Raw genomic sequence first — 576716 nt, 5'->3', positions numbered from 1 at the left:
ATGGGAACTACCCAGCTGACAAGCAACCTCTCTTCTGGTGTCAGCAGAAATTGAGGGTGGGAGAGAAGTTAGGATTGAAAATTGCTGGAACACTGAGTTGAGTAATAACCAAGGAATGATCCTTCTTAAAGTGGGAAAGAGCAAGATTAATGTGCATTTTACCAAGAGATAACACTTTCACAATTACTGTTAAATATCTAGAAGTCCCTAATTCAAAATAAGGATAATTTACTGTAAATCTTGCCACTGACTGCCATATTTTCAGTTTCTCTTGGCTGTCAATTTAATGGCTGCAGGAAAAATTTTGTTCAATGTATGTAGCATCACACCCTTCTCAAATCTTTTCTTCTTTATAACAGCCATTCTTTCAGGACTCAAAAGCACATTTCATTGGCTAGGAATCCCATCTGTATAATTTTGAATTATCCAAGATAAGCCCGGGCGATAAAATTAAAAGCCAGGTTTGATGAGGTTGGTTCTTAACTTCCTTGTCATTTGGCTATCTGGGACATTGATTCTTTTAGTGGCTTTATGTCTGACAGCCCATATTCCTAGTAAATTCAAAATTAGTGACTTTGTGTTAACAGAGCTCTCAAACTAATTTTTTTCAGAGACTTTTGAAAATGTAGGTTATACAAACTCATCTGTGGTTCAATAGCTTTGCTGTCTCCTCCTATAACTCACCTTTTCATTTTTACCCAGATCAATCTCCACTGCATTCCTCCCATTACAATATATTCTCCTTAGTTTGCAGTCAGGCACTGGCAGTGAATGGGAGGGAAGGTGAAAGCTTCATGCATCACAGAAGTAGCATAAGAAGGAATAAGTTGCTCAGATGTCAAAGCAGTATTAAGTCTAACCAAAAGGACAGTACAATTACCTAGGAACATTCAGGGAAATGCACTGAAAATGACAAGCTGAAGTTCTATGGGTATGAAGAAAAGTGAAGCTGCCTTGCAGTGGGGACAAAGGCAGTAATGAGTGAAGAGTGCAGCTATAATATTGCTTTAGGAATTATTTCGTGTTGTACTGTTAATTAAGGAGACAGCTGTCTACACTTTGGGGCTTCTTTCTTAAAGTTAGGAGTAGAATTTCTACTTCTCACAGGATTGTTCTCAGAAATGAGACCAGAAAGTCTTACTGGTATCTGCTGAGATTCCTACGTGTGAGCTTGAATCTTTGGACCTTGGAGAAGGAGTGCCCTGAAGAAAATTACACTGAGTCCTACTCACAAAAAGGTATCTCTGGAAAGGTCCACACTGACATTGTCATGGTGCTACAGAACATACACACACCTGAGTTGTGGAGCAGCTGACACCAGACAGAGACACACCACTCTCTGTGGGGTCAATGTGGCTTTGAGTTTGCGGTGAAGATGACTTTTAGTCTAGTTGCTGCAGTTCCAGTTTTGTCCTACTGAGGTTTAATTAGCTCACAGAAATGCAAGCAGTGAAACTGCAAGCCTGAGATGGTTGCTTGATAAACCTTTGGGATGCTGGCATTAGATAACTGGAATGACCCAGTGACATTACAGCAATTTTCTTTGTTAGAAAAACACAGCCATGGTATTCTCAACTTATAACACTGGGTTGCTCTTCAGAATGTGTCTCTAGTTAATAGTAAAGTGCAAAAGTGATGTTAACCAAGATAATAAGATAGCAAATACTGATGGAAATTTGATTGCAAATGAGCGATTTGCGTAGCAAATAAGAATTAGATACCCTAATGTGTTAACCAAATAAGAATCAGGAAACACTTGGGAAATTAATGTGTAAAGTAGACAAAATAAAGCATTCAAGGCATGCTGGTCCCTGGATATTCCATTTTCTTTCCCAGTTGTCAATCTATAGGATGAAGGTTACAAGTAAGGAAAGAGACAGCCCACTTCTTTTGCATCAACTTTGTTCACAGGAAACTGCTTTTGGTTTTAGGGCCTGAATTTCTAGAGCAAGTCTGTAGTTCTTCTAACCAGCTCAGAAAGATTCATTCAGGTATTAGCAAACATCAACCCCACAGCTGAAGCTGCTTCTGTAATGTTTCCAGCTGTGTTGCCCAATCTAGTTTAGAATACACTCTCTCATCTGAACACCTGAGACACTCTCCACAAACAGTGTTCTTGGTTAGAGATTTCATTACCTGAATATTTTCTTTGATAACTATCTTTTTTACTAGCTTTGTCCTGTGCTATGGCTATTTTGAACCTTCTGAAGTTTCTTTTCTCAGATTGCTATTTGCGTCTTCAAAAAGCAGAATCATGTCATCTTGGTAGCTAACCAAAACCAATGTCCTATTGCTGTAAGCACTGAATAAATGCTCAGAATGAGACTCTGACCCCCCTAAACAGACTGCAATTTGAAGGCACCAGGCAGAAAGAAAATTTTACCTTTGTTGAGCTGAATACAGGCTAAGTTGCACGGATACAGAGACTAACTGCCCTACTACAGATAGGAACCCTCTCTCGAGATGGACACCGCATGTAAACCTCCCAGCCCAATCCTTTCTACTCTCATTGTGCACCTCATGTTACCCTTTGTCAGGGGTCTTTGTTCCTTGACAAAAGCTGGGAGGAGTTTACTTGACAGAGAAAGCAAGTCATAAAGTTTGTAGTTTCTTATTCTTTATTCTATTCCCTTTTACTTAATAGTGTATAAAAATTGTTTTAGAGCCTCTTAATGAATCCTATACTTTATATAGTGCTCTAATTACTTTGATGCAAGTGTCTAAAACCACAGCCAATCTGTCTTTTACATGGTTTAAATGCAAGTGAAGCACTTATTTCTCCAGTAAATCTTCTGCTCCTCTAACAGAAACTGATTTTAAAATAGGGAAGGAAAGGAAAGGAAAAAAATAAGGTCATTGATATTCTTACAAGCTGTCTGCAAATCTTTAGTATAAAAATAATTGTATTTTCAGCTAATCAAAGATGTGTTTAGGAGTACTTGTGCTGCAGGAATTATACACGCAGAACTTAGATGGAGCTTTCGATAGCTGCATGTCTGAATCTCCCAAAGAGGTCAGGATATGCTATTCTGTACAACAGATCCTTATTTTCTGAGCATGCTTACACTGAGAGTTGCTTTCTCAGGTAACCCAGTGTCTTCCACACCCCTCAGCAGTGGTGCTCAGAGTGCCAGGGGAAGTCAGTGATGGAGAAATGTAATTTAATTAACTGGATAAAATTAATTGAATCCCATGTGATATCTGACAGATGTTGATCAGCAGGTACACAACCCAAGTTTCATAATGAATAACTCTTTCATTGGTTTGTTGTTTTTTTTCTTAATGTTTTTATGTTTAGCTCCCTCAACACTTGCACACCAGTATCAGGACTGTCCAACAAGAGAAGCTCTATGGTGTTTCCTGGACCCACCTAGTCTTCAGCAAAATGCTGCACAGGATTTTGCATGGCAGTAGCTCTGCAGTTACTTGCTCATTAATATTAATCAGAGATGAAAAAGTAATATATGCTGATCAGAAGTTCATTTCCCTGTTGTTTGCTCTCTGACAGTCTAACAGCAGTGATAATCCGAGCTTAACAGGCATTACAATGGAAATCCTCCGAACGAAACACAGAGATTAGTGACTTCTCAAGAGTACAGCCTTTTCCTGTGATTGTTAAAGTGACACTTCCTATAGAAAGGGGAGTATATATTAAGTTCAGTTCTGCCACTTGTTTCCCTCAAGAGTAGGCTTTGCTGGCAGTCTAAAATGTTAATGTAAATCTGTTTGGGAGATAAGATTTAATTTTATCTTTGTCGTCATCAACATCATCTTTAAATTGGCTTCTTTAAACAGGCTCCCAAGATTTGAGTTTTGCTTAAGGGCCGTGGCAGTGGTGTCCTTTGCCATGCTATTTGAGATTTTTTGCTATGCTGAGCAACTTCCAGTGTTTCAAAGAGCCAGCAATATCTAATAGCTGAATTGGAAAATCCCTTTCATGTGGTGTTAGAGTATGAAGCAGATTATTTTTCAGAGACAAGGTAGTTTAGCAGAATTACTGCTCTCTGGGCTGTTACCTCCTTCTAGTACAAGAGGATAACAGTCATATTTTGTCCTCTTTCATATGAGCCAAAGTATGAGAGCACTGAAAAATGGTGAACATTCCCTAGTGCTCTGCTCACAGTATTGTGAGAACTCTAGAAACTCTCCTTCTGGTTTTACAGAAACTATTGAGCCCATGGAGTACCTCCAAATGAGATTTGTGCCTTATGGAGCCACACTTTTTCACAACCAAACAAGCCTGAAAGGATGATCCTTCCTTCTCCTCTTCATGAATAAGGCAAAAGTTATCTCTGGAAGCAGAGAACTGAAAACTAAAGACATCAAGAAGTGTTAGGACAGTTTAACCAGTGCAGTGTCTCCAGTGTGCTGCTGGAATTGTGTGAGCAGGAAGGGACACAGAGGGCTCTGCTCTGTTCCATGTGCACTGCTGCTGCTCTGGCCCCTTGCTGCACTGCTCCCCTGTCCTGCTCCAGTTCGATGTTTAGTGGATTTGTTGGTCCACTGGAATGTGAAGCCATGGAGCCCAGGAAAGGAAATAGAAACAAGAAAAAAAAAATCAGGTAGTCATAGAGGAAATCAGCTGGAAACCTCTTCTTTAATATATAAGACCCTCCAGGTCTGGTTCTGGGGGGTTTTTGTTCTTTTTTGTTTGGTCAGTTGGGTTTTTGTTTTTTATCATACAGTTCCTTTTGTTGCAGAGGGGCATCAGAGCTCAAAGACCTGCTTCATGTCTCTAAGCTGAAGAAAGTACCTCCACAAGGGTAGATCTGTCTCCTCACTGGTTTTCAAGACAGTTTTCAAAGTTCAGTTCTCAGACTGGTTTTCAAAGTGGGTGGCAAGAAATCAGAAGATTGCCTATCCCAGCTTTAATCTTCCAGCTCATATCCCATGGAATGAAGCATTTTATAATGAATGGTCATGACTCGCCTTATTCACATTTTACTTGTACTTCCTTATAAAAATACAGGGCACATTTATTGCTAATTAATTAACAATGACTTTATTATATAGATTTATTTTAAAATTACTAGTAGCCCAAACATGTATCTTGCATGTAGTATTGTAGTAATTATTAGTAACTATTTTATTTAGTAAAACTTAACTAGAAATTAATTTCAAGTACTTTTACTGAGGGCGTTGGGGGGCAGAAATGGAAAGACACAGTGTTCTGTTTGAGTGTTCTGGTCTCAAGATTGCTTTTTCCTTCGTGGGGAATAGTAAAAAAGTTTAAACATATTGAAAAGCTATGTTCTCTTTTAATGTATGAACTGACCCACAGAGGCTTTATAAGGTTATAGCAGGAATGATGAATGATCTTTCTTTTTATTTCTATATAAACATTTTTTCTAAAAAAAATAGTTCATTTCCCTTTGTTACAAGTTGTCCAATATTTAGGGCTTGCAAGGCTTTTTCTCTTAAGTGGAAGCACTGATGATTTGAGTCAAACAGCCCTTAGATATTTCTTTTTTTAATTGACCTGAGTGCAGTATATGTGGAAAGAAACAGTGGTAGGCAATTTCTTTGAGCAGAGATCCCCACCTGTGTGACTCATGAGCTCTGTGCCAGATGAAGCATCCTTCCTTCTTCCTGTAATGTTCTTCCTCACAGCTACCTTCAAGAATTTACCTGATCTGCACATTTTTGTCCCTCTCCATAGACAGCCATTCATGCTTTGAGCAAAGATGTCCTCTTTGTCTGCAGATTTTTCTACTGAACACAGACTTTGAGCCTGAAAAGCAGAGCTTACTCAATTGTTTAATGAGATAATAGGAGTTTTGGTTCTTCAAATGCTATTTATTTGCATAGATGTAAAAGGCTCTTATTACTGGTTAAAAACCAGTTTTTGCATTCAGCAACTTCCACCACAACAAGCTTTTTTAATGTGTTGGCTATGCTACCTGTGTAAGGCAGGGCTATAGATCTGAAAGTTTTATTCTGATAAAATTGGATGTGAAAAGTTGGCTTGAAGGGTATGACAAATGTTTATGGGACAGTTTGGGAATTTTTAAATATTTGTGCTGACAAATACAACTGAATGAATAAATGAAACAGCAGTTCTTTTTGTAATATTTGTCTGGGATTTGAACCTCTTTGACCAAAGACTAATGGTAAACATTAAGGGATACTGCTGTGCTGGATGTAGGGCTGGTTTCCTATGGCTAAAGAATGTCTGTACTGATTTCTCCTTAAAAGTCTATTTGTTGGTGGTGCTGCTGGCTTTTTGTTCTTGTATATTACAGTTACTGCATCTCTAAATTTGCTGATTTGATATATAGTTTTGGAGCAAAGCTGCAAATTTACAGTTCTCACAGAAAGCAATACATTTCCTGGTGGGGAGAAAAATAGCACAGCACAGCTCTTATGACAAACCCAAAAATTTCAAAACCAAGAGAGCTTTCTTTGACCTGCATGTTCTTAGTGTTCTTAAGAGAACTTGGAAGCAAGATAAGAGGCCTTTTCTGAAAACTAAGTCCCTGATTTAGCTGAAATACCTTGAGTTCTGACATCCTGAAGTGGAGGTTCACTGCAATACTTTTCTCAAGCCTCAGTCAAAGGAACATCACAGCACACCACTCATTCTTCTCTGTTATCCAGTAAAAAAGAATGTGTCTTTTTATGAGTGGAAGAGATATTTTTAGATTTAAATTACCTGTCCCTCGTACCCCCTTCCTTGTATATGAATCAATAAGTAATTTGAAAACTAAAACACCAGATCTGGTAGAACAGTTTGTATACAACAGCTGTGACAAAAGACAGAGAGAATATGGCTTGAAAACAGTTTAGAGAATTGTAACAGCAGTTGCACCTAATTGATTTGGTTGGGTCTCTGTTTGATATAGTTTAGCACTAGGATGATCCCAGGAAATATTTCACCTTTCATAGCATGTATTTAACCTTATACACATGAGTAGGTTGCAAAAAGACAGGTTGATGAGCAGAGACTGAACAGCAGGACAACGAGGAGCTCCCTTCCACAGGCACAGTTCCATCCATTACCTGCTCCTCAATGCACATTGTATTTGTTCCTGGCAACCTGCAGGTCACAAGCCTCCTAAAAGGGGCAGGGATATGGATTAGTTCTGGGACTGCAGCTGTAACACTTTGGTATTGCAAATCACACAGCTTTCAGATGATGGAGGAGCCATAAAGTGGCTTAAAGATCATGAGTTTTAAAATTTAACATTGGATTTAAAGTCTCTTTTAATTTGTCTCTGCCTGGTACAAAGTGGATCAGCTGACACTGTTTCTTTTTAAGTTTTCCTACAGGTCAAGAAATCTCAGAACAATTCAGTGGATTATTTTTTTTTAAAGAGGACAAGGTTAATATATTTAAACACATACCTCAAAGAACTATTGCTTTGGGGGGAAAAAAAGCCACAACAGAAAACAAACTCTGTTTCACACAGGTAGTAAAAGGAGCTGATCACATTGTGGCCACTTCAGGCCAATTTGGCTCAGTCATATAATGCAAAAACTTTTGCAAATAACAAAGTAGGAAAGTACGTTGGACAGATTTCACTAACACAGAGGAGGAAAAAAGATAAGCTAAACAGAAGAGATTGCAGTGGTATGTGTGTGTTTAACCTGACAATTTTTCAGGGTATCACTGAAGTCTCCTGTACTAAAATTGATTTGAATTAGCATAATCCCATTTTATCCATGAGCTTACTATTCTTATTACAGTCTCTCAGCCTGTCATTCATTACTTCTGCTTAGGAAGAACTGAGTTTGGGACTCCTGATTCTGGATGGTATTGGATTATACCTCCTTTACTTATTTCGGTCTGTCCACGTTTTATGAAACAGATCCTGAGGATGTGTGATGACAGAAAAGGGCTGTGATCCCTGCATGGCCCCAAAGCTCTGCCAGAGAGGGGTGGTGGTCAGCCTTGCTTCAAAGGCAGGGTGTAGGTGTTCATGTTTGTGGATTGCCTTGAGAGGTTTTAGGTGAAAAGCTGAATAGAGGAAACCACATCCCATTTGTACCCTTTTTACTGGTCCTACAAGATCCTACAAGATTATGGGAATATACAATCCTGAGTGGAATCTACTGCCAATTTATCTATGAATGAAGTACTTCCACAGGGATACCTCACATGCAGAGCATACCTGTGCCCTGTAGCAGCAGTGAGCACTTTTTTTTTTTTCTAACCTTCTGTGGAATTCTTTGAGAGGTTTGTAGCTGGTTTTGGTTTTTATGTTGTTTTTTTTTTTTTTTAAATCAAAGTACAGCCTGAGCTGTATTAAAACATTGCCCAGAAGAGAATGGATGGATAGTGCAGGTTGTGGGCTGCTTTTGGGTCTCTCTGTTCTTTGTGGGGAATCCACAGGGTAACTTGCAGTATTTAGTACTGGAGCTTTAGCCATGCTTTGACCAAGAAGATAACAGTACACATAAGGTTGAAGAGCAAAGGAGTGAATGCACCAGCTTGATGTTGTTGATGTTGAAAAAAGGTCATCCATCATGAGAAAATGCAGCCTTGGTATTTATTAAATCGAGGCTGAATTTATGCAATAGGAAAGCACTGTCAGAGTCTGGAGATGGATATGTTGGTCTACAGGATCACCTTTCTTAGTTTTCCTATCTTCCTGAGAGCCTCTCCAGCTTTTTTCTTTCACACAGGAACATATTCCACTCTGAGGCTGACTCATGGGAAAAAGTGTTGGAGGTTACATTACAATGGCAATAAGCACACACATAATTTAGATATGCCCATCCCAAGTCAAATCCCATCTGTGGACCACAGTGGTCACTGCAGCAGAAAGAAGGACTATATTAGGATAGGGTGAATGGAACTGACAGGAGGGGGATATTTAGTTGGTGGCATTTGTCATCAGTGGCCTGTAGGACTGTGGGAGTTACATTCTCTGAAGAAAGCAGTAGATTCGTTTTGTCAGTGTGATGGATTCAAACAGCAAAGATAATTCAGAGATACTTCATTTTTCTCTGCTGTAAGAGTTTTTAAAGAGCCTCAATGCAACCTGGCATAATTTTTGATCTACATTATTCTAGGGAGAGATGCTTGATCTGACATTCTTTATCATGGGAAATACAGCGACTTTAATTCCAAAATGAGCAAAAAGTGGACTTAATGATGGTAAAAATAAATAATGTAGGTGGGCTGGTGTTACAGGTTTTGTCAGTCTCATTCCCATGTCATTTGCAAAAGGCTCACATTATGTTTATGTTTTGTTCTGCCTCTTCTGTACACTTTAACACACATTTGTCTTGGAGTCTGGTTCTGTAAAGATCTAGTGAATGATCATGAATGTAGAATTTCCCTTTTCATGGTTCAAATATTACAGTCCACAAGATCCATTTGCAAAAGATAACTCACAGCTGGGACACAACAGAATGCATTTAAAATAAATACGGGGTAAAACTCTTCTGTATTGAGAAGGAAAATAAATCATGTAATGACAGATTTCAAGTGTTATTAGAGTTCCCACTGACAGCATTTGTTTTTGTTTTCTTTTTCCCAATCAATATTTTCCTGTAAATCCAGGAAGCACTTAGAAGACAGACTTTCTGCAGCTAGAGACCACCTTCTGTTAAGTGCACCGGTGGCTACTCTTTGCTAACAGGGATGCTAATTAACAGTTTTACTTCTCCACAGAGAGTTTAATTCCTCTATTTATTTATTTTGTAAGTAAGTTGTATTTTAGTGACTTCATTATAAATCCAGGCCTGTTTGAACAATCCCTGCTGATTAAATAAAACACTGGGAAAACTATTAGCATAACTGGCATATATTAGTTTTGAGACTGCTTTGGCTTTAGGAACTTGGACAAGTCTTGTTTGAGGTGATCTGTTGTTCCAGTAGTTTAAATCTTTCCGCCTGTAAAGCTGCTGTCAGAAAAGATTAAACCTGTGCACAGACTAATGAGGTGGAAGTATTATGGTGAATCTTAACACCAGGTCAGAAATGAACCTCTGGCCTGCCTTAAAAATTCTCCTTACAGAGCAGTTGTAGAAGTGTGAAAATGTTCTTTATTACCTGTTATGTTGGATTTTGCTACCACCTATCACCACTAAGGGGTAGACACCTTTTTTTTCCAATTATGATTCCCTTACCACACTTATTCTTTACTAAGAAAACTTAGTGACTGGCATATATTCTTTATTTCCTCCCTTTCCTACTTTGCACATCCACCTGTATTCACTGTTTTGTCGAATTCAGCCCAACCATGAGTGAAAAATATTTGTCTTGGGAAAGGAGGGCTAACACTTCCCTCGAATCATCACTTAGATAGCTCTTTTTCACCCATCTTCTTCAAAGCCACAAAACTATGTCATTGTCAGGGCTTTTGAAAGCCAAACTGTCCTCCTGAGTAGGCTCTTTGAGAATGACTTGGCAACCATCAGTTTCCAGAGCTCACTGAATCTAACATTTCAAGGGTTTCTGGGATTCCTGCTGGGGTGGTGGAGGACAGACTTGGTCTCTGCAGACTCTTGCTTGAAGATATCAAGCTTGAGGATGAATGTTAACATTTTGCTTCCTAATGTTAAATCCTGTGTTTGCAAGAGGATGGAGTTCCACACCAGAAAGCACAACCCTCTGCCTCAGATTTGTTTGCAAGCTTGCAGCCTGGCAAAACAAATTTGGTTGGTGAGGAATCCACAGGCATTTCTCCAGCACAATTTATTTTTTAAAGCACTTCTCTCTCCTTAATGTCCATAACTCTTAACATATGTGGGCAGCTCATCTTCAGTTAGATGAAAATCACTGTCTAACTGAGGCCATTTTTTCTTTTCCTCCCTTCCTTTTTTTCCTTTTTATTTTTTGCTTCTTTCTTCCTTTCAGTGAATTACTAGCTGGCAGCCTGCCTGTGCTCCCTTGTGCTCTGGGTTGAAGTTCAAGAGTGCCCTAGAGCTGCTTAGCAGAATTGCTGAATTAATGACATCCAATATGACCTGTGAGTTTGAGGGTGAGAGAGAGAATTTTCCAAGATGATCTATACCAAGCAAGCTCTGTTCTTATGTAAGTGCCCCATTATTATCTAAATTAAATGGTTATAACATCCTGGCTTTGAGAAAAAGTACCCCATTACTGTAAGTTAAAGATTATTCCTTCTTTATATCTCTATTACTGGGAAATGCTCAAGAACTTCCCTATTGCTGACCTCAAAGACTCATAAAGTGCAGCTTCTCATGACTCAAGGGAAAAGGTGCAAGCCATGAGCCAAAGGAAGAAATGATTCTGTCCCATATTAACATATCCTTTTCCTCTGTGTGAGGTGATGGCTTTGTACATTTTCATTATGATGTAGGTTATGCACTGGAGAGGGGTGCCAGGTGTCAATCTTAGTGTTGTTCAGAAAAGACATACCTTTCAAATTTTAGGGACAAAATCAGTAAAGAGAGAGAGAGAGGGATAACTGATTGTTTTAAAATACATGACATGCAATGCAATGGCAGTAAATGATTAGGAAGTCAAGATTTCAATAGCAATCAAAGTCCCAGCTTTAGAAGAAATATAAATCTGTCATGGGAATGCTGATCTGGAGTATTTTCATAGATGTTAGTGAAGTATGATGGTCTTGCTGGGTGGCACGTTATTCCACCTCTATCGATAGCAGAGAATTGCAGCACCTACAACATCTACCTGCTTTCTTAAACAAATTCATGTATGAATCACCATGTCAGCATCAGATGAAGGATTTGTAAAGTTGCTAGCTTTGCGGTTTTGGAAGATGGGGGTCAGGGAGGTGTTGTTCTCAAATGTTAGGACTCTTTTTTTCTTTTATATTTTTATTTAATTGAGGCCCTTAGCACCATCTAAATTCTCCTTCTTATCCCATCTATGAATGAGAAATTTCTTTGTCCTCTGAAGAATGTGTATCACTTCCCTGTGGTTTGAGAGTGACGACAGAATGTCTTTGCAACCTGAAAAATTAATCCTACAAGTCTTGTTGTCACAGTGTGTTACAAATATTCTGCATGTATTTCATGAAGACCTTTGTGAAGATGTTTTTCTCTGACACTTCCTGGAAGACTTTTTTTTGGAAAGCCAACTGCAACTTACCCGTGGTTTTGATCTAAATCTGTAGAGATTCCAAGATCAACCAGTCACATTTTTCCATTTGGAAGAATGGTAATCCGCTTTTATCAGGTGTGAATAGAACACAAGAAACATAAAAACATACTCTGGGTTCAGGCAGGCAGGTGGCACTTTTACTCAGTTTAGCAGAGAAGCACTAGAATTTGCAGTTGGGGTAGGGAAGTTCTGTGAATTGCTGGCTTTTTCTATACAGTCAAGTGACACAAACTCCAATGATCAAAGGCAGTTCCTGCTGCTTGGAAATGCACTTTCACGTCCTGAGGAGGATGATGAGCTGGTAGCAAATCAGAGGAGTGGAGGAGGTACTAAAGTGCTGCATATTAGAATCAACCAAATTTAATGTCACTGTGACTTTTATCTCTTTTTTTAAATTGTGTGTGTGTGTGCATGAATAAATGTTAACAAATGATAGTAAAGTAAATTAGTGAAGGTTTAGTAGGTCACAGTTTTCCACCAGGCCTTGCAGATACTCAGTCTTCTACCATGACTTGTCATATTAACAAGTCTTTGTTATTTTAAGTGACAAAGCTTTGATTAGGTACACAAGGGCATTACATTATCTGCTCAATGTGAAAATAACATGGTGAAAAAGCAGCCACATGATTGAACACATTATCTCTCAGAACTGATGCAAATTTGATTCTTTCCTTTTGTAATATGTGTTCTGTATCCCTTTGTTTTAGTTATTTCAAAAAGATATTGAAGTACTTCTAGTGATCTGCCCATCTACATCTTCTGACTCTCATCCCAGCAATATTTGATAATAGGATCTGACTTAAAACTCCCTAATATTAAAAGACATCTTCCTCTTGACTCAGAGGCTTCCTGAACAGCTCCTTCAGCCAGCTGCAAGGACTGAAAAGACCCGATTCCTGTAAACAGAGCAGAGTCAGGGTCCAGAGATCCACCCAGAGTCCCACCAAAGCTCAGGCTCAATCAGGTTGTCACATTCCAGCTTGAGGAAAATTGTTAAAAACCATGAAGCTCTGCAGCTTTCAGGTGAGCTCCCTGTTTGTGTGACAATGAAGAGGTTTCCATATTTGCTGCTTTCCTATCCTTAGTGGATAAAAAGGAATTAAAAAAAATATACTTTATGAAATAAAATTGAAAAAAACTCCATCAGAAACTCCACTTTATATATCCAAACAAGCTTCACTGACCTGCCTCTACCCTCCCTTCTCCTTTTTAATCATACAGAGTAAACTGTTATGATGAAAATTAAATTCAACAGAATGCTTTCTTGATAGAGCCATCAAATTATTTAACGTCAAAACTGCTGAAGCAGGATGTCTTGAGATTGTTAGACTTTCCACCCCAACACACAGGGACACACACACACACACACAAACATACACACACATACTTATCCAAATACAGTTCAAGAAAAATCTAGCTGATTTTGCAACAGGATAATTCCTCTGAGGAAAGTGGGGTTTTTTGTGGATATTTTTTCTCCTCTTCTAAGTAGCTCTACTCAGACTGTGCAGGGTCTTTCCCTTGAGTAATTGAGCTTGTTTCATGAGATCAAGCCCAACGCTTATGAAAATCTAACATTTATCATCAGGTTCAGACTCAACATGGATCTGTGTGTGCCATTTCCTTAGAGGAACAAAGCGAAGGGAGGCCTGAGGGAACTCATGAGAAGTACAGGCCAAAGGCATTAACATCAAATGCATGAAAATCCTGACCTCAGAGGGGCATCTCCTTGCCAGGCAGCTGAGTGACATTCCTGCTTAGCCTCTGGGGCACAAGGGCTCCAAAATGAGCAGTAACATGTGAACTCCTCCACCTTCTACCACTGCAGCAAAGGTTCACTCCCTACAAATTTTCCTTGAAAGCCTCCAGTGTGCATGCTTTCCTCAGCTCCAGCAGGAGAGACTTATTTCCACCTGGCAGGGAGTAATGAGCAGCATTTCCCACCACCACACATATATCTAGCTGTGGTCTGTATCATCTTCTTGGATGCATCCAGGAACGATTATGCACCATGGCTTTCTTGCCAGATCCCTGGGTTGGGAGTAACAACAATAAAACCGTGACTAACAGGTGTTCCATTTTACAGCTTTTTGGTCTCAGTTGCATAATGGGGGGGACTATCTTTTTCTTCCTTTTGGAAATAAACTTGTATGTTTCCCTGGACTTAAACACTTTTATGTCTGAGGCACTGTGCATTTAATATATGCTGTTAAGTGCTCAATACAGAGGAGTGGCAGTGTGAGTCACTGGAAGGTTACGGTGTCATCTATGTGCCTGCTCCTTTTGCTCTCTATTTGTGTCTTGCAATTATTTATAATGTGTACAGAAAAGCTTGGGGAGCAATTAAGCTACTCCATTAAAGTAAATAACATAGATTGTGTTCGTGTATCTTATTTAAATCTTTGAAATATAAAATAAAGTGACAGCTTAATGGCTACAGTGTACTTTGAACACAAAGCTCAACTAATAAGACACCCCCCAATCACTAATTTTAAAGAGAATTAAACCTGGCTATTAATAAACTAAAATAGATTTTAACCTGACTTGATGTGGTAGAAATCTCATTTTGCTGGTAATCCAATACACACAGGTAATTTTTTCTTCTTTTCTTGGATTTATTTTGAGGGCGGCTGAAAGAATTTTCCTTCTTCTGGTCAGAACAGTCACATTAAACAAAGCAGCTTCCTGAAGCTCAGAATTTTGAATCTGCTTCCAAAAGAATTGATTTTTTCCAAACCAATGCATTCGGTGTGACTGTGAAATTGAAAGATCATTTTATTCTCACAGATCTAATTTGGGCTGCTGGTTGCTATTACGAAGGTATCTTATCACTAATCTTTTCTAAACTGCAGCTGATATGGTTGGCAGCTGTTACAAATGTCAAGAGCCTCCATACAAACACACAAAATAAGGGGTCCTGAAAGAAACCTTAGAAGGAAGCTCTGACTTTGCCTCATTCACTTTCATTTCACCTTAGAGAAGCTTCTAAGTGCATACTTCTCTGAAAATCAAGGGAGTCATAAGCACTTTTTTGATTAAAGATGGATTTATATACATGCAGTTGCTTTTCAATAGCATGACATTTTTGGGGTTCAAAAATTCCATTACCATTTCTGTTCTTTCAGAGGCCTTTTCATCTGCAAGCAAAATTACATCTCTCTCTCTTAGTGACGAAATAAATACGACTTAATTCACATATGCCTGAACTTTGAAGCATATTGAAAGATACTGTGAGCCTCCAAATATTATGGGTTAACACTTTTGAAATCTACAAAGGGTCAGAATATAAAAAAATCTACAAAGATTACTAAATTCTTTGCCAACTTTGATTTCTCCTGCCTGCCTCAATTAATCCTGGGGACAGGCAGAGCCTTTGCCTTTTAAAGACCTGAAGTGGCTGGTCAAGAATAATAAAGGTTAGAAATTAAGATACAGTCAAACTTCATGAGCGTTGTGCTGAGTTGTGCAGATCTCTTACATTAACAACCAGGACTGCTTTTCCACTCAGGTCTATCAGGTCTATCTTTCTTCCATAGCAAACCTGATATTAAAGCTTAAAAGAAAATCTGTTACAGAGAAAGGCTGAATAAATACCGCCTTTGCTTTCTGTGGATCTCAGTTTATGTCCAAGTGGAAGGAGAATGAGTTTAGCCATTTCTAGTATATTCCATGTTGTTTTTAAGTGCCTTTGCGACTACTCACGTTGCAAATACAATCTAGGCATTATTCCAGGCTGAAGTGTGTCCTGTTTAGCTAAGGCTTCTGTCCCCAGATTTGTCCCTGCCCCATCTCTTCAGAGAGGACACTTCTCTGATAATCCTTCTGCAGGTCTGGTGGGAGCGGGGCTGGGAGAGGGCCCTCCAGGGACAGGGACTGCGCACCCCTGCAGTAGCCACCAGTCTGAGTGTCCCTTCTGCAGAGGAGGAAGCAAGATCTAATAAGAACATAAGGGAACCCCAACTTTACATCTAGATGTGTTATATCACGAGGCAGCTGGAGCCAGCGGTCCCAGAGCACTGGGCAGTAGGAGTGGCCAAGTGTTTCCTGTGCCTAAGCCCAGAAGGGCTCAACAGGCTGGTCCTCCTGGGGAAGAGGTGAAGCAGAGAGGGCATACAGACAGACTTAAAAAAAACCCACCACTGCTTCAGACACTGTCTTGAGAGGAAATTTTAAAAGTTTGAGGCTATGTTTTCCTCCTCATGTTAAAATTCTCTGCATCCTTTCACAGAGCAGCATTTTCTCCGCTTGGCTGCATTGCTTCCCTTCTACTTGGGTGTTGGTGTATTTAAAAGTTAATGAGATGTTGGGTCGGAAAGAGAGGAGAGGGAAGAAGAAGGGAAATAGGGAAAAAAAATCCAGGGACAGATTTTGAAATCCAAATCCTATTCTCAGACAGATTTTTCTTTGTTTGCTCAGCTGCTTTTCACAGCCGCCTTACTGGCACAGACAAATATGACCAGCTTGCAGAACAAAATGACAGGAAGATGGAAGGATAATGTGTGTTTAAATATCATTGACCAGCCTCTTTCTTGGCACTCTCAGCATGGGGAAAGCTTGTTATATACTGCCTCCTTTAATCATCTGAGACAGGGCTTTTCCTCCTGCCTATCTATCAAGGGGAGAGAGGATCTTCCTCCAATTGTGAGCTGCAGTGAAGGACAGGTGAATTATTAATATTGTTTGCCACTGACTTTCCTTGTTATTCTTATTTGTTAAGTTCCCAGATGATATGACCCATGATTTTTTTAGTCTGCTGAAAGCCTGACCCACTCAATCACATGCAAACTGCATGTGATCACTGAATGGATTTGAATTTGAGAGGTTTTAAAAAAGCACAGCGAAAGGGAACAATTTTGGTACCTGGAGCCCGGTGAAACAGAGAAGAGAGGAGCTGGTGGAAGGCTGATAATACACAGCCTCCGGTTAATGAACTTGCTGCCAAGAAATTCATCATCTACTCTCTCCCTGGGACAGTGATGTGTGTCAAAACAAAAATCATACACCTTTGGTGCAAGCAGACCTTTGTTACAGCTAGCATCTGAAATGATTAAAATTTAAGCAGATCAAGGATGAAGATAAAGAGAAAAATGGCTCAGCTCTTCCCTTAATTGGACATTGTGTTTTTTCTTGGTTCCTGATGAAGGAGGTTGTTTATTTCCTCAGGCAGATTTTGCTCTGTGTTTCTCCTCTGTGTGTGTGTGTATATGTGTATAAATCCTACATGAAAATTTGGAGTGCCTGGCTGTAAATCAGGAATCACTAGTTGCACAGAGATGTATCATTTCTCTCCTTTCAGACCAACCTGAAGGTAGGGGTTTTCTTCTTATTTAGCATTGGAACAAGTTAAAATTATAAAGTGCTTCTTTCCATGTCACATTTCTGGAGTAAGACACATTGTAACCTCGAGTCTATCAAAAAGAAATTGAAACATGGGGAAATTGTTCACAATTTCATTCTTAAAATAAATGAGGCTACCAATTTTGAGTGCTCATGTATTCAGAGCTTGATGCAGCCTGCCTACCTGGAATTTGCATCTGAGGCCCTGGGCTGAGCTCTGAGGCTTTCTATTCATCAGGAAAGCATTCCAAGAGGATGACTGGCTTAGCCATAAAAAAAAAAAAAAAAAAATCATCCTCCATCTATCCCAAGGCAATTCCCAGATCCTCTGGGCAGGAAGTAGGGTAAATGTGCAAAAAATCCAAGTGGTTATTCCAGAAATTAGGGTCACCACAATTTCTTCCTTAAATGGCTGCCAAAATTACTGTACATTATTTTTTAATTGAAAGAGAGAGCAATTGTGTGTAAGTACATGTGTCTGTGAAGATGGAGGCATTCTTTCATAATCTTTTTTTTCATCAAATACTCCCTCAAAAAAATCAGTTTGATCTAGATTCCCAGCCTCAAATTTTAACCTAAAACATTAAAGCATCTGTACTGAGAAGGTCTTACCCCTGTCTACACTAAAGCAAACATTTTAGATAAAAGTATCAGCCTGCTTTAACAGCTATCTCTAGTTAGAAGCAGCACTTAGGAAGCCTAATGTTAAGTGTATGCTTATGTAACTTGCTGAATGGGGGACCATATGCTGTAAAAGGCATGTGGTACAGGGATGTAAAGTGGGTAATAACAATAATGAACATTTACATAGCCTTCTGCACTCTCAAAGGGATGTAGGAGCTGTAAGTATAGAGCATCAGTGACAGCAGGAGATACGAAAATGCAAGGTGGGTTTGCCTGGTTAAATCCTATCTTCAGTTACAACCTCGGAAAATGCAATAAAGCTGGATTTGCTAACTAGGCAGGAAGAATAATTCAGCCCAGGGTCTTTCATGTAGGCAAAGGGTTGTTTCAAAACTAAAAACCTTATCTCTCTTATTATTAGTGATTTCCATTTTCCTATTAACTTACTGCAGAAAATATTGCTTTACTGTGATGGGGTTCTGAGCTCTAAAATAGATCAATCAAATCAAACCAGCCAAAGATGGTATTCCTGGCCCTGGAGACTGATTTACACAAATCCACAGAGGAAAAAAATCTGGAAGTGAAGGAGGGGAAATAAAAAACAACAGAGATTTTTAAGGGTATAGATACATAAATTTGCTTCCTTCTGGACAAGTGACTGTATGCATCTAACCTTAGAATCAGCCTGTAATTAACCTCTTTAAAAAAACAAACCAAACCAAACAAAACCAACATTAATCCCACTGATGTGTGACAAACAGGCAAAGGAATGGGTGTGTGGCAGGATGCCAGGCAGCATCAGAAAAGCCTTAGGAAAACGAGCTTGAAATTAAAGGGAGAAGTTTGCATTAGAAAAGTACCTCATTCACGGGTTCTATTTCACGAGCGTCCTAAAGAGGAGCCTGGGAGTGGTTTCACAGAGCCAAGCCCTCAGAGGTTCCTAAACAGCTTGTCAGTCTAGCTGGATGCAGGGACTGACTTTCCTCATGGAAATGAAATGAGACAGCTCACAACAGCTGCTCTTGGCCATGGCTGTAGGTAGGATACTGCTTGGGCAGACCACTCAAGTTTTTGTGAAAGCCTGAAACAGAGGGACCAATCCATATGGCTCCTGTTAGAAGGAGAGGCTCCTCCTTGAGCCGATATCAGACTTGCCTCACTCCCTCATGGTTAAATGTTTAAAGTTTAAATTCCTTGTATACCTTTCTGGAGTAGTTTCAGTCCCTCTCTTCCCTTTCACTTGAATCTCATTTCCTAACCCACCTTCCAAAATATATGCTTGAAGTTCAGCAATAGCAAAATGGGCTAGTATTTGAATTTGAGGCATTAAAGTCTCAGTTTCACAGTGTAGCAAAAAAGAGTGAAAACCTTGCTGACAGCCCTCAGGTCTGCCCAGTATCCTTAAGGGTGATGAGGCTTTGGGAAGTGTTCCCCCATTCCTGGTTGAAGGAATAGAAGACAAAGTGTTGCACAGCTCCATACTGTGCTGGGCAAATGAATGAAAAATATGTATTCTGATTGTTATTAAGTACGTAGAGGCTGTGTCTGGCTCAAAAAGGCTCCAACCTTCCAATTGCTTGGAGATTGGAGATTATTTTGGGAAAGCACTCTGTATGCTTGCTCTTTTGCTCTTCTCCAGGTTCCTGGCCAGGGTCAGAGTCTGGAGAGCAACCTGCATGGATCACTTCCTTCTTCTAACCTTAGGGTCTGTCCCAAAATACTGCACTGAATTTATCAGACAAAATCTGTTTTGTTTTGTAAATAATAGGCTGTATGTGGTCTGAACATTAGCATGAGGAAATGTTCCCCTCCAAGTAAAAGGTCTTTTAGTAGAGACATCAAGTTCAGCAAAAGCGTGAGCTAAACCTACCCATCTGGACATGCCCTGGGAAGGAGAGAGGTGAACAAAGAGGAAAAATCTAGTGCTGCAGACTTTTAGCTCCCCGAAGTTGCTGTCAGTGAAGCTGTGAAACTCACAGCAGCTCAGCAATGCCAGGGAGCCCGTATCCCCAGAACAGGCCACTGACCCAGCCACTGCTGTGGCTTAGATGGAGCCACCACTAGCTGCATTTGACACACTGACAGTGCACTTGTGCCTGGCGAGCAGAGAACCTCTCTGCTGTGATTTGATCTTGTGTCAGCATGGAGGGAAATTTTCCAAAGGAGATAAATTAATTAATCAGGTTAACCCTGAGACGTCTCATGACAAGCATTATTGTGTTTAACCACCAGTGAATCTGGCAAATACTAAATAGCACTTGAGTTCTGTTTCTTTAATGACTGTTTTTAAAAAAGAAAACAGAAAACCAAAATTAAGGGGAGTTAATTATGTCAGGTTAACAACATTTAATTAAAATGGAGGGAAGGGGTAGCTGTAATTTGCAACCACCATAGAGAGGAACCAAATAGGAGACTACTGTGCAAACCTGTGACAGGCTGCAGCTTTTAATTAAAATTGCAGTTCTTTAAGATAGCCCTGTGTAACCAGAAGATGGCGTCTGGTTAATTGCTGTCACTCCTGCAATATTGCCAGCAGGATTCTTCAGTGGATTCATGTCTTTAATAGAAATCTGTGTGTCAAGGGACATCTTCATGTCAGGTTACATGCTGGATCTGTCATGTGAAGTCTCCATCCCTCTCTGAGGGTGATACTGCACATGAATAATGGTACTGTAGCTGTCTATCTCTTGGGAATGTACAAGCTCTAGATGGGATGAAAGTGATGCTACTAGACAAGCAAGTTCCATGTCCTTTCATTTAAGGACTGATATTTCAGTTATGAAGGCAAAAGACAGTTTGCACTTTGTTGTGACACTGATGCTCATAGATCTGTTGGAAAGGCTTTGGCAGTGATGGGTTGACCCATTGATTCACTGTCAGTTCTTGGTCATTTCTCTTAACTTATCCACATCCCTCTATTATCTGCTGGGAAATAACAATCCATACAGCCTTATGATGGTGCTTGAGATCTGCACACAAAACTTTCATATTGGTAAAACCACCACAGCTACAATGTCTTACTGGCATATATGCACACAAAATGTGAGGGAATCAGGTAAATTCACTGCAGAAACAAAAAGTTCATGAAGAACTTACAGTGACTGGAAAAGTCAGAGATGTCAAAGGTAGGGTTCAGAAATATATTCACAAAGCAGTAAAAAAGCACAACAAGGAGATGGCATCTGCTTAGTGCTGAGAAACAGAGAAATGACACTTGTTAAACTCACTGTCTGCACATATGCATGTACCTACTTGTGCTGATACATTGCTTTTGTTTCCTAAACTACAAACATACACAAGCACTCACAAGCAGATTTGGAAAAAGTTAATTGGAGGTTCAGAAAATACATACTCGATTTGTTAATATGATTGTGCTAATTCAAAGCACATCAGGCAAAATCTGAATTTTGGCTCATGGTGTCTTCCATTAGAGGTGGCAGCAGTCTATGTTGAGTTGTCACTAGCAGTTGGTGGCTTTTGACATAAATATCCTAGAAGTTTTAACTTCAATGGCCCAAAAATCCTGTTCTCCATCTCCTGTCTCTGTGTTCTCACACTTTTACCTCCTTGGTTTCCTGTTATTCACAAAGAAAAGAAAGTGGGGTTTTGTAGAGTTTTGTACTCTTCAAACTGTGATGGAACAAAGGAGTTTTCTTGTTGACAGAGGATCCATGAGAAGTATACTCAGTCGTTGTTCTACCAGACTTAATTATTTTATTTCCCTGTGAATCAGACCATGTCTGTGAAGCTCTGCTATTAGAGTTTTCCCCATGCTTTGTCTTCTGCCTTTCTAGGAGATAAAGTCCTATTATATACAAGAACGAGACTTACCTATTGTGGTGTTTATCTCAGTTCCCTGCTGCAAAGAAAGGGAGGGTTTCCTACTGGCTAACTAACACTTTTTGTTTAACAAACACCTGAGCAACAACAGCAAGGCTAATGAATATTATCTGTCAATTAAATTATGAGTGCATAAAGTGTGAAAAACACTTCAGCTGCAGAAAATTATTTTCAGGTATATTGTTTCATATGTTTTAAAAGCTTTTTTGTTTGGTTTTTTTTAGAGCAAATTTCTTTGAGGTAAAACTAGGCCTTTGTTGTTTATCATAAAGAAGCCAAAAAGCAAAAGTAGAGCTACATCTATCTAAATTTAATTTGCTTGTCCCTTTCTAACCAAAGATTTTATATATATATTTATTTAAATAATACATTTTCTAAGGAGCTAAAAATTCACACACTGTTCTGGGATAACTTCATTAGACTCAACTTTGAAATCCCTTGGTCAGATTCTGCTCTCACACACATGGCTGTAAACATGCTGTAAAACCACTGAAGTGCCTGTTCATTTAACTCAATCTCAGAAAGCTGGAACTGGCCACCAGATTATTTATTTATGGATATCACAACCCCATCGTCACTTAAAAGTAGATGTTTGTATTTCATGTTCTTGATTTTCTTGATTTTTAATCATTCATAGGGCGTCATCAAATATTGATGTTCCATCTATTAAAAATGCCATAAATAAATAAATTACGTACACAGGCCTGACCAGAAACAGCATGGTCCAAGATATTCCAGTTCTGTGTGCCAGAAACTGTCTTCTGTTTGATGATGTATTCAGCTGAGCCTGGAAGGTTGTGGGTAGACAGCAGACCTCTACCTTCTCGACTGCTGTACCATAAACATAAGATGACGTTTCTCTTGCTTCTTGGTTAAAATAACCCAGGCAATCTTTGAAAGGGGATGTGAATAACCATACCTGGGTTTCATCTCAAAACCAAAAAATAAAATGTACTAATGACCTTTTCTTACTGTCTTAGGTCTAAATGCTGCATTTTGACTCACATCTTTGGGAAAAAGGAAATCCAAGAGCCATTGGATTACTGAGGCTATTTGGATATCCAATTCTGATCTGTTACTACTTTTTGAAATTAAAAACAGAAAGAAAAAAACTTAGTTAAAAGCAACCTTCTTGCATACAGACTTTTTACATTAAATGATCCTTGTTTAAGAAGAAAGTTTATTTCAATTTCAAGTTCAGAAGTCACCTTTTAGAAAAAGCAAGGACTAATTATGCACTCAGCACAAACATTTAGGCTAATAAGGCTTTATTCCTTGAAGGGGTGTTAAGAAAATAGATCCACTCATAGTCCTGGTGTTTTATTGTTTAATTGAGTTTTTACCTCCTGCAAGCTTCCATAATCCAAAGGACCTGCCAGCCCCTACATGAGCTTCTCCCTAAGACGTGTTTTTAAGCACAGTTGGTTTCACATTTGTTAGAAGAGCTATAGGATAAGTGAGATGCTGTTGTGTCGAGCTTGTAGTCCTAGGCTAGGAAACATCTGCCTCTGCACAGGAGGTCTGGTATGGACTGCAGTTGTCACCTAAATGACTGTGAGACAGCTCTCAGTGTGCCTGCACCCGAGAGATAGGGGTTTGAGGTGAGGCAAGCCCATCCCTGTGGGCTCCCAATTACCTCAGGCACTGAGGCCGTCGCACCCCACTATTAATATGGGATCACCTGGGAGCCTAAATTGCTGGCTCTTCTGCTGCTTTGGTTTAGGTAAAGCACAGGCTGCTGGGGAACTTTGTGACTGCTGGGTCTCATTTGACCAAAAAGGGTCGAGGGAATCTGCTATTGCAGTGATTCATTTGACTTTTAGTGTTTTGTTCATGAAGTACTCGTCTGCCTTCAGTGGTGTGCCCAGGCTGATTCTGACAGTGCCTGTGGGAGGAAGGCACATGGGGACAGGTGATGGGCACAGCTGAAGAGAAAGCAGACTGGGAGCTCCATTTCCTAAAAGAGGATCAGGCAGTCACTCAGTGCTTGTGGCTAGGATTGTTTTGATATCTCTCTTGACTCTTCTTCCCTCCTGCCCTTCCTTTTTTATTAATGGAGCTGCTGGGCAGTGCCAACCATGCTTGACAAGTCTCAAAGAATCAATTTCTTTTAAGCTTAATGCAAATAGGCAGCTGGTCAAAGCAGGGAGCCCACAATGTGTCTTTCCATCTCAGTCCCCAAGGTGATCATAAACTGGGTCACCCCTGGAAGGGCACATCTGCTAACACACAGACACATGAAAGAGCAGTGCCACAGGCTTTGAGGTGCCCTCAGTTTCCCTCTCCATGGGCTGGCTCGACTCAAACAGTGGTGAGAGACTGTGGACACTGGGATTTTCTCTTTGGCAAGTTCTCTGCCTTCATGAGGTAACAAGTTAATAAATCCATGAAAATCTAGGCAGCTGGCTGTGTGGACCCTCTTTGTGTCCTTTGATCTATGCACCCATGGCTCTGTGGTGATGCTTACAGCTGCTGACAGGCGATTTGCTGGGGTCTCTGTTCTTTGTTGTGCTTGGTCTTGGCATGAAAATTTCACAGCAGTTAATGAGATCCATTGGCCACAGCAATCCATCCCCTGTGCATTGAGTGCTAATTAGTGTCAGGCTGTCACAATAGCAAGATGAGTTGCAAAATAAAACCATCAACTGCACTCTGATTCTGATTTATTACTTACTTTTCTGTCACTGTATCTGAACAATAATAAAAAATATAAAGTGTCAGTCTGGCCTCTTCTTTGGCTTCATGTGCGGTGGTGATGATTTCCCTGTAATTAATGAGGTGCATTATCTAACTCCCTCACCTTGCAGTAGGAAGAAAAGTCCCTTTTTCACTCTTTCGTAGTTTCCAAAGAGAGAGTCTCTGAAAGCCTTGGGAACACACAATCATTCAGAGTGAATGGCCTAAAAGGCAGGCTCCATTCATGGTTCTGCACACCCCAGGGTCCTTTTGTTCCTCAATTTAATTAGATTTACTGTGGACTGCCTACTCACACCAGTAAACACTGCATCGATGTTTCAGGTCGATGCAAAGCAAGTTGTTAGAGAGGTTCTTGGGACTTGATCCTTTTCCATGTGAGCCCCTTTCCACAGCTCTGTCCTTACAGCACTGAATTAACTGCTGCAGTTTTCTAAGGTGGCACAAATTTTGCCACATTAAAGTTAACTTCTAAATAAATTATGCATGCAGAAAAATCCTAGAGAATGGGTATTTATCACATTTCTACCTAGAAAAAGCTTGGTGACAGCAGTCTTGGTCTCTCAGCTTTGAGATGCTAAGGTTGGGACCAGTCTCACGTGGTCTGTGCATTACAGTGCCAGACAGTTTTTCTCCCAGGAAATTCATCCTTCTCCAGCAGTAAATTTTTGCAAATGGCTTGATTCATATTTATTGTATTTTGCAGACTCTGTCTAGAGAGTAGCAATTGTGATTAGAGTAAGTATCCTACTATTTATAATGAAGCGGCAAAATGAGGGTTGGCATAAAACTCATGTATGTCCATTTGTCTGAGTGTGACTTGAATTATCCAGTAGCAGTGGGAGAAATACTTTCTTTAGTGCCATCTCTTTCTTTTTCCCTTTTTTTTTTCTCTTTTTTTAGCAATATTTATGAGGTGATAAAGTTTTACAAATGTTGTGGGAGGGAATGATCTAGGTCAGGAGAAAACGGTGAATTACCTTTTAATACCACTCTCTAGTCTCTCAAGTTCTTTCCAGTGGTTTTATGCTTAGCACCATTGAATAATCCATGTTGTGGCTGACAATTATTCTTGCAATTAAAGACTGATTCTTATACAGGTCTGCCTATTTTCCACCACTAGCTTTTATACTCAGTAGGACAAGTCACCAGGGTACTTTCTCACACAACAGTTTAAAATGATCCTGAGTAACGGTGTTTCATCTGTAATACACTTAAAATAAAGCAATAATAAATATTCTATAGGACACCCTATTTCAAAGCAGATCTATTAGCCTATTTAGACCTATTTCAAAAGGAAGTTTTTCACTGCCCTGTGGCATTCCAAAATCAAAACTAATGCTACTATTTTTAATTTGTTTTTTACTTGTAATGATTTAATTTGGTGTGGAGACTTTTCACATGGATATAATCAGACATTTTGTTGGAGAGTTTGCCTTTTTCTGTTATCTCCATTGGGTCATTGGCTATGATTTAGAGCGGTAACAGAGAGACCATGACAGCTTCCCCAGCTGTTGCTTTTTTGCAGTTTACTGGTCTCTTCTTGCTTTGCAAATAGGTCAGTTCTCAGTCATGCACCAGCAGGTTGTCAGGAGTAGCAAAGGGTTCTGCTGAGCTTCTCAACTATGGAGAAAGCTGAGAACACCTCTCTGAAATGAATGAGAATATCAGAGTGGAAGACCCTCAAACTCCTCAAACTCTTTCCACCTTGCTCCCACTCCCCGCTTTGGTTCCTTCCAGCTATTTTATGGTTGCTTTGTGGGTTATTTTTTTTCTCTTCAGATCTGATCAAACATTGGATGCACTGGTTTTTGCTACTGATTATTTGGGGGTGCTGTTTGCTTGTTTGTTTGCTATTTATCTTTTCCCCACAGAGGGCAGATTTTGTCCTTTTCACGTAACAAGTCCATGACTGGAAGTGCCAGTGTGTCCACAAGCTTTTCTTTAATATGTTCTTTTTCTTCTACTTGCTGCTATGGTAGAACTAAAGCAGAGAAAGGTTTGGGAATCTGGAAGCTCTGTTGCTCACCTTTTTCTGTGTCTGCTTTCAGGGAGAGTTTTATTTATTTAAGGACCTAAAAGCCTTGTCCTGTTCCATGAGTTTTTCTTGGTGTAGACAAAGTCCTTCAGGGAAGTTTCCTGAAACTTCTTGTCACTGGCAGGAATTGGCCTGTGATGTGATGTCTTCTGTTTTCATTTATTAAATGTTTTGTACATAAATGGGAGAAATGGGCATAAAGTTGGACAGCGAAGTAATAGTAGATTAATTGTAGTAATTGGAGTAATTGTAGAAGAGGCAGAATGGAAGTTGAACATAGCTAGTGAGATCAGACAGTTTTTATAGAACCTGATGTAAATAAGGTTTCAATAGAGTTATAGTTTTTATTTATTTTTTTTAAATCTAGTTCCTGTTAGCCTTAGAAAAAATGACACAACCAAGGTCATACAGGATCCTGTAGCATGGTCAGGTCATGAACTAGGAGCTTTTGGGTCCCTCTCTGCTATTTGATCTACAGGTTCATGTACCTTCAGCTGAGTTTTGCTACTGTGGAACCTCTTGTGTTCCTGATTCTTAAGATCTCATTGGATAGTTAGCTGTTAATTTACGGTGATTCTTCTCCCTCAGGTGTTCCTCTGAATCACAGAATTGTTTAGGTTGGAAAAGATCTCCAAGCTCATCCAACCCAACCACCAGCCCAGCACTACCAAGTCTACTTACAAACCATGTCCCTAAGTTGTACACCTGCACAACGTCCAAGTACTTCCAGGTGTGGTGACCCAACCCTGTCCCTAGGCAGCCTCTCCCAACACCTGACAACCCTTTTAGTGAAGTAATCATGATGACAAAATGGGAAGTGAATGGCTAAAGGCCCATGCCTTTATTTTTGTCTGAACTGAAATACATTTTAAATGAAGGTCTGGTCACCCTGCAGGCTGCAAGTGCTAGTTATTTTGTATAATATTTCATATTCAGAGCTTCAGGGTATACGTCAGGTGTATGATAAGCAATCTTATAGAAGACATCTGTGCAAAAGCATGGCTTTGCTGAAATGGTACTAATTTTTTCCATAAGTAGGTCATAGGAAAGGGTAATCCAATATGAGAGTCTTTGTTCATTTAAATGTCTAAAATTCAATCTAACTAATTAAAAGAATGAAAGCATACAAGAAAGAAGCCCACATGACAGAATAAACAGCATTTGAAAGAAGGCAGTTTGTTTTCTAATATGTGCTTTACTTTTTATCAGTTATAGCCCCCAAAATTGTATCCCTTTGTGTTAGTTTAGTTTTTTAGGAACATAACTTGTTTTGTTAATTTGGCATGGACTTAGTCTGTTTACACAAAATACCCTAGCAAAAGAGATTGGCAGAGTTTCCCTTGTAAATACAGAGTTCTTTTCAGTTAATTATATGCAAATCAGCTTTGTTAACAAGCACCTAAATAACTCTGCCTTGTCTTCATTAGCCTGGGAGATACAGTACATTTCTCAAGGAACTAGACAAGGAATATTAATCAAAGCAGCTTGTAAGTTTTAATGAGCTTATTAATTGTTGACCTCTGTATTTCCAAGAAGTGGTATTAAAACTGAAAGATAACTGAGATATTTTTGTGCAGCAATATTATGCAGATATATATGGGAAAAGCATTCACGGCCAAATTTGGCTCATATAAAATAAAACCTTAATCTAGCTGCTAGCATATTGATAACTCATGTTTTTCTAAAAAAATATATGACAGCTGATGAGAGTTTAATGGGAGAAACATTCTTCTTGCACAAAAAGAGCATTCAGTGCTGTAGAGGAAGATGAGAAAAAGTGGGATCAAGTTCAGTTTTGTTGTTTCCTAGAGCAGGGTTTTTAACTTTCCAAACCAGTAGTGATGAGTTCTGGATTTGCTTCCAAAATGGACCTCCTGAATGTTAGGTGATGCTAGCTCTTACTTTAGGGTTTGAACAATTTCTTAAGGTAAAAACAATGAAAAATGTAAACTGAAAATGAACATGGAGGCAAGGCTGGGAAAGGTCTCCGTCCTCCATGGGCAGCTGACCCGGTCACACCCTGCACATCAGCCCCATTAACGATAATTGGAAGATGAAACCCCGCCTGAGGAGTCTGGTGGTGAAGTTCATCGATGCCTGCCCTGAGGGCAGCCTTCAAGTCTGACCCTCACCAGTGATCAACTCTCACTGCCAGCCCTGCTAAACAGAGGAATGTTCTGCTTCACATGGCTAATCCCAGAAATGTGATGAAACCTGAAACCCAGCTCTGTGTGCAGGAGCAGACTTTGGTGTAATTAATCCTCTAATTAATTTCTAATAGCTTCCTAGACATGTGTCAATAAACAAGGGGGATACATGACAATAAAAACATCTGTCAGAGTCAGTAATATGCAGTGCTGCTTCAGAGAGAGACAGAAGAGAAGGGAGGCAAAACGAATAGAAAAAGAAATAAAGCAAGGCAAACCATGAACTGGGATTAAGTGGAGTCTAAGCAGGAGAGACAGATTCTGAGCTGCCACTTGATCTGTCCTAATTTGATTTGGCTGTTTCCAATTCTGAAGGACAAATGAGTTACCAGGGTGGGAGGATGGATAGCTGATGACTGGCTTTTGGTACTTGAGTCACTCTGATCTCCAGCTCCGACTCTTCCATGGCAACAACAGATGATGGTGTCTACTCAACTTGTGCCACTGCTGTCCACATGAAGCCATTGTAAACCCTTATAGATTTACACATCCCAGAGACTGTACCTGTGTAGTGAGTGACAAAGCTGGCAAACAAAAGTACTAGAAACCAGTCTGTTCCTCATTTGGTGCAGCAGAAACAAGAATTAAACTTGAGAAAATACTCTATCTGCCTGTAATCTGTACCAGAGCTTTTTTCAGCAAAAATTTTAGGAGGTTGGGAAGAAATTAAGATTATACAGTTCTTATGATTACCTTTCATTTTTGATGAGAGATAGCTGAGTAAGAAATATTTTTATGAGTTCTACTGGGCTCATTACAGATGAAAATTTAAAAAAAAGGGTTGAAGAGAATTTTTTCTGAGATATTTCTAATTCCTGGAACATTAGAGATCCAGGAAAGCTCAAATGGCTATCTGTCCAGTGATCACATGGTTTAGGGAGAAGAGAGCTGCAACACAGCCCCTATTCTTAATCAGTCTTTGTCTTGTGTATTCCATTTCTCTCATGTTTTCGATATCTCCTTGAATTTTGAGCCATCCCAGTTTCAAATCTGCAAAATGTTGGTGGCAGTAATTCTGAGTGACATAAAGCAGAGCAGTTGCATGTGGTGGTGGCAGCTTTGGGGAGAGTTTTGTTTTGCTTTGCTTTGCCTTACTTTGTTTCATTTTGTTTTGCTTTGCTTTGCTTTGTTTGGGTTTTTCCCCTGTGAAAAAACATTCTGCTCTGAACCAGGCACAGACTCTCTGGAAACTTTAAAAGGGTAATTCAGTCTCCTCTTTTCCATTTTAAATCTCTTCAATCAGTTCTTTCTTCCTACCATCATTGCTGACATTGACTTATTTCAATTAAGATTCCTGTGTTCAAGTACCATAATTAGTCCCTGTCACTACTAATTCTCTTCCCCTTGGATTATATACATAGAACTAAAATCCATGTGGACTAGTTCAGAGGCATTTGCTCACCTGCAAACTGGAAGAGAAAGAGCTCCAGATTCTCTGGTGAGGCAGGGACCAGGAAAATGTTTCAATGCCTGTCTCACTGAATCTATGGATCTGTGTGTTTTTAATGGGTTCATGTACTTTCTTTTTGATGTTATTTTCTACAAATCTTTCTTTGACCTTCTTTAAAGGATGGAAATTTACCAGAAAATAGCTTTTTCCATGAGGCCCCAAAATGGTCTAATATAGATCCATCACTCAGAAGTGGCTGTAAGTTTCCAAAAATGCACTTTTAAATTGAGTTGTTAAACATGCTGTTATCCTTGGAAGAAAAGATTATGAATAATGGAAGTTACCTTGTGTAGTTGTTTGCTGCTCTAGGTCAGCTTGACCATTCTTCACTCCAGATCTTCAGAGGGGCTGTGAGATACCCATCACATGCCAGATTTCTCCTGGTGACAGTTTCCCTGCTTCCACTCCTTGCATTAGGGAATTGCAGTTTGATGCACCCATGGAGCTGCCCTAAGTCTCCTGAGAAAGGTGGCTCCTGCTCACTCATGAATTTTGCTGGAGCAGTGTTACTATGAACCACAGCAGACAAATCCAAAGAATGCAAGCAATTATGATGTGCATAGGGAACACACAAAAACTGAAGGAAAAAGATAGTAGGGATATGTCTGCATGTCTGCTTTTATTTCTTCTCTAGGATATTTTTAGAGCTCAATGTCCTGGTTCTACCAGTTTGTTTTTGTCCTTTTTTTTTTTTTTTTGCACACAAAAGACAAGAAATAACACCTAGAATGACATATTCAAATAAAGAGGCTGCGGATCAATGCCTTGCCCGGTGTGAAAGTCCACAGTGTTTGAGATGAGACATTTTCACAGTAGATATGAATACAGTGCCTCACCTGCTCTGTAAGAAAAAGCCATTAGAAGGCAGCTTGGGAAAATACGTACCTCAAACTCCTCATACTCAGACACACACAGAGTTTATTGTAAAATCTGAAGTAAATTGTTGTCAAGCTTTGTAAACATGGAATTCAGCACTGTTATATCTGAGTCTTGCATAAAATGCTTGCAAAAGGCTCCGGTAGCCTTCAGGGAGAAGGCTGCATACATTATAAATGGTTAATGCTTCATAGGATAGAAATTCAGTGAAGCAGGAAAAGGCTTGTTCAATTACTTTTTTGTAGGTTTTTTGTTTGGGATTCTTTTTTGCTTTTTTTTCCCTCTTTCTCTCTGCCTGTGAAGCTCTGGATGCCCACTCTTGCTGGGGACTGAGGAAACTGGAATTTGCTGAACCAGGACCTGTTTCAGACCTTAAACATTTATGTTCAGTGCTGCCAGGATTTAGGATGCCTTTTACTTTAGTTGAGCAGGTGGGATGAGTCTTGCACCTTAAGATCTTTTTCCAGACCAGTGACTCTGCTTAAAGAGATAAGAAGCCCTGTAATACTGATCAGGTTAAGAAAGAGTCAAATAGCCTTTCACCTCTATCTGATCAGCTTTCTCTATCAAAATATGAACATGAAAATAAGGGCATTAAACTCTGAGCCTTTCCCTCCACTCTCAGGAAAGCTTATATATACTAAAGAACATTCTGTATCACAGAAAAGCAGCTGTGTTTGAGGCCTGGGATTAAACATCATTTGGGAATATTTGAATCCAGGACAGATATTTTTTGCTTCTCTCAGTGTATAGAGATCTGATTTTCTGATTCAGCTGAGGAGAAAGACTCCAATTTTTCTCTAAACACAGCAATGTTTAAAGAAAAGTAGTGGAGAAAGCCTCTCTGATTTACATGTTTCAGTGTAGTTTTTCAAGGTGTGAGATAAGCTGAAATTAATTGGAAAATTTAGTCAGGCAAGAGAAGTCTAAGTGCCTATACTGCTTATATGCCAGCTCCATACTGAGGCCTCAAGTCTTTTATTAAAGTGAATAAATTCAAAGCATATGTATTACACATATAGAAAAAATATCTCACATTTTAAATTGAGAAGCTGTCCATTACACCGAGTCAACAGGCACAGGGTAGCCTGGGCCCTGAATCAACGGGAGCCCTTTTGGTTTGAGAGCAGTTCAGTGCTCAGCAGGGAAGAGCGTGGCATGTCCTTAGCCAAGTGGGGAAGAAAGAAGGGATTGAGATATTTTTCTGTGTAAATGGGCAAGTGTGCAAGGACACATGGGTTTAAAAGGTATTAGAATAGCCACAGGTGAGAAACCAGGAAGCCTTCTTCTATTCAGAAAGATGGAAATCAGTTCTGTTGGAGCCCAAAGTGCAGGGAATGTTTCTCTGCCTGTCCTGAAGGACCCATCCCCCCAAGAAAACACTGGTTTTAACCTTCGTCCATGGAGAAAGTTGCCAAGGCTTTGGGATGAATTAGAATCTACAAGAGTGAGTTAGGTGGTAGTATAATATATAGTTTGTTACAGGGTGAAAAATTTAGAGTTTTTAGGTTTATTAGTATGGTAAGTAGATGAAGGCAAGATGGAGGATCTCTGTGGTTTTTCAGGTCTCTTCCTTCTTCTTCACCTACTCCATTTTCTGCAGTGTTGGTAGCACAGAATGATTGGTTAGAAAATGCCACAGTACAGGCTGCGTGACTGGATAGTTCATTAGGCATTGGTAGAAAAGTAATAATAATATACATTCCTAATGACAACTGGGTAGTTTACCTTTAAAAGGGCCTTGAGTTTCCTGCATTTTGTCTTTTGGTACTTGCTCTGCTTCATGCTATGTTGGCGGCATGTAAATAAACAACCTGAAGACCAAGAAGATCCAAAAGACCCGTTCATCTCTTATTCCTGGCAAGGACTTTCTCCCCCCACCCAGAGAGGACATGTGGAGGTCTAGAACCTGCACAAGTTCCCCTGGAGGGCTGGAAATCACCATCATTACAAATGTTAAACTGCTTGTGTTGATAAATATAAAAGATGCATTACACAGAGTTCATTCTTGCTTGTTGAAGCTGGTTGGGTGAGGTAGTAATCCTGAGGTCTCTTTTGACTCTATTTTCTATATTTTTCAAAATTATGTTAAAAAAAAATGACTAATTTTCTGACAGCTTAATGTGAGTCCACATTAAGTCCACGTGCACAGGCAAACAGACATAAAGAGTGTGATCACAATGCCTGCAGTGCTAATTTTTAGAACTTAAGAATAGAAGAGAAAGTAAAGCATCCTTCAGATAATGATCAAGTTAGCCTGTCTCATCCAAAAAAGCAGCTTAGTGTCCTGCACTGACAAACTACTGATGGGAGGAAGTGTCAGTAAAGGAACAGGAACCTCAGAGCAATTCAAAGGAACAAAGCCTTGGATATTCCTACTTTCACTCTGTCTCTATTGAAAATGAATGCAGTGAAGGAAAGGGTAGAAAAAACTTTATCTGTCACATCTGTGGGCAGTTCCTCTCGAGTGAATGCCCAGAGCTGCAATTGTTGCTGTCCTTTGGGGTTGGGGTGGTTGGTGTATGAGAGGACATACCACATTCATATGCTCCTGGTCTCTTCCTTAGTTTTTCTCCATCAAACCTGGTGTAGCTGTGAAGCCCCTGATCACATCGCCCCCATTACTTCACCCCATGGCATCACCCCCGTTGCTTCACCCCCATCACATCACCCCTGTCTCATCACCACCATCACGTCACCCCCATTACAGCAGCCCCATCGCATCACCCCCATCTCAGCACCCCCAACACATCACCCCCCACCTCATCACCCACCCACAGCATCTCCCACCCCTCTCATCGCCTGCCCGTCCACGGTGCAGCACCTGCAGCCGTAGCTGCGTCTGCAGAGACCCCTCGTGGAGATGCAACAGAGAGCAGGGGAGGGAACTGCCTTTTTTTGTATCTTTATTTTAAGTGTTTATGTTTAGTGGCATTAATTCCTTCACGATCTTAGTGAAATGGAAAAGGCCTTTCTCCCTAGGGAGAGAGTATTCCCCCTGGAATTTTGCAATGGGACCCTGTGAGTGGGACATTGCTGAATTTTCTAGATTCATCATTAAAAACAGCTTTGCATAAATGTGTTGTGAAGGGAATTTAGAATCTGCTCTCTCTCCAAAATAATTTTTTTTTTTTGGTCTGGGGGATTTTTCTTTGTTGTTGTTGTTTTGGTTTGGTTTTTTTTTTGTTTCTGGTGACATTGAAGCCCCAAGGGGAGCATGACAAGGTACATGGTTCTGCATTTTGTAATACAGGCATAATTTCCAGCATTTCCCATCACTTCACCTTCTTCAGTATGGTAGCTTTAATCTTGCTGGTTTGGAAGTAGGACACAAAGAGCAAAGTTCTGCAATTCATGGAAGGTTTGATGCCTTCTTTGATCTTTTACCTGTTTGGAATCAGAAGGAGCTGCAGAAAGCTCAGCACTGACTCCAGAGTAATAAAGCATCCAAACCAGGACTTAAGGATCTCTCTCCGAACTCTTGCCCGAAGTATCGTAAGTTCTCCCTCTTTTTCTCCCTCAAAAATATCCTTTCCTGCTAAATTTTCTCTGCAGTGTAAGGTATAAGCAGATTCTAATACCGTCTCCTTTTTCTATTTAATCACTCTTGAAAGGAATATTTATCTGAATCTAAGGGAGAGGCAGGGAAGGCCTCTCTTTCCCACCTGAATCATGGGGTCTGAACCTAAAATGAAATCACATGATGTCAGCTCAGTGATGCCTTCTGCCAGCTATGGACCAGTGCTCTATGTGTGCTTTTCCCTCACTATAAGTTTTGTCCTATGCTGTCTCTGTATGAGTGTGTAGAACCCTGACTGTTACGAAATCTGCCTTTGCTGTAGACATTGCCCTGAATGTAGATGTTGCCTTTGCTGTAGGTGTTGGCCTTGAATCCATAGGCTTCCAAAAAAAAGGAAAAAATTTAAAAATCAGTTCAGTGCAGCAGTTCCCAGCCTGATGCAAGCAGGGCCAAGGTTCACATGTGAGAACTCCAGAGCACATCCCCTTTTTACATCCTTTGGTACAGCATCAGCTTCTTTCCAGCTAAAGAAACTGGACATGTTAGCACAGTATGTTTGTGCCTGTGCTTACCTTCCTGCTTGGACCAATTTTGATCAGATGATGAGAGAAGATGATAATATCTTAAATACATTGATTTTTTTACCTGTTAAGTAGTACAAGCAGCCACAGGAGATGCAGAAAATTCCTCTCAAGATGTGAGTACACAGACAATCCATCTGCAACCGTTTTGTCAAAGCATAGGAACTCATCTGTAAAACCTTTGGTATTACATTTGCTCTATGTTCCTTTGCATGAGGAAAATAGCCATTGCCATAACTACAGAGCCTTAATGGCAAAAGTCCAAGTAAACTCTCATTGCAAACTCTGTAGACATCATACTGTTTGCTCCACTCTCTTGGGACTTGAAATGTGTGCATACAGAGTTTCCAGAGGAAATTTCAGAAGGCTGATGCAGATGGACACCCGTATAGATATTCAGGTCTCTTGGAATATGAGTAACTGTCACTATCACACAGTAACATCATAAAACCTGTCAGAATGCTGTGAGAGAAAGCAAAAAATAGCTCTTTTAAATTTTTTCCCCCCTAATCTTTGTCTGAATTCCCTGTCTGGTTGCAGTGCAGCTAAAGACAATGGGAGCTGTGAAAGATGAGCAAATCTGCATTTTGGCCTTTATGCGTCTGGAAATAATAATCAAATAAAAAGTTAGTGTGAATGAGCGTGACATCCACAATTCCAGAATTGAAAGATAAATACCTCCTCTGAAAGACTTCTAGGCTGAAATTAATGTCAGATTCCCACTGTGAGTCCTTAGTAAAATGTAACATGAAAATCTGTGCTTCTGCCTCTTGTCTAGAGCTGCAATAGTGGCAGCTTTTAATTTCCTTCTTTTCTCCTCCCTCTTGGCTTGGAGCTCAAGAAGAAGGTCCTATATGGAATTTATTGGCAATTAAAAGAGGTTAATTTTTTTTTAATTAGCTATTAAAATGCATACTAATGTCAGAGCTTTAGAGAATGTGATCATATGATCTGTTAATTCAATTTTAATGTGGAAAATTAAGGGGGGGGCTTTATTAAAAAAAAGAGGATCCATGGAACATTGCCTAATGAGTTGGCTGGATCTGTTTGGTCATCCTATCATTTCACTTTCCACGTTCCCAAACCCTTTTCACAGGGTTGAATCTAAATGAGAGAAGGTGCAGGTGCATTGTCCTCAGCATGCCAAGGTCCTTACTCCCTGACTCCAGCCCTGTATATTGCTGGCCAGGTTACATGAGCTTCTGATCTAGGGTTTGCTCTCACCCAGGTGCCACTAAGTTTGTGATGAGGAAGAAGTGAAAAGATCAACCCAGATCTTGTCAGAGGTGTCAAGAACAGCCAGAGAAAGATGAAGATTGATGCAAACATTATCCCTTGCTTGAATGTTTCAGCCCACAGTGTGGATCTCTTCCCCCTGAGCTTTCTCTCTGATAATGATAATGATTTAAGTAACAGCAGAAGATACTTTGCATTTTCTTAACATCATCTAGCTCCACTACTAAGACTGGTTACTTCAGCTCTTCTTTTTTTCTTTTTTCTTTTTTTCTGTCTTACTGGGCTTTACAAATGATCCCAATAGAACAGCCAAGAAACTTTTGTTGTCTTCACACTCCAGTGAAGTTGAGACTCCCATACAGAGCACTGAGAGCCATAGGCAAAGTCTGTCCTTAGGTGAACCTACCCTGGTTGCCACAAGCAGTTCTTTCCATGTGAAAGTAGCTCTTTGGAAGAAACAACATTCCTTCAAGATTTGGGTCCAGCAAGTCACAAACAAATAACATAACTTTGATTGTTGTTTAATGTTACCTAAGGAGAATGATTGGGTGGATTTACAGCACAGATTATGTTTGATTAGGTTTGTATCCTTTAATGGTATTTAAAATTTCTTTACACATAAGTGTTGCAAGAAAAAAACTCTAAAATATTTCAGTGCATGAAAAACAAAGCAGAATGGACAGAGGTTACAACAGAATGAAGCCTAGTGCTACAGAATTAGTGGTTTGATTATTAGATTTCCTTCATTTTTACTTGTGTCCCACTCCCCCTCCCAGCAATGCATCCATTGTTGAATGTCAATATTAATGTTGTTTCAGCTGAAGTGATACAGTTGTGCAAGAGTATTATGGCCTTGTCAATAGACCTGAAATTTGCACTCTCATTCACATGCATGAAGACCTCAGGGATTTAATGTTCAGATTACATGTGATTCTATCAATTGAAGCCTACAGGGGTCAAAGAGTGATCTCCAGTGTGCGTCTCCTGTGCCTGCATTAGGGGCCTGTGCACTGTAGAGAGGATAGTGGGGGTAAACAAATACAGCAGAAAATGCATGAGATTCTTCTCAGAGTTTCTTGTTTGGTTGGGTTTTTGTGTTGTTTCTTGTAGCTGGGAGATATTGATCATGTCCAGATAGGTAAGCTTTCTGTTTCCTTCAGAACCATAAGTGGTATGGTAACAAAACTACATATTTAGATTGGTCTTGTGTGAAGAATTATGTCAAGACAGAAAATTGTTTTCTTCCTCAACAAATGGCTAAGTTACCCTCAGAGCCTTGAAATCTTATCTTTGCTATAGCAAAGATGCAGACCATAAAAGTTTAGGTTCTGTAGCTCTAATTGCTCATGCTGTGTTCTCACCCCTTCTCACAGGTTTGAGTCAGGAAGAGTCTGTTCCTGGTAATGGAGGAACTGAAGGGAAAACTCAGTGATTCAGGGGTTTATCTTCTTACAAGCTGATTGCTGAACTAAGATATTAGCCTGCAGAACTGGAGGCCTCTGCAGGGAATGGTGTTTATCTGACAGAAGGATGTTACTGCACCCCTGCCTAACTCCAACTATGATAATGTCCCTGCACTGTCTCCTTCCCAAATTCGACTTTGCCATTTGGGGTAATGGCAGAACCTAATTTCTCTTTCACCTGGAGTTTCAGTGATACGTCTTCATTCCTGCTGCTCTTTACATGTACTTTGCTGCTTAGCTCCACCCCAGCAACAGCTGCATTTCTGCTTTGATTAGGGCTTTGCATTATGCTTTTTCCAGTAATAGTTGTGTATCTATCAGTATCCCAATGAATAATGTGACTCATTGCTTCTGAGTTGTGTTTTTTCAGCCTCCTACTTGGTTTATGCATTATTGTCTTGTTTTGATAGTGACTTGAAGGAAGAAGTTTTTTTCGTTTTTAAGTGAAAAATATCCATGTGACTCTCAATTTGTGTTAGAGAATGATAATGTGAGACAGAGAGAGTGAAACTGGAGAAGACAGGATTGTTTCCAGCAGTCTTCAGTTTCCGGTATAGTTCATTGACACAGCCTTGGTGCAGGACCTAGAATAATTAAGTTCTGTGCAATAACAACTTTTGCCCTTTTGAAAGAATCATTGCAGTGGAGGAAATGTTGCTGTAACTGTGGGTGTGAGACTCCTATCATCAGTATCTCTCTCGGTGTTAAAGCAATGGACTGAATTGTGACTTCAAAGGGTCAAAATACAGGAAGAGCCACCTGATTTTCCAGGTGCTGAGAAAAAGCCAAGTAGGAGAGAGATTTATTTGGAGTTGTGGTTACTGTGTCCCCAGTATGAGTCAAACTTGGCGCATCACAGCATAAACTAGGGCACGGCAGCAAATCCTCAGTAAATAAAAATATTTGTCTTTGCAGATTTCTTCTCTGGGAATAGGAGGTCTTAATGATTCAGGTATATTCCATGGATTTTGCTCTGGGAAAGGAGGAGGAAGGAATACTAGTCTTCCATGCGCCGGAGAAGACTGGAGCTGTAGGTCCTGTCAGATATAGACAGGGATATAGATGAGGTGGAAGGTTCTGTGGCAGCTTTCTTCCTGCTAAAATAGAGCCACAGGCTCATTTCAGCTTTGAGAAAATGCATCTTGTTTTATTTCTTGATTTTAAAGTTGTAGAGCTCTTGGAGTCAGTGGAGGTCCTGGCCCTTCTGTTCAACTTTGTTATTTCTTCTGGAGTAAGAAAGAATGGAAAGAAAAACCTGGGATCTTTGCTCCTTGCTTGTGCTGCCCAGCTCTTGGGACAGAGTGGATTGAGATGGCATTCCTGAGGCATGGGACTATTCTGTCTCCCCAGTATCAGAGAGAGCTGGTGCTAAGAAAGTGCTTGAACTCTTCTTTAGCAATAGATTCCTGTAGCTCACTGAGGAGATGCAAAGCGAATGCCCAGTCCCTGAAGAATATTTAACAAACTACATTCCAAGATGGGAAAATTAAAAAGATCTTTCCATATTTTTTCCTCCAGCCTTAGCCTTAACTTGGAAAGAAATAACCCCAGACCATATTTTTAGAAGGAGTTTCAATGTGGTTTTAACTTTTTTATATTCTGAGTCACAAGTTCACAAAAAAAAGTACTGTCATGTCATTCCAAGAGACTCTAGTAGCTTATCTTATTTAATGCTGCTCCATCAAGGTTGCCACATGAACATAATCTTGTAAATGAAGGAACCAGTGCAAACACGATCAGTGTCAGACTTTGACATACGTTATATGCTTTTCTGATCATCCTTACTTCATGGAGATCAAAGGCTGGAATATACTATCAGATTAGCAGGGACCATTAATATTTTATTCCTTTATTTATTTATTTACAGACATCAGGAGAAAATGAAAGATTGCTTAAAAAACGACTGTGAAAGTAATTTGAGTATACATTTTTGGTTGGTATTTAGAGTTTGGGTACTCCATTATGAAATGCTAATGCAGGAATCCCAAGACATGGGGAATGTCCAACACAAAGATACTTTTTCTCTTTGTCAAAACATTTTTCCTTACATGAAAGAGAGCCTTATCCATCCAGCCATTCCCCTGTAACCTGATATTATAGCTCCTGGCTTGCTGCAGGTTATGGAAGTTTGTTTGGGGCATTCACCCACATATTGGAAATTAATATACTTGAAATATTTGGCTATATCCACACTGGTAATTATAATAAATTTCTTACAATTATATATGTGAGAAAATTGCATATATATTGCCTGAGTAATGGCAAGAAAATCTTTTTATCAGTACAGCTCAGAGAAGTACTGTTAGCTGTTTCTGCAAAGGAACAGAACTGCTGACTTGTGCTGGCTTTCTCTTCTTGTTTTCTTTTCTAGGATAAATATCATCCATGCTGAGAGAGTTTTTTAGGATCACTTTCTCTGGAAAACTTTTAAATTCAGATAAGTCCTTAGAGATGCATCAAAACTAGATACTATGAAATGTACAGCTTTTCATGAAATCAAATTAATTCATTATAATACACACAATTTATACAATATCTGAGATGCTCAAAACTCTGTACAGACATTAACTCATTAAATGTGACAATAGTTGCAAGCTGCCACAGTTTTGATTTGTAGAACGTGAAGCCACACTCAGTTTAATTCTAAATAGACTAGAATTTCAATTTCCTTCCTTTGTGGAAAAGATTGTATGTGTGGTTGTGTGTGTGTGATACAAACAATATATTAATGTGTGTGAGAAATATGACCAAATTTTAGTGGATTATGAGAGGAAAATCTCTAAAAATAAAATTCATAGCTGTTTATTTCCACATTAGCACGTAATTGTTGGAAGGTCACAATATACAGAAGCACAGAAGTCTCTCTTGGCTCCCTTTCTGTGATTGTACCAGAGGAATAAGACAAAGCACCATGTTCCTGAGACATCCACAGCTGGTTTTGTGGGAAGGAGTTGATTTATAGTTTGCTTTTTAAGTTCAAGTGGTTGAAAAGTCTAAAAATCTAAAGTCCAAGTTATGACCCCAGGACCCGTTCTTAAAAAATGCATAATCTGGGAGTAAGCCTTGGATGAGCTGTCTCAGTTAATTGTATGTGTGATCACAGTACAGATATCTCCATCTGAACTAGTCTCCTCAGACCCACTGGCAGGCAATGAAATTAAATAAACCCTCCTCTGGAATCTTGCAGAGCTTCATCTGCTTCTTGGAAAAATTTGCAGGGTTTGGTTGTTTGTTTAGGTTTTTAAATTTTTAGGTTTTTTGTTTGCTTTGGGGTCTTTTTTGTCATATGCAATAATCATCACATATGAACCATTTTGTGAAGCACATCCCTAAAAACTTTCAGTTACAGTTAAATACACGTTAATTTATTTTTTCAACCTTTAATTCTTTCTTCTGTTTCTTCTCTTGATGTCTGTAGGCCCTCTGTGCACAGACACATGGATCCTGTGACAGTCTGATGAATTAAACATGCAATCATCCTAATGTCTGACAGGCTGATGGCTGTTCAGAAACAGAGCTGAGAGAGTCTCCAAATAAGCCTCTAATACAAATAAAGGGCAGACATTGACCCTTAAGGACACTGACAACACAGTTTGACCCCAGAGGCAGGAAGATATGGCAAACTGTCTTTGTCCTATAAGGACTTCTTTTCCTTGTCCTTTTGCTTTCCAGTCTCATATCTTCAGTTGAGAAATCTCATGAATATCTGATTTTTAAAGAGACTTGAATGTTCCTGTGGAGAGTAGCCTCTAACATCATCTTCCTTCAGCCGGTTAGGCAGCCTGAAGGGCATAAAAAAGTAAACCAGGCCTAAGAAGACTACTAGCAGCACACCACCTCACCAGAAGCTCCACACTGTATTTTGCTTAACAGGCAAAGCATTTACTGGCAAAGACAAGCACTGTTCCCTACTAGCAATACATGCTTTAGAAACAAAGTTTTCTCACCAAGCTGAATATGATAATTTCCCAATTCAAGAGCAGTTTCTCTAGTTTGTTAGTTTTGGTCCCTGTGGATGCAGCCTTAAACTGTGGGGTCTCTACTGTGCCTGCTGAACAGTCAGTGTGGCAGCACTGCTTGAAGGAGAGAAGAAAAAACAAAGTCTTTGTGTCTGTCCAAGGTTTACCACTAAAAGCATGTTTTTCTTTGGGTTTGTGTCCTGAAAAAATATCAGAATACCTGGTGATTACACCACGAGAAACAGGAAAATTGCAAAAATCAGTTACTGCTATTGTTCCTGTTGAAGAGGGCAGATGTGTATTTCAGCAACATCTGGGAAAACAGATGTGACTGATACAAACAAAATAGCTTTTTTCTTCTTGTGCTTAGCTCAGTCAGGGAGGACAGGACACCGTCTACCTGCTCATCTTGTCTGGAAATTGCTTTTGATTTTGCTTCTGCCTGCTTGGAGGATAAACTCCTTTAACTACCTTTGTTTTCTGAGTTGCTTTCAGCAGCTGATAAGTAGTTCCTTAATTTTGTATAATAAAAGCACTCTACACTGCCCATGAGCAATCTGATTCTTCTGAAGTTCTGTCTTCTCACGTGTGCCTCATATCTCAGCATCAGTGAAGGGGAAAGAGTTATCTTCACTATTCTCACACAGATGTCTTTAATGAAAATTTCTGGCTATAGGACACAACAGCTCAGACACCACAAGATACATCCATTTTTTTTGGGCTTGTTTTGCTTTGAAAGAATAGAGATTCATGATCATTTAAATCAGAATTATTTGTTCCTCACAGCTGCAGGAGAATGTAGCAGTGGGGAACACAAAGTGAGGTTCCCCTTTCCACAATAAATTGTTCAGGATCACTGCTATGGAGGAAGGATTTTTCCCTCATATTTACAGCAGATGTGGAAGGATGGTAAAGGAAGGTAATTTATTGTCTCCCCACTTGTGCTGATGGCCCAGAGTGTTAGTTTGGTAAGGTCCCATGCAGACTCTGTTCAGCAACTCAGTCCTGGCATCGCAGAGCGGCTGCACTCATCCCTTGTGACATCCTTTCAGCCTGCCAGAAATGCCCCAAATGGAGCAGAAGGGAAGAGATGGTGGTGCTTCTGGTCTGCCTCTTGCTAGAAGTGGGGAAAAAGCGTGAAGATGAGGAAAGGAAGTCTCAGATACATGGACAGGACTAGAGTCTCCCCCAATTACCCAAAATTATAAACTCTCCAGTTCAGTGAAGTGAAGCAAAACTGTAGTGTGTTTTTCTTGCCTGTGGGGTAAAAAGCACTGTAAAGTGAATTTGCAGATATTATTTTTTTGTCTCTTTTAGGTGATGATCACTGTCGAAAATTTCCTGTGTAGCGAGTTGCTTCAATAAAGTGACATGTGTTTTAAATTATCTGGCCTCAAGAGTGGGATATCATAGCATGGAAAACTGAACCTTGGGTTTTCAGAGGCCAGCCCTCTGTGCATATGTCCATTAATAGTTCATTTGATCTGTCTGTGTTCCTTCATTAGGTGTTTAACCACTGGCTATTGATCTGTGGTCCATTCTTAGTTGAAATTGAAATTAAAAAAAAAATAAAAGCAAAAAGAGAGTGTTGGGGGGGAGAAGGAAGGATACGCTTATACTGCTTTTGCTTAACATGCTGCAAACTTCTACTGCAGAGCTTCCACACCATTTGACCTAGTAATAGGGAACTGAGTTGGCTCTCTGCCCTAAAAATATTCACAAAAGGCTTTCCTCGTGTTTCAGGCTCCCTTACAATAATATCAAATATTAAAACATCAAAGCCAGACTATAGCAAAAAAGAGTTCTCACTCTCCTTGTTACGCTTTGTCAGACCCATTTATAAGCTTTCTCCTAAGCTCCCCTGACACCTTCAGGTGGCTTTCTGCAGCCACTGTGAGTTTGCAGGATAAAACAAAGCATATTCTCTCTCCGACATGGGTTAATATTTGAATATGGATGTGTGGATGTGTATGTGCCTCTCCAGGGTCCGGCAGCAAAACACAACCTTGAGTGTTTGCCAGCATTGCCTGCGCTGTGAGAACTGAGCATTCCCCCCACGTTCATTAAAATACATGTTCTGGGCTGAGGGCATCATTAAGAGCTCGGTGCTGCCGTGGCTCGGAGCGGAGCCGCTCGTGGGGGACGTCAGTGGGGATGGCACAAATGATCGGGAACAGCAGGGCAGGCTGGGCACTGCCAGGGATCCCACATATCCTGGCTGGGGCTTTGGGGAACACTTGCTTAAAATGGAAACACAGTTGCAGCAGGACTCCTTGCATTTTGATAAAAGTGTGCGTGTTTCTGGAACCTGTTTCATTGGTGTTTGCTTTCCTTTTGCTACACAATTTCGTGATTCATATCTATGAGCAGCATACTTTTCCTACTGTACCAATTGCATGAGAGCTCCTTACCTTAAAGTCCAACATTTTCTCAATATTTAAACTTCGAAGGAAAATGTGTCATGGTGTTCATTTACATAAGTTTTATACGAACTGCATTTCTTTGCTTCCAGTAGGTATGGGTAAATGATGGATAAAGCAAATGTGGATTTCCCTGTGGCTCCTATGAGGAGACCCAAAGATGAAAGCTAATATTTCCCTATGTCTTCAGATGTGTAGTATTCTGAAGTTGTTTGATATGTTAAATTATACATTACTTTCTGAAAGAAAATTTCAAATGCATTCACACGAGCACACACACACACTAACAGACACGTGTACAAAAAATGCACTTTTCTGGAGTTTTGTTTTTAATTTTTTTTATCAATCAGTTTTCAAAAATAATCTTGATTCTCTGCAGCAAATAGCTGGCAATTTCTCTGTATAACTGAAAAACTCATCAAATTCATGCCTGTCCATTGGAAACTGGACAATGAATTGCATGTGAGGCAAAGCTTCCCTGCTCTAGCCTTTCAGTCAGGCCAGAAAAAATCAGCTCCAGATTTTCCTCTCCTGTTCTCTCCATAATGTGAAAAGGTGAACAGGGAAATAACAAAACAAATGCCAATTTCCCCTAAGCTGTGTCAGCGTGGTTTGAATCCAAAGCCAAAATTTGTACCAGAGCTAGCTTCTGAGGTAATGCAAATCCAAATATCTTTAATGAGTTCTGTTTACAATCTGGCCTTCAGTTATTATTTAATCTGGAGGAGCCAGCTTGTCTTTACTAATTACACATTGCAAATACCTTGCCATGCTTTGTTCATTAAAGCAAAGTAAGAAATTCAATACATACAGGTTAATGTGTTTTGGATCTGTGCAGAAGCTCGTCCTACAAATGCTTTGAGGTCAATGGGAAGTTTCTCCAGGCAATCAAATTTCTTGAGCTTGGACTCTGTGAAGTAATAAACGGGCAATTAACAGATTATTTAAACTAGCAAAAAGGGGGTAGGTTCTGAATCTGTCCTTCTCTATCAGAGCAGGAATGATTTGGCAGAGGTTGGAGTCATCAGAAAATGGCTCCACTTTGTCATCCTCTGCTGACGCTTTGCCACGTCAGACCTGCCGAGCAGCAGGCTTGTAAACAAACATGTTTACACTGCCACCTTGTAAAACAAAATGCTACTGGCTTCAAATTAGATGCCATTAAATCTTCAGCTGGAGACTGCTGTGTGATGTTTTTGATTTTGCATGCATAATGTACTGTAACTCAATGACAATGCTGGCTCTCCCCATCATTCCTTAGCAAAACATCTCTCTTAGCCAGGAGAATGTAGATGACAGATGTTTCAGATCAATCACTGCAAAAAGATAACAGGACTGTCTTGGCTCATTACAGGACATGAATCTTTGAAAGTAATTATAGGTGGTAACAATTGGTATGACAACTGAGTCCCTCTAGCCTGTGTGTCACCTTAGGAAACAGCTACGTGGGATATTTCCCCATAGGAATAATACTGCTTACTGCCAAATCCTGGTGTTTTGATGTGAAGTCACATTGTGCATGCTAAAAAGGAGAAATGTTCTTAGCACAAGTTTCTTGTTAGCACAGCAGGTCTGATTGGAGTCTGAGGAACACGACCAAGCACGAGTGTCAATTTTCTCCCTTTGAAAATTAAAAAAATAAAAGTTCTTCTCTTTGTGTGCTATACTATCAAACTGTGATATTTATCACACCATATACCCATGGTGTATTTTATATAATCTTTCTTAACAGGGATATAATTTATATTTATTCTTTGAAGAGCTAAATTCTTGTTGACTTAATATGTCTATATTCAGCTGAAGCTGAATATAGACATATTAAACAATAAGGAAAAAGTTTAGTATCTGGTCTTTTCATTGAAAAACACAGAAAGATAATACTGGATTAAAATAGCTCTTCAGGTTTTAAACTCAGAAATCATTCTACTTCACTCTGATCTCTTCAGTTTGATTTAAATACTGTAGCTTTTCATGCATTTGCGCACCTTACTATAAATAATTTATAAATTCCGGTTTGAAAATTGAGATATCCTAAGTTAGTCTCTGATACTGTTAGTTAATAAATATCCTCCTTCTCTTTTCCTCTAGCTGAAGAATACTTTAGCTTAAGAAAAACTTTTTGCCTTTTCAAGCAGTCTGCATATTGTTGCAGCCCTCTTCTCTTGAAGCATGCCTGAGTAGCCTTTCTTCCATCTCTGCTTCATCAACTCTTCTTTCCTGTTTTTCCTCCTTTTTTTTTTTTCTAGCTTCCCTGGAAAGCTGTTCATTGCTTCTCTCATTACTCTTTTCTTTATTTCTCTCTTTCTTTTATTATGGTGCTTTCAAACAGTCTTATTTAACTACAAAACACAATAGATTTTTTTTCTTCATGGCAGGTAACGAGATAAAACTGTACTGCCCAGTGAACAGTCTATGTGGACCTGCTGGTGTGTCTCCCTTCTGCTCATATAAAACTTACACATGGGATATATCAGATTTTACTGAAGGAGCATCTTAGCTGAATTAGTAAAGCTACCAGTCTACTCACACGAGACAACCAGAATGGGAGAGAGAGAGAACAGTCTGGGGAGCCCTGTGCCTCAGAGAGAGGCAGAGAATGGGGGGCAACAGGAAAAGAAACATTCCTGAGAGAAGAGACTGGCAGAAAATACTTGAGTTTCAGGGAGAGGTATGCAGAACATACTGGGAATCTGGAGAAATCATAAACAGCAATAAAATATCTGAGGCCAGGCATAGCTGAAACTGCATCATAAAGAATGCTGAAATTATTTCATGATCTGTAAGACAGGGATAAGCTGGAAGTAGTGATTTGTTTACAATACAGTATATGCTGGCACAGGCTGTTTGAGGAAGGAAAATCCTGAACAGAATAGAAAGGGGAGGTGCTCACATGATGCAAATTGGCCTTGCTGTTTAGAGTGGGATCTATGGAGAAAGACCAGTTTCCTGGGAAATTCCCGTGTGTACAGATACATGGGTGGTTTTTCCAATTTCAACATTTCCTTGCATTCCTCCAGACTTGGATTCTTGTCTCAGAATGAATATATTTTAACCAATCTGCCTTGTTGAGATAAATTATACTTCAGTTATCAATGCCAAGATTTTAATGTAAATTAAAAAAAGAAAAAAAAAAAGTATTTAGGAGAAGTTCTGCAGTGGGCTTTATATAGGCAAATTTGCTAAAAGTCAGCTAGAAGGCTTTAAGAAATGTCTCTGGGCCTAAATTACTCAATTCTGCTCATTCACAGTGCATTCACACCATCAGGAGTGTGACAAGGGGCAGTTTTTTAAGTGGTTGAATAATGAAGTGTTTCAGCAAGTGGATAATAAGGAAATCAGAGCGTGCTGCCTCAGCCTGCACCAGCTGACATTTGGTGATGACATCTGCAGGAAGGTGCACTGATTTCAGGTCAGGGAAGAGAGTGAGTGTTTCTGGAATGATCTCTTTGCATTGACCTTCTCCTGGCTAGATGCTGTTTAACATTAACATGCAGGAGGAGTGAAGTATCCATGGTGCACTCAGCATGCTGAGAAAGACAAAGACCCTTCCCTTAATAAATAAGGAGATACTGTAAAATATTTTTGGGTGCTGGATAAACTCACTGTGGGGCTGGATTTAGTACCAATCTTCCTTGTCACAAAGGGCACTGTGTGTCAAGATAACACCAAGTATGATTACTATAGAGACGAAAAAAATTTTAATTAATGATTTGTAACCTCCGCCTTTCTTTCTGGTTTACTGGACAATCTCATGGCTCGACAAATATCTCAATCAGGTACTATTAATTTAATCTTCTATTCAGCCAATAACATCATCTAAGAACTTTTGTTCTGAATCTAACATCTCTCCTGGTAAAATGGTCCAACTTTTTCTCCCTGACTAGACTAAGGGTACTTTCAAAGTCCATATGAATGCTTGTGTTTTTCAGACAATTTTTTTTTCTTCTTGAGAGATTACTGCAAATTTAGCTTAAATGCTGTAAGATTTTTGCTGTAAACCCTTTACAAAACAACAAAAAACCAGCCAGCCAACAGAAAAAGCCCACAACCTTTTAATAATAATACAATATGGTTGAGTAAAATTAATGTAAATCATGTAAATATGGCCTATAGAACATAGGGTTCCTCCAGTGTTACACACACATATTTTAATGAAGTGTGAGTCAAACATGTTTAGCAAGTCAAGCACATATTCTACAAGATGGATTGTCTGTATTTCTGCCAATTATAGAGATTTTAGAGATTTGGAAAGAGCAAAAAGAACTGGTTTGAGAAACCAGCCTCCAAACACGTCATGGTGTTTGTACTGCTGTTTAAGTCCATTTCTTTTTACCGGGTGGACTGTCCTTGGAAATAAGAAAAGATGAAGGTGGATATGTCCTTATAGTTATATATATAATTGTGTTGGTGATTATCCAGTGGCCAGACAAATTGAAATAAATCTCTAAAACCTGGACATTCTCCTTGGCAAAATTAATTAAATAAAAAGAATGTTCTAAACCCAATCTGATTCTGCACCTGAAATGCAAGCAATTTATCGCAAAACTCAGTTTCTGATGCTTTACCAACACTCTGTACCAAATTTCCTCAGTCACAATATCCTTTCCTCGTTGCTACTCAAATAGATATATGTCACCTCAGGGTATATTGTAAAATAATGAACCAGCCTAAAGGAACAGTTTCCAAGAAAATACAGAAAGCTGATGATGGACAGCAAATCAAGCCTCTATTGGCAGCAGCCCCCTGAGGTGCTCTGGGATATAATTGTCCTGAGGGCTGAGCTCTAGAGAAAACTTTCTAAGCTATATGAGAAGTTTCCCTCTTAGATGATGTCTTAGAAAACACTTCCTGGAGTGTTATGACAAAGCTTGTAGGGCCACACTGACCACAGATCCTCAACTTCAAGCCTGTTTATGGCTGCCCTTGTGAGAGAGGTCTCCTGCGCTGCACTAAGTTAGGGATTTCCTTTTTTTTTTTGCTGATTTCCCATGACACACCAGGTACAGAATACATTAAAATAATTAGTTCCTTGCAGTTTGGCTCTAAAGCTCAGTGGATATTTTATTTTACCATTCAGCCAACATCAACTGAAGATCATTAATGAGCTTATTCAAAATGCAGGAGCCAGTAGGCAATGGAAGAGCAGTTCTCATCAACTTTCCCAGACTCTGGCTCAGACTACAGTGCTCACCCTTTAATTTGCTTCCTTGCTATCAGAATGAATCTTCCAATTGCCGTGCTCCTGGGTGAGCTTCTGTAGAATTATATTGCTCACAAATGTCCCTCCCTCTTCTCACACCCCAAAAAATACCACTCACGAGAGCAAGGGCAGCTGGTAGCTCAGCTGGCTGGATCAATGTCAGAGAGGAGCTCACTGTCCATTTCATTTCCCAGGAATTTGCAAACATTGGACCAGGAATGGAAGAAGTAGAAAAGTTGTCTCTGGAGATAAAATGAGTCAGAAGCTCTGAAAGAAGATGAGAAAAAGCTTTACTTGAAGTTGAGAGATGTTTCTGGTTAAGTTGTTGAGGGAACCAAGCTTCCTTTAAGTTGATAAACAATTTCCAAAGATTCCTATTATGGTGTCTTTGGAAAAGAAAGAAGGATGGGGGAAAAAATAGTGATTTTGAAAAAGTAAATTAATCCTAATTCAATCAGTTACTAACATAATTGACTTCATAAACATTGTCACTGTTTCTTGCCCATCCAACGCCCTGAGAGTGGTTGAGTTTATTGTTTTGGGACTAGCATCAGGTAAGGGTAGGTTTGTTTGAGGCTGGCAACACAGGCAGGTCAAACACAGGATTAGAAACAACTGGTCACTTCACAAAACAATTTTCAGTGTATTCTTGAACAATTCTGTAAAATGATTCTGAAAGCCCCAGGAGATTGATAATGAAAAGCAGTCTCAGCTTAAGTCATTAGAACTGTTTGAATACATTTTGTTTCTTTTGTTGTCTTTATTTGAATGCCTGTTTTCTGACAATACTGTTAGAAATAAGAAGTCATTATGAGACAAAAAAAAATCCCTTTTGTTCCAAACTTTTTCCTAAATGAAATTTCAGCTATGTAGTCACATCTAAGGAAAATTCTGATGCTGACGGTCAGTACTTTAAAAACCAAGCTAACAAAAAACCAAACAAAGCACAAATTGAATTTAAATAAAGGTAATTTTGACTACCTTAGAATTTAAATTTGTGTTGTAAATTCCATGCCCAACAGCTGTTTGGATGGATCGTGTGGCTATTGGTGGGTTAACTTCTTTTTCTTTTTGCTGAGCAGTTACAATTTCCTACTTTTATTAAGATCTAGTGTAATCTTCAAATGTGAAGATCAGTGCCAATAGGGATGTCAATTAGCTTCAGTTTAAGAAGTTCTATTGTATTTTGAAAGAAATTCCATGGCTCTGTTATTTATAATTAATTGTGCACTTTGTGCACTTCTTTATGGAATTGTTTTAGAATATCCTCACTCTGTGTTTGGTTTCAGAGCACTGTAGCTCACTGTGACATCATGTGTTTCTGACAGCTCCATGGATATGCCCTTTTTTGTTCTACCTAATTGAGAGATGTATGATTTACAGCCTCTAGGTCATCTGTGGCCTATAATGTTGTCTCACAGAGCCTGTGGCAGACCATAATTTTATTCTGGATAACACCAAGTTGCATATTTATAGAAGGCCTTTCAAAGGCATTTGAGAGGCCTGTCTGGATGAGGAAAAATGTCCTCATCCTAATCCAAAGTAGCATTCAAAGGGGTAATAATGACAGGAATATAAAAATCTTGTTTTGTGCATCACTGTGTTTAGATGTGGACCAGAAATTTCCAAGTAATATCTCCATAATATAGATCAGCTTTCTTTCTGCTATGGGATAGAAATGTGCCATTAAAGAGACTTTTGAGATGTCTTTGAAGCTACTGGCTGGTACCATGCTGATAAATGATAATGACTCTGATGGCTGTCAGGTTGTGTTGCCACCACTGTGTCTCTCAGAATGTTCCTCCCCTGGACTAAATCTGCTGTCACTACTACCTGGTTTAGCATAAATGCCACCCTCTCTTTTAATTTACACAGCACATGAATTTCCTGCAGATAGAGAAGGTGCCCAAAAATTCTCTGGTTTGGTTTGTCCCTGATGGGGTTAAAGGATAAAGAAAAGCCAGGTAGCTCCTGAAGTCAGTGCTGGCAGGGCAGAGCCATAAATACTGGTGTTTATCCCCATTAAAAGCATGGGCAGGGACAGTCAAACCCCAGCAGCACCACAAGAAACAGCAAAATGCTGCAACACTTCACCCCTGTTTCACACACCTCCAGAGCAGTATCACCTGTTCACTAAATTACCTGTCCTCTCATTTCTTGCCTTGTTTTCCCTCCCCTGTCCTCACACTCCTCCCTCCCAGCAGAGCCACCCAGGGGAAGCTGCTCCCTCTTCACAGGCTCCTGTGTGGGTTTCAGCTCACAGCAGAGCAGTAGGAAGGGCTCTCATGTCTGGCACACGACATCTTCCCCTATAATGACTTCATGAGGGGGTATTTTTGGAGCAAATCTTGTGATAAGGACTGGCAGCCTTTGGTTCAGTCCTCGCTGCTCTGAGAAGGAAAGGCTATTATTTTCCCCCCAGCAGTTTCTAGTAGTAGTAGCAGTTACAACTTCAACAGATGGTTTAGTGTTACAGTGTGGATACCTCTTCAGTTTAGCTCATAGGAAATCTCTGAAGAAAATAACGCAAATATCACAGGTTGTTGAAGGAAGTAACTGCCACTAGCAGAAGAACATTAGGGTAGATTCAATCATTTCTTTTCCCAGCACCCATCAAAGCACTTGTTTTGCCTATTGCAGCAGTTCTACAGATTTCTTAATCTCCTGCTTTAGCCATTTTCCTTTTCTGAAACTATTGGAAAGACTGTCACTTCCTTACCCTCCACTGGTCTTTTTTCTTCCACAGTGGTGCTGCACTCTCCATTTGTGGGTTGCAAAGCAGAGTGCTGTAACTATCTGTGCTCAAGGCCTGAAAACAGACAATTTGGTGCATTGCAAATCAGCTTCAAACCCCATTTCACTAGCAGCACCCTTGGACTGCAAGTTATAAATAATTCCAACAATTCTAAACATCGAGAATGCTATGAATTATGAGCTTTTCATCAGAATAATGTGTAGGATCAATAGAAACAGAAGGTGTCTAGATAAGCACATTTCATAATTACTGCTTAGAACTGCATAAATCAATTTACCAGCACACTTCAGGAAAAAAAAGTTCATTTTTTTAAAGATGTATTAAAATAATGGTAGCTTGATGGAAGGTTACATTCCATCTCCCTTTTAATAATACCTCTTAAGAAATTTAATTTCAGCTTCAAAGGGAGCTAAATTAAATATCAATCCTGTATAAATGGATCTGACACATTTATGTTTCATTATTTTATTTTACACCCTCCCCTCCCCCAAAGGAAATGAATCAATCATTTTGTTCCTCTTCAGTTCATCTTACTCTTTCTTGTGCAAAGCTATATGCCGGAAATAATCAGATTTCTTTGACAATCAGTTAATAAACAGACACTTAAATATTCTTTTCTTGCAGCCTAATAGGCAGGCAATGAGGTTGAAAGACATTGCATAGTGCACATCATACTTGCTCCTTTTCTCAGATTAATTCAATAAAACCTCAAGCTCTCTATTACTTTTAAGAAGATTTATTTCAACTGTCTAATCCATCAGTTAAAAACAAAATATGAAAATTTGGTCATTTTGATGCAAAATTTCTCGTGTTAGTATGTCTGATCATGTTTTCTTGGGATAAGTGTCATATAAAGGGCTTCGAAATGGGGAAAAATCACTATATCATTTCTCATGGGAGTGACCATGAATGAGAATAGTTTTTCTGACAAATTTTAATGTATAGAAAGTTATTTTCATTAGACTCCTGTGTTAGGAGGTGGTAGTGCAAGACTGAAGAACAAATACCACATTTTTAAGCAGTGAAATAGCACATATTTAAGAAGTGAAAAATGATGATGCAGGTCCATTTTTTTAGTCCTTTGTAGCCTTCAAATGTTTAAAACACTTTGGTAGAAAGACTAACTCCAGATGTCAAAGTAGCTGAAAAGTGGGATCAAATGAAATGAGGATTTTCCAGAGGTAGATCACAAAATAACTGCATTTGATAAGGGAATTTCCCTTACAGGAAAGGTAGATATTCTTGCCTTTAAAAAAAGCATTTTATAGGTTAAAAAATTGTGGAAAAAGATAGAGAAGGAAAAGTAAATTGGAGGACCGGAACGTAGTTATAGTGGAGGAGTAATAACTTATAAAATAAGGAATAAAAAAAGAAGATGATAGCAAGCAGTGTTGAAAGGAGGTATATGAAGCTTGAAAAGTGTAACTAATATAGTTCATAAAGGTCACATTTTGGAATTGATTGTACCTAATATTTTCCATAATAGCCTTGTATTAACACACTCCTGCTTCTTAGGCCAATAAGCTGATGAAATGAAGATGGAAAGCATTGTTAACACAGATGGCCAGGTTATCCTACAGAAAGATTCATCAGCTACAATCTTAATGTTGGGATGGAAATCAAGAATACAAAATATATTAAATATATATATATATATATATATATATATATACAAACATATGTGTTTAGAGACTAAGAATGATAAAAACAGTTGAGTTTGTCAGATGGAAACAACACAAGGAGAATACGCATGCATTCAAAAATCAAGTATGACTGTTCACCAAAGTGGTGCCACACATTAAAAAGTTAAATACAACCCTAGAAAGTATTGAGCTAAGTATCAGTGCTGTTATCCAGAGGTTGCTCTCTAGTCCAGGGAATAAGAGCAATTGACAAAGTTTTCCTTTTTTTTGCCAGTGTAATATAAAAGTAGACTGTGGGGCTTTTTTTCCCTTCTTTCCTTCTGTGATTCAACAAGTGAAATGTGCTGTCTCACTGAGGTTCTTTCACAACTGAGTTCACAACTGCTTACCCTGTGAGGGAAAAGGATTGTTAGAGGTTTTTGGTGTTAAACTAAACTTTATCACCTCGTACGATATATTTCACTCCTACAAGTGAGAAATCCTCAGAGGAGCAGAAAAAAGAAGGTCTCGGCTGCCATTTTTTTGTCCTCTGGCTATAATGCCCTGTTATTAAATCTCCCCACAGGTATCTGGCTATGGTTTACCACTAACATTTACAGGCACCTATAAAATGGGATTAAGAGTAATATTTCAGACTATTCTTCCTCAACAACATATTGTCCTGAGTCACCCTGACATCGCCTATGGCATTAAGAAACAATCAAGTTAAAATTGAGATTGGCAGGAAAAGCAATGTCCTACTGGCTGTGGGGTTATTTGTTCAGTATTATTATTCCAGTGAAGGCTGGAATGCAATTGGATTAGACCTATTTCCAGTCAACCAAAGTTAAAGTACAGTTTATGAATTGCAGGGCCCCAGTTCAGCTATGAGCTGTGGGCTTTTTTTAAAAGGCTTCTTGGGGAAACTGCAAGATAGAGATAGAAATAATTAAAACTTGTATCTAAGTCACTTAGAAGTATGCATAATGAGGTTGCTCCAAATCTTAAAAGATTATCTTTAAATTATCACTCAGAAACTTCCTTATCATACAGCAATAGCCTCTTCTCCCTTACTGCTTAGAAAGAGCTCTTGAAAAAATGCAACACTCTGGAGAATTACACTCTCCTTTCAAACAAAGAGACAAACTGTATGTGTGTGTGTATGTGTATAAATATATATATGTCCTCTGGGAGTGGACCTCAGCACCCTTAAAATGCATCTGTTTTCATAGGACCCTTTTGAGACAGACAGACAGACAGGAGTAACACATCCAAGCCATTGCTTCTGGGGCCTTGCTAGGGCTACTGTGCTCCAAGACCTGCCCCATTTTGACAGTCTGACATCTTTCTGACTTTCTTTTTTACTTTCTTTTTCACTCTGCACAGCCATGTTGACATTTCCTGATGAAAACTACCTCAGTGGAATAGAGAGCACCATTCTCTTCCCATGGACACCACCAGCTGTTCCCTCTTATATGTCCTGAAAGCATTTCATTTTTCCTGCCTGACCAAAACACATCTGCTGCCTTTCCTTTTCCAGCAGCAAGTAGACTGAGAACCACAGGGTACTTTGGGTACTGTCTTTGAAAAAGGTGATCAAACCCCTGTGCATGGTGAACATTTCAGGGAAGAGCACACGGGACTAAATCAAGGGTACCATAATTTGGCGATGTGAACGTCCCTAAAGCATCATAACCAGGACATTCCCAGTCTCTTAAGACCACGAATCACTTAGTAGAGCTAGTGCTTGTCCCACAAAATCAGGCTTCTGCTCAAACCATAGGACAGCTCTTCCTCTTCTGAGTCTGCTTTTATACAAAAATCATGTTTTTGTGGACTGGGTTTTATTTTACTCTCTTTTTACTTTGCAGTGGGCAGAAGTGGACCCCTGTTTTTCTCTGATTTGAGTGTAGAAAGGCCATTAATTTCCCCAAAGACTGTAGCTCAGTGCTACAAGCAGGAAACCTGATTTTCAAAGGCTTCATCACTAGTATTGGCTGCCTGCAAGCACCACTCAAAATCAGTGTTCTTTCTTGTCATCTGTATCATAAAAAAGGCACTACAGAGAAAATTGTAACTGTTCTCTGCAGGTGTGGAAATAATGAAACTGGGCACTACCCTTCCTAAAAGGGACATTTTTCCCTGTGGATTCAGCTCCCACAATGTTTGTCAAAGGGCAGTGTGTGATAATGATATTTCCTGTGGAAATTCTAAAGTCAGAGCAACCACAGAACAAAGAATTTAAGCTCACTCCATGTCAGACTTTGCTGGTGAATTTGTTTTGGTTTGTTGGGGCTTTTTTCCCCCTTGAGCTCGGAAGAATACATGAAGTTTTATTTGATTTCAGAGCAAATCAACAAATATTATGTGATGCCTTTACAAGAGGAGAGAAATGGTGCAGTTTCTAGTATGTATGTTTGTGGCTGGTGGTGTTATTTTCAGACAGAAGGGGAAGTTTGCATTCATGGAACGCTACTTTGCTTCTCTCCTCTCAACTAATTTTTGCCTCATTCCAGGTGGAAAATGACCTTTTCAAATAGCTCTTGCTGATGACTTTCATGAAAATCACACAAAACAGGGGAGGGGAGAAGTTAGTTGCAGCACAGGGAGGAATACATTTGGTTAAGGTTTGTTGACACTGGTGTATTTTGAAAATATTCCAGCTGGGCAGGTCTCAGTGTCCTGAAGACTTGATAGACAGAAGAAAAAAACTGAATTTTAGCTCTCAGACATTCTGATACCAGCAACTGGAGATGGCAGGAAGGCGAAGAAGAGAGAGTAGGGAAAATGAATAAAGTTGCAAGAGAAAAACCACTAGAGTGATGAGAGGAGAACTCGGCACTAATACACTGAACCAGAGAATCCTCAACCAAGAGAGAATTCTGCAAGCCAGCCAGTAAGTTCCTTCTCCAAAAGCCTGTTTATGTCAAACTAGCCCATTTTTCATCTGTTTTTCATCTACTACTACTGCAGGCATCTACTTGTCAGGAATGATTTAGCTATTCTGAAAGACATGCTGATGTTTGGGTCTCAGACTGCAACTATTGGCACACCAGGATGTGCCAGAACATGAAACTCTACAGCTGATGCTGATTTAATGTAGTATTTCCTGTGGTGATCAGAAAAAAAAAAAAAGAAATGCCAGGATGCACAAAACTGACAGCCAGGGAAGGTTGTTCAGCTACTGTGTGGAATGGCTATTCCCAAAGGAGTAGGGAGGCAGCCTGGACAATGTATGGTGAGGTCTCACTTGGAACTGCAGCCCATCTTGCATCAGGGGAGAGAGACTGCCCTGGGGGAGTGACCTCTCTGAACCATTTCATGGTTCATTGACCCAGGAGAAAGGCATAGTTCCTTGCCTATCTCTGCAGATTTGGATTAGTTGTGGTTCACCAGTTTCTCAAGTATCAAGCAAAAGTCAGGTGTATACATCTGTGCATGGTGGCTGTGAATCCATTTATGTGTGTATAGACCCATATATGTGTGTGGGTATATGGATATACACGTGTATTCCCATCTTTATTTACACTTCTAGGATAGAGACTGTTGCCTACTTTGAATAGTAATATTTTTAATACAGTGTTTTCCACAAGGTCCTTTGAAAGTCTGTGTGGCTTTTAATCCTCTTCCAGAAAACAAATGAATGTTTTGAGAAGGCTTCAGTAAAACTGGTGTTGAATATACTGTGTCAAGTAGAAACTAGTAGCAGTGGTGTCTAGACATGGCTCAGTGGGTAGAAAGAGGATTTGAGGCTCCAGCACTGTTTAGTTGGTACCTTTGATTGCAATTGCGAGAGTATCTGGGGAATTTGGAACTCCTGATTACCTGAATCTTAGCTTTGTCCAGGACTGTCGTCATCCAGATTTATAAGGATGAGGCAGGCAGCTGCTCAGCCCTAGGACTGAGGCCAGAGGCTGCCTGAATAGCTTTGTGAAAAAAACTACATCTATGCTTCCTGCCCATCCCAGGTCTGAGTGGGAATTTGTGCTGGCTGATCCCCATTTCATACAGTTGCTGCTCCCTGACAGAGGATCATGGCACTGCCATGATCTCTGCGGTGAGGGAAGGACTAATCTGCTGAGTTCAGTCCTGGGCTTCCCAGGACTGAGCAGTTTACAGAGACCAGAGCCCTGACAGGGCAAGCTAAACTTCTTTTAAGGTTAACACTGCTTTTAGCAGGTCATTCACTTCTTTGAGAGAAAACTTTAGACCTTGCCACTTCCCAGGATAAAAGTGCATTCTTCTGTCCTTACTCAGTGGGACCATGAAGGTTTCCTGGCTCCTGAGGACCAAGACCAGAGATCTGATTCTTGCCACAGCTGTGGAGTGCACATCCCTATGGACATCTCTGCCGGACCAGCATCCACCAGCATTCACAGGCATTTGAAAATAATTGGGCTTTCAGAGAGACACTAAGTCTGACAAGAGTATATTTATCTTTTTGACTTCTGCAGAAGACAAATTATTCCTGGTGTTGAAAAAAGCTGCTGTCTGTGGGCAGCTAAACCACAGTCAGCTTGATTCTGACGTGGGGGCTGTGATTACATAGATCATAGGACCCCTTTTAACCTAAGGGCATTGGTGTGCCTAGTTCAGGGCAACATTTTACCCTGAACACGAGGCCATAATCAGAACATATATGTAGTACTTACCAGCTGGGGGAATGAGTCCCTCTGAAATCACAGCAATGCTCCTGCAAATAAAGGTAAAATGGCTTATAATTTTGGTGCATCCTGTTGAGAAACCAACAATTTTTTATGATCAGACAATTTTTTTTAAATTCATCTGTACAGATAGCTACTTGACTATTACAGTTCTACAGCTTTTTCAAGGTGACATGTATAATATATTTTATGCAAGCACATGTGTAAAATCCTAAAATTTAGAGTGCATATCCAGTCTAATTTACCTTGAAAATTATAACCTTCTAAATTTACACTAAGGCAGCACTGCTACTGAGGGACAGGTCTGCAAGGAAAATGTGTTCAAATGAAGTACAAGTCTTTTCATCAGCAAACTTCAATCCAGATATTCATTCTGCCTGCCTCTTAATTTTTATTTTATTTATTTATTTTGTCCTTCAAATATTGAGGAGGGGTTGCCAAAAGCTTTGTTAATCACTGGAATGTGAGGAGATAACCTTATCAATCTATTCCTGTGTTCAAAAGAGATATCATATGCCTGAAGTAATGATGTGTTATAGAGTCCTTTTCCCTGGACTGAAATATGGTATGTAACCATGGAAGCAGATCAATAAAAGCATAATGATTTTGAAGAAAATGTCTTTTAAAAAAATAGATTATTGCTTTTCTAATAAATCAAATTTTAGCTAAAGCTTTTCTAGTTTCCATCAAAACCCTCACAACAATTCCTCTCCTTCCCTTCATCCCAAACCCAATCTTTATGTGAAAGAAAATGTCTTCCGAGATTGTTGATAATGAAAACTTCTTCGGAGATAATTTTAATAATGAAAAAATCGCAACAATTGCTCAAGCAATTCTAAGGAATTTCCTTTCTGCATCAATACCCACACTAGTGATGCAGGTAGTAAAGAGAAAGCAATCAGCTTAAAGTACAACTTGAATTTAAGCAGTTATTGACCTGAATTTACAAACTAGGCACCTTATATTTCAGCTACAAATTTATGATTTACATACAAATGCAAGCAATTTTTGGTAATTTAAATACCAAAGTGAAAAGTCTTATCAACAGTTTACAAGACAATACTTGACTGTATGTTAGGCTTTTTTTCCCGTTTAAAAAGAATATGAAATATAAAAGTGTTATAAAGTCCAACTAAACTGTTTGGTCTGAGCTTCAAGAAGAGATTAAGATATTATTTTTCAATTTCATGTCCAAAACTGTTTGGAAATAAAGGTAAAAGTTAGGCTAAAGGTAGTGACCTTGATAAGACATATTGCACCTGTAAAGCACCCAGGTAGCCTCCTGCATCACTTACTCTGCCTTTTAATACTGGAGCATTTCAGCTGTGTTACACTGTGTCCTTTAGAGTACACAAAGATGTAAATTGCCTGTGTTGCCTTTTGCAACAAACTGTGGCTCATCAAAATTCTGATTTTATAACCTGATTAGCAGAGGCAGAGGCAGGAGTTTGAAAGTCATCTCTCCCCTTCTGGTGAGCTATCACTAGCAAGAATGAGCCAGAGGCCTCCTTTATCTGCTCTGTAATCTATCTGGAAAGCTTGGGCCTGACCTCAGGCAGCCTGATGCTCTCTGATGAGCATGTTTCTGTTGACTCTGTTTTCTTTTGTCCATCACTGTAATGGAAATGATCAGGTTAACATGGAAGTTAAAAAAAAAAAAAACCAACCAAAACTAAGAAAATATGGGCGGGTTTTAGACTGACAGAACTGAGGATATTTATTGATCCAGATGATGCTGGATGTTTTTGAAAATATTTGTGTTATAGTCCTCTCTTTTCTGAAAACACTGAAATACAGGTTACATCCCCATTAAAGAATTTAACAGGTACCAGGAAGTCTATAACTTCTATTTTAATCCATCAATACTTTTAAACATCTATAAAACACTGTGTCAACAAGGTCCACAATTTAGTTATGGCTTACTGGGAATTGGTTTTTCTCTTCCAAGTTTTATATGCTCTGACACCCTATAATAATACTCTGTGTCTTCTGCTCCTAGACTGTGGAAAGCAGCAAATCATCATCTCTTTTTCACTCTCTTTACATAAACAGTGATTTCTGAGAATTGACTCTATACTTATGGTCCCTGTCATCTGTCTTGGAAGCCAAGAATTTTCAGTCTCTTTCCTGTCTCCTTGCACAGCTGTCATTCTAACTTTCCTGATTAAGCTGTCATTCTGTTTGGTGCCCATCTCAACGGGCCCCTTTTTGGCACAGAATGAGAAGAGCTCCTCTCAGGAGTCAGGACGATGATGCACCATAGCTGCACACAGTGGCTTGATAAGGGTTTCTCTTTAGTTTAGGGGAAGGTCCACACAGACTCCACAGTCTTTTTTGCTGAATTATGAACAATTTTCACCGCAGCAAATCTGTCTTGTTTCTCCCTGCATGACCCCCTTATAGGCTCTTTGATTCCTCCCTACTAGAAATTACCTCCTGCTGGTTTTGCCACCTTAATTATTCTTCTTTCTGTACCCTGACCCAGGTCTGTGGAATACTTGGAAGGTAAAGAACAAGTCACAAACCCTCTATCATTAAACAAGAAAAGAGGGGTTCTTTAGACTGACAGAAATGAGGAGGTGTATGTGTTGAGCTGGGGACAGGCTTAAGGCACTAAGATTTGCAATAGCCAAGGTAATTTGTCAGAAGTTTCCTGCTGGGCCAATCACCAAATAATACATTTTCCCCTAGCTGCATTATTTTCTGTTGGCTTTCACTGGATGTTTTGTTATCGTTATCAGGACATATTCTACAGCTCCTTGTGTTCTGCTCCAGTTTAGCTGCCTTAGTTTTGTCAGTCCTAATTTTGCATGGTCAGCAAACTGTGCCCCCACGTTACTCAATCAGTTTTCCAGATTACTTGTTAAACAGTGAAAGTCCCAGTATAGACTCTGATGAGAATCCCATGGCAACTTCTTCCCTCTCCTTCAAAAATTTGCATAATATTCATTCACTTGAATCTTCTTTTAATTAATACAAGAGAATTTAATAATTTGTAGAGGACTGAAGAGCTTAATTTAAGCCACCAGGGATATGACCTTCAGGGTGTTTCCTGTAGTCATAATGAAGAAAGAATATGTACTAGATAGGCTCAATGGATTGTGGACTTGATAATCTTTGTGGGGCTTTTCTGACTTGAGATATTCTATGATTCCAGCTGTAGCTAAGATAAAGAATTAATGTCCAAACTAGAATGTCTTTGATATTAAGAGTCTATCACCTAAATAGGAGTTCAAGATAAATGAAAGAGAAGAGGCATCACCGTTTTCTCTTTTGTAGAAATGGAAATAAAGAGAGTGATTTAAACTAATTCATCTAAGACACAACTGATAGCTCAAGCCTAATCTCTCTGTTTGCATGTCTCTACCCTTGCAGCATGTCCTAAAAGTACATCCTCAGCTGGTTCAGGTGAAGGTGTCTCCATTACCTTTATCTGTACATTGTCTAATGTGTGTTAGGTACACCTGCACTTGAGACTTATGCTTAGGTAACAGTAGAAACTAGTGGATCTCAGGGTGGGGAGTTTTACAGCCTCTTCCTGCAAATTTCAGATGCCTGGGCACCTTCTAGGCAGATTTCTGGAGAAATTATAAGGATTTGTTTTTAAGATCACCTTTCAAGAATTGCCTAGAAATAATGGATCATGGTCCGAAAGTTTTTCTAGAGAAGACCTGTAGGAAATGTCAAAGAGAGTGAATCATTACTGCTTCTTGGGTGCTGATACCTTGGGATGTCACACTTGACTATATTGCAGGACAAAATTTTATAACCTATGCACAGAATCTGAATAAGAGTCAATGGTGAAATACAGCAAGAGATGTAAAACTCCCATCAAAGCTCCAGGTCTTCAATATGACAGTTGTCAGAATCCCTAATTTTATTTAATTCTTTTTTTTAAATAAAAACTAGAAAAACACAGAGAAGACTAGCCATAAAGTCTGCCTGTAATTTTAGGCAGGACATTTATTTGTCTGTTTCTCAAGGCTTTTTTGACTCTTTTTTTCCTTTCAATATTATTTCAGAAATACAACAGAAATTAAGTTCCAAAGAGAGGAAATGTAATTAATGTACACAGATTTTCTAGTCCAAGTATAACTTCATTCTACTTCCATATGCAGATTTAAAATACTTAGATAGAGATGGATGATCAGATTAGACATAAATGACAGACAGACTAATAATTAGTAATGATGGTTGCAGTGTAGCAATGAACACTTTAGCCACCCACTGTGAGACAATTTTGCAGATTAAGTCCTGAACTTGCTTTAGAAAAGGAGTGTTGTTGTTCCCTCTCCCCACTTCTACCATTGCCCTCCACCTTAGAACCAGCGGGCATGAAAGGATGTTCCTGCCTGAAATGAAACCAGAGCAGCTTCATCCTTGAAGCTACTCAGAAGTAAACATTTAAGATTGAGACTATGCTTACCTTGAGAACTAGAAGTAGTTAACACAATTTAAAGACTTGAAATAGAAACCAAAATTAAATGTACTGCTTAAAGGATTAGACAATCATCTTCCTGTACAAACAGCATAAACAAGGAAATCATATTAGCACTTAATGTAATTAGTTGAACTCAACAGTCCATGGATAAAACCTCTCTATGCACTTCTCAAAAAAAAAAAAAAAATAAAAAAAACAAACCAGGGCAATCTTGGGAGGGCTTAGAACTTGACAGCTTGCATGAATTTCTAATGAGGCAAAATTCATTGAACTGATTAAATGAAATTCTTCCTGTTACCTAATCCTCATAACTGCTGCCCAGAAGAGATGAAAGCTTTACCTACTTCCACACTGAGAAAAAGCAGCAAAAAAAGAACAAAAAATTCATAACCACACTATGACCTCAATTTTTTTCCTCTTCTGCTAGGCTAATATCTGGAATTGAATTACTTTATTCTCATTCAGAGCAGCACAACCTTGGGAATATTTCAAGCTAGATAAACACACCAGGGACCCGATCCCAAGGCCATTCAAGACAACGAGAATTTCCAAATATTCCAATTAATTTGCATGAGAAACACATTTCTTGATATTTCCTTACTTGTAAGATAGCATCACTCACTAATTGGTATCAATAGATTCATTTGAAGAGGATGGTGTAGATTATGAAATCATAAATAGGCTGATAAAAATGTGATTTTTAAGTAAATATAGAATCACAGCTAGTCTATTTCAAAAATTGGATTTCTTCTTCCATATAAAATTCTAATATTTTGATTCATGTTTGATCCTAATTGGGTAGAAATGACAAAGCACAGAACTTCTTTCCTGGAATAAAGTGTTTTTGAACGTAATTCTATTTAAAAATGTTTACTTTTTATTTGAAGTGGGTCCAAAACTAAATTGTCTTAGATATAAAACCGCAGTGTGTGGGGAATTCTCAGCAGCAACAATTGTTCATGGGACAGGTAGCATGGCCATAAAATCAGTTGCATGAATCAGAATGTGAGAAGAATTTATGTGTAATGCAGTTTCCGTTAATTTAGGCATATTTACCCCAAATTAAAAAAATATTTTGCTTCCATTTGGCTTTTCTGCCCAAGGGGAAAATTGAAAATAGTTGTAACTAATAACATTGCCCAAAATTAAACACCAATTTTGCAAAATCCAGCATTCATAATGAACTAGTTGTTCCTATAAGCTGTAGGCCTAACAAGGTCTGATTTTCTAGGAGCTTTATATTTGATTGTTTCACACTGGATTTCCTCCTACCTCCTCTACAACTCCACATCCTCCCCAAGCCAGGAGCTTTATCTCCTTTAAGACTACTTGAATGCTTTTGTTTCCCTACTTGATATGAAAAAGCCTACCTGTACAAAACAGATCTGTAGAGATGTTCAGGGCCCACACAATTTTTCCTTGAGGGTATTCTTGACCCGCATCCTGCAGAAGGGCTGAGTGTAGGAGTCCTATATCTCATCAAATTAGGGTGAAGTCAGCCAGTTGAGCAAAACTTAGGTAGGAAGAGCAGAAGCAGGTGCTCTGTAATATAATCTTATTAATTCCATAAGCCTTATCAGGTTTGGGCAACTGAAATAAAAACAGATTTTGGGTGAAAAATTCCTAATCCAACAAGAGAGGATTATCTACTGTTATCCACTGTCTTGCAGAACATACACATTGCTCACCATGAAATACCAAAGTGAAGAGCAGCACTGTAAATCAAAATAAGGCTGAAACAAATATCATTGTCTGAGACAGGGTTCCTTCCTCAGCAAAACGGGCTGGGAACTGCATGAGCTGCAATTGCAGAGACTGATGGTCATTTTGTTTAACTAGACACTTGTTGAGCTACTACTGCCTAATGCATTGCATTCCTGAGGTGCTGGGAGTAGGAGTGAGACGAGGATCTCTCTTGTTTTACAGGGTTGCAGCTGTTTATTGTGTACAGGTACAAACATCATATTTCAGGGAGCCAACAGTAGCCTGGTGGTGTGTGAATATTTGTGTGAGGGAAGAAAAAGAGCGATGGAAGCAGATTTCGCTTTTAAAACTCAGTCTTGTGTATTCAACTGTAGACAGTCAACATGACATGAACAAAGTCATCCTGTGTCTTACTTCCCTTCATGACCTATGGTGGACTTGAATAAGCCTAAAGCATCTTCTGCATCTCTGCAAAAGCACAAAAACAGGAAAAAAAAAGTTGCTCTAACAGTGGTGAAGTGGTGCCAGGGGCTGCTGTTAGGTCTTGGGGTGAGAGGGGATATAGATGGTGGTGACTTAAGGCCAAAAAACCCAATCTACCCACCTAAGCTTCCTGCACTGGCCCAGACTGGGAGAATACCCATGGCAGCAGTGGAGGAAGGTGGGTTTGCTTCAGCTGGAAGGGGAATCTGCGAGCAGGGGAATCAGGGACCAGAAATTAAACCAGGAAGCCAACCATGGTGTCTGACACTAAACAGGGAGTCTGTGGCCATTGCCACAGGCAGAGCTGTGACCAGGGGGATTGCTTGGCATGGCAACAGCTACACAGCAACCCCTTCAGCCTGGAGACTGATGTAGCTGCCCCGCTCCATCACTACTGCTTGGGGTCTGTAAAACTCATTGATATGAGCCCAGAAACAAGGACTGAAAGCCCGGGAGAGCTCCTGCCATTGCCAGGTGTGCTGTCTGGCACGCATTTGACCCGAGCCAGTTAAACAACAGCCAGCAACTTGCTCAGATGCTATGCAGAGCTCAGATCCTCACTGAAGAGCGACGATGTGTTACACTCCACCTCTTCACAACAATTCAGTTCAGCCCATAAGATGGAGCTCTAAATAGACTTGACACTATTACTGCATGGAGGTGAGTACCTCTTTCTTATTAACCCTGTTGAATTTCCTGAACTTGATCTTAAAACTACCATGATAAGGAGCCTCTCGTTATGACTCATTGCAGATTGTGAGGCAATCCACAGACAGATTACAGAGCAATCCATAGAGTGCGGTCTGGAGCACTGGCTCTTGCCAAGCAGACTGAGGTAAAGCATTCTGTATGTCCTGGATACAAACCCATGGCTCATCACAGCCTCAAATTCAGCATGGTTGGAGACAGCTGCTTTTTCTTCCAGTGAAAATCAGCCTCATCAAGTGAAAGAACTATTAAGTTTCCATTCCAATGACTAATGACTAATTAAAAGCATTACGAGGATGTAACTCTAACTGCTAAACTTGCCGTTGAAGTAATTTTATGCTCTGTGGCAACTATTGTGTGAGAAAAGTAATTGTACATCTGAAGGAAATAAACACACATATTTTAGAAGGGCGGGAATCTTCCCCAGCTGAAATGGCACGGGCTTTTAATTATCATCACGAACTGGACTCCAACAGGAAGAACACAGAAAGGAAAAAAAAATAATAAAGACATCAAATTAAGTTCTTCGGTATAGATTTGTGTTAAATCACAAAAGATGCAGCAGCTGTCAGTTGTGATGGGCACATTTAACTATTTGCAAAAGTTTAGCTCTGAGAAAAAACAGAAAATAACATGCACAAGCACTCTTCTGTGTGTGGTTCACAAAATGTTCACCTGAGGAATTACATCAAATTTTCCATATTTACTTCTTTGGGGTCATTTCCTGCCTTTCTGCAGAAATACATTATAGATTAAATCAGATTTTAACAACAATGAAATCCTGTCACTGCATACCTCTGAAGAAAGATTCTGGGTCTTACAGGTAGCAGGAATCTCCTGTGTGATCCCCCTTCATAATACAAAGTAGCAAATTCCATCTGGCATTTTCTCCTCTCTCCCCCCCAACTGAAGCATAGTGCTGCCAACTTAATAAATACATCTCATTGAAAAAACACTCCATTTAAAATGTTCATGTGATGGAATATCTGCTTTGTTCCATGGAAAATTGTGCAAATGATTAGTTATTATGTCTGTTTAAAAAATCAAGGTCTGAGAGTGAATTAGTTTGGCTTTCATTGCCAGTTTCCAATTTTTGTTCTGCCTTTTCCAGGGTTAGAATTCTCTCAGGTATGAGAAATACAATCTCTGTATGTGGCCCAACTTCTGTGTGACCTAGCACTCAGAAGTACCAAAACCAGACAAACACTTAAGGGCGTTTAGCTTGTCTGCAGTCCAGATCAGTCTGAAGAGCAGACCTGTTTGGAACTAAACTTGGGATTTTATTAAGGGCATATAAATTCCTATGACATTATTCTTGAACTAACAACTATTTGTTTCCCAATTGAACTTGTTCTTGTGCTCGTATCTCTGCTATGGGATTTCTCTACTATTCCAGCTGAGAATATCAATTGTACCAGCTAAGAACATCAATTCTTTTCTCAACTCTTTTAAAAATCTTGAAAGAAAATTTTCAAAGTGTGGAGACTGAAGCAAGAATGAAGCATTAGGGTTTAGCTCTTCTCTCACTGGATGTCCCACAGATATAATCTATAACCTTGGACTGATCATCCAAGACCCTTTGTCTCCTCTGGTGTGTGAAGACAATAATTTTTCACTGCACCCTGAAGTTGAAACAAAAACTGTAATTTCTGTAATTAATCCAGAGCTATATATTAATGAGGCTCTTAAGAGAATCTAATGAGAGCTGCATTAATATTTCAGATTCAAATGAACAAATAGCTATTATTGTATACAACATTATGTACAAGCTCTTTAAGCTGCAGTTTGTTCATAGTCTTGATAATTCTGATGAAATTGGTGTAACTATTGGCTACATGTGCACTTTTACTGACAACTCTAGAAAGGGTGGTTTTCTCCTTGCAATGGATTATCTGTGGAAAGCAACTGGAGAGCTACTAATTAAAGTAGCTCAGATGCAGCCAGACAGGATATCTGAGGGCACCCTTAAGCCCAATATCTTGTCTGAACTAGGCTGAACTAGGCCATGAATTTGGATTTCCCGTATCCTGTCCTAAAATTCTCTCCCAAATCCCAGAAACTTGCATGTCCAAACTGAAATGAATAACCTTGCACTAAGTTTTAACTTCTGTGACTTTGCACACTCCAGCAGCTAGGAAAAATATTTCTAATGGAATTTTCCATGTAACCGTATCCATGGACATTCAACTCAGTTTTTGTTCAGAGCTTCCGTCTATCTAAGGGGATTTAAAAATTATACAAACCCAGGTCTTTACTCCTTTAAAGATAACTAAAGGGGAAAGGAGAAAACTCTACTTCTGAATGTTTTTTTAGCATTATTCACGTTTTGTCAAGCTCATACTGTATTGGAAGAGGATTCTCATGTTATCAGAATCAAATAATTCACATCCTTGTTCAGCACAAGCAGTGAAGAGTATTGTCTATAAATCCCTTTGGATTACCACATGGCTTTGAGCTTGCAATAAATCTTTTCCCCTACCCCATCACCTCCTAATCTGCTAAAAGTCTTCCAAAAGATCAGAACCATTAAGATGTCATTTTATAATGGAGGAATTATAGCCTAATTTAACAAACCTTGTCCTGAGCTCTGTAAACTAGAATTCAAAAGTGAGAAAGAAATCCTGTGCTGAATTCAATCACTGCTTGGGATTCGTTGCCATGAGAGCCCATTCACTGGCTGAGTAGCTGCCAGCCTTGCAAACTGGATGATTTTCCCTACCAGGTTTGAGCTGTTCTGCTCCAATAACTGTTGTTGCTTATCCTGTTCTATTTGTCTTTTGTTCCACCAGTGACCCAAAATGTGGAATACCCTTGCAAATTTATTATTATATTAAAACAATAATAATGACAATCATGATGATGATGATGATGATGATAATAATAGCAATAACAACAATAACAATAACAGTAATTATTCCCTGTGCAGATTAAATTTGTACTTTCTCTACCTGTTTCAATGTCCAAAACTTTTACACAAAGGTTTTAATTCTAAAAATGACTGGGAAACAGTCAGCAAGCAGCCTTCGAGCTTAGAAATTCATAAATCTGACTTTTCCTGTAGTGCTTTTTCACTTAAGAAAAGGAGGTACCTCAGTTCACCTAAATGTGTGTGTGTGTGGCATGCAGTGCTGGCTGAGCCCCAGATGCACTTGTGTGTGCAGCTCTCCTTACAGATAACAAACTGGGCTCCTGTATACTTCTGTACCCCACAATTTTTGTGCAGTCTTTACCTTGGTCCACTTCCTGTTGCCACTAGAGTTTGTTGGCTGGATGGGAGTGTAATTAGGATGAAGGTATTAGTGGCTGGTAAAGGGGCTAGCAAGCCCCTGGAGAGCTTAGGAAAACAGATTGCTGCAATATTCCTTTCTCATACACTACTTTCATGTACACTGGCAGGTACAGTCTGGCAGGTTTCCATGGAAATTATGGAAATTGGACCAGCAATAGCTGCTTATCAAGTCTGATTTCTTGTCACTTACAGGTGCCTTTGCCTAAAGTGGCAAAACAGTAAAGATTGGCCTTTTGGTCTCTCTCTCTGTGTCCTCCTGTTTGGCATCGCCCTCACCCTTTGAGCACCTGGAAGAAACGTGCATGTGTGAGAGGACTGTCTGCTTCAGGAAAATTAAACAGAAATGTTTGCTGGCTTCGTGAAGGGCTGGGTCATGTCCCTGGTACTGCTCAACAAGTGGAAGGGTGACACCACCCAGCCCCAAGCATCAGTAGCATGGAGGAGGCAGTTTCAAATGCTTTCTCTTTACAATGGTAGGTTTTTCTCCAAAGTATGAAAATTTATTGCTCATGGTCAAAGCCTGCATGACTATAAACAATGGTTAGGGTCATAGATTGTTAGCCCCCTCCCAGCTTGGAGCTGCTGTGTTCGACTAGCTGACTTCCTGTGAGACAACAGCCAATTATTACATGATCCAATGACAAATGGCACAGCAAGGCTCCCCTGTTAATCTTGTCTAAATTTCCTAGCCATTAATTCCACTGATTAACCTCTTTATTACAGTATAATCTCTCCTTAAATTTAGAATAAAAAATTCTAGGTGCAAAGGCAGAAAATGAAATCACAGCTTCAGCCTAAAAGTGGAGGTGTCTACATTCCTGCAATCTCATTTTTGTTCAGGTTTCTCTGGCCTGTTCATGGCCTGAATAAAGCCTTACAATAGCTGACATCCACTTTAAGGAGGAAACTAAAGAACACTACTTACAGAAATGGCTCAGGTGCTGAGGACCCTTGAAGTAATTCCTGTCTGTCCTACTGGTTTTTTGTGGTGCTGTGAAACGCCAAAACCTTTCATAAGACCATGGGCTAAATGAGTTCAGCCCCACACGTTCCTTTCCGAGATGCTTTCTCTCCACCTCAGCAATGCCAGACTGCTTGTGTCCTGGTGACTTGCCTCTCCTACAGTGCCTTGCCCTGAATCCCTCTGTCCTAGAGCACAGGTGACTGATATGTCCAGTACAGGCCATACAAAGGAAGAGCAAAGCATCACAGGACTTACTGTACACTCTCAAAGCAGGGCATGCGAACCACAACCAGGTTCTGAGCTCGGGAGCAATGGCATGCTTGGGTGTGTGAGTGGGCAGTGAGTAAAGAGAGGTATGATGTGTAATTCTGCCCTCACACACAGGACAAACTGCTAAAGCCACAGGAAGCTGGAGCAGAGCTGGAGCTCTGCTGCTTCTCTGGTCCATGGTAAAATAAACTGACTTTCCACAATATCTAAAAGAGGTTCAGCTTTGGTCTGAACCTGAGCTAGATGTGTTGGGTTAGTTATTACTGAGAGTGATCTGACTTATCCTGTGACAAATGATCACCTCACTGCTTCACTGGAAAGTCTTTGAAGTACTCTGGAAACCCTTTTGATTTCCTCTTGCTCAACAGATTACAGAAACAGTGCAGCATAAGATGTCAAGTGAACTCCAGGGTCCTGTAGCAAAAACAGCATCATAAGAGATGATGTTAATGCTAAACTCTCCCTTCAGATATGCGAAAAAGGGTTGGCAAAGACAATATTCCTCTCTCATTACACCTCACCAGGCCACACAGTGCTTGGCTTGCAGGCTCTTTCCCATAGCATCAAACCAGCACCACCTCAGAAACCTGAATTTGGATTGTGAGGAAATCTGGCATACTGTGACAGAGATAGGTAACCCAAGAGCTCTGGAGTCCCATGTTTCTGGGACACTTCTCTCCATGTTCCTTGCTCTTTTTCTGACTTTTGAAGCTTCATGATTGGTGGAATTTTGGTTTGCTTTTTTTTCTTTGGGTCAACAACTTTTGAGACATGAGAAAATTTACATTCTGACAGCATTTTCCTCCCCTTTTAGTAGCAGTGACTATAAGCAGAAATGAAAGCAAAGCTAATCATCCCTGTGAAGAGTTTTCAAATGAGGATATTACACAGCAGGAGCACCAGGAGGCTGGGCATGAAGAAATATTCAACAGCCAGATCTGGAACAAAACAAGTCTTCCAGGGGATGGAGCTCCTCTTGTGCTTTCTCACAGAACAGAGGGTGGGAGAGTCTGAGTTTGGCAAATAGTGGAGCTCAAGGGTTCATGGTATTCATGACTCAAGGTTCCCTCTAATCATCACCTCTTTCTAACATAAACTTTCTGTGTCCTGGGCCACTGGAGCAGGATTCATGGAAACTAAGACCAAGTGCTTTTGCAGAGAACAGCAGCCACTAAGCCCCTATGAACTGTCTTCCTGCATTCATTTGGACCTAAGGTCCAAAGAAAAGAGAAAAGACAAGAGCAATTTTTGCCAGCAAAAAGAGAAAGTAGAAGGATTGAGCCACTCCTAAAAATTAGTTCTCCATATGCAAAGTAATATTTTATAATTAGGACAGCCACAATTTTTCTCAGTGTGCAGTGACAATTCAAGGGAGGTGATATGCACATCACAGCTTACTGACAACCTTTAAATAAATGCATCTAAAAAATAAAGGCAAGAGCTTGTAATACACTTCTTAGCAGTGTGAAGAGTAGAGTCTGATCCTGTTTTCACAGCAGGAATTTGTTCAGGGTTCTGTTTAATTACTGTCAGGAGCTGCAGGGTTGTTCTCCCAGAGAATTCACAAAAGAAATGTCACAGCTGAGGAACCACATTGAGAGTTCGATTAGGCTCCTTTCACCACTCTAGTCCTGAAAAAGTAAATTTGCCATAATGAACAAAGAATGGCTGAGAACAGATTAGATGTCTAGAGGTAAGAAAACCGGATTTCCTTTTCCTATTGAAACAGCAGTAGATCTATAAGCTTACTTTTTATTAGCATTTGAGAAACATCCTAAAGTAAAGAGTATTAGCCTTTCCCTGTTTCCTACTATAATGAGGAATTCAGTGTTGTATTGGGTTTGTATGGCAAGGTTTTGGTGGGGGGGAGAGTTGCAGTCATGTGAATACCCCACTGCAAACCAGAGGAGAAGTTGCATTTTGTGGTAGATATATTTCAGATGGTGAAATCTCCCTCGGAAAGAATTTGATTTGAGACAGGACTATGACTCTTATGGAGCCTGGGGGTATTCTAGATTGCCTTTTCTTGATTGGAAACAGTACTTAATATGTCAGTACAGTTCAGCTAATCAAAATATTATCCTCCAAGAAGTCTGAAAATACATTAATTTTGTTTAGTAGATTAAGTTAAAAAAAATAAGCAAACAATTTTCAGTAGGAAATTGCTTACTCATACAACTTTTTCCATCAAAATTTATTGTGTCTCAAATTTTCCAACAAGTTCAATTGCTCAAGTTCATGATTTAAACTTTTACCTAAGCCTTGCTCAGCAGCTGTAAGGCTGCAAATCAACTGCAGGTTCTTGCTGGAGAAGCTCCCATTACTAGTTAGCCTCTGACACTACTTATTTAGGGAACATATTTTGAACCAATCCTGAATAAATCAGTGTAACTCCAGCTGGAATTCTGCTAATGAACCCATGTGTACCACATGAGCTTGGTCCTGCTGTCATATATGATACTTCTTGCTTTAAATTCTTTGCAGAAATTTGTTTTCACTTGTTTCTCTTTTGCAGAAACAATAGCATCAAGTAAGTGCCTTGACCAGAATATTTCAGCACATTTGTCCTAAATCCCTGGTCCCCTGATAGTACTACAGACGAAAGCAATGTGTTCACAGAGCATGAAGGCATTTGCTGGGATCCTCTCTCTTATCTCTTGTTGCTTGTATTTGAAGTCTGGAGTACCCTTGTCCCAGATGCCAAGGTTCTAAGCAGCTGGGATAATAGCATTGCAATGCTTGTGCTGAGTAAAAACACATTTCTCATTGCTACAGGACTGCTTCTTGTAGATCAAGATTTGATCATGGGGATGGACTAAATGTCCTCTCAGAGTCCTGTGAGTTGGGGTTTTTTTGGTAGTTCTAGTCCACTTTCTGTTTCCTTTTAACTTCATATATCTTTTTTTTTTCTTTCCTACCTTGCTTCTTTCATTTCTCAGTATTATTCTATATAAATTATATTAATTATAACAGAAATTTGAAGTCCCTGTGTGGTAAAAATACAAAAATAATTGTTATGAAACCCATTCCTGATCTCCCTCAAAGGTTAACAGACTGATACAAGGACTTCCTTGTGTGCCTTGTTCCACCCTAAGGCCCTTGTTTAAGAAAGAACAAATTTACCACTCTGTCTGGGGAGTACTGGTGTTTAACTTCTAGATGCAAATGGTTAGATGAAACTAATCCTCACCTAAACTGATGCTCTGCACTCTCTCTGTAGTTAATGGTGGGGATAAAGGAAGGGAATATATGTCAAATGACTTGGTTTTGAGTCCTAGAAGGGGAAGAATTGCCTTCTGCATGTGCTTCCCTCTTTTCAGGGCTTGTAGAATCCCAGGTCTCTGGTTCAGACTAGGTATTCTCAGTTTTGATGGCTGAAGAGAAATATAAAAACACACAACAAGCAAATTACAGTGCTTGTAATGGAACCAAAAAAATGTAACTTTAAATGGTTTTAGCTACCAGACCATTACTTACATTGTCTCACACCTTTTTCCAGCAATGCTGACTAAGGACAAGGGACACTTTGAGAGGTTGAGAGAGGTTGAAAAGTGGCCACTGAGGGCTTTGAGAAAAGAAATAAATCCTCTGGCTAAAAAACTGAGACTGACAACTGCCTTTAAAGGCCCCTCACCCCTTCATGGGACTCGATGTCTGGCTTTCCAGCCAGGCAGTGGCATTGCTGAGAATATCCCTGTTCCCCCATGGTAGATGGGAACACAGTGAGCAGATTCTCTCCAGAGCCCTGCAGGTCTCAGTGGCATAGAGCTGAAAATACTTTGTTTGTCTTCAGGGATTAATGGTTCCCTTACTCTTTAATGCTGGTGAACCCAGTTATTTCAGCTCTGTTTCTGCTACTTATTGTTCTCTAAAGTATTATTCATTCATTGCTTTCTACAGACCTATAATGGAGTCTCAGAAAACATTTCAGAGGATAGGGATTTGATTAGGGTGATGCATTCGAAATGTCAGAGGTCTCTCCACCTCATCTAGAAGAAATGGATAGAATTGACAGATGTGCTCTGTGATATAATGGGAACAGCACTATTCTTGCACCATTTTTATAAACTGCTTCTGTTTATTTTATGTCTCCCCCTCTCCGTTTATTTTTCTCTCTTCTGGAATAAACACTAGCAAAATACAGGGAAATAAATAAGGAAATAGACTTGACCTGGGTCACCTAACTTGGTTTTTTTATTTTTTTTTTTTTACATAATCTTTTCTCCAACCATTCCTCTGGTAGGACCACAGAAAAGTCTACACACATTTTCTGGAACATTTGTTGATCTGCATGTGTGAAATTCTAAATTCTTCATGCGATACTAACAGTTTTTCTTACTGTTCCTGTGAATAGCCAAAATCTGGATAGAAAGTAAAGTATCAGGTCAGAAAAATTGGAACCGTTCTAGAAAAGGATGAAGCCTGGAATTTCTGGGGAGACTATTTGGGATGACTGTAATCTCAGAGCTGAAAGACAATTGTTGTGAAAGTTTTATTGCCAAGGCAAAGGGAGGTTTCTGTGGCAAAAAAAGCTCTAAGAAGTTTCAGTTTTTATTTTCTCATTTGATTTTCCAAGGGAAATCCAGAGCCCATCTGATGGCTTTGAAACTTCCAGTATAACAATCTAATCTATAGGAGCAAAGCTGCACATATATTTAGACTCCTAATTCCCTCTGATTTTTAAATACCTCGATACCAGCAGGGACCTGGGTTTAATAGCCCAGCACTAATTCTCTTAGTATTTTATTAGGCTCATTTGTCTTTCATGTACCTGCCAGTGGCTCTAGGCTTCCTGCAATTCCTTGGCAAGTTTACATCTGGGCTTGGGAACCATGTTATAGTCTGCAACCCTGCAGAAAGGGCAATCAGAGGATACCAGTGACCTGGTGAAGGCTGAGACTTTTACCTTCTCTGTATTGACCAACATCATAATGTAACTTTGACAGCTTTTTACAAGAGAAAACATGGGAGCAGCTGGTCTGTCTTTATACCTTTTCTTCCTCCCCACACCAGGGAGCCCTGCCTAGCAACACAACCTTTTCACGTCATCTTGTGTTCTTAGGACAGCTCAGAGGAAAGAAACTTCACACAAGTTCCAATAATAGTGGAAGGAGTTGAGTAAATGTTGATTCATTTCCAACTTTTCATTGCTGCTGGAGCTGCTAGCCAATAGCCTATATTTAATGCTCAGAATTCCCCATAACCCTGTGACCTGCTTTTCTGAGCCATTTCTCTGGTACCATGGGGAATAAACTTTAATTATGGCCTGTTTCAATGAATTTAACACACCAACTCTTCCCTTGGAATCTGACCACAGTAAACCAACATTGCAAGATGTGGGTACAATCCTACCCAGACATTAAGTACTTTGCAGCTACATTAACCAGTTCCACAGGTGTGTGTTAGGAAAAACCATCACTAAGGCAGTGCACTTGCATTCCAGACTGATAACAGGGAGCCTCAGCCCTTAACTAAAAATTAAACGTGGCAAGTGTTTTAGGAAAGGACATTTAAGACTACCAGGTAAGCAATAAGGTGTTATGCAGTCCTCATTCTGGGCGGTGGTTTCTCATCTGTTACTATGGACTAGCCTGGATAAAAGCCTAATGTGCTGCAGCTGCAGACTGGTTGGAGTTTGTTTGATAATCAAACAGATATAGTCCTTCTTTCATCTCGCTCAGGAGGAGCTCCTAATAAAAATTTGCAAAACTGTGTTGTTAACCTTCTCCAGGCTCTTTCCTAATCCTTTCTTCTTGGTTTTTAAACAACAAGAGTATAAAAGATTTAGCTCCCAGATTTTCATAAGAAGCGTGTTTTAGTGTATCACAGAAACTCTTGATTTACAGATAGTGTTTGTTGCCAGAGCTGCACTAAAACACTTGAGCAATGATGGCACCATTTATTCCTCTCTACCTGCTCCTGTCTCTCTCCCTTTCATTAGCTTAGCTACAAGCACCTGTTGTGGAAGGGTTCTATAAAAAATAGGAAAAGGGGAACTGTTTTTCCTGATTTGTTTTGGTGCTTTCTGACTAAGCCCCTCTCATACTCCTGGTCCCTGTGAGACTGAGCCTTCCTCTAGCTACTCTGCTATATTTGATTTTGCGAGCTTGGGGGACTTGGCTTGTTGGTTGGTTTTTGTTTTGTTCAGATGAGGACTTCAATTGCTTTACCCAAACATGATGTTTGGGTGTGGCAAAAAAAGGTATGTTCTCATCTTCCATTTCTTGTATCTCTTTAAGGCTTCCCTTCTGGAAAATATTCCCTTTATTTGTGTCACTATTATAAATCTGTGAACTGGATTCTTCTAAGGTTTAATGTTTTAAATGCAATGCTTTTATTAAAACAATAAATGATAAGATTTCAAAGGCAGCACTCAGACAAAGTAAGCACATTACCTCTCTGGAGAGCAGGGTGATGATAGTTGTCTTTTATTCAGCTATTACAACACCAAGGCTCAGAAAAACCTATGCACATTTTCATTGTAACCTTTAAGTGAGCTTTACCTCTTTGTTGTCCTTGCTTTGACCATTTTTCCAGGCTATACTGTACTGTTACTTGAGATTTTCTGTTTTCTGATGAGACAGTCTTTTTCTTCTCAAGAGTATTTTCCTTCTCAAGATTTACTTAACTTAGCATAAAGTTTAGGTAAATATAAATATTCTAGGAGTCTGAACAGTAGTGTTATTGTAGCCAAGATCATGTGATGGTACAGGCAAACAAAGTCTGTCAGTAGAAGGAAGTAGCTACAAGACTACCTGGTATACTTGAAAAAAGAGACAAACTTTTGGGTGCACAGGCTTTTCTTTAGGCCATCTAGATATTCAGGTACTGATAATGATGAAGTGTTTCTTAATTCTTGTCCTGCATTCATTGCACAGGTTGTTTATGTTGGTTTGCCTTTGGGACAGATGCTTTCTGCTGGTGCTCCATCTCAGAAACTGCTCAGCACAGTGGTGTCCATGAAGCTCAGAGTAGAAAGGTAGGGGACGTAATAGCAGAAGCCTGGACTTTATGTTCCACTCTATTTCAAAGCTTATGCTTTCCCTGGATTTTCATCCATTTGTCATTGTTATGCAGATTGCTCCAGTTAGTAGGGGTTTCTATAGTTTGTTTAGGGGGAGTGTTACCTGATATTTTAAAAATCGAAGGTGGTTTTTAAACCAGAAGTCAAGCTGCCTGGATGGTCCAGAAAAATCTGCAAGGCTGGTCAGACAGAACATTTGCATTTCTCTATTCCACTAGAACATACAACGCTCCATTAGGTAACTGCAGCCCTGGGGCTTTCCCTCTGCCCCCTCTGCACATTAAGTGCATTTCAAGTGTGTGTGTTCCCCCTACTAGAGCACATAAAATTGGGCAACAGCGTGTAACATGCAATAAATGTCTAGCAGCCACTTCTGAAGTAGCTGCTGGCCAATTTAATAGATATTTAACAGGCAGGGAATTGGAGAACAGTACTACTTTCATATTTTAAAGGCAAATTTAGCTTTTATTATTGGTCTCTCATGCGAGAACTTTGTAATTATTTCTGTAGTGTGATCTTTGGGGAGTTTTGCTTTATATAGTGTTTGTTAATGGAAAACAAACAGAAAATGCAGCAGAGAGAGGTGACAGAGTGACAAATGAAGAATGTTTCCCTTGGGAAGCTTCTACTCCCTCTTTTGTCAAGTAACTCCTGATCAGGTTCCCCTGCAGCTGACTTTGGAAAAAGGGAATGTCTTCTTGTGATAGCATCCAGATCTTCATCCAACAGGGCTTAGGAGCAGACACCCCCCAGAATTTAATGACCATATGTTTGTAACTGTTTATCAATGGTATTCAAATCTGATTTTACTTCCAGAGCTGAGGTAAAAAGACAGCTAGATTGATTACTGTGGTCAAAAGATTTCTGTGGAGGGTGTTAGAAGGTTATCATAGTCTGGTACTGGTGCAGTCTCTGTGGGCATGATGAGTGGATTCTCCAAACTCCCTTAACTGTAAGGAGAGAAAGAAAGCTTAAAACCCTTTTTTTTTTTTTTTTTTTAATGTTGGTGACTTGACAAACATACTGGAGTAAGCCCTGTGGAACACACACAAAGAAAAGGATGGAACAGTTTAGAACAGCAAAAACCAGGTTATGGTGGAATCCACTGTTGAAATGAGCCTTTTTCTTGTTTTTTCTCCAGTGTTTATTCGACAGCCTGCGTTCATGCAAGTCATCAGACATTAAATTTAAGTGTGAGAAAAAGATGCAATGAATGTTAGATGAAAATCATAAATGAAAGCCTAATTAATATTGTCTGTTACTGGTCTCCCTGAAAGGGGTGATCTTTGATCAATGTACTTTAAAACTGAGCCAGCTTGTCTTTTTGGCCCCCAGACAGACACCACATACCAGGGCAGGCAGCCCATCCATTTCAATTAACTTCAAAGAGTGGGTCACCTGTTTGGGGTTTTTTTCCCAGCTACAAAAAAGGAAACAAAACTTACTCCACTTGGAATCCTCCTTCCCCCTGCCTCACCTTACGAAAGGAGTCAGATTGTTTTGAAACATGTATTATTCATCCAGCTATAGTAGAAATACAAATGGAAACCAAGCAACTGTCGGTTTTCCAGCAGAGCAAAAAACAAAATGTCACAGAACCCGCATCAAAATGGATAAATGCATTAGTTTGATTACATACTTTCCACTTGGATAATAGAAAATGATACTAGCATAACAGGAATGAAAATACTTTATTTCTGGTTCGAATTAAGATACAGCTGGGGATGCTAGAAAGTAATTCCAATTGGTGTCTCTTAAAAAAAAAAAAAAGGGGATTTTTATCATGCATATTTTTATTAAAAGTGTCTGTTTTCTATGATTTTTCATTTAAAAATCTGTGTGTCCAAAAGCTCTACTATTTCTTTGTATGTGCTTGCCTGGATACTGTTGTCAGCCTCCTAATTTGGAGCAATTCAGTGGCCCAGCTCTCACTGCTGCCCTGGGAGGGGTGGTGCAGCTGGAGGGGCAGTAAATGCTGGAGTGTCACTGCCCTGGCCAGAGTGATGGGGTCCAATATCCCGGGCTGTGAGAGCTGAGAGCTGGCTGGAGCTGCTGCAGTTTGTAGCAAGCTCCAGGACTGCAGGAGATTGTGACTAAATAAGAGTCCAGAATGCCATGTTCCTGTGTCTTGGAAAGACCAACAACACAGATGTGAGGAGGCAATAGCTTATTGTTCACCAGAAATACAGTGCTCACATCTGTTGGTGTGCTCTGTGATAAATATGTCTCTTTAAAGCTTGTAGACCTCTGTTCACAGCTGCCAACTGAGGATTTGCTGTTGGAAACCTCTGACAAACAGCATTTGGAAGCAGGAATATAAAATCTCCTGGACTTGAAGAATACTGGTGTTTGGATTTCTTCAGGCACTCTGGGGCCAGCAAACTTAATGTACCGTCTCTCACAGCTATAAAGCTGGATAGATTTATTCAGCTTCCTAAATGGCCCTTTAGGTAGGAGGAAAATCCTAATGATGTATGACAAGACTTTCATTACAAAATAATTTCATTTGCTTCATGTGCATTAAAGCACCTTATAGCTGCTTTCGAAACTTGAAAATGGGTTTTAAGCAGGTTTTAAATTAAAGGAGATGGGGGGTGGGTTATCTCAACAGTGAAACTTCTTTAAAGCCCTAATCCCAAGTGTCCTAATTTTTCCTTGAATTGATGGAATCCCGTATGCTAGGAGAGGAGAGAGCATTTGCATTAAGTACTGATTGGAGTTGTGTTTACGTGTAGTATATGGAAGGCACGTCTGAGCAGAAGTAGTGTGGAAAAATATCATACTTGGCTGTAGTACAGTTTCTTCAGAATGCTTCAAAATAGCCCACAGAGGAGGCAAGTGTAGCTGCTACACTCCTTAACTGAAGGAAAAGAGGAGATGCAGGGGTCTTCCAAGTTTGTTCTGGAGATTAGCAGCAGCATCAGAAACAGTACTTGGCTCTTGCTGCTGTAAAATGCCAGCTCCACTGCGTGTTGCACACCCTGCTTTGTGACGCTGCTACGTGCCAGGGAGGTGGGGGTGAGCACCATCACACAGCAACTACAGTTAAAATCCAATGCCTGGTACAAAGAGCTAAAATCAAGTAATCATGTAAGCAGTAAAGGCCACACGGTCTTGGATGAGTATTTTTTACATCAAAGTTTTCTTGGCTGCTTCAAAGGATGATAATGTCCTACACTGAGTAGGTTTTACACGGAAGAGAAACATTTTGAAAGGAGGATATTGGACCAAGAACAAGCATATCTAAATTAACTGTAGTGATAGAAATTTTTCTTTCCTAAACATTAGACCAAGGCTGTTCCAGAGTATATATCCCATAATGGGGGAAAACACACCTTTAATTTAAACGTGGAGTTGGTCCATAGGTTCTTTTTTGTTTCTATGACTAGAGGAACTAGGCTAGGTGTTCCATGAGGTGATATTTTCTCTGAACCTAAATGAAAAATTGCAGCCAACATATCCAGAGTATCCACGAGGGTGATGTGCCTCATTTCTATAACCACATGAGGAGTTCCTAAGATGTTAAATCCCCTGGTGCTGTTTGGGCATGTGAGACCCAGCTGCTGCTCCAAGGACGGCTTGGGAGGTTGGATTTTAGGCTGGCTGTTTCCTGTGAGGTGCTCCAGAGGGCATTTCTGGGGGCAGTCCTTGTAAGCCAGAGTGGATAAACCTGAAAGGAGCTGTACTGGTCCAGCATTTCAAGGCTGTGGGCTTTTCCAGCCAAATGCTTCAGAGGCAGGGGAATGATGACCTGGTGATGGTGTCATCTTGGCTAAGGACTCTTACAGACAGTTGAGAGTTTTTGTTCTGTGTCCAAGCTGTCTGTGCTGTACTGGAGCAGTACAGCAGGAACAAGCGAACCTCAGCTGAGGAGTGCCACAGTGGGGCACTCCATTATGCCCTAAAAATCATTGCAAAAGTCTATGGTGACAGTCCAGAAAACACCAGACCTGCACAGTCAGCTGAAGGTCCTGACTATGCTGCGACTTCTTGCACAAGCACTTTTGTGGATCAAAAGAGAATTGAATCCCAGTCTCCCTGGAAATGAGGGGGAATGATGCTGTTACACAGGTGCTTGAAGAGCAATCCAGGGCATAGGAATATGTTTTCAGTTATAATGAAGCTGGGAAGTAGCTGCATCATCAGTCCCATGATTGCTGGAGTGCTATGTTTGCCTAATTAAAAATAGCACTCAACAAGCAGCACTTATCTTCCAGTGAGCTGACACCAAGCTGCTCCAGCAATCCTAAATAGGTTTGTTTAAAGGGCGGCTCTGATGGCATCGCTCGCTCTGGTGGCTTCCTTGCAGCAGGAGCCATCTCATGGAGAAGTTAGTCCCCATGCCCAGAGGCCCTTCTGCAGGAGTCAGTGAACAAATTGCTCTGAGCCTGTAAAACACCACTTTGAATCCTTGCCAGAAATGCAGCAAAGGGTGGTCTAGTTGTGAAGCACTGCGAGGAAGACAGGGAAGGGGTCTCACATGGAATTTAGTTTTGGTGCTATATCAGGCCTGGGTCATCATCCTCATGGGGAGGAGTTGTTTAAAAGCATCAGCTTGAGATAATACGCTTTGGGAAAGAGAGAGATTTACAATGTGCTGTGAACATGCAAAGTGAAGGGGGCTCACCACAGCCCTTAATATCTCTGGAATGGGACGTTCCTTTTCTGGCTATAAACCCGGGTTGGTTTTTCTGGGCAAGAATATCACAAGGATTTGCATACGGAGTTGCAAGGGATGCTATTTAAATGCTCGATTTTATTCATTTACTTTCAGCATCAATCTTAAACCTTTATGCTTACGTGCACTTCTGTATTCTGCATTTCTTTTAATCCATCGTGTATTCATTTATGTTGCCATCACTCAACAATAACATAATTATGAATGTTATACTGTTAATGTAGTCAGGCTTCCAGGTATCTTATCAAAATGCTCACTGCTCTAACAATTTGGGAATGAGCCTATTTACACAGCAGTCTAACATAAAATTACATCTCTATAATCCTATTCCTCAAATAGTGTCAGGTTATACTCTGTTTCTTAATTAACAAAAAACTACATTACACTGTATGAGTAAAGCCAAACTGAAATCAGCTTACCCATAACTCATTTATTTATGTCACAGAGCTCTCCTGGAGGCCTAGTAAATGAAGAGGTTGTCTGTTGCTCTTCTGTTTGCTTTACAGTACTTGGTTTAATTTAAAAATTCTCAAATTTTATCTTAGTTATGATACATGTACTTTCAAGACCTTTTTTCTATGTATGGACACATATTCCATGGTAAAAATGGCAACAACATTGTCTAGGCTTTGGCAGTAGAGTCAAGTATGCTAAAAATTCATTAGAGAGCTGTTTTGATTTCTCTGACACCTCAGAGCAGTTCTGGTCATCAGCAAAGCACACACGGTAGAAAGTTTTCTGATCTCAGGTGAAAAACTCCAAGGAAGTGGCGTTCAGTGTAACTTGGAAGATACGTTTTGCAAATTTCAGATAATTTCTTCTGAAGTTCAAAAAAACCCCCAAACCCAGAAGTCACCAGAATTGGCTCTGGTTTTGCACTGGAGTCTGTGTTAGAGCAGAGGGTACAGTTTGGAGCTCTCAAGAGAAAAGTCATGAAAGGCTGGGGTTACAAGAAAATTCAAAATGGTACAGCTGTGTCTTGATTTGAGGAGAAACATTCACAGATGAGCTGTAATTTTGCCTGAGACCATTTCTCTCTTGGGTAGTGTAATTGGCAGAATGTCCCTCTTCTCTCAGTAAACAAAAATATTTTTCTTGTCAAATAAAATGAGTACATTTTTGAATCAGAGGACTATTTTTTTTGAAACATGCTCCATTCTAAAGAAAAAATAAAAATAAATGTTCCAAATTTGAAAGCTTAAAAGGGATAAAATAAAAAGCCCTATTTTTAAATTTCTGATTTTAAAAAATTATTAAATATTGTCCTAACATTGAAGCAGTTTTCTCTCTCCATTCAGACAGTGAGCCAGTCGCACCTTTTACTTCACTGTGTATAATGTTGGAACAATTTAATTTTCAGTTATTTTTCACTTTGCTTTGTATCTTGCAGTGGAGTGAGCTGGCCACTCATGACAGGAATTCGTAGCATATTTTCATGAACCTAAAAGTAGTTTCTTTTTTTTTTTTTTAACTAAAAAGAAAACTGCTTCGGCTATTAAGAAAAGGAATTCAACAAATGTGTAGTGGGAACTTCAAAGTTTCATGTATCTTAGCCACCTAGAGCTAAAAAGAGGAGAGTTTCTGCCAGAGCTCATGCAGATGCTGAAGTCCACCAATGTCATTGAAATAAATCAAATAAAGCCTTGAAAAGCTGGCAGGGAAAGTTGGACATCTTTTCAAGCCAAATGAAAGTCTGGCTCAAAAGAGACTCATGGAAATGAATGGTTCATATTCTGAAGGCAACATATATTTACAGAAAATGAAATCTTGGTTAAAACACTTTTTGAATCATGTTGAAGCGTTCATTGTAAACTCAAAAGGTCTTTCTTTATTTACTTGGCTCAATTTCTGAACTTTTTTTTCTTCTACTAATGGCAACCCATCAATCATTGGAGCTGAAATCAGATTTTGCAGAAGGCCATGGGCATCATTTTAAGTCATTTAAACTCTGCCAGCCTGTCCCCATTTCCTAGGAATCATGAGAATTAATGTCAAAGGATTTTTCCCCCTTAAAAAAAAATTTGCAAGTGTTGATTGCATCTTTCTTGTTACACCTGACCCACTTATCACCAAATAACATTTCACTGCTCAGCAGACAAATGGTTGCCTGAGAGAAACACTCACATCCAGTTCTAGCCTCATCTTCTACAAAATCATTTATAGGTCAGAACCTCAAATTTTTTTTCCATGTCTAAATGTGCTTTTGAAATTAATAGGTAATATTTGCCTAAAGTATGGATTGATAGCAGGCTTGGGTGTGGGTGAACTGAGTTCATAGCCAGAAGAAGTGTGATGTCCTGTGTAAAATCCACTCCCAACAATATTGGTGGCAGTTGTTGTGGCAGTGGTAAATTGCTGTCAGCTACCTTAGGTGTAACTTAAGTGCTTTGCTAACTCCTTTGTGTCATTTTAAACAAATCCCTCTCAAATTACAATCAGAGTCTTTGTTCACAAATCAGTATAACTTCATGCTACTATTCCTTCTAGATTTGCTGCAGAACCACAGTTAAAGCCACCACTGTTTGTTTTAATGCAATGCTTATGTTTTGCTCATGACAATGATGTTATCATCCCTTGTTAAAAATCAGAAACCACATAGTTGAAATAACAATGTCAGATGAGACTCTATCTCTCAAATGACTGATACCACAGTAGTTTGTACAAATGATGACAAGTGGGGAGTAGTATCTTCTGAATGTGATGGATTGTTTATTCAGGTAGCAGTGATGCAGGAAATAGGACAAAAATAAATGTATGAGGAAGTACTTTAAGTGGTGGCTGACTTTGATTTTTCTCTGAGCGTGAGAATATGCACCCAACATTGCTAAGATTTGATCACTGGTCTCTTCTGGCCAGTTTTGGAGGTTACATTTTTCCCAGTTTTATCTCTGGTTTGGGAAAGTGATGGCATGGAACTGAGTAATGATATTCCTCAGAAAAGAAAACCAAGAGGATATCTCAGTTTAATGAATAGAAAGTAGGAGGCAAAGTTATTATGCTGTATTCTCTGGCCATTGCCATTTTCATCTGTTTAAAGACCTCCCTCTTCCAGCCCTGGGTCAGCCTCTGGGGGAGTTATCCAATATCCTTTCTCCCAGGTGTCTAAAAGCATAAGCAATTTCTAGTCGGTTTTCTCCCATTCTGAAGAGGATACACCAAAGTTATTATGAAATAACTTTGATATGCCCTGCAAAAATGGGGACTTGCCAACTTTCCTTGTTTGTGGGCTGTTTCTGTTATAAAACAGTCTTCTGTAGAAGCAGAACAGCACAGGCCGGGACAATAAAGGCTTAGTTTCAGTATATTTTGCCAAATAATTTCCATTCAGTTCCTGATATATGGCTGTGTTTAAGTACTCTGAATAAAGATTCAATTCCCCCAGTCCTACAGGGACAATGAGTTTCTGCCCTCAAAGGTGGATCTTGTTTATATCTGGTTACCCAGAGAAAATGACAAGGTTTTTAAACTTCATTAATTAGCAAGAACATCCAAAAATCAATTATGTAATCCCACACATTTTTACCAGATTTTACTTTTCCAATAAGCGGTCTCCCCAGTCAAAAGCCACATATACTGTCGTTTTAAACCACACTGCAAATACACTGTTAAAATGATAACCTGAAATGCTTCTTTCCAACTGATGTGTCTTTAAAGAATTTAAATCAGATAGCCTTTGCACTAGTGGAATGAGAAAGTAAGGCAGTCAGCTAAAACATGTCTCTTTTTTTCTGCTTTTTCTTTTGTCAGTATGTGTAGAATTATGATTGCACAGGTAGAATATCAGCTGTATGTGTCAGGGCGATCGGTCACGCAATCAAATGCAGAATCATTCTTTACCATAAATGTATTAAAAGAAAATCAGTCACATAAATTTGGCTTTCAACAGAGCAGCAGGCTGTGTTCTATTCATAACAAATCAGCTCATGCTTTGGGGAAAGCTACAAATCACTCCCACAGCATTTTTCAGTGGTTTGTCCTCTGGATCCCTCCAAGGAATTCTTATGTATTCTCTCTGCTCTTAGGCTAATAGTGACAGTGGGGGAGGCAGAAAGAAGGAGCAACCTCCTTGGAAGGACAGCTTGAGTTCTTCTTTTGGGCAGTGGATGTGTGTTTTTAATATGCAGGTTTTCATATTTGCTTTTTGTGGCAGGCAAGCATTCTAATTGAATGCATGGTAGATTATCCAGGTCTAGATTTAATGAATTTCTTATGATTTAGCTGGAAATACCCACTTTCTATCAGTGTGAATCCATCATTAGTATTTCTAAGGCATAGATGGCGTTAACGGTTGTACATAAAGCTCCTTGCTGAGCTCAGAATCAGTTGTACCAAGCTCCAGATTGCACCATATAGAAAATAGTAATAAATATTCAGTAGAAAACTGAAATGGTCAGGTCTCAGTATATGCCTTAGGAGAGACAATCAAGAGAATTTCAAAATTCCCCCAAAAGCCATGGTTGCCTAGGAACATATATACCTCCATCCTGAACAAGCAAAAGGATTATATTAATTTACATCTTGTAACCAAGGGGGCTAAATTCTCTCTCTTCCTCTGCTTGCAATCTCAGCAGGGGAGTACTGATGCACCCAGGTCAAGTGCAGCCCCACACAGCTTAGAGGAACTGAGGAGGAAGATGAGGATTTTGGTAGCTGCACTCTTCTGGGCTCCTTCTGCCTCGGTTATCACTCTTGCAGTATTTTTCAGCTACTTCAAAGCTGGCTCCAGGGTGGCAATCCCTAAAAACATAGCACCAGGGACGCTGGTGGCTCAGCAGGCAGAGGCTTCAGAGGCATGAGCAGGGTGGGCTGTTGGGGAGGCTCCAGTTGAGGATCCAGTGCTGCAGCACGGCTCCAGAGGTGCCTCTGGGGCACGCAGACCTGTGCGTGTGCGGAGCCTGGCTTCTCACCACAGCAGGGGCTGGCATCACTTGTTAGCCCAGAAGGGTGACATTTGCTTTTGCTTCCACCACTCAGAAAACTTGAGCTGGCTATATGAATCCTGAACTGTCCATTGGAGGGATGGATGGCAGATTAGGGCACCTCGCCGGGTGGACCCTGAAGAGAATACATCAAGCTTTGAATTGCAGTGGCTCAGGGCTGGACACACCATTCGTTCTGCTGCCTCAGGAAACAGGATGATGAAGTCTGGTGGAAAGGCAGAGTGGGCAGCAGTTGGCACTTCTCTCTTGCATTGTTTCTGTGCCAACCTCCAGAAGTTGCAGTCTGAATTCAAATATGCATCAGATACTTTACAAAAGACTTTTGGTTACGCCATTGCATGGAATTTCTCTCACTGCTTTCTTAAACCATATGTCTCCTCTTTCTAGGTCTTCACCTCAGGTTTATGAAGTGGTCCTTGGGAGGCAGCCTGAAAACTCTTTTCAGCAAATCTGCTGGCTGAGAAGGCTCCTCTCAGACTACAATCTACAACACAGTTCTCAAAGACACCCGCTGTTGGGAGGAGAGGGTTAAAAGCTGAAGATTGGTGAGAAGGGGGTAGATTCCCTCAAGTGTCTTTTCAATTGGGAATACTGGAGAATATCAGTTTGGGAAACCCTATATTATGCCTGCTGCTCTTTATCCTCAGTCTCTTTTGAGAAGTAGAATTTCTGACAGTGCTGATGTTCCCACTTGTGTGTCTCTGCTGCCTGGGTGTTGTTTCAGGATCATCCTCTTTGCAAGAGTAAATAAATTTACTCTTTGCACTTCAGCCATAGTTTTGTGGTTGTTCTGGTCACCTGCCTGTGTCTATTCATGCACCCACCAAACAGGGTATTTGAATTAATTGCTGTTCTCTCAATAATCTGGGAAATAGTAGGAGGGAAATAAATATTTACTTTGTTGAGCGCATTTATCGTGAGCCCATCCTTTTCCAAGCAGTTCAAATAACTCCTAAAGTGAAGATCTTGCACTTTAGATTAATGACATGACTCAGACAGTAGATGAAACGAGTAAAGCAATAAGCATGTCATGCAAGAGAATCTGACCCATCAAATATGTGCCATCTGCACAGAGGATGAGGCTTCAACCTTATTTTCTCATTAACTCTCCTTACAGCAGCAATGAATATGAAGCTAGAGCAAAAACATTGTTGACTGACACAAGGAGGCTATGGGTTCAATTATTCAGCCATGCCCCCTATGAATTTCTGGAACCTGAACTTTATGGAAAACGACTGAAGGAGCTGGTAACATTAACATGTGGTATAAATCCATGCACAAGAAATGACTGTTGAGCATCAAAACACCTATTTTCTTCCAGATGGTTCCTGACTCAGCAGGAAAAATCGTGGCATCAGAAAACCAGGCTACCACTCCAAGTTGATGTAGTTTTGCAAAATAAGCTGCCAATTAAATGTCAAACTGTCTCAAAGGTTAATTGGTTGGAACGGCAAATTTAAATGACACATCTAGATTTGGGAATATCAGAAAGCCTAAATTTCTTTGGTAGATCTGTTCTGTCCTTTCCAAACACATCTTTTCTAAATATGCATTTATCAGCTTTGTACGTATTCTTCAGTTTTTGTACCCGCACATATATGCATACACTCAAATCAGAAAAGAAAGAAAAGCTTATTTCTACATGTTTCAAATATTAGAGGAAATGGTGATCGTTCAGAATGTTTTCCAGGAAAATTTCACTTTCTGCTTTAGCATAGCATTAGACCAGCATCTGGCCCTCCTCTGTGGAAGCAGCTGATAATTTCTGACAGAAGATCACCTCATTTTCCTCCCAACATTCACTGGCATAAAGACCAGAGGTGTCAAATTATTTTTTTGGTAAGGTCTTTCCATCAGACATTTAGAACTAAAAGCCACATGGAGTATATCAGACACTAATTTGTTCTAGCCCTTCATTTAGGCAAACAGATGAAACCCCGCCTGCTTGAGTCTATCCACATTTCCTACTGAACACTTTAAAAATGCCTCATGATACAAAAATACCCAGATAGCAGTGCAATAGAAATACTTGGGTAGATAATTTAATTTCAAATTGCTTCTGAATTTGATATTTTTTGATGATTTCCATGAAATATGTGGGAATCTTTAAATTTCTTTTCTCAGGATTTGAAATTCAATAGGTCACCTACTGTTTTAAAAGAACTAATATAATGTTGTGATTAATTAAAAATCTTTTACAGGAAAGAGTTGAAGCAGAAATAGATTGAAAGCATTCTGTCCTCTGTAGGAATTAATGCAAACTTGCTTCCCCTGTCTGTGATTCCTAATTGAATTCTGCATGAAGCAGGTTGTAACCTTTCTCCCAGCACCTGATGGAAATATTTTGTATCTTTTTCCTACCTTCAAGATCGACACCCACCTTCTGTGTCATGACTCAATAGTGAATAACAAAGGGAATGAGTTATGAAGCCAGAGTAGCTGGCTTGACTAATTAATTCTGTTGTTAAAGTGCTCCTTCCAATGTGGAAGGGAGCAGTGAGTGAGAGAGGGACACTGGAGGGAGAGGGAGAAAGGAAATGGGAGCAAAACAATGTTTTGCTTCATGAGGAATCAAAATGGTTTTATGGTCCATATGACTAACACATTTAAGCTACCTTGTGGGTACTAATATATTACTGCTTTGGAAATGAGGTAAGAGAAATCTTAGGAGGTCCTGAAGAGTCTGGTGGAGGGAAAGAGAAACGAGATGATCATACTCACTTCTGATATGAGTGGGAGAAAAAAATAATGTTCATAGGCAAAGAAACTCCAGCTGCTTAACCAGTTTAACTTTTTTAGGCCTGCGCATGGCTAATACTTGTCAGTAGGATGTCTTCTCCTATACATGAAGGTTTTATGAGCAGTGAAGAGTAATCTTTGTAACACTAAAAGTGAAGAGCACAATTTCCTCCTAAGTCTGCTGCCAGCCGTGATTCATGCATTTAAGCTCTGTTTCAGTAGCATACTCTGAGCTCCCAGGACAGTGTCTCTAACATGTTCAAATGCTTCTCAAAATGGTTTCAGCAAATCAGATCAATGCTTTTTAAGGCTACAAATAGAACAAAGTGGACCTTCATGAAATACCTGTCCAGCTTTGCCCACAGAACAGATAGGCTTCTTTGGCTTCCATCATAACACAAAGTGTCAACCTGTAGCAGTTCCCAAGTCAAAATGGATTTGCCTGATTCCTTTCTTCTTTTTGCCTCATAACCCAGGAGACAAAGCACTAGAGATGCATGGCCATCTTTTTCCTACCCCTTTCTCAGGAGTTTGTGTGGGTGAGGCTGCTCAAGTGCAGCACGTTTCAGTGTTAGTGAACAGCCTTGGTCCAAGTTTTGCATGAGTGCTACCCAAACAGCACTGGCTTTTTTTTTTTTGGTTGGTTGGGTTTTTTTTGGTTTTTTGGGTTTTTTTGTGGAGAAGGGTGTAAAAGAGGAACAGAACAATGGAAATCAAAGCAATTCAGAGGAGATTTTTCCAACTGCTTCTCAGAAACACATCAGGCACGTTCCTAATAGCAAAGTGTGCAGCAGGCTGAGATGCTTACCTTTCTCCTAAGTCTCATACATCATATGTGTTTAAATAAAAAAAACCAACCTGAAAAAAACCAACCTGAAAAAAAACCAAAATCCCCACAAAAATCTTGTTATTGAAGTTCATATCTTTCTAAGTACATTCATTATCCTACAGAAAGTGCTGAGGACATTTACTTGTGTGCTGAAATGTATAATCAATTTTTCATCCAATACACACAGCAACAAATCAAAGGAAAAATCAGCTCTGATAACCTTTAATTGAGGAGGGTTATTACTGAAACAAACAGAAAAGCATTTCTGATTTGGGTTGAACATAACATTTTGAAAGACACATCACTTTCTTATCCTATGCTTGTAGAGAAAGCTAAAGTAATTTTTTGGTGTATTAATAATCCATTGGAATTCTCTGACCTGGTAACCCAGTGGTTAGTACAGTCACATTGTAAACTCTATTCCTGGGTTTAATCCTTCCTGGCATTTCCCTACCTGGGAACATTATAGACAGGAGGTATCAAATCTGACAACATTTTATTTATCATAGACAAGCTGTTTCTGAGTCCTATCTGAAAACCCATGGCCAGGCAAAGACATCTCCCAAAATAAAATGGGAAGAGCTCACTGGTAAGAGGAAACTCATGTAGGTGGACTGAAAACCATATAATTAAATTGCTATGTCTTCTACATTCCTTACGTCTTTGCAACTTTACATTTCAAATTGTTATCAATAATCATCTTGTATATCTTAGCTTTTGAGCTAGACCTATACTTTGCAAGACCTTTTGTGGAACTAGAAAAGATCCCAGACATTCTTTTTGTCCGGGTAGGCATTGCACATCTCTTTCCCCTTTCCTTGTGGCTGCATGTGATATGGTGCTAAGCAGTCCTTCTCTTCATTTCCAGTGTATGTTTTTCATTTTCAAGTCTATTCCACTTCAAGAACAGTGAGTTTTTCAAAGCTGAGCCCCATAGCCAGGTATTCAGCATATCATAACTAATTCAACATATTATCTGTAATGTTTATCAATTGACAAATGTACACTCAGAAGTACTCAGAACTAATATTGTAACTGTGATTTGAAGCAGATTGAGGAAGATACTATGTACTGACTATGAAAAGAGTTTGGGCTTGTTTCATAATTTTACTATTCTTTTGTTGGTAAACATTTTTCAGTGTCAAATTTTGGACTTTTCCATCCTGTTGAATCAGGCCAACCATGTCTTCAAAATTACTGACAAAAGTTGCTGTCTGCAGTACATTTCCTACTAAATCCCTACTAATCCTCAAAATCTCTTGAGACTTTGTCCTTTTTACCTTCTCTCCCCAAAAATACCGCTGAAGCCAGTAGTTTGTTAATTGAGGATTTTCTTTCTTTTCAGAGGAGTGTTTTATTTTTGCCATCATAACAAATGAACTTTGCTGGTAAGCGCTGGAAACAAACTTCAGGCAGGTATTGACCAGGAAATTCTTTCAAATGTGCTTCACTGTGAGCTGGATCTTTGGCTGGTACAAATGGAAAGGCTTCCTGCAAAGCTTGCAGAGCTGTCACAGCTGCAAATCTGGAGCAGAACTAGCTCCTAGTGAATGAAGAATTGCTCTCCACCGTGTATTCTGCAATGTTTTAGCTGCAACTATTCTTCAATGTCCATTTTGTGCTAAGACTAGTTTGTTGGGTTTTTTTTTTCTCCAACTCCCCCATTGATCAGACAAAGTGCTGCTTGTAATTAAGTTTGGTATCTACTAGAGATATGTAGTAAGTGGAGCATTATTTGTTATTTCTCCTGATGAGGTGCGATGTATGGGATTTGGAGGCAGTCATAAGGAAAGCACAGAGATGTACTGACATGCTGCAGACAAAAGAAAGAGAGGAGATCAAGACAGAAATTCCTTTCCAGAGTTTATTGGCAAAAACATTTTCTTTTTGTGTTTACCTCCTCCTGAAAGCTAATGCTTGCATTCTTTCAATGTAACACCATTTTCAGATCTTAGGGCCCTAGGATTTTAGCAGTAGCTCATTCCCCCTTGCTCTGTTTTTAGGATGCTTTGGGGTTTGTTTGGGGACTTTATTTTCTTCTATGGTCTTTTGAGAAAACACTCCATTTTCTTTAGTGTGTTTTTGCCTGTGTGCAGGGCATCTGCTTTATAGCTGAATGTACATGGAGAGGCTGGGGTTTGTAGGTTTATTTTAAATTATGTGTGGACTTGCTAATTCAGTTTGTTTTCTCCTGTGCTTTTTTCCCATATAATTCCTCACTACAGGAGTCAGGTATTATCGTTCCCCTTTGTCCATTTTCCTCACAGCCGACAGGAGGTAAAGTTTCTGCTCAACGGGATTGTTCTCTCAACCATGTTTTGTTTGTCCATTCTAAACCTAGAGGATTCAGATGAGGGAGGCAGAGGAGACACAACATTCTTCCTGCTTTTCCTTGGCCAAGCTATATCCCTAACACAGACACTCCATGTGCAGGTGTCCTGCCAAGTCTCCTAGCCTCAACCACATGCAAGGGATGACAAAGACTTGTCTTCTCTATCGAGCCATTGCTTAGAGTATCTGCAGGGTGGGAGAGAAGGATTTCTTTGTAGCCAGCTATTTAAGTCTGTGGGAGTCTTAAGGTTTTCCATCTCCATTGAAAACACAAGCTTTTTAACAGGACTCAACTTTTCATGTCATGTGCCCCATTTGCAGTGATCACACTAAATGATTTTTTACTAGGACCATTTGTAAAAATCTAGTAGAATCATACATCAAAGAAGGCGTGGTTTCACAGCTCAAACCAGCTTCCTCAAAGGCTTCAGTAGGATCCCAGAATGATTTTGTTTTGTGTAGCAGCACTGAAATTCCTTTGTTCTTTGGTCCCTTTTATCTACCAGGAGTATGTGGGAGAGCCTCATAAATTTCTTATCTCAATTTGTATTTAGGGTCTTGAAATTCTTCTTCATTAAAAGCTGCATTGATCTTCTGGATGTGATTACATCTGTCTTCCTGTAATTATTAATTTCTTAATAGCTTTATGAAGGGCTCCTTATTCCATCTTAAGTGCCATTTGGATGCCCTTTTTCCTCTTGCACAGATTGAATCAGTAATAATAAAGCTTACAGAAATTCAGCAAGTGCTCTACAGATATTGCCTGCAGTGATGGTTTCACTCACCTGTGAAATGCAGCCATCTCTGGAGTGGAAACCACTGAATATTTTAACAAAATCTTTATGAAAGAACAGAATTAAGAAGTGTACATAACTAGCTCATTTTTGTATCAAACTTCTGGGTTTAAGAACTTGCTAGATTTTTATCATTTCCAACTTTGGAAATGTAACTTGAAGAGTCCTTCTCAAGAGAAGGATTTTCCTCATGATCTGATATCCCAACGATCTGTCTCATCTTGGAGACATTCAGCAGTTTCTGTGTCTTTGTAACTACAGTGACCAGGTCAACCAGTTGATTTTACCTTGTTCATTTAATACTTTTTTGACCGTGTGGCAAAATGAAAGCTGCTCATTCTCTGAATGGGAAAAGGGGAGTTGCTTGCGACTCAGACAGAGAGGAATGGCTTCTACTCTCTGCCTGTAATCCATTGGTGCTGTTTCTCTTATCAAATTGCCTGACACAGCTGCAATTTTTTAGCTCATAACTAATGGTTTTACCACTTGTCATAAAAGTTCTTTAGGGCTCCTGGAGGAATATAATAAGTGTTCAGAATAATTTGATAGAAACACACCTATGGATTGCTCAAGAAGGTTCCTTACTTGCCTTTTCTTCTTCAATTTATTTTTGGATTTTTGGGGTTTGGGTTTTTTGGTTGGTTGATTTTTATCTTCTCAAAATAATTCCTACTGATTTCCACTCTGCATGTTGCTGCCCAAGGGACGAAAGCAGTCAATGAATCTGTGAAATTTTCTTCCCCTGTGTGGGCACAATATGCTTCCAATCACTCAGAAAGGGTGAAGTTTTCTCAGGGGGTGAGTTCCCCCTTCATTTACCCTGCTATCAGCAGGAGGGTAATTCCAGGAGTCAGCAGGCATAACCACCACTGGCAAATACACTGTGCTTTGTGCCCAGCCCCTCAAATCCTTCCCTTGGCCAGCAATGAGGGGAGGAGCCTCAAACCCTGCAGTCCAGCTGGCTGCAAAAAGCACCTGTGGGTAAATCAAAGTGACATTGATCCTCTGCCATGATGCTCCCTTGCAGAACACTGTCCTTCAGCATCAGCCTGGCAGTGTGGATGGGCTGTCACAGGCATTGGGATACCTCGGGGAAGAAAGTAAAGCCTGGAACAGAGAAGGCAGTGATCAAGTCTGGGCTGCACTATATGCATGTGGTTTGAGGGAGACGATTAATGTTAGGATTTAGATGGTGGTGGGTGGTCCATCTGGCAATGGATGTGCTCACCATCTTGCTAAGAGCATATGTTTGCAGTCAGTGAGGGTTTAACAGGTAGTTCAGTCCCTGGTCTCACTGTTAAATCTTCACTTGTGGCGGCCCTTCCCAAGACACAGACTGCTCTCAAAATTCTCTTGTGCTAATAGCCCTACTCCACATTTTTCCATGAAAGGCACAGAAGGCAAGAAGATGAAAACAAACATCCATCATGCCTTCATAATTTATTACAGCCACCAGCTGGCTCTAATGCCATTCTGGCACTGAGTTTAGTGCCAGAAGTACAGAATCATAGAATGGTTTGGGTTGGAAGCAACCTGAAAAATCATCTGGTTCCAACTCCCAGCCACAGACCGGGACATCTTCCTCTAGATCAGGTTGCTCAAAGCCCCATCCAACTTGTCTTTGAACACTTCCAAGGATGGTGCATCCCTGTACAGACAGGTAAAATCAGTACAGTCATACTTATTTGAAATTGTTTAGGTCACAAAACACTACCAAACTGTTTGCAGGTGTGCAGGTCCCAGCAACATACCTGAGAAGCTGCACCTCCTGCCCCACCCCGAGATGCACAGTGTGACAGCCAAGTTGCTGTGTTGAACATGGAACTTGCAGCCCAGCATGGGGCTGGATAACTCTGCACTACAAAACCATCACTACTGCCCGAGCTGGCACTGAAAGGCAGCAACTGTGTCTGCTGCCCAACCCACTAACCTTTGGAAATGTATCTGATGTGCATCTGTGTTATAAATACTAGTTTTAGTGCTTTGAACCAGTTCAAAAATTTGGCAACAAAGAGTTCTTTGAAATTTTCTTTATTCTTCTTACTGCAGTAATTATACCAAGTTACACACACAGGAAAAGTATAAATACTCTTTTAAAATGTCTTGTGACAAATAGATTTCCTTTTTCATCCCTACAGCCTTTAAACAAACAGAAATATTGCCTGCCCTTTGTTTGGCTTCCCCTGCTGATATCACTGAGGTTTTCATCTGACTCGGCTTTAATTTCCAGTGAGATTCTTTCTCTTTAAACTTCAGGAAATGCAAAACTCTGGTAGTTTACTGATCCATGGTACAGTGCAAAGACAGGATTTTCTGCCAGTCCAATAGTTCCTACTCAGACAACTGGGGTTATGGCTGCTTCTAAGGATCCCTGCCTGTTTTGTTTGATTTTTTTCCTAGAGAGATGTTTTGTTCTTTGTCTATGCTCTAAATACCTAGAAAAGCCATGCAAATCAGCACCAGCTTAAGGGAAGTGGCACTCAGGTGAGCCTGAATAAGGTATCCTGAAGCCTTATTTCATGAAGCCTTGTTACCTTGAGCGCACAGCAACCCTTCAGCATCCAAGTTCAAGTGCACACAGGCAGAGCTTCTGTCTCAGGCAAAGAGCTTCTTGCCCTATTAGCTATTCCCAGCTGCATTCTGTCTCACTGACTGTCTTACTGATGGTCTTTTTGGCATGGATTCAGGTAGGAGCGCAGTCACCCTGGTGTTTCCTGGTGCTAAAGTGTCCAGGAGACCCGGCAGCAATTTTGATCCTGTCCTTGAAATGGTATTCCATTCCACCCCATTGACCATCTCTTAGCTCACTGAAATTTACTTTTGTTTCTCTTAGCTATTCTAATAAATTTGTGGTTATTTTTAGGGGTTTTTTTCATTGGTTTTTTTGAGAGGAGGGGGTGTTGTTAGTTTTTTTTAAATTTTTTTAATTACGAGACTATTAAGCAATTGCCATAAGTAATATGAGGCTGTTGTTGAATACTGAATTTTTGGATGCTTTAAAAATTTTTTTAATCTGGGAATACACATAATATTTTTAGTATTTTTAATGGGGGTTCAGGTGCTTTTAATAGCCAAGACTTACACTTGGGTTCACACTAAAAAACAGGTATTGCTCTGCTTTGCATCAGGTATATCAATGTAGTTCCATAAAAAATGGATGCTTTTTTTTGTTTGGATGCAGTGCAAGGCATTGTTTTCAATGTGTATTCAGATTAGGAGTGCGTCCCTGTGTGTTTGAAGACAAAAATGAGTCAATACCACTGGCTGTTTGATTTCTGGTCCTGCTTCTGCTGTTGACCCACAATGTGCACATGTAAGCCATCCTCACCCCCACCCTACCTCTGCCTAATCTTCCAGAGGGAAGGACTGAGTAGCACTGTTACAAACGTGTCAGGAAGTAGGGTTTTGAGGGAATTACATTTACTTTTCTTCTAATCAATACTAAAACCAGAAAACCCTGGGGACAAAGGAGGAAAATTGTGTTATGCTTGAATGGATTTAAAAATGGAAAGAAAAAATCACAAGTTATTTCAGTGTTCGATGTTACATTTAAAATTTGCAGAATATATACCTAGAAATCAGTTTGAAATGAAAAATCAAAGAAGCTTTGTCACACATTTCCATTACATATTACCAAATCTTCCCCAGGGAAATCTCAGCTGAGCAGGGCATGCGGTAATTCTGAGCAGATATAAATTCTATTCCTACAAAACTACATTTTGCAATTCCTACTTTATTTCATCTATAGTTTCTTGAGCAGAACCAATCTAATCACAACACTTAGATTGACAGGATCTACAAGTATTGTCATAGTAATAATAATAATAACTAAAAAGACTGCATCAAGTGTCTCTGCTTGTTTAGCCATACAATTCTTGTGGTATGTTTTAATCCTTTTGCTGCTCTCTCAATTCTTAACAATGCTAGAAAGCATCATCTGCAACTAAATATTTCTCAGTCCTAAAATCAACTTCATATAATGAAAGTAACCCTGGAGATAGCCACTGAGGTCATTCTTCAGTGTTTCATCACAAAGCTTTTTGTATTTACTCCCAATATTACTTTGCTTTATTGTGTTCTTGTCATTGCAGTTACATGCTTCACATATTTTCATTGGAATATAATCCTCTTCTATGTGGATTTGTACAAGCCAGCTTTTGCAAATGCAATTTATTTTTCAATTGTTTTATCAAAGAGCAGAGTCATCTACCTGGAATAGATGATCTCATTAGGAAATGAAAACTTTTAGCATTTAGAACATGGCTGATATTATTTTTAGTTAAGTCTTTCCCTTTTTTTTCATGCCAAACACATCATATAATATAATGAATTATGCACACAGATGATGAACTGGTACCAAGTCACCTTTCTTCTGTGTAACAGATAGTTTCACTTTGTGCATACAGTGGTCTGTCTTCCTGTTGATGTATCCTTGGATAGGGAAGAAATTTATGGCAGTCCTGCTGAAAAGGCTAATGGAAGTCACAAGCATTTTCCTGCTCTCTGGCAGGTTTCTTGGAACTAAGAATGAAATTGGAAAGTGCCCTGTGTTGTAATGATGCATTTAAAGTAAATCCCTAAGAATTTTCAGCCATTTCATCTCTGAAACTTTGACTGATTTCAGCTACTGCAGAAAAGTGATTCATATAAGGGAATTTTAACAAGAGTTAGGCAAGTGGAATTTTGGAATTAATTCATTAACAAGACTCATCTCATTTAGGAGTTTTGCATATTAATCAACTCAACATTTTAACTCCATTTTTTTCCTATCCACTTCCACTGTGGTATCAGTGTACTTTTGAAACTCTTCCTGACTCATTTTTATCTTGTTAAATTTCTTCAGCTCTAGAGAAAAAATATTGGCTCTTCAGCTGTAGTACTGCATTTTTAAACAAATGGTGCATATTTTTCTCCCAAAGCTTCTAGATGTTTTAACTCTCTTTTCCTTTTAATGAAACAAGCCAACTGTACACTTTTAAGTGGAGTTTGAGATACTTTGGCAATGTGATGAGTGAAACTGTTGTAATTTTACTTGGTGTGTTTTTCTGGACCAAGTTCAGACCTGACAGTCTGTGAACCTTGGTGATAGACCCAAAAGCTCAGATGTTAAGAGTGTTTTGTTTACCATAATCCTGGTAAACATGGCTATGTTAGATGCATTGTTATAGTGTCCTGCTCTGTATCAGGAAGTGTGAATTTAATTTTCACTTCATATCTCTTTGAAGAGGAAAACTCAGCTTCTTTTCCATGCATCTACTATTGGGATGACTGGGATCCCAAAACATCACGAAGCATTTTTCAGGATTATGACTGTTTGGCCTATATTTGCTAAAATAATTTGGTGCACTTACAAAATTGTACAAGTGTGTTAGGTTCCTTCCCATTACCAAAATCATTTTGGTACTAAAGGGCTAAATCATTTCATGAGCTTAGTCTTTTTTCTCCAGTCCTTCAGCTCCCTGCTTGGATTTTTTTTTTTTTTTTAATGAAGTTAGTAGCAGGTTTTATAGTCACAGAAGGGTTGTCAGTATAGATAGATACATTAGAGATTATGAGATGGTCTCAGTGAAGTGGTCCCTGCAAGTTTCTTCTCTGAGTGTAATTAATACATTCTGCAAGGCAACTGTGCTTATGCTCATTTTAACTTGTTTTGCAGTAGAAGAAGAATTAAATGTGTGCTTAATCTGAAGCTCATGTTCAAGTGCTTTGTTGAATCAGGCTCTGTAATAACATTACAGTCTCTTCTAAATAGTCTTTCCCTGTTCCTGTGTTCCTGACTAGATTGAGCAATGTACTGTTTAATTACATCAGAGCCACTGAATATTGGCATTCAGCTCAACCCCGGGTAGTCCTTCTGATTTCACTGTCCCCTTATCTAACAGATGTGACATCTTTACACTAGAGTACCTTACCCTCTAAGCAATAAGCCTCTGTTGTAATTAATTATACATAAAAAATCTAGAGAACACAGCTCAAAAAGGTATTTTTCCAATAAATCAGCCGTAAGAGCAGAACTACATTTTTAAATCAACCTGAAATTAGGCTCAGAATTAGGCAACTTCTCACTTATGGAGACACTTAATGGAAAATGGAATGAAATTTGTAAGAGCATAGCTCTTTTGAAGTTTCATTAAAATCAGTGCAAAACACAGGTGTTGAAACTAGGCTGACTTGGAGACCTGTCTTGAATTTGGACATCTTATTTTGCAGGTGAGCATGACTGCTGACCTGTCTTTGTGCAGTGAGTGGGAGCCAGATCAGAGAATAACCCCCATGAGCTGCAGGAGGCTTTCATTTGAGAGATGTCAGTAGAAGTATCACCCTTATCTGATAATCAGGGAGATGAGTAAGGACTGGGTCCCTTCCTCTAGCAAGGATTTCCTGAACTGTTCCTGAGTTGACAAAGGTTCAATGCAGAGGAGTAGGGAGGGAATTAGGAAGGATTTCATGAGATGCTGGTAGAAAAAATTACTGCCCTAAAGAACAGAGGGATATGGAGGACAAATGAAGGAGAAAAATGTCAGTTGAAAGAAGGGGCATGAATAAAAGTAACATGAACTTTTAAAGCTTAGTATAGAATTTCGATGCACAAGTATTTTTTTTGTGGGCTGAATATCTCAGGCTGTGTGCACAACTGGGAGATGGAACAGGCGTTAGGTCTCCTATCTGCTATAAAATGCCCCAAATTCCACCTTAATTCAGCTTTCAGACATATTAGGCAGACTTCTCTAGGGTTGTGAAAAGGTCAGTACTACAGCAGTGAGGTCAAAAACCTTGCCAACCTTCACCTTCACCAACTGAACAAGTTCTGAACACAGAGTAAGTGTTATTACTGTCTCATTCCCCTAAACATTTCAGAAAACATTAAAAAATAAAAAGGAAGGGCCTCATAACTGTGCCTTTAAAACTAAACAAAGAGAGTGGAGAGTATACTAAAGGCAATATGAAAATGGGGTTTGAGCCAGCAGCTTGACTCTAACCTGACTTTATCTGTTGATGAATGCAAATTGGCATTCTCCCTTTGATAAATTAAATCAAGCTTTGATGAAATACACAAATCAATCAATTTGTGTATTTCAGGTTTCTTGTATAAGCAATGTCAAACAAGATAATGTATCCAGACCCACTGTGCTCTTTATAAATTCTTTAGCATGTTCCTATTTGGAGTTATACATTTTATGAGAATTGATGATTCAGAATGGGTTCATCATTCATTTCACTACAAAAAAGAATGGGGAGGTAGATATGATAAATTGATAACCACAGGCATCAACATATTTTTAATGCTCTTGATCAATTGCTACCCTCAGACTTCTCCTGCAATGCAGAGTGGTTACGGTACTTCACAAGCCTTAATAATACAACAGTGTTTAAACAAACGATTGTGGGGTTTTCACACATTTTACTAAGTAGATATAGTACATTTTAAAATGCTACAGTATTCTTAAAAAGCTGATGAAGACTGCAATTAAGCTGAGACAAGACTGTGCTGTCAGATTTGCACAATGTTAAGTGTCTGACACACTGTTCAATCTTTCTGCCCCAAATCACTTAATAGTAATTTCTACTTTGAAAAAACTCTCCTGTAAATTAAGATGATCTGTGCCCAGCTTACAGCTGAGTGACAAGAAGTTACAGGTACACCACCAGACCTGCTGTTGAACTGTTTTCAGGTTTTTCATCATCTTACTACAATGAAATTCCATTTAATTCCAGAGGAATCCACTCCTCTGCCAGTCTCCTGGAGATGTTTTCAGAGATCTGCTTTCACATACATATCTTTATCCTAAAGGCTTACACTAATATTCACATACCTATTTACATCTATATTCCAAATGACTCTTATAAAAAGTGTATCCTTTTCTGTTTGGATCATTCCACTTCTTTTTCAGCTCTCCCACAGGTGGGTATCTGTTACTGTTATCAGGACACAAGGTTCATTGAAGTGAACAGACATTAAAAGACTTTGCATTAGCTGCTTCTCCCTTGAGATGACTTTTTCTTACCTGAATTAGGCCATGTACGCTCCAGGCAATGAGAGATGATCTAAGGGTAACAGTGGCACAGCAGATCATACAGTCTGGTTAGGAAAGTGGGACTAATTAGCCTTCTGCAGAAACAGAACAGAGTATTTCACGGACAGCATCATGCAAGTGACCCTGTGCTTCTCTGGGATGAGGTCTGTATCCCTGAGTGATGTTAGGCAGTTGTATGGTGGGAGTTATTTCCAGCTCTAACATTTGCACATCACATACCACTGCACATGTCCACGAGGTCTTCAGTGGTCCCTTCTACCAAAAGAGTCTGTTTAACTCTCTGGAGAAAGGCCAGCAAAGTACAGAAAGTGCTGAGTGTTCTAGGTCTTATTTCTGAAGTGGAACAGTTTGGAAGGTGCTAGGAAATGGCAAATGTTCTCTTGGGTAAATGGTCACCATTATAATTTTTGTTTGTCTCAGTTAACATTATCATTTCAGGAGAGAGGTAAGAAAGGGTACCAGGCCCACAGGTATGGCTCAGGTTGTCTCTGATCCCCAAAGCTAAAGTTTGCTTTGGAGCAGTTTCAGTCCTGCTACATCAGCCATATTACGCTGTGCCCCATTACTAGAGACGGGTCTTTTTTGAGGCCCCAATACTACACTCATCATTGTGACAGAAGGGTGTGTGTTGCTAAGAGATCTTGTGGAGTGGGTAGATACAGAGAAAAATATTTATGTCTTCAAGTGAGTTACCCTCAATTTCAGTGTTGTGAGGGTAAGAAAACGTTGCTCATGTTCATGACTTCTTAGAGAATGATTTGCAGTGTCCCTTCGGAAGAATTGAATGCATGACTTAGAAATAAGTGTTTTAAAGCTCCTCTGCCATTTACCTGTTACAGAGCATTGTATCACACATCTTTTGTCTGCCTAAATTACCCAGGTTTAAAAGGAGAATAGAGAGTTTTCCAAGAGGATAAGAATGAAATGCCTCTCTCTTTCCTTCATCACAAGATCAGCCTTTAATTCACAGAAACCCAGAATATGCTGAGTTGGAAGGGACCCACAAGGATCATTGAGTCCAACACCTGGCCCTGCACAGGACCATCCCCAAGAGTCACACCCTGTGCCTGGGAGCATTGTCCAAATTCTTCTTGAACTCTGTCAATCTTGGTGCTGTGACCACTTCCCTGGGGAGCCCGTTCCAGTGCCCAACCACCCTCTGGGTGAAGAACCTTTTTCTAATGTCCAACCTAAACCTCCCCTGGCACAGCTTCAGGCCATTCCTTTGGGTCCTGTCACTGTCACCACAGAGAAGAGATCATCACCCACTTCATCAGCACTGAAATGGAGATACTGGTAGTTATTCAACTTAAGGGTGTATCATGTGCAACATTACAGGATTCAGAGCCACTGAGAGGTGGCAGGTGGTGTCTGAGGACAGAGCAGCCCTGAAAATATTGGTTTTTACTTCAGCCTGTGATTCTACCCTATGCTGGTCACCTCTTCCCAGTTGCATGAACCAGTGTTCTCTACTCCTAAAGATCTCAGACAGCACTTTCCCAAGTGGCGAGATGTGGTGCAATGAGAATAGTACACAAAGAGCAAGCCTGGGAAGGAGGAAAAAGGCACAAGGAAGAAAATCTTGGGAAGTTTTTTTGAAAAGAGCTTGTGTCATATCCCACAGTCTGCAGAGACATCTTGCTCATTTCCATGCTTTCATCTACATAAATTAATTCAGCCTACATCTGGATCCCAGAATTTTAGGAACACATCTAGTATTCTGTGGTGCTAAATCCTTATTTTGTTTTGCTTTTATTTGCAGTGAAATTAAAACTCAGCAAAGTGTAGAAGCAATTCCTTGCACTCTTCAGTTGTGACATTTGCCTTTTTGGCTGACACAGGAGATTGAAATAGAGATGCTAAGGTTTGTGCTGAGGAACGTGGTGTTCACAGTAAAAAAACAGCTAAGGTCCTCTGGGGTTCAGTGTTGTGGAGACAGAATTTGTAATATGTCACTACTGGGTTTCACAGTCATTAGTGTTTGTTTGCATTGATATTATACTGCCCATTTTTTTTACCTTGTCAAGTGTTTCTCAAGTTTCAAGAAATTTTCTTTCATCAAAGCACAATAATTTTTCACCCCCTATAAATACTAGTTCAGTCTGTGATCTACAGAAGCACAGATTTTGAGTTTGTTCTTACTGGTCTCCTAAGTGGAACCTGATAATTCTTGCATAAAAGTTTACACCTGGCCTAGAAGAACACGTGTCAAGAATGTGTCACTGTGATGTAAAGATCTGAATTGCTGAGGAATCATAATATTTTCCCCAATATTCAGTTTCTGATCAAAAGTGATAATACTGAACATCTTAGATGCTTCATTTCACTTTAAAAATGTTATGGTTCATGCAACCTCCTTAACAATGCAATGTGTACTGTTAAGCACTGTGTAGTAAGGTGAGTGTTAAACATATCAGATTGGCATTAGATATTCTTCATACAATCCAGTAAAGTTTGAGGGTGATATAGCAGAGAGTGGAACTGGTAGAGGAACACCTAAAATGGTTATTAAGGGAATAAGTTTTTCAGGAGATTTTTAGACACTTTTTGAACTTTTAACGTGTGAGATTAGTCGGTAGATGACCAGAAGCATTGATCTGTGGGGCTGCTGTTCTTATGTCTGTGTCCTGGCCAGAAAAAATCGTTCACTGGTCAAAGGCATGAAAATTATTCCAACAAAAACATGAATGAACTACTCTGAGGCTCTATAATAGATGGTTTTCAAAAAAGGAGGAATAAGATTAGAATGTTTCTATGGCAAGTAACAGACCATTTCCTTACTATGCAAAGCATTTATTTTTATGCAAGCTGTGCTTGTGTGGTTTCTCTGGACAGGAATCCAAAGCAGCTGTGCTTTTCTATTTGAATTCCTCCGTAGGTTATAATGAAGCATGCTCCCAAACGACTGAACAGCATTTAAGGCTCTATTTTTAACCTTGCCATTCTTATCTTGTTCCAAACTGCCCAAGTTTTATGTCTCATGGATATTAAGTTGACAACAGAATTAATAAAAAGAAGGAAGGGAGGAAATATAGAACCTTGTTATTCCATAATGCAGACAAGCTCCCATTATTTTCCTCTAGTTTACTGCACACTGGAAGCAACTGCCCTTTCACTTTGCTCCAGTGTGAAGGGTATAAAAGTAGAAAAGGTCTCTCTAGAGTGAACAGCAATCAAAGAGGTAGAAAATGTCCAGAAGCCATATCCTGTGTGGGTAGAAAGGATATGTCCTAGATCCTATTGTGTGTTATTCCAGTGTGTTTGTAAAAGGCTGAAGTTGAGTGAAGAATGGAGTTGGTTCATTGCCAGACTGAAAAAATGCTACTATTAATGAAAAGACTCTGTTCTCAAAAAGAGACATTTTCTGGAATTAAGCATGACATTTTGAAAGAAAGGGTCTGAATGCTTCATTTAGAGAGCACTGGTGTGAGATGGTCTGGCTTTCCAAAACTAAACGTCTGGGTGTGAAAATAGATAAAGTATATGGGCTGGTTCTCAACACAAAATCATGCCTGAAAATTAAAAGTATCATTATCCTCCAGCTCCAGCAGGGCTGGGTGCAGACCCAATGCTGATGCAGAAGAGAGCTGGAGGAGTGGCTGTGCAGTATCCATCACCTTTCAGGGACTCTCCTAGTCCTGCCCAGTTTGCCTGGCCTGCCTCAGAGTGTCCTAGGACTTCTCAAAGCTCCACTTACCAAGAGCTCCAAACCAGGAATCTGCTGCTCTATGCTGTCCCACTTTTCTTCTCACTGTCAGTCAGATCTTGCAGGGAACTAGGAGGAAATTTCAGCTCTGTGGAAATCATTGCACCGTGTCAGGATAAGAACCTTGGGAGAGAGCAGCTAAGAACTTTCTGATGCAGAGGCACTGGGCTGCTCAGAACACTTCCAAGAGAGGTCTGTCCATCTCTGTTGTGGTACCCAGTGCTGCCTGTCTCCAGCACTGGCTCTCCTCCACTGACAGCAGAAGATTAGATCCTGCTGTAGTAGCAAGGTCTGCACTGCAAAGGATATAAATTAGCATTTCATCATGCTTACCTGCCATACCTGACCTCATAAAATCTCCATTTCTTCACAATGTTTCTCTTTATTTTATTGTCACTCTTCCCTTCAGCAGACACAGGTTTTACCATCACAATATTGCATCTTATTCCCTGGAGCATTTATAGAGTATGTGTCACAAGTTTAATGGACTGGGAACATCATTATTCTTATAATCTTAAAACTTTTACTGATGGCACTTGGCCATTTTTATTTTTTACTTTTTTTTTAACAATTAATTGGAATACGGAAAATATTTCAAAACCCACCACAACCAGGCAGGCCAGAATTCTCCTGTCAGCTACATCTCAAAATATCAAACGTTACTGACATTTTTGTTGAATTTCTTGCTGGGTGAGAAACGCCTGGGGGCAAACTGAAATCATTTTGTATCAGAAAGGGCTCGTTCTCTGCTGGGATTTGTACCTTTTTTAGGGTGTTAATCTAATTTGCTAGAAATAATCTAATGATTATTTTTCCATGTGAATGTAGAATTTACTTGGGTAGTGGGAGTGGAAGATTTCTAATATGTTTTTCACAAATATGAAACCAGACTTGACTGAAAGAGAACACATGGTGTTGATGTGGAAATTTTTATTATTGTTTTTCCGGAAAATATTTCTTTTTAAGTTACAGGTTTAGGCTGGTTGAACTGGTGGCACCAAGTGACGATGAGCAAAACCTTTCAGATAATAAGTGTAAAAAAAAACCCTGAAAAATAAAGCAATTTAGTCAAATATTTTCAAACAAATAAATACATTTTCAAAAAATGTTTGAAATAGATCCTCTGCAAATTGCCAGGAATCTAATTCAAAGAGGAGCAAGAAGTGGGTTAAAGATACACCCTCACAAAAGAGAGGAAAAAATCTATTTCTCTAGAGGTAATTATAGCTGTCATTGGACTGACATTTTTTCGTGTTCTTTCTCACTGCGTAAAATAATAATAATCGGGGATCGAATCCAAATATATAGTTGTTTGTAGGGTTTGAGCATCTGATATTTAGAACCAGTAATTTGCTGAGTTTGCTTGGGAGATCAGTGAATGCTCCAAGCCCTACAGTGTGGCTGTGACCATGACATATACCTTAACAAATGAAGTTAATAACTACACACTGGTATATTAAGATTTTTTTCCCAAACAGGCAGCCCCATGCTGTTTTCTATTTTCTGTATGTGTTGCCTGCATGATTGAGTGCTACGTTAGTCCTGAGATTTGCAGGCATGAATTCAAGTATAGATGATAAATGCTGCAGATAATGTATGGCCATGGGCAATACTTTACTGCCTGAAGGGTATCTACCAGCTAGAGAAGGGCCTCATAAGTTGAAGTAGAAACCCAGAGGAAACTGTCAAAATAATTTAAGAGGATTATGTGCATTCATCCATGTTGTCAGAAAACATTTATGTTTCCCCTGTGCCTGCTGTTATGGTTCAGGGACACAGTTCATTCTGGCTAACTAGGTGAGCCTGTCTCCAAGGAGGTGGGGACTGTTTATGAGTAGAAACTCCCTACACACCACCTTTCACCTCTGAAAAAGTCACTGGCAGTTCCCAGAGGAAGATGTACCTGGAATGTGGCAGCAGTAAGGAGAAATGGGAACAGGGCAGGATATGTTATCTTTTGATTGGAAATACTGATGTGAAATTAGAAGAAGAAATGCCAGATCCAACCGCTCACTGGTATCAAACGCAAATGGAGCTGATGGATTTTTTTATCAGGTATACAGGAACCTCTGACCTTCCCTATTTTCCTGGGGGGCAGTGACTAGGGATGTAGTGGATCACATTATACAAAACAAGCAGCTTTAATTCTGCTGGGATGGCTCAATGTATATTAACATTAATGAGCTTGAAAAGAAGGGAAAGAAGAGGAGAGAAAAAGAGGTGCCCTACCTCTTCCCATCTCAACATGATTTCCTTTTATGCCTTTTTCATCTCAACATCCTTACTTGTCTGTCTGAGGATGAACTGGGTCTCTACCAAACAATATCCCAGAAGGGAGTTGATGACAATATTTTTTATTTCCCATGGTGCTCGTTGCCTCACCAGTCGCCAGCTACTGAACAGAAAAGGATACTTCAGTGCTCACATCTCAGAAACTCCTGAAATGTAAGCATCTAGGCTGACTTTTGGGCATCTTTTAGTAATCAAACAGAACAATCCTTTTTCACTTTCCCTTTTGACTAAAACATTCAGACTGGGATTCATTTCTTCCCTTATCTGATTGAGAAACACCAGTTCTAGTCCTCTTCTAAGTGATCTTCAAAGGGTGTCTAAATTCCATGTGTAAGAGCCAGATGCAATAAGTCAAGGTATTCTGCTGAAAATTATGAAAGAGGAATATCCTCACATGGAGTTAGGGATGTGGAGCGTGGTCATTCACAACAAGCCAGCAAAAGATTCTGGCTAGCCTGCTCAACTAATATGTCTGTCACCTACTGCATAAACTATTTGGGACTAATTTTTTTTCCTTTTATCAAAGAAGACTGTCAAAATGTTTTTGTCCCATCCATTGCCTATGGCTTCTCATTTTCAGATTTCAGAATTTCATTTGTAAATAAGGTTTTTTCACTGCTGGAGCAGTTCTGCAGTCAGGTGGCAGTACCTGGACAACAATGTAACACATCTAATGAACACATCAGTATTTCTAGCTGCTACGCAGGATTTGGAACTCTTTCCTGCTTACCTAACATGCTCTTTGAAGAAATGTGTATCTAGCAAAAGCAAAAAGCAAGTGTCTTAAAGTTTTCCTGGACCTCTTCCCAGAAAATGGGCTCATCTTGAGGCTTCTAAGTGAGCTTTGTTTCCTCTGAACAGGCTGTTGAGGGGAGAACCAGGCTCCCCCTTGAGAAAAGAAGACTGCACCACTGTGATGATCATGCTTTAGCTGTCAGGCTGTAGAGGAGCAAGTCAGGGTTAAAACCATAAAATACTGCGCTTGGGTTTACAAGATGCTTCTGCAGCTGGCCTTAGGCTTGGGAAGCATTTTCTTCTGCTCCCCTTCCTTTCCATGAGCATGGTACATGGGGGCACAGCAGTCCTGCAGAATTCTCTTCCCTCTTACAGTTATCCACACATCCACAGTGCTCAGTCCTCAGAAAGAAAGAAAAAGAGGACTGGGTTAATAAAACTGCAGGAGGTGTCTAAAGAAACTCATGTGCCTAAATTATTGATAGGTGATCGCAGACATTTGTGTAAAGTAGACATACATACATTTCTAAGTTTAATGCCAGCAGTTAAATATTAATGATTCCTTTATTAAAAAAGCTTTTTATCAATTTAGCTCTGGTTATAGAATCCTGGAGGCAAGAAAAAGTCATTCGAAACCATTAGGATTTTCTGGGTGATTAGGGATGCTCTATGCACAAGAGACAGTAATCCCAGTCTCAAATTTCAGTCCTCAGAATAAGAGAAGAGGGACAAACTATTCCTTAGCAGCCATGGCATGCTGCCAGAACACCAAACAAAGAGGCCATGGAGTCCTTTACAGAGTATCTCCAGTGTTCTGCATACACAGATTAAAAACAAGGCAATCTACAAACAGCAGGCATTTCTAGAGGGGATGGAGGATTTACCTCTTGCTGTCCATCTCTATGCAATTGCTTCGTCTGTAGTTTTGGGCTAGCTCCATTCAGACAGTGACTGATCAGGGTCCTTGCCAGTCTAGAAATTGTCAGGAACCTGCAGCTCCAAACAACTTCCAGCTAACATGAAACTTCTCGAATGCTGTTCTAAAGTTTGCAGCAATAGCTCCAGAGGATTTTAGCCAGTAGGGCTTGGTTTTTTTCTAATGCAATTAACACCGCTATCCATTTGTCCCTGGAATGCTTTCCTGCATTGCACTATCCTGCCATGCTGGTGTTTTTACTGCAGTGTCTAGTTAATTAGCACTCAGTCTGTCTTCCTGATACTTTGGTTCCAGTCTCATTACATTATGTAAATCTGCATCTTGCTGAATCTGCCACGTTTTAGGCCACATGCTGAAATAATCAAAACCCTTCTGCATCCCATTGTTGTTGTCCTTTCTATTTCTGGGTTTTATTAATTTCTGTGCATGTGCGTGTGCATGTGCGCTTTCTAATTTAGAAGCAGTCGAAACCTTAATTTCAGTTCTCACATAAACTATAACATTGTCATTCTAAGTAGATGACATGAAATGACCAGGTTTCTTTTCCTAAATGTTTCTGCCTGAACCTCCTATTTTTGGATAAATATTTATCATTTTAATACTGAGTATCATCTTCCCTCATTCATTGGTGACAGGGGCTTTTTGTCCCAGGCAGAAATATCTGAAATGGGCTGCAGGTCTAATCTTGTGAACTGAAGTAAAAAAGAAAAAAAAACCCCAAAAAAACCCCCAAAAAACAACAAGCAAAAAACCCACATTATTTCAGCATCCAAGGATTAAATATTAAACTGAAAAATAAACTTGGAACTTGCGCTTTGCAATTTAAGCTTAAATAAACAACTCAGATAAAGCAAATAAATGAAAAATTTAAATAATATAATAATATAATTTAAAATAAATAAATAAGCATGTTAAATAATAAAAAAATAATAAAATTATTTACAGTCAGGTCTCCAGTGTGCTAGGAATGTTCAAAATACCTGAGAAAATGAATCTCTCATTCAAGGACTTTTTCAGTCAGAAATGTTTATAGACAGAGTGTTGCATACATACCCCCTGAAAGACTGAAATCTTGAGGAGGGCTTCACAACTGGGATTGGTTTTTTATCACGAAAAAGTTGAAACAAGTTTCTTGGCAGCCTAGTGAACTGTAGGAAATCCAATATTCCGCTGATTTTTGGTTGTCAATCACGTGCCATTACAAGATTGGTGGGATTAAGATCAGCAGGATAACTGGGACTGCAGCTAAACTTGCGTTTAATAGTGCCACAGTGCTTTGCTTTGTCAGTAATGATGACTGCACCTAGAAACCTTGAGCAGTGAAAAAACAGACAGCTTTAAAATATGGCTAATGCAGAAAATCACCTGTCCATCACAAATAGTTCCTGTTTTCTATAAGCAGATCTCTTAATTATCTGTCCTTTGACCCTTACAGAGTAGATGCTGGGTGAGAAGGTCTTGCCTCGTTCTGCAGTCCAAAAAGAGTGGTGTTGGAGGGTAGGGAAACAGGCAATGCAATTCACTTGCACATAGTGAGGAACAAGAACCACAGTCTTTTACCTTCTTTGCTGCGCCTGTTATCCAACAACATTCTCATATTCTCTGGACCTTGGCAGTATCAAAGTAGTACTTGTTTCTTTTTACTTCTGCTTTTGAGCTGCTATAAGAGAAGCAACATTTTGAAGGAAAAGATGAAACAAATTTCATTTCCTTATTTGTCTTACTAAAATCTCTCTCAACAAAATGGATCAAACTGCTCATTAAAAGCCAAGTTACACTCAGCAATTCAGAGATTAAAGAGAAATTATTACTGTAAGAGGAGACTTTTCATGCACCTCCTGTCCTGGAAAAGCTGGAGGGTATACCTAAATGAGTAAAATAGAGTGAAATGACATAGAACACGCTACATGTTGGAGACTTGCAGTGATCTTTGGTGATGAAAGCAACAAGAGCAGTGGCAGCCAGACAAAAATTATGATTTGCTAATTCTCTGAACTGGTCTGACAGTATTTGCAACTCCACAGCAGACAGTTCAGACATTTGAATGCAGAATGTACCTATGATCTCTCACATTGGGAGATCAGAAATTCGTCTCCAAGCAAGAGCTCATAAAGGCACTCTGAGTTGGTCAGGAGTACACTAAGACCAGATTTGATGAAAAGCACCTGCAAGAATTTTTTTGAGAAACACAAGTTCAGCTTCTATATTAAGTAGCTGTCTAGGAAAGCTGAAAGGTTTAATATTAAGACATATAAGAATCTTACTTATTGTCTCCACCATAACTCTATCACAGCTGATGTATAATGAAGGTTTAAGAGATAACATAAATCAATCAGTTTCTCAAAATGATGGTTAAAAGTTTTAAGGGAGGACAGTTCTTTGTTTTCTTTTGTGTTCAGACTTGGATGAAGAAAAGTTTTTTAAAACATGTACATTCTCCTTATTGGTATAAGGAAGACATAAGGAACACCTGGATTCTGATCCTGATATTTTCCTCACTTTAAAAAAAAATATTTTGTGTTTATCCTTTCACACAGTATTTGATCACTCTTGACGTTTCTGATGCATTAGGAAAATGAGTTAAAACTTGTAAGGCATTTGAGATCTCATTTGCAACTCTTCCAAGAAGTCTCTGAGAGTGTTTAAGCTAAACTGAATACCCTTGACTCCCTTGGAAGCCTCTCTCAAGGATCAGAATTGGAATCCACTTTCAAGCTTTGTCACTCTTTTGTTCTCACTGACCTTCTGCAGCTATGAGCTTTAGAGATCTGATTGTTGACATTGCAGCTGACAGTATGCACTTGCTGCCAGGGTCTGGGCAAGGCTCCTGTCCAGATGAACAGTTTCTCATCATGGGAGATGATAAAGAGGAGGGGGAAAGCAAAGAGAAAAATGAACCCTTGGCCAAGTTACTTATTGAGTGAAGCTGAGATTCTGACAGAAGTAGGTAATTAGGAAACAGTTTATTCACTGATTATCAGCACTGCCTGCCTAAAACCACAATGCAGCACTTGTATTGGAGCAAGCAGAGTGTAACTTTATAGTATACTTGTGTTGTCAATTACCTGCCTAATAGGCTTGTAATTGAAACAACTATTATCATGCAGTTTCCATAATAAGAAAAATCACTGTAAAATAATGCATGAAGCCCCACCAAGTCTGTGGAGAGCATGTATAAATCATGTAATCAACAGCAGCTTACTTTGTGAATCCCAAAAATTGATTTAAAATAATTATACTTCCCCAAGGAACTCTTCACAGAAGCATCTCTAAAATTCAGGAACTTTTGGATGAAATCTCAAGCCTATGAACTCAGTGGATAGTTTGTCTTCACTTCATAAACGTTTGGACCAGGCCTTTAAAAGTCAAAGCATGCCCAGGTCTTGTGCATTATGCCACATGCTGAACTTCACTGACACTAAAAGGAAAAAACAGGTCTGAAGCCAACTTCACTGGCTGCCTTCCCAATGACAAAGCAGTGTTCATCTGTCTGGTCTCACCTGCTCCATAACTTTTCCTTTCAAACTGCTTGGAATAAGGAGAGAAAAAGACTCAGGTGGCTGATATTTCTTTCACTCCATCTATTTCTAGTGAAGCAGTGGAGGTCAGGATGACCTGAGAAGTTTAAGGAATCACATTATCTTTGCATCCTTCCCACAGGCCACATAATTGAGTTGAGAAAGCAATCACAGGCCAGGTAAAACATGGAAGGGGTTAGGATGTAGAGAGATTTAGGTATCTTACTGGCTAGAGGACTACAGTTTTAACATAATCCTCACAAATTTGGCCACTAACCAGATTAACACACAGAATTCCTCAAAGGAAATAGTATTTCACACACTTCAGCTTCTTGTGATAAACACTTGAAATATATTGCAGATTTCTCTCCTGGCAGACACTAGTTCCTAACTGTGAAGATAAGAATTATCTGCACTTGTGAACCAATTGGTGAATCAAGCATGTATTCAGCTTATTGCTAATGTCACTAGGAGCATACATAGATATTACATTCTGAGAGCAGAGAAAAAGAAAACATACTTATTCCTCAGACAGAAATATTGACAAGAAATCCTGACCTTTCTTGGTTTATTTAAGTCATTTAATTAGCCTCTTCTCACACCATATAGCAGCTAAGTTAGCTCCAAGAGAAACTTTAGACAATTTTTCTCATGAAAAACCCAGTGATTTAAAGATGAACTACTTGAAAGTAATCCTGATGAAACAGCGTGACCTCTTTCACTTTCTCCCCTCTATTTTAATACCTTTATTTAAGTGAGAAGATTTGACTTTATAGAATATTCTGTGTTGCCCAAAAATAAAAGACTTCCACCCGCAAATCTTTATGATTAAACAGAATGCCTTATTCTGCCTTGGTCTAATTTGTATAATAAATTAGCCATTTCACTGTGGATTCCTAAATTATAGTTGAGCCAGTTAGCAAGTTCTACTTCTTACTGCAAAACTAATTCTTAACTTCAAATACCTTCTGGCTGTATACATTAGACTTTGATTTTTCCTGATTATCCTAATAAAATCTCCTACATACATCTCCTACCTATAAAATGACAACAGTTTTATTTTCTTTCTGTAGCATTTAGGTCAGTATTTCTGTTGTCACCACATACCTCCACTGAGGACATTCAGCTGAATGGAGGCTATTTTCAGGTCAGTTACATCCAATTAAATCCTCCGTGCCTTCATGTTTCTTCTGTGCTCTTGCAGATGACAGGACCATGCTCAGACCTCTCAGATGGGCTCTCCCTGGAGATGTGGCCTCCAGAGCCAGCCTTCCACTGCACCACACTTCTCTAGCTTCACCAGGTAGCTACTGGCTTCTCAAGCTTGTGTCTTCAGAGACACAGTGCACAACAAAGGAAATTAAGACAGAGAATAAGGCCTTAGCAGAGCTAAGAAATGCAGTATTGAGGACACCGAGGAGTGAAATCTTCCTTAAAGAGGCCAAGTGCTGTGAAATGCTTGATCATGTCCTTTTCCCACCTACTTAGGGGGATGTGGTTTCCTGTCTTTATGGCAGTTCTCCCTGTATGTCGTGCTCCCTGCACCAGAAGTATTACACTCTGGAAAATCAAGTTCTTCCTATGATCAACATGGAAATTTAGTTCCTATACCTACCTTCAACTCACAGATCCTTGCATCTGGCTGCAAAAAGTTTTTCTTCCTCAGATGTGCTGTAGAAACCAAGAGAGAGTCTCTGGGGCTAGGGCAGTAGCCTGCTGTGTGTCTTTGGTGGGGGCAGATTGCTTGCAGAAATACAACTTATAGCTTGGTCACGAGGAGTGCAGATCTTCTCAAAGTATCATGAAAAGCAAATGTTCTGCATAATCTGATACAAACATATTAAATGCTGTCACAAGATGTTTGCTTAAATGTTTGATATTTCAAAGCTTTCCACAGTACATATTTGAACAACCAAAGAATATTAGGACCTTCATCTTGGCTGGGTCTTGCATTATTCCATTATTAATCCTGTTTGTTGTAGCCCATTCGTTAAGTATCTTGTGCCAAGTTCTGATGTGAAAGTGGGAAGTGAAAATAGGATAGCTTTTTGAGCTCACCCACCTGTGGCGTTTGCTCTCCCAGCTGTGACAAGCAAAGAATGGACTGAACTGCTCCCAAAGGTCCAGTCCATGCAACTGGGCAGAGGCCACTAACTTCTGGCAGATGAGCTGGATCTTTGCTCTTCTGAGGGTAAATATTCTGCCCACAGACAAGGAGGAAGTTGCTAATGCAGCATTGTTGTGAGAAAACAGTTCCAGAAGGGTTTATCCTGAAGGAAAAGGAAGGATATCAGTGCAGCTGTAGCTACAGATGCAGATGCAGACTAGATGCAGATCAGGGATGCTCTGACCTTCCTTGGAAGCCTGTTCCACATCCCAATCCCCCTGGCAGCAGGCACTTTGCTCCCAGCTATGCTCCTGTTTGTCCCATGCTGCCCAGAGGAGCACAGTTGTCTTATTTGTCTAATTTAAACTTTCTCCAATTGCTACAGCATTTCTCTCTGAAAACCCCTTTGTCGATATCTCTTTTAGTGCCCTGGAATGAATATAACAGTCCAGGTGCAGCCATAGTCAAGCTGTAAAGAGGAAAATTATTGGCTTTTTTTTTTCTCCATAACGTAATGTCTCTCTGACCATAGCCTAAGATTGCATCCCCTTCCTTTTGCTGCTCTCACATTGCAAATTCATCTATGATTTCTCTATTGCTAGCCCTCAATCTCTGTCAACAGCACTGCTTCACTCCATCGAATATAGCATTAATTTGTGTTTATAGACCAGGGAGTGCTATTGTGTGAGAGATTGGACTAGATCACGTAGAGACAATATAATATCGATGGCAGCCAGACAAAGAGAGAATTGACAATTCAAAAATAGAAGGGAAGGGAGGAACAGAAGACAAAATCTGGTGAGTAATAGATCTTTTATTTCTGTGGTAGACCAATGATTTTAAAAATTGCTTACAGTTTAATGGCAAAAAACTTTTAAAAACACAAACACAAATTCTAAAAACCAATAAAATATTCATTTTAAACCTCACTGAGGTATTTTTTTAAACATGTAATTAATAGTTTTGAGATTTTTCCTTTTTCTTGACTTGTGTTCTTTTACTGTCACATAATAATTTAAAAATTCTTTTCAAAGGAAAATATTTCTTAGCTTTTAAACTGTTTGTTTACATTCTTTGACAAAAGAAAATTGCAGTTCAGAGACAAAATTTGTAACTATATTTTTATATATACTTCCAAAATTTCTTCTTTTCAGGTAACAGTATTAATCAAATTTGGTATTAGTAGCTAAGTTCCAGGCCAGTTTTTACTTTCTTCAACACCAGTTTTGGGAAAACTGCCTGTTAAATGACTGTCCACTTAAATAAATACATGATCAGAGACACAAAGAAACTGAACTGCTGAGTGTGCAATGAGCCAGAAAGGAAGAATCAAAGGGAAGGAATACTGCAAATAGACAAAGTGGGAGATGGAAATAAGTTAAAAGTAGAGAAAGAATTTGAGGATTCACAGGGAGAGGAATAGGGATAATATGCTAGAGAATGGGGATAATATGCTAGGGAATGGGAATAATGCAAAAACCATAGACTATCAGCTCATACCCAGGGGGAAAAAGAAAGAGTTTTTCAAGTCAGGTGCCTAGATGTCATGGACTTCCACTGCAAAAAACGGAGAAAAGAGCCTTGACAGGAGAAGCCACACCTGAGATCAAAATACCTCTTCAGATCAATGTGTGTTTCTTCACTGAAGACATGAGGTGCCAAAGGTGACCAGACTCCCTAATCAGACTTTCTGCTTAGGTGAGATGATGCCAGCCAAGACCTTTTAAAAAGTGCAGTTATGCTCTTTGGCCTCAGTCTTTTCTTCATAGGCTTGTGGTGTCTAAGCTTGGGGAAAGCCTGGTAAGCAGAGATGGCTCATTTATAGTGTTATATGGAGAGCTGCATCATAGGTCATGGAGTGCAAGGATAAATTCAATAAACCCCGCCATGGTTTCTTGATGAATTACACAAATTGCTGGCAGTAGCACTCAGGCTACTGGCATGGGTATGTGGGCCCTGCACCAAAGACAGTGGCTCAGATAATCATGCAAAGGAAAATTAGAAAATAGGCCTGAGTGCACTAGAGGATCAATTCCCCTTAGTTCTGCTGCCTTTTTAATCCTGTAAGAGTAGTATTATCCCATCTTTAGGGTTTTACAGTGGGACAGACAAGTCACCATTGGATCTGTCCATTTTTGTGGTGGATCTCAGTGCCCAGAGGAAGACATCAGACAATTACACCAGCTCTTTGTTTAGCTCTAGGCTGCAGTGGGGACCTGATTTGGCTTAACTGCCTTGGCAATCCCTGACTTGGTCCTTTCTGGTACAAAATCTTCTTGACTGAGCACTGAGTTGAAAGCAAAGACATTCCAAGGTCCAGGTCGTTTTTCCATATCCTCTCTTCATTAGCTTTGCCAAAGATATTGTAAGTACTATTCTCCCAGTTCAGTGCTTTGAAAACGTTCATCCTGTTGTTTACATTTTTTGGAAAAATTATGTGCCAGTGCCTCTGAAGCACAGTGCATTAACCCCACTGAACTGGCAACAGAAATAAATGATAGCTCTTGTAAGATTGCTTTGTTTGAGCCTTTTTCTGTTCATGTTAATATTCAATTTCAGCAATTTCAACACACTTCTCATTTCCAAAAGAAAGTTGGCTTCCAGAGTAACCCTTATGCATTATTCCAAGTAAAATCAGAGCCAGCAGGCTGCCGTAGAAGCTTAACATTCCCTGCTTTGAAACAGGACAAATATTTGGGTGGTAGGAAGTGTCCGGTTCTTTCTCTTTTGACTGCCACAAGATGAAATTCTTATGTTGCTTTCACAAGAGCTAATGAATGATAAATCCAGAGTCATTGCAATCCTGGCTGCCAACCAATGTCAGTGGCCCACCAGTTTTCTTAGTCAGGACCTGCTACACAAAAGCTGCAGACTCAGGCTCACAACTCTGGCTTGAAAAATTGCAGCCGCAAATTTCTGTAGGATCAGCCTGTGCTCATCCTCAGGGAACACTTGCCTGAACCTGCTCTTACCTGCAGGACTCTCTCATCTCTGCTGCTGAATCACACCATTCTTCACTCCCTGTGCAGTGACTTAATGTCCATGAAGAATATTTTCCTTTGACTGATGTCAGGTCTGAAACAAGTGTCCCTTGTGTTCGTTCTGCGAACCCGTTGGTCCATTGCCAAGAGGAGTATTTTTGCCAACAGGTATCAAACCAGCCGATCCTGAAGCTTTTGATTAAAATGAATTTAGAATCATCTCGCCATAATAACTAAATAGTTGTCTTGGTGGTTATTATGTATTTACCGTGAGACATCTCATCACAGAGGCAGATTGCATGAATCAAAGTAATTGTACGTTGTGGGCACTGGCAATGATGACTTTAGCTTCCCTCACTACACAAACTTCTCAGTTGTTGTGTAAAATATGGAGTGAGAGAACATCCCTCTTGTGGCTGAGGCACTCTGAGCAAAGAATATCTGTCTTTGCTCTTCCCAGGAGTTCTCTCCTCAGTGACTGTATCTATTGCTTCATTTGAAAAAATAGAATAAATTTTTTTTAAAAGGCTACAGAACATCAAAGTCTTACTTGGTGAAATGTTGAAAAATTAGAATAATGTCTAATCTAAGGCCTAATCTAAGTCTAAGGTCTTAGATACAAAAAAACCCCCCGTTAAATTTCTCCAATTATTATCATATTTTAGTCAATTCCCAGTTGCAGTGGAGTTCAAACCTTGCTTCTCAGAATGCAGATTACAGTCAGGACATGAAGTCTGCTTTGGGCTGAGGCTTTCAGCTCATCCAGACTCTTGGCTCTGTGGGCAGGACCTGGAAGCCCAGCAGGGCCCATTTGCAAGGCAATCTGAGGTTTGGCTGCCTCACTGGAGCCCAAATGAGAAGTGAGCATCCCCACACTTCACACAGCAGTTTGGCAAGAAACTAGGCAGGGAACAACAGGAAATTTATACAAACAGATCACATTACTTAAATAGTACTCAGTAATCTTGTTTTCTGATAACAATGTACCTATTTGATCATCCTTACAATGCCTTACCTCTGATTTTGCAAAGCTTATTTTAAAATGGTGCATCTGCAGAATTGCCATTCTTCTTTCCAAGCTACACTGTTTTGAAAGGATCTGGCACTGCAGAATTACAACCAGGATCACAACCCCATCCTGTGGTGATAATACCTTAACCTATAACAAGTCTGACTGTCCCTTCCCATCCTTATATTTTTCAGACTGTTGCAGCAATATATTAACATCCATCAGTGTCTATGACTTCTGGCACAGGTTGAAAAAAAAATTAAGAATATGAATAAATTCTTCTTATAGCCTTATATGATTGTGGATAACTATTTAGTGTCACAGGGACTCTTAGTATAGAGTGAGCCTGTAAAATTCAGCCGTTAATCTAGTCTAGAATCATCAACTAAAATAAGACTAGGAAAAAAGTACTAAAAATTCTCCTGAGTGATTCTTTCCTTCAATATATTCTAATATTTTTGGAAGCTGTTAAAGCTCCCGTTGAACTCTGGATCAAATACAGCATGAGCTGTACCTTTCTTTCTGGGTATTTCAGCTCTCTTTGTTAAATAATGGATCTGAGCAAACCAAACATATCTCATGTGAAATTAGATATGATCCCTTATGATTGATGTTCAGACAAACTTTAATGGCAGTATAAAGTTAATATTGGGATGAACTTAGAGGAGAGCATTTTAATCTATATATTTATGATTGAGCTGATTTCTTTTGCAGATAGAGAAGTTCTCCAGTGATGCTTTTCTTCCATTCTTAGCCTTTATATTCAAATGTCAATATGCGATGTTGCAAGATGGATGTTTATAATTACTCTGATTTCATTAGCTCAAAAGTCAGAATTAGATGGTAAAAATTAGATTTTAATGAACAATTTCAACATGAGGAAGTTATGAATTGGTGTCTTGAGGATATCATCATGACTTAGAAATGAAGCAAATTAGACAAGTCCAATAGGAAAAAAAATGGAAGGTTGAGAGGAGATTAAAACAATTTCAAACAGACCAGAGGGGTAGGAGCAGAGAAGAATGTGAAATTAGATTTAAAATCTTAATTCTTCTTTTATATTGCAAAATAATTCTGAACAGTGTTGGAATTGGGGAAAAGACTTGAACTGCAGGCACACACAAGGCTGGGGAGAATAAAGGTACCCAGCAAGATGTGCTGCTGCTCCACATATCATTGTTTTGAAAGAAGTACCCATGCAGACTGCCTACATCACAGCCACCTGGGCTTCAAAACAGACCCAGAGTGGCTTTGCACTTTTGGCTTGTCAATGTCTTGATGCTCTTCTGCAAGGGAGTCTGGCCTTAGGCCAGTGAGAGAAGAAGTATTCGAAGTTTACCATAGTTTTGATTATTGGGGATGAAAGGCAGCTGTTTGCAAGATGTGAGGGAAATGATTCTGGAACACCTCTCCTACAAAGACAGGCTGAGGTGCATTTTTCAGCCTGAAGAAAAGAAGTTTTCAGGGAGACCTTAGAGCACCTTATAGTACCTAAAGGAGCTACAAGAGATCTGGAGAGACGTTTCACAAAAGCACGTAACAATAGGACAAAGGGAAGTGGTCTTAAGCTAACAAGGGGTAGGTTTAGATCAGATGTTAGGAAGAAACTCTGTACTGTAAGGGTGATGAGGCCCTGGAACAGTTTGCCTAGAGAAATTGTGGATGCCTCATCCCTGAAAGTGCTCAAGGCCAGGTCGAATGGAGCGCTGAGCAACCTGGTGTCATGAAAGATGTCCCTGTCCATGGCAGGTTGGAATGAGATGATCTTTAAGGTTGTTTCCAACTCAGACCATTCTGTGATTCTGTATTAAAAATATATATACATATAAAGAAGTTTCTTTACCATATACTCTGTAGGTGTAAAGTGGATTACAACTGTACAGCTCTTAGATGAAGTTTTTATGAACTGGATGGCTGAGGTTGGGAAAGAAAGAGCAAGAAATCAGTGGAATCAAAAAGATATCTGGATGTTGAAAGGTCAAACACTTAGAAACAAATCTGAGATGTCCTGAATCCTGATGCAATATCATTCTCATTAAACTGTGTCGTGGCCTAAAGCAAATGCTCAGTATAACTGCATTTTTACTGCAGCCATTTTAAAATAATGGTTCTTGTGGCATAGGCATGTCTCATTTGTTATATACAGCCATGCAAGACACGCAGATGACTCTTAATGTTACCCTCTCTCCCCCTCAACTATTAAATAAACTCAGAAATTACAATGACATTAAAAACACTTCGAGCAATTTTATGTGATCATTAAGTCAGAATATTCCACTCTGGAGGCTTCTGCTATTCAGCAGCCTTGAAATTACTTAGATCAATTAAGTACATTATATTTTATATGGAATATAGGAATGTGGTTTTTTGCCATTGTAGGGAAATATAAATAATGAAACAAGAAGAGTCTCCAACATTCCCTTTGTAGTCCTGTGCTGCTTTTCTTGCATCTGACTATTTTCACTTGCTTGGGCTTGCTTTTTTCTTTCTTGGTGAAATACACTGATATATCTCTATAAGCCCAACATTTTAGCCTAAAAGCCTCTCTTACTATGCCATCCCTTTTTTCTTAGGTGACAGAGAAAAGGAGAGAAATAAGCAGGCATAAGTACAGATCTTTTAATGAACTTGAAGTACTTAACCAAGCCATCAAAACTGGGAGCCTCATTACTGTGTATCCTGGAGAAGAACTTCCAAAGGCTGCTTCATTCTGCTGTAGATTTGAGGCACTCCTTCAAATTGCTCCTTATATCCACTGACAGTACTGAGCCAATCTGAGTCAGCTCCATGGGGTGGGTTTCTGTGGGGGTGTTGGTGTCAGGAAACTGAGAAAAACCAAGAAAGAAGAGCAGTAGAGGGATCCAGCAGAGAAATGAGGGAGGTAGGTAGGTCACTGCCAGACCCAGGAGTATAAGCCAGGTCTTTTAATGGGCAATGCCCCTTTGGGGAAAATGATGTATGACAACATCACACTTCATCAGTAAGTGAGGTTGACACTATATTTGCTTATTTATCTATTTTTATTTAATTATTTATTCTATCAATGCTGTTAATTAGTGTAATATTATTTTTATTGTGATATGTTTATTTATATTTCATTCAGAAAGTGGGCTGTTTGCTGTAAATCATAATCTTTACTCCTGATCACCACTAATTTGAGAGAATGTTTATAAATGGGTGTCATCTAGGAATATGACCTTGCAGGCAAGGTCATTAGTCATTAGCTACTACCAGTAGCTAATTAGTGTCCAAGCAGAGTGAGTAGCTAGTCAAGTACAATGCCAGAGTAGCTTCAGAAAAAGCATTGCTTTCTGTGAAGTGAAAGAGCTAGAAGATAGTTCCCAGGCTTACAAGCAAGCTGATTGAAAGGCTGTGTAATTAAAGTCGTTGTGTGCTGTGCCCATCCTACAGAACATAATAGGACTTACCCAGAAAATGGATCTGATAACCTGGCAGCCAGTGCCATGCTAATTCTCACGCTGTTGTGCAGCCCAGCCACTAAATTACAGTTATGCAGGATTAATTAGTACCATTTTCTATAAAGCTAATACTCAATGTAAATGAGGGGGATTAGCAGGGAGTTGTGCAGTGACTTACGAGAAACGAAACACATTTTTAAACAGGGATCTTAGGGCATATAAATTAAACACCAAGGGATTTACTTTCAAATATCAATGGCCCACTGCATCAGGTATGGTTTTGCTTTGCCATGGCACTGAAATACGTCTCCAGAGATAGAGCTGTGCTCCACCAGCTGCAGCTAAACATCCTTAAGTATTTCAGGAGTCATCAGCTTCTATATTATAAAGCCCAGAAGGGACCTGCAGTGGACTTCTAAGGGATTAACTCATATAATGGGGATAATGCAGCTAGTTTGAACTACATTTTGTTTAAGTTTCTTTCTAAGTATTTCTGGGAAGAAAACAAAGGCAAGCAAAATCTATAAGCATTTGATGCTCATCTAAAATTGCTCAGTGATACTGTGAAAGTTCTTGTTTTGCTATTGTAATGATTAATATCTTCCTTATTAAGATATATGTATCTTATCACATGTTGTTTGTTCAACTTTGGCTTCTAATCCCTGGGTTTAGTTTAGCTTTATCAGCTTGAGTTTGAGTAATAAAATCATTCTCCCCACTGAAATCCATATGAAATGGAATGAAGCTACTCTACCTCTTTTAAAAACTATTAGATTTAATTCTTTAAATATTTGTCTTTGAGGCATGCTTTTTTAGTGATTCATTCGTTCCTCGTTCTAGGGCAATGGGTAATATCCTTCCTGAACTGCAAATGCCAGACCTGGACATAATATTCCTGCTGCAATTACACCGCTATGAAATGCCAAGTAAATCCAGCATCTTGATCTCTACTTAGAATTCTCTTGTTTATTCTGTAATACACATTTTTCCCTGGAGTCTTCTTTTGGCAGCATCATGTTCACTTGATTCAAAAATGCTTATCCTTGTTTCAAATTCGCTACACAAGAATTCTTCTCTTCCCCAGTTATGTAGGCTGTAGCTATGTCTAGCACTCTTCATTCCCCTTCTATCTCTGCTGGGATACACTGTTTACACACACATTAATTTCCTTAGGAGGTTAAGGTGCAAGGATCTTTACAGCAGGAACTAGACTCCTATGTAGTGTCTACATTGGGCACATTGGGTGATACTGCAAGTTTGGGAACACCTGGTACCCAAGTGGTGACTTCATTGAACAGAAAAGGGGTTTGCTATTCGTTCTCACTTCAGAAAGGTGAAGGATGGTACCACAGGTGGCTGAATGTTTATGTTGTTCCTTATACTCTTCTCTGAGAATCTGCAAATGGATACCATCTGAGATAGACAGACTTAGTCTGATCCAGTACAGCAATTCTCAGTTTGTTCAGGAGGGAAGGAAAGAAAGAAGAGGAAAGCTAATAGGAAGATGCAGTAAATTACTCTTCTGTCCCAGAAGAAACAAAAAAATTTACTACCGAGCAAGGTATTTTGCTCAAGACTAGGCTGGGCTTTGATTGCAGCCTTGCTCTCTCCAGCTGGCTGGGCCCTGCCCATGCACAGCCCTGTGTGTAACCCTGCCATGCTGGGCACTGCACCAGGGCTTAAACAAAGTCCTGTAAGGCTGGGCACTGGAGTCTGCCCCAAGACTGAATGTGGCAGCTACCAGAGACTGACCCTTTCTGTGGCAGTGGCAGAGAGGAGAGCATGGAAACTCCCACAGACCAACACTTGCACACTGCCAGCTTATTTATGCTCCCTGGTCCCAGCAGGCCACAGAGTTTTGAAGACATCATTCTTCACGTTGTGAAGAAGGATGGTAGAGAAATCAGAAAAAAAGACAGAGCCAATAACTGCAATCAGCTTATATTTATCTCCCCCTGTACCCTGCCCTTGCTTTTTTATGAACTGGTTCAGAGCAATCAGAGTCTCCAAAGATCTCTCTTTCCCCATGCCAGGGTGTATTGAGCATTTAAATTGCACAGGGTTAGTATATTTTTCTAATGAGAAGAGGTGCTATGAAAGCTTTTATGTTGTTTTCTTTTTTATTTGGTTAATACACTTAGTGAGTGTGAATGAGCATCTGTGTAATGTTTTGTTAATGTGACATTTATTGACCTCTCCTTCCAGCCCCTCCTCAAGCTTGTCTGCAAATCAGTCTGGTTTTGTGTTTAATGCAAGTTATCAGTCATCTTTTGATGAGCAAATGGTCTCATATTAAGTGGAAGGAAACATCCTAATGTATTCATTCTATTATTGTTTCTTGGAAAAGATCCAGGTTTGCAATAAACCAGTGATTGGAAATGCTCAAAGTATTTTAATATCCTAATTATTTTTATTTAACTTCCTCTAATAGTTTAAATTGATACTGAATTTATTTAGAAGCTCTTACAAAGGGATTCCCCTCACCCCCTGCCAAGTAGTTCAGAAACACATACTGAACTTAAGCTGAAGACAAAATACATTATCCCTATTCCAAACTGCCAATGACATGAGAAGGGGAAACTTTTGAATGAGAAAGCAAGGTGGAAGGAAATGAAAAAAAAAAAAACAAAACCAGAAGCAAAGAATGCTGCTATATATACACTCAATTATTGTTTTAAAATTCATCTGATTTAAAAAAAAATTGTTACAATGGCAAATTTTCTGTCTTCAGGAGATGATAATCAGGCTTCCTGACTTCCTACATTTCTGGCACTAAGACAGATTTGACTACGTGGAAAGACCTCCTCATAAATTGCAGGTCTCCCAGCCGACCTTTTTTTCTTTTTCCATGCTCTCTGCATTTTCAATTGTTACAGCCATGCTTTGCATTTTTCATATAAATTTTATTTCAGGTCTTCCCAGGAATGCTTTGCTCATGTCCAGTATTTCTAAGCATCCTTTCACTGCCTGGATGGACGGAGGTGACTTTAAGGTGATAATGCTCAGTCCTACAACAGACGTCTCAGAAACCTGAGGGACTGTAACGAGAGGGCTCATTGCTGCTATAAAGGTCCATGGGACAATTCTGTTGGGGAAGATGAAACAGGAAAGCCTTGTAAATGATTGCCTGACAAAAGATTTTGGGAATATGAAAACTACAGGCAACATCGAAATGAAAGCCACTTTTGAAATACCAAGTCTTAGTTACTGAACAACTAGAAAACAATGGTATGGCCAACTGAAGATAATCCCCTCTTGATAGAACAATACCCTCTGCTTGCAAACAGGTCCAAGGGTCAGAGCAGACCCTACCAGCTCAGCAGAAGGGGTCCAAAGAATAGTTTTTAGAAGTTAAGATGTAACACTCTATGGTAATATAAGAACTCTTATAGGCTGTATGTAAATGCTATAGGATTTGTATCTTGTATTAGATTGGTTAGTGACAATTAGAATATTCAGTACAGAAGATGATTTATTGTATTGTAACCAGGACTTCAGACACTTCCTTCCTTTCCTTACTTTCATTCCATTCCTTCCTCACTTCCACTTCTACTCTTGCTCTTACACTCTCTCTCTCTCTCTCTCACCCGTTTACTCTCTTGCTCTCTTGGGCCTGCTCGGAGCTGAGTCTAGCAGCTCTGAGCAGTGCCCCTATACCCACGCCTTTTACAATAAACCGACTGTGTCCCAAGACCTGCCTATAGAGATCTCTCCGTCACCGTCTCCGTCCCGACCGAACCCGCCCGTAACCTACACAATTCTTCTACTAAGAGCTTTGTAAGGACTTAATACAGGCATGAAAATGTTATTGCCAGGCTCTTCCTGAGCTGAATCCAGCCATGTAGATGGAAAGTGTGTCAGTTCTAGGGGCCCAAGTCTTTTCTAGGTATTTCATGGCATTAGAGACATCAGTAAAAGCTACAGGTAGGACCAGTGGCCCACACTGCTCCTGATGCTTCTGGGACAGTGGCTATCCATCCTTGCCTGGACAAGCTGATGGCTCCAGGCCTGGATGTCCAGAGGGACTTTGGACTACAACAAGCAAAGCTGCCATTTAGGGCAGTAGTGGATTGACTTATTCAAGAAATTCCTTTTCAAACTCCCTTCAGCTCCCTTCACATCGTTTTGACCCTAACAGAATCAATTCCATTACATTAGCATAAAATCAAAGATGTGGAAGACAGAAAAAAGGTGAATAGGATTTCTTATAATAAGTTAAGAATTTATGGCCCATGATAATTTCGAAAATAACTGTAGCTTGACAGTAGCTATGCCTGTAAACCAGCATCTAAGGGTACATTAGTTAGGAATTAAATTCATGATGATGACACAAAAATTTTTCAAACAATTTTGCAGACCCTTGCTCATTAAATTAATTTTGAAGTGCTGATTTGGCACAATTTTTTTAATGCACATTAATTCATTATATAAATCTTGACATGTTCAGATTTTTAAAAATAGAGTTTAAATGCCACTGGAATTTGTTTGAGAAATTTACTCTATTTTAATATAATATAATTCCAATCCCCATGTCTTACTTCTTTGTTTAGTTGCACATGAAGAGATGAGTGTTCCATGTCATGCTATATCACTCTAGGAGAGCATGTGAATGAAGTCCTTGAAACTATTTAATAGCATCATTTTAACTGTGGTACCTGGGCAATACTTATCATTCACCCATCCAGACCACAGACTGGGGTCAAACCACACCTAAAGCCACTTTAGATGGAGTATCTGCATTCTGGATTTTGTCATGCCTGTCCCTGTGCATGGGAACAAAGCATAAGCTGTTAACACTGTGAAGGACTGACGGTAGAAAGGTGTGATCACAGTGCAAAGGCATTTAGTCCAATGATAACTCAGGGTTTTCTGAATATTTGTCTAGGTATGTACCTGACAGATTAACCATGCTATGATTATCTGGATTTGCTTGAAATACTTAGCTATGATCTAAGTATTTATTGATGTAATAATCTTTTCCCAAGTCACCAAACATGTACCGAACCCCTCAAGATGTTTTAACTCAGTGTCTTAAGGCAAAGATTTCCTCCTTGAATTAATCAGGGAGTTGGAGTATGTCTTTGTTGCTCTGTTCAGTCCTTTATGTGATTAATTGCAGATTCTTCCTTTGACTATTGTAGCAATGCTTCACCCACTCCACTTTCTCTTTGATGTAATCTACCCTCACAAATGAGGTCATTTTGGTTTTTTTTAAGTCTATTGCCTGTCCAAAAATGCTCTGTCACATTTTCGTATACAAAAAAAAAGGTGGAAGCCACTGGAAGGTGTTTAGCCCCTACAATATATAGTGCTGAAGAGTATGCATAATTGAGACAAAATCAGTGTTTCAGTGTACAGGGAGGTTTCTTTTTTAATGCACTTTTGTAGGCAAACATGAACCTTGCAGTCCTCTCTAGCACACCACTTCTGAGCTCGAAGCAGTTCACCTCCTTGGAGAAGTTAAGCTGAAGATACTCACTGGAGCATCAGTTAGAGCATCCCACCTTCAAAGCAAATGTAAGTTCTCCAGATGGTAGCAGTTATCCTTGCCTGTGCAAATGGGATGTAGATTTATGGTCCTTGAACCACAGCAGATCACAGGAAATGTGTCTCACCCCTTAGTACTGTAGCTGTACAGCATGGACACCCTTGAAAGACTTCTGACTGGAGTTGGGGTTTAGCTCTTTTATACAGCAAACACATAATTTCTTTCCAAAAAGAGAAATGTGTGCCTAAAACAAATTTCCACATCCCTTCATCAGACTGTTCCACCCTCTCTCCTTTCTCTCTGCCCCTCCTTTCTCTTTAATAACAACAGAAACAATTTGCATGATAAACTAAACACAACTTAATTTCCTTGTACCTTATAGGAAGAAAATAATTTGCAAACTAAGTTAAGTAAATGAATAGTGTATGAACTGCTGCCATCTCTTGGTTATATTCATCACTCCAAGTATTTTGGGTGTATTCATCTAAATCAAGAAGATTAAAGCATTTCTTAGTGTTACTTCCCCTTTCCCTTCACATTCAGCCTTGCAAACAGAAAGCAAAACATCATTTTGTTTTTTCTGACACTGTTCCTGAAATTGCCAGTTGCAAGCATTAAGGTAATGTATAAAATTCTTCTTTCAATTTTTTTTTTTTTTGGTATGCTTAAGCTAAGTAATTTTTCTTATTTTTCTGGGGTTTAATTTTTGTTTTATTTTAATCTCTACCTTTGCCGATGTAGTGATTATTTTTCCAAGCATTCAGGTGTAATTTTTCTACTACAACAAAGCAAGTTAACTTTATTACATTAGCATTCTGCTAATGAAAGGCATGAGGACAAATGGAGGGAAGGGCAGTAGAAGTGAGGAATCACATCTGCCTAAGTGAAACAAAATACATCTCTGATATAATTATTTCCATGTTTGAAGACTAACATGCTAATTTTATGCCTTACACAGTTGTGTTCTCTGATTAGAACCCACTGAAGGTAATGGTATAACCCCAGTGCATTTCAATTGGATGATTTCAGCTGGACATTGTCAGGTTTCTAGTAAAGTTGTCAGTGGAATGACATTGGTTTCTCCCATCCAATACTGTTCACCACAATTTCTGCACGTTTAATCAGCTCCTGCTGATTTCAGTAGGACATCAATTGACCTTTTCTAGGTCAATTGCAATGTGTGGACAGCTAAAATACCCTTTCTGAGCAATCATTAGATGCTCTCTAAATGATAATACGGATGATGAATTGAAGCAAAATCCAGACAATTTCCCAGTGGCAGCCACAGAGGCAGGATTTTCACCTGTTCCTCACTTTTTGCCACTCCAGTTGATGTCTCACTTGCTCATGAACACATCTGCTTGCAGCCCTGCCTTGCCAGGTGCTGTGGCTGCACCACAGCCACTCACTCCAGACAGCAGCAGAGACTGACCAGCAATTTGTACTGAGAGCACAAACAGAAGGTCTGAGAGCAGCCTAATTAAAGCACTCCTGCGTTGTGCCAAAGGTTACTCTAACACCCAGGCTATAATTAGCAGATCCTCTCGCTTTGCTGAGAGAAGGCTCATCCACAGTCTGTCTGTTGGAGCAGAAGCAATTAGGAAATCCCATCACTCTGATAAGCAGTTGCTTGTCATGTCCTACTAAAAACACCTCGTGGAACTGAGGCCTTACAAAAAAGTTTCTTTATCTGGAAGACCAGAAATTGCATCGTCTTTCCCCAGCTGGCAAGAGACACCCGGTCATAGCTGAAGATCTCTCTCCCATAGGATGCACACAACCCTGCAATTCTGGGCCAAATGACTCTTTTATCTTTCTTTTTTTATGTCATGACTAAATTATGTAATTATATCCAAACTCAGCTAACCCCCCTGGCATTAAGTTTGAAAGGACTTATAGAAAGTAACAAAAGTCACCCCATATAGCAGGTTTTGCTTCACTGGTTTTTATTCATGAGTTCGTTACGTGACAATTTACTGAAGCTGATTTTCTTCCTCGCTGACATGATTGAAGCAATATCACCCCAGAGAGTTCCTGTTTGCCTGTACACATCACTGCAACCCTCTCAGCTTCCTCCAAAGCAAGGGCAGAGCCCCACTGTGCTGGAAATTTGGCAGGGTGATGTCTGTTCTCATTTCATAATGGAGCCATTTTTTCTGCTCTTCTTTTGTCTTGCTAAAATTTCTTCCTGATGACTTGATTAAAGGATTTAAAAAAAAAAAAAAAAAAGGCAAAAAAGCAGCATGGTAATTCTGATCTGGAAGAGCACAATAAATACCAGTAAAAGTGCTGTGAAGCAGTGCTTCACCCTCAGCGTGACTCAGAGATAGATAAATAAAGTGCTTTGGGCTGGGAGCTGAACTAGGCTGCTCTGATGAGCAGGTAATTGCCAGAGTGAGTATGACTGGAAGCATGAAAATGGGGTGAAAAGCCACTGTAGAAGTACAAGCAGGACCTTCAGTGCTAAGATCCGGTTACCTAAGCAGTGCTTTTCTCACACCACTTATTTACCACCTCCCAGAAGGAAGGATTTCTGCAGCTAATTTGTGGAACGACTTATCAGTAGGCTGTCTGCCTGAGGATGCAGAATTTGTAGTGATTATTGTAGCCTTTTCCTTCCCTGTGTCCTGCTCACAAGAGATTACATGGCATTGCTCAAAAAGCAGGGAAGTAGCCTTCATAAGCAACAAAACATTTTTTTTGGCTTATATCTTAAATTTTTGGTTTTTTTACAAAACCAGGATGTTTAAACAATGCCCAACGCCCAGATGGATTCAGACTGACAGATTCCTTCAGGGTGTGGGTACTTCCAAACTGCTCTTCCACTGATTTTTTTTTCCTAACCTATCATTAGATTAATTGGAGGAAAATGGTAGGCCACTACCATTTCAAACTCAGACACATCCTGGTGGTTTCCAAACCTGCTCCAAAGACTCATCTTTCCTGCATAGCTGCTTTATCAGGTTACTGAGTGGGGTTACTGTCATGAGAGACCTCCACAGAACCCTGTATGATACTTTTTATTTTCTGGTATAATTTGCTTTCCTCTGAATGTGAATCTTTACACCAAAAAGACATGAGTAGTTTAATTTAGAATAGATGCCTTTTCTAAGGAAATATCCCAGCTCATGTAAACGCCACCATGCTCAAAGCAATAACTGGACTGAAGTTTTTGTGTTTGTGGTTTTTTAGGGCTCAATGCAACCACTCCACACTCTCTGTGCTGAAATCAGGAGCAGGCTGGGAAAGGGCACAGCTTCGACAGCTCTTGCCTCACGTTCTGACTGCCTGGGAGGATAGACTGATGTAGAGATATGAACAGGGTTTAGTCCTTACAGTCAGTGGGCAAATGAAGGATTCTGGTTTCTGAGGTGGGCAAGGGCTGAATTCACTTAAAAAAAAAAAAAATCCAATTGAGAAAAATGTTTTATTTACTTTTTTTTTTTTAATAGCTGGGAAAAAACCATTTCCCTAGATGATATTATAGTAATATTCAAATGTGATTCCCTGAGAAATATCCCAGCCAACACACTTAATTTTAAATTAGTTGAGTGGTTTTTTGGCTGAAAGGGATTTTACAAACAAGATCTACTTATGAGTCTTCAGGCTAAGGAAACATTCTAGTGAAGTTAATTAAGAATGGGATTCTTTACTAACTGTGTCTGCTGGTTAATATGATAATCAGGACCATGTTTCCAGCCACTGAGACTCTAATCAAACAACAAAAAAAAGGTAATAATCATCCTCATGCTTCACAGGCTTTTTTTTCTTGGAGGAACCTTCTGGCTGAAATGACAAATATTATTTATAGTGATGGTATTACTTGTCTCAAGATCTACAAACTGTTAATATGCTGGTGTTTTATGATTGAACGAGATTCAGAAGGGGAGAAACTCCGTCAAACTTTATCAGTAGAATCTTCTGATACCGGGAAATGGGCTTTTATTTTTCCTCTTTGTTGTAAATGTCTTCTAAAAGGCTGTCATAGAAAAAAAATAAAATTTGAACTGTTGACTAAAAAGAAATACAGTTCTGTTTTCTTAATAAGATGGCATTATTTTTAGTAAGACAATGTAACAGGTTGTTTTGGGGTTTGTTTGGTTTTCTCCAATGTCACTTCATTCTTGGAAAAAAAAATCCGGTGTTACAAACAGCAGTGAGGAGTTTCCAATGTGTGTGGAGAGCGTGTTGTGTAACACTCCTCAGCATTGCTGTCTTAGCAATTAATCAGCAAAGGGTGTCACTAAATGAGGATCAGCTTGGAAAAACGGGGGAGGAATCTTCTTGGCAAGAGCCTTTGGGAACAGTATTTTGGAGGAGACTTTGTAGCAATGTGGAAATTATTGCCCCCATTTATTGGCTGATACGAGTTCCTGGTGATGCCATGATGATTTTTGGCCTTTTCTTTTATATACCTTTTATATAGCTCTTATGTATCCTCAGTGCTCTTAGCATGCATCCTTGTAATTCCTTAAGCCCGATAATTTAGCATAGTCCTAGTATTCTGTTAAGACAAGAGGCCAAACATCCTGGAGGCCTCACAGCTGGAGGCCGGAAAGCCCTACACTATCCTGAGAAGGATCCTCTCAGGACCTCAAGGTCCTCTCTAGAACACATCCTGTACACTAAGATTAGACCCATCCAGGCAGGAATTCCTCAGGATGGGAGGGCATCAAGCTAATCATTCAAGCCTCTCATTGGGGAATCTTTGTTAGATATGCTAATTGGCAAGGTCTATAAAATGGTATAAAATGGTATATGCAATCTATCGCGTGTGTGCATTTCGGCACATTCCACCTTGGCACAGTGGTGCACCATAAGGATCCTCATTAAACACCAGGGTAAAAACCCTTTCTCCCTTAGCCATGTCTGGCTCTTAATTCTTAAGATCAGGAAAAGGCACCACTGGCAGGTGAACATGGGGTGTTGAACTCCAGGCAGCACTTCCAGGGTTTGCTTTGTGGCAATGGCTACTTAAAACAGTAATTTGCACTTCATGCAAGTGAAAATGCTCACAGGGTAAACAATTCCATCTTTCAGATTGGATGCCAAATTCTGTTCAAGAATGGGCCTTGATAACTCTGATAGACTCTCAAAGCTGAGCTTGTAACAAATCTTTTAAACTCCTTTGTTCTTCAAGAAAAAGAAAGCATTTTTAGCTTTTTGAAAATTATGACCAGAATTCACACAAGGAGTCCTCTATGTGCTTATAAAGGTCTCCTTTTAACTGTACACTTTACAGTACTCTTCAAAAAAACACTCATATATTCAAAGATGCCAAAATCAAAGGCTACCTAGTGTCCAGTTAATCCAACCAGCAGGTGTCTGGAGATAGCTGGTGGAGATTCTCTGCAGACATGATGTTAATGCTTTTTTGGACATCGTCTAGTAAAAAAAGAGAAAAGGATAAAAAAGGAGCTTTAAAAATTATTATTATTATTATTATTATGTTTGTTTTATTGTTATTCTTATTATTAATGATTTTATTATTATTTTCCCAGGTGTTCAAGTCCTAGCTTCCCCATAATTTGTCCATGATTTTTCATTAATATGAATGAATAGAGCAAGATCTGAAAATGGCATCCAAACCCAGTTTCTCTGTTATCTATTTGTTTCTCAGGAGTAGAGGTGGTCTTTTTCTTCAAGTTTTGGAAAAGTGCATGTTGGTATGTTGCTATGCACAATGTGAAAATCAGAATATCAAAAGAGAGCCAATATAATAATTTATTTTTTGCATCTAGTTCAAACAATTCAAAAAGTAATGTTGTCTGCCTTCTGCATTATCATCATAATTAAAAAGGATAATTAGAAAAAGTATTATAGAGATGAAGCAAAAGTTCAAGTAAAACTAAGGATGGAAGGTAAATCTCCTCTCCCTGAAAACAGAACTTTGAAATTAGGAAAAAAAAATAGGTCCAACAATCAAAGGGAAAATAATCATTGCTTTTAATTAATGAAAATGTTTAGATTGATAGGAAGGCAAAATAGATTCCTATGGATGACCATAATTTCTTTTTTGATAAGAGCTGCTGAATGTAATCCTCCTATATCTTAACATACACTGAATGCTTGGAGACTTCGAGCAGCAAAGTATTGGTGAAAATAACCCAGGGTTTATTTTCCCCCGAAGTTCTTGTAACTGTATCAAAGGGCTGAGGAACCTTAAAAACTGCTGTAAATGCAGTAAGTGCTTCTGTTTTACAGATAAACACTAAGGCCACATGAAAGCTGTGGGCTAAGTCTTTGGGCACCCTCATAGAATGAGAGGAAGCAGCAGGCAGTGTGCTAAGCTTTCAGGTCAACATGGTATGAAAACACAGGGAAAAAAATAATCCAGTAATGAAAATGAGTGCATGTGGATGGGCAGGTCAGCCCTTCTGATGGAGCACTGCTGGCAGACTGACCACGGAGCTTTTCTCTGCAGCCACATCCAAGCTCAGATGGGCCCTGGCTCTGACCCTGGGCCAGGCTTAGCTAAATGTGGTGCCAAGGGAGATTCATAACCCAACTGCTGATTTTAGGACTTCAAGTGAGGAAAAAAAGCCTCTGGACTCATGAGGAGCCTCTCTCTTTTCCATTAAAGGAACATTTTTCAGAGTGTAAACATCATCTGGGTAAGTAACTGCTTTCTGTGGCTTTGAAAATTTCCTTCCTGAGCTGCGGATTATTTTGGGATCAAGTTGTCTTTCATCCTGTGACAGTCAGTAGTGCCAGGGCCTCTAGTCACTAATGGAACATCAATAATTAACCAAATGGTAGTCCTGCAAGTTCATCTATAGTGGAAAAAAGTATTATCTACACAAGCCAGTGCAGCAGCAGGGGAGAGCCTACTCCATGAACAGCCCACTGCAAGATTTTGTGTAGGAAATCAGTGTCTCAGAGGCCAATTTCTCCACTCCTGTGACTCTGCAGCTGAAGTAGGATTTTTTTGGCTGTATGTTTATTATGGCTTCCTCTGGATCTCTTGAGCAAGCACTTTCCAGAGACACATATAGGTGCAGCTGTTCAGGGGATTGCAGCTCTGATCAAACAGCTTCACCTCACACATACAAGGACACAGAAGGAGTGGAAGAAGCCTCAGGTCTTTGGTCTAGACATGTAGTAGCTTCAGGGGAGCATGAAGGAGGATTACAGTGGTTTGGATCTCACACTCTGTGTGGGACTAGGCAGGTGTGGAATGTGGGAAAAAGTTATTTGCTGTGAAATATCTGGTGTAAATATCCCACATGGTTCACACCATTCAATTCTCCACAGTGCTGAGTCTCATCCACTCACCTGATGGAACATCAGGCACGAGTCACTTCAAGTGAGCAGTCTGCTTCAGAGGTTAAGGAAAGTTTCCAGCTTCAGCCAAAATCTCAAGAGCAGGACTCTGCCCTGGAACTGCCTCAGCCCCAGGAGGGGCCCTCAGCCTGGAGTGCAGCCCACAAGGAGAGATGATGGGGACGTGCTGCAGCCCAGAGCCTTCTGGTGCGGAGATAAAGGTTCAGCCCCTCACTGCAGGGAATCGAACAAGGATGTTCCTCTCATTCGGGCAGGGTTAATAGTCGAAGGTTTTCTCCCTGAAAGCACTCAGTGACACCACATTTAAATGTGCTGCATGCATTATTCATCTCTTTGCAGCAAGCAGCCAGAGCAGAGGCAGCTGTCAGTCCAATTGTTGTTTCAGAGCTCTGCCCTACAGCTGCCTCATGGGGGCACAAGAAGGAATGATGAGGTCCATGGGACCAGTGCCCACGCTCTCAGGCTGGGGAGCAATTATTTGCAAGCGTAGCTGTAGACCCAGAAACGTCACCAAGCTTTGTTTAGGGAAGGCTGGAGGAGGAATTTGTTTCAGAAAGGGAGGGTTTTTTTCTTGCATCTGTGTTGTTCCAAAGGCTGGCAGTCGTGACTCTCTTCTCAAGGGTTTTGCTACAGTCTTTCTCTTGCACCTTTGTCTCTCAGGGCTTCTCCATAAAAAGTATAAAACTCTCAAAACTTTGAGATTCCAGTTTATTTTCTCTGGAGTGTGTAGAGAAGGTCTGTTAAGGTCCAGTCACCAAAACGGCCTAAGATTACACTGTGAGACCCAACCTGCAATGCAGAGGTGGTGAGAAAACCTGCCCCCTAATTTTTTCACCTTTACTGCCAAGGTGCACACAGCACCTGGCACTGGGGTGGCTGCACCACAGTGCAAACAAGAAGGAAGACATCTTGAAATCCTCACACTGAGAAAAATACAACACAGATTTCCTTTACATCCCTCTTCCAGTACAGAAGATAAAGCCATATTCCCCAGTAGGAAAACAGGGAAAGGAAAAAGCTGAAGTTAAAACTGCAGATGAAATTTATCTCTTAGGCTAATGACTTGGTACATGATAGCTCTTTGATCTTATCAATTAGAAAACAATCTGACTTCAGTCTTTTCTTCTGCGTATTATGGCCAAGATCATACCAATACTCTAAACTAAAAGGATCTGTTTTAGCTCAAGTATTATTTATTCACATGCTTTATGATTCTGTTTCATGGAGAAATGTAGGGACAGCATCTCATTAACTGAAGGAAAATAAAGTTTTCTTTTTTAACACTGAGCTCTGCAATCAGGGGTAATGCTTAAAACACTGAATGTACCTAGAGATACAATGTGACAAAGAATCTTCTCATGCATTCAATGAGAGGTGACAGCACACAGACAAAATACTAATCCCTTGTTATCAGCTCTGGATACCACACTAAATGCAATTGTCAGAAATTCTCAGCAGAGGTTGACAGGACCAAGACAGGGTTCATGTAGGGTCACTGGAAATTCCTGCTTCATTTGCATAAGCACTTCAGCAAGAGTCCTGATTTTCAGAAAAAGTTTAAGCAATTAAATGTAGTCACATCTTAAGAGCAAGCAATTGTTTGAAGCCCAAATCCTCAAAAGTATTTGAACGCCAACAACTACTGATTTCCAGGAAAAGCGATCCAGCATCTCAGCTCAAATGTCCTGCTAGGTGGAGAAGTATAAATGTCTCTGAAGCCACAATGTCTGTCTCATCTGTATGTTAAGATGATGGCAGAGAATCAACAGCAAATTAGGAAAATACTTTATTTGAATTTTTAACCGTATTTTAACTCTCTACTCCTTCTGGCAAAGGATGATGAATTTTTTTTGTTCCCTCAAGGGATGACAATATCCTTAGAGGAAATTCATATTGGATTTTATAAGTATTTGGTATTCTTTGTTTACTCTCACAGTGTTCATCCATTAGCAGTGAATTACTGTGTTGTTAAACCAGAAAATAACTACAAATAACAATCAGTCTCTGCCTCAGGACACACAACTAGCTGAAGAGAATGATCTGAAAATGCTGCAGAGAGATGCTTGCCAAACCAGACTTAGTGTTTATGGCCAGAACAGATGCCTGCTAATTCAGGTGGGTACTTAAACTATTAAAGCAGATTATGGCTTCACACACCTCACTGAGTCACCTGCACTGTAGCCATTCCAGCCTAAATGGAGAAGGCTGCAGTGTCCCCTTGCACATTCTAGGCTAATAATTGTTAATTACACTGGCATCTGCCCAGGATTGAAAACTACACACTCCTCCAATGGAAAACTCATGACTCCTGGACTTGCAACATGTCATACCACAGCCTTGGTTGTTGAGGATACCCAAACCCCAGACCTTTGAATACTTATGTGCATATATAAATTCATATCCTGAGGTACAAAAAAAGTCAGAGCACTGAACCTGTTACAAGAGGTAGAATGATCTGGTGGTTGCACCCTGACTTGAAAAGCAGAGAAGTTCTGTTTTCTTCTTTTTTTTCTCAGCAACATGCATCCACTGTGATATGGCAAGCTGACAGAAACTTCCTAAGCTTCATTTTATTCACATGTAAATGAATCAGTAATGCTAATAATTCAGACTTTCCTTCATCAGTGCTGGCAGAAGCAGAGCCAAAAGAAGATATTTTAAAGGAACCTTCAACAGAGACTGTGCATGGGGAAGGATAAGCACGGACAAGGAATGGAGCTGGATTTCCAGGGAACTGTTCAGAGCTCTATCATTGCTGGTTTGGGAACCAAAAAAACTGAGGACTGAGAAAGTTACCTTTATATTGGCATCTTGCTTCTAGGAACTGCATTTTCCCCCATTTCTTAACATCTTTATCTTTTTTAGGTTATCAACTACCTACTGTTTTAATACTGTTAGTGATCCCAGTCAGGGACAGAGGCTAAAATGAGCAACAAAAACATGGGCCTTCATTTAGAGACATAATCTGTTTAATAAATATGACTGTAAAAGCAATAAACCATAGCAATTATACATTACGCTACATAGTATTTAACGAAAGGGAAAAAGAAGATGAAAAAGTACATCAAAAAATAATTTTAAAATTAGAAATAGTTCCAACACTATAAGAAAACTTTTTGATTGGCTTACTATAAAAATAAGTTGGCTAATGTTGGACTTCAGTGGGGACTATTATACAGTTGCAGCCAAAACTTTCCCATCTTTCTTAAAGCTGTAGTTGCAAACACAATAGCAAAGCCATACAAACTGCTGTGTTTCTACCTGTCTTCAGAGAAACTGCAGAAAGAGGCAGAGGACTCTGTACTGTGATAATCCTTTTAACTACTACGGGCCTAATGTCCTTGGTATCATTTTTGTTTTGCCAGCAAGTGTGTTGATTTAGTTTTGTGCCCACTTTGTGATGGAGAAATTCAAACCCACCACCACCAAATCCCTGCCCTGGGACTCTGGGCCACACTGACCATGCTGCTTTCTCCTGGTTTTGACTCAAGTTGCCATGTGCAATGTCTACTGCACAAAACCCACCCATGTCAGCAATCAGGCTGCCTCCTACATGTGCCTCACTGATTATCAGCTGGCCTCTACTTGCCTCCTCCTAACATAGTTAGGCAAGTGTACATTGGTTACAGCATTTCTCTCTTTACACTCCAAACCAAAGTCCTGGTGCTAGGTTTAATTACCTGAGTTGGGTTGGAAATCAACAGTTGTAATGACCATGGGTTAGGCTTCAGACAGATATCCAGTGTCTTTGGAGGACTTGTTCGAGGTGTGCTAATCCTGCTTTCTGCTGTTCCCTTGCACAGTCTATGTGAACATGTCCTACAGCCTCATTTCCACTTGCAGCGTAAGATACAAGCTTAAGTTATTGGTAAGAAATCAAATCTTGTGTGAGAGTGGTCCTGCAGTGCTGAGGCTCAAAATGCATGGCAACAGTCCCAGGCCAAAATCTCCCTTCTCTGCCCACAGTGGCAGGAGCTTGCAGATCTGCAACCAATGGGGTGCCAAGAAAGCCACAGGAAAACTGTGCACAGACCTTTCCCTGCTCCCTATCCTATGGACAGGGTGTCTTTCAAAAAACTGACAGGCCTTTGGGTGACTCTGAAAAGGCAGAGATCTCCTGGGACTTCCCCAGACAAATTCAGCCATCAGCACTACATGGAGCTGAGGGTGTCGCTTTCTCTCAGCCAGAACTGAAGGTGTAAGGCTGATACAAAGTACAGCGTGAGTTCTTGCTGACAATAACCTCCTGCCTGCAATGAATGCTTGTTCTGGTCTGTTCAGGGTTAGGAGGCACCGTTATCTTCCCATGGCTCTACCAGTGGGATGCCTTGGTGTGGGCAGGCTAAGGAAGGTGTCTAAGAAGGAGCTTGGCCTAGCAGTTGGCATCACCCAACCTCACACTCAGCCTCCTCGCAGTGCGGGGCACAGGCAGCAGCTGCAGCTAGAGGAATGAAGGGCAGAGTCCAAACAGGGACATAAACCACACTGACCAAGAATATTTTCAGTGCCTTTAAACTCCTGTGTGATTCTTTTTTTGTGTCCTATGGAAATCTGCTGGGGCGGCTACCCCTCCCGCAGCCCAAAAGTGCTAAAAGAGCAGTTAAACCTAAAGCCAAGAACCCTAAACACTCCCTCCCACCTCCCACTGCCCCAGCCCTTCTCCCCCCACATCCCAGCCCACCCCTCTCCCTAAAGAAGAGACCCCCCCCATGCATATTCTTGGCCTATATCATTATGAATTTCTACAAATTAGAGACAGATCAGAAAAAAGAGAGTGAAAGGGTGAGGGGAAGGGCCGCAGGAGTGAATAGTGGTACCAGTTCCTCTCCCCCCACCCCCCACTAAAATTGAACACCTGTACAATGCAGTTCCACTATGGTCTCAGTATAATGTCCACATGCACAGGCTTAAAGCTAAAAACCCTTTGTCATCTGAAGAATTAAAAAGTCCAAATGCAGTGAGCTCTCCTTTTTTAGATACAGATGTTGGTGTCCTCAATTCAACCATTTACATAGGTAGGGATTTCTTTTGTGCTCTGGGGCTCAGCAGCTGTGGAAATACTTCCTGTGGCAAAGAACAAAATAAAAGTCAGTAAATAACATGCATTATTTAGTCAGGGAAGACACTTGCAGGTATCAAATTGATGGCCTTTGGGATTCAGCTATTCCAGACTGACACATTCTTTCCAGAAATATTTTCTTGTCATTCAAACACTGAAGGTGATGTCCTGTTCTTTTGCTAATGAAGATGATTCACCCATGCTGAACAGTAGAGGGAAAGGCAGGAGCAGAGGGGCAGAGGGAAGGAGGGGTTGAGGTCCTCAGAGGAAATGTGTAACTCATTTGCAGTGATAAGGTGTTGGAAATTTCATAAATGACTTTAACCTTTGCATTTGCAGAAGAAGTGCCTAAATCACTCACATCCAGAAAACAGGAATGTGAAGTTTTGCTGCTAGAGTTTGGAGAGAAAATTAAATGATGCAGGGACATGAATTCAGATTCCTCCAAGGCAGGATCCCTGAATGTTAGTCAAAGGTGATGAAAAAAAAAAAAAAGGGTTTCTGAACATGCATACAAAAGAGGAACACCCAATTACAGTCTTGCTTTGTTTTCCCAAAAGAAAGAAAACTCATTAAAAAAGAAATTGCTGATTTCCAGAAACAGATGAGGTGGTTGTATAGGAGAGTGCCTTTGCACTTTCTATTCTGTTCACACCTAGGTCCAGACCTTTTCATTTTGTCAATGAGCTCTGATTCAGTTTTCTCATTCATCTCACTGACAGGACAGAAAAACACTCTTAGGAAGAAGTTTGTAGGACTGATTCCTTTTAATACATAATTGAGTCTGTGTATCTCACACATTTAACTTTAGTGCTCATTAGTGCAGTGACAGGTGTGAACCAAGGAGTTGTAAAAGGCCAATTTCTGGTTCAACGCAGTGTCCAGTAGCACATCTGAAAAAGGTAGAGAATTCTGGCTGTTACAGAAAGCCAGAACTGCTATAGATGCACCAAATGAAAACCTGCCACCAAAATTTTCTTTTCACTTCTCTTATCCTGGAGCCTCCTAGGGTTTAAGTTTCCACCACCAGCAAGAGCAGTTTTGAAGGTACCTTGCATAGAGCTAGCAGTGACTGACCCTTGCCACTGCAGTCTGAGTGACCTGTGAAAACACGTTTTTCCCTGCTCTTGGAACAGCATGAACCACCACCACTGCATTCTTTTAGAAACGGGAAGCTCAAAGCCCAAGCCCACCCAAGTATAGAAAGTGAGTTCCTGACTTGAAATTGGGTGTTTCTCTCTTAGCATCTTACTGCAGTTTTGCCTTGGAGGTTTCTAGGGGAAAAAAAAAAACAAACCAAAACAAAAACACCAAACGTAAAAAATAATTGTTAAAGTTTAGGACCCACCGCTCTGGGTCTTGGCTTGAAATCTCTTGGTGATCCACAAGCTTTTTGGAAGTCCTCTGTCCAGACTACCTTGGTTGCATTTCCTTTCCTTGGGTTCTTGACTGTGGCCTGAGGTTGCTCTGTATGGGGAATACCACATGGGAAGGTTGGTCCACTCTCTCCGTCCTGTGTTCTGCTAAGCAGGGCTGTCCAGGTCTGCTGATGAATAGCTGCTTAAAAGCTTTTAATAGCTAAAAAAATCTCCTTAGTGAACAGTTTAGGAGAGATAAGCACTGACTGCAGTGGAGCTTCCAGCTTAGACATCAGTTTCATCAAGAGTCTTTCTTCTTTTTCCTCCCAGGTTGTTTCACAGGCCACAATCTTAGCACATCACACTCCCCCCGTTAATTGCCCTTTTCCTTGTTCCCTCTCTACAGTAGCTGTGACTCCAAGCCTGCTTTAACAGACACTCCAATAGATTTTGGGGACACCCTCAGGTGAGATCTAAGGTTTGTTTAAGCTGATGAAACTGTGCAAGTAAGGAATCTCAGTTGCAACTGTGCTTCACTCCTGCCTAAGTCACAGAATCACAGAACAGTTGGGGCTGGAAGGGACCTCTGGAGAACATCTAGTCCAATCCCCCTGCTAAAACAATTTCACCCAGAGCAGGTTGCACAGGATTGTGTCCAGGAGAGTTTTGACTATCTCCAGAGAAGGACATTCCACAATATCCCTGGGCAGCCTTTTCTCTAAATTCCTCTAAAATAGGTGCATGTCCCTATTTGCAGGGGTGCCTCCAGTTTGGACCTGCAGAATTGTCACCTCATGGGTGAAGCTGAGCAATGCATAAGCAATCCTGGCTTTAGAACATGTCTCCAGACTGAAACCTCCCTGCTCTGTCCCAACACTTCTACTGTAGCCAGGGTAACAGAAAACGTAAGCATGAGCAAATGTGTGGCTGATACCAGAATGTACTGTCCAAATCTATTCACTTTAGGTCCTAGAAAAGCCTGCTTTTGGAAATGCTCAAACACAGAGACCTGTGGGAGAAGTCGGCCTGAGGATAAAACCAGCTGTCCAGTACTGAGATCCCAGGTTTTGCTTGGTTTATTTGGGAATCAGCCAGACTAGCATTGCTGCTGGCAACAAGGTCTGGCACAGCACAAAGATCCCAGCAGTCAAAACATCAACAGATATTTAGCTTTTAGTCTTTACTTACCGAATCACCTGCTCACCTCCATGTTCCAGGTGAGGGTGGCTGAAGTTCTTCTGGATATGGGGCTTAGCCCCACAACTATATCAGCCCCAGCAAAATAAATTACATTGCCAGCAGGATTTTTTTGAGAAGGGGAAGGGATCTACGTAGAGCAACTAGGAGAGAGAAAAAGCCTAAAGTTGTTCCCCTCCCTTTCATCACACGGCAGTGAGGGAGAGGGAAGAGTTAGAAGGTTTCCTGTAGCAAAACTAATGTTGCAGCAGAAGAGGATGGGAGGAGGATTGTGCAGGAATATGGGAAGAGGGGAGGCTGAGAAAAAGGTTAGCCAATTATAAGTCAGAGTCTGACCAGCTGCAGGATGCTGCAAGTTATTTACCTATGGGGTGGACTTCCAACTTCTCATCTACTAGTTGCTCAGGGCTCATCAGCTCACTTTGAGGGACATTAGGTATGCTTTCCCTCTGACTGACTGGACTGACCATCTCTTGATCTTTTTCATTCTGCATCTGTGCATATATATTAAGGCCAGGAATCTTCCTAAAACATTAACAGAAACCATCATTGTGTGGTACTCTGGCAGATGATGTAGTATCAGCTTTTACAAATGAAAAAACAACTCCCTCAGAAAAAAAAAACCCCGGTGAAACAAACCCCAAACACCTCAGTGAAAGGCAGCAATGGAGAGAAGGAAATGGCTCAGGGAAGGTCATACCTTTTGAACTTGTAGATGACAAACACAGCTAGTCCCACAAAAACGACAGAGAGGAGCATCAGCATGGCTGAACCACTGTGACTGGGAGTGAGGTCCACCAGGGGAGCTGCAAGAGAGGAGAAGGTAAAAGCCAGCCCCAGCCTGAAGTGAAAGCTGCTCCCTCCAGAAATGCAGTTCATTCTCCCCTCTTACTGCACTTGTAGCATGTCTACACATCTCCAGGGCTTTTCCCCTTTCTAATCCACCTGGGAAGAAACCCAGGTTCAGATCCCTTGTGGTCCTCAACATACCCCTTGATGGGACATTCCACAGCTTTCTCCTTAAAGACCTTTCTTTCAGATTCAAGAAAACAAAACAAAACACACCAAAACCAATCTTAATTAGACAAAGAGCCTCTCTCTATTTCTCCTCAGAGTTTTGCTCACCATTTTGCTGTAACTCCTCCCAAAATAAGGCCACCCAACCCATACAGAAGCGTGGATTTCCCAGAAATACAAAGTGAATTGTATTAAACAGAGTTTCCATCCCTCTCACACACAGGAAGGCAGTGAGCATCCAAGCAGTTTCACATGTAGGTGCAGAGGAGTCAGTTGTTCATGCAGACACCGATTCACTGTACTGCAGACAGACACAGAGCTCCATTACAGGGACCAAACACATCCTCACACACAGAATGTGGCCCAGGTAGTGCCCTCCTCTGCAAGGCAGTCAAAGTTAACTTGAACTGCTGCCAAACACATCCTCCCCCTCTTGCATCTCTTCACATGCACTGAACAGACCCCTCCTAAACCAGAGCCAGAAGACACAAGGAAACAGGCACACACACAAAGGCACACACATCACATGCACGTGTTTTCAGCTTCACAGCCAGACTGATAAAGCCAAAATTTACGAAGAGAAGAGAGAAACCTTCCCCTTCCCACATCAAGCAGGCACCAGAATGAAATAATCCATTACTATGAATTCCTCACACATCTCCACTCTGTCCCCTCTCCGTCTGTGTTTTGTGGGTCTCTGCAGTTCTGTGGGATGACAAAGTGGCTCTCCAGCCTATTCAGATTCAGCATCACTCAATGTTCTTGCTCTAATGCTGCACTGAGAGCCTAGTAATAAACAGCTATTTAACTGCTTTGTGAGAAATATTGGCATATTTTCCTCTGCCTTAGAGCTGAAGTTGTTGTCTGGACATTGGTTTGTTTTTTATCTCATGAGAAGAAGGAATGAACATGATGAATGAATTGCAATCTGTTGTCTATAATTGCTATAAATTAATCCTTCCTCCAGTATGGTCTGAACAAAAAAGACAGAAGTCTGAAATGAGCTGAGGCCAACGCCTGTCATTCTTCTGTGCTCCAGGGAATGCACACGCTCACACACAACACACACACACAGAGGCTCATTTCTACAGGTTCTGCTTGAATATCCTCTCCAGCCTACTTCAGACACTTGCACTTTTGCTCCCTGCAGCTCCTCTGCTGCAGAAAATGCTGCTGTGCATGGCCAGGCACACACAGGGGTGGAACATACATGTGCACTGAGACACAGCAACATAAATGTAGGTGTACATATATATGTGTGTACACTTCCAAAAACACATGCGCTGAGCTTTGTGGTTCAGCCAACTACAGCCCATAACTGCCAGAATCCAACACAAAATCACAGTGAAAAGGCTGGAAAAGAAGGGATAACATAGCCCAGAGCAGCACCTTTGGGCATGTGCATCCCCTGGGACTGTGTTTTCTAAGGGTTGCTTCTGGTGCTGTCCTGCGTTCCACGCTTCCCTGCTTCATTTTACTTAATTCTTTATAAAAGCTTGGATTTCCAAAGGACAGTTCTTCTTATTTCTTAACAACCAAAACAGTAGCTTTCAGCAGAGAAATAAGTCTCTCATCGCTTTTTGTCAAATTTTAAACGATTCACAAGTTTCGATATCATGAAATTGGGCCTTTTAGTCAGAGAACAGTCATCACCTCTGCAGCTTGTTAAGGAGTCATAATCCCTCAAAGACCTCACAGTGGCTGCTCTCTGGGTTTGGAAATACATAGTTTGGCCATCCAAGCTCATTTTGCATTCATACTGAATCCTGTTTCTGCAAGAGACAAAATCCTACAGTGTTCCTATAGGACACTGTGAGTCCAGTTACAGCAATCACTCACCAGTGGCTTTGAGAGAGTACAACAAAGCCTACCTTGCAGAACAAAGGAGTGTTTGCATATCTTATGGACAAAATGCACTCCTTCTTGGTGTCTGTGTGTAAATACAAATAAAAACGTGCATTTTTGGTAAAAATTATGAGCAATTGCACATAACTCCATTTTTGAAGCTCACATTATATACTTTTGGTTCTAACTTGTCTAAAACTAAGCATCTGGTCATCTGTTCCACAGCTAATGGAAGGCAGAAACATACAGCAATATTCCCCGGACAGATATTAGAAAGTTCTGCTTAGAAAAATGAAATATTGGAAACCTCAGGCCTTTCTTTTGGGGGGATTTATGTGCAGTTACATTACACCCTTTCTTGCTAGTCTCTTTTGCCTTACTGCTTACAAGGCAGCACATGGACTGACACCAGGTTGGGCCATCCATTCATCCCACAAAAAGCTTTTAGGAGAGCAGTTTGCTGGTACAAATGAACTGAGGGTTTAAGATTGCAGGTTATCAAAAGAAGCTGATACCAAATGATCAGAATTATCAGCAGTGCCTGGGGACAATGAACTCCTAAGAGTGTGGATTGGTTTGCCCCATCTCTTGTAATAGTTAAATAGGACCTGTGCTGTGAAATGAGGTTTTAGCATGCAGAATAGACAGAGACATAAGTAATTAAATATCAGTACTCTGGAGATTACTTATTTTGAGATAGGATTAAAGTCCAAACTGCCTGATCTTATTTTTGTGCATGTGTATATTGCTTCTAGTCTTTCAGACTGCTGAACAACTTTTGAGCAGTGTTTAGTTGCTTCGAATATTTGTTGACTCTAGAATATCTGAACATATCCAAGGCTAGCAGGTAACTTTTGCACTGTGTGACCCAGGCTGAAAATGCCATTGGTGCTGCTTAGCTGTTGAATATTTCAGAGCTAACCAAGAAATACACACTTCCACTGCTATTTATACCACATTTCCAAAAAAACAGTCAATTTTTGCACCTAAGAAAACAAAAGGATTAGCTGTAGATGCAAAAGCCACTATATCTTTTTGGCATGATATAGAAAGGGGAGGTAGAGCAGATATTGTAAGGTCTGATCATACACTGGGTTGTTATTGTGATATAGAAATAAGAAATGTTTAAAATACAGCTGTTAGCACACTACTACCATCAATATATTGCTTGCTGTGCTACAGAGCAACACAGAAGGCATACACAGAAAGAGGATACTCACCTGCTGTTAAGTGGGCAGCATGGACAAGGATTCGAACTCCTGGCTTCAACTCAAAATGGACCAGGTTTTGGTTCAGTTTCTGGATCAGCGTTTCTGAAATCTGGGAAGGAAAAAAACCCCAAACAAACAAAAAAAAGAGGAAATAAGAAACACATTTGTTTCTTGATCATTGGTTTAGATTGCCAATAGGTGGGTAGGAAATGGAGCTGCAGGCAAAGCAAAGATTTTTGCAGCCTTTCCGAGCACAGATTCCTATCACCTTACAATGAAGGAATTTGGACAGAATTATTTGTGCATGGTTAGCACTGACTGAGCAAAACGGTGCCCTGTCACACCTCTGTGGGAGCAGCCCAGCATCAAAAGGGAATTGAGCCCCAAAAGAATGTTCCACCCACATGTGAAAGTGTCCACAGGACCAGCCAGCAGCAGCACATCAGTGAACTCATTCACTGTTCAAGGGAAAAGAAACATTTCATTTGTTAATGTACATTTGCACGTAATAAACAACTTCTTGCTCGTTGAGTGGCCAGTTCCATGAGCTTAGAGGATGTTCATAACATGTGATATACCTGAATAAAAATGAATGGTTTAGATCCTTGACACAGCTTGCAGTTAATTTTCAAGTTCTAAAAGCAAATTTCATTTCATCCAGCTCTGAGTTTCAAGACAGCTGCTCCCTAATCCTTAAATATGTACCAGAACCAGCTCAAATCTGGAAGTGTTTACTGACTACAGAATGTGGCTTAAACAAAATGCATGTTCCATCTCTTCTCATGGGTTACATGCATAACCCACTCTCTTCCATGGGGGAGACATTCCACAGAGCTTTCAGATCACCAGATTATCTTGCCATAACTCTGATGACATCAGTAGACCTCTAACAGAAATGAAGCAGATTACTCCTCCTTTCAGGACACAACAGAAAAGATGAGCATTTGCTGAAATAAGACCCCATTAAAACTGTATTTGTACAGTAAAGAAGCCAAACTGTGGTCCAATCTGTTGGCAAACATGCCTTTTTTTTTAAGTCAGTGCGTTGCAATATACACAGATCCATTTTTTCCACATCACACTTCATTACATGCAAGAAGTTCCAGGCGTGTTGCCATTAAAAACAAAAAATCCAGCTAGATTAATCAAGGAATGGAAGCCTATGGACATGGCGTTGATAGTTTGTTGTGTGTCTTTTGTATGTTCATTTGCCTGATGTTTCATGTATCGAACATTTTCTTACAGCGGAGATCAATTTTCCAATTGAACAGTCACAGTTCTCCAGGCTGGCTTATTAGGGAGAGGTGGTTGGAAAAGTGTAAACACAACATCCCCTATAACCCTTAATATGCAGCTGCTGAAAATGTGTTTTTATAGCCATACCAGGATCAAGAAGAATTGTATTCTAGTGCCCACCACTTAATTTAATTTGTTTTAAATAAATCCTTATTCGTTCTCGAAGATTAATGTAAAATTGTCAGAAAAAAAGAACATTCCAATAATTTTACACCATCTTTTTCATGTTCTTCACTTTTGTCTGGTTGAGCTATTTCAGTAAATTCTACCCAGATATGATTAGATGTTCCTTGGCTATCATTCGTCACAGTATGAGATTTATCTGCCTCTTTTTTTTTTTTTTTTAACATTCTTAATGGCTCTTTCAATACTCTTGGCTCATACACTTAATTTCTGGCTGCTGATCACTTGAATAGGTGCCTTTGGTCCAATATCAATTTGGCAATAACTCTTACAGGCATTTTATTTATATTTTTAAATATATCTCTTTAAAGTTACAATTTATTTCATAGGTGCCAGAATGAGCAGTAAATATATTTCTTCCAATAGCAAGAAAAAATACCACCTGCATTCAAACAGCCATCTGTTGAGCTCAGAGCAGCAGGGATGGTGACACGAAGATGTGCAGTACATGAAGAATGCCTGGGAAGCAAATTATAGCCCTCTTAAAGGATTTGAGCATATTAATAACCAAGATTGACAACTATAAAAAGTTTCTCATCTCTAAAACTGGAGCAACAGATGCAGACTGATATGCTGTAAACCAGGTACATTAATGGCTCAGGGAACTAATGGGAAAAATATCCTGGCTGTATCCAGTCCTGAACAAAACTTAACAGCTCTCTTCCACAACCCTGTAGGAACTTTCCTTTCTGCTCTGATGCTGCTGGGCAGCTGAGCCTCTGGAAAAAAAAAAAAAAAAAAGAGAAATAAAAAAGCAAATACAAGACAGTAAACTAAAGAAAATAGCCAACCACATTGTACCATTCCTCTTCAATGCACTGTGATAGCTGCACAAAATGGCAGGGAAACAGCAGATGTAAAAAACATACATGATGCCTTCTATACAAACAGAAGGTTAGTGTGATACATAACTGAGTCTGCAGCTAGCAAATGTTGCTGTGTAGTACTGGAGAATGGCTTCCTCAAGGATTTGGGCAAGAAATGGAAGAATGGGAGAATCTGGAGAAAGTCAGCATGAGAAGGTACAAGAGACTTGGTTGGGCACTAGTGACTTGAAAGGACAGTGAGCTCTCCCCTGGCCTGCCTGAGGGCTCCTGTGGCACTGAGTGAAGAGGCAAAACAGCAGCTGAGGGGTGCTGTGGCTGCCTCCCAGCAGGCAAGATGTGTGTGAGAGAGACATCAACAAGTATTCCTCTCTGGAGGGCCCATGGAAAGGAAAAACAAGAAGGAGAGAGGCAGTAAGGGTAAGTAGTAAGGAAAAAGAAGAACGAGAGAAAGAAGGAGTCACAACAGAAATTTATTATTACTGCATTGCATTTTTACTTGGTTATGAATGAGGACTTGATTGTACAACATCCTGTACAAATTCATCTCAGACTAAAATCATTTGTGCCTGAGACCATCAGTGTCTCAGCAGAGGCTTCAAACAGCCGTAACTGTTCCGAGACTACACACAAAGTGTCAAAACTGGCAGCAGAACTGTTCATTCTGCTCAGAGTATAAAGCATATTTCCTTGGCTCGATTAATACATGTTCTCTCAGTGGCTTTTTGTGTACAGTTTTTTGGGGTTTTTTTTTTGCCTCAGTCTTTGTGGAATCTGAACAAGTGAAAAAAGTGAGTAACAGCCCAAGATCTTCAAAAGTGCCCGAAGTTCTAATGAGAATCAAACATCTGCCTTCCTCGGGCAGCTCTGGAGATTCCTGACACACACTTCTGAGGGAAGAACAGATGCATTCAGACATGTTTTTAAAATGTTTGCTTGTTTGGTACAATATTTTCATTTTTCTTTATGTGGAAAACAAGATTCTTTTCAAAACAGACATACAGAGTGAAAATGCATTTCTGTACTCCTAAAAATTATCTGAAATAGAAACCATACATAATGGCTTACAAAAGCCAGTATTTGAGGTCAGTGAGCAGCTTACATAAACCTCAAGGGCCAAATTCACTTTGGGATTGGACACTGCTCTCTAAAGCTGGACCTGGCAATGTTTGTGGTCCTCACATGGTCCCAACGGGACCTGAAAGGTCAGTCAGGACATTTGCTTTGAGATTGAAGAAGATATTCTCCTGCCTTTCTTACTCTATCAAGTCTATTTCTAGCTCAGTTATCAGACTTTAATCTAGGAGTGGTTCTGACTTGTATAATTTGTTTACAATAAAGTGTCTTTGAAGTAAATTTCCACAAAATGGCTGATCTCAGTTCAATAAAAAGATTTCAATGGTAAACATTTCGGGGTTTGTTCTTCCCTTTATTTCTGCACTCAAGTAATACCATGGATGCATTTTGGTTTAAAAAGCAGAAAAGGAAACATCATAGTACTTTGACCTGTTTCAAAAATACCAATGTGACTCCAGTTGAACAGCCAGACCTTCAGCTAGGGAACAGGTTGGCCTCAGGCCTCTCCCTCTTCATCTCTCCCTCCTGGAGATGCAACTAACTCAGCTGAAGACAAAACTTCTTAGAATAGCAACCTCCTAATTTATAGTCTTCAAGAGTCTCTCTTGTGAAAATAATTAGCTTTCAGAATTAGTTTTGGTCTTTAACTGAGCCTCATTGACTTTATCTGCTTCATTTGCAGAATTAAGCATGATGTGCAAAAATAATTCAGTAATAGGAACTATTCTTCATATATCATTTTTCATCAAAGGACACATAATGAATAATAATAACAGACAATTTGTGAATGGAAAAAAAAGAGATTCCAATTTAAAAATGGAACAAAACAAAAATTAATTTGGCTTCTCTTAGCATTTTGTCAGATTTAGGACTTTAAAAGAACCATGTGCACCAAGAAGCAGAATTATCACTGAGAAGGGCATTTTCCCATGCCTCTACTGACTTTTGAAACCCCTGGTGTAAATTAGTTTAGATTAATTGAATGCAATTCAACTGTGCCAGTATGCACTAGCTAAGAATCTTGATTATTTTATAGATACTGTGTAAAGATCTCAACTAATGAGTGCTACACTTCTATTCAATTCATTGAGCAAATCAATAAACAACTAAGGAAAGAATTATGCACATTGATTTGGGGGGAAGCAACTTGAACCAGCATTGGGAAAGTGCAGCGGGAGTCAGGGCCAATGTGGATTACTTTAAACTGTGCCACTTGCTCTGGATAAACTTGGACACTTCACATGGGGCCTCTAAAGCTCGTTTGCCTTAGCACTGGAAAGAGCACAGTCTTATTGACTTACTGACTCCAGCAGGAATTTCTTCAGATCTTTAATGAAAGATGCTAAATTCAAGCTGCTGTTGAGGATCCAGGGACACTGTGAGAGCATGAGGCAGAGGATATTTCTGTGGTTACTCTGGGACAAGAATGGACCAGGAGATATGAACCCAAAGAGAACCTGCACATAAAAGCCAGGATCCATTTTTGATGAACAAAGGCAACCAAAAACAGTCTTGAGAATCAAGGGCTGCTCTGTACACTGAGCAAAAGATGAGAGGGAGAGAGGGCTGATAGTCATGTGGCAGGAGTTAAAGGTGTTAAGAGACACACACAGCCTCTCCTACAGCACGCAAGCAGCTATCAGGAAAAGCTGGCTAAGGAAAAAAAAGCCCCTGGTACAAGGTCTTTTGGCTCATATTATTCCATTCTCTCCTCACCTGCCGTTACTTCTTGATATTGGCCCAACCTCCCCTAAGTACCCAGTGCAAGACTTCATCATCATTCAAAGGTACAGATATTAAAAAAACCTCTCCTAGTAAACATCAGATGATTTACCCCATATATCAACCTCTTCCTGGAATTTAATTTCCAGGACTGATTGCCACAATTTTCTGTAAGATTTGAAGGCTTTCGCTGTCATAATCTTGTTGCTAAAAATATTGTAGTGATGGACACACCTGAAATACATTCAGAGAAAAGAAAAGTACTGAAAGCAAACGTGCTGAAACACTAAAGCTTAGGAGGGTGGGTGAAAGAAAACCCCAAACTATAAAGTAAGATAGAAGCTCCATCAGCTACAAAGAAGCAGATGTAAAACTAAATCTGCTTTAAGGAAAGAATCCCAAGAGAGATATATGCCTACAGGCTTCCTGAATGTCACTCACAATGGTTTTAAATTCACAAGAGGTATTTAATCTCTGCAGCTCATCACTGTCCATTTGATATTCAGTCATCCATGTCATTTCCCATCTCTTTGGCTGGATACAGATACTGGCCACAGCTGCGAAGTGTTGAGTACAGTTGGCTACCAACCAGCTGATGTTACTGTTTACCAAAGTCTCCATCCTGCTATGTTGCTGAGAGCTCTTCTCAGAGAAAAGATTAAGGACCTCAAATGCCATTACCTATTTGCTCCTACCCCTGTTTTGCATTATTTTACAGTAATTTTGAATAGGCCAGTGAAAAGCACGCAAATGTAGAACTAAATAGAAATTCAGGATAACACTGAAACCTTTACTTGATATGAAAACATCACTTCAGAATTCAGAATGTACCTTCTGCTTGCATTTAATTTGCCTCAAAGAAGATGCATTTGTTATGCTTGACACTAGCAAACAACCTGGAAAGAAGATAATTTGTTAAACGCATAAATAAAAAGATAACCCCTCAGAATTCTCCTATTGAGTAAAACCATACACTGAAGTAAACTGAGCAAGTGTAACTGCCCTCTACTGAATTTTAAGTAGAATATTTTCCTACTGAGCATTCCTTTTGAACTGGATATGTGCTAAAAATAACTCATTTTCTTGAAATGTTACTAATTAGAGATTTGCCTTTCACTGAAGAGAAAGAATTTTGTGCTTTTGAAGTGGCAGATCTGAATTCTGCAACCATCAAATTCACCAAGTCCATCCATGAAGATGGTGTTACAACTGCATTCCAGGCCAAGTGGCCAGTGGCAATTCTGTGTGCCTGTTTTTGCAAGATTTGGGATATTTCAGTGTTTTTGCACTCTTAGCATGCAAATCAAAGACCAGTGTTTGACAACTGCCAATTATTTCTACATTTTTAAACAGGTTGGTAGTCTGTTCTCAGCTACTGTTAAATGAAGCAGAGCAATCAAGTGCCCCAAATTAAAAAAAAAAAAAAAAAGGAAAATCACAATACTTTGGTCATAAAAAGGTTTTATGAATGTGTTTTGGGATTCTGCAGGATAAAAAGGCCTTTTGATTTTTCAGGAAACAGTGAAGAATAACTTTGCACTGACTAAAGTGGAGTGGATCAAGCACTTTTCTTGTAGTTATGTATTAGGTGGAATTGTCCTATGTTGCACATGGAGAAAACTTCCCCAGACTCACATATAGCAGCTTTTTTCAGCTGTCAACAGCAGTCAGACTTTTCAAAGATACTTTAGTCTCCCATGGAAAATATTAGGAATGAAGAGTTCATATTTCTAAATGCAAACAGATATGACAATAACTGATTCAATGTATACAGAAAAAAAATAATTTGGGACACTTGTATGAAAGCGATACATCAAGTCAGGTGGAAAATGACATTTAGCATCTAACCACAGTCTCAAAGACAGCATGAGACACAAATGCACTGCCCTAATGGAAAACTGCATGGAAATGTACATTTGTCAAGTGAGGTACTACTGCAGTCCTACTACTACTGTATCCAAAAATTCATGGCCTACTGTGTTCAGACTCATAAAATATGAGGAGCACAAAGGAGTGTTACTGACTTTGACAAATGGGAAACCAAGACCTGGATTTTCAAGGGACAGTGGACATCTAAGTGCCTCTGAAGTCAATGGGAGTTATGTACCTAGAGACCACAGAGTGACTGGACAGAGAGACCTAAAAGTATGTTTACAAAGCCAAATGAATATGTATCAGATAAAAACAGAACAGCTTAATCCACCTCAAGTGGAAAGAGCAAAATGTAAGCCTCCCATGGTTATTAAATATGAATGAGATTAACTGGTAAATGTGAAGGTCCATGAAACCACATACCCCCCTCACTGTTACCCATGGCAGAACAGTGGTCTAGCTCAGGTGATGAAGAAAGGAATCTCTCTAATAAAGTGCTTCCTTAAGGAACCTTATTCCATTGTGGTACTTGTGAAAACTATTCCCATTTTATTCCTGGTATACTTTGAAGTTTCTCTTCTAAATTAGAAAAAATAATTCAGAACTGTAACTCCTTTGGGTGTTCACCTGTGAACTGGCAAACTCACATGCGTGCCTTTGAACAGCTTGTTCCTTGCCCATGAGCACAAAACAGACTTCTACCAGAAAAGAGCACTATGCATCAGAAGTACCCCAGAAGCAACTTAAGCAGTAGCCATCAAAAACATCTGCTTCCAGTACTCATACTGGTGACTTCAAGCACGGGGAGAGGCTGTTGAAAGAGCTCTGAAACACTTTGGGAAAGGCACAGTGAAGGATCACAGCCAAAATGGATGACAAAACAGGAGCAGTATCAAAATACATGTCAGAGCAGAGGGCAGAGACACCTTTTGTGGCCCTTGGACAGTTCTCACTGAAAGCAACACCATTTTCTACTAGAGTTACTAGGAAGGGGAATGCAGGACCCAGAGACCAGAAAGAAAAACATTCTGGCCATCCTGAAGGGAGCAGGGAAGATACCTTGCCACAGGAAAGAGCTGGCTGCAAATAGTTTCTCTCTCCTCCAAAGGTTACCATTTGGACCCTGCAGGATGCCAGAAATGTTGATGGAATTACACTGAAAATGACATTTCTTGTCCATAAAAAGGGCCATGAGAGCACTGCCAGGGCTTCCTTTCTCCACAGCCACAAAGACTTTGGTTTTACAGGAGAGAAAAAGAGAGGCATAAACAGAGGGAGAAAGAGTAAGCTGCTGAGTTCCGGAGGGGAGCTGGGTCAGATGTAAATTTGAAAGTTTATGGACTGGCTTCCTTGCCAATTTGTGAAGGAAGCGAGGAGAAGGGGAAATGAAGGAGAAAAGGAAGGAAAGATTTTGCAGAGCAGTAAGTCTCCATATTTTTTGTTTATTACATGGGTGGTGAAAATTGCAGAAGAAAGTCATTTGTCCAAAGGAAAGATGACAGCTAGGAATGCTGAGCAAGGGAAAGCTTAAGAATATGGGTGACTTGGAGGTTTGAGGCTCACTGCTAAGTTAACATGGCTTGAGCCATGGACATGGGGTATGGAGAGGCCTGAGGGAGTGGTGCTTCCCTCAGGACCAGTTATCTTTGCCTCTGAAATCCAAACTAATAAGCTGAGAGACAGCAAAGGAGGCACAAGAGGACATTGTTCAGTGGGGCACATGGCAGTGTTAGGTTATCAATTGAAGTTGATGGCATTAGAGATCTTTTCCAACCTTAACAATTGTATAATTCTACGACATTCCAGGATTTTTGCCCAGCACAGTGTTTTTATCTTTTAGTTACAATCCTGCTAGGCCCATCGGGTTGGTAGGACCTTTTGGATTTGCAGGGAGACACACTCCTTTAATCATCATAACTTGCTTTAACTGTTCACAAACAATCCACAGTAGCTCAGCCCCACTTCCAGCACCATCAAGAGGGCAGACAGATTGTCCAGCCCCATCCCCGTGCCTTAACTTAATGAAGTTCTGAACTGCCTGGGTTTACCACCCAGCTCTGTCCTCCAGTGCTTTCTAGACTCTTGACAGTGTCATAAGCTTTGCTTTATGAAGCTACTCCACAGTTCCTGTTGGCAGGAATCATCCCCTAAATCCTTCCTGGTTTCTTCCTGCTTCCATGAAGTAAACGGGACTTCCAAGGGAGAGACATGACATCATACAGATTTATGCCAAATTAACATTACTTATGGACCACAAGTGGGCATCTAAACTTGTAAACAAAGCTCCAAAGCCTGTTTCCAGTGTTGGAGAAAAATAAAACCACCACCAAGAAAACTGCCCAAACCAACCAACTAACCAACCAACCACCAAAGCAAACAAAAACACAAACCCCACCTCAAAGAGGATGTAACATGTATAACATGTACCCCAGTGAATCAGATGCATTTCTACCATAATTATCAGTTCTAACCATATACAAATCCCATATACATACATATATATATCTCTCTCATATATATATATATACACACACACAGAAATGCATAAACAAACACTTCTCCAAGTAATGGACACAATACCTGCTCTAGGTTTGCTGCTGTTCTTTTTTTCTCTCCTGTGGCGTCTTGATATGGTAAAATGAAGAGTTCAGCAGATGTGGGCAGGCCAGGGAGCACTGCGACCAGAACATGCTTGCTGGAAATACCTGTAGCCTGGTACACAGACAAACAATGGAGACAGAAACAGTGTGGATGGCACTGAGCGCTGAGAGCTTCTTTGTTAAGGCATCACAGTACTTACACCATGTAGGGTATATCTCGTACGTCTCATTGGCTGAAATTTTTAAGTTAGGACTTTAATATCCCTAATTTTGACATATTGGACAAAATTCAGAAAAAAAGTACCCTACAGGCATTACTACCAGGGTCACCTCTGGTCTTGCATTTCAGTTGATGCTACCATGACACTACACAACCAGACTGTGAAGTTACTATCCAGAAAAGGACTTAGTTTGGCCCTCAGGAAGTTCTGTTAGCCAAAGGAAGGAGAAACATAATTTGACGAATCTTCCTGCATTGCCTTTCTGTTGTGAATTATCCGCCAAATGCACTTAAATCTCAAGGTTTTGATTTAGCCTGAAGTTTTCAAGTGCTGAATTTAGTCGGTCACTTTTAAAGCGGTGGAAGAAAGCGCCCTCAGATGTAAGAACAGATCACAGATGAACCACAGAGATTCCCTTGCAGTAAGGACTTGGAAGCCCCTCAGACACTAAGTGGACCTAAACCTCAGGAATTCTTCTCCCTTGTAGTTCAGGAGCAAAGACTTGGAGAAGGTGCTCATTGGAGAAAATGGTGGATGCAGGACAAGGGGTCAGCAAAACTGACTACAAATCACCATTTTCTGAGCTTGTCCTGTGGATAACCCAAGTGTGACTGCTGACAGTCCGGGGAAAACCCTGTGGAGTAATGAAAAGGGAACCCCTCCCCTCCACCACACACCAAGGAAAAGCACGTCTTTGTTACCTCTTTTTTTATTTTGCTTTGTTTTGTAATGTGGATTAAGGAAAAAAAAACTATAAATATATAAAGGTCTCTTATATTCTTTCAGAGTATTCTGTGAAGCCAGAGCTTGCATTATTTGTGCTTGCCTAACAGGTTGCTTTAAGGTGTCAAGAAAAAGACGCAGTATTTCCTCCATTTTCGGAGGCTGGGAACCATTTTTTTTTTCAAAAGTGGGAGACAGGAGTCAGAAAATCAATGATGCGAGCAAATAATTAGGATCAAAACATGAAATAGGGTATTTTGTGATAATATGAAATTATCCCTACTCAGAGTGAAGATCAGATTTTAGTACAGAACCATAATTTTGTATGCAGAATTTTATCCAAGTCTGATGATATTCTGTAATAAGAATACATAATAAAAGTTCATAAAAATTCTATAGCACAGCTATAATTTCCTATTGAATTATTTAGTTATTTGACTCATTTTTATACCATTTTCTTAATTGCTATAGAAATCTACTGGGTTTATCTTTAATTTTTACAGCAACTTCTCACAAAGGCTTGTTTACGGTTAATCATTTAGCTATATAAAGATGGATAATTAGCTATCAATTTTTATTTTTTTAAATCAAATAACAGAAAGACTGTGTTTTCACTGCTCTGCTTTTGAAATGTAGCCTTGGTACTGTGGTTTTACAATTCTTTTTTTATGGCTTGATTTTGTTTTATCGAGATGTTTATATTCTGAAAATTCATCCTGAAGATAAATGGATCCTTGAATACTTGATACAGACATAAATATGTCAGAAGATCAAGCTCCAGAAAAACACTATTTTTTTCTCTTTCCTCCTGTCTTTTAACAAAATCTCAGAAACAATCCAGACAAGTTTGTGCACCTGATTAGTATGCAGTGTTTTTCTAGAATTTTTGCACAGATGATGTCACAAATAACATATAAGCTTTCTTAATAACGCCGACAAGCCTTGTGTCCTTTCCAAACCAGAGTATCTTTGATTTAAAGAAGCAGAAACACTATTTCAAACAATTCCTTGCCCTATTTTTCTACTGAGCTGAGAAACCCCAGCTGTCTCTTCTAACTCTTCTTACCTCCTCAATTTCAAATCCAAATCTTCAGCCACACAAGAATATTTTTATGACATTCTGTTCCATAGTTAAAAAACAACTTCAGAGCTTCTCTATAGTGTTGATGGGAAAACCAGTATCCAATCCTGCCCTATGAGCCTCATGCTATATGAAGGACCTAAAACACTTGCTGTAGTGCTCTTCTGTATAGTAAAAATGGTTTAATTTTTGGTCTCCTAAGTTTTCTACAGCATATTTGCAATTCCATTAGAACAGCATTGCTTTACACTGAAGGCTGACTCTGAGCACCAGATCATCATAGGATAAGATCATTTCAACCTGTCTAACATTTAGGATGCTGGCCTCAAACTGTCTGTTCTCCATTTCTGGGTGGTGGAAAGAAAGATGCACCTTGAGAGAACAGCTGACCCAGTCCTAGTGAAGGAACAAATCAGGAATTAGAACCCTTGTGACAAATGTTACGCACACAGCTTACCTCCACCAGAGCTCTCTTGACTACTCTGCTGATGTCCCTTCTCCACTCTGGGATATCTGGGTTGTAGTCATCAAGGTTTGGAGAGAATGATAACCTCAGGGACTGAAACTTCTCTGCAGATACAATGACAGAGTGGTCAGTAAAGACTGAAATGCCTTAATGCCAAACGAAGGGTCAGAACCTTATGAAACCTGGTGCAGCTCATGTTTTGCTTAATCAATTTGCAGATGGTGCACAGACTGAGAGAGAATCCAGCAGTGTGCCCAAGAGACTCAGAGACGTGGAGAATCTGGGAGGTTCATTACTTGAGTGTCTTGGAACCGAAAAAGGTGATCAGTCCTTACTTGAGTGGATGAATAGCACTGCAAAGGGAGCTGCGTTGGGAACGTAAATAAAATGTTACCTTCATTTTGACTTCTGGAGCAAGCAAGCTCTGTGAAGGAAGCTGTGATTGGACTCTCACAGATGTGCCTCAAACCCCAGAGATCTTAACTGGAAGGGGACAGGGATAAATGTGGGGAGAGGACTATCCTTGGAAAATGTACTTAATCTCTGTTGCTGTTACCAGAGGTGCCCACATTGATCACTGTCAGCTAAAACTGGGATTCCCAGTGGGGTTTAGGCTCCATCTACACTATATGGTATTTGTGTGCCATGACTGCTCCTGATGAATGAGAACAATGTCAAATCAGTACAGATTTCTGTGCAGAACTGCAGCACGCAGCACTGATTTATCTTTCAAGCTGAGCAGCTTTTGTGTGAGTTAAGAGGCCTCTGCTGGCCAAGAAGGGGGAAAACCAGCTTGCAAAACAAACTAACATTTTGACAATCATGTAGGATGATCAAATAGTGATAAAGCACATGAAGAGGGCTCTGGGAAGGAGATCAACGTTCTGCAATCATGTCAGTCTGCACTAATGTCAGTCAGTGGCCTTCAGAGATATTACACTGAACTGGTAACACTGGAATTCAATTTATAATCTCACTCAAAGCATCCTGGAATAAAGACCTCTTGCTGCTGCCAGCTAACCTGGCTCTCTAAATGTTGACTGTGGAGAATCATGTGTGAAATAAAAGGGGAAGAACTCACCATACACTGCAATAGTCTTTGTGTCCTGAAGAATGGTATTTCCTGCTGAGACCTGAACGGTGATGGTGTTCATCCCTTCCACAGAAAATGTGAATGTGATGCTCCCTTCCAATGTGATCAGTGGCTGCAAATACATCATAAAAGTCAAAATTCAGTTAATTTGGCTGGAAAGGAAGAGCAAAAATGAGTTTGGCTCTCTAACCTATTGGGATGGTTTGGGGAGTTAGTTCCAGACTGGAAATTTCAGACTCAGGAGGGGCCCTGTGACATGGCAGCTAATTTCCTGGAGAGGGCAGACAAATCCCAGACATGGATGTCCTCCTGAAGCTCAAAGTAAGGTACCTAAAATTTCCAAATGAGCTATGTTTTAAGATTCCAGTGCTTGCTTTCCACTTATCATGTTGGTTGTTCTGGAACCCATGTTAAAATGCCCATCTTTGCTCACTCCCCAGAGAGGCCCAGATCCTGATACAAAGGCCTGCAACACTCATTGCTGATCACCCTCCTTTCCCAAATCTAGTTAAGTGCTTTGTTTAAGGTGACTGAAGGGGGTTGTCACAGAACCAGCCAAATTAAGATTTCACAGTTGTTGTTCCATGTTATCCTTAGATACAAAGACATCGTTTTTGTTAACTGCTGATCCTTGAGAGGACATAGATCCCTTTAGATCTATGTCCTCTCAATCAACCAATTATCAATGAGTTGTGTCCTCCAGCAGTCTCTGCCTTAACTTCTCTTTTCACTTATTAATAAACTCTGGGTGAGATCTTCAAAGCACCCAATATTAAGTCAAACTGTTGCCATTGTAGTCTAGAGTAAAACTCTCACTTCGAGAACAGAATTAGACCAACCCTGATCACTTACAAGTTTAGGAGATCAGAGGGAAGGTTAAAAGGTGACAATCACAGCCTGTAAGTACCTCTAGGGGGAGATGATTGCTGGTAGTACAGAGAGTTCTTTAATCTACACAAAAAGGCGTAACAAGATCTAACAGCTTGAATCCCAGACTAGATAAATTCAGACTACAAACACAGCGCATGAGTTCAAAGCTCAGGATAATTAGCTGTGGGGAAATAGTTGGAGGAGATGGTCAGAAGGAGAAGAGTGCATTTCCTATCATCTGAGGAAAATTATTAATGCAAAACAACACAAAGTCAGGTTCTGCCTTATCACAAAGAGTTAAATAAAGCAGAAGGTACTGATCAAACTCTCCAAGCTGCATTATACAGAAGAGAACCATGTGTGATTATGAAGGTCCCTCTCGGCTCTACAAAATCCATGACAACTTCTCCCCTCACAAACTAATTAGGGTTTCTGGGTACTTCAGCCACAAATTTATGTGAAGTAACAGTGTCTGTGAAGATTTACCAAGACTGCAAGCACAGAGGCAGCAGAATGTGATGGATGATACTCTCATATCTGAGCAGAGCCCAGGGGCAGGGAAGTGTGTTGGGGAACCATTTCATCCGCCTGTAGTCAAAAGGTCCTTTTGCACATGTGGTTTAGCATAGGGTGCTGGAGCTCAGCATAGGTCAGTTCCAGGTATAAAAACAGGTTCAGCTTGAAATGTTATTTTCCTAAAAAAACCTGCCAAAGCCCCTACTTTTTTTTCTTGTTACTGAAGAAAGGAGGGTGAAGAAAAACAGTAGAAACTCTTCCAGATTTTGTTTAACCATGTTCACCTTGGATGGAATTAAGGAAAAAAGCTATTGGCAACTTGCATGAAATAGCAATAAACCCTGCAGCTAAGTCACAGCTACAAACACAAAGCACTACTTATTTGGTACTTCAAAGAACCATTAGTATCCTAATCTTCGTTTTCTAATTTTCTTGCATAGATGACTCCATAGAAGCATTCCCACATCCCCCTCTCCTTTACTCTTCTGTCAGAGAGCTCCTCCAGGATTATTTTGATCTCAGTCAATCAGGAATACAAACAAACCTCTGTGCTGTTCCCAAACCACCAGACGTAAGTGAGTGTTCCCACTTGGCTTGGCCACAGCACTGCTGTGGCGTTGATCTCCTTGTTCTTCGTGGTGACAAAGGGTAGAGATAAGTGAACGTGTTCCAACGGGCCTGCAGAAACAGAAGCAGCAGGTGAGTCCTCCCTCCATCTGAAAAGTCAGCCTGGGTAGGATAGCCACCAGAAGTCTTCCCTGAATCACCATGGCACATGACAGAATGTTTTGGCTTGGTACTGTTTCTAGAGACAAAGGCTTAAATCTGTTCCTCAGAGAAGAGGAGCCACCCCTACACCTGGAGCTGAAAAACCTGGACTCTATACTTCGTGAATGTCATACAGTGAGGAACTTATATGACTTCAAAAACAGGGACAGAGCCCTGTTGTGTGAATATGGCCTTCCCTGGGAAGACATAAGAACATGCAGGACAAATGGCTTCAGCAGACATGAAGCATCTCTGCTTGAAAACTGCTAAGTTTGGTGAACTTCAGCAGAAACTCTTTCTGAAGACAGCTATTCACTGAGTGTCTGCATTTTAATGGTACCTTATACTCCCTCCTTTTCACCAATAAACTCCTTTATTTCTTCAGTATAAACAGAACATAATTCATTCGACAAGTGACATTATGCCCAGGGTTACACATTTCCCATCTTCTGGAAACAGATGGGCCTTTGTTGCTAAATCTTGTTCTATAGATTATTTTTAAAATGTGTTCTGACTGTTCACTAAGAGAACAAAGCAATTGTCCTGTGTGACAGGGAAAGAAAAATAAAGAAACCTCAGGTGACATGGGGACATGGGTTCCTTAAACAAATTAAGGCCACATCTACATGTCCTCTATCTGTGAGCACCCCAGTGATGAGAGCCACAGCCACAGCCTTGCATTGTTCATATGGGGTTGAGATGCATTGCCAGAGAATTTTATTTCCAGGGAGTATCTTTCAGGATACATCCCATGCATGAATCACCACTTAGACCTTGCTTTTCAACCTAAATGAACTCCACACACTATGGAGAAAGCATCCTGTGTAACACCATGGGCAGAGAGAGGGAAAAAATCTCCGAAATCAGACTGTATAAACAATGACAGAAAAAGGACCAGTGTTCCTGATCTATTACTGAAATGCATCTTTCTCTGGGTTGTAGACACAGCCATTGCTTAACGTGAAGCAGCCCAGTTAAGTTATCCATTATCATATTCACCAAAGACTGCTATACATGAGACCATGGCTTATTTTGCCTTTTATATGCAGCAGTCAACACTCTTGAAAATTCATGAGATGCCACAACTTCACCCTTATGATTTTAATGGCATCCTTCTGTTCAGATCCATTTCCATCACCAGGCTGTTCCTGCTGTCAGCAAGACCCCAAGACCTGAAAAACAGCAATTTCCCCAGCTTAATGCAGTGGCAACTGTAACAATGGAGCCCATGAAAAGTCGGATACACTCCAACATAACTGCATCACTGCTCTGAACAGATCTCAAACGATCCTGCACAGCAGAGAGTGCCCAGCACCTCCTTGGACCTTCCCCCATATGCTGGCTAGGAAGGAATATGGAAGAATGGCTCAAGCAACCCAATTCTGCCTGAGCATTTCCCAGCACAGCTGGGTCAAGGAGGCTGAAAAGCTGAGCTGTTATCTGGCCAGCAGATGGGGATAGCTCACTCTGGATAGGCCTTCCCTGTAGGAGACTGCTTTCTCCCAGGTAACTTTGAAGAGGATTCAAGAAAATTAATTTGTGAGCTTCATGCAGGGCCATGGAGGCTACAGGCTTTCACCTGTATCAGGAAAAAAACTGTGTGCAAGCTCCAGACAACTGAAAGAGAGAAGCTTCTCAAAAGTCTCACTTGCACAGGCAATGTTATTCTGAAGCATCCAGGCAAATCCATAACTAACTTTCCAGAAGCAAATGTTGACATGTCAGGATAGCTAAGAGACAGGCTGTTGGCTTGAGCAGTTTACACACAACAGTTTATATTGTCCATGCCACTCAAAATGCTCCTGTCTCACAATAATCTGCTTTTCTGGATCTCTGGGCCAACTGCAGGAAAGGTGCTGCTGCTGTGCACTGGCCACATGCTGCAGCAGGATGAGGAGACCATGGGATGAAGGCTTTACTTTTACCTTTGAGATCACAAGCATTGACGTTTGGTGCCTGCAGCTTTTTCCTGCAGGAAAAGTGCTGGCCACAGGTAGGGAAGGTGCTGGAAGTCCCAGACCTGACTGCAAACATTCATGTATTAACCCTGTAATGAGGGATGACCCAGTCCGTAGTCCTTCCCAAAACTCTGGATGGTCAGGCAGCACACTGCTTTTCTGTGGATCTTACAATACAGTGTGTGTGTGTCTAATTTAAGGACAGATATTTTTGCAAAACTCCCAAAGGCCAAGCTCCAACACCCCAAGCAGAGTACTCAGCAGAGGGCTGAGTGGCAACACAAGCATTCAAAAAGGATTTAGAAGCTTTTGTGGATCAGGGTGTTAAGATTCTGGAGGGGGCTGGATTTACTGTACATCTCTGTCCTCAGAAAGTCTATTGCTAGTCTGAGCGGCACCATGCTCATTTGTAACCTGTTTTAAGTCTCTAATTCTTGTCATGTAGAGAAAGGTGAGATATATCCATCCCTTAGAGCTGTCACTTCTCCAGGGAGTCTGGCACATAAAATCTGGGCCTGGCTGCAATGATCACTCAGTGTTTAAACCCTGTGCTGGTATTACCTATGCAAAACACAGAAACATACACTATCAGCTGCTAAGTCACACAAACAAATCTGAATATTGTTTATTTCTTGCACAGCTTAAACAATCAAAATGGTTCGTAAGCCTTCAGTGACTCATTAAAATGAATTAGAGCAGCTGTAGACCAGAAAGACACTATGAGTGAGTGAAGGCTGGACACCTGCCAACCAAAGGTGTTTTTGAAAGGGGACATTCAGGGAGATATTTGCTCCTGCTCCTCTAGTCCTCCTTCATAAAAATCCTATCTCCCCCAGTCATACCTCCCACTGTTCCCATCTGTTGATACAATGGCGCTCCTCTAAAGAGCTGCTCTCCTACCCTGAAGAGGCAGCTGCTTTCATGCTGTATGAACTAACCCCAAAACTAGAGGTAAAGTGTAGGCAATGTGCTAAATCGTCTGGACAATACGTGGAGTTAATTTGGTAGAGGGTAAACAGTATTTCTGTAAACACAACTTCATGTTTTGGAATTTCCTCTTTTCTCACTTAGTCTGGCACAGAGGCACACAGTTGGAAATATAAATAATAAACAGAAAACCCACACTGCAAAAAGAAAATTGTGGCCCCAAACAAAATGCATTAGGAATGTTACAGAATTTCAAAAAATAGGTTGACCCTTTGGCTTCATAACCATGTGCTAGAATAAATAGCAAAGAATTCAATGTTCATTTTATCTGAGAACTTCAGATACATTTCAGTTTTAAATCAGACACATATAAAGTATAAAAATGTTAAAAAAAAAAAAACCAGCAGAAAAGCAATGTCAGGATGATATTTTTTCCTGCAATACTATTTAATACAAAGATTTTTGGTTTCTATGACAACAGAAACACTGAAATGCACTGGTTTCCATCCCAGAGGTGGGTGTTTCATCAGAGGGCAAAACATGCACAAAATAAAATTCAAAGCTTTTAAAAGTCATTAAAGATCCCTGAGTGTCTTTGTTGTTCTGGAAGTGTTAAGCTTGCTAATGAAAGTGCATTTCAGCAAGGGCTGGACAGTCCTTTGAGGTGTCCCAATTTAGACTAGCCAAAATTAGAGGTAGGACATGGTTTAAAATGCAAAAGTTAATGGTTGGACTCGATGATCTTAGAGGTCTTTTCCAACATTAATGAATCTATGTTTCCTCTCAGTCTGGAATCAACAGTCTGTCTGGAGGACAGGTGAACACTCATCATATCCCAACACTCTGGACCCAGCTGTCAAATTCCAAATGTCACTTCTAGCTACAAGTAATAATTTGTGAACAACAGAAGCTGTCAAGGGGTATGAACATACATACATGTTACATGCAGGTAGAGGACAGCGCTGTCAGAACCCAGGCTGTTTTCCACCAGCACCGTCACTCGGAATATGCCCACGTTCTGGTAGATGTGCTTGATCCCATCTTCTGTTGAGCTGAGATTGGCATATGACACAGCGATGCCATCTCCAAAATCCACCTGAATGAGGGATCTCTGGAGGTCTCCCTGTGGTGAAAGAGAAAGGATTGAAACAGACTCTGTTCTGCTTTTGAGAGATGGGATCAGTGAGGTGCCCAAGAGACCAGAATATAGTAAAAAAGTCTGATGGGCCAGAGGAACAGCGTGCACTGACCTGTCGAACATCCATGGCTGCTAAAGATCCCTCCCTTTCATGTAAGATGCAGTATCTTGCCTTACCTTTCAACATCCTCACTGCCTAGGAGATCCCCCTCTGGCTCTGCATGGTGCTCATGCTGGCTATGGTCACACATGCTGGCTACTGCTGTGGAGCACCTCCACAGCCTGGTGCACTGAAGCAGTGGCCACTGTCTGGAATGATGGGAAACTAATAGCTGGGGGAAGTTAATAGAATTTCAAAGGACATTTCATTTATGTTGGGTTTGTTTCTCCTTCCTTTTCTTTTCTTCTTTTTTTTTTTTTTTCCTCTTTTCCTTTGAGAGAGAAACACTCCTCAGGACGTCCAATTCCCTTTCTGGAATGAAAGGTAGGCATGTGAATGGCTGGCATCAGGCAGGTTTCTGCACCAGAAAGAGATATGTGAATGCATGTGACTGTAAGAGGAAATTATAACAGAAGTTTTCTATTCCTCATGTTCTCTCAGGCTTTTTATAACTTGTTGTGAAGGCAGAAATAGTGGAGGCTTGCCTGAATGGAAAGCAAAAGGAGCAGAGCTATACCTGATAATGGCAAGAGCAACAAATTTTCCGAGACACTCTCTTTTAATAGACTGAAGCTTTTTTTAACACTGCCCTGGCACCCTGCTGGAAGCTCTGTTGCTTCCAAATAGATGAGACAAAAATAACAGTGTTGCTCTGTTGTGGAGAATCCCAGACTGAAGGTGTGGCAGGGGAAATGATCTTAAGTACAGAGTTATGACCTTTGTTGACCTGAGTTATTTGAAAGATGTGCAGCTTCAAAAATGATGCAGTGCTTTGGGCTGTACTGGGTGTCTGTTTGACTGAGCCAACAGAAGCCACCAAATGTGATGTGCTTCCATAGCCAGAAGTGAACATGCATGACCTCTGAACCTCTTTCAGAGAGAGACTATATTATCTCAAGTCCAGTGCTGACTCAGATCAAATACAGAGATCTCTGAAGTACCCTTCGATACTCTCCCAGTTCCTCCAGGTCCAGCATCATTAGGGCTTTAGTTGTTTTTCTTACTCAAAAGGAGATGATGTCTTTGAACAGTAAAGCCATACTGCTGGGACAAAAGCTTTTCACATGGTTAAAACTGTGCCACCATAGTGCCCCTGCTGGGTTTATCAGCTCTGAGGATATTCGAGGTCATGCAGTTGAAGCCTGTTTCAGGTCGTGAAATATTCCTGCACATATTTGAGGCAGCAGCAGAAGATGAAAAGGGTGACAGCCTTTTAGAGTAGCCTTATTTCTGCAAGTGTCAAAATTTGTGTTCTAATGAACCTTTTTTTCCTCTTGTCTTCATTTTGTCCATAGCCATGAAACTCATGCTGTCTACAGGTGTAGCCAGGGAAAGGAGCCATTTCTAAGGCATGCAAGATTTAGATTTCAATTCTAGGTAGAGAAGATGCTGACAGAAACAACTGAAAATATAATTAGAGAAGAGCTTCAGCTGCTGTTCCCTCAGTCTTTTTCATTTGTCTTGGCCTCTCCTGTTTTAAAACCCTTTGAACATTTTCCATTGAGTAAGATCCAGGTTATAACACTCCTCTGAAAATGCCACATTTTGAAAAGCTGACATTTAAAATTCTAGCTTAGGAAGTGGGAGAGAAAAGTCAGGAAAACAAAGAGACTGTGTTTTGACTTGTTCTAATATTTTATCTGTGCCAGGTAAGAGCACAAGCAGAGTAAGACAGGAAGAGAAAGCAGATGAGCCAAAATCCAAACTTTTCCCACACGGCCCACACCTGATTTAGACCAACCCAGCTGTCACTGTCTCTGTCTCTGGCATCTCTCCAGAGCTGCTTGAAAGAGATTGTTTTACCAAGAGAAGTTCTGTTCTGCAACAATTTGATGTATACTGTACATCTTGCAAAAACCCCTCCTGCTCCTTTTTCCAGCTTCTCCTTTTTATTTTGTCAAGTTCAATACCCCACAATAGGATTTTTCTGAAGCTTTTAGCCCAATTAAGGCAGACACATTCCTGCATTACTTGCAGGAGACAGACACTGCTGCTGTTGGAGTGCTTTCATGGATTAATTAATTGTGTCTTCTTTAGATTAACCCCTTTCTCTGCAATATGCACAAGCTTGGATAAAACCTCAAGTGCACTGCAATCTTGATAAAGGCTTTTGTGCAGCACAAGGCTTAAAGCATGTGCTGAACCTCATGAACTTTCAGCCTGAAAAGAAGCCCTCATCATTAAATTAAAAACAAGTTTCCCAAGGCCCCATATTAAACCTTTTACCTAATTAGACAACATTAGTTACTAAAATGTAAATCAGAAAATTATTATTTTCTAAGGGATTTTCTCATTGAACATCCAGGTTTTTCTCAAGCATACATAAAATATCCCACTCTCCCTCCTTCCTGGTCCTGCCTCCTAAGCCAAGTGCACCTTCTTCCTGCATCTTGACAAAAGGAGCCTAGAATGCACACAAGACCTAGATATTACCAAAAAACTCTGAAGCTTCCTGCCTCATCCAATACAGTTTGCAACAATATTTTTACATTTTGATTACATTTATGCAGCTCTCAATATTTTGATGGATGTAAGACCCACCTAGCAGGATTCTCTCTCTCAAACACACCCCTGGAATCTTGCCCTGAGAGTTGTTAATAATGCATTTTCCTTATTGACTTTGACTATTTGTATCTAAATGGAAGTATTAAAAAATGGAACAAACACAGCTCAAGCTTTTTAGCTTTGGTTCCCATGTTTCAGATTTCATTTTTGAGTCTTCAATTATGCACCAACTTGTGTGTCTTCCTTAGAGATGTTGACAATAGATTTAATTATCCTTTGCAAGAAACAGACACTGCTGCTGTTGGAGGGTTTTTATGGATTAATTCATTGTGCTTTCTCTAGATTAACCCCTTTCCCTCTTTGGCATTTTCCTGTCACCAAAAGAAATCATTCATCAAAGATATTTTCACTGGAAATGCGTATCTACACACGGCATACCTTTAGCCTGGATCCGTTTAAAGTATATTCTTAATTTTTAACAGATATTTAAATCCAACTTGATCAAGAACTGAAAAACATGCTTTCCCATTTAAATCCCTGCTTTCAGAGAGATAGCCTTAATTTTACAAATCAGAAACTGAATGGAAAGGTGTCTTATAGCAGGGCAAATAGCTTGATACTTTTCACATATGCTTCTTTTTCAACACCAAACAGTGAATTGTACTGATCACATCATTCATCCTGACTGCCAGTTGTGCCAGCTGAACTCAGCTATGAGCTCTTTTTACAGTACTAGATCTTCTGTGCCCCACAGGAATCAATAACAGCCTCTCAGGATTATGCAGAGTAATTCAGCTTGTGTGACTGGAAGAGCATTACAAGACTGTAGTGCTGTGTGTCATTAGGAAGGCAAGGTCCACTTTCATACATTTTCATGGAATTTCAACAGTGAATTTAAAAATGCATGAAAGGCTCTGATTTCTCTCAACCAGCTTGTCATCATCAGAAAATGCAATTATAATTCAGATGACAGTGGTACGGGGGAGGGTACATACTGATCCTTCATTTATGTGTTATTACAGGAGTGTAGTGTTTTTAGCAAGATAAGCAGCTGTGATTCAGCATGTGCATTGAAAGTTAGGATGAAGGTTTCATATTTCTGTAATCATTACTAACAAACTTGTGATATCAAAAGAGGGAACACAATGGGATACCGCCAAAAAAAAAAAAAAACAGACTATGCTTTTAATTGCTACTAGCTTTGCATCTTTAATTTGAGTACATCAACAATCAAAACAATTCTAATGCTAAGCTCATCTCCAGAAACTTCAGCTGAGCTGAATACTGAACTGCACCAAACAAGAGTGCTGAGGTAGGAAATGTTAATGGCATTGTACCCCCAGCAGGATCCCCAAGCTCATTAAATGTACCCGAGACACAGTGTACCTTGTAAGCCATGTATCAACATTGTCATTTCAGAGAGCCACGTCAGTCTTTAGGAAATTCAGGGCTTCATTTGTATGTTCACGTGGTAAGAGAGAGTTCTCTGGATTTATGAGCATTCACTGTGCAAATGCAAGGCATGGGGGGGTATGAGGCAGAAAGCAAAGGTCTGTTTTCAAATAAAGGGAATAGAACATCAGAAAGTTTAAGTTTCTCACTCAAGGTCATGCAGAAGGAGCTCAGAGTGTGGTTCAGGAATGAGTTCAGATTGCCTGAATTCTAGCCTGTGGCCTGAAATGTAGGAACAAATTAGCTTTCCTCACACTTTGGTCTAATCCAAACATCACACAGCAGCAGCAAGTAGTTCAAAGTAAGCCAAAATCTACTCCCAGTGGAGTGACTTTGCCAAGTGAGAACTGAGGCAGACCTGGAATGTCAAAGACTTTTGGCTGTCATTTTATCAAGATAAAAAATAAATTAGAGGAGGCAGTTTCTCTGTGAATTATCTGTAATGAAACAGTCAAAGCCCTGAACCTTCCTGCCCCACCAAATGTCTTTACAATCCATTTCCTCAGCAAAGACATGTGAGCAATCAGATGAAACAAGCTGGAAAGCCATTGTGCTGAACGGCGTTGCTCTGGAGGCTGCAGCTTTCAGCGTCTCTGCTGAAGCAGTACAGCAAGCACAAGTGTCTGATGTTCATACAAGTAACTCTAACATACAAATAACGATTGTGGTTGTGACAGGCAAGAGACCTACACGGCCACGTGATCAGGAAGGCACACAGAAACAGCACACACTTAATAAAATCCCTCCATTTTCTACAACAGAGAAGCAAAACATGTCAAGGACATTGGGTTGAATAACTTAAGCAGGAAAAGTGCCTTTGTAACTTTGAATTTTCTTTTGTTGCTGTTCAAAAGTAAAGCAAGGATTCAGGTTTTTAGACTGAGAAGTAACTCTGTTTAAGCTTTAAACTGGCAGTATTTTTAGGCAATGACAAATTTGCTTTTAAGCATAGCTACTTTTCTCATGTGCTGTCATGTAATGACAAAAATGCTGTTGGTATTCCACTTATCTCCATGGAAATTTAAGAGCAAAATTCCCAGCTTAAGTATGATGATTTGCTTATTAAACAATTCCAAAATACTTCATAAAATGCAACACATGCTAGTTAGGTAAAGGAAATATTGATGCTTCCTGGTTATGGTCACCCAGTGAAAATATCATGATGATTATACCCAGATTAATTGGACAAGTAGCTTGGCCAAACCTTCCCAATAAAGGGACCATACATATTAAGTGCAAGGTGACCTTGCAAACAGTTTTGAGGAAGTCATACAGAAATTCTAAAAAGTGACAGGAGACTTAGATCACTTTTAAAAGAATTCTTACATTCAGATGATTTAAATATGACCTGTTGGTTAGGTTTGCTTTTAATGATATTTATATGCTGCCAGATATACATGCTTCACAGAAGAATTTCATGTGAGTCAGGGTTAGAGAAACTGGGCCAGAACCCCAGCTCTCAGAAATCAGCAATGCTCTGTGTGCTCCTGGGTTTGGTTCCTGCCCTCCCTCCACTCACACAGACTTCAGTGATGATTTTCTTTTGTGTCTTCTTCAATAGCAAAACACTTGTGAATGCCTTGTCCTTGTTTCTCTTTGGGCATCTTTTGCTCACATTGTGTTTTTGTCAGAATGCACAGTCGTGGCTCTCAGAATCACCGCAAGCACAACCAGGCTCCACAAGGAAGCACTGTGCTGTGGTTCCTGCCCCTGAATTCCACACCTGAGTGAAAACATCAGCTTTTCACTGCTGCCATTTGTCTCTCCCTGCCCTGTTAGCAATCTGCCCCACTACAGAGATACAGTGAATTTTCAGGGCCTCCAGTGAACCTGCTTCTGCAGTTCGTACCTCTTTTCAGACCCAGGTGGATTCCTAGATGGAGCAGAAAGTCCTAGAAAGATAACAGGAGTACAAATCTCAAACGAACTCTTGTACCTTGGCTCACCAGCTTCTCTTTTTTTTTGTCTTTTTCCTGCAGATCAAGTGGAACATGGGCATGAAAAAAGAGAGCCGCGAGGCTGCAGTGTATGAAACAGCTCTGCAGATTTGAAGGCTTCAAACAAACTGTCTCAGAGGGGTACAGGAGATGTTAAGATGCAAAGGGAAAGGCCATTGCTTTTTCACACCCTAAAAGATAGCAGCTGTCACTCACACTAAAGGAGGAGTCCTCACCAGGGTGTAGCACTCGTAAAATATTGCCCACCACTCCGGGGGGGCAAGGGTTGAATAGGACACACTTTTTTCACATGCTGTTGGGGGAAAAAAATGCACAAGGTGACATATCCAGCCTTTTTTAACTTGACTGATGCCTTCCCTTCAGTAAAAATGGAGCGGCACAGATTTTTTGGATACTGGAGATCCTGGATTGTCCTGTGTTGTGTACCTGCCCAGGGCAGAACTAACTAGAAATTGGCAAATTCTTGTCTTGTGATACCTCTGCCTTGTATGCAAGGGAAAGAAACTTCCCTTTGAGAAGTGGGGTCAGATTAAACAATCTCCAGAGAACCCCTCTCAACCTCAATTATTCTGTGAAATCAATATCAATTTTATAAAATGTTCTTTTGCTCTTTTGATGGGTTGTTTAACTTTTCTAGTGAGTGGTGTGATTTTTGTTACTGAAACAGTTACATTGGTAAATGGTTTAGTCTACATACACTTTTGCTGCTACAACTACATTTTATTCCCCTATAGCTTGCACATAACTGGGAAAATATTCCTCTTTGTTGAATATTTCTTCTGTTCCAACACCCACACAAAGTCATTGCCAGATTGGGTAAAATTCACCCAAAGGTTTTGTTGGTTGCTCTTTAAGTTGACAAATCTAGGAGCAGGAGGTCAAGATTCATCTAACAGGGAGAGCAATTGGAAAGGCTGGAGGCTGATCAATACTGTTTCAGCCCTCAGAGCGATTCCTAACCTCTTCCTTATCAGATATACTGGAAGAGCTCCCTTTAGATCTCCTCAGAACTGACTCACTCACTCATCAAAACATACATTCTGTACTCCTTGACACCCAGCATGAGAGAGACACCATCTCATACCAGAGAAGGTGTTGCTTCCAGACTCTGGCGAGCACTGAAGCAGAGCTGCCAAAAAAGATCAGAATGAACAAAAAAGACAGAACAATGCACAGCAGCTCCCTGTATGACACAGTGGTCCGGGTACTCTTACATGATAGCACTCACAGAAGAACGAGCAGGACATTTGTCCTGAGTTTCCCACACTGTGGGTGATTGTCTCTCCCTCTGACTATGGGCATAATTCTTTGATAGTTTTGTGACTGACTATTCAGACTATCCACCTCCTTCTCCCAGTTTGATTTAAAATTTTGCTGAGAATAGAAAGGTGATGCAAAGCATACTTTTTTGACTTTTTTATTTTAGAGCCTTGTTTTGGACCTTTTCCTCTTCATCTTTAAATGCATAAATCTGTAATTTAACAGATAAAATTATATGTTCACGCTGCTATTACAGCATCACAGTAGCAATGTTGTATGACTGTCAGTACCGAAATAAAGTGACCATATTTTGGAGAAAATAAACATTCAGGTCAGAAACTGCTTCAGGTTAGGTATGATTTATCAAATGGTGTTGCCTTTGCAAGTCAGGACACCTGTTTTCAGGGAAAAACATCACTAACAGAGGTGTAAAAAAAACCCATTCTCTTAACTCACAGATGACATTTACTATGGAGAGGGTCAGAAGTAATTTCCATGAATACTCTAAAGGGATGTCCATTGTCCTTTGGTGCTAAAGCATACTTGTTTTATGATTTATTGGCCAGTTAGAGAGGAAAAGGGGTAGAAGTTTAAAAAAATCGAATTAGATTAGGCAAAAAGAGAAAACTGCTACTTCGTAAATGTTCCTGTGAGCCTGCAATTGAACATAGATAAAGAAGTGCTGAAAAGAAAAAAGAGGTGAAAAGATTTAAGTATTTTTTACCTATGAATTCAGGAATGGAAGTAGCAGAACAATGAAATACCAAGTTAAGTTACAGATGTAACAAAAACACAGATCAGAGCCTGAATCAGCTTTTGTATTAGCAATACATTTCAGACTTAGTCCTGCTGAGGACATCTTGAGATTTCACCCACAAATGCTTAAACAATATGTACCAACTTGTGTGATAGGGACCCAGCTGCACATGCAGTATTTGTTATTTTTGGTTTAAAGTCAGTGGAAAACAAATATGGAAATTCAGTTTTGAAAAACAGCAGGAAGCAAAAAGCACAGTTAAAAGTGGGGATCAAAACTTGAACCTGCAGTCTTCAGTTCTCCTGTGAAATTCCCAAATTAAACCAGTTCCCAGTTTTAATCAACTTCTCCCAGATATTACCCTGGGCACCACAATGCTCTGACAGCCCTTTCATCTCCATACATCATCCATTACATTTTAGAGCAAACTCCACCCAGCTACATCCTGGCCCTGACTGACTTGGTATCACCCTGTCTCGCTTCATCTCTTTGCAAACTTTGCGAGGCATGAACCACACTCAAATACGCCCATGGGCCTGGGATGCAGTGTAAAAACCGAGCCTACCTCCTCCAGCTGCACCAGGAAGGTGACGTTGTGCCCCTGCTCGGCCGTGAGCCGGCCGTCGGCCGTGATGATGCGGAGGCCCTGGGGGGGCTTGCCCGGGCACTGCTGGGGCTTGGCCGTGTACCTCTCGCGCACTCCGTCCGTGCAGTTGTTGGAAACGACCTTCCGGTACCTGCAAAGGGACGGGGAAATCCGTGCAAGGTGCTGACAAGGAGCACAGCAGGGTTAACTGGGAACAGGTTCCTTTAGGCTAAGGAGATTGTAAGGAAACAAAGATTCCCAAATATATTTCAGCATTTGTCTCAGCCAAGCATTCCTCACGTGCCAAACACACCTGTAGTCCATACTGTTTGTTAATGGCATGTGATAATTTCCTGCATAGAATATCTTGATGTCATATAAGGTACCATAAATGGCCTAAACCATAAAATCATATGATGTTATGAGTTAAATAACTATAAAGTTATAAATAAATGACATACACATACAGTATGGCACTGTATTCAATTATTACACTGTTAGGCAATGTTTAATAACTTTTCTCCTATGTTCCCCACTTCCTGTTAGTTGTGAGGGAAATGTCTCTAAAGATGTAATCATCAAGGGCTAGAAAAATAAAGAGTTGAAGCAAAAGCAAATTCTGCCCATCTTTCAGTGTACAGACTCTCCAAAACCAGTTTGGGTTGCTTTGTTTGCTTTAATCACTCGCATCATAAATGAAATCTGCCAGTATCTTAACTTAAACTACATCTTCCATGGACTTCCAAGAGAGCCAAAAAACCATCAGCATTCGAGCTAGCTACCCATCTATTACTTCAGTTCACCTATACATCAATTTCATCTCTCTGAACTAATTTATTTTCCAGTGTTTCTGCCTTCAGCCAGCTCTGACACACCTACAGTAGCTGTCATTGGGTTAAATCCATATGGGTGCTAAATATAGCTAAATAAAGCCTGGTAAGCCACTTACCCAGTGCTGTTGAGATAACTCTGTCCAAGGCTGCAGTCTTTTGACAAGGAGGACGGGTTATACCAAAATGCTGGTAAACACTGGCCATTGCTGTGGCGTTCATATCCATAATCACTGTTGTAACATTAAGAGAAACCATCACATAAAACCCCAAAAGAACAAACACAGGTATTAGCTCATGCTCTCTACTATTAATACAAGTTCTGATTTTCCTGCATCTGTTTACTAGGATTTCTGATTTTATTCTCACTGATAGAACAGATTCTTCATTCCACTTCAGCTTTTTCATTTGGGGTGGTTACCTTGCATACATCCCAGCATACAAAAGAAGAACCAGAGCAGGCAGTTTATGAGTATTGCATCAACTGTTCTCTCTCTGTAGACTAACAGTACCTCTCAAGATCAAATCTAGGTTCAAATATAAAAAAAACCCAGAAATCTAAGCTAAGTTAAATCATGACTGTCTCAATCATATCTTAGAAAACTGAAGGGCTAAAAAGCTAATTGCATTTGGAAACTATATCACACAAGATGTAGAGGAAAATTTACAGCCCTGAGAGAGCTCTTGCCTGAAGGCATTAACAGCGTATTTGGTAATGGGAAAGAAGTCTGTGATCTTCAATTCTCTTTTTGTTTGAAAGAGGAAATGCTACCAAAAATCACGTTAGAAACAATGAGTCAAACTTTAATCTTTTGTCACAATTTGAGTTTAGTTATGACTAAGTTTGCTTTGGTTTCACTAAAAAGATTTCAAATTGTTTCTGATTCCAAGTAAACAAAGACTCTATAAAAAATGTTATTATGGGAAGAAAAACCTCCAACAAACAGAAAACCTCTTTAATCAGTATTCCATTCACATGTGGTTTTACTTTCCAGCCGTTGAGTAATGAGGACTACTTGGTTGGATAACCATTCTTGTTCCTTTTACTAAGCCTTCTCCACAGCTCATAATGGAGAAGTAATAGGATGTCATTTCTGAGAACTGCTACACAGAGTCCACCAACTCCATTCCAATATTCCAGTTGCAACAAAACCCTTGATCTGAAAATGGCACTTTTCTGCAAAGCATTTTTTATACTTATTATCTACAGTGTCTTGGTATCAAGTAGCCTGGTTTTCTAAGAAAAGAGGATTAGAGCAGCATTAGTTTATGTGATTAAGGGCTCATATCTGTATATGTATGTAAAAAAGCAGCGAGAAAAAGCAGGAGATGGATGAACTCCCAACAACCTGGTCAGAGTTAGTGGAGCCCCTGCTACAGCTCCTCCCAGGGCTGTCACAACACAGCCATCAGTCCATGGCCAGGGTGAGACCTAACCGATCATCAACAAGAGAGATATTTACAGAAAAATATTAACAACAAGAAGAAGAATGTTTAACTTAATGAAGACTTTTTTCAAGTGTCTTGAAAAAGCATGATGACTTAAAAAAATTTAACTACTCACTAATAAACAATTTTAAGAGGCTTGGTACTGGTCTAAGATATAAGACAAAGAAGAAAAAAAGGAGAAAATATGTTTCAATTTATCTTTTTAAAGTTTTTTGTACTGGTTATCAAGAAAAGACATCGAAAAGAATTCTGTCACCACTTTTTACTTCTGCTTCATTTTCTTCTGAATAAAGGAAAAGTGTTTTGAGGCAATCTTAAATTGGCAAAATTAAAAAGATGACATTAAGCAAAAGAAATTTAATGCTGCATATCACTTGGGAAAACTCCTGAACATCTATTAGGCTGCATGACTGTTCCAAAGGAACATTTTGGCAGCTGTGGTGCTTGGGGTATCTACAACAAGTAATTGAGAACATACTCCAGGAAACAGCAATGAAGTAGATGACCTAAATGGTCTTTTCCTCATTTTTTTTGACTGAATTTTCATCAATCTATTTACTCAGATGGTTGCAACTCACTGTTGCTTAATTGCTTTGGAAGCATCAGCCAGCCAACTCTCCCAGTGCCATGTGCTTCTATAATCATCCTTGTTGGAATAAGAACACTATAGCTGCAGAATACACTTTGTAATGAAGAATAACACCATTCTGATTTGCTTGGAGAAAAGAAATATTTACATACAAGTGGGACTCCTGTACTTTTGTAATTCATTTGTAAACACTCTGCAGCACTGTATTCCTAAGTTATCGTGTGTGACTCTAATTAAAAAGCTGTAACACTGTACACACACAATGTTCTGTAACCAGGTGAAAACAAAACTAATACAGCAAAATCTGTCTCAGAGGGGATCAGTACTCACAGTCAAATTTGATGCAGTAGTCTGGGATTTCTTACTATTCACATGCCTAGATTCAAGCTACTATTTTGGTTCCTATTCCTACCTGTACATCTGGGCAACCCAAGCTGGACTTAACTAGTTTTGACTGTACTTGGATCATATCTCTCAAAGTCAAGAGAAAGAAATCCTAGGATTTTCCACAGCAGAAATAGTTACAAGCACAGAAGTTTCACAGTGTTGTTTTTTGGGCTTGCAAATCATCTGGCTCATTAAGGCCCTACAGAAATATCATCCCAGTAAATGACATGAATTGCTGCTCCATATCCCTCTACAGATGCAGCAGCCACTCGTTCACCTCCGCAGTCTTGGAATCTAATGAATTCCTTGGCTACAGGCTGCTGCACGCAGAACACTGATGCTGACAATAAATTGCTGCCTACAATTTGGCACAACAGGCTTTGTAGCAATCAACAAGCATCACCATCAATTGGATTGCCATAGCACGAGCCAGTACAGCAAAGTCTGGAGATGGGGAGGGCATCAGCCTCAGCCTGCAATCAGCTCCCCGAGTCATTGCCTGGGAACTGGGAATTGGAATTTGCATATATTGATGATATTTTGTGCCTGCCTGAAAAGAACTCAGGTGACATAGATAATGTATCTCCTAAAAAGGAGTGGAGCTTTTGCCATCAGGGATTGCTTTATCAGTATGAAGCAGCCTATCTTGTGGCTCTCACTGAATATGGTTTTACCCTTTTACTGGTTTAAACTGGAATCCTATTTTTCTTAGTCAAGTAGAACTGCAAGTTCTTTTCTGTAATTAGATACAAATTCATTCTCATTCCAGACGTTTTGTATCTCTGCTCAATGCTCATGATAAATTCCTCTACCTAATGTTATTTTCAGCACAGGTAATAATCAAAGAAAAGAAATCCCTTAAGGAAGTTTTTCATTTGAAAACAGACCTGACAAACATACTGTTTGGAAGAAGTGTTAATTCACATGAAATTATTAAAATCCTACTGCTCTAAGATACAGAAATAACCAGTTAACTTGGATGAGTGATTGCCATGTTCATAGCTTCTAAAAATCAAGATATGACTTAGCATGTAACAGAGAAATTCCTTAAGATTACCAGCTTCACTTTAAGGTCAACTGTGCCAGAAGCTGGAAATGCTACTTGTGTTTTTCCATGCTGTGCTTCCCAAACGGTTCAGACACTAAATGGGCTGGAATTAAGCTATCTCTGAAAATAGTCACCTTTTTTCTGCAGCTTCCAAAAGCCCTGGTGGGAAAAAACAACTGGAAAAGTCATGGAAATTACAGCAATGGAAAAGTCTCACTAGCTTTTTATTCACCTAATACCATTGTCTAGTATTTAACCATGATGCAAGTCTAGATTTGTGTTAAAGGGGAGCTGTGCTTGCTCCCCAGTCCTACAGGACCTGATATGGGATTAAACTCGGAGAAGGATGGATTCAGCTACAGTCTGAACTGTGCATTTACAAAGGTGTATGATTATAATTGCATCACAGTATTTGGAGTCGAGCTATACCAGCTTATGTTAATACAGAACCTAAAATCCCCAGAATCTTTCCAATAAATCCATGCCCAGTAGATATCCAGGACCTTAAGATGCAGAGATGAACTGCAGGCTTTGCATAGTGAATCTGCATTTTTCACAAGCACCCAAAATGAATTAAAAATTCATTCTAAATTACTATTTGTTAGCTACCCAAGCCCATAGCAATGAGAAAGCAAAGTTAGTTAACCAAAGGGTGCAAATGTAGGTGTATTTCAGAGCTGGCACCTGCATGATCTGAACTCATGGGTGCTGACACAAAGGCAGCAGAATCTAACCACACTCAGTGTCCGGCCCCTGCCTCCCCGTGGTTTGTCAGAACAGTTTCTCCTGATGCAGGACTCTGATGTTTTAGCATAGGAACTAACCCCAGCAGGCAGGGCTGTAATTTAAGTGCCAGAGATATAAAGAGCCAGCCTGATCCCTGCTGATATAATTTGTGAAATAAATAGACCTGATTCCCAATTTCACTAAGGCTCCTTTGTGCCTCTCTGGCTATCCAAAACCACTAGCACCAGTATCAACAGGTTCATGCTTCTCATGAAGGTGTAAGATATGGGAATACTGATAGAAGAAGCCCTCTATTAATGACAGTCGGTTCAGAGGGAGGACTGACAGTGAGACACTTTACTCAGAGTTCCTATTAAAGGGCCTGGGAGACAGGTGCCTGAAGGATGACCACCACCGAGGGTTTCCATCTGTGTCTAGGAGGTGTTTCTGCTGAAGAGATATCGCTGTAATAATGCTCAGACGGCAGGGAGGAACACAATGTGAGGAAAGCGGGTAAATTAATGCTTTAATAACACCCAAGTAACGGTGCCATCCATTTACCCAAATCAATTAAATGAAGGAGGAGATTCTCGTTTCTAGGCCGTTGCTAGGACAGATTTGCCGAGGGCTCTTGCGCATCCCGAATCCCCCATTCCTGAAGCGCTATTGCCCTCTGGCTGCCAGCCCCACTCCCTGCACGGAGAGCCGGCACCTGCTCCCAGCCCTTCCCGGCCCCTTTGCCTGCCGGCCCGGGATAAAAGGGGTCTGCTGGCAGAAGAGGCCCGGTTCCACGGCTGGAAAAGCTCCAGTCACTTCTAATGTCACTCAGTTTTGTTGCTGCGTGAAACAATAAACAAACGTGCCCTTTTCCTTGAGAAAGGATTACCAACGGGCTGCACACAGATTTGAAATGAATCTGGAGTTCTGTGATATCACAAGGAGAAAAAAACATTAGAAAATCTTTATGTCTTTTATAACTGGTATTTTTCCTCTGAACTGATAAAAAAAGACTTTCAGGATTAACAGCAGTAATACTTTTTCTCACTTTACTTGACCACAGAGACACAATTTTTTACTCCAATCTCTGACAAGCTTAGATAACAAAATTTTTTGCATACAAACTTATTGTTTAAACAGCAAAGACAGCACAATGGCAGGGATGGTTGTTGTCTTCTCTGTATACATGTCTGGGTCCTGTAACCACTGATGTTGATATAAAAAGCTGCCCAATTTATTTCAAGATTGAAAAATCAAGTGTTGGCAGCTAAGGGACTTCTCTGTGTCTGGGGGATTCATGTCCCCTTTAATCTCCTTCAGTTAAGAGCCCTGCCCAGCAAAAAAGAAAAAAAGAAAATTTAAAAAAAAGGAAATAGAGTATTCAAAAGTACTGAAATGCCATGAGTGAGGATGATGAAAGTGCTTTTTTCTTCCTGAAAAGGAAAGACCTCCACAGAGGACATCCTTCCATAGCAAGAATTAATTTCCTAATTTTCCTGCAATCCTCCCCCCAACTTCGAAGCCTCGTGCAGAGCTCAACAAGACAGGCACTGAAAGTTACAGTGGTGCAGCAAGCAGCTTTGCCTTTCTTAGCAGACAGAATTGCTTTTTTTCTTGCCCCTTTCTTTTCTCCTTTTCTGTCCTTCTTTGGCAGATCTATGTAAAATTATGCTCCTGATGAGTATTGTTGGTAAATGTTTCTGAACTGGATGCTTAAAGGAATATTTCAGGTTTTTTTCATCAGATGCAGTAGGGAAGGAAGCTGAAATGGATAAAGTAGAAATTCAGGTCTGAGGACTGTAGGAATAACTTGAGCTCAGGGAGAACTGGAGTGAAGAACGACAGTCTGTTCTAGAGTAAAACTGATTCCTTGAGAAGGAGAAAGGTCCTTCTTGGTCAAAAAGGACCTAATTCTGCCTCTTCCAACAGATTTGAGGTGTCTTGTTCGTGCATGTGAACTGTGAGTGCCTGTTGTACATCCCCAATCATCCAAGCTTTCTCTTACATTGTCCCACAGTCCAGCAGAGCTTTTCGACAAAGTTTCCTTGAGGTGAACATTAAAGAAATAAAAGCATGTTTTCCCCCAGCAAATGTCACTGTGGTACTTTTTTTCTGTACCTAGCAACAAAGTTTTGTAGCAGCAAGCCACACAGTCAATTTTAATAAAATAAATATATTAATTCTCAGAGAGAAGTTCTGGAAGGAAAGCGTATTTTTATCAAAAATTTCAGGTTTGTGTGTCCCTTACGAGTGCCAGAGATTTAAACACTAATGGACTGACTGTGAGTCAATTGCATCAACTATTTTTATAAGGCCAGGAGGTTGGCTCAGCATTGTACTGCCTGCCCTATAAGAGGGTCAAAATCTTCAGAGAATTTCCTTGCTTTAATGATGGTTTGGGGTTTTTGGTTTGGCTGTTATCTTTTTGACATTACCAGAGAAATGTTAAATGATTAACATCCAGGACCTTTGAACACCTAAATGATGAACTATACACAGATCTTCTCCCTAGAAAAGAACTAAATGGAAAATGGGGAAACCATCAAGAAACCACATTGACAGAATCTGTGCCAAAATATGTCCATAATTGTTATTGTTTGGAGCAAGAGGATTGACTTTTTTTGACACAATATAAAAGCCTCCTGCAATTCTGTGATTTTATGTAGAAAAAATAGTCTATATTTATGGAGGAGTGAGAAGGGAAACACTATACATTTCCATACGAAATAATGATGAGATCAATCTTTTCAGGATTCATGTAGCAGATTCTGGGTTTAATTAGTAACATGACATAGATCTGGGTGGGTGAGGCACAAAGGGAGTTTATTGGCACTGCCAAAGAGCCAACATTTCTCTCATCCAAGATACTCAGGAACTTGCAGACTTGGAGGAAAAAAAGTAAGAAAGAGATTTCAATAATGTGGTTCCCTGCCTTTTTTGTGCAAATTTCTCTGAGTCAGCAGTAATATTGAAATTAAACCAGCAGCTGAAGATTTTATCACGCCATGCATAACTCACCTATGGACTCTATTTCCCATAGCAAGCATCACAGAAGAAAAGGCTTCAGGAGATTAACTCAAATCATGAAAGCAATGTCTGCTGGATACTGTCAAACATGATGGTCCAGATGCAACAAATGACCCTGGAATTTCCTAGATTCTTGACTGCCAGAAGCTGAAGGCATACTTTGCAGATACATATATTTACTTTTACTCATATATACATATGTGTCTATGTGTTAAGAATTTATTTTATATTTTACACAATGCTGTTACATGTCTAAAGACTGTTTTCAGCCACTCCTGGTCATTGCTAAGGTTAGATGTGCTAAATTGACCTGTTATCTTACTGGTGCACAGAGCTGAGATGCGACCTGGAAAATGGTCAGCTCAGCATCAATTTCGTGGGAACTTCAGGAGATTACAGATACCTATTCCACCTCTCCTTCCTTTAACATACCTGCACTATCAGGGAGCAGCCAATTTGATACCTACATGATTATTAATTTCTACTCTCTGCAAGCTTACAGCCTCTCTAAGGATCTCTGTGCTGCTTTGTGAGGGCACCCAGCCCTTCTGCCCACTGCTCACCAGTCAAAGTCTGCCTCTGTGCACACACACGGCTCCGAGGTCATAGCCCCAGCATATTTCCCTTGCATGCATTTCTTCTCTGACTTGCGCTTCCTGTAGATCCTTTTTGCTCCCATAATGCAGGCTTCTCCCTGGAAACAAAACCAGAAATATTTCTTTGACGCCCACCAGGCTATTTGTGTCACCCACTTTTTCCAAGCCTGTGCAACAGGACGTGTTACTCAAGGGAAGAGGATGGGAAGCCAAATGCCATCTCAGTACACTGGAGTTAATTAGCTCTAACTGAAACTAAATCAACTTTTCCAATACACACTAAGAAATTACCTGAGATTACTTATATATGTTATTCAGTTCTGAATTCGTTCCAAAGCCAATAAATATTTGATACAGGCCCATTTCACAGCAACTGAGAACATGGTCTGATTCCTCTGCAGTCTAAGGCATAGAGCAGGTTTATTTCTTTGGCCTGACCTCTCCAGGAATACTTTCATTCAGTAGAAACTAGTAATGTGTGTTTATGTAAATACTTTCCATGGACGAGTTCGGTTTTATGGGGGTTTACTTGTTATGCAGATGCTAAAACTTCCTATCTTCAACACCCTGCTTAATATTTCTATCTAGGGAACAAGGCTCAGCCTTGCAATCTCAGTGGAAAGGAATTCAAAAGGCAAGAGTACACAGCAGCTTTCCTAAAAATAGTTCTGCAAGCTCCAAAGCCAACATCCTCAAAGAAATACTGCAAAATCCTTGGTATTTTTGCTTATTCAAGCACAAGAAAGCAAAGAACAAAATACAGTGGAGTCTCGCTTATTTTCTTTTATGCTGTTAAAATCGTTGTGGAAAATTTTTTCATGGCTTTGATTTGATGATTTGATGGCATGAAACAGAAGGGCCTGAATAGCAACTAGTATAAAATGCTATGCTTCCTTGAATTTCAAGGAAGCTGTACTGATTTTCAGCATCTAAAGATCTAAGTAATAACTGGTATTTTTAGTGTAAAGTTGTGCCTTGTGTGAGCAGCTAGTCTGAGTCAAGCTACTTTCATTTCATATTCATTATTAAATTCTTGCCCAGCAAGATATATACAGAAAGACAACCTTTGATGATATAAATGTGTGCTTTGCTCTAGACTTCAGTGGAACCTGTGGTGTTTATATAACCACAGAATTTGGGCCATATTTTATTCTAACCTGATGAAACACAGGCTGTTGTGTCAAACTTGGCAGAGCTGGGAAGGTGCCCCGAGGCAGATGCAGGCACTGTGCAGAGCACCTCACCTTGCTAGGCAAGAATTCCATGGTTCAGAGAGGGATGGAGCAGCTGCATCCAGGATGAACAGGGCAGGGCATGGGGGCCAATAAACTGGGGAAGAAAAGTGCCCAACTCCCTTGGCAGGGACAGACAGAACAGGGATGAAACCAAGTGAGCAAGGAATGAGGCTAATAGGGCCAACAACTGGAGAAACAAATGTGAAACAACTAGAATGGTCTTAAGACCCTGACTCTGAGGACACAGAAGGATGGAGGAGAGAAAGGAGGAAAGGATGGGGAAGTAGGATGTAAGAGTGAAGGGGTTCAGGCCTCAGGGGCAGTTCTGCTGCTGCTGTTGTTGTATTGTTCAAGTCTGTGTAAGTCTGAAGTAATTGCCTGTGTTCAGGATGATACCCAAAAGACAGCTGTTCATCCTTCAGGGATCACAGAGCCTCAATCTGAGGCCAACACACTGATGCAACAGAACAGACCCACCCAGTGAGGGATGACCTGACACACCAAACTGTTAGGAAAGGATATTGGATCATGCTGATCTTGAACTGTAGGATCATTAGCTACTTCAGGTCAGATCCCAGCCTCCTTGCTTCTCACCTGGCTATGGAGTTGCCAAGGCCTGTAGTCCTCTTCTGCACATCTCCGATCAAAAATGGACTTGTAGTCGACTTTCACTAGCTGCCACTCTGAGCGGTGGCTGAAATGTCCAAACACACTACAGAATGCAGCAGGAAGAACATACAGTAAAAGGAAGTCTGGTAGTTACAGAGGTACAGTCACCACAATTTCCAACAGAGATCGATTGCTTTAGGAGTGACAGTCCTACTCATTTTCACTGGACTGACAAAGTGAAAGTGAAACTTAGCCTGCTAAACATCTATAACCCTATCAGAAACTGTGGAATTGTATGTAGCTTTTATTCTGTTCACTAAGACCCTCCCACTTATGACAATATCCAAAATGACTCAACTCAAAGAGAAGAGTCAAGAGAAGACTTGATGTGGGGCTGGAGACAGTAATACCTTCAAGAGTTTTGTCTCAGTTGTAAGCTTTGGGAATCCCTTCCATGCAAATTAAAATCAGAACCTGAAGGAACATTCTTCATACATCTTTATTAGCTCAGGGTAGTTTCCAAGCCATATATTCTTCTTATTACAGGTCAGTCAGAAATTGAATTTACCTCCTGTTTTTACAAATCTAATCTCAGATAAAATATCACAGTTTCTGGCATGATGAGTCCAGATTTATGCATCATGCAGAACTCAGCATAACACATTGAAACTAAACATAATTTTTCATGAGTCAGCCTCCAGGCAACATTTTGTCATTCATTTTTACAAAAGAATGTCTCACTTATCTGTGCCTCATTATAAAAAAAAAGAATGCAGCAGCAAAAATACAGGTATAAAAATACCTCACCATTTTTCTTTCAAATATTAATCTGTCAAGAGTAACTCTGCTTTATATCACATTCAATTTGAGGAGTGAGGTTTCATGCTGATAAGCTAAGTGATAATGTGTTTGCAGCTTGCAAGGAACCATGCTGCTAATCCCTCAATCATATCACAAACAACCTGATGATTTAGCAACAGAAGACTCCACACTCTTGGCTTCAGTTTGGTCCCCAACCAGAAATGGTTCCCCTCAACAGCATCATTATGGCATGCTCACTTACGTCATGATGAGGGTTTCCTCTCCAGGCTCCCCTAAAACTCCATCTACAAACAGTGGGAGGGATGTGAAACTGTACTTGCTCCAAGATCTCCCTTCATCAAAACTTAACCTAGAGGAGAAAGCAGAATTGGTGTTTTCTTTCCTTACTCTCCTATTTTACTCAAGGGGACTCTCTAGTCCACTGCAGCTGCTATGGAGAAGTGAAAAACAGCTTCTCTTTTTGGATTCTGATTTTTTAGTCCTTTAAATAAGTATTTTTTGGGGAAGCATCATAAATCAGAGCATTGATCAAGCTTGTCTGGCATCATACCACTAACTCATGGCCAATATTTAAGTGGTAGAAACTAGAAGTTATGGTTGAAGATTGATGCTCAAAGGGCAAAATGTAGCCTAAGGATAAGATTTTTTTTTAAATAAACAAGTGATTTTGAACTTCTTGTTTTTGAGTACCCAATATAAAACATTTTAAGGAAGTTAGTTTTCTGGAGCACAACAGTCTCTTCAGACCAGCAGTCCTCCCTGTGGCGAGTGTAAGTGAAAGCCTGGAACCACTCATCATTTCTTAAGACTTGTGTCTGGGTGTTTCAGATTCTGATACGACACTGACTGTGGTGGAAGTAAGTAACACAAAACAGCACAAAGCTCTACTCTGCCTCCTCACTCAAGAGTGCTAACTGGTGAGGACACTTTTGCATTATCAGTTACATAACCCTGAACCTATTCAACAAAATTCTGGTTCATAAGTGCTGCCTGCTGCATAGAAGGCAAGTTCATGAATAATTTTGAAAATTTAGACTACTTTGGCAACTTAATGAGAGACAAAGGCATAAACCATATAGGTTTTTTTTTTGTTTGTTTGTTTGTTGTTTTTTTTTTGTAATAAACAATCAAATTCAAAAAGCCAAGCTGTGGTAAACCAGGAGTGTTGGGAGTGTTGTAGAATTACACTGATGGTATCTTAGATCTGGCCCAAGCCAAGATTATGTAAACTGTAATTTAAACTGTAATTTCCAGGATTTCTTAGCTTTATCTGACTTAATGTTTGCCAGTATCTTAACTAACGCTTTCTAGATTATATCTGCAGAAGACTGGATGCATACTAACTGCCTGCTTCCTGCCTGAAAAGAAGGACAGCAGACATTTAGCACAGATGGAGTCATTACCAGAGGTGTCTGATGGGAAGAGATGTGTGTTTCATGGCCACAAGTACTCCACCTTGATCCAGGTACAGAACACTGTGCTCTTCCTCAAAGATCTGGAAAAAAATATGTGTTTATTTAAACCTATTAACCTTAGTATCCAGAAAATGTAATAGCTCTTTGAGTAGGATCATGACAGAGGACAGTTATGTGCTAAGAAAATTATAAAGTAGAAGAAATTATAGATATAGTTGCTGGACTTGGTTTTTTATTGTTTGGGGGTTTTTTCCCCCAGTTTTTCCAGGTTTATGGAAGATTCATTCTTCGCTTGCTTGACAAAAAGTTAGAAATATGACTTTTTTGCAAGGATCAACAATTTCTCTCCTTTCGATGACAAATTTTTGTTTAAAGAAGAATTTCATGTGTTTGCACATGTCTGGCCCTAGCTCAAATAATTGATTTAGACAGAAAAATGAGGCTAGTCAAACATTGCAAAATAATTAGATTCTTGGATTATCAAATACTGGAAAAGATTTTCTCTCCCTATGTCTTTTTTGTATTAACTTTCTGCAAACATCTGCTCTCCAGTCTATACAGCAGCATTTGTTAGTCTGAGAAAGTTACTCATTCTCTCCATGACTTGATATCCCATTCAGAAAATAGGAATAACAGAATTTCCTGATCTGAGGATAAACACATTAGAGGGTATTTCGTAACAGGTGAGACTCCACTAAATATTAGGAACTAGATATAACTTCATTATCCAGTCTCTTTCCACAATTAATGGAGAGTTAGGCAGCTTTGGAACAAGGGGAACATTAGCTTGAGAGCAAGGCACAATAATCCATTTATACGGACAACGAATTTAGGACAACTCAGCTTAGGTGAAATGGGTCCCACATGGAGTGACAAAAATTAGACCAGTGCAACTGCTGATTTTTGGGTAAGTATAGTCATGGACAAAGAGAAAAATGGTTTGGTTGGCACAAGGGATGTACAACAGTAAAAGGTAACACTTTCTCTCCCCTTATTATTCATAATTTATTCTGTTCTCTTTGCTATGGGGTTAAACCAAAGTCCAACTCTGAGTAGAATAACAAAAATAATTTTCTGTTATATGAAGTCTAACAACATATTTAGTCTTTTTCTTTGAACATCTCTGTACCTTTGAGAAGGGAAGTTTGCTCTTTCGTAAAGATTTGCAAAAAGCTACCCTGAACCAAATGAAACAAAAATTAAGTGACAGATTGAATCTACTTTTATGACATTTCCTATGATTAATATTTAAACCAGGTGATTCTGTGTCATTTACCTGCCTCCAAGTGTTCCCAGCATCAGAAGTAACAAACATGCTGATGTCATTGTCTGATAGTTCAGTGCCTATATTACCTGTAAGGTGAGCACTGGTTAGTGAAGGAACCCTCTCAGATACAGCAGAATGAGCAAATCAGGGGAGTAAATCTATTTATTTATTTTGCAATTGCAGAACTTCTGGGTTTGGGAGGAAAATGAGAGGGAAGGGAAGAGGGAAGGGGGAAGAGGGAAGGTATTCAGTTTGATGAAATTTATATAAAAGACCCAATACATGCAACTCTACACACCTCCATATGCAGAGGAGATGCCCTGATTTGGTCTTACACTCACAGGAGTAGAGGGCTAGACATGATCTCCTGAGTCTTGAAAGGCCAGGTTCCATAAAAAGCATATGACAAGCTGAAGTCCCATAAGGAGTTTCATTTGACAGCCTGCCTCCTTTCCTAATACTGGTGGTGTGACACACCACAGCCACCCAACATCCTCCACAAACTTCAGAGTTTGTCCAGGTTTGCACATCATACCCAGGCAATTTTGAAATGTTTCATACCTGAAGCTACAATGATACTGGGGGCAGTGTCTCGGCTGGCGATGTTTCCTGAGGTATAGGGGTTGTCTGAGACCTTCAAGTGAAGATGAAGGGAGCAATAGGGCTATGGAGAAAGGGGAAATAAAAGTAAAAAGCAGATACAACAATGTATGCTCCTATTTCTACAGGCTTAGAAACACAACAGTGTCTTTCTGTATTTCTTCCTAACCATTGCATTCAGTCACCCTTAGAAAGGCACAGCCACTTTGCTATAATTTTCTGACACAACCCATTCCCAGTGGGAAACTTATCCACTAGGCTGAAACCCTCTCCCAAGGCCATAGCTCAAAGGAGGGGACCAGGCTTGCACAGGCAGGTGATGGTAAGGAGCTACCCAACTCTCCTGGCTCCTACTCTTTGAGAAGCAATCATGGATGCAGATATGAAATGACTCTCTGAGCAGCACTGCCCAAACTATCTCTGAAACATGAATCAGTATAACCCCACTGGTGTGGCGCTGAATCACCTCTAATTAGCCAAGAAAATACAACTTATTTCGTACCATTTCTTAACTCTTTTTGACATATAACTGTTCTGAAATGCACTGCAATAAATACAAAGAAGTACCACAACTGGGAAGTGTTAGTTTCAAGTTTAAAGCAAAGCTTCATTGCCCATCTGGATGTGACCTTTAAGATTTCAATACAAATACATCCATGGAAACCTCACCTATTTGCTATTGACTTTGTATGCTGGGTACTCAGGTACGAGTGGTACAGAATAAATCAGCTGAGCATGAGGGTGAGACAGGCAGATTTTCAAAGCTGCCATTACAATTCCCTCCAAATCTGTAATGTGATAATTTCTGAAAATTTCTGAATGCTATTTCCTTCACTAGGGTTTCATTTCCAGCATTTTTTTATCTTTTAAACCTCATGAAGAGCCCTTAATGAAACATGCTAAGAGAAGAGCAGGGGAAGAATACTGGCAAGAAAACATTGAAGAAAACTGATCCAATCGAGGTGGATATCATACAGGAACAGAACTGGGGCAAAGCCCCTGCTTCAGCTTGCCTAGCTCTGTAAGAGAAAGAGGGGCTGCGCAGAGGGACCTTCAGGCTCAAAGGAGGCAGGTTTTCCTGAATAATACCAGTTGCCTAAAGGCTAGATCTGCAGCCCCAAGAGTCTGGCAGGCTTCCTCTGCAGGAGACCTAGTCCCATAGGTCACTGGAGGAAGACCACTTATCCATCCTATCTCAAAGTAGGTGAATATGACTGAAATGAGAATTGCCCTGCGGAGAATGGCAGGGTTCTTTTGGCAAAGGCAAATGAGGGTGGTGAGGAGAGATGGGAGCTCTCACTTATGTGAGCCAGGAAAAGGGGACGTGGGCTGTGCAGCTGGGAACCTGAGCTGCCAAGTGGAATGTACTGAGCAGCCTAACTCCAAGTGACAGCCTTGCGAGGGCAGCCGCTGGAGCAGCCCAGGGCGCCGGAGGGAGTGGAAAACAAATTGAGCTGACACGAATGCAGGAAGTGGAAAAGCACTGCAAGAGCATGAACTCTTTCCTTTTACATTTTGATAGGTTGTGAGAAGACTAAATAGAAAACATATTTTTAAAACTAACATGCTCCAAGCCCACTTCAGCATTTTGAAGACAGAACCTCATGGCAACTCAGCCAATTCCCAACTCAGATGAGACCTTGTTAAGATTCAATCTTTGTGCTACCAGAGATTTCCTTTCAAATTTATCTCATTTCACAGATATAGTATATAGAAATGGAATATATCTCTCAAATATTAAAAGCCAGGCCATCTGTCTAACCAGACAGATGGCCTTTTTAGTGGCATGACTTCTTACTGGTTGGAGTGCAGTACTGGTTGAAGTCTCTAGTGACAACAGGGTGTGGTGTGAAAACCAACCTTTCCTCTCCTAGCCAAACACCTGAAGTTACTGCCCATGGCCATCCCTGACTGTGTTAGCATTCTCTTCCTCATCCCTGATGTACACCTTCTCCATCTCTGTCCTTATGGTTTATCAACAGATATTTTTCCAGCTGTTTTGTGTGCTTTTGTGTTCCTCATCTAGCTCCCACAGCTGAATTCACATACAGACATCTCACTGGTTTTCAGAATTTTCATCAATTGTCTCTCTCCTTTTTGTTATTACCAACAGGCTACTAAAATCATTATTATCACCAGAACAATGGTTTCCTCTCACTGCCTAGTTCCCAGCCGTGCCAACTGCTGCACAGCCATCAAGGGAAAGGCAGCCACAGCATGCAACATTTAGACCCTAGACAGAAGATAAAGCATAGGTGACACAGGCCACTGCTCTGCTCACTGCCACCGTTTTTATAATTATACTGGATTTCATTACCTGCTTCCTAACATTTTCAAGCCAGCACTCTTATGCTTCCCTCTCAGGAAGCTCATGAGTCCTTAGTAAAATTTCTCATAAAGATTCACAAACCCACTTTTAACCGTTCTGCAAAGCCTGCCTGAACTGTCTCCAATGGCATGACACATTACAAACCAGTATTAGTGGCTGTTTCTCATCAGAAGTGGGAGAAAATACACAAGGAAAGTAACACAAGGATGATGCTGGTCATTCACAAACCTAGGGGTAGTCACAGTATTTGCTCACCTGCAACAGCAAGGAGCAGTGAAAAGAGATGAACACTTCCAAGAGAGATATTCAAAACACCTCACTTAGATGCCTAAAATACTCTGTAGACGATAGCACAAATGAGGAGAGGGTCTTTGTCCTGAGATCTTTATAAATTCATATGGAAAAGACAAACAAAATGTGGGAGGGAATAAACAGATGTCTGGGGAAGCGAGGCACAGAGAAAATAAATGACTTGCCCAAGGTCACATAGGACGTTGGAGATAGGTCCAAAAATTGAATCAAGATTCTCCTGAGATTCAGCTCTGTGTTTGAACCACAAGTCCATCCTTGAAAGCTAATTGATTAACTCTCCCAGGCAGATGCTTATTTCTTGCCAGACAGAACTACTCCTCAGTTAACCACTTCACAACACATGTTAAGTATCAAACTAAACCAGCATCTTTGGGATAAAATACCTTGGCAGCTATTTCATGAAGATTAAGTGCATTCATCTTAGGAAACAGGTGATATAGACAAGAAAAACAAAACCCTGGGATTAGATGGAATTTCACTGCTTTCCTCCCTCCTCATTATTTAGAGCTGTCTCACAGAAAATGCGAAGGAATTCTGACTCCCTATGAAAAACCACCTTGAGAGTACCAGTAGAGGGATGGTTCTGTCTGGCTCTCCTTGTGCTTCAACCTGATTCCTTCTTAACCTCCTTAGCCAACAACTTAGCTGCTGTGTACTTATTTCTATTTTAATTCTCACTTAGTTGAGGCTTAAAGACCAGATGCACAGAGGACACAGCACCGCACTCGCAGGCTGGGGACTGTACTGTCACTCCGGGAAATGGCAGATCCCATTTTGCCAATGAGCTGGAACACATGTCATTGCTGAGTCCTGAGCTATTGCTGGAGACAATTATGCTGAAAACCAGCAGTGGGAAGGCATTAGTATCTGCCATGGAGCAAGGATGGGAGCTAAACTACATGTATAATGGACTATGAAGAATTCACTTATCTATGCCATAAGGAAAAGCAGGATTGTGTCAGGAACATTTATGTCTAGAAGGAAAAGGAGCAATTGACATCAGGAGGTAAAACTGGCAATGCAGGGGTGGCTAAAGAGGTGAGTGGAGTTTGTGAAGTGTTTAAATGCTAAGCTATGTCATACTGACAAGGAACAGAATTGCCTCAGAGCAGAGGAAAATTCCTTTTCTCTGCATTTTCCCTCGGCAGAAAACCTTTATGTATCCCTGACTTATTTCCAGGAATGTACACTTATAGTGCTTTTGCTTCAAAAATTTCTCTCCCTCCCACTCCCAGCTTCTGGGGTTTATTCTCTATAATTTCTAGAATTCTTTGATTCCATATTCTGCCTTCATCTTCCCCACTATTAAGCATGAACCTCAGATGGGATTTTTAAATAGCTTGTCTCTTGCAGAATTGCTATTTTGCTTTGTAATTTGGTACCTTTTCTGTACTTCTATCCCTCCCTTTCTATGGCAGGCAGACTGCCTGTTCCTATAAAAACCTAACAAGTTTCTTTAGTTCAGATTCCAGCTATTTGCTTTCTTTCAGATTTGACCACCTGAGACTCTACATGCTCAGCTGAGGTTCCTGCTCCTCTGCCATTCCAGAAGCTTGTGAAAACCTAAACATAGAGGACTGCTCAGACAATAAAAGAGGCCTCTTGCCTGTTTTATCCAATGTTAGGGGAAGAGAAAAAATAAACATGGCTAAATATTCCTCAGGCCTTATCACAGGGAAGGGCTGATAAATTACTTTCCATTCTCCTGAAAGGACAAAGACTGAGATACAAAGTTAAAGTCCATTGAGGATTTGTCCCTTAGCACCCTCAAATCACAGAAAAATTCCTACACTTCAGCCCAAGTCACAGAGCACTTAAAAAGTGTAAACAGCTTGACAAGCCTCCACCAAACTTGCACAGGTGGAAGTAATTCTCAGAGCAAGTACATGGTTGCATAGAGAGCAAAATAAAAATTAACTCATGTTTAAATAGTGGTTTATGCACAGTGGAGCCCCAAGGATGTAAACGCGATCCACAGAGAACCATGAGCTTCTCTGGGTCAGTTCTCACTGTGTCCCTACAAGCACCCATGATTCTGCTCCTGCTCTTGACCCTTTGTCTAGCTTGTTCAAATTTACCAACCTCAAGGGAATTCCAGCTTATTTAGGCGCATCTGGTCTAATTTTAAATGAAGTTTATTGTGTTCTCTGGTGCCCATGGGTATAGTACCAGATACGGTATGGATGGGAAGGCTTAAGGGAGCCATAACTCTCTCTCCATAAGAACTGTCCATTTCTGTCTCATACACAGATGTAGGACCACTTCCATTATATAATGGGCACCTATAGTGGCAGGCAAAGCCTTGTATACAAAATACCCAATTCCTTCAAACAACTGTTCTGTAAGGGCCACACAGAGCAGTATCTCTGGCTCACTTATAACCAGAATGGCAAGTTAGACTTTGCATGATCAATGTACCAAAATACCAGGAAAGACCTCTCAGAACTCTTAACTTCAAATTTATGGAACAAGAATAAAGTCTACTTTTATTATTTTACTTGCCTATGTGCTTTTTTTTGTTCTTCTGCTTTGCCAGCCCCCTAGAATATTATACTGTCATATCATATTGAAGAAACCTTGAGTTTCTGATAAAATTGGTTATAATTTGAGAAGGTCAGGATGTCATTTTTTTACTGAATATGTTCACTTGAGTTAAAACTAGATTATACAATCTATTTGAAACACAAAGGCTTCTTTACACAGTCCCTTCCAAAGAACTGAATTCTTTTATGCCTGCAAAGTTTTTTGCATGTCATCTTTTTTGGTTTTCACCTCATAGAAACATCTGATTAAGAATTCACTTAGTTACAATTTTTAAAAATTTGAAAGAAGAAAACAAATCCAAACAAATTTAGTCATGATCTGAAATAACTCTTCAGACTTACTGCCCAGTCTTCCCTATTTAGTTTTTCCAAACTGGACAGAAAATGAAGGGCTTGCATTTTGGCTCAACCAAAAAATCAATTATTTGAACAGCTTCAAATATTTCTTCTTTGCTCTTGCAATAGTGCATGACATTCAGTTAAGATATTAGTGTAGCATTCAGCTGCAAAATATAATGCTGATTCAGATTCTAATGCCTCAAAACAAGAATTTTTTTTTTTAGATGGAAAACAACATGCAAGTACAGGACAGCAGCAGGAAGAGTAGTTTAAATAGATTCTGCCTGGAACCATATTAGAATTAGTATAATATGAAAGCTATTGAGAATCCCAAATACAGGGGTTCTGAGTATTATCCCACTACTGTGTATAGATTGTATCAGCTGAAAAATACGTCAAGATCAGTTTAAGCTTTCTAAGTTGATAGAGGTCTGCAATTCTATTCCCATTGCTTATATTTCACTTTCCCTCTTGGAAAGTGCTTGCATATAATGATGATTAAAGACTTAGCTATATGTGGATCTATATCAGTAAGTACAGAGATAGATACAATTTACACCAACACAAAGCTGTACATATATTTGGATGAATGTGTCGATTCTCACTTCTGAGCTCTAAGAGAAAATGATGAATGTTAATAAATATTAATGCCAACAGAGCAGCCTGAAAGAAATCCAAGCTCTCTTTTCCTTTGAGCCTGTTTCCAGTTACTGGGTCCCTCAGAGTTCTGAGCTACGGCAGCTCTCGCCTCCCATCTAGTGTCCAGAGAACTGACTGCCAGACACAGCACCCAGCTTCCCCTGCTCTTCCAGGGGACACAGCACTTCTGCAGAAGGCAGCTGATCCAGGATGCTTACTTTTGTTCCAGAAATTAAATTAAATTAAGCTAAATTACAATGCCAGCTCTTGCAATAACCCCTGGCAGCCCAAGCCTGAAGTACTGCACTCCATGAGATACACTTCATGTAGAGAGGAGCTGCCCTCTCTTTCTTGTGCTACCCAGTAGAAAAAGATTGTTTTGGGGTATTACCACTCCCCAAATTCCCCCCTCAGGTACTTACTAGGAGACAGTGAATGGGATTTCCTCTCAGATCTGTGTGCGGAGCCTGCAACAAACTCCAGTCTCTCCCTTTATTGTAGGTGATGAAAGTTTTCACTTGGTTGTCAATCTTCTTGTTAGCCAAGAACATTCCCTTTATCCCTGCTACCTAGGAAAAATTGACATGGCTGAAAAATAGATCAAGTCCATGCAGGTTCTGTGCATGTCCCTTTTTCTCTGTCAAACCCACCAGGGCTCTGGTGGCTGTGTCAGTGTAGTCGGTGTCAGAGCCAGAACTGCCAATGTACATCAAAGGAAGGCAAGTTGGGGTGCTGGGAAAAAGACAAAGCCATCACAGGTGCAAAGGTGACAAACGGGAAAGAAATCTTGTAATTCAGAATCATCAAGGGAACATGGCAAGATGTCAACAGCATTATCTGTAAAGTGACAACCTCTCAACTGTGTAGGCATCCTTCCCCCTGAAAGATGAAACATGTACAGGCAATTATTTTTCTCTTGCACAGCAGCAGCAGGAAACAGCAGCAATTCTGGCTTTGCAAAGAAAACAAACAGCAACACACACATAAACTTGCAGTTTCTATTCTCATCCAGCTTTCTTCAGACATGTCATCTAAGGACCTCAATGTGTTTCATAATTATCAGTGTTTCAACAGGATAACTTGGGGGACAGAGGTATTTTTATTACAGTTTTGTATTTTGAGGAAACCAAAGCACTGGTGACTCAAGCAAGGCCATACAGAATGCTAGTTACAGAGCTGGCAATGAGATCCACATCCTTTTACTTTTTCCTGGTGTTTTACCCAACAGTTTAAATCCACAGACCTGCAGGAGGATTTTGCAAAGACATGACGCTAACAGATTCACACTGGAACCAAGCCTAAAAGTATCTTAGTGAGGAGAAAAAAAAAGTCAACCTCAAACCACAACTCACACTGCAGAATGTTCCCATCTTCTCAGCACACCAAAAATCAATAGCCCAATAGCTGCTGCAGCTTGCGAATGAATTTGTTAGGCTGTCATTCTGCAATCTGAGTGCGGCAATAAAAAGGGAAGTGAAATCAGGAGAAGGAGAGGGAAAGTGAGAAACTTCTTGGTTTCCAGCAAGTCTGTTCAGTCATCCACCTCACCTCTGCTTATGATGTAGAACTAGCAGACAGAATCATTCATCAATACTTTTTATTCACAGAGATTATTACTTAAACGACATCGCATGGCAAACAGTTACACAGCAGATTCAGAGCTTTTTCCAGCTCAACCCATTTAATTATATGGCTGGACTTGGATGCTGCAGCTACCAGTGAACAGGACCTTACTGCACTTCTAATCACGTGCTGTGAGAGTACTTGGGTACAGTGCTTTGGTACAGTCATTCGAATAGCACCTTCCTGAATTTCATTTGAAGTTGCATTAAGACTTTGACATGGCTTGCTATGAAGGGCAATAGTCTTTAAATTCAATAGTTAACTAATTCATTGTTGATATAAGCAGAAGAAAGATAACCTTTTCAATTTCTCAGCCAGATTGTTTGATCCCACCCAAGTATTCAGGATTTCTTTGCAGTAGAAAGGCACCCTGAAAAGACAAGGGTACTCCTGTCTCCCAGTGATATTGCATGAATAGACAAGGATGGAAAAATAACACAGTTCTGCCTTTACTACCAGAGGCTACAGCCTATAGTTCCAGTTGTACTTTCCTTTGTTGCTGTCCCAAAATAGTTCTATTATATAGTCCCTGTGAAATGCTGGCCATAAATGATTAAAGAGCATTTTATATATCAGGCAATAAAAGTGCTCTGAAATCCCGTGAATTTCTTCTTTTTATGATTCTAGTCATGGGCTGGGACTCAGAATCCTTTCCTGAGAAAGCAAAGTTATTCTGTTAGTCTTGGACAGCTTTATCTTCAAAAAAGACTGCACACACTATACATGCTTGTGTACTCTCAGAAGGAAAGACAGATCTATTGCATATACACAGCCCTGACACACACACGGAGCTGTTCAGCCCTGCTGCTCACAGAGTCATAACAAAGGAAGACCCAGGCAAGCAAGTGCATGACCACCAGTGGCCAGAGAGGAAAGCACTCTGTCAGCTCCCACACAGGAGCTTTAGAATCCTCACCACCCTGAATGCATTGTGTGCAGATACAAATGCCACTCTACAGCTTCAGAAAGATCCATACAAGACACTTGAACACACAGCTCTAAAGACATTTTTCACTCCCCATCACCACCTTCATACATCAAACATATACTTCTCAGCCAACATACATACTGTTAGAAAAAATTAAGTTCCAGAGTGATAGGCATATATACCATAGCTACAGACACACCTCCTCACAGTCTGTTACCACTTCAGTCATGGATTATCACAGGCAGGACTGTCTTGCTGTGGACCATTCCAACAGAGCCATACCGCATCACTGGGAAGACACAGGAACTAGAAAGGGCACTCAGACCCAGTGGTCAGTGATTTAGCTCTTCCCTTACTTTAGGAGGTGGTCAATAGGACAGCCTTTTTGGGAACTCAGAGAGACACTGTGAAAGAACTTTTATTTTCTCCTTGTACCCAGTGCAATTCCCTGCTGAGCAGCATTGAGCAGATTTATCCTTGATTTATAATCAGTGTAGGAATTACACACACAAACATGTTCACAAAAATGCAACCAGAAGAACTTACTTCTAACACCTGACAAACATGCACACAGACACCTGCACATTAAACAGGTGTTTCTTTGGCATCTTCTCTAATGATAATGCTTTTTAAAATATACTGCTGCCACCAGAGAAGGACTCAATTTGCAATCTCTCCACTTACTTTTAATTTATCTATGGATTTTTTTCCTTCTCTTGCCTTCCTCTCCATTTTCCACTAGATCACTATAACAACCTGACTCAGAGAACCATGTTGGCTGGCTCTCTGTTCCCTTCTAGCAAGAACATCAAACTGAAAGGAAGGTTTGTGCCAGGTTCCATGTCAGCCAATATTCCTCCAGTCTAGATAATCAGCAGATATGACATTGTAAGTCTGATTCCATCAATTTCAATCCAGGTTGCTGTGGGGTGTCAGCTGAATAAAACAAAACAAAAGATTTTCTTTACCCCCTGGGATGTAGGACACCTTTACATAATGCAGTAAAGCTGCTTCCCCAGCTGACAGTAATAAGAGGCAACAGTTTTTCCATGGGCTGCCAGCACTGCAGAGAGATTAATGGTAAAAGATGTCCAAATGACTGAAATGGCAGTGCCCATCCTCCTCCAGTCCATCTGTGCTGATGTATAACTCGGGCTCTCTGGACAAGGTGGTTTCCAAGTAGAGGACAGCTGAAGGAAAACTAGAGAGCAGAGCTAATATTGAGACAGTGATGGGGAAATACAGGAAGCATCTTCATCTTCAAAGGTACTCAGATCTCCTTCATGACCTTTATTCTAAATGGTCAGAAAATACCGTGGGGGAGACCTGAAAACAGAACCTGACCCTCAGAACTGCAGCTGAGGACTGAGTTTCTCCTCAGCTGAGTGCTGTCTCCAGGGGGAAGATAGGCAGCAGAGCAAGAGATGTACAAGGGCACATGAAAAGTCCTCGTCTAGGGATGAGGTGTCATAAAAGACAACGCAAATTGTCCTTTTTGCAGGTGAGCTTAAGCAGAAAACACTTGTTCAGAAAAAGGCTCAGGGGTAAAGAGAGCATCAAAACGAGGTAGGAGTTTCCATGCTCATGGGACAGCCCAAGAGAACATATATATAAACACCTAAGTTCCCAGAATAGTCTAAGCTGAGAAAGGTGACAAGGACAGCTGAAGATTGCAGTCTCTCCTTAACTTCTAAGAAAAGAGATTAGACTGCCAGAAATGCAACAATCAGAGAATGATACTATTATGACTCTTTGGAGCTTTCAGAGCCATAGAGCCAATATGGGTCCCAGCAGGATTTTGGCTGAGAGACAGAGTTCTTCTTAGCAACTGAATGAACTATTCCACAACTTTTTCCTATGCATCAGAGAGCCATGAGCTCATATGAGAACCTACTGGTGAATACAGCAGTGAAGCTAGGGAGGGTAAAACACCGCGTTTAGTCGTTTGTTGGCTTTTCTATTCACATCCATATTATGAGACTGATGTGCAAGGAGGAAATGGTACTGGGCATCATGTGAGCTCCTGAGATAGCAATGGGATGTCTGGAGTTATGACATACCTCATAGAGGTCAATCATCACATTCCCCTCCAGCCCTTGACTACTCTTGACATTTTCCAAGGCCAGGGTGAAGTAGACCCCTCGGGTGTCAGAGATGTACAGATTGTATGTGTCGTTCTGGTTCCACTCTTGTACAGCTGCAAACACCTGATTCTCATCTGTGCTGATAACATGCATGTCCTGGGGAAAGAAAAGAGAGGCAGGTTACTAGAGGGAGCTCTGTGCTGCCATTTCCAAGGGCACCAAAGTAATTGGGGAGGAGCAAGGGATATATTTAGGCTGGAGTTTAATCGGGAACTAAGTAGACAATACTGCTGCATTGTACTGTTGTATTGTCTACAGCCACTGTAAGCAGGTAATTCCATCCAGGAATATTTTACACCATCTCTCTTCTGCCAATTTGCAAAGCAGTAATTAACTGATGAGGTACTAATTGAACATTTATATTGGCACTACAGAATTATACAGCAGCACTTTCACTCCCCTTACCAACACCTTCATTTTAATGAACACTTTGTCTGGGGAATAGGGAGGGTTGTTTATTTGTTGGGTTTTTTTTTTCCTTTTGGCACCCGAGTATTTCCACTCATGACTGTGCAATCACAGATATCAAAAATGTAGGAGTTTAAAAAAAAAAAGATCATCTGAAACATCTGCATCTTGCCCAGCATTCAGAAGCCAAATATGCTCAGGATCTGGCACAAGTAGGATCTAATGAGGGAACATCTGCTGTTATCTACTGTTTCTAATGAAAATGTGGGCTGGAGCCAAGGCCCTGGACCATTGTACAAAACAGCACACCCCAAGAAATAAAACAGAAAAACAACCCTAATCCTCACTAGATATAAAGAACAGAAATGTAGTTAGATCACTAGCACTATGAGTGAGGTTTTGTTTTACTCTGTTTGTTCTGTGTGTTACAGCAGGCAGGAAACAATGAAAATATTGCATAAGTAAAGAAAAAACAGGAACTATTAAACCTGATCCCATCTTTGAATGCCTGGAGAAATTATGGCCCATTTTATTTTATTTTCTATTACAATGGAAAAAGCCACCAAGAGAGAGATTGTTATAATGAAATTCCCAGGTTCTATCTGCCCAGCACAAGCACCCTGAGTTCTTTGGTGCCATAAAAATCTGTGGAGGTAGGAAAAGAAATTAAGATTTCTTAGCACCAGGTGATTCCCAGAAGACTCAGCTGTTCGGTCTGTTTTGGGCATATATCCCAAAGTTATTCTGCTTCCATGAATCTCAGCCAGGCCTTCTATATGCAAAACTGGGAACTTTATCAGAAAATATACTCTTTGGAAGCTGATGCTACTTCTCCCTTCTGCTAATAATAGTCTTCAAAAATTCACTGTCTGGTGGCTTTTTAGGGAGGATTAATACTTCCAGATGAAGCATTGTAATGTAAAAACAAAAAATAATATAATGAAGAAATTTGATCTATAAATTTGAAAGTGGATTCACCATGGAGTTAAGATTCAGAACAGTTGCTTGTTCATCCAGATCCAGATCTGAATACAGAGTGGATGAATATGCACTTGATTTACTTGCTTCCCTGCACTGAAGAAAATCGTATCCCAGAAGATGGGCTCGTTTTGTGAAGGAACAGATTGGCTTAATTCCCAAGGCAATAGGAAAGGTAATATAAGTCCCACTGACTTCTACTAATTTTGGCTGTGAACAGACATCCTCTCTCAGCTCCAGCTGTGCCAGTAGGAGTTACAGCCACAGCTGTTTGTCTGTGGCTCTGTATTTCAGACTGTCACCCTGGTTCAATCTGCTGGTAGATCTACATCAGCAGGCGTTCCCAGTCTGCTTCAGGCAACATTGGCTAGCACAGCTCTAACCTCAAGTGTTAATTTCTGCATATGTGCACGCATGGGCAGGCCTCTCCATTTAAACACAGACAGAAATTATAAGTAAAACTTGTTTTGTCTGGTGAATGTACTTTTTCATTATCTTACCATTTCATTCAATAGTTTTGTAAAAACTGGGGGAGAGGGGTAAAAAGATACTTTGATCAACACCAGAGAAATCACAAATGCTGAAGAAGCAAACAGGTTAATTTATTTACTAGATGCTTCCTACATTTGATCAGAGCATGCTGTAAGATGGAAGTCTAAAGAAGATTCCAGTAAGGCTGGAATTTAAATTTAAACAAATTTAAGCCTAGGGAAGCAGAGATTGAGATTGAATTGGCATAATAGATGTAATGCAGAAAGTCAAATAAGATAGCATTCCAACTGTGTGTCTTTGGGGATAAATTAACTTTTCCTGTTAATATGGCCTTGTCCAACCAATGCGGCAACGATGCAAAGCTTTGATAGAAAAGAATTAGTATATGGGCATCAAACAGGTCTTGGACCAGCATCAGGAAATTCTTCATTTCCACATTGGGAAAATTAAAATCAATCAGTGTATCATAGACAGCCTTCACCTTGATATGGCACAAGCTCCTTACAGAGATGGAAGAGGACAGGAATGTGAAGCGAGGCACTTTTCTCAAACAGTCATCATCAACTTCAGGGGCTCCCCTTGCATCTGTCTACTCTATCTCTACTGAGAGCCTGAGCTTTTTTCTCTCTGTTCCAGAACATACTGGAAGTACATTAATATGCAGTTCTACTATCTGTCCTTTTGCCTTTCCAAAGACAACAGTAACATGATGCTGTACATGGGTTTGATCAGGTGTCTAGTCAAATGACTAAAAGCCAAGGCTTTCTGAACTACTAAACAATTGCCCTTTTTGTATTTTGTCAGGGAACTTTTTTCCTGGCAAGTTAAATAGTAGGGATGTGTAATGCCAGTTTTATTCTGCCAGCTCAGTAGGTCAGAGCACGGTGCTAATAACAACAAGGTTGTGGGATCAATGCCCATACGGGCCATTCACTTAAGAGTTGAACTTGATGATCCTTGTGGGTCCCTTCCAACTCAGAATATTCTGTGAAATGTCTGTGAAGATGCTGGCTCTTGCCTCTGACTTCTGTGAAATTACTGGGGCTGTCAGCTCTTAAGGTCTGCATTTTATTTATTTATTTATTTATTTTTGTTATTGCTTATTCCATCAGGATGTACACCCTGAGGTTGAAATAAGGTGATGAATTTAAAACAGAAGTACCACATGCACCCATCCCATCACTATTCAACTCAACACCAGTTAAGACAGGTCTTTTCAGAAGAAAAATTGCTTGACTTGCTTCAGTATTCTCAAATGTCTGCCCAGAGCACTCATCTAAACTGGAGTAAATGCACCCTGCGTGATTATCATGAGTGACACTACAGTGTGTGATAGAGCCCACATTGTGGTGCTGTGGTACGGAACAGGCAGCATCAACCCACAGATCAACGTCACTGCAACAACTAACAGGTCTCAGTAAAGACTATTTACAGGGTTAACACAACCTGTATGCGCATATGCAGGCATCTGCTTGAATGGAACAGAGTTTCAAGCTTATTTAGGCTTTTAATCAAAGTATCTATAAGGCTGTTAATGTCAACAAGAATAATATTTTAGCTTGATTTGCTGTAGGCCATCCTGCCTGAGCAACAGCATCACCTGCCAAAGCTGCCTGCCATCACACGCCTCCAGTTCAGGAAGAGTGACACACAGAGACAAAAAGCTTGGTATTTCCATCCTCAGTTCCAGAAGTCACTTAGTACTGTTCACCATATTTGGCCCCTCTTTCTTAGCTGAAGGAGATAAAAGAATCTGGGCATAAAAGAAGCTGTATGTTCCAATTCCTTGAATAATATAACTCTCTCTGCATTTTTCATAAAAGTGACTATCTTGCTTTGATAGCAGCCTCCTAGACAGCCACAGTTCCACTGTAGCTCCTTCCAAGCCAAATGTAGCTCTTCAGTCTTTGAAGATATTCCGAGATTGTGACAAAGCATCTTTCTTTGGGTCAAATAACATGAATAGATTGCTCCAATTCCTGTTCTCTGGAACACGTTGTAATTTAATTCTAGCTCATTTTCCCTGGCTCTCCAGTGATTTCTTTGGGAAGGTGGACAAAAAAATAAGTGTGGGCTAAAGGAAACAAGTTTAAAGCAAACAGTGTCTCTGCAGATGGTCTGAACTGGCTGTGAATTAAAATTTTTATTTGGCTTTTACAATAACCATTCTGAAATGCAAGTCCGTTGCTAAGGGCTCCTTCAAATAACACCTGTTTAAATCTGATCTGAATTTACAAAGTGATTTCTCTTGCTTGGGCTGAGCAATCTTATCTTCAAATGCGACTGAAAATTTTGAGGCAGACCACAGGTCTCCTGTGGCAGAGCTAAGGTCTCATGGCTTCTGGTATGGTCCTCAATGTCCTGCAAGCTGGGTCTCCAGGTGCTGTGAACAGGAGCAAAGGCTTCAACAGCAGAGTAGAGAAGGTGACGCACCCAAGGGCGGGGTTTCAACTGCAGTCTGTTTATATGAAGGTCACCCAGTCAATCCACTATAAACAGGTCTGTTGGGCTGAGGAATCAAAGATAGCCAGTTGTGAAAGCAGCTGAGTTATCCCTTTGGACATTTCCACCTACAAAATCTGGCGCACCTTCAACTTCTAGGAATCGGCTGACCTTGCACTTTCATTTTTTCCCTTCTGACAATCCCTGCTTAGTTTCTGGGAATACATTTGTCTTCTGATGTTAGACCTCATATAGAATCCATAAGATAATTTGCTACCTTTCAGCTTAAATCTCATTTAAGACAGACTATATCAAGAACGAAAAGGCAAAAAAAAAAGTCCTCTGTAATTGTTAAGAACCCATTAGGACCTCAGCTGCAAATTGGTGGTTTCTTCAAAATGGAGCTAACATTTTATATAGCTCTTTCAAAAAATTCAGCTTCAGAAGGCAGAAATATCCTTTCAAGCTACAATGCTAATTCACCATTGTTAATTAGGCCAGATACAGAGTAGGCACAAAGACATCTTTCTGCTTGGTTCCCATTAAAATCTACTAATGAGGCAAAGCACAAAAAAGCAACCTATACAAGATAGTGAGAGGGGAATTTTAATACAAAAGAAAAAAAAATAGAGAGAGAATCCCCTCCAAAACTTAATTAACTAACCATAAAGAAATGGTAATTGACGTGGGCTGTGGTATCTGTGTACATTTCATGCTCATGTCCTTGACTAGCCAAAGTGCTGACTTTTGGTTTTAGTCCTTTCTTGCTTGCAAATGTTCTGTTAAAGAAGAATGCTGTTTTCACACAGTGCATGTCATCTTGCAGTTCCTTGTGCTGTGATCTGTGCAATCAAAATATCTATAGGTTCATATGGACATTCTAGCAACAGCAACACCTACCTTGGGCAAGGAGTACTTTGGCAGCTTCATCTGTGCAAATGGACTCCTCCTATAAGAAACGTAATAATGTGGTCTTCCTCCTGATGTCAACTACGAGAAAAGCAGGAAAGTTACCATCAGGTTTTTCTTAATATTTTTTTTTTATTATCGGAAAGAATATCAGACAAAAGCTGTCAAGAGAAATACCACAGTGTGGTGGCAATGGCTTGAAACTGCAGTGCTGTTACAGCTGAGGAATAAATTTTGATCCAACTGGCAGCAGCTGAAAAAGAAAACAAGAGGAATCCCATTCTCACCAAAGAGAGACAAAGGCTAGAATCTCACGTAGAAACTTGTGAAAAGTGAAGTCTTGACTTCAACTGGGCCATTATGTCACCTGCTGATACCACAGCTCTCCTGTGCCTTACCAGAAAATTCTCTGTTCTTTGCTATCTGCAGAGCTGCCCTGCAGGCTGTTGGTTAGATCAGCAGATTGGCAGACATGAGGCTTGACTTCTATTGCTGCTTCCAGCTTTGGTTCCTGCGTGGCCCTGGACGAGCCATCACAGGTATCTGCTACGAGATCAGCTAAATATTCACAGGTATGGAGGGCAAGAGAAACTTGGTTGAATTGGCATTTTTGTGAATCTGACCATATATTTAAGTGCATAAATACTGATGGCAGACCTTGAAAATGCTGGGTTAGAGCAATGTGAGGTATCATTTTCTACCACCTATTAAAGGAGGGAAAAAGAAAGAAAAAAGCTCTCCATTTTCTCTGGCTTCCAGTACTGCTGAAGTATAATCAATATTTGTAAAGTACTTTGAAATCTTGGATGAAAGATACTGAAGAAAAAATATTCCAGGGGATTCTCCATGCAGAACTTTGCTTTAATTGCTTGATACCTGAGCTTATCAAGACTAAGTGTTTTAAAAGGCACGGCAGTAGTTTAAAATGCAAGATACACAGATACATCTGGTTCATACCAGATTAAGTAAAAGAAGCACTATTTCTCATTCTAAAGCTCTTCAGCTTTTTTTTTAAGGGAAGTGGGCAAAAGTTAAGGAAGAAAGGCCAGAAATATTTTTAATGGGAGAGCGTGAGTTTGTAAACAAAACAAGTTTAGTAGGAAAATAAACTCCCATTCCTTTACCCTAGTGCTTTTGAGCCTACTAATTCCTTCCAAATGGCTTAGTTGCAGAAAAGCCAGATGGAGATCAAGGAAGGAAGGGAAGGCTAGAGGGAGGGTGCTCATCTATTCTTCCAAGTAAACACAGCCTGGCATAGGGTTATTCCTCCTTTGAAGAACAGAAGGGATAACACCAGGTCCAGAGTCAGCCAGGATGGCTGAAGAGAAATACTCCAGCTCCTGTGTCACTCGAGCCACCAACACAGTCATCCTGGAATGAGAGAGCATGGCTAAACAGTGACGCACGCCCCTGTTTTCCCTGCCATATAAACATTTCCTTTTTGCCCAGACACATTAGGCACAGAAACTGTTCCGGAGCGTATGTCCCAGATTTATTTGTGGATTATTTAGACTGGTGTTTACGACTGAGTTCATTAACTGAAGCAAATTAGCAATCAACTAACCCAATGTAAAATCTCAATCCTCCCTCTTCCCTCCACTCACAAGCATGCTAAAATATAAACTGTCTGGAAGACCAGTTTAGTGCTAATGATCTCCAGTTCACCTCCACGTTCCCTACAATTATGTTGTTATTTTTTTCCTCTTCAGCTGACATTAAATGGACACTGGCAGCAGCCTAATGAAACCCACAGTGGTTCAAATCTATTCACCAGCTCTCACCTGGAACACAGCTTGCCTGAGTACATCCCATCTTCTGCCTTTTCACTGTAATCACAACTGAGGCATAACAATACAGCCTGATTACTCCTTTGGTGCTTTCCCTGACTCCCTCCCTTCTTTTGTATTTCCCTCTCATACTCTACAAAAAGCTTTGGTCTACTCCGTTGTAATAGCAGATGAGTGACACTTCCAGCTGGGGGGTTAAAGCAGTAATTCCAGAGTGCTGATGAGATTGCAGGGAGTGGCACAGAGCACTCCAGCACACGCAGTACATACTCCAGGCAGGAACTCTATGGCCCTACAGCGACAAGATACTAGAGCTTAAAGGAACACAGCTAGCATTGTAACAAACTGCCACAATCCATTCCATGCCTTTATGGATCCAGTGTTGTAGAGTAGTTGCAAACAAACACATATGCACACACATGCAAAGGAACACGAGAGAAAATAATAGAATATAGAATAATATAATATGAAGTAATAGAATAAATAAGAGAAGAAGGTGTTCTGCACCTGAACAAAGACATAATCACCCTGGACGATCAGGGAGTTATGGTCAATGTAGCCTGGAAAGGGTTTGCTGCGAGTGGCTTCACTGCAGTTCTGCATCTTGCAGGTGATGTACTGGGCGTCTGAAAGGAAAAGAACAAAAACAATACACTTGAGATCCTGAGCGCAGATTCTTCCTACTGTCATAAAACTGTTTGCTGAGGCAGCACTTTTGCTTCCCAGATTCATGTGAAGTGAATTGACACCAACCATTCAACACCACACAACCCTTCTTTCCCTTACATCCTTCGTAAATCCACTCTTGATTATTTTCTCCCTTTAAATTCTTTACCTGCCTCAGCCTCCCATCATTTCTTTCATTCTGCCCTAGATCAGACATCAGAGCTATACATTTTTACCAAGGGAAAGCCTTCTACGATGTATTTTGTATTTCCTATAGCACTTACACTCTGTAGAGTAATTCATATCAGCTTGGAAAGTACCTCAGACCAACTCCTATTCAGGGGTTTTACCTACTTCTCCACTGACAGTGCAGGTTGATGCACCCTGGCAGACCTGGGCAATCATTCCACATTCTCTTGTAACTAGAGGCCTTAGCAGCTGCAAATTAAATGGCCTAAATGCAGCCATCCACCTTGCAGCCATGCAAGCCATCTCATCCACTGTCACTATGTGGGATGTCCTCACCTCCTATTCTGAAGTACTGCAAGGTGCTCATCTCATAATCTGGCACCTGAAGAAAAACAATTTGAATTTCTTCATGGGTGCAATTTATCCTAGAATACAGAACCAGATTCTCAGTACTCTGGTTGCACTCTTTCAGATTCATTAAGAATTTGTACTTTGTTTTATGACAAACCTCATCCACACGAGGAACAATTTTGGCTTTTTAACATTAGTACTTACGTGATAGAAACACTACATTGCATTTAATGTTGGAAGTACTTCTAATCATTTTCCTTGGAGAGACACAGCCCCTTGTTTGATATAATTGCCACCTTCAGATCAGAGAAATAGCATTTTACACTGAAATAGAAATGGCTGGAACTTTACAATCTCGTATTTAATCTTGGTTTTAATTAAAACTATCATTTGACATTTCTTTCCTTGCTTCTAAGGGCTGTTGACTTCTGCTTGAAACAGACATGCAGGGTAACGAACCTTCAAGGAAGTTTGATGAGGGATGATTTTTCTCCAGCATGTGCAGAGTTCTTGGAATATATAAAGTGCTAAGTATTATTAGTCACTGCCGTTTATAACATTTTATGCTTTCGCAGCTCACTGCAAAACATTAATGAATACAGCCTGGGCAGCATGATCGAAATGCATTTCCCTTCAGAGGGACATGATTTTTTCCACATTAGCCACGAGAGGGCAGGGAACGACGTAATTCCCAGCCTGCTCATTCCAGTGAGCTCAGGAAAGTTCCCTCTGTCCCTCTGCATCTAGGAAGGAGGGGGACAGGGGGGCCGCAGCCTCTCCTGCCACCCAGCAGTGCTGTGTTGTGCAGCATGTCCCCTCCTTGTCCTAAGACAGAGTACTGAAAGGTCACAATAAGGTCTCCTCGGAGCCTTCTTCCCCAGGCTGAGCAACCCCAGCTATGTCAGCCTTCACAGGGAGAGGTGTTTCAGCCCTGTGATGATCTTTGTGGCCTCCTCTGGACTTGCTCCAACAGGTCCACAGCTTTCCTGTGCTGAGGGCTCCAGAGCTGGACACAGAACTCCAGGTGGGGTCTCTCACTGTCACAACAAGGTTCCTGAGTCAAGTTCGTGCCAATCCTGAGCTTCAGCAAAGCAGCCTCAGTTGAAATGGTCCTACTGCCACCTGAGCTGCTGCAAAGACTGGGTGGCTTTTCATAGATGGAATTGAACCACCAAGCATGGAGATAACACAGGATCAGACTTCTGTTTTCTACATTATTTCCTTTCCCCTCCCCATTGTTTTCTTTTACTTCCACTGGCACACCAGCTGTCTGGGACACACTAAGAGGAGAGACTCCACTGCCATCCTACTTCCCATGCAGAGGGGTTATCTAAGCTGAGAGCACAGGAAGTGTTTGCTTTTGGGACCAGCCAGCAAAGAAGATTAAGGAATCTCCTCCACAAGAGATTTTGAAGAGCAGGCCAGGTTGACATCCATTAGAGAAGACTGAGGTTCTTTCAATCCTGCTTTAATGGAGGAATGGGGACTATCCCTATTTCTGCTGGATTGCAGGAGTCTGGGCAGCAGTGATTGTACCATTGATGAAGATTTACTAAGGCAATTCTTGTGAACTTTTACAGTGCAATTCTCCATGGCTTCAATTCTAAAATGCCAGTAATAACTACTAAAGGGCAGAGCACTGAAATTGCTTAAGCTAATCTCCCAAACAGCCAACACCGAGATGTGCACAACAAGAAAAGCTCTTCTTGCTACAGGAGACAGGAAGAAGGAAAAGCAGGATTCTTGCAGTGCCTGGTTCTCACTTTTTTTTTTCCCAGGGGAAGATTTTCTGTGTTCACATTAACTCAAGGATTTTTTCCTTTTCATTCTCGTGGACATTTTATGTGACTCCATTGGCAGAGGTTTGTAATTTAGCATTAATTAATGTCAATTAATGTATTCAGTTGCTAAGCTCTGGAATTAATTTCATTAGTTTTCCTGCACAGATGTTTTCCCTGCCATAGGTAATTAGGACATCATGCTTTTCATTTCCAGAACCCTCACCTCCAACAAGAGCTGCTGTTTTTAATATACAACAACAAAGTCACACTGTGTCTGGAGAGGAGAACATAGCAACTTCCAGCTCTTACACCCCCAGACACTTTGATTTTGACAGGTTTAGATACCCAGAGTAGGAATCTTCTCAGGGAATGACAGCTTTTTCTAAAGAGGAAGCAAGAGAAGTCACAGAACACAAGAACGGAGGAGACATCTTGTACGGGAAACCTCTGAAAAAATTAATCTGTTTTAGTGGTGAAAAAGAATTGCAAATGCTAACACATAAAACAAGTTAAGAGGCAGGGGGACCCTGTGCCATGAAATATTTTAGTCTTTTCCATGCTGCATGCTCGTATGTTCTCAACGGAAATGGATCCAGCCTGTCCCAGAGACATTTCTTGGCTCAGCTGGTGGAGATGGAAGATTATTGGTGGTTACTGGAGGCTGGTGAGCCTCTGGAAAAGGGAGAGGTTTAGATCCCTTCCTAAAGCAGTGGGACTTTTTTCAGGATATTTTGTTGACAACTGCTTTTTTTTTTTTTTTGGATTAAATATCAAACCCTAATATCCATTGCTTCCTAGTGTAAGCTTGCATGTATATCTTCTGAAAACCTTATTTAATCATAGGGAGAGTCAGCAAAAATGGTCACTGTACTCTGCAAATGTATGATTTATATTTTTCTTGTCTTCAGTTCATTGAGGAATGGGTTTTTCCCTCTATCAATAAACCCACTGAGGACAAATCAGGAGTTTTATACAACGCAATCGATGATGTGTTTCTCTCACAGATTTTCTGTGGAGTATCGCAGTTCAGTACTGAGCAACTTAGATATTAAGGGGTAGTTTCTGCTTTGAAAGGCTGACTGGCATCCTGTAACTAATGAACCACAAGAACATGGTAGTAACACGTCACTGAAAGATGCAGGCCTGTAACCCCTCTTCCCCAGTGACTGATAATAGAAATCTAAGTTGCCTCAGCAGTCCAGGGACACCTTCAGCATTCAGAACCTCCCACGGCAATAAATTCCACAGTTTAATTAAAATTTTCTCCCATACTGTAATCTTTTTTTTTTTGAGAAACCCACAAAATGACTGTTCTTTATCCATTTCCATCTGGTCTGAATGTTGACTTGTGAAACATTCATGGTATGGGAATATGCTCATGACTCTCCAGGACTCAGCAACTGCAAAGCAATTAACCAGTAATGAAGATCAGTGAAACGAAACCATCCCATTTACTAACTACTCACAAATATGGTTTTATCCTGCTGCTACTCTTTCTTCATTGCATGTCAGCATCAGAAATCTTTCTTTACATAGGGAAGTATATCCTCTGCCATTTCTGGCATAAAGATGTAATTAGAGAAACTAACAGATGTCATTCTCCAGGACAAATACTAATCATGATCAGGAAAAAACACTAATCACAATCAGGAAAAAAAAAATCACTGCATGGGTTTAGGGCACTACAGGAATTAATTCATCACTGTAGCTATGTTAGAAAAAGATTGCCAGGCTAGGTTGCCTACTCATTTTTTCCACAACAGTGATTATTTTATTCTTCCCAGCAATTTTCTGTGAAAAAACAGAAATTAAAGTGCTAGTGCAACTTTGTGATTCAGACACTATTGGCCAGATGCTCAGCCCTTGTGGATCAGCAAGCAGAACATGTCTGCTGGCCCCAGGTGAGACTTTGGTCTTACCTGCATCACAGAAGCACCTAAATTACCTTTCAGTAAGAAAAGTTGCTGTGTAAATCAGGACAGCAGAAGAAAGGCAAAGGATGCAAAACTACTTTTGAAATATCAGGAGCTCTCTAAATTTTTGCCAGCACATTAGAAAACCCCTTAGCTTCTTTCATCCACACTTAAAAAAAAAAGCTATAAATAAATTAATGTCTTATCTACAAAAGCAAATGCATGTCTCATAAATGCAACAGTTGTTTTACTGTTTTCCTGTCTATGGAAACTGTCATTTAGACATCCTCTGAGTCAGTTTTGCCATTCTCTGCAGGGCCAGCAGGTACCCAGTTAGTTTCCAAATGCCTTGTAGGAATCCGTCTTTCTAATTTGCACCAACAGTCTGGATTCCTCAGTAGGCACCACCTGAATAAAAACTACCTCCCATATAATTAGCTTGAATCAGGCCTTACTGGGATAACCCTACCAAGCTCAAATCAGATAAGCCTGTTAATTTTAGGATCTTGAGTATTCTTTACAAACCTGAACCCCACATGTCATTAAGTTTATACCTTCTGAAAGCACTTCAAGTTGCATTTGAGAAAACCTAGATTTAACTTCCACCATCACCCTGCCTGTAAGAAAGAGAAGCTTATTGTGCAATTAAAAACAGTAGGGCGTTGACCTGAAGCCAGACAAAAAAAAAAATCACAATTCCTGCTGGCTTTGCTGGTTTGCCTTTGATCCTGTTCCAAAATCAAAGCAAAACACCAGGGACACCCAAGCATATAAATGGAAATGTGAGATAACATTCATATGAACTTCTTCCAACCAGAAAAATCAGTTTTACCACTATGCTCTCAGCCCTGGAGTGATATGGATTGGGCCTGAAGCCTTTAAAAATAAACAAAAGCATCACATTCCACGAGATGAAAATTTGCGTGGTGCTTTCCAAAACTTACACAACAGGATGAAAAACATAAATGGCAAAGATTAGCCCAGCAAATCTGTCTCCACCAATAGAACTAAATTGAGCAGGCTGTACTCAGTTTGTTCATCACTACCTGCACCCTAGTTTGATGAGATACAGTGTGTTCAGGAGTCCATCTTTTTTCTGGATCCCAAGGGGAAAAAAAGAGATAGGGAGAACATGCAATAAGGAACAACATTGCTATCCAGATCCTCAGCAGGTGTAAATCAACACACCACTGAAGTTATACTGATTTATGCCTGCTAAGAGACTCTTGTTTTGGCCTTGCAAACCTTTTACATGATGTACATAAGCACAATAAATTCAGTACACAGACAGACCACAATCAGGGAGCAGAGAGAGTTACTGGTGTTCTAGCAAGGAGAGCCCAATGCTCAGGTTGTTGCTCACAGATATTCTCAGACAATTCTGTCAGGGAGACCCTGTACCTTGCTGACATTTCTGCTTCTTCTCACCTAAAGTCACAGTTCTACTATTCAGCTTCTGCTGGAAAAGATACCAGCACAGAACTGAGGGGTTTTTTCTTATCTGTATTTAGTTCAGCAGGTTTTTGCTTATCCCTTTTATGTCCACTTTAGGATCTTTTATTTTATTGTACAGATTGTGTGGTTGTTTACACACTACTCCCCTTTCTTTGCTTTTTTTTCTCTCTGTCTTGTTTTTGCAAATCTACCTTTTCAAATTTAATTCCTTTATTGAAATTTTACACTTGGTTAACTCTCAAAAGAGATGTTCCAACTAAAGTAAAAGTAAGCAAAAGCAAGAACATTGAAAAAAAACCAAAACCATAAAAACTCAAGAAAAATTATTTGCAGATTACCCTCAGTCTGGAATAAAGGTATCTTTCTTACTTCAGCACACTTCACTACATTATCCCACTGGTAGAAAAACACCTGCTCCATTCCAGAGGTTTGTTCATCCTTTGGAGGGTGATGATTACTTCGTGCAGGAAAAGGAGACTGATTAAATTCTTGAAGAAAGGTCTAATAGACAAGAGACCTGTACATACCAAGTTGCTCATGGTAACTACAGTAATGGACCATGTGCACACTCTGTCTTGGCCTTAAAATCCTGTGATCTGCAGTGCTTCCAAATACCTGGCAAAAAAATGCTGTGAGATGTTCCAAGGTTACTGCTTCCAGCTACCCACCACAGTCCTGTAGGTAGAGACCAGCACTCCTTGGAACAAGGGGCAAAACAGAGCACACACTTACAGAAAATCCAACACCTTATATCACCAATGAGATGAGCTGGGGACCTCCTGATTCATTACGAGAAATTTCATCCAAATGACTGATTTGCAAGAAGGGTCACCACTGGCTGAAGGTTTGACACCACTGATATATTTGTATTTGTAGTCCTGACACTGAATAAACTGAAAAACTTCAGTTGTACTCCCTCACAACTCAGCCAATGTAAGTTGCAGAATCTGTTAGTGGTGTTGAGTTGATGAAATTTGTTATTCCCCGATATATTCTTTTTACTAATATGCCTGACTCCTCAGTGAAGCCAATTTCATCTACCTGTTTCTTGGTTTCCACTTAGAGAGCTAAAATGAAGACTATTAATTTGTCAGGAGCTCAAGAAGTGTTCTGCAGAAACGTGCTACAGCTGTGCAAAATGCTCTTATTTCAGCCTAGGAACACAAACAAGACTGTTCAAGGCATTTGGAGCATGGCACTTTCTCTGCCCACTGTGAGCTGAATATCCCTCAAATGCATCACCAGAATACAGCTCCTTAAACATCACTTGTAGTGCTTCATCTCAATGACCTCAAATTTTAATGACTTCTAACAGCAGTATTTTGTGCTGAAATAGGCATTGTCCTGTTAGAATTATTTCCTTCTTATTTAGCACATCACAAGAAATAAAAAGCCTCACGTTCCTAGCCTTGCTGCCACATCAGGTAAGTGAAATTGAAGGAGAAATAATAATCATAGATCACAAATTATAAGAAATAGAGATCATATGTTCTTTCAGTGTCACTAATCCTGCATATCTTGAAATGAAAAGACCTTTAAAACTTTATGGTTTCTATCGCAACTGTTTCTTTTCAAAATTCATCTTCCAAAAAATTCTCTTTCAAGCTAAATTTCCATAAGTTAAAAACCAGATTGCCTTACAATTAACTCTTCAGGTATTCTTTAAGTTTCCAATGACAAAATGCACATTTTAAGTAACACCAGTGTATTTGAGGGTACAATTCAAGGGAGAACTTCATCCATTTAAAAAATAATTAATTGAAGGCATCATTAATACTTATGTATTGCAAATGGTAAAAACCTTCTTGTTATGTTGCAGGAAAACTGCTATTTACTGAGGAAACAATATGGAATTAAAATGACTGGATCTCTGGCAGCTGGGCTTCTAGTGTGATGCCTGCCTGAGGCAATCCAGTGTTATGGAAAAGAAATCCATGGAGAAAGATCTGCAAAGGCAGTGGAGCTCAAAGATAAACCTTGAGAAAGCCTGGATGGGAGGAGAAAAGGCCAGCAGGTGGCTGAGGGTGCCTGAGAGAATTTACAGCCAGTTAGGAGAATATTTTGGAGTTGCAGGTATAGGAGGCTCCTGGAATACAGAAAAAAAAACAACCCAAAACCAAACTAAACAAACAAAAAATCAAACACCTCAAGAGGCAAAGCAGGGAGGGAAAGAAGCTGATGAAAGTGAAGGACAACGACAGGACATTCAGTAACAGTGAAGAATGCACTTACACTGGTCATTAAAAGGTTTCTAATGTGAGAGAAATTAGGTATTTTCAAAGGTAGTACCTAAGGCAGAGTATCCCTGGTCTGCTAAAGCTATAAAGCCATGAACAAGGTGATTTTATTTACTGTGTGAACAAACAGCAGCTAGACTTTGTGACCCAGGAACTTCAATGTCATGTTCCCATCAACAAAAATCATAAGAAAAAATAAAAGTGTTGTGTGTAGTAACTCCAGTTACTGCTTATCACCTATTCTTCCTTACCATGCCCTCAGCTGCTTTCACAGCCTGATAAACCCAACTTTTTGCCTTGCTGGAAAGGCTTCTCTTCTGACAGACCTAACTTGCAGCAGCCAAACTCATACTAAATGAGTGAATCACTAAAAGGAAGTGAGATTTCTATCATCATGTTGCATGGTTACAGCAATAAGAGGAGAGCCCAGTATACCACAGTATCTGGAAGGTGATGTACTTACGACCATCCACTGTCCTTGCCTCCAGGTGCACAAAGTCAGGCTCTCTTCCATTCCCCATCATAGACCTGTAAAAGACAGATTGAGACAAGGGCATTAAAAACAACATATACCATGAATGGCTGAGATATTACTTTCCAAGGAGATCCTGTTTAGCCGGACAGAAACTCATACTCACAAATAAGAACTGAAAATTTTGAAAGAATTTTGGAGTTTTCCCTAACATGAACTTGAATACTTTGAAGAAATTCTACCATTTTATCTAATCAATGTCATTGTACGTATGACTTCTTTATTTATCACCCCTTTACCTCACTTCTTTCCACCTGGAGACTTGTTCCTGTTCTTGTTGGCACCTGAAATTTTGGTGTTTCTCCTGGTTTGGTCAGAAAGATGCATTTCAGTTCAGGGTGGGATACAGAAGACTTTAACTGAAGAGATAATAGTATTTGCCAGCATACTAATTATAGCTGTTCCCTTATATTGGACATTTTATGCACATTTGCTTTATTGACACGCTTAATGATCAATGTTCCCTCATTAATTAAGAAGTTTTAAAAACTCATTTCATCCTGAGACATTTTATCACTTCTGATCTAATAAAAACAGTGTTCCATTAATAAAAGAAACATCACATTGAAAATGACTGTTTGTTCCCTCTGAATTAACAAGTAACAAAGACATTGAGGAGTAAGGAGTTTGTGGAATTAAGTTTTGCTTCCATTGTTGAGGTTCCCCTGGACTGGCAGTGTTGGCCTCATCAATTCCCTGGAAGAGTCCAAATGGCCAGTGGTTTGATGGGCAGCCTGAATTATGGAGTACTGACTGCAGCATGTGCCAATCCCACTGTACAGAAGCCTCAGCAGCATCTCTGACAATCAGCCTTGTTTCTGGTCCTGATCCTATCATCCAAGTCATAATCCCGGATTAAAGCTAAGGGTTAAACAACCAGTTTCTTTTTAGCTGCCTGACCTCCTAGTTAATAGAGGCATGAGGGAAGACACACATTCATTTCCAGTGATAAGCAAATTAGATGTTCTCTTCAAAGCCCCATTATTTTTCAGGAAATCAGAAGAGAGATTCAAACAGTGATTTAGACCTTAATTCAGTTCCCACTGACTGCAATCAGAGGAACCTCCAGTGCTTAATCATCATGTGCATTAACTAATAACTATTATAAAAATGTTAACAATAACAAGACTGTGTCCTGATTAATCCTTACCTTTGCTTGACAAAACATGTAGCAATTCACTAGGAAAGGTTTTGTTCTCCTTTGTCAGGGACTGAAGTTTCAGAAAACAGTCTGAGCCAGCACTGCTTTTACCTCTTCTTCATTTTTAATAAATGGAGAGCCATTTTTAATCAGTTTATGGCAAGGTGTTATTCCCCTAAACATTCGACTTCCACTTAAAATCTCTGCTTCCTGGTAACTGACACCAAGTGAGGGGGGAAGGAAGCATTTTCCTGGGGGATTTTTATTATGTCTGCCATGATCAGCAGACTTAGCACCACCATGCTGGGCCTGCTCGCTACAATTCAGTTCAAGATAGACAGATGCCAGTGACAAACAGCTCTAAAAAAACTGCAGAAGGACAAAGTTTGCATTATGGCATATCTCCTCTCTATTCTTGTTTATTTAAGTGGGCTTTAAATACTAGAACTGGAACACTGGAATAGCCCACTTGGAACTGAGCTATTGCAGAGGACACAGCACAGCTTTGTCAGTTCATTCCTCCTCCTGACCTCACACACCTCCGTGGGGATGTGAACTCTCCAAAGAAACAAGGAATATATTCCACAAATTTGAACATTTTGTCATTTCAGAGCACAACAATGGTGTTCATCCAGCAAAGAACCTGCTGCCCTAGTTAAAGCATGTGAGTGTACACTCAGTTTCCTCCTCACAGAGCTATTCTGACCCCAAGAAAAACCTCTTTTGCATCTTCTCAGGCAAAGACAGCCAATTTTATGAGCCATAATTTACATCAAACTCTTAGGTGTCTTAAGAGCAGCATATAAAGATCTGGACCCCTGAAGCCCTGAAAGTAGTCACCTGCATATGGCTTAGTCTCACACTACAACAGCCAGTATTGGTGCTGTAGAAGCTTCAACTCAAGGCAGAATTAAGCCATCAATTGTCCCAAGGGGGTACAGAACAAGGATGGCTGACACAGGACTGGTGATAAACCTCCAGGACTTCCTTTCTTTTGATATCTGCTAACTCCTGCGATTTAGAAATGTGATGACAAAGTTGAAAACTAAGGTCCAGAGGAGGAAATTCCTGAAGTCAAATAGGACATCTGAGGTATAGTCAAGAGCCATATCCATGTCTTCCTATCTGCCAGATCTTTCTCCCTACCTTAGAAAATACACATTTCATTGCTTTGATATATAATAGGCTTAATTTATGTGTGACAGCACAAGGTCAGTCATAATATTAAATGACATAGTCAGGCCCATAATATTAAGTGACAACATGAACAATCAGCTGTAAAGAACAGGCAAAATACAAATACACATCTGCTCAAATCAATATTAACTGTACAGAGCTGACAGCCAGAAACCTATCACTTCCATCTGGATTCTGCTGAGAATGCTTACTGACCGGGATTTTTGTAATGTCACTTTTTTTTTTTGGATGATGCTGTCTTGTTCCATGGTAGACCTGGGATATTGCTCTATACATCCCTCCATACCACCTGAAAAGCCACATAAATTAATACCATTCTCACCCAGTTATACATTACAGATATTTAACTCTGAACTAATCTCACTCAACTCTCTTTGCAGGCAGAGAGGTGAAACAGGCATTTGCACTGTGGATCAGCTGAACAGTGTTAGATAGGACTTTATGAGAAGAATTTATCCTAGAAAGGCCTGTTCCTCTCCATCGAATTTAAGATGTCTGGACACTACACTAGAGACACCCACATGTGATCACATAAAGGTCCCAAAGCAGGAAACAAAACAACCTGAAATATGTTTATTACCTAATTTTAAAAACACAAATTACAGATGAGCTATGGATTGCAATTAAAGGGGTAATTGAATGTCCTGAGCAGTCCCCTTTCTGAGAAATGTTTTATACAGCTTACATCAGCCTTACTATTTACTCTAGGACATATAAAAGCCTAGGAGACAGTCAGAAATGCAATATTGACCACAGTGAGCATATACAGGAGAGAAATACTGTGCTTTTGGTTGCACTGCCCCTGAGAACACGCTCTCCGTAGGAAGATAGACATATCCTTCTACATGCATAGGACAATCTGTTCCTAAAGCATCTACTGGAAAAAAGGTGTTAGGAACTGTAGAATATATATAAGAAATCTTGAATTTTTAGTATGTCAACCAAATCCATCACAACACTACCAAGCATGCAGCTATACTGTTAGCAGGTTTTCTTGTCTTTTTCATCTGGCTGGGGAAAAAAAAGCATCATCCTTAGAAGCTGAGAAGGTCAACGTACCTCTACAAGCCTGGATATTATTAAGTAGTTTAAACCCATGGCATCAGTATGAAAAAGAATTAATAACTGATTACAAAGAAATTGTATTCCTGACCAGACTGGAAGGTTCTTAAACTAAAGACAGAATGATCAAAAAATAACAATCTTCACATGGGGAAGAAGGAAACTACATGCTGGATTGGCCCAAGACAGCACCAAAGCCTCCAACACAGTGTTTCTAACTTGATACAAGTACTTCACTCCACTGTACTTCATTATCTTATTTCTTACTACACATATACTTATTATGTGCATGTGGTCAATGCAATGCTTCACAAGCTAGACAAGGAAAAGTGCTGTGTGTTCAACAGCTAATAAACCAAGCAACCTACAAAGAGCAGGGCTACAGATGAACACCATTCTGGGGCCCACTCAGCTACTGATTTGTCTTAGAAATTTCTCTAAAAATAAACAGTCCAAAATTTGCCATTCCCTATTCTGAGCAACTTCTGTTCGCTATGCTGGCAGTGCTTTCTTCTCGTATTTCTCAAATCCATTCTTCCCTTTCAGCATCTGTTCTCAAAGACCAAACACTCATATATGCACAAACTTTTCTTCTTGCCTCAGTCTATGTTTTCACTTTGTGGTAAAATGCCAGCATGTCCTTTGTCTGTCCCTTTAATCTTCGGCTTTCTGTAATACTCCCAGAAACTTCAGGACACCAGGGATATCCCTGCAATTCTTTCTGTTGAATGGTGCCTATTGTATTTTTGTGATTAACTTTTAGTGTTTTGTTGGTATAATTGTCTGGATGTTTTGAAAAAAGAAAAAGGAAAAGAAAAAGAAAAAAAATCTTTTGGGAAAAGGAGGATTTAGAAAAGCCAAAGGGAGGGCAAGGCAGTGACCCCGCTGCCTTTACACTGAAGATGCTTACATTTTGAAAAATTTAGGACCCCCACAGTCCTATTAAAAAGTTGCTTCCTAAAATTTTAATCACTATCAAGCCTGCTAAGTAGTTATCTGCACTTGAGAGCCTCACAAATCGATACCACTGGCTGCAGCACAGTAATTGCTCTGAATGCAGATTCTACATCCACCATGAGAAGCAGCACAGGGAAAAGACCCCAAATCATCCCCTGGTTTAGAACTAGGCTGAACTAAACAAAAGCAGCCTGGCACTGCCCATTGCACAGTAAATGCTAGTTGGCATATTTCTGTAGTGACCAACCCCTTGCCATCTTCTCTGTCTGAAACATTTCTAAAACCTTGGCTTCCTTGGCCTGTCAGCTCCTCTGAGCCAAGAAAATTCAATAGAGACCCTGTTATCCTGGGGTTTCCACCTCTTCTATCTTTTTTCACTTCCAGGGACAAAAGCAATTGTTTATGGATGCTGGGAACTGATGAGGCTTGCAAGGCAGTCAGACCACTCAGAACTGCAAAAAGGCATCATTGTGAAGAAAGCAAAAGCTTCTACTTGCTGCACCTAATTTCAAACTACTATTTTTTCATAAACAATGAACTCGAAACACCAGACAATAAGGGCTGCATCTCAAGGATTTGTGCATTCTGGAAAGTAGCTTTGGGTGCCTTTGCTTTTGGATGCTTGACTTCAGACACAGACACACTGTACTTGGGACTGTATGCACAAGAAACTTGATGGCAATCTTTTCATATGTATTTCTTGTATCATACATGCTCACAGCAGCCAAGCTCAAGCATCTTTTAAGACAACCAGTAAAAGACACTGTTATTTACAGAATCTTCAATGCAAATGGCCCAGAATGCCAAATGCTACCATGTCCTTTCTATCGACAGAACCAATGTGGATGTCCCTCATTCTTTATATGGACACAGAGGCCTTATGCAGCTTTCCCATGTCTGAGAGGAAGTGACCAAGTGCAGAATTAGGACTCCTGTGACCGTAGCTCACCTTCTTCAGAGGTAAACAGGTATGATTTGTTCATGCAGCAAAGGCTGGCAGACAAATGACATAACAGCATCTCTATGAAGGTAGATGGAAGGAGATTCACACAGTTCTGGCCATTTTGAGCTTATCAATGCTGAGTGGGAGTAGCTCAGATGTGGCTGCAGTGCAATGTCAAACAGAAAACTGACACATGGCTTGGAAAATCCAGTTTGACTACTTTGCATGAAAAATGCTCATGTGCCCTCCTCTGCATTCTGCAGATGACTTTGTTCTTAACAAGCAATATATTTGTCTCCTGACCCTCAGCATTCCTTCTTCCTAGTCCCAATTTGAGCAAATCCCCATCTCCACATACACTGCATTACACAGAAAGACTAACTAGCTGCAACAATCACATGGAAGAGGGAATGTACTCCTAGAGATCCTCATGCCAAAGTTACCCTATGTGCATAAATATTCTAACAAGCTTTATCCTGTCACAATAAAGCTATAAAGTTGCTTTGTTCAGCACATGATCATGGCTTTGTAATTCAATTATTGGTAGAATTTGCCTTTGGGGATTTATCTTCCTTTAGCCTCAGCATTCATGCAGATCCCTTATCGTAAATCTTGCCAATGCAAAACCAGCTCCTCCACTGCCTGTGGACATATCCTGTCACTTCATGTTAAAAAATTGACACCTTCCTCCAACTTAGTGAATGGCAGGTTTTTGGTTTTGTTTTAAAGAACAGAATGAAAACAACAACAGTGGATGACACTCGTGTTGTCCTCAGTAGCATTTTTTTGGTCCCACTGATGCTTCTGTAACACTAAATCCTAATTGCCTTTCATAAAAATAGTAACATGTAGCACTGAACAGGGAGCTTTTTGTCCAAAGATACAAAAGTACTTGACAATCAACCTTTAAGTAACCTTCCCTGCATGGTACTGATTTGTTCAAGACCTATGGAAAAGTACAAGACAAGCAGACCAAGTTAGAAATAGGGGCTGAGGAAAATTTTTGTTCTCAGCTTTATAGATAAACTTCACTGATTAGTCAAGAGCACAGGGGCCTCATTGATTTGACCAAGATCACACAGTTGCTATGTGGCAGAGACAAAAATAGCGCCTGAGAGTACTCCAGGCTCCTTTTTCTTTTACTGCTATATTGACTCCATGAGGACTTTGCAGATACTCTCTGTTCCTTTTTTTGCTTGCAGAAGTCAGTGAATCTGCACCAGGGAGCTTAGTGTGGGAGGCAATTCTTGTGGTTTCTTTAGTTCAGTCCCTATTATGTGAAATTTCACAGGTTTTACTATTCCTGGAATATACTTTAAAGACTGCTTTCTAGCTTTAATATCTCTTAACCACATCCTCCTGACATGTTTTAGAAACACAGGGACAGATTCCAGATAGGTATAAATCAGCACTTCATTTCTATATATCTGGCAAATAAATCTCCCCTGACCATAATTTAATTAGTTTCTCCCTGTTACATCTCTGCACTATTCTTTCCCACATAGTCCAATCCCATGAAATCATACAATTTGGTGCAATTCAGCTGGCAGCCACCAGGCCAGATCCATTCTACGGTTTGCTTTACTTTGTCACACTTTCTTTAGAAGGGATAGAAAACAGCAGTGCAGTGAGCAAAGCCCAATTTCTCCCAACTGTGCCACCCCACAGCACTGACCCAGAAAAGCAGGTGGCTATTGCTGCCAACAACAGTAAGTAAACGGGGGTAGTGGTGTGACTTTCAGGCCATGAGGAGTCACTTTTACTCTCACCATCTCACCACCTAGTTTTAGGGCTAGTTTTAGAGCCCTAGTGCATAATGACCCACACCCTTCCACACTCTGCCACAGCTTTGAGGGCATTAGCAAAGAAAGCCTTCTCCCCTGCTGCTGTAACACCACTGCTCTCCGTGGGAAGCTCCAGAGAGGAAACTTGGCTAAAACTCTGAAATAGATGGATGCAAATTCCCAGGAAGTAGCTGTCTATTGCTGGTAACACAGGGTGGGAGGAATGTCTTGAAATGAGGATCTAAACTAAGTGGATAAAATTCAGTTATCAGGACTAGATCCTGATTTTAAGATAGCCCTTCAGTCTTGTATCTTTTTTTCATCTATTGCAGGAAACAAGACTTCAAGCTGGCTTGAAGAGAAAGGAGGAGGAAAGTACCCTCTAGTTACAGTCTCTGAGCTCCCCTCCTTGATGTCATGGACCAAACCTACCTGATTCACAGCTTCTCTGCTGATACAGTCTAATAGGATCACAATTTCCTACTGTGTTAAGACCATGTCTCTTGCATCTTGTAGTGCTGTGGCCCAGTCAGGCAGCTCTGGAGGAGGCCAGCAGGTCATTTAGAGCAGGAGCGAAAAGTCAACTCTGGTAACACAGTGTGCTGCTCATTAAACATACAAGAGAACACAGCAGTGCAACCTTCCTGACACAGATCCAGACAAATCCACAGGTGACTTAACTGTGCACTGCTTCACCTTCTCAAGGTCTGTCCTTTACAGGTGCATACAGAGAAATCAGCTGCTTAGTCCAATGCCTGCTGGAGACTCACACGTCCCAGGGTGCTGCACAGCACTGCAGGCTCCTGCTGCTGATTAACCCTCAAATCAAGACTCTGAACATGGTGGATGGATGCCTGTTACAGTGGGGAAACTGCAACACATATATCAGACAACAAGGCCCATGGAAAAGAAATATATATGGACCGATTCTTGGTAGATGTTTCAGAGATGTTTATTTCTCCAGCTGCATGGCCGGGGCTCTGCTGAGGAACTGCTGCAATCACGGGACCCGAGGGTCCTTGCCCTCACAGGGGAACACAAAACAACCAATGGAGAACGAGGCTGACAAGGGCCAGGGAAACCCCATGTCTCCCCCCAGGGCCCCTCTCCCAGGACCACATGGCAGGTGGGAGAGACCCCAAAAGATGCCTGCCTACTTCTGCAGAACTTTAACGAGGGAAAGTGGATGATGTAGAAAAGCTGAAGCTCATGGAAGTCTGTACTCATTTATAAAGTATCTCTGCATGATTTTTTAAGAAATATCTGCTAAATTGGGAAAACTAAAACACACCAACCTATGCATCAATCAGACTGAGGCTTCTCGGTCCCAAAAGGCTTATTCAAATGAGTATTTGCTTCATTTAGATATCCTGAAAACTGTTGTGGATTTCTCTGGCATGTACCCGTAACCACCATATTTAAGCTATGAAATACATAGATTTTAAATTTAATTTCTTCCCTTCAACTCACTGAATAAGGCTTGTGTGTCAAGTCAAGTGGATGATTTTCTGGACAGGCTATCACAATGCACTTTGATTGGCATCTTTCCCATCAGCCTCCAGCAGTTGCCCTGCAGTGATTAAAAGGTCTTGTTCAGCTATACACAGCATCATTTGTAAACAGCCCAGAGACTGAGGCATTTAAATTGCCTCAGCCCACCTGGGTGGGCGTGCAAATATTACCAAGCCAAGAACTGACAGGAACACTGGGACAGTTCACTCAGCTTGCTACAAGTGCTTGAATATAATGAAGTTTTTAACAGGGCTTTGACACCTCATCCCCTTGATTTTCAGCTCTTTCAGCTGCTCCAGTGAACACAGTCAGAGCTTTTAAAATACAGTTACCAGCCTCCTCTGGAAAAGGAAATATATATACTCTATAATTATGCTCTGAAGATTAACTTTCTTTGCCACTACGCATAAAAGAAACACAAATATAGCCCTATCTACTCATCTGTCCTCCCAGCTGCTTATAGGTTTTTCTCCCTTTCAGTGTGTGTGCATATTTTTAAATTAATTGATGGGAGAGGTTGGTTGGCTGCTTCTTTCACAATGGTTGCCTCCATTTTCTTCTCCTATTCTCCATTTTTTTCTCATTCTCAGAAAAACACAAGACTGAGTGAAGACCTAGCAACATCTCTTACCAAACTGACATATCTCCTTTAATTTCTTCAGGGAATCATTAACATCATGGACACATGACCCTACCGGAAATCATAAATGGTGTGGGTTGGAGAGGATCCTAAAGCGCATCTAGTTCCAGTTCTCCTGCCATGGGCAGGGAAACCTTCCACAAATCAGATTGCTCAAGCCCCATCCAACTTGGCCTTGAACACTTCCAGAGATGGGGCATCCACAGCTTCTCTGGGCAACCCATGCCAGTGCCCCACCACCCCAAAAGTGAAGAATTTCCTCCCAATATCTGATCTAGACCTGCTCTTTTTCAGCTTAAAGCCATTACCCCTTATCGCTCCATGCCCTTGACAAAAGACGGTCTCCAGCTCTCTTGTAGTACTTTTTAGGCAGTGGAAGGTGCTCTAAGGTCTCCCCAGAGCCTTCTCTTCTCCAGACTGAACAATCCCAGCTCCCTCAGCCTCACAGGAGAGGTGCTCCAGCCCTCTCATTATTACAGCCCTCGGATCTTCTTGAAGTATGGAGTGGTATTATTTTGTATTTCCCCTACTTGCTTGTCTGGGTGCAACACTTGAATAAGTAAAAAAATAAAATCCATACCACTGATAGAGATAATGATTGTAATTTGATGACCTAATTTGCTAGCTGGGCTTTTCTATTGTTCATTTTATGTTAGTTTTTAAGACACTTTTATTATTTGATTTTATTTCTTTCCTCCCCCTCCAAGTTTCTCAAGGTTAGGTTCAGATCAGAATTAGATGAGATCCTTTTCAGAAAAAATGTCTCATTTTGATTAAAAACCATTAAATTTGCAGACATTTTAACAAGATTTTTAACCTTTTTTTTTTTTTTTTTTTTTTAGGGCCAGCTCTAATTGTGATGCCTTGACTTACTGACTTGTAGAAAATAATTTCTGGTGGAAAGCATGACTTATTTTGAGGACCAGAATAAAAACCTGGCTTTTAATGACCAACAAATGTCTGCATTTGTATTTTGGTCATATTGAACTATATGCACTTTGAGCAGTCTTTCTGCAACTACTGGTCATGGATATTTGGATTTGCAAGCCACAAAGTATCACTATTGAACTATGACTAGATGACTGGACCACTTTAAAAATGGAAGAAAAAAGCAACGTAATTCCCAGTGCGACTGGTTCTCTGTCCGGGGTTGCACTGTATTCTATTACCATCCTCATGAGCTGTTGAAATCAGGAGGGGCAGTGTTTCCTTGCCTCCTCCCCCCAGACTATCTTCTGTTAATGGCCCATCAATGCCTTGCCACATGACTCATAGATAACTCCCTCCAGACCATCTTCTGTTAATGAGCCTAATCAACACTTGGGCTCGTGACTCATTACCCCATTGTGAGATGCTCCACCCAGAGGGAGGAACCAAGCATTCCATCCTGGATATAATCTGAGATTCCAAACACCACCAACACCTTTCCACTGGATTTCCAGAGGACAGGAGACACATAGCCAGCACTGGACCTTCCGAGGAAGAGCAGACTCTTTTTCTACAGGATCACCACTTCAGGAAGACTGCAAGCCACCATTTTATCGGACTGCCACCACCACCCTGACTAACAGGGTGTCATGTTGTATCCTGACTCTGTCAGTTTAACCCAGTGTTCTCTGACATTTTTTTTTTCCTTTTCTTTTAATTTCCCTGTTAAATTGTAATTCTGACCTGGTGCCTCCCACTGGTTTGTTTTCAAACTAGTACATTCACCAGTTGTGTTCACATTTGTATCCACTACAAAGCAACATCTATATCAGCAAAATTCCACAATAGGAATGTATACCAAAACCCAACAACTGTCACAAAAATAAACCCAGAACTATTTAAAGAAAGCTATTTAAATCTTTATCCAACTCTTTTAACTAGGATCTCCTGCATTCTCTTTTCCTAATGCCAACTACATATGTAAACACTGTGCTATCAGCAATAATCCATGTATATTAACTTGTTGTTTTTGCATTATGCTCCTGAATTAATACTGCTTAGAATACTCCTTCCTATCAATTCGGGTACTTTCATAGAGCACAGTTCCAGAATTACCAAGTACCTTGAAAACTTCCATGCATTTTGCTGTCACAGCACATTTAACAGCAAAATCTCAAGAAGCTGCAGGAAAAATAATAAAAAACATGAACATTGTTGATACAGTGTAGAACTGCTGTGTCTTGGGCTTGTATGCAGTGTGGATTCTTCCATGTCTCCACCTGACACATAACATGCAACTGACTCTCTGAGTGGAGTACATTTTCCTCAGTACACCACTTCCACATCCCTAGATTATGCAAACAGATATGTGATGATACCCAAATTACAGCAATTATTAGAGGTGTCAGTTTTAGAGTAGCCCATCACTAAAGCCTGCCCAGCCACAAGTGTGTCCTAACAACCTTTTAATGAGGTAGAAAATTACAGATCTCTTTTTTCAACTTTTGTTTTACTTTGTTTTTTGGTGGAGGTTTTTTAAGACAAGAAATCTCCAGTCTTCTCTCATTTTAAAGGTTTGAATTCATCTGCTCATCTCCCACCTGGTAGCTCCTTTCAGAGAGTGACATTACACCTCTTTCATTGCAAGTGTGAATGTCAGGGCATCACTTTGAGCTGCAGGAGGAAAAATGAAAAAGGGGAACAGAAGAGCTTTGGAAAAAAGTATTCTATTTCCATATTAATGACTCCTCTTAATGAAACAGAGGATGCAAGAATAAAAAGTACATATGATCTACAAGGAACTGAGTTGTGTCTACACAGAGTGTTTTATCAGAGTTATGTAGTAAGCATCATCAGACTGTTTTTCTTCAGGGGTTTAAATTTCTCTGGAGTGGTAGGAGGAGGAAGTTTTTCACAGAGCAGCCAAAAAAAAGCAAATAAAGAAGAAAATTCTCTTGGCAACAGATATAAGAAATGCAGCTGTAAAAGACTACCACTTCTCTGACATGGTTTGCAGGTAGAGCCTTTTCAGGACTAAAACTAGCAAGCTCAGTGGAGTTTATTCACAAGACTCTGAGTGACCCACAAGCTATTTACAAGACAGCATGACAGACTAAAATGGCGATGAAAATATCAGTGAGCAATCAGGAAAATGCATCTTTGCTTTCATCAACCATTCAAATCCATGTAAAAGTCTTTTGACGTCTTCCAGGTGCACCTCCCCTGTCAAAACAAGCAGTGTAACTAAATGCAGCCTCAAGAAGGCCTGATGCCAGAGGCCTTGTGTCTTCCAGTTTCAGAGAAGTCCTAGCTTAGAGAGTACTGGAAGCAATCTGTACTAGAGCAACTCCTCAACCTTCCTCAGATATCAGAACATTTCTCTCATTCTCTGCCCACTACAGCTGTGTCCTGGTTGATCCCTTCAAAGCCACTGGATTTAGATAAATCACCAGAACAGGAGAGTATCCCTATATTTTGCTTTAAGTTGTGACTTCAGGACATTTTACTTCACTATTTATTTCTGCTCTTAAGAAGTCAGTCCTCTCACTTCTCACATTGATTACACTCTGCATATTTATAAGCCAAAATATATAATTATAAATTTAAAAAGCCCAACCAACAACAAATCCCAGAGCACTGAGCAAGGCTCAGCTTGTACACCAGCACTTGCTACAGATATGGTGCTGTAGAAATCTGGATTTCAACTGTACTTCCGCACACTCTTACGCCCCAGTTCCCTTTTGCTTTTCTTGCTTGGGGAGTAAACAGTGACCACGCATTCAGTGTAAAGGGCTGCCCTTCTGATTCAGCATTTCAGTGCTGTGTTATCCTCAGGTACCTGGCAGCACAGAATGGAAATGCATATTAAAGCCCAGTGTTGCTCTCTGTGGTGTTTTCAATCACACATGCACAGCTGTTTTCTACTGTGGATGTGTTTGAGGACAGACAGAGTCCATAGAATTGCAGCGACAAGCATTCTTTTTGTCCTAGGGTCATTATGATCATCACAAATATGCCAGAATGAGATGCAAGTGTCTCTACAAATTGTATTATTTTCACTTTTGACAGCAGAAGTGCAGTCTAGCTTACACTGAGGTGTGTCATGCAAGGGGTATTCTGTTCAAGGTGAAAATACAGGCTTGCAGTTTCATGCTTTGTGAATGGCTGTAGGGAAATTAGATGGGTGGTTGGAACATCTTTTCATCTTCTAACTTGCTCTTTTCCTTTGAAACTCCAAGCCTGAGTTCCCTTATTTGTTAGTTTCTATAAGGCCTTCAAAGTTTGAGTTCCACAGAAAGGGAAAATTATAACTTCATCATTGTTCTTATTGCAGGCGTCCATCAGCTCAATTCACAATAAACCAGAACTGTAAGCAATGACAAGAAACTTCAAAAGGTTTGGAATACTATACAGGACATGGGGATCCAGGAACAGGGACAGTCTTTTCAGCCCTCTGACCCCTTCAGCAATTACAATTTTGGTACCCAATCAGGATATCCATATTTCTATAATCTTCTTTTATTAGCCAAAAAAACCCCAGAAGATGTGTAGAGCTTTGTATTTGCATCTGCCAATTTGAGACCCTTTTAGGAGCTCTGCAGGAAAAAAATAGTGATATGACTGTCTATACAGACACTCCTGCAGAAATGGCTTGAAGTTAAAAATGGAATTTAGCTTGCATTTGCTTCAGCTAACACAGGTTCTAAGAAAGGATTAAAAAGCAGAAGCAGCAAACAAAATCTCTGGTACATCCTTTGCAGACCAAATATAAATTCAACTTTAGAAGTAAATTTGACCTAGAGCTCTTCCTTCTTTTATAAATAAAAAGAAAATATTGAACTGAACCACTCATGAATATTGCTGTGTTCAAAACCTATTTTTGACATAAATTTAGAGTTTAGAAACTATGCCGCTGGTCTCATTTTAATCACTGGGTTCAGCTTCTCCTGATTTCACTTTGAGTATTTTATCAAAAGCTTCTCCTTGAAAGGCATATTCAGAGGACATAAGCCCACTTCTGCTCACAGGCGGACTACTGCCTCCATAAGGAGTTGATGAGAAGTCCCACAGATTTACAGCAAAACACAAGAAAACATTATCTTTGATTTGGACTATACAACCATGTTTGCAGGGAAAAAAAGGTTCAGCGACTCCTTCACCCCTCAGCTTTCTTTTCCATGTAAGTCAAAGCTACACTAATTGCTGCCTAGACTAAGCAGGTCTAACAGTAATTAAAGCAAAACACTAGCCACTAGAGGATGGCATTTCTACCTGTGGCAGAAATGCTGGTGTCCTCCAAGACTCCAAGACTTCAGGCTTTGTTCCTTAATTGTAGCAAGACCGGACTGAACTCTTTACTCTCCAATTCTAAGTCAGTGCTTTCTACAGACTATTTATTCAGTGTATTTCAGTTCTGCATCACCCTTAGATCAAAGACCCAATATTCCAATGTCGTATAAACACATAATGCCCCTTTCATACCAGTTCTAAATTAATTTCAACAAATCAGCAGTGCAGACTGCATTCAGACACATTGCCTTCAAGACCTCATTCCAACACCTCTGTATGTGTGGGGAAGTTGTTTCAAGGAATCCAGGAAGAGAGTTTTGGTCTTACCAGTAGAACCTGTTTGGTGTAACTCCCTCATGAAGCAGCAGCCATCTTCTGCCAAACTCCACGGAACTGAATAACTGTGGACAAAAATGAACAGTCATGAACCGCAGTAAAACACAAAGATACCAGAGAAATTAGAATTAGAATTAACCTGAAAAACCCTCTACCAGTTCTGAGATAGTGACTTGGACTTTTATTTATCCCAGTCTCAAAGGGACACACCTGGGGCAGCTGAAACATGTCTATAGTGTCTTTTATTGGCATAGAAAATACTAAGATGTGTGATATGCGTATGATACAGCTGGTATTACCTGAGGGATCACTTTATGGTTGCACCCAGCAACCTACCCTGAATGAAAGTTCATCATCCAGTTACCTTCCTCAATATTATGTCAGAAGGACATTCTCTTCCCATCAGCAGTGCCATCCTTAGGAAGCTTTTTCAATCTGGCACCAAAAAATGTTCTAACATGTCTAGATTTCCCTTGCAGGACTGGATGAGTTTAAATAGCACAAGTTCCTTGTTCCAAGGAAACCCGTGATTTTCCCTCTGCTCTTGTACTTCTCCTGCAAACAACATGACACCTTCTCCTTGTCCGGTTACACAAACAATACCCAAATACATCAATCATTTCAGAAAATCTTTCCATGATAAATACCAAACCAGGCTGAGAAAGGTCAGCAAAAAGGCATGTTACAGGTATTATAAATCCTTTAACATGTCTTTGTGGAATGATATACAAATGTTACTACTACAGAGCACTTACAAACAGCTGCTCTCCGTAAGTGCTGCCATCAGGTAATTCTCAGAAGGCCAGCAGAGGGAAGGATCACTTGGGTTCTGTTATTTCTTTTGCTTTATTTAGCTTCAAATCTATCATACGGAAGGATGGAGAGGCAGTCAGCCCTACACTTGCAGATTCATCCTATTTCCCCTCCTTCCTTTGCCTGGTAGACTTGGTCAGTCCCCTTTTCTGGCAAGGCAGATGTTGGACATTGTTTTTTGAACTATGATCTCCCTTTTCATGACAACTCTTAAGGGATTTTGCATAAAACGCAAATGATCTGAATCTTTATGTGCCAACCATGGCAAATTTTTTTGGAACACACAGTGGCAGTGGATTGGTAGGAAAGAGAAAGATGGATGACTATGAGAGTAACTGAGGAGAAAAAATGATTATTTAAAAGTTTTGGGTTCATCAGAAGGATGACTTGAAAGTATTTTAAGAATTATGAGACTGGGACGTAAAAAACCTTGAGGTCTACTTATTTGGATATTGATTCCAAATGCAAACCCCAATATCTCTCACCCTTCCTATGGTAAAAACTTGGAAGAACATGGAGAAACTAATTAAAAGAGCTTTTTAGTAAACAGTAGACTGGCATGCGTTAAAATTTACTTTAAAATATGAAAGCTAAAAATTCACCTCTTTCTCTTTCTCTTGAACACTGTCAAAGAAGAGAGAGGAAGGAAGGTGGAGAGGACAGAAGATAAGAGGGAGAAACAGTTTAGTTCTGTGGCTACAAATGCATCCAATTTTAAAACTTCAGTGAGTCTGCTATTTTTCCTTAAGTAGAAGATTCTAGGTACATTTTTACTTGAAACTTTAGGAAATCCTAACTATAACAAAGGAAAACTTTGCTTTTTGGAAATTGAAGAAAATCTTTTGGAACACTGAACAACCACTTTTTGAAGTGATTTGAGGTCACATATTCAAGAACCTTACCATTACAGGAAGTATTTTCCCTCCTTCAGATTCAAAATCCATTTCTAGCCCTGCTTTTATAATTGCGGCAAGAAATAAAAACATAACAATAAGCTATTTCTATTATCTATCATCTCTCTGATGTCAATGTTTTTCTTTTCATAGCAAAGTAGTTTCTTCTGTGCCAAGTACTGTCTTTGACATACAGTAATTTAAGTTTCAATAAAGCTTATATGATCCTTTAATTAAGAACAGGGAGAAATCCAAATTCAGCAAATCCCTCTGTGTTTCCAGACCAGGGATAAATAGGATGTAAGCTTTCCAGGGACATTGACGTTCAGATGGTTGAAGCCATCATACTGAATTTTGTTTTCCCACCTTTGTATCTCTCACCCTTGTCCCTCTCTGGTTTCCCCAAGCACAGCTTTCAGCAGGTTATTCCCTCTCTGAATTTGCTGGTGACAGTAATGGTATCTAGAATGAATTAATTCTCTGTGCTGGTGTAGCACCCTCCTCCATGCCTGCAGCCCCACTGCAGTGCCAGCTGCTTGACAGCCCCAGTGCCACAGCTTCCCTCTGGCTCTTCCAGCACAACTCTTCCTCCAGAGGGGCCTTTACCTGGAGCATCTGTCAATGCCCCCATCACAACAGAGGCTGTGAAGCTGCACAGCACCCAAACAGCCTTGCTCTCTCCTAATCTGTGCCGTGAGGAAGACATGATTCAGGCAAAAATGTGGAGAAACGCAAGAGTTTCTAAGTCTGTTTCAAAGGTAGGAAATGGATACAGCAATTCTACTGTCAGGGCTGGACTCTTAAATTAGGAGCCAGTGCCCAGTGAGCTGGAGATAGTGTGTGAGAAAAGGCAACAGCTCTCAAAGGTAAATACCAGCTCCCTGGGAACCCATATCCAAAGCTCTCATAGTCTTTGATAAGACACTTTAATAACCAGGCTTTAGAAGGTTTTTCATCCTCTGCCATTATCTCAGCACCAGCCTTGGCCTTTACTGACTCACAGCAGCACAAGCAGCACTAATGTATGTCTAGCAAATGGGGAATTCCCTACCTTATGTAGAATCCCCCTCACCCCCCAAAAAAACTCTTTGCAGTAAGGATTTTTTCAGATATTTTATTTTAAGTATCATTCATTTTTAAACCGAGTTTATTTAGTTGGACCAAAAAAAAAAAAAAAAGGAAGTATTTGAAGGCTACGTTTTTGTCAAGAATCAGTTATGATACAGCTGGGATTATTTTTCCCCTTTTATCTATTGTAGCACTTGTATGGATATTTTTTAAACCCAGCATGGTATTTTGTTCTTGTTACAAAATCCCTCTCTCTCCTGGGACTTCTTGTGATAGCCTTGTGCAGGCAGTCCCTTCAAAGATGACATTTTGTTTTCTTTGGCAAGCACTGCTGTCTGATGACAATTTGCATTATTAGACTGAAGTTAGATAATGTTCCTTGCTACACTTATTTTTCAAGCACAGATAGAAAAGGAACCTATTACAATTTTATTGTGTTTTCATCTGAGGGCCAAGCTGACATTTCTGTTGTCACAGACACAAAACTGTTATGAAGTACAAATCTTGTATTGATCTCTCAGATTTGACCCTTGTTCATCAGGGAATCATTCTCTTCCTGCTTCTTCTCTTGTACATTTATTTTTCTGTGTAATACGCAGATTCTGTAACAACCATTAACAGTCTGGGTTTGCTTTGTTTTGCTTTTTTAGATCCTAATATTCTGTGAAGTAGAAACTTAGCACCTACCTCATTTATATAAGAAAACAGAAATGCAAAGGAAAAGAAAAGGCTGGTCTGAGGTTAGAAATACTTTCTGAGGCTGAACAGAATTCAAATAAACCCTCTGAATGGCGAGACAATTCCCCAGCCTTCTCACAACACGACACCACTGTCTCCTGGAGCAGGGAAAGCTGACATCTGAAAACTGAACTTCTTTCCTTATCTACACCAGACATGACACAATACTCCTCTCCTCCATCTTTTTTGTTTCCCAACTTGTGTGCGAAGCATAAGAGCTGCTCATGTATTTTATGGGATAGTGTAAGCTTCACCTTAAAATGCTCTGGCATGTCTAGGTAACAGCAGGATACAGTTGCCATGTATTATTCTTTTTCCTATTCTAATTTCCCTACCTTTCCAGCACCAACTTCAGACTTGATTAATATTTTGTTTTGCCTTTCACAGTACAAAAAGCCAACTAAATTCTATACAATATAGGGAGAAATCATGATGTCTTCCAAAATGTTCCATTAAGAATAACTGGGATTTATTTGACCCACCCATTTTGATATAATGCCATCTGAAGGGTCATTATGCCAGTCAAGACCTACCATCACCCCTTCTGTTTTCAACAGATTACTTTTCCTAGCTAAACCTTTCATGTGAGGAATGTCTTGTGCTCCCATCTTCACTTTAGTGCCTATACAGATTGCTGCAGATAGAACTGAACCCTGAGTGTCCATCATGTTTCATCATTCAGCATCTAAACTGATTGGATTAAATAATTGATCATGATGCTTCTCCACATACAGATCTTGAATCATGTGGCAATTCCATGTGCTTCCTATGCTGATGAGGATATTCAATTTTATACATTGGTTTAATCTCACGCAAAAAAAAAAAATGCACATAGAAATTCAAAACCTGGTTAAATAAATGTTAAATTGCATGTTGGAAGAGACATTAGGGAAATACTTTCAGAAAGCTCCTAATATTTTTCTTTTACTTAAGAGATTTCCCATAAACAAGTTATAATGGAATACAGCATGGAGTCTATTTGTTGACTGGGTTTACCAACTTCGGTATTCTAACATTCAAAAAGAAAAGGCTCTCTCACCTATAGTTTCCATGCACTCTCCACTCATTCTCCCTGGACACAGATCAGACCAAAGCAAATCAATCTACACTACATTATTGACGCTAAAAAAACCAGATGCAGCTGGAACACTAGCTCAGAACAGCTTTGAAAGCAGTGGGTTTGATTCAAATTCACCTCCAATTCCATGAGAAGGTTTTTACTAGTCAGTGCTCCTGGTACTTTCTTCACATATGCTCACTTCTTGACTCTCATTCTTCCTGGTGTTCCTATGAGATGATTAAAACTAATGCTATTCATGGTGTTTCCCCCTCACCCCTTCAGACAGAATTTATTCACATACAAAAATCCTCAAAACACCAGTGCACCTAAGCCACAGATTTTGCACCGGTGAACCACATAAATATTTTGAGAGATCTTTTTTCCCCTCAAATTTCAAATTCACCAGAGAATGTAACATCCCAAAAGCACAGTTTAGTTTTAACTATAAACATAAGAGTCCAAATGGATAAAGACAACTGACATGCAACAACACAGCTTGAAATACATGACAGCAAGTCCTTCTTCATCTTATAATTCATTTATGCAGAATAAGTTTATTGCTGATAAATTGTACTTTACTACTACTACTTTTACTACTACTACAAATGCAGGCACATTTGAAGAAATTCTAGTCTTCTACAAGGTTTCAGTCATCATTCTTGTTGTTCATAAGAGCATTTTTCAAATATTATTAAACTGTGAAAGACCGCATTTCGAACTGATCTAAAATCTCAGGAAAGCAAAGAACAGTAGGGAAAGCATCATGTGGATTGCTGCAATTTTGGTGATGTACTTCTCCAATTTAATCTCTCTTGCCTTTCTTTTGCTTTCTATGCAGTCTGCAGAAAAAGTGGGGTCAGTGCATTAGGGCAGGACTTCAGATTGAACATGTTTATATAGGCATAATCAATAGTACTTTATGGTTTTTCACACCCTTTTGCCCCTGACTATCTGTTGGATGAAAAAATTACCACAATGGGAAAGAAGTTTCCACGGTGGTAAAAGAGACATTTTGAAACAGGAATGAAATGGAATGAAAAGGGACTTGGATGGACATGTTCCCAACATGCATCCAGTGCAGCTTACTTGAGTATCAAACAAAGTACATTTGAAGAAATTGCTGCACAAGACATTTCTTCTTCAGAGCAGCCAAAGGTTGGGACGTGTGCTGTTATTCCCTGAGTCAGACTATGGACCAGGCTTTTCTCTTCCAACACTGCATTTAACAGAACAGTATGTTTTGTATAAAAAAGCAGCTAAAATCATATATGGTATTTCCTTCCTAAAATAAAGTGTAAGACTCATGATTGAGGATACAGAAACGGACTACAGGGCAGATCCTCATTTACTCCCCTCATCTCTATGCTATTTTTAAGTTCCACTGTTAAGAGGCTTAAATATCCTTGAAGCAATAAAGTTCACAGGATGCTGCAGAGATTTTGAACATTTTAAGTTGCAGGCAATGCATTAATCACGCATGCGGAAGCCATCAATAAGGTTACCCAATAATTGGTGTTTATTGAATGCTGATGGAAACTCATCAGAGTGATAAAGCTGCCAGATACCTGCTTCACAGCCCACTCAAACACCAGTTATGTCTGCAGCTCTGCAGCTGCTTTTGCTGATGAACCACACGCTAATGCCATGCAGAGTTGTTTGGTATGGTCATGACACAGCAATTGCTTTTGTGAATGTTCAGCACATCAAAGCATCCTGAACATGACCCCCAGCTTTCTTCCTACCTATCCCTCAATAACTCCTCACACATTGCCACCTATGAGCCACATCAGCCAGTGTTCTGGTTTTGTGGCAGTTTGCAAGCAACTGCATTAGGATGATGTCCCCAGTTCATTCAACTCACATGCTAAAAAAGCGACAAGAAACATATTTTTTACCAGGAGATATTTAAAGGATTCTGACTGGCGTATATATTTTAAATACAGAAGGAGCCTCTAAGATCATCAGTGTGTTCTCCCCCTAACAGCTGCTGCAGCATCTTTACCAGTAACTCAAGCAGTAGAGAGAATTATTCAGGTCAACAACTGATAGCTGAACTAGATTGTATCATTTGGAAAGACACCCAATCTCAAGTCCAAGGGATGATGAATTTACCACTCCACTTAGTATGTTGTCCTCAAGGTTAATTCCCTTCTCTACTAAAATACACTATCTCTGTTACAGGCAACAGGGTACCCAGCACTTGCTTTCTGCTCTGCTATAAATTTACTAAGTAGATTCATAATTGCTTAGATAATAAATAAGTGCAATAAATAAGTGCATTTTTTTGTTTAAACACAAATTTCTGTGTGTCGTATTTGAATGAGAACAGAAGAGAAAAGGCTTACTACACCAGAATTTAGGGCAAAGTGTCAGAATTTTCATGCACACATGCACAGCTTTAAATTTAAAAATAAATTATTGTTTATCATTTGCATTATATTAAAACCTATGGCTTCAAGTGAACGTAGTGTTGACAGGCACTTTGTATAATAAGGAACTGGAGACATACTGGACATACTGTCTGTCTCAACCAAAGGACAGAGACAGAGAAAGAGGAGACAGAGGTGAGTCACATACAAAAAAGTGAAGGAATTGCTCAACACCACAGAGATCAGCAGCACATCAAGTGATATGGAGTACATGTCTTTATTCCTAATCCAGTGAACCGTCCAACTCTGATGGAAAGGAAAAAGTAGGGGTTTTTTTCATGGAAGTAGGAAAAGCAGAGTTATATAGAGCACAGAAAATCTTGCAGAGAAACAGCTCTACCCTTAACTACAAGTATGTATCCAAGGAGCCCAAACCAGAAAAAGAACAAGTTATCTAAGGGTACAGAGGGCTGATGTTTATACAGATGAATAAGCAAGGACATATTGATTTGCCTAAAGATTGCCTGAGTGAGTCAGTGGTAAAGAGCACAGTGATTACTGCTTGAGAGTCTTTCCTTCTGTTTCACTGATCACACTCCTGGCCCAGAAATCTATCTTCCACTGGGCTCTGCTAGTTGATTTTTTTCTTTTTCCTTTTTATTTTTAGAGTAGGAAACAACATTAGAGATTCCTATCACTTTTAATTCCATATTTTACCTTAATTGTTACCCCAGCACATTATGCTTAGTGAGGTCTGTAAAAGACTGATGGGTACTCTAGGAAACTATATTTTTCAACACACTTTCCACACTGGCTTGTGGTCAATTTAAAAAGGAAAGGGGAAAAAAAAAATACAATCTGGCATCATTATTCTCCTTTTGATGTCCCTTCCTTGTTTATTTTCAGGATGCTGACTGCCACCAAACACTTATCAATTTGCCTAGAGATAGCAAGGGATATTTGCAAAGGGTTGTGTGCAAGATGTGTTACCAGGATGCCTTACAGGTGTCTGTGCTTTGAGTCCTCACACACAGCCCTAGCTAAAATGAGGGTATTTCTCTGCATTGCTTGTTAAAAACATAACCACATGGAATGTCTTAAAAACAGGGAAGAGCATTCACAAGGCTTTTGCATGGAAGGCCCTATGCATCCCTGGCACAAGTGCTGGTAACCCTGAAGAGTTATCTGAGATCGAGCAGAAAGTGCAACCTTGCAAAATCTGGGGCAAACAACTTTTAACATGGAAATTACTTGTTACTTTTTCGTCTTCAACAATGTGCATCAAAGAGAATCAAGTCTGCTGGAAAACTGGTTTGGATTATTAGTGGTGCCCCAAATATTAACACAAATAGTGTAAGACTGTTGCAGGAGTAATGCCATAGGGAAAGGGGGAGTTATTCACATAGGCTAATGTTAGCTTTATGCAAACTAGCTCCCTGGTTGTGTCCACAGTCTGTCAAAAGAGATAGGCTTTTCCAGAGGATGATTCAAAGTGGCTAATGCTTACCACTCTAGAGAAGCTTTCTTCCTCTCCATTAATTTTAGATGGGATTAGCCTCCCTCAGCCAACATTAGCCCAAGTGAATAGTCCTCTAAATTGTTGTCACTACTGCTGTCAGCAGTGTGGGAGAAGAGAAAAACACACCAAAAGAAGGTCACTTGATGGTAACAGCTTTTGGGGGTTTTTTTGCTTTTCTTTTTTACCTATGGTACAATTTCTGATAAAATTAATCTGAATCTTATTCTTCCTTCTCTGGTCTATGTAAGAAATTACTGTTACCATTGAAACTAGGAGTGTTTAAATACAAAAGGAATAATTTATGTTGAAAGGAACCCCTGGAAGTTCCAGGTGCGATCCTTTCTAAGCAGATTCACCCTCAAAGTAAGATCCTAATACAGTGGAATGAAAGGTTTTAAAATTACGGAGTGTAATCAGAATAGCCCATCACATCTTAAAGAGTGAATACTGGCTACATCTATGGCAGACACTTCACTGTCAGACACACGTAATAGACCAAAACACATGGATAGATGGGGCTGAAGGTACTTTTAAGTGTTGGCCTGCCCCCTCACAGACATCCTGTGGCCATACGAATCTGTATCTCTTTTCTAAGTGGTTTCTCTATCATCCCAGATCTAAGAATACTTTCTCTTCCACTTACATGCACGAGGAGTGGACATCCTATAATGCAGAAAAATGAAGATGATGATATGGCTTGATGTCAGAAGATAGGGTGTCTCAAAAGTACCAGAATCCTGATTTGCCAAACTTCAGCACTTCAGAAATACAGCCAAGTATCAGTCTCTAACTTTCATCTTCAGCATGATACACAGAGTAATAAAGGTAGACTGATGGAATCAGGTATTTGGAAAAGGTTGAAATGAATAAAGAAAGAAGAAAAAAAAACCCCAAAACATAAAACATCTTCATTTACTAGTGCTATGTTGACAAGGCTCCTCTAATTTGGGGTGCCTCACTTTTCAAGAGTTACTTTAAAATGAGAGACGAGAAGCAACAACAATAACTCCATTTTAAACCTGCTTTTCAGCCTCTGTTGCTGCCTTTCAGTACTTGAGTGCCTCTGTGCATTTATTCCTGAGCTGGGCAATTACGACTCTGCATTTTGCCTGTCTGACTTTTGTTTCCCAATTCCACCTTTATTTCATCTCCCCAAATAGCTCTGTTATTCCTGGCTGATTACTAACCACTCCTCTGTGTGTCTGACCCATCTGAATAGCAGAAGATGTCTCCACATGAACTAGAGGCTCTCATATTCCACGGTCTGATTACACAGCAAACCACTTTTGAAGATTACACAGTAATACATTAGTAATACTCCCATAAAATACAGCCCCTCATTCTACAAGCAAGCTGATTAAACCCATGAGAGCTCACATATACAAGACCTCCAAAAAGCTTTTGCCTCACAAGCACTGCTTTACTGTGTCTGGAGTTTCCTTCTGATTTGTAATTCCTTTACACAGAAAATAGAGAAGCATGCAGTAGTTCTGCAATTATGTGGTAAGAATCAGCCAAGTAACAACTGTACTTTCAGCCAGAACAATTAATGCAATCATGAAGCAATTAGTGCAGGCAGCAGATGGTTTGCTGCTCTTTTTTTTCTCAAGACTGGCAGGAAAAAGCCATGACTGAATAAGGGACTGGTCTGTCAGCAGTGGTAATTCAAGTCCACTGCCCAAGGCAGAGACACAGGAGAAAGATATGTCAACAAAAGCAACCGAGTCACTGAAGCTTAACGAGTTATTGTTCATCAGCTGAACCCCAGTAATTAACCACATTCACTCACAAACAACACCCAAGAAACTGGGACATAAAATTACTTCAGTTAAAACAGATTTCCCTACAATTGAGTAAATCCCTATTAAAACAAACAATAAAAGATCTTTTCATATCGATAGACTCAGTGGGCGGTGAAGAGATTGAGGGATGGTTCTGTGTGACCCATTTACTATTTATTACAACTGAGTAATGAGAGGCATCCACTACTCTTAGCTTTGCCCTCATCAGTCCTCAATTGCATGGACAACTTCTGAGAACCAAAACAGTCCAAATCCAATGTGATTCCTGTCTCTCCAGCTCTTGCTCTATTCACCACCCGATTTTCCCCATCCCACTTGCTGCAATGACACGATGCAAATGGATGACAACAATCTAGTGGCTTGCTAGAAGGATGTAAAAGTGTTTTCTAGTTGATTATCACCTCCCTCCTGTCAACAGCAAAATTAAATGACTGCACCAATCCTAACTGGTCAAAATCCAATTTACTCTTCAAAGCCCCCATCACAGCCTCTTGAGTCAGTGGCATCAAAGTTAGTGGCCTCAAAATGTAAATTCTTTACCACACAGATATGTTTCCCTTGCCTCCTTGGGTGACTCTCAGTCAGTATGCACACGGAGCCTGGAATCCAAGGAGTAATGGATTCTCTTCCCTTAAATACGGCATTAGCACAAGATCAGGAAATAGCTAACAGCAGTGTCATTTGTTGCAAAGCACCCCTCAGCTCCCATTGCAATTATCTAAATACCTGCAGGACCTCCTAATTACTCTGAGAAAATTCTGCCCTTGGCTATACAAACACAAAACCAATGGGAGTCATTTACACTTAGCCATGGGCTGAAGTTGACCCTTAGTTCGAGTTACATTTAATTTAGTCCAAGCTGATTAATACCCTTCGCCTGCTGGTTACCCTCTACAGTTCTTGGCCAAAGCTTGCTGAAGTCAGAAAATGTATCCATTAGGCTTTAAAGTAGAAACCAGGCCTGTGACTCATACCCATCCAGTGTACTTTTAAAATTCTATTTTGGAGTTAATTGGTACAGATCTACAGACTTTGTGCTACCTGATTTTTGTCTTGCAACTACAGTATTGAATTACCAACAGTTATCCAATTTTCTAATCAATGCCATAACAAAAAAATTTTATAATACAGCCTACGTCCTCTCTCCCTAAACACCCCTCACACACAACTTCAACACCAACCCCATAAATTCATGTCAACACACAAACAGACCCTTTGTTCTTATATGCAGATTGTCTTTTAGGATTCTGTGGAAGAGTGGGAGTTTCCTACGGAATAGTGACAATATACTTCTTGGTAGCCATCAATCATAAATTAAATAAGCCTTAGCTACATGGCCTCTAATTTAGAATTATTTCCTGATTAGACTGAATACCCTAACAACTGAAATGAATTTTCTACTACGTCCTACTTTTATTTGACAAAGTTCCCACTGAAAGTTTCATTGATCTTCATATAATAAATTTCCTATTGCTAAAACACAGTAACTTTCATTCCAATGGTCCTAAAAAGACATCAGAGACCAACTTCTGTTTCACATCAGTCCAGAGAACTGAACAGCCACAAGGGAAAGGAAACATTTTGGCATTGTCCAATTACACACTGTACACACAGAAATAATTTAATCTGCACCTTCCTCAGAACAAAGTATAACCATACTACACTCTACAAAACCCTGTGAGAGGGGTGAGTGAAAAGTATTGCATGCAATTGACTGTACAGAAAGAATTAGGAGGCAAGACGCATTTCTCAGTTGCAAAGGGTATTAAGCTACAGTCCTGGAAGGATTCTGGTTTTGAGTGTGAAGTGAAGGATGGAAATATTCCAGAAATTTCAATATGATCATTTTGCAACTTTACTTACTTAGTTTCCTTATGCCTTTGTTTTCTCAGGCTTACAATAAGAATAAAAACATGTCTAATTTATGCAAAATGAAAATCAGTAGTTTAATTATTTCACAATGAATCTAACAACACAGATGGAAAACATCACAGATTTCAACCTATTATGTTGATCCTTACATTAATGTATAACCTACATGAACAATTCATCCAACAGTTAGATTATGGATTATATTCATAGATTCTATTCTCATAGACTCATCATACACAAAACAAAGGCAAGACCACTGCATTACTTTGTATAAAAGCTGATATGCTAAGTGCCAAGATATTGCACTCTTTTACCCTTGCTGGGAGCTCAACAAACTCTTGGTCTTTTTACAGTTTTATTCAAAAACGTTAAAATGCCAGGATGTGAAATCTGCAATTTCTCGGAGCAGTTTGCTCCAAAGGCTAGTCACCTCACAGATGAGTTTATCTGCCAGTGACTCCTAACCATCAATTTTTGTTAGAAGTTTTTATCACTAAATCAAAATGGTTTCTCCTATGATTTGTCTTTCCCCATGGAAATGTTTATGCGCAACAATATAGTTTTCCTTCAATATGCTTTCTGTTGAACTAAACAGATTGAGGTCTATCAAGTCCTTCAGTGTAAGAAAACTGACTTGTGAGTATTGATGTGTCCGATTTTCAAAAAATTCCAACAATGAGTTCTCCAAAATAAAGTCCTGTGTTGTTGTTTTAGGTTGGGCAGCAAAAAATGAAGGCAAATCTCACAGCGTATTTATTTGGCTGATGGATTACCCATACTGAGGGAGCTGGACTTCAAGGGAAATTGATTCACTGCTACTTTTTCCTCTTAGAAAATAAAAAACTACTTGAAAATATGCCAACCAGAGAGGAACAAGGAGTGTCTTATACTGTTCTTGGAGCTGATACTAAACTGGAGGAAGAGAATTGTTGAATAAGAGGCCAAAAGCCTCATTAGAGGTTTGTGAAGGATCCTAGTTGTCTTCTGTGCCCACTGCCTGTCACACAATATTGCCAAAAGGATGGATGAATAAACACAGACTGGCAGATCAGTAACAGAGGGCTGGGCCCCAGGAACAGAGCAGATGCCCACATCCTTTACTTTGACCTTTACACTGAGGCTTGGTCACTGTTTTCTGCTTGGAACTACCAAACTGGTATCACCCTGAAGACTATCCTGAATGCTCTGCAGCAGTTGCACAGAGAGATGGGGAAACTCTAGGTTCTGCCTAAGCAAACAAACCCACAATTCTTACCTTCTGATCTTGGCTGTAGGCTAAGATCCAATCTTCCTGTTTGGGGTGGAAGAGCAGACTGTGGATGTAGAAGTTCAGACGGTATTTTTGATAGGTGGCTCCTTCATCAGAACTGATTAATAAGCTGCTTTCAACTTCTGGATCAGTCAGCAGCATAATCTGTATGGCAGGGAGAGATGAAAACACAGTGGTTAAGAGTCAGATGGAAAACCAAGCAGCTAGGAACTTCAGAGAAGCTTATTATATATGACTATTACAAAATGCTTCAATGTAATGTCAAAACCACCATAGCCAATGTTTCAGGAATGAAAACAGTATGTTTCAGCTATGTATACAAACACATAACATATGATCAAACAGGCAGAATGACTTTACCACTAGTTAAACCAGACCTAAATGAAGCTGTGCTTAGGTTATTTGAAAAAGTAAACCTGAAATTTTTCACACTAGAGCACAGAAGTTACCTGGGAGGTAAAGTGGGCTGCTAGAGTTTTCAAGAATGATCTACTGGAGTGGCAGACAAAAAGTTAGGTGTGACTGATCTCTAATGGTGGGTTTTGTTAGACTCTGGCAGAAATTTCAGAGAAGGCAGTTTCACTGCCTGAAATATTACAACCTGGCTGCTTGCAACAAGCAGTCTTGCTTTGGCACGAGAACACATTAGATAATGTGCTGTGTTCTTTCCATCTCCAGTTTCTACAATGCTGTGAATTATTGATTTGGTGGTGTATCAGAAATAATCTCTGCATAGCAAATTTGCTTTCTAGCTCTGTCCAGGAGTGTTAGCTTAGGAGTGACAAAAGATATATGGCTTACAGTTGTAGCAGCTACTTTACCCCATTATCTGTGGTATTAATTAATTGGTCTGCATTGCTGATGAATCAGTGACAATAACGAGTTACTGCTCTCATTTGTCTCTGCATGAGAGAATATATAGGTCTGAGCAGTAAAAAGTATTTCAGTATTTCAGCAAGCAACAGAGTAATACCCCTAAGGAATGGGAATGAGGCATCATGACTGAAAAACATGAAAAGTTTTAAAGAATATTCACCTTGAAAAGGTATTAAAGGCTCGAATCATTAGCATTTTTATTTTATTTTTTCTAAGTTGCTTTGCAAATGGCAAACACTGATCTATTTTTAGACAAGCCTGAAATGAAAGGATCCACACCTGTCATTTCTCAGAGCGAATTCCTATCTGGGTTTGAGCACTGCAAAAATCACACACTATTTCCTTCTCTTCTTTCATTTAGGCAGGCAGAGTTAGATACAATTTAACTCACTACCTATGAATTATAAGGAAACATAGCATCTGGTGAGACACCAGATGCTAAAGAACTATTCATAGGTGAAGGTGTAAATACACATATAATCTACACAGAATACGTCCTTCATTATTGTGCAGCTGCTAAATCTTTTTTTCTGTCTCTAGAAACCCCCTTGATGGCCTGTGACATAGACATCTGGGGTTCTGCAAAATCTCTGAACTTTCAAATCCTGAATAATCTCAGACCAGTTACAAAACCCCACAGTATCTCTAACATAAAATAGGTAATGTTTCCATTGTAGCATAAAGGTAGAATCTCCTATTATATCTGATTTACTTTAGAAATTTGTAATGAAAGTGTGCATTTTTAAACATTTTTATTTTCATATAACACTTTCAAATACACCAAGCATATAATTCATGTGATTTTTAAACTGAAGATTGATTGATGGTAGAAGCTACACAGTAGGGTTTATTAATAAAACTATCAATATTTATAAATATACTGTCATTAGGTAGCCTATCCAGCTTCTGAAACCAAAAATTGTGATGTTTATCAGTTGGTTCCTTTTTCTTATCACAATAATTTCTGGGACAAGGTTCCTATGTTAAACATTTATTGATTCAGTACTGTGATGCAAGCATGATGATTTTCCTATTTTTATGACTTCCTTCTTGAGTGGATTTTGTTTATGCTGGTATTTGGAAATATCACAGCACAGCATTAATTTGGACTAGAGCAACTAGAGCAGAAACAAGCACAAATCAATGGGCTTGATCCGAGCTCCCTGAAGTCAATAAGAGTCTTGTCACTGCCTTTGGATTGTGCCTCCAAGGCAAGCTGTTAATCAAAGTCCACTCTAGTCTCACATACTTCCTTCTACCTGTGCAAGGAACTCATCTGACCTCATCACCATCACATCCAAGCACATCACTGCCTTAACACATTTTCTGTCAGGCCACTCCTCTGAAGTGTGAAAGTGCTTTTATCTGCATTTCTTAGAAAGGGATTGGAGGGAGAAATTGTTGAGGCACTGAAGCACCTAATTCCTCACCCAATCAATAAAAGTTAAGTGCCTAAACAGACTTTCAAACACTGCTGACTTTGGCTTTAATCTGCTAACTACCACCCTGGGCTACTAGTACTTTGTTTTCAGGTGCCCCTGGTCTCCAAAAGCCTTGGCTTTGCACTGTGATAACCAGCCATTCTGTAGGTAAAAGCGCTTCAGGACACACCAGTTTTGTTTCATATGCCAGTAGCACCTCAGATGTGGCAGAGCTGTGCAGAACTTCTGTAAATTTATGCGAGGGCACACAGAGAGCGGGAGGCAGGGCAGGGAGTTGATGGATGACTCTATGCACCAGTCAGATCGCTAACTATGAGACCAGCTTTCAGCACTATCTGCTCCACTGCTGTACCTTGTATTGCTAATCACTCTGTACACGTGTCATAAAGCTAAACAAGCCAGAGTTGACTATCAGTCACTACTCACATCACAGCCACAGCACCATGTTTTTTATACGATAAGAAAAGCGAATTTCATTACAACATATCTGTGTGCAAATAATCAAGAGTTACAAGCCCAAAAAGATAGCATTTATTGGATAAGTAGAATAAATTGATACCTGTATGAAAAGTATGTCAAAACAAGAGGAAAATGCTGTGTGCATCTATATAAACCTTCCAGAGCAGACCAGGAGTGTGCTTCTGAAATGAACACTCCAAAATTTTTGGGGAAACCCCTGTAGCAAGTCCTTGTGTTCAAACTTGGGCCACGGTGATCTCAGAGCACAGGAAATGCATTCCTTTGCAAGGAAACTAAATGTTTTCCAAGCAGTGCTGGGCGTTCAGATTGGAGTATCACGTTAACACTACTCCAAAGTCAGACCCTCTACCTCCAAAATGCCCATGCTGCAGATGTCATCTCAACATCAACCATTTCATTCCACAAACACACTTTCGCTGAGCTGCACTACATGCTAATGCAGTTGCAGTCATGTTAGTTTAGTTTTATTGCCTAAGTTGCCTGGAATATAAATGAGAAAGGAGAGAAAGTACAATTAATTTTAATGCTTTTGTTGTTGAAGCATATGAAATACAGAGTAAGTACACTTTAGAATTTCCTTTTAAATAAATTAAGCCAATTTCTGCTTTTAAGTACTCTATTACCCATTGACTTTATACAGCTGTTTATACAGAAAATACAACTGGACAGAAAAGTGTTGAACAAGAAAAGCATAAAAACCAAAACCAGCAACAATAACAAAAATTAATCTAAGTTTAGATGCAATAAACTTTAACAGCTAAGAATATCTAAGATAAAGAGATTAGAAAGAAACTATTTTTATAATTTTTGGCTTGACTGTAGAAAGCATGCTGGATTTCCTGAAATGTGAGCTGCTCAAAGAAGCATCAAACATCTTGCTCTGCTTCTACAGTGCCTAATACAGCATATTCTGCTTTCTCAGAAATACTGATTTTTGGATGAGTTTATTCCAAACATCACAGAGGAATCAAGATGACTTTTGCACATGAAAATCACACCCTAAATTTAGGTCCCTAGAGGTCCCTAGAGCCTGTAGGGAAAGGCAACCTAGCTCATGAAATCAAATATGATCTTTGAGGTGTTCCCTTGCCAAATGACGTGAAATTGCCATGGGATAAAAGGCCAGAAAATACTTCTAAGATCATCAAGTCCAACCATTAGTCTAACACTACCAGGTCCGCCCCTAAACCATGTGCTTAAGCACCACATCTACACACTTTTCAAACACTTGCAGGGATGGTGACTCCACCACTTCCCTGGACAGGCTGTTCCAATGCTTGACCACCCTTTCAGTGAAGAAATTTTTCCTAGTATATAACCTAAACCTCCTCTGGTGCAACTTGAGGCCACTTCCCCTTGTCCTATTGCTTGTCACCTGAGAGAAATGACCAACCCCCATCCATCTACACAACAATAACATTATCAGCTTGGTTGGGCTCTATGTGAAGACTTGGGCCCATGATTTTCATGTTGACAGTTTTTAAACTACCTCTGATTCCACCACTACAAAATTAAATTATTAACGCAGGAGTAAGAAGAGCCATATTCATCTGCCTCTCATTTCCAGCAAAAGCCCTCTGTAGTGGGAGCCCAAGCTTAGAGTGCCTCTGGTCTGGTTTATTGTTGTCTTATGTTAAACAAAAGTGAAGAGTGTGTATGAGCAAAGACTCTACTTCTTCCCAGCAAGAGTAATTCCTCTCTGTTCAGATCAGTGTTCAGCAATGATCAGAATCTCCTTACTCACACCAGGCAGAGCAAGAACACACTGCACTTCCTGATGCTCCAAATGGATGGGTTTTTATCTCTGTAATAAAAAGCCAATACAGTTGACACAGGCTTTTGCAACCAAACGCAAGGCATCCATTTATCATCTCCCCTCTAACAAGGGAGAAACGTGATTTGCTTTTCACAGAAATGACAAATGAAAACCAAACATAATTTACAGACCTTAAAACAGTCCACACTTTTTTCACCCCTTTTTCAGTGCTAACTCTGCTGATGACATTGCCATTAACAATTACATAGATTTTTGCTGTCGTCACAAAGAATCCCAGGAATTCTTAGCAAGAGGACTCTGATTTTGTTTTTAGAGATGGAATTGTGATCCTTGTATGTTGTAGTGGGGATCCTGCAACACGCATATATCAAACCAGGAGTCCCGTGGAAAGGAAATATATATGGACAGACAGATTCTTGATAGCTGTTTCAGAGATGTTTATTTCTCCAGCCGCATGGCCGGAGCTCTGCCGAGGAACTGTCCCAGTCACGGGACCGAGGGTCCTTCTGCCCGCGCAGGGAACACAAACCAACCAATGGGAACGAGGCTGAGCAGGGGCAGGGAAACCCCGTGCCTGTGCCCTCAGGGCCCCTCTCCCAGGGCTACACGGCGGGGGAGAGACCCCAACACTTATACATCTGCCATGAATGCTAGATTTAGTGGCTTAGTAAAAAAAAGTCCAGAATTGCTCTCAATCTTTTATTTTGGCCACTCATATCTCTACTTGGACTAGCTTTTTGGTAACACTGTGTAGAAAAGAGCATAGTGTAAGTGAAATAGAACAGTATGAAAAAAAATACAAATATATTTCATACAGTTACATGTTTTTTCATTCACTTCTATATCAACAGATATCATCTGACCAGAAATAGGGATAAAATGCAAATCAGGTCAAATCCACTGAAAGAATCTTCACTATCCATACCATCACATGCTTCATGCATAGACCCACCCCTGGTCATCCACACAGGACAAGTAATATTTCTCACAACACACAGCAAAAGAGGAAATCAGCAACAGAAACCAGAAATGTCCTACTCCTAACAAAAGCAGGGCATTCCCTACTTAAATTCGCTAAAGAGCTGCGTTTTTTTCCAGCTTCTCTGCATGTCAGTTGCATAATTTTAGCGGGTTGTGGGGTTTGTTTTTTTCACACGGTGACTGACTGCAAGAGGATCAGTGCTGTGCAGTTCCAACATAATGAAATGTCATTTCTGCCACTTTACATATCACTTCTGAATTTGGATTGCCTTTTACAAGTGAGTGTGAGAGTGTGTGAGAGTGAGAGTTTGTGTAACTGTGTGTGAGTGTGAGTAAAGACAGAATCTGATCCTCCAGATTCAGCACTTCACGCACGCATTTCAAAGAAACATGCTCTGGTTTTCATTAACTGAACTCGTTCATTGCTTAAGTTTAGAAGAAGCCTAGAAGAAGATAAAGTGAAACAACGCAAAGAAAGGAACTGCTTTGGTCATGAAATTCTGAAATAAACGCAACACTACTGTAAAGCAAATTAGACATTCCTTTTACAGGACTGAGTTGCTGGAAGCAGTACATGTTTGCAAGAGCAAACAAATTAGAGACAAAATTACAAAAGCAATAACACAAGCATTTAGTTGGATATTAATAGGGAAAGAGGAGACTGACACCTTCATGAAGTTTTAACGATCTTTCCTCATGGCTAACATCAGCTGCTGCAGAACTGTGCACATGAGTAATGTCAATAAAATTTGGCCCAAGTTTCTGCTTCAAATAAATTGGTTAACAGTATGAGCACCTAAAAGAAAACATGAAATGAGCTAAAACTGACAGTTTTGAAGCTGTCTCTAATGCCAACTAAAAGACAAGCTTAGTTGCTGAGCAATTTCGTTAAGACACCACTGAAATAATACACCAATAATTCAACTGAGGCATTGTGGAGTATTTCATTGCCAGAAGTTCATGTTAACTCAGAAAGTGCAGCAATTTTGTAAGGAAAGAAAAGACTTCGGTGACAGAATTACACTTTTAACACTGAAGAAAAAAAGAAGAATATTGCCTTTGAATGATGACCTGGTTTGGAATGGTCTCAGAGGTAAGTAGAAATGACCTCTTTAATACAAGGAAAAGGTCTGTGAACAAGTTATTTTGCAACTATTACTCAGTGACTTAAGAAGAAAGAAGTTCTTATTCATACGAAGACACATAATTCAAACTCACTAAATCAGCTTGCACTTTGCTGATATGGAGGGTAACATACTTCAAGTCACTGTCAAAAAAATCATACTCATGATGACTAGACAGTGTAATTCAGATTCAGACTGAATCCAGATCCAGACAGTGGAAACTATCATCACTTCCCCCAAGAACCCCCAGGAGGTCCATCCATAACTGGAGGGATATGATCATCTTCTTCAAATCTTGGCTGTTTAAATGTAAGAGAAATGACATGGCAAAAGGTTCAGACAGTGAATTCATCTTGTTTGCACCCATGAAAGATTTAGTACTCATTGAGTGATAAGACAATCTCTTGTCACCAGAATACTAGATGGCAAAGGACTATCTATCTTTTAAGAGAAAAATTACCATCTGCCAATATTTTTGAAAGCTGGGATTGCACAGTATTCCTAATAAAATAATTGTTGAGAGTTGCATTTGGCATCTTGATGAATGTCATTTGACATAAAAAAGCTGGCTGGTGTATGGAAAAAGAAATCAATTTACCTGTTCTGTATTATTCAAGATGTTCATAACAGGCCAAAAGTGACCGCAGTATAAAGCAGCCAATGAAAGTTCTATTTTTTATTATCTGTAGGAATCATCTGTGGTTGTTTTACTAGATAGAAAGAGTGAGGGTATGTATGAATAACAACTTACAAATACTTTATGTGGTGGTGTGTACTATATATCACCAAAGTCCCAGGTATAGGGTTGGGTCAGTGCAATAAAGACTCAAGTAAAGCAAACATGAGGCTGAGACACCTGAGCAGGTGTGATTCAGTTGTTCTCTCTGTCAATCCTACTTGATATGAATGGGGTATACAGAAAGTCCAGAGGTGCAGGGAGATTTTTCCTAAGAGACAACAGCATACAAAAACAACCCCTCCCTTACTCTGAGCGTCACTGCAGCAAACCTCTGAAAGCACCAACTGGGATGGGACTGTTCCTGTTCCTACCAAAATCCAAGAGAGGGCAGTGCACCCCCACAAGCTCTTCTCGTTACTCAGCGTAGGGACATCCATCCAGGAGACAGGTTCCTACCTACAGCCTTTTCTTTTTGTAGCTGAGCGTTGGCACAAGCCCCGTTTGCAAAAGCGCTCACCTTGGACAAGACCCGAATAGATTCAGCTATTTTTTTTTTTTTCCATTAAAGCTGAAGAAGTTGCGGCATCTTCAGGGTTTTTGTGAGCTGCTGAGTCACTGCTTGTGGGCTGGGTTGTGCCAGAGAGAAACATCGACCTTCACCCTCTCAACAGTAAGCTGCAATCCCAGCAGTCAGGGTGAACTATCAAATTATATACTTTTGCTTTGAGGTAATAATTAATCAAAGGATGAAAAGAGATGGGATAGGGGAGAAAGGAGTCACTGAAGATTTGTGCCACTTTTTAAATCTTAGGGTTTTTAAGTCCAGCTTCCATTTCCATTACACCAGAATTAAATGAAAATAAAGATTCTACATTTTGTCCTTACCTGACTTAATGCACCTAGTGTTTTAATGAGGACTGTAAAAAAGGAAACAAGCTCTTATTTGCGTCATCCTTACCAAAAAATAGAAATTTAATGCTAAAGACAATAAAGACAGCCTTTCATTAATTTAACTTAATAGATTACTGCAGGATGTTTCTGAGTTACTTTTGCCTTACCTAGAACTATACAGTGATTTAAAATTTAAATTATTTAATTTAGATATGTAAAGACATCTAGAGATCATTTATTTCAAACTCCTTCACACTGAGGCAGCTTCAAGGGTACAGATAGGTTCTCAGCACCTTTTCCTGTCAATATTTAAATATCTTCAAGGATGGAGATTCCACAAACTCTTGGGGCCTATCCAATCTGATATTGTTTAGTTTTCATTCAGTGTTAATTTTAAATACCTGGGGTTATGTCAGTTCTAGAATAAACAAAACCACAAATTTTACATTCCTTTTATCTTAAAAGTCTATCTCAACTTAGCAAGAGCTTTGGAAGTTGGAAGTGCTGTATGAGCCCAAAGCACCAAGGTTAGTTTCACCCGCTGGGATCCCGTAGCAGTGCTGAAAATAGAACTCGTCAGGCTCAGCTCCTAATCACAGGCATAAACATGAGCTCTGGAGCAATCAGTTCTGGGGGAAAGAACATGAAAAGATTAAGCTTCTTGGTTTTTCAAATCTCACTCAAATCAAATTCTAGATTTTTATCTCTTCATTCCACAGAATGGGTCTAATTTAGTAACCTGACATGAAATGAAAATTTCTTTTTCCTGTTTCATTATTACTACACACTGCTCTCTTCCTTTACATTTGACATAAAAAGCTTTATCATCATAACCAGCTTGAAAATATATTACTCAAAACTTAAGTAAAACACAGTAGAAACTTCCATTCTGAAATGAAATCTAATTCATAACAATGACAGATTATTATACTTTGAGAAGAAATAAAGAAACAAAGGCAAAACACTCAGGAAATCTACAAGTACTATAGGCACTTTATTTTGGACAGTGCAATCTAGTTTCAATTATTAATTATCCATTCTTTTGCAACAGATGTTCTGCATTGTACTGAACAGAGAAAAAAAAAATTAAGCTGAGACATTCTTCAGTCTTACTTGCTTTGGGGAGAAAAAGATCCTCTGCTTTGTAGACATCTGGAAGGAGCTGCGTTCATACATATTGCCCCTACTTTGTTCTGTTGCTCAGTAAGGCATTCCTTTCACTAAAGAATCCCATGAGATTAATTAGTTAATCTTCACACCAACTTTGTGCTAGAGAAGTAAAGCGCACATATCAAGAGGGAAAATTACTTGGACAAACTCCACTAATCAATCAATGGCACAAAAAGAAAGAAGCCACTTGCACTGTAAGCGTATTACAAACAATAGCATTTCCCAGCCCCAAACACTGGGCCCTAAGGGTTGTTAATCCTAATGAAAACAAGAGGAAACTTTTGGCCTAAAAGTGTGGTAACCCAAGCAGAGCTCCAAAAAAGATAGGGAAAAGAGGGTCACCAAGGGAGCAAATTTTCCCTGAAGGGTGAGTTAGTGATAAATGCACGGTTCACATGATGAGCCCTGGCAGGGCTCCAGTCCACGTTGCATGGGTGCTGAGCTACCTGGTCCGGTGGAAGGTGTCCTGGTCATGGCAGGAGAATTGGAATGAGATGATCTTCAAGCTCCCTTCCAACCCAAACCACTCTATGATTCTCTCTGACAGTTATGCCAAGCCTGGGCAGATGGTCAATTCACTGAATACCCGGTTTCACAGCCAACTGTTTCAAGCCATGTCACTTGCCTGTGGCCAGCCCTGGCACCTGTGTGCCGCTGTGCTATTTAACATTTTGGGGTTCTTACTCTTGCCTATGTTTTCTAGCACACCCAAAGTGGAGAAACAAAGGGGAGGGAACATCACAAACGAAATCACCTCACACTGGGTAGAGGTGACCTGCTGGTCTCCAGGACATTAATATCCATACCTGCTCACCTCCATCTCTCTGCAAAATGCTGTTGTCCCTTCATTTCATACAAACGATCTCATCTCATTTCACCTAAAATTCACCAGCTGAAACTGTTCAATGAACATGGCTGGTTTTATCCAGAGCACTTAAACCAGTCCATCAGTTCTCAGGTGGGGACTGGTGCTTCCAGCAAGAAAAGTCCTCATGAACCCCTGGAACCCAGCAATAACTTTGAATAAAAGCTCCTTAAACCAGGTAGGGTTAGTAAGAAACTGCTAATTTTCCTTCATCTGTTTTCCCTTTACTTGCCAAATTACTGGGACTGACTTCATTGCAGCTGGTGGCACTATACCTGTGTGAGGCAAATATCAGATCCTTTAGAATCTGCTGCTTTTGTGTTCTGAAAGTGAGAATTTTAACTGAAAGTGCAACAAGACAAATATTGGAGTATTCACTTGCTACTCAAAATACATGTTCTGGCTGGTAGAAATTGGAGGAAAAGTAAAAGTACAGTTTTTCAGGATAATTATCAATGTTTCTAAAAGAGTAATTCACATTTCAGACTTTTCTTTTTTTCCTGAAATTGTATAGAATCTATGTGAAAGAAAATGAAAACTTATACACAGCAAAAATAAGAGCAGTAAGTTTACTAAATTGTCTGCAATAATAAAGGTTATTTTTCACATAGTAGAAGAATATTTTTCCATTTACTTTGCTCACATGTTTTATAAAGACTTAGTATATTAAAACTTAACTACCTCAAAAATAAGGATCTGGTTTCAAAGAGTCGTTCATAAAAATGTAATTTCATTTAGGATTTTTTTTTTACCTTTTTGCTGGTTTTAGGGTGAGGAAAGCAGGTAATTTAGTTACTGTTTACTTCTTAAAAGCTTTTCTATGGAACTCTGAAGTCTAGAAGCTTTATTTTAACAAAGATTTAAATTCTTTCCAATTTAAAATTGATTCTACCACCTGACAGCTTTAGAAAAGGTACATATTATAAGACTCCTGACATAATCATCAGAGTTAGCACCACAGTTTCTGCACTGAGTTACAGTTCTTTTCTCTTGGGAGATGGCTACAAAATCTAACGGTTCTTAGTGGTATTTTCTTACTAGATTTAAATGGAATTGCTTTCAAGTAATTACCTATCACCACACATCTACACAACAGATGATGGTAACAGCTGAGCATACATTGCTGGATCAATATCAACTTTGTCTTGGTATACCTGGTTCTGCTACTTCTTGATTTTTAGGCATGAAGATGGGAAAAAAACCTAGTACAGGGACTAGAACTGAACATGAATGAAGTCTCTTTCTTGCAGGTATGAATCAGGTTGATTTTCCTGCCCTGTAATGGGTCATGGAATTAGAGGAGAAAGCAGCAAACACAGCACAGAATCTTCTGATCTGGTCTGTCAATTTTTCACTTCTCACTGTACAGTATAAAGTCTCTTCAGATTCATGGCACACAGTTCTGTTCTACCATCTACCTGCTTCCAGGCTTTGAGTCATCTTCAACCAGAATATGTGCTCATACAGCTGGAAATTCTTCCTTACTCATGCAAGTAACTGCGCCTTTCCCAAATAAATGACATGACACTTTTTGTACCTTTTAATTCCAAAGCACGTGTCTATGTGTTAGCTCTCCTGAAGCTCCAGGCTTTATTTCATTTTGGCTTCTTACATGGTAATTCTCAAATGTACATGGTAATTCTCAAATGTTCTCTAAAATTTCTACTTAGTTTAGTTTTAATTTTTCCCTCTGACTGTGAATAAAGCACGGCTTCACTAATTATGTCTACAGCTAATTCTTTTTATGCACATTTATCTGATTTGCTTCTCTCCAAAGCATTTTTTGTATTAATGCATTAATTTCATAATCACTTCAAATTATGTTCCATGTTGCATGAACAATTGGGAATTAGCATCTGCTTGCAAATTGTTAGCTTGGCTTTTCATTTTTGTTGTTGCAGTTGATGAACTCAAATTATCCATACTGAACGTGCCTGAAAAGAATTCCACCTCCAACAATAAATAATTCTCTTTACTTTCTGTATTGGTTTTTGTTAAGGGAATTCAGTGCAGTCATGCAATAGAATACAACACTGTTTTTCTTTGTCAGTTTTGGTGTAACAATTGATTACAGTTGATGTAGAGTCACCATGTGACACAGTTTTTCATAGATGTTCTGAGGTAGCTACTCTGCTAAATTTTGCAATTCTATTATCATTCTCTGGTTACCACGATTCAGGCTCTCAAATGGAACCAAAGTGTCACAGACCATCCCTGATATCAAAGCAAGTTTAATGCAAGCATTGAGCTCACACTAAGCAAGGGCAGCGTTGTTCAGCTGCCAGAGACTCAGTACAGCTGTTTTTGACAGAGGTGACCTCCTGAGCCTACTCAAACATGGGGACATGGAAGCTGTTCTGGGTCACACCGAGATGTTGCAAGAGCATGAGGGCTAAAATATTCATGAAGAAATGATGTCCCATGCGTCATTTCCCTCTTTGCACATACCATACGACATCCAAGGCGGATGGCAATCTAGAAAGTAAAGTACTCTTATCCTATTACTACTCCATTTCAGAGTTGCCAATGTTTCTTCTCCTTGACCTCTCATTTTTCCCTTTCTTTCCATGCAATTTTCCTTCTAAAATCAGTCATTTCCCCCAAATTTTAAAATAAGGGTGGCAAAAAGAGTATGATACATCAATCTGCTGAGATTTTGTTACTACTCCACCTTCAGCTCATGATATCATCTACATTTACAATGCCTAAAGCAAAGGATCAGCATTCTTGGTTTGTCTTCATATATCAGCACAGCAGGCAGGATCAATTAGTTCAATACAGAGAGAAAACCAATTTTTAAAACAGAACCTCGGTGCAAAAGCCTATTGAAGTTAACAGAGCATGATTAGAAGTTAATGGCATTATTAAAGGTCGAACCAACTGAGGCTATACCTTTCTGTCTTCATCACCCAGTGCATAGTTCCACCAATGAAAAGAAATCCACTTTTTTCAAGAACACTGGTTTTACAGAAATACTACAGCAAGTTTTATGTTTTCATGTTATCATCTCCAAATAGAGCCTTCTTTAAGACTGAATGTCACCTGTGACATGCTGATGGAAAGTTCAATCCATAACCCTCCTTGGCTCTTTAGTAAGGTGACTAAAGCTTTTAGCAGTCACACAGTGGTGGAACTTGCAAGAAGGCTTTCTTGCACAATAGACATTGAAGTTATTAAAACCAAACCAGGGCAAAGCATTGCTGGATTTTTGTATGACTATTACTGTAAGACAACTTATCTTTCTGCTTAAAATGGAGCATACAACGATGAGCATTAAAACCTACTCTAATTTTAGGGGTTTTTTTTTAAAGGAATGAAAGATAGTGGGTACTTTAGAGTGACCTTTCTAGCTGTGTAGCTGATCTTGCCAAATCAGAATCCTACTTATTATTACACTAATTGCCAAAACTGTACAGAAGCAATCCTCTAGTGAAGAAAAAGAGGAGTCATACTTAGCAACAGTTTTAAGACTATAGAATTTATGGTATTTTTAGTGACTTGATCCCATGGAGTCAAAGATCTGCTTCTTCCCTTAGCAAAGTTCTGTGAGAGCATGAATTGTCCTTCTGTGTCATTCTTCATGTCAGGTATTTGGGTGTCTGCTCACCAAACTTCAATTAATGTTTGAGAGTTTGAGGCACTAACGACTTCAAGCAGTGCTATTACTCATGAGATGACAAAGGAAACTTGGACTAAGCCTGTAATGCTTTAACGGCTTCACAGAGTGGGATGTTAAACTGTTTGATAACTCACTCCTAATTATGGAGACTACAGAAGCAATTTAACTCAATCAACTAGTTGGCTTCAAAGACAGTGTTGTACTTTCTTTATCAGAAGCCAGTGATCAGTATCAGCTTCAGCAGCACTGATGCAACAATGGCTGTTGAGTGCCAATGACTGCTAATGAGAACTTGATCAATAGTATTTCTAATGATGCAATTCTGACTGTAATGGGGCTGCTTTAAAAAGGAAAATAAGTTAGGAATGATTATATCTTCAGTCATTGCAAATTCCAGTGCTGCCTGTTTCTTGCTATTACACCTGCTGCTTAACATTCAATAAGTATTTCTCCAGTTGTTTCTGCATTGTCCAACCCCTCATTCAAGACTTCAAGGGTCACAATGCTTAGGTGCTTATAGGTACTATGCTGTAGAACTCCTGAGTTACCTACTACTGGTTTGGTTTTTCTGTAATGCCTAGTGGATGCAAGGTGAGAGAAAGGCTACCATTTTTTACCATTTTTTACCATTTAGGCAGCATCAAACAGGATCATCTATTACCAGCATTTTCTCATACAACTTCCTGGAGGGTGCACTCCAGATACAGACAGGTATTAATGTCCAGGTCTGTCTGTTGCTCAGTGATACAGACGAGGCTGTTTGATTGGATGGTCCCAGCAATATTCCTACATCTGCGGTTTAAGCTTTATCTCTAGCCACGTTCACCTCACAAGTAAAAACCAAATAATAGACCATTTTGGCCCCTGGGAAAATTATCCCCACTGCCATAGGGGAAAACTGCATAATACAGTGCAACTGATTTGTCTAAGCTCTTTTGTGCATAAGTTTAAAAAGTGTCCCCAACACATAATTTCAGGTGGCAGCACATTTCACACATAAAGAAAACAAGGTGTGGTAAGCTAGTGATTGAAAGAACACGCTCTAGACACATTCCAGAGAAATCACACAGCCATGGGAAAAAGTGGAAAGCTCAGGAAATACATTCTAACAACTTTACTACAGAAAGGGTTTACCTAAGTCAGAAGCTAGAGAGCAGGACTGCATTTTGAAGTGAAATTTCAGAACATTCTCAGTTAAGACAAATGTACCAGCATTACATGTGAATGCAGTGAAAAACCTTTCACAACAAATATGACTGGTATGAAAAACAGAGAGAACAGAGGTGAAGCCAAACAACACTGTGAAGTCCCTACTATTCTGGATCATTTGCTGTCGTCATCAGCTGGAGTCATAAAAGAGTCGATTATATTTTGTTTGTGCACTGCAAGTATTAATAACCCCAAAACATAGGGATCCAGCCAATGAAAGACACCAGTTTAATTTCACTGCACATGTGTGGGTGAATGAAAAAAATTGTATGTAATAAGAAAGCTAGAAAAGTAAAAACTATGGCTCTATAAGTCAATTCCCACAGACAGTATAACTGTCTTATTTATTGTACATTAGGTGCCCATGTGTACGTATTTCTCCTCACTCTCACTAAGGCTTAAGCACCATCAAATTTATCACACTGTTGGAGTGAGCATGTGGACAGTAACTAGGCAGTAGTTAACATGCTAGAAATCGACAGCCCAAGGTGCTTGACAGTCATTTGTTATGGAGACATAACCAGACGCAGAAAACAATCAAGGACTGGCAGGCAGAAAAAAACACAGAGGTAAAAAAATCAAGAGTGTTAGTGGTCTTGGCAACCAATTTTAGCCGCAGCCTCTGCTCATAAATATGTTATTAATTCCAGTCATTACAGATAAATCGAGCATTTAGAACAAAAATGTATCCTTCTCTAGATGATGCACCAACCCTGCTAAAACAATACTTTGGCTGTAAGTAAAACCAAAGCACACAGAGAGAGAGTTCACGCTGAATTTTCTGCTTCCCTCAGTGTACCAGCAGGAGAAACCTCTTGAGGCCACATTATGCTCTAGGGGAATAAAATCCTTGAGGAGCCAGTAGCGTACGCTGAACATTCCAGAAAAGGAAGAGAGGATAAACTGATATTGTCAACATCAATAAACTAAAAGGTGTTCTTCCTGACTATAGTGGGTCATCAAGTGGTGCTCAGGATTACAAGTGGTGTGATTTTCTAGTAATTATTGAATGTGGTGAAGACATTCTTTTTCACATAATTACTTAATCTTCTTGAGTCTCTCAAGGTATTTGCCATTCTCATCAGCTGAACTGTCACTATATGAAACAGAATTAACTGAATTAGAGCTAGGAACATGACAAATAGCAGACTTTGCTAGGACTTTTTATTGAAAAAAATTATTTGGAAAGTATTTCCTTAATAAGTTCTCATTATATTATTCTATTGTACCTGTTCCATCAAAAAAATGTCAGAGATGTCTTTTTCCTCATTTTCCCAAATTCTAATGGATAATGATGTACTCAATTGTTAACATTCAAAGTCAGAGAAATGATTAACATTTCTATAAATGATTTGTGAATTTTAGGGATTTTTTACTTTAGAAATAATTGGCATCAAATTTACATCAATCTCATAATGATAATTACATTTATCTAACATTGATTTCTGTGGGGCAAATGATCCTCAGAAAATTTGATTACCTCACATGTATTCATTGAGTTATCATTTGAATATCATAAGTACAGCAAATATTCTCACCTTCACTTTTAATCACAGAAAGATAAGGCACAAAGCAATTAAACAGCAAATTCATTAAAAGACATAAGGAAGCCTGTGCCAAGGCTCAAATGCTCAAGTGCTGTATCTCTAACAGAAGACTTTCCTTCTTCCTATCACATGTTTCTAGGCCAAGTGTCTTCTCTGGGAGACAATCAGGCTATAGACACACTGTCAACAAAGGGAACTGTTGTTGTCAAACATGAACTTTGTGACATTCCAGTCCCAGTCTCTGAATAGCTTTGAATACAGCGATTCTCTCCTTTTAGAAATAAGGTTAAAATCCATCCAGCTGAATGACTCAGTCTGAGAAAATATCTGAGGCAGAGATTACATTACTGGAAGCTGGAGGTGGAAGGGCTCCCTCAGGTCACCAGCTCCATTGCTATGTTTATACAAAATATTTAATATATTTTGTATATTTTTTGTCTTTTTGTTAACTTCCAAAGTTCCTGAATAAGAGGGATGTTTACTGCAACTTTTCATACAGTGTCACTGAGAAATAGCTCTCTAAACTGACTTGCACAAAGCCTTTCTGAAAAACTGCCAAACAACGCTGCACCTTCTCTGATGTGTGTTCGAAAGCTCCCTGGAGTCAAGAGAGGTCTCTCCTGAGGATTCAAGCTGCTGGAAGCCTGAAGTTTTTTATTAATTCACAGAACACAAAACAGTAAATGGGTATTCCCTCGCCTCTGTTCAAGTGCCTGAAGTATAGATGCAGACAGACTGAATTTCAGCCATGTATGTAGTTTTTAGCCAGTGTAACCCCTGGAAACTGAAGTGAGCAGCTCCAGTGCTGGCACAGTCGAGCACAGGGAGGTTTCCCAAACTGGGGGAACCTGAAGGGAGGGCAGGGAGACACAGTTAAGGGATAGGGACACATGGGACAAGTTCCTGCTCTGCACAGCACATACATCTCCTCTGTGCCTGCCCCACCTCCCCAGGAGCTAGGACTAACATTCAGAAAAATTTCATCACCAGCAGGGTTGTCAAGCATTGGAACAGGAGGCTGTGGGATGTGGCTGAACCACCACCCCTGGAGATATCTAAAAGACACAGATGTGGCCCTTAGGGACAAGGTTTCTAATAACTCGGACTAGGTCAACAGTTGAATTCAATGACCTTAAAGGTCTTTTCCAACATAGATGATTCTATGATTTAAAGCTTTCTAAGACCACTGACCAATGCATGTAAATTTTTATGAATAATGAAATTTGTCCCTCTAGAGCTGGCTGGCTTACTTTGCATAGCCAGAATGTAACACACAGTATGTCCTATTCTTGGTACACTGGACATCCCCCTTCTTTAGTGAGATTCCCTCCACAGCCTAGACCAAATGTCATGGAAACCAATGAAATCTCATCACTATGAGATAACAATTAACTGCTTTTCTTAATAAGCCAACACTTTCTCCTCCACATATCCTGTCTTCTTTATTAACCTTGAACAGAAGTCGCATCCAGAAACCTTTATCAATGACTCAGACTGAGACAAAAAGTCAGTAAAGAAAATTATATTGCCCAGAGCCTCCTTTCAGCTTTAGTTTCTTCTTTGGTTTATGGGTCATTTGCAAATCTGTTCTGACAGGAATATTAGGCTGCTATATAGCTATAGCAGAAAATTCACCAGAGATTTAAGCTCCAGTGAATGTGCACATTCCCATGGGCCATGAATGAGAGAGTTTTTATATCACCATTCAGTTCTGAATTGTCAGCCAGCTTTTCTCACCTATTAAAATGAATTTTAAAAACCTTTATAAAGAAAGCCCAACTTGTGTGCTAACCAGCTCTCTAGGAAGTTTGCTACCTGATTACATACTCTCTCTCAAACAAATATTTAAGTTATAAATGTTTCTTCAGCATGGGAGCATGTGGATTCCCCCCTAGTTCCAAAGTACTTGCACAGAAACATGCAAAGCTTATAGCTTTCCAGCTTTGCAAGCCTACTGAAACATTTGCAGTTTTTTTGTAGGCATGTGTCTGAGCTAATCGCATAATTTTTTTACCTGACAAGCGAAACAGATGTCAGATGACTAAATTCATTGATTCAGGTGCTGATTTGGCACAGCTTTCCCCCTTTTATTATACTCAGATCTGCCTTGTCCGTGTTCTCCTGCATAATAAAGTCACTGGAACAATTTAGATAGTGAGTAAAATGGCAGAACTCCAGAAAACTCACTGATTTCAACCTTCTTATATTCTGCAAACAACCTTCTTGTACTCTGAGAAGCATGGTATAAACTTCTATATTTTGAGAAGAGCCAGATTAAAATCCAAGCATGAGAATGGTGCCAGTTTCTACATTTAGTTGTGAATTTTCTAAGAGGTACTGAAAAAATGCACTGGATGCTGTGAACGTCGTCACTAGACATGTTTTTCTCTCCAGGGCCTTTCATGGAGTTGGCAGAAGGCTAATTAAGGAGACTACAGCTCAGTGTATCCTGTCCATACTGACATACCTCCTCCCAAGCCCCCTCACAACATTGACATCAACTAACAAGACAAAACAGGTATGGAAGAATGAAGAACCTTGAATTCTGAGTATATTATGTCTTCATCACCTGTTTCTCAGATGGGAGATGATGGAGAGAAGAGTAGTTACATTGCTTCACATCAGACATGTCATATACACAGCTCTGAACCCTCTAGGCCAGCAGAGAGAAACAGGTTTTTTAAGATACTGCTTCAGAAAATCTAGTGCCACAGCAGGTATTAGGATCACAGGTCATGGGTGTCGAGATCCTCCTGTCTCCTTCACTTTTACCTGCAGATTTTCTTGTCCTTCTTCTTGTGTTGTCATTGGCACTCATTCAACTCAATCTGCCAACTGGCTTAGTGACCTACCATTGCAGGGGCACACAGCCCTAAATCAACTGGGAAACAATTACTGAGCAGGGTGTTAAGGGGTACAGAGGGGACTTAATCCTGACACAGACTGTTGCAGTGGAACCTTTTGTTTGATTGCTGGACTCTTCTCCTGACAAGTCCATGGTCTTGATGACAAGAACAAGTCAAGAATGATACTTCATGCCTTTGCAATCTTAATAATAGGCCTAAAAAAGGCAAGGGGAACACTCTTTGTAAGACTTTTCATACCTTATTTGAAAGGTTAATGGCTGGCTTGATTTGTATCAGAATAAGGTTTTATGTGGAAGCAAATCGTCATGCCAGGTTGAGTCAATACTGCTTAATCTCCCCAAATTCTTTTTCAGACTCAGAAGAATTAGCTCTTCTGCAGATCACAATTACAGGCTTTACAATCTAACCTTTTTCCCTTTCCACTCTACCTCTTACTCTTTATACCAAAGATGAGAGTCTTCAGAAAGCCCCAGAAATTAAGCTCCTGAACAGTGCCAAAAAAAGAAGAGCTGATCAAAGGGTTGGTGGCAGATATGGGACTTGATACCTCAAAGGGCATCCAGCCTACAAGTACATTTTATATCTTTGAAAGCATGGAATTCTCTACCTACCAATCAGAGCAGTATTTATACAGCCTCAGAGGCACTGTAGTTACAAATAAAATGGGAGGTACTTGTTCCAGAGATCTTAAATAATTTCTACAATAAGAGATGACAACAAAGAGACCAAAGATGTTACATAAGAGTCAAGATTGCAGAAGTGAGAAACTGTCAGATATTCTGTTCCATACCCTTAATATTATATTCAGACCTCTTGCTTGCTATTTCTCATCCAGCTTCAGTTTCCACCCCATCCCCTACAAATCACGAGATATGAGATCCTAAAATTCTGCTACCCTGAAATGGGAAAATTTTATACTCTACCTCATTTTAGTGGTCCATTCTCAAGGATAACTAGTTACACTAAAAATCAATACTTCACAGAACCTAGTCACATTTTCATGGTTTTTTTAAGAATCATCACCCAGTTTTGAGTTGGTTACACTAGGAAAAGTCAGAAGTAAATCTCAATTCATCTCAGCTTAACAACTTAATGTGTATTACCTGAGGCATTTCCCTTTCTGTGAACACACTTTTATCCCCAATATATTAGACTTAGATTAACCATTTATCTATTTTGGCCTAAGCTTAGTTCTCCCATTTTGCATTGCCAAGCAAAGAGCACATATATGGACATTGATGCTAATCAATCTAATAACACCTATCAGCCTGGTAAACTCTTTATTTAACTGCGTGCCTTAGACTACAATTCTATACTGTCATTCAAAGACAAAATCAGAGTAAAGAAGTTTAAGGGCAGCAGGTAAGGGAGAGGCACAGGCTACAGGCATTGTGGAAGTTATTTCATAGTATCTGTGACCATGTGCTACAAGTCACATAGCTGATGGTCTGGCCCCCCACTTCTCTTTCTAGAATATATTTTACGAGTTTTGCTAACTGAAAACATTGCTGGGAGGAAGCCACACTGACCTCATGTCCAATTAATCCTGTTCCATAAAAACCAAAAGAGCTAATAGAACAACAAAATGTTAAAATAATTTTAACCTATTTCACATAGTAGATATTCCCATACTTAGAAGAACACGTGTGTGCAAATACACACACAAATACTTGTGTGCATACACAGCATTTTAAGAAGGAAAGGTTTGTTTAACAAACTGGTCAACATTTTAATATGTAAGATGGTCTTACTTGATAGGCCCTGAGTAAATTTCCAATCAGTATAAATGGCTTCAGGGTATGTGCAATTCTTCTTCTTTCTTTTTTTCATTTTTTTTAAAGGGGAAAAATACATGATTTTCAGTGTTAATTAAAAAAAAACCTCCAAAAGCAGGCATTATTTGCAGCATCAAGCCACTCCCCTGAGGACTCAGCTACTGAAGAAACAGTTAATAGTTATAAGTAATATTCAAAGACATTAAATAAAATTCCTCTGACAAATTCCTCCAACACTGCCTAAAAATGAGCAAGACCAGCATTACACAGATCTTTGAATGATGAAACTGCATTTTAGAAGTTGATTTTGTTTTTCCTCCAATACAACTTCAGCAGATTTCATCTGTATCCTCAGAGAAATCCTACACACCCTGTACAGGTTCGGAAGCCCATGCCCAGACATATTAATGAACCAGTAAGCAGAATATATTGCCTATATCCCTAAATAGGCTCGAATTAGGAAGAGCAGGTGCAGGATTAGCAGAGAATCTGGAGTAGAGAAAGGATTACACAGACAGGATTTGAAAAACCCAGCAATAATCAGCTCTTGGACAGAATTTAGAGCTGCTTTGGCTTAGCAGATAATGTTTCATAGGGTTTTCCCTGGAGTTCCTTTTAAGAACATTTGAGGGAATTGCAAGTTTTGTTTGTGTTTGCTTTTCTTATCTTTTCCCGCAAAGAACAGCTGGATGTGGATGAAGCCAATATGGATACAGAAGAGATGAGAAACTGAGAGTGCACAAAGCTCCTGAGACAAGGAAAATCCTGTGTCGCTTGACACGATGAACCAGATATGGGCCTTCATTTAGAGCAGGGCCCTGAGTGTTCCTACAGATAAAAACAGGTATACAAGAAAGGACGTGAAGAACAGCTGGAAAACAAAACAAAACAAAAAATATTAAATACTACGGTGATAAGAGAGATTTTATTCAGACTGGCCTCCTGACTCACTAGTTATTTAGTAAATTTCCTATTTCCCTTACTGTAAAAATTGATCACAAAGCAGGGATAATGCCACGTATCTAAATCAAAAACAAGGAGAAAACAGGTGAAGTGAAAACAGTTTTTAAGACAGATTCTTAAAAAGCTACATGCAGGACACAGCTTTTTCAGAACAACCAAGGAAAAGCCCATATTTTATAACTATGCTGGTTGATAAACAGTTCTGGTTTCTAACAAGCAGAAATACATATTTTTGTTGCAGATATTTTTTATGTTTCAAAAACCAGACGTTTCAGGAGAACCACTGTGAAGTCACATATCTTTGAAATCTCAGAAATACCAGTTTAATCTGAAACATCTTCAGGGGGGAAAAAAAAAGGGAAAAAAACATGAGGAAAGCCTAAATGTTTTATCTACTTCAAAATGAAATGCTTAAAAATGTGTCACAAAACATTGCTTTGTTTTGCAAATTTTGGCAATAAAAATTAATTATAAAATGTTTGAATATCAACAGAACTGACATGAAAGAGGAAATCAAACAAAATTTTTGACCCTAAGTTATGTTTCCTCCATCTCTTATTTCAGAAAAATGAAATATCAACTTTCCATAAATAAAATTTTAAAAAGAACAAAGTCCTAACTATACAGAAGGCTAAATATTTAAATATTAAATATTTCCTAATAGGTGTGCATCTCCCAGCACAGTAAAAAGAAGAAAAGAATTGGTACTAACCCTCCTTGTAGACCTGGCCCTGAATTCTTCACAGAATTTAATCCCCCTCAAACAAAGGATGGTTCAGAACTGTAAGTTTAAGCTAGAGGGCCTGGGAATGTTATGCAAATGTTTTAATGCATTGTGCACCCATCAAGCAAACAAAATAATCAGCTTCATTTGCAAGAACCCCCTACCTATGATTCTGTAAAGTCCCTCTTCCTAATCCTCTCAATTCCTCCCCCACCTTGACTCCATCCTTTTTCTTTTATCCTCTGGTTCCACCTCTTTTATTTTTTCTCTCCTTGCTATTCCAGCAGGCAGGTGACTGCCTGCTCCCTCTCTGGTTCATTATTTTGCACACCTCTTTCCAACTACTTTATTAATTATCACTTGTGTTAACTCAACATCACAACAGTCCAATCATAGTCCAGGAGTCTGTTGCTCCAATTAACATGCAGATATCAACAAAGCAGTGGGTTTTGCTGCAGAGAACTACAAAGAACAGGACCTGCAAAGGTATAAACTAAAGGCAGCCAAAAGTAAGCTGAAACCCAACTATGACCAGGGGTTTTCTGTCATAAATGAGAGAGAGAGAGAGACAGAGACAGAGAGAGAAAAAGAAAACCCCTTAGTTTTTTTAACTATTGACATAGGGCAGTGGATGTTCCTTAGAAAGCATCTCCTCCCAAGCATGATGGGCACATTGAGAAACCATATAAAGGCACTTAATTGAAAAGGCTGCAAGCAGAAGTGGGGACTAGAGCCACAGGTTAATGGGAGGCAGCAGCTGACCTCCTAATAAGCAAGGTATGGCAAAGATGGCAAAGATAGCAAAGTCTGGAAAGCAAAGACCTGCAGCTCTACTTCTAGTGTGAAAAGCTGGGGAGCAGTGCAAAGAGATGTGTCCTGTGGCTGCAGCAGAAATTGAGGTGTCTAATTTCTGCAGCTGCATTCTCTGTGAATCAGAGATGGTCACATTTGTGGGGGACAGGGCATTGCATTGACTGAGACATGAGATGCTCAAGGCCTAAAACAGGAGCATTAGCCCTGTAGTCAGCAAGGAAAGGCAGCATGTTAGAAACAGGAATGCCAAAAGAATTCGCCAGGCTTTGACACAGCCTGAATAGAAAACCTGGCCTGATATAAACCAGCTTTATGGCTCCCTACAGCTGGAGCCATAGGATGGATGGAGCTTTTTCTCCTTTCTAATGACCACCACCTACAGAGCCAGTCATCTGGATCAAAGAGGAGTTGCCACGCTGCCCTTCAGTAGTCCTCTTAATCCACAGCAACACACTAAAATAGCAACTAACATCTATCAGGCAGCTCAGAAAGACATCTCCTCCTCCTCATCTCTAGCATTAACATTTCAAAAGCAAATAAATCCTGATTCACAGAAAAGGACTCAATGTCCCCACAGACAGGCTCATGCAGTGAGTTATTTGGAAGCGAGTGGAAGTGTGTGTTTCACTCCACAGCAATGAAGGGGAAGCTAGAAGGGAGCAGGATCCAGTGCATACCTAAGTGTGGGTGAGTTCAGGCAAACCACTACTAAATTAATAGTAAAGAATACAGCTGTATCTATAAATAAATCTATTCATTGCAGCAGTACCTGAGTAACTGCTGTAGCTGTAGTGGGTAGCTAATAGCTACCCAGCTCTGATGAGAAAAGTTACAGTTCCCAAACCCTGACGAGGGATAAGAAATGAGGAGACCATCAGAACATCCACCATCTGTGTCTCCCCACCTGTCAGAAATTTAGGCCAGCAGACTTTGGCTCAGTTTGCAAAGGTGAGAAGGAACCCATCTCCTGTTTAACTCTTGAGAAGCCACGGAAGCTAGAAAAGTATAAACCTTCACAGGTCCTGACATCAGGGACCTCAGAAAAAACCCAGATGAAGTCAATGATAAAGTAAAACAGTATCAAGTAGGATCATACAGCTGGATCCCTTCATCTGCAGGTTAGAATATCACCCAGCAGACCAGTGATACCCCAACTGTGACAAGCAATTCAACTGCAAGATATCCTATTGCATGCAGCCAAAAATGATGTTACACTGCTTCATGGTCCAGTGGGCAGTCTAAACCCTGAGTAGGAGGAAACAAGCAAGAAAGAGACTTCTCTAAAAATGTATCTGTGCTGTTACAGAGACTGTTAGCTGTATCTTGCAATGACTGGGAGCCATCACCAAACTCACAACTGAAAAACCATCTCAGAGCTTCCCTGTCCTCTACAGTGTAATGTCTGTGGGATGCACGCTCCAGGGGGTGGGATAGTTGGTCATCAGGATCCACCTTTCTTCCTGCTTTGGTCCATCTCTCTCTGTAGTATGTATGATTGCACATGTGTGTGTATTCCTCAGTGTCACACTTCACTTAAATTTCTAGAATGCACTGGGTGAATTATTGACGCTAAAAAACTCATGTTACCATTGTTGCAAGTCATGTATATATTTCATTTCTTTTTCTTTAATACAGTAGTTCGTAGACCAGTAGTGTATATAGGGAAACCATAGTGACATCTAAGTAGCATATGAAACCAATAAATGTTAAATATGTAGGCTTATATATGGGGCTTGAGTACAAACATGTATGAAACACAAAAAATTATATTTATCAGGGTAACCTCTGTAACACCTCAAAGGTTTACAGGTTCTGACACCTACTGAAATGACACATTAGAAGGTCTGAAGTCCATGAAGGATGTTGCCCGTGAGCCCAGGCTCATCCACGGGCTCAGAAAGAAACTTGTACTTTCTTGCCAAATACTTTACTCTGGTTTTCTGTGCTGCAATGATTGGAGACTGCAAGAGCAAGCTCTTCTGACATGCTAAGAATAATTTAATTTTGCATTCAAAATTAGTCTTTTTATTAACTTCAGTGGATTCTGGATCAAGATCTGAGAATAGTAAAATGAATGTTAACCAAGTGAGAGCCTGTGTGGCTGATTTTCAAACAGTGGAATACCGATTAAAAATCAGACCCACGACTTACAAAAGGCTTTGATAAATTTGCATTTAAAAGCTTGTAAACCATTCCCAAGACAGGCTTGGATTCTTTTTTCCCAAGTTTTCCTTATAATTCACTTAGTAGTCTTCTCTGTACATCCATATTTTTAATTTATAATGGACCTTGTTCTTATTTTCACCAAAGACTGCAATAATGTACTATGTTAGTAATTGCAATTTAAGAAGGGTAAAAAGATCTTGTTTAACATTATAATCAAACATTTATTTTTCAAATTACTCCAGTTATAATCACAATTAAAATCAGAGCAAAACATTTTAATTATTCTGATTATTACTCAGCGTAACAAGGCTACAGCCTAATAACCAGATTTTATTGCATGGAAAACTTTTGGGCTTCTTAGTCATTTCTGCTTTTCTTTACTATCATTTATTGTAGCTATTTTAATTTATTTTAGTACATGACAGAGAACACATTTAAGAGACATGTAACAAACAAGTTTTAAATGGGCCTATTCTCAACACCGCAAGAACCAAGGTCACCTCAGGGTGGTGGGGTAGCAGAGATGAAGCCTCCCTTTCCTTCATGTTCTTGAATCTAGAACACCGGTGGCCACATGAAAGAAGTTCCTCTCACATATGCAAAGTCCTGTCTAAATGTAGCTTTTAAGAGTCAATAAATGGTTTTACTATCTGAACACTGAAGTGTAAGCAAATTTCCCTTTAAATGCCCATAAAATATACTTACCCTTTCCAAATATCCTTGCTGTGGATTACACATTTATGACAAATATTAACATAAGTAAGTTAAGTATCCTCTTGAAAAAAGTACCTCTAATTTTGCTGTAGTTATTGGGTCTGCTTGTTGTGTTTTTTTACTGCAGGCCTCCAGACTATACTTAAAACTACTGTGCTGATCACTTGCATTTAATAAAGTTCTCAAAACTATGTGCAGGAACAATGCTGGCAATTTCTGTTCTCTCAGGCATTTTTTAGGTTGGCTAATTACATTCTCTCTGCCTAAATTTCCCCTGCAGTTTCAGAAAGAGATGATTTCCTTCTTCCTTTCCACACAAATACTTTTGCAGTTTCACCACATGCTGTTAGAAAGGGCCAAATACATTCTGACCTAGAAAAAGATATATTTCAGGTACAATACAGAAAGGAAATGGAGATTTTTTTGTTTGTTTGTTTATTTCACTGCTTCTTAGAAATGTTAGGTTATGCCAGCTGAGACAGGCTACCAGGTGTCGTTGTATTTGTGTGTGTTTGTTTGCAGGGCCCTTCCACATACTCCAAGAGGGGAAAAACTTACCTTTCCTGCTCTCCACAAATAAGTGAGGTGGAATATTTTTTCTGGATTGAAACACATTAAGAAGGAGACTTCCATTTAAAGAATATTCACTGAAGGTACTTGCTGAGAGCTGGGTACCTGCCTGACCCTCTGTGAAAATCACTCCATCCATCACACACCCATCACCATTAACACTGCCTGTGGCCACAGACACCCCATCCCTGGAGAACCCCAGGAAAGAACCCACCTGGGATGAACGTCTGACCCAGAAGGAAGAAACACGTGGACTAATTTCACTTTAGATTAAACTCGAGCTGGACCACAGCAGCCTTCAGTGTGAATGATTTGACAGATTACCAAGTAATATTTTATGACATTTAGGAATGGATTTTTCAGAAGGATGAGGCATTTATTTTTTCTGAGGTTTTGCATTTTAAGGAGAGAACAGCCTTTCCACTGTGTGGATTTTGAAAGCAGGCAAACTTTGAGAGAGAGAGAGAGAGGGTTTTGATTTTTATTTTTAAACTCTACCCCTCCCCAGCAAAAATAATGTTGTTTTCTTTTGATGAATCTGCTTCACTTATTCACAGTTTCATTAAATATTGGTGCAGCAAGCCTAGGAGGTATCTTTTTACTGAAAGACATGTATTTTCCATCTCGAGTGGTAGAGACCATATATCTCTCACATAGCAATAATATACAAGTGTGTATAGTATAATGTAGCACCTATTCATATAATTCCAAACAGAACATACACACACAGCTTTAGTGTGGCTGTAATGTAGATATATTCAACAATATTAACCTTCTTTATAGTGGGAACGTACTTTTTTATTATGCACATGAATTGACTGTTAATAAAAACGGTTTGCACTTACACAGCACCTCACCCCAAAAAAACTCAGTGAGATTTTCCCAGTGAAATACATTTCTGTTTTGCAGAACTTAGGAGCTACCACTTCCCAGTGCAAAGCTTCAGTGCAGCTTTTTCAAAGTTATGTGCCAAATGAGGAATCAGGTAAGGAAATAAAAAGTTATAGTTTATTAAAAGTTTTTACATTTGTTAAACTCTCTTCTCCACTTTGCAGAAGTAAGACTCCTACAGATATGAAAATAAATCAGTTAATTTGACTTCTGACATCTGTGGAGATGCAGTGACACAGGTTGCAGTCACACAAGGAAAGCACTCCAAGCTCCTGACAGGCTGTGGTAACCTCTATAGAAGTCTGTGCCCCTTTTGGTGGAAACTAAATTAGCTGAAGGATACCTCAGGCTGTGCCAGCCTATCACTTGTAGGCGTCAGCTACAATAGAGACAGACTCCAAGGCTCAGCTTTATTCACACTGGGATCCTCCTCATCAACCCACGGGTGATTTTGTCAAGGAGGCGCCCTAGCAAAATAAAACTATCTACAGGTTTGGCTGTATTTACAATGCCTTCAGGGACCTAGATGAAGAAAGAATCTAAACCTCAATTCCTCCTGACTTAGCTCCACCAGGCTACACTGCTGAACACACAAACTGGTTATGTTGCATCTGTTGTCCAAATGGTGGAAGAACCAGCTAAACTCAGACTGCCTGCAGATCCTGCCTGGTTGCAAACACCAGCAACACCCTCAAAGAGCCATTTCACGGCTGACTTTTCTGATCCACATCAACCATTTGGTATCAATCACATACTTTCATCTCATAATATCCTCACCAAAAGCAAGGGAATCCCAAGGCCCAGAGAAGTGTGGGGTTTTTTTCTCCCTGAGTTTCCTTTTAGCACGGACTTGGCATGTTTGCAAATCTCACCTTTAGGGCAGGCTTAGATTCAGTCTTGAAAGACACTGAGGTGGCAGTCACACTTACGTAAGAGCAGCTGTATGTAGCATGATTCTAGTGATTCTAACATCACAGAAGCAGACTGAGCAATGGGTAGATGTTGGAATTTGGAACAGTTCCAGAAAGGACCTAGCCTTAAACATTTTTTTACCCACAACTCTGCTAGTCCTTTGCAGTGGGTTCGGGGTTTTTTTTGCTTTTACTGCATCTGTATCCACAGCCTCAATCTGAACAGCTAATGGCATGATCCTAATTATATGGTCAAGTAAACAGGCAGGCTGACACATCTTAAGAATAATACATACAATTTTTTTTACTTGTCTTGAGTCTGAGCTTGTGGGTCTCTGCTGTGACAAGCACAGCACTTACTGATAGCCAGTTATGATACACTGCTGATCATTATCAACCACCAGGAGAGAAAAATGCTTTTATCAATATTATTTTACTGTTTATTTACAGATGTGAGCTGCAGTCATACTGTAGGAAGAAAGGTACACCTATCCAGTGTACTGTCATACAAGAAAGGACAGGCCCTGAGACTCAAGAGAGCTGTCAGGTACACAGCTTTTGCTCCCCTCAACTTTCAGAGCACAGTATTATTACTAGTAAGGCTCACAGCACGTTTGTCCTACAGCTGCTGGAAAACCTTTTCTGTAGAATAATTGGGGCACATTAGCTGAAGGAAGAAAACAAAAAGAGGAAGGAAGTAAGCCATGTCATCATGTGAAACATGTCGATTCTTTCACTTGGATTTTTCTTATATCCATGATGACAAGTGGAAGAGAGATTAAATTAAAAATCTCATTAAAATGTTATTGTTGTCCCCAAGGTACATACATATGTGGTTTGGAATTTTCACTCCTGTCATCTTTAGAAAAGTTTCAGTAATAATGAAAAGGAGAGGAAAACCCAACAAGTTCTACCAGGCAAGGAGCCAGAGCTCCAACTACAGCAAATATGATGGGAAAAGAGTAATAGATTTTAATTGGTGCCTGAAGGGGGGAGGTCAGTCTCTTTGGAACAATGGGAGCCTTTGGTGGTAATTGACTGAACGCTCCTGTGAGAGCTTGCAAATGGCAGCACAGGCTTGAAACAGTAGCAACAGGAAAGGTTTGGTATCCTGGAGCAGGTGTAAAAGTTTTGCTGGTAGGGGTAGTACAGAAAGAGAACAGTGACACACCTTAACAAGGAACGTGACTTGGGAGACAGCTCTCAGCTCCAAGGTTTGAAGTGTCAGACATATTTTTGTTAGAGAAATGTATTTAAGTTTAAAAAGGAATATGGCCATGCCACTGGTGTTAGGCACACAGGGGTCTGGAGCAGCAATGATTTGCCCACTTCTACACTGAATCACTGAATGACTGAATTAAGCTTCCTCTATCACTCCATGATAACCTACTGCTGCTGTCCCAAACAGGTTCAAATGATTGATGCTTTCCTTTCTGCACCTTTTTTTTCTTTTTTTGTGAGAAGGTTTGTTTATATCTCTAAGCAATACAAATGAAGGGCACAAACTTGCATGGGTGGATTGCAGTTTGCAATTCCATCTCAGAAAGAAACGGTACAAAAGGAGATCTGGAAGACTGGAAGATTGTCATCTTCCAGAATCATATTCCAGAATTAGGAGAAAAGATGATTTTATGGATAGGATTTCAATGAAAATCCTGTGTTCAGCTTCTGTCTGCAGCTGATTATTTTTTGACCTTAGCAAAACATACATTTGATCTCATTCATAAACTAGGACTGAAAATATTTCTCCTGAACTACCTATTAACAAAAATCCATAAATGAGCAAAGGCACAGAGTAGAAGAAGGGAAACTCACACTTTCTGCCCCAGTTGATACTACTTCGGTTCATCTGCAATTGTTCTTTACTTTCTGGGAGCTGAGTAACATGACACTAGGGAGGGCATATGGATGTGTTTGTATTTCTCCCTTAACTGCCTAAAACTAAGCACAAACTGCTGTCATTCAGATAGGCTATGCTATTACATTGATTATTTACCATCAGCAGTAATTATAAATGGAAAACAAGTTGTGCACCAGAACCCAAAGAACAGATGCTGTTCAAACATGGAGAAAAAAAAAAATCTCTTCCCATAAATTCTTGACTTATAAATAGGACAGAAGAATCTTGGTCTTGACGCAGAAGGGTGAGTCACAATAATACAATTTTATGTTCTCAGGGCTGAATAATGTCCAGGAACAGCTGTAAGCCCATTGCCATGCTTATTATTAAGGAATTACTTCTAATGGATTGTCTTCACCAGAAAGCTACATCCAGAGCACACAAAATGCTCAAGAGTAGAGTTCACAGAAATTGCTGAACCTATGAGGAATCAGAAAGAGAGCCCAGCAATCACAGCAAATACACAAGGCTAAATCCTCTAAAACATATTCTGTCAGAAAAAAAACCAGCACAGAAAAATAATATTCAAACTCTGTGCAATGCGCTGTGCAAAGGAGCCCTAAGCCAAGGGAAGGAGATTTTCTTTTAACCATATCTGATGAAGATAGATCTTCTAATCCTGCATTAAGATTAGGCATCACAAATTGAGGTTCTGTTGGTAACTGTGCAGTTGCATGGAGAACATATTCCACGGCTTTCTGTCTATCTTTGGTCTGTGTGGAAAACGATATTGATACAAACACATATGCATCTCATCACTCCACAAAAGAGACAAAACCCTGAGAAATGCCTGCACAAAGAGGATTTGTAACGCAAGGACCAGATCACAGTTCCCTTCTAATTCTCCTTATTACCTCTAATGAAGGAATTAGGTACATGGGACTGGAGGCTGAAGAGATTTTATGTTTACACAGAGGTAAACAGAGACCTAAATGTTATGTGCAGTGGAGAATTCAGTGTTTTACTGCATTGAAGCTGTTCAGAGCAGACTTTTAACAACAGAATCAGCAAAATGATTAAAAATGTAATTTAAGTACCATTATTATGTTCCACTGTTTTCAGTAGAATTTATCTTGGTAAATGTCTAGAGAATTTTAAAAGGAAACATTTCAAAACAAAATGGTTTTAGCTTTTTGCACCCAAAACATTGTTATTCTAACACCAATCTCTTCAAGACAGAAAATTCTTACATGACCTCAGCAGAAAAAAATAATGTTTTGACTAGGAATAAGTACTTTCAAACAATGATTTTTTTTCTTTCTCTAAATAACAAAATCCATTATTCATAATATTCTGTACGCAACAGAAAACTGCAAATTTGGTTTTTGCTTGTCAAATATGGTGCTAATTTAAATATTTCTGTAAAACACTATTTTTGGAAAATATTTCACCAGCTTTTTAGCTGCACTGTCAGTTTAAGAAAAAGCAACAAAAGTGTTGCTCACAGATTTATGGTGACAGTTGGCCACACTCAAAATTTACTACCAAGTACTTCCCTCAAATCCTCACATGTTCTTCTTAGCAAACGTGCACAAAAACACTGTGAAGGTGCAAGTGCGCCCTGCATATTCACCATGGTCTGATTTCACTCCCCTGTCCATGGAAAAATGCTCAGGAAACAGTGGTCTATGGCTTAATCCACAGAATCAGAATACACAGCAAGAGCTCCTCTGATAGTTCTTTATGAACACATTTTGGTCTACTTGGTGAATGTCACTCTCAACACCACCCTCAGCACTGCCTCCAGCGATTGCCATTATCACTGCTCTGCTTCCTCAACAGCTTTCTCTCCTTTGTTCTCACGTATGCCTAAAGCGTTTACCTTTACAGAAACACTGACCACAATCCAGTACTTCTAAACGTGGTAGAAGAGATTCCTCCACAGAAAAACGGAGTTTGTGCAAATTTGTGGGAGACCCATGCCCATCTGAAAGCCACGTCGTGGTAAACAGAAAGAGAATGAATTCTGTGTTTCCATCCACAGCCTCCCTATGCCATTACTCTCAAAGCTGTGGCAAGCATTGTATTTTCCTTGCTCCCCAAGTTACAGGCCCTTCCTAAATGTTTTAATTCCTTTTTTGACTACTATTGAGAAACAGGTGGAGAGATGGGAATCAAAAGACACAATAGAAAATGTAGGGATTACAATGCCTTATTTTCAGTAAGTTTTGACCCTTGAATTCTCTGTTTTCTGTTAAATTCTAGTTGGTTTGTTGTTGTTGTTGTTGGGGGCTTTTTTGTTTGTTTTTTTCTGGGGGGGGTTGGTATTTTTTTGGGTTTTGGGGGGGGTTGGTTTGGTTTGTTTTGGGGTTTTTGTTTTGACTTTTTTATTTTTTTTGTTTTTTGAATTATTAGACATATTATTATTATTATTATGGCGGCTCTGGAAAATCTCTCTCTGTCCCCACAACAAGAAACCTAACCCTTGCACTTAGTAGCACTAAAAGGAAAAGCTCACTTATGGGTTTTGCAGTATCTTTTTCATACCAGACACTTAATTATTCCCATTTTCTCCATGAAGATTGGCTGCTTCCTCAAGGACCTCTTATTCTCAATTTGATATATGAGGCATCACTTGTTGGTCTCTAATTCTCATGCTATTTGCATACAAGTAAAATTCCACATTTTCTTAGCACTAGATGGCTTTCTAATTACATCCATTAATCTTCGCCATCACTCCCCTCTCTCTGCATTTACTAGCACTTATCAATCAGAAGTTTAATAATCAAGAACATTTTTCTTCTTAATTTTCTCCACTTTCTTCTCCCTGTACTCCAAGTGCAGCTAGACAGAAGGCAAAACCCTCGAGTATCCTGTCATTTCATCATTCATTTGTTCATAACAACGTATCTAGGCTGCAGAAGGAGTGAGCAGTTGCAATCTGCTGGCAAATATGTATCTTTAATACCTCAAAATCCAGAAGGTAACTTAAAACAATCCTGCTGTACATATTTTTAACCCAACTTTATGGGACACTGAACAAACTGATTTTCAACCACTTGGCACCAGTTTTTCATAGGAAAAAAATATCAATATTACGGCAACTGGCTTTCTTCCTCATTTAAACAGCCCGTCTTACTTATGGAAATGGATGGAACTACAAGTTTGAAAATAAGACAGGTCTGTTCTTGCACTACCATCAATCCCAGCTGCCTGTATATGGTCTGCAACTAACAACATACTGCTCCCGTGCTCTCTAAGCTGCTGGCATATATCCTTCCTTGCCAAAAGGGATATCATCTGTTCCAGGGTATTTGGTGAATCAGGGAGGAATTAAAAAGGGATAAAAGAATTGAAGGACATTCAACAAGAGATTATGTTGCATAAATTTTAATTATCCAGTTTGTAGAAAACAGGGAACAGACTCAGAATGGAAAGAACACTTTTGAAACTCTAAAGTTGAATTTCATGGCTTATACCTCCCTATCATTAGTTTCAACACCCAGTGTGCCCTTGGAGACTTCTGTGAGATACAAAGGCAGACTGTAGAGCTACTTTGAGTGAGGAAATGTCAAAACTGCCACTATTTTTGATAGGCTTACAAGAGCAGAAGTGGAATAAATGGGCTTTGATTTCACTTCATATCCAAGAAGAGATATGGATGTAGAGTAATGGCAAGGGCTTTGTGTGTAATGGCTATTGTGAGAGCTGTCATGTACTGCAGCCAGGAATCAGAAAGTGTGGTAGCAAATGCTGCCAGACATTTCAAAAGTAAAAATATTCACTTTGAAAGATGAGGATCTGCCTTCAATTTGTTACCATGTACTAAATGATCATTAATTATTGGTTTCTCCATGAACTCGGTCTTAAAGACAGCACCAGCTCTACAGTCACTCCACTTGACACATCTTTATTGACTTAGAGAAACCACTTAACTGCCAGATCATATCCAACAGATGTGAGGGACAATCCACCTTTCTAAACTAGTAAAAAATTATCCTTGTTTTCATGGAAGGCAGAAAAGACAGTCTTCTGAAATGGAAATCAAGTCTATACTTGTTCATCTGGCTCACAGCTAGAATTACTCTTGAATCTAAAGGTATTACAAGCAAAAGTGAAAACTGTAATTGCATTAACCCAAGGACATCCCAAGATTATCAGATTTCCCAGTTACCACCACCAGAGGCTTGTAAAGCAGGCGACTTAATCCATCATTACTGCTGAACTGCAGAAAATTAAAGACTTCTTAATTCTCAGTGTGAGACATCCCTTTTCCTGTGGGTAGTTAACTGTTTGCATGCGTACAGTGTTATCCATTGAACCACCCCTGCAGTCCAAGATCATTCTCTCGTAGGTTCAGGATTTCAACCCTTTTCTGGTGAGGTGGAATCTTTAGCTCAAACTGCTGAATGAAACAGATTTAGGCCACCGTATTTAGAAAAACAATACAAGCGAAGAAGAATCCCTATGTTCTCCCACAGGAAGAGCACTGGATTAAAGGCACTATCTAACCCAAACTGCCTATCAGGTAAGCGAAAACAGGAGATAAATCCCACACCACAGTCCCTCGACTCCCTCCCTCCAAAACACTCTCTCTGAAGCAAATTATGAGGCTATGAGGAATCACTACTTGTCATAGCATAAGAGACATTTCATGTACCATTCTATGCTATATAGTGTTTCATCAAACAGCAGTTTTCATTTGACCAAATTCATGTTTTGATCTTTCCAAAACACTGCAGTACAAGGGGGTTCCTCCCTTTAAAAAGGTACGAAAACATTCTCAGTAAACATCTCCTTGAAATCTCCTGTCCACTACAACATTAAAAAAAAACCAAAACAAAGAAAAACAAACAAACAAAAAAACCCAACCCCCAAAAAACACCAACCACAAAACCCCAAACAATTCCAATCATTCACATATGCCTTTTTGGTCTCTTATGACTGCCTCTTTGAAGGCTGCACTCACAGCCTGCAGCTAACAAGGACCTTTCCTTCCAAATGAAAAGAGGAGAGCAAGAAAATAATTGATTTTATCTCAGCAAGAGGGGACTGCAATCACACAATGTGCTATTGGCATGACTGACAGAGGCTGGTTTCCCAGTGTGCCTAATTTGCTAAGGATGCCATCCCCTGACCACCACGGGACCGACTCAGTCTACGGTGAGGTGTGCTCAGAGCTCTGCTGAGCACCAACCTCTCCAATATAAACTGACAGCCTTCACACTACGATTTACAGAGGCTACAAGGAGGACACTGCTGGAAATAACTGTTTTGCCTTAACTGAAAAAATCAAGAGCTGCCATCACATCAGAGTTCTGAAAGCTTCCATGGTGAGGCAGGTCAGAGAGAGGATATTTGGAAGTGTTTCCAATCTGATTTTAGCAACTGAGGGTAAACAGACTCTTGAGAAACAGCAATGCCAGGTGAAACTGTTCACCTCTATGGACATTTTCCCCAACTCTCAGAAGAGTGGGTACAAAGGCAAGTGTAAAGCACACAGCTCTAGGTCTTACCCTTTATCCAAGGGGGCAGTTTGCATTTCAGAAACAGAACTTCCCTAAAGCAAATAAACTCACCCAATACCACAGGATAGAAAGTAGCAATCAGTCATTCCCATTTCAGCTAATAAGGGTAAATTTTCTACTGTCTTGACTAACAGAAACTTTTGCCAACTATTCTGTGCAGTACCACCAGCCAATGCTAGAAAGAACAGAAGGCTAGGCTGCCATTCCTTTAATTTCCTTTCATTTAAAACTCATTAATAGAAATAAATTTGAAGTAGTTGGGGATCTAGCCAGCATTGAAACCCATACAATTATATTTACAATAAGTATCTGCTATCTTGGTGCTACACACTCAACAGGACAATGCTTAACACACTGTAAAGGTGATAAACACAAGCAGTGAATATCAAGGAAGAGGAAGGCATCTGTAATCCATTCATCTTTAAAGAGAGGAAAAAAAAGAAGGCAACACTGCTCCACACAGCAATTAAAATCTGAACAGTTGGAGGAATAAAGTGAAAAAAATCAAGGCGGGCCTGCGGAAAGGGAGAGAAAAAATTAAACAAACAAAACAAACAAACAAACACTACCACAAAAATTCAAACCCACAGGAAATATCTGATGCACTAGTCCCATTAAAAGCATAAAAGTCACTGGTAGATACTATCACCCAGCATTTATTAATTAACTGAAGATATACAGATACAAGGGGCTCGAAAGTACAAAGAACGAATGGGCTGCACAAACCCGCTCTTTGCAGAGAACACAGTGTGCTTCCTACAAGGATACAGCATTTAAATTAGCCAGCAGCACTTTCTGAGTCAAAGAAAACCTCCACTTAAACAAATTCTAGAGTCCCCACCATGATCCTTTCACTTTTTATGTGTGTATGCCTATTATTTTCCATGCAATGAGTAAAAATAACCTATCTGAAAGGCTTTTATAGAGAAACACTGTAAACCTTAGTGCATGTGAGTTTCTAGGAAAATGAATGACACACTTCTGTGAAAATGTAATTTCAAGGTATCAACTTGGATTTCTATTTTAGTTTAGTTTGTAACCCATCAGCATTATTCTGAAACAGTATTTCTTCATGTAGAAGCATTCAAATTTTTTTTTTTCTCATTGCAAAAGGCTCTATGAACTTAACAAATAAACCAATGTTGACATACCTAAGCCTAGGGATTTATTGCACATTGCACATACCTCTTCCGGAGACTTGTTGACAAATACTCAAACAGGCTCTGTGTCTTTGGCAAGATCCATGTGGTACACTTTTTACCCCTGATCTGTGTCATCAGTCATACGACCAGGTAGCACAGTAATTCAGTAAAAGGAAAAGAATTCTAAAAAATGTTTCCACTTCTCTTTGCCAAGACTTACACATTACTATGTTAGTAACCACTTTCTGTCATTTCCTTCAGTAAATATTGTAATTCAGAAAAACGCCAAGCAACAGCAATAGGTTGTCAGTTTAAATTGTAAATAATGGTTGACTTTGTTCTAATTTTTTGTTTCCAAGCACCCTTTTGCAATATGACATTGCCTGCAATGTCTGGTTAAAGGATTTAATTTTGTTCAATAAAGAGACAAGAACTGGAAGTCAAAAGCTTTTAGAAATAAATTGGCATTCATGGGCTGTGGGAAGCTCTGCAAATACTGGGTATTTATAGACCCATTTTTTTTCTAGATAGAGAAGAGCAAATAAATTACAACAAATAATTTATTCAACACATGCTGTTTGTTCTTTTCCAGAATGTGAAAATAATCAGAAATTCATGAACAAAGCTATCAATTATTTTAATAAATCCAATAACATGCATTCTACCATTCACTGTTCTAACTGCTCTGCTTTGCAAAGAAAAGACAAGACTTCCATAAATGGTACACTTGCTTTTTTCATGACAAGCAATCAGTCCTGAGTCAGCTAAGTTCAAAATTTACCTTCTGTTTCAATGGAACTACTCCTGAAAGTTAAATATGTGCTAAAATAATTTTTTTTTTCCCAAAACAAGGCAACTTCAGTAAGTTAAGTACATGCTGACCCCCCTTATGGATCACTGCTGTAGCAAGGTCTCTCATCCAGTAACTTCAAGATGAAAAATGCACCATTTCTTTTCCACTACTGAAGAAGCCTTTTCTCTCTGCTAAGGCAGGCCTTGTGGAACAAAGGACATCGAAGGCTACGGGTGCAGTCAGAGAAATCACCACATATAGCTAATATTTAGGGAAAATACACTGTTAGCATTTGCCCAGCACTAACTGCAGCAGTGTATAAACCCTTCACATGAAGAATACGAGTTTTATAAAATTCATGGAGTTTAGAGTAGTTGAGTTGCACCTTTTAAAAGTACTTCTGCAGCCATCCACCCAGCCCAGATTAGTGAAACATGATACAACTTTCAAAATGACCAGAATTTCTGAAAGTGTTATCAGAATTTCAGGGGAGGAGAGGGGATCAGGTCCCAGGATCCATAGATTTTTCCTTGGTGGCAAAATTTATAAATATGTTTCCTTCCTTTTCATTCCCCAACAAGCATAATAAAGACCTTGACTTTTAGTATTTTTGCTTTCACTGTAGAAGTACTCTTAGTGTGGAAACATAAGGTAGCTCTACACTTTCTTCCCTGTGCCCTCTTAGCCTTGGGGAACTATATGGGTGTCTAAAATTAAATGTTCATTGATGGAATGGCCTGATACTCTACAGAAACAGCATGAGCAGGGCCTCCAAAAGTTCTCCCTGCAAGCCTAACTCTGCTCCTGCTGAAATAAACTCTGAAAAATTCAATCTTAGACCATGACATAGGTCCTCTCATCACAGGTGTTGCAGCTTTCCTCTGGCACTGTCCCGTATTGATTGTAGGCCAACTTTACACCAGACTTCTGCCAGAAAAGATGGTTCCGCACTTCTGCCTAAAAGCTATTTTACTTTCATCTACTTAGTTTTTGAGCTGGAAAGGGATTAGTCTTCAGGCAGGTCAGTCCTGGATCCAGCTCATCAGATGGCTATACAAACAAGGGTGGCAGAGAAAGGCAGGGAGTGAGAGGGTGCAGGATGCAGCCAGAGGTGATAAAGGCTGTTCAGCACCAGCCTGCACTTCACTTGGCTTAACAAGCATGCTGAAGGACATTTAAGTGATCTGCTAATTTCATTCTTTAGCTCCTAGGGAAGAGCTTCATATCGTCCTAAGGGTCAGCTGCAATGAGATGACATCCCTCCACTAATTTGGGGCCATTTAATTGCAATTTAAACTGCCAAGCATTGTCCTCTCTGGTTAGGACAGCTCCCTCTTCCTTTCACAGTCCGTCTTAAAGAACACTTAATTGTTTCAGTATAGTGAGAACAGCATTGTAGTGACCTCAGCTGGCCAAATACACCCAGCCTCCTTTAGAGGTAACTCTTTACTAACACTTTCTGCCAATGCAATTCAGTTTTGCCTGTAGTGACTCGAACTATGCACAAGGACTGAAAACCAAGGAGTAGAAAACGAAAAATTTTGTCAAAAATGTGTCTCAAAAAAGGCATCCAGATTCCTTTCATGAGTATGTCAGCATTATAAATTCATAGGAAATTGTTAGTCAGTAGGTGTCTGAATGATTAAAACCTTCTGAGGTTCTAAGGCATTTTCTCTGCAGGAATTTGTCAAATCCTGTTCAGTTCACTATTGGGAGCACTTAAAAGACAGATAATGTTATATACAATCTGGTCACTGTAGATGCATTTCTGCCATTTTAACGAGTCTCTCTCCCTTTCAGACAACAAAATCAACACCATCCAGAAGGTGAGCAAACAATTACATGCACGGTACACGTGACGCCAATCCATTTAATGGCCATCTTTCCCTCAAGTATTACTGGTAACAGGTATAGGTGGTACTAAAGCCACGCATTTTTTCAAGGCAAGAGTGACAGAGAAATTCCTGCCATTTAAATAGTAACAGACATTGAAAAAATTGGAAGAGATCTCCAGGACAGAAATAGCATCATAAAGCCAAAAGGAGCTAACCACATCATCACCTACCTTACGTTTGTTTGTTGGGCAAACATACAAGTAGCTCAAAATAGTCTTCAGACCAACTTTATCATTCAGTTTCTCATATGTTGTCCCATAATCTGTGGACCTACAATTCAAGAGAGATTCTTATAAGTACAAACACTTAATCACAAAACCACAAGTCACTTGGCAGCTTTTCAATGTAAGTCATGCTTTAAATAGCGGAATGGCTCTCTAGAGCTTTTTCAATGATTCATGTAGTATATAATGATACTTAATTATATACACACAGCATCATGTGAGTGTTGATAATTTGCATTTAAATTAGATTAGGAAAAATTAAACCAGCATCTTCCCAAAGCATCTTAAATATGTACAATAGGAAATACATTCTGCATATAGAAGATGATAATGATTGTCAGAGATGCCAAACAGCAGACAGCAAGAGACTAAGGTTATCAGTTCATCATACACTCCAAGCTTAGTTTTGTTAAGATGGCTTATCTCAGTGTATTCCAAAGTACCTTCTCTGACACTGACTAGCAGAGAGGATGGACACATGCATTTTATTCTTGCTTTAAAAGCCACTGTCCAGTAGAGAAAATGAAGCATTTCTGAAATGCGTGTTGCCCATAAAAACACTGACTACGTGTCTTGGGGAAGAACAAAATAAGTGAACAAATGAGACTGTCCAGTGTTCCTGTAGGAGCTACACTTCACATGGGACCAGAAGCAGGATCAAGCATCAGCAGAGGTTTTGTTCATTATGCAGCTCATACTTGCCTGAATTCTGTCCCAGTATCCCAGGGATTTAGATAATCAGCCCAAACCAGTACAGTTGGTGCCCATAAATTGCAGAAAGGGACATGTATCTGGGTAACAGACATTCAAAAGCATAACATATTCCTGTATCTCACCTGTAACATGTACAAATGGGCCCATACAGAACTTCACTTGCAAGCAGTAACATGAATTTTCCCTTTTGCTGTGCCCTCCAAAACCAGACATTCTAAAGTAAAATCTTGGCACCCAATTTTTGCAGGTTCTCTCCTATCAGGGCTCCAACAGTGGCTAAATTCACAAAGGCATTTAACACCTTTAATGCTTACTCTTTTTCTTTTTGGTGGCGTATGGAGTGTGGTACATTTCTGAATCAAGTACCATACCTACATTCATATTTCAGATTCTGGGATTTCAGATTTTGCAGTCAGTACATGAACAAAACAAGAAAACAGCAGCCTAGGGTTTTATCCATGAAAGATGAATTGCACTAAAACGTGAATCTGCATTAAAGTTGAGTCTTTCTATTTAGAAACTTTATAGAAGCCTTTGCATGTATCTGCCTGCTCATATAACAATTGCCCTATGGTTTAATATCCATACATTTCTCCTTTCCTCCAATAAACCCATGCCCTCCCATGTGCATGTATGACCTTTGGTGTTTAGAACATTAACATCACCTGCTGACTGAGCTTTGCCTTTATAAGGTCATCTCTCTCAGGAGCACATAGAAACTAACTGAGCTATTTCCTCAGTGCACTGAGGAGTAGGATACTGTTATGGTTGTTTCTGTTACCAAACATTTCAGAGATGCTCCAGCATCCAGGTAAGGGGATCCACAGCAAGATGCTGAACACAGCCTGGCCAAGGACTGCAGCTCCACTTCGCTAACTTGCCCCACCTCACCACCCAGTCTTCTCAAAAGTGAGTATTTCTGCTGCTCTCTGCCTAAACCCCAAAACCTACCCTTTGTGAAGTTTGAGCTGACAAAGACATACAAAGATTGTAAGGAGTAAATCTGACCTGCTGAGTTAGGAAAAATATATTAACAAAATAATGCTGCTTTTTCTCATACACCAGTTACAGTGAATTCAAAATGGGATCTTTCTAAAGTGGATAGGAGCAAAGAAAATCTGAGACATAAAGCTTGCTTTGAAATTGTTCAAGAAAGGCAGCCAATACCCCTGCCACAACACAGGCAAACTTATGTCAACATCCTATTGCAAATGGTAATCTCAGAATTGCCAGCCACTTCTTACTTCAAATCTCTAGGCAATTGTTTTGCATTCATAGCTTTATTTACAGGTAACACTCTATACAGATGGAAGCCTGTGCTTCTGTCAACATCTATAAAAGAAACTGAAAGATTTAAAGGCTTAGAAAAATTTTTTTTTTCAGATGAACGCATTCGCAAGCAATCGAAGGAGCTACATTAGATCTTACTCTCATTTTCGTGTTCTAAACTGACAATAGCCAGTCCTTCTACCTTCCCAGTTACCAATTTTTACTTTTGTACCACTTTACAAATACCCTTAATTTTAATGGGGAGGCAAACGTTATATATACAACAGCAGATAGGCATCCATAACTGTTTTAACACAAAGAAATGGTAATATATACATTTGCAGAGCAGTGGAAAAAAAGAATTAGATCAAAGGAAACACTGCATCCATGGGAAGTCTCTGCTGGGATCTAACCAGGGGTATCACTAACCTGCATTCATCTTATTGCTATTACATACATATATGTATACAAGCCAGCACTGATTAGTAGCCTACATAACGAGCTATTTGTTTGTCTTATTAAATGGGTGTTATAAAGCAGCATGAGACTCCTAACGCATGAAAACGCATCAGCCATTGCATGGCCCAGGAAGCCAGCCTAACCTGGAAGTGCTGCAAAAGACAGATGCACCTCAGCAGGGTGTAGGCACTAATGACAGAGTAGGATCACCAACTTCAACCCCGGTTATCTGAAGGGCAAAGGATATGTAGCAACCAACCTCTCCACATTTTGTGTGGAAGGCTGCTCCTCTGAAGTTCTGCAGAGAGAAATCAATTTTAGTCCATCCATGACAGGAGCAAGAAAATGCCCAGATAAATCATCAGAAAGGACTACACCCAGGACATGTCAAGCTTAAAACACAAAAATTAAACTCTGCTTTCTAAATAGCTACAGCTAATGAAATAACTACATGTAAAAGAGTGAACAGGAAGCCCTATTTTATTGTGTCTTGTGTAGATGCGTGTTGCAATGGTTTCTCAAACTGTTCGGGGGGAGAAGGGGGATGTGAGTCTTACATTGTGGAAGTCACTGAAATGCAGATGATAGAAGAAGAATAACATTCAGAAAATAAAATATTTAGACTCAGTTCTGAACTTCACATTTGTCCCACCATATTAGTTTCAATTGCTATCATTAAATCCCAAATTTTACCAGTAGCTGTTTAAAATCCAACTCCCTATGTTTTCAGTGAAGTGGAAGACAATGCAAGAAGATAAACATTTTCATGATCACTAGCTCATTTCACAGTATAAAAAAGTACCAAAATTATGGGATTGAAGCTCTGATTTTCCCAGTAATAAATTAAAACAAAACTAGAAACATGTGGCATGATTTCTATTTTGCAAACTATTTGCAAGAAAGCTGACATTTAAACAACTTCATTATTATTCATTGACAGGGTTTTTCCCTCTCCTCCCGTCAGGGTAAATGACATTTCTATTACAGTATTATAATAAACTCCTGCACATTTTAAATAAAGTCCCTGAATTCCATTAGTCCACCTACTGTCATGAATATATCTCAATCCATTCCTACCAATATTTCACAACTATAATAGGCATTCTGAATCAACCAGCAACATGAACCCTATGGAAATTTTCTTCTTTCTCAAGAAGCAGAGCCTGACATTCAGAGTACTGTCAGTTTGAATATAGAGATTAAATACATCCCCTAGTTTTCTCCTTTGTTATAAACTTAAGGCTGACTGTAGTTATTTTACGTAAGATGATGAAGACCTGAAGAATCGAACAGTTGATCATTTGGTCAAGAGGGGGGTTTTTTTTTGCATCAAGATCTTTCTGGAACACTCCGTGACAAAAAAGAAAAACATTACTTGCAGACTTTAAGCTGTCTCATGTCTCCTGCTTATTAGAGTACAGCTTTCTTCCCATGTTAACAGATTAGGTTACTTGTTATAACACACATCATTAAGAAGCAATCACTGTAATTGGCACCATTTGCTTTTTTTTCTTCTCCCACCAGTCACGCCTGGTTTTCACACATTAACTTGACTGCTTCCCCCAAATCCACCATGAGAACACTGTGTTTCATGTCCTTATTCCCCTCTTTCCTCCACAGTTGAATTTGCTGCTCTAACTGTGGTCCAAGTGGCAGCCGGCCCTGGGAGGCAGGACCAGAAGCAGCTGTGATGTGATCAGTGAGCAGCAGAGCAGGGCAGCCTGTCTGACCAGGAGCTGTGTGAAGAGATGGGCTCTGCCCTTTTTCTCCCTCTGCACATGAATTTATCCCTGGCACAAGCCAGGTATTTTTAAGTTAAGCAATGACTATTAGATCTTGTGTTCCAACCTCCCACATAACTGAGTTTGCCACCTGGTTTGCCTCCAAAGGGAATGGTCAGGTGAGCACAAGATTTGCCAGTTGCTATCATATTAATCTCTACAAGAACAGATTTTTGGAAAGAAGCCTTTCAGATCACAGAAGGCAGAACTGCAGAGCCACAAGCTGCACTTACAAAAGGCTTTCAAACAAACAAGTTTTTGAATAAGGAATAAAGACATTAAAAATGATCTTTCATGTCTGAATGTGAAAAATACTGGAGCTGGTAATTCTGGAGCAAATTTGTAATCCTGTTTGCCATGTTTTAAGCCTGTTTGTAAACTTTGCTGTACAGTTGTTGACTCTTGCACTCTTTTTTTCTGGGGAGACTTTGAGGTTGAGGTGGTATTCCTTCATCCCTTAAATTGAAACGCTTTACTTTGGTTTCATAGCCAGGTAGTAAAGTTTCCCATTGATTTTTGTCATACCACCATGTTTCACAAAAGCTAGTAATGTCAAAGTCTTCTTCAACAGCTAGCCATTTATGTTCACATGTTCCTCCTGTTAGCTTTTCACAAGGCACTGATAGATATCACTTCTGGTCTAATGCCTCTTTTGATTTAACTCCTTCATGTGTGACCCTGGTATTTTTTCCAGAAAGTACTAATGCCTCATCTCAGTTTCTTAGGGTGAAACTTTTTTTTTTTTAAATTCATTCTTTATTTTCACAGAAAGTTACTCTTGCTTTGCAAATTACTTTGCTTCACCAGGACACTTCTCACCACTGTCTGTCTTTTTAATTCATTGTATAAATAATTCCCCAAGGCTTTTCACATTTCTAATGGGATCTGTTTGCTTAGCTTATGGAGACTGACACATTTTGAATGGAGTTTTACAATCCCACCTGGAAGAGCAATTGCAAGATGTAAACACAGGAAGTTCTGTGTCCTTGGACAGAATTTGCATGTAGAAAAGGGTTTCATAAGAGTATCGGAAGAGTTTGGTTCAAGAGGGCAGTGGTCTGACAGCAGGGACAAGCCAAACAGCTGGTCAGCATTTCTTTAAAAATCTGTAACAGCACTGCTCATGTCACAACACTAAAACACTTCAAATTTATCCAGGAAGTTGAAATTAAATTTATAGACATTTCCAGAGTAAAGAAAAATAAGATATTTCAAAACTCAAGGGACCCACATGTCTCGTGGCCTAAGTGAACACATTTCTTACTACTTTTTTCTCATGAGGCCCTCAGCGGGCTGGCAAATAGGACTGTTCCCACTCTCTACGTGGGGAAACAGAGGGAAAGACAAGATAATTAATCCTGCATTTGAAGGAAGTCTGTGACAGAGCCAAATTCAAGTCCCCTCAGGCTCCACCATCTTCCCACTCCATCCTGACACTTGTAATTTTCTGGGGTTTTGTGTGTGCAAATAAGGATTGGAAAAAGTCTTGCTATCAATGGCAAAATGATGAAATACAAAATTAAAAACACTTTAAATAGGCATTTTAAAACAGATTAAAACCTTCATTTTGAAAATATTTTGCTTCCAGTCTGAGTTGTGACTGTAGATTTTACTAGAAATTAAGTCATAAATTTCTATGAGTTTAATGAAATGTGTATTTTTTCCTCTCATGGGAAGAATTTTCTCATCACAAAATGAAGTTTCCCACCTGCAAAAGCCACCAAAAAGACTTGGAGAGGGAGTAAAAAAAATTACAAAGAAACAATAAGAAACTATTAAATTGACATTTTTCTGCATAATCAGTTAAAGTAATTCAATTTTCTTCTTTTCATTTTCAATCAACTTTTATTTGGAGTAATCTAAATGAATAGAAACCTACACACTGAAATTTCTTGTAATTTTTGGCTTAATATAGTTCAGCTGATTATTGCTATAAATAATTTAAAGATGTGACAAGCAGGAAAAGCAGCTCATATTTTATCATCCAATCCCCAGTCTACATATTGTGTTGGATATTTTTTCAAAATATTACCCAATTTAGAAAGAAAGAAAATAGGGGAGTGAGAGGGCCATGAGACATAATCTGTAGGCAACACAGATGCTTGTTTCTCCTTCAAATAATGGTTGAAGAAAAATCAATTTGCCTATTGCCTTCCATGCTGTTTCAGTGGAGAGTTAGTAACTCAGGTTACCACCCTATGGGAGCAGAGAATACCTGTTCCTCTGCCAAGGTAATAAGAATTTGGTCAATTGCTTCAGAAGTCATGGGATGATGGCAGTGGGAATATTCCAATGGGAGACAAGACAGGTTGTATGGGATGAAAGGAAATCGTGCAGTCAGGGTGAGGTTATTTCTTACTCTCATCTTTGTCAGATGAAAGGTGAAGGAAATGGTCAATTATGATGAAAGTGCAAGAGTTTCCAGTTGGACAAGACAGAAGAGCAAATCCACCATAATGCACAGCACTAGACAGCAGCAAGACACATGACTGTCAAATGCAAGGACAGGGAAAGAAGAGTTCCTGTAATAATCAGGGTAGCACATGAATGAGAACCATTATCCTGGTTTTGGCTGGAATAGAGGTCATTTCTCCTTAGCAGCTGGTACAGTGTTCTGTGTTGGATTCAGTATGAGAATAACGTTGATAACGCACAAACGTTTTGGTAACTTACCCTAAGTCAAGGATTGTTTAGTGTCAGTGAGGAAGAGCACAAAAAGCTGGGAGGAAGCATAGCCAGGACAGTTGTCCCAAACTGACCAAAGGGGCACAGATAATCAGTAGTACAGAATCAAAAATATGATGAGGTAAAGCTAAAACACCAATAGAGATGTATCTGTTTTAGCTCTGGGTGACATGTATTTCAAACCCTCCTATCTTACCAAACTAGCCTTGGAACAATAACTCAGAACAAACTTTCATGTGAAAAAATTTAGAGACATTCTGTGCTTGTAAGATGTCATCAAAAGATTTTTGAAATATCAGTTTCTGATGTCACTGCCTTTTTTGGCAGAAGTAACATTCTGCTGTATTGTGGAGAAGGGCTTTTTATCTTCAGGCTTCAGAGACATTGCTGCATAAAGGTTGGATACCCAAAGAAAAGAGCAAAATCAAGTATTTTAGCCTGAAAAAAGATCAAATTTGGATTAGATGGGAATGATGCACTTTTCCCCTCCTCCTTTTACTGCTTTTCTAATTTTAGATGCCTGTCCTATCTTGTTTGATGGACAAACATCCTTTAACTGTACAGTGCAATGGTTTCTCATGTCAGCAGGCTAAGAACAGAAGATTCTGGCAGTTGATAAAATCCATATTCAGATTCCCCACTCCTCTGCTAGCTGATCAGAGATCAGATCCTGATCACACTCTTATGTAAATCCAAACTATTTACTATGGAGATGCACCATCATAAACATGAAACTGGACAGCTTCAATGATCAATTTGCTCTTGCTTGGAAGCAACTGCTTCCAGGAAGTCAGAAGGATCTTTGCTGTCAGAATGCAAGACATGAAGATTTTTATTTCAAGTGTACAATTACGGAGCTTTTGTGTGAAAAATAATGCACTGAGATATGACTGGACTCTGTTCTAGAAGTATTTCCAAGGCACTGTTTTGCAGGAGTAGACTGTAAATCCACTGTTTCCTATGGGCAACCCTGTTTTGGGGCGTCACCCACATTCTGGAACCCCTCTCTGCTGTGCTAAATGACCACTTGCAGGATTAGCTCTGGGAAAGGGTATAGAATGTCAAGGGCAGAGGATTTCTGAAGAATAACTGTGGACTTTCCACCTATTTTGCCTGGTTGCCAGACTCCCAGCAAGGCTGGTGTTTGCCACTGATAAGGGGAAGGAACTGGGTCTTCCCTCTCCATTGCTTCCCTCTCCTCAGAGCAGCGGAGTGGGTGACTTTCCAGAACTTTCCCCATCAAATCTCCCTTTCAGCTCCTCATCTCCCTGAGGCCTCAAAGACTCATCTCCAGTCCCTCAGTGACTAAAGCAGCCTAAGTCAAGAGCAGCACAGGGAGGCTGGCAATCACAACCCCTTCAGCTATTCTAATCCAGTGCTGGGTGAAAGCCAGCAGTGAGAAACAAAGGAATAGCCATCAAAGCAAGACCTCCACTTGACCCTCTCAGTGAAAGGCTCAAGAGGCTGGTTCAAGTGGTGCTCTGGCTGAAACATTAGTGCCATCTCTCCTGCTCTTTCTGTGAGTCATTTCATGCCACAACATCCAGATGCATGTGGGAAGGACCAGTAACTCCACATTTTTTGGGTGGCTAATTAATATACACCAACAAAAATATGATACCAAATACATACCAAAAGATGACAGGTTATTGATGCTTGTTCATCTGATGGTATGTATGACCCAAGCACTTTCTCTGTCCCTAAGCCCATAGTACTGGTTTTCAATACTTTTCCATTTGCCTTCACAACATTATTTTGAGTTAAAGACCCCAAAGAAAGGAATGAAAGTTTACTGACAACTTTTTCCTTGCTACCTTAGGGGAATTTTGGGGGATCAGTGGAATATAAGTGGAAGAGCACCAGTCTGGAAGATCTCCCTGTCCACCTGACTTGTTTGTCAAAACAAATAAACAGGATAGAATGCAAATTTCTGCCCTTCCTTCATCACGGTGGTGAACACCCTGCAACACTGCAACTCAGAATGCAGCCATTCCCACAGACCCAGCCTGGCTTATGGTCATCAATAAAACAAACCTCAGCTTAGCTGTGACGGATATTAAAGTCGTTCTTCCATACGTTTAAATCAAAAGCTGCCTTCTAAATTAGGATTGAGGATGACTAATGATTCTTCTTGCCATATGTTTACAGGGGCATACTGACATCAGCACACCCTTAATGCCAAATTCTTGCTCATAAAGTGGTTCCTTGAGTGTTGATTCTTCCCATTTTCACCCCAGTCTGGTGTAAATCACTCAAATAGCTGGGACTGGAGCCCAGCAATCATCACGCTATTAACTTTCTAATTGATGGTAATGGCCAGAATAAATTTCAGGCACCCCAAGGGGTTGTTAATGGATTTTGTAGCTTGAGGGCAGAGCAACAGGAAGCTTTTCCATTAATCAGGGAGATGAGACAACCATACATGTCCTACACTTCCCACCCCATCATAACACTGAGGTCACTGCAGCTTGGCTAGAAAAACTCCCACAGCAGGCTGAGCTCAGTTAGAAAGTTTGATACTTGTTCAGCAGAGCTGCCTGAGCATCCACAGCCACATTATACACCCAAAAAGCTGCTTTAGCCCACCTCCAATTAAGAGTAAGGAGCAGTTTTACTGAGCCATAAATGCACTGCAGGTCTTCTGCAGGGTATGTACTAAAAGCCAGAGAAAAGATTTTCTGGCTAGCACCATCCAAGCATTTGCAACACAATACGCAATCTTCATTCTATCCTGCCAGTGCAAATCAACAGCTAGAAAGCTTAAAAGATCCAGACAGCCCAAGACATTATTGTCAAAATCACTGTCCAAGCCCCTTAGTTGTTATAATGGAGTAACTCCTAAGGACCAGTAGCATTTTAAAACCAGCTAAAAATGTGCTTCATGCATTAATTCCTATTAAAGTTAGTTGGAAGATGCAATTCTCATCCCTTAGGCAATGCTAATTTTTTTTTTTTTGGCCTTGCTTTAAAATATCATTATTCCCAAAGTCTGGATGGAGTAAGAATACAGGAGGGAAAGAGATTAAATTAAAAAAATAGTAATTCAGAGTGTTTCATTTCACTTGTACCAGTGTTACCATTATCCATTCAACTGAATATTTTATAACACAGTCTGGCTGTCACCCTACAGGAAAAAAATCTCCAATGAAACAAGGAGAAAAATCAAAATGAAACACACTTTCAGTTTCAGGTTATTCCTACATTTTCTGTCAAGATTTCATTTTTAAAATATTGCAGAAGATTTATCTGAATAATGCTGCATTTCCCAGAAGAAAATTGTTCCACTGGAATGGTTTTCAATTCATTCTCTGAGTCCAAGCAGTGAGCACAATGAGCTGCTAGCTTGACTCTTACCACACCACAGTACCTAAGAAGAAATTTGTTGTTGCTGGATCTAAAAGCTGTGCTACTGGACTACTCTACCCAAGAATCACTAATTAATGCTTTAAAGCAGACAAATACAATGAGTGTTACTTTTTCTTCTTTTTAAAGCAATTTGAGTGATGCATCTCTACCAGTTGTGTCAGCTTCAAATAATAAACACCACCCAGAGCCACGCAGCTTTATTTTTTATCTCTTGGTTGGTGGAAGCATATTTATCACTATGTATCTCAAGGATCGGTGGGGTTATAAAGCTTGCTATTTATAGCTACTCTTGGGGTATTGAGCAAGTGACAGTAATTTGTTCCTGTGACATCTAACCTTAGGTCAACTCCAGTAGCAGAAGATGGATTTTTACAGGAAATGAAATGAAAGTACACAGCAGAAGATTAATGCTGTTTTCCAGGCCTGCGGAGAATGCATGCTCCCAATCACTCTGCGGGAAAAAATGGTCAGGAGCATGTGCTGTGTGTTAAGAACAGAGCAAGCTGTGGTCAAGGTGAGCTGTTCAAACAGTCTATTAGCAAACTGATACACTGGCATTTGTGCATAGAGGAATTGCAGACTGACAGTCTAGAAATGAGCTCAGCTCTTCGGGTTCTTTGATTTTGAAAGTCATCTTTAAGTCAGCAACAGCTACAGATAAAATGGGATTTGCTTTTATGTTAGTGGTAAAAGATAAAAGTAAGTTAAAAGATAAAAGTAAGCTAAAGCTTGGCTGTAAATTCCATGTAAGAAACATTTTGTACAAGATCAGGTTACTATTTTGCCCTGCATTGCAGCATCTTGTTTTAATTACATTTTCTGTTTGTAAGAAAATAAGGACTGCATATTGAAACATGTTCAGAAGAGTCCCTGACACTAAAACCCTTACTGATGGGCTATATTAGTCCACTACTCACAACCTACATTAAAGTCTCTTAAAAAAAATATTGACCAGAAGACTTACTTTCCCCACAAGCCAACTGTTCTTAATTTATTTGGAATTAAAATGATAAGGAAGGTCTTTACAAAGATGTGGGTGTATAAAGACATTAATTATACAATCTAGTCATTAAAATAACGCTACTAACAGGAACTCAGCCAAGTACCTGAAAATTCTTTCCACCTTCTTGTAACAGACCTGTCATCCTCAGCCACCACCAACGCCCTTAATAAAGGTGTGTCTTCTAACATGCTCAAAAAGTTTCAGCTTTGCCAACCAAATTTCACACTTGACCACTAAAGCCATATAAGCCCCCAATGTCCCAAAACAGCTGGAAAAAGCCATGTTAATTTCACCTGTGTGAAAGCCAAGGCTGGTAGAAAAAGCGTTATTAATTACAAAAGGTTCGATTTGCACTTGGAGTGACAAAGGTCACACAGCTACGTAAAGATGATACCCTCAGAAAGGACCTTCATAAGTCCCTGGACATTTCTCTGGGAGATGGTTGCCAAGTCCTATCCTGCTGTGTGATAGAAAGTCACTGATAAATGACTGTAAGTGGAAGGTCTTCAATTCAGTTTTGATTTATTAGTGCCCAATTAGAACAGACACTTTAAGTAACAGTTGCTACGGTAGCCAAACACTGCAGCTGTGACTCTGGGTGGTGGGGAAGGCAAGGAGTCAAGAACAGGTGCAAGATTTTAAATGTGCAGTTCAAGTGGGGAGCAGACATTAATGGATCACAGGTATGCCCCCAAATCCCCCTTTCAGCACTATCTGCACACACACACACACCCCTTCACCACCTATCACGCTGCCAGAAATCCACTCATTTATTGCTTAAAGGTCCTGTAGCAGGTGAAATAAGACCAGACAACTGTGACCGATCCTTCTACGTCTTCACAGGTCAAATTCCTGCCAAAAATGCACTGAATTTCCCTTTGCAATAGGAGAGAATTGGAGGACTGGAAATACACCAAAAAAAAGTAGTTGATGATTTTTCACTGCTTCAGAATAAAGTTCCCTGTTCAACGCATCTAATTTTTGGGTGAATAGGGCACCTTAACCTTCACATCATGTATGGGTTTTTCTGTCTCCATCCTCTTCCCCCTGTTTTAAAATTTATGGTTACCATTTAGGCTGATTTCAATTTCCATTAATAATATGTGCAACTGATGTACATTTAAGTGATTTTAATCATGTTGTAGTGACAAGTTTAGCTTAAAGCAGGGCTTCACTTAGAACTATCAAGTAAATTTCTCTTGAAAAGGTCAGTTTAACATTTAACAGGAGGGCCCATTCCAGACAAATTAGAATTTGCTCCACTTGCTTCAAGTGCAAACACTTTTTAAGCTGGCTTCAAGAGAGGCATGTCACTCAGAAGAGAAAAGTGTCAGGCACCCAAGAGAAAAGGTTCACTGATGCCTCCCCACACAGCCAGCCCAAGGACTGCTCAGACACATGGGCAAAACTGAAATATTCCTGCCTCACTGTTCAAGATCTGGGGCCAGACCAGCCCACAGAAAGCAGGGAAGGCAGAGCTGGGGGAGATTGGGCAAGCCCCTGACAAGTCAGACTTCTTACTTCTAGTTGCTGCAGCAACAGGAATGCAGTGGGAACAGCTTTCTGTGAGAGAGAGGGGTTATTGTGTGTGCATCCCACGAGGATTTCTTGTTGCTCCTGCGCCAGGCAGAGGCATTTGGGCTTTCCAGGAGAGCAGCACAATAAGCAGAGAGGCAATACCTGTAATGCTGTCTCAGCGGCACTCTCAGCAGTAGCCCAATTCCATGCACCCTGCAGCTGGTGACAGCTGACATCACCACAAATAAAACACAAGAAATAAGCCTGTGCTTGTTGCACTTGAATCCTTGAACCAGAACCTCTGGAGAACACAGTGACATCAGATCATGTGGTACCTCCACGTTGCAGATGAGCCTTTCACTGTTAACAGTAAAGCAGAGCCTGTAACCTCCTGTTGCTGTGCCCCCCATGCAAGAGTGTAATGTGTCCTAGTAGATCTTTTTCCTTGAAAATAAATTTTCCCTAAGGATGCTCTCCATCAAGCGACAGTTTCTGAATAGAATCAACACATCTTCCAGGGACCTGTCCAGCCTTCCTAGTAGCTGCCTGAATGACATCATCCATTTAGTGACAGGTTTCACAGTCCTTTTTACTATCATGTTTTACTAGTTTCAAAAATGCAAAAATCCTCATAAAACAGAAACTCTGTTTGTCTAGGCAGCCAAGTAAGTTTGTCCAGACAGCTAAGTTCATAATGGTGTAACTTTCCCCTGACAACTCCCAAGTTCTCCAGGAGTCCTGGAGGAGCCTCAAAGAGTATTTTTGACATTTGTGCTGTCACACTGCCTGAACAATCTTCATAGTTCACAGGTTTGTGCTTCTGCCTAGAAAGAGTGGCTGGGGGGGAAAAACAAAGCAAACAACAAAAAGAAAAAAAAAAACCACAATAAAAAAACAAAGTCATGTACACACAAATACAGTGTTTGAAAGTTCAGGGATAAAACTGAAATTTAATTCAGGCATCTGCAGGGTCACTTGGAAATGCTTCAGATACGTTTTCACTTTAGAAAATGCCAACCTGCCAAAGCAAAACTTTTCAGAAAAGCTCTGGAATGGAATTTCCTTGGAAAAAACCAGAAGGAGCACATTTTTTTATATCTGAGATGTGAAACGTCCAGGCTTTGTAGGAAAGAGAGGACAGTCAGCTCAAGTACTGATGCATCCGTAGCTGTCTAAGCATTAAAACAACAGCTGGGGCTGCTACTGCAGCAATCACCAGCACAGTGAAATTAGTTTCAAGCAAATCCTCCTTTACAGCAAGGCAAACACTGAGATGCAGTCATTCTCAAATGATACAAAACTTCAATTTAGGAGCATCATCCATCTGAGGGGAGCTCTCTCAGCCACTGTGCTACTAATTGTTGTGGGTTGGTGCTCTCCTTCACCCCTTTGAACTCTGCTTGTGTGTAGGACAGAGAAAGATGTTTAATAATGCAACCACACTCATGATTATGGAGAAGAGTAATAGATTCACCAGCAATTTGACTAATCAAGCTGACAAAGTGATTGAGTTCAAAAAGGGAAGGACTCTCCCAGCAGCAGTTCATTAAAATAAAAATGAAATTCTGCACACTTCCATTTTAGCAAAATTTACTGGTTCAAAAGAGGGAAGAAAAAGGAATAGCCTGTATAATCTCAACTATAGGCAAGAAAAATCAGGTATAAGGTACAGCTAAGACTGGATTAGCTCTTTTAAGTTCATTACAATTAGCAAACAAAACTTGCAGAGAGGAGGTTCTGCAAGGAAAGCCCTTGCACCTAGAACCATTAGGCCAGGTGATTGTGAACAGTGGTTGAACATGACAGGTATTCTCATAGCAATGGAGACAACCATGGCTCTGAGGGAGGACCATGACAAACCTCAGAAAGTAAGACAGAGTTTTTTTTTTGAGAAATGTGTGTTTGCAAGAAAAAAGTTAAGCTGCTTTGAAAATGGAAAGCTGACTCATCCACACACAGCACAGCAGTGGTCCCATGAAGTTATCAACACTGTGTGAGGCTGCTGAGAGTCAAGGAACTCAGCCTGGGTGGCAGTGTGAGAATATATTAAAGTAAGTGTCTTTTTGTGAGAATGTTTTATTTATAAGAGTAGAACAGAACTGTTGGAAAGAATGAAATAAAACCACTTTGATTTTATTTATTATCTTACTTCATGTTAAAACTTAATGGGAAAAATCCTGAAGTTATTAACAGTTAAAAAACTACATGTTTTATTGGATTTCTGAGCTGTTAAAAGTTTTTATAAAGGACATTTCAAAATGGTGTAAAAGATGAGATAGATGAGAGAAGCTGCTCCTGAAGAGAATGGAGGAAACAAGAAAACATGGCTCAGGAAAAGCTACCTCTTAAATGGCCCTTAAGGACCATTAAGGGACATTGACAGAATCAGGCAGAGGAAGGGCTTTAACCTGCGGGTGAAGAAGCAATTGTGTCTGCAGAAAAAATGTGTTACAATCCAAATTAGTTCAAACCATCCAGAAAATCCATCAGTCAGGCATCCAAGTGAGACAAACAATCCCGAACACTGTAAACGGGTAACCAGAAAAGATGGTACTAGTGTTCCAAGACTGGCTCGATGGCTTGGTCACTGATGCAGGACAGTAGGAGAGGGAACCTGAGGGTGGGGGAGAAACTGCACATCCTAAAATTCCTTGTGGCAACACCAGACACTGAACCCCTTGCTACCAAAAAAAGGAAATTGCCCTGAACTCTTTTACCTTTGCATTTGCCAGATACATTTTTCATCCCAGTGGTGTACAGACACCAAAAGAAAAGAGCATATGTTACCAAATTTCTTCAGCCCTGTTGAAAAGCATGGAAGAACACCAACTGTATTTAGGTCCAGACTCAGGAACATAACCAAATTCTGCAGAACAGATGTAACCACCAATGCTGGGAGTTCTTATTGGCCAGGAAGTGGAAATAAGGTTAATCTTGTAGTCCCACTTTCACATTCCAGACATTTACAGTTCCTTGGGAAATTTCTATGGATTAGGTCCCAGTTCTTTACTTAGTTTCTATTCCCAAGGAAGGAAATATTTAACTGAAGCCACCATTTCCAAATATGATGTTGCTCAACTATCAAAGAAAAAAATGGACAGCCAAGGTAAAACGCCTGTTGTCAATTTTTTTTGTCTCAGCACGAACTCGTTGAGCTCAAATGTATCTTCTAAGGGCTGTGTAAAGGTGAGCAGGTAAAGGAATCTTATTCTACAGGGAAACAGAGAGGGACAAGCACACAACTCTAGTGATTGTACTGTCACTCCTGAAACATGAGGTCTCTATGCCTCCATTAATTAAGACTGTTGAGCTAGATCAGAGGCTGATCAGTCTTCAAGCCCTGGACTTGTGCATAATGATTAACTCCTAGCTCACCTTAATAAAACCTTGAACCAAGCATCTCCTTTGGGTACTCAGAGAGGGAGAAACCAGCTCAGCTAATTAGACAGAGTTGTCACAGCAGCTAATCAGCACACCTACATTCATCCCAGTGATTGGTACCAGCTGGGGAATAATTTCAAAATTTACCAGGGAATTAAGAAAGCACACCTTTGGGACCTGCTGGAATAGAAGTTTTTGGCTGACAGAGCAAAAAAGATGCAGGAGATGAAGCAGCAGCTAAAAGTAAAGTTTGCTTTAGAAAATCAGGAGTGAAGACAGGCAAAACATACCAGAAGTGGTTCTTGTGGAATTGATAGATCATCTGATCTGCAGCGCTGGTGGGCAATGGAGCAGTAGTCTACTTTAGAGGAAGCACTTGTAAGAAAGCGTCATAAATTAATCCCAGCAAGTCAGCCTAGAGTGCAGCAAATGACAGCACTGGAACACAAACAGTAAGTAAATCACATCTACCCCTGCCTGGGGACTGGGTCTAGATCTCTGTTCTTTACCTCCAGACAAACCCAGTCCTAGTCTATTATTTCAATTAATGGAACAGTCTTTTTATACTGAATGAAGATATTATTACTTGTCTACTCTATGACTCTGACAGAAAGGCAACACTAACAGTGAATCTTCCTTACTGTACCACTGGGCATTAACTCAGCTGGTAGTGCTGACAAGTCCTGTCCAATTTAGAGGCTGCTAAGTTCAGCTCCTTGAGTGCAACTACCTCATCTTTTCAGGACTCTGTCAGTAGACGAGTTATGCTGCCAGCCATGTCCCTTCAAAGAATCCAGGCCTCTTGGCAGTTTATCCCCCCCCTTTTTTTTTTTCCTTTGGCATTTAGACATTACAGAGTGGTATTTCATATATAGCTGAGGTTTAGAACAGAGTGTCCTGTGAGCTCTGTAAATCAGGAGCAGCAAGCTTGGGCCTTCTGTCAGGACTACTGACAGCTCATGATCTGAGCAGATGAGATTTGTCTGCCACAGGTCTCTGCCACAGCTGTACAGCCACACACTGTGCACAGCTGGTGCCTAAAACCAGGGCAGCCACCTGCACCCCCTCCACAGAACCACAGAGCAGGAGAGGCTGTGGCACCTTGCTGCAGAGAAACAGGAACTAAGCTCAGTCAGGGAAGTCTAACAGCTACTGTGGCATGCCTGACATGCTTTCTTCCTGTTTTGTCTCCCAGAAAGGGCATGGTGACCCCAGTAACACATAACAAAACAGCCTTAGCTGGCCACTGATCAAACCTATCTACCCCCACCTATCTGATTCTCAGACAAATTCTTATTTAAAATTTACCTCTGCCTTATCTCCAATTCTGTGGATGACAACCCTATTTGTACTGTTGAGGCAACTGAGTTTGATTCTTCATAGAGCCCTCTAAGTTCACTAACCTCTTTATTAACTTCAGCACCTATTCACACACTGCAAATCTCTCCTAGGAATAAGATGCCAACACCAGAAGGTGTAAACTCCTCCGAGAATTAGGGCAGCAACCTGAGAATCACTGCCTGATGTGCCAGCAACACTTCCTTGCCTGCTGCAGTGGGCTCACCTGTGTGCTGTATCCACCCAAATCACAGGATACTCAGCTGGAACAGTCACAGTGCAAAGAATGTGGTACATTACTGGTTGGTGCCCAAACAAACAGAAAGGAGCCATTTTACAAATACTGAAAAATACTCAAAAGAACTTTGCGTTCCTACGGATGGTAGGGAAAAGACAAAACAAATCAGACAACAAAAATTCTGTCTTTTTGGATAGGTAATGAGCCTGACCCAAAGCTTACTGAAATCTGCACAAGCCTTTCCACAGACTTAATGACAGTTTACAGGAGACTCTGTGTAATTATCCTATATAATTACATAAAAGCCTGCTAGAGGGTTAGTGAGAAGACAAATGTTTTTGACAACAGGAAAGTTCCAGACGGCCATGTGATGTTCCAGAAGAAAATATAAATATGTTACTTAGCTTTCAGAGCAAGACTTAAAGCTTCTTGACACTAACAAAGAAAATGCCAGAAGCAGGGAGTCCAGAGAAGCAACATTTTAGAAAGGAAAGGAAGGGACAAACCTATGTGGGAGGACAGGATGACAATGCCCAGTGGGATATTAAAGCATGTACGTGATCACTGTCAAGTGTAGGCCAAATACACATGTAAATTAAGGCATCTGAGATGTTGCTGATTCACTTAGCATCCTCTACCCCTTCCTGGATGAATTTGAGCTCATTAGGTGCAGCTGGAAGACAACATCTCCTGTGAGAAAATCAGGTGCCAGAATGAATGGAATTATGCAACCAGATTTAGACCATGCAACTTGTGTACTTTCCCAGTGTGCCAGACCAAGCTATGGCCTCTTTGTGTTTTCCAAATTAAGAAAAAAGCCCACCACCAAAAACAGAGCCCTAAAGTTACTAACACAAGTGTCAGTGCTCAATCTTTAAGGGAGAGGGGGAATTTCTGCATGAGGACAGACAGACAGGGTGAGTGTTGGTACAATCCCATGCAAGGCATTACCTGCAGCCACTGAGAACAATGCTGGCAATAACTGCATGATTCCCCTTTTCCCCGACTTTCCAGCAGTGAAAAGCAATTTTGCAGCCAGTAGAGGCTGACTCATCCTATCAGATGGTGAACTTCCAGACCTTACAGAAGCTAACGCTGCCTTTGAGATTTCTTTCTCAGAACACAGAAGACACAGCTTACTAGAATTTTAATCTCCTCTGCTTTTTCATTTCTGACCAACATTTCTACATGTTCTTTTGGAGAGGCTTTTTCTCACAGGAAGTCAGATCTGTCATACAGGGAAGGAGCAGGTAGATGCAATTCTCTACATCACGTTCAACCAGAAGAAGGCAGAGAATCCACCAAATTCTTTCAGAAAATCCAAATACAAAGCCAATAATGCCCCCATTGTAGGCTTAGGCCCACAAATTAAATAGGAGTAACTGATGTTTTTCATCATGTCCCAAGCAACTGGGTCTTAAGAGTCAAGGTTGTTGCCACTTCTCTGAAGAGAGAAATATTTCTGAGGTGGTAAAAACAATCTGGCCAGCCTGCAAACAATACAGAGGTGAAGATCATCCAAAACTATCACTACTTTATTCTTCCATACTTCCATTCTCTGGTAAGCAGTGCGATACAAACGTACAACAGCACAAGTTTACTGAAGAGCCAGAATTTTTCTTAACTACTGAATGGAGCTTTCCAAAGTTTCCCTTTTTTACTTTCTCTATTCATTGAAAGGATAAGGCAATGCTTAAAGAGCAATCAATAGAACTCAAGAACACTCTGTTCTCCAGCTGCCATATGAAGCTCCTTGCCCTAAAGGCTGCACACAAGTGAAATTTTATGTCATTTACTGCTTTTTCACTTTCACTCTCCAACATACTGAGTGGCCAGTTCATTTAGAAGATAAAAAAGAGCTGTGTGAGTTTTCCTTCATCACACAGTAAGATTTCAAAAATATAAAGAAGTGTAGGAAAAAGAAACTGGACAGCTAAAGGCACAGAAAAACCTCTTCCTTCTCAAGCACTAATTCAGCTCTCTGCAGCTGACAGAGGCCAACAACCACCTGGTGCTTTTCAGCTGTCCATCCTCCTAAATCCTAAAAGATTTTATTGGTTCAAATGATGGATACATTCTGAGAACAAAAAGTAAACCGCACAAATACACCCACCAAGGGCTAATAAATACCTCCACTAAACACTTCTGCTGTTTTAAGAAGTTGTGGAGCCAGAAGTCAGTATTAGCTGAAAGGCTACATCAAAACAGTAACACACATGGCCTGGCCTTGTTGCTATACCCTTGTCATCTTTGCGTGCTGCAGGTTCACTGGATCAAATGGATCTTTGGTTCAATCCAAAACAGCCCTCAGTACAACTGCAATGGATCTTCCTTGTTCAGTGATCAACTCCTACTGACTTGATGGAATTACTTAAAATAAAAAAGGCTAGAGTGCTAGTTATTATAACAGGAGTAAATAGCCTCACACATTCCCTCAGTTAAATGAGACACACTTGGATTACGGATTTGGTTTGCGGGTAAATTGCAACATGCAGGTCCTCTGCATAATAACTCTAGATCTTTCATTTTCTTCAATACCAAACTGAAAACCACTTTTTTTCCCCCTTTTTTGTAGAGCACTGATCAGCATTTCAGGAGTTACTGTGCATCAAAGATAATCCACAAATATAAATGAGGCTATTATATCTCTATACATGTTCTTTTCATGCAATTTCAACAGAAATTCTGCAAATTAACATGCCCTGTTTACTCTGAGAGCTTTATTACATCTTCTTTCTAAACCAATTGACTCAGCATGTTTCTTCTGAAACAAAAAATAGCAACTGAATGGAGCAGAAGCCAACTGCCAAGCCCAGTGCTTCTATAATTACATTAATAGAGGGCGTGAAGAATGAATTTATACTTATTACAATACCTACCATTATTTTCTAATAGGACATAGATTGAATAGACTTTACAGCTACACTAACTGTATTTTTGACCCACCTTTTCTGTTTATTTTGTACTTTAATGGTGCTAAAAAGCTAAGTGGTAATAGTAGCCATCCAAATAATATCAATAGTAAGGAGAAAAGCCTAACAAGAAGGGGGATGCTGCTTTTACATCACTGGCCAGCAGTAATTTCTGGACCTTGTGGGAAGTGGTGCTGTTTGACTCAGGTCAGTTAATTTACTCCAGCTTCTACAAGCAGAAGGGCTGACTCCCCACACAACCCTTCTCACCTTAACCATGTCTAATCTTCTTTGCTCCAAAAATCAGATTTCCTCCCCCATCTCTCATCGGTGTTTGTCATCCTTTACCTGTCCTGAGTAATCATTTGGCCACCTTATTCCACCATTCATATCTTCTTCCCTTTTTTATATCTCCCAAGTCACTATTCTAATACAGACACCAAACTTGGTTCAGTTGCAATTTTATGCATTTGCTATATCCATGACCTTAGGAGGAGGTTTCTGATCTGTTTAATTTTACGTCTATTTTTTAATTGAAATCAACATTTCAGTTAGTCTCTAACTTCTGCCCAGAAATCCCATCTTGGGAAGAGTTTTATTGAAATTTGAATGCTGTCTTAAAAATCTTTACATGCCAAGTCAGTATCTTAAACATTTCAAAGTTCTAATTTCTTCAAAAATTCAACTCCTGGCTCCTTACCTTACATGGTCATTGATCAGATCAATGCATTTCGGTCTTTTCACTGTGGGACATGAAGTCCAGTTTTTTGCCTTTTCTAGCTCCTACACACTGTCCAGTCTTTCTCCATGCAGTAAGTAGATATTACATAGTCCTGTAAGTTCAACCTTCAGCCCTTGTCCCTGAAGTTATTCTTTGTTGAGCTACAATACATTTTTTCAAGTGAGCTCAGCTTACTAAGCCATCCATTTGCCCACTGTGACTACCTCCGGTCTCATTTTGATTCACTACCCCGCCTGTCTCAAAACTTGGAAATTATATCAGATTTATTACCAGACTAATGGCAAAGAGGGCCTATATCACTGCACCTACAGCTAACCTTCCTGAATGTCATTAGACATATCTTGCCAGGAGAGATTTCCTTGCACATCAATTTCGGTTCTCATGAACTTGCTGATTCTTGATTATGCCTAACCAAATATTTCACTATCCAACAGCCACAAACCCATACAGCGACAGGACGCAAATCTCCAAACCCCAGCCAGTATCCTGTTCTCTGAATCATGCAGCTCTCTCATATCACAGTAAGTTCATTCATACTCCTGCTCACTCAGATCACAAACTGGGCTGATTAACGCACAAAGAAACACTAAATAAGAAGTAGAATCCCTGTTCTGAATCCAGGGCCCTTTTGCTTCAATCAAACAAATTATTGTGTCGAGGAAGAAAAGCCAGGAGATTGAAAACAGCTCCTCCAAGTCTCTCCTAAGGCAGCATTTCGCTTCCAAATGCTGTTGTGCATCATCTTAATAAAGCACTTAAGGAAATAAATCATAGGCTATTAAAACACTAGTGATATCACAGTTGCTTCTTTGAGCAACATCCACATCTTGAATTTACAATACATGTGTGCTGAGTAGCTGGTGGACTGTAAAGAAAAAATAAAAAAAAGCATATTGCCTTCTTCCTTCTTTGGCTCCTTTACCAGAGATAAAGTCGACTGGGATTGTAATGTGCTTTTCTTACAAAAGAGTTAGCATTGTGAAAGCTGTTAACATACAGGGAGAGATTACAAAGAATATGACCATTTACCTTTGAAAAAGGAGCACTTAGAAGGAAAATTTACTGAGGTCTTTGAGTTTCTTTCTTACTACCTTCACCGTGACTAGCCTCTAAATTTTATGCTGCCTCATAACAAGAGAGCACATCGTCACTCGAGCATTGGCAGGGAAGTGAAGAGAAATTATATTTCCACAATGCCTGTAGTCAGTGCACACTGCTCACAGCCAAAGGAGGTCAGAGTCCCTGCAAGCCACAGATGCGCTCACTGGAAAGGGCCAATAGTCTATAATTGAGATAACTTACATTTTTAACTAGATAATAATGTCATATGGCAAGCCATCAAAACTCATGTTTTGGGGCATAAGCTGATTCCTGCAGAAGAGCAAGAAAGAAAAGTTATCCAAGAGGTAGTAGGTTTCTTACTGAAAGTTTAACACTGGTAATAGCTGTCATTTATTGGGCACTGCTGGAGGCAGGCTAGGAAAAAAAGAGTCTCCCTCTTGAAAACACTAGCAAGAAAAACTCATTTTGAGGAAGAACTGTGCAATAACTTCACATTCTTACCTACTCCACAGAATGGTGTTACTTTCACTTAGGCAGTCCTATCATGGAGTAAGGAGGAAAAGAAAGGCTCTAGTTCTGCCTCACCTCACAGAAAACACAATAACAGAGGAGCTGAAAAGTTACAATTAGGAAAAAAAGCTTGTTCCATCTCTTCATAAAGAAAATAAAAATTTCATGTTGCTGCTACCTCTAGCGCTTTTCCCAGCAATGCCACACAGTCTGTGGTCATAAAACATCTTCTGTGGTGATTTCCCTTCCTTGGAAAGAGTTTAAAAGGACGGGTTTGGTTCTGATTTCTTACCCTTTTGCAAGGATTAGCCTCTGTTCAGGCAAAATCCAAACTAACAACATTGCATATTGGCCCAAAGATGTCAATCCACCCTGCCTGCAAAGGCATACAAGGGTTTCTAACGCTTCTGTTAGGTATTGGAAGAGAATATATCAGACATCTGGCTTCGTAAAGCAGAGTTCAAATCTCTGTTAGACTTCACCCATGGATAGAGACTGTAGGCTTATGCAGCTGTGTCTCCACTCTCACTCTTCCAAGACGGGATTTTATTATCCAGTTTAATCTAAAACTCTCAGGTCGTGTACTGTACATGGGCAGGTAACGTAACCCCATTACCCACACATGCAGTGGTGAAGAAGCTTGCGTAAAGCTGGATGTAGGAAGGCCAGGACTCAGAGCTGTCTGTCTCGTTCCACAGCTCTAAACAGTGGAGAAATAAAGGAGACCAAAAATGCGTGGTTTTCTGCCTCCTCGATTGATCTTTTGGAGCTGACAATGTAAACACTTGAACTATCAGTAAGAAAACAGTGACTTGTTGATAAAACACAATGGGAGCTTAGAGCTGCCTAAAAATTCCTTTTATCTTGCTGTTTTACAGAAGGGTAATTAAACAGAGAGTTGTTCTGGCCTCCTATTTCCCCTTCAGGTTATTTGAAAAAGATTTTCTATTCAAATACAAAAAGACAATGCTGGCCTGATTTTGACTGCATCCCTTTTTCCCCAGAGGTTACAGAGCCCATCAGACTGGCAGCTGAATGCTGTGAAGACTGTAAAGCCTACAGCTTAACAAAAATCTCTCAGCAGCTCAAGACAGGCAGTCAGGGCCTGCTGGGGAAGACTGGCAGCTATTAATAAGCGACAAGGAACCTGCCATCTCTTCTGTCTGTGTCCTTTCCACCTAGCTTTGTTTCTCCCTAATATATGGGAAATACTTAGCACTCAGTTAACTCTGAGGGGGTGTCTCCTTTGTTCCTGCTCTGCCAAGTGAAGAGAATCTTTGTAGCATTACAACTGTGAAAGAGAAAAAATCCTCCGCTTTCATCAAAAGTAAATACTAACAGAAGTTCAGTAACAGAACAGAAGGTCTGTTTGTTTTTTTTAGTGCTGGATAGTGTAATCATATAAACCAATGGCCAACATTCAGCTGGTTTTCAGGAAAGCCAGTCTCAAGGTTCTGCTTGGCCTGACCTGAGCTGTGATCTGAGCCTTTGGTATAACAAAGAGGTACCTACGTGCTCAATTCATGGAGGAACCCACCACATTTTTATTCCAGTTCCATCCTATCCTGATTTGTCTTCTCAGCTGAGATACTTCAAGCAATTAAGAAAAAAGCTCTCAGGAACCAGGTGTGAAGAATCTATGTTTGGGCTTTCCCATCTGTACAGCTATTGAAGTTATTCAATTCTCCCTTCACTATGGGAAAACCAGGAAGTGGGGCTTTCTCCTACCACAGAAAAGCTGAGATTGAGAGCAACCACCCAACTCCAGCAGCTCAGGCTTGAAGGAAAACCAGAAGAAAATTAACAAGAACACCTACACAGATATGTACCTAGCCATACAATACAGCAGTAAAAGTACATTAGTAGAATGAACAACACACTTTCTGCAGGAAATTTGCCTTGGAGAAAGATCAGATATCAGTCTCTATCTCCTCATGAAGTCATTTAATGCACAATACATGTGGTGTTTCTGAATTTCTATTCCTTTTCAACTCAGCATCTCTCATAGATACTCCCATCTGTGTAGATTGCAAGATCATTGGAAAGAGATTTTATCTTCACACCCAACTACATAGCACACACTAAAATGCATGCTGGGAAAATTCATACAATTCTCTAGCAGAAGAAACTCATTTGGAGGATGGGGGAAATAATGGGTGAAAGGAGGGCTTTTTACCTCTCACTGGCAAAGCACAGTATCAGTTTAGAGCACATTACAAGCGATGTTCATAATCAAGAGGACGTATCTTCCTCTGCCACTTAATGCATCTCGCCAGTGAAATGACTTGGAGTAATAGTAGCAGGAAGCTGCCAGCCAGGAGTGAAAAGTTCCTGGATTCCCCCATGCCTCCTCCTATGTAAGGGAAACTTGAGCTGCAAATTAATTCCTTGCTCACCAGGAATCGAGTCTCCCTTGGGTTGTCCCTGTCATACAAGGACAAACTTCCACAGTCTGAGTACACAGAGGCCCTCAATGGTACAGCCTAATGACAAGGGCAAAATGACCCTTCCTTGCCCTAGCTGGGCCAGTGACCTGCACAATACTCACTAACAGTTCTGTCCACGCACAGATCTGGAGTCTCACCCAATAGCTCCAGCCTTCCTAAAGGACTCTGTCCCTTCCTACTGAACAGCTCATGCCTTGATGTCCTACTTACATACACACACACCCCTCCACAGGCATGGGAGCCACTGGCAGCATCACACTCAAAAGCCAGCTTTGCTATCATTATTGAAGACACAAGTTGATTAATTGCGAGCTTTATTTGTTCTTTTCCATTTTGCCGAATTATTATTTGGTAGGTTAGAGAAATCAGAAAAAAAAAAAAAGACACTTCCAAGCAAGCCCTTATGTTTCAGTGTAAATGGTAGTCAGTTTATGCTGCACAACAAACATACCATTGATACATATTTAAATATGCATTTTTACAGCACATCTTTTCCAGGTGCTTCCCTAAGTCCTCCAAGAAAGACCTAATGACATATGCCTGGCTCTTTCTGCAGTAACAATAAACTTTGACTGTTTCCCTGGATAGTTCCTGAAGTGCAGATGCAAAAATATTTGGGACCTGGATCTGAAAACCTCAGAGTTCAGATCTCAAGCTAGTATAATGCATTCAACTGAACCAGCTCTCTGTTAACCCAAGCTAAGCCCCAAATACACTTTTTTCCTTTTGGGGATTAGTAGTGGACATATCCCTCTGAAGAGATGAGTACAATTTTACCCAGCTCTGCAAAAGGACTGCATAGGTATGAAAGGAAGGGAAATATCAGAACACAAAGGGTGTTCTGCTTTCTGCTTATGAACTGGTAAGTACTGTGTGGTTTGTCTTTCTCCCTAGTCATCAGCTCCAGCCTAGCCTGTCTGCAGTTATTATACAGCCACAGCAGACGGATGAACCCCGTGGACCAGAACCAGAGACAGTTCTGTTTTACCAACATCATTTGAGCAAACAAGTGCAGCCTAGGAAACAGATATTGAAGTTCATCATCTAATTTTCAGGGTAAGAATGACAAAGTACATTTAAACACTGTATGCCTATAAAGTGACATGAACATGGTGCATTTGTTACTTACAGTATACTGTTAATTTATGTCAGCATTAATATTCATTATCTTGATTTACATGTTTCTTTCATGCAGAAAATGGATTTGGATTCTTTCTGATTTACTTGATAACACTCCTACATTTCATGACTGGCTGCATCAGAGAACACATTTTTAATAGGCTTAATAAATTTACATCATCATTAGCACTGAATATTTTATCCTCACAGAGCAGGGAGTGAGAAGCATATCACTAAATCCTCAACTGATAATATCAGGGTATGACTCTGACTCTTCAAGCTAAGTCAAGGGAGAACTTACATGAGATTGATTAGACAAACATACATGATATGCCACAAAATGCAAAGGTGTTACTAGCCCTTTTTCTTTAGGGAATGTAAAACTGGTAAAATTCAATAAAATTTAAGTTTCCTGCTAAACTAAGCATCTGCTGTGGGTTGTTACCTAGGTAGGTCATTCGGGGGGGGGGGGGTTGGGTGCACTTTTTGTTTGATTGGTTGGCAGTTCAACCTTCCCACCCTTCATCTTTCTTTGAGCTGGTTTTGATAACAGGAAGAACATCCAAGGAAACTTTGGCAACCAAGTAGAAGAGTTGACTGTACTAGAAGTTTTTATTACTGTAAGTCACCAGGGTAAAATGAGCCCTCTCAGGTACAAAAATTGATAGCTATAGAAACTGTTAGGTCCCTAAGGGTCCTGATGGCTGAACAGAGTCCCCCCCCACAAGAAAAAGGCTGCACTGAGCTCCACACACAGGGCATAAAAATCCATGTTCTAAACCCACTTGCAGTGCAGGCAGATCTCCCACTGTGATCAAACCATATAAAGATACTGCTTCCTACAGGAACAGCTGAGTGTGCAAACCCATTCTTCGCTCCCCCAGACACCCTCCAGCATCTCTACACAGACCAGCCAGACGTTTCTACGTTTTCAGGAGAGAAAATAAAAAAAGGATTAAACCAAAAGACACAAGGAAATGTCATTGTTACAATTTCACTGAAGGCCCATAGGAGATAATGTAGCAGCATTTATCAAGCTCTGATATTCATTTAAGAAAAGTTACTTACACTGAGCAACTGGAACACTGTATTTATAGATAAAAGCCTTTCAAATAGTCCTTTTCAAGTTCCTTTTTCCCACAGAACTGCTGGCTAAAATGTGCTTAATGAGACTTTCCTTCCCCTCACTTTTTCAGTTCCTCTCATATGGATTTGCTTCTCCTACCTACTTCACCTGAAAGACCCTAACCTGCTGTTGCAGAGCACACTGTCACTAAGCCACACACTCTGACCTTATTAGTGTGGCTCAGCAGGTAGAAGATAAATGTGAATTGAAAACAGTCAATCTGCAAAACAGAAGTAAAGAACCTGCATAAAAGGTCCAGGAGAATGATGAACACAATAACAGAATGTCATAGGTTAGCAAGCAGTAGTGAGTATTTTGGACCAAACCACTACACTGATATAACCTAGAAATTCCCCTTAAAAGAAGTAAGCAAATGCGGACAAATATTCAAGTGTCCTGTTGCAAAAACTCTCTTGTCCGGAGAAGAAAATCTCCACAAACACATCGACAGTTCTGGGTGGCTACAGTTCTGATCTGCAGAGAGGGCAAGGAGCCAGGAAACTGCATGCAGAAATATCAACATGGGAGGCTTCAAAACACCTTTAGTATTTATAGCCACAGGGCTGGGGTCAACTCTGACTCTCCTCTGGATTACAACCCAAATTCCCTTCTTGAAAGGACAGAGCTGCAGGATGATGTGCAGTGGTAGTGGTGAAAGAAATGGATAACTAAATTGATGGAGGGGTTAAAAACAGCAGCTCAAGGTTAAACAAAATGGCCATGAAAAGCTAGAAACAGAGGTAGAAACAGATCAATTTTAAGCTTTCCAAGAATGAAAAAAAAACCCAGCAACTATAAACAACCCCCGCTTTACATATGGAAAATTAAATCTACATCTACATGAAACGTAAGTATTTTTCAGTGTCCTTGAAATTTCTTTATGGCATATGTGCAGAAGCTTCCGTAAAGCAGAAACCAGAAGCAGCGAAGGGCAGGTTGGAAGTAATAATTACTCCTGAACTGGGGAGCTCGGAGTTCAGGCAAAATGTTGGAGTGTCAAGATTACCATCAATAACTTCCAGAAGTAGCACAACAAAAGATTATGATTTAAAACACTCTCACACGAAGCAAACTCTACATCTTCCTAATTTCTGGCTGGAAAGGAAAGTTTAATTACTGTTATTTTTATACAAAGTTCCAGGAAATTACTCATTTCTGACCAAATACAGAGGTGTAAGAAGGCAAAGAGGTGAATGGCAGCACTCATGGTTTGACAGCCTCTCAAGGTCCTGAGGGAAAGTGTCGCTTATGCACATCTTTCCAAAGCATCATATTTACACAAATAGGAAAAGATTAGTCCTCCCACAGCTGTCTACAGCTCATGGATACCATGTGCACTATTCTGACATTTTTATTTATTTGAAATGTAAGCTTATCTTACTCCAGTGGTAAAAAACATCTCCAAACTCTCACAGATTAATCCTCTTTTTGATCTGAGAGATATGTACGAGAGGAAGAGAAATAAATCCAATACACTCAGTTAATTGCTCAGTGACAGATAATCTTTCCTCCTCCATTTTCTTTCTCTTCTATAAAAAGAATAACAAAAATTAAATAAAAAGTTCTCAACTAAAACTGCGGGAAAACCTGCTGAGAGGATAACAGCATAATTAAATTCAGGCCCAGCCTGATGCAAAATTTCATTTACCATATACAGAAGCAGCAGTTCACCTGCCATACAAAGCTCAGTGCACACAGAGCCTAAACAATCTAGATAGATTCTCCCTGTCTCTTTCCTCTAACTGTATTTCACCCCCTCATGTCTGTCACCAGTGGTCTTTTAATTCATCAGTAGTTTTAGAAGGATGATCTCCATCTGTTAGTGTTGCAGCCAGCTGTAGTTAAACTGGCTGAAAAATAACAAAGAAATGTAATCCTAGCAGGAAGTAATGTGTTTATAAAGAGGACAGATTCATATCCTGTAGGCAGTGGCACAGTTGTGTTATAGGTGGTTACAGTCCTATCAGTAAGACTGCTAACACCCAAGTACACTTTGGAATGACAGATGTGCTTATAACCAACTATTACATAAATGACTTGTGCCAGTGACATGCTTCTACAGCCCCTCATCAACCTTTTGAGAGCACACTCAGCACAGGAGGCAAGAGTGGTATTTCTTTGCTATACACTCAAGACAGATTCCTCTTCAGTTGTGGGTACCTGCAGAACTACCTTTCTCCTCTATCCTTCAGAAACAGAACTCCTGATATCAGAAGGCAAACCAGACATAAGATGATGTTTTCTTCCATTCCCCAGAATGAAACCCAGAGGCACGAAATAAATTGCAAGGTATGTTTCACCCCTTCTCTCGAACCTGTTTTTTTCCTATCCTTTTCAAACAAGCAGGGAGATTTAAATTAACATGTCACTTAAGCAGCCAGGAGGAGCAACAGCTAATAACTCTTCCAGGTATATAGAATAATAAGATATGCCCACCTCACCATCTCTTTCCATCGCATTAAGAACAGAGAAGCTGTCCCAGGATCCTCGTAGGCGTAATTACCAGTGACCTGACAGCATGCCTGCGTGTTGAGGGGGGATCTAACAGCAGAGCCAGATGCAGGACAGAGCACAATGTAACCACCAAGGGCTTGTTTAAGGTCACAGGATAGAAAGAAATACAAAGAAGTGCACTGGCAGCTTCCAGAGCAGCCATTGAGCACTGAAGAGCCAATCACAAATAATGGAGCACTGGAAAGACAAGTGGGTTACTTCTGGTTTTCCAGCATTGCCCCATTCAAAGCACTTGCCCAACGGTTCTGGATGGTTGGCCATGCAAATGCAATCAAGTCCTGAAAAGTGACACGTGCCAAGTGAAGCTGAGGGTTCAAAGTAAGACAAGGGGTTCCTCAAATAATTTATGGAATTCCTTGTTCTGAAATGTCACAGGTACTAAAAATTTTAACACACTCCGAAAGATATTGAGAAGGTCAGCTCATGGAATATTAATCCTCTGGTATATACTAAAACAGAAAGAAAATTATTCAGCTTCTCATAGACCTTACACTGAACGTTGAGGATAACTTAAAGCTTAAGAATGAATGCTAGTATAATACTAGAAGGAAGTGTCAGATATGATAATCATTTTCATATGGTCTTGGTGCCAGCCTGTTTGGGGACATCATGCGGGAGTTGCACACACCCTCAGCTTTGAGCCTCCCTGGGACCTGCAAAGCAGCTGCACAGCTCCTTATATCTCTTTCCAAGTCCTCTTTTCTCCTCTTGTCCCTCTCCTGCTCTGCTTGCCAGAGCTACCAGAGATTTAAATGACTAATGAATGTTTCCCCCAATTAATATTTTGACATCTGGTCGTTTTAGAAGCAGACCTGAAGAGAGCAGGCATAGAAACTGGGAAGAATAAACAGGAAAAGCAGTGTGATTTTCTCCCTGTTCTTTGCTACTGGCTGATATACTCTTGGGGAAGATCATACAAGAATCAAGAAACTGTAAAATCCAAGAATTAGAACCAGGCTAATTTTATGGAATACTGAGATCATCAGGAGTGTGCAATTACTGGTGCTAATTAGACAGAGAATTATTTTTCATAAAATACTCAGATTTTTACTTTTTCTCAGACTGTTTTTGGTAACAGAATTCCAAACTAGAGGAAACAATCATGCTATTCTTATGATGTTAATCACATTCTGACATTAGGACTGCCTGAGGTCAGGAAAAGTGCCCTGCACTCACTCTAGGACTGCTACACTGATGAAGTCCCAGCTATTTGTTACATTCTCCAGTGGCATCCACGCAGTCCCTTCCTTTTTAATCAGGGCAAATTTTATGCCATTGTGGAATGCTCCACAGAAAGCAGAAACAGAAAAGAGCGTAAGGTCATCAGCACAGTTTTGTGCTGCAGTCATACATCTCATCAGGAAGTGTGCTTTCCACTCTGATGTGGCTGCCCTAGTTTCAGTCAGAAAATAGTATCTCAACACAATCCTGCATCACATAAGCAGATCTTCAGCACTGTCAGCAATGGGGAAGGAGGTGTCTTTGCATGCTGAAATGCTACATCTTCTGCAATGACTGACAAAAGAGAGCTGAGTATTTCCCAGGGTGGAATGACTTAGGGTAGTCAGAGAAAATGGAAATATTTTTCATATTTATGAATATTCTTTTTTAAAACCATTGAGAAATTAAACAAATCTAGCACAAACTCCCTTTAGAAAAACACTGCCAAAGCCACAGTCCTGAAAGACCCTTTATGTGTGCACACACCATAGTAAACACAAAGGAACAGAAAGTCATGGCAGCAAGGTGTATGAAAGAAAAGATTGATTAACTTCCCATAGAAGGATGAAAAACCATTTATTCAACCCCACAAAATACTAATACTTTTGAGTATTCCTGTTACTGCTCAGAATAAATCTTAGAAGTACTGTGTTTCTTTAAGTTTTAGTCTGTTTGTTTATTTTTGGGTTTATTTTTTCAGGCCAGTGGGTGAAGCAATAGCCTGAGTTCAGAATATCCTTCATATCAAGTCCCTCCTCTGTCATTCTATTAAAACCTGCTCAGCTCCTGAGCAAAAAGCTTATTTGTTCTACTTCTGACCCCAAATTCCCCCTTAGAAAAGAAAACCCCTTTCCTACACAAGTTTATTACAAGTTCGTTCTAACAAGAAGTTTTAGTTTCAAATACCCAAACTTTTCTTCTATCCTGCCAGTAGCCTATCCACCTTCATCAGTGACCTGCATACAAAACTCCTAAACTTCCCACCAAAGTTTCACAGATGAAACCATGAGAAAACCTCCCTTTCAGCTCATGAAAGTAGTACCAGGGACATATGAAAGAGGAAACACCTCTTAGATTAATTTTTCAGAGAAATAAAAATAGACACCATCTGCTCCCATTGAATCCAAATAACTGCCTTAAGAAATTGTTCACGGCCCAGCTCTTTCCTTTGGTTCACATGGTACATGATATGCTTTGAAATCATGAAAGTATCAAAACATTCCCTATAAATTGGTCCAGCAGTCAAGTTGACACAAGTGGAAATCAATTATCTAGTACTAATCCCATCAGTTCTAATCAACAGACGTTGAATACTCACTCATAGGTATTTCCCCCAGGCTCAGAAGCACTGGCTTTTCTTAAGGATCATTCGGGCAGACGAGCCATGAGATCCTTCATTATAAACAAGGACTTTAGGCTGCTCAGTTCTCCCAAAAGTAAACCAATTGGTTGATTTCAATCTGAGTAAGATGGGAAAGGGGAAATCAAAAGACAGCATAACCATGATGTACCTTATCTAGCTGAAACAAGACAATCAGACTTCAGCCTTTTTGTCCTTGAGTATGAAAGAAAAGGAGTGAGAGAGGGTTTAGCTAGAAACCTTTCTGCACATTTAAAGAAATCCAATTAATTTCAATAAAAGAATTGTATCAGGCTTTTCCTATTTAAGTAAGGTGGTAATTATTAACTCAATTTATCTCCATACCTCCAAAGAGAGCTCTCTGTGATGCTTCCCAGGTTGTAGTCATACAGCTTTGTCAGAATTAGAATCACCTAAAGGCAAAAGAAGAAATCATGGTTAGTCTCAAACAATTACAATCTCACAGAACTGAAATGACCCCGGGGAGGGCTTAGGATTCCTTTAATGGGTGCTTAACATAATTGAATGAATAGTTAAAAGCATTTGCCTAAACTGACATGGAAAGAATTTGCAGAGATACATGTTGAGTCAATTGGACCTTTTTTTGTTCAGTTCCTCTGCAGGACATCACCAGCAGGTTCCTCCCTTAACCCAAAGAGGCAGAGTGCAGTGGGAATGAGTTCAGACCTTGACAAAGCTTCAGGATAGAAGACAAGATCTCGTATGCAGTAGAAATAGTGATTATTTCCTGCTCTGTTTCACAGACACAGAAACTGCTGATCCTTTTCACAGCTGTGGTGCACAGATAACCCACTGGCCTGTCTCCAGTCAAACACTTTCTGGGTGCAGCAGATGATTTGACACAAGCAAATGATCACCAATTTTGACTTGGGAGACCCAGCCTGGATATCAGGAAAACACTCAATAAGGATAATAGTTCAACACTGGGACAGACTACCCAGAACATCTGTAAAGCCTCCATGCTTGGAGTTTCTTAACACCTGGCTAGACAAAGTCATGGCTGACCTGATCTACAGCTGGTGATAACACTGCCTCGAGTAAGAGGTTGAACTGTGGACCTCCAAATATCTGTAACAACCAGTGTTTCTATAACTCCAGTGAAAAGTTTTAGGTTCAGACAGAATGGAAGTGTTTCCAAGTTTATGACTTTTATTAGCTCTTTTGATAAACAGCTTTTCCCTCCTGCCAAAACAGGCACTTCCAGAATAAAATTATCTTACCGGGGGAGGAAAGCAATTTTAGCGAATAGAATTTCCAGCAAAAGATTTCAGCCCGCTCTTTTGTTAGTGTCTTCAAAAAATAATTTCTGACTTTAAAGATGATGGGCTTCTTTAACAAGATTTACATTTGGGACAAACTACCAGACCATTACTATTGCTACTAATTTATTTTGTGTGTCTCCCTCCAGGTGACTGTATATCTTATCCTCCTCCCTATCCCATTAAAACTGCAGTAAATTAGAGACCCAACTCTCATCTGACAAAACCTCTGATCTATATACCTCTTACTATTTTCAGCCTGGGTTCCTAAGAAATGAGGCTCACAGACACACAATCCCCTGGTCCCTGGATAAAATTGCCAACTTCAACCAGTTTGGCAGAGCAGCAAAGGACTGTAGGAATTTCAGTGCTCATCAGCCCAGTGCCAGCTGGCACAGGAATTGCCACATGGGGAGGAGCAGACCTCACCACTGCCTTTTCCAAAGCCAACAGCCCATCTACCTCTTACACACCAATAGCTCTGAAACAGCCATAATGGGAATTGTCTCCTTCCAATACGCTCAGCATGTGAGACAGCAGAAAGAGCTGATGTGGGAGCTAAGGGAGCACAGTTACTGCAAGAGAGGAAGGCATAGGGGGCAGAGAACACACCTCTGACAAGACATCTCTTTCTACAGCACAAATCCCAAATCACTCCTAGCATGGAGAAGGGCTGCCCAGAGCATTTCGTATCTGCACGAGCACAACTCCCATGCAGCTCATGGGGAAACTCACACAACAGCCACAATCCCCCTCTGCTCCCCAGGGCGTCCTGACACGGACATCCCCTCTGCTCTCCAAAACCCCAGTGCTGGCAGGGAGGAGCTTCCCTCTCTCCTGGCAGGTCCCTCTTTGAAGAGTCAGCCAAGATGGGAAGGCCCAGGCGAGGCAGAAGCCAGAGCCGGCGTGGACACAGGTTCTATGCCAAGGCTTGCGTGAATCAGGGCTTTTTAAGTCCTAAATTTCAAACTCCACCCTCCCAGGAATGCTTATCAATGACAGCAGGGCAGCTGTCTGCTCCAGATACAGAGCTGTGTCACTGCCACCCCTCACAGCACCCTCTGAACCCGTCTGCAAATCCCCTACTTAGCAAGTGCATAAAAATCAAGAGGGGAAGATGAAGGAAGAGGAGGGGGTGTGCACATAAAGCCTTTGTGAATAACAACCCCCTGAAAGGTGGCAGTGAGTTCCACGATGTTCAGTGCCAGCCTGTTTGGGGACATCATGTGGGAGTTGCACACACCCTCAGCTTTGAGCCTCCCTGGGACCTGCAAAGCAGCTGCACAGCTCCTTATATCTCTTTCCAAGTCCTCTTTTCTCCTCTTGTCCCTCTCCTGCTCTGCTTGCCAGAGCTACCAGAGATTTAAATGACTAATGAATGTTTCCCCCAATTAATATTTTGACATCTGGTCGTTTTAGAAGCAGACCTGAAGAGAGCAGGCATAGAAACTGGGAAGAATAAACAGGAAAAGCAGTGTGATTTTCTCCCTGTTCTTTGCTACTGGCTGATATACTCTTGGGGAAGATCATACAAGAATCAAGAAACTGTAAAATCCAAGAATTAGAACCAGGCTAATTTTATGGAATACTGAGATCATCAGGAGTGTGCAATTACTGGTGCTAATTAGACAGAGAATTATTTTTCATAAAATACTCAGATTTTTACTTTTTTCTAGTTGAGGAAAATTTACAAATCTTAAAACAGCCATGAAAGAAAACTCCATTGAGAATTTTAATCTCATCATTTGAGGGAAGAAAAATTGTAATTGACATCCCAAAAAGAATATGAAATGAAAAAAAAATAAATTAAAAGTGCCAATAGGAGAAATCAAAATATTTCCCCTCAAGAGGGCTGAAATGTCTCTTTTGTTCTTTTTTCTTCCTTGAGAAATTTCAGTAAAATACACACAATCTTAAAGTTCTGTAGTTCTCTTGGAACTGATGGGGGAAGAAAGCCAGCTGCATTCCATCACAATTCTTTGACAGAGCTCTAACAACCCTCCTGCAGAGGCATCCCTGGACCCATCCAAACATGCATGTCAGTTACTGACTAGCTACATCAAGAACCCTAAGCAATATTGTTATATCCTGACATTTTAGTAAATTTAGGATAAAATCTTAGCATTTACCATTCCCAAGATAATATCTGTATTTGACACCACGCTGTGGCATACACACGCACCAGCTTCTGGACTAAGAGCTTAGGTATCTCTACTTGGTGCAGATACCCTACTACAAAAACATGTGAGAGCTTTTCTGTCAGAAGCTTTTTAATTTTTGAGAATCTGTATCAGCTGCCAAATGTCTTTAAGATTATCCATGGTTTCAGCAGCCTCCTTGTGTCATTTTCTATGGTTCAAATACCAGTAATAAATCTGCTCAAGCATATATGTACAAAAGAAATGAATCATTGGGCAGAAAATTAGTTATTTCTGCCCTAGAAGTCACTCTTCTTTTTTCCCCATTGTAATGATACTTGAGTAACCTATTCAAAGCCATGATTTTTGATATATTTACTTTTTCAGAAATCATTTTTCTCCTTTGCTGTTCTCATTTCTTTGTTATTTAGCCTGCAAAGGTTAGTTCATGTTTAAGATTGTTTCTTTGTCTTTTTTTCCCCCACCCTCTGTGGCTGTCACTGTGTAGTACTGAGGAACCTAATGAACAGAGACATGCATATTATGTTGTTCTAAATGTCAGAATAGGGGCTGTGAAGAAGCACAGTAATGAAATGAAAATAGTCTCTTGCCTTTTCTTCATTTCTTGCCTTGTTTTTGCTTTCTGGGACTGTGTGTTTTTCTCCCTTTTTTACCACTTACCAATCAATGCAAGCTAACAAGAGCAAGAAGCAAAAAACCAAGCAAACTAGAAATAGAATGAAAAGGAGCTAAAAATCCAGTCTTATTCCAGCTCTGCTGTGAATACAGATAACCCTTCCTCTTGCATAGAAATACAAGGTTTCAGAAAGTCTGTTATTCATTAGGATCAGCACTTGAAGTGGATTATTCTGCCATAGCAGGTGGGAAAGAGGAGAGACAAAAGTTTATCACTTCTGCACTGACAGCTCAGAGCAGAAGATATTTGATCTTGTGTTTACCACATCCCCAGTGAGTGCACCTACCAGGAGATAGAGCACTAAAAATGGTTTTAGTTACTCATACAAAGTGCAAGAAACAGACACCTGGGAAGACAGACTGACAAAAGAGGTACTTAAACCTGGCCCATCATTTCCCAAAGAAAATCAGTCCCCAGTGGCTATTCTAGGAAGGAGCAGGCATTTGCACCTTGGACACCATCATGTCTTTCTTCAAACCATAAGAGCATTTTCAAAGAAAACATACTTTGTTAATCACTCCTAACCTGTACTGCTTTTCAAGACTTGGGATGTGAAGGACCATCTACAGGTTCCAAAACATAAACCAGTGTCTGGGAAGAAGAGACTTCCCTGTGAACTTGCCAGGTTAGTCCCTAAGAGGATCTTTGCTATCACAGGAGAAATTCTAGGGCAAACAGGGTTAAATTTTTCCCAGACCTACCTTGGCTTATGACCAACTGATCCACTCTGTCTCATCATATCCTTCCATGAACTTCTGACCCAGGTTTACACCTGGCTGAGATCTTTGTCTTGACCCTGTTTTCAGCTACTCTGTAAATACTTCTAGCAAGGCTCCCTCAGGATATCAGCCAGAGTTTGTCCTTTACTGCAGTGCAAGTTCCAAATGTAATTAAATGGTTACATTTAAACTGACTTTTCTCCCCTGGCAAAAATTATTTCTCTCATCAAACAGTGCTGAACTAACTGGCCAGGAAGGTGGTGAAAGTCTGCACACTGCTACTGATCAGGTTCATAACACACTGGGAAGGAAGTGACAGGCTGCACTCTGTGCCCATGTAACTCATCTGGGGTCATGATGTGTGTCCTCAAAGCAAATCAGCCACAGCTACACAGAATCCAGCACTGAGGAACTCTCAGCACACTGGGGCAGGCAGCTGTAACACTCCCCAATACTCACTGACCATGGCAAAATTACTCCTGGGAATGCTACATGAGTACCATGTCAAAAGATGTCCATACTCATTCAAGCCCAGCTGAACAAGGACATGGACTACAACCATCACTGTGTTCAAGGTTTGATCACCATTATTAAAGACCCACTATACAACCTGGTCTGTGATAATCCAACTCAAGTTCATTTACACCAACACAGCTCTTCAATAAATTTTATCAGAGGTATTCCCATCACTACCCCCAGGCCCTCTCAGCAAGTACTTCCCACCTTACACAGCACAACAGGGTCTAAATTCATAACACTTTCATGGCTTTGTAGTGATAATATTTTCTTCAAACAGAACATCACCATCAAATTTCTAAAGGTGTTCACTGTAGCTTCTTGGGCCCTGAATTTTACAACGTTACCTCTAGACTGACCTAACCCTGTGCCAGAAAGATGGCCCCTACATGGGGGCCTTGAATCCTACAGGATTCAAATGCTGATTTCAAATCACAGTAGGCTTTCCTTTTGAAGGCAAAACCAGAACTTCTACTTTAATGTTTTCAGACTTTGATGCTTTACATGTAGTTTTGCATGCATTTCAGTCAAGGCTGAAGCTGTCCTGGGATAATCCACAGCACTAAAACCATGTACTTATTAGTCTACTTTCCCGACTTGCACACCATCAGCTCTCAGCATGAGTTGAGCACAGCCTGCTCATCAACATTTTGTTGGAATCATTTGGAAGTGGTATTTTTGATAAAGTATTTCTAGTACTTGATTTCTAGCCACTTACAGCAGCTTTCTGAATCAGCTTCTTGTGAGGACTGCAGATGTGGTGATCAGACATCTCCTTTCGACCACTGAAACCCCAGGAGAAAAAAAAAGGAAGGTTCCCCTGCACCCTGCCACCCTCGCAACCCAAAGAAAACCTTCAGGATGCTATTTTGTCCTGACTCCTTATCCAGAACCATGGATTTTAACATCTCAAGCTTCTATCTTCTATGCCTTGGGAGCATATTAATTTCCAGCATAAGAGAACTGACCTGAGTCTTCGTAACTCCACCTTTAGGTCTGTATTAGAACTAGTAACATAGCAGAAAGCATCCACTTTCAGTCACATGCCAGCTCCACACTCTGCACTACAAGCTGCTCTTCAGGATGTGCCACAGCTTCAGGAAAGAACAGTTGCAACAGTCTTCCCTCTCCTGTGGTGCTTTCCACTCATGCAAGGAGCATGCAACACTTCTGGGACTCAGCACACGTGCAGTTTTGCTGCTCTGCTGTTACCAGCTGAAAAGGTTTAGTCATAGGCACTGCCTCCCATAGAGACAGGCAGTCTGCAACATAACTCATTTGTTAATAAAGTATTGCAATATTTTACATACAGCTATGTAAAAAATGGTAGCTAGATTTAATGGAGTAAATACATTTGCAAGACTCTCCTGATGAAACAGTCACGCTGCCATCTAATTGGGAAGAGAGAAACACATATCCAGGCACAATCAAGACAGTTTAAGTACACCTCAATGTGCAGTGATCCATGAATCCCTTATTAAACTCTAGAGATCCTTTCCATCGCCTACTTAACAGGAACGTAAGTCAATAACAAAGAAGCACTAAATTAAGTTTTCACAAGCTTGCTGGTCTGCTAAAATTGAGCAGGAAATTAAAGGACTTGAAGCTTTTCTATGCATTATGCATCAATAAACCATCATTCTAAGGATGCTGTACTTGAGAGTGTGCACATTCAAAAACTGGAAATAATTGGGCAGCTATCTGTTCCCTTCTTAATCTCTGCTTTCCCAATATCACCCAGAACCCTGGGACTGTAAATAAGGGGGAACAAAACCAGAACACAGAAATATTCTCAATGAACTGTTTGGTGAGACAGCTACATGAGGAAATGTTCTCAAATAAATTCACAAATAAGCCTGAATAATTCACGACTGAGAATTTTACAGGCTGCTCATGAATAAAAAAAAAAACAAAACACCAAATTTGAGAGAACTCATTATTTGGGGCAAATTACTTATACAAATCTTATTCTTCCTATTATTTTTAGCAACTTTGTGCCAGCCAGCAGTATCAGGGACTCTATCAAGTACTCTAGTAGCAAGAACTATAGAGTCATGAAGACTTTTGTGATTTGCTTTCCACATGGACTGCAGATCAACAGGGGTGCAATGATAGAGGAGGACAACCACATGGTTACACAGCTAAACTACCAACTCTCCATTTCTGTCTCTGTTACAAAGAACCCATAAAGTAAAATTCCTTCATTTTTCTGCATCTACCAATGAACAGAAAAAAAGGCCTGATATTGTCCCCCATCCCACCTGTGGCACAAGCGACAGAAGTTTAGAGAGAAAGCATTAAAAATTGTCCATGTAGAGGGTGGCTCTTCCCCTCAATAACTTCCAGAATCAGAAGATTACACTCTTCCTAATTCAAAAACTATTGCGATTATTGTGCCTAATAATAAAGGATCAGAGAGAGCTATCAAGGATGATCAAATATGTGGAATGGCCTTTTTTTTAGTGAGAAATTACTCCAACTATCAATCCAAGAAAGAGACAAAGGAGATATGAAAGACATCTGTAAAGTCATGAGTGTACTGAATTTATTATTCACTAGTTTCCAGCATACAGGACCAAGCAAAACTGGGAGTTTAAAAATATTATGTATATATGAGTAGGGAAGGTCATTCCCACTGCATTTTGTGGATACTGAAAATTTACTATAAGCTCAAGGGGAGACAGAAGTTCAGGGAAAAAAATGTGCATTGAGGTCAGTTAAATAACACTATATGTAGCAATGTTTGTGCAAGTTTTCCCAGGTATACAATTTTAGCCACTTAAGAGTGAATATGGCCAATTCTTTTGCTCTTATAGCTACCATAGGTAGCTTTAGGACTCATGAACTTATATAAATTTGTTTATAGTTATTCCTATTTTGACATCTATAAAAACCACCTGTAGGCCAGAAATTCAGTGTTTGCCAAACACAGATACCAGTACCTTCTTTCTTAATCTTGTATAATTCAATCAGCAGAGCAAGATGCATGGCAGTTTCTATTATACCCAGCTTACAGGGGTCCCTGGCATGGTGACAACTTTTAGAATAGTCAGCAACAAAAATTACTATAAAGAGAGGTAAAATATGGCATCCTTCTCCCTCAAACCTTTTAAAGATGGTCCCAGTCTTCATGCCTGTCATCAGGATGAAAAAACAGAAATTCGTTACAGTCTGAAAAGAATTTAAAATACTGCCACCACCAAAGCAGAGAGAAGGAAACTGTAATAGCTAAAGCCCAAAGGTCAGGACACTGAGTTACTGCTTCTCCTGGCTTTGAAAAGGACCTAAACTTAGGCCTATCACATTCCAGAAAAACACCTTGGCCACTGACATGCTGATTAACTTAAAAAGTGGAATTAATTCCCTGCTCTGAGTCCTTTTTTTTCCACACTGAAATCCCCTTTCACAAATTCCCCTTTCATTCAATAAGAATCTGCTTCATGGAAATATTCCTGGGCAGCTCCAAACATGATTAACTAAACCAAAAAACCAAACACAAACCCAATAAATTAAAAGAAGCAAAAGGACAATCTAGGGAGTAAATTATTGTAGGAAAAAAAACCCAAAACAAGAGATACTTGGGTTTCTAAGCAAATGTAATAACCAAATTTCTTTCTTAGGCAGGAAAGATGGGAAGGAGGACAAAAACAATGGAATAGACATCCTGTCAACTTGAAATGTTTTAATACAAAGGCAAATAATTATGAAAGAGACATGGTTTCATTTCAGAAGACAAAAGCTGGTACAGAGAGAATCGATTACACACTATAATTGCATTGACGCTTAAAAGCCATTAGCATGAGAGCCCTGTGCATGTTTCAGAAGGGGAATGTAGTCTTCTGTTTATTCATGTCACTGAATACCCACACAGGCCTTTAGGGGATTATTTCAGAATTAAGACCAGAGGAGGGTAAAGCCCTAAACTACTTGGAAAGAAAATTCTTCTCTTATGCCCCATTATATTCACTGCCAATCAGCAGCTTGTGCTTAAACATGCAGTCACTGCCAGTGATTTGGAGTGGACACCCAGAAAGGGTGGAAGGGTCAAGTGGAGAAAAGCAGTTTGCTGTACTGTGCCTGGCCTGCTCCTGGCTTGCTATTGAAACACTCAGAAACATTCCAGAGGCTCCAGGCTTTGCCAAAGGACAAAGATTTCAAGTGCTGAGAAACCGCTTCTGAAGGAAGTTTGGAAAGCCAGCAGATCTACAAGTAAAAACTTGCTTCTGAGGAGTTTCTCAGACACCTGATCACATCTGCAAACTAGGACTGCAGCATAGCCAGTGGCAGCTAAAACACAGCAGCACACAACATTCAGAAAAACAGAGAATATGCAAGAAAAGACTTTATGAAAATATGCCAGTCAGCCACTAGGATCCTACTTTGTAAGTTGTATTTATGGTGGTGCCTTTCTGGTTAAGACCTAGAAGTTCCTAAAGGATTTGGAAATACCCATGAATTCCAAACACACAGAGTTTTTCCCCAAACCAGTAATCCAAGCCTCTACTTGAACATATTTACCCAACTCTGAAGAAAGCATGAAGAGGAAAAATAGCCCAAAAAGCAACCAAGGTGAGAAAGGCTGAAGATACTTATCCTTGGGAAAAGAACCCTGTCCCGGGGGAAAGACTGGGGGTGGGGAATATACACAATCAAAAACCTGGGATTTATGCAACATCCAGATTGTTTATTCTGGAGCTCAGTACAGAATATAACAGTGAAAAATTAGCATGCAATGAACAATTTATTTAGCACTTTACTATTGTTTCAACAAATCACTTTCATGAAAGTGTTGTGTATTGAAGCAATAAATCACTGTTTAGCACTCTGGCACAAGCAAAAGATAATACCTGACAGTATTATTGAGTGATGTTGCATGGCCACAAGGCAACTACAACAGAGATAAGGATGATACCCTTGAATAATAGACTACCTTTCTCCCACTCCAGGGGAGAAATTGGATCTTTAAGGTAAAACTTTCATCCTGGGGCAGCAGAGGTAGTGAAACTTAAGACCGTAAGGTGCCTTTTGTCTTTAGGTCGCAAAAGTGTCCGGAAAACATTAATTGATCACTCCTTACAAGAGCTCTGTGATGTAAGTTGGTTTTATTACAAACATCAAGCATAGAAAGCTCAGGAGAGTTTGTTACGGGAGGTAGGGTGGGAATACTTACTCTGATGAACCCCTTGGTCTCCACGCTTGAAATCATTCTTCCTGTCCTCTAACAGGGTAAGAGGTGGCTTCATAAGGTCCTGACCTGCTCTGATGTTAAGTCACAGCTTCCCCCCTGCCTAGCTCTAAAAGGACATGAGCCAAAGCTTTCTATTCCCCTTCCTGTAATCCTACTGGATTTTGCATCCACCCATAACATAGATTTCTCTGACTAATCTTCAGTGAGTGATGAACAACACTACATTAAAATACACAAGGTATGTTTTTCAGAAACTGAGAAAACAAACAAGTCTGGTGTAAAGGTGATTTTTATTCTGCACAGTCTTTTGCCGCACTGTGCTGGGGACATTTATTCTTCCAAACACCTGTTCATCCAAAAACACTCTCTACCATTCCCTATGCATCTTACACTTACAAATGATAATAAAATGCATCACCATTGACAAACTTGGTAGGTCTCATCTTATGGCAACCTTCTGCTAATGGACTTAAATTAGAAATTAATTTGGCTCAGGCCTAAGATTCAGAAAGTGCCTTATGAGCTCTCTGGATGCCAACACTAACTTAGTGACTTGTTACCCCTCAATAGTGATAAGAAGAGAGGATGAAAAATCAAACCCTTGTGTTCTCAGCTTCTCCCAAATCAGCAGATATCTCAGGGCCAAATTCAGCACAATACTTACTTTGTGTGTTAATCACATGAACAAAAACACAAAGCAAGAATTTAGTGCACTTGGTATGCCATGAACAAATAAGACAAACCATCCATTCAGCTTGAACTCACTGGTCTCCACAGGCCAGGAAACAGGAGGAATTAGAGTAACACATGGCTTTCTAGTGTCTCCTTGCTCTAGAAAGAGACAGGGCAGAAGGTAAGGACAACTAACCTTAACTAATTAGATGTCTTTATTACTGAAAATTGGATCACTCCAAAACTCCAGAGGAGTGAGCCCAGTCTCAAACAGAGATATTTCAATCATCACTGAGTACATTTTGCCATTTGACAAATTATTATATATGCCTGATTAGACAAGAGAAGTTCCACAGTTCCCTGCATTCTTCCACCCACTCCAGCTGCAACAAAATATGCCATCAGCAGCTCTGTATTCATACTGGAAGGCATCCTGAGACCAGTTGTAATGGAAAGGTCGTATTTTCCAAGCTGTTTATAGACAGTAATTTGTAAAGCTGTAATGTCACATGTTGTCAATAATTCAAGATGGGAAATTTAAACAGTTAATAGATCATCAATTCTTCACTTTCCCACCTTATCTCTTTCTCCCCAAGGAGCTGTTAAACCATGCTTCATCAGGGCATATTCCTTGAACCTCAGACTCAAAGGTTTCATTTGTTTATGGAAAGAAACTTGGGATAGTAAGATGTGAGCAATCCCATAACAGGCACCCAGGGATCATAACAGACATAAAGTGCACATTTCAGACTTGGGATATAAATTGCTGTTAAAGGTCTATTCTCACTGGGACTCTATATTCTATAAAACAGGTTGATGCTGTCAGAATGAAAACTGTTGCGTTTTAGCAAAGAGAAGAGGATTTAGTCAAAACAACTTGTTAAATTAAGATATATACAAACTAAGATCCTTCCCTCAGTTCTTTTGGGGGATAAAAACAAACCAACCAGACACACTACCCCCATCCAATTTACAGCCACCAGCTAAAGACAAAACAGCTCCCATGGGGGTCATCAACTCTGGCAGCAAGGCAGGGCAGGACTAGGAACAAGCACAAGCACCAATGTAATGACAGTGTAAGGGGTTTGCACCTTAGAAAGCTGCACCCATCTGTTGCTGCATTCCCACCTGGGATCCCCATGAAATTTCTTTCGGCAAAACAACCTTTGGGAAACTGAGAACATCTACTGACCTGCAGCACTGATGGAAACTTCCTCAGGAAGGAGATCACACAAAGCTTCAAGCTGCATGTTCACATTCTCACAGAAAAACTGAAATTGTGGCTATTATGTCAAAGTATGTCCAACAGAAGTGAATTATTCCATCTTGTAATCAGCCATACTATTTATAACTAACATATGTAAGACAATACATTTAGCAGCACAGTGGCCAAAATGACAGTTCCCTCAAGCTTAAAAAAATTTTTAAAAATCAAGGTTTTTATTCTTTAGAAAGTCCTTTATTGCTCTCTACACCTTTCCTTCCCCTTAAAACTTGAGTCTTATATTTCCTTTGCTAGAGTTTTAAGTATGTTCACTGTCTCCTACTTATAAAATAAAGACACATGTCTGCTGGCTGCAAAGGGTTCATCTCTTAAAGTTAGGGGGCAGGACAGTAACTTGGACTTCACACCTCCTCTTTCCCCTGGCACATATTTTATCAAGAAGCTACCTCAAAAGGAGGGGAAAGTCAAAGCATATTATAAACCAATGCACAAAAATCTTATTAACCCACTAAGATGTGTGACTAAGTTCCTATTATCTGAAGGACAAAAAACCTAAGCTGCCTTCCGCCTATATCCTCAAGGCTTTGGCAGAACACATAGGAAAGGCATGTCCCAAGTGACTGGTGAACTTCATTTTTGCTCCTTCTCCTCCTCATTCACTGTCAAGTGAGATATAAGAGGAGATATTTTTCTATATATAAACTACCTCAGTTCAGCATTTTCATGTGGTGTTTTGGGATTAGAGAAGCCAAGTCAGTTCCTGACTTCCTCTCTCAGCATAGGGCAAAAAACAAAAGACAAAAGGCTACTGAGTAGAAGCCCATTACCAGAACTGCAACACCCAAACCACTGACCATTTTTTGTAACATCTGACCAGTGCTGTCATCCAGGTCCAACAGTGATGATTAAAACCATCCTGTGGAAACAGATGTCCTTCAGACTTCAAACATTATAAGAAAACAGCACTGGTTTGATCATTCCCTCTAGTGAGAGTACTTTTGATACTTAAAAAAACCCCAAAACTCTCTTACATTAAACAAAAGCATACCAACACATGGGAGCAAGGAGGATTTCTTTATTGGGTGTCATCTTAACCCCAGAACTAACCCACACATCCCAATCTCCCTGATGGTTTTGCCATATATCCCTTATTGAGCTTGTTAAAAATGAAAAACAATGTATTAACTGTCATTTTCAAAATTCCTATAACTTGAGAAAAATTTATATTACTGCTTGCCAGCAAAACTAACCACCCTTCCTGAAGTGTGTAGCACAGAAAAATGGCCAATTCTTCTCAATACACTGCAGGAAAATGTATTCTTTCATCAACTGTATCAAATGCAACAGTGAAAGCTGGAGGAAATGTATTTTGAGTTCTTCTCAGAAATTCAAACTCTAATAAAAACCTTTTAGACTGAAAACTTGTGGTTTCAGGATTTCTGGGTATTCTTCCACAGCTTGTTAACATTACACAAATAACACCCTACAGATACAGAAGTACTGATTTCCAAACTCTATGGGCGAGAGTCATCCCCAGAAGTCTAACAAGGGATTCAAATACTTGAAGCTCTGGCAAGTCACAGATAATCTGGGAGCACTAGAGAGCATTGGCTTAGAGATTTAATTTCAGAAGCACTCAACGGTTTGAAAATAATTTTTGTACTCTTAGGTACTCCCTTCCTACAAAAAAAACCCCTTCATTTCTGAGTGCAAACCTGCAGCAAAATAGGCATCTCTCCTACTTAGACATTTCTGCTTTTTCAGCATTGCATTCCCAAATTTTAGTCCACTGATCTTTTCACTCACCAACAGCAAATCAATCTGCCCTTGCCCTAGACTAAGAAGGGGTTTAGAGACCTGAATTTTGCCCCAAAGCTGGACATTGCTTCCATACCTCTCTCATCTGCATGCCATTACACCCAAAACACACTAGAGAAAGAGCATGGATTCGTTTGTTATAACTGAGACTCCCCCTTAAATAATTTCTAAAGGAAACTTTCAGCCCTGTCACCAGTTCACTGACCCGTCTAAATTTGTCTTACACTTAGTCAGCCTTTTATCAAGACAGGTATGAAATGAAGCTTTACATACCATTCCCTTTGACTTACGTTTTACATTTGACACATGTGCCTGCAGGGGAGCACATACCACTTTTTCCCCACCATCTCATCTGCTTGCTCAACACCTGTCCTCAAGGAGAGTGATATTTCTGTATTTCTGCCTTAAAGCCACACAAGCAACTGAATAAATAGGCCTTATGTAAGAAAAATATTCTCATAATTTCACCTACCACCTTTATCCTCAGCTGCTTGTTCCATTTATATCAGTAAGGAAAGTAGATTATTAGCCTTTACGCTTGGCTTGCCATTAATCAAACAGCTCAGTGTTGTACCATAAGCACCACCAGCAGTTCATATTCCCCAAAAAGACTGAAGAGGGAAGAAATAACCTGGTATCACTTGATGTACTTCCAGTGGAGCACCAATAATTTCAATCAGTTGCAGATACCATTTAGGGAAGACAAAACATTCCCAGGAATTCTTCCAATGGGAATAGTGCACTCCGAGGAACAGATCTTCAGCCAGTGGAAAGCAACAGAACATGAGGAATTATTGCCTCCAACTTCCTTCAATGAAAGATTTGCCTCACTAGGAAACAAACACAGCTGGGAAAACCCAAACAAAAAATGAAGTAGGCAAGGGCCGCAACTGTTGCCCCCATTTGCTCTAAGCTCAGGAGCCCTGAAAAATAGGTTTATAAGCTGCAGGAAGCTCAGCTCTCCAAGGGCTTTCCCTTACTCTTTTTCTACTGCAGAGACAGTTTCATGCATACATTTGAAAGCTACCCCCCAAACTGAAGAAAAGAAATTCTGTTAGCACTGAGCTTTATCTGTCAAGAAACTAATGAAAGCCACTTCCTAATTTGAAAAGGACAACACTGATGCTATTTGCGCCATGCTCACAAAAAACCACATAACTGAGAGTGGCGGGTGTCTGGGTAAGCAACACTGCATGTTACCCTTCACTGCAAAAACACTCCCTCAATTTTATCATTGGCCTTGCAGTATCTGCTGTACTAAAGATGTAGCTGATGCTACAAGAGGGGCTTATGTGCAATTTTATGAAATAAAAAAAAACTTGCTTTCCCATTTTTGTTAAAAATTCAGAAACTATCCCTAAAAAACAAAGCATATACACCATTCATCTGGAAAAAATCTCATGAACTTGTAAGTTGTCATTATGATTTTTCCTCAACTGTGAAGATATAATACCAAGACACAGCATTACCAGACAGTGGCTTCTCTTTTTAATGGGGTAAGTTACAACCAGTGTGAAAAGGTATCAGCTCTACAGATCTAGTTATGACAACCAAAACCAAAATTCAGTTCTCCGTAATGAGCTTCCTATCACTTTAAAAGGGTTTATCACTGTACAAATGCATCTAAAGATTAAAGACTACTCAATTGAAACTCACTGACATGTCATTAAACCAGTAAAATCTTTCCATAAAAACTGTCTTATCCTTTTTAAGCCAGTTTCTTCTTCAATAGGAAAAAGAATTTTAAGAATTTCAGAAGATGATTAAAGCAAAACCAAGCTGAAAAATAAAAATGTCACATTGTTTCCCAAAGAAAGAACCCGGGTCCTCTGGCTTTAATTTCCTACATAGAGAAAATATGTTATTTAGTGTTATCTCCATGTTAAATTTGAAAAGGTGCTGCAAATACCAGCACAAAATGAACCAGAACATTTTGCTGGAAAAGAAGCAGATGAAGAGGCAGTAATTCTGGTTCACCACTACCAATCTTGCTAGGAAAAGGCAGACAACCTGGAGTCAGAGACAGAGCTAAAGAGTTTTTTGTTGTTACCTCCCAGCTTTTCCTATTCCTTCCTCCCTCTGTATGCAGAAAGCAAAGCGACTGCTCATGTCAAACCAGTACAGTGACAAGAAACTCTGCACCTGGCAGAGAGAAAGGAACAAAGTGAATACAATCCTTGCCATCAGCTGCACAAAGCACAGCTCAGCCCAGCTGGATGCAGCAGCACTGAAACACAGAATGGCATGAGCAGAAGCCTGATGCTGAATTTTATTTTAGGTTGCCTCAAGTTAATCTGTAGAGCTGCACCCAGAAACCCCTCAGTAATCTCCCCCAGAGCCCATCCAAACCAATGCTGTGCTCCCCAGAGGATCAGTTCCACTGAGAACTGCCAGGCAAGAGCTGCACCACATTTGTCTTCAGGTTTGTTCAATGGGAAACATTTGAGTGTCCAAAGGCGGGCAACAAAGATGGTGAAGGGCCCTGAGGGGAAGCCGTGTGAGCAGCAGCTGAGGTGATTTGGTCTGTTCAGCCTGGAGAAGACTGAGGGGAGACCTCATCGCAGTTACAACTTCCTTGTGAGGGGAAGAGGAGGGGCAGGCACTGATCACTGCTCTGTGGTGAGCAGTGACAGGACCCGAGGGAATGGCCTGAAGTTGTGTCAGGGAAGGTTTCGGTTGGACTTTAGGAAAAGGTTTGTTGTAATGCTAGGTTTAGTTTAGCAGGCTGCAGCTTTCCTGAGAGCTCAGCGGGGATGCTTAGGGCAGTGTGACCATGGTCGCCCTCCCGCAGTCCATTTCGGACGGCCCCGTGGTTCTTGCTCCGGCAGCTACAACCAGTGATGGCAAAGGAGGCAGAGAACGGTCTCCCACGAGGGTTTAAGAGGATCTTTAATCTTACACCTCGCCCCAGCAATCCCCAGAAGCAGAGAGACCTGGTGGTTCGGGTGCACGGGGGTTTTCTCAGGGCCTATGGGGCGGTACCTGGGCAGGGTTGGGGTACAGGAACCAATAGGGAGAGTCCGAGGGAGTGGTCAGGGCTAGGGGCAGGGGAAAAGTGGGTGGGGAACAATGTGAAAGGCATTTAATAAGTGAATCAGTGGGAAATACAACACCGCAAAGGTTTTTCATCCAGAGGATGTTTGGGCACTGGAACTCCCCAGGGCAGAGCTGAAGAAGTGTTTGGACAATGCTCCCAGGCACAGGGTGTGACTCTTGGGGATGGTCCTGTGCAGGGCCAGGAGTTGGACTCCATGATCCTTGTGGGTCCCTTCCAACTCAGCATATTCTGCGATTCTGTGATTTAAATTCCAACATCATTCACAAGCAAGAAGTCACACAAGCTGGGGTTACTCAAAAAAATACCTTTCTCTCAATTGTGAGGATGTGTGCAAAAATGCAACAGAGAATAGAGCAGTTCCTGGTCAAACAGCACTGACTGTTTAGGACAAAACTTCTCTGATACTTCATACTCAGTTTTCTTTTCCAGACCCACCGTGCTCACTATCCTTAGAATTCTGAAACTGCATGCTGCCACGGGGAAGAGTGATCCGTCCCACCAAGTTCATCTGCACCAAAGGATGAGCTAATTGGGAAAAGGCCACTAGGTAAATAAAGCACAACTGCAGCTTGTGCGGATGCAGAAATCATGGTCATCATTTCCACACCCAATTACCCAGCTTGCACTGGCAATTACACTAATTCCCTGCACAAGTTAGACACAGAACTGCACGAGCACATTGTTTATGCAGTAATCTGCATTTCCAGTTATTACTGTTTTTTTTTTTAATTGACCCTAAAGCTTTTAGTGGCCGATACTGAGACACTGGTAAGTAGGAAGAGTAGTAGACAATGTTTTTTTCTAGAGATGTACATTCATTTCATAGAGACACTTCTGTTTTGCTGAATAAAAAATTCACTCTCTTCTTTTTCACTTCCTGAGGAACAAAGTTCTGCTTTCTGCCTTTAAGTACTTTGGGGGAAAAAAAGCAGAGTATATATAGCAAGGGGATGAAGGGGATGTAGCATTATGGTGACAAGCAGTTTGCATTAGTATAGGAGCAAATTACTGCTTCAACTCTAGAAAAGTAGAAAAGCTGTCTAATACAGTCCCTCCTTCCACAATGTACAACCAATAATTCACAGTAAAGACTGTTTGGGTTTTGGGGTTTTTTTTTTTTGGAAGACGTGGGTGGGAAGGTCAAGATGGTACGAAACAAAAATCTGTATTTGGTATCAAACGAGTCTCACCATTTAATGGAAAGAGAAAAATGCTATTCGCTATGCTTTGTAATTCTAAAACTCTTTCCTGTCTTACCTGGTAGAAAAGAAGACAGAATAAAATGGAGTAAAAAAAAATGTACCACCAAATGCATACAACAGACAGGAGTAAAGCTTTCAAAAATCAAGTGTTATATCTTCTGAACTTTGATGGAAAAAAATAGTAGCAAAAAAACCCACGTTATCTTTCTCCATTTACCTTAAGATGTAATTCAGGGTGTCAGGTATGTTTATCTTTCTGCTTGCCTGCCTATACTAACCTGGGATGTGACCCTGCATGGACGGAGGTCCCCAAGGAAGCTCTGAACATGTACATTGATTGTGGTGGTCAAACTTGGTCAAGGGACAGCAAGGCTGCTTCCAGCACAGCAGTGAAAATCCCTGTTATCTCAACACAGCCAAATGTGTATAGAGAGTACCTTACCAGGACAGTATATAACATATCTACATATGCAAGACTTTTAGCACAGACTTACAGCCTCAGTTATGTGAGTACACTATCAGCAGTCTCTAGATTGAGGGCAACTGCTCTGCAATTAAATAAAATACTTTCTACTTACTAAACAAAATGTCATATTTAATTTCTTTTTTTTATTTTTCTTCTTCTTATGTAAATAGACTATTATGACTTCAGGTTCTTAAATTGCTTTTAAATGCTGGTGATTTAGCTAGAATAGAAATAAGCAATCTAATCTTCAAGTGCACTGTTCAATCTCAAGTGAACTTGTCTATTTTTACATTAAAAAGGCACGGTCTCATTCACTATTCCCAAAGAAAATCAAATTGAATTATTCAACAGATTTTTTAAAAAAATCTCCAAACAGCTGTTTTCTCCACTTATCCGTCTTCTTTAGAACTATTACATCCTTCCCTCCTCCGCCTCCAGATAAAACCGCAAACAAAACATGAAAACACACAGCAAAATCCCCTGCAGCAAGGGGTTCACAATCAGTTCTACTGTGAGCTGTCTAATTCTTAGCATTTCAAACAGTCATCTGTTCCAAGGTGGTGGTAGTTATTCCAGCCACCACAGCAACACAGATCAGTCCCTTGGCAGGATTTCAGTCCCTCACTCTCACTAGTGAATTAGGCAACTAAAAACATTCGTGACTGGAGACCTGAGGTTTTCCACCTCTCGCTAAAGCGTTACATCAGAAATGACACTATTCTCCTTTGCTTTCCACTTAGAGAACAAATCATCTCATTTTATGCAGGGTGCTAAAGAAATAAAGGAAGCTACATGAAAAAAATAGGTTCACCTTTCATTCTGACTATAAGATTGTGTAATTTTTTTTTCTGTCCAAACCTAGCCTCTGCAAGCTTGTCATTTATACTTATGAGTCACCTTCTATTGGGAGCTGTTCTCTGTCTTTCTCAGGGAATGAAGGAATGAGGTCCCAGAAATCTGTTTTGAAAAGAAAAAAAAAATCTAGCCAAGCAGCATTTCCTCTCTCCCTTTTTTGAAGGAATATAGTTTAGGTACCTGTAAACAAAAGGATGGAGATGCCCATGTGAAATTATAAAGTTACTAAGAACTCAGCATATCACATCTCCTAGGTGACTTTGAACTCTTCAAGCATCGTGCAAAAGATAAGGCAAGATGAAGAGCTTCCAAGTGCTGGTGTTCCAGGAAAACAGGGCAGCAACATCAAACAGAAAATTAAACTGTATTTGTGGACTGTTTCTTTGTGTTTCATGCCATGATATTTTCACTGGCTAGAACACTGACATTTATTAGCTCTTGGCTTGTAAAGTGGACACAAGACTTATCACAGCCCTAAAATCAGATATCAAAAGTAATTTTTCTCCCTGCTTTAGACTGAAATCACCTCAGAATCTATACAGCAGTGCCAGAGCCCCTCTTTTTCCAAAAGCAAGTTTTGAGACTGCAGCTGAATGCAGTAGGAAGCAAGTTATCTTCAGACCTGAGGCATCATTTGTCATTAGATTAACACAAGAATGCCAAATTTAGGCAGCCATACAGTCTAAAAATCTAAGCAATGGAAATAAAAATCAGCAATACAAAATCAACTGCTAGCACCATAAGCTTGCATTTCAAATCCCCAGTTTCTATCATCCTCTCTAAATAGGATGTTGTCATTACCTGAGCCTCATCATTTGCACATTAAGTTGGATAAGATTAATTATTTCCATTAGCCCGCAAAGCATTACAAGTCTCATGGGGGAGATTCTGCTGAATCCTTACTTTGAAATGCAGCAGTGGTTAAAAAACAAGCCTATGGCTCTCAGAAGAGGCCTTGTACTTCACAGCCTTGAAGACAGACAGACATGTCCGTAGCACTTCAGCAGCGCTTACCTTGGGCTCTGCTTCCTGAGCTGCGGTTTTACACCCACTGAGCAGCAGGAAGTCTCCTATAACCTTTAGCTATTTCATGTAAAAGGTGTGTGGAAGCAGTGCTGGTTTGGGGTGCTGGTTTGGGGTGCTGTCTGCCATGAAAAAATGCAGGAGGGGATATCACAGAGCTGACTAGCCAGCCCAGTGCTCGCAAGACAGACATGCCTCTGCCATCTGCTCCTGGTTTTATTTTAGACCCCACAGTGCAAGGTAGCACATTATCTAACTGCCCTGAGTCACTGATGTGCCCATAACAAGGAGCTCAGAAGCTTCACTGTGAACTGCAAATCTCAGACCAGATGTTCCAACCCTCACTGCATCACAGACAAATCATTCACAAGTCTCACACCAGAAACATTTCTGTAATTACACAGCTCTGTTGAACAGGTGTCTCTTAGTAACCAGGCTTTTATTTTCTGCGCATCTGTTTCTTTGCAACCTCACACCATCCCTACTGATGTTATTATTGCTGCCCTTGCCAGAAGAGAAGCAACAGTTTGCAAGTGCTTTATCCAAAAAGTCCAGAAGTTTTGCATAAGAATCCAAATAGACAATTTCCAGAAGTTTTAATACAGTGCTGTGTGAATAAGCTGGTTTAAAATCTCATACAATTTCAGAAATAATTCCTCTGGACTGAGTCTTTGCAACCACTCTACAGAACCCAACCATGTGGGCAAAATTTTTGGTATTACTTAAAACACAAATCATCTTTTATTATTTTTCTTTTCAGTTCTCGATACTTACAGGATCATGTTTATCACAGAATAAGACTGATGTCTTTAATAATTTGGCAAATTCCATTCCAGTGTGCATGTTTTGTAAATGATGTTATAGACTGCAATTGAAACAAACTGTTTACAAACTAAACACAAATTCCTTCAAGTTGTTTATTTGGAGCAAGAATAAAAAATCTGGCACTATTTTTTTTAAAGCAAGCAGCCAAGTCTCAGTGTGATGCTGTGCTGAATGAGCAGTCATACAACCAAGCCCTGCTGGACTTCCAGGAAACCCCAAGAAAGACTTTTTGTTGCAACCAGAAAAGGAAGGCAGGTCTATAAAACAGTAGGAGCCTAAAACAAGCACGTGAGACAACACCTAGGAAGAAAAGCAAAACAGGTCACAAACATTTTTAAAAAATTGGTTACAAACTAATGAATTGGTGTATAAATAAAATTGTTTTTCTCCAAATACAGCATCAATCTGCAGCATCAAATCACAATCAGCATTTATTTCAACACCTTTTATTAAGATGTAAGTATGGATGGGCCACTTATCTCCAGACCTTGTCAATCTCTGGGAGATTTTTCACACACAGTGTCTCAGCACATATTCTTCAGCCTCCTGTTCTGGCAACCCTCTTCATCTGCACACACACAAGTACTTACAGAAAGCATTCACACAAACTCACAGGAAGGACTTGAGTCTGCAGGCAAAAATATGTTCCTCTAAATGACAGCGTTTCTCAGTAACAGCACAGCAGCAGCAGAGGTGGGAACTAACATCTTGAGAGGGATAAGTGACATGATCTCAAGTATTCCCCAGAAGGAAAGCGGCAAAACTGAGCTGACTGGATTTGGCACATCACACCATACAATCTGCTCAAGCCACAAGGACCATCCAGATTCTCCAAGTCCAAAATATCTCCTTACTCTGAGTCAGAAACTGGTGTGGTGTGAAGGTGAGCAGCTGGAGGTGAGGGGATAGGACAACCACAACACAGCACCAGGATGAGAGCATCACACAGCCGCATTTGCTCACCTGGTCACCTCTAGCATTTCTAAACTGGAGAGATGTATTTTAAAGAACTCTGAGCTGGATCAGTACAAACTGGTAAATTTGTCATCAACAGTGTTTTTTGACCAAACATGGAGTGACACGAAGTTACGTAATTTCTCCATTGTCAGTTGAACTCTTTGCTCTTCTTGGATTCAATAAAGTACCAAAAATACAGGAGGGATTCCATGTAAATGGCATAAATTGAATGGGGTTTTGCAATAAAAGTTACTTCTTTGGCTTGAAAGCTCTTTTAGTTTTGTTAATTAACATGTTGATAATGAATACTTCATGCTGAGTCTGGTGGTCCAATTCAAACGAAATAATTTAACTGGATAGCAAGCATTTTGAGGGAAGGAGATTGCAGACTTTTAATGTCCCTCATGGTCTTTTTTCAGTCAACCCATACAAAGCTCTTCTCCCTGCTGTTTGCCTTTAAAATGACTAAACAAAAACATCAGTTATCCATGCAGCTGCACCTCTAGGTAGAGCTCCCACTGATTTGAAAAAAACAGACAACAACAAACAAAACCAAACACACATAAAAACAAAACAAAACACACACACACACACACAAAAAAAAAACCCCAACCAAACAAAAAAACCCCAATGCACCAAAAAACCCAGACAACTTCTGTATGTTCCCATAAGCCATGTCCCAGCAAATCTCTCAATCATTTCAAGGAGAAATTTTTTATACTAATTAGAGGTATATAACTTTTACTTATGGTATAATTTTATTTATGGAATTTAGTATCCCTAAAAAATAACTCAAGAGGATGAGAGTCTGACCCTAACTGTGGACTTAACAGCTTAGTTTTAGGTACCACAGTTTGGAAAGAGTGCCCATAATATATGGATAACACAATACGTATGTGGAAGCACTTCAGGTTGCTCGAGCAGAAATAAGCAGTTGATTTATCTATCAGTGACACATTTGCAACCACACTGGATGCTGCATAAAACATTACCCTGGGCACATATAATGCACAAGTTTATTTCCCTGAATTCTGTACAACTTTACTTTATGGCAAACACTAGAGGAAAACTTTGAAAGGAAAAAAAAAAAAGAGACAAATCAAACCCTCCCCCCAAAACACAAATAAAAAAGCTTGTCAGATTTCCTCAGCCTTGACCCTACAAGGTGTAGTTTGAATGTTCAAAAACTGTAAGGTCAATTTATCAAGGAGAGAAAGAGGGGAAAAGCAGTAACTGGTATGTGAAAGCATTAGATCACTGCAGGATTACAATAAAGCTATCACTGAGATAACAGCACAGCACTGCCGGAAGTAATTAGTACTCAATCTGGAAGATGTATATTACCAGCAAGAGATCTGTGATTACTTTTAGTTGGGCTAATGAAAGACCTGTGTTTATCCCTATTCCAATTCATTGCCACTCGCTCCTATTCGGATTTATCAGCATTGGGATTACCATCAGTAATGGGGCTGTGTGCATATTTACACATCGTAATTAAGTGCTGGGGGAAGATGGAAAGGAGCTCTTTTAGATCATTTATTAAAATGCAGGCAGACTGCTAATCAGAGTTAAAATTTAGGGAGAAGTTACTACAAAATAAAAACCCACTCCAGGATGACCAAACAAGAGTTCTCCGGAGCCCTCCTGGGGGCGATGAAGTACTGAGGAGTCACTGACAGCATCAGAGGGACTTTGGAAAGGGCTGGAGTACCCATTTGAAAATCTGTGTTACAGTTAAGGCTGGCTCAAAAGCTGTGTTTCAAGCAGAGGAATGATTCACCCATTAGATGCTACCCATCATATCAAAGAAAGGTGAAGATCTTGGTCATTATGGCCTGGATTCAGCAAAGCACTTAAGCACATCCTTTACAATGAACATCTCCTTGATATCATCCCAATCAAAAAAACTGCATAAAAATATTAGTAATTCCAAGGTCAATTTCCCTTGCATTAAGCCTCTGCTTAACCTGACCCGCTGCTAAATCTCAGTATTGCTGGTTTCAATGCCCAGCTGCATCTGCAGGTTGGCTGTCAGTGGGCCACACACACCGAGAATTGTTGCTAACATTGTGGAGCAGCTCATTCACTGCAATATGTTCTTCACCAAGATCTCTCACTTGAGATCTGCATAAATTTGCTTTCTAGCAAATGTTCAGAAGGCTGGAGATTTTATTGGGTACTGCTGGATTTATGTAATTGATAGAAACTAGTCTGGTAGAGATTACAGATCATACAGAAATCCATCAAAAAAAAGTCCTCTGGCCATTACATATGTGTTAAGTATTTGTTCTCTATCTATTGATGTGATTTATTAGATCTTCCACTTACTACTGTACTGTAAAACAAGCATTTGAGGCTCAGTCAAGATTTGGGTTTCTTCCCAGAAGTTATGGTGATTGGATTTTTCACAAATCCACAAGAGTTCAGGCAAACTATGTTCAGTGTCCTAAAGAATTCTTTTCTCCAAGGGCTATCCTTGAAGTCCAGTATTTTTACAGCTCCCATTAAAAAACGCTATAAGCTTTCTGCCATGTTATTTATCTTCTTGCTTTCCACAGAGCAGTTACATTTCAGTAGCAAAGCCAGTACCAGCTGCATTCATGCTTTAAAATCCTTAGCAATTAATTAATTGCATTTACATAAGTGCCAAGAAATTTTACTCTTAAGACTATATTTTACTATCCCTTCTGCTGGAGCCAACCTTTGCACACCACATGCACACACACAAGCCAAAACCCAGAAATGACTGTATGCAGCAACACAGCTACAAACCTCATCAGGAAAACCAAGTACATTATAAACATTAATTAATTTCAGCCACATGCCCTCCTCAGTGAAGTGGGTAATTACTATCCCCATTTAGCACAAGTGGAAAAACTAAAGGAGAATGATTTGCCCAGGTCAAACAAGGTGTATGGCACAGAACAGAGCGCTCATAACTCCAGCCAACAAGCCATCCTTTTCTTTGTATAATCCACATAATCAAATTCTTTCAGTCCAGTATGCAAATTACCAGAAGTCAATATGATGAAAGCAAGGCTACAGTTTCTTCCTCAAACATAAATAACACGTCCATCTCCTCACTTGCCTACTTTTAGTATTCTCATGAATATTCACATCAGAGTTTCTCCCTCAAAATGCTCTGGAGAAAGAAAAAAAGAGTAATGACCTACTTAAAAAAAAAAATCTAATGACCTACTGCAACTTGGAGTCATTTATTGGCTGTAAGGTGATTAACTGTGAATGTATAGCCTGAAAGGCAAAAAGCAGAGTTTGTGGACTGGGTCCAAAGAGAGCAACCAGGTTCTGATGATAAAGAGAGACCTGCCCGCAGTAAGTAGGTTTGAACTGGCAACTTGACAGGAGCTGAAGAGATTCACCTAATTTACATATATATTTGGACTTTTTTTCTTTTCTGGGGGGAGGGAGGGGCAGGGTACCTCATAAATAAGCCCAACTTCCTTGCTACAGCAGAAGCACTTTGTTAGCTGATTTCATCAGCAAGATAAGCCTGAAGCTAATTGTTTCTCTCTGTACCCTGGGCTTAAGGGAAATAAGTGTGCTGATGGGTTAATTCAGTAGAAGAATTAACTCCCATAAACACATAGAATGGTTTTGGTGGGAAGGGACCTTAATGATCACCTAGTTGCATACCATGCTTCCCACCCTGCTCCCTTCACAGTGGTGCTTCCCTTCAGCCAGTCTCAACGCCCTCATGGGTCAAAGTAGGGGGCACTAAATTTTCTTTTATAGGGCTGGGTGGAATAAAAGCTGCCCATAGTGCTCTCCAGAATCACTACAAGAAGGCAGAGCCTGCAGTGTTGACTCTGCCACCAAGTTTTTTTCTATCAGCCTCAGGAACCTCACATCACACTCTTTTATCACTACTTTCCATTTCCTTACCTCAGCAATTCTGTCAGATGTGACCGAGGGATGTGGTGGTCAAGCCATCTCAGCTCATCAGTCCACCACTAATGCCTTCATGTGTAAAGACATCTCTTGTTTACATAATACATCCTTGACACCATTTCTATTTGCATTAAATTAAATTAATCAGCCAGGCACTTGCCACAGCAATCCATGTAACTCAGCTTGGCAGCATGATATTATCAGTAGCTAAGCAATATTAGCTTTGTATGATTAGGATCTCCTGGGAACTCCTTCCATGAGAGGACTGCAGGTGTTGTAGTCATATAACATTATGCTCCCTCCTAAGCATCTGTATGACAGCCTTTTGCAAGGACAGCATAGAAAACTGGAATGGCAGCTCAAACCTGATATATTAGTGTGGACATCACAGGTATGCAAGTCCTTAAGTTATCAACTCATCCTCCAGCAAGAAATCCTACAGTTCATTAACCCTTTCAGTAGGTGTCACAGTGCAGGCACGCTCAGCCTACTGTCAGGCAGGAGACTGTCTGTGGGTCACCATCAGGAAGGGTTTCATTAGGTTGGCTTTTTCCTTACTTATTCTGCCCCCAAGATGTTCAATTCTTCAAACCTGCGATGCAAATTATCCCCATGTGTTTACTCACATTTTAGTTCCTAACTACTATAGGAGCAACCCTGCTTTGCTGCTGTCAGGAGAGTTGCCCATGCTGGGCTGCTGGGTGTCAGCTGGCGAGGGCTGACTACAACATCTTCTGGTGACCTGCTTGCTTACTAGAAATAAATATCTTTGAACGTCTCGGCACACATGCCAGAGGATTCAGATAAACCACATGTTTCAGGACAAAACTAAACAAAAAGACATCAATTAATAAAAATAAATTCTTTAAAAGATAGGATTTCTGTCTCTACTGCTGTCTTAAGGACTGGGATGGTAATTTCAAACCCTGTTAAGGATAGCATCAGAAACAGTCAGGACAAATAGTGACAGTCTTTGCACCCAGACAAGCAGATTGTCCCAGTTACAGGAAAGGTTGCCTAAAGGTACAGCTTCTGCCAGAAGAGAGAGCAGCTGTTGCACTGTAAATAGAATCAACTTCAGCATTAGATTACAACCGATGTGACAGGGTTTTGGTTTTCCCTTTACATTCTCTGTTAGCCAAAGAACATTTCTGCACTTAGGTTGCATCCAACCTAAAGGCAGGCTATTAACCAGGATGGTTTCCCAGGAAAAGGGCAAAGAACACACACAAACAAACAAACAAAATTTTTAAAAAATAAAAGGACATTTTTCCTCCTAGTAGTTTCAGTGCAATGAGTAACCCAAGCCAACCTATGCACTGATCATTTTCTTAGAGATAGATATGCTTGACTCTTGACCTGCAAAATTACTAACTTTTCTAGACACTTGTGCACACGTGTACATGCATGCAAAACCATTTATATAAATCCATACTTGTGTGTGAAAAATAACTTGTCAAATCAATGCAAACCCCATTGACATTCCTCCTGTGTTTTTTCATGTATTTTACTGAGGCAGAATGTTCATGGAAAAAAACTAATTTGCCCATCTGAAACAATTCGCTCCCCTGCCAGCATTCCAGCAATAATTTTTTTTTTAGTTTTAAAGATAAAACTTTTTTGTTTTGCTACTGTGGAAAGATTTATAACAATTTGCTGAAGCCTTAATTAACTTGAGAAACCATGGGAGTTGCCAGATAAAAACCATTCTTGGTAGAAAGAGCCAAGAAAATATAATACTTTCTTCCAGCTTGGAAGTCTGCTGCTTCATTTTTTTAATTAGTTATACTGCAGAAGGTTGGATTAGTCATGGAATCACCTGAAAGCTGCCATAAAAACCCTCACAATTTTACTACTGAAATTACACATAGGTTCTAAGATTTGAAGAATTTGACATTCATATCCCATATATTATGATGCTGAGTAAAACTCGAGACAATACCTGATATCTTTAAGAGGCTCCTACGCCTGAAAAAGGAGGAAAAAAATTGCTAATTTATGCTAAACCTAGCCAAGGAAAAAGGACGTTGAAAGTGAATTTTCAGTAAGATCTGAAGAAGAGAGAAAAGAGCCAAACTCTGTGCTTATGAAAAACAAGTAGTTCACAGTCATTATTAGGCATCAAAAAAATACAGAGGATGACTTCCTTGCTTTCACAAAGATCTGATTCAATCACATTCAGTAGGAGTGCAGAGTGTTTTTACTGCTGCTTGTGCCACTCTGGGTGTACAGGTGGCTGCAGGGGAACAGGCTGAGGCTGCACTCTAACCTGAGAGAGATTTGTCTAAAATCTTCCCCAGTTTTGCTGTTGTTACAGCTGGACCAAGCCAGTGTGTAACAGTGCTACTAAAATAAGAGTTTAGAGAAACAGAATCAAATCAAGTGCGGGATATAAATCATTGTGCTTATAAACAAATACTTTTATTCTCACCGTTAGAGCCCTAGATCAATTCAGCAGATCTTTCAGACCCCCCAGCAGGAATGGTCACAGCCACTTCTCTGTGGTTTAATTGTAACACACACAGGATTTCAATAAATCATCCGTAAGCCAAGAAAGAACAAAATGTGTCAATGCACAGTGTAGTGGCCATGAAAGGTCAATACAAGGACCCAAAGGCAGCACGGACCATCAGCCGTCATGAACCACGCTGAGAACCCTTTATTGCTTCTAGAGTACCTGCACCATGTTGGTCTTTCTTAGCCATAATAAGAACAGATCAGAGGGATGATGAACATTAAGGTGTCCTCTTCATTATGAGCTTCAGCATTCTCTCAAGTATTTTCCTACAGCAGTTATCAAGACAGCATCCTCTGCTGTCTTGACACTTTGTTATATCATGGCTCTAAATACACATTCCAAAAATAAACCTGCTAGTACCAACAAGATCTCCATGTGAGTGGCTGTGGGGGCATGAGAGTTAAGGAATGGCAACAGGATCACCCGAAAAGAAAAGGTTTCCATTTTGGAGTCTCAACCTATCCACCACTGACTGTACCTTGTAAAAGCAACATAAACCAGTAAACTCAGTAGCAGCAGGCCACATTAATATTAAAATAGCCATGCTGCAAGTACTACAGACTAGAAGAGGATGTGAAACTACCAGAAAACTACATTTAAAGTGGAAAAGTGACTTGTGTTTGTCCTTATTACTGTGACGGAGAAAAAAATAATATAATCAATGTAGCACATCCAAAGCAACTACATTGTATTATCTCAGGCTTCATCTTTGCAGCCAAAGAAGGATTTATGCTGATTGATTGAAAGCATTACCTAGAGTTTGTGCTATGCTTTATTTATTTGCAAAGAAGGAGGCTCAGCACTCATTAGGTATTTATTGCATTGACCAGTTTTATCAAGGCTTTTGAAGTGCTATAAAACAGGCTAATCAGGTGAGCAACATTTATATTCATGCTTAGAGTGGTTACAAATGAATTGATCAAGTCTAAGGAAGCTTTCAATAGATGAGGTTTTGCAGCCCAATACTTAAGAGATGTTGAGGCTCTTCTAAACATTACCTTAAGGATATTACATGGGAACTTCCCTGTGTGAAAACAAGCTGCTCAGCAAGTTTGGTTTTCCCCAGAGAGGGCTGCAAACTTGGAATAGCATGATTCCAGTATACTCCGGTGTAGTGTAACTGGTACATCTCTAACCCATGGATGGGAAGGAGCAAATTTGGTTTTACAACAACAGGAAAGTCATCACTACAGCCACGGGGCACACCTGCAAGGCCAAGTGTGACCAGCTTCAGAAACGATGTGATATTTAGAAACATGTCTATAAGAACACCGTGCAACTGCAGGAGCAAGACAGAGCAAAGGCACCACGTATGTCCAGCTCCAGCCTGGATGGAACATGTCAAAAAAGGTATGGCAGTACTTCACTTGGTGTTTCCTTCAAGTATTCTGCAGTGGAAGGAGAGCCAGCAGAATTTTTTATTTACAAACTAACAGGGCAGCATTTTTTCATCCAATACAGAACCAAGCCATCTTGTGTTCTGCTTCAGGAATTGTTACTTTTCAGATCAGATGTAAAGCCAAGTCAATGCCCTAATCCCAAGAATCATTAAAGATCCATCCTACTGCATTTTTTCATTAATGTTAATCCTGATGTCCTGGCCATATTCCCACAAAGATAATTGCTATTTGCCTCTGCAAATACTTCCCTTTGTTTCAACAGGGCTTAAGCAGACAAAAATCATCCCTATGTAACACCACCAGCATGTTTATCCTGTTCTTCCCCCAGGTTCTCTGCTTGCTGTATTGGGAACACGGTGTACTCGTGTCTCTTTTAGCAGCAGCATTACATGGTGTCATTTCAGCAGGAGATGGTGCAATGCCACATGCAGAGTGGAAAGAGGGGTTTTGTCAACACTAGACTGAATATCCTCTTAGTGCTAAGAATTTCCTAAGTAAGCTGAAGCAAACACACATTATTCAATGTTAAGTCAGAATCTCCCCAAGTGTAAGAAGGAAAAAAACCAACCCTGAGACCAATGTGATTTTTATCGGACAGCAGGAGTGAGTGGCACTTGAGTGGGCAGACACCACACTGCACCATACAGGACTCTGGCACCAAACCCCAGCTTCAAGACTCAGGGACATGGCATGCTTACATCTCCCCTCCTTCAGTCTCATTTTTAATTGGAATTATTTTATGTTCAGGAAGGTTGTTATTCACTAAGGGTAGGCTTCACCTCTTGGGAATTAAGCAAAACTTCAGGAATTTAACCTGGTCATATTGACACTTACTCTGGACAACATAGAGGCACTCCTGGAGGGAAAAGTCTTTAAAAAAACATTTAAGACATTTTCTGGCTCATCCTTTGCAAGTTGCATCATCTCCTAGCAGGAGCTCAGGCACTAGCTTTTACAGTAGAGCAGTTTGTTCTTGCCTAACTTTAAACACAGAAGAGGTGTTTTAATTTAAGAAGATATTTGTCCAGAGCAAGTGTAGCAGAGACTAATCTCTCCATTCTCCAGAGCTGACAGCACAGTCCTTCCAACAAACATTAGAGATGTGGGAACTATTTAAAGAAATCCTTAGCCAGCTGCATGCAGCACACTGCATGAAACAATATTCCTACAATCCTGTTATATATCATTAAATACACAGGGTGGAACATCCTTTGCTTGACATTATTGTTTAATGGCACAAGGTAATAGCCATCAAGTTACTATATGAAATCCCAAAATATTCAAAACAGAGGGGAGGGACAAGGGGGTAAACCTACAAACTGTGACCTGTTAATGGGGTGTTGGCTTCTTTTCAGGTTCCAATAATCCACGGGCACAGTGGGCTCACTTTTAACCCCTTTAAGCTGGCACAGGTCAGAGAGCCCATGCCCTCATTCTCAGGTCACCAGGCTGCAGGAGCCAAACACTTTTCAGTTTCTGGGCAAGCAGCAGGTTTTGAATCTGTACATGGCATACTCAAGACTGCTCAATGCATAATAAAGTACCTTCTTTTTGCAACCTCATCTCTCCTTTAGGTAAAGCATGGACAATTTTAAGGAGCAATTGTAAGATTTTTTTTCTCTCACTGCTGAGCTAGCACAGCCAATATATCATCACTCCCATTTTCCTCCTTCCCATCACTGCTTGTCAGTCACAATTAGAATTGCTGCTCAGCTCCTGGATTGCTGCTTATGAACAAAGGCAACTTTGAAAAACAACAAAAAAATCAACTTCAAACCATCTGATCTCTCCTTTCATCCCTAGCCAACAGCAAACAACACTAAAACACAACAAAAACCAGATGTTCATGCATTCAACAGAAATGATCAGAAACATGTCACTGTCTTAATCCAAGTATTAAAAATGCAACAATCAAAATGAGGTATTAACAAGGGACTAAAGGACTTATAGAGTACCCAGTGGTGTTCCTATCGTTACCAAGAAATTACTTTTACGGCTATTGTGCTTTTTGAAAGTTTTGTAACAGATCATTAATTTGACACAGAGCAGAAACTTTCACCCAAACAGAGTCCCAGTTTTTGAGTGGTACTAATATAGCTATACAACTTGTCAAACTTTTATCAAAATGTATCAAATTCTTTACTATATTCTGGAAGATGAAAAACACCCTGCAGATAGAATGCTGGATATAATTCAGTCAGTCAAGATATTCATGTTCATCAGAAATAAAAGGCAGTAAATAGTTGCAGTGCATGTGGCAGTGCCCACAGCAGCAGAGCGTTCAGAGGACTGGTGGACAGGCCCCCAGAACACAGAGATCTGATTCTCACCCATGTTACGGCGAGTTCTCATGTTCCTAGTGGGTCCTAGTTTACATGTTTTAAGTTTATTGGTTTAGGAGTTCTCCACCCAGTTTTATGTATAAGGTCATGTTTATGCATTTCCCCTAGTTGCTTATGTATTAGTTCTGGAAAGTTCTCCCTTCTTTGACACCCCATTGGTCTATTCATGTAATTCCCTCCCCTAAGTTATCCCTATTGGTTATTCCCCTGTTATCGCCTCCTCCCCAGTCGATCCCCATTGGTTGTTTCCCTTTGCTTCACCCCCATATAAAACAGCGTGCTCTCCCATTTTTCCTGGTCTTTGTCCCTGGACCTTCCACCAGCGATAAAGCAGTTGGAACCTACACAGAGACCCCTCTCTCATCCTTTGCCTCTGCCGACGCTTCTGCACCACCTTTGTTTGGGGCTCACTCTCCCAAATGAGCCAGCTCTTCCTGCAAGCTGCAGCTGACAGCTTTCCCTGCAGGCTGCAGCTGACCCCTGCCTGCAGTAGCAGAAGCCAAGGACGTCTGCAGCTGGACACTGTGCTGCCTCAGGCAGCCCCAACAGTGTCAGTAAATGAGGTTCAGCTTTGCACAGGATGTGTAGAACAACATTGCTTGTCTAATGGGAATTGCGTAGCTATCGTTCCACCTAGAAACATGCACAATTTGAACACGACATGACAACTTGCTTTTCATCACTTCCCATGAGTGTTCTGGCTGATGAGACTCTACAGGATTTGCAGCCGAGACTGATGGTAATACCTGGCCATGTATTAAGGTTGGCATTGGAGAGACACATAGTTTAAGGTCCAAATCTGTACTAGAGGTGCTAGAGCATAACTTCTTAAACCAAAATGGGACAAAGCTCTACTGATGGTGCTCAAACTGCCCCTTTACTTCCACAGCAAGGGCATTAATTTCAGTAGTTGGTTCTGGTGGATGTTGGATACAGGGTTGCAATCCAAGATTCAGTGGGTAAGGTTGTTGTTCTCCTTTCCCTTCATCCTCACCAAAACACCAGTTCATACAGGTCTTAGACATGATCTCCCAGATCAGAGAAAAATTCAGGAAAGAAACTGTCAGCAAAAAATTTTCCTCCTATCCAAACAAACTGGTACCTAAGGGATATAAAACCCATGACCTCACATTAGTGAAAACCAGCACATCTACAAATTTAAGATTGTTAATATTTAATATCGCTATTCAAAATAAGGGGAGCACCCAAACAATGCCAAGGGAAAAGGGAAAGAAAACCGATCCACAAGTTCCTTGAGAGCAAATGGTGTCACAGGGACTAAAATTTTGGGAAGACTTCTGTGTTGATGGGCAAACAACATCAGAGGTCAGAGATACTCTGTATGCATGTCATTACCTGCAACACCATTTCATTGCAACTGACATGTCTACAGAAAGGACTTCCAGCTGCCAATGTTTACTGAGCTGAAAAAGGTCAAAAAAATAGAACTGACCTTTTCAGGTGGGCCTGCTGGGTAAATGTGAGGCATTGCTAGGCTTGAAAATGGATTAAAGGGGGCAGAGGGGGAGGAAAACTCTTACAAGAACCTCCGTGGGTAAAAGCCAGCAGTGCCCCCACCCCATCTAGTGAGCTCTCAGCAGTCATTTGGGCTTCGCTTTGTTTTCAGAGTGGGGGCTTTTGGCCAAGTGTCACATGTGACAGCAGGAGTGGGTCTATACAAAGACTGGAAAGCTCTCCTCAGTCACCTAGGAAGGCAGACCCAAAATGAGCCTGCAGGTGCATCCTGTACCTTACTGCTGTCACCACTTGACAGACACAGAAACAGTGGCATTAATTTTCCATCAAATCTTAATTCCCCATGGCCCTTCCTTTAGGGAGAAGGGAGCACTTTGTCTCTCAAGGCCGGGGACAGAAGCTGCCTTAGCTTTGCATAGTCAGGAGTTTATCAGTGAGCTCCTCTAACACCCCAGCTCTTCAGCAGTAAAAATTACCCAGGCACTCGCTCTCAGCACACAGCACTGTGTTATCTCTTCTGTCAGTGCTACCAAGACCTCTTTAAGAAGTGTCAATAGAACAGAATTGCAGAAAGTTGTATTTACCAGACACACTGAACATGCCTGATCCAACATCAACGTGCTGCTGCTTCTCTGCCTTTCCACAGGAAACACTGAGCAACTCCAAAAGGATCGAATTACATTAAGGCAAGCTTAGGGCAACCCTCAGTATTTTCAAAAAAATCTCAGACCAAGAGCTGACATCCAGGTTTTCAAGAAATGAGCATTCACAACATTAAAAACTGCATGCAGGAGGAGAGCAACTGTTGGCTGATGTCCTCCTTTGGAGCTCCTGACAATAGCTAGATACTAGGGGAAAAGCACTGCACGCCTTTGGGTGCAGTTTTCCTCTGTGCTTTCAGAATCTTGTCTCACTGCTTCCCGACTGTGGAGGACATGCACAGGGTAGAAGTAAGGTCCTTACACAAACCCAGGAGCAGCCATAGCTCCTGTGAAGTGGCAGGTTCAAACACAAACCCTGCTCTTTTGAAACCATAGCAAAATTTTTAGGAGTACAGCTACTCAACTTGTTGTGGTCATATTAGCACGAAGATGCTATTGTGAAGTCACAAATAAAAATGGACAGCAGCCAACAACATGAAAGCTTCATAATTACTTTCTTTTAATATAGCAAAACACTGACTCAAAAAGCATATTCATCATAACTGTATCATTCTTTCATATCATGTTAAAATTCAACATTTTTGTGACTTAAAAACCTGCTGAAGCAAGTGACTATCACCAAGTCAAATGGACATGAAAATAAACAAGCAGAAAAAGAAATACAGACTGACCAGTAACACATTTAGAACAGTCCTGCCATTTGAAGAGAGCATGTCATTTCACATGCCAGAGCAATATTTCCCTTTGTATGGTTTTTTATTTTACTTTTTCCCTAGAACATTCAAGTGCATCTTTAATGTATTATTCAAACAGAAGGAATGATTAATTAATCAAAACTCCGTTGTATAGGGAGAAGAAAACTGGGCTCTTGTGCAACACCCGGCCAGATGCTCCAACTTAAAGGGAATCATAAGGGAGGATGTGTCAGCAGTAGCGCTTAATTATGCAGTAAAAAAAGATGGAATTTCAGAGACAGCTTTTAGGGGTTTAGCAGAATCTCTTTTCACTGCTTCTCTTCACCATATATAAACCATGTGCCCCTTTCCATATCCTGTCTACCAGAGACACTGCAGCAAAGAATGCTTGATCCAGTATCATGGAAACCGGCTTGGATGGAACCATGAGCAGCTGGATTCAAAACTGAGCAATAAATTGTCCCTAAAATAAACTGCTTTAAATGACAAGTGTCCCTTGTGTGTATCTCAGTACTTTTTAGGTAAGGAAGACAGACCATGTAACAAACCAGGAATCCGCTCTGGAGTTAAGAAGGTTCTTCTCTGCTTTTGGCTTTGTTGAGCTACATAAGCCTGCTCAATTCTTGGTGTTTCCTTTCCCACACTGCATCTTTTTAAAGCTGATAATTCAGCCCTCAAAAAAAAATTACAAAAAAAAAAGGAATTTAAAATTGTTTCAAATGCTTAAAACCATCCTAATACGTTATCCTAATCCCATCTAGGATAGGTTTGAGCAGGGCTTTTTCAAAAAGGGAACAAATTTCTTTCCAGGCTTGCCATGGGCAGGAGAGGAATCAAAACCTGCAATACCTACAAAGAAAATGCAAACTGGGTATTAAGAGAAAATTTCCTTACAGCAATAGCAATGACGTATGAGAACAGGTTACTCAAATTTTCTGTGGAGCTTCTATTCTCAGTATCCCAGACATTCTGAAGAATAGGCTGGATACACTTCTGTCCAAACTACTTTCAGGCTGAGTTGCTCTTGCCACAGGGCAGAAATGAGCTATGTGAGCTCTCATGATATCTTCCAGCTCTACTTTTCTAGAATTCCACATTTTATAAGATCAGAAATTTAAGTTTTAAATTAGCATATCTTTTTCAAAGGATTGAGCTCTTCGCTGCTTCCATTCATGAAAATATTTGTATTTGTCTTAATTCAACTATACATAAGAAATAGGTTCTTCAATTTTTTCTTTTAATGTTTTGCACAACATAACATTTTCGCCTCTGGCTAATACTCCAAATCAGAAGCTACAGGAAAACATCAGCCCAAATAACTGATTTTTTTTCCCTGTCATTTAAAACACAAGGTAAGGTTTTAAGGGATTAAAAATAATGTAACAAAAATAGGGAATGAAATAACTGTATACTACTCATCAGTCCTAGAGCTGAAAGACCACTAATTTGGCTCCAACCAGTGTTATTTATCTTGAGAATCATTACCTGAAGCCCTTAAGTTAGAAAAAAAAAATAAAAGTCTAAACATCTGGTTCAAGTACATGCAAAATCTGAGGATAGAAAATTTATCATTTTGAAGATTCATATTTATTTACAATTCTTTATTGTCCCCTCAACTCCATATTTCTTTCCCTTACCTACTGCATCCTTCTCAAGGTTGCACCTTTCCACTTTCACAATCACATGCATTATCAAACTGCAGTATCGTGACATGGTAATGATGAACGCAGCAAGGGCAGTAGACTCAAGGAAGAGTTAGCCATGAGGAACAGACCACCACAGCAGTGCTGCCTCAGCCATACTGTTAAACTTTCTAATTTAACTACCTAAATGGGCAATATGGTTTTTGCTTTTCCCAAGAAAACATACACCTGTATGCAGAACCAGGACATAACCACCAAAAAAATATAAAATAAACACTCAAAAATATGCAATATGAGCAAAGGCAACTGCTTCCTGGATGCTTTTTCTAGGTGAGAAGTAACTGGCAGATGCAGCTGTCCATCCTGAATTTAAAGAGATCACTCTGCTTAGGTCCTTTAGAACAACAGACAGTAAAATCAGTCTGTAAAAAAGTGAAGCCAATTACTCATTGTTTGTTCTTTTTCTGAAAGGTGACAATTGCTAAGGGCAAAGTACAGTGATACACAAGTATCTGAACTGACTGTGCCTGAATCAGCCTGTATGTCCAAATGGCCTCAGGTGAAACCAAGGTGACTGAGGAGGCCCCTAGAAGCTGGGCAGCCCTTCTGCATGACTACTCTTGAGCTAATTAGCCCTTTCAAGAAACAGGAAAAATTAGTGTAATTTGAGTACCTTGCTACAAAAGGCACACTACCTCCAGGCACCTCTGCTTCGTGCAGCAGTAGGCAGACCTTGAGAGCTGGACAGCTGTGCTTCTGCCAGAGTCCTGCCTGTAACACATTGATGCTGGCAAATTGCTAAATCCTCCTCAAAAATTTAATTCCCATGCTTATTGCTACTCCTTCTCCATTTTCTCTCTGTTGTTGCAGGTTAATTTTTTTTAAGACCTAAGCCATTAGGGCTTTGGCTAGTTTAATTTTTAACACTTACGCTGACATGGGTGATGCAAAATGGGTTGTTAATGGGTGTATGATGATGCAAAATGGGTTGTTACATCATCTTTCTTTTGATCAAAGGAGGTTAATTTTACTTAATACTAGTTATGACAAAAGCTAACCTATAGGTTTCCCTATAACCTGATCTTTTTCATGGCACTGAATCAGGAATGACTGGTTGGCAAGTGCCAGCAAGACTGGTCCTTTGGTTGGTTGTGAACACTAACATGTCTTAATCCAGCTAGGTTAAACTGTTTCAGTTTTTCCGAAGTTGAGCATCTCCCTTAAACATCTCCCTTAACTCCCCTAGAGATACAAGATCCATCAAGTATGTGTATGATTGTGTCCTTTTCTTCCAAGCATCCTCTCTGCTGCCCAAAACATTGTCCACCATTAGCATCAGAGTCCAGACAGCCCTCAGACTAATAAGAACAGTCCCAAGAAGCAGCTTGAGCTGATTTTCTTTCCCCTAGCCAGTATGTCCAGCTCTTTTTACATTTGTTCTAGCATCTCTGTGAGGTGTATGACCAGGAGGTATCTGTCTGACTCCACTTTGTGCGCAGTTCAGGAAGGACAGAAAAAAACCTCACCAACATGCTTCCCCCTTTCCAAGAAAGCAGAGCAGTTAAAAAGAGTCAGCAAATAGTCATTACAAACCCAAGCCTTGCTTTCCACATTTGCACATCAAATGTGGTGATGAAGATGGTCAGAGTAACAAGAAGACTGAGTGGCAATGCTACAGATTCCCTAAGAAATTTCAGTCCATGTTTGGCATCCTTTAAGGGAAATGAAAACAATTAACTCGTGTTTTTTTCTTCACTGGCAACGGAACAAAGCTATTTAATTTTAGAACAAGAATCATCTCCTGTCTTTCATCTAAGGGCAGGCAAAGGAAGGTTGAAAGGTCACAAATCTAATGTCCACAGGCAAAACCATGGCTGTGTCACTGCTCATCACCAAGGAGTGGGGACACGTGACAGGTGTGGAGCTGTCAGATACATCCCCAGCCTGATGGTGTCCTCAGGCTTGCTCCATTGGCCAATGTGGTCCTAAAACTGCCAGAACAGACAGCAAGGGGGTAGCTTTGCTCTAGTGCACCCTTGACTCCCTGTGCACACATCAATCAGTGAGGAATGACTTTGCACTTGAATTCAGATTTTTGTCGGAGCTCCTGCTTTGAACACAAACCCATGTGACTGTCTCCAATATGGACACTGCAGGGTTCCATCTCTGCAAATCCAGATGCAAGGGTCACAGCTGTACAGTCACGCTGCCAGGCCACTGATTGATTCTCTTAATTCAAGTGCCTGATCCCTTCTATTACAGCTCCTCTTCCCCTTGATGGCTCACATCCCAGCCACCAGATTATCCTTCATTCTGAGGATCCAGGGTGTCCTTTGCCAGCTGCATCCAATCTTGCACCTATTCTTCATCTCCATTTCCACTACCAAAGTACTTCAAGATAGTTCTTCATGCAGATCAAGGCTGAGTGTTTAAAAGTGTATCACTTGTGAGCTCTTCCGCTGGGCCCTTCCTTCCAAGAAGCCCATCTGACTTCAGTATCTGATTGCTGAATAGAGGAGGGTACCCAGTTCCCTGGATCTGCTCCTGTTAATACAGCCCAGGATACTGTGAGCCATCCTCACTGCCATGCACTTGGCTTGGTTTACCTGCAGCCCACCAAGGCACTCCCTCTGCAGACCTGCTCCCCACTCAGGCTGTTCCCTGGGGTTTATTTCACCTCAGGCCCAGAACTGCTTAGGTCCCTCTGAATGGCAGCCCTGCCCTTGAGCTATTTACTGACTAGGACCCCAGCTCTGATGTCATTTGGGAAATGTTATCTCCAACATTTCTTTTGTCACAGCCTACTTCTGTTTTCCCCTACACACAGCTACTGAAAACTCCACCCTAATCATGGTTTCCTGTAATGTCTGACCATATAAAAGAAGCCATTCACTGTTAAAATATTATGTGTCACTCACATCCTCCAGGATCATGAGTGAAAAAAACTACAAAACTCACTAACACTTCTGCCTTCATGAGGCAGAAAACCAGCATTTTATACACTGTCTTTAAGAGTCCCTTTCTCTCCATTCACCATCCAACCTGAGCTGACAAAGAAAATTGGATGTAGCCTCACTGAAGATTTTTTTGAGCATTCCCCTCAGTTTGTGGTGGGTAAAAGCGCAGCCAGGCCTTGCCACATTGGAAAGTGGCTTTGACTGTCAGAAGCTTCTGGGGAGGTTTGTCAAAAACTAGCCTCACTTGTGTTCATCAGCCTTTTGCCCTTATTTTCAGTTCACCTGACTGCTTCACCCTTTCAGCATTTAATTATTCCCTTTTCCAACCAAGCTGAAGGCTAAGATTTGGCCTTGGGCCCCTCCGTCTGCTCCACATGAGCTCATTAAAAAGTTGGTGTTCTGTGAATGTAAGAAACAGACAACAGACAACAAAGATAAAGAGGTGCTAAGAGATAAAACTGAAAATTATAAAAACACTCAGCTTATGTAATTAACAAGACCAGTGTTCATTTCTAACCCTTCCAGGATAACGCTTTTTTGTTCACCAGTCTTGCAATGGTTAATCGTGGAAACCAATAATGTTCTGCTATTCCACAGCATTTCATGAGCTTCCAAACAGAGTTTAAAATAAAATAAAATCAAAGGTAGGAGCACTTCTGTTAGACTCCCTTACAAAAAAAGCCTGAGTTTTTCTCCGTTTTCCATCTTTGCCTTCTCTCAAAGGGCAACAGGAAGCACACGGATAGCTCTGAAAGACCAACACTGAGATTTCTCAACAAATGCTTGTCTGTCACAGAGAAACCAACTTCCTGAGCATAAATTATTCATGTTCAAGGATAAAAGTATCAGAGTGGATAACCCAGAAGATTAGGAAATTTCTTGCATGGCACTTTTCTCCTTCTGCAGGGCAGGCTGTTTCTGTTATTTGTAACTAAGATTTGCCAAGAAAGTTAAAGCCAAGACATCTAAAGGTCTTTTTGGATCACTATTTTGCTTCTCTCCCTATTACTGTTCATTATACAAAAAGCTTCTTTGATATTTCCACATCATTTATTCAGACTAGAGAAACAAAATACAATTCAAGGGTTTCAGATTATCAAACACCACAGATTCCAAACTATTATTTCCACCAAATGGGAGATGGGCACCTGAACTCAGAACCTTCTTTTAATGCCAGTAATACAAGCCATGATGGAGTTATCTTGGGTTTATGTTTTAGGGAACAGGGAACAGGGTGGTTGCTTTTTTGTCATCTGCACTGTTCGCTGAGTAGCTTAGGAAGTTTGTAATGCTCTGTAATTTATGCTATTACCCAAAAATAAAAAGTGTAATTGCTCATGGTTACACATATGGGGAAAAGCAAGAAATAACTGGAGTTGAACTAGGACAATCTTCTCCTGAATTAAAAGATCATTTGAGGGAACAGTAAGTTACAGATTCTCCCTTTCTGTGACTTACCTCATACATTTTTAGGTAAAACAGTGACTTCTGCTGTCATTTCTATGCTCCTATTTAAGATGCAAATCCACTGAAGTAGCCACAGAGGTGAATAAGTTTCCAGCCTCATTTAGGGGTCAAATTCACCCATTTCTGCATTGTCTATAAACCTACAAATTCAGAACTCTGTTCTAAACCCTGCCTATTACACATTCCCAGCTATCAGCAGCAAGCCTCTGGGCTGCTTTTTTTCAGTGTTTCTCATTTTGTATTTTGATGCATGATTCATACAATATTTGATTTACCCCTTCATTAACTTTCCCCAAGTAGAGAAGGGTGAATGCTGTTAGGTCAAAAGCATGTGAAAAATTTCCTTCTTTTCGGTTGATCTATTCACTGAATCAATATTCTTCCTACTCAACCAGTTCTACTCTCAGGGGAAGTCAGATGCTCATGGCCCTGACCTTAAATATTGGCCCTTAGTACATCACTTAAAATGATAGACAGTAATTACCGAATTGGTGGACAGAACTGTCAGTTGAGAAAAAAACCAGGAAGAGACAAAGATGATTGGAAAGAAAACATAGATACACTGAGATCAGGCTAACAGGATCTCACAAAAAGAGTGATATATTGTAGCTTGCCTCTGATAACAAATACATTGAATCTAATATTTTTATGAAAACCTATGTATCTTTCAGGCTGTAAATTCTGATTATAAAGAACTTTGATTCAATTCTTTGTATGTCAGACAATTTATCCCTTCCCCCTTCAACTCTTCTGGTCAAACCCTTGGAATCTCAAGAGCTCTAGGGTCTATCTTCATGTGACCAAAAAGATACTACTGCTATCTGGTATGAATTCAGACCATATATTCCAAGAAGAGAACATCATCTGAACTGTCATTAGCAGCATTGCCTCGTTTGAGATGAGCAGAACTGATTTAACCTTTTTAATTAAAAACAAAAAACAACAACAACAAAAACCCCACAGACAAACAAACAAACAAAACCAGGTGCTAGAGTGGTCACATAAGCTCTTCAGTATCATAGGAGCCACGTTTGCACAGTTCAAGAGTCATAGATTTAGGATTCATAAGTCTTCAGTGATACCCACCTTATCAAGTCCTGAAAAGAGCTAGGCTTGCATAGGGCAGGTGGTCTCACTTCCTCCAAGTCACATGGCTTCAAGATATTTCCTTCTCTGCTTCCAGTCTTTGATTTTAAAAAATTAAATTATAGCTAAAAATTTTTAAACTTTAAGCATTCTCCCCTAGCATTCCTCTGGCTGTAAATATTTTGTTGGCACAATGCATTTTGCAAAAGAGACACTCTAATCCAGGCTACAAAACAAAAGCTGTGCCTCAGTACTGACAAAAAGTGCAATACTGCTACAGGCATTTTAATATACAGCAATTCTTTTCTGTTCCTACTTGCCTCTGAGACCAACAAAACTAATCAATGAAAATATGAAGCATATTGCAGATATATTTCCTCCTCATCTCCAACAGAGTATGCCATGAAATGACTCTCACACAATCCAGGTGGTTTCCTATTGGCCTCTCAGCTTACTGCCACCCCAGCAAACAAGGCTTTGGAGCAGTGGTTAAACCAGTAGAGGCTTTAGAGAGGTCTGTTAAAAACATATGAAAAAAAATCCCATTAACAACTTAAGAGAAAAGGAAATTTTCAGTAGGAATTACAAGCATCAACTTTGCCATTTGGATGATACCTTGAAAGAGAACAGCTACAATTTCTCAAAAGAATGCTCCCTTTTCCAAGACCTTTTTGCACATTCAAGAGAATTTCTTAACAAAAGCAATTACTCCAAGGTCAATACAGGTGGACGTGTAGTGCTATTCCTGGTCCAAGAAGAGCATGGAAAACGATCAGTTTTCAATACTCATGTGAAGAGACACATATTTGTGAGCATAATGTAAAGGTGTCTAGTTTTGCCATAACTATGTTTTCCTAGGAGTAGGGAAAAGGAAGTAGTCTTCCACATACCAGTGAAAATCTGAAGGTTCAGAAAATGCTCTGAGTTGAAACAGCACGAAGGTTATGATGGGTTTTTCACTGAACCTTCGGCTCTGACAATACAAGCGACATTGATGGCCTCGATTCACATGGACATTACCACGTTACTCACTTTTTCCTTACCTCCCACAGCCAGATTTGTACAGAACACATTGTAGCAATGAACACAAACATAGAAAGTCCCCAAACTCTTCCTGACCCTTACTACAGAAGGAGAATTTAGCAATGGGGAATTTAATTTGTTCTTCAAAGTACTCAAAGTGAATTGAGGTTGACATGCAGGGAAGAAGATACTGCTTTGCTTAAAACAGTTCCCCTGCCACTACTGAAAGCTCTTCTGTGGTACTTTCCTCTCTGCTTTGGAGCTCAGGAGAAGGAGCAATGCTGGAGATAAGAGCACTCAGCTGGCACATCAAGTATTTCCAGGCAAAACACTTGCCCTGTGCCTTCCCCAAGGTGACCTCCACCCACAATTTCAGCTGACTAGTTTTTCAGACAGTCTGCAGTGCATTCACCAAGTAGCCATGTGTCCTTCACCTGAAAATTGTTCCCATGTGATTTATACAAAATAATCAGCCCAAGTTCTTTTGACTGGACAGGTGTGTCCTGTGGTACGTCTCCCAAGCCTTGGCTACAGAAGCACAACTCCACAGTCTCCTCTACACGTCATATTTCATTATAATTCTGCTTATAAATCAATATAACTAAAAGCAAGAAACTCCCATGGATGTCATTATAACTCAGCATAACGAAATATTTTATTTGTATCACTGATTCAACACTACGCTAGTCTAGAACAGATGTCTTCTTATTACTCTATTTAGAAATAAAAGAACCTTAATTTGAAATATTTACCAGTCCAGGATGGTGTTTTTTACCCAATGCCAGTTTTAATTTACCATGTAAGTCCTAATTAGCAGATACAGTATTTTTATTTCAGGCAGCAACTGCTGGCTTTATTTAAATAAAAAAAAATATTTAGAGAGAAAATGTCATTGGTAAGTTCATTTTTACAAGTATACATTTACATGCTTCAGATACCAATTATGAAGTACTAAGAGCATAATCAGCAGGGTTATCATTGCAAGTTTGTGACTTCTAAGTCTTTGACACTTGTGGCAAGGTTCAGGACAGCTGTAGTTTACCAGCTGAGAGAATATTTTTTATTCAATATCAAGCAAATCTATCAGAGGTCAGCTCAAGCATAGATTTGCTTTTAAAAAATTATCTGAACTGCTTAGTCATAACAAGTACCAGGGCTGCTTTAAATATCTTAATATTTACCTTTATGTTGCAGTATTACAAGATGATGGAAAAGTACCATCCTTAGCCTGAAGATGTATAGCCTGCTTCTGGACTGCTGTCAACCTCAATAATGAGAGTCAGAACAGAAATCCTCAGTAAAGTGGTAGATCTTCGATGACCCCTCTCCTCTAGCTCTGCACGTAAGTGGGTGATTTAAGTTGGACTGACATACAGGAAGATCTCCTAAGATCTAGATAAGATGGTGATTGAATGGCTCTTTCTCTTCCTGATCAAAGAGGGAAGTCAAACTCTGTCTTTTAAGCAGCTGATTTTCCTCAGCTATCCACCACATGAATAGAAGCCTTTGAAACAGTTGGTCCAAAAGGAAGTACATCTCACCTGTCAAGAGAGATGTGGCAAGAATAGGTCTGCTGACTGCACTGGCTTTTAAGTGCTCATGAGCTCTTTGTTCAAGTATGAAAACATTATCATCGGCTTCCAGATCAAACTGCTGCACAGAAAAATACTATCTGCATGAGGGAAATTGTACCTGCAGATTTTAAGAAAGAAGCCTTCCCGACCCTTTAAATTCAGGAACAAGGTGGGGAAAAAGAGCATGTAAAAAGTCAGGGTTAACGGAGTCACTGGTAACGGTCACCAAGAACTCTGTCAGCAGTTCAGTGAAGATCTGTGTGGATACAGTCTCCAAGAAGTCTTGGGTCATTTGGAGCACAGATATCACTGTTCATTTTCCACAGAAGATGCTACTTGTTACTCAAGATGGAATTTGAGAACATTCTAGTTTTCTAACACTCATTATGCAGACCGAGCTCTCAGACCCCAGTTATTCTCAGCGTAGGAAGATGTGCAGCTCCAGATGGAGGATCTCACACATCTGCCGGCACAGGGTCGGGAACAGGCTCCACGTCCAACCTGCAGCTAGCCAAACCTTACATGCCACAGTTAAATACAGACTGGTATTAAATACTAAATGAACTATTTCTACACCAAAAAAATCAGCCCTCTTGCACTGCAGAGCCATTGCTGGGTATGTAACCTAATAGTTACGCTTGACAGGTTTCCATATTGTAGAAATACAATTTCAGCCAGCATCACCTGCGGAGCATGAAACTCAAAACCAGACACACAGCAGAGGAAGAAAGCAGCTTAAATATACAGCTTGGTCCAGTACAGAACCTGAAGATCAATAAAACTTTTTTAGCCCACAAAAGAGCAAGATGCCAGCACAATGCAAGAAAACAAACTCTTCTAGATTTGATCTCACCTTGCCTTTCTCATAGCTGTGGACAAGTCAGCAAATATCAACACTGCAGCAAATGCAGTGCCAATGAAATGTCAACATACAGGAGCTAAGTTAAAGAAGAATTTCCAATTACCACTGATTTTAGCGCAAAACTTCTTTTACAATGTTAACTTTTACTTCAGCACCTAACTGCACAGTATTATTAAGGTCTCAACTACAAAGTTGTGTACCAGAACTTACAAAGCTCCTCAAAACCCAAGACCTTTGTCTGAATATTTCATTCAGCAGCACTGAGTTCAGCAGCAGCTAACAAAGTAAGCTTAAGTTTAAAAACTAGACAAAATTTATTATCAAGTGATAAAATTACTTTTTGTCCCACTTTTCTCCCATCACTCCTGTCTCTGCCAAGACTGAATTCCTTAGAAACTTTTTTTATTAAATGTATCTACTCTAAAATAATTTTCCCCAAGAATAATTATAAAAGAAAGAATTTCCATTTATATTTAATTAAACTGAAAAAAATCTTTACTGTAACCAAAGGTAATTTAGACCTTCCACCAAGAACTTAGCACGTAATGCCAATGATAAATTTCAGGAAGTTGCCTGGGTTGGGTCCATCTTTTTAACAAATAGAAGTTGAGGAACTTTCTATTGTATTTCAAAACAGAGTTTCAATGGAGATGCAGGCTCAGCAATGTTTCATTCACGCTCTTAAACTAATGAAGGCCTGATCTACAGCTCATCAGGAAACAAGAATTGTTCCAGCAATGTCTGTGAGCCTTGTATCAGGCTCTTTGAGAAAGCAATGATCTCTTCTTGTGCCATATTTTCAGACTAGCAAGAGGAAAAACCATCTTGCCATCAGCATCAACAGTAAAGTTTGTGTTCTTCAGTGAGTACTGGATTTCAAAGGGTGTTTGTTCCTCAGTCCGACTTCAGATACCTTGTGGAAAAACAACTGCTGGTAACACATGATGTAAGTATTGTGGCAAAAGAAATAACTGACTTTAAAAATGCTGGTCTCTCCACAAGGTGGAGTAGCCAAGTGCCACAGTGAGGTGAGTTCCATGTAACAGTGGTGGACGGAAGGAGGGAAAATTATGTACAATTCAGCATGGACACAGTCTAGCTCACAAGCCCATCCAAGGTGGGGGGATGGCAGAAGAAAAGGACATTAAGGCACAAGAACAAGTATCACAAGATAATTTTGGTGGTCTTTTAAATTGAAAAATTTTTAACAACAATTTGAATGTTGAGGGCATTTATCCCTAGTTATGTTTTGGGGCTTTCCCTCTCCTTTGTTTTTTTTTTTGTTTTTGTTTTTTTTTTTTTTTTTATTAAGCACTACATTTTTCTTTGTAAAGTTAGCGCTTTTCACACATACTAGAAGAACAAAACATAGTTATAAATGGCTTTGTCAAACATCCATTCAGGGTCCCTCCATCACTGTACTTAGTTCCCTACAGTTCCAGTATTGAGCAGACCTGAGCAGCACTCCTGAAATAGGCACAAATATCTTTCTTGCACATTTCCACACATAATCAGCCCTTCTCCAGTATGAGAGTCCAACATGTGATGCATTCTCTGGGTTTACTGTTGTCAGCTCACTTATTTGCAGTTTTAGCGTTATTCAGCACCTCACGCTGAGCTGCCTTTTCTTACTGTGAACTGCTCCTGGATTTGTCTTGCACTGCTATTTGGTTTGCCTTTAAAAAAGAAGAAATGTTTCCAAGGGTCATTCTGTTTTCAAGGAGACAGGCCGCTTGTATCCTTGAAGAATAAATGTGTGAAGACACTCAGAAGCATAAATGTTATTTTCTTTTTAAATGGCAAAATAGCCTTTTTTTTTTTTTTAGCTTTGTTTTGCCGAAGTTCAGGAAGAGCATTCAGTGCTGCAGTGGTGAATGCACACAACTGTCTGGACTGTGTGCAGAACGAGAGAGCCAGAGAGGAAGGGACTGTTCCCAACTCTGCTGGGAAGCTGGGTGTTATCACTCACCCCACACTGCACTACTTTTCTTGATCTCAGCTGGATATAACCCCTCTGGGACACATTGCCTGGTCTGTGGATTTTCATCACCTAAAGGAATTGTTCCAGTTGTCTACTCTGGCTCCCCCCAAGGAGTTCAAAGCCAACCCTTGAAGTATAGCACAAACTATCTTTTATTAATCCATGGAAATTTCATGGTTTGGATCCCTCATTTTCTTTGAGGTTTCATCCACTTTCCTCATTCTTCCAGACCTCTGCTTCCAGACCTCTGCCCAAACATCCTCTTCCCTCTGCTGAATGCCCCCCCGGATGTGTCCCCTTGGTAACCCCTTCATCTCCTGCACACACCTGGGCCACACATCCCTTCAGCTCCAGACTTTATTGGGGTGGTTCTTTGTGGGCAGGAGTGGTGATATGTACAACCCAAAAACCCATGGCAAGGCACAGCCAGGCCTCAAATCTCTGGAAATTGTCAATAGAGCAGGAATTGTCTGTACAGTGGGAACACAGCCATGGCTTCCTCTTAAAGGACTGCAGCAGCTCCCCTGCAGCCACCTAGGTTCCATTTTTGACAGAAGTGCAGCTATTGCAGCGAGGACCCACATGTCCCTTGTCACATTCAGTAAGTGGTACTTACAGGCCAATTTTCTAAGCAGCTGTTTTGTTGGTAACATTTTGTGAAGTAGGCTGCACTTTCCAGGTGAAAAAACCAACCATGCACAAAAGCTGCTGTAACACCACATTACATGCTTTGGATATGGGACTTGCAAGGCAGCTGAAATGGTAACCTTTGCTCCCAGCTACTCCATTGATTCAAGCTGTTAATGCTGCACGTGTGTGAACAGAATCCAAAACTAAGGCCAAAGCCGCCAGAGCTGAGCCAGATCCCCATCAATAGAGGGGGAATTTGTAGCAGCTTAGAATGTACCATTTGAAGGTTTAGTTTGAGCAAGCAAGGTTTTGATTTGGAAGAACTGGAACTGAAAATGATATGGGCAGATTTTTAAACCAAACCCCCAAATCCTAGTTCTTTAAGCTAGGGATGGTCAGCAGTCGTATTAACCTTGCATGGCTACCCAGAGAGAGGCACAGATGATGCAGGGTTGCCTACTCAGTGATGTTTCTCACAGCCACCTCCCAGCAGAGTTCTCCACAGTGTGACATCTCTGGCTCCTGCCCTGATGGTCCAACACAATGCTTGCTTAAACTGCTTTTCCTTCTGCCCTCCTTGCAGGGACCATCTTTATGGGTGAACATCTGATGGGCACACTGATGGGCAATCTGGCACTCTCCAATCCAGCTGCTCAGCCTGCAGAGCCAAGGGGAGGCTCAGTTCTAACACTGCAAAGGGATTTAATAATCAGTTGCAAAATACTCCTACCAAATAAAATCCTGCCCCTTAAATGGTTTGAAACGTTTTTCATGTGTAGCTTCAATCTAGGAAACTAATGAAAACAACACAAACAAAAGGAGATTCAGCTTCTGAGCAGCAGTATAAATATATGCAGACAACTCAAATAATTCTTGCTGCTTTAATTCCCTGGAGACGTAACTGCATATATTACACAAAGCTTATGTATTAAAAACCAGTGTTTCCAAGCAATGAAATTGCTGCCATAAACATCCCTGGATCCACTTTTAGAACTACTCTAAATAGCCCATCTCTGTCTTGGTTTGCTGTCAGGTTTCCACTGATTTTGTGAGCATTTTAACACTGCCTCACCTCTCCATTTACCTTGGGATTTTACCCTGCATCACTCAGGATTCCTGAGGCTCACCAGCCAGGGCCACGTTCCCAGCACATCTTGATCATCCTGCCCACATGAGCTCCCAGTTCACTTCCCATCCTTCACGGCTTTACTTGCAACCAGGTGTACCTTCCATGTATAATCCCTTGTCCAGCACCTCTCACACTGGGCCCTGGTATTAAATCCTGGCTATTTCTTCAATGTAAGTACCAATGCCTGTCTGTGCTGTGCTTCTGGCATTTCTAAGTGTTCATTAGCACAGTACCCAGATATTAAGCAGTGTACTTTCAGCTTCATTAAATATAACAAAGCAAAATCCTTTCATAAGATACTTTTTGTGATTGACTGCTCTTCAAATATTTGAAGAAAATTATTAACTGGGAATTTTGTGTCAGAATCATTTGCAGGTAGAAAGATTCTTAGAATGAATTTTCTATAGATTATTTTGAGATCCTCTTTCTTCTCTCCCTTCTGCATCTAAAAGGGATTTTGTACCACTGGAGAGAGGAGGGGGAAAAAAATCAAACCAATACCTGCCTACTGAATCTGACAAGTGACACCTAAGAAGACTGATGGAAGTAGAGTGCCCCAATTTCTCCTTCTCAGCTATACAACCTCCTTTACTTTTAAGTGTACTCGTGGATCTCTGTGGAGACAGCCCTGACTGCCTCCATTTCTGGCAACTGGGTTGGAAAGCTCTTGCCAGCCTCATATCTCTATCTGTAAACAGACTGGGGATGGGGCATGAAGCATCTATGTAAGCAGCAAGAAAGCTGTACTTCATTTCAGTTCTCCCCACGTTTTTTAAACCCTTTGGAAACAAACAAAAAACCAAACCTTTTCACGTACTCTTAATTATTTTAATATTAATGAAAGCAATGCCAGCCAGCTCTAATGACAACTAATCCCAGACAGTTCCTGTATTTGCTTTGTTTAGAATATTGTCAATACTGTATCCACAAACAAACCAGTTGCCAGGGATTGTGATCAGTAACCACATTCTACATTAGCTTATAGGGAGCTCTCAGAGTCAGAGACCATGAGCAGCTATAACATCAGAATACTGAAGTGTTATTGTGCTATTTTCTATAATCTCCCACATGAGAAAACTTCATCTTCTCAGTAAAATGCTCTCCTGTTCTACACTTTTGACCAATGTGATTTCATAAATTATTGACACTACATATTCATAAGACAGTGTACTTAAGCAGGAAAAAGCTGAGGAGCTACAAGCTACCCGTCAGCAACTCACCCAGTAGGAGCATTATTATTAACCACATTATTCTTTCAAGGAATGAATCCCTCAGCCCTGAGAAGAATTTAAGCCAGACTTAAACAGCCTCATTCAATCAATGGGATCCCACAAATATTTACCTCTTTTCCTGACTCAACGTTTACTCTACGTATCCCAAAAGAATTTTAAAACTCCTTTTGCCCAGACCCGTAAACCCTTCTTTATCCAAGTAGTCCTTCTTGCATCCCTATTCTCCAAAGTTCCAATTACTTGTTGAGTGAAGATCAGCAGAATTTAACTGGCTCAGTGAGAGAATCAGTTTGTCAACTGATGCACAGCAGCAGTTTAACAGTGAGGATCAACAATACAACATGCTGGCTTCAAAAAAAAAAAAGTAAAGAAAAAAAGAAGAAGAAAGGATAAAAAGCTTGCCATATAAATTCAGCTGGAAACAGGAAAACAAATAAATATTGGAAACATGTTGGGTCAAAGATGCTGATTTTGAGCGATCTCACACAAATTAAACAAAGGAGAAAAGGCAAGACTATACTGCCAGTAAACAGCTACTTTAGCTTTCAATTAACCGCTATTCACTGCTCATTTTCTCTGCAGCTGCAGGCCCAAACGCCTGACTTCATCTGCAATGCAATTCCTGCACCCACGGATTCCTCCACCATGGAGGATGTGTTTCTCTGTGAGTGATGTTTCTCTGCATTTACACCCTACAGCCAGTTTATTCCCAACCTCAGCTGAGCAGCACCCAAGGAAACAGAAAGGTAGCTCAGAGGAGAGCGTTTCTCCCTGTACTTCACCCAGAGTAACAGGGAGAAAGTGTCAACTCCTGAGCTGACTTGATCAGTCTAACCACAGCAGTACTGCCTAGGGGGTGCAGGTGTAGTAATGCATATATTCGCACCCATTCACATTCTAACCGAGGTCACCAGCTGTGTTCCCCATTCCCTGAACCCCCAAAGCAACCCCCTCTCTTCTTTGTAGTGAGTAATTCTCCATCTGCTTCCCAGACTCACAATGTATTACCAGTCTAATTTAAAGTGGGGTGCCAAGGGGTACCTGCATTATCTCTGGTCTGTTTGTGGGAGCCACAGAAGGCAGGGTGCACAAAAACTGGAACAGCTGAAAAAACCTAAAAAACTCTTCCCAACTGGACAGCCTGTCAGCAGGAATGAATTACAGCAAGGAGAGCTGCCTCAGAGCTATCAATACAGGAGATTTGGTATCACCTAGCTGGTTTTGACAGGCTCTCCTTCGCTTTAAGCACTGAGGAAAATCCATAAACTACACTTTCCTTACAGGAATGTGTCCAGATGCAAAAGAAACAATTAAAAAGAAGAAAGGGATGCAGACATCCTTCAGACAGCATCAGACTGAAGCAGATAAGCAAAGTGTCCAAGTGACTTAGGAGCCTTGGCCACAACTCCTCATTCTCACAGTGACCACGTGAAGCACTCAAACCCCACTGCCTCTTTCAGTTCCTCCATCATTTCTAAGCAAAAGGTTTGCACTGTATGCTCCAGTTTCCACACGACTTTTAAGCAAGCCAGGCTTTTGCAAGCTGTCCTGTGTGCTGCAGGTGGCTGTGTCTGCAGGTCTCCCCTCCTGCTGCACTGCCTGGAACTCCTGGCTGACTTGGGCCAAGGTTTACATCTGCAGTACCACAGAAAAATCTCTGAACAAGCCAGGCAGCTGGGCAGAAAAGAGACATCCAAGAAACATCCCCTGGGAATGCCTGTTCTACAGGGAAAGGCCAAGATTACCTTGTATTGAACACCTGGGAAGCCTGGAGAGAGAATTAGAAAAAAAAACCAACCAACCTCATGAAGTCTTAGCCCAGGGGAAAGTTTCAATCAGAGCTGGCAATGAACCACAAGACAAAGCCATTGGAAACCAAGCTCCATTACTTCCACCCCACACAGAACTACTTATTTAAAGTATCTCTTATTTGAAGATCTCAGCAATTTAATTAAGTAAATGGCCCTCAGTGGCAGGCAAGTATCATGATGCTTATGTTACCGATGGCTTGCACTGAAGCACGGAGCAGTTAATTGAGTTACCCCTGGCCACACAGGAACCCACAAGTCCTGCCTTTCTGGTCTTTTTCTCTAACTGATAAAGGCACTCAACTTGATTCACATTTGCAGGTCTTTACAGCAGTCCCACAAGACAAGACCCAGATAGCCCCATCTGCACAGGAGGCCAGAGCACTGCGATGAACTGGCAAGTCCTGACTTCTCCTGAACCTCTTCCCATTTAGCCCAATCTAAAGACTGCCATGCCTCCCAGCAGAGTTGCTCAGCTGTACCTCTGCTCTGACTCTGCATGAAGAACCACAGCCATGTCCAGGAGAGGCCTTATAGCTGGGTGCAAGAGCACTTGTAAACATTGGGCAACAAGCAGCTCCCACCTCCAACTGTGAAGCTGGTGCCTTGCAGGGGGGCTTCAACCATCCTGGACACAAACCATCCTCCGGGGCCAGTGTTCCTAGCTCACTGTGCCTTGGATGCAGTCCCAAAACTCAGAGCAGATGGAGTTCCTCCTGTAGATGTCAAGGATAATGGTAATAGAAGCTTGTCCATCTTTCCATCAGCTGTCCATGATAATTAAGATTTTATTTTGTTTTAAGTAATTCCATCGTATCAGGTCTATTTACTGCCAGACTGGGGGTTGGGTATTTTCCCAGCTTTTAACCTTTTGATTTTTCTTGAGGTCCAAAGAACTCAAAGCTGAGACTTACCCAAAGTCAGAGCACTGCTTCCCAGCTGGCTAGAGGCAGGCAGATAGCCCCTCTGAAACCAAAAATTAAAATATAAGAGCATGAAAAAATAAAACAGATCCTCACATTCCTTACTTTACATCTCCCATTGCTATAAAAGATGTTAAATGTTCATCACAATCAGCTTCTTCCAGCAGCTGGAAAGCTGGACCGTGAGTAACTAAAAGAAGAAAGGCATCAGAAATGGCTTGCATGGAATAATTTCAGTTCCCATGAGGAATCAGAATCATAGAATGACACACTCCTGCTATGAAATCTCTCATTCATTAAACAGTACAGCTGGTAACATCATTAGGGCTAAATAATGATTTTAGCAAATAAAACAGCATGGGATACAAATAGCAAAGGGATTAAATAGAACAAAAGAAAGAGTCTGTGTGTATGGAGTAAATATATGAGTATGACAAATTATAAAGATTAAACAGAACAAGAAACATAAGTGGAGAAATACGTTTTGATTCTATTAGGCCACATAAATTTGTCATTGAAAATAGAGTCCTCTACAGTTGGACCAGGCAAAGTGAAAGCAGGAAAAAAAAAAAGCAGAGAACAGCCTCTCGTTGAGCTATTTACATATTTGTGCTCTGTGAGGCCATAACAGACTCCACAGCCCCCCCCAGAGAAATTAGCTGCTGGGCTCCCACCCTGCACACAGATCTGGAGCTAGAGACATGTCCACTCATCCAAAGACAAAGCACATCAGCTTCATTATCTGCTCCTGTGACAGTTTGCAGGGCTCTTCTGATGGGAAAAGCCCATCACTAATGCTGTAGCAGGGCAACTGCAGTGTGCCAGCATTTAAAAAAAAAGCCAAAATACATTAAGCCCATTCTCATTTTTGTATAGTTATTTATTTTAATTAAATAATTCATAACATTTAATTACAAAGTAATAAACCCCCAGTTGGATAAGCACTAGTTAACACACCCGTGAATCTTAAACATTACTGAAGTGAAATTTGTTCAGTCTGATACACCAGTTCAATTAAACTTAAGGAGTGCTGAATTCTCTGCAGCTAATCCTCATCTAGCTCAGTTATTCAGAAGTTAAGGGGAAGCTTGTTTTGTAACTCCTCAGACTCTAAAATTCTAACTGATAAAAGGAAGGAAGCACACACTGTGTCACTTCCAAGCAATGTCAGTAACTGGTGGATGCAAAGGAGAATTTCTTATTATGCTGAAGGAAACACACAACCACATTGTGCAGCTGCTGTTTAGAACTCTGAGACATCTCCTGGATTATCAAACATGTTCTAAAAGGCATCCTGTTCAAGGGGAGGAGAGGGGTAAATAGAAAACTCCATAGAATGGAACTTACTCTGAGCATAACAGCCCTGAGTAAAATGTTTTAAGGGGTGTTTTTTGGTTTTTATTAAACCATGCTCATACTTCAAACAATGGCAAGTTGCTAAGTGCTCAGAGAAAATAATCATCAGGATGCCTGAAGGCAACCTCATCTTCCGACACGTGTAACACAGGCGAGTGCAGGAACTATTCTCTATTTATGTTCTGCTTCTTGTAACAAGAGCCAAAATTCTCTAGAGGGGCAGGGGTCTGCTTGGCTGGGGAACAGCTCTCTGGGGAGGTGCAGGGGTCCTGGCAGGCAGCGAGCAGAGCACAAGCCAGCCTTGCACCCTGGTAACAAAGGTAGCTGGCAGTCTTGCAGGGAGCAGGAACATGAGCCCAAACAGTGATCAAGGGAAGTGCTTATTCCCTCTCCTCAGCATTTGTTAGACACCGTCTACAGTTTTTTGCACCCCCAGTGCAGAGAATAAAGTGGAATAAAGTGAATATTTGAATATTCCACTTTGAATAAAGTGGAGCTTGCTCAGGACAGAGCTATCTGGACAGTGGGGAACACCTCTGCAGAAAGCCAACAGGAGTGAGCTCTGCTCAGCCCTGAGAGGAGGATGGCTTTGAGGGCTCCAGAGGTGTCAACAGGGAGCCCATCAAGAAGAGGCAGGCTTGTCACAGTGGGGAATGGTGGGAGAATGAGAGAACAGGTGCAAGTTGAAACACAAGCAGTTCAGCCTGGACACAAGGGAGAAACATCTCCCCTGTGAGAAAGTCAGGCAGTGGGACAGGCTACCCAGTGAAGTCACACAGCCTTCATCTGAGGAAGTTCTCAAGATCCAACCCTGAATAGCTCTTATGCACCTGGCTGGACCTCAAACTGTCCCTGCTTTCAGTAGGAGATTAGAATGGAGATGCCCTGAGCTCTCTCCCATTCAGGTTGTCCTCAAATGTGTGAGCACAGGTAGAAAACCTCAGGGCTTTCTCTTGGACTGTACATGCAGACTGATGGCTTAACTCATGGATTTCTGGGACCCAGTTTTATTTGCCTGAAGAGGTGGCAGGCATGCATTCATATCCACACAGCAGGAGAGGAAGCTACTCCATTTACGGCTTTTGCCCATTTCAGTGTAGCTGGTACTATGGCATGTGCCATGTGTGTACTAGAGGGCAGGAATAAGCCTGCAGCATTGAAGCCCACACCTGTACCTGCTTGTAACAAGGACCAGTCCCTGCCTTGTCTTTGTTCCACCTGGTCCACAGATGCTTTGGTATTTGTTTTTTCCTAAATCCCAGAGTGCTGAATATTGTGAAATAACTGGGCTTGGTTGCAGACCAATTTTGTCATTATATAGGTGTTTATCAGTCAGCTCTGAATCATACAAAATGAAAAACTCAAGTATGTCAGCCAAAAATAGCAAGTAACTTTGAAGTAGAATTGATCATCTGGACCATCAATACCTGTATACAAGGAAGTACACAGATACCTCATGATCACAGCTTGTGTTTCATATCAAAAGGTAACCAACATCGTCAGAAGGGGCCAAGCAGTGCAAAGGAAACAAAATTAACTTGGAGACAAGATGCCTCTTTCTTTGGAATAAAGAAGGGAAAACCCAGCTGTTCCTTACCCAAGATGCTCTGAATCACCTGCTTCTAATGATCATTCGAGAGTAATAAATAATCAAAGTCACATTTTTTCCTTGTAACTTAACTGCTCATAAGTCAACACAATTCTTCATCTGAGTCTTTTCCGTGTCACAACCAAGCAGCCTGTGGCAAGTGCAACCATCACGGTCACACTGATGACTTTAATAGTGGAGGATAGAAAACGGCATCTTATTCCTTGCCTCTTACTCCTCCTCCACAGTCAGTGTCTGCTTTCCTGATTTCTGTTTCTCAGTTCTTCACTGAATGTTGGGGGGGGAAAAAAAAAACAAAACAAAACAAAGCAAAAAACACACAACACAAAAAGCCATCAGGAGTTTTGTGCAATTCATGTTGACTGTGAAGAACTGACCTCCCACCAAGGGCTCAGCTGCTCCATAGCTGGGAGGCCCATTCTCCTTCCTGCCTATTTCATTTTGATAGACCAAGACTCCCTGGAGTTTTACTAACATATTTATACACTATGTGGGTTATCCCAACAGCCACCAATAAATCTTATTATCTCTCCTCCACAAGTCTTGATTGCGCTGAGTGATTGATGCACTAAAACTTGGTATAAACATGGAGATAAACATCTGCCATTCCCTTCCTTCCTTGTCTTTACAGCACCAGCAGTTTAGAAGTGACAACCCATTGCTTCCCTTTTAGCACAGCTTTCTAAAACTGCCTGAATAACAAGAGAGGCTATGCAGAAACACTCATCTTTACTTCCTGGGTAAGATAAAGACTTTACAGAGCTCATCTCCCACCACAGCCCCTCTTCTTCTTAAAGAAAGTACATGGATAGTGCTCTTAAAATTGGGGGGGACAGATGTCTAACAGCAGCATCTAAAGCAGTGGTACCCAGCTTCTGGTTCCTGGAGACTGGTACGCCAGATTAAAGCTACATGAAGCTGTCATGCCTTCCTTGGGAGGAAGGAAAAGATTCAGCCAATCACAGTATTACATGCTCTGCATTTTTACCTACTGATCAGCAGGGCATGCAGACCACTGACTCACAGACTGACAGAAACCTACTTGTCCCATGGAAAGCTACTGCCTCAAAGAACTGGCACTGCAAATAGGCCCCAGTGGAGCAATTTGATAAAAGCTGCCCGTTGGGGTCAGCAAACTAGGAACCCATCCAGGTGCCCCAATTCCATTCATGGTTTCCATTCAAGATGGATCAGCCCCCAGCATACAGGCATCTAAAATACACAATCATTTTGTCTGCTAGAATAGAAATTACCGGTAGGTAAGAGACCTGAAGGGTGTAATCAGAGCTGTTGTTTCCAATCTGAATGCTCATGTAGATTTTCCCCTCCTACTGAGGGTCTTTTCAATAGTTTCTTAGACCCTGTCTGACCCTGGGCATGGGCAGGACAGAACATCCCTTTCCACTCTGCAAACGCTGCAACCCACAGCTCATGCTTAGGAAAGGCTGCAAGTGTACACATACACATAATCCTTCAATGTCCTTTCTCAGTTGACTTTCTTTGTTACATGACAAAAGACAGCCATGCATTAAAGTGAATTCAAAGCCTAAGAGAACACAGTGAGCTGTAAAGTCTAGTTTAAGAGACAGGTTATCTTTCTGATAACTCCTTTGTTATTAGGAATAAGAGTTGGTCAGAAAACCTATGGCTTTCTTTTGCAAGAAAACATATCAGAGAAAAATAATTCTCTCTGAAAATGTTCAGTGAAATTTCTGGATTGAATTTTGATTTGATTTCTAGACAGAGTTTTGCTTTGACCTCGTTTGCAAAAAGAATGTTTCTTTACATTTCATTTCAAAATAGCATTTAAGGTACAGGTGGAGAGCAGAAGAAAATGGAATAGGGATGACTACTTTTGCATTTCCTATCTCTTAAATATTTACAGTAGAAAAACTAGAAAAAGGTAGGGACCAAAATTAAGAAAGAATGACAGGGTTAAGAGGATGCTGGTTTTTGATTGGAACCAGGAGTTCTAGTCATGTGAAATGAAAAAAACAGTTAAACACTATTTCCTTCATTTAATTTGGCTAAAACATACAATGCTGTCAAAACAAATGTTTTTGTAGTAGATGTTATCTTCACTCCCAAAGAGTATTAGCATTAGAAATATTTTATATTGAAGAAAAAAATAATTCCATCTTCTTTAAATCCATAGAAATAATTAAAACTACGATTCACCAGTTCTGCGTGGTTTAAAGGAAAGCAGATGTGTAGTATGCCATATTAGTTTATCACAGAGGAAAATGAAACATGAAGCAAATAGCAATTTATTGTATAAGTAGTATCACCACAAATTCATCTCCTCTTTTGCTTTGGTAGTAAGCTAATCTCCTCAACTTAGTATATTTAAGGAGCACACAAGAGGGCTAAGCAGGGAAGTCAATTCACTTCACCTGACTGGCAATTTGGCCCCAGTCAGAGGTGCCTCAGAAGAGCAGGCGGTGGTGTTGCATCATGGTGAAATTCACCTCTCCTTTTCTTACCATTTTAGAGCCACTAAACCAGCAGGTATTTGCTGTAAACTAGAGTAATCACCAGAAAAATGCCCCAGGACTGGGAGGGAACATCATCTTCTTCCTCCACCACAGCAGAAACCAGTGACTGTTGGTGAGAAGGCTGCAAAAGGCAGTGTTACCCAGCCTATCCCTCAGCATAGTCTGTAATAAAATAAAACCAGCCAATACAGAAACTCCAAAACCACTTATCTCAAAAACACGACATAAAAAATTCTTATCCTGAAGTGTTTCTTTCTATTTAGATGTCTTTCAGTTTTGCTCAGCTCCTGCCACAAACTCTGGAGCAGCAGGGAGAAAGCACTTAAACTGTCAACCCTGATGTGCTGTGCCACACTCACACCTACGAGAGCCACGGGGTGCTCAGCTTGCTGCCAACCTCAACAGAAACTAACAGGGCACCTGAGCTGGGTTTAAGGCACTGGTGGCTTAGGGGGCACTTCAGCAAGATCCACTGGGTTTGCTTTGGCATCTGAAGTAAGAGTTTGCCAGGTGCATCCTCTCCCAGAGCAGTAATCATCCACAGCATTAGCAGAGTTAAACACTTCACTATTCCAGCCCAACACAGATTTTCATCTATTAGTGGAAAATGAGATGCCTCCATCCATGCCATAAGAGCACACACACTCTCCTGCCTATATATATAAAGCCCTTTCATTTTATGATCAATACAATAGTTCTGTGATAGAGAAGGCTATAATATTTTATTAATGTTAAACTTGTTCACCTGGGAATCTATACAAATCACTGTAATTTTGCCTCACTAATGTTTGTTATCAATCTTCTCTTCCCAATAAAATGAGAGCAAAATATTGCAGAAGTCCCTCTCACTGAATTTATTATTTTTATATTTTTTTTTAATTATTTATTTTTCACCCTTCTCTCTCCCCCAGTTGTCTGGGCTCCTGTCCAAAGTCACAATGAGTTGAGAATAGAATGTTCAGAAAGTATTTTATAATTCTTTAATCACCTAAATCTGACATACTCTAGTCATTTGGGCTGGAGCATTTTGATATAAGCAGATCCCATGTAGTGACAGAATCGGGTCAGCAAGGCAATTAATCATCTTTGCATTTACACTCTCAGCAAAACAATACAAAAACAAAAGAATGGATAGAGAAGATGGGAGGAGGGACACCGTAACCCAGCTCTGATGGGCAAATAATTGGCTTGGTGTTGCTTCTGCAGGCACAGTGGAAAGGTGCACAGCTCCCATTTATTAACCACTTGCAGAACCAGCCTCCAGGAACACACAACAGGACGTGGGAGGCTCAGTGTCCGCTGGCATCTCAGCAGCAGGTTGCAGCAATTTTCTGTGCTTAGCTCTTCTTGCATTGATTGGGGCCTAGTATCCTAAAACAAGGAGTTGATATACCTCAGCTTGTAAATGCTGTGTAGTGCCTAAGGCTTGATAACTACAATTTTGTGCTTGTGTTTTAACAAACTCAATGGGAGCAGTAGCAGTACAGTCGAGCATAAGCTGTTTTATCCACAGAGTGTTATTTCCCACTGTCTGGTACCCCACACATGCCTCTCTACTTTCCCCTATATGGGACACAATTTCATCAGAAGCTTTAAAATTCTTATGAATAGGGGCCCTCTAACTCTTCTGTTGATCTGTAAGCTCAGAGAGGCACATACCAGCAGTTTCCACGACAGCATGAGCAGGCTGCCCAAAATGTCCTGAAAATGGTCTTCAAACTAAATCACAACAAAAGAAACACCATTCTCCCCCTTTCCACTCCAGTACCCCTGGGAAAGAGATCTGGTTGCATCTGGGAGTAAACTGAGGCACAGAAGGGGTAAGGGCATGGAAATTTGAGAATCAAGGAGAATCACTGATCTTTTTCCTGCTTGGCCACTCAGATGAGGAACACCCCAGAGACAGAATAAACTCAGCAGCACAAAGCCCATGGTGAGACAGAGATCCAGGTAGTTCTCAACAGGGTGTGAGCAAGTCATGGGGTGATTATCCCCCTCAATTCACGGGTATTTTAGCATGGTCAGTGCTTCTGGAGTATATAACCTAGAATAGACATTGAAATGGAAGGATCACAGGATATGAAGTTTGGGAGTCAGCTCGCATGATGCCTATCACACAACAGATTTCAGCCAAACACTTGCAAGGAAGAACTTCCCTAGACATTATCCATCTCCCATCCCCACTGCACACATTCACACACTGCTTGACAGGAATCCAAAAACTACCCTTGAAAAATCTCCCAGATGCCAAATGCTTATGAGTTAACTTCTGATTTCAGGACTCCTGCTCTGACATCCAGTGGCCTGGATATCCACACATATCACACACACACACAGCTGTGCAAACTCAAATATTTGAAGACTTGGGGAAAACTCAGAAAATGCTTTTCACCACTCCATGCTGCCATTCAGAAAGTTCAGTGAACACCACCAAACTCCTTCTCTGCATTCCTGTCTTCCAGCCTCACGGATCAAGAAATAGGCTCTCACTAGTGCCATCACTGCCCTGGTACTGCCAATAATAAGTTCAGCCAGTAAAGAATTACTTATACAGAGCCAGGATCAATAAAGCTATAGTGTGGCAAAGGCAGTTCTGGCAGGCTTTGCAGGGGCATAACTAGGAGTGATGGGCTGAAATTAAGCAGAAGGAAAATTCTGGCTGAATAGCAAGAGAAATTTGCTTTGCTAATGGGTCAATCAATTAGACCAAGCACACAACTCTCAAGGGAAGCACACAGGGAAACCTGTCACTAGATCACTTAAAACTGGAGTGAAGGAGCTCCGGAGGTCGTCATTGCATAAGCAATTCTGCAGTATGCATTTCAGGAGCACTGCAATTCCGTGTAGCCCATGGGCTCAAAGCTGAAACTGCCCAGCTTACACCACCTCCCGAGGTCGTAACAACCCTTTCACAGCTCTCTTCACCCTTCTCTTGTATTTAATCTTCCCATAGTCTCAGAATGGCATTCATCTAGCTAAGTAATTGAATTTCAGGGTCTTAATTATCTGAAATTTAGCTATCTTAGGAGCTCTCACTGACAGAGCAAGCTAGTGAAATAGGAATTTTTGATAGAAAGTACTGAGGTCTCTCCAACAGCCATCCAGAGTCAGAAATAATAATTGTCCAATTCTTTGAAAGCTAAGCTTTTACTGAGTTACCTGTTAGACCATAGCTTCTTAAAAACATTAATTTGATTAGCTGCAATCATGTGACCATGACATAAAAGACCTTTGCTTGTTTACCAAGCAAAACAGAGGCTACAAAACAATAGGACTTTTGTTTCTACTGTGCAAATACCACAGAGTGAAAATTAAAAGACTGTGCTGGCAAAACAGCAAATGGATAAACAAGATCTTAATATAATTATACTGACTATTAAGGGAACATTTTTCAACACACGCATCAGAAAGACTTTAAGTACTCTCCAAAAAATATGGTAGGGCAAACAATTTAGAACCAGCAGTATGCCAGCTCTTGTTCTATCAGTGCAGGGCTACATATTTCCCACAGCAGCACATATCAGACCTTTCTGACTTAAGAGACCATTACCTGCTCTCTTCTTGAAGTGTCATTCCTTCTAAGTAGTGGGATTTGAGCCTTGGACTGCCATCATGGTGCTCCCATCAAGACATCAGCTGTTACTGAAGAAGAGCCCAGGGAAGACCAAAGCTACAGGAACAGCGCAAAATTTCAATGGGCAAGAGCACTAGAGAAACAGGGAGAGGCCCATAATGCAACAGAATAAGTGAGAGTTAGGAGCTGGCTAGGCTCTACATGTGCAAATGACCTGAAACATGTGACAGAGGCCACTGCTCTGGTCAGGAGTCACAGTGACCAAACCATGCTTGTCCTGAAACTACCCCAGATCGGGAATACTCTCCAACCTGGAGATGTGCCTTGAAGTCAGTCTTCAGCTAATAACAGTATTTCCTCTGCTTTTTCTTCAAGAGATAAGAGTTTTCCTTGTCCTACAAAGATCAAGAAGGTCAAATATCCCATTCGTCACCCAAATTTCTCAGACACACTAGCCCAGATTGACTCAAGGCACTAGACATGCCTATCTCCTCAGCTGCAAATTGTTTCTCAGCTATTGCCCTTGTCCTATTGATGTGACAGAACCTGCCATAGCCAAGGTACCATTATGACATTTGAATCTTTGTCTGCTTGCCCTCTTTTAAATGGTTCACTGCATTTCTTTCAGGTACATTTTGAAACAAGGCACAATCTCCCAAGCACAGACTCCAGGCTGCTATAAGTTAAAAGACAAGCAGGTTGTCTAAACACATTCTCACTGCAAACTATAGCTGGAAATCAAAAAGGGAAGAGATTTTGCATATTCAGACCTGTGAAGAAACCAGTATCTCTATTTCTCCAATAGATGGTGCTAATAATTTCTCTCTCAGATATTCATAAATAAAGGTGATTTGCTTCTGTGGCAATGCTGCAGTGAGAGCTGTGAAATGGGGCAGAGAAAGCAATGCACAGAGTCCCAGGAGGACCCCAAGGGGCTTCCATAATAAAGATGTGAAATGAGAATTCTGGCTCACCCCAGCAGTGTTACTGGTGTTTTCTAATCTCTTTCCTGTAAGTGTTAAGTTCCTGAAACCTTTCCTGAGTCTTTGCAGCACCCTCTTCCCTCATGTGAGTAAGGATGAAAAGTGTGAAACTGGTAAAGGCTTTTGAGGAAAAGTGAACTGGCTTATCAAGGCAAAACAATGGCAATAACAGCTTCCATCTTCTGTCACTCCTCTGGAATGAATGCAACACCGAAGCTATAGAAACAACAGTTGCTTAGCAATATGGTTATCAATGTTTTCACAAAGGACTGTTGACGTTAAAAACATTTTCCAAACTTCCCTGTTTGTTTTTCCCCCAAATGCATAAACAAAGATCTGCTTAAATATGCCTCAAAGTGTTAGAAATCTACATCAGGGCTTGAGAACTAGGTAATTAAGAAAGAAATTCACTTCCCTAATGGGCACAAAAAAAAGCAAGACAACAGAATGTTCAAGTAGAATAAAATTACGTTATTGAGAATAATTGCAATGTTACCAATTTCAGTTGTTTCAAGAGCTCTTAGGAAAACTATCACCTTGGCTGTTTACAATCATCTTATTTTTGTTTTTAGCACACCAGAGCTGTTGCATTTGTCCAAGGCTCAGAGCATTATCCTACAACCTCTGCACAATTTGTCTCAATTTACATTCCCAAGTGCCTGTCCTCAAACTTTCATATTCCTGCTGTACTTTCTCACTTATGGCTTTGTAAGCCAAAAGGGCTACTCAGATGTTCCAGTTCCCAAGCAGTGCTGAAGCAGATGATAAGAATGAAAGACAGGGTCAGGTAATTTTTAAGTACTGTACAGTTTACTTGGCTGCACTGGTTTATGCATTAGGACTAGAAAGTAATGGGAAACTCAGGCAGTCGGACACGGATGTGGTTTTAACAGCAGAGATGCCATGGTCTGAAATTTAATGTTTTCTTCCAGGAAGTGAGAGCAGGAATCAGGCAGACACCCCTGTGGAACACACAGCAAATGGAAACTGCATTCAGCCAAGCACGTTCTCTGCAGATGAAGCAGCACTCACGGACAGCACCCGAGCGATCTGGCCAAAGAGCCTCTTCGCAGAAAACAGACAGCAAGGGAGCAACAGACGAGACAGAAGTCACCCTTTGCCTGGCACTTCCGGAAAGAACAGTCTTGAGATTCACAGACAGATCTTCACTGGCACACATGAATGTGCTGAGCACAAATATAGTGAGGGGAAAAAAAGGAAGACCACAGACCCAGACAGGGTATGTGCCTTGGTACATGTAGTACTCCTCATAACACAGGAATCTGTGTTTGCACAGCTCAACTTGTGAGCCCTAGGAGATCTTCCCCATCTAACTTTGGATCTTATTAACAGGGTATTTTAGTGCACCACAACCTCTGCAGAACCCAAGAACTGATGGATTCCACGAGAAGCAAGGAAAGCATTTTCATATTCACTCTACGACTCAAGAGACTGAATCACCACGAGGCACAGGGATTTTCTGATAAGTGTAGGAACTCTACAAGAGAGCAGGTAACTGAGATATCCTGAGCCCCAGCTTAGAACCACATGAACTATCCTGCCTCGCTTCTGCCTACAAGACAGCTTTCCCCAAAAAATACCATATATACCTGAGTACAAAATCAGAGGCAAATCTCTTGCTCTCCAGAACTCTGAAATTAGCATGGAGGAAGAGAAGAATACTCTTGAGCTGCAAATGAATAAAAATCAAGCTAATGTACAGCATATATTGCCGATTCTCTCATGCTTGAGTTTAAGCTCTGAAATATTAACCACAGTCATTATGGAAGGCTCACTTCTGACAGTGTGTCTTATGGTTCATTTACCAAGAGAAAATGGGTGCAATTTTAGCCAGTGTTAAAATTAATGTGCTTTTATCAGAAAAAGGAAACTAATCCCACCTTACCAGCTCTTTTGCACTCTGAGAGAAGACTAACAGAGGCAGAAGGATTTAAATAACCAGGCTTCTTCAGTGAAACCGGGATTCTGTACGTTTTCACTCATCTAGGTTGAAAAAAATTTTCTCCAAGAGTAAGACCAACCACTTCACCCAGACAAGCACAACTCCTACAAAGCCAAGTACATTGCTGACCCTGATCTGACTCAAATTGGGTTCCTAGAAGACTTTTAACTTTTTCTTTGGGGAACGCCAGTTCTCAGAAGCCAATCAAATCTGTGATATCTGAGAAGAATAAAGGCAGTAGTAACATCCTACTGTACACTCAGTATCATCCACACACAGTCCCCAGAGTCACAGGCAAGCAGCTTTATAAATCCTTTCACACACACTGAGTTCACCCAAACTTCTCTCCAAGCTCTTGAATTCCTGCTCCAGCCCTGCTTAAGGCAGAGAAAAAATTTCAACTGTTGCATGCCCCCCAAGCCAGAGAAGGTTTCCTGGGGAAAGAGGAGAAAGACAGGAGAGCCATGAGGAGGCAGAGTTCCCACATAAGTTCCCACCCCTTTAGAGCAGCGTTCTAACTCGCATTGGGTTCAGAGACCAAGCAGATCCCTCTAGTTCCCGTCTGTCTTCTTTAGGTCCTTTTTGCATTCAGAAAGTATTTTTCAGTTCTGCTGCTAAACTTTAATCACTCGCTCTGTAGGTCTGAGTTCTCTGTAGATTGTTTCTATTGACAGCAAATCCTGGGAGAATTATTATTTTTTATCAGTATTATTATTTCCCAGTAGTGCACACATAACAATAGCTCTCTAGATACAGCAAATAGATATGAGGAAATGAATGGAACCATAACTGCCTCATGTCTTTCATTTAAGACACTCTGGTTTTAGTCTTTTTGTTCAGAAACAAATTTAACAAGAATTTAGGAGTTGTGTGTTGGGGCTGAAATAAATTAGGTGAATAGCAGGAGAGGGAAGCCTGCTATGACTTCAATGTACAATCAACACAATGATGGGACTTCATGGAATAAGAAAACTAACCCTGAATTTAACACAAATGGCTCCATTGTTATCAAAGGTTCTGTACAAGCTCTAATGATAATTCAATTGCATTGTTCATTGGGGAGAAGGTAGATGAAGATCATTTAATGTTTTATAATTAGAAAAAATATTTCATCCTGGCTACAATTTACCTTCTGTGTGAGGGAACAGGAGTGGTGTCAAAAGCAGGCTGCAGGTAGCTGTGGCTATGTGGACAGACCCATGTTCTGCTCAAGCACGCACCAGGGGACACGCTGTTGGGGGGCAGTGGATACCATCAACTGGAAAATTCCTGTCAAGATCTCTACATTGTTCCCCTCATGTTTCCCCTTTACATAATGGATGGGAATGCTGGAACATTCTGTTTCTGATAAGGCTGAGCTGAGAATAAGCACTTCTCCCACATACCTTAAAATATTGTTTTTCTCTTCCAAAGTGAACACTTCCAATTTATTTAGAAAGTTAGGGGGATGCTGAAGTGGATTAAGAGGCAGGACAAGTTCCAAGCCCCATCTCAAACAAGACAGCGCCTAACCCAAGGAGAATCACAAGGAGAACCTGGCATCTCAGTGGAAATGCAGCTCAAGATACCATCCCATGCAACTGCTATGCCTTAACCTTGATAGAGGGACAACTACACCACATTCACCTGGCACTGTCTGGCATTTTCTTACACATAGGGTGGGGATATCATTTGTCCTGTGGCACCAACAGGAGCGGTGCTGGTGCAACAGGTGGGAAAGGGGCAGCTGGGGGTCTCTCCCCTGTCATTCACCAACACAAGTGGCCATCCTCACTCACACACACCCCAGGGGCTAGATTATAACCAGAGCGAGTCAAACACGTCCTCAGTGAAATTGCCAAAAAGAGTGGCGGATCTAAGTGCAGATTTCTTTTCACATCTCACGACAAATCGAGCAGAAAACTCAAAAACCCTTTTGACCTGAAGGCACATATATGAAAAATCTTCTAAGTAGAACTATGAACGGTAGTGCAAGTTCTATTCTCCAGAAGGAACTATGCACTATGAAGACAGAAGGTCTCCTGCCAAAATACTGGCTAGAAAGAAGGTACTTGTGGGTTAATGTGGGTGTTGGCAGATCTTCACAAGAAGTAAGCCAAGCTGTGTTTCACTTTCACAAGTTAAAGAAGTTGGAATGAATGGGGGAAAGGAGGGGAAGGAACATTAAAAAAAAAAAAAATCAATTGGCATGGGAGAAATCACCTTCGAAAGAAGCCGAGTCAGCCACTGCTAAGTGCTGTTGTAATTCTTGGTCATCCCAGAGATTGCCAGCCCCCTTGAGGTGATAACTGCAGGATATGAGATGCTAGAAGCTGCCTCTTTATGCCTTTTATAACACATCAACCCGTTTAAAATCATCCCTTTGCCACCAGCTGCCAACACCAGCTTAAAAAAGAAAGAAAACCCAACAAAGAAGCAATGCCATAGTGCAAACTTCTGCAGGCAGACATGCAAAAGCTTCAGCTGGAAAAAATCTGAGGATGTCAAGTGAAGCATCTCACACTAGCACAATTTAAAGAGGCAGCAAACATTAGCCCATCTGTGGTAACTGTCCACATGAGGGCTCCTCATCCTTAAGTAGAAAATACACTTTAAATGCATAAGCTAAGGTACCGTAAACACAAGCACTTGAGGTAACCTCCCGCAAGCCAAGAGTATGTATGACATTGCTCCTCCTTAGCTCAACACTGACAGCCCACTTCACCTCTGAGTCTCAAATGCAAGCCAGGCTGGAAACATTCTGCTGTAATTGCATTGTCAGCCACAGGAGAGCTCTTTCTATGTCTCCACACTCAAAAGGCAAAAATGCACCACTGGATTTCCCCACTGAGCACAGCATGATCCCTTATCCATATTAACTTTTATCACGAAGATACAGGAGGGCCTAAAGGCTTTTGGTTACATCATCCTTCCGAAAACAAAAGCTGCAGCTACAGAATTTGGTTGTCCCCAAGTATTTCACTTCTTTCTGAGCCCAGACAGCCTTTTTCCCGCTGTAAGAGCTTGTACCTCGACAAGTAGCAAGGCCATTCCCTGCCATATTCAAGAAGGTAAACAAAATACATCTCTTCTGGCCAGATGTCTCCACACCAATTTGTGTAATTGCCCACATCCCTGAAGAGGGCCTTGTCCACCTATTACAGCTCTGACTCTAAGCACTGAAATACAATTAAACCAGATGCATCAGACACAACTTACTGGCTGGTTCATGTCAAACCTCCACAGGTGGTGGCTAAGAAAGGTGACTCTCATTCAGAGATGCTGAGAACAAATAGCACAGTGCATGCAAGGAAAGTCACAGCATGGAAAACCAAAGATGAATTATTTCATCTACGCCTCACCCTCCAGCAACATCTCTGCTCACTGAGTATGAAATTTTGGCTAACAATGTTAGTATCTGACAGTGTGTTTCCTTATCACATCCTCCAAGCTGTTTTACCAAGACATAATCAGACTTCTTTACTTTTACCCTGGCTCTTATCCTCTTCCTGTGTCTTTTGTTACCAGCCAGTGCTACATCACTTAAGTCCAAAGTCCCCAAGAGAAAAAAACACATTCCTTCCCAAAAAACTCATGCTTTTCCCTTTGCATGAAACCAATCCAGCTATCTGCATCTAAAATAGTGAAATGTTCTTTTCCCTCTAGAGTCTCTTTTTAGCCTGTTCTGCAGCTAAAACCACTATTAAAACCTATTACTCTGATTGTATTACCCCAATCCACAACCCTTGCCTTCTCTCTAATTTTCCCCTGCCTGCTCTTCCACTTCTCTAGGCCATGTTCCACAAACTTAGCTTTCTAACACCATCACATTATTCTGCTCCATCAGCAACTTCCATTTGCTGCCCCATATCTTCCAGGCAACATCTCAGCACACAATTTGCCAGCCTTGTCCTCCCCCAGTTTTGCTAAGCCTTCTCTCATTCTCCACTTCACATTGCCCAACAACAGAAAGGCTTCCTACCTGGTTAGAACACATTTCTCCCCCAGGACTGGTTCTTCACTGGTAGAAAACATTTCAAAGGTGGGTTTTCCTGCAGTTGAGACCACTCAACATCAGCTTTCCTCAAACCTTACCAACAACCATGGCTCAGCTTCTCTGCTAGAAAAAGCTCTTCAACGGACTACTTACAGTTTCACAGACTTCTACAAAAGAGCCTTAACTTTCTACACTTACCCCTCATATCTCTTCCGGGTCGTTAATCACTTACTCCTTCCACCTCAGAAGGCAGGGAACTGCAGCCACATGGGTCCCTTTCAAGGGCCTATTTACACCCTGAGAGTTTCCCTCACCTTCCTTCAGATTGCCTCCTACAGCTTCTCCCCACCCCCTAAAATCAATGCTCATCTCCTGTGTGTTTGTGCCCATCTGTATCTTCTTTATCTTTTTTTTTCCCCTTTCAAAAGTTAATTATCTAAATCACAAAAAACTTTACTAGGCTGGATGGGGTGATTGCATAATCAATGGATTTGTAAACCCCATGTTTCTGCTGCTTCTTACTGCCTGTTCACACATTTAAGCAGCAGCAAATATCCACGCTATCTTCTCCCTGGGTGAGGCCACTGCAATCAAGCTCTCTGAGTCCTACACGAAGCACTCCAGAGCATTCCTTGGAACGCTTTCTGCACTGAGGCAGCTGCATCTAACTGCCTCCCAGATCATGGCTGAGACAGTCAGCTCTTCAAACCAGCAATCAAATGTTTGTCTTTAAAGCATGTCAGTGCTTTAAAAAGAAACATCGTACAGGATTTGCAATTAACAGGGAGGAGACATCTCCTTGTTCCACACTAAAACTTTGTCAGCGATTAACACCTTCAGGAGGCTCCAGTTTGAGTGGAAATTGCATACCTTGGGATCTTGGCTGTCAATCTGCTCAGCAGGGGAAGGGGTCAGAATGGTGAAAAACAGTGATTTGGGCTTTCAAAAATGTTTCTCTTGCAATTCGTTCTTCCCTTGAGTTTCTGTCTAGTTAACAAATGGTGACGCTGCCACACATCTGATTTTGCACAGAGCTATCCTCAGTGAAAGCTAAGACTGTTTCAGGAACAAAAAGCAGTATTTGATATTCAAGTTCCCTTCACCATAAGTTTATAGCAGCCAGTGAAGATCGTCTTATGGCAAAATATTGCCTAGATTAATTTTAAAACTACCTTCCAAGCTACATTCTCCACCTGAATGTGTCAGAAGCCAGCACTTCTGAGGAATTCAGACAGGCTAATGCTTGGTTTCAGTCCCAAGAGGGAAAGGCAAGATCATTAATTTCCCATGAGTATCAGTCAATATTTTTCCTCTGGTAGTCAGTAACACCAAAGCATTTCCTTTCCATGATGTCAGAACATTAAACATTAATCTCAAACATATACAGAGATGTGGTTCTAGACACTTCAATGATTATCAGTGGTAAAATCCCCCTAAGTGCTTCAGAAAGGAAAACATTGGAGCCTTTCAGACTATCCTCTGACTTGCCTCCCTGCAGCACCTTCAGTGCCCGAAGAACTTCAGCAAAAATCCTTTGGTGATGCCCTCCATGCAACTGAGGAGACTCAGCAAAGAGGAGACAGATGGAAACCAAGTCTCTCCAGGACAGAAATATATGGCTTTGAATACACAGGGCCCATTACCCTTGAAGTGGGGGTGAAAGAGGACAGAGGAACAAGGAACTTCTACACTTATTCTTACAGATTTGGTATAGCAGATGTGTCCACCATGTTGTCATTATCTTGGAGCCAGAGCAAGTCAATTGGCAAGGCTTTCTCACTACAGCTTTTGACACTATCAGAATGCAGACAATTTTGGTTGATATTTTAGTATAGAAAATGTCACTGAAAATGACATACCTCCAAGAAATTTTCTGGTTTTGACTAAACTGTATTTTCTAACAGAAAATTCTTCTGACAACTTTCTTCTCCCTGACAACTTTCTTTCCCCAAGAGGCTCTAATATTAGTATTTAATGACTTATGTGTCTCAGTGGTGTTTTCAATTTACTGACGTCATCTGTCCTGTGTAAACTCAACACAGAGGGTGAATATTTAAAACTATGTGTCATCTATCTTCTTCTGTCCTTATTGCACTACTGCATTCATTCCCCATCCTTCATTATACCATGTATTGCTACAATGAAATATTTTCATCTCCTACCAGCTGCTACTGCATAATGTATTTCTGGATCATCTGAGTAGCTTGTTAGGAGGAAAATTTACTAATGAGTTAAAATTTAATTTGTCTTGTGTCATCCCAGTTCAGACATCAACCACACAATGCCAATACTTAAGCAGAAGCCCAAAATTACAGACATCTTTTCTCTGAACCCTCTCCAGCAACAATCTCCACATATGTCCTTATTTAAACAAAATGATCTCTATATAAAGGATTAAGTACAGGTTTCCTGAGTAACATTTTATAATGAGATGCTGATTCTTTTGTACAATATTCTCTGCTCCTCATAAAATTTCTCAAAGTATTTCTTTCCCCTGCTTGCTCATAAAGGTTTGTTTCACACCAAAATTCACCTTGCCAAATACAAGCTTTCTCAGAAATTACTCTTTCTGCCTGGCCTTTCAATACCTCAGTGTCAGAAAGGAATAGAGATGGATTCTTCTTCTGCTTTCCTCAAAGCAGTTCTTGGCTTAGATGAATACTGATTTATGTGAGTGGAAAAGGCACAGACTCCACATTTCTCCTCAACTACTTCATCCTGAGATGGTGCCAGATGCAATGGAGATAGGAGATATGGGAAGGATAGAGCAAGGCAGGCAATGAAATTTTCTTCTCTTTGTGTGTGCATTTCTCTTCCAGTCTGACAGGAACACTGGTGATCTCTTAACTCTTTTTGGAAGGACCTTTGGAAAGTAGTTTGGGGTTTGTTTTCTTATTTCACTTTAAAATCATCCCTCAGATGCCCCACTGATAAGCCTGCCTTAAGAACTTGAACAGCACTGAGGAAACTTGGTGCTGCTGTACCCAGGACAGACACTGACAGCAATTTAAAAAACACAGCCATCAAAGCACAGAGCACAAACATTTCCTGGAAATACTTGTTACACTTAACATCACCTTAGCAGTTCTAGGAAACATCAGAATCTCTTTGGTTAACTCTGCTTTAAGAGAAACATGATGTTCACTTGCACTGAAGCAGTATTTCACCTCCACTGTTTGCTGTGGTGAAAACACAGGTGTAATAAAACTGCCAAGACAGAGCTGTTTCTCAATGAGGGCTGGAAGGGACCAGCACCCAAACAGGACAGGACAGCAGCACAAAGCAACTCTGCTCGGGATAAAACTAAAAGGAGAGATTGAGAAGCAAGTGGGAAGCACCAGAAGCATTCATTTTCTCTCTCTGAATCCATGCGCCGATCAGACAAACCATCAGTATGGGTGTTAACTGCTCCACTGGATATTGTGTGTATCTACACCTCATGTATAAACAAACTTTGACACTGTAGTGACAGCCTGCATCCTTGTGCCTGTACTGGTCTTGTCCAGCTGGCAGGCAGGAAGGGATATGGCAGGTGGACATAGCAGGACCACCACGTTCATGCTGAAGCCTCCAGGCATTCCCCTCTGGGGTAGAGTGTTATTCCTGCTGGCTGTGCAGCCCCCTGCTGCCAGCACCTGCAGGATCCCGTTTAATTGCTGCCCTGGGCTGCCACAGGAGCTCATCAGAGCATCAGTGCAGGCTGCCCTGGCTCGTGGGCTGACCTGTTTGTCATGAGAGTTACTAGGATCATGTTCACCCTTCATTAATACAGAAACACTTGCCTTCCCCAGCCCTTCTGCATCAAGAGAAAGCATCAGCACTCACACACCTACACACAGGTGTGTGCAGCTCTTTCCTCATGTGTTTACTGTTTATCCTTTTTTTTTCAGGAATCACACTCAGAACGTGTTGCTGTCTGAGCTGTCACTGCCTGTCACATTACAATGACGGTCGCTGCTTTCAGAAGCCAGTTCAGGTTGTTTAATCATCACTTCCCTCCAAGCTGTCCATCACAGGGTGGTCGCCAGGCAACAGCATCAACAGACAGGGCTGTGGGTGGCTGATGAGGAGGAGGAGGAGGATGCAGCACACATTTGCAGGGAGGAAGAACTCACGTTCCCATGGGAGAGGGAGGTATGGGAGCTGCTGAGTCTCTCTGATGGGATCCCAGCCTGCAGCATCATGAAAGTAACAGGGATTTCAGTGATTGCTGAACCCAGTGTTTGGTGGAGGGAAAAATATGCCAGGAGCCTGGCCGCTGGCACGGGAGTGCAGAGCTGGGTTTTCTTTCGTGTCCTTGGTCCAACTCCCTCCATCACAGGTGGGATGGCAGGGCCCTCCTATCCTGCCCTGGCCACAGCCACAGGCACAGCCTGAGGTATCAGACAGCTGGAATCAACCACATTTACTCCTTTAACAACTTTAAAATTAGTTTTTTTGGAGCGGATGAAAAGTTTCTGGAGAAAAAAGAAAGATCAGGCGTCATCTTACAAAAGCTGAAAATAAAATGGAAGGCTACACCAAACTGGAAGCTTTTCGTCCAAAAGATGAGGTGAAGAATATTTTCATTTATTTTTGTTTCATCTTTTTGTTTTCCAGGATACACAATTAAACAGTCATTTTATTGAAACAGACACACAGATCTACATCAAAGCATCCTTCAGCTACAATAGCCTAAATATTTACTACTAAACTTCATCAGCTCATCTGTAGTGACACAAGGTCACTGGATCCAGGCTAAGTCCAGATCTATGTAGGCCAGATCTATATTCTTCTCATCTCTAGCCCAGGTTCTGTCACTCTTAATGTATTGAGGAGTGTGTGGAAACATGAACACAAATGAAGTGGAGAAGGTGTAGTGCAGTCCCTCCCCATGGTTCAGTCCTCAGCCAGAGTAACATCTCAGGGAATAATCATTCCCTAAACTTCTCTAACATGGTGGCATTTCACCATGGACCTGTGCATTTTCAAATTAAGTTTACTGCAGCTCCTGTTTTGGTGGTGTGTCTCTTACTAAGCTGTTTAGCCTGTCCTATTAAAAAAATCTATTATAAAGTTTCAATCAAAGTAAAATCTCACTTTTATTTGCAAATAGCCATTTCCAAAATTTGATTGTGATTCCAATAATGATTAATTTAAAGATTTTATCTTTCATCTACAGCAATGTATTTTTTTCTTAGAAAACTGAACTGAAAGCAACAGAAAGCAAACTAATTTTCCGTATCATGTTCTTTGGCATACAGAGCTTGATTTTCAGCGTAAGTATTACTTTTCCACCAGAAAAATATATTTACACTTATCTATAAGTTCATTCTTAATAAGGTCCTCAAATATTCATTTGAAGATTCAGTGGAATTCACTTCTCCTACGTTCGTTTTCAGAGAATATTCAGTGAAAGGCACTGGCACCATTTTTGGCCAAGTCAGGGCACATTAAGCCATTTCTAAAGATTTAAACTGACCCAGTGACACACACAGAAAGGGAGCATATGACCTCTTTCATCTACTGAAATTATACTTTGCAGTTAAAAGAAAAATTTTCCAGGCAAAGTCCAAATGATTAAAAGGCATCCATTTCCACATTAGTGAGGAATTTCCCACTGCTTCTGAAACAGGAATTTTATGATTACTTCACCCCCCATAAAAAAGTGCACCTGAGAAAATCCCACACTGAGAAGGAGAATTTATGGAGATAAAAACATGCCTACATTTGTTATATAAAATATTTCCCTTGAATTATTTTCTCCACCCTAAATTTAGTGGGGGAGGTGAGAATGGGGGGAAAAGAGAAACGTTTGAGAAAAGACACAGGATATCTCTGTTGGGTTACCTAAATAGCCTGAGATTTTCTAAGGAGCTTTTCACTTTCTCCTGAAGATGTGAATCAAAATTATCTGCAAGAGCTCATGGCACTGCTGTCCTTACATGATCATTGGCAAAGGTGATCTCAAACCTCATAGAATTAGGATGTGAACACTGACACTGGGTTGGGACCTGGTGGTATAAGTGATCGAGAGCTTCCCATTTGTAGGTAAACAGTTTCCACCCAAAAAGCCCAGATGAGATGAAGGGGTTTTGTCTGAGTTTTCCCAACAGGAAGAGAGAAACCACAAGGTCCGTGACTCCCTTGACCCTCCTGCCCCTGCAGCGGCAGTTCTGCCCCAAACACAGCCCGGGGAGAGCGCACTGGAGGCCCTGTCCCAGCATGGGCTGCTCCTGTTGGGGATGCTTGGCACTGACATGCCCCCACATCTGCTGAAAGAGGTGCAACTTCCCTCCTTCTTCCCCCACACCACCTAAATCTCCACCTGCTTCCTCACCCTCCTGCTCCCCCCTCGTCCCACGTCAGGGGCACCTCAGCACAGCTGCCCTGAGCACATCCCTGGCATGGCAGCACAGGGGAGTCCAGAGGCAGCTTCAACAACCAAAGTGCAGTCACAAGAGAACAGCACTCCCCTATTGAGGGACACGATGGGAGGTTGAATTAAGTTCTTAGAGACCCTCTAAAAGGAAGGAATTACATTTTAGGACATATCCTAAAATATCCTGTTCCTTCTGAAAGTACTTTTCTTTTATGTTCCCCAAGGAGAGAAAGTACAGTACCAAGTAAAAGTGTTATTGTGTTACCAGCACTGAGAATTAGGGATTAAGGGCTCTTACGTTAACTGTTGTTTGATTTAAGACACAGCCAAAAAAAATCCAAGTGGCACAAAAATCATTTTACTGCATCAACTTTTATATGCATTTGAAATTCCAAAATAATTACTTTATCACCCAGTGCTGCCACTTGAATTGGAATCAAGGTCCGTTTTCATTTAACATAGAAATGTCAATTAGAGCTGTGGGAGTCATTGATTTTTTGGTTTGCTGGCCAGGTATAAAAAAATAATTGAGGGGAAAAAAAAAGCACCTTGTGTCAGTCTTAATTTTTTCTCCTCCTTGGAAATGTAAACCTGAATGCAGCTTTGCATCTGATGAACAGGATCCAGTACACACAGATTTTATGGTAATAGCAGTTACCTAAATATAGATAAATATAGTTTGAGGTGCTCTACAATTCCCAGACCTGAGCATCAGGTAGGACACAGTTCCCACAGGATGCCCTTACCCTGTGAAGCAGCAGCCAGACGTAATACCATCTCAGGTATCACTAGATGCCTCTGTCCAGGACACTCAATCAAGGTTGTGTATCACTGGATCATTCTTAAATAAAGAACATAAGAATCGGAAATCGGCTCCAAAAATGCTGCCTTGATTCAAAACAAAAAAATGTTACATTTAACCTTTCAAGATTTGGGCTTGTTTAGAGCTATTTCTCAGGAGCCTTGGAATCAAACGAAAATCAATGTGAACCTACGAAATGCTCTGGCCAAGCCACAGTAGCATTTTCCAGAGAAAGAGGTCTTTAATGGGGCAGTTTCACTCGCATTGCTGAAGCTCTGCACAATATGAGGGTTGTTTTCACTCTGATATAATATGAAAGGTGCAGAGGATGTGAGATTGTCCAAGGCCTATGCTGACCTTGCAGCCCTTCATACGTAAAGCTGTGTCACAGCTGAATGGGTCAGAGTGGTCTCTAATCCCCCCCAGAATGAATTAAGGACTTCTGACCTCCTTGCTTCCCCCTCTGGACTGGCTTCACCATGATCACCAGGTTAGGGAAATACACACGTCTTATTTGAAGCCACGAGGAAAGGGAGAAACCCATTTTCTATTATAAAGTACTGTATTAAGAAGATTGAAAGCTATAACCCGATTGCTTTACACAGTTTATAGCCTCTCGATATTGCATGAATGCCAGTTGCAACTGTCAGAGCTCTTCCATTATTCTCCTTAATCTCCCCTTGTGATGGGATTTGCATATCCCACCTGTCAGTGGCAGAAGCTCCTCACCGTCTCCCAAACTCTTTCACAGAGACCAGAATCACACAATGACAAGCCTTTCTTCTAGTCCTCACAGATTCTCTTTCACTTACTGCTTTCTCTCAGAGCACAGCTCTTCTTATTAACAATTTCCCATGTATCCTATTTCATATTCTGTATATGAAAAGCCTATGTTTTATCCTGTCAAGAAATATATCTAGAGATGGACTGCAACACAGGAGAAAGAAATACTATGGCTGTTGACTCATTTTTTTTGAAAAATCAAACACATGCACAAGAAAATAAATACCAAAAAACCCTCAAGACCTCTGGTTAAAGGAATAAAGTCCTAATCAGTTACAGGAAATTTAGAGGAGGAGGTTTCATATTTAGAATGGATGTGAAGTATTTTATGATCCAGTAAGAGTAAATATAATCAAGAAGAAAAAGTTTGAAACAGGGGACTTTTAGCAATATTTTAATTTAATTTTATTTTTTTCTTCCGGTTTAAATTCCCAATTTTGTTTCCTCACTTTTTATTCAGCCCTTCCAAAATATATTCTCCATAGCTCTAGCAAGAGATTAGCCTGAAACAGTCTCAGCATCCGGTGCATTCTACTCTTAATACTATTATATATTCTTGTAATGTGTACATAATACAGACTCCATCTCACTGAACTGTATTAATGCCAGCATCCTCCTTGCATGAATCTTTTTTGGGAGCTGTTTTCAGCACTCTAGGAATCAACCTCAATATGAAGAAACTGACACTGAGGTCATTCCTCACTGTGGGTCTCACTGAGCATCTGGCTCTGGGCTCCACATCCATATTCATTACCCTAAAATTCTTCCTTTGTAATGATTCAACTGCCATGGGAGGAAGGGAGCGATGGGCTATTGCAGCATCACACAACGTAATGCTGGTCACTCATGGGATGATGTTGGCACATTCTTCATTCATCCCTGATAGTTCTTCTTTGGAGCCACAGCTCTGCCAGCAAGGGAGAGACAGAGGCTATACACTATATCCTCTTGCATGAACATGGCATTTGGGCAAAGTCTCCAAGTGAGATGTGGAAAAAAACATTTTGATTATGGTCCACCCTTCTGGATTGAACCGAAGAACACTGGCAATTTAAAGTACTCTTGCCGTGCCTTTACTGCCTCACTTGTAAAAAAGAATATATTTGTTATCATCTCCATTCATCAAAAGCAAAAATCAGATTCAAATTCAAGTTCTTGGGAACCTGACTCCTAGAAATTCCCAGTTCACTTTCCACAACCTGTCATACAAGTAGATACAGAAAGAACAGTGCTTGCTTGATTTAGCAAACCAGAGGCTGAAATGGAATAGCCTACTGCCTGTAAAATACTTCCAAGGGATGTAAGTGCCAGGGAGGGAAAATAACTTCAATTAAATGAAAAACAAAAATGAAAAAAAATTAATCTAAATTGCCCAATGGCAACATTAGAACAGAAATCAGAGAGAAGCTTCCAACAGTCAGGAGAAAAAGGCTTGGAACAGCTACCCAAAAAGGAAGAAGGCAATAGAAGGGTGAAAGGGTTGATAGACACCCAGCTGTTCGTACATGTTTGTAGTTTGATCAGCTCATGGCTGTAGGATGCAGTACTATGTGCCATTCTAGAAGTTCCTCATTTATAAAGTAGGTCTGAACACCTCAGCTGAAAATCCAACAACAGTTCATTCACAATTATTTTGTCCAGGAGGAAATACAGTGGAAATATAGAGGTGCATCATTATTCTGCCTTACCTGTGCCCAGTTTGTCCTGTCAATAACATTAAGTAACATCTTGCAAGTGATACCTAATGCAGAGTCTCATCTTGCCTAAAAGCTCTCCCATAAGAGACCTACCTCTTCCCCTGCTGTCCAGTGTAATCACCTGACAGGAGCAATGATGACCTTGCAGGCTTCATCCTGCACTGGACCCTTCAGCTGTATCGATCTTCTGCTGTGGATGGAATATAAAACCTGTCTGGCCATGGCTGTTTTGCATCTACTCCCAGCTCCACCTCTGTATCTCCATCAGTGTGCTGACGATCTGCTGCTGTGGAAAACCTGTGAGAAGCTCAGCTTTGTCTTTCCAACCATGTAAATCACAGAAGCTTGAACCAGCTGTTTAAAGGTATCATGCTCACGTAAAAGCCAATCCCCAGGTATACTGCCAGGTACATGCTCAAATTCAGTGCCACACACTTTGAGATCTACACCAACGTCCAGCCCAGGAGAGCACTTTGTCCAGTGCAAGACAACAGTAAACTGCCATTATAATAAATGAGTTGAAACCCATGTTGCTTTCCCTCACAGCCCCACATTATAGCACCAGCTGTAGCATCAAGACACTCACTCAAACTCCCTTACCTTTCAACCTCCTCCAATTTTCTCTCTCTTTCTCCAGAATACTTTCAAATGAACAAGTAAGACACTGATCTCGCTCCACACCAGCTTAGGACAGGAGCAGTCTTCATTTTTTGTAAGCTCTGAAAAGCATCTGTATCCCAAAAGCTCATAATGGACATCACCTAGAGACTTGCTTCTCTCCATTAAAACCAAGTCTCTCTTTTAGTTCCACACATAAATCTCTGCTAGCTGTTTTTCCCTAGTCTACAGCACGGCATTAAGGCTGCTATGGGGACTCCAAATCTGCAATGTCAGGACACACCACATCAGCAACACGTTTGATATCTCCATGAGCTAGGAAACCTGCCAACTTCCACACCACTTCTCAGTGGTGCAAAAAGGCAGGAGATCACACTTGTTTATCTTGTAACAGAGATTTGAGAAAGATATTAGCTCATTTGAACTTTCACTCCAGTTTTATGGGGGCCAGTGGAAAGATGCTCAGGATGTACCAATGCAGGTCACTACTACCAGGACTCATTTACAGACTCAATAGTCTAGGCTTGTTATATTGTCAAAATGATTCCAGACTGGGTGCTGGCTTGGGCCAGTTAACACCTTCTTGGATCATTCCCAGAAAGTCTGGCACTCAGTGCAACCAGTGACCCTTTCCAGCACTCACTTTTGCAGCAGCCACTCTTCTCTGTCTTGCAGACTGAAAGAGCTCAGGATCGTGGAGATGCAGGACAGTTTTGTGTGGCCTCACTCACCTCCACTGGAGTCAGGGATAGCCTGAGGCCCACCTGTATTTTAATATAACACTGGATACACTCCTGATTTCATCCTCATCAGTCACTTGACAAGCCAGGCTCTCTCCACCTATGCTCCCTCTCTCTCCTGCTGATTCCATCAGTGAAACAAGGTACACAGGAGGGATTAGTAAATATCTGAACTGTGTCCCTACAGGTGAGCAGAGCATGCTCCAAGTGTATATGAATGTGGATTTGGAGAGAAAGCTGTCCAGGGAGTACCTAAAATAACTGATGCACCAAAACAAGCGCTGATCTAAAACAATTTATGTTGATGGAGTTATACCTGGACAACTTGGACTATTATTTATTATTCTTATAATTCCTGTGGCCAAGCATACAGCAGGTTCCTCAGAGAAGAATGCCGTCACTTCAGTGGTGCACACACTTTGTATGAAATCACAGCCAAGCCTGAGAGAAGTTGCAAACACCCAGAACAATCCCGTAAAGAACCAGGAGTCCTTGCAGGACTTCCTTCTCCTCCACCAGCAGCATTGCAATTATATCCACACCACTAACAGAACAAGGATACAAAGAACCACAATGATACTGACAGGATAAGGTACACTGCAACAGAAAAACTTGGTGGTGACAATGCTTTAATTTTCCAGTTTTTTCACCTAACAGGATTTCAAATATTTTGAGCTTTATTTTTGATTTTTCCTGTACTCACACAGATACTGCAAACTGTGATCCTCTTCACACTGCCCCTCTGCCTGGGCAAAAGGCAAAAGTTGTTTGACAGCAGCACTGAGAGAGCACATGAGAATGAAAAGGAGCAGAGGTATGTTGCAGCCCCTTGCCACAGCATGGAAACCAGCAGGAAGCCGGCAGCTGCTGCTGGTGGAGTGCAGGCAGGGCACTGGGGTTACACAGCATCCCCACAAGCAGCACCATGGGATCCTCTGCGTCCTATGCAGGCAGAACTACGTATGCTGTACCCTAAAGGAAGCATTTCACCCCAAGCCCATCCCACTCCCAACTCTATCACAGATGGGTACCCAAAACCTCCACACAGAGACAATGGGTCGGTGCCACTTTGGGCTTCCTCCTGAACACACACCATTGCTTCAGCTGAGCCTGAACAAGCCTGTTGTGCATCCAGGTCCTGCTGGGGCCCAGCTTCAGTGAGTGTTGTGAGGGAGCTGCAAGCACAGCATGAAACAGAACAGCACTGCAAGAGCCCCCGCAGTGAAGGGGGGAGCATAAAATATTCCTGTACACAATGCAACCTGCAACTGTCACGGAAGGACAGTCACAAAACATTTCCCCACAGCTCCCTGAAAACATTTGTACACTAACACACTCAGAAAGTAAATCAGTCCCTGACAACAGCAACCCACACTACCACAGTGGGCAGAAACAGACACAAATATACGTGTACCTAAACACACATATAACAATAGATGTGTCTTGAAAAATATACAGGTGAAACATAATTGCACTGATAGACCAGAGAAACTGCTGCCTGCTGGGTGACTTTTTATATCAGAATCTTTTTTCTTAGCAAATGAGTCACTTGAAACCAGAGTCAGCCTCAATTCAATTTGTATGAACAGACCTGAGTTCCTACTAGGCAGCTTCTGTTCACACAACTATTTAAGAATAGTCTAGCTGAGTTGTGAAGAAAGGGGAAAGTGCTTCAAAATAGAAATGACAACTATTCCCCTGTCAATTAATTGATTAAAAACTTCCCGATGAGACCATCAAACCATGTCTCAATTAACTAGGGCTGAACCCCACGGTGAGGTCCTTATGACATCCGCTGCAATTCTAAATTGAGTAGCTCAGTACAATCTGTACCAAAAGGAATTCATAATGACTAGACTATCATTTCAAAATGTTATCAGTCTCCTAGTACTAAAGCTAAAAGGGAAGCCAAAGATTTCTGCCAAGCAGCCAGAAACCTTCTGGCATTACAGCTGCAGACACCTTAGAGGAGCACCTCAGTCCCCGTTTCTCCTGGGAAGTTGTATGGGCAACAGTCATGTAGTGGTGGCATCCCTTTCTCTCTCTCATTAGCATTCTGCTTGGTGGCTCTAAGAGGCAAAGTTGGAGAATTCGGACAGACAGATCCCTCTACTTCTGCTGGTCCACAAGCAGAGTTAAGGGCAGGCAGAAAGCAGTCCAAGCAATTTACCTTGCCTTCCCTGGGCCTTGGCCCTCAGCTCCAGGTAGTGCTGCAGCAGAGGCTGGAAGGATACAGTGCCCAAGTTAACCTGGTAACTTTAATGTCATGACTGTGGCTCCAGCCTGGAAACCAGCTGCCTACTCCTCTGGCCAGTTTTGTTCTGCTTGGCTCAAGTCGGAATTGTTCTGATGCTGTTCCTGAGATACGTACAGGTTATGAGGACAAAAGAAGAACTGTCCTGTTTAACACCTTGGTGACAAAAGGCAAAAAGCAGCTTTATTCCCTACACAGAGACACCTTGGAGGCAAAGTCCTGAAGCCCTCCAAGCATCTCCCACATCAGCAGGGCCCGGGGACGAGCCCTTGGGCTGATATGAGCCCCCACAGCTGACAGAAGAAGAAGCAGGAGCAGAGGGGCTTTCCCTGGGCATCCTTACAGCTGAGCCTCCCGGGCTCCCCGTGAGGCTTATCCCGGGGAGATGGCTGGATGCGAAGGCGGATCCCCTAAAATGACCCTCCCCGTCGCGCCGCGGGCAGTAGCAGCGCTGGATCCTTCTCTGCTCCGGGGCGAGGGACAAGGGGGCCGGAGGGGGATGTGCTCAGCGGGCGGGCGGGTAGCAGAAAGTTTTTCTGCTCCAGAAGAATGGCCCTTTTGAAGCCCTTCTGCCCCACTGCACACTGCTAAGCGAAGCCAATCCCCGGCGCCCGGAGGCGCAAAATCCCCTGCGACGAAGAAATACCCAACACCCCCCATCCCCTATTACACACACACGAGGGAAAAAAAAAAAAGAAAAAAAAAAAAGGGGAGGGAGGGGGGAAATAAGGAGCGCACGGAGCAGCCGCCCCCGCCCGCGGTACTCACGCTGCTGTTGTGGCCGGACCAGTGCACCATGGCCTGGTTGTGCGCCGAGTCTCCGGCCAGGGCGAAGGTGGTGCTGGCCAGCCGCAGCTCTTCCAGCCCGAAGCGGGCGGCGCCGCCGTCCCCCGGCTCCCGCCCAGCGGCGCCGCCCGGCCCCGGCCCCGGCCCCGCGGAGCCCCGTGGGCTGCGGCCCCAGCGCCGCTGCACCGAGCCCGGCCGGCCGCCCGCCGGCGGGGGGCCCTGGAGGGGTCGGTCCTCGGCCCGAGCCGCCGCTGCCGCTCGGGGACGGCGCTCCCCGGCCACTTTCTCGGGCTCCCTCGTCACTCGCCGTGTCTCCCAGCCGCTGAATTTCGTCTCCGCGGGAGCAGGGGCGACGGTCGCTTGCAACCCGGCATCCTCCGTCCCGGCTTCTTGCCCTCTCTCACCTCCCTTCTCCCCGAGGAACCTCCTTTGCTCCTCTTCTCCTCTGTCGGTCCTCAAGTGCATCAGTAATCCCTGCTGCGGCTGCTGCTGCGGCTGCACCTGGGAACGGCAGGATCTGCAAGTTATTTCTGCACCGGTAAAGCCATAAGTGAAGAGGAAAAGCCATGTCCAGTACAGGAGAGCAACGTGCCAGGCTGGGTACCAGCCAGCAACTTTTTCCATCGCTGCCGACTGCTGATGAGTGCGAGGGAGAAAGAGCAAGTAGGAGAGCGCAGGAGCGAGGGAGCCGGGCGCTGCCGATTCAGGCGCCGCGGGGTAAACACGGCGAGAACTCCACGTAAAGTTTCGGACTCTTCTGTGCTGGATGCAGCCGAGGGGTAGAGGAGATTACTTTCTTCCCCTCTCTTTTCCCCCCCTCTTGTTTCCTTTTTCTTCTTTTGCACTTTTTCCTTTTTTCTCTTTTCTCATCCCCCCCCCCTTTTTTTCTTTCTTTTTTTTTCTTTTTTCCCAAGACTGGTGTTGCTGATCAGGCTTGTGATGGAAGGCAAAGCCACAACCACACGGGGGAGGAGCTGATTTGAAATCAGAGAGAGAGGGAGAGAGAGAGGAGCAAATCCTGGCTGGTGATTTCTCGCGGCTGCCTCTGTGGAAGTCTCAGCTCGCTCCTCTCCCGCTCGCTCTCTCTCTGCTCCCTCTCACTTCGCCGCTTCTGCATCACACTCCTCCCGCAGCCGCCCCGCCAGGACGCCCCGTGCCTGTGTCGTGAGTGGCTGGTTACTCACTCCCCCTCTCTCACACACACTCCAAACACGGACTTATCCCAACTTTTAAACTCGTATCATCCGATCCCTTCCTCCCCTGTGCCTCCCATCAGTTCAAACACCTAAAGCCTGCTCCGCAGCATACTGAAACCTCCACACATGGACTGGAAGCAGATGTGCAGAGTGAAGGATCACTACATGTATGTGTGTGTAGTCTTCCCAGAGGAAATGTTTTAATTCGATTAATTAAGTGGCCCTAAATATCTGAGGAGGCTCTGAAATGACCCATTCTTTTTCCCTCCTCCTGTGACTGATGTAAGTGCACTGGAGTTGCTCAGAATAGGCACCTGTGATTGCTTTCACAGGGAAAAGTCGCATTTCTGCCCCTCTGTTCCCTCCTCCGCTTGTGCTTCACTGTACTGCCTCTTACAGTAGCTGCCGATGCTTAAATAAATCACTCATGCACGGCAGAGATGTACCCACATAAATGCTGATGGAGACAGGGACAAGCTTTTGGAAATGACATGACAGCGCTCGGTGGAGAGGGAGATTCCCCTCCAGTGTTCATCAGCAGAAAAAAGCCCCTGTTGCTCTAGCTGTCTCTCACGCTTTTAGGACCAGCGATTTCTCCCCCAGGAGCTGTGCTTCTCTCAGTATATGTCCTCCCCGGGGAGCAGTAATAGTGGTGGCCGGAGGAGATCACCAAACGCTGCCTGCAGAGGCTGGTGTCTGCTGGGCACGGGAGCTGCTGCTCCCTGACTACAAGACAGCACTGTTGGTGACTGCCTACACAGCAGGACAGGGCCCTGAGCTTTGACAGGCACTTGCAAATGCCCACAGGCGTTGAAACTGGAGGGAATTAAAAGCTCTTCCACTGGAATTTTATTCCATCCCCGTCTGCCTGTTCTCACTCATTCCCATTTGATTTACGGGAGAGTTTATTTTTTAATTAATATTTTTTAACATTTCCTTCCTGACACGGAAGACCTTATTGATTTTTTTTTTTTTTTTTGGCAGGGCATTTCAGAAAACGATTTACAGATTTGTTTCACATTCTTCTAGAGATTTCACTCAAATGCTCACTGGTGACACGTCTTGGGATATTAGCACAAGACCAGAGGTGAAGGGAGACTCACAGTAATTCAGGCTGGGCATAACTTCATGCTGCTTACAACAATGATGGATTGTCTGCAATGTAACCACCTGACCTCAGCTAAATCTACCAATTAACTGCATACCTGTTTCCACATCTCCCAGCTAAATGGTTACTATTAGTTACAGCCTGTCGGGTAATAACAATAATTAATACGCGCACTTAACTCCTTTCCTTTTCTGAGCCCAAAGCTCCTCACAAAGGCCACTTCTGTTGTATAAATGGAGGAAACTGAGTCACAGTATGATCAGCAAAGTAGTAAGGATTGGAAGTGGAGCTACCTTATTATCAGTCCAATCCTTTGTCTTCTATACAACAGATTGACCAGGTGGATCTAATCCCCAGAGGATCAACTAAAAAGTGTCACCTTCCCAGCACAAGTCTCTTAAGGAGGCTTTAATCTAAAGGAATGAAATTCAAAGAGATGAGGTGAGACAGAAAAAGAACTTGCAAGAAGGAAATTAGAAAGAGGTCAGAGGAAATTTCTCTTGGGATTGTAATAGAGATTTGCATGCCAATGAGTGGCTAAGGCAAATGAGAGAGACAATCTCGATGTCTCATTTAGGCAGATGATTATCTCTGAATTGTGATGAGTGGCCAGTGAGTGATACTGATGTGCCTAGTGGAGCACACCTTATACACTGTGAGTACACTACACCTGCAGAACTCTTCAGCAAATGCACACAAGAGTCAGTCATGGAGAGAGAATTCTGGATCCAACCTGAAGACCACAGGCACATTTCCCTGTTGTGGGTGGATACAGGACAGAGACATACAGTATAAGCCTTCCCCTGAGCCCTATTATCCAGAATTATCACTTTAGGAGATTCCAACAACAGCAGAAACTGCACCTGATCCCTTACTTTTAATAAGTAATAATGCAGTAGCACTTTTAATGGACCTGTCTTCCCAAAATTTTTCTAATCTGTATTTATACTCTTGGTGTCTGAGGCGTGCTGTGATAGTCAAGTTTACAATCTGATTATGTGTACTTTTGAATACTCCTGGTCTGCGCTTATCTGAGAGAGACATTTTAAATCGCTGTAATCTAATCTTGCTGCCAGCCATCTTTTTGCCACAGATGATGTGATGATTGAGCCGTCAGAGATAAGAAACCGGAGTCTTTGGCACAAAAGAATAATCCCCTGTCCTTTGATGTAAGGGATAGCTTTCTCTTTTGGGAGCAGGGACCGAGCTCGTATACTCAGCCAAAAAGAAGCTGGTGTGATGTGACTGAACTCTATGGCTGTGCCCATGAGAAAGGAAAGGCTGCACTCGTGGTATCCTGACCTGAGACACCACCTGATCTGACATTTCAGTACTGCATGTCCAGCTCCAACATCTGGTGAGAAGGTGTTTTCCGTGAGAGCTGCTACACTGCCTGGTCAGGAGACTGTTCTTGTGTTTCACATAGCCAATATTGCCTGGGGAAAGGGGATGTGAGCAAGCCGTGGGAGCCATGGAACAGGAGGCAATCACGGGCAGTATAAAACATGATACCATGAGAGTAAATGAAAATGGCAGGTTTTAGCTGACCTCTTCACCCTTTGGCAGGGGTTTTCCTCTTCACCAGGAGGAACTACCTCAAAGGCAGACATCTGCACATACACAAGAGTGTTGCGGGAGGTTCTTGCTTCTGGGTTCAGGAAGAACAAGCAGGAATCTAGTGAAGGGAGTAGATACCAGTGCTAGGTATCTGTTGCGGTGGAGCAAGCATCTTCCTCAGGATTTATATAGCCTTGAGAAGAGAAGCAGGAACAGCATGAAACGTGGATGAGTGCACAAAACTTCACTCAGGACTGGGCAGGTTCTGAGACAGGTGGAAATATGGGCTTGGTCAAGGACATAAATCCTTATGACAGGGATTGCAATAATCTGCCATCTGCAGGAATCCTTTTGCCTGGAGTGTTTCACACTTGCAATCAGAGACTACTTGTGAAAAATGTGGTCTTGAGAGACTTCCTGGCTCCACAATATTCCTGTCTTCTGAAACATGCTAGACGATGTACCCTGCGTGATGGAAGCACCTCAGGGACTATGCCAGCACTGCCTTTACTGTGCTGGAGTAGGAAGGGAGAAATGGGAATGAAAGAGGATACAGAGAAGGAAACAGAATTGGGTAGGCTTAACCAGCTGAGTTTTTAGTATAAGGCAGGGGCATAATATAGCCTGGCCTTTTGTGAATCTGAATGTCTTTTAGACAAAGGAGTATAATCTTTCCCTAGTAAATATTTGTATAATCAGGATTTTGTGAATCTGCACTCATTTTAAATCATCAGTTTTCTCAGAGAAGACTGTGTAATGAAGGGAGACCAAGAAGAACACTGCTCCATTGATTCCTATCAAGCCATGGTGAGTGATGAATACTGTAGTTTGACATTACACATAATTCCCCCAAACGGAATCTCTGTTAAAAAAAACCAAAAACAAACAAACAACATATCAGGCTACAACAGGTCTTGTTGCAGTTTCCATTAGGGAAAAAAAATTACTTTCAGCTGTAAATATCACAAAAAGGTTTTTTTTTTTCTAAATAGGGTCTGGATGCTTCATTCTTTAAATAAAATGGGGACTAATTATATATATCAAATCAACTATTTCCAAGTGCTTCTTATTTCACTGAACAAATGAAAATCATTGAGCCGTATGGTTTATTTTGTAGCAACATTTAGATAATTGTTACATAGGTATTATTAGAAATAAATCCTATAACTTTTATTGGGGCAATGCATTTGACACAAAAAGACCAAAATACTTGAAAAAAATCTGGATCTGAAAGAAAATCTCTGTCTTCTTTCCACTAAATTTCATTTCCCTTCCTCAGATTATTTTTGGAAAGGTGATTGAACTATTTATTTTTGACACTAATAATTCCTCTAAATTAATTAATATGAAATCTCTCCTTTGTTATTCCACACAATCAAACCCCAAACCAGTGCTATCCTAAAATTAGGCTGCTGCAGCTTTTAACAGGGACTCCTATTCATCTGCAAATGTGTTGCGATTTTGCTTTAGTTGCCATAAATATTAACAGCGAGGGCTTTTTGTTCTTGTACTCCCTCTTGCTGCAGCCTGTTGCAAAGACTGAGGTTTAAAGTAATCTCAAGAAAAGTGCAAGACTTTGACACTTTATAGCTTAGAGAGCCATTTTGTTTTGCTAAAGCCTCAGATGGGGAGTTCATACATTCATTTATCTGGCAAGGAGGCTGGGTGGTGAGCAGATTCAGTCGATGTGACTGCCTCCAAGTACAGGAAGGTGCTCAGCACCAATACCTGGTTGCAGTTTTCCTCAAATCCTGTTTATACTGAAATATCTAGTCATGCTTATTAGCCAGCAGCTCTCTCTGGGGACAATAGGACTTGTCTGGATTTTCTGCTCTGGAAATTCTCTCATGTAATTCCTCTGTTTCACTTCCATTTCTGGATCCAGAGTGTTTTCACACCATCCAACCAACCACAAATGGGACAGCAACGCCCACACTCATGGTACAGGCTCTGCATTTTACTCTCTGGGTTCAGACCTCCTTCCTGCTCTTACGGCTGCAGGTATTTCTTGGGCCAGCTGTGCCCAGGCAATAAACCAAGGGTGGATTTACCACGGAAGGATGGGAGCATGTTACCCCCTCCAAATAAGCTTGTACTCCCAGTCAGGTGCTGAAGCAATACTCATATGGCAGCACAACTACCATATCCATGCTGGTGTTGAATCCAGCACTCTTTGCCACAATCCTGGGATTGAATCCTGTTTCTTCTCTAGTGACAACTGCTCCTCTGTGCCTGCCTTGAATGTCACTGTTCCAGTGATTCTCTCCCCTTGTGATCTGGACACAGCAATCCATTGCCACCCTGTGCTCCTGAGTGTTGCTCCCCTGTCAGGGATTACCATGGGATTTAGGAGCGAAAAAACCCACAGGCCACAGAAGACAGTGGTTGAGAAAATCTGCTGCTTGAAATTCCCAGCTGACATTCTCTCTTGATCAGCTTTTGCAGCCTAAGAAACCTGGAAAGCTGCCCTGAAAAGCTGGTCTTAGATTCTGGTGGGTTTTATAGTTGGTTGAGTGTAAAGTAGAATTGCAAGAACTGCACTTATATCAGGACTGCATATACTCAGCTGGTGCTCTGAGCTTGCAGCTCAGGAGAAAACTGAGCTGGAGCTCACAGCTAGCATGAGCTATATTATAACAACTTGGAAACTAGTAAACACTGGTGAAAGGAGGAAGCCTGAGGTGTATCTTTTAGTCAACTCATTCACCACTGCCAATATGAATGATAACCACAGGGATGACCCAGCAATTGTCACATTTTATCCTGACTGTTTTAAAGCAACCACATAATACCCAGAAGGTTTTTGCCATCAATAACTAAAATGTATGCTATGAACACTTCCAACCACATGAAAGGCAAGAATGCAACCAGGAAAAATGAGAATGGCTTTGGCAAGTCGTGCTTGACCAACCTAATGGTCTTCTGCTACTAAACAGGTGACTATTTTAACACCAGCTCCAACAGCAGTCTCATGGTAAACTGAGGACTTATGGGCAGGTCAGAGCAATTGGAAGTTGGTTGGATTGCAACTCTCAGCAATTGAGAATCAACTGACTAGAAAACATCTGGAGTTTGCACTGGGGTGCAAAATTTCTCTTTGCAAATAAGTCAAAATGCATATTCCTCTGCCTTTGGAGTTCTATATCTAATGTAATGCTACTACCAGTGGTGGCACCCATTGGCACACAACAGCTGTGCCATAACATCCTAAATTTGGCTATACTAGAAAAACTGGCCATTACCTGACCCTCTCTTGTTCCTGTGGGCATGTATCTGTCCTGTATCTGACTTTCAGCAAGTTCTTTTCTTTTTGTTGTGTGGAGATGCAAACTGTAAACTTTTCTTTTTCATGACCAAGAGAGAGTCTTTGCAGCTATTCACAATCCTTTGCAAGTTGCTTATCTGCGTCCACTGAGTCATTTTCATTCCATCATCTTCTAGGCCTTTCCAGTTCCTCAAGAGAATCATGGCTGCTGAATGCCTCTGATTGTCTTGCAACCTTGCAAATCTGCAATTTGAAGCAGACTGATCAAGTGCAGATAATAGTTTTCTGTGAACAATAAATATCAGTCAGAGCCTGACTAATCTTCCACAGAGTCAGGATACTTCAGTGACATAAATCTTAAAAGCCTAAAAGGCATAAAAATAATTTGTATTTTCTTCCTTTTTCAGAGGATACTGAACTTTAGTCATCACTGGGGAAGTTCTCCTGACATTCTCTCAGCTCTGGGTTTATCTGCATTGACAGGACAATAAAAATTCTTGTCTATCACTCTACTGCCATCACCTTTGGCTTCTGGACTTGGTTGTGGAAGAATTTAATGGAGGTAAGAGAATAATGATGAAGAGAAAAAGATTACAAACTTAATGGCCTGTGAATGCTGTTTACAGTTTGTCATCGTTACAGATGGTATTTTCTTGCTTGTGCACCTTGCTTGATTTCTCTTAGCCAGAAGTGTTGATGAAGTAGAAGTTCCAGGTACAACTAAAGATAAAATTTCTAATGGAAGAAAGAAACCTTTTTACTTTAAACTACCTTTTTACTGCAAGAAAAGTAAAAAATATATGAAAAAAATGAGAACCCTTGAGGCTGATGGAAGATGTGAGCTTGCTCATTGACAGTATTTTATTTCAGAACTGAAAAAATGACCAGGAGAAAACTTCTGTGAGGCAACTCTGTCCTGCTTCACTGATGCATTGTTTCTTAAGTCATGGTCAGAAATCCTTTTCTGGAGACAGTTACATCACTCACAGGTCAACCAGCAGAGCTTTCCATACGCACACTCCCATGGTAGACAATCAGGAGGGAAGAAGCTGGTGATCATTAAAACTGCTTTCATTAATTCAGCCATTTCTGCCTTAAGCAAGGCAGAGGATGCTCACATGAATTTTGGTGCTAGATGATAAGCAGTGCGGACATCACATCTGAGCAGCGCAGTGCAAAGTCAGAGACACCTCCCCTACTGGGGCAGCTGTTTGGAAAGTTAATGTTTTCATAGCATCTGTCTGGCCAGAATCCAAGGCAGATGAAGAGAGGGAGGCTCCCTCTCAGCTTTTCTCCCTCCAGCCTGGCAGCTCCTTCAGCAGCTTCTCAGATCTGTGGCATCCAGTTATGATTCTGTAGCTCAGTGGGACAGGGAGAGATACAGCCTCTAAGGAGGGAAGAGGAAACAGTCCTGAGAGACAGCTTGTCAGTCCCACCTTTGGTGAGAAACTCCAATCTTCCAGAAGGAAGGATTTGGAATGGCTAGTGGAAAATCAGGAGAAAATGCAAAGGAAATCCGTATTTCTTTGTTGTCAATCTTTTCATCGTGAATCATGTAGTGAGTGTTAGGCTCCTGATGTCAGGGGTTTATATAAGATTATAAACATTCTTCCTTTGTTTTCTTTGCTTTCTTTAAAAAAAAAAAAAAAGAAAAAAACAAACTAGTCAACTGTGGAGAATAGTATGAAGACAAAGGTCCTATTTGCTTTAAATCTAGTCTGAAGTATTCTAACACAAAAAACAAAGCCAAAGCAGTAAAATTAAAATATTCCACTTGAGCATTTCAGAAAGGAAGGGTTTCTCCTTCTTTTTTTGCTCTTTTTTTTTTTTTTTTCTTTAAAAATAACTCTGGATCTATTTTTGCCAGCCATAAAGGTTTTTTAAAATATGTATATTTAAAACAAATAGGTTCATCTGTAGATACATAAAAGGGAAACAAAAAATGTTTCTCTATCTGGACAATCTGTTAAAATCACCTTGAAATTAATATTAGATTTCTGAATCTTTTTGGTTCCTTTTTTTAACTCCATTTGGCATGGAATTAAAAATCAATTATTCATATGATTTAAATTAATTGAGATGTTTTCCAGAACACCTTGCAATATAAAAATAATTTCTAGTTTGGTGCTAGATTTTTTTCTTGTCCACAGCTCTTAACAATTTATCTGGGACATCTGTGGGTGTAGCACCTGAAGAATTAAAGCTCATATACAAACACTTGCTTCTGGTAAACAGGACACTGATAATGTAATTTTAGGGTTAAACTTGATATTATTTATAAAAGTACTCTATAAAATAATTTCAAAAAATTTAAAAATTATGTCAGGTTTTGATCGATGCCTTAAAAAGAACAAAAAAAGAGAAAGAAATCCCCTCATCATCAGTAAAAAACCCTTTCGTCTAGAAGAATGAGATTTATTAAATAAGGGTGATGAAAAAACAATAACTCTGTCAGTTTAATACATGTATCCACACACAAAGGTCAATAAATAGCCCGAGTAATGGAAGGAGCTCATAAGCAATGCTTCTGCTGATTTCATTGCAAGCATTTCCTGAGATTACATTTATTTTTGTGAGTATTGTTGCTTGGATGGCTCTGTATGCTTAATATCTATTCTCACATCAAGAAAGCTTAGGGGGAAAACTCCATTTGCATGTATTTTCATGCAATTAATAGTAATTCAGGGTTTGTGCTTTTCTTATGCCAAAACCGTGCTTGCCAGTGTTTTCAACCCTCCTAATGCATATATTAGTCCAAGTCTGAATCACTCTGATTTTCTCCTCTGTTTGAAACAATGTTTGTTCAAAAGATATTAAATGTGCTTCTCTTTTGTCTTCATTCAATCCAGAGTAGTTTTTAACGTTTTTATCAAGACTCCTTGATATTCTGTTTTAAAATGGCTTCAGTTTTCCAGTCTGACCGTGTCTCCGTGTGCATTTTGGTTCATTTATGCCTGATTGCAATCAGTGGGAGTCTCTTCCTTGATTTCAATGGAATTTGGATCAAGTTCATTTGCAGCATAAGTTAAATATGTTTGCTGTCATGGAATAAGCCAGCTGTCAGGGCAGCAGCATCCAGGGAATTTGAGAGAACAAGGAATAAATTCAGGATCTCAGATCTTGCTTGGGAGGAACTTCAGCAAATCCTGGTTTATTAGTGGTGACTGCCCTAAATAACATGTCTTGAGTGTCTGCCCTTTAACTGCAGTAAAAACTTCTTTTCTGACTCAGGCTCTCCCAGTAGTCAGCTCATTTTAATATTTATTATGTTGCCTCTGTCTTCTGCAAGATTTCCTTATCATGATTTCAAATACTCACTGACACACTGGGCATTTTGGTGTTTTCAGCATCTGTTGACTCTTTGAGGTGCAAACTCTACGTCTTTTATAGTTTGGTTGTTTTTTCACTTTCCAAAAGGTAAAATAAACAAGGCATGGGGCCTGGACAGTTTGTTTTGTTTTGTTTTGTTTTGTTTTGCCATGCAGGTGCATCATTCTGAACAATCTTATTTCATCTTTGTTGTTGTTGTTTTTGCCAGACAACATAATTATCTTGATTGGTGGGTGGCCAACAAAGTTTTAATTAGATCCAGGGGGATTTGAGCAGGACTATGTATTAAAAAAAATGCAAAACAACGTTGCTAGAATTATTGTTTATTTATGTTGTGAGGCATCCTCTGTGAAATATGATGTTGCCTCTTTGCATTTCCAGTTCTGCCCTCTCTTCTCGTGCCTTGCTCTTTCCCTTGGTTCACAGGGAATGGTGACTGGCATTATCATCCCTGCACTGAGCCAACCCTGACAAGCTGTTGCTGCTACAAGATGTCCAGCAGCTCAGCCCCTGCCAAACAGAGCCATTGATCCTCCAGCTTGTGCCAGTTCAAAGGAGCACAGGATGCATATCCAGCTTTGTGGAAGGGCTGACAAGTGGTTTGGGGCAGGTGATTGGCATGGACATCAGTGAGCAACACTGAAGGCAGGGAGAGGACTGCACTCGGGAGATCTTTCTGGCTGGTTATAGTTACTAGCTTTTGACTGGAAAAGCGCTGTTTTTTATTTATTCAGTAATCTAAAAATATCCTGGTAATGAATTAACCTGAATAGGGGGAGGGGGACAAAAAAAAACGCATATTGATTTTCTAAAAGCAGGCAGGAATGCTGTTATTTTCCAATTAACGTTCAGCATTAGAGAACAATCCAGCTGGAAAGAACCAGCTAAGCAATTCCAAGCTTTTTGCTCTCTGCACTTTTTCTAGTGATATTTTTCTCATTTAGCTTCTTAAAAAAGAAAGACCCTAATAACAATTTAGGCCATTTCTTTGGCTAATGGGGATTACCTTGTTGTGGGCTCCAGGGGTGGGGCTATGGAATAACTATGGCTATGGAATCCAACTGTCCACGCTGAAGTGGAAGGCATGTTCATCTAATAAAGGCTGCCCCTGCTCCAGTACTGGAGAAAAGTGTAAGACAAGCCTTCCAAATGCAGTATTCATTATAAGGATATTTCTCTATAAAATTCAGAGCAGGTCAGGGTTTCTGGTGGGACTGGTGATGAGCTCTAGTCTGATTTTGGCTGAGTCGCCCTTTTATTTCCACTGCTCTTTTTTATTGTGTCTGGTATAGTGTCCATGGCTCTTCCTTCTTACAGCTTAGCATACTCAAGGCTCACCAGATTCAGTGGTAAACAATGAGTAAAAATGATATCATCACATCCAGCTCCTTCAGGTCCCTATTTGTGGCCACTGAGTTCAGCTGAATGCTGTGACCAGGAGCAGCCTCCGCCACAAACCCAACAGGCAGCTCAGGGCCACACCACTGGCCCTCCAGTGAGACCAAGCACTGGATGCTGCAGCTCATGGTATGCACCCAAAGCAGCAAGCACTGATAACAGGGAAGCAGATTGGAAGTAGGGAAATTACCACTTTCTGAGTAAGCATGTGCACACACAGGTCAACATACATTCTCATAAACTGAGATCCTTATTTTTTAAACAGGTTTCTGAGGTCCTATCTGAGTTTTCAAGTTTTCTATGCTTTCTGAATTTTTATTTTGCTCTCTTGCATGTTGCCCTTTTCAAACTATTAACTTGTGCAGGGGTGAATTCTACTGAGTTTAAGCAACAGCAGAGGCTGTCTGGCCAACAGCATATGTTGTATTTCCATGTAATTTCTCCCTTTTCTTCCAAATGCTCAAGGGAATCTGGCTGTAGAAAGTCCATATTGGAACTTTACCTGGTATACAAGTTGTGGACTCAAGTGCTGAAATAGAATTCAGCTTTTGTAGATCTTAGACTTGGCAAAGCATTTGGAAAAACTACAAGCACCCATTACTGCTATACTGAGACGGAAATGTTGCCAGATATTTCTGAACAGTTTTGCATAAATTTCAATATATATGTTCTTATTTAGCAAGTGTTTATTTAGCTATCACTGTAGTCTTCCTTTAAGGGTCCAGGAAGGGCCCAGGGAGAGCGACAAAACCACCAGCTTTTGCTAGGGAATGATATGCCCTGCAGCCATACTGTGTACTTAGAGTCTGGAAACAAATTTTAGGGCCTAGATTTATTTATACTGTTTAATAGATGCTTTGATAATTATTTGCATGGGAATGGAAAACAAATTCTCCAGATTAAAAACCATAAAGAAAGCTTGTTTGGATTAGCATGATCAACCAAAAGCATCCATTTGATTCTTGGTATATATATAATTTACTGAGCTGCAAAATAAACACACTCTACTGTTCCTCTGTTGAAGACTCCAGCTGTAAATATTTCATTACTTTAAAAATGTATTGCTATTAGATAGGTCTCTTATTGTTCAGCAGAATCTAGTTTTAAGAAATAAAATAAAATAAAATAAAGTAAAATAAAATAAAATAAGCTTTCTGTTTCCTGGAGAATGTTTTTTAAACATGAAATTTCAATTGGGTGAAAATTGCTGTTCCACCTGTTGGATGCCAGCAGAATCATCCCACAGGTAAGTAGGGGGTTTTTATTAGCTTTGAAGGCATAATCAACCCCTGTTCTTACGAGTGCAGGTGTAATCACATCATGACCTGGTCTGTTTCTCCCTGTCCTACTTGCAGTTCATCATCACCTCTAAAGGAAAACAGGTCTGCTGCTTGTGTTACACAAGGGGACAAAGACCAGGTGAAGCAAACAGGAAACATCATCCACAACAGGAGAGAGAAACGGAGCACAGACTTCCTCTGTTCATAAAGTACTGAAAATACTCACAAGCAGCCTGGGAATAAAGACCTGTGACCAAGATGGGGGGGGGGTTTATGGCACAAAGGTCCCATGGGACCATTATAGAAAAGCAGGCTGTGACCTGGTGACACCAGCATTAGAGCTTTTCTTTATACAGCCAGGACACTTCCTGCCTTGCTTGAAATGGACAAAAGCCATGCTTTTGTAGAGGATTTCAGGATGGTTTCTTCCTGACTTTGAAGAAGAAAAAAGAATGAATTCTTTGGTGGTTTTCCATTGTTGGAATGCTTTTTCTGGAGGAAAAAAATAAAAAACCTGAGGTGTTTGGGGGAATAATTTGATGGTGTTGGGCTAGTTATTTTTATTCAGGAATTGATGGTTTTTGCTGTCAAAAGCCTGACACTATAAGAACAGGATTAAATATGGGTGCAAAGATACACAGGAAGATTTTTCTTCTGTGTGTGATATACCAAAGCCACAAATAATCACACACCTGTAAGGAACCCACGTAGAACTTTGGCACCTACTATTCCACTTCTCAAGAATAGGTCCCCATAAAACAGTGTGCCTGAACATTGTGAAGTACCATTTTTTCTAATTCATTATTGTGCTTCTTGAAATCCTTAAGGAGCCCCAAACAGAACATTGAACAAAGACCACAGTCCCTTCCTATAAAAAGTCACAGTCCAAGTTATCCAAGTGTTAAGAGCATTTAGCCTGTACACAGAGGAGTTGAAAGCCATCCAAGACTAAATCAGTGTAAATTACATGGCTGGAACAAAACTTGACACCAAAAAATTGCAGGATTAAGCCTACAGATTACATTGTTAATGTTGGTTGCTTTCAAAACACATCGACAGATATCCCCTCTTCCTCCACTGAGCATTTAGACAGTAAAACACCTGAGAAAGGTGTTGCTTTGCAGATTTGCACTCTCCTGAAACTTCTCTTTCTATGAGCCCTGAAGGACTGTTTTAGTCCTCAGCTATGAATTATTTTTGCAAAGTAAATTTCTTATGTAGGAACAGCTGCATAGGTTAGGGTTGCTAACATTGACATGAGAGTACTTTGTGGCACTTGAAGAGCCATTGAAAACTCTCATGAAATAATGACATTTCAAGGCAGACTTCTGCAGAAATCTGAAATAACTTAAACCGATTTTACATCTCATCAAAACTCAAAACACAGATACTCTGACTGCTGCAATCTGTCTCACTATTTTACTATTTCTTAACAGTGTTGTAGTGGTTCTGACAAACATTGAGATGTTAAAATGGTTTTTTTGCTTATCAAAATGCATATTGAGTTAGAGGAAAAGTTTCAGGCCTGTGGAAAATTGCATACAATCTTCATGTGCACGCTCTGAATCCTCAATTGGAATAATAACCTGAAAATGAGATAAATTTCCTTCATTTGCTCCTGTATGCAAATTAGGCACAGAGCACCTGAAATTATGAACTGACAATATATATCACATATGGTCGAAGTTGTTCAAAATATTAATATATTTATGGACAATTTAGAGAGTGTGAAAAAGCTGTCAAGAAAACGCCTGCAGTGTTGCTTCCTATGACAGTATCAGGTAATTTATCACCATTTCAGCTACATCCTGTTCACAGCAATGTTGAAAGTCCTAACACAGGACTCAAAACAATAGTCCTAACAATAGACTCAAAAAAGTCTGTTATCTGACTTCTTGGATTCCTCAACTGCTGTCTCAAGAGCTGATAGAACATCACACTGGAGAAAAGCGATGAACAGAAAGTTGTCATTGCTCTGACTGCATTCAAGTTCATGTCCAGCTCACACTCCACCACTTCTCCTCTAGGTTCATTTCAGAGATTGTATTTGTTACTTTCTTCTGTTCTCTACTGTCCTGTAAACTTTCTCACAGCAGTTAAGTTTGAGCATGTAGCCTGGGGAAAGGAGTGACTTCATGAGCTGGATGAATGCTCACCTTGTTAGTTACCCTGTGGCACTGCAGATGCCAAGGAGGGAAGATAAGCCTTGGACAGTCATGCAATAACTCTTCTTCAGCACACTCTCCAATCCCCAGCACTTTGCAGCTCAAGGACTGCCCAAACCAAACATGATTCATGTATATGCAGTAATTCTTAGTAGATTTCCCTTCATGAGTTTGTCCAGCCTCTACTTGAATCAGCAAACTCTCCATATCCCCAACATCCTGAACCAAGGAATTTCACAGCTGCACCCTGTATGAAGAATTACCTCTTTTGCTTTCTCTTGGACATGCCAGTTTCTGACTAATCATGTGTCAGATAAGGGACAGAACGAGTGGTCCAACCTTCTCTCACTACTCAGGAGCAAGAACATTTCTCTACAAAAAGTTACCCACATCTACTAGAATCTAGTCAAGCACTGGCTAAATATGACATAAAGCTAATCAGCATTTCATGCACTTCCAGGTGAAAGTTTAGAAAACCCAGAGCATTTGTTTTTCACTCCAAATCATCCCAATTTCAAGGACATTTACACCCTGTCTTTGTACACAACACTTAGCTAAAGCATACCTCATTAACTCACACGCAAGCCTTCATGCCTCCATAACCTAAATTTCTTTTCTCACCTTCCTCAGATGATATTTCTTACCTCATTGTTGAAGCTCAAATTGATTTACTGCCCCCAAACACAATTCAGATGCTCTACAATTTCCTGGCCCCTTTAAACTCTCCTCAATGGCAACGGGTATGGAAGTGCTGTTCAGGTCCTTGCATTTAACATCACTTGATTCTTCTCTCTCTGTCCTCCATCTCCCTCACCTCTCCTTATTTGTATTCTCATCAGTGTCACATTAAATGCTGTGGAACACGCTTTTAGGGTAATAACAGGCCTGAAGTTTATGAAAAAAAAAAGATTGATATCAGCTTCATAAAACTCAGGGGAAGCAATATCTTTTCTGCACCTTGCCTTTCCTTTAACTGCAGCTACCTTTATACATTGTAGAGGGAGAAAAGAATTTAAAAAAAAAAAAAAAGGGGAAAAGGTGCTATCTCCAAACAGCAGTGGGATTTTGGAACCTGGTGTGCCATTAATTTCTTTATCGCTTTAAAAGCAAGGAAGTTGCACTTGCTTCTTTGTGTATTTCAGCGGTGTGTTCCTTTCAAGGGCTTGGTAATCTTTTTCCTTAAATGTCAGTAGATTCTGAAACGTTCAGGCTTTGTAACCAGTGGTTTATAGCCGTCACACACTGAAAGGGCAGCAGATGAAGAAACTGTCTATTATTGTAAAGAAATTGAATATATGCCAGGTATTGGGATGGAACAAGACATGAGGCAGTGAAGTCAGGCTGGAGTTTTACACTGATGCCCAAGCTGGTGGCACCCAAGTACCCCCTGTGAACCTGCACCATCAGGCTGAACTATCTCCCTCACCTATTCATCTGCAAGTTGGCTCTTCTGAATTGGACCCAAAGCCACATTTGGATCAGGGTTATACTCTCACTGTGCATGAGAGGCTTTGACTATAGGACTTGATTTGGGATCCATCACTTACTTCAGCACCCATTCCATCAGATCTTACCGCTCCAGAGCAGTAGCTGTGTCAAACACAGCCTGCTGCAGCCACATGAGGGGAGGGTGGGCTGCAGACCTCACAAAGCTCAAGGACTCTGGCATAGCAATCCCTTTTAGGGTTGTACACCAGTTAAGCAGCATGAGGCTTTTGAGCAAAACCTCCCTGCTTTTATTCCAGGAGACACTGGAGAGGCAAAGGGAGGTAATAGACCACTCAGCCTTACAGCACCTGGAGACACTCTCTCACCAGGAAATTGCCCGTATGCCTAAAAGCAGCATCTCCCATATCCCTGTATCTTTCCGAATCAGTGCCTTAGCAAAGTTTTTTCAAATAATTTCTCTTTCAATGGCCTGTTTTTCTATTCCCAAGTTACATTTTAACCTTTGGTTTTGCAGGTTGGAAGACTTTTCTATTTATTTTTCTTCCCTTTTTTGTTGCAGTCATTTTTTGCAGTTTTTACTCTTGATAGTAGATACTAAATTTGACAAAAGAGTAAAAGCCATTGCATTTCAGCTTTCTGCTTCACTAACTCTAAATACTTGATTTCCCCCCATTTTTAATTATTTTTTAGATGCTGCCAATTTAGCAAAACTTGCTAAAATGGACAGATGAGGGGTGGGAGAACCTGAAGAAACAAGCTACCTTGCCAAAACCATCCCACTAATCCCATCAACTAGCCCATGTTTGCCAGAAGCAATTGCAAAACAACAAACAGGCTTTTTATTTTTAAAATTGGCCAAATCGTCCTGTCTCCACATACCCCAAGTGCCAGCAGGCAAATTGCTGTAATACAGCTATCCCAGCAGAGGCATGATTCTTAGCTTAGCAAAGTCAGTGGGAGTTTCTGCACAGGCTTTTCTCTGAGCTCTGGAACAGACCATAGACATTTAACCCACAGCCCTTCACAGGGATATCCCAATAGATGTCCACTTGGTGCTCAGCATCCCAAGATGGAAGGTATGGAGATGATTTTGAAATCCTGAGTTCAGGTAATATATTTGTCTAGTTTTGTCTATATTCTTCTCCCCTCCTTCCTTTTTAGTTTTTTTTTTTTCTGTCTGGGGAAAATGTTTTCCAAAAGTGTCCACCTCAGCTAGATGTGTGATGACTCACAAGGCAAAAAGGGAAAGCAACCAGCAGGTTGCAATGTCAAAGAAATTGACAGAGGATTAATAGCTCTCAAAGAGCTGTGTTGTCAGATAATCACTGAATATAGTCACTGAGTACAGGCCTTTCCCCAGTAATTTCAATATCAGGCTCGTCAAAGTGTGTTCTTAGTCACAAACGTGTGAAAATCGAGTAATTCTCAGAAAAGTGTTTAATAAACACACATTACCTGTCCTAGAGGACTTTGGAGCATGATTGAAAAGCTTTTACAAGGATTGTTACCTCTGAAAGGGTAATACGGCCACAGCTCTTAAGCGAATCATCCTTTGGGTTGCAGAGCGAGAAGATTTTGCAGAGCTGAGTTAACCATCAAAAGAAATTGAGTATTGAGTATTTATGGAGTGAAACAGCCCAGACTGCCTGACCACCCTTTAGGTTCAGAGTAGGTCCTTCCTTTCTGAAAAATATTACAGAATGAAGTCTTTTTTCTGCTCAGGTAAGAGGACCTCTTAGGGCATAGCACAGGTTGACCCAGTTGAAATGAAATAATTCTATAAATACCATGGATTTGTTATAGGAAGCTAGCAATGCCCCGACCCCAAATCAGATCCAAGCTCTAGAGAAACACTTAAGTAGATTGAATGCCCCTTGCTGGCTGGAGAAATATCCCCAAACTGGTGAATTAATATTGCAGACCAGAGGATTATTCATTAGAAAGCTAAGGGGATTTTGCCTTGGTATATAGCTACTGGATTTAATCTCTAGCCTGTGCTGCCTTTGCTCTCCCAGCCCACCTCCTACAGCTGCTGGGATTTGGCTCTTTCTCTGCTTTACAGTCTAACGGAAGTACATCCAACAGCACTTGAGGAGCTGCTTGTGGCACTTGATAAACAGCTCTGGATGCAGCATTGTTAATGTGTCTGGAGACGTGCTGGGTGAGGGATGCCTCAGGAGTCACCTCTGTCCCTCAGTGTGCTTTTCTCTGCTTGGATATCGGGGCTGCATTTGTCTGGAGTCAGAGGCAATGGCTGGTAAATAATAAGAAGTATCAAGAGGGAGCAGATGAGGGGAAGAGACACAATTTACTGAATAATAATGCCAGAATTCAGTGCACCAGAGCACTTTGATTTAGCCATTTCAGGGACTGGCAGCCCACAGAGCAGCACTTCACCTGCTACAAGAACATTGCAAATCTGAGTAAGAACAGGGAGAAAGTGTATAGATCGTATCCTGGGAAATGGAGCAGGCAAATATTTAAACCCTTAGCCAACTGCTTCTCAAAACCATCCTTCTCCTGCCACTGCAGTCTCTTCCATCACTGCTATTTATATGAAAATGGAGACAGTAAAAGCAACTGTAAGGAAGATGAAGTTTGCTTGGTCTTTGGTTCATTGACAGTGGCCAGAAACAGCTGCAGCAATCACATATTGCTCCCAGCTCGATGGGAAGAACATGTGGAGACTTGGAAGTTTAGCAGTTCTGAGTATGGACAAGAAAATAGTTTTCTCAAGGAAAATGTTAAAGATCACTGTAATAGATGTTCTTTCTATCTAAAATATGAGTTTGGTGACCCTGAAACAGGGTGGCTGGATCCAGTCCCAAATGGCTACCAAAGCACTTGAACCCAATATGTAGGCATTTAGCTCCAAAAATGGTCAAAAGAGCCTGTGAAAGCAGCACAGACAAATACTTAATGCCCAGCTGTTCCCTTGAAAGCTTTTGCAATTATTGCAGCTCAACATCAAACTGTACTGACTGCAAGCAATTCTTACTTTGAGACATTTCTACTCTTCACTTTTACTTCCTGAGGACAGAAACACTCTCAGCCTTTTTACTGTTCTACAAGGAGGCTTGAGCAATTAGCTTTGTTTTACCACTCAGTTCAGAGTGGGTGAAGATTTCAGATATAAACTGAAGAAGCATCCATGGATGCAATGAAAAGCACAGTCATGAAGATCCTTTCATGATTCACTTTGGTGACCCCATTCTCTCTCCCTGTTTCACCTTTCAAAAATATATCAGCTATGAAATGTATTGTTTCCTCTTCCTCAGCCTATTCCACCCTGGCTTTTTAAGGTCCTCTCTGCCCTGATTTTATCTCCAGTGCTGTACATCACGTATGTGCTGTTGGCATTTCCACAGAGGTCACAATTTTTCACCGGCTCATAAGGACGCACACTTTGATGCAATCCAGTAGGAGCCCCTTTATACAGACATATGAGTCAAAATGAACAGGAGAGTCCTTTTGGTTCATCTGAAGTTATAAATCACACCCAGCATCCTACATTTCCGTAGCAGAACATCTACACTACTTTGCTGGGCATTGTGTGTGCTTATATATGTATGGATATATACACATATAAACCCCACACATATATATGTATAGATGGAAGAAGGCACACACACTGTGCATGTTGATATATAAAGTATATGTTATTGGCTCCCCTGGTTCTCTGATTTTTCAATGTTATCCCTCTTTTTTTCTGATAACAGCACTCAGGAGCTGTGAAAATGGGTATTTTTGAATATATGGCATTTCACCTTCCCAAACATTAGTCTATATAAGACATATGTGTGAATGTACAGTTGTTTGCACTTAAATAATTATTCCTCTAATTCTGTAGCTGAAGATCTTGAATTCAATTTTGCTTATAAGGATAATAAGGATTCATTATGAAAGAGAAAGATAAGAGTTTCTCCTTCCTCCTTCTTTGTAACAGGAGTCCCAGCAGGCACATCATATTTTCTATCAAAAATCCTGCAGGTGTGGGTTTGACTTACCTGTTTCCCTACGAAACTATATTGGAGTCAGCTTGATTATAGGTAAATTTCCATACGGAAGGAAAGAAACAAAGAAGAAAATGCTGGAACCTGACTGCCCTCTGCAAATGTCCATTGATTAACTCAGTTACCTTCATGATTCTAGGTTGTTCTGATTTCAGTGAACCACTGCAACATAATAAAAAATCAGGTTGCTGCTATTTATTTCTTTATTGCTGGTAACAGAAAGACACCAACACAGAAAGACACAGTGCAAGGAGAGGAAATTGTCTCTTGGTAAAGATTAAAACTGTAATTTGGGATCTTGTTCGAAGACACAGTCTAATTAAAAAAAAAATCTATTAAAGAGCTACAAAAATATCTATGTAGCATTATTAAAATAGTTCAAGCAGTTATTGTTTGCTATTTTTTCATCCCTAGGAACCTTAAAAAGAACAATATTCAAAAAACAGTCCTAAAATGTAGAAGTGGTCAAAAGTTTTGAAACTCATACAGGGAGAGAGAAAAATAAATAAACCTTGGGCATCCACTTTCACTGAATTGTTAAATAAAATATCTCAAAGGTCCTTTGCCACACCAAATAACAGAAAAAAAATTTGTTTGGTTTTGTTGGCTCTGATTCTGAAAAGATCTCATATCAGCACTAGTTTTGGGGAAATTTCATCTTAGTGTGTCAGAAAGATCATGAGAAATTCCTGAGAGAGATCTCGTTTCTCCAGTGCTGCAGGCAAACCTTTGACTGTTTTGGTGTGGGGGAAGAAAATCTTAGGCACATACGTTCCAACATAAAGTCCAATTTTATCTGTGCAAATTCCAGGCAGTACTGGTCTCACTCTGCCTCTGCTTAAGCATTCTGCAGTAAACAGCCTACATGAAAATTCTCATCTCTCAACCCATAAAGAACACGAAAGGTTATAGCCCCAATATACAGCTGCTCTGCCTCTCAGCTCAGCCTGTAGACGTGTAGCTCTCCAGCCAATTCCCAGCATGGAAATCAAGAGCCAACTCACACTGAGTTACAAAAGTGCTGCTGGAAAGATGATCCCAAAAACTGGGGCTCAAGCCAAAGGAGAGAGCTCCTTTATCCCATCTTTCTTGCTCTCAATTGATCTTCATGACCAATTTGCAGCCTCCAACTCCTGCATTTACTTGGACAGGGAGAGTGAGGATTCACCAATGTTTGTTACATTTTATGTACTGTGATGCTGAGGTCTTCTGTCCTGTGGTCACAACTTCAGGCAGCAAAGTCTTTTCTTCTTTTCTTTGTTTGAGGTCAGTTGTGACTTTATTTTTGGATGTTACATCTGCCTGAGGAATTACACAAACACACACCATAGGCTGCCTCACAGCACCTTCAGTTCTCCAAGCCAGAGTAAAAACACCATATAAATGGGAGTGGTAGAAAAGCCTACAAATAAAGCATTGATCAGGAAAGAACAAGCCTAAAGCATATTTTACAAACAACCACTTTCTCATCATTTGCTAGACCACACTAATGGAAATCCTTAAAAAAATAGCTTAGAATGTTGGATGAAATTATGTTTATGGGTTTTTTCCCTCCATGGAAAGCCAGTTTTATTCCCATTATGTCTGATGTTCCATTTTTTTGCCTTAAAAACAGAACAAATAAATATTGTAACAGAGCCTAAAAGCAGAGTTAATTAAAAAGACCAAGATAATTGACAATTCAATAGTAAACTGCTAGTGCAAGCTCTGAAGTTTAAATTGGAGTTTAAAATTCCTCCAAGTTTTGCTAATCTTTGATGCCCAAGGGAACAAAAGAAGTTTTTGTTTGGGGAAAAGTTATGATTTTTACATGACAATCACCTTTATTTAGCCTGATTTCCTAAGGAAATAGGATACTTTGTCAAACTGTCTGTCATTCCTCCCTTAATTACTTTTGAACACACTTGCCAATTTCAAACACATTTGAAAGGGAGATAAGTCCCAGGAATAGTGACGTCTTGCAAGTATCACTGAACTGCCAGGAGAAAGGAGTGAGCTGTGAAGGACTGGATCCATCCAGCCAGGAGCAGGGAGACCTCAGCTGCTGCAGACTCTGTCTGGGAAGGAGAGGTGGCAAGCCAGCATGGGCAGGGACCCAGGGAAGCCACAGGCACACAGAGGACAAAGGTGAGTAAAGGGAGCTGCTGCTGTTCCCAAACAGCTACAAGTGTACACAAAACCTGACTGCTCTGGCCCTGCTGCTTGTGAAATTCACAGTTAATTTTCCTGATACCAAATTTCATCTTCTTTTTTTTTCCTTTAAAGTAATTTTCTGTCATAGATTCAAGATACTGGAAGTTTTCATTGAGTCAAAGAAGAAGACAGCCATTTACTAAATGCTGTGCCATGTGGATTGTACACCCATCATGACTGATTGGGTTTTACTTATATTATTATTATTAGTAGTAGTAATATTTTTGTATTTAGAAGTCTCCTGTCCATTTTCAACTAACACATGATTATTTAAGAGAAAACAAAACACATTTTTGAGCAAATCTTTTCAAATCGTTTTTGTTGTTGTTGGCCCAACTCACTTCTGCCTCATCACAAGGTAGTCTGCACTGGTAAATTTGTAAAATCCATGCAGAGCAGAGGTTATGGGCAGAGAGAGAATGGATAGGGAAACAAAATAGCCATACTGTAGATTCTAAAGAAACATACTTACTCCTATAGAAAATGACAGGTATATTAGGGGAAAAAAAGGATTAATTTCTTCAGCTGTAAAGGACCTCACAGTCTATTACCATCAGCTTGTGGAAGCCAGTAGCCATCATGGCAGATGTCTTTTCTTTTCCAGTACTTCAAGAAATTAAACTGTCAGTCTTCATTTCAGCTGGTGGTTTCACCATGACACTATGCTGTGCTTAAGAGGGTTTGAATTCAAAATAATTCCCTTGGCTTCACTGTCTCCCTATATCGGATCGGTATCTCCTGATGAAATCTGGGATATTGCATTCGAGACATCAAGGCAAATGAGGGCTGGCAAGCATGAGGTCGTGTTGTATTTTTGGCAATGAAGTGCTCCTCCTGGAAACCCTGGAGGACATCCAGAGCCTTAAGCTCCATTTTATCATCCGGGCTGGGGAACAAGTGCTTTAAGCCATTTAAGATAAGACCTTCTCCCCTCAGCTAAGACAACGTCACAAGGGACAATCCCTGCCCCCCCATCCCCGTGCAGCTCTACATAGTTTGGCAGAGTTACACTCATGATAAATCTCTCTTCTCTGCCTTCTGAGAAAGGCAATAGAAAATGAACTATTTAGAGTGTCATTACAGTACAAACTTACTTCTCTTGGTCATTCCATAAATTTTGCTGTACCAATTTAACAGCGCAGATGTGCAAACTGTAAGTGACTCTTTGTGTCTCCAGGGATTGTAAATTTGAAGAGGGAAGGGAGGACAGCATGAGCTCTCCACATCTGGATGTGGAACTCATAACTCAGGTGGCAGTGTGTACTGTGGGATCAAGGGATGTCTTCCCTCCCAACGCTTTATGATTTAGGGTGACTCAGTAAAATGCTCACCAGGCCAAAGGTGGGATGTGGAAAGGTCTCCTGTATTTAACTCTGAGGGAAACCTGTCAGTGACCCTCAGCACACTTAAAGAATTATTGCCCTCCAGTTGGAAACACAAATTCACATTTCAGAGCTTCCTAGAAAAACATCTGAATTGTTAAGCCCCTGCTTCAGGACTAGTGGAGATCCATGGGATTTGCCAGCCCTTCTGCCTTTCTAACCTCCTAAAGAAACTTGTACACCTTGCCCTGAGTTTTGTTGTGCCTCTCATTCCAAGTCACTCAGAGATGCTTTAAAGGCTAGTGTCAAACATCGAGGCCTCTGAGGATTAAAGGCTGTATAGGCAGAAAAATATTTCTTCCCAGAAATGGTCCCATGCTCTGAAGCATAAGGATTGATAACCCCTGTAAATTTTCTCTTTCCCAGTGCAACTGCTGATGTTACTCATATGCATGTAAGTGCCTAATCCTTTCCTGAATTATTTGCCTTATATCAACTTGAGTTCACAAAATAACTTTACAGGTAACTGCCATTTTCACCCCTAAACTTCCCAGAATGCTCTTGCCAGTGGCCTTTTAGCAAAGTACTGATTTAAGGCTGATGGTTTGCACTTTGAAAACCACAGGCTCACTTTTTATGGAGAAAAAGAGACCAGACAGGTCTGATGGCTTACATTCCAGTAACAACAAAACTCTTTGACCAGGGACAAAAATGACCTGATTGCAGCGAAAAACATCCCAGAGCAACTAAGAAACTTTCTTCTAAAGACATTTTTAAAATGCAGTGGAGAAAGTAGTTGGGACTTTTAACTCCTCCTGGACATATCCCTCTCTGTCCTCCACACTCCTCATCCATCAGTTGAAGTAGATACAAATACGTTGCTTTTCCTTTAAGGGCTGTCATAGATTTTTCTGCACTTTTAGAGCAAGGAAAGAAGACATTTTAACTCTTTGAAATCACACTTACCTCTTCAGACCCCGGGAGAGAAAGGAGTACATCCCACATCATGACATATCCTGTTACCTGCCCTATCAGACAGCACTCACAGGCTCATCCCTTCACTTCTTGCTTCCACACACAACAACCTTTAAGCCTGCCCTTACAACTGTTTGTACAATCACTGCGCAGCAGAATCTCTCATGTGCTGAGGCACAACAAGACATCTGCATTTTGTCATTTTGTCTCTTACGGCGATGTTTACCAGCACTGAATTTATTTCAGGGAAAAATGAAACAAATGTAAAGACTTAACAGATAGTAGGTTACTATGAAATGAGAGAGTCTGGTCACCTAGCATTTCAGGCAGGTGTAGTGGCTGCTATCTTGAGGGCTCTGAAGGAGTGTATCGTAGGCAGTGATTAGCAGTGTCTCCAAATCTGGTCAGGCACTGTTGTTGGACACAATGTCCAGAGGGTTTTTTTTTTAATTGAGATAGATACAATATACTTTGTCTTTAAACAAAAAAGACTTTTAAAAATGTGATTTAGGATTGCTTAGGTTAGTTCAGCAGAGATATAAAACCTGGCTTTAAGTAGTGCAAGATCAGGGAATGGGCTCCTTTTGAAAGCATTTGATATCTTGAATAAATAGCTTTATTTTGAAAGAATCTGCTTAACTTAGAAGATCTATTTTCCTTGTGTTTTAGACTGTGATCCATTATCTAGTGCCCATCCTGAAGGTTCATTTACACTGTGACAAAAATAAAATCACCAGTGATATGAGTCTGGTAATCTCTTCAGTGTATACTCTTCTATTTTTGAAAACCACATACCCAGGCTCTGTTTTTCCTGAGCAGCACAGCAATAAACCAAAATAAGTAGTGTCCTTGGTCAAAAATCACTGTCAGAAATCAGGAAGTCTGTCACTTCGTGGTTTTTATTCCACCCTGCAAATTTCTTCTTACTATCCCCTTGTTAGTCCTCTTCTTAGCCTTCCTGTTTTCCCAAGCCCTACAGCCTGCAGACCTGAAGTATCTTCTCCACTCTCTCTGCAGAACATACACTTCAATTAATTTATTCTGCTTTACCTACAGCCAGTGCTATGGGTGGTGGTTTCAGAGTTTGAAGCTCCTTCACTACTTCAAGCAGTTTAAATGGCTTTTCCACTGAACTCAGCTCCCTGTAACATCCAGGAGCCTGTGACTGACTGGCTCAAAGTCATAGCACTGGTGTCCTTCAGCATTGCAACATTGGCCAAAATTCCCCTGCATTCTGAGATGCAGGAGAGAAGAATGAAACCATTTCCCTGCTCAGAAAAAGCCCAGTAAGGACATTTCTGTTCTCTCCATTTTTCATCTTTTGTAAAAGTCCGTGAGGGTATTTGCTAGCACTGATTGATTGATCAGCTTCTAGGACTGGCATTTTTCTGTGTATCCAATTAAATTTGAACATACACTGACTTCTAACACCTGCCCTCTTTGTCAGGCTTCCTTCCCTTCTCTGTGGGGAGGTCAGAGAGAGTGAGATTAAGATTATACAGAAGAGGTAATTTAATCCAGAGAGAGAACTAAAGTAGTGAAAAAAATCTGTTTGCAGGAATGTGACAGATATATTCCACAGATATTTACAAAAACCCAGAAAGTGATAAACTGGCAATGAAAAACAACTTCTGTCTCTACTACTCACCACAGACAGAAAGAACAAACATTTAGAGAATTTACACTAGTGCAATCATCAATCTAGACATTGCTTTTACACTGCTCTTTGTGCTTGTTCTTGAAACCAGAGGAAAAAAATATTTCTATGCTCCAATTAAATGTGAATTCATTTGTATTTTTCCTCATCAAGTGTCATAATGAAAGAGAGGAAACGAAATGTAACTTTACTGTTCAATCAGTGAAAGCTGACAACCAACAACAAAAACCATTAATCTAAATTAGCAGCACAAGAAAAGAATGACACAACACTGTCTCCAGGACTGGATGGAATTGGTACCTATCACTGAGGGCCACCTCATGCATTCCGAGTCACTGTTAATTCACAAGGATCATGATTGCAATTTGCTACTGCACATGATACTTCCTGCTTTTTGGAGCAAATTGTCCAAGCACATATCACCAATAGGAACATGTTTTTAGGAGATGAGGATGTCATCTGAAAGCATCAGATCTTTTCATGGGGCAAGTAGTCAGCTCTGGATTTAAAAAAATGGTTATTTTTCCATTTGCCTCCCAAAACTCCCAGTGATTTTCAATGTGCTGTCTCTGTCCCCCGTGTCCTGTTTGAACAGCTTTCCAAGCTGTTCTTGCTCCCTTCCCAGAGGTCCTGATAGATGGTGATATTCCTGCTGCTCTCTGGCCATACACCTGGGCTTGTTTGTTTCCAGTAGACAAAAACAGTGTGGGAACAGACCACTACTTTGGAAACTCTGACTTCAGAGGATTCTCCTAGAGTTCCTGCAAGTGCAAGCACCGTGGAGACGCTCCAGAGGAATGCTATGCAGTTTCTCACTGCAGGATTCTGTGTTTGGTGATCCCAGTCAGGTGTGGGCTGCCTCTCAACAAACTGGAATATCCTCCAAGCAATCTAAAAGCTACAGGAAAGATCCAGCAGTACCTTCTCATCTAACCCTTCCCTTTTTCTTCAGAAGCAGCACAGACAGCGCCCCCTCTTTAAAAAATCCTCCCTATGCTCCCGTATGAATTGCTTGTAATGAACCCACTCAGGCATGCATTACTCCTTGAAATGCAAACATAATTGTCTAACAGTGCTCAGCCTGATGAAGCACAAAAAATGCTTCCACAAATGTTTGTTTGTTTGTTCCTCAACAGGAAAATGTAATGCAAGGAAATCTCTTGCAATTTAGGTGTCTTGAGTGGAAGGTTAAAGAACTGGTGTTTTTCAATTTGATGCCTTCCTGAACCTTCTGATTCCAAAGAGTATTTGATCTGAAAAATCCAAAACTGCTCCAAAAACCAAACAAACTCACAACAAAACCCCCACAATAAAAGCAAAAAAGGAAAACCCACAAAAAAAAAAAAAAAAAAACAAAAACAAAAAAAAACCCAGAAAACCCCAAAGCAAAAATCAAAGCAAAAAGAAAGAAAACATATATGTATTTTACTGGATAGACAGGGACCTGAACATTTTCATCATACTGAATATAAGCTGAATATAAGTGTCTTATTCAAGTTATGGGGTTCATTCTCTAAGCCTTTGCAATTTGTCAATTAAGGATGGAGACTGGAGAGGCAGCCTTCAGCTCTCCATAGTACAGAGTATTTTAGGCCCCTAATACCTGCTTCAGAGCATTAAGGCTTCCTATTACATGAGACTAAATTAATTGCTCAAGAAGATGTTGTGTAACAAAATTCATAAGACTCAGCACAATTTGTACAATGTGAGAAACCTTCTCCTCTTTTTGTAACCAATGAAACATACTCAGTATCACCCCTGGAATTTGGGAAGTTATTTGTTGCATCCTGAGTGGATACCTCTCTTAATTTGTGGATGAATTGATGGATCATACATGGCTGACTGCACTTAGAGGAGCAACTCTGATTTAATGGCAGCCTAGACTCTGGGTGCAGTTATGGATGCTTCATTAAGCTGGTGCAATGAAAATCATCTTGGGTTTCAAACTGACTCTGTTTACAAACCCTAGAGAGAAGTGGGCACTTACAGACTATGATTTATTTATTTTTAAAATATTCCTTCACCATAGGACATATAAAACATGTTCTCAAAGTACCCCTTGTGTCCATGGACTCCAGAGGGAGCAGAGGATAGCCACTTTAGGAGGCTGTCTACATACCTACAGTGTACATATTTAGATGATGACTATTTCAAGTGTTTTGAGCCAAGGACCATCACAAAGGCCAGGATGGTAAAACCCTAGATGAGATGTTAGCTCCAGACCAGAGCTGGAATTTGGTACTGTGAGAGACTGAGGTTAGTGGCTCAAACAATGCTAAGATCACTGGAGGACTTTGCCCATTATGGCAAACGGCTCATCTGCAACCACCCCCTGCCCTCTGAATATGCAGCTGTGAATTCCTGTGAGCATGGAAGGGTGCTCAGCTCCCTGTTTGCAGTCAACTGAACATCTCTCTTGGCTCCACTCCCTGCTGTGACCACATCTCCCTGACTGCAGAGGCACCCAGTGAACACTGAATGTGTCTTAATATGGAACTGCATCCTGTTCCAGGAGCATAATACTTTCAGAGATGTTACAATGGGCATTATGGCTGTAAATAGGCATCATTAATCCAACTGTTGTAACAGATGCTGTAAAAAATAGGGACAAAACCTCTGCAGACTTCTGGAGAGAAATTCCACTGGTGCAGACTGTTTGGAACATCTGTGATTTCTGTCATTATTGCCTGTTTTTCCTGCTCAGATGTGCCCATGCCCAGATAAAGCATTTCCAAAATGATAAACAGAGGAATAAAAGTCTGAAAAGACACTTGTTGTTAATTATTTGCATTTAAGGCAGGGTATAATTAGTTTTACAATTGCTAAGGCATTGACAGCAAGCAATTGCTGTCTTCAGTCCATCCATAAACAAGCTTATCAGTTAGTAATTAGAAGAGACCACACATGCCATGGATTACTGTAGCTGTATAATGATATGGGCTTTGCCTTTGCTTTTTGCTTTGTGTATTTGTTTGCAGTTTTTTCACTGCTTTTTGATTTCCTTCTCATCCATTCTAGTCGGCACACCTGAGTACAGAACACCCTTTATTGAAAATAGGAGGTTCACATTGATTGTAGCATTTAAAAGAGACCATTTGAGAAGACAGCTTAGGAAATTATAGAGATTGCTAAATTAGAATGCAGCCCATTCCCAACAGAAAGGAAAAAGTCAACACAGCACCAAATCTAGCAAGGTGACATTCTCCCAAACATCATTAGATGCAAAGATGTGGATTTAAGTAAGAATCTGATGGATTTCTTTCTTAGGTTGCAGTGTGACATACATTTGTCTTGGAAAGGAATATACAGACACTGATTTCCTATTCAAGGGAAAGAGTCTGGTCTTCTGGAAAAAGTGCTAGCAGTAGCAGTCTGGTTTCAGAACTCTCCCAGTGGTAAGGAGGTGCTGGCAGAAGTGGAAATAAAGCTAAGATGAACTCACAGTGAATGACTGATAGTCAAAATACAGAGAATGCCATTACTAGTATTGTCAAAATTCAAAGCAAGTCCACAACTTTGCGGAAGTATAAATACAGTAAACTTGTATTTATTTCTTTTACCCCTGAAGAGCTTATTAAAAATGAAAAAAATGCTAAATTTTCTTCATTTTGCTTCTCTGTGTGAATCACTGCCACAATCTTAGGGGCCCCTTCTCTTCCTAATTGCTGGAGAGCTAATGGCACCACCCTCACACAGACACATACACAAATGCTTCCCCCACCATATACAGACATTATGTCATGTCATCTTTATAATACCTACATAATAAAGGAGAAGTGCCCTAGAAATATACAATTATAAGTATGTCATTTTTATAGATCTGAAAGTTTTATCATTTTCAAACTTTCACCTCTGCTCATGCAGATACATTTTTTTAAGTAAGTTTGGAAAAATGAATCACAAACCCATGGGAAATATATCTATTTATTAATGCCTCATGGCCTGCTGTCAAAAGACTGGTGTAGAAACAAGTTAATAGCCTATACTTTCTGTTCTGGCAGATTACAGGTTTTTCTTACAAGCGGATTAACACAAAGGCTCAATTATCCTTCCAATTGTATTTTTACATATAGCATAGCATAATGTAGAGTTCATCCATGGAATTGCATATTTTTTGTCATGTGTTTAGTGAACCTGGAGATTACAAAGGAACTTGCTGAGGCAGAAGGACATGGGTTAAAAAAAAAGGAAGCAAATTTGCCAAAGACACACAAATTGAAAAAGCTGGGAATGGATTTCATGTTTCTCAGTTTTTCATTTAGTGTATTACCAAGTGCAACATTCTGTTTCTGCTCTTTAAGCATCTTTATGACCACTTCTATGAAAGTTCACTAATAAAACAGTCTTTTTTATAGATGCATGTACTGGTGCTCCCACCTTTTGTCTTTCATGCATGGGTCAACTAATTGTACAAAGGGCACAGGCTCTTAATTCTGCCTAGCATGAAATGAGAGCTTGTGGGTTTTTTTCAATTTTCAGGAACATACTCATGCATTCTGCGTGGAAAACCCCAAGTTCATGGAACAATGAAAGATCATTTTTATATTGCGTAGGAAAACTACCCTTTTTACACCCCACTGGCATATTTCTGTGAGGAGAAATGTATCCCCAGCTTCATGCAAGTATGAATGAGAATATTAGCACCCTAATGACCCAGTCTTGCACTGAGGTGGCAAGGCATGTCAATGCTCTGTAATATATGATAAAATACTCTCCTTACAATAAAGAGTAGATGGTGGGCTTCTGTCTTGTGGTCAACATGCTCTGTGAGCTGCCTCAGCATGGCGAAGAATAAACCCTGCCCTATAATAATACTCAGCATACAACTGCAACTGATGCAAACCAGGACAGGCCTAGGAGAGAAAGCTGGTTGCAGCATATTCCTGCTAGGATAGATGACAGATTTATCAACTTAACAGAACTGAGCTGGTGGGAGTGAGAAAGTTCTTCTCTGGGTTGCAAGCGTAAGATGTCTCTTACTTCCCTGGAGCCCCTCTGGAGATGCAGCTACCCCTAATGATGGACTCAGAGTTCCCAGGGGCACGGTGGCTCTCCACTGGATTGAGACAGGGTGTACAGCCACCCTGCTCCCCTGATGAATCACCTGTTTAAAGATGCATGACTAGAGACCAAAAATACTTGACATAACCTCCAGGCTACAGCTGAGCAGGTAAAAGATGTTGCACGAGGGACATTCTTTTCTCTATGACAAAAGTTTTTTTCTTCCCAAGTTTTTTCCCCACATTATTCTGAAAAATGAAGAGAAGGGGTCAAAAAGTAATAACAAGAGACAGTATCTTCATCTACCTAATCAAATTCACTACGCTAAAAAATATGTCTCATTTACTACTAAGTTGGTTGCTGTGCCATTCAGAGGACTTTTCATGTCTTTTCAGAGAGTCACAGAATATTCTGAGTTGGAAGAGACCCCCAAGGGTCATTGAGTCCAATTCTTAAGTAAATGGCCCATCCAGGGAGTGAACCCACAGCACTGGTGTTATTAGCACCATGCTTTAACCAGCTGAGCTAATCTCAGGGTCAGGTTTTATCACCCTCCAGCTTCGTGCTCAGCACTTCTAACATATCCAATATTTTTTCTGGTGTTGAGTTTGTCATATGCACCTACAAGTTCCATTTATTCCTTGGTTCCACTCGTTGCTCACTCTCTGCCAAGTTGGAAGACCCACAGCCATCTTCTTTCACTTTTCTCTACTTTTACTTTTCCTTGGGTTCCTGCCTCATGTGTGAGTAAGTTAATACCTTTAGTGGGTGGTTTTCTTATTGTGTTTTGCCTTTGTACATCAAATCCCATAACATTTTTGTTTTCATTGATAATGTCCCATGTTGGGACTCTTGGCAGTATGTCCTTACCCCTACTATAAAAATTATCTATTCAAAGATATTTCAACACAATCAGATCCCATTTTCATCAGGACAAGGGATGTTTCCTTTGAGAACCCTAGCATAGGAAATAACCACAATCAATCCATAGCCCTTTCTAGAGAATAGGAATGATTGTTCCCTTTAACCAACAAAGAGCGAGACACAAAGTGCTAAGGTAACTGCTGGAGTAAGCCAGATCATCACAGGATAAAGGTTCACAGTTATCCCAGTGCTCAAATGACCAAACCATCTGCATTGAAAAATAATTCAGAATGTAGTGCTTATCGCCTTTCACCCACATCAAAAGGCTAAGAGAAAGTTCTTCACTGATTTTGAATCAAATGGCTAGAAATTCAGCCAACTTTTGAATCAAGCAAGGAACTAGAAATGCTTGTAGCATGCAGTGCTTCATGGGAGGTGTATTTTGGTACAGAAGTCATCCCTGTGGAAGTACTGGCATACAAAACACTTGTAATCAGGAACCAGTGAGCCCTGTGGCTGGAGAAAACACAGCTGGAATGGATGAAAACAAATCCTCCCACATTCATCTGTCTAAACTAAGTACGTGTACTCGCAAACACCGAAAAGTGTTATCTTATTCACAATAGCCCAAACATAGGATGTCACAATTCCCAAGTGACCATCTTCAGATAGACACTTAAAGATCTTACAGAGAGCTGTGACCTCCTGTAGAGGTCACAAGAAAGGTGGTCCAGCCCCGATTCTCAAAGCTGAATTAAATATTTTTTAGTTTGTTCTTTTTAAAAAATTTCTGGGAAATCTCTTTTTTGGGGTAGAAGTAAGGAACAACACTTATTTAAACAGTTATTTAAACAGATGGTTTTCCACTATGGACTGCTTTCTGCCAAAAGAAGGGCTCAAATAGTGTGTGAAAGAAAAAAAATCCTAGGTCAATATATCTCTCTGATCTTGTCTCTCCTGCAGTCTATAGCCAACTTTTGCTGCTCACATTCAGATCTCCTTTTGTGAGCACAGATTAATCTCATAAATTGAAAGGCAGCTCACAGCACATATTGCCCACAAGACAGAAACACACCATATACTATTTATTGGAAGACAGAAAGAATTATTTTTAATTTGTGGAACTCGACTAGGGAGAAGCAGATATAGCTCAGTTAGCAGAGACCAGTGCCTGCATATTAAAAATACATTAAGATCAATAAATGGATAACTGAAACATCTATTAAAACATATCCACCTAATATAAGACATGCATAGCTGTATAATTGAAATATATTTTCTGTCCATATTTCTATGAGATAAAGGATTTAAATTAAAATATAAAGCACAGAATGATACTGCTCACTGTTAATTATCCAGCAAATAAGATTATTATTTTCTTTTAAAGTGATTTTTGTCTGAGTGTACACTAGTACATGACTTCAGATTTGCATCTGGAGAATGCAAATCTCTATCAATCCACTGTCTGGGAAATAGATGGAAAAAGGGAGAACAGGTTCTGCCAATGCTTTACCTCTTGTTTGGAAGGACCTGCTCTTTAGTACTACCAGAAAAATGTTTTATTTTATACTCCTCCTATCTTGTCCTTATTTTCCCATCTTTGCCTCCATGATCCTTCTCGTGTTTTACTCTTTGAGGCATTAAAGTTGTTAGCATTTTCTTCTTGTCCAGAAACTGGAGCACAGTATCATTTTAAGCATATAATGAAGCAGATTTGTGATCAGCGCTGGCATAATCAGGAAAATAGAAGCATAAGGTTTCCTGAGCTAAAAATAGAATTGTAAAAGATTAATCAGTCTTTTTACTATTTATGGTGCATAAAGTCTAAGTGTAAAGGAAAATATTTTGTAAACTAACATTTTGGGGTATTTTAAATATGAACCAAAATGTAATGCAGGCTTTGAGAGTGCCTTGCATCCTTGGAACTGTGTTGGGGTCCCTCCCCTGCCATGTATCCCTGGGAGATGGGCCCTGAGGGCACAGACACGGGGCTTCCCTGCCCCTGCTCAGCCTCGTTCCCATGGGTTGGTTTGTGTTCCCTGCGCGGGCAGAAGGACCCTTGGTCCCGTGACTGGAACAGTTCCTCGGCAGAGCTCCGGCCATGCGGCTGGAGAAATAAACATCTCTGAAACATCTAGCAAGAATCCGTCTGTCCATATCTATTTCCTTTCCACGGGACTCCTGGTTTGATATATGCGTGTTGCAGGATCCCCACTGCAACAAATGGTGGAGATTTGTGAGCAGAACGATCCCCGATCCCTAAGCGACTGATTTGTGTGAGTAAACCCTGGAAACTTTGGATTCCTCTTCTTGGTTTTGCTTTGCTATTCCATATCTAAACTATGGAGGAACCGTGGGAAGACTCTTGGCTCTCCGAGCCGCATATGGACATTTATCTTAAACTTAAAATGATTCTTGAACAACGATTTGTAAATTTTAGCTTGATTCAAGCTCAGAAAGAACTGAAACACTTCCTGGCATGGTTGTTTAAGAACTTTTTCTATGTTTCTTGGGATTTAATTCTTACCAAGGGCTTTTGGAAAACCGTTTGGACACAGTTAATACTGGAGTCAAAATATATGCCGATGGAAGAATATTTTCGTGAATATTATTTAGTTACCGAGACTGTTGAGCGATGTCAGCTGTGTCCTGGCGCAGGGACCGTGCGGCCCAGGCCACGTGCACCGAGCGCTCTGCGAGCAGCAGCGAGGCAGTTCCCGCGTGCGGGCGGAGCCACGCGAGCCGCAGTGTCGGTGGCGGAGCGAGGCGCGGCAGGAGCGGCGGGACCCGGCAGTGTCTGCCCGGCCCTGCGCAGCGCGTGGTGGAGCGAGCCCCGGGAACGCCCGACTGAGAGGGGAGGCGCGCGGGCGGCGGCGGGCGGCAGCGGCGGTGGAACGGAGCCGCGCCCAGCCGAGACGCGCGCTGGAGCAGGGCGCGGGGGGGTCATCGCTCGGGGGCCTGGCCAAGACGTGGGTGCAGCGCCCGGCATTGGCAGCGAAGCTGCGACCAGAGGAGGCGACGCACGGAGAACTGAGCGGCGCGGCCCGGCCCGGCCCGCGCAGCCCCGAACGCGACCCCGGGAAGAGCGCGCAGGCACGAGCAGCCCCGACAATTCCAACACGGGAGCGACCGAAGGAGAGAGCAAAGACGCAGCGAGACAAAAAACAGCAGCCACTCGGAAAAAGATCATAGTAACTAAGACCTTAGGGATAGTAAAATGGTATAATGTTAAGCAAAATTATGGTTTTATAACAAGGTGTGACAACCAGCAAGACATATTCGTGCATAGAACTGCTATTAAAAAGAATAACCCTGAAAAATGCATCCCAAGCTTGGGAGATGGAGAGGTAGTGGAATTTAATATTGTACTAGGGAGAAAAGGGTTACAAGCATCGCAGGTCACTGGGCCTGATGGTGTTCCTGTAAAAGGCAGTATATATGCAAAAAATCGTAGTCATGTTAGACAATATCTCCATTGTAAGCCCCCCCTACAGTTTCCCTTTCCTAATCCCACCTTTCCCTTTTACCCTATGTCCTATTACCCCCAGTGTATTCCCAATCCGTTTTTTCATCCATGGTTTCCCTCACAAAACCATGCTTTTGCCAATTGTTTCCCCAAAAATCCCTTTCCAATGCCGAGTGGGGGATGAAAAGGGGGAGGGAAGAAGTTAAACCCTCTCCTGCCTCAGTTTCCCCACAAAGCATGCTCAGAGAATTCTGTCTCCCTTCTGTCAGCCCTAAGATGTTCCAGAGAATCTGTTTGGACATTTAAAGACTCAGGAGGGTGGCTTGTTTTGTTTTGAAACTGTTCTTGTTATGTTTATCCAGTTGTTTTCATTCTCCTTTTATTAAAATAAAACGGGTGAGGTGTTGGGGTCCCTCCCCTGCCATGTATCCCTGGGAGATGGGCCCTGAGGGCACAGACACGGGGCTTCCCTGCCCCTGCTCAGCCTCGTTCCCATGGGTTGGTTTGTGTTCCCTGCGCGGGCAGAAGGACCCTTGGTCCCGTGACTGGAACAGTTCCTCGGCAGAGCCCTGGCCATGCGGCTGGAGAAATAAACATCTCTGAAACATCTAGCAAGAATCTGTCTGTCCATATATATTTCCTTTCCACGGGACTCCTGGTTTGATATACGCGTGTTGCAGGATCCCCACTGCAACAGAACTGAGCTCATTCTGGGACACATTTCTTGTGTACAAGCTTTATGCTCCAGCTCTGCTTCTAACCTTTGTGGTAGGATCCTGCTCTAAGCATGCTCAAGGTTCAGTCTGAACTATAGAGTGACTTCCAAAAAGTCAAGTTTAATATCAAAAAGACACAGTTTTCTATACTTTTTGCTAGTACCACTTATCTTCAGGGATGGCTCTCTATTTCTGAGGAAACTGGTGGGATATCCTGTGAAAAAAGGGACCAAGAGAAGGGTACACAGCTTTGGGGAACTCTGATGCACCAAACTTCTTAATTTCCTTTCTTTGCAGTCAAGAAGGGTGTTAAAATACAGTACAGCTTACCAGCAGCTGTCATCTTTTCACTGTATCACTCCAGAAAACACGAGGATTAAGGCTGAGAGGGCTACATTAGATCTACATCCAAAACATCACCAGAGGTGCCAGGACACAAGGGGCAAGAGTCAGGAGGACTGTGCATTACACAAAACATTTAGCAACAAGAGACCTGAGGTGCATGTGTAAAGGGAATCCTTCCTGGCTCTGCTCTAACTGTCCTGGTGCCCTGGGGAAGCTCTGCAAAGCTGCTCCCTGGCATTTGGAGAAATCCACCTTAGAGGAAAGTCCCCTTCCAAACAATAGTGCTGCCACAGAGTCTTCATAAGATGCCTGCTGCGAGGGGAAATCCTGGTTGTGCTGTTGACTTTGCTGGCCAAAGTGAAAGGAAAAAAAGCAAGAAAAAATAAATCAATTTGGCTTTGGTAAGATTTTGATGAGTCAGAGATGTGCTTGCTGCAGAGACACTGGGATTGAGTCAAGAATACCCTGTCCTTGAAAAGTAATTGGCTAAAGCTCAGACTTTTACAATATTTTGGCATTTCTGCAGTTCATATTGCAACACCCTGCTCCCCGAGGAGCTTCAACCCTCGGCAAGATGATGTAAACCACATACATTTTAAGTGCATGGGAAAAAGCTCCTGAGTTACCATGGAGCAAAACCAGGCCATGCCCACAGAACAGAACTCCTGGACAGGGACCCTGATACCAGCTGTGCACCTAAGCTGATGGTTACAGTCTTGTCGATATCTAAATCCTCACTTTTCTCCAGAAAGGGGATGAGAAAATATTCAAGACCACACCTAAGTGTCACCAGTGTCTGATGGGTATTGAGTTACACCGATTCTCAGCTGGAGTCAAATCCACTCCTAATGCTGGGGTCTCCTGAACAAGGTGACCTACCAAACTGCCACACTGAAGTGTCTTGCTCTAAAAGGGAGAAAAAAATCATTCATACACTCAAAGACAAGAAAGGTTTTCTTGCAGTTTCATGTTATTTTAGCTTGGGATAGAAGAAGAGCTGGCATTAGCCCACGATGCAGTCAGCTGTGGCAAGTACTCGGCTTATGCTCAGAAAATGATGTTAATGCAGCAAACTCTGCACTTGCAATTAAACCTCATCAGCAGCTAGTTAGTGCTGTAGCCTCAGTCAATTAGCTGCACAACTAAAACCACTGTAACTTTGCCGGGAGCACAATCCAGCAGAGCTCATCAAGCTCAAGAAAACAGGGTTAAAGGATACCAGTATCTGTGAATATTGCTCAGCACTTCCTTAATAACATTCATGTAGGAAATCTCTGTCCCAGGTAAAATCCCAAGTCCTTGCTAACCAGTGTCCCTTTGCTTTTGGAGGGAGCCACCAACACTCAGAATCCCTAAAATTCAGACAACTGTCACAGCATTAATATGGATTATAACACTATTTTTTACTTTATTTTTTCCAGAGAAAAATAACATTTTAGTCTACTACATAATTTTGTTCTTTTTTTTCTTTCTCCTCCAAGAGAAAAACAAGCAGACAGAAACTGAAAGGTCTGGCAATTTATATCATGGGAATCATAACAACTGAACATGTTTTCAGGATTTGTGATCATAAACTGGGTATGGAAAAGGAGGTATATTTGCTTGTTCTTTTTTTTTTTTTAATTTTCTTTTAAAATTAATTTTCCTCTCACTGAAAATTACTGCTAATGTGCAGGGTTTGGGGAGTTTTTATTAATTCGGAATTTCAGCTTTCTGGTGCAACAGAATTTTTACTACTTTATAAGCTGCAACTACATCATTGCTGCCATTTATGTCCAGGGTCATGACTCTACTCCTTGATAAATAGGGACATGTAGAAGTCCTATTAGTGAATTTAGATTTATGAGCAGGTTTGAGTGACAGATGCTTGCATGTCATGAATACAAGAGCAGTGAGTTTCTAAATACGACAGACTGCATTAGGCATATGGATTTATACTGCATAAGAACTACACAGCCACCAGAGACCTCCCAAAGTAGAGGAATACGTAATGTAAAGTTAGAAATGGAAGTCTGTCTCACAGAAGCACACAACCTGAAAGAACCTCAGCCACATCAGTTCTTTGATGCTGCAGGTAATCACAGTAACAGTATCAGAATCCATCTCTAAGCTATTTAGCCTTTTTCCTAGAACACTGCATAAAGCTGGCTGTAGAAAATTTTTATATTCATTTCTTTTTGTGGGAATATTTACTTTTAACTGAAATAGCTTGTCTTCCTCCATGTTTACCTACTGAGATGTAAACTGACAGCAGTGCATGCCAGACATGTTCATTAAGGATAAACCTTGACTTCTGATACATTGCTTTCATGTCCCACTAAAAGACAGACTGCCCTCGAAAAGCAAGAGATGCAGCTCATGGAAAAAGGGTGCTAAAAGAAACAGACTGGGACAGGGTGGGAGATGAATAATTACTGGGAGGATAATAAGAGGGAAGGGTTTCAAACAAACCTGCAGTCAACAAAGGGCAGAGAAACACTCTCAGTGCCCTCATATCTCTTCCATGTTTCTGCTGGGGAGGTATTTGACCCACTCCACCTGTCAGTTCTCAATGTAATCTACAAAGTAGTGATGGGAACAGTGGTCACCACTGGCAAGGTGGATGAACTTTTTCCTAGCAAGCAAACATCTTGGACTGACAGCTTTGGGGAATAAACCAGATTCTGAAGATGTGTTGTTTCATTTCCAGCTGTGGCTCAGTCAAATGCTCAGTATGAAAAAACAGGATAAGAAAAGGTGTCTGAGATTTTTTTTTTCTGGTTGCCCTCTCAGTGTTGAGGTATTTCTACCTCTATATTTACCACCTGTCTTTTAAATAAGCTAGTAAGGCCTCCCCTGTTCTCATCTTGGGAGGTCATTCCAGAAATAAATGGAGTCACTGCTCGAGGGTTTTACTTTATATTCTGGCTCTATTTCTCTTGGCTCAGTTTCATCCCCTGAAGTCAGTGTGCAGAAAAAGATTCATGGATTTTTTAAGGGCAGAAAGGACCCCAGTGATTGTCTAGCATGACATGTCTAACACAAGGCAGAGGTCTTCACACTACTCATTTTGATTCCATAGCCAAGAACCATAATGTTTTTTTCTTGTCTTTTTTTTTTGTCTTTTTAGGAGAGATAAATCCAATGTTGAATTTAAAACTTCCAATGATGGGAATCTATTGCAGCCTTTAGCAAGTTGTTCCAGAGGTTAGTTTGCTCACTATTCAAATTCACACTTCATTTTTAGTTGGAATTTATTTTGTTTGAACTACAAGCCATTGTTTCACCTTAGTTTGTTACACTGCGGAGCCTTATCAAATGTATTCCTTCTGCCCTTTCCCTTCCCTCTATGGATATATTTAGACTGCGATCAGGTCATTCTCTAAGCCTTCTTTGATAACTAAATAGAGTTGGTTGAGTATTTCACAACAAGGCACGTTTCCCAAGCCCGTAAGCATTCATGTGGTTCTTCTCTGAATCCCCTCCAATTCATCAATATCCATCTGAAGTGTAGGCACCAGAACCAAGTAGTATTCCAGCAGCAATCTCACCAGTGCCAAATGCAGAGTTAATTTAACCTCACTACCCCTGCTGAGTTCTCTCACATTTAAATGCTCAAAGTTTACACTAGCTTTTTGAACCATGCTCAGTAAGCATGAAGACTATGGCCCCCATGACTTCTTTTCTGCCACTGCCTTCAAAAGTCATCCATGCTATGTGCATAACCTATATTTTTATTTTTCAGACATATAAACTTCGATTTGGCTCAGCTGAAACACATGTTATTAGCTTGATATCTTCAAACAGCCAGATCACTCAGCAATCTGTTCCCTTCCATGCTCCTCCAAGCTCATGTTATTTATAGACTTAATCCATAATTACATTCTGGTTTTTATTTCCAAGTTGTGGATATATTTGTTGAATAGTGTTTTTCTGAGCAGATTCTTGTAGGAAACACAGACATTTGAAAAAAATTCTCTTTTTGTAATTAGATTTTGAGAACCATTGTTTAACAAGGTCTCAATGCATTCAAAGTGTGCCCCAATGATTTTATATCACTGTATCTTACAAATACACCATGGGAATATCATTCCAAATGTCTGAAAGTCTGTTATATCAACAATATTACACTGATAAAACAGATACAAAACTTCACTTTGAATAATGGTATAAATTCAGTTAAACAATACCCGTTTCATAAAAATGTGTTGATTGGCATTTGTTATTCCCCCCCCCATTAACTCTTATTACTATAGTTATATGTCAGACATGCCATTACTTTGCCAGAAACTGATGGTGGGCTGAAAAGCTTGTAATTACCTAAATCAGCCTGTTGTCTTTTTTAAAGTATTGGTACTGTTGTGATTTTATTCAAGTTCTCTGGGATATTCTCTGCCTTCCTAGAATCAATCAATATTGATTGTCGTTGATCACTACTTTTCTTTCTCTTAGCTGTAAGCTCTCTGTATCTGCTGATTTTAAAGGTTCTCTTTGACACTATCCCAGATTGTAGTTGCAATGATTTCTTCATCCTGATCATCATCTGTCATGGTTTAACCCCAGCCAAAACACAGCCCCATACCAGCCAGCCATTGTGAAGAAAATTAATTCAGCCCTGACCAAAACCAGCACACACCTGATGTTAACATTCATTGACTTCGAAATCTGGGACAGAAAACTTTGCTTTAGTAATATGGAGAAAAATTTATTCCAGTAATTTTGAGAATTTCCAGCAATTTAAATACGTTATTGTGTTTCTCATGGTTTTGACATAGTTAAACAAAACAAAAAAAATTGCATCTGCTGACTACAAATTTCTACGTGTCTCTCTGTTTCCGTTTAACTTGTATATACATTTTTATTTATATAAATTGAAATTTGGCTACTTTCTTTTTCATTCTGAGTACAGTTGGGTGGTTTTTTAAGCAGTGTCATGTTTTCCTCAAAGTATATGGTTGTGACATTTTGGAATTTAATGAAAGGTTCGTAAACAAATCCCAATTATTTTTTACATTTTCCCATTTATAATGTTTTATCCTTGAAAATTTAGCTTATAATTGCTTCTGTCTCTGAGAATCTGACCTTTTTAAAGCATGGGGTATAAATATAAATTATTTTGAATTTATTCTGTTTGCACTGAAGACAAGATCACGTACACCTCACTCATGGTTTCCATACTCAATCAAGTAGAAGTCTTTCCTATGTCATCTAGGAAAAATTCCTAAAAGCTATTGACTTGGATTCATATTTTTTGCAGGTAAACTTGCTGTTTAGGTTGATTAGAACATCTCTGAAGGGTTCGTAGACATATTCCACTCAAGTCTACCCACTGGAAAACAGCAACATCTTTTTTAAAAAAAGGTAAGCAGGAGAAGTAATGGGACCGTGAAGATACAACAACACACAAGGAAAGCAGTGTGAGGAAAATTTCAAGCCGCTTGGACTTGAGCAATAATGGGACTGCCACAAAAGGCAGCCCAGAATCAATAGCAAATTTCCTTTTTAATTCCTAGCACTATCTGCCCTGAAATGTGTCTTTTGATGTTTGTTTCAGTATTCTCTGTGGATTTGGCCTATTCTTAGGTTGTTAACTTCAAATTGGTATTTAATCCATTTTAAAATCCATTTCTACCCATGTTAACTTATCCGTCAACTATTCAGTTTTGAATTAATCTCGCAAATAAAATGAGATAGAAAGAAATAAGAAATAGTAACTGGTACATTGTTCCAGTCCCTTCTGCTTTTATTATCATCTCAAAAGAAAAACTTTGATCTCTACACTTTTCCATCTGAGATCTTTTTTTGTATTTGAGGATCTGAGATTTTTCTAAAGACTAAATAACAGTGAATGGTACAAACTCTTTCTTCTTACACACATTAGCAATAGGAGAGTGGACATGTGTGGGGCTGTGACAAAGTGTGTATCCAAAAGGAGGGCATAATCTTAATATAGTGTATTCTTTCTTCACTACTATACCTCATTTAAGAGAAAAAGTTATTGACGCGCACGCAAACAGAAATGTGTGCGCACAAATCTGTGATGGCACCATCTTATCCAGATGGAAAAGAAATCAAACTAACAGCCTCAAGAGCTAGAAGCACAATACTCAGTAGCAAAAGCTAGACACTGAAGTCAGTATTATAAGAACAGGTAATACCAGAATAAATCTCGTACACATTGTCAGTGTGTGAAATGTGTGAAATGTGTGAAAGAGAATGTATTTCTGTATGAGTTCAGATTTCCTCATACAAAGGCTTGAAGATTAGTTAGGAAGTACTAGAATTCTGTCCTAGAGATTTGCAGGAAAAAGATTGTTTTTTCTAAATATCAGTAGAAAAGGAGTCAGGCTGATGTTCTAATAAGGCTGGGATGACTACAATGAATTGATACCTTTTTAGCTGCATGAAGAATGAGGAGTGATGGCTAGAGGTAGTACTTACTCTCACTAAAAACTGGGAATTATACAATGTTTTTTATTCCCTGCACCTGGAGAAGATACAGATTTTTTGCTGTAAGGTTGGTTGAAAAAAAACCTTTGCACTTCTGCTGCACTTCATTGAATGAAATGCAGCTGTAATTAGGTCAGATAAAGTAAAATGAGAGAGAGGACCAGACTCTCTACATTGTTCAAGTCAATCTGTTTCCCTAGGCTATGCCTGTATTTGTGCTTCACACTTTTGGAGTTTGCTCTTACAGTTGTGGCAACCAGCCAGCCATCTAGTGCCAGGCACCGTTTTGCAAACATGAGTCTCTTGATATTAAAAGTGCTCCTGAGACCCCCCAGCTTGTTTGTAAGAGGGAAACACTCACCCCTCCTAGTTCATATCTGCTCTTTCAGCAAATTGTGTAACTTCTGAGATGCTGAATCTTAATGTGCTCTCTGTGATGTGCAATGATTTCCATTTTGGTTGCCTTATTTCTTCCAGGCCAAGGTCCTTCTATTAATGTAGTAGCAGTGTTTCTCCTAAAGAGAAACACTTAGGAGCAGAGGTATAGAGGCACATGTGGATAATTATTTTCTACAAAAAACAGGGATAGAAGGTGTGTCTTTGAATTGTAATTGTACAAAATTGTTTGATGGTTTTCATATCCTGGAATGATTTTTCACATTTGCTCTAAAGTATTTGTTCCACAGCGTTTTCTTGTGTATATCAGTGAAGTTAATTGTGCCATGAGGACTTCAGATGAGTCTCAATTGCAAGACTAAAATCCTAATCTGAGTTCCGGCAAAACTACAGAGTTCAAAGATCTCTAGTGTAGAACTAGAGGTTTTGATACATCACACTATGAAGTCGCAAACCTAGAGAGTCACTAGATTCAAGTTTTTGTGTGGTTCTGCATCACGAGGTCTAGTGTCTCTCTAAGTGCTCTTCAGTCAGACAGCTCCTAAAACTTCATAATATTAAATGGGCAAGGTCAGCTAAAAGGCTATTGCCATTGCCACTTTACAGAATTCAGGTTCTAAAGATTTTAAATGAGTTGCTGAGCATCAACAAGTCATCTATGTCAGGATTTGATCACTGATCTGTTACCCTTAGTTGCAAAAGTTTTTATAAAGGCCTCTTTAATGGCCATCCTGGAAACAAACTTACTGAGTTGTGATTCACCATAAAATTGTTCATTAACGTAGGTGACCTGCTCAATCAACCTGTAACTGCAAAGCTGTTTCAGGTGGCCCAGGCCCCTGCTCAGATGGTCCTTCACTGTTCATTCCTTCTCCTGTGTTGTTTGCTGGCTCTCATTCACATTTCACTGAAACAAATCACCATCTGCTTTACTGCAGCTGTCCTTCTGCAAGGGCTTGAGTTTTTAAATGAGAATTCAGACTTTCAAATTATAGCTGGAGGCACAGGGAGAGAGGAGAAGGTATCCCTGTCTGTCTAGCTGTTGAAGAGATGGCCCTGGGGTTGATCATCTCTTTACAATCTCTAACAATAGACATTCCACTCTATTGTGTCACATGCAGCCCACGAGTGTAAGGCATGAAGCAGGGAAGGCAGGGAGGTCAGAGGAAGGAAGGCACTTCCCCTGAATGATGAGAGGACACTGCAGCAGCAGAACAAGACTCCAGAATAAAAATAATTTTAAAAAATAGTAAGGTAAAAGACAGGCAGGCAGGCATGCTCAAGGATTGTTTACTGTCCAGGAAAAGAGAGCATTTTTTTATGCAGCAGAGCAGAGAAGGCTGACTAAATTATAACCTTAGCCCCCAGCAGTAATCAACGAACTAAAGAGGAAAAAAGGAACTCAGGGAGAAAGGAAGGAATGTGAAAGAAATAGAAATTCATAAAGAGCCTTTATCAATATGGGAGAGAAAGCACAGAACTTGGTGAGTGAAATAAGAAGGCAGAAACAAGTTAGAGGAAAATGAGAAATAGATCAAAAAATGATGAGCCCTGGATACATTCAAATGAAGGGTATTTTTGTAAAAATTCTCAGAAATATTCACAATGTGTACAATATGAAGCTGTGCTGGTCATACGAACTGGAATCACAAAAGAAAAATTACTACTGAAATTTTATTTTACATATAGTGCTTATTCAAACAACATCATCTTCACACCAATCAGCTCTCTGGAAATTCAGCCAGAGTCTTCCATATCCAATCTAAGATTTGTCTAGACCAATATGTTTTGGTAAATAAAACAAAAAAAGTTGAAAATGGAGAAAATATTCAGCAGAAATAAAAACCCCAGACACCTGCAAAATTCATGTAAAACTTGTTTCTCAGCCAGCTAGTTAAAAAGAGTCCTGGAGTTTAACATCAGCTTAAACTGATCCTTTACCAAATGACTTTGTATGCACACACTGTGAATACCTTAAGAAAAGCTTTCAAGAAAAAGGTTCCTAAGTTCCTACTCACCCCCACATTATAAATGGTTCAGTAATAGCAAAAATAACCCATAATAAGGAGCAATTATCTAAAATGTTTCTGAAAGGATGTGGTGAGCTTACTAAAATACAGACTCTTACTGACACAATAAATCATTGATTGTAATGGTCTTTTGGCCTTAAAATCTTTGAGAGGTATCTTAACAGCTACATGCATGAGATGAACTGAATGGAGGATGGAGGCTGTGTCTGACAGATACTTGCTTCTATCAGGAAGTTGGTTAGATTTTAAACCATTTTTATGGAGCCCTGTCTCTATTATGATGGCTAGATTCAGATCATAGTAAAGTTCTGCTAATTAAACTATCTGGCTATCACAAACCTATAGCTTTGTAGCACTACTGCTACCATGGAAAAGAAATTTCAAATGCAGCAAAACACGTGCTCTTTAACCAACTTTATCCTCTCTTCTACTGTTGTTTTTTTTTTAAAGGAAAGCAACAAGTTTCTCTAAAGAAGTCCCACAGTGTCCATCATGAGAAGCTGTGAAATGACATCTTTCCATTTCCAGGAAAAATGTTCTTGGATTCTCCTTCATAGTTCTGCTTCTGCCATTCAGAGATGGCACCAGAAAATGTCAAATACTGTAAGAAGATCTCTATACAAAGTGTATGTGCCCTGGGGCAGACTAACACCTGATGTTGCTAACAAGGTGAACTCTCTTCTGGGATCTCCACCAGACCTCTGGGACAATTAGTGACCCCAGAAGAATCCACACCATTTTTTCCATAAGACTCCACAGGTGAAAGATGTGAATGGGATGAAGGGACACTATGTAATTTTATTTATTTTTCACACCATAAAAAAATGACCCAGTGCAGATTCCTTCTGGATGCATGTACAAGACTGATAAAGCATCAATTAAAAAGACACAATATTGACTAAGAACCAGCTCGAATGAATTCCCTCACACCTGAAAAATCAAATTCAACCTTCTCCTACTCCTGGCCTCCAGCAAAAGCCTGAATGAGTAGATAAGGTTTACAATATGTCAAGGAGCTTAAAAAATAACTTTTTCAGATCAATAGAATGAGAAAAAAAATCCCAGGACTGAAGTCACCTACTTGGAAAGATTAGTGTACACAGTGGAACCATGACAGAGAGTACTGGGGAGGATATTGAGCTCTTTCACTGCACCTCATGGGACCTGTAGCTGAAATGCCTCAAATACCTTGTAAATGAAGCATCTTGAGAATAATGCATTCTATAGGATGCACCTCCATGCTTCTGTGAAAAAGAAATTATAGATTTGGGGCTTATGAGAGTAGAAACAATTTCTGGAGATCCAGTAAGTGGTGGAAATGTACCCCAGAAGAAAAAAGCTGGAGGGTCAGGGCAAAAGTTTCCTGCTTTAACTGTGTAAGATTTTGAGCTTTAAATGTTTTGAAAAATAAAAAAGATTTTATTTTCTCAACAGACACATTTTCTGACATGAATGTAGTATTTAACTGAAAACTAAGGATTTAGTTAAAAATGACCTTTCTCTTCCATTTTTACAGGAATCTTTTGATCAGCTATGTGGGTGCTATAGACCACTTGAAATACAAATAAAAAGGGCAAGGACTTATGCTTCAGCTCCAGATCCCAGCAGGACTGATACAAAAAAATACAGGAAATATCTCCACTGTTGGGAAAGTCAATAGTAAAGATGCAGACTTCAAAAGAAATCAATAGTACGACAACACCGCTGCAGAACGGACCTGCCTGTTAGAAGTGATATCTCTTTGCCTGCTGACATACACGGTATTTTTAATCTAATGATTTCAGTTACCAAGACTCATGTGTCTCAAAATCATGACATGAGTTTAAAGGGAGAAAAGTTAAAGGAAAATGTGTTTTGCACTTTGGCATTTCAGGGGTTTTTTGAGTATTGGTATTTTTTGTTTTGTTTTGGCTCGTTAAAAAAGAATGTAGCTTGTAGCTTTTTGCTCACAGCTCACATGTTCACTTTTTCATGTGACTATGAGGGGTCAAAACCAACTTTTCATTTTAATGAAAGTTGATGCTAGTCATAACAATATCTTAGAGATGACTGTTTAGAAAAAGAACGAAATCAGTGAAGTGAAATATGTTAAGTTTGCAAAATCGAATATCTATTACTCCATTTTTTCCTCTTTTACTATTGTCCGTTGAGTACAAATTCAGGACATTCAATCAAAAAGGCACATATGAAACAGTAGTGTTCAACCTTGGAAATTGTTTTCATTAGACTGTTACTATAGCTTATAAGGCTATTTAAAATATTATTTATTCTGCTGCAGTTAGCCCTTTTTTGAAGGAGAAGTAAATGGCTCTCCTAAGCACAGCAGTCACCTACAAAATGATCACTCTAGAGCACATCAGTTTGCAGTAAAATATATTTATTCTTGAGGATTCTGTGGGATTGGTGGCCAGTGCTTTGCATCAGTCACTGCTAAGAGCTGTTGGGTTTATTCCCCTCAAGCCATGGGCAAGGAGAGCATTTCTATGATGGTCTGAGGTATTGCTGGGCAAGAATAACAGAGGAGGGTCAGGTCAGTGTGCACGAACTTTCCTCATTTTCTGTGATTAAATTCACCGTCTAGTACCTATAGCCAAATCCTGGCCTCCAGAAAAGATTGGAAATGATACAAACCATTTCTGGTTCCTGGAACTGACACCTAATAGCAAATGAAGGATGGAGAAATGCTGACACCCAGGAGAGGGATCTACAAAATGGTTGTGGCACTTAGACAAACATCAGTAACAAGTCCTGCAGGGATCACAGGATGTGAGTTCACTACAGTGAAGGGTGACACCTGGTAGAGACCAGGGGCATGGGGTCCTATGGGCTGCCTTCCCTTTCATTCCCCCAGCTGGGCAAGTGGCCTGAAGCCACAAAGGCTGGGATGGCTCCAGTATGAGCTGATTATGAGACTCCATCTTTCTAAACCTCAACATCCTCCTGCTCCCTGGATGTTTCTTTCAAGGTGCATGAAAAGCTTGGCATAGTGATATGCACCTCAAGCTACCCAAATGGCCTAGAGGAATACCACATCCTGCCTGGTCTGAAAACTGACTGACTGAACTATAATTAGTAGGCTTAGATAGTGCCTTTAAAACCTGTACTGATCCTTACTGTTAGACGTTTCTTTTCTAAAGCCTAACCTGAATCTCTCTGCCTCAGCAATGTAAGCCCACAAGTCCTCATCCTCTCCACAGCAGACATAATGATCAGAACCCTTTCTCTGTGCATCTCTCAGATGTCTCTCAAGACTTGTGTCTTCCCCATGCTATCATTTCCATGCTTCTTCTGAAGCCACTGACCAAAAGAAACCCCACCAAATGTCAGGGACTATCAGTCTGGGTTACCCTCACAGAGACCTTTCAGGTCAGTTGGTTGAACTGGGCAGAGGCCCAAAGACTTACTTTAATGGATGGGATGTATTTTCTGGTGACTGATTGCTTCCTCAGTAAATTAGGCAAACACTTCTGCACTGAATCCAGTGACTGATTGAGGAGCCCTTAAAACAGTAAATCCATTCCCCTGTCATTTTTCTGGACAGTAATGGTTCTGCTGTAGTCACAGAAAAATATAGAGCTACCCTTTGCATTGATGACATCCTCTTTTAAAGCAGAAGTTACAGTTGCTAAAGCAGCACTTTTGTGGACCCAGTAAAAAATCATTAGTCTTGGTGTCTTCTCAGTCATTATTACCGCTGAGGACATCAAGCCAGACTTGAGGGATGTGCATAGTCAAGAGTTGAGCATAGTGTGGAGGTCATACATGAGTAATGTTTCATTTCCTGAGGGCTTTTAAGTGGAAACCTTTTGTGCTCCTCAAAAAATGCAAAGGTGGATTATTTATGTGTAGGTTCCGAAGTAATTTCATTTTTGTGTTGTCAGGCACATTAGAGACTCAAAATACCTATGGAAATCCCACAGTTAAACAAAAAATTAAGCACCATCTTGGCAGCAAAGAAATGTGAGAAGTAACCACCAGAGACAGCTGAGAAATCATCTTGTTACCACATTAAACAAGTTAAAAAGTGCATTAAACAATCTCAGGAAGCATACTTTTCTCACCATAACCTTCAAGTTACAGGTTTAAACAACTTAATTCAGTACTGTAAGAGAAGAGCAACAGAAAATGTATCCCAAAGGTCCTCTCTTTTCTAATAATTTTGCTTCCTCTTGTCTCCCATGGTCTTCACTGCTTCTTCTAATAGTCCACTACCTCTGTGTCTGCCTTGGCTCAGGTTGCATAAAGATTTTTCAAATCCTAGTAAAGGGATGTAGTTTGTCAGAACTGCAGTGCACTCATATGAAAATACATAAAATTGTATTAATAATGATACAGTACCCTCATGTTCCCTTCAAGGACCAATTTGCAGACCCTAACCGAAAGCAGAATCCTTTTGTGTCAGACACTGCACAGATACATCAGAAAATACAGACCCCATAGCAAAGCTTTAAAAGTCTGTGGAGAGACACACAATCTGGCACCTCTACCTTCAGGAGATAATTATTTTACCTTGAAAAAGTCACAGAAGTGTCTTTATATTTAAAAAACCATAAAAATTAAAGGGAAATATTATTCAAGAGTAGGACAATTTTCTATTATTCCTATGGCTAGCAAAAAACTGAATGACTTTGAGTGCAGTTGGGTTCTCACGAGAGCCACTACTCTACTTGATTGACAGGGAAAATGATATCCTTTAATTCACCTTTCCCTCAGAAAGGGAACATGCGAGGATGAGAGCAGGTACCGAGCACATTGGGACACTGCAGTGTCCAGCTGAGCATGGGGCAGCACGACCTGACGGGATTCCATCCCGTATCTGTGTCCCCACACCCACTCAGCCTAAGCCTGCCACTGGGATGGCTGACTACTGCTCTGATAGTAAACCTCTAGGTGCCTATGGAAGCAGAGGCTCAGCTCAGGTCACCAGTTCTTGCCGCTGCTGAACAAAGCAGGCAGAAGTCACTCGCTTCCCTCCATCCCTGCCAATTTGAGGTGGATTCAAACCAGGACCTATGAGAAAGGTGAAAGGCACCTGAAGCCCATTAGGATCTGCATTTCTGAGAGCCTTGATTAATTAACCTCCAAGTTCTGGTGATTACTCTTCTGTGTCAGGGAGGTTGAATGAGGCGGGGTTTATAAGTTGTCCCTACGCCTTTGTGCTCATGTAAACACAACTCTCTTTCTTCCTGACTGTGGTTTTATCAAGCAAAATGCTCACAGTTGGCACCAAAGTGATATTCTGTTCATCTCCAAATTCAAAGCCACTATGTGAAGGGCCTGTATCAAGGTGGACACAGGCAAAGTCTACTGTAATAGCTGGTCAGATCCCAGAATTAAACAGAATTCAAGGAGCTTCTTAGGGAGGCAGGAAAATCAGTGGTTGGGGAAGTCATAGAAGAAACGGTCTAAGTGGTCTGAGAAGCGTGGACCTCCCCTCAAGGCAATAGCCCTTCAGGTGATATTAGCAGATTCTGTCTGGAAACAAGAATAAAATGATGTTTGTCTCTCATGAGAACCCATCTGCCCTCACTTAGTCCATACTGTCCACATACTTCGAAATGCCTGAGAACCCATTTCAAGGTATTAATTGGTATAAGTGGGAAAACTGAGGCACAAAGACACTGAAATAAAGCAATAAATTGAAAACGTTTTTTCTGAATCCAAAAATAGTCTGTAGATTTCCTCCTATGTCTAAAAGATCCAGAATGCAGAGAACAAGTACTGCCACTACTGATGACTAATTCAAATGGGGAAATTGTTCTGCTGATTACACCTCTTGCCTTCGAAATTTTGTCTGGGCACACCAACCTTTACTTCCTGGCTGAAATAGTTGCCTTCTGTTGTTGTGTGCTGCCTTTTCATTTCTGGCAATTCCCTGCTTGTTCTTGTTTTTTAATGGTGAGTTAACTCATGAACCTGAAATGAATAGAGTGCTAACTGGGTCAGCCCCCTTCTCTGACAGTAATTTATGATATATTGCTTGGTCACTGCAGCTTGGTGCTTACTGAGGGTCTGACCCCCATCATCTAGAGTGAGTGTTTCATATTCTCTAGCAGTTGCAGCGCCAACAAAATACCCCTCAATCCACTCAGCAAGGCTGATCTGTGGGGACAGAAGTCACAGTACAAATGCCAGGGGCTGAATAATAATCGATAGCTCTGTGGTGAATTTCCATGAAGAAATAATGTCAGATACTTTTAGTAATTACAACTAAATCTCAATTCCTACCACATACATAGTTGAAATACATCTGTTTGCACTATGATGTGAAGTTAATCTCATCATTAATAATTCTTCTCGTATTTATCCTAATATTGTTAATTACATGGGACTTGCAGGGTATGAGTACAAAAGCGTATGTAATTTGTCTTTTTTCCAAGAATTTCCAGTGCAATTTACCATTAATTACTTGCTGCTTAATACAACAACCTCCCCCAAACAATAATTCCAGCATTATTATGGCATCTTAGAACAGTTGCTAAGGCTTTTTATTCTGCATAATATGTCATTACCAAGAAGGGTGAAAAAAACCCTACAGCCATTCTTACATTCTAAATGGTATGCTAATAGACAGCAAAATTTGGATAATTTAACAAGATAAAGGCTGTCCTTGAACTTTACTTATTAATGATAGATCCAATCTTAATTTTAATGATTTATGAGCATGCTTATATAGCATATTCTCCAGCGTAGGCCTTATCCAGTGCTTTGGACAGATTTTCTTTGGCTTTAATGTCCTTTTGATAGGCACTTTATGACCGGAGTGTTAAAAAGGAACATGTTCTGGCCAGAAGCTGCTTTGTATTGCACAGAGCATTTAGCACATTTCTAGAGGGAGTAGTCCAGCTCTAATGTGGAGAAAGAGCAAGTTGTGTAATGTAAATAGTGCTCAACTTTGATGTCTTTATAGAAGATTTAGACTTGAAGGGTGAGGTCTTTGTAGATTTTAGATGTAGCCATTGCATTATTAAACTGGCGCATGTGATCATGACTGGATTCTGTCTAAAATTAATGGAAGAATTATAAAAAAGAGGTTTATGACAAAAACTTCCAAGGATTAATTTTGAGAAATGCTTGCTGTGTCTAAATAAAAAGTAAACTTGGGCACAAACTGGGAGTGTAGCCCCCTGATACTCCAGGGTGGGGAGCTGATGGAAGACAATTCTGGCCCCTTTCTAATCCCCATGTGTCAGCTTCCTTCCCATGGAAACCGGCATGTCATGCACAAGGATGTCTGGAGAGACAATACATGTTCAGGGCACACCCCAGCTTGGATAGAAGTAATTGAAATCAAGACCATCCTTGCGTCCAAACATACAGAAAAACAAGGTACATTGGAAGCTCAGGACCGTGCTCTTGGAAAACTCACAGAATGTCTTTATCTGTCGAATCTGCAGCTCAAACAAGGAGAAAAAACCTTCCAGACATCTAGGGGTTTATGTCCCCCAGAAGATACTCACTGAGCAGACACTAACACAGGGAAAAGCCCTTTTTTTTCTTTCTGAATCTGACCTCCAGTTTCAAGAGCATCACCAAAACCAGCACACAGAAACTGCAGCTCTACCAAAAATCTAGCCAAGAATTAGCTAGTGCACAGGATCACACCACCATCACATACAACAGAGGAAGCTTGTTTGCCCATTAGCTCTGTTCTCAGCTCTCTGACCTCTTTTTGCACTGATTCCTCTTCCCTCCATGGAGCAATTGCTAGCAATAGTTAGCAGCAATTGAGGCAAATGCAAGAGAGTAGCAAGAGAGTTTAGAGTGCTGCTGGGATTCCTTAAGTATTTATCAGACATTGATACGGCTCCCAGGTTCCTCCAACTGCAAATTACCTAAGAAATTGACAACCACAATAGGAGATGTCTGTCTGGCCTGTGGTGCATCGTAGCTCAATCATGGGTTTTTATTCTTTTCTTTCTGAATTTTTAAACTTGCCTCATAAACCTGACCACAGCTCCCTTCAATCTAAGTGGCAATTTCTATGATTCTAAAATTCAGTGTTGGATTACTAACCAACAGATTTTAAATAAGCTCAGAAGGCACCAGAATTTCACTTAACTTCAGCATACTATTCATCCACCCATGTTACAACTGACTAAAACTCAGAATTTCAAACTGAGTTGACTAAAAGGTTGAAGCTTTGAGGTTTTCCAGAAACCAAGTTTCAAACTTCTTGATAATGCCAAAATGCCTTTGTAAAAGTATTTGCAATGGGTTGGATTAGACTGAGCTAACTGAATTGCACATTATTATATTGTGAAGCTAAAGCACTGCTCCTGAGCCTCTCAGAAATGAAGCACAGAAAAGTCCCATGTAATCAAGACTTGTCTGTGAAATATAGCAGCTTAGTCAGGTCCCCATTTCCTCACAGAAAACTTTTCCATTAGAAAAATACTTCAGCAGTACCTGGTTGGTCCCACAGCAGCAGTTTTTCCAGAATTGAAGATGATTTTGATGAGAAAGGGGTAGAAAGGCATATTTAGTCCTGTAAAACATGGAGCGAGAAGAGCTGATGATACCGTTTTGTTCTGCTTTGGTATTGCCTACTCCAGAATTTCAAATAGTTTACTCAACAACTTCTATGGGGAAAAAATCCCAATGAAACTAACAAAAACAAACTGAGACTTTAAAAGCAAATGAATTGTGGAGCAAATATCTTGGAAGCATTGGAAACACAGGAGCATTAGATCCTAGGAGAAGAAGAAACTGAAATGAGACATTTCCATATGTTTTACAGACTTCTATTGTGTACAAGAAAAGTGAAATGCCTTACATTTGCTCTAAACTAGCTGTAGTACAGGTTAAGTAAGTGGGACACATAGACAACTTGTTCCCTCAAGATGGGAGGGGGAGATCTTTGAATCGTGGTGATATTCCCCCACCCCTCAAAGAAAAAAAAAAGTAATCTATCTACATTTTGTTAAAATGATGTTGATATTTGTACATTTACCAGATGCAGACATCCTGGTACAAAGACACCATTGTCTAGGAACTTTCCCATTGTTTCACAGGAACTTTGAAGAGATATTGGTGTGATGCTGGAATCATCCTACTTATGAAGCTCAAAAATTTGAGCTAAATGGAAATATCCAACAGTGTTGCCACTCTAAAAAGCTTCTGACATTCAGTTGATCTTATGATGTGAAGCTGATTGCTTCTGACTCCATCCATTAAAGGTCACTGGTTTGTATTCCCCCTCTCTCTCTGTCTCACACACACATGCACACACACCAATATTTTCTTGTATTGTCTGCATATTTTCTGTGGTATAGAGCAAAGCCAGACACCAGCTCAGTATATATCAGAGGATATGACACCATTCCCGAGAAGGATTATGCTGAAATGTTGCTATCACTCAGCACTTGTAGCATCTCTGGGTATTTGGTGTTCACTTATCACATTTTTCCTCAGGTCCCGCCAAGTCAGCTGCTATACATCTTGCATCTTCCAAACAGATAAGTCACCTGCACTCTGCCAAGTTCTTCTCAGAGGTGCTTTTCCTATGGTAATGCCATCCATGTGAGCTACACCATTTTTTAGCAGCTGTCCTCTCATTCCAAGCAGCCCCCGTGGCTGATCACTGAGCAAGTGTCACTTAAAAAGCATCGCATGAATTCTTTAATTATTTACAAAAGCCCAATTAGAATTACAATAAGAATGAAAGATTCCTATGCTGATTTCACAAAGTGGGAATGCATGATCGTTAGGAACACGTGGATTTCAATTGGTCAGGTTCATATTACATTGAATTCTGAATCAGAGAGTCTTCTTTTCTCATAAACATGTTCATGCTGGATATTGTTTCTCTCTGAATACGTGTAATTACAGTTTACATTGGTGCCTTTTGAGATACAGCAAAGTAGGCAGATGTGTAAAACATACACCTTTTGCTAATGCAGAGGTACCCTGCCTGAGGTGCAGTCCTGATCTCTTGTGGAGCATTTTACCTCTGGAGGATGAAATGGAGCTTGTCTTTTCGAGCTGCAGGTGGATAATTTTTCAGTCACGCAGTCAGGAAAATCATTGAAAAGGGATAATTACAAACCATGGACAGATGATGGGGTTTGTTTTCCATCAAAACCAGATGCCAAATGTCCTTATATTCAAGACCACTAGGCAATTCACTGCTTAGTGGTGCTTAGACAGAAATAGAGCTTTTTTAGTTTAACACAGAAATAACATATTGTGGGGTTTAGATTTTGAGGTAAAATCTACAGTGGATAGCTATAAGTAGTGCATAAAATATATATTATTCAGGGTCCCAATACTTATTTTTCAATGAGCTCACAGATAGTATATTCATTAAAGTCAGCCTTTCCCAAAGTCTCTCCCAATAAGAAACTTGAAAAATGGCTATTTCATGGACAGTTCTTTCTATAGATATTTGCTATTGAAATTTTTTACAGTAACAGCGACCAGGATGGAGCACAATACACAAACAGCTAGGATTGATTCGCCAGGATTACAATAAAACCCAGGAATATAAGGCATGATTTCCGATCAGAGTGATGAGATTTTGTTGTTCCAAAGACTTTTCTCTTTTCCCTTATCTAGGCATAAAGTTCATCTATTTCTTTTAGAAGGCCACCCCACTAAAATATGCTTTATGCTCTGATGCCTTCTCTGTAGGCTTTCCTATTCTGTTGAAATTTCCCATGTCTGCCAGAAAGCCTGGATGAGCTGAACTGAACTCTGACATAATTGGCAACATCCAGTTTACACAGAACTGGGTATGTCTTGACATTTTTTGGTGTTTTACTCAGAGCTTCTATTTAGGGGGCATTCAAATTTAGTATTTGTAATATCTCTGTCCTTGGGCAGAACTTCTTTCCTTGTAAGAGCTTGCTATTTACTGACTGCCACCACCAGCTGTGGGGACAGGGATTCATGCTTTTGTTAGGATCTGTAGGTTTAGAACGTGGGGGAACAGGATTTAATTCCAACAGTACATAGATAGGGGATAAGTCAGTTGCACAAATGGTGGTGAGTTGAGCATGAACAGGGTTGCCAGGTATGAGTTTCTCACCTGTTAGATGTGTCCTTGTGGATAGAGGATTTCCTAGGACATCTCAAAGGACACAATACCCTTGTTTAGGCAACTGAGTCCCTTCTAAGGTTACTGTAGTAGTAACTGGCAACAGAAGAGATAAAAGTCTAAGGAAGACAAAGTCATGGATAGCCTTACTTTCCAGCTGCATAAAATTCAAACTGTGAATAGACAGCATTTACATCCCATTCCTTCTAATCACAGAACATCTTACATTGCAAAGATCGTATTTAACCCAAATCCAAACAAATCCAAAGGTTTGGAGAAGCCCTTTAATGAAATGGATTCCACAGTCCCTGGTCAGACTCCAACTATTTTCGGTACTGTTTACATCCAAATATTTGTTTGGCACCTTACAGTGGTTTGAGGCACACCTTGGAGTTGGCTCTGAAAATTTGACTCTGTGTACAGTTCTATAAATGAGTCCTTTGGGTCATATAAATTTAATGTTTTTAAATGTTTTGTCATTGGATATTTCTCTGATTTATGACATCCATTTCAGAGAGACGTTTCCTGTAATAACAATGCCTTTTTGATCCTCCTGAATACTGAGGGATAACATCAGAGGGCAGAAAGAAGGAGCATTTCTACAAATTACTGAGCATCTTTTGCTGAAAAATTTAAAAGGCACAAGAAAATGCTCCCCCCATCAGAGTTCCTTGCTCTTAGTGTATGTTTCAAACTCCATACATTGGTGCTCCTGTTCTATCCTGGACTTAATTCAAGAAGCCAGTAGTGCATGATAGTGTCACATTTTCACTCTGGTGGAAAGCAAGTGAGCCCAAGGACAACTTCGAATGCTCTGTTTCTTTCTTTGTGATGCAAGTGGGCTATGATGCCTCTAGATACGTCTTTTTGCTAACCAAACATGCATCACCCCACCTTGGATAGTTCTTATGGATTCAGACAGAAAAAACTAATTTACGATTTAACCAAAAAAAGCAATTTTGGGACTAGAAGTGTTTGAATTATTTCTATTTATCTGGAGACATGCAGGCTTGTCAAGAACCATTGCTCATAAAAGAGCAAACAAGTGCAGCTGGTCTATCACAAGAAAAGTCCAATCCTGTTTTGTTATGGATTAAATAGAGGTATCCCTCTTCAGTATCTGCCCTTACAGCCCTTAGTACAAGGCATTTTTGTATTGCTAAGGCTGCTGGTCCTGCCATGTGCCTCCAGATCACTGTGACTAGCAAAGCATGCAGATTTTGTCATCCCAGCCTGCTGGCTCTTACAGCAGCTGCCAGTCCAAGTCACCCATCCCAGGGCAGAATGCTTGGCTGTGTTATCTTAACATGCATCCAAATTTCAAGGGAGAAGCCATTTATGAAAAGATCAGTAAACAGGCTTGAGCTAGAGGCAGAGGCTACATTCTGAGCATTCTGAGGTGCAGCAGAAAGCACTCACTCTCAGAGTACTCAGACCCTTCAAGCTCATTTTTCCCTTCAAGCTGAGTACTCTCAGAGTACTCAGACCCTTGTAGCCATTTTTCCTCTACACCCATTTGAGCATCATGGCTGTGATACCTCCTTTTATTGCTAGAAGGTAAAGTGACTTGCCAAAGGTCACCTGGGAATTCCCTTCATGCCTTCATATCTGCCTTCACTGTCTTCCTTTCAGTCTTTAGCTTACATTGCTATTTACCATTATTATCAATTCAGTTTTTCTCTTTGACGTACAGAACTTTTTGCTAAGAGGAAGCTGATTTCCACCAACTCTCAGGTCATCAATGCTCCAACAATTCTATTTGTAGTTAAGTATCTCTGGTTTTGAAGAGTTCCATCGTTTATTCTAAATTTCCTTTCTGACTCTCTCTAGAGACTTCAGATTAAACAAATTCCCGTGGAAGCAGCTCACATTACTGATTAATGTGAACAGGGTCTCTCCTTTGCCAGCACTTTGTTATTTCATGGATTTTGCCGTTAGTTAGAACTGTGGTTGGAAATTTTCAAAGCTGTGTTCCTTTTGATGTAGCAAGGGCAGACAAGGCCAGTGGATGAAGTATAAGCCCATGAAAGCTGAGCACCTGATTAGCAGAGGGTAGCTGTATTCAGAAAGTCACTGGCCAACTCAGACTCTTCACTCCTCAATAGAGTTATTAGAAATGAGGAGGAAAATATTACCTTAAAACCAGATTTGAGCCATATGGAAGGAGTTAGACTCCTTTTTAAGTATGTTTTTCCAACTAATACTCTTGTGTAGCTTAAAATTATCCTGACAGAAAAACAATCAAGGCAGCTTTTAAACTAATGACACAATCCCATGGATAATTTCCCCTAAATAGCACAGAGATGTGACTGAATGATCCTATATATCATTGTGGGAAGCAATTTTCCTCAATGAGTTCTACCTGCTGGATATTGCAATGCATTACAGAGTGAGTAAAAGCCTTCCTCTGAAATCAGATTCAAACTGGCTTTGGAGCAAAATTTAAACCCTGAGGGTGTGAGAGCCATGATTATATTCAACACCTCCCTTTGATTCACAGGTTCCACACATTCCTCCCCACATCTGTCAACCCCTGATATGAGTTATTCCCATGAGCTGCATGGCTTTCAGACTGTCGTCACAGGTGTTATTGAGCTTAATATGGGCTTTACTGCTGCACGGTATGTTGCCTAGCATCTCACAGATGTCTTTACAGTGTTCTCCTGCATCAGTTTCTTAGGTCTTCAGCAAATTTGTCCCCTCCTTACTGGCCAGCTCAAGGGAGATGACAACTCCCTGGATGACTATTTCATGTATTGCAGACCACATACTTGTTTATATATCTCATCAATATTTTGTCTTCCACTGCAACAGTCTGGCCAAGTCAAGTAGTGGAGAACTGACTAAACACTGATGGATCTGTCAACTCCCAGAAACTTTCTGTGGGTTTTGTGCTTCTTTTCCCTTGGCTAATTACTCTGGCTAAATGGACAGATCAGCTGGGCCCAGACCAGGGGATTCACCTCTGTGATGGGCGTTCTGCTACACAACATCACCTTCACCAGCATTTACCCCCATTCTGCCATCCACAGACAAGTTTCTTGCAGCTTTGCTGCCCAGGGAAACTGCTGCATTTTATCTGGGTGGAAAACTCTCCAAACCTTAAGTATAGGGTAGCAATCACTGCTGCATGGTGGTGACTGGATCCGTTTCAAATGAGGTAGTGGACTGTCTTGAAGCAGTAAAGCCTTTTGTGTCATAGTCTGCAGGAGGTGGAAAGTGTTCATAAGCCAACAGCACCAGCTCCAGAGTCACATCCCTTCTCTGTAAAGCAGCTCTGACATGCAGTGCAACAAAGACACAAAGCATAGTAAGACACTTGTTTAAAAAACAAATAAGCAGGACACTGTTTGCATTTCTATAAGCTGAAATGTGAGCAAGAGCTCAGGAGGACAAAGGCAAAAGGTAGATACACTGATGTATTTTTTGACAGAAATAAAAATCAGAGGGCCAAGAAAGCCAAGCCCAAAGTTCCACAAACAGACTTTTCACACAGCACATTTCAATGGATATGGAAAAAAAGCTCCACAAGCAAGTTTGTATCTTTGCTGTCCTGCAACCTTCATTCCTGCCCATTCTGTTTGTCACAAATAAGCAGTAATTTATGTTTTGATGACTCGCCCCAGCAAATAGAACCATAAAAACAATCCCCAGCCATTTGTTTGTGTACATTTTTTTTCCTAAGGCTCGAATTTATTTTAGATGACACTTTTTCCCCCCTTGGCTGAGACGGGATATTTTCTCCATGCTTTTTATCAAACTGACAGGTGATATTGCTTTAAATTGGGCTCTGCATCAACAACAGAGGCTTTCTCATTTCTAACCCCAAGTGTCAGTCAGGTGGATGGGAACTCATTTAGTCCCTTATTTACTAAATGCAGATTGGGTTTTCAGGAGCCAGGAGTGCAGAAGAGGAAAGGGATGCCCTGGGTGGTAACGGGAATGAACGAGAGAGGACAGCAAAAGAACAACACAGCATGAAGCGGGCGGGAACTTACTGTGGGTTGATTAGATGACATCCATCTTCTTGTCTATAAACCATTCCCACAAGCACAGCTTTCGAATTCACTTTGTCCCCTGTCATGGCTCCCTCCCCACTAACAGGATAAAAGGTGACAGGGGATCGGAGGATGTTCCTGATGGATTTCAGTGCACTGGGGATGTAGTTAAGGGGTTTCAGATCAGAGGTGAACTATGATTTGAGACACACCCATGAGAAATCAGGGAATTCAGGGATTCAAAGAACCAATCTGGGTGCTCAGCAAGAAGCAGTTTCCTGAAGAATGGAAGGACATGGCTTGTCTGCCATGGTGGCCTGCCTACTTACTCCTCAGTATCTGGAGGATCCTGAGAGCACGTTACCCAGAAAAGATGACAAAAAATGAATCTTGAACTTATACTAAAACAGAGAAAGTTTCTGGACAGTTTGGATACATATATGTATTTGTTAAAGTGGGAATATGGGACACTTCATTTGGAAAGCAGCCTCTCAGAGAACATTGTGTTTGTCTCAGAAATGTACCAACAAAAAACAATTATGAAATTTTAATATATAATCTTTTATTTTAGTATAATCTTATGATTGTTTCTAAGGGGATGACAACTTTTACTGAAACCATGAAACTATACAAGCTTTGATATCCCTGTGTGTATTTCGCCCAATTACTATCTAGACTTTACAATGTTTAAACTTCATATTGACTTTACATGTGTGAGCAGCCTGCAGATGCTGAACAGGCAGGGAATTCTGCTGCCTTGGCACACGATCTCCTGCTGCTGGAGCACCAATTAGCCAGAACGAGGTAGAATGTTTCACTGTTACAAAAATGGGAGCAGGATTTAAGTACAGCAACTGTTGCTGAAATTTAAGGGAAGAGAGGGAGGAAAGGAGACCTGCCCTTGTGTCATCTTATAGAAGGTGTTATAAAGTGTTATCCGTGACAGCACACTGCTGGAAACTAGAGACAGATGATCGAAATCCATGCCAAAATCTTCTTAGTGCTCTCTCCCCCCACTTCCCCTATCTCCAACTGCATAAAAATCACCTGGATCTGAGAACAGGCGGGACTGCACGTGATTTACACAGACAAGTTTTTCCTCTTTCTAGTGATCTCAATATTTCCCTGCACTCTCTTGACAATGTTTATGATGACTGGTACCTATTTCAAGAAGGACTTTATGATTCACACTTTAAGAAAAGCAGCCAGGAGTCATCCATGTGAGAAAGTTTCTGAATAACTCCTGTGATTCCGCATGACTGCAGCAGCATCCCGTGGTTTGCCCACGCAGAGCTGCAGCCCTCAGTGAAATGTTTAGCTCTCCTTCCTGTTCACTGCCCTTACTCAAACCCCCCTCGGTACCAAGCAGAGCCACAGAACATCCTGTCCATCAGCCTCATTGTTCTCTTCACAAGTTTTCCTAAATGCTTTTAAACCAAAAATCCAGGTTTTACTAGATAAAATAATTTTGTAAAGAAGGCGCAACTTAAAGTGACTTGATGAGAAAGGAGCGTTAGAAAGTTTTACAGCCTGGAGCATTTCAGATGCTGGAGGACAGAGGTGAAGCCTGCTGTCAGCTTGGCTGCTGTCAGTGGCCCTCTGGGGCACAGTAAATTCATAGAAGTCCTGCCTGTTTCCTGGGCCATTTCTCCTTCTGTCTGGGTGGCCATGCCCAGTTGTCCCCACTGCTGAACAATGCTCCTGTCTCTGCAGATGTTTGAGGGGGGTCTCTTCTTCCTACCCAGTCGTGAGGTTTGTGACCACCTTTCAACTGCTCCTGAAGACGGGGCAACATTTCCTTCCCCCAGGTGCATCCACCCAGTCACTCTGTTATTTCTAAAATGTACAACAATATGTAAGTGAAGAGAAATAAATAAAATGGGTGCTGTCTACTATGTGAATGAACAGGAGTCAGTCAGTGACATTAAAAAGGGCCATCCAGGTGAGTGGAGCAGTGCTGGGGTTAGACTGGTAGTACACATCCTGGGAGCTGTCACATTCCTACATCAGTCCTGTGCTCACTCAGACCTTTTTTACCTGAGCACAGTTCCCTCAAATTTAGGGAACTTCTGCAGAGAATCTCCACCTGGAAGAGACCTGATGTCTGTGTCTGTGGCACAACACACATAAACACATACTCAACATTGACATGCTATTGCTGTGCCTTTCCAGATGGTGGGGAGGTACTTAAGTCAGCAGGGAGATTTTTTTGCTGTCATCACCTGTTTCTGGTTTCTGTGTACTGCTTTCTGATAAGTGCTACTAGAATTGGGAAGCACATGAATATATGGAGAATCTTGCTGTCTGTTTTCTCAGTTGGAAAGGGTATGCCTGTCAAGAGCACTACAAGACAGTTCCCATCTTAAAAGTAAGACAAAGTTTGTCGTAGTTTTACTCTAAGGCAAGTAAGAGATTTCACCTAGGTTCATGATTGTGTTTAGCTTTTAATCTGAAAGTGAGCAAGAATAGATTTTATGAGCTCACAGTGACTAAGTGTGAAAATAGGTGAAAGATAATTTTCTAAAATTGTCTGAATTTAGAATAGATCATGGGAACAAGGAAGGCTCTGTGACTCTGAAAAGTCTGTGATGTCATCTGAAAGACTTAGGCATATATAGCATAAACAATGTCAAAAGAACCCAAGTCGATTAGATATCTTATGTTATAGCAGTGATTGTGAATAATTGAAATATCATAACAGGCAGAGAGATGAAGTCACATGAGAAAAACACAGAACAAAAATTAACCTAGAAAACTAAAAGACATATCTGAATGCCACAGAAACCCAACAATGCAAATGATACAAATATAATAAGCAACACTATGCCATCAAACATTTAAAATGGCAAAGAAAAAATAGTTCACCTAATTTAAACCCCAGAGTTTTCCCGTTATGCATAAGAGAGTCACAGAGATGATACATATATGCAAGAGCACTGCAGGGCACTCAGCACAATTCAGATTGACTGCTAAAGAGAGCTCTCATCTTCTGGTCAGACACCATTTTTTTCCAGCTCTGGAAAAAGTGTGGTCAGAAGTGCAAAGATAAGGACAGGAAAAGCAAATGTGATTTCTGCTCAGAGTTTAATATATGCCAGACATTGGTCTTGGCCTAGTTTTGCCACACCAAACTGCTATTTAAATTCTACTTTGATCACGGAGCAGCATTGGCTGAACTGGTGGTTATCCCACTAACTTCTCTTAAATCAAAGATTCTTGAATTTTAACAGAGCCCTGAGGAGAAACTTATTTTTCCCCATGGCACCAACAAAGATCTCCAGGTGACACCTAGGAGAGGATACCGCTTCCTGAGTGGCTCATGCCCTGGAGAACACTGAGCCATTTAGGACAGTGGGGGATTCTTTCTAAGAGGCTTTAAGAGAAAATATATGCTCCTGTATTAGCTGAGCCAAGCCAAGGCCACTTGGCTACTCAGAGTGAGATGACAGCAGCAAACCAGTCTGGCTCTTCCTTCATTTTTCTTTGCTGAGCTCTCACCTCCCACATTCAGTCTGTACCACACTGACTGCCATCACCTCCCACCACAGGGACCCAGAGCCTGAGATCTCCAAGCAAGGAACTGTCTGTCCTGGCCGCTGGTAAAACGAGTCAGATGAAATCTGAATTCCTCCTGGAATGGAAAAGAACCATCCATGCCTATCAAAAATTGTCCCAGAGATAAAATGACTCATGGTTATAAAATTCATCACACCCACTTCCCTCCTTTTGACGTCTTTAGGACCCTCTTACAAAATGCCAAGGAAAAATAGTTCCTCAGTTAACAAAGTTTCCCATTCAGAATGTGGAGGATTTCGTAACAATAAGTTTTAACATAGTGTTTCCCAACAGTGATTTACATATGCATTCCTGTAACAAACCAGATAATTTTCCATTCACAGAACAGCTGCCATTCTATTTTACAGGGACTGAACTTTTAAACTGATGTATTTCCACAGGAGCAGAGAAAAGCAGAGTCAGGAAGACACCTTTAATGAGCACAAAGCCATTACCGATACTAGTCCTCAGGAGAAATGCAATAGAATAAACCTAAATTGGTGTCATTTCTTCAATGATGATGGGGCAATGCTGCTTGACACCCGCAGAGGATCTGATCCTGTTAACCTTCATTGACTCAGACATATGTTTCCCAAAGCATTTAGCTAACTGAGGAAATGAAATGTAGCTAAGATTGGGGGATGAGGATACAGCTCTTGAGGAACAGGAGGGCAAAGGGAAACTACAGGCTAAATTTCTGCCTCTCTGAAATGGCAATACAGTGCACTATAGAGGGTGTTCTTCATATTCAGGAGAAATACAGGCTGACTCTCATTACTGACCGGCACCACAAACCTTTCCAAATTCTGTGGTCTTTATCACCTCCTAAACCAAGGTACTGTGTCCCTGAAATTCCCCAAACAGGACGACAGCTTTGAGCCTCAGCTCTCACTCTACAGATGGCACTTTAACACCCCTGGGTGACACCTTTGCCATCCTTTAGGGCCCTGCAATACTGAGGGCCCTGCAATTCACTTAAGAAATAACTGTAATAGTTAATCACATGCAACCCAACCAGAAATCATCTGGATTTTGGGAAGACACAAGCATAGAGTAGCCCATGTTTCCATTAGGTGGTTTGGGTCGAGATTTGAAAAGCCTCCAAACTGTATTACAACAGTTGCCTCCAGGTTTGATGAACTTTTAGGGGCAGAAAGGGATAAGACAGACACAAATTTCCTTTGGACCCAGGCCACATCAGCCATCACCTGTGCAGCCCATTCTAAATGCCACATTGTTCAGTTATAAAGAATGAAATGGGATTCATATATCCCAAATCTTTCTCCAAACACGTCCATAGGGCATCTCTGCCACTGGGAAGCACCCACAACACAAGGACCAAGCTTTCATTGTCCAAAAACCTTCAAAATCAAAACAAATACCTAATTTGGTAAGTAATCACCAGGGGGAAAAAAAAAAAAAGCATGAAGTAAGTTAAGAGCAGAATAAAGTAAGAAAAGCGATTTACAAAACCTTTATAAATCCGGATGTGTCTGCTGAGGATCATGCAGAAGTGGCAGGACTATGGGGAGTACAGAGGAGGTCTCACAGTATTTAGTAGTCTCCCTATTATTTAACAGCTGTTACTGGCAGGGAGTAACAACACCAAAACTCCTGTTCTCAGGTGTTTCAACAGAACTTGTAGACTTTTAATACTTTCTTAGCTGAGGACTACCTATTTGCTAAATGGATATATCTCAGTATGACCACACAGAACATCTCAACCACATTAGAGCACCTGAGGAAACAGGACTGCAAAGAAACACCAAGAGCAGGTAATCAAAGATGATCATTAATTAATGATTCTTCAACCGTGAAAGTCCTTCTCTCAGTATGATCAGCTAGTGTGCAAGGCATGGTTACTTTCGCGTTGAATAGTTTCTTTGTTTTCTTGGGGGTTTTTGGGTTGGTTTTTTGTTTGTTTCTTTTTATTTTTCACTTACTCCACTGCAAGAGGGGACTGTGTAGGTTTTTTTAATAAAAGGCATATCTCAGAACCAGGTTATCTGAGGAAATGGGGCCTTTTCTAATTTCATCATCAGTCTGTAAGCAAATAGCCCCAGTTTAATAAACCTGTTTTATTATGATGGGATTTTTTTTTCCTTCACAGTCTTGTTTGTGCATCAGGGAGTAACAGCAATAAAATCTCACATTCCACCAGAAGGAAATATGTTCATAATGTTAGTTAACAACCTAGAAAAATGTTTCCCTTGTTGTGAAGAGTGCACCAGTCTGCAGGGTAACCAGAGGGGCTAAAAAAAAAGGAAAGAGACTGTTGGCAATAGCTCCTGTGTTTCCTGACAGGTTTCATCTGTTTCAAACCTTCCTTTGGTTTCATCTCTTTTCAAAACCAAAATCTGTATTCCAGATTTTGCTATGACCTCTCTGTCATTAGGACTCTGACACTGATAGCTTTTCTCTTAGAAAAAGCATCCTGGTGATTTCCAATATGAAAGTACAGATCAAGAAGGAACACCAGCATGTGGTGTTGCCCATTTTACCCCTTCTCTCGCTTTCTTCTAAACTGATATTTAAGGGCAATTTATTTGCTCTTCTATGGGGAGATAACAAAAGGCCATGACAACACTCCCAAGATACAGTTCCTAAAAGTCATTAGCAGGGGAGTATTATGAAGGTTTGCTCTGCTACCTGATAACACTCCTCTTTCACCCACCTTAGATAGTTGGGATTTTCAAGTTCTCTTGCTGTCTAAAAGGAAGAGTCAGGCACATCCAAAACATTATCCTACCTCTTGTCAATGTTATGGTTCATGGCTTAAACATTTTTATGAAGAAATTTTACCCATTATGACAATACTGTATAAAGAAGCTGTGACACCAAAGCCCACCCTACCCTGAATATCCAGAGTGGAACCTTGGACTGTGAATTCAGCCGCCTAAGAGAACTTGAGAGAGGATAAGGTGACACTATTATTCAGTCACCTCGGGTCTAAGAAAAGCAAACGAGGCTGAGGGAGAAGAATGCATCCACATGAAAGCCAAACTCAGCATCTGTCCTGAAAATCAACCCTGGCTGGGTTTGGGCTGGGGGAGGCCACAGCCCAAAGGCTTTTCTGCTGAGGCCAGGTTTGCACAGACTTCCTCCCCACACCCAAGCAAGAATGGAGGAGGAGAGGTTTGGTTGTGTGGGTAGCCTCTGGCTCAGCTGTAAAACCCCCCACCTCAGGAAGGCCACATCCATGGGACATTCACACAACGGGCAGCTGAGGAGGTGCCCTAATCCATCAAAGACCCCCAAAGCGCTCCCCAGACTCATTGCTGAGGCCTTGCAGCAGAGGTCTGCTCGTGATGCAAAGGGATGCAGCAGATCCAGCATCTGTTGTGAGAGACTGTGTTAAACTTATCCCCCTTCAGGGGAGGTACCTGAGTGTTCCCACCTGGCCCAAACATATATTAATCCACCTAACTCTGTGTTTTTGAGGGAGCCTCACCACCAAGACCTGATGGAGAGGATCAATGGGAGACCATTGGGATCCATGGAGTGGTGATATTTTCTACTTAATCTGTCTCTGTCACTATCTTTCTCTCCACTCACCTCTTTTTCTATTTCTTTCTCTCTCTCTCTCTCTCATATTTACTATTATATAAAATCCATACTAGTAACTTTGGCACGTGGTCTCATTTGCACCTTAATTTGGGCAGAGGCATTTCTAATAATTTTAATAACTGAATCTTGACACATCTGTAGTATGACTGGTAGCAAACAGGGACTCTGGATTTATTTGAAATAATGGAGAGAAGCAGCATTCCCTTTGTTCTGGCAAAACAGACTTCTGCACACTTTAGAACAGAGAGGAAAACCACTTCATGCATGCAGGCTTGGCGAGATAATTTGCTTCCAACAGCAATTATTGCTTCCAACAACAATAATATATTCCTAACCACACACTAATTTTCATGTAACCCTGAAAAAAAACTATCTTCTGAAGTCCAGAAATAAGTAGAATCACCAAAGTGTTATTCCATTCCATATATTATTCCATACTTCCTTGATAGGGAATACTGACATTTTATAGCCACTTAGAGTTGTATTTAGAGCATACGCAAGTGCATCTTTTGCTGAATTCAGGCACCTGCAGTTTGCATCTATGATTAAGAGAATAATGAGTGATTCAGACTACTTACTATCCAGGGACTTCCAAAGCTTGCTTATGGAGATGTACAACTCCATAGCATAAGGAGCATCCTGCAAAGTCTGACTGATATTTTGCTTTTCTTTCTCCTGAAAAAAAACCAGGAGCACACCTGATGGATGCAGCAAGAAACCACACTCTGAAATACAGCATGAAACCGCTGAAGATAGCCTGGAAGAGAATTAGTAGATTCAGACTCTCAAATTGGTTATCAGCTGAAGAAGCTTCTTCCTTGTTAACTGATTTTCGTTGTGCCAGTCTTTCCTGATTTCTACAGCTTTTGAAACAAAGTCACAGCATTACAGTCAAGGTTTGCTGGGCCCCAAGCCTCATATTTAAGCTGTGTTGTTCACGTTCCAAACCTGATCAAATTGTAGATTTTTGACGCTGTTCTCAGTTCTTTTTGTTTTTGAATGCATAAGACATTAGAGATCACTTGCCTGGTGACTTGCAGAATATAAAGACTGAAGTGATTTACTGAGTTGCAAACTGAAAATTGTAATGTTTCTGAAAACCACAATGACATTTTCATACTGTAAGATCAACTTATCTAAAAACATTACATTCACAAATGACAATTACAAGAGGATTAGAAGAACTCAAACTTTTACCCTGAAAATGGGAATATACTTTCTCCAGACTGAAAGGAACACACAAAGAATATCAACTGTGAAAAGCACTATTTGATACTTAGGAGAAAAGCATCACTGCTAAATTAAGTCAAGGTCCAAACCTCAAGAGGAAAAGCACAACCAAGTCAGTAAGGAGTTTTAAAATGCTTTTGCCCAGTATATTAATACTGTTTGGATCAGGTCTTCAGATTTGTTCACTAGGCACACAATTAGGGATTTTTGTGGTTTTCTCTGTGCCACGTGAATGGCTGCACCTCCCTCCAGAAAGCCCTGGTTTCAGCAGGAATGCCACGTCCTGCTGAAATAGAAAGAAGGATGGAGGAGAGTTTAATTTGACGAAAGCCATTACAATTCTGGAACATACAGAACATACATACATACAATTCTGCATTGTGCTTATTGCAGTGAAGTTCCTTGTCAGCTGCTTTTCCCAAATGTACCGTGTGCATATGGAGAGAACTACCTGATGGAGGGCATGGGTCCATTGGGAATGTGGGGACTTGTGATAGTGCTCAAGTGTGGGCTTCAACTGTGGCTCCACCAAGAAGAATACCACTCTGGGGACCCCAGCACTGTTCTCCAGTGCATATCAGAGGCATAAAAATTCAAGGCAAATTCCCACCTAAAAGCAGCCTTTCCAGTTCACCAAACCAATGTATATGGGTCCAGTGTAAAATCTCAGATAGACTTTAAGATATCACCCATTTTTGGTTCCTTCTAATCTGGGATGGGGCCAGTCTAGCTTATACCAAGTCTCTGCACAGGCCCTTTTTCAAAAAACTATCTCAATTGATCCAGTTGGCTGAAAATCCAGCACAATTTCTCTCTCTATCCCCTGAAAGAGCAGCAAGGCAAGCTAAAGAATCCCACTGGCTCAAAATAGATTGCTGCATATGTTCGTTTTTCTCAAATTTTTCCTAGAGCCCATATCAGAGGCAGAGATTCCTTTGGTTGTTTCTAAGAAGACCAATTTGCTATGGCACAGTCAGCAGCCATGTTTAGGCCAGGACAGATTGTTGGCCAGTGAGTAGGTGTGGGCATGCTGAAAAACATGTTTTTCACCCATATGGACAACAGATGGGATAGGAGAAACTTTTTCGAAAGAAACACATGTCACTTATGATATGGCTGCTTGGAACAACAACAACAGATGATACCAGTCACTTCTCACCAGGCCCTTCATGCCCTCACAGCTTCCTCCAGATTACATTTCCATCCTCTATTGCCTCTGCACCTGTACCAAGCTACAGTTGTTCACACACACACACACACACACACAAAAGGGGGAAAACAAAAGGGAAGAACAAAAGAGAGCAATGATGGTTTTTTGCACACAGTTTGAAATTATGTGCAAAGTAAAACACTGATTTCTCTAAGTTTCCACCATAAAGCACACTGTGATTTTAAGGAAGCATTTAGGTAGATGGTGAATTTGGACACACCAAGAAAAAACATTGCAAAGTAAGGTGTGAATGGAGAGGTGCAAGGGACCACACTCAGCTTTTGCTTCCAGTGAGTCTCCATCTGGTCACTGTTGTCTTAATTTTAAGGCCAATAAGGACAATTTTTTTAGGTTGAGAAAGACTTGTTCATTCTTACTCTTGAGCTCCATAGGTTTCTTTCTCTCTCTGACCCTCCCCATCAAAAAAGTAATATTCAGATTTTGCCAATTTAATTCTGAAATCCAAGGCTTTCACTTGAAGTTCCCTTTTGACACACACTCAGCCAAACATTCCCACTTGCTGGTTATTTAAATAATATAATTGGATCACATTTTCTCAGGCTTCTTTGGTGATTCTATCAGAAACGTGTAGGTCCCCACGGAGCTCTTATCTTTATCAGGGAGAAATAAGTCTGACTTTTCTTACTCTTTTTAGTGTAGTTGAATCTTGGAAATCAGGACTAATCTGTGATTGCTCAGCACTGCTTTCCCTTCAACAGTGATTATATGTTTTCTCAATTTTATTCCTCAAACCTGAACACTGCTGTGAGCAAGGCCCTCGTTCCCCAAGCCTTCTAGCAATAACACTACCTTCTTTGATTTATACAACATTTTTCTTACAAGATTGCTTAGAATACTTATGGCATTCTGAAATGCACCTGAATACAGGGTGTCTTTTTATTTTTTACTTTACTTTTTCCCTTCAGTTAAACTCCCAAGTCCCGTCCCTTTTCAGTATGCAGCTTTCAACGTTCTTTCTTCTGAAATGTACCTGGTTTTTTTTCCTTCATACTGCTGCATCTTCTTATGCTGCTGTTATCTATATTAAGCTGCTTTCCAAACTGCAGCCATTGGAGTTAATCTAGAATTCAGTTTTTCATATGCCTGTTGCAAAATTTCAATTATTCATTCCTGTGTGAGGAGGGGTTTTTGTTTGTTTTTTTCTTTTTTTTTTTTTCATCATCTCTGAATTGAGAATTTATCTTTTAGCTGCTGACATTCAAGTAATTTACTTATTTAATAAAACCCCAGGGTGTTCTGCACTGATCTCAACAGCATTTCACGTTTTCTTTTTTTTTGGCATGTTCCCTTCCTCCATGAAGTCATACTGTCCCCAAGCAGAGTCAACGAAGCTATTGAACAGAAAGAAAAGTGAAAATCAAAAAGAGGAAATCAATAGCTAATACACGTTATTTGCTTGATGTTTTCATAGCACCCCCTGGTTCTCCAACCAGAAGTAGGTTAGGCCAGTATCAGACTGACATTGCTTTCCTTTACACCATGGCATCAGCTCTCAATGAGCTGATTTAAGGAGCCACAGAACCTATTCACACTTTTCCAAGCCAACCTATTGCACTTTGAATTCTCACCTCCCACTGGCACCCAGTAATTGGGATGCTGAATTCTGGCTCACCCTGGTTATGAGAGGAAACAGGTCTGCTGTAACTGAACTTCAAATGACTCGCTGAGTGGGGCTGTGCTGAGAGCATCCTTGGGGGTGTTACTGCATCTCTGCTCACATCCGCAGATGCAGCAAATTGGTAACTTGCAACTGTGGGAAAACCAGTTCCCGCTCAGACTGCACCATCGGTCTGGCATCGCTTGTTAAAACATTTGCTTTAGCCTGAAGGAAACAATCTTTAAATGCACAATCCCACTCAGTGGACAGTGCTACAGAAGCCTTAACAAACAATCTCATGGCAGGAATCAGAACCCTGTCTCAAGGGAAAACTAACTTATTCTTGTATTTAGTTGAAAGTATCTGTGCAACATGCTACTCCACATTCAAAAAACAGTGAAAGCTTTCGGATACAGATCCAATACACAGCAGAAAAGAACTTGCCTGTAACTTTGTGTTATTAGTCTGAATGTAACTATGATTGTTTTTCCTGACAAAACTGTAACCACACTGAGTTTGCTCCCTTGCTTAAAGGCAATGTATAAGCAGGTCAACACAATCACAGTCTGTCTTACATCAAGATAACACTGCGATGTATTGAAATACAACAGTGTATTTTGCATGTTCAGATGCTAGAAGCAGACAAACAAAAAACCAAAAATAGCTCTCCTTCTGTATTAGTATGAATCCTGTTCAAACACAGCCAAACCCTTGTGAGTCCCCTCATATACTCCTAATATAGAAAATCATAATAAAAATATGAAAATATAAAAATGTTGAAGCATAAATTAGAAATGTTATACCAATCAAGATGGAGAAAAAAATATTCTACTATAATAGTTCAAAAGCTCACTTATTCATCCTCTCCTAGAAGTTATAAATATTTCTTTTTCATTTGAACTGGTGTAGCTGAATTTTAGTGAAGCATATGCTTTGCCATCCAATAAAAAGTTGCTCTCTTGATAGCAAAAAGATACACTATACACTTCATTTACAAAAATGCCAATGCTGTGATAGAAATCTTCCATTTGTACTGTTGTCTGTTACTTCTTTTGTCCTTCCTTCCTCCTGGAAAGTGCAATCCCAGGCAGTCAGGGTGGACAACAGAGCAGTCCAGCAATGCATTGTCTCTGCGACACACGTGGTACTGCTGCCTTTGGAAACTGGTGTTCCCTTACTGAAACTCACTGATGATTCAGCCATGCTCTCAAAGAGCTCTCTTTTTTTGACACAACATATGCTTTTTCCATACAGAATGTAGATACACAGACTCTTCAACCATGGAGTAACACACGAAGGTTTCCAGTCCTCCTTATCCACATTCAGAACCTTTATGTGTCTGTGGTTTGGTAGAGAGGGGAAAATGAGGGGAAAACTTCTGATTTCCAGAATAACAGAATTTTCTTAATCTTTGTCTCACTGATGCATCACAGGATCAAGGAACAGACATAAAGTGAAGGAATGAAATGTTTAGATGAGAATATAGCAAGTGTTAGATAAGCATGTCAATTAATCATAGGAGGATATTAAAAAAGTTGTCAGCATAGCAATAACCACTGCGTATTTATAGAAACATTTTCATTATCAGTCATTTGGATTTAACCCTTGGTCTGGTGAAGCAAAACACCACCTAGCAAAGATGTATCCCAGGCTTGGATTCAGTGGCAAAGGTCCCTTATTGGAGTCAGCAGTTGCCTCTCTGACTCTTCTTAATTGCAGTTCTCTGTCCAGCCAAGGCACAAGGTAGAAGGATGGGTTGAATTCACCCTGCAGTTTTCCTCCACATGTTGACATTCATTTTCCTCAATCCTTGAAGATTAGAATGACTGAATGTTTTCTGTGCTGGCCAAATATCCTTAAGAAACTCACTAGACCACATATTTCAAGGCTTGATATGCTGCTTAGTCTCTTAGTATATGTGTTCCATAGCTCTGGAAGAATGTCTCTTTTTTTTGCTGCTGGTATCTGAAGCAAACCTATAAATCTGATGACTCCACATCTTTAAAGAGACACAGAACAAGGTCAGTGTCATCTCCCTCAACTGCAGCTCAAGCAAGCAATTTTCTCTAGGGAGTTGCAGGTCATGTTTGCCCAGTTGCTTCTGATTGTACACAACTACTGTCATTTTTCTGATTGGAGTGAAACAATGCAATGAGAAATTCAGTGTAATATGCTGAAAGACCCAGCATGTGGCTGGAAGGGCATTGATCAGCAGTGGTGACTGTGGGCTGGGATGGGAGGTTAGTGCAGTCCAAAGGCCAGTAAGTGTGCACACAGTTATTCCAAATACTGCCCCCATGAGCTGACAACACGCCACTTTCCTGGAGCTTCCCTTTACCTGGAATTGGATTTTCCAAAGAATATGTGCTTGCCTGTCAATATCTATCCTAATTCATGTTTCCAAGATGGTTCGTGGCCTAACAGCAAACAGGACACAAGTGGGAAAGTCACTTCACTTATCACAGGCAGTTAAGATCCTTATTTTAAGTTATTCCTTAGTTCTGAATCAAATCAAGTGAGCTATCTCCAGAGAGATGATTCATAACCCTACAAATTTCAGGTATTGTACTCCATTATTGATACAACTCATAGATCCTAAAAAAGCACAGCAAAATTCAAGTCATTCATAATTTAAGTACCGAGAGAGGTAATACTGTGAAAGTAAGTGCCTGAGTTCCCAGCCTGGTAAATGGAGAGAAACGTTTCAAATGCCCCTTGAAGGAAGTCTTGTCTACCAAAACCTCCTACTTCCCACTGCTTTACCTACCCACCTTTTGTGTGATGTGTGATTTACTTTGCCTTCTCCTGTCATACAAAGCAACTTAAGTTTTGAAAAGCAGCAACAATTAACAACAACCCTCACCCCAGACTGTTCAAATGTGTCCATTTGGCTCTTGGTGGCATCCAGCATGAGCTGGGCAAGAGCACAGCTTCTGTATTGCATTCATCTATCATGGCCTGTGCAGAGCAGAAGGCACAGACTGATGGGTGTCTCAGGAGCTGCTATGGGAAGATGAGACATGCATCCCTTAATTCCTCTTAATGGGCTGTACTTTTCCATAGATTAGTGAAACATGAAGTGGTGTTACAACTCTTTTCCTTGAGAATCAATGAGGATACTTGGCAATGATGTCCCTGATGGAGCAAGAACATTTGCAATGTCAAGGATGAAATATTTAAGCTCCCATGGAAGGCACTTCAGAAACAATCTTCTATTTATTCAATCTTATCCAGATTTCTGTCTGACTCCACGGAGTGAGTTTTGAGCCTAAGTGATGTCCTAAAACACTACTCATTGGATATTTATTCCTTCCAAATCTGGTTCCACCAGCAACAGGGCTTCACAGCACTTTGTTTTCTTCAGGGTGACTGGTAAATTAGGAGAGAAGAAGCTCATGTACATACATGTTACATCTATATAAATGTTGAGTAAGTACATGTGTGCCTGTATGCTGAGTAAAAACAAATGCATCTTAATTTATGTTTGCCTCTAAGGATGGAGTCCCATCCAGGCTTCTATTCAGCATGCATTTATAAATAAAAAAAATTGAATTAATTATACCTTAATTGATTTTAATTTTTTCCCCCTCCCACAAATCTTCTATTTTATGCGATATATCCTGAGTTATATGTTGCTTCCAAAACAGGAAAATACTCACTGTTTGAAGTAGTTTAAAAACTTTGTCATGTTCACAGTGGAGCCAACACTGCTTTCAAGGTTTTAAGTACTATATTAGAGGTTTGCTTTATTACTTCTCCAAGGAATATTGATAGTATGATACATATCACAGGAGATTTTTTGTGCAAATGAAGTTTGGATAAACCTGAAAATCAAGGCTTAAAAAGAAGAATAGTTGGGGATTTTTCTAATGAGGGCAAAGATATATCAGGGCAAAGCATAAAGAGAGTAATCTGGACATGAATCTTGGGACAAAATGACATTGAAGGGAGCAGCTATCTATCCTCTGTATGAAAGCTTTAAAAAACTCCCAAAATTCAGGATCCTTAAGCTTGGGAGAGTCTAACATAAACACCAGATTTGCTTCAAGGCAAAAGGGAAAAGTTTTAGTGGCTTCATGCAATGTCTGATGATGATATCATATGCATCTGTTGAATTAGCCATTTTTTAATATAAAAGTTCCTAAATTATTAACTTTTTCTAAAGTGATATTTGATGGGAAAAGTAATATCCGTATGAAGTATTAAGTGCTCCTTATGAAAGAGCTGTATAAATCTGACAGAGAATAATAATTATGCTGTCAAATATAGAAGATTCCATTTTCTCTGTACTATCTAGACCACCAAATTTCAGAGACTATCATCAGGATACTATGATTTATTTTGTCTCCAAAGGCTCAGAAGATGCTTTTGCTTAAAACACACATCTAACAGTTAATTTTATTTTTTTTCTGTTACTGCTGCAGTTAGTTAGGTTTTGAGTGATGGCTCTCTCTGATCACAGGCAGGGAAATGTTAACTGGTGTTTATTCATTCTCATGTTATCACCTTGCCCAAGAGAAAGGATGTTTGTGGTTTGCAGAAGACAGACAAGAAAAATACCTTCACAGTTTGGAACCACTTGCAGCATGAAAGTCCCCAAGGCATCTCTGTGTTTTTCTGTCTCTGTTCCCCCACAAGCCCCCTGCGGACAATTTGATTCCTTCATTTGAAGAGAGAAGCCTTTTCCTCCTGCAATAATGTGTCCAGCTGATGACAGAATTTAATCTTTACAGTAAAATTTAGCTGAGTCACTGTCATGCTTATTGAAGGAGTATGAGGACAACTAAAATCCCAAGTTTTTATCTGCCTTTATCCCACTAAGGAGTTAACATGTCCATCTCCAAAACTCCAAATTAGACACAGACAGATGCACTTTTATCAAGGACTGCCTGACTGGATTCCTAGATGAGTTACAGTATCTATGGGAACTATAATTTTAAATTGTCTTAGATTTCTGCATGTTAATTTTCAGTCAGAACATTACATTACAGGAAGGTTTTTGCATTGACTATTTTAAGAAGCTTTCCAAATCATTAATTCATTCATTTCTGTCCTTTACATCAAAATTTAAATCCTTTTCCTTTAAGATTTGTCCAGAAGATTTTACTTTGTAAATGTCTTCCACACAACTGAGTCACTTGCAATCTCTTCTGAGCCATCAAGGAAATGAAAGGGACATGTGTTTAAGTACTGGTACAAGGATTCATTTTGAGATGAACCTGCATCATCAGTTTTAGTTCAGCAGAGCTGAATTTTACTACCCTATCTTTGGCCTTGCTTCTGGACATCATCAGGCTAGTATTGTTAAAATCTCCATGAAATTAGAAGGATCTGGTAGGCTCCACTCAAAATTTTCTTCTAGTAGACGTTTAGGACAATAAAAGCATAAGTCAGTACTGTAAATGTGAAGAGACTTCACTGAAGAAATGGCAGAAAGTCAATGTCTTCAGAAATTGCCCTCAAAGAACAATCTCTCCCTTATCTTCCCTAAATAGCCAGAGAACTCTCAGATCCTCCCAGATTATTTACCATTTCTGAGACTACAAGAGCTAACTAGTCATGAAATGCCTTCCATATCCACTGCTTCCTCATCCTCTATTTAACTTAATTGCAACCAAATTCTCGTTGTAGGTAATGTTCAAAATACACACCTCTCACTACTATCACAAATTATACATATCAAATAAGAAGACATTACTCATATTTTCATTTCATGTTCAGGTAAATTTAATAAACCATCTCCCTAAGATGACAGTTTGTTGGGCAATAAGGAGTCTGAATTAATCTACTTCCTGCAGAGTAAAACCACTTAAGTATGTACACGTCATGTCAGCGTTTACAAAAACCTGTCAAATTGTCAGTTCCACTAATAACTTGACAAAACAATTTATGTTTCTGGAAGTTAATAATAGGGCGTTGGTCCCTTGGATCTTGAAGTTACACTTATTTAGAAGAAAAATAGCAATAAATGTTCTCCAAACTTGCCTCAAGAATTACTTAACAAAAGTTACAGTTTTCTAAACAATTACAATAATGGATATGCCTTCTTTCATAGTAATTCACATAGCAATTCCCATTGCACTGTCAACAGTTGCTGTTAATAACAATAAATGGTGGGGGATTTTTTCCTTCTATGTGGCAAATGCAAGATCATCATGAGTGCATGATAGGACACCCTTTATTGCCAAGCTCTGTGTAACTGGAAGGTCAAAATTTTCAATGGAGAACATTTTAAGAGAGTAAAATATAAGAGAAGGCTAAGTGTCCACATCATAAGTCTGTTGCTAGAAGGCAGTATCTAAGACTGCATCTGCAGTAAAACATCTTGTTAAAACAGAGTTAATTGGTTGATCAGCCCCACTTCCAGAGCTTTAATTTTCATCACAACATTGCCTTGGAGCATGTGAATTCAACTCCTTTAGCATGGAACCAAGCCACTCCAGCTACTAATAGGCTTTCAGCTTATGGGACACCATTAAACTGGTCCAAAGTAAAACTCCCTGAAATACCTGCAAGTTCTACATACCTTTTCAGCAACATTTCACTCTACAGATCCACCCTTCCTCCAGCTGTCTAGAGAACAGCTCTAAACACACATCAGCTAAAATGGGTTGGGTTTGGTTTGGGTGTAGTCTGGGTGAAAATGCCGGAATGATGCTGGCTGATGAAAACTCCTTCTTGAGATAGTGCCAGAGCAGCCTTCATTCCACGGGTGTTTAAAGGGTCAATGGTGGTGTGACTAAAACATTTTGTTACATCTGCCAGGCAACGTGAGAAAATCATATGGGGCAGGTCCTCCACGTCAAACCTGCCTCTCCATCCCACCCCTGCATAGGGCAGACCCCAAACCTGCATTTGGGTGAGCGCCATGAGTGGAACAGCAGGTCAGCAGGATTGCTTCCTGTCCTAGCAGGCTTCCCTACGCCCATCAGCCACAGGCAGTGGACAGTCTTTCTTATCAGTGGTCTTACTGTTAATGGATGGAATGTGCATTTGGTTGCCAGCACAAGAGAGACATCAAAAGTTAAAGACATGCTGAGACTTGGTAGAAAACTTGTACAACATTAATTTTAGGGACACTTCTGCTGAAATATCATATCTTGAAGGAGGGTGAGGTATGCCTCCTTTTAATTACTATTCTTGATGACAATAGGAAAAAAAAAGAGCTTTGTGGCTCAGAAGTTCATCTGTCCCTGCTGCTTGCTTTCCTACCTAAAATCAATCATGTTTGATTCCAATTATCCCCCTAGAAACTAATTGTGACAATACCAGGGGAAAAAACACACTTTTCATTAAAACCTCATGTTGAAATTAAAGTAACTTGGTTTCTCTTCTGGTATTATCATTTATCCTTGAGGTGACTTGTAGCTGATGAGGAAATTCTTTTTTTCTTCCTCTTGCCTGTATTTCTCTTCAGAATTATTATTCCCATCTGAAACTTTCTTTAGCAATGTTTGATTTGCCAGTCAGGGCCTTTCTGTGCTTTACCCCCTCCTCCAGGAGGCAACAGATAATATCCATAAGTGAGATGCTCAAAGAAGTTCCACCGCTATAAAGGCTGGTAATGGAGTGGAGGGTCAGACCTGGTATTTTAATTATTTACTAAAATGCTGCAAAGAGTCTAGAGATGTGACAGCAAATGGCAGATATGGCTGAGAAATACATGAACTGCCAAGCCACAAAATTCCCATTTTTCTGCAAATGCACTCTGTGTGATAATTATTAAACATATTGAGCCCTCCCATCCATAAGCAGAGCTCTCTATAATGGGAATGTTTTTAAAGTTATCTGTGAGGCTAAAGTACATCTTTATGTCTGGGAGGATAATAGGATAAACTTCTTTTCCATTGTAGATAAAGAAGATGTGTTTTAAACTTGCCCAAGGGAAATTTCCAGCTGGCCAATTACTGCTAGTAAAGATTCCCTCTATAAAATGGTATTTCTCTAGGGTCAGCAGGCTACCAAATGTGTTTTCTAAAGACCAAAAGTATGTAATTACTGAAAAGGATTTCTGGACCTTGCTGGTGGTTAGTGTTGTTAAAACTGACCATTTCTTGGGTAGCATATTAACAGAAACAGATGGACTGGCTCCCGAGATCTTATTATCAGAAGAGGTTGCAGTGCTTGTTGTCTTTCCACTTGGAAAAAAAATTAAGAATAATAACAACAAAAAATGGGAACTCCCTTTCCCAAAGAAAGAAAGTCTAAAATATACGTATGGGACTATGCTGCCTGAAACTTGGCAGCAGACCCCAGCTGGTGGGTAGAAGAGGACAGAGGGAAGAGAGAGAGACGTATTTATAACCCCTTGTGTTGTGAACAACCATATCAAAAGCATGCTTGTAAATATTTTCAATCACAGTAGTGTCTTTAATAGCCTCGACTTCTTCAGAGTTAGATTGCTCACTGCTACAGCTACACATTGTCAAAGGGAGATCTGAATTGCAAAGTTTCCCAGCTAGAGGGTATCTCATAAGGTCTGCCAAGGGAGCGGATGTGACCAGAATGTAACTAATTATTCTGATAAATACCTGCATTTTTTTTGACTATTCTAACATTTCCTTAGGATCATTTTTGAGCAAAGCAGGAAATTTTCATGCAGACTGCAAGGGCCACCCTCAGGTAAGCCAGAACTGAATTTTCTCTGACTACTCTCTCAAAATTGAATGGCAGTGAGTGAAAGGACTGAGCCCCTTTCTTTCCTGTCATCCCATCTTTAAGACTACTGGGATTTGATTCCTTATAAAAATTAAAGAATTAGGCCCTATAGTCATCTGGTGAACTAAAAAGGCAAAAGTTACCTACAATTCATAACTGCACTAACAGCTGAACACTGACACAGCAGACATCTTCCATATGCTGCTTCCTGTAGGCATAGAGTGCAGAGGGAATAGCTAAAAGCATCCCTTTAACCCACCTCAACCTCTCACATTCACAGAACAAGCTGAGGGAGCTCTCTTAATGTTCATGCCTGACTTCAGCACAAATTTGTGTGCATACAAAACTGTGGCTCGACTGAGTGCCTGGGAGGTGGATGCTGATGGTTAAGTGATGACTTTAACTCCTATATCACATACAGCTGCCCCATCCATCCCACCATCATAGGCAAAAAACAGGCTTCCAAGATATTTAAAAGCAGAACTGCAGTTTGTAAAAATGGCCCACTCTCTTTCCTTCAAGCAAAAATATACTAAAAGATGGAGCAGCAAGAAATCAGAAATCAGTGTATATATTCAGATATGATGGAACAGCTCAAAAAGAAAAATAAAACATCACAAAGAAGTAGATTGCATGTCATGGTACTGCATTCAACTAATGGCCAGGCAAGAATCTGCTGATGTTTTTAAAAATGCACATTAGGAATAATTTCAGGGCTTTTTTTGCTGAATTTCCTGTAAATAACAGTCATCCTGCTCATTATAAGAATTGGTGATGGCAATAACACTAAATACCATTTGACTTGTTGTTTCATGAACATATCCATGTTCCACTTTATTACTCAACCCAAAAACTTGCTCCAAGTAAAAACTCAGTTTCTACTTCATGTTCCAGAGAGTATTTTAGCCCTGACTTTTTTTTTTTTCTTTTTTGCTGGGACTCATTGTTGTTCTTTGACAAATAAAATTTTAACTTTGTGGGGAATGGAAAGGAGAAAGAAGTCATATTTTGAAGGTCCTTTCATGGAGATCAAAAGATAGCATTCATTGGGAAAAAGCCCTATTAAGTGGGAGAAGAGAAAAGTGATACAAAGGTTTTGAAAAGCTTGGGATTTCCCCTTTAAAGTCCTTATTTTATAATTTCCTATTACAAGGTTTACAGATTCATTCAAGGCAAGAGCAAAGCCAAATATCATATAGAATGTAGCTTCCTATTCTAAAGCTGTGCAGCCACTATCATTGAATGCTCTGGACATATTTTGCCCTTTCAAATCTCTTTTGGGTTTCCCAGAAAGGCCAAGCTACTTTCAAGATGAAAAATGTTGAGAAGTTTATGAAAGAATTTAAACAATATGCCTGCTTGTGATCTCAGGGGAGTGCACTGAGTGACCCAAAAGCCCCTTCTGGTCCTAGTTTTACACCTTTCTATGGAAATACCTTGTTCTCAACAAACTTAGTGGGATTCAGAAGAATTTGTCTCAGAGGGTCAGGATATGCCCATCAGGCTGAGAGAGATATCAAAGGAACAGGCCAGGATATATATTACATATATTGATATATTGAGATCCTTCTTATCCAGTTAAGGTGATTATAATCATATAATACAACTCTAATGAGCTTTAGTCATCTGGGAAGTGTCACAGCAGCACACAGGCTCAAATTATAACCAAGGAATGGAGTGTAAAATGTATATAAGACCACAGAGGCAGTAAAGGGGAGGGAAGGAAAGAAAATATCCCCAAACGATGCATTAGCTAATCCTTCTACCAAAGGGTGTGAAGTTAATTTCATCAAAAACTACGGTAAAAAGAGGTGTAAAGAGCAAAGGTATCAATACAGAGAGTGTCCCCACTATTTTATTCCACCTTGGCTTGTACAGACAAGATCAGGATCAGAGATGCTCCTCCTGTGTCTGTGGCAGCTATATGCTGTTGATCCTCTGATAGCATTGTGATGGGGAGTAGATATGCTAAAAGAACAAAAGAAAGGGAAAATCTTTCCCTCCAAGGCCTGTTTGAGCAGATCCCCCTTCCAGTTAGATGAAGCTGGGGGGAATTCATTTGCTATACATTAATTTTTTCCACCTCATGACCATCTAGACAGAGCTTTACATTAATACATGCTTCATTATATACAGTGAAGTTGAATTTTCTATCTGAAGAAATAGCTAAATAACTCAAAAGGAGCCAAGGATGAAGAATCATCTCTACTGACAAATTCAAGGACTCCTGACCAACACTTGAACACCACTTTGGAGACATTGTCTACAGCTAGAATAAATCATAACACCTGCTGCCTCAGTGGAGGAAAAAGACACAGAAACAGCTAGGAATTGTGCTAATCCTTGGCTGCTTCTCTGTTCTTCAGTAGCTAAGAATTTGGCCCAAAACCTTTGTTTGATAGAAATTACTCCCTTGCTGTCTTCCAGCTTTTTCTTTCTCTCTTTTTCCCTAAGATGAAGCTGAAATAAGTTTTATTTGTGAAATTACAGGTTCATTGGGATGGGAAAGCCAACCCTAATAACAATCTTTCAAGAGCTAACATGCTGATCAAATCCATACTGTTAAAAAGCAACATTACTTGCACATGGGAACAATTCCTGAGGCTGTAAATAGGGGAAGATCCCTGGAGAAAATTGAGTTTAATTTTTATTTTTTTTAATTTTTCCTGGCACCTGCTGCTCTTCCTCCATCACTGACCTTCTGAGTCTCAAGGCTTCTTTCAACACCTTTTGGCACCAGCAGCTGGATTAAAACAGATGTGCCAGCTGGGTGTGCCAACACAGACTCAAGTCAATCACACCTTGCTTGCAAAGTGGAATTTAGGGGTTCATCTGCATAGAGCATTAGCTGGACAGACACCCCAAACCCTCTTGTTATGCAAAGGAAAGGTGGGCTGCTGACTCATCAGGGCATACAACAGGTCCCAGGTTGTCTCGGGTATTTGAAACTCGCCTTTCAGATCACTGCTACTTAATTAGGGAGCACCATTCTTCTGCTTTGAGGACTTGATGGGAGATTTGCCTAAGCAGATGCAGGTCAGAGGAAGCTTCCATCACACTCCATAGGAATCAGACCCCTCGGTTCATCTTTTGAAAACAGACATCTACTTTTGAACTTGTCTTTGCCGAGCTACCTTATTCCCATCTCTCAAAGGAAACCGGTCATTCCCAGGTTGTCGGAGCTCTGGAAAGCAATGTGGTCTTTTCTCAGCACACTTTGCACGAGCTCCAAACTGTGAGCAGGGCTAGAAACTCTCATTTTATACAATTTAAATTGATTCCACAATCTCAGACTCCAGCTGAGGATTTAAGACACACTCCGAATTGTACAGGCTTGTGATCATATCATGAGAGCTGGATCCATTAAAGATGACAACCATAGGAAGATGTAAGCAAGGACTGTAATAAAGGCAGGAAGAAGCTTTGAGCTTTACTGTGGAAAGTCATAGAGAAGAGATATTAAGGAGTTGTATTAACAGAAGGGAGGCAAAAGGAAGGCAGTAACTCCCCTTGTCAGTGGATTCAGACAGTGAACTGAGATATTCCTTTGCTTGCTCAAACTCTTCTGTCTTAGCTGCAACCCCTGTGCAGAGGAGGCTCTTGTCCTACCATTTCCCCACTGAAATTTTACCTTGGGAATTGGTAACAGAGCTTTCATATCACCACAATTGGAATCCTGAGTTCTGCTGCCTGGCTTCCAAATTACTGTGACAGAGTAGTGACAACTGACAATTCCCTGCCTTTTAAAATGCCTCAGCCCTAGTCAACGAAAGTCAAACAAGTAGAAAATGTGTGAAGATCTGATTTCTCAGACTGATTATATATACATTTATGGGTGTGTAAGCTCCAGGCCCTTCGTGGTTAATCAAGTACAGTATTAAGTGAGTTAATGAAAATGGAGTAGTTATCTTCTGCTAATGTAAGAGATCATTTGGGGAAACAGAAGTATTGTGATTACACGGAGGGACTTAGAATGAGGTCCTCACTACCAAAACAGAGGAAAGAGCAAGACGAAGCTACTCTACTAATTCAGAGTCACTGGAGAGAAGACATTGGAGAATTTAGTTCTATTCTTTGCACCATTACATGGCTTTCCAACAAAATTAAAACCCTTTCTTTTCCATCAGAAATGGCAACAGTCTATTTGTTAGAACTAGGACTGAATTTTAGCCTTGTTCTTGGGCTCTGAGCTGGCAGACCCATGTGTGTCCCTTACTTTATTTTCTTTCAAGCTTGGGCGTTTCAGCACCACCATAGCACAGTGGCACAACTGAAAACTGATGCTTAGTTTTCTGAAAGGGGAAGATCATACCATTCACTTCTCCAAGGTGGAGACACACCTGGGAAAATATTTCTAGAAAGCTCCATTTCTAGGTTAAGTTAATACTTGGAGGGACTGGGAAGAGGATGGAGAAGAAGAAAACCAGCAATCAAAGAACAAAAGTTTCTGTGGGAAGTGGTAAGATACCAAGTGTGAACATGTATTTGCCAGGGGTGAGGTATTTATTTATTTATTTAGACCAGCTATGTCAAGAAAATAGATCAGATGCTATAACAGCTGGCAGATGAAGAACAAGATGTTCCAGGAGCTAGCACTAATGAGCTCACAGATAATCTCACACTGCCTGGGACTGAGCTCCCCAAGTTGACAGAAGCACTGGCATCACTACAATGAGACTCAAAGAGAAGTGAGGAAGTTATTTAAGGAAAAACAGTAGTGCAGTCACAATGCTGTGCATCACCAACAGTGTTCAACATACACACCATGGAAGTATTTCTCACAGCCAGCCCTATTTATGTCAGAAGCTATTAAGACTCAAAATTGTAACTGCAGAGGTTCCCCGGCCCTGTGCCTGATACCAGCTGCTACTATGAAAATAGTATTTTCAGGAGAGTTTTCTTTCCATTTCAGGACCAAATAAGTGATCAGATTTTTAGCTCCATTTTGTTTGGGTGCATATAAAGTGTCAAGGGCTTCCAAAGGTCAGAGAAAGTAAAACACACACACCCACACAAAAAGAAACAAAACAAAACCAAAAACAACCCTTCAAGACCTGCCAAAAACTGCAGCCAAACTATCAGTATTCTGGAAGCTCAACTATCAACTTAAACATAAATATAATGACTAAAGATCTCTCACTGTCTAGCCTGGGGAGTTTCTTCCCTCCCTCAGGCTCCTTTTTCTCCCAACTAGCATTCTCTAATTCTGCTTCTGTTTGAAACAAGAGAGCTGTTGAGTTTGTGACAGAACCACTTTAAAAGAAAATTAGACAACTTTGGAAAGCTGAGGGCATATCACTCTTTAAATGCAAGATGTTCCAAGATGCTACCTCTTACTTCCAGAGCATCCCACTGTCAAGCAACCTCTGCATTCGATTGACATCTAGCTAGCATTAAATAGGCCAAGGCTCTAAAAAAATTCATGAATTTACAAAGCAAAGTAAAAACCATATGACTTTTTTTTTGCTAGATATGGAGTTTTGATTCCGGTTTGATGCCTTACTTGATTTTAAATGAACAAAATTTTTTATACATGTGTCTATTTAGTTGAAAGGAAGGCTATGAAGACTGCAGAGGTATCAGTAGTTGATTATAGAAATTTATTTATTCACAGCACAAATCCCACTAGGAGATGCAATCCATTTGCCAAAGAATCCTTTAAGCAGCCGTATCAAGCCACAGCTGCTCAAGAGGGGAAATTTGCAACACTTAACTACTTCAATCTAATTTCCAAAATCCACACTATCTACAGTATTTAAAGCCCAAGAGCATGGATTTTGTATAATTGATCTTGGTGCTGTAGGATACCTAAGTAGAGGAGTACATTTCTCTTTTGCCTTCATGTCTGAAAAATAGATGCTGCTGTGTTGGTAATGAGAGGAGTGAAGCGATTCCTGGGATGACTGGCACAAAATTCCCTCAGCATCACAACCATAACAGGGTTCCATAGGTAGAGACAGGCAGAGCAGCTGCAGACAGAAAAAAAAAATGGTTTTTAATAAAATATGGATGTTCAAGCAATAGGCTGGAAATTAATTTCTCCTATCATCTTTCTCCAAGAGCACAGTAAGACGTTAGGAAGGCCCAGAAGCTGAGACTGTACTGAACACTTGCAGCAGCTTTGGAGTGTGACTGATGGTCAGTGCCACAGCAGCTTCACTTGCAGATGTTGCTCTAAATACAACATCTAAAAGGATGCTCCAGCAAGGAAAGCAGAAGGACAGCCCACCTACCAACATCCAGCACTGCTGAGCTTGCTGGTCTAAGGATCATGTTCATCCTCCTTCACTCTGGACTTCCCCTGTCCTATAACTAAGAGGTTTCACTCAAAACTTTGTACAGTACTTTGTGCTTTAGCGACATGACTTTTCTTCATTTTTTGGTATTATTGGGCTACAAATATCATTGTGCAAATTGCATGTGGTTTGGCTTTAACTTTTTAATTTCTGAGGTTTGGATATCAGGCACTCTCATCCTGTGTAATTCTATCAATTCTACAGATACTTCCTAAAATACTGTGTAGGTTGCCTCCAGTTTTTGGAACAAAGTATCTTTCAGGGTTGTTTGTTAATATTCATTTATGGGAAGTCACAGTATTACTCCAAATTCAGATGCAAAATTTTATCCTGATTTGCACTTAGGGGGGTGGGAATTCAGCTTACAAAAGAAACAAAATTAGGAAATCATTGACTTAGAAGCATTGGGACTGGACATAACTTTGAGGTAGCAGTTGGTCTATTCCTTGATTGTATTGGAAAATTACTGGATTTACATCTAACCCTGTCTTTACAAACTCCAGTGAAGTTTCCATAATTCATATGTCGGTCTCTCTTTAGATGCTGGGATCACTTCTTTGGTCACCCTTAAAACCTAATATTCTTCAACATGTGAAGGCTAAAAGCAGAGGAAGTATTGGAGCTGAGGGTTTTTAAATGCATAACAGTTTTTCTGCATTTAGGTAAAAGCTCTCTGGAGTTTCTTAACTAGTTTATTATTCCTTCCTGCTGTTTGGTAACACCATGGACTGTACTCCTCAACTCCTATGTCATGCTCTTGCTGAATTTGCTCTTGATGAATCACAGGCTTTTTTTCTTGCACACAGTTCCTCTGATTCATGAAGTTCATTTTGAATTCTTCTCAGTGTCTGTGGCATCTGCAGACTTTCTGTATTTCTAATAAGTAAGCTATTCTGCCTACATCACAGAGATACTAATAAAATAACGATTGATTTTAATTTATTAATAAATTACTAATAAAGTAATGAGCACTACCAGTCCTAAGGCAGCTCCCTGTGCACCCAGTGTAACACATCCTTCCAATCTGGAGAGTACCAGAGTACCACTAGCAGGTACTCTGAGTGCAATTTTCCAATAAGTAACTTGTTCACTTTGCATAAGTTTCATTTGGAATTTTTTTTCCTAGCCTGCTGCTTTGAATGATATAGGGAGCCTGTTTGTTTGCAGGGAATAGAGCTATTATTTCAAAGTGTCTCATAAAAGGGTGGTTTGTGTTTTCACCTAATTCAGATAGGCACCATGTATGTAGCATCCTTAACCTTAATAGGTTCCAAAGATCAAAGGTGCCTTCCCTCCTGCTTCCTCTCACAAGGAAAGGAGGTGATAGCAGAGCACAGTGAGGTGGTGGGAAAGCCATCAGCAATGTGTCTGATACAGTAACTGGAACAGATGTGTCTCTAGCTATCAGAAAAACACAGCTGCTCTGAAAATAAATGACAGACGTTTTACAGACTAAAAAGAGATTTACAGCACAAAAAGCCCCACATCATTCAGTTGCAACCATAGAGACAGGGGACTAATTAGAGCAAATCTAGAGCAGATTTTCCCTTTTGCAAAACAAGAAGTGCTCACATCACTTGCAAATAAGCTGGTCTTGGTACATGCTCCATTTTATCCCAGGGTCTGTGTTCTCACAGCCCTGGCTCCCTGAACGCAGTAGCTGTGGCTAGAACTTCTGTGGATATTAGTGTCATTATCTCTAAGCAAGCATCACTAATTATATCATTAAGGATCTGGTATATTTTTTCCTAAAATTCATTGCTTTCTACCCATCCCTCCCCCTAGTTCAATTTGGTGACGTTCTATAGCCATGTGGTGCTGTATCACAGCTCTGTGAAAGTATTCTATATGAAGATTTAGATAATAACACAGCTAAGTATTCCTCACCATGCAGGACAATCCTTTTTAATCATCCACTGGGACTTTGTCCTGTAATGGTCCACACATTTATCTTATTCAAGCAAAATATAGATGGCTAAAAGATACCCAGAAATGAAAGGTCACATTTAGGAAGCAAGAAATATTGCCTTTTCCCCCAAGAACAGTGAAGCATCTAGTAAATCCTTAGTAATGAAGAAACAATAAATTTTTGCCAGTATACACTGGCCTTATGAGAGGGAAAAGTTAAATTACTTCCATCTGACTTGGTGACACAATCCCCAGACAGCTGCAGGAAGCTTTTACCTTGTTGCTCATTCTCATTCTTTAGCTTCAGTGGAAGATGAATTGGGAACAAAGGGAAGGTCCAGTTCCAAATCCATCATTCACCAGCCCCCTTCCTGAACCAAAATTATTAGGTCGCCTTCAGGATTTGTCAGCACTTGCCAGCTGGTCTGGACATCCGGTTGTTTTGTTTAGGACTCATTCCACAAAGCACTGCCATTGCCCTCCTGCCCTGCTCCACGTGTCCTGACATACTGATATCAACCATCTCTGAACATTTGTGCAAGCACTGGCAAGCACTTTCCCCTCATACCTTGCAGAAAAAAATGGAAGAAAACCTAATCTGTAGGTGGTCAAACCCTCTGGCTCTGTGTGCCACAGAGTGCTGCATGACATAGAGGAGCATGCACTGTGTATCTGGCTCTGCCAGAGCAATGCTACCTATTTATAAGTTGGGACGTGATTTGAGTTACAGTACAAATTTCCCAAGTCAATTAAACACTGTAGATATCAAACATAAATCCATACAGCAGAAGACAACAGGAAGAAAAAAAAATCCTTTGCACCTTCACCTAGAAAAACAGATGGGTGTGTTGGAAGCAGTCTGTGGGAGTTAGTCATCTGTCTCAATCATGAGAAATCTTCTAGGCCCATTAGAAAAAAGCTCTGCAATAAGGAAGATGCCATCATCAGAATTTCCTTGTCCACAGTTAGTTGTCATACCTGTTAACTTGTCCTTCCCAAGCTAAAAAGGAATTTCACCTGGTGTAAGAAAAATGCTTTGTTTATGTCTTAGTCCCTATGGAGTTAGACGTGATGAAATTGTAACAGATTTCTATGGAAGACAAGCCTTCCAAGAATAAAGCAAGGAATCATATCAATGGCATTTTCTTTAAGTTATGGAGTCTTTTGTAGTAGCTTTAAGACTTGATTCAGTGAACTACTAAGGCATACACTGCTTGTGCACAGCGTTTTCATTTCCTTGACTTTTGCCAAGGATTTACTGTTCTCTGAAAGACCAAGTTATTAGACAGTTACCTAAGGTGGGAACTTCCGTTCATTTCATCAGAGAATTATCCTTCCTGAAATATTTTCAGCTGCATTTCATCCTAATTTAGCTATCACACAGTGCATGATAGTCAATGATGTACTCCCCAACTTTGGAAATAGATTTTTACACTTGATCTCTGTCTGCGTATTTGTTTCAAGCATTAGACCACCAAGAGGCCTCCCTAATGAACAACAGAAAGTGTGGTGCTGTATTTTCCCCACTGCTTTTCCTATTAAAGGTCTGCCCCCACGTGGGCCCCCACTTCCCCTGCCCCTAGCCCTGGCCACCCCCTCGGGTTCTCCCTACTGGTTCCTGTACCCCAGCTCTGCCCGTGGACCACCCCTGGGCCCCTGAGAAAACCCCCCTGCTCCCTGACCACGCGGTCTCTCTCGGGCACTCTGCCTCTGGGAACCAGAGGACCAACATGTAACAATAAAGTTTCCCGATGGAGAGACCCTTCTCACCTCCTTTACTATCACCATGTTGTGGGGCCCAGCTGACTGGAGCAGGAGCTCGGGGCTGTCCAAAAGGCCTATGGGAGGGCGGAATGGCCGCCCTGCCCTAAGCAGCCCCGCTCTGCTCTCCAGGAAGGTTGCAGCTTGCTAAACCAAACCTAGCACTGCAACAAGAAAGGACACACACAGTTTTTTAAGAGAAGGGAAAAAAAATCCTTCATGATCAGACTCCCTGCCAGGCTTTGTGAATCCTGTTGCATTTGAAAGCAGTAAAATCATTCCAGTTTCCTAGGGTCATGTATCGTTTTCAGTAGATACATCAGTCTCATTATTTTATTGGTCATGTCTTCCATTTTGAAAATTGGTCTGAATACTGAAATTCTCTGCATGAACGAGTTTCCCTGACCTCCTTCCTCAGTCTCCACTGTGGCTGCCAAACCAGTCTCTGTCAGTTTGCCCTTTATTACCCTCCTGGTAGACCTTACCTGCAGATGTTTAAGCCCCTACGCTTTCTCCTCAAGGAACCACCACGTCTCAGCATGGTGAAACCAAGTAACATCTCACCATCACTTTGTAGTCTGCAGTGGTTTGCTTTACGTCACTGCCTTCTGCCATGGAATTCATCTTTTTCTATCTCCATTGGAAATTTCTTACCTTGATAGGCTGAACGATCCTATTTGTGTTGCCTGAAATTCTGCAAGGTGAGGGCTCACATTCATCCTATCCTCAACTAACCCATTTGCTTTTCCTCCTCTGCCATCTCCTCTGCAGAGTTCCCACATAAATGAGAAAAATCTTATGATTAGTCCCACAGTGTAAAAAACTTGCCCTTTGTTATTTTGAATTTCATTCCATTTCTATTACCTCCCTGAAGGTCACATTTGAACAGTATCCCAATGATTCTCTGTACTGCTGTCTCCAAATTTTGTACCATCAGCAAATTCCTACAGCACCAAAGTCCCTAATGTAAATATTACACAAAACTGAGCCTAAAACCAGTCATTAGGTAACTTGGCTAGGAGCCTACTTCTAGTCCAAACCTTCTCCATTTGATATTCTCTCTTATCCAGTTCTTTCATTTTTCAACACTATCTTCATTTTAACACACAACTCTTCATGTAATCCTACACACAATGCTTTAATGAAGAAGAAAAATTAGATCTGCTTTTTGTTTGTATAGAGGGATGTTTATATTTTAAAAAAATTTACATTTGCTTAGTATGAACCAAATTTTAGCAAATCTAGGTTGTGTGGTGTCCTGATTGCTATTTAAATCCAGGCCTTTATTTGTTTGTTTTTTTCTTCCAAATACATTCTAAGCCTCTATACACAGCTGGGATCAGTTCAGGTAGCTAGACATTTCTTTCAGTGTCAATGGCTATGCCATTCATAAAAAGGAATATCTATTCTACAGCAATTTCAGTAACTTCCCATAATTTCTATTTTATCTGTTAAGAGGATGGTTGATGCCTCTTCATGTTATGATCTTGTATATTACACTACATTATAGTTATTCAATAAGGACTAAGGTGGGTTTGGTTGGGTTGGTTTTTTTTTTTGAGCGTTGAAGTGGTGTGGAGTATATCTCCCTGGTTTCTGCAATGGAATACAGTGCCATTTGGAATTTTGGTCTCTTTCTACTTTTGAGGGAATAGGATAGATTTGCTAATGAAAAAAAAAATCAAAACAAAGAAGACACAAAGATAACTAAGTCTTGAATTAGTGCAAATTAATATAATCTCCAATGACCTGACTAGTTTCATTTTTTCCTCAAAAATACTGTAATCAAAAACTAGTGTAGATTTTTTTCCATGCTTTATTTCTGTTATTATATGTTTTATTATTCTACCTTAGGGTTTCCGTAGAAAAAAATCATATTTATATTCAATTGAATATTTATTCAACAGAATAAACCAAAATCCCAAAGCAATGGATATTTTTCAATCTGGGAATCAGGACAAATCAAAAAACTACAATATGGAAAAATTTTATTACAGGAACACTGGGAGCTCAATAAAAATGCACAAGTCATTGCAAAGGTAACAAAGAAGCAACTTATTTTGGACAGCGAATCTCTTCTCATTCAGATACAACAAGCCTATACTTTCAATGTGTCTCTGCTATTGTATCATTAATTATTCCATGGCTTATGATCACGTGAAGATTTCCATACCAAGCAGCTATATCTGCATATGTCCAATAGAGCTTAGCAGAAATTACTTTTCAAGTAGTTTCACTGGTAGCAACAGGCTTGTGAATAGAAAGTATCCTAGCACTTCAAGTAGAAAATGTTTCAGATTTGTCCTTCATTTTACCTAGAAAATAAAATTATGGCTCAAAATCACAGTGCATCCAGTGGCGAGAGTCCCATGATGAAATTAAAAAGATACCAGCAAGAAAATCAGAGGCATATAACCTGTTTTTAAAAGCAATAAAAATAAAGCCTCATCTCCACAAAGGAAGAGGCCTAAAAAGATAACCTGCCTCGAAGATGACCTTCAAAGGGAGAAAAGACACCAAACCTGAGAATAAGTGCAGGTGCTGAATATCCCCAAAAAGCAAGACTCGCAGAGGTCATTCTGCAGATAGATTAGTATAAATTAAGCCTTAAATAACTGTTTATAGTCCTTGCTGGATAGTTCCTGATTTACCATTTTTACCCAGGAAAGCACCAAACAGCTAAAGTAAATTACATTTAATTTTGATGTGGAGAGATTCACAAAGCTCTGGGGTTTAAAACAGAATGTTGTAAAATGCTCACATAACTTAGCAGCACAATGCTCTTGTAATATGTCTGTGTGGAGTTTCTCCACAGCTTAAGTGTCTGTCATGCAAATTAAAATGGTCATTTGAAGAGAGGTAATAGAACTGATGTGCAAGTATCTCCTGATTGCTGATGCCAGCCTTTGGTAGCTTTTGTGAATTTAGACAATACCAGGCTGTTCTCTAAAGGTATTGAATTTAAAGTAAAAGAGTGATGAGAGTAAAGTGTTAAATCTCAGAAGTGAACAGAAAAGTCTACCTAAAATTTGGGTTTGATACTGAGAACTTCATATGTGTATATACATACACACATGCACGTGTATAGATGTATATATTTATGTATATAAACATGTTGTTTCCTCTCCTCAATAACTTTGAATCCTTTAAAAGAAACATTTAAATACAGCACTGAACAAAACAGTAGCTGATAACATGAGAAATAGAAAAGGAGGGACACTGATATCACAAGCACAATGTAAGTAAAGGGAATAGGCTATTGCAAGCTAAGGTAAACTGCAGGCATTTCTTTCAGCCTCCAGATCCCGCTTTTGTTTGGCCAGCTAAAAATGTATTCTTAAAATATCGTAAAAACTTCCACTCCAACTGTCTATGTGATCTATGCTCTCATAGAACTATTCAGCTGGGTTTAAGGGTGGGATATTTTCCAGGGACATTACTGTTCTTTCAGAAACAGGGTTCCTTTCTTTGCTGGGTCCTTTTTCATTTTTCTTCTAGCTCAGACAGGCAAGAGAGAAAAAGATCAACATGAAGACAACTCATTTTTTCCCTCAGTTACTTATACGAAAGGATGAGGAAAAGACCTGGATGAGTTGTTACCTTTGAGGCTACTACTGTGGAATGGATATATTACAATTAGAGATTGATAATACCTACTGGCTGAGACAATGGGTTGATGGGTGCTTTACAAAATGTGAAAAGCATGTTCACCCAGTGCTTTTGGATTCACAGAGTAAGTTCTTCTGCCCTCTCTAGGAAGGGGCGGGGAGGTACAATGAGAGAGTCTGACCCTCAGAATGGCTTACAGAAATGCCAGTCCCCTCAATTACCCCGCTCACATTTGGGGAGCTCAAAGAAATGTATCACATAATAATATGATTGTCTCTCATTCAGTCTAGGAAGATCATTATCTCCAGAGTTAATAGTACAATATTTAACCCAGCAGAGTGTATTTAGAGTTGCTATTAAACAACAATATTGAACTAAGCAATAACCAGTCCTTGTCTCAGCTATTTGTGATTCCATGGATATATTATATGCATCACTGGCTTTCTATTCTGGCATCTGTAAACTCTTCTGACTGGTTAAATGTTCCAGCATTGACACTAGAAGCAACAATCACTACATGCCGATTCACTGCTAATGAAGGAAACAGATCCAAGACCTAGGGTCACCTTCCTTTATCCACAATGCATTCTAATTTTTCTAAAAGAAGGTTTATCTGGTAGGAAGAGAGGAGGAGGGGGAGGGAGGAGAGTTCTGCTGGTTTCATTGTACCGCTCTGAAAGGAAAGCGAGATAAACAGATAATGATTTCTCTAACTCATATGTATGTGATACCTCCCCTGGTACCTATGCCTGCAAAGGCAGGAAAAATTGAAGTGTACAAAGCAGAGCCTCAGTGCTCCTTCATCTTGAGTCAAGCCACACTGTGTGCAAGCCCCTGCTAGAAACTTCTATCTACAGTTAACCATCACTTTTTTCAACTCTTAACACCTTGTGCTACAAAGCAGAAGATACAACACCCATCAGACAAATCTCCTGCTGAAAACAGAAAACTGCACTTCTGTGTTCCTTTACATTGATTACTTACAGTCTCCCAGCAGCTACCAAGGGACAGCACTGGCAGGCAAGCTGGTTGTCAATACAGCCTAGCCTGGTGAGATCTCCCATCACCTTTCTGAAGGAATTCTTCCTTCTAAATTGAGAATATCAAAATCTTGAAGTGTGTGGCTAAAAAGGCTAGATTGCTACCTCCTCAAGCTAGATAGGTATAGAACACACTGGGCCACATGAGGGAACCACATTGATATGCAGTTTAGATGGGCCCCTAAATGGTGTAGGAATGATTTTACTTCCTTAGTTTCCCCTCTAGTTCAGGTGAATCTGTTATTTTTCCCTTCCTCTGTTTCTGGAATGTCATGTAGTCTGGTTAGTGCTAAACATCAGTCACGCTCACCACACAGGCAGCCATATTTCAGCAGGAAGGGTGGGTGATATTCCCTCATCACGAAGTACCACATATACAAAAAAAGTCAATATAGAAGTGAGTCAAGAAGAGTTCAGGAACACATATATTAGTGCTAAGCTGACAAGCATTAGCACAGAAAGCTCGCTTTTAATTCTCTCCCCTTCCTTGTGTCACCATAAACAGCCCCAGTCCCACCCACAACCCAATCCTTCACAGCAGTGATTAAAGTAAGAGATCTTTCCTTGAGCAACCTACTTCAGGGGGTACCATGGAAATGGCAGATGCAGGAATCTCAACTGTCATCCTCCTAATGAAAGGCTGCAGTGGTGATAAACACAGGCAAATTCATTACGAAAATGAGTGTTTATTCCTGATATGGATGCTAAATAGATCCCTTGTTTTATCTCATCTCCTTTTGCCTGCCCTAGAAAGCTCCATGCTCTACTCGCCATCTGCAGCAGGGCAGAACCTCTACTGGCAGATACTGTGGAGTAAAGATAGCTGGTTAGTGTGGAAGGAGATAATTTAGATTTTCATTGCACTGAGGCCGGAGATGGGAGCCTGTGGAGAAGGGGAAAAGCCATTGAAATAGTGGATTTACAGGGAGAGAACAATTCAAGGAAAGTCTGAGAGCCAAAAGGCCAGTGGTGATCCTGCAGCCTCAAAGTCTTGATACTATTAATGACAACACTTCACCTAGGAATTCCTCTACTCAGTTCAATAACTTCTGGAGTGGTTAAAAATCCCCCTCTCAGAAAGAAATCTCATTTCAATTTAAACACTGCAAGCAATGGAAAACCTTCCTCTTCCTCTGAGCAGTCAGCCAATGTTGTTAATTATCTCTGTTGTTAAGAAAATAAATGACTCAGAATTTTTTTTTTTAAATCTTATTTTCATTTTTAATTCATGTAGTTTCAATTTCCAGCTACTGTTTCTTGTTATGACTTTGTCTAAAATTAATGAGCACTTTTCCCTCCCTGCACTTTATACTAGATATCCCCAATGGAGATAGTTAAAGAATGTGATGAGGTTACCTTTTAACGTTATAATAGACAGAGGCAGCAAAATCTCTCCTGTGATGCCTCCCCATTCACTTCTTAATGCTGAACTTCAGGGACCACTTCTACAAGTGAGGAAGCAATTTATTCTCTTTGACAATGCAGGGCTCTCTTGGGGAATTCTGCAATAAGTGCAGAACTGGTGGCTGTTCTCAGACACAGAGATCTGCAATACAGGCTGAAACCACCTTCTCAGTTTTATTCACCTCAACATTTAACTTGTTGAAACAACTTTTCTATGCTCACAAAAATCTTTTTGCCTACACAGGAAGATACATGCCTCAGCTCTCCCATTTCTTGGCCAGCCATTCCCCTCTGCATTAGCAGAAAGAAAACAGACTTTGGAAATTTTGTGAAGGGAGAGTGAAAGCGCAGGGGACATACGGCAAGAAGGGTTCAGCTGAAAACCTTGACACTTAGGTTTCTTTTCCTCCTTTTACAATCAGAAGAATACCTTGACTAAGAAATCCAAAAAGTGAATGGGATCAACCCATAAAATTAAGCATATAAAATTTTGTTAGAGGAATGTAAGCTGGCAGTCTCACTCATTTTAAATAAGTTTACAACGTAGAATTATGTCCTTAGTCTGCATACCAGATTGCACTGGATAATGTGAATACCAAACACATGAGAGGGTGAAATTAGCTTAGTGAGTTGGTTGGTTGTTTTTTTCTTTCCTATTTTCCATTTTCTCTAACCTTCCCTCTAGGTAACAAATATTTCTTTCAGTTTCTTTTTTTTCTTAAATCTCATCAGCATTATTCTGTTTGCACTGTGGCTGAGTTTTATCAAGGGTTCAGAAGACAGAGATGTAAAGACATGTTGGTAAAAGTCCTAGAGTACTTCCCTGAAGAATTTCTTATTTTTCCCCTTTTTTTTTTTTTTTTTGAGTTATTCATATAACATCTGCCCACAAGACACTTTTCAGCTGCTACAAACAGGAAGCACCTTTAACGCAATGTTTGTGTTTGACTCTGGAGCTTCTAACCAACAGAAGAGAATCTGCTTTAAGTCCATGGTGATTTAAGGGCGTAAGCCCCATCAACTCTGAAAGGAAATTAGCTGTCTGTTGTAACTTTTACAGCTTTACCTGCTCCAAAAGAAAGACATTGTGCTGTGCCCAGGTACACCAGCAAGGGCAGAGCCTTTTCACTAAAACAGAGTGAAGCAATTTAAAACCAAATAAAGAAGCAAATACCCATGCATGAATTTCTGCAGATTCATAGCATTCCATGCAGTTACATGGAATACCACCTTGTCCTGTGACCCCCTGCCTGTTAAATACCAGTCCTAAACTAGTTGCTCCACAATTATAATGTAGTTGCTTCGGTGGTAAATCACTGCAAAGTCCACCCAGCAGTATCAGGCTGAGCAGTGGAATTCAGGACAAAAAGACAAAAAGTTCTCCAAAGCAGAGTAGCTAACTTTTAGCCATTGCAGCTCTCTAGAGAAGAGATATGGGTTTCTTAAACACACCAAAGGTAGGATTCACACATCACTGAAGCTCTATAAAACCATATAAAAATTATGCATCCAACATCTCATCCTAGCATCAAAATTTCCTTCTAAAACTGGTACATTAAATAGGTGGATTGAACAGGCATGTGATTTTCATAGGGCAGAAAAGGATCCTAGCTAACGAACATGCTTTAGAGACATATATTTTTGTTTGTTTAAATTACAGACATAAATCTGCATTGTTGCCAGTTTTTTACATCTCACACTGGCTTCTCATCCTGTGAGAGGGATTTTACTAAAAAAAGAGTCATAAGACTATCAAATAATTAACACAAATTTAAAAAGGAACAAACACTCGACAAGCATGGTACACTCCACCTTTCCCAAGAACAAGTGTGTAATCATGGATATCAATCCATCAAGCCATTATAGTCCCTAGTATTATGCTAAGAAACCATAGCTAAAAGGAAGAAAATTAATTATTTTAGCACTTTGTGACTTATACTAAATGTTCCAAAGCTAATATTGCAGGGGAAACTTCACAACCGCTTGAATATGTCTCTCCACAATTCTTAATAAAATCTCAAGTGAAGGCACAGGATGGGAAGTCCTTAATCATTTCTGTGATCTTGATTGGCATTGATTTCTCGTCCAGCTGAGAGCTGTTCATTTCCACAGGGAATACCTATTTTCACAGGAGTAGGAATGACATCAATCCAAGAAAGCAAATGAAGCTAAAATTAGGCATTTTTTTTTAGCTTGTTTCTGAAAAACCCAATAATTGACAGGAGCATTACTCATCGCAGCATCTGAGGAGAAAGTCTCCTGAGAGCAATCCTTTTTTTTGCTCCTCAAAAATGCACATATGTTTCCTTTCATTCTTTCCTGTGGGCATAAGGCATCAAAAAGGAATAGAGCTTCTTAGACACGTTCACAATTTAAATGCACTGTATGCTTGGATATGAAATCATCCGTTCCCAGTAATGGTAAGCAGACTGTGCACATCCATAGATGGTAAGCGATAGAACGTGGTGAATTGCTTTGGAGCCATCTCCAGGAGGAAGGAAAACTTTAATGGACACCCCAGGATTATGCACAAGTACACAGATGTGAAAGAGCAAGTCAATACAATCCAGCCACATTGAACTGATGTAATGTCTCCTGCAACATTGGTGTCACAAAGCCAATTTCATGAGCTAACAGGAGACAGAGCCTGACCTGAAAACATAATTAACACTGAGGGTTAACCCAAATTAAACCAAAAAGTTTTCAATGAGTCTTGGCCTCTTTTTCATCCAGTTCCTAGAAGATGTTTAGCTGCCACCTGGGTGCAACCATGCATAATGCCCACAATGATCCTGGACCTCAGAAACTAGAGGCAGGCTTTGGATGGAGTCCGCTGGGCTCTGAAACAATTCACCACAACTCAATGACCTGGAAGAAAAGGAATAACAAATCTGGCCTGGCTCAACTGTGCAGCTCATGGTTTGTTTGCAGAAAGCACTCACTTTTCCCTGTGAATGAGATGAACCTGTGACCTGTTATGTATCAACCGAACATTTCAATTCATCTGGAAGTCAGAAGGGATTAGCAGCTATAGCTCCACTCTCAAACTGTACATGGCTTGCAATTAGATGGAGTAGATACACAGGGGTTGTTGCAGTTCTTGGTATTTGTAATATTCCCCAGCACTCATTGCAGGGTAAAAATCCAAATAATCCAAGGCAAGAGTTTAACAGGAAAAACCACACACACAGTTATTTTATTATTCAGTTGCTTTTCCTTTTGTCCTTTCACATTATTTCTGTCTGTTGGATGACACAAAGGGAATAGGCCCAGTGGTGAGAAATTTCATTCAGATTTGTCCCATTCTGACTCCTCCAGAGATACAGATAATTTAATGCCTTGGATTGAGCAACAAACCAATAAGGGGCCTAATTTTGCAGACACATCAGATTCCAATGACAAAAGATTTGTAGAACTTGATCTAATGCGTCTTGGTTTCTCCCTTGACCTCAATTCATCCAGCTGCTCCTCTTTCCATTCTCCAAGGCTTGCATTCCCTGAGAGGCTGGGAAGATGCAAATAATAAATCACTATCAAAATATCATGTTTTGGCTCACACTCTTCCCTTATCTGTACTGATGTGGATCGTGCCAGTCTGAATCTGACACCTCAGTAACTTCACAAACTGAGGATCAAAGGGAGAGGACTCACCCATGGCAGACAGACTGACAAATAGATGCAGTTGGGTTTATAGGTGTGGGGTTCAATGAATTGCTACGCCTGGCCAGCTCTCTACCTGTGAAGTTAAGCATTCTAGTAAGCTGTTAATTTTCAGGGTGCCAAAAGGAAGTTTATGGAGAAATATAAAATAAAAAACTGCCACATTTTAAGGCCTCCCAGAAAGAACATCCAGAACAAATTTTCTTCTTGTTTAATCAAACACTTAAGACTTTCAATATCCAAGATCAGATACTGTCTGATTGATAACAACAGAATCTACTGATTCGTATGGGGAAATAATTTAAATTTCTTTAATTAAATATATATTTATACTGTACAATAATTTTTCTTTCTTTTCATTATCTATTATTCCATCCCATCCCAAAATGAGAAGCTATAAATCATCAGAGCCACACAGTTATCAATATTTAATGTTCCTGTTGATTTCTCTGCAGTTTCTCTTGTCTTTGTGAGAGAAGCCTGGAGCCCAGCTATTAATCAGGCTCCTGGATTTCTTTTTAATGATGTGGCAATGAAGCAACCGTTTTGATTCAAGGAAACCAGAGCTTCCTAGTTAGTATTCACTGAGCTACATAATCAAGTTGGCGTATTCAGGAGAAGATCCATATTCAATCAAAGTGTATCTATGTTGCCTTTACACCGATATTGGTAGGACTAAGCAGTCATTACAAAAATCAAACCATTTAAGAGGAGAAAATTTACTCAATTTAATTTGACAAGAGATTGATTATATTCTTATGAAGATGATGAAGATGTAATTTCTTTTTGAGATCAGTGCATACTTGGAGAACACATTTAAGCTTTCAGTCCTTTGACAAACCCCACAGAGTACCACTGGTGCAATGCCAGCAAGCCCCACTACCAAAGAGCAAAACTGCTGCATTGCAGTCACTTCAAATGTAAGGGTCCTACTACACCCTGGGTGATAAAATCAGTGTTGCTGCAGGATGGAGTTCAGCTGTGAGGCACATTGCCACCCTGCTGCACAGGAACAGAGAGCACTGCTGAAAAGATAGCTTAATGGTTTGCACTAGCACTTCACAAGCTGGACACCTTTATTCTGAGCACACTAATACCTCAGGCATGAGGAAAATTCAAACCACAGTGTTAGTCTCCAGTAGTCATGCTTAATGCCAGACTGCAAGCTTTTCAAAGGCAAGCCCTGTTACTGATCCCTAGGTGTGTGATCCAACCAAATCTAACCTCCACAGCCTGCTCACTCCCTAAAGACTCTCTTGGGAGGCTTCTGCTAGAAGCAGCAATTAGGGTTGATTGAGATGAAATTTGCTATGCAGACATCTATCTAAGAAAAACTGTACTAGAACCATTAACTCATTTTACTCAGATAAATGAACAGCCAGTGTTGGTAGTGCCAACAAACCTGGCTCCAAACCAGTAACTCAGGAAGATGTCTCTACATCCTGAATATAATGTCCTTCGTTTGAGGGAGAAAAGGACAAGATCACAAACACTTTGGTTGTTTGCACTCTTGTTAGTCGGTTGCACTCTTCTCTTTGTTATCAATGAGAAACAATTTAATAAGTGATTAATTGAGACTTCCGCCTCCTTCATTATCCGTCTACTATTATTATTGCCTCAAATAAAGCATGTGTTTTTTGCCTCAGCCTTCTCTTAATTTAGGTGTTCTGTTGTGGTTGTCTGACCAGCCTCCACTTTGCTTGCTCAGGACCCTTGATAAAAATCACTGGCAAAGCTGGTTTGCAGCACAGAAAAGAGTTGAGGGTCCCACCGACGGTTTAATAAAGGTAGTGTCATTTTCAATTATACAATACAAACACTCCAGTAAATTCTATGTCACATCACCAAGGAAACCCACTGCAATAATTCAGTCAAAGCAAAAGAGAGGATTTCTACAACAGTTTAATAATAACAATGTGTTCTTCTCTGTTGCCCTTTATGCAAGGATATCAGTGCTTTTCACCAATATTAATTCATTTTCTAAACACAACCTTGGAGTGTAATTTCACAAAATTAATTGAGTATGACATTCCTACGTATCCCTAACTGTAGATCCCTTGCCATCTCCCTGCAGAGCAAGAAAAATCCCCATGAGTATCCCCAAGCCACATGGCAAGAAATTCCTTCCACCACCCTTTGACATCTTGGACATGACGAATGTAAAAATTAAGGAAGTATAATATTCTTGCATCTACTTTGCAGTTCATCCAAATTCTCTTTTATGGTCCCCAATAAGAACTGGAATACATAAAGCCAGGAGTTACAAAGGCTGATGGGTAATGAAGGACATAAATAGTTGGATTATTTTATAACCCTGCCTCTTACCTCACCAATCTGTATGCAGAGCCTCTGTAATGATATAAAACGGTGGATCAGGGTCTCCACCCAAAGTGTTACAGTCAGAGAGAGAAACGGCATCATAATGGTCAGCAACTGCACAGAGCCCCAGGCTCATGAGATCTTTCTTCTATCCCCAGACATGCTCTAGCTCATGTCCCAGTGAAGTGCATTTTCCTGATTCACAACTCATTTTCCCTGTTCAGGAAAACAGACCTATTCTGTTTGCTGCAAGACAAGTGCACAGGCTCATTCTCTCTTGTGCTTTCACATCCTGGCTCAGGAGACAAAGAAAGGCAAAGTATTGCCCAGGAACTTTAGGAACTGACAGAACCACAACTAATGGTTGCAGCTTATATTTTTATTTCTACCTTTTCCTCCAACTTATTTTCCTCACATTCTTGTCTCTATTCTCACATAGGTCAACTTGACCTATGTTCAGGTCACTGCAAGTCTCTTTATTGACTTTGTATCTCCAGTGAAGATTCATCCTCCCACTTTTCTAAATGTTAGTACTCTCTCATTTCTTGGCAAACATGGATTTTTAACAGATATAAATCCTTAGGTGTTTAAGGGGACATTGCAAGGGGAAAATGGGGGGGGAAAAATTGCATATGTTGCCTGGACAATAGGAGTAACCTACTTCACACAGTTTGGGAACATCACCTTAAAACCAGTGAAGGAACAGAAGAAGCAAAACATGCAAGCTATAACTCAGATTTTAATGAGACAATTGTGATTTCAGGCACAGAAATAACTATTGATTTGATCATCACTGAAAAGGTAAAGATTCAGCTTCTTCCCTTCCTGCTCAATCCCTGCAGCCCATCACCTTTCAGAACCATGACTCACAAAATAACACAGAGCCAAAATGTCACAGCAGACCCAAAGAGGAGTTTAGGACACAGGTTGTCCTTAGTTTGCACGAGAAACACAAACCTTCCATCTTATTCCTTAGCTGTAGGACATTTAATCCATACTGACACTTGCCCTCGCCTGGGGCTGCTCAGTATTTACTCAATTCTAGCTGTGGATCACCAGGAGCAGAGCCAGCCCTCCTGCTTTTATTCAGTGTTAGTTTTTAAGAAAATCATGATGGATCAAACAAAAGACTTTTTAGTTTGGTGTTCTGTGCCCAGTTCCAGCTCAGAGCAGACACTTAAATGAGAAGGCAAACAGAATTTATATCCCCAAGAAATGGCCTTCCAGATCCAGAAATCTGTGGATCAGAGCTTTCCAGAGCAAGAACTGAGGTCTTTGTGATTAATCTCTTTTAATGGATTCTTGTTTTATAAATAGCCTCATGCATTTCTGAATCTCTTGGAAGAGAGATCATATCTGTAAACTCCTGAAACGGCTTTGATATCACAGCATATACAGAAGGTCCACTTCTGGTTTGCTGGGAACGTGTCAGCCAACTTCCTCTGGTCACAGCTTCCCTCCAGTGGTCTTGCAATGGGCAGTGCACAAGCTGAGGTCTGTTAAGCAGAGATAGATTTGTGCAGTCTGGTGGCTGGTCTCTCCTCAGACAGTGTGCAAGCATGATTTTTGGAGACCTCAACAGTTTCTAGTATGGTTCCTCAACCACTAGAGAGCCCAAGAGTGTTTGCAGTTGTGCATTTTCCCCATTACTTCACATCACAACTCAGTGAAAGCAAAGGTACACAGGAGGGCATCTCGAGTTTGTCAGTGACACAGAGAATTTTAAGCAGACAGCAGAGCAGAAAACCCCATTGCTCTCTGCAGAGTGCTATTAGTGTGGCTTATTTTGTTCCCTTGCTAACTCAAGCTGGAGAGTGAAAAAGGGAGCAGAAATGTATCTGCACTGGAGTCACACTTTTCTTCCCACTTTCTGCCTTACACAGTGAGTCTGGCCCAAGGCCCAGGAGCAGCCCTTCACCTCTGCACCTTTTCTTAGAGGCCTGAGCTGGAGCATGTGCATTGAGGTGATTTCCACTCACTCACCAGGACCCAGCTGACTTTGTCAAAGTCCATTACCAGAACACACTTAGAGTGAAGTTAGTTTCCAGCACCATTGCTTTTTTCTGGCTTCTCTTTTGACAAAGTTTGATGGTCTTCTTTCCACTCTGAATCTCAATGGCTTGGTCAGGCAGTGTGGCTGCATTTCTCTATAGAGGCAATAAACTAAATCATGACAAATAAGAATCTTTGACTGCCAGATGCTGGTGTAAGGTAAGAGCAGTGCTGTTGCTCTTTAGGACTTTAGGGAGATCTTGCTAGAGGAATTTTTTTTAGAGAAATGAGACTGCAGAGCTGTGAAGCTGTCACTACTGGACTAAAGAGCAATGCACAAGATCCAGAGAGATTTAAAATCCGGTAGTGAAACTTGTGCTCAAATCCTGGATCAGAAGTGGGCAGAGCCAAAACTAAAAATAAAATAATCCCCCTTCTTAAAGGGCAGTTTTCTTATGATTAACTGGGAGTCTATTACTTGTGTCTGGTCTTTCCTCCTAGAGTCTACATACCACATATTTATCTCTTATTGCTTGCACTTTATAGCATGCATATATTTTAGGAGCAATAAAACCCACCTACTTCAAAACCTACGGAAAATAGCAGAGACATAAAAAACAATTAGAAAATTACTGAAATATACTCAGATCAGACTAAGTCCAATTGTCTTTTACAACACTATATACATATAAAACCAAAAACACATACATATATAAGCTTCAACAGAAATAACATTTCCAGCAATCCAGTTTATTCTAGATTTTGTGAAAATCCTAAATTAGCCTTGGCTTGAATGCTAGCCATAGCAATGAGCAATTTCTCAAAGGGTTTGGCCTTATACTAAGCTACTCTGGTAATAATAATGCCTGAATCCAAAGGCTCGTTCACATGGTCTGCTGCCTCCTTGTATGAACTACTGACCATCTGTGTAAGAGTTTCCTGGGAAATGGATTAAACTCAAACATATGAGGATCTCATACTGGTAATAATGTGAGGAAAAAGTTCTTATTTTCCCCCATAATTTAAGGCTTAATAAAAGTAACTCAATTTGAACTAGACTGTGTTGCCAGGAGCTACAGGTGGGAAAACGAATACCGAGAGATTTCTGAGGATGTATTTTCATTTACAAAGAAGTATCAAAAGGAGAAGAAAATGCATGAGAATGGGAATAAGGACTGACATTCAGTAAATGATAGATACTAACACGTGAAAAATAATAGAAAGCCCCTGAAGTCACAAATATCCCAGGTGTGCATTTGTAGAACCGTATCCTAATTTCTGAGGTCTCTTTTGACATCCACCATGTCTTACATGTTGGATGTGTGGTGCCTATTCAGAGCTATAATGAAGTATGCTTACACTCTGTGTGCAGGCAAGGCAGGGAGTTAAAGGCTTTATGAGTTTTTTATTAAACTCTGGGTGTGTGCTTCAAAGACATGGCTCTCCAATGAACTGTGAATTTAACACGGTTTATACCGTGACTGCCATGAGCTGTGAGCATACACACAATTTTTGCAGTTTGACTAACAAACATTCATTCAATAAAGGATATTAAAGTAGTGACTTCCCATCCACAGAACAGCCTTGCAGGTGAAAGTTTGGGAGGTTTGGGTCATTGCAGACTTCTAATCCTGTTAAATTGACACAAGCCTTCCTTAAAACTTGTGCATGAAGACATTCAAGACTGAGTGATGAATTTCCATTTACCATCCTGAACACACACAAACATGCACTGGTACAAACAGTGGAAGCAGATGAAGGCTCTCTGACTCCCTGGCTGTTTGCCTGTCTCATCGCCAGAGTTTACTGGCCTAATGGAAGACCAAAAGGAATTTGGTCTTCCAAGAAGAAGAATTCAGGAACAACAAAAGGGAACATTGACATATCTGTATTGCTTCTGTTCCTAATTTTGAATTTTTAGAATAAAATCACTATTAGATATTTTAATTTGAGACCCTATAGAAAACAGCAGTGGAAGGGCAGGGACTTAGATGTTTGCTCTACTGTTCTGGGGGCAGTGATCTTCAGGATAGGGGCAAAGGGATATGGGAGAGTGGCAGTGCCTTTAACTGACTAGCTTTAATAATATTTGACTCTCAACCTTCACACCTTCCCTTTTCTCAAATGCATTCACCAAACTTTCAGACGAGTTTAATCCAATCAATTCCAAACCACTTTCAAATTTATATCAGGCAACTTTGCATCTAGGAAAACCTTTGATGAGCTCTTTACTGGGGCCTTGACTCTACAAGCTCTCAAGTATACTCTTCATTTTAAGCACATTCCTCAAACCTATTGATCTCAATCCACTTCAGTGGATTATAAACATGTACTTAAAGTTGGAGACCTGTATCAGTGCTTGCTTAATACAAATTTTTCAATTCTGAAGTGGACTAGATTTAGATACACTAAAAATGAAGCTAATCCTTTAATGTTTTATTCATTTGCATAGACTTCTCACAGGCTCATTATCAAAGATATTTGAGAGCTTTGTTGTACTGGAAACCGAAGCATTGCAATAGAAACAAGCCTGAAATGGTAGATTGGATGGTCAGGTCAGATCTCCTATTCTATGTCTCCCACGTTACAGCCAAGAATTGACTCTGTTTTGCCTATGACAGTCACAGGTGGCTGATCCCTCCCCATCTTTGTCCCAGCCCATGAGCCTTTCGCTATGTTTTCTGTTCCCCATCCAGCTGAGGAGGGCAGTCATAGAGCAGTTTTGGTGGGCATCTGCTGTCCAGCCAGGGTCAAGCCACCATAATGTTTTAGTGTTTGATCTTTTATCTTGGCTGCTTTTACTCATCTTTTTTCTAAGCTAACACATTATTCTCATGGTTCTTCATGGAGGAATCTTTTCCTGTGCTTGATATTTGACTCAGCCTTTTCTGAATCCTCTCTTAAGTCATCCATATCCTTTCCAAAAGGGAATGACCAGTACCTTATACAACACCAGGACTGCAGTGCTAATTTTCTTAATGGCCCTATTCTTTAGTAGAAGCTACTCTTAAAAGCACTTCTTTTTTTCTTATTTTTACCAATTATTATTAAGTCATCAATATTTATTTATTAAATAAATTATTACTAAGTCACCAATATTATTTTATTGAGTCACCAATAACCTAACAGACAAAAATACCCAGAGCTACAAATGTACAAAATTACAGGGGAATACATCAATTTCATTTCAGAGAGCAGAAGATAATAGCAGCTGTGGAAAATTAGATGTGCTGCACAGGAGGGGAGGGTGATGGTGTAGGAGGATTTATTGCTATTGATTTATTTATCTATTTATTTATTTTTACTTTTGTTACCATGACCTAGTTATACTTCACTGATTCTGAGACGGAACATTTGAAGGAAGGAGCCTTACTTGGTTGATATGGCAAATATATATTATTCTAAACATAATTCCCCCAGGTGACTACTTGTCAACATCAGTTAGTGCTCAAAAATGGATGCTCTAGAATTGCCAAAGTGAAGGAAATTCTTTCAAAAAACCCAGAGAGCAAAATAAGGAATGGTTAATTTCTACTTCTCCTAATGAAAGAATTAAAGGCTATCATGAAATTTCCAGGCAATGAGTTCAGAGCAGCCAGAACTTCATCACATAACTCTGAGTTAAACTTTGGAACTCCTTTCTGCAGGCTATGGATCACGCCAAAATGTTACACTGTGTCACATTTGGAGGGGAAAAAAAAAAATCTTTAAAGAATTATTAAACAAAGATACCATCTCTATCTCTGAAAATTCCCGAACCACGAGCCACTGGGTCTGGGAACATCTACAAGAAAAGCACAGCATAACTTTTATGCTCTTAAGTTCCTCTTATACATATACGTGGAGAAATATATGCTAGTAGCTACTGCCAAAAGCAGCATAAAGGTCTAAGCAGTCACTGGTCTCAGTCAGTGCGACTCTTCCTATTATTTATGCATTTCAGCAGAGAGGACTTGAATCCTGGGAGAGGTTTCTCTTTATTCTTCATCTTTTTCCACTACTACTGTCATTGATATTGCTATCACTTTTACTATTAATCATAACCATTATTATGAATCACAACAGTCTTTGACATACTTTCATTTCTATTAATAATTTTGCTGTATCTCATTTCAAATAACATCATATGTCAGGCAAGGCCTGTACAGAACCTTTGTGTTCACCCATGAACATTCACATGAATATCTCCACAAAGCTTGTAATTTCTATAGACCAAGCACATAATCTGTAAACACAAAGGGGAGGCACATGAAAAAGTGGTGCCATTCACCTGAGATGTTATATTTGTGTTTTCCAGTCCCAATGCATTGACAGCACTGCCAGAGGCCAACATATTTCATAGCATGGCCTTGGCTTACCCCAAATTTTCCTCTGTCATCTTCTTTACTTGGACTCAGCTTTGGGATGAAGGATGCATGTGACTGCCTTCCTTCTAGGTCCTGGTTTCCAGAAGGAAAAAGAATGGAGCCAGAGGGTAATGGAAACTGAATTGAAGCTACTGAGGTGAGGAAAAAGGTGCCAGTGGACACCCTTCAAGCACAGGGAGCAGGGAAAGTTACTTTTAGCTTCAGTGCAGAGAGGTTTAGGAAAAAACTCCAAAATAGTTATAAAAAACTACACTTTTAGCTTCTACATCTTCCCTCAGACCAGGCAACCAAGCTTCTCTTCTGTTGTCAGCATCCTCTGTGAGCTACTACTAATCATGGTCTCATCATCATAAAAAATATTTTAATTTATTTTTATTTGTTGGGGTTTTGTTGGGGGTTGTGTTGTTTTTTAATTCTAAATCTGCAAAGAATTAGACTTGGTCACAGCTGAGAGTATCTGGCCATGTCACGTCTCAGAGTGGAGCTTGGGTTGGTTGAGTGTAGCTGGGTCACCCTGCAGTGCTCACACTGCAGAGTGAGCACCAAGTCCTGCCACACCAATCAATCTTCTCATCAGCATTAAAGAGTTCAGGGCTGAGCATCAAGTCAGAGTTTCTATCAGGATTTATTGCCTTTTCATTTTGCTTCACAGGCTGACAAGTGGGCTTGAACACATTTCAATATGCTGATTCTTCTTTATAAAAGCAATTACAAGCAGAGAAGCGCAGAACAACCTCAACTGCTGGAAAAGCCCAATTGAATTTCTGATTTAGTAAGAAGTGGTTATCTCCATTAATGAGAGCTACCAAGCACCCTGCTTGATTTGTTCTTACAGGACTCTACCAGACCCCTGACTTAGAACAAGGGAATTTTTATTTATTATTTTTACCGGGAATCACCTCATTATAAGACTCAAGACCAAATTATGTGAATTCATTTCCCACTGATAAAAAACCAGATATTATTGACACCTTTTAGCATTGCAGATGCACCAGCCATCTTCATATCAGCCAATGAAGATATGGAAGGCTACTTCAGTTTGGATTAAAATGATTTTTATTCCTTTGCCCTTGGCTGATGGGCCATTTACTCTGGTGTATTATCTTTGGTAATGCTGAATTCAATTACAGACATCCATAAACAAACTGCACTATTTGAATTTGCTTCCTTCATAGTACCATGTGTTTTAAGCTCAGCAGTGATTTTGAAGGATAGGGAATAGGCAGATGGTGCTGTTCCACTGAACCTCCTTTAGGGTTAATGAAGAAAGGCTGAATTCAACTGTGGGACACCAACAAGCAATGCAGTAGCAACCCATTTTCACACCAATGTGTTTCCCCCAGGCCCAACTTACTGTCTGCCATTTCAGCTGTACTTTTCCCAGCCTCCTTATGCCTTCTCTGAGCTGCCACCCACCCATTCTGGACCTACAGGTTTCTAATACATTCTTCTTCCTACACATTCAGTGATGCTTATAAAACAGGCAGTGATGCCCTATTCCAGTAAGGCTTGTGTGACCCTTAATTATTTTGGCACAATACTACAACAAAGTCCCCCAGAGCCAAAGGGATGAGCTGCTATGCTTAGTCACACATAGATCTCTAGCTGTGCCTGTACTGAGTCACACTGCCTCTGAGTCTAGTGTAGGAGGAGCTGTGGATAAGAACTGTCACACATTTACTGCTAGATCCCATCAGCACCTCAGCTGACCTTGGCCTCCTGCTTGTAGCAATGGGACAGCACTTGTGACCTCAACTCTGCAGGTGACATTCCAGATATGAATGAAGGAGAGAGAGAGGAAACATTTTCTGACTTATTTTCATAAGCAAAAATATTCTCCACCTCTCCCTGCATTCAACTAAACCTCCTCCACATTAGTTATTCCATGGCATTCCTGTTATAATGGTTGACAAGTTGACTCAAGGCATATAAATCCCTAAGAGAATATTTTTTCAAGGGAAAAGAAAAAAGGAACCCATCTTAATGGCACTCCTGCATGCATATCAATAAAAGAACTTCGGCAATCACTTCCTGGGTGTAATTACATTCATCTGCATCTGTGACTAAGTGACCTGTCAAAGTGTCAAAGGATCTAGTTTGGAAATTAAATCCCCCACTCATAACAACAGCCCGTGCCAACACCTGCACTTCTCTTATTTTCATTTTAGCTGCACAGAAACTGTCTAAGCTTGCTGTTAAGCTGTGTCTGTGGTACAGAGCTGCAAAAGTGTCTATCCTAAGCATGTAAGATCAAATCCTAGTACGACAATATTAAACCTGAGCTAACATCCTTGGAGATTTGAGGAAAGCCAGGCTAATAAAGAATGCTCCAAAAAGGGTTAAATTTCACTTGGCATGGGAAGAAAGCAGTGTACTAGCATGCTGGAAGAAGGAGAAAAAAAAAATCTTTTTACATTATTGAAGAGTTATAATTATCATGCTGGCAGCAGGAATTTTTTTACACAGGCCAATACATGATGGTCAAGGGCCATAAATTGCAAATTAGGCTAATTTCACAAGTTAACCTCAATGAATTAAGAATCACTTCTTCCACCTCTGTGACACCACTTGACATCTCCCTGGGTAAACGCCATTGATCTGCGGCAGTGACCAGTGAATCCCAAATGGGTTCTTTCCCTTTGTCAAATGTGAGCTCTGTTACTGAGTGGACAATGGAGGAGAAAGAATATGAGGAGCAGACAGCAGAACCACATTATAGAGGATAATAAGGTTAGAGGCTTGATTGAAGAGATCTGATCTGGTGTTTTTAAGAGGTTAATCCTGATCCAAACTACAAGTCTCAGGGGTGTCTTGTAGTCTTAGCAAGCACCCCTCCTGGGGTTTTGGAGCATGGTTAACTTAAGACACAAACCATTAGCTTCTTTCTAGTTATCCTTGATCTCCATGGTAAGCCACTGGTATCCAAAAATCCATTGAAGATATTCATTTTTAAAATCAGGCCCATTGAGGCACTCTAAGTGTCATTTGTATGACCTAGAAGTTCTTGTATGCCCTCCCCTGGACTCCTAAACAGACCAAAAACTGACATTGCCTGTGGGGCACCTCACAGGCTCAGTAAACAAGCTGGCTGCTTTCAAGTCTTATTTCTCAATAACCCACGTAACCCAAAGATGCCTGGAAAACTGCCAGTGTGACCCTCAGCTGAGAAAGTATGAACATCCCTGTCAAAGAAAAAATGCACTTGGAAGAACCTAGCATAGCCTCATAAATAACTTTAGTCTGGGCTCAGCATACCCCATATAATGGGTTCATTTTCACACTACATCGTTTTCCAGCCAGATTGCAGATATATACCTCACCCCCTGTTCCAAGCAGAGGAGAAATTTTACTCAAGACCCATAACAGATGACCAGTCAGAAATGACAAGCCAAGGAGAAAAAATTACTGACCAATGTGCAGGAAAGAGCATCTCCATAAAATACAGCTAGGTTGGGCTGATTCTGAGCACGTGATATCATATAAAGGGACATAAAATTGCTTTCTGCCTTAAGTACAGAGACCAGGGATTGTTGCAGCACTTAAAAAGTTCCCTACCACTCTCTGATGTGATGGGAGCAGGAAACTTCTGCCCACATGAGTCCAACGTGATAGTAAAAGCATTTACTTGATGTCCGTGGCTGCAGCTCTCCTAGTGTTGCAAATTAAGTTGAGGTGAAGGACAACAGGATGTCTCCTGCCTCAAAGCCAACTGAACTTATGTTTCTAAAATATTTTCTTTGCTGAAACGTGGAGATGAAAAAGTTATTATCACACAAACTATTTTTGGTCACAGTGTCAGGTTTGATAAAACTAAACCATATTGCAAGCGTGTGATGATCTTGTTAACACTGTAACTACCTGCTGAATTGCTCTGAATGGTATTTTTTGTGGTTTGATTTTTTCAGACACCACTTTTTCAGAGTGACATTTTTTAAAATATCCTTTCATTTTATTTCTAAAAGCTGAACAGATAGCTGGAGTGTTTCAGTTCTGTTAGAACTGGGTTTTTTTTGGTTATAAGTGACATTTATATTAACCATTTTACCACATGCATTGAATTTTGTTTTAACCAAAATAAAAAACAAAACAAAAAAAAAAAAAAAAACAAAACAAAAACAAAAACTTTGCTTGACTTTGAATTTGGCATGGAACAGAAAGTGTTTTGCATTCAGATCTTTTACAGCAGGCACCATAAACTCACTGATACTTCCTTTCTTGCGGGAGGTTTGTGCAGGTATTTTCTCTTAACCCAAGAGCAACTGCAGATTCTGCAGTTCTTCTTCTCTGCACAGTTTAGTATGACAGTTGTTGCTTCTACCTCTGCTTTGCTGTTGTCTCACTGCTGTGCCCCTCTCAGAGACACCATGACCCACACAGACTACCCTGCAGAAATTCACACCACGCTCATTTCCCACTTCAGTTCATGTCTTTTATAAGTAGTGGATCCTCTGAATTAATACCAGCTTGCCTGTGAAAAGTTTCAAACATACCAGATTTCAAGGATAGAGCCATCTTTAATTTGAGAATCTAAAGTATAAAAAGGAAAATAAATATTTTTTTAGAACATTCAAGTAGTATCTCATGTATAATCATTTAATCAAGACAATACCACCTTCAGTTATTTCCCTGGCATTCAACAGGCACTGCAGACTGGATGCTACAATCTGCTTAATGAACTCTATGTGTTTTCTTCAAGAAATTTCTGATCACTAAAATAATGAAGGCTGATGTAACTGGGTGAGCCGGGCCAGACTAAGAATCTGCTTGTCTTGTGATAGACAAGCTGAGCAGAGCACCCCTATTAATTAATTACTGATAAGACTCTGAAAAGCATTAGATAAAATTAATTAAAAAGGAAATCAACTGAAGTCTCCACAATGAGAAGCAGAAGGTGAAGGACAGGACCCAGCGTACGGAGAGGTCAGATCAGCTGGAAAGTTATTGTTAATGAGGTGCAAGGGAGCATGCATGTCAGGATTTTGGACACTACTATTGTGATAACTGTAGAATTCTTCAGACATCAATATAATGTAATATTCTCATGGTTTCATCCAGTGCTATGTAGGGTTAAGAGAGATGCAGCAAAGAACAAGAAACATTAAATTCTGTTAAGGTAACTGAACTATTGCTTAGAAATTAAATATTATTAATCAGCCAAAAATCATCTAATTTGAGTGTATTAATTTAAAAATAGCTGATGTAATTCTGGTGCACCTGAATGTCAAGACCTGGTCATGCTGCTGCTAGGTAGTGAAATTCTACCATTGTAACTATAGTAAATCCTTACATTACAGCAAGGAGAAGACTGAGATGGAGAGTTTTCTTCTTGATCACAGTTTATAAAGGTCTAATTTGTCTTTTTTTTTTTTTAAGAATGATCTTCTCTATCCATGATACCCAGAGATATGGCAGAGAGGTGGGGTTGTTCAGCCTGGAGAAGAGAAGGCTTTGGGATGATGTTACAGCACCTTCCAGTACCTAAAGTGGGCCTACAGCAAGGCTGGAGAGAGACTTTTGCAAGGGCATGTAGGGAGAGGACACAGGGGGATGGCTTTAAGCTGAAAGAGAGTATGTTTAGACTGGATATTAGGGAGAAATTCTTTACTGTGGGGGTGATGAGACACTAGACCAGGCTGCCCAGATGATCTGTGGAATTGTCCAATAGGTTGAATAGAGCTCTGAGAAGTCTGGTCTCGTGGAAGGTGTCCCTGCCCATGGCAGGGGGTTTGGAACAAGATCTGTAAGGTCCCTTCCAACCCAGGCCATTCTACGATTTGCCACAGCTTGAAATCCTTTTGTCACTCTAGTTGTATTAAAGATACCAGTGCGGTTCCACTCATAATTGCCAATTATGCTGGCATGACTGCGGGTTTGCTGAGTGGAATTCTGTGGTGTGTGTTCTGAAGGGCATGGGAATTGAAAGCTGAAGTTATTTTTTTCTGCTTTGATTTTGGTCGTGTCTTGCATTACAGAAATTCACAAGAGCAGGCAATACGAGGAAGTTGCAGAGTCCAGAAGATGACTCTTCAGCTTTACTTAACTAGTACTTTGAAGAGTAGAAAGTTATAATTCTGAGTTTGGATTTAAGAGGTCAAGAGGCTTCTAGTTCTTGAAAAGGATAGACAGAGTGATTCATTAGAGCATCAGAAAACTACACAAGGGTTTTGTGAAAGGCGGGAAGTAGCTGAGGAGGGAACAAACAGTTTCTTGGGAAACCAAAGGTAGCTATTCTTGACTTTCACTCAAAGAACCTTGACTTCTTGCTCCTCTTCCCTTGCCCTGCAGTCCTATTTTTCTACTTGTTCACTGAAGCTATGACTTCTCCCCTCATATGTGACCTGACAGCCTCTTTTTAAACCAGCTGCTCTCTATTTTTCTACATAAACGTCATAAATGAGCACATTCTAGCATTCATTATCCAGCACATCAGGTTAAGGACAGCCTATTACCTATTTATGACTTATTTTCAAGACCACAAGAAAAACTCCAGGTACCAATAAGCAGACCCATGTCTTTCATTTTCCAGGTGTTCTCCAAGATTGAATCAAATGATTAATGATCTGTTTCTACTCAATATTGTGTGAATTTCTATTGGCAATTACCATGCTCAAGCAAACCCTTTACACGCAGGGCGTGCATGAATAGTTCTGCAGGCACTCTGCACAAAGCATCATTCCCTCTTTTGAAACCACACATCTCTATGTCAAAATACATAAAAACATACCTCCATGGAAACACCGGTACCAGCATACAGAAACAGTCAGAATCATACATTCACAAGACAACATTTGCCTGTGAATACAGACAACTGCACAAGAGACCTCACACCCATCTGCAGGTACACACCTGGCTGCATGTATTCTGATGCAAACACATGCACACACAAGCCACAATCAAATGCAATCACAGCTGCACATGAAAACACCAAAAGATACGCTCTGCTCCTTTATAAAGCCAGAAATAGTGACATCATAGAACTTGTACTGTCCAACTGAACCACATTTGAATTCCGTCCCATTTCAGTTCACGCTTGAATTTCTCAGCACAGTAAATCCTTTTCAAGGCTGTGAGACATGAGAAATGAAGACAACAATGTCAATGATATAAAATTAATAGTGCAAAATGGTAATAAAATGGGAAAATCCCAGCACTGCCCATAAAAGCATATTAGCCTGACCTGTATTTACTCTTCTTTTCTGGAAGAATTAGCTTGTCTCTCAAAGCTTATGGGAAACACTAACAGTAATGAAGCAGAAAAATGATGAATGTTAAAACTTTAGGGTGATCCGTAGATGGTTGTAAACTTGCCCCTCTTTGTTGCCCATGTACTTTTGATGAGCTTGCAAAGTTTTAAACCTCCTAAATTTTAGACAGAGCAGTTTTATTTCTTTCAAGCTACAGTGGAAATAATTTCCTTATCTATCATTTAGAATGGTTTAATACTTTCATTAATCCACACATCATAAAGCCGCAAGTGATTTTTATACATATTCCAATCACTCATTTTGCCTCCCAGCAAACAGAAAAGGGCTGTTTTTTGCTGATTCTGAAGTTAAACTTAAGGGCAGTATCTCCACAATCCAGGCTAGTCGTGAAGGTAATGATTTAAAGGCAGACAGAACAGAATCCATCCCTGCTCTGTCTTTAATAGACAGGTTGCTGGCCTTTGATAGCTATCAGGACTGCTGACCTGCTGGCAAGGAAGCATTGCCTTGCCACCTTTGATGGAAGCCACATCAGATGCAGGTTAGAGTAGCAGTGGGCTTGTTAGCCACAGGAACCAGGCACCCTCTTACCCACACCTGCATCCTTGGCTCTAGATGCTGTGTCATCACAAGCAAAACGTGACAAATCATTTCCAAAACTCATCGACAGAACTGAGGGGTGGCTGAGGACAAACAATCAAGACAGAGCTGCCTTGAAAAGACTGTTGGTGGGGGCTTCAAGCAATTCAGTCCCAGCTGTAATCAGTGGTATAGAAAATAATCATGTTGCCAACTAACACTTCCTTTTATTAGGATGAGGGTTTTGTTTTCCATCCAGTCATTTCATGAAAATCCACCTAAAAGACAGATTTTTGTCAAAGCCCTTTCTTGTCCTTAAAAAAAAAAACAAAACACCATATCTTTACCAGGTATCTACCGAGCCATCAATCTGATGATTTCAAGAGACGTTGAGTTGCTCAGCTTCTACTTTCTCTACCTTTTTTCATTTGTCAGACAGCAATTTTCCCATATTGTGGGCTTTGACAGCCCAAGAGCTGATCAATGATTTAATAGACAGAACCTTGTTATTAATGTCTCACGATGGTATCAGTTTAAGCCTAGATCTATAGAGCATCAGGGCTTAAGCACTTACCACAGCACAAGTTATCAAGCATCCCCAGTAATGTCAATAGGATTTTTGGCCAGCTCTCTTAATGCACCCAAGAGCTGGATCAACACTTCTCAAAAACATATGAAAATTCAATTTACCACCCTATGGGTGAGCTGTAGCTGCCATGAGAAGGGCACAGCTCCCATGAAAATTGTAAAGGTGAAACTCAGAGTTGGACTTGTGTGTACCTGTTGACACACAGGACAAAAGAGAGCACAAAACCTGCAGGGAGTGGCCCTCTCCCCAACAGCAGATCTTATTCCACACATCAGCCTCTGCCTCGGAACAGTCACATTTTCTTTTGCCACACATTGCAGATGAATATCCAGAAGTCTTGGCCTAAATTAAGACCTGACCTTGGCTGCCCTTTTTGTGATTGGTATCAAGTTGAAATTAGGCCCATAATTATGGGATGTTTTTCCTAAAATGAGGTATAACAGAGTCAATAATATTAATTTCAGCATATGAGTGTGGGGGAAGTGGCACAGGCAGCTCACTGCATTCTTCACCTGCAGACGGGATGTATTGTGTTTTGGCTGGGTCTCAGTGGGAATGAGAAAAGGGTGATGAGAAAAGGGGATGAGGGGCAAGGCTATTCCCCTTAAGGCCTCTGACAAACCCAAGCCATAACATCACACACACACTGAATTGGGAGACCAGGCTTTCTGGACCACTTCTCTGAACTTAGGTGCCCAAGATCTGACTGTCCTACTTAGCCTGAAAGTTCCCAAGGGCTGCACATTTCTCCACAGAGGTGCTCTGGCTTGGGCAATGTGGCACCTATTACCCTTCTAAGTACAACAAATTCTCCGTTTCACAAGGTAAAATAAATTCTATTTAAGTTCATTTAGCAGTTTAGGTGGGTATGGTCATCCCATCTGCCCTGCTCTTCTGCCACCATCTCCAAAGAATTAAGATGCAGAGACAGCAGCTTGTTCCCAAAAACATCAAGAAAAAGTCCAAAACTGAACCAGAGTCTAACTGGGGCTACATAGAACCTGTGATAAATGCTCATGAGTCATTTATGCTCAAGAACAAGCATCCTTTGGAACCACCAACCATCCCAAAGAACCCTGTGAAGGGGTCCAGCCTCTTGGCCCTTTTACGTGTCACATTTAGTTCACTAGTTTGGGTCCTCCATGATATTAGTTTGTGAGTATCTGATGTGAGAGAGGATCTCCAGACAAGTGGAGAACCAGCTCCATTCTGCCTCACTTGCAGAGTTTCGATGGAATTGCAAACAAACGTAGAACGGGACCACATACTTTCAATGTGCAGTTGGAATGCTTCTCCATTTCTCTTCCAAGTAAGTTCAAACCATTTGTCAGTGGCAACCAATATTATTCCTTTTCCAAAAGGTCTACTCAGTGTGTCAGCCACATTATTAGTAAGACAAATCCACCCGCGCAGGTCATAAACACAATATTTTTGCCAAACATTCTTCCCCTTCAGATAAATTTCTCATTTGTTATTTCAGTTCACTACAACACTTTTTTTTTTTCTTTTTTTAATATTGAACTAGAAAATGTCTTATTTGTTTTTCATGAATAAGAGAGGTGGTTTTTTAATACTCATCCCTGGTATGATAATTTGGAGAAGAGCACAGAGATGATAAATTCTTTCTTTCCTTAGAACTACTGGAGGGAATAACTATCATTACAAAATGTTGGGGAAAAATTAGCTTTTCTACCTCCCACACTAATATTTAGGAAACCTTGGTGAAAGTCATAAACACGGGAGGTAAATTTTTCCAACTTAGCTTTTGCTGAAACGCTGCAGGGATGAGAATGATCAGGCCACATCAGTTCTGTGAGGCAAGTTGCCAGTTTAGCACTTGCATATTGTTTGCTTTTCAAATGGTTTTCAAATGGTTCACTCCCAGTCCTGTCCCAAGTCTCTCATATGTCCCACCCCCACCTCCAGTGGCCCCACTCCACATGGCCCTGCTAATCACTAATGGGCCTTTAACCCTCAGACCCCTCAATGTGGGGCAACCTCCTTGAGTTCTCATGAATTCAGAACAACAGGACCTCCTGGTACTGCAGTGCTCCACATACTCTGATTTATATTGGTTCACAAACAAAACAAAAATGAAAAAAAACCCAAAAAAACTCACCCACAAACCACAGAGCAATTTGTAATGTGCTTGTTTCAGGTTTGAAGGTGTGTCAGGATCTCAAAGCACTATTTAGTGAACTGAAACCTGAGGTAGCTGTGAAAGTGAGGACCAATACTGAGACCAGAGTAATCATGCTAAACTCAAACTGCTTCTACACCATTGCTGAACATGGCAATGATCTTTCCACTTGATGCATCTCTTCCAGAACTATCTTGTGTCATACAAACTTAATCTGCCATCAACATGAACTGCTAGCTGGCAGGTAAGATTATCAGAGCATTTGGAAATAAAATGTTTTACCTGAAAGTCCACCAAAAGTCTTTATAGTCCTTGCAGGATAACTACTCCATTTTAAAGTTGTTTTCTTTTTTTTTGTTATGTTTAAGAGCTTTTATAATCCTGCACTGAAGTGAAGGTAAAACCTTTCAAAAGTCTTTGTCAAAACATTTCTCTTCAGATTGCAATTCCATCTGTTTTATTTTTCTCTCTCTTACTGCTGCCACACTTCCCCCAACATGCAGATCGCCTCCTGGATAAAAGGTTTACAAGCAATTTTTCAGCCTTGACAAATACAGCAGCTGGGTGGGGTTTTTTCCCATAAAATTAGACTTTGAGCAGAATGTTTCACACACCTTTCAAAATACAACAAATTATTTAGAAAAAAAGGCTTAGCAATTCATACTCTGATTCGGAAAATTTCTCCTTATTCTCAGGACCAAAACTACATGAGTAAAAGGTCACTTTCCAGCTGTGTGTCTATAAATAAATATATAAAATACCCACAGAGGCATATATGAGCACACATATATCTGGGGTATTTCAGTACCCCAAAACAATACCTGTCCACTAAATTTCATGTGTAATTAATTTTTTATGTCAATATTGGTTTCTATAGGATTTGACAGATGCATCACAGCACTAATTATCACACTCCAAAGCGTGGCTGAACTTGGCAGCTTTCTTCCCTACCTGTCACCGAGCCAGGGACCTCTTTGTCCAGAGAGATGCTTCAGGCCAGTTCTCAGGTCTGGCTTGACCCACATCTAACATGTTCTGGAGCAGTGGTTCACCCAATCTCTCCTGCTAGGCTGGGCAGACTCATTCCCCAAAAGGAAAAATTCTGGGAAAATTCTTTGCTGACTGCCACAGCAGTCTCTTCCTGAGAAACAGAAACCTGCAGGTAGAGTTCTTCTCTTTGAGCCTCCAAGGCAATGGAGAGGATAGAAAAGCCATTCCAGGAATGGTCCTTAAGAATCTATTTTAGGTGACTAAAAGAAAGAACTGCCTGGACAGATTTGCCCCATGGGTAAATACCTATTTCCCAAGCCTAAGAAAGGGACCCTCAGTCTTAGCCCAGAAAATCTATGAAAATAAATGAAAAGCACCCCCACTGGTGCCAGAGATCTTTGGTTTTCAGCTATTGCTTCTCTCTCCAGCAGTTTAACCTGACAGAACAACTTTCTCCTACCTGCCTTTGTCCTCTTTTGGTACACATTTCCCTTCAGTCGATGCATAACAGAAAATCCATGGGTAGCTCAGCAGTTACTTTTGATCACTAAAGTTGGATGAGATGAATCACACCCACAGAGAGTAAACGATTTGTCAAGGAGGAAGGGCTGAGGCTCAGCAGGCACCTGCATCCAACTCTCGTCACTCTCAGTGCCTCACCTACTTCCCTGTGTCACCCACCATTTGGTTTATTGCCTCAAGCTGTGAGGGTTCACCCTGCCAGCACTGAGGCAGCACAGAGCACTCCCCACATCTGTTCCTTCCAGCAGCCACAGCAGGGCCATTTACCAGGCTCACCCACACTCCCTTTATTCCCACATTCCCCTCCCTTGGCTCTGCCAGCTATGTCCATCTCTGCACAAGACCAAGGCTTGACAACTGCTTTTCACTTAGTAATTGTGATAGGTTTTACCCCAATCTTACATTTGAAACTAATGAAGGTTCAAATCTATTTAGAATGGGAAACAGAATCTATAATAACTCTCATTTGGCTCGAGCACTTGGAAACGTGTAACTACTTAATGTATATTTAGACATAGTTTATAGCATCAAGGTATGTCCTTTTAACATGATAAAGTTGCAATCCAGCAGTAGTGTTGAGATTAGAAACTGGCAAAAGAGAAGGAGAGATTGATTTAAAAGGGTTTTTCATTGAACCATAACCTCACCACATGGCATTTGCTTCTGTGCTGTCCTTTTAAGTAGCTTTTGCTCATGCATCACTTCTGCTCCAATGTATCTTCTCTTAAATGACAGGGGTGTACAATCCATATTGAAACTGCCGAAAGACTGCACAAAATATATAATTTTGGACTGGAGATTAGCCACAGTTCTATTTATGGTCTGTCCACAGGCACAGGAAATACTGAGTAGTGTTAATAAGAGTGGTAGACTTTGTGGAAGACTGGAAGGAGAGAGCATCATAGGAAAGCTAAAAAACACTCCTGAAGACTTTAAAGTAAAGGTTGTAAGGACAAGGTTTTCACACAATAAACTAGAAAAACTGCATAAAAAGAAACTGATTTTAAGAAGTTAAACACACGGCATTGATTTTAAAGTTCTTTAATTTTTATAATAAAATAAGCTGAACAATCCTTTCTGCTTTTTTGGAAATCTTAGTGAAGACCTTGAAGAATTTTCGGCATCTTCTGAATTGTTAACAATATATATCAGTACAATCTGGTGGTCAAGAACTCAACTTCATTTGATGCAAACGATGGAAAAGCAGAAAGAAAATTCCCAAATGGTCTGGTCATGGAAAGAGAAGGAGCCTTATACCATCTGAGTCTAAAGAAAGAAAGAAACAGATAAAACTACACCTTGTATCAAGAAAGAATTAGAAGGAAACCATGCAAGTGGTAGAGGGGGGAATAATCACTTTCAAAACAAGGAAAATGGTATCTCCAATAAAGCCAGATTAGCATCTGATATGTTGAGTTTTACATAGTGTGACTGAATTACTTGATAATATAGCAATTACACACTTCCAGTTAAAAACAAATCAGCAATTACAAGTCTGCTGTAATTAAATCCCCACAATAGACTTGGTGTGAAAAGGAGGAAAATTAATCAAAAGATAAAAGAAGTGGCATAATTCAATACAGAAAAGAATCAACAGTAGAAAAATCAATCAGGAAAAGGACAAAATCATGATTTTCATAAATTACACTGTGACCTTTCAGAGAACTGCAAGATAAAAGAGACAGAAAGTGATGTCATTGTCACTTAGGCAAAATGATTTCTAACATCATTTCAAAGAGCTACACAGTCTCTTTATGACAGTTAAACTAAAGAACATTCAAAAGTCATGTACATCTGAAAGACTGATTTCTCCTTGAGCCAGAATTGGTTCCAAAGGCACAAGGATTGTGTACAACAGTTTGGAAGTGGGGTATCTGAGATTCTCATGGTCTGTATTAATAGGCTCTTTTCTGTGAATTCCACTTATTGCCTTTCTGAAATTATCCAGGTTTCCTCTATTCTTGCATTCCAAAAAAGCCTGGAGAGGCATAGATGACCTACTACGGTTCATGCCTTATGAGTCTATTTGCCTCTGTGTCATTTCTGGTACATGATATTTCAAAGGCAATCCACCAAGCCTGTTAAATACAACATCACCACAATGGATCAGGGAGAGAATCTGAAGGACAAAAGTGAGAAAACTCATAGGTTGAGATAAAGATGGTTGAATAGGCAAAGCAAAGCAAAGTAAGGAATTCAATCCCTATTTCCCACCAGCAGGCCACCCCAGGACAGCAGGGCTCCATGGCACATCATGGTTACTTGGGAAGACAAATTTCTGCCCACCTTTGTCTTTTTCCCACTTCTTTATATACTGAGCATGATGTCACATGGTGTGGGACATCCCTTTAGTGACTTGGGGGTCAGCTGTCCCAGCTGTCTCCTCCCAGCTACTTGTGCACCCGCAGCCTCCTCGCTGGTGGGGATGTGAGAAGTAGAAAAGGCTGGGATGCTCATGCAAGCCCTGCTCAGCAATAACGAAAACATCCCTTTGTTATCAACACTCTTTAGGTCACAGTCCAAAACATTGCACCGTGCAAGCTACTGTAGAGAAAATTGAATTTACCCCAGCCAAAAGCAGTGAATAACTGCACTTTCTGACTGAAGTAAACTGCAAGGAAAAAAAAGGTAATATTTCTTTGCAGTTTATTCTGATGAAATGGCTGAACACACCACACTGACCGTAGCTGCTCCCAGTACACCAGGCAAAGATAGGGCAGGCTGCAAAGTTCCACCATTGCACTCCACCTGTCACTGCAGTTGTGCAGGCTTTGGAGTCACCTCCTCCAGAGGCAAAGGGTAATTCAGTCTCCACGTCCAATTCCCAGCCTCTGGCTGAGCATATCTATAGAGATTACCATCAGCTGTAAGGTCAGGTTTCAAGATGTGGTGATTAAGAATAGGAGTCATACCTGAGACGTCACCCAGGAGCTATCAGAGGGTAAAGACTGCGTGGAGTCTCTCAAGTTATTCCCAGCCCAAGGCAGGCTCAATACCAGTCACCTCCAGCTGAAGGGTGCCACTGTTCATTACAAACCTCGAGAGCCAATCTGTCCATCAGGCAGGGAAAATATTGAACAGGAGAGAAAGAGAAAGATTAACTCTTCATCAGAGTCAGTACAGGAGAAGAGGAGTAGCTGTCAACAAAGCTCCTGGGGAGCAAAACAACTTAATGGAACAACTCCCCATGCCAAGTAGGAAACTGGGCCTTGCAGCTGACACAGGATTCAGTTGCATCAAACATGAAAAATACTCTTAGTGCTTGCATTGAAGTGAATAATTATGTAGCTGCTCTTTTGAGGGACACGAGGGATCTGCAGGCTGCACGTCTGACTAGAGTTGTATCCTCACTTGGTGCCAGAACCATTATTTTTGTGTTGCAGGCTGTAATTCCTCTTGATTATACAGAGCTAAACCCCAGCTTCTTTCCAATCAGCTTGAAAACAAACTGATGTTTTTTTGATTGTGCTAAGGATATATTTTGGCACATTTTGTGCAGAAATCTTCGGCTGGAAATACGGAACAAATCTAACTTTTTACAACATATGGAATAGAATACTATTATATACTACTAATAGGAAAAAAAATCATGTTTATTCCAGTGGTAGAAGATTTTTGTACCAAGCCTGTGCTGCTGAATATACACTTGCTTTGATCTTTTTCTTTTGCCACAAACATTAACAATATTGTAAAAAAAAAAAAAAAGGAAAGATTAATAATTCATCAGAGATGAGCTGAATATTTTTCCCCTCCTTTGTGTATAAGCAGCTTGGCAACAAAGATAACTTCAGGATCAATCTTACACTTATTTTCTATTATGTACTTCCTGTTGTTTCCAAACAAGATTAATTTTGTTTTATGCAAGTCACCAAGTAGTCTTCACAGAAATAGGATTGATTTTTGAATTTCTTTTCTCTCTCTCTCTGTCATTCTCTCCCTCACTTTTTATTTTATTTTATCTATATTAATAAAACCACTGTGACTAGTAAAGTTAAATTTAGAATTATTTTCCACCTGGAGAGGTTTAGAAACTTTTCCCCTCCTCTTTTCACAATGGAATTATTTCTCACTCAAAACAGAAAGTAGATCTTTTATGCAACAGTTTTGTAAAACATATTCTGGAAGGACCTAAAGAAGGAAAAGCATCATACTACTGGCATAAATCATCTCAACAAAATAGACAGTAATGGATATTCTTGAGCAAATTCACTTCTGTTTTATTCATTTATGGACTTAATTCAAAATGAACAAGACATCATGAGCAATTTCTATACATTTTGCAGTGGTTTTTTTGTTTGTTTGGGTTTTTTTAGAGAATGTTAAAGATTTTTCTCCTTTTACATTAAAAGCATCTTGACAAGGTGGAAAAAATGTTATTGATGTAGAGAATGGGAATTTTTATTTACCTGTGATAGCACCCAATGTGAAACTGAGCAGGGGGAGAAAGTTGGGATTTCGTTTGGTTTGAGAATTTTTTAAATTTTTTTGATGTTCACCATGTTTTCTTGCTTCACTCATGGCTGACTGCAAAACTAAGATGAGATCTTTCACTTACTGGTGATCTTCCTAAATTTAAACTTGCATGGATTTTCACATTTTCAATTTCAGTTTCTCTATTATTTTAGTTTCCAGGCTTTATTCCTGAGTTTATTGCTGCTCCACTGAACACAGCACTGTCTGGAGCGTATTTATATGATAGAAAAATACTTTTCATTTAAATAGCCATCATTTGTATACTATCCCTAAGATATGGTAATTTAAGACTAGCTCAGAAACATTTACAGGGAGAAGGTAGAACTGGTTTAAACTGTTCTAGCAAAATTACAGCCAGTACTGTATTTATCTGAAGACACATCATTATCTCTCTGGCACATAACAAGAGTGTGTTATAACCATGGGCAAAAAGCATTAGAGGAAAGGGATATACTCACAACAATTAAGACATTGCAGTCAAGGTAGCTGATGATTTGGTGGGAGCACCTCCAAAATCACGGATATTGACCCACAGGTCACTGATTTTCCAGTGAGACTACTCATAGTCCAAAATTCCAGATGAAGTATTGACAAAATAATTTCTTATTCTTTCATTTTCATTTCTTCCTCCCACCCTGGAGCTGCAGGTCAAGAGTCATCCTGTATCCAAAGGCATTTTAAGCATCAAAAGGAAGAAGTCTTTGACCTGGACTTAGTATAGTTGTTTTAGGAGCAAGCAGGAAGACATCTGACCTGAAATTTAATGCTGAGCAGAATCACCATGACAGAAGAGTTTCCCTGGACAGAATGCCTACTCAGCAGGAGGGGCTGTCAGGAAAAAGTTCATTTTGTTGAAGCTTTTGGTGAAAACAAAAAATCAAAATGCTATTGAAGCATTTAATTCTGAGGCAGTCAAAATATTTTGGATTAGTAAGACAAATTGCTTCTTTTCAAATACAATATAATAAAGGCAAATTACATTTCCCATCAGGTAAAAAAAAAAAAAAAACAACACTTGGAGGAATGCTCCCATCTCACGAAAAAAAAAAAAAAATTTCTGCTTCCCTTCAGTGCAGAAAGGAGCCACACCTTCAGCTCTCTGGTTGCCCTACTAAGTGGATTCTTCTCATTTGTTTGGCTGTAATGTAACAACAATTAATCTGGAAATCTGATATGGCAAAGTTCTGGTGGTCTGGAAAATGAAGGAGTCCAGGTTTTACTGCAGCAACTGCAGATAGTTTCTGATTCCACCCAATTCAGAAATACTGGCTAAAGACTTCTCCATTGTTTAGGGTTTTTTATCTTTTAAGTCCCCAGAAGTGTAGGAAAATAGAGAGAAAGGACAGAAGAGATTTACTGCTGTTCTGAACAAGCATGCACAGCTCACATCTTCAGGCGATTGAAAGACAATGGGGAAGTAAACCTCTCCATAAATGTATATGCAGCCAGCACTATCTACATAAGGGCTTTGATTCATATCCAGACACCAGGATTTTATCTTCTCTTTGCTGAAAGGACAGGACAGATACTGCAATGAGCTCATTTATAAGGAATCATTACTCCCAGGAAGTACAGTCTAGGAAGTATTACTGCTAACACATTGAAAAGCACTGGAAAAAATTACAAATGTTGAAATTATTCTATTGTCAACTTCAGAATTCAATGCAAAGCCATCTTAAGAGTGTCAAGAGTAGAAATGCGTGCTGAGTGTAGCTCTGACATCGGTTTCTGTTTATTTTGGTTTTACAGACAAAGTATTCTCTTTGTTAATGGGGGAAATAACCTATTTTTTACTTCAGTCAAGGAAATTTCTTTTTATTTCCAAAAAAGAAGAGGCTCTAGAAAGAGAATCACATAATCAGGCATGGCTGTCAGCAGCATATGGCTTTGAGCAGGAAAAGGGAGGTTATTTCTGAACTTGTGAGGATGGGAGAATGTCTTTTATCAAGATAAAATACAAAACTTGTTTTGAAAACTTTACAATATTTCATCTGGGTTCAAACAAAAGCTGCTGACGATGGACACAAAGAATTTACATTTTCAGAGCTAGGTGTGGGAGCTGCGAAATGAGCAACAGAGCTGTTGACTCTGAGTTATTCAACATAACCCCTTCCTCTCCAAAGACTTGCATAAGTGTCCTTCCTAGTTACAGCATGCTTCAGAAAAGACCCTTCCTTTCTCTGCATATTTTTCATTCATTTTTGGACAAACACTGTTATTTAGAGCTTTTGTGACAGAAATAGGGAGGAGAGAGCCAAGCTGCTCGCTAGGAATGGGTGATATTCCTTTGTGATGCTGTTGGGTGCTCCTATGTTTCTCAAATCCAGTGGTTGGTCTGATATTTTAAGCAAGCTTTTGAGATCTTAATTCCAGTTAAGAGATGAGCCTTAAAAATTCAAATAGTTCAGAGAAGTGTTCAAAATGCTGTTTACCTATCCAAGCAAATCCCATATTCCAGATATTCAGATCATATCCAGAGAAATTATTACCAGACCCTGGAATATCCTTCTTAAGAAAATGATCTAGCATTTTCTTCTAATGAACTCTGTGAATGTTTTATACCAGGCATAGAAAGCAAAACACAAATAGTCACCTGAGACAGGTCCACTGGTGTGAATCTAGTATCTAAATAACACAGCAGAAAAGTGTACTGGATAAAAAATGTTTTGAATATTTCAGAAACACTTGTAAAGCTGCTCAGGAGGTGAAGATTTATAAGCACACTGACTGCAAGTGAACTTTTCTGCAGATAAATGATGAGCTCACCTGCTCCACAGGCTTTCAGCATTTGCATTAGGATACAGGAGCAGACTATTAAATTTGCAGCTGTAGTCACTCCTGGCAATGATCCTATGACAAATCTTAGAGAACTCATAGAAATGCTTCATTAACTTATAGTGGAAGATACCAAAGTGAAGTTTTGGGCAATGTAGTGGTTAAAAACATCAGTGAATACAGCCCTCACCCGTGTGCCTCAGTCTACCAACACCACATTCTTCCAAGGACACTCGTGGCCAAGCTCCCAGAGGTTTTGAGCATAGGACCAAAAAAACTGCACTATTTTTTCCCCTCAAGCACAAACACATGTGACCAATGCTCTTATTTTATACTCTTTTCCAGCATATGAGGCTGGCTCATTTGCTGCAGTCTGCTGTAGAAGGCAGCTGTCTATTAACCCACAGCCAGAGCTGGTACACCACGGAGAACACACGAGTTATTGGAACAGACTGCAAAACCCAGCCCAGTGAGCACTGTGATCTTCCTTTACACCAAAAAAAAAAGAAAAAATGGGGCATTCCTGTGATAAAACATCTTAGATGTGGAGTCAGACCACAAATGAACTTGCATGCATCATGGCATTATTATAACAGGGAAGAAGATCACATCAGCCTTCTAGTCTGGCTGCCTTTGGTGAAAGTGCTTCAGTGGGAACAAATTTAAACATTGAGCATGTCCCCAGATTGTTGAGCACCTTTGGGAATAATTTTATTCCCTTTCTCTCCATTTTTTTGCTCCCTCATTCTGGTGCTGCAGAGGGTGGTTCTGGCTCCCACCAAACAATTTCACCTGACATTTGCTTGCAGATTGTACCCTGCCATGGCCCTGTCAGAGATTTTGAATTGAAACACATTTGATTTATTCTTTTCCTAAGAGCATTAAAACAAAAATAGGGGTCAAAGTTAAGGCCTTCTAACCAGGTTTTGAGAAGTGTTTTAGTGGGTGTGAGGGTTTGCTTTTTGTACTTAAGGAAAACCAAGGTTTCCATTGTAGCTCTTTTTTTGGGCAGTACTCAGAATTCAAATCCCCTGAGCCTTCCCCTCCAGCTCAGGGGAGCTAAGGACTCACACATCTCTTTCTAGTTTTACCAGTGTGACATTTGCACTCTCATTTATAAAAACACATCTCCTACATTTCATTTGTGTTACCTGAGGGTTTTTTCCTGTGTTTATTGTCATTATTTAGATTCCTAGAGAGAAAATAAAGCAACAAAAATCAAAGAAGGAAAATGAAATAAACCAAATCTTTCACCTTTCACAGTACTACTGCACTTGACAATAATTATCATCAAGTAACAAAGTAAAACAAATATTTCCTTTAAAGAGTTGCCACTAGCCAGTAGAAAACTTCCAATAAAGAGTAGATACATATTCCAATCCAACCCAGATTGTATGGCAGAGCCAAATTTTACATTTTCCCTCCATCGATTTTTATTTCAGTTACCATTAGCATGAAAATAATGGTTCTGTTTCTTGGGGAGCTAAAAATGCCTCCTAGAAACTCTTGAGAAACATACCATTTAAAGGCAATTTCCCTGATATGGCATATAGATATTTCCCCCTTTTCTTTTTAAATGTTTTATAAATGGAGAGATTTTATTGAAAGAGGAGCTCTGTTCTCCAGGAGCTCTCTGAATCCTGCTGTTTATGTTTAACCTGGAGTCATGATAATCCCCTTCATTTTTCTTTAATTTGTCATTTCATCTTTTCTATTTTAATAAAATCAAAGTAATACACAGCATGCTCCGTGGTAGCATCTGACTTAATGCAATAAGCAATTATAAACCTTACAGTGGCTTGCAGCTAAACTTTTACATATTCAGTTAGCAGCACCCCAGCTTGGCGTGCAAGGCTTCGAGCTCAGGCTGAGGCAGCGGCTGGCAGAGCTGCACACACCAAAATGCTCCTTCTAATCATGTGTGTCACGGGCCCCTGCTGCTATTAGCCTAGCAAAGGTGGCTGCTGAGCCAGGCACCACAGCAAAAATGAGACCAGTGAGAGCAAGGAGTTGCCAAGACACTCAATAATTTTCCCCAGCAGAAGGATGAGGTTTGCTTTGCCTGTGAAGGAGTGTCACATGATCAGATGATTAAGTCCACTCTAAGCTCATGTTCCTACCCCCATACTCACATATAAGGTGTTTTCAGACTCTCTTCTCACAGTGGTCAGGTATGACCAACACCCAGGCATCCCCTCCCAACACTGCCCTGTCTCCTTACACAACCCCAGCCGCATCACTTACTTCCAATTCTGCAGTGAGATCCTTGTGCAGAAACAGCCACTAAGGAGCTCTTTTAGTAACTTGTCCGAGCTTTCTGTGCCAAAATCTGGGGAATAGCAATAACAACACAAATACAGAAAGCTACCCCAAGTCATACATACTGTGTCTGAGGTACTTTGCCTGCAACAGTGTAGTAAGAACATTGTTACCAGGCTCACAATACAAAGCAGCTATCCTTTTTGCTACAGTAGCCAGAGGAGGAAAAGAAATACATTACACAGTGAAGGGTGTTAGTATGGCCAGAAAGCCTATAAATAGGAGAAAAGTGGAATCAGCTTATTTTCTTGGGTAGGTCGAGCTAAGCATGAAGGCACATTTTAGAGCACCCAGAAAGTCTGGGTGGGAAGCTCAGGGTATTTCTGTTAGGGGCTGTCTAGACTGTGAGAAATTCCTGTGATTTCACAATGAAAATTTTACTTACAGAAACTCCCTCTGTTGCTTTATTTGTGTGAGGTTCAAATATGGAAGCCTTTTTCTTTCTTTAGTGCTTGGTTCTTTCCACAAAATGTATGCTGAGATTAGGTTCTCAAACGCTCTGAGCACAAGTTATTCAGACAATACTTTAGTTCTGGGTTGCTGGCAGTCTTTGAAGGGAGACTTGTGCCTGTCAGAGCTTAGATTTTGGTTCAGTTGCTGGGTCTTTTTAATCACTGCAGTTTCTATGCTATCCAACAGGCATTCTTCCAGTCTAGATGAAAATGCAAATGATACAAAGCAGCTTCTCACTACAGGCTTTAAAGCTGAAGAGAAGAAAACATATATCAAAAATTTCACTGGAATCTCAGTAGCTTGTGGTATGTAAGTATTAAATTCGACCAAATGTCTGAAGTTAATCAGAATGCTTGCTGCAATGCTGGGTAGTTACGCCCTGATGTCCCCATGACCATTGTACTGCACCTCTCATTTTAATTACTTTTTTGACAATGAGGGCTATGCAATGCTGATCTTCAAGTGCCGAGTTATGTGGTATTTAGATATCAGAGAAAGAAAACCCTCTTTGTTAACACACAGAAAATGGACTTGTATGAACAGAAAGCTATTTAGCAGTAAAAAAAGCAAAACAAAACAGCTCCACAAACACTGCCCTTCCCCTGTGTTTTCTCCTGCGAACAATAAAAAATGGCAGGTTTTGTGTTTTATATGGGGAGGGGGGAGGCAATAAATGTTGTGCTGTTATCAGAGTGAAAGACTGAATACTGGTGGAAAATGCTGACATTTTACCCCACAATAATGAATAAATACAACATTGTAACATTTATAAAACACTCATAACAATGAACCAAAGGGTACTTCTGTTTAGTGTGACTTGTATTAGAACACTAAAAGTGATAGTGTTTATTTAGAGCAGAGATGGTTGAGAAATTGGAATCAGAAGTAGGAACATTTCTGCAGTGGTGGCAAAGCTCAGACAAACCCTCTCTCCGCCATGGCTAAAGTTCCTCTGCCCAAAGAAATTCTCCTCAGGGACCCTGGTCATCAGTTCCTATTGAGCTGGCTATTGTGTAATGGTTATTTTCATGCTCTACCTGTGTGAAATTAGTCTGTTAGTGCTCATCCTCAGCTCAGCTGACACTTGGGCAGCTCAGCACAACCTATTCAGTGGCTGAATAGAGAATGATATCTCACTCTTTCCAAAGAGCTTGCTGCCCCATGTTATGGGAAAAATGTTTTCTCCTTCATATTCTGTCTCCCTCTGCTGATGCTCTTAAATGAAAGACTTGCTCACAGAAAGGCAGAAGTTACTAACTAGTAGAAACAAATATTTCTCAGAAATTACAAACTAGTAGAAACAAATATACATCAAAATGGCAGCAAGTTCTGGGCATCATTTAACCAAGGAGAGAACATGATAATCCCTGGTTAGAAAAAATAGGTATGTGGTTAAATTACTTGCAAATGGGCTGTGAAGCATATAAAATTAGTGCAGTTGTATTGGCAAAACATTTACAAAATTTGCCTAGAGTGAGGGTCTGGTGAATGCTGACAAGGAGAACAGTTGCTGCCTCGATAGGCCTGGAGGCCAGAAAGAGGGTGAGATGAAAGAATGCGGCTATATCTGGCTCTCTGAAATAAATTAGGAGAAGGGGAAGCAAGGCATTATATGAGCTCTTGCCCATGTGACCCTTATTTCAGTGGAAATTAAATATGCAATGGATCTTTTATGCATGAAGAGAAAAAATGTTGAAAATTCCTTTTTGGAAATCCACAGTCTGCTTTGGGTAACCTCACATCTAGGAAGAAATGAGATTGAAAACACCAAAGGGAGGGCCACCAGACTGACTTCAGACTGAAAAAATGCTCCAATTTTCTCGGTTTTGAAAATGTATAGAAAGTCAGGAGAGAGGAACACTCACTCAGATAATACGGATCAGACTGTCTTTTTCCTTTTCCCCACCTGTTTTTCAACTCTAAATTTCCTTCCCATCTGAGCTGCCTCTCCTTTTCTTTCTCACACGTTGCCCAAGGCTGTCAATATCTGAGCATCTCCTCTCCATGTCTTTCCCTTGATTCTCTCCCTATCTAAGCACATGGGGAACACAGAAAACCAAACAGAAACACCAATTCCTTCACTTACAGCAAAAATCACTTGTACAAAATACCCCTGAGGCCTCAGATCACAAAAGGATAAAATATACATATTGTATGTAGCAAAAACAAGGAAAGATTTGAGTGTTTGGGGCTTCCAGGTGAAGAACAACAGTTGTTCATAAATTCACTGGTTGAAGTTCTTGTATGTTGTTGATTTTTCTGCATATTTCTCTGTTGCCTCATGGTTGGGTGTTCAGACCTTTTTTGGAAACAAGCAGAATCTCATCACAAGCAGCAGTTAAGATGGCTCTTCAGGCAAGAGTTTCCTGGTTTCCCTTCCCTTCCTAAATTATATCAGGGGAAATCCCTTCTTTTCTTGGATGTAAACTCAGCAGGATAAAGATCAGTATCATATTCACCACAGGTTTGAAACAAATCTAGACTGCATAAACCAAAAGAAAAGAAAATCAAAGTACTAATGCAGATAACAGTGATATGATGAACAAGAGCTCATTCCTCCATGAAGTTTTAGTCCAGGACAACAACTTGGACAGGGAGTGTCTGTGAGCCACCAACACTTGAAATTTTACAGGCTGAGATAAAATAATTCCTTTGTGATGCAAATACTTCTCAGAGAGATAGTGCAGCTGATATATTGATGCCAGTAGGGGAAATTAATCAGACAAGTCATTGAGACTTGAGAGTTGCATCCTGTGTTTCTATCTTGACTAATCAGAACAGTGCAGTTTAAGCCTGTGAATAATATCACACACTGGCTCTTAACATAAGCATCTTAAATGTATAGTTCACTACAATTTAAAAAAAAACCGGTCAAAAATCACTGGAAGGGTCTTTTCTTCTCTTACATATCAGTAAGAAAATTTTTTTGGATTAATTCTATGGTCTGTATTGCTGCTGGGGTACAGGAAGGCTTCATCAAACCTAAAACTGTTTAGTATCAGTTCTATACCTCAAATAATAGAAAGCAGCAATGTAGACTTTCTTTTCTTAACAGCTTTCTGACCTTCTGACTGCAATTCCCACTCTGAGTGACTGCAGTTCAGGAAAATCATGTATTCTGAAGAGCCTGGTGGCAGCAGAGAATCTCATCAATTTTAATCCCAGAAAGGTTCATGGGGTTTGAGCTAGACAACAAAACATTGCACAACATGGCTGAGCAGAACAGATTTGCTCCCTCCTGACACCAGTAACAGAGATCAGCACCCCCTGCTCCACGTGGCCTTTGCCTCTGGATTCTGGAAGAGGAGTAGGAGAACAATTTGGCTGAATGCAGAGATGCCCTGTGTAAAGATAGGTACCAGACATGAAACACCAAGTGGCAGCTCCCAGGATGGAAGGGACAGAGGTCTTCTCATTTTAAATGAATGTGAAGCACTAGAAAAGCTGGACTTCTGAATCTAATCCATCTCAGGGGAAAGATGAGTAAGGCAGGGACTGAATGTGTTTTTTTTCTTTTTATCCATGTGGTTTTGCTGCAGGAACCATGATGAAATGCAAACTTAGTTCTTACCCAACTCCCCAGCATTTTGAGACAAAACAGGGTCCAGCCACCTGCTCTCCCCAGACGAAATGGAGTTGTGGGAATGAATTGCCACAAATAATAAACCAAAGGTTTGTTCCAGTCCTGAGAACTCAGATCCTTCTTGCTTGCAAGCTTTCTCCTGGGGCCTGAGCAGACCCAATGAGGACCTGAACAAATGTAAAGGAGTCTCTGTTAGAACAGCCTCTTGAATTCTTGTTAATAGTATGATAACATTTCACTTCTTTTTCCATATCCAAAAATATGTTAGTTCATTTAATAAAGCACTATATTTAAGTAGAAAGGCCAAATGCTTCCACAAGGAAGACAGAATAATGAGCAATACCTAATTCCACCGTAAAACTCTACATCTCACTAAGTATATCACATTCATACTTCTCCAAAGCTTGTTGAAAACATATGACTGCACAGGGAAAGCAGATTTTATTTTGCTGCTCTGACCCACAGAATTGAACACTGTTTACAACAAAAGCAGATGTTGCTGGCCTTTTTGGGTAGAATGCAGCATGTTGGTCCAGGCATGCTGATGCTCAGCACGGCATGAACAATAGTGAGGTGCCTGGGTGCACGTTCCTGCTTCCTCAAAAATTCCTGCGCAGGCTAAAGAGTCGTCTTACTGTGCTAGTGTCTACTTAAAGCAAGGCTGTTTACTCCAGGTTCTTGCTGCAGAGCAGAGAAGCACCTGCACAAGTGCAGCAGCTCTCTGTTTACAGGTCTCCCTGTTTGCGCATCACTGGAGACATCAGCATTGTCCTGAGCTGGCAGTTCTTTAAAAGACTGTGGAAGCAGCTGTAGATAGAGGTATTGATTGAGACACCAAGTCCTCATCCATACCTTACATGTAAATAGGGAAAAAAAAGCATTGCTAAATCTGTAGTCTTATCATAGCTGGAAACAACTAAGGGCCAGTGGCTGTGTGGAGAATTATTAAGCTGTGAGTAGCAATATGACCAAGCAGGAGGAAGCCATAGATAACTGAATGGGTAATAGCCCTTCAGCAGACTGTAGGGAGCATAGTAAAGTTGAGATATTTGCTCCTACACTAACAGAAATCTGGATTTGATTTACCTTGTGAGCCACAGGTCGGTTTCCTTTACCCAGATCACACTAGGTGGGTATAATTCAGCATACCTGCAGCCTTCCTTTGAATAGCATGGTGTGAATATAACCAGCAGAACATATTTTTGATGAAGAAACAGTCTTCCTACCCATCTTTAGGGAAGGGTCTCACCTCTACCGATGAGGTTGTATACGCATTACAAACATGTTCATGTCAAAGATCAGGGGCTGAAAATTTGTCCTGTGTTCTCTACCCCAATATTCTACTGACGAAAGTCTAGAAAGTATTTTTAAAATTATAACCCTCCTTTTTAGCTCCTAAAGATATAGTCCTTCTTCCACAAGAAATCTCCTTTGGACAGGAGTTCAGTGCTAGACGTAATACATCAGATGAGAAGCTCAATGTGTATCAGCAGCAGACCTAAGAGGCTGAGATTGTGGAGCCATCAGGAAGGAACATAATGTGAAATTGCTTGTACATGCTGTTCTTCTGCTTGCTGGAAAAGCTCTGTTCTTGTGACACTTCAGGGAATTAAGCTGATGAGTGTGCTATGCAACCAGGACTGATGCTGCTTACAACAGCCTTTCTGAACCTTTTTTTTCCTTTTTTTTCCTTTTTTTTTCTCCCATACTGGTGACCTCTTATCCAAAGTTCAAGCTCTTGTTGTCTCTTTAAATGGAATGTGAAAACATAAATAGCACATGTATCAGCTTCATCATGAAGAGTTGTGTCTGTAGGGAATGGGAGAAGTGATGAGGGGGAAGCTGCTTGTTTCCAGGCTGAAATACAACAGCTGACAAATCTCTCTTACTGTCTGACGGTTTTTCATTATCCTTGGAGACTGGTATCCTGGCTCAGCAGAGCAGGAGCACTGATGTGGGTCTCAGACCCAGAGCTCTTCTTCTTTGGTGGCCTTGGGTAGGTGATTTCTCCTGTGGTTCCTGTCAGGACTGCTCAAAGCCATCTTCCCTCAGTCCTCAGTTAAGCAAACACAGCTTTTGGAGAACAGTGATCTCATTGATTTTCTTCAGATGACTAAACTGCTGTCCTCAGATGAACATTCCCAGGATATCAACTGATAATACAGCTTTTGATTCGGTCACCCACATAAAATTGTTCAATTGAAGGCTGGATTTTCACCACGGTCACAAGAGGTAGAGCTCAGCCTTATCTGCTCTGCTGTGTAAACAGTGAGCACAGTTGCTTTTAAAACTTGTAACACTGAACTTTCATGAGCTTGTAAAACAAAAACTTTGTGTTCTGGAACAACTGCTTCTCATGCAGAAGAAAAGATCCCCACTCTTTCAAATTTGCTGCATAGAGCATTTGGTGCAGCTATGCTTCTACCAACGAAGGAGCATTGAATTACTTAAGAGAGACACTTCCTAACCTGGCTCAAAGGAATGAAAATAACAATTGACTGGATATCTGCATGCTTTATTCTGGAGGGAAGAGCAGGGACCTAGTCAACCTCTTTTAAAGCTGAAAGTTAGGAATGACAATTTTTTGCCAGTTGTTCCAAGGAAGGCAGTAGATAATGCACAGTGACAAGTACATTGGCATAAACAGTGAGAAATTATGTGGTTGGATCATTTGTACCACCAGTAAATGTAATCTTGCTCCACACAGAAAGTAAGACCAGCCCATTTGAGATGCCAGTATTGCTCAAGCTAATGTGTTTACTCATTTTCAGAGCTTGAAGTCTGTGAAATAGTTAATAAAGCTTCAAGATCTGTTGCACTGGATCGAGGACAGTTGGCATCTCCCTTAGAACTATTGATTCTGGGTTCTGGGCAGCAGCCATCATGTTCCCTGTGCCACCTCCCTGGCTAAACATTGAGGAACTCAGCTGTAGAAGATGCCAGTCTGCCTGGGTACAACTTGTCTGCAGTTAAAAGTGTGAGAGGACAGCCACACAGCAACAGCAGCAGCTTGCTTGAGCTCTGCCAGCTGCAGTGATATTTTCCAACTTGGATGCTGTGATTCCTGTCCTGCACAGGGAGAAGACACATGTGAGCCCCAGGTCACTCTGAATCCTGATCTGTGCAGCTCCTCTCAGCAGGATGCACAAAACTGAATCCTGGCCCCTGAAAACAGAAGTGCTGAACAACCAACAATTTCTTCTGCCACAGGATGGCAGATTTGGGGATGGTTTGCATTGAGGCAGGCACATGTCACTCGGCCTGGGGAGCTCTGGGGAGTCAGACTTGTGTTTCTATAGGTAGGCTGGGGCATAGTGACAGCAACAATTTTCTTCCACTGCCCTCCCCTCCCCCAAAGCAATTACCAAATTCCCAGGTCTCTGATGGAGAGAGGAACAAGAGAGCAGCTCCCCTCTGTATGACCCCCCAAAGACCTGCCCCACACAGGGGCTGTGCCCACCCTCCACTGGATCCAACTAAATGGCACAAGTTCCCATTGCCCGGCTCAGAAAGGCAGCTTCTGAATTTTAAATGCCGTAAGACTCAGTTGGTTTTCCTCATCAAATTGCCATTTTATGGGATAGTCTGAAACTTAAATACAATGAACTTTATTGCCAATCTGACATTTATCTGCAATGTATATTTACTGCCTGGAGAGTGAGGGTGAGTGCTGTGTTTTCTGCTCTGTCAGCCAAGGAAAAGATACAGCAGGACTCTCCCCATTACCTCCACTAAAAAGAATCAGATTTATTTACCTTGACTTGAGAGAGTTGTTTTCACAGTATGTCTCTGTACTTTTACAATCTGTGTGAGATCTACCTTGTTCTTAATAAGGTATAAATACATCCTTCCTCTTTGACTGTAAGACCATGATACAGGGGGGAAGTGCTGAAAGAGGAAAATATTTGTTATACTGCAAGATTTTTACAATACCAGTCTAATGAGATAATGTATTTATTTATTATGACAATAAACACAGCTGTAAAATGGACCATAAAAAATAATAGATGACTCACAGATTTCTATACCCAACATGTCAGCTGTAATTGGGGAATAAATTAAATGATCCATCTGCTTGCCACCTTCTACACTTTTTCCCCTAGTATCCTCAATATTTAAATACAGTCAGCATTATTTATATTAATTACTCACTAACAACAGCAACAACAAAAACTCTGCAAGAAAATTGATTGGCCTTGTAATATAATTCCCCAGCCACATCACACACACATGCACTATACTCTTTCCCTTACACTTGAATTTAATGAGTGTGATGGACTTGCTTTTCTTTATTAATAGTTTTCACTTTATCATGCCAATACTATTGAGTCTTCTCTTTATTAGTGTCTTGGAGACAGTGCTAGCAATGATACATCATATAAAAGGTTGAGAGACAGTTCAATCCATTAAGCTGGGAAAGAAGGCTTCATCTCCTTTCCAAGAGCAGCAGCTCCAGAATACAGAACTCTGACACAGTCCTAAAATTGGAATAATACCAGCTGAAGATTCCAACAAAGGTGAATTGTTTGGGGTAACAGACCTTATAGAAGCAGAGAAATATTTCTTTTCTCGTATGTGTATACATTTATTGAGGCAAATACTGGCACTTGTATAAACAAGATAGGAGACAGAAACTGACACATAGCACGATCCAGACTTGGATGCAAAGAGAACTTGAATTTCTCTCATGTCCTTGCCCAATGTTAGACTCATCAGGGAACAGTGCCATTGCTTTGGGGAACCTTAATTGATCAGTGACAAGTTAAGTAATTGCCATCAAGTCTCTTCATTCTTCAGACTGTACATTAAATCTGGAATTACTGCAATATTAGTTTAGGAGCTGACTAAGAAAAAGAGGTGCAATGATGTAAGAAAGCTGTGTTGGAAATTCCTTTCTATTTTTGACCTAAGTGTAAAAAAGTCATATCTGGTGCAGAAGATTAAAAAGTCTTGAAACTTTGGGATTCTGTGTTTTAGAAAATCCAACCTTAAATGTTTCTGAAGCAGCTGTTGATTACAAAAGACTAAATAGCAAAGAATATTTAAGAGGACAGTGTTTTTTTCCACTAGCTTAACCATAAACTATATCCTAGGATGTCTGGACACAGAATTGGGTCCAAACTTTCTTCTCAATCCAGATTTTTTTAAAGTATTTCAACCTGACAACATTGAAAACTTCATTAATACTTTAGCCCTCCTGCCATTATTGAAAACATCCAAATTATATAAATATTTACTGTGAGCATAATAGCACAATATAATAATGTAGAAATCATTTAAACCACATAATTAAAGGAATTAATACATGAATATATTTGCAGGTAAAATTTACACCCGTCATTTTTTAGACAATGCAATTTTGCATAATTTATTTGGCATATGGTCAACTCTACCTCTCTCAAGATTAGCTCTAAAGCTAAGGGTTTAAAATTGTCCACAGTTAGTAAGGATATCCAGTTAAAATTGCCACTAACATAAATGAGCTTTTTTAGAACCATTCACATTTTTTCCTTCAACTTCCAAATACCTTAAGCTCACACCTTCTACAGGCAAAAAATTAATGTTGCCTGTTGCATTCAATAGAGTTTTTAAAATGTGTTCCCCCTGTTTTCTATAACATCTTTGTGCCTTCTGATGGACCATATTCTTCTATACAGCTGAAAGTTAAATAGCTAAATGCATGGAGTATTTTGAGGTTGGGGCTTTTCTCCTTGGTGGGCTATTTGGATGCTTTTTTTGGCAGAAAATCTTTCAGAAAAATCTCTCAAAGAAGACAGCAGAATGCTCAGCCTTCACTGAAAGGGTTTGAAGTGCAACACATAGAAGATGCATCTGCAGTGAGCAGCGCTTTAGCTGGCAACAATAACACCTCAATGATGGGAATTCTGCTTACAAGCTGTTTTGCCTAAATAAAAGAAGATGGTCAGGCAGCTATATTTCAAAACCAGTCAACAGATTTTCCATCTACTTTCAATTTTCGTTCTCCTCTCATCCTTCTCTCCCAGAGTACATGAAGTACCCTACTGCAGGCACCCTGCATATGTTTCACAAGGGCACAATTTCATTGATTCACAAGGGCAAAGCTATTTTTTCTAGTTAGAAATTAAAAAGGTTTCAGTGCCTGTGGTGGCTGGTTATAGAGGTTATTGCTAGTTATTGCTATTATGGGATTTCACTTTCTCTATTTTCCATTTTAGTCCATTTCCTATTATTATTCCAAAGGGCTCAATAACAAAACAGCACTCAGGATGAGACAGGAAATCTGAATAATAGACATTATACTATTTTCTGAAAAAGAAAAAGGAATATGGGTTCTGGTAGCAACTTAGTGTGACATTTTTATCAAAAATAATGAGGGAGTATCTCAGTTTCTGTTCTGCATCCATCATTTCACCAGCTGCAGTAAGAGCCCATAATTCTTGGAGTGTTTTACTTTGGGGTTAGCAAGTTGCAAGACTCCCCTAAACAAATTCACCTCTGGTGTAATTGCACAGACAGCTACAGAATTGTCCCAGGAGGGAATCTGATGGATCCTTCATTTGTAGATATTTTTTCTAGCTGTTTTTCTTGGAGGATTTCTCAGCTAGAAACTAGCACAGAAAAGCACCTTTTATTAATAGCACATTGGATCCCAGCAAGACAAAACATGTCACAGGTTAGAGAAAGAAAAAGCATCTCCTCCCTGCACTTTACTTGTTTTTTACCAACTGGGGCCATTCAAGACTGTTTTCCAGCCTGCTGTAAGGTGAAAACTGCCTTTATAAAGGGCAACTTGGTGCAATCAGTCCATTAACTGTGTTAGACCAGTAAGTTAATCTTTCTCAAGTCAAGGTGTCTTGCTTAAGAAAAGCTCTTCAAGCTTAACACAGTTCTCTGGAACAATCTGACAGTACCTACCTGTAATTAGCTAACACTACCCCTGGGAAGATTTTTCTCATCCTTCAATACCTCGATTCAGCTGCAGATGTATCTTGGTTGTCATGGTCTCCAGCTGGTTTTATTCCTCAGCAATATCTTTCCATAGTGTCAATAAAGATTGTAATTTGGGTTGGTTTTATTCCTTTTCACATAGGTTAGGAATGAATCTGGGATGCTGACCAATAGTTTTGCTTTTGACGTCTTTGAAACATTGTCACCATGATTTACTCCAATTCTGGTGATGCTGAGGCATCCATCACCTCCTTGCTTCTCACTTAAAGTAACACTGGACTTGGGTTTTTCCCCAACACTCCTGCAGCATAATAAATATCCATGTTGCCACCTGTATAATCAATGCTGATCAACCTTGTTATCAAAAAAACTATAAAATAATGGCCATATGCAGCATTATCCACTCACTCATGAAATGCATCTATACCTAAGGCAGGGACATAATGGCTGTTTTAATTGTTCTGAGCAGATGCAGTAACATTTTAGGACAGGAAGAAGAATTTTGTAGTATATATTTAGCTGTGAAGGAAGAATCTGAGAAAACACCCACACCATCATATTCCGAATCCTTCTCATAGAGCAAAGCTTAATCTACACCATTAACTTCTGTGTGTAGGTATTTTGAAGTCTTTTAAGGTCTGCAAGAATTCAGGACTTAATATTTCATGCATGTCTGAATGATGTATTCTCACTCTGAGACATTGACTGAGACATGAGGAGTTTCAACAGCTGTATAAATCACCACATTTTGGATGGCATTCGAGTGCCACTGGGAAAAGTCTGTTCTACTAGTGCAGCCCTGCTCCATGAGGTGTGGCAGAATGGGCTAAATGTTCTCCCAGTCGCCAGCACTGTTTGTGGCTGATCTCACACAGCTTCACAACGAAGAGAGTCTGGAGAAAAGTGTGCAGGAGACCATCAGGAGAGCATCCTCATGAAAAGTGTGAAATGACTTCTCTCCATAGTTAAATTGCTATCAACAAATCTTTCACACACACCCAAAAGGACAAAAAAGAGGAAGAAATGTCAGGGGCTACAAGGAGTGAGGATATTTCTTCAATGGTAAAAATGAACAGGATTCTTTTCTTCCAGATGTAGAATTTACATATTAAACAAAACCACCACTGATGATTTACTAGAGTTTTTCTTTCTTTATTGAATGTAATCTTTATATTTTAAGAACATTTTTTGTTCTGTTGTGTTATGAGCACAGTTCAGATTCTCTAAACAGTCTCACTGTCTATTGTATCAGTCATCACAGTCCAGATTTTTTTTCCACCAACTTCCCTTTGGTTTCAATAGTATATGATTTTGTTTAGAGATTGTGAAATGCAGGATTTTCTAAATATATCACTGTTATTGATGAAAAAAGATGTCATCAAATGGATAGATAAATGTTTAACTAATTCTGTTAAGTCAGAATTCCTAGGGCTCTTGGAAAACCTTCCTCAAGAAGCAAGTAATGCAGCCATGCCAGAGAAGCTCAGCAACCAAGATTCAGCCATGTTGCAGCAGACAAATAAAATGGCTTATGCTAATTAAGTGAAAAGGAGAACAAAGCAGCCCCTGCATTGTGTGGGATTTACAGCAGCTGTGGCTGTATCTAAAGTCACATGGATTAGAGAGATCTATTGGTAGTTGCAATATCCCATATGGGGGCAGTCTGAGCAGTAAGCCAAGTTCATAGATAGCACTGCTGAAATTAATTAGTGTTTTCCACAGGATGGACATGGCTGTTAGGTCCATTCTCCCCCCTTGGGGTCAACAGGTAGAGGTGCACTCACACCCCATCATGTTACCTGTTTCTGCACAGCCACTCTCCAGCCATCCCATCCCTTCCTTGTTTTATCCATGCACTGGCACACCTATACATGCAAGTGTCTGCATGATGAGCTGGACAAGCTACGAGGTACCAGGTGCAAGGACAAGGTGTTAAACAGGAATTGAACAAGGAGCTTGAAAATTCTTTATACCAGGAGCTTTGTTTGCAACAATAGTTATAGATATAATACCTATAAAAGTCTTTCTGGAGTAAGGGTGATACAAACTCAGGGGCACCATCTCTAGCCATAGTGTCTGGATAGAGGATCTTTGAGCCATTCAAGTCTCCATGCCATCAGGGAGGAAGGATGAATTTACTTATTCCTGGCTAGTGTAAGAAAATATCTATTATTTGTGTATTTCTTTTACCCTGAATAGAATTTATTTGAGCAACAGGGTGGGAGACTTTGGATAGCAACTGTCTGCAACTTCCTTTGGTAAATATTCATCACAGAGAATTTTTCTATCGTGTAAAAACAATAACTGTTGATTTTTTTTAAAGCTGGGGTTAGCCAAACAGTGCTCTTAAAAATTCATGCCTGACTGCTGTTTCTTTTTTATTGTTGTTGTTAATTTCTTATACATGAGTTTTTAATTTTTACTTTTGTGTTTTTTTAGATTTCTTTGAATCCAAAAGGAGAACACCTGCTGTGTTACCATGCCAATCTGACTTACAGAGAAGGATGAATGTCAGCATGTGATGAGCTTTCATTTATAGCCTAATAGCACTCTTCTTCCAGAGCCTTTATCAGTTGAAGCTTACATTCAGAACCAAGAAGCCGTGCTGTACAAATCAATGAAGCGTTTTCAGTGGCTAATGCTAGCAGGCAGAAGTGTCTCAATATTGGCCTGTCAGAGTTGGGTGTAGTAAAGACAAAGAAAACATGAGCAAGGTCAGCTCCAAAGATGGTAAAATCAATCCATCAGTGGCCTAATATTAAGTGTTTTGGCCATTGGGACAGACGAGATTGGAGAAAAAATTTGAAGTCCAACAAAATGACTTTGCCACCAACTCCTCGATAAGCCCCATGGGCAACCACAATGATCCTCCAAAATGGGAGGAGAAACCCAGAAGAACTCAGGAGAAAGTGAGAACTTGGGAGACAGTGAGAAGATATGTTCTTGAAAATGTAACAATGAATCAGAGTGGAGGCAGTATCAGGCAGACAAGGGTCAGATGCTGGGCCATGGACATGACTCATGCCCATGGGATAAAAGGCAGACAACAAACGATGCCTGGGAAAGATGGTACACTTACAGTACATGAGTTAGCCACTCTAAACAAAATGTCTTGAACTAAATTACATCTTTCAAAGGCCCTAAAAGAAAGGCTTCAAAACCTGAGGTGCAAGGTCAGAACACTTTTAGCCAGAAGAAAGTATTTTTAGACACTTCAAAGTATTTACCCTGCTGAATGCTAGTCAATATCATTAACTTGCATTTCAGACCTAGACATAAGAGTGGAAATTAATTTCAGACTGCTAAATGAAATAATGTCTGTGTACTATAGCGATGCTAAAATCACCTTTGAATGGTTGAGGCTGCAGAAATTCTGTAGTGGTGGATCAAAAGCCCAGGATAATATTTCCAAGGGCCCCAGAAGCAACGGACTGTTCTGTATGTGGCTTTCATTATTTTTAGTGAGTATGCCCACCCTCTTAACCTCCAAATATCTTCTAATGTCAGAAGGGATTAAGGTATGATCAAGGCTTACAAAACTCTCAAGGTTCATCTGTGTGTTTCTGCACACTAGAAAAGTATCCCAATACATTTTCTGACTCATAATTTTCACTGTTTCTGTCCCAGCACCTCCACAAGCACACACTATGAGGTCTGTCTCTCCTCAGGGAAAACTGTTTTGTCTGCACATCTTGGCTGGAGTCTGCTGTGTAGCTGAAAATTCCAGGGAGGTACCAACACCATCTTAGCCACACATCCCAATTCCCCACAACAGCAGAAAGGGGGTGTGGCCTCGATTACTACTGTTTTATTTGTGTCCTTGTCATTATCCAACACTCTGCTCAGATGCTGACTTAACCTCTGCTGCAATTAGGTTCAAGAATGCTGTTCCAATTACTGTGCTGATTCCTCTTTGATGACCTGTTCACTCAGCAATTCAAAAGGTCTCCGCTAACAGGACACTCTACCTTGCACGACATTAATAAATCTTTCATCAGTACATTTCAGATTCATTGCGGTTACAAGCAAAGTTCTTTGAACTTATGTTGTGCTGTTTGATGTATCTTTTAAAGATGCTCACAGCATAGAGAGGCCAGAACTGGGACAGACTCCTGAAAGATGCAGATACAAACCCTAGTTTCATACCATCTGCTGAATCTTTGAGGATGCTAAGGCTGGAAGCAGAATATCAGTTCTAACATTCCTCCAAAGGTTTCAGATCCAACCTCCAACTTTACATCATGGTCTGTCTGATCATCCAGGCTTAGAAAAAAATAGACATATAAGATAAGAACATGCCCAGAATTTATTGTTGTCTACATACTGAAAAAAAAAATATATAGAAGTGATAATGTGATAATTGTGTAGTGTTTTATTTGATAGATAACCTCTCGTGGCACTTAGAAATGTCTTTTATTAGGTGAAAACTACTTTAATTTTTTTTGAATTTTATCTTTTAATGTGAATGTAAAGTGATTTAAAATGACTGATGGATTAGGTCTTCATCAATTAGCAGGAGACTGATTACTGAGGAGTATCAAATTGCTGAGTGTGATTAGGCATTAACTCCATATCCAAGTCCCTGAGAAAAGCAAAGCAATCTTTCCCTGTTTAGAACTCCTTAACCACAAAAGTATGCAAAGAAACTGCCCAAACCATGCCCGAGAAAAGTTGCACTGAAAATAATTCTGCCATCTTCACAGCCACAGGGACATATTCATGGCCTGGGACAGATGGAAGCGTTTGTTTTCCTGTATTTAGTTAAAATTTACTGAGAATGCCATTAGAAAGAGATCACAAATCATAATGTCATTTTGATCTCGATGGAGGCTTTCTGCAACAGCAGTCTCTCATCACAAGCACCAGTGATCCTCTCCTTTATCCATTTGACTCTTATTCAAGGTAATTTTTGCACCAGAACTGAGAGTTTGAAGTTTTGATTAGATGGATCTTTTATGATGTGCTTACATCCCTCTTCTTTGGCATGGATGTGTGACATATTTATCCTGGATAATTGCCCTGCTTTTCTTCCTTTTAGAATGTCTTTGTACAGATATCAATCTCTGATTCCTTTTCCGTGCTGTACACTTCACACTATCTAGATAAAACCAAAATCCTCTTTTACCTGTCAGCAAGTATCCATTGTTGAGAGATGAAGAGCTAGCTCTATTTTTTGGGATGAGAGTGCAGCTCTGTGGTGAATGGAGTGTTTGAGGGGGAACAGGGAATGCTACCACTATTTATTATTGTAATTTTTAATTACAGCTCTATAGCATATATCATATACTATAATTATGTATTTATTATTATCTTTCCATAATCATTATGCTTGTTATAATTTCTTTATAAAATACATGTTAAGCTCAACTTCAGATGCAGACAGAAACTTCCTGACGAAAGGACTGCTTAGCTGAAAAATAACTGAGTCTCACTGGGTATTTGGGACATGGCTATCGCATAAAACTTTTCTTAGCAGAGTGACCTGGGACTACTGGAAACAACCACCTGTCAAAGCCTCCAGAGGCACCACTCACCAAGAGGGTACCTTGGGGGTGACACTGTGAAAGATGTGGGAGCACTGAAGAACTCACATGGCTTCTCTCATCCACCACTTCTCAGTAGGACAAAACCACTGGAGGAGTGAGATCAGGTACAAGCAGAAGTGCTTTTGACCTTGGTCTTCAAGGGCATTTCTCATTTGGAGCAGAAATTATGCCAGAGGCTTAAAGTATAGATTTGTCTTGACAGAACTCAAGCCTCTGCTTAACTAACAGCTTGAAAATGTCCCTAGTGACTGCTGCATGTAACTTGAAAATTTTTTAATTCTTTGGAAAACTAATGGGAGTACAGAAATATAAACATATTTTACAGCCAAAATAATTTTCAGTCTTGTGGGTTTTGCATTTTTGTGCAAGTGACAAACACAGATAAAGAAAAAGGGAAGTTTGACTGAATTCTGCTGTTCAAATTTTACTTTTCTAACTGATAACTGAATATATTCAAGCAGCCAGTAAGGTTCCCATACCATCCAAACTGATATAATGGCCTTCCATTGTTTATTAGAATCTGTGCTGAAGTTGCAGCATTTTACTTCCTGTCTTCAGAAAGCTGCTGACCCCCTTGGGAAGCATTTCAACTTCAGCCTCACTCAGGCTAGAGAAGGGAAATGAAGCCGTGTTTAACACTCCCTTGCTGGAAAGAGTAACTCTCCAGCAACTATTTGATAGTGGGGGCGACCCTGGCACTGTTACAGGTGTGCACAGGCATTTTGTGAGGTCTGGGAGTGTCTGTGATTGTTGTCACAATGTCTGTCTGGCATTTTCATTGTTGGCCACTGCCTTTCACTTGTTTGCAAGGCATTGGCACTTTTATTCACAGCCTTTAAGAGAACCTATGCCAGCTCTCTGCCTGAGGCCAGCCCTCAATCTCGTCCACAAACCAGTCACCTCTTCCACAGTAGGTGTTCTTCTGTCCTGGAGTCATTAGCTCTTCAGCAAAGGCTCTCATCCCACAGCCACCACCATCACCTTTCTGACCTCTTGGGATTAGGCTGTGAAAAAGCCCAACTATAACCAGAAGCCTGCAGGAGCAGGAATGCCAAGAGAAATGGGTTTGGCTGTGGTAACTGAGGTGAAGACACCAAACCATCCACCAGCAGCTGCTTTGGAGCTGCATGCTGCAGTACACAGGCCAGCAGAGAGCAGGACAGTGCAAAACTGCCCTCCACCCTGCACTGGGAACACTTCTCTGGGAAAGCACCAGGAAACATTCAAGATCAGGTTAGACAGGGCTCTGAGCAACCTGATGTAGTTGAAGACGGCCCTGCTAATTGCAAGGGAGTTGGACTAGATGGCCTTTAAAGGTCCCTTCTAAGCCAAAGTATTCTCTGATTTTGCTGAATGACTGTTTGTACAGCCAGGCACATGCAAGACATTTTCCCAGACACGCAAAACATCTCCAGGGTTTTCTACTCCAAGGAACGTGACTTGTCTGTTGGAAGCGATACTTGCTCCCGTTGGTTAATCTTGCTCAGTACCTTGTTTATGCCTTCACCATATGCTCACAGTCTGCTTGCAGAAGCTCTGTGGCTCTTTTTAATCTCTATCACCCTTCCTCTTTTCCAAAGGCTGTTTATTACCTCTTAAATTTTAAAGTTTAGTCTCCTGCACCTGGTACACTTCTCTCCTCTGCTTCCCCAGAACTGCTCAGGCCCCACAAGCCCTTCAGAATAATATTTCTGTCACCAAACCTGCAGCTTTGCTTACTGAGACTCAGCTGTTTGCCCGTACTTCGTCGCTATAAACATCTTAAATTTGAACACCCCCACCAGCTCTCTTACAGACTAATTTAAATTTATTTTTGTGTTCTTCTACTGCCTTACATTTCTTACTCTAATTCAATCCTCTCATCTCTCTTTACTTTGTTCAATTGCCCATTATTAGACTACTGGATTCCTCCTTTCCTTATCCACCAGTTTCCATTCCTCTCATTCACCAGAAGTTAGACTCTTGTCCTTAACCTCGGTTTTCTCATTTCTTTCTTTCAGCAGTGATGCAAAAATGTTTTCTCCATAATGTCTACATATCTGCAGCAGGATTCACCTTTGGTTTCCTATTACCTTCACATTAGCCCAAACCACTTTTGGGTTTAATGATTCTGTATTACATGTTTCCTGAAAATCATTTTTCCTCAGTATTTTCAACACGCTTACAAGCCTAACTTCTTGTAGTAATTATAGCTGAGACAAATTCTTTACATTCCTTCCTGCCAAAAAAAAATTATCAGAGCTGCTTCATTTTTCTACCAACCACCACAGAAAAACTTTGATTTCCCAAAATTAGGCTGTACCTTCTCTTTTCCCTTGCATTTCCTGACATCACTGCCTTGAGCACTTGATGCAGCCAGTGAGGGTTCCTGGTAAATTCCGAGGGAGCCATCAAACCCCTGTCTCTCTACATGCACATCCCTGTGCCAAGAGGGATGTGGCAAGTTCCAGCTTTGTGCAGGAAAGCGGCAGAGGAGCAGCAGGACACTGGTTGGCAGCTGGGGGACATGCCGCTAAGGCAAGGAGGGAAGCTTTTAATGGGATTAGCACACAGAGGAGAAAAGAGGCAAGAAAGTACCAGACTTACAGAGGAATCCCTGTACCAGGAAAAGCATTCCCTGCTTTTTGTGTGAATGTTGCTGAGGATAACAGAAAAAGTACAAGAGAGCAGTGTTTTGCAGGTGAACAGGCTAGATTTAGACCAGCACAAAGCACAATCAATCAATTTTTGTGCTAGCAGCAGTGCTCAAAAAGTGCAGAGCGTAACTGAACTTATTTTACTTGTTTTATAGACTTTTAACAGGATTTTAGAGCATCTGGCAGGAAGGAATATGGCAAATTTTAACACTATTCATCATTCTTAAGGAACTGATCAAGCTTATAGCAAGCTGATGGGTGGGCTATGAGAGTGAGGGAGGTACTTCATGATAGCACACTGCACAATTGTTTTGCCTCATTATCTTTTAAATATATACTAAATATCCGGAATATTAGAAGTGTTACAACTGTAAATATACCAAATATCTCAGGCCATAAAAATTCCAAGAAGAGGACTAGATCATGATGCTTCTGGATCCACTAAAGTCAGTAGAGGTGATGTGAAGTCACAACAGATGAAGATGAGCTCTACCTGAATATTCACAGTACTGAGTGTAAGATGTAAAGTCAATCACTTTTACATCAACAGATAATAGAAATCACTGCATTGCATATTTTCTACAGCAAAACATATTAAGGGGGTAGTTCAGCATACCTGGATAATATTAAGAAGAATTCTAAGGTTTTTTTGGAAGAAATAAAAGCTTAGTGGGAGCACCTCTGCAGTTCCTATTGCGTAAATACACTCATCTGTGCTATGTAAAGCTAATATAAATAGGTTGCCAGATGCTACAGCTGATATAAAAGACTGGAAAAATCTGACCTAATGTTATTCTGTACCTACACTGCACTCTGCACTGCTGTAAATGAGAACACAGGACACCAAGCAAGTGGAAAATGGAGGATAGTATTTTCGTTTGGAATACAAAGCTGTGCTGTGTCCTGCTCCAGCACCGCTCCTTTCATTTACATGGGAGCCCTGCTGCATCCCTCAGTGGGGATGGAATTAACACATTTCAAAATCATCATCTTTCTTTTTTTGCTAAACAATAGGAAACTTTCCCATGATGCAAAGCTTTCAATACAGGAAGAAACCTACATCCTTCGTCTTGTCTTCAATCCCAGTCTGCATCCCCTGAAATTATTTTTGTTACCTATACTCTGACAAAATGCCTGCTCCTATTGAGAAGTTCTGTTTTGTAACTTGAATGTCCATTAATATCACCAAATTGTGAAAAAGGGAAGCGTAAAAGTGACAAAATACTTCCAGAAAAGCACAAGGAGTATTTCTGGATAATAAAGACATTTTTTACCTGCCAGAGGACAGTATAACAAGGATTCATGACACAAAGTTTACTATAAGATGATAAAGTCTAGAAAAAACAAGTTCCTAACTAGTTTGTATTTTGTGAAGTTTTTCTAAATAAAACCACCTCTTGACTGAAAATTAATTTGAAATCAAACATCTTACTGGTCTCAGTATAGCAGTGAATTGGTGAAACTCTGCAACAGGAATCACATAGAATCCAACTCACAGATTCACAAGACTAAGATCAAAAGAGATGTCTGTTTTCTTATTGAAATATCTCAGGCCACCCAATTATCCAGTCCTGAGTCCAATAACTTGTATTTAACTAAAGAATTCTTTGTCTCAGATTAAAGCTTGTCTGCTATAAAAGCTTTCAGACTTTGCTGTAAAATCTGAAGAGACTTTGTCTCTATCCCTTTCCTTGTACTTTGTTCCAGTAGTTAATCACTATTACCATGTATTCTGAAAAGCCTCTTTTGAGTCTTAATTCAACTTCAGCCTTTGCTTCTTGTGGTGCATCTCTCCTCCAGGCAAAAGATTTTCTTAATATCTCCTATTTTTTTCTCTATGTGAATGCAGTTTATAAAAAGAACAAAGAAATTTCCACCTACTCACAAACCCAGGGAATGAGCAGGTACAGCTTTTAATCAGCTGCAGCTTGTATCCATCCTGCCCAAATTCAGGCAGCACACAAACTTTTCTGCTGTTTTTTTATAAAAAAATTCACTGCACATTTCCAAATAGGGCTGCTGATCCACCCATCATAACTTCCAGTGTTTGAAACCATTAATATTCCTGTCTAAATAAAATATGCTTTGCATTCTCTAAATTTTTCTTCAAACTTTCCAATGCTGGTTGTTTCTTAACCTTTGTCTGAGGTGATGAAGGGTCATCTTTGTTATCAGACTACCATCCTCTTGCAAGTACTTCTGTTTATGCTAATTAAAAAGAGAATGCTAGATTTTATTCCCTGAGTCTTTCAGTCTTTCACTTCAAAATGATTTCTTATCATTCTATTGTGAACTCCCTAAAATTTAGCAAAATTCTACTATAATTGTGGGCAATTATATTCCTGTCTTTTCAGTATTTATTGCCTGAACATGTAGTATAGCCCTTCCACCAGTGTACCTGTGAGCTGTATGGGGTTAGCTAAGCAGAACAGTAACTTTAGCTGCTATTTCATTTCAACTACCAGCTCATCATATTTGGGTTGTTTTGTTTTGTTTTTAATATCAGTCCAACATTAGCACTGTCTTTCCCTTCTGCAGTTTCCCTAGCCAGCTAAAGTTAATTACACACTAAGATCAGGTAGACAGATGCTCCTCTGTTATAATATTCTTTCTTTTTTTTTTAAACTCCTAGATTCTATTATCAGACAGAAAATATTCTCTAAAAGAAATTGCCTAACATCCTCATTTTATTCATGGATTGGAAAATCCTTCATCTTTGTGTGATAAGCTCATCACCTGTATTTTCAGCTACTGGACAGAAGTTGTCTTTGAAAAAATTTGGCTTTCTCTGCACCAAAAAACATTTTATTATCTCTCTCTACCAACAAGAATAGTATCTTTTGCAGGGATTTTCATACCTAATAAAACTGACATGGAAGAATTCTGTATGACTTATAAACATGGATTTTTCTCTAATATTTGTAGCCTCCTGTTACTTTTTTTTTGCACATCACAATTTCCCAGGGTTATTGATTGCCATCTGTTTCTCTTTTTCAATGTTAACTATAAATTGCTTTGGGAAAAAAAAATTAACTGCCTCCCTTGCACATTAAAGTAGAATGAGGTTTTAGCCAAAGTCATTGTTTTTCCTGATTTGTCGGTTCCTAAAATTAAAAAAGCTCTCAATTTTCCTTCTCATTCTTCTTTCTATTCCTTCCTCTTCAAGTGGTTCAGCTAATGATTTTCCTTTCACCTGGTGAAGCTGGGCTTTCTTTGCAGCACTGAGTAGCTGTGTGTCTCTTTGCAAGTGTTGTTACCGTTTCTGCCTTCTGTTTGCTCCTGTGGGTGTAAGGGGACAAGAGTTCTGCTCTCTGACCAACCACCAGCTTTCAGTCCAAAAAGTCACCTCCATCAACTGCTGTTAAACCGAGAATAAAATAAGTTGGTTCCTTGCAACAGTTCTGATATTAGAAAATGGTTCTGACTCTTTTGTCAAATGATGTCCTGGCACGGTGTGAGGGCTGCCCTGTGCATCTCCCAGGTGAAGCCACAGTGTTTCTCTTCACCCAAACACAGAATTGTGTCTGTCTGCTGAGTGGATCCCATGGATTTTACTTACACAGGACTAACCTGTGGTCTCCTCATATCAGATTTTGGATATGGGGGCAGAAAGCATCTGGGCAGTGTTTGTGTCTTCAGGTTGTAGCAAGAGATGATTACTAAAGATTCAGTAAAGAAAACTAGGTGTCAAAAAAATAATGTGTGAATATCAGAAGATACATGCTGATTCTACTCTGCTTAGTGACATACAGCACTGTTTGGTATTAATCTTTCAGTGCCATTTCTAATAGACAACTTAAAACTAAGCTGCACCTTATTATCTACTCAGTTTTCTTAATTTAATCAATTTTCTTTGACCAGTTTAATTTTGATGGACTTTGATCAAATTCCAATAAAATCAAAATGCTTAAGTGAGAATTACACAAGCTTTTGGATTTGTTTGTTTTTTTGGTTTTTCTGGTTTTTTTGTCTTTTACTAAAATCCTCAATCATTGTTTTTTTAACATCTTTCCTAAAAGAAAAGATGCAACGAACCCAGTGGCTAATACATTTAAATAACATTGATTGATCTCCACATATCAATGTCACCAATATGCCCATGAATGCCATGGTTGAAATCTTAGTTCCATTAAGGATCATTAGTTTCTTGAATGTATTCATTATTCAAAACCACTTGGTAGTTATTTTCTGCCTCTGGAGCTTGTAGGGGGTGTGTGTCTTCTTTACTCACTTAACATTAAAACATCCTTCCTGCCTTTGATAAGACAAAACTTTCATTGATTTGAGCAGAGATTAATTCTCTCCTCTAAATACCCACTCTCAGACTAGCATCTCTACAGATTTTCAACACTTAAAATGAGTTGTGAGTTAATCTGGCCAGTCCTTTTTTAGTTCTCACGCTGATTAACAAGGGATTAGGTTTTTTTTCATTAATCACTCAGCTCTTTGGTAAAACCAGGAAATCTCTTCCACCATCCCTCACACTTTGAGAACTAATTTTCCAAAATACTTTCTTTCTAACCACAGTTTCTATTTTCAAAAAGACAATATTATAGTTGTATTACTTCAGAAGTTTTAGTGGCTGAGAATTTCATTAACTGCATTTCTGACCTTTGTATAAAAATTACCTCTGTCATATACTATATTTTTCAAATTATTTCTCTTGGATCATAAAAGAAATGTCAATATTTTTCTGTTTAGCTAGTGGGTCATATTCTGTTCTGGTTAATAAAAGAACCTATGAAGTAACTTTGTTCCTCAGTAGTTATACTCAGCATTGCAGCCAGCATGAGAGCAAAATTGAGATAGGTGAACTTCTTTGGAGAATGATTTATTGCACTTTGCAGTTCATTGCTTTTTCACACTTACAGTTTTCATGAAATTGGGTATTTCTGCTTTTTAAAAAATCACCACAAAGCAGTAAGGCTTTTAAATTAAAAAAAACACCAACAAACATTTCAGTATCTGTTGTGTGAATGCAATTTAAATGAAAAGACAGAGGTTTACAAATCATCAAATATACCTGCATTCATTTTCTTTCTAGATTAGAAATACAAAAAGAAGATGAATTTGTTCCTTGACTAATGTTCCTGGAGTTATACCAGTGTAATGTTGCACTCCTATCTCGTTTGAAAACAAAAACTTCATAAATTTCTGCTGAATGCACACTGACTAAGCATGAGTTAAAAAACCACTAAAATAGTCTAAACTTGTTGTTTGAATTTCTTTAGTCTGTGAGGTGCTGTACAGGCCCAGCCATACAACTCTGGGGCAGCCTGAGGATGATCCCACTTGTATGAGCTGTGATTAACCTCTGGTTTTCCATGGGGCAATGGGCAACAAGTAAAGAGAAGCAAAATATCCTCATGGCAACCTCCACGCCACACCATCCTGTCTTCCCCAGCCAAGGCTGTATTTGCTGGCAGATAGTCCTGTGAATCTCACGTGAGGGGAAACACATGCATTTCAACATGGCTGTTTCCTCACAAACTGTTTTGATTTTGGTTCTTGTTTACTTTGGTGCTTGTGTATCTTCAGAAGAGCAGGAGGTTGACTGTTTTGTTTTATTTTTAAATTCCACAAACATAAGACAATGGGGATGGAGTAATAGTGGGTCATATAAACCATTTAGTTTGAAAGTTCCCATCATGAAACATTCTCTTAACAATTTGGAAAATTGGAATTATTTGGTTTTGGTTTTTTTCTGAGCAAAAGCTAAGGCAATTGTCAGTCAGTCATCCTAAAGGTTTGGGGTGGGGGGGAATATCTTTTCTTTCTTTTCTTTGAAATTCTGGAAAGTGGGGAGCTGATTTTAACCACACCCCTCTCGAATATCTGTCTGGAATTGCACCAAAAAAGGGAGCAGTGTTGTTGAACTTGTTTTCCTTCAAAACTGAGGGGAAAGTGTTGCTGGCAAGACTTTCTGAGCTGCAGCTGTAGGCTCTGGAGAGGACACACAGACATCTAGTGGAGAAACTGCAGATCCAGGAGATACAGAGGGGCAAAACTGGGACACTTCTTGCACGCACCCGTGGGGGTTCCCCCCAGCCGCCCCACATCCTCACTGCCATGAAGCTGAGAGATAGCTCAAGGCCCATCAAACATCTGGAAAAGAGAGTGCCATGCCTGGAGACTGCTCTGTGCCCCCTTTCCCAGGACTCATTCATTCCTGTCCTTCCAAACCATGGACACATCATGAGAACGCGCATGAAATTCCTTAAGAAACCTCCTATAATTCAGAGGCTTATCATGGCCTTTCAGAAGCTTTTGAAGTTCCCCCATTACTGATTTTTCATATCAGGAGTCCAAATGAAGCTGCTCTTTTACAGATTTGACCAAAATCAGGTGGTATAAATCTTACAGGATAATAACTAAGCAAGGAGCAAAGTCAAATTCAGCTCAAGAATGCAGACATTTAAGTCCTGCCAGAGCATTTGGGAACCATTTAGCCAAATTCAACAAGTTTGGAATAAAGGTGAATGAGGACTCTCTAAAAGAAAATATAGCTGTCACAGTATCGTTTTTCATACTGCCCATTCTTAGTTTCTGAAATATGAATTCAAAGCAAAACTGAGAAGGAAGAAGGATTTTTTGCAAAAGACTTCATCCATCAAAACTGAATTGGAAGACCTTCCACTGCTTTATTCTCTTTTGTCTCAAAGTCTTATGAGCATTTAGTCTTAGCACAACTTCATAACCTTGAACTTATTCTGTAAGAAATAGAAGCCTAGTAAAATATCCCAAACAAATTAAATGCAACCAATTCTTTGACATGCAAAATGAATTTCAGTTTTGCCCTACTGTGGTCTAATGTTTCATTATTATTAAGAATGTCATCAGTATTTTGCCTGCTGGGAGAGTATTTTTTCCTCTTTTTCAATCTTACTCAAAGTCTGCTACTCTTTATTTTACTCATCTTAGCAGCAGAGGCTGGTGAGGAGGTGGGGGATGAGGTTTTCCCAATAAACTGGTGCTTTCTGCTTAATGTTTTTGTATGGGTCAGAGTCACAGAGGGGCTTGCAGTGAAATGAGCACCTGCCACTTCCAATGACCTGCTCTGAACAAGACCTTCCCATATAACAAATATATATAAATACAAACAAGTCTAAATAGTTAGAATGCAGCATAGTCCCTTCTAAACCTATAAATAAATCATTTGCAAAAGCCCAAATCCTGATTCAAGTCCATGGGACCTTCTCCACTGACATTAGCACAAGAAAAATGAAGGACAATTTTTGCCTGATGTTAGGGATCCAGACAGAGATGACCAAGGCACAGAAATGGTGGGTGACTCTTGTTTCTCAATAGAAATAGAAAACTCAATCTTTATCTAGAAGTCGTGGACTTTCTTGGCTCTCAGAGGCCTATCTTTCCTTACTTTGTGTTTTACTATGAAGACTCAAGAAGAGAATAATGTCTTAACACAAAGAGGGAGAGTGTCTTTATGCAGCCTTTGACTGAAGAGGAGGAAATATTTACTTTGCTTTCTTAATCTCAATAGGCTGCCTCGTTTGACACGCAGAGACTTGCTTTGTATGCTTTGCGACAAATTGCATGGATTTGTCACTATTCTCTAGGTCTACAAATATCCTTCCTAGGCTTCAGTTCCTTGTATTTTATAGTTAGGTGTTAAGGGACATGTATTATTTGGCGTCTGTTTAAAATTCATTAATTTAATACATGTTCTCATCTCACAGTCATTTACTAGAAAGCAAGCAAAAATAAGCATGAACAAGACAAAATTTCAGGTTTTGTATTCTAGCAAATATTTGCTGTGAAAACAGTTGAACCATTTGCATTTCTTTTGAGTCAGACATCACCAGCTTGGATCTGTTATTCCACAATCCAGGCAAAAATGACCTTCAGCAGGGTCCCGCAGCTAAGCCTCTGGATTATACCGCCTTCTATATTGGTTACAATCCTAAACTATGAAATGCAAATTCTTGTACCAGTAGCATGTTTCCTCATATCTCTCTGAGTTATTGTACTGTAGGCAATGTTCATTCGAACACAATAAATCTCCACTGAGTTGGAATTTAATATACTCCACTGCCTCGAAGTACTGCAGGTATAAATATCCTGGAGTCCTTATGCTGCACCTGCAGAAGGCACAGTGCTGGTGTAACACAGCTACAATACTAAGAAAGGTTTTAATACAGAAATAATATCCCAAATTAACTGTGGTGTGAGTATTATAAAACATGAAGGACCAGCTTTGCCAGTAACACCTCTTCATTGGTTACATAAAATTAACTTGTTTTCCGCACTAGGTGCCTCACCCAGCAGCTGTTGTGATATTTACAAGTGTTAAGACTGGTGGAAAGGAGCATGTTTTGGGCTTTGGCTCAGCAGAGTTTGGATCTTTTCCCAGCCTCTCCAGCATCTTGGCAGTCCAGCCAGGTCAGTAAGTGCTGTCTCTGTGGCTGCCTCAGAGCCAAGTTTGCATGGCTTTTGTTCTTCCACAGTGATTAAGAAACAGCCACATCTTTAGTTAATGACAGAAGTATCCCAGCTGGCCACCTTCTGTCTCACCAGCCGAAAGATCATGCCCTTCTTAGAACTTGGCAACTAGAGTGAGGTTTGGTTCAAGTTTAACTCAAGGCATGAGCTCTGTTTAGGACCTAGAAATGGGTCTACTTCAACCATTCTGACACCATTCACCTGGGAACTCTACACTGGCAGGATTCATAGAAGGAGACATAAATTAGGGAGAATTTTTTCAAACTTCTGTATGGCCAGAAAAATTCTGAGACCTGAATTCTCAGAATCTTCTATGATTCTGTGAAAATGGAATCAAGCATCTCAATGGAAATAGTTAACCATATCAGTGGGATCCCCCAAACCATATTGTTCCCTAATTCCCTCAAATTCAGGAGCAGAATTTCCTTTTTACACTCATGAGGAAACTTGCACAGGCAGCACAGAGTAGACCAGAGGCAATCAGCAGGTGATGTCAGCTGTGGGCCAAAGGACACTGCCACCAGTGTAGTGGAGGACTGGTTCAGACAAAAAGGAGCAAAGGGCTGAGATAATGAAACTCATTTCACACTGGTCCCTAAACACACCTTAGGGGGAAGAGAAAATCATGAAAGAGGGAATCATTACATTTCCACTCAGATAAAGGAGACTTTTAAAATGACACTTTAACTTCACAGTTGAAATTTCCTGCATAACAAGTACCACTGGGATTCCCCTGCACTGACATTGAGAGATGCCCCAGTCATTCATAGTCAAAACAGGATGATTCAACTTTGTACAGTCTGAATGTCAGAACTCCCTGGGCAGATGCAACTCATTATAAAAAAAGAGCCCTTTTGTCAGTAGATCTTATGTCAGTAAGGGAAGTGGTTTTACTACCAGGAAAAGAATTATTTTGGCTGCACAAGTTCTATCTCCACTACCAGAACTTTGCCACTGTAAATATACTAACCTGCCTTTGTAATGAAGAGTGGTCCTCAGTGAGTCATTCATTGAGAGAGAGACACTTTGGAGACAAATAATCTACAATACTGATTAGTGACCATCAACACAATGAGTCTGTAGAGCCATCTGTTTTCCATATCCATCCATTACCTGCATTAATTATATTATCCCTGATCTTGCAACTGAATACCAGAGGCAGATATTCACTCTGGAACAATTAAGTTTTATTCTCCCCTTTATTTGCCTGAGTATAAAGAGGATAAATTCCTTTGTGTCATAAGGAAATAGAGGCTGCACTCAGAATAGGATGTTCATTTATGTGCCCATGCACTGAATGGGGGCATGGTTTGGGGAGAAATCTGTGTTGTGAAGGGCTGTTGTGGGTCAGCCTCTGGAATTTCCCACATCTGGGAAATGTCTTTGGATGAGATTGAGTTTGGTCACACATATGCTTGGCATAATGGAGAGGGTTGTTCTGCCTCATCCAGATTTGTGCATAAACCCACACTTAAACCCATTCCACCTCTCAGTTTACCAGAATTTAAATGTGAGACATAACACTGTCTATTTAAAAAACTGAGGAACAAGGGGGAATAAAAACTCCTTTCAGGACATGAACTTAAATTGCCACGGGGTCCTTTCTGCTAAGCAAACAGCTTTTCTAGTAAACTGGAGCTGATGATTCAGCAATTGCTGGGAAGTGGCCTTTCAGCAGGGAAAACTGTGTCTGGGAAAGGTCATTTGAGCAGTGTTGCCTATCGGTGGCACTGATGGTAATGGTCTCATTTCCTGAGGGTTTGTGAAATGGTCCAACAAGCACTGTCAGCCTTCCTTAACCCAGTGAATGGTTTCTGGCCTAGAAGCTAACCCCAAGCCCTGGGGTAAGAGGGAAACTCTTTCGTGCCTTTGGGGAAAAGGTCTCTTTCTGGCAACCTGCCTCAACCTCAAGATAAAACCTTCTCCAGGTATATTCCCTGAAGAATTCACAATTCCCTGCAGCTCATTTTCATCCTGCCTGTATCCTGCTTTGTCTGCAAATCAGGAACTGTATAAATCCCATCACATATTTGTTTTCTATTAGTTAGGAGTAGACAGAATTTAGCAAATTAAAGAAAACCTCAGACTCCTTCCTTTCGAAACCCATATATTTGGCAATGTGCTGCACACCCTAAAATGACATGAGTAAGATGCATTACAAAGGAGGAAACCTGGAAATTAACTCCCTCCACCCTGCTGTTAATCAAGAACAGATCATATTTCCAGGTCTGGCACTGACAGGTCTTTGGACTCCGTGATCTCCATTACAGGGGCAGTTTCAGTTCTCCAGTTCTTATGAAAATCCCTAAACCTATTCAGTTCAAGAAAACAAAGTTCTTAAAAGCCAGGTTTTAAAGCTCCACAGGTCTGATCTTTGACAGAAAGGTATGTGGATGTGTCTTGGAAAGGAAATGCAGGAATTTGTGTAAGATTAGACTGAATACTAAAGAGAAACATGATCCCTGGCAAGGGAACAGAGGGATTGATACCTCATGAACTTGTTCATCAAGTGCATGAACTTTTTCTTCCCTGAGAGCATTTTGGCCAAGTTGCTCATGCTGCTATTCAGATGCTTTACAGCCAAGGAAATAAAAAGCCAAGAGACCTTGTCTATCCATAATACAACATTGCTTGTATTACACGGTGTCTGGGTAATGTTGGGGTCTGGGTCATTGCTATCATGAATTGGAAACATGGCATCAACATGATGCAAAGACAGACAAACACACAACCCACACACAGAGTTTGTAAGACTGGGTCTGGTTGTCTGTTTGAATTCAGAGTAGCTGCACTGTCTGTATTCCTTATTCATTGTAGCAGGAAGCATTTCCTTTCAGTGCCTTAGTCTGTACAGACTGCTGCTATGGGCTGCTGATCACTGATTGCTTTCCGTTCCTTCGGTCACTTAAGAGAGAGATTAATTATCGCACGTGTCTGCTTTGAAAGACGTTCACTCTGCTCCTTTCTTGAAGATCCTTCAGAAAGAGGTGACAGTGACCAACCTCTCACGCAAAGATTTCACTTTTCTTGCCACATTTTACTCTGAAAGCACCTGCTCTGCATTCAGCCAGTGCAGACATTTTCACATTCTTAAGTTGTTCATAAATTATCCATGTGTTTTCAAGCCTTCAGGGAGCCAGAGCAGCTGCGCATCTCCCGCTGAAGGCCTTATGCACCCTGCAGATCCTCTGTCATGGTCAGTGTAGCGGTGGGTGGCAAAACACTACACGTCTGAATCCAAGCTCACCTGCCAATTGTGCTACATGTTTTGGAGTCAGAAGGAAACATCTTTTCTCTAGTCAGCTGGCATCAGTTGTCATGACACAGTGTAAAGTTGAATCCTGTTTGTGACCTTACTTCATCATAGACCCTTATTTTCCAAGAGATTCAGCAAAGGGTTTACAGCTGCTTGGCAGCTTGGCAGGCTGAAGTATTGATTTCTCAGTGCACTCTGCACAGCCCTTTGGGCCCACAGGCAGCCTGGGTCTCTGTCCTTGGTGAGTGTGAGGAAAAGCTCAGCGAAAGCCTGATTCTGCTTTCTCGTGGCTGCTCTCACTGAGCACAGTGAATATCCATGCACATCAGCTCAGCAATGTAATAGTTGCTGCCTCACTGCATACAGATCACAATCCCCACCAGATGTTCATTATGTTGCCTTGATAGATAATATATTGGGTAAGGTTCGTTTATGACGGGTTTACTGCGAACTTCATCAGCCCCAAATGCTACAGCTCTAACAAGGGAAATTAAGGTCCTGCTGCAATCTCGTACTCCCAGATCGTGGTTCAAACAGAAGGGTGGATTGCTGTGTTCAATCGTAATTTCTGTCTCAGCTTAAGCACTGGCAGTTGTCAGCATGATCATGTTGGGCATAAAAGGATAGGCATCGTTGTAAGAAAAATATGGATGGAAACAGAGAAAAATAGCAGATATACAAGAGTAACTTGTCAGATGCAAAAATGAAAACGACTTTACAAGGAATTTATGCCTGCTAAAACAAGAAGGTAGTAACAGACTGGAACATAGCCCAGCATAAAATCAGATTCCATGGGGACCTCACAGAGTGTGTGTGTTAACCTCTACTGCACCATATTTTTGTACTGTCTTCATACTACATGCAAGAATTGCCTTTTTCTGGCTTTCTCTGATGGAGCTTTAACTCAGTGCCGTCACACCCGAGTGACTTTGAACCCAATCCTATAGCAGGTAGAGTGTCTCCAGGAAAGTACTGTCTCCCAGCACTGAGTAAAGTACTGAGCTCTTCTTGAAACAGCAACCCCTTGGAAAAAAGTCATAGCCAGAGTGAAAAACATCTGTCAAATCCAGTGGGAAAAATGTACTTAACCCAAACTGAGAGAGGCCTAGGGCACAGAGGTGTCTATTCACCACCTGAGCTGGTGGTGTCTAAAACATGGGCTGTGCTTGGTGACTTTGTCATGTTCAAAGACACCAAAGCACACTTTATCCACTTGGAATGGCGCTCAAATTATAAGGGACCCAAATCATATTCCTTAATATCTCACACCAGGAGCTACTTTTAATGGAAATCAGAGTTGGAAGAAGCTCTCAAAAATCTACGGAAAGGTCGGTTTGGGATGGTGGAGGTTAACAGACACACTGACTCCATATAAACTTGTTATCCACGTAAATGTCCAATCTTTCTTTCTGAATCTTACTAAGGTCTTGGCCTTAAGAGCTTCCTGTGCTATTTGGGTTGATTCTGCTATTATCAGAATCAATTTGCTCATTACCAAAAGTACATCTAAGTACATTAAGGGCCAGATTCTTGGCTGGTATGAATTAATCTCCCTTCCAGCTAGTGAGACTGCAATGTTACACCCCTACAAAGTGAATATAAACTGCTACTAAATCAGAATGTTTGCAATTTTCAGACTAATGGAAAACCAGGGCCAGTAGCGATGTAATTTCTTTCACATTATCTCCCCATAATTGGTGAACTAGCCTGAGTAAAACCAGAACTGATGCGATGACTTGGAATTTGGCAGGACTGAAGGATTTGTTTTGTTACTGTTTGTGATGGCATCAAAACTTCTTATCCCAACACTTTATAATATATCGGTCACCTTTTACATCTATTTTTGGAAGAAGGAGAGTTTGCAACTGTTAAATGTTTAATAACTCACAAGATGGCAAATAAAATGTTTGGGGGTTTTTTCCCAAGATTTCATAGAAGTAAGGGACACAACAAAATTGTGCAGCATGTTTTCTTGTTGGTAACTTCAATTTAAGTTGCTTGCTGTGCCAAGCCTGGATGCAGAAATCCCTGAGAGAGCAGTGACTCATCACGTCACTTGGGAAAAATATCAATTACCCCGCATATTGCTGTGCATACTGCAAAACCCCTGAGCCTGGAGACAGCATGGCAGTATTTCCAGAACACACATCTTCTCAAGGATTTTGGAACTGTAAGGCAATTTCTTAGGGAAAGGTTAGTTAAAAATTATTCATGCTAGCAAAAATGAAAGCATTCCAGAGGACTATTAAATGAAAAAAAACCTGGAGATAACTAAAATTATGGGTTCTCCGCTTTCTAAATCTCATTTGAAGACCGTAAAAGAATTCTGAATGTCTGTCATAAAGAGCATAGTTCATTGGCATATATTCTTGTTCCTTGAAGCAGGTCCGGGATGCGTCGCCTCTCCCCATATCTGGATGGAGCTCAAATCAGAGTCTTGATTCACTCCTCTTTGCCTCTCATGAATATCAAGGAGCCTGAAAAGTTGTCTCTGATTTATTTGTTCAGATGTCTGAAAATACTGAGTAAATGTGCTTATCTATGAGTGCATGTGTGTGCAGAAGGACTAGGTCAGTGTGTAAAAATGTGGACAGAAAACTGTGTGGCAATTATTCAGCATTAAATAGCACACTTTTCTCAGCATGAGGCTTCCTCCACAATAAGTTATTTTTAAAGAATGTGAGTAAAGATGAAAGCTCCCATGGTGAAGCTATCAAAATGCCTTGATATAAAGTCAGTGGCTGTCCCTTTGAACAACCCGAACAATTGACATGAAGTGTGAAATTCTAGACAAAGGACAGAGAAAAGTCCGAGAAAAACAGAAATGCTCCTGCCTACAATGTCACTGGAGGCTGTATGTACATCATGTAGTCAATGTGATAACTAAAAAATTTCATCAAAGAAGGTCCTACTGCTTGTAAGAAGTTCAAAAGGGATCAAATTAGGTTTTTAACCCTATAAAATGGCATTATCTCTCAGCCAAATGAAAGCTGATAAAGGTCTACAAATGTCAGCTGTGCTAAGGAGAATTATTTCACACTTGCAGCCTTGAAATCAGTGGATTTCTTGATGAGTTGCAAATATAGATGTCATAGCATGTAAATAGATCTCGTTTTACATGAAAAATAGGCACAGTATTTTCAGAGCTAGTATAGACCTCTAAGCTGAGCTCCATGTACAGTGGAAGTCCTCTTGTTTATAACAAAATGGTACCAGTATTACTGACTTTTTATTCCAGATTAAGTTCAGGTAATGAAGATTAACTCCTGCTTATTTAATCTCTACAGGTTATAGCTACTGCTCACCATGTAGATGAATTTAGGGTTTAGCCATGCAGCAAAAGTCCACCTGGTGGAAAACAGATGAACCCTCTAAATCGTTCCATTCCTGTATCATGCCACTTACAAAGACAAATTATCAAAATGCATCAATATCAGTCTTAAACTAAGGGGTATCTGCCAGGGACTTAGTCAGCTTTTGCTAGCTGTTAACATTGTCTTCGAGACAAGCGGTTAAGGGGAATAAATCAGTTTATTCAAACAAATTGTGTTTGGCTGTGTGTCTGTGTCCATGAATGTCTATGTTTACTGCATGTACCTACCCATTAAAATGACATTGCTGTCATCAGAAGATAGCTACTGGTTTGCTTCTTTGCTTAGTTTTTAGAACTTTTGCTGGGCTTTCACTTTGTTTTTGAGCCTTGATATGTGGTTGCCTGTGGGTTTGTTTTAGTTCTGTGTATATCAAAAGAAACATCCTTACCCAACAGGAGCTTTGAGATTAATTGATTGATTGATTGATTGACTCACTGCCTGACTGTCCTCCACTTTGCAATCCAAAATTTTTGGTTTAGGCTAGATGAGAAAGATGATTTTTCAGGCCTCAGTGTCTCACACAGACCTTCTGACCCAGCAATTAGAAACCAAATGCCACAAATCCCATGTCAACACCCACACCACTAAATAACATAATTACAGACTCCAAACCCTTGCACTGCATCTTTACTGGGAAGAAAGAAAAGAATATTCTTTGTCTCCAGGCAAAAAATCTTGTTATGTTTCCCTGCATGCAGGGCTATGTTCTGTACCTCATCTCCTAGTTCTGCAGTTAAGGAGAAAGAGGGGATATTGATTTGAGTACAGAAGGTTCATTTTGGCTAGAAGAGTTGGGATCTCAGTGCCTTGTGGGGAATGAAGGAAGCAAACATCACAGTGCTTCAGGAGGAAGATTGCTCCCAGTATTATGTACTTATGGAGGATTTGGACAATGAGAGTGCAATGCCTCAGCAGATTCCTGAGGACTACATTTCCCCAAATCTCTTCATTCCAACTTTTAGGGGCCTAAAGAAAGCCCTGTCATGAGGACATCTCTTTGCCCATATTCATGCAGCCTAGGTTGATCCCTGTCTGATGGGGTAGGAGTAGAGGGCAGGGAAAAGTCTTCCAGGGGTTTCCTTCTCTCCACCTAAAGTAAAGGGAACTGATTGCTGTGCTGTGTCCATTGGGGCCTCAAGGGCAATAGCAAAGAACAGCCCAAATTACATGAAGGAAAATAAGACACAAAAAAGAAAATATCTGTTTTTTTGAACATCCCAAACTCAAGGAAATTGCCCCTGTACTACAAGTAGTTATTCCTTTTGTGTCTCCATAAGCAAAACACTCAGATCTTCTTTGGCACCAATAACTTCTAATATAACTTTCATTTGTCCTCTTTCCCTGCATATATAATATCCAACTGGCTTATTCACTGGGTTTTCCATAAATTTTTGTCAGTGTGTTGTCTTATTCCACACAATCTCTTTTGCCGGTTCTCTCTTTTTACTTTCCCCTCCTTTTTGTATGCAGGGTCTTTCTTTAAAGCCTCAGTATGAAAAGGCTCTATGCTTTCTTTGTGCATATGGAGTCAAAGCTCAGATCCCTCTCCTCATTATTGGTATTTTCTGCACAGCCACAGAGAGGGGGAAGTTTTCATCAGCCTTTGTTATTGAATTCCAGTAGCAATTGCTCTGAGTGAAGACGGAGATGAATCTTCTTGCACACAGATGTGCCCACACACACACAGAGCCCTAGACCCACAGAGGTGTCATTCTCCACAGCCCATGGGGAGTACATCCGAGATCCTGTCTCCTGGAATACCCCTCAAGGTGCAATATCCATATGATGCTCATCACAAGTAGCTACAATATATTCACTAAGATACAAAGCATGGAATTTCTGCAGATACAGGGCTAAACTGAGTCTGAAATGCCTTCACATGTCCAGTAGAGCCCACTGCAACAGAGGAGTTCAATTCCTAGCAGTGGCCACACCAGCACTTTCATGGCCCCATTCCCGAGAGTTCCCAGCCAAGTTTGACTCCCTCATCCAATGTCTAAATTCTCTCCTCATACTCTTCGCTTTTGGTAAATCTAGCCCTCTTCTATACTGATCAGGGCTGTACTTTTGAACAGTCTGACCAAAGCAAATGCTCCCTGGGGCCAACAGGGGAGGGAGAGGAACTTCCAGGGTGAATCGGTGAGATGTGCCCTATGCAGTATGCACAGATTGACTTTACAGCACTTGAACTCCATGAATGCAAATCATCCTAAATCCGTGAAGGAAAGAGCATGTAAAACTGCCCTTGCTCTTTCTCCTTCTTTCCTTTCACTTTATCCTGTCAGCACCACATATATCAAACTGGAGCTCTGGGTTTTAACTAGGCTTTACTGTTTCATTCTGCTTCATGAATTTTTCAGTGTTTACACTTATGCTTAATATAATAAGATTGATAATGCAGCTGCCTGATAGATTCTCATCCAGGCTTCTCAGCAAGTGAGATTCTTATTCTTTCTTCCTAATTTCTGTAATATCCAAAAGTTCATTTTCACCTTTTGCATCTTGATGCTGTTTTTCATCTTTCACATATTCATCTTCTGACACAATGTCTTCAAGGTAACAACATTTACCCAATGGATTTATATGACTGGGATGTGATATGCTGCCTATACTGCTGCAGCCAGGGCACTGCTTCCCTCCCACAGAGAAGTTAGTGGAGCAAGTGGAGGATTTTACTCTGAGGAGCTCTGTGAGATGCAGTGCCACTGCAGTATGTCAGCTGTGTTGTCCCAACAGAGGGGGATGGCATTCATGTACTCAAAGTCCCAGTAGCTTTCACCTGTGAGCACAAGGAAAAAAAATCCAAAGAAAATGAAGAACCAACAGAAAAGAGGGATTAGTAAATATATACGTGATTTACAGCCCAGAAGACTGTATGCTTTGCCTCTTTCAGCCTCATGATCCAAAAACAATGGTCAATGAAAATGACTGGCAGCAAAATTAAAACAATATATAAAAGGGAGTAAGTCTTTAAGCAGCATGTGTTGACTTTACTGCATGGGAAATCAATGAGACATACAGTTTAGTGGGATTAGAAAGGGGAACAGGATGTTCACATAATCAAAGTGCAGAATAAGCAGCAGAAGGATGTCAGATGCAGTACTTTAGGGCTCAGAGTCCTTTCAGACCCCTCACCACCGTACACATCTCCCACTCCTTTCTTCCTTCTTTCCTTCCTCCCTTCCTTCCTTCCTTCCTTCCTCCCTTCCTTCCTTCCTCCCTCCCTCCCTCCCTCCCCTCCTTCCTTCCTTCCTTCCTTCCTTCCTTCCTTCCTTCCTTCCTTCCTTCCTTCCTTCCTTCCTTCCTTCTTCTAGAGAAACTTTGCCTGGTTCTTAATTATAAAAAAAAAAAAGAAGAAGATAAAAACACACACACACACACACAAAATATCCAACACACACACAAAATAAACCCCCAATAAAATCAATTCAAATCACAAGTCATTGATGAAATGTTTCTAATGATCCATCTCATAAACTGACAAAAGTACTTGCACACTTGGCCAACCCTCAGTATCTTGGGAATCTCCTGTATGTCAGCACGACTCATCACTCAGTGAATGATAAATACATGTTTAAGCAAAAAGCTGCCCAAGGGCCCTTAAAGTAAGGATATTTCAGCTGCCTTTTTTCAAGGAAGCTCATGACTTTTGCCTGGTCACTATTCCTGTGAGACATCCCAATTAAAAATAACACAGATGGAGCACTTGGATCTGGGATCCTTTCAATAATTTACGGATCAAACAAAGCCCTTGTTCTTCTTGCCAACAGCACACCTGTCACAGCAATACTCTAGCTGTCTGAGAACTGATTTTTTTAACTTTCTGGGGCCCAAAAACTATGGAGGTTTTTTTTCTCCAATTTAGTTATTGTCACTTCAAAATGTATGCTGCTCCTTGGTTTAAATGATAGGAATGAGACCAAGATTCTAAAAAAGTTTAAAAAGTTGAACAATACTAAAGTTGTTTTCATAATGTCACTAAAGTCTTTAAAATTTTTCAAGGGAAGACATGTGGAGATATGGATTCTTCGTCTGTAAAGAACTAGGAAAATTCCTGGATAAAGATCAGGAATTGTTGGTTGTTCACTAGAGCTGATACATGTCCTACACTGCATAGTGCTACAAGGTTTGTCAAAGGTGAGACAAAAAATCTCCTAAAACCTCTCCTAAACTAATCCCACAGCCACTAAACTCATCTCTTCCTGGGGCCATGAACTACTGCTTTTCCTTTGGAGAAGAGGAGTCCATGAACTGATTGCAAACAAAAGGGAAAAAGATAAATGCACCACCATGCACCACATGAAAAAAGATGGAAGGAAATTAAAGGTATGGAGACACAAAGCTTGCTTTTTATTTGGTTGCAAAGGAAAACCTCTGACTCAGATGTGTAAGATAGCTCATGTTTTCATTCAATTTTATTTAGGGGTTGTGCAGTTTTATTTTTATTCTTCAAAAAATCTGATGGGCTGCATATGACTAACACAGCATCAGATGACTTTGCTTCTCAATGTCATGGCCGTGTCAGGGACTGATTTAAAGAACTCAGTAAAACTGCAGGCAAAATGTTTGGTGATCTTTAGATAAGTATTGATGTATACATAAACATTTCGGTTCCATGATGCTTAAAGAAAAAACAAACAAACCCTGATTAAAATAAGCAGGAGTTTTAATTCAAATTTTTATCTCTGTATTTATTTTTGTCACAGTAAACTTGTAAAAGCAGCTTAAGCTGTGCTTTTAAAGATTATATCTGAGTGCTGATATTTTCTAATATGTTTGAGGATAATTGGAGCTGTCATCTATTATTATTAATCACACCCTTGGGTAAATGTTTTGACAATACAAATGCAGGGCCAATTAAAAAACATTAAAAATTGCAACCCTGACACTTTCTTGTCGCTGCTCTTAATGATGGCATCACTGCTAATCTAGTCATTTGAGTCTCCAAATATTTACAGTGTTTACTTAACAAGGAAGCTTGCTCTCCTACCAGAGTAAGAAAAGTTGAAAGAAAGAAAAAGAAAATTTTAAAGCTGTCCTGGTTTTTAATTGTTGTTAATGGATAATGATTTGTCACAGGAAAATTTTTTGAGTGTTTCCCCTCCTGGTATGATGTATTTCAAGTGTAAGGTTCTTGTGGGGAAAAAAGTAAACTCTTTCATAAAATTTAGAATTTTTCATACACCCTGACTTCATATCTATTTTCATAATTTAGTCTTATTTTTAAAGAAGTTGCATGGCAATACAAAAAGCAAAAAAGTCAGCTCAACATCAGCTTTCAGAGGCAGAGGTGATGCCATGACCTCTTCAGTTGTAACTTCTGCACCCAGCCCTCTGCTGAACACTCTGCAGTAATTTCCCCATTTCCAACATTCAGGTATGAACATGTGCAAAATTCAGACAGGTAAATCTAACATTTTCATTGTAAACCTCTTCTTGCCTCTGTTCACTAAAAGCAGGCAGGTTTGCAACCTGGTTTCTGTAGGGCTTTGCCTTCCCTCACCCCTTCCTTTTCCAATACTAAAGAGGACCACAGCACTTTCTACTGTAGGAAGCTGTAGTTAAAAGTTACGGTTGCCTTCTCAGTGTGTGTTTCTGCTAGGAAGCCTTAACTGCTCTCTGGGGCCAGTTTTTGGCACTGGTGCATATGTATTACTTGTAGTATGAGCAGACCTGGCCAAGCATAGCCTTCCCTGCTGTTAGCTTTCTGTTTGCATTATGACTTCATTTACTGCTGAAATTAAATCTCTGTGTGTGTGTGTGTGCATGTGAGTTGTGATTTCCCTGGGAATATTAACAGGGGCTGAAATTCAAGTGTAACTGTGGAAAGCATTGACTGCCTCAAAACTCCTTTTTCCTTTTCCTCCTCATCCCTTTATCAAGTTAAAATAGTAATCATAAGCAGCATCTCTTCCTTCTCCCACACACTGCAAGTCCCAATTCACAGCAGGCCTGCTCCAAAGTCAGCTGAAAGACACCCAAGGATGTGCACATCCTCTCATTTGGGACTGCCTATGAGAGATGGAAGCTGAGATGAGTACATGCTGCTGCTGCTATAACGCTCATGGCTGCAGCCAACTTTGGGGGGGGTGGGGGGGGGAAGCATGAGGCAAGTTCAGAGCATCAGAGGTGATCCACCCGCAATGCTTCCAATCTGCAAGAGAAAAAATCTAATAACCACGTGTAATGGAGAGAGTGCATGGAGCTGGTGTGATGTAAAGACACAGTCATGAATCCTTAAAAGCAACAGAAGGAAAATGCAAAGCATCAGCTGAATAGTAACAGGGAATCCTGGAGATTTAAACCAACGTCTTTAAACCAAAATTTATGGATGTGGATGCTGGTCCTCACTTCCACAGTGTCAGCCTTGCACTGGAGTTGCTGAACCTTGCTGCCATCCTTGCTCACTGGAGTAATCAGGCTTCACATCAGTCCTTCACTTTCTAACACTGTCCCCTGTTTTGTTGGCAAAACAGAAATTTTTATAGAATCCTAAAATGGTTCATGTTGGAAGGGACCTTTAAAGGTCATTATTAGTCCAACCCTGGGCAATGAGCAGGGACATCTTCAACCAGATCAGGTTACTCATTACTCTAGGTGTGGACACTTGGGGACACAGCCTGACTGCCAGTCCTCCTCATCAGACTCCAGGCGATGTTCTTGGAAGGTTCTTAAGCTAACAGTGGAAATGGGTTTGGCTGATACACAGCATGGTAAAAAATTACAAAGCCCCTGCTGCAAAAGACCCTGCTGAAATCAGTGTTAGAGTGAAGATCAGCTTGCCCCTTTCCCTCCAGGAAATGCAAGTCCTTGCAATACCTAGGAACTTGTTTTGGTGTAGGTTCCCTCATTCCAAATATTGCAAAGAAAACAGGGCTGCCTGAACCAGGGGCTATGAAGCTCCATCTGGATTTGAGAAGCTAAAGGTTTAATCACTTCTGCTCTGCAGTCTCTTCAAGTGGAAATGAAATTACTTCCCTTCCCCCTCTCTATTTAAAGGAATTAATGATGTTTTCTGTCCTGCCTATCTAAAGAGAGCAAATAATTGGAAGAGAATTGATCTTTTGAAGTAACAACATCAGCACAGCCTTCTTCCCCCCACACCCCTTCTACCTAATTCTTACTTTGGCAGAAGAAAGGTTTATGAAGGAAATTAGTTTCACCATTTGCATACACCAATATATTTAGCTGGTGGCTGTGCAGGTCCAATTAACTCAACTAACAATATGGGTGAAATTAGGTTATTGGATTATACTGGTAGCCAATTAGAGTTGCCACAGTTGAATTACTGCCTTTCTTAACCTTATTTAAAATTAAGAAACATGTTGATGGTGAGACTAGATGGTTTTGCTCCCTCTGGCTCCAAGATTAAAATATTTCTATTTCCCCACAAAACACCTTAGAATCCAAGACAGTGTGCATATGGGCATGGATATGTTTTATCATCAGGCACAGCTGATGCATTTGTGCATTTGGTCAGATCAGAACTGATTTATGAAAGCAAACTGATCTTATTATTTGTTGTGCTTCTCTGGACTTCTTCCATGGAAAGCAAAACTGGAAGATGTACCTACTGTACCCCAATCCCAAATGGGCTCTCCCTGCACAGGACCTGAGGCAGGGCTAGTGTGTATTTTCAACTCCTTAGTGTCAAAGACTCAGTGCATCCCCTACTGATGCAATCTAAACATGACTTCATGCTTCCTTAACAAAGTACACTTTTTTCCCCCCTCCTGTAAATGGTAAAGGCCATTTGGGTTCACAAATCCATTTCTCTCTCAAAAGGAAGTTTTCCTGATAAAACTAAAGTCTATCCCATTTTCAAGCGCTTGCAGAGGAGAACTAAAGACAAACTTACTGTTTCAGGTCCTGGGTATATCTGCTCCATATTTCTGACAAGGAGTTTGTATTTCTTCACAAAACCTCTTCAACATCAAAGCACATTTCATGGGTTCTGCTTAGAAAAGGCCACAGAACATGAACTCCACAAAAGAAAGCTCTCTCCTGAGAGAGGCTGAAAGCTTTTGGTCCTGTGCAGTGGTGGTGATGGTTTCACAAAATAAATTGGCCATTTGAAAAAGGGAAACAAATTTTTGGATCAGAGGAACTGGTTCATGGATGAAAAAACAAACTTTACATAGTATTTTAATGTGGAATTTTGAGGAATCTATAAACGATTTTAAAGTACATTAAAGTTGCTTCAAAAAGGAAAACTCTCGTGTCCTAAAATGGACCAAACACCTATTTTGTTAAAAGCATAACCAAGCTTTTCAGTGCCTTTCAGAATGAGAAAATTAGCTGAAACTGTCACAAATGAAGGAAAAATATCAATGCTTTCAAAGAGCATGCCACTCCTGTTCGGCAAATGCTGGCACTTTTTTTTCCAAGAAAAATTATTTTCACTCAGGTCTGTTGGAGGCTGTGTATAAAGTTGTGCAGGAGAAAGTTAACTGTTCACCCTCTCCAGGAGCTGCCCATGAAGATGACACCTCAGCTGTGCCTCTCCTGACTGAGGATGAGAGCATCCAGGATTGAGCCTGCAGAGGGGATCCCCACTGTTCCCAACTGTGCTTCCCTTGGACAAGCCTTTCTTCATTTGCCTGCCAGCAGAAAGGACAGATTTTAGGCTGGGCTGCTGCACAGCCAGAGGTCAGAAAGGTACTCGATATCCCAGATCAGCCCAGTGGTGCCAACCCCCTGCCACGGTCATTCTTTGCCAGCAGGACTCTGGGGCTGCTTGTCCATGAATCAGCCCATTCAGGCTCCGTCCTGCTGGAGCAGGGCCCTCAGCCACTGATGGGCAGGGCCACCAGCAAGGCCATGTTCTCCTCCTCTCCACCACACAAGGCCATTGTCCTCCATGGATGCTAATGGACTGGGAAGCTGCCTGAGACACAAGGCCTCTCATTGTCCCTGGGAAGTGCTTTCGCTTGTCTTTCTCTTTCAGCTGGACTCAGCTACACACCAGTTACTTCCCAGACATAATGCTGCCCTTTGTGGCTGTCTCCAGCACCACTTGGGAATTCTCTAATGGGGACAGGCCCAGAGCATGAAATGAAGGGATTGTGTTAGCTGAATTGCCAGGCATTCTGGAGAAGGCTAGAGGCTCCAAGAAGGTGGCAGTCGTTTCAGAGCTTCACTGGTTACCTCCTCTCATCTCCCTTCCCCTCCAAAGCCTTACTGTCTTCTTACAACCTCCAGTTACAATAGAGTTTTAACCCTGTACCTAATGCACCTCCTGCATGCCTCTGAGCTTCCAAGTATGTGAACTTTGCATGTCCAAACTACAGACAAACTATGTTTTCTATGCAAACTGGGTAGCCTGCTAAATAGGTTTTTCCCACTCAGTGGGAGCTTCTGCATTGATGAGGGGACAAAAGCCTCTCTCTTCATAGTGTTTGACATTCTCACTGCTCCTGGGGCTGCCAGAACCACTGCCCTGTTTATCAAACTGTTATGTCCTCCCAGCAAGGAGATGGTACCACAACACACAGTGGATCTAGACAGACCCTGCTGTAATATAAGAGCATGCTCTGTATACAAATAATGAATGAGGATGCTGTTCCTGGGAGCAATTCTGTTTCCTTG

At 40.4% G+C, this 576716-nt stretch overlaps 1 protein-coding gene and 3 long non-coding RNA genes across 5 annotated transcripts; 2 read left to right on the top strand and 2 right to left on the bottom strand.

The window, feature by feature from the left end:
* Positions 1-140100: 140100 nt before the first annotated feature.
* On the bottom strand, positions 140101-403035 carry SORCS1 (sortilin related VPS10 domain containing receptor 1). 2 transcript variants are annotated; one of them, XM_032116057.1, is made up of 28 exons: positions 401896-403035; positions 318306-318373; positions 285142-285241; positions 244705-244863; positions 231307-231380; positions 216458-216522; positions 207910-208028; positions 205607-205696; positions 200303-200482; positions 196114-196260; positions 189491-189593; positions 188939-189015; positions 187651-187742; positions 186489-186596; positions 185411-185528; positions 183549-183679; positions 175882-175995; positions 174912-175083; positions 166053-166239; positions 162008-162141; positions 160066-160189; positions 158976-159088; positions 156474-156605; positions 146929-147028; positions 143547-143652; positions 143211-143371; positions 141640-141758; positions 140101-140296 (listed from the first exon to the last, which is right to left on the bottom strand). In XM_032116057.1, exons 1-28 carry the CDS (start codon positions 402535-402537, stop codon positions 140240-140242), a joined length of 3792 nt encoding a protein of 1263 aa, XP_031971948.1. In that variant the 5' UTR covers positions 402538-403035; the 3' UTR covers positions 140101-140239. The 2 variants fall into 2 exon arrangements, with proteins under 2 accessions (XP_031971948.1, XP_031971949.1); XM_032116058.1 differs by lacking the exon at positions 143211-143371 and having other exon boundaries at positions 401896-402026.
* LOC116447185 lies at positions 192867-194667 on the top strand. The gene is made up of 2 exons (XR_004241508.1): positions 192867-193208; positions 193661-194667. It is a non-coding gene; the product is annotated as an uncharacterized LOC116447185 (long non-coding RNA).
* On the top strand, positions 402612-414850 carry LOC116447186. The gene is made up of 4 exons (XR_004241509.1): positions 402612-402692; positions 404094-406581; positions 409447-409601; positions 412751-414850. It is a non-coding gene; the product is annotated as an uncharacterized LOC116447186 (long non-coding RNA).
* A 109541-nt stretch (positions 414851-524391) lies between these two features.
* LOC116447473 lies at positions 524392-528796 on the bottom strand. The gene is made up of 3 exons (XR_004241579.1): positions 528255-528796; positions 526236-526373; positions 524392-525787 (listed from the first exon to the last, which is right to left on the bottom strand). It is a non-coding gene; the product is annotated as an uncharacterized LOC116447473 (long non-coding RNA).
* Positions 528797-576716: the final 47920 nt, after the last annotated feature.

The sequence above is a fragment of the Corvus moneduloides genome, chromosome 8 (assembly GCF_009650955.1).
Source record: "Corvus moneduloides isolate bCorMon1 chromosome 8, bCorMon1.pri, whole genome shotgun sequence".
NCBI lineage: Eukaryota > Metazoa > Chordata > Aves > Passeriformes > Corvidae > Corvus > Corvus moneduloides.
The sequence above is the reverse complement of the archived record's forward strand: the minus strand, read 5'-3'. Positions and strand labels throughout refer to the sequence as shown.

Coding starts and splice junctions, on each gene's coding strand:
- SORCS1 (XM_032116057.1), bottom strand. CDS start 402,537: ATGGAAAAAGTTGCTGGCTGGTACCCAGCCTGGCACGTTGCTCTCCTG. Junction 216,523..231,306: donor ACACCAAACAGGTTCTACTG/GTAAGACCAAAA, acceptor TGTCTTTTACAG/GTCTATGATGGGGAATGGAA. Junction 160,190..162,007: donor GGTTTGGGAACAGCACAGAG/GTTTGTTTGTAT, acceptor ATGTATTTGCAG/CCACTGATCACATTGGAAGG.